The 576,716-nt window shown below is 41.0% G+C and overlaps 4 long non-coding RNA genes across 6 annotated transcripts; 2 read left to right on the top strand and 2 right to left on the bottom strand.

Annotated features, from left to right (window-relative positions):
- The first annotated feature begins 188,763 nt into the window (after nucleotides 1-188,763).
- Nucleotides 188,764-189,997, top strand: LOC310686499. The gene is made up of 3 exons (XR_014515961.1): nucleotides 188,764-188,860; nucleotides 189,579-189,672; nucleotides 189,760-189,997. It is a non-coding gene; the product is annotated as an uncharacterized lncRNA (long non-coding RNA).
- A 31,801-nt stretch (nucleotides 189,998-221,798) lies between these two features.
- Nucleotides 221,799-476,703, top strand: LOC310714700. The gene is made up of 3 exons (XR_014529988.1): nucleotides 221,799-221,890; nucleotides 301,245-301,359; nucleotides 476,570-476,703. It is a non-coding gene; the product is annotated as an uncharacterized lncRNA (long non-coding RNA).
- On the bottom strand, nucleotides 308,243-309,520 carry LOC310714548. Of its 2 annotated transcripts, none has more exons than XR_014529891.1 (2): nucleotides 309,434-309,520; nucleotides 308,243-308,493 (listed from the first exon to the last, which is right to left on the bottom strand). It is a non-coding gene; the product is annotated as an uncharacterized lncRNA (long non-coding RNA). The 2 variants fall into 2 exon arrangements; XR_014529892.1 differs by having other exon boundaries at nucleotides 308,243-308,496; nucleotides 309,434-309,516.
- A 4,250-nt stretch (nucleotides 476,704-480,953) lies between the features above and the next one.
- On the bottom strand, nucleotides 480,954-572,473 carry LOC310714687. 2 transcript variants are annotated; one of them, XR_014529973.1, is made up of 5 exons: nucleotides 572,387-572,473; nucleotides 524,482-524,523; nucleotides 521,117-521,189; nucleotides 490,508-490,793; nucleotides 480,954-481,069 (listed from the first exon to the last, which is right to left on the bottom strand). It is a non-coding gene; the product is annotated as an uncharacterized lncRNA (long non-coding RNA). The 2 variants fall into 2 exon arrangements; XR_014529974.1 differs by lacking the exon at nucleotides 572,387-572,473 and having other exon boundaries at nucleotides 524,482-524,530.
- Between the last annotated feature and the right edge of the window lie 4,243 nt (nucleotides 572,474-576,716).

The following is a 576,716-nucleotide window of genomic DNA, read 5'->3' as shown; positions in this document are numbered from 1 at the left end:
GACTACAACAGCACAGTTATTGAGAAAATGCAAACCAACAAAGATTGGTAAAGGATGCAGAGGGAACAGAAGTTGAATCCTGCATGCGCCAAGTTCTAATGGCTGTTCTACTACTGTGTATTACCCACTGCATAGTGAAAAATCTTACAGAATAGCATCCAGAAAACAGCTTTGTCTATGTGCCACTTAATGAGATGAGATGCCAGAATCATGGAAAAGATCCCGTGAACTTTGTAAGAGATGATGCAAGTACTTCAATACTTGTGCTTAACCATTCAGGGCCAGCCCTACCATTAGGCAAGGCAGTACTATGTCCATCAGTAGATGTTAGGGAGCAGCAATCTCCTCATGAGCCCTCTAGCTCCACCCTTCTGTTGGAGGACAGAGCAGTGTACTGCATCCACATGACCCATCCTGCAACCTCATAACAAGCCTGTTCCTCTCAGGTGTGGTGGGGGACACTATCCTGCTGCCAGTATTAAGATAAGCTTCAACAGCCAGTCCTGTTGGCTTCTGCACATGGTGGGGAGATTCTTTTCGTTCACCTCAGGCAGAAGGATACCTTGGGGCTGGCCTGTGACCATTCATTCCAACATTATGAATTAGTGTGTGTGCCTCCCTATGCATGTTTCAGAATGAGCAGGGAGAAATGCAGTGTTTGAAGCAGCTGTGGGCTGGTAAAGCAGCATGGATGGGGCTTTGATGCCTCCTTGGCTTCCCAGTGCAACAGGTCACTGCTGCTTACTGAGAGACGTGAGACATAGGGAGTGTGGTGCAGTCCCATGCCACATGCCACACTCTGCCATGCTCCCTGTCCTCACTCTGAATTGCCTTTGTCATAATCACCTAGCCAAATCTGATTGGCTATGTGGTGTCACCCTGAAGCCAATTCAAACTGAGGAAAGGAGCGCTATCTTTACTTTGCTTTAGATCATTTGATGTCATCATGTAGCCAACTTGTTGTGTTCACAAATTGACCCCAGGCAAACTGGAATCCCAGTCACAGGAATAATAATAATAAAAAAGTTAGCTAATAATGTTGGAGCAGCAGCTAAGAAGGGCTGTGAATACCATTAATTGAGCATGAAGAAGATGAATGTTAGGGATTTCTGGGGAACATCAACACTAAAAGTCTCCCCCCTTTTGCAGCAAAATGTTTATTGGGGAACATTCAGAGCAGCACTAGTAAATTTATTGCTCTCATCGTGATTGAACTGAGATCACTATCTGGCTGATAAGAGAATACTATTTAGTAATTGAAAACTGTTGTTCATAAAGGTCAAAAAAGCCACAAAGAACTAAAAAGTAAGGGAAAGGGGGCGTTTTTCACATAAAATTTGGCACAGCCATGTTGTGAGGGGAAAAACGTGCCTCAAGGAGGGATTCTTTCAAACTGATTTTTTTGTCTGACCCTCAAAGGTACTACAGTCTTTAAAATTTAAAACCAATTGGAAATGTCACAATCACAGTAAGTACTAAGTCTGTCTGAGAGGAACACTAGGTAGTAAAAGACAAGCGCTCTGGCACATCTTGTTTTGTTATAGACTCTCTTGGCAGTTCACGCTTATTCTGACTACAGCGTGACCTTCAAAAACAGTTCAAAAGGCAGAGTGCATAAGACCTAATGCCATGGTTAAATAATCCCCAAACTTGTGTGTCACATGAATGCTAAAGATCACGAAGGACAAAAGATGTTGGGCCCTAAAGCTGCCCTCCACGGCTGCGTAGCTGATAAAATGTCCACACCCTGTAGAGTGGACATAGGCCATGTAAACAGATGTTCACAAAGAGAAAGGGAATTGCTGAATAGCTGGATTGTTCTGGTGCAGCTCAGCTCAAACTGACAGTTGAACGTTTTTAAGAGTGGTTGCCATGACCAAGAAACACATCCAGCCTTTTGGAGCACAGGCTCCATCAGAATGATTCAGCTCCTTGCTTTTGCCCTTGAGACTCTTTGAAATCAACAGCAGCTCCTCGCCCCCCAAATTATTTGGAGTTAGACATAAGCAAATGTCCAGATGTTGAAAAAAAGAGCTCTGTAACATATTATAAAGCAGGAGTAGACAGAGGCCATTCCTTTCTTATAAAAGTCAGCTTCTGATGTTTCTTTTCTTTTCTTTTTTTTAAAAAAAGATTCTAGATTGCTATAAATCTGCTTCCTTTAAACAACAACAACATAAACTGCAGATAGGTTTGCTGCCTAACTTTTTGGTTACAGTGCTAATTTGAAACACATTTTTTTAAAAATTGTAATATTTGCAACATTGTGTTTCTGAAACTTTCAGATGATTAAAGCACCAGTGTGCCTATTGATGAAGCATTTCGCGTCAGTTCCACAATGAAGTAATTGTTTATGTGGCTACTACGTCTCCCCACCCTCAAAAATACTACTTTGGCAAGCAGGAGATTTTGTAAGCTTGCGAAAATGGAAGAAGAATGTTCAGAAACAAAGCAACTTTTCTCTCAAGCAGACGCCAGCCTCTGAAGACACTAGGTAGCTTCTCACTGAACAGAACCAGATATTTGAATATGACTAGTATAAAACTGTATGATTTGGTCTGGCAAAATGGATCCTATTTCTTTAAATAGGATGGAAGTTTGGAGGAGGAAAAAAAATCCAACTGTCTGAATGGTGCTTTGTACATTCTCTTTACTAAATTGTGGTTTCCTTGGTACTATTTAATATATCTAAAATCTGTCAAGAACGAAGGGGGTGGGGGGCAAAGTCCAAAGCTGCAGTTCATACTGAAGTATGAGAAGGCTTGCCAGTTTTCATAATTATTGTTCTCCATCTTGCTTTATGTATTAAGAAAGTGGAGGAGAGTGGAGACAGGCGAAAAGACATTTCCAGCATTTTGGGTTGCTTTCTCCACCCCTCGGAGAGTTTGTGTAGCTGCCTGAGCTCCCAAGGCCGGGCTGTGTGACACAGATCTTCCTGAAATACTTCTATCTCGTGATACATATATCAGAAACGAATAGATTAGATGGTTGATCTTGTGCCTTTCTTGTTCTGCCACACGCTTTTTACTTCGGACCACATGTCATTAATAGAGCTAATGGGATTTTGGCATGGAACCAAAGGGGAAGGCGGGAAGGAGGGAGCTGGGGGAAGACGGATGGGAGCGAGATGAGCCAGCGAGAGAACGGCTGCCTTTCTGTACTCTGAAGCGATGTCAGGTCTATCAGGTTTCTTTTTAGTACTCCTTGACAGGGCTAGAGGCACTTCTCTATACATGACTGTGTCTCATGCATTCATGAGGTTCTTTGACACTACTGCATCCTTTGTTAAGAGATGAAAATGCAGATCATTGCCCTAGCTTTCTCTCAGCTGCCATATGGCATTGTGGAAAGAGGCCCACATTAAAGGAGGGAGGGAAAGGGGGGGTAAGGAAAAAGAAGGAGAAGAAAAAAGAAACCCAAACTACTAGCAGATGAAATTGATTTATTTTCACCATTGGGAAGGAGGGTGGGGGGCCAGGCGAGAGGCTTTCTGGAATATAAACCTGTTCGAGTGCAGGCCAAGAGGCTGCTCAGATGACAGCTCTGGTAGACATTAAACAAAATAACATGGCAGAAAATAGAAGCTCCATTGTTTAGCCTCGCAACAGAGGCAAATTTATATGAAATGGAATGCTCCATATATGGAACCAAGTGATGAAAGTTTTCTTTTAAAAACATAAATAAAGGCTGCTTTAAGGTTACCAGGAGGTGATAGGGGGTTCTTTTTCAAAACGTAAAGTCTTTAAAAAGATGCTCCCCAGATCTGCCGATAATCATCCTTGTTTGCTACATTTGATATTTTGCTACATTCTCTTCATGTGACATTTTGTTTCCTCCTTTTTAACTTGAGATAAATGTTGGCTTAAGTCAGGCAGCAGTGAAGCCACTTCACTAAATTGCTTGGAATAAAACCACAGAGAAGCATGTTTGAGGGTATGACTAACAGTTTTGTTTTATTTTTGCGTGCCAGAAAGAAGTGGGGGGAAGGCAAAACAGAAATAAACATTTTGAAAGTGAAGGAACAACATCATTTGTGTGCACGATATTAGAGGCAGCCCTTTTAAAACAAATAAATGAATGAATCATTCGCTGAGGTAGTAAGGAAAGTGCCCCTTCTTGAATAGAAACATAATTGCCTAATATTATAGTGGAAACTGCCATGAGCTCTCTTAATGTCTGGCAAGTAAAATGCCAGACATTTCTTTGCCTGCTCAGCTGCTGCTGCTAAACGCAATGAGACTTACTCCCAGGTACATGTGCAAAGAATTTCAGCTTTCGTGTGTGAAAATTTCCTTTGATTATTGTGTGCACACTGAACACAGGGAGGGAAAGCAGGATTGTGTCTGCTGCCTCTACAGCCCACCATTCCTGTGTACAACCTTCACTTGGTCTGGAATCTTGAGCAACGAAGACTTTCAGCTTCATGGGAAGCCTAAATATACAGAGGTCTGCATACAAGGGCTTCCTTACCTCAGGAATCCATCCTAAAGTGTAGATGGAAGGGATGAGAGGAGGAACTACATGTTGTCAGGGTGGGAGGGTCAAAGGTACGCCCCTTTAAGTCCATTTCACATGCTTCCTGATGCAAGTAACACAGGAGGGGGCTAGACAGTAGAAATGTTTCAGAAAGATGCTTACTGGGCGCTTAATTTGAGACAAGTTGTGTTAAACACTCATCTAGTCACTGTACATGCTGCTTGATTTATGACAATTTTACAAATGAGCTGGCAAATGTACCCACAACACAACATTGTGGGTATACAATGAGTGTACCCACAACAGTACACTCACTAGATGGCTTTAGTCAAGCCATTATATTGTCACTTTTGTTGCTGCCATCTGCAATATTGGGATAATAATAGCAGCTTACTTTACAGAGTTATTTTGAAATGCTTTGAGCTATAAATCGATTCTCATCTGGATGCATGTTAAAATCTGGTTGTGCTTTATGTTGGATTGGAATGACTTTTGGCTCCTTTAGCTGCAATTGACACGCAATGCAAATCTCCTCATCCATATATTAAGTTAAAATGGAAATAAATACACATTTGCATAGTTTTCAGTGTGGGTTCATATCAAGTTTTTACTTCCAGCAAGACACCTACGTATTCACATTTTGGGTTCTCACACATAAAAGTCTCCAGCTGTATTCTTAGAGTGAGAAAAATAGCAGCTATATTTTCAAACAATTTGAGTACATGCCACAGAATATTCTGCTTTCAGAAATGGAATTTCAATATATCATACGTGGGGACCCTCAGTGCCAGCAGTCAAATGCAGCCCTTCAGGTCTCTCAGTCTGGACCTCAATACTCTCCCAGGGCTGAGTTTGCAAACCAGCTCACACTCTTTTCTCTGGGTTCACACCTCTCAATGGTTGTGTTCCTCACTTTCTTAACGTGCTTTTGCTTGATTGGAATATGTTCTTCAGGCCCGTTTGTCAGGATGGAGGATGAAAAGGGGTGTATGTAATGACTTTTGCATGGTTGGAATGAAGCCTACTGTACAAATGTAAGAGTCACATGCATTGCTCCACCCACTTTCACCTCTGTCCACACCCTCTACTCACATAGGGACCTTGAAGGTTATCTATGAGGGAATGCATCAATATTTATCTCTTCAAGTTTCTTCACTCCTGTTGTATACACTAGAGGCTTCTTCCAGTGCTCTTGAGTAATTTCTGGTTACACTGTGCATATTATTGCTGTTGTTGTTGATATTTGGAATTCTTAGTCACTTGTTACCTGAAGTTCTCCAAGTGACTGACATTTAAAAGATAAATATCAACACATTATGCCATAAAAACAGAACAAAACAACCCGCATAATAGTCACAGGAAGCTGTGACAGCATACTCGTGACAAAACGTATACTTCATCTATCAAAAGCCTGTGGAAAAGATAAGCCTAGCTGGGGCTGAAAAGACATCAGCAAAGATGCCAGGAGGATCTTGCTGGGGAAAGCATTCCACAGTAAGGGAGTCACGACTGAAAAGGTCCCCTACGTTGTCACCACCTTCAGAAGAATATCTAAGTGTTTGGGTATATTCATTTCAGGAGAGGTTTTCCAGAAGATATTGGGGTTGTGAGCTGTAAAGAGTGTTATAGGTTAAAGCTAGTACTTTGAGTTGCACTTAGAAGCATATAGGCAGCCAGCGTAGTTGTAAAATAATTGGTGTTATATGATGTTTCACCTCAAACTTACAAGCAGTTGGGCAGCTGCATTTTGTAGTATTTGAAGCTTGCAAACCATTTTCAAGGGCAGCCCTGTGTAACATGCATTGCTATAGTTCAACCTTGAGGTTACCAAACAGACAAGTTTTCCTTGTCATAGTTGGGTCAGCAGCCTAAGCTGATAGAAGGCACATAATTACTTCTTAACAATGGATTTTCCTTAGGTTGTAGGTTTCTAAAAGGGGAAGGACACCTGGCATCTGTGGAAGGCTGCACTAGGTGGACCTTTAGTCTAATCTAGCAAAGCTCTTCTTATGTTCTTACTAAAGGTAGCCCAAAGTAAACCAGCCAATCTTCAAAAAGCATTATGTGAAGTACATACATTTAAAATTGCTAATGAAGCTGAAAGAACCTTCCAGCTGGTGAAAATGAGACTTAATATTATTTTCCCCCAGAAGCACTGACAAAGCTCTCAAGGCAAGTTCAAGCAGTTCATTTTTTGTTGGAAAAATCTTGCACAAAAAGTCAAAAAATTAGAGGAGGACATGTGAAAACCTATCGGGTCTTATTGCCCAAAAAGTTGTACAGTCTATTGTCTGGAGAGGTTGTAGGCAAGGTCTTCATGGGGTGTATCACTCATGTTCAGTGGAAGCTAAGTGGCAGCACATAACTCAGTGTTGGTCAATAATGAGTTGAATTTGAAGGAAGAGCACCAGTTGTGTGTTGGCACTGACAGACACTTGTGCTGGTGCCCTTTCAACTGTGTTGAGGTAGCTGCTCCTAGAAAGAGGACCTCCTCAGAGGTTTCACCCCATTTGTAGAATGCTCTGCCCAGAGAAAGGTTTGCCTGGTAGCTACTGTCTTGCCTTTCTAGCATCACAGACCTTTCATTTCTCCTCAGCTTCTTATATTTAGGTTTAAACCTGATGACTCTTTTATGCTGCTTTTGTGGCTTTTATTGTGTTGTATTTACTCCCTCTTCATTGTTTTATTCTTTTTGCAAAGTGCCCTAGAAATATGACTGAAGGACAAAATGCTTGTATTAAACAAATAAAGAATTCAGCTGCCAGCATTTAAGGCACAAGAAAGCACTACCTGTACTTGGAAATTATCAAATTGATCAGACTTGAGTTTAAAAGTTTAGACTGGGGTACAAAATATTTGTTATACAACATGACAAATGAATTTCAAAGCTATGTGAAGAAGAAGAAGAAGAAGAAGAAGAAGAAGAAGAAGAAGAAGAAGAAGTTCCTAAACATTTTCATTCACTTCTTACAGTGGGCAGGAGACACAGTCTGGTCAGTTAATGCACTCAGACAGCTGAAGACTGTCCATTAGAATGAAGGGAAAAGGTATGATTCATCTTTCTTGTCTAATGCAACTGTCAAATGGAAAGATTAACCATAAATGGCCCAGTCACTCTTGGCATTTTGGACTGTGAATTTATCTTTCTTCTTTTAACTTTCATGACAGTACCCTGTGTGCTGACAACTGAACCCTACTTTAAGACTCCCTGCTTTTAATCTTTTGAAGTCTGACAGTTTAAATGGATTGGCAAAGATTGACAGAATGGAAGAGGATAGCAGGTCCAATACTAGGCTAAACTTCTGAGAGGCATTAGAGAATTCTTAACACTTCTGCTGTTTCTTTCTGATCCTGCTTCCTGAGCTTCTTCTATCACCACCTTTAAATATATATCAGAAAGCAACAGAAAAGCCTCAGGAACAGCCATTGCACCATTACACATTTTTACTCTAAGAAGTCCCACTGTTTTCAATAGGGCTTACTAATACATAGGAATGTAAGAAGGCATCATTTTTCATTCCCCCATGTTTTGTTGCATGCATCACTGATTCTGTTATGCTGCAGTTCATCTTCCGCTCCATTTTTTTAATCTATTGTGACAAAGTGACTTTCAACATTAATTATGTCAGTTACAGAAACAGCATTGTCAATATGTTACTCCATCCCATTCATTTTAATATGAAGGAAACACACTGCAAATGGAGGGAAAGAGAATCAATTATATATCATTTGTGGCAGCCACCATATCTGCTGGGTTGATTTCCATTCCTGATAGGGGATGAATAAGTAAACATTGCCAACTTTTATTTCCATTTCCATTGGAATTCTCTGACATCCCTATTCATAAGTAAGGGTCCATAAGCACCAACATGAAACAAAGCACTGAATACAGGAGGGGGAATTCAGTAATGGCTACTAGTTGCAGATGAGAATGAGAAAAGATGAAGACATTTCTTTAATGTTGTGAGTCAAGTTCTTTCAGGTTGTTATCCTTCGAGAATATATCTGCTCATAATAGGATGTGCCGGTCACTGAGTGCCCTCCTTGTGCTTCTAATCCCAAAGAATTGTGCTGCCATGAGCCTTGTAAATGAAACATTTCTTATAATAGAGTAGAATGTAGCTGCGAGGTTATCATGTTTTATAAATTCAGCATTTATGTAAATTGTTTTAAACTGTGGTGGTCACATGTCCTTCTTTATAGAGTCCTCCTTTTAGTCCTCCTTTGGAAAGGCTGTCCTTTGGTCCAAGTCTACACTTCACTTTCTGTTATTGGGATATACAGCAAGAAAAGTATGGCCTTAATAAAGACTGACTTATCGCAGAAAACTCAGCTGAGGCAAACACACCCTGAAATGTGCCTGTTAAAGCTGTATCTGCCGATGTTGTTTCAAAACAACTTGGTCATGCTTTATTTTTAAAGCACTGATGGCTTGATTCATATCTCATATTGATGCATTTGTTATTGGTCTGGGGCCTTTAGACCCACCTCACAAACAGATGTGCTGTAGTGAATGTCTTCCTTCGTCTTGGCCTAGGGAGTCCCATCACAGGGGTGGCATTCCATTTCTGCTCTGCCTTAGCAGAATGCTACCTCTATGGACTTTATACCCAGGAGGGGAATAATGAGCACAGACTAATGGGATCAGTTCCAGTGCTTGATTCACAGACCTAGAAAAAGAAAACCACCTAGTATGAGAAATGGACTGAGCAATGAGGAGGATGCAGAGCCAGGCAGGACTAACCTGCTTCTCCCTATGTGTCTGTAATCACATGAGGGAATACACCCAAATAGGGCTCAGGGTAAGCCACACTGAACTTCTGAGTATATGTTCAAAGTATATGTGCACTGGGTATGATCCTCACAGCTCTTCCTTTCTCCTTATCCTTTTGTGACTTCTGCCCCATCTCTAAAACTAAACTAAAAACTTTTGGATGCTTTTGTCCTTCCTGTTGGCAGATGCTGCTACAGCAGGCTAGTTGTTAAGCAAAGCAGAGGATGGAAAGAGTTGAAAACACTAGCTTGATCTTGAAACCACAAAGGCTTCAACAACAAGGCAGCCTCTGCCTCCACTCTGCTTAATATGCAGTCTGATAGGAACATAGGTAGCTGCCATAGACTGAATCAGACCATCTAGTTCAGTGTTATCCACACTGGTTGACAGTGGCTCTGTGGGCATCAAGCAAAGGGTCTTTTCCAAGTCTTTGGACCTTCTGCATACAAAACATGAGCTCCACCACTGAGCTTCAGTCCTTCCCCAGGTGAAAAGCTCTGGCCAGCTTGAAAGCTTGGTCAGTTTCTTACATCATTTGAGTCACTCCATGGCTGAGTTTGACCAAACTGCAGGAGGCAGTGGAAGACAGGAGTGCCTGGTGTGCTCTGTCCCATGAGGTCACGGAGAGTCGAATTAACAACAACAAACAACAATGGCTGAGGTGTTTGCTGTGGTGAAACCCAAACTTTGACCTGAGACAGATCTGCCACATTGCTATGAATTCAAACTTCATGTAATAAGAAAAGAAACACACTCAAATGACCCACAGGAGCTGCTCAGTTTTAGGCAGAATGTGTGTGCTTATTGTTTTGCATACAGGAGTGACCAGTATTAATGGTACACTCCTGTGAGCGTAATCAATGGCCGGTGGTGAGAACTCTATGCAATAATACAACAGCCATGAAATTAAAAAGGACTAGTACTGTAGAAAGGGCATTCTTAGGGTTCCCCCATTCCTCAGAGGGTCTATTATCTCTTCATCATCACCCTTTGCTGTGAAATAGCGCCCTAGACAAAGCATGGAATTGGGGGGGGGGATTTGAGATGGCAATGCATAGCTACAGAGCAGAGTTTCACATTATTGCTTTAGTGGCCAGGTTTTTTTCCCTCCTTCTTTTTAAAGAATTTAGCGACAATTCCTTTATCACTTCATCCATAACTGCCAGACACTAGAGAAAATGAGGATGAGAAAATAATCTGTTTAATTTAAAAACATGCCTGAGGCACATTTTAGTATGCTTTTCAGCTCGGTTCACATCAGCTTTCCAATGTTAATGATTCATTTAAAGACACTTGCCACTAAAAATAGAAAAGTGCTGTTTTCTGTCAAAATGAAACAGCGTGGTACCTCATCTCTACCTGAAGAGCTGGGATACTGGTTTGATTTTGCTGTCTCATCTGCATAGGGATATTGGGTACAAAGTCGTGATTGAAATTGCTATTTTTTCTTTTAAAAAATTGTCATTTCTTCTATAATGCTTTCTTCTGTTGCAAAATCTATCCAAAGATGTTGCTGTGCTTGGTGGCAATTAAGCGCAATGAGTTGAAAATAGAGTTTCCATGTGTAGACCCTGCTACCAGAGAAAGGAGGGGGAAAGGAATTATTGTCAACTGCTTAACCCCACCCTGGCCCAATTGACCCTTGAAAAAATGACCCAGAGGGTTGGGAGTTCTGCTAGCACAGTGTGAAAGGGATGAAATGGGGAACTGGTAGATAACATTTTCTTCCACCAACAGTTGTCTCCACTGGATCTCAGCCCCTTCTGCAAACAGAGGTTGGATCCAACCCATCAAGTACAGCAAACTTTTGTTAACATGATAGTTTAAAAACACAATTCTGCATTGCGAACTCATACACCCAACTAGAATTTGGTTCATGAGGCCCAGTATTTCCTCTTGACATGCATCCATTTCAGCTTGAATGATATAATAATATAATAATAATACTTGAACACAGATGTGGCCCAAATCTGATCATGGTATGGTTAATAGCTGATGCACTGTGAATCCCGAGACGTTGTAAGCAGATGATTACAGGTTGGGGGAAAAAAGGATTTCTTTTTTTGGCTTGTATGATTTTAGGCTCCCTCTTTTCAAATAGTCAGTCAGTTATTTTGAAAATTTGAATGCATTTTACCATAGATCCTCCCCACTGTTCCTTCAACAGCTTTGCATATGGTTGTCAGTCATAGCGCAGGGCCAAGCTAAATGATACGTGAAGTGCATATTTTATTTTGCATCTGCTGTTTTTGAACAAAAATAGCAGCCCTAGAAAGGGGGGCACTTGAATCTGTGGGGGCAGCCACCACTTGTATTGGGAGGCAGGATTTAAACCTTTCTTCCATGCTGTGATCTCAAGGAAGCCACTGTTCCCTCATGGGAGGAAAGCTCCAAGAAACAACTTAGGGAAACTTCTGCCCCACTCCCAGGGCAAATAGCAGCTTGGTAGGGGAGGACTATGGCGTATGTGTGTGCTTGTGTGGTGGGGCGAGAGGGACATGATCTGGTTGTTATTTTCATTTTGAATAACAACAAATATATGAAATGTAATCACACTTTTCATGTGATTGTCTAGTTCTGGTCTCAGAGGCAGAGTTCATGTTGTACATGGAGGCTTAGTTACCAACTTCTCTAGTTAAAAGCTGGTGGAGCTGAGAAAAATCTTGGAGAGCAATCGCGGAGAGCAACTACCAACCAGAATTGACAATCCTAGACTAGACAGACCAGTGGGCCAGATAAGTAAATATTAATCAACTTCATACATTCAGGTAATATCTATCTGGGCAGTTTACAGGTCCGGACCCACTAAGTAAAATCCAGTGAAACATTAGTGCAAGGAGTCAGAGTTGCGCAAGTATTTGAGCAAGTGGTAGTGCACAGACTTAACTGCCACTGAGAGTAGTAGTAGTAGTGCTAGGGGTTGCACAACATTGCTTGCAAGCTCAAGATTAGGGTTCAGCTGTTGCCCTAAACTATGAACAAGACTAGAAATATTGCACATATTGTGCAAATGGGTTGCCACAGTGGAATGTCACCCCCTGAGGCTGTAAAGATGTGTTATGTACCTTGACAACATTCACTGCTAGCAGGCCAGATTCAGCTACCCTGTTCCACTAGCTCAAGGACTCCTGCTAGGGCAATATGCTTCTCCCCCTGTCACCTCTGTGTATTCTCCAAATTTTCTCAGAAGGGTTGGGAGATCTCCCAGAACAGTGTGTATGTATGTGTATGGAGAAGGAGGAAAGGCCATTCAGCTGGGCAAGCAGAATGCTTCTGCTGCCAGAATTCCAACCAACATATATGTCCCATACTACTGTTTGCCTAGTGTTGGGATTAATTTAAAAGTCATTGTGGCTTGCTTTCACCAAAAATTATGTAAGTGTGTGCATGGCGTACTTCCTCTTTCTTTCTCCAGTGCATTAGTAGTGTAGTTTGTAATGGACATCACATGCATGAGTGACTAAAGGCCATGTGGAAAGGGTTTATTGTAACCAGAGTACCAGTAAGAGTGCAATTTAGTAATTTCACAGGGACGAATTCCTGAATTTGGATTTTTTTCAGTGAAGGTGATTAGAAGTGGGTTATGAAAGACAAAAGTACTTTCTGTCATAATGGTCAGCCAGTAGCACAGGGGGCTTATCAAAGTGTAATGAAGTGCCCTGGTCAGAGTGACAGGCTTAGACTGGACAAACCCAGGTTCGAATCCCAACTCAGCCATGAAGAACAAGCTCATTGGGTGACCTTGGAATAGTCACTACCTTCTTATCCTGACATACCTCACAGCATTGTTTTAAGGGTAAAATGAACGTAGGGGAGGATTAGCATGCACATTTTCTTGAACTGTTTGGGGGAAGGAGAGTATATAGAAGTAATAAATATAAATAAATTCATTAAAGATATATATCATTATGGCTACTAGCCATGGCAGCTAGAAAGGGCTCCAATAAGAAAAAGCATATTTGTGTTTACCTTTAAAAGCCTTGGATGAACCATAGGGAACAATGGTCAACATTATGCTCTGTTTGTAAGCTGTCCAAATGCATCAAGTTGGCCACTGTCAGTGATAGAAACTTTGGCTTGATTTCATTTTCCCATACATCCTAGCTTGACCTTCTTGGTCCTGCCTATGAGAGTTTCTCAGTGACCAAGCCCACCCCCAGGTCCAGTGACCCCCAACTGCCACTGGTTTCCTTTTTTCATTAGCTTAAAATGCATCTTGTTTATGTTCTTGAAAACTCTTTTTTTCAAAATCAAACGTATGATCCAAAGGTTGTGTGGAGAAATATGCATGTGAAATGGCCTGGCTCACCAATGAGCAACGTGAAGTGGCCACCTTAGGTGGCAGGATCCACAGGGGGAGCAGATCCAAGGAATGCTTCATCTGCTGTTGTTGCCACTGCACTTCCCTCTTGTTTCCAGTTTAGATCGTTATTCCCCTCTTGTTCCCAATGTAGGTCTTCACTCACCCCTTCTTTCTGGTGGGTAGGGAGTGCCATTTTGTGGTTTGCCTCAGGTGCCCAAATGTCTTGAGCTGTCCCTGGCCCTTCTAACTCTGTGGACCCTCTTCCAAGAGCAGTTCCATCTGACAGCTGACAAATTGCTCTCGAAACTTAGGATAATCTTAGGAGTGGTCTCTGATTCAGCATGAGGAATTGCAGTCAGTAGAACACCAGGATATCATATTGGGGTCCCTGAAGCACTGACATATACCTAAAGAGACAAGCTGGGTAGTAACCTAAAGTTTGACCATTGATGACTTTAAAAGGGTATTTCTGCAAGGGAACAGGAAAAACAGCTTAGTGACTGCAATTAGATCATTTATTTTGGGCAATGTATTCAAGTGATATTTATTCCAGTTACTTAGGTGGAATAAATAAGGCAATATGCCTGTACAGATGTGAAGCTGCCCTGTGCATATGATGATGAGAAGAATAGCAACAAAAACAATTATGTCTGCCGTGCAGAAAGTTGATGCTTGTTGGCTGTGTTTTCAGAGCAACAAAGTGCCAAAGATGTCACAAAATGGTCTGCATTATTTATACTTCCAACAGAATAGATCCAAAGTGCAGATGAATGAATTTGGTAGGAAAAATTATAAAGCAAAATTCACCTAACTCAAATGTGGCTGCAAAATTTCAACTTTGTATGCCTCTATCGTGATCCTGCACCTCACCCCCAGCATCTCCAATGATGAATGTAGAAGAGGTGTTATCTGTTTGCTTTCTTTAATGCTTTCAAAACCCCTTAATGCCACATTCCTTCACATAAGCTGCATTCACATGGCAGTTTATTTCATTTCCCCAACTGTAAATTTCTGCATTATATTTGAACTTTCATGCAATGTAAAAGCCACTTGTGGAATGCTAATAGAATATAGTGCATGTTTAGCACTGATGTCCTTGTTGTTTTGTTCCAGAAAAAAAAATCATTTGCAGCCCCCTTAACCCAGAAGATTATGGGAGTAAAATGACAATATTTGGGGTGGTATACCGGCATAAGGTTCCTTCCTGCTGTTTTTATGGGGCAACCATGGGGGAGCAGAAACATGCATGTGTGAAAATGGAGGAGGAGTATCAATGTGGTCTGATGTCCTTCATTGTTGTGTCATACCACACCTACTGGTGTGAATGAAATTTAGCATGAAATATGAGTTAAAAAGCTGCAGTTCTACAACACAAAAAGGTACTGCAGTGTGAAAGGAATATCAGAAAATGGGACAGAGGAGCTAACTTTATAATTAGGAAAGTGAACACAATATTCCCAACATCCGAATGCACCCAGAATTAGGTATGCTTAAGAACAGCACATTATGCTTTGCTGCTGGGTTGTGCTCAAGCTATAGTATTGACTGCAAGCAAAGTAGCCCCCTTCAGATCAAGATAGGAAAGTAAGGAAAAGAAAGCATAGGGCAGGAACATGGGATGAAGCGTACATTACATCAAGTGTGGGGAACATTTGGTCCTCCAGATGCTGCTGACCTACAACTCTCACTATCCCTGGTCATTAGCCATGCTTTCTGGGATCCTGGGACAGCAATCTGCCTGCTAATGGTGTAGAAGTGACCAGACCCATTGTTTTTGTTCCTGAAGAACAACAAACTGATAGTGTGTGTGCCCCCCCCACAAAAAAATGTAAGAAGCTTCTTAGTGTGCATCTGTTTTACTACATACAGAATACATTCCAAACTGTCATAATATCATAATATTATGACAGTGGCAAGCAGAAGCAGATTGGCAGCTCATGTTTTTGGCAAAATGGACTTCCTGATAAATACATTCTAAGTGCATATTATTAGAAGACCAGAGCCCACAGTCCTGTGAATTGAGCAGCCTCAAATCATCTGAGTAGCCCACAACATCCTGTGTCATGTTTTCTTTCTATTTCCATATCTATGGGAATGGAATCTGCTGCTGAGTATTCAGCCAGCTTCCCTCCCACTGCTGCTGCTGCCTTTCACACAGACATGACTTCTTTTTAATGATGCTTAACCACAGAGAGGACGTTAGCAGTCTGGAGATTCATCCCAGCGCAGTTCATTTGAAAGTGGAACCTCGTACTGTTTCTGATCCCATCTCCTCCTTTCCACCAAATAATGCTGCCTATTCACGTTCAAAGGAGCTGTCAATAAAACTGGCAAAATTAAGGACTTTAACCCTTGGAGTCACAGACATTGCAAAAGCAGGTTTTTAGAATCATGCCCTAGTGTTGTTAGGCAGACATTGACACCTACATTTCCCCAGCAGTTTCCCACAATTAAATGAAGAGAAGAAAAGGGGGAAAAGTGATTCCTTGTCACTCTGTAACCAATTACTCCTTTGAAAATGCAGTTTATTTAAATTTTGTCCCAAACAACAACAAAGAGAGATGATGTACACATTTTTGCTTATGTTGTAAATTATCTGTACAGTATCCGTGATAATCATGTTTTTCATTACATTCCAAGTATGTTTTTTATTATTAAGTAGAATGTTTTATCTTTTTCCTTATCCCTACAAGTCTCGCCAGAGAGTTCCATGGGTGGCACCAATTACTCTTGTTATCAGGAAAAAATAAAAGCTTTCAGTCTCACAGGATTTCAAGGGCAAGGCTTTTTATTTGTGTGTGGCAAAACAGATTGTAAGTGCCTAGTATTCTAGATTTGAAATGACATTCACATTTTAATGAGTCCGGGCAATGAAATATATGCAGGGGCAGTGTGGGGAAGCAAAAAACTTAGTAGCTAGACTCAGTGTTAGGGTGCTGACCTCATTGTGGTTGTTCTGAAAATATGGAATGCAAAGGCCTGCCTGATTCACTGTTCACACAAGCATGGCCATCGCTTGATGGCTGCAACATCAAGCAATGACTTGCACATGTGAGTGGCCCATCACAGGTGAAAAACCAACCACTCACAGATAAAACTTTCATGTCTCCTTCCATGTCTTCAATGTACCTTCCCATGAGATATTGCGTGAGTATCCTTAGCCTTCCAGAGCTGGCATGTTGAGCTTGCCTTGTGCCCAAACAAGGCTGATTGCTCAAAATCTGCTGACTGCTCTTTCATGCCAGCTAACCCAAGTGGCTTCAATGCAAAAAGAGCCTTAAAGCTCTTCGCCTTGCTTGCTGCTCCATCTCTGGGATTGCCAGGTATGCTCTTTTCCTCACCTTCACCCACTAACTGCCTCCAAGGGTTTGACCACAAATGATTTTTGCATGTATATGTGTTCCCTGATTTACACAGGGGTTACATTCTGGGTCTCTGTGCATGTAAGTAGAAATCACATAAGTGGGGAGCACCCCCTAAACACCCATTAATTGCCCTCTCTGCTGCTCTCTCTCCAATCCAGACCAAAAACCCTGCATGCAAAATTATCCACAGCTCTGGAGCCTGGAGTATGCGCGGCAAAGTGGTTATTGCTGTGGCACCACCATGTGCATCACCTGTTAGGCAGGGAGGCTGAGCAGCCTAAACAAAGCCCTGATGCACCTCCAGTCTCTTTGTGGCTTCCTCAGCCTCACTGATGTCCTCTTTAGGCCTTGGGGAGGGTCTCCTTGTGAGTCATGGGGACTTTCCAGCTTTCCCACGCCATTTCCAGGTTTGAATTGAATCACTGATTTATTTCCTGGCACCACATGTATACACGGTCGTATGAGAGTTAATCATGCATAAGTGGTAGGGGGGACACCTGTATATGTTACCCTTGACATCAGACCCTTGTGTAAGATCAGGGATTACTGTATTCTATTAGAGAAGTCAGTTGGGATAGCCTCATCCCCTCCTCTTTTTACAAAACCAACAGTAATTCACATTCAGAGACTGGGGGAAAGGGGTAACAACAAAGAGGTCAATATTCTTTCTATGATAAGCACTCCCCATTCCCTTTTATTTCTGTTGTTTTTTTAGGGCAGAGGACCCCCCCCCATTCCATTAGGGACCACTTGCCATTGGTCGATGGGGCGAGAGGCAAAGGCTACAAAATCCAGCAGTTTCAATACCTTACCCTGCACCTTTCTCTCCAGGGATTATAATTTTCAAGCCATCCCAGCCAGGCAGAAGCTCTCAAGGAGGGCATGGAGCAGGGCCAGTGAAGGGTGTATCTTGCAGAAGGATGGGGCTTGAAGAAGAGTCCTGAGGCTCTGAGGGTGAAGCCCTGAGTACCACAGTTTTAAATCTGCTTCCAGCTCAGAACCATCAAACATGCTAGCAACCCAAAATAGGAGAAGGTCAGATGAGTTCAAAGAACATAATACAGCAAGAAAGAGAAAAGAGGTAAAAGGAGGTGTTGATTCTTTCTGGAAGGACTTTCTCCATGGGAATGTTTGTGAACGAAGGAAAAATATGTTGACTGATGAGCTGTATGTATTCTAGAAGTAATCAAATTCTATACTTCAAGACGAAGTAGCTGCTTGGGCCTGACTATGAACTATTTCAATGAGAATGTCATGGGCATGACTATGAGATTCTGGCTGAAGGCTAACCAGAATCCAGTAGAAGCATGAAAGTTTTAACATCTGAGGGCAGAACAAACCTTGCTCAAGGTGGTTACCTGCTGAAATATTCTGAGCATGAATTCAAAGAACTTGGGTTTAAGATTTAGAAGGCAGCTCAGAACTAAGTGCAGGACCATATCCTTGACTGAATTTGATGAAATCTGAGAACTGGTAGATGGTTATTTTTTCATGAACAAGGTTGAATTCAAGCAGCCATGCTGAAAAACTGCATCGGTTGTGCTCTTCAAAAGTGGATATGTTTATAATTTAGTATTTTTTATCTCTGAGCTATTATGAGAAGTGCCAAGTCACTATCTGATTGATATTCTGTGCACACTGCTTTCTTGTGTTGTCACTATGAAGCAAAATCTGCTGAATGAAGTTCAGAACAAAGCCTAGACTTTTAGTGAATCACTGTTACACTTTGTTAATGTCAAAGCCAAAAAACGAGTACACTGTTTTAGATATACTTGGGGAAGATTATAGCTTTGGAACTGCTGTCCCCAGCTGTCTTGTCTTTACAGAATAGTATGCTTGCTACTATTTCTGTGTTCTGAATGTTTTGTTCCCTTGCTTTAAATTTTAAACATGTACAGACAGCTTACAGCATGAAGCTTGCAAAATGACATGTTTGTTCTTTTGCTATCTTTTCCAAGTCTTCCATCTGATTACATGTTTCACCTTTCTTCAAATCTTTGTGATCCCTACCAACAGACCAGCACAAAGAATACTTTCCATTGGAAAATCAGACCATTTTTTTGTTGTGGTTGATGACACGTGAATCCTCCTTTTTTTAAGGACAAAGTATATCACATGCAAGAGAATAAGGTCTTGTTGCCTTTTGCCTAAAACTTCCTTTAAAAACAAAGAAGCCCAAGTTGGATGGATTAATAATGCAAAAGTATGTGTTTTTCCCCAAGTTAACTAATAAATCAGATTCCAGATGCCAATTGGAAAGAGAAGAAAGATCTGGCAGTGATGAAGAACCCCAAATTGAAACCATCAGCTTTGTACCTGGCAATAATTAGGAAAGCAAACAGAAAGTTAAAAGGGAAGAAGGGAAGAAATTAGAAGAGTTCAATAAAATTGAGCATAGCCCTAGTCATTCAGCCTTTCCACGGGCTGCAGATCCTAGCTGATCAGAATTCTGTTCTTCAGATCAATAGCTATTGAGGCTTTGTTTTTGCATTATGTTTGCAAGATATGAGATGTCTTCTGCAGGTCCCCTCATACCGTCTGCAAAATTGTGTAAATATAATGACTGAAGACATGAAGCTGACTCCCAACTAGACTCTAGATAGTCATTTACATATTCAAAGAAGATGGCTGCACACCCATGCATAAAAAGCAGTCCTGTGCAAGACATGGTGCTGGTAAAAATATGGGAGGGGAAACAACAGTGACCTTACTGTGGGTGTCTGCTGTAGACTGCCAAGCATGACTGAAGACTTGGATGATTCCTTCTTAGAGAAATGACCAAACATTCAAAAATGAGATGTATAGAAGTCATGGGAGACTTCATCTACCCCAATATCTGTTTAAACTCAAACTCATTGACAATTTCATTCCCCAGAAGGTGGAAAAAGGAGATCATATACAGCATCTTGGACCTGATCATCACCAACAAGAAGGAACTTTGAAGGAACTGATTGACAAAGTGGAAGTACTGGCAACCTTGGAAGGAAGTGATCTTGTCCTCTTGGGATTCCATTATACACAAAGCAAGGAAGGTTGATTTTCAAAAGCTCAAGGAATTACTGGGTGAAATCCCTTGGTTGAAAAAGACCCAGGTAACTACTGGCTAGTCAGCTTGACATCATTACAGAAAAGGTCCTAGAACAGATCACGAAACAGTTGGTATTTGAGGACTTAGAAAAGGATGATGTGATTACTACATCCCAGCACGGGTTTCTCAAAAACAAGTCATCCAGACAAATCACACTTCTCTTTTTGATAGAGTTACAAACTTGGTGGATCAGGGGAATGCTGCGAATGCAGTTTATCTTGGTTTCTGTAAGGCTTTTGTCAGTCTCACTTGATATTCTTGCAGAGAAGCTGGTAAAATGTGGGCAGATGAGCTAACTGTTAGGTGGATTTATGACTGACCGAACCTAAAGAGTGCTCACTGATGGTTCCTCATCATCCTGAAAAAAGTGACAAGTAGGGTGGCACAGGGTTCTGTCCTGGTGTCAAGGATGCTTCTCAGCCAAGGAATGCACATGGCAGAAAGTTAACTCTTTATTGTGAAAGATAACAGTAGATTCTATAGCTCTGGAGACCTACGCACACTAATATAGCATCTATGCAGCTATTCCCAGGTTTGTGCTCTATGGAGCAGTTGCAGCAACTGGGGACCACTCCCCTTGCATCAGTTTATGCACCTTCCCCTGAAGGTACATAAATAATGCAGATCATTAAGCATGCAGGGAAAGTTAACACTGTATTTAAAAAGTGAGCAAGTAGCATTCCATTTAAGAAGCTCTGGACATCGAAGGAGTTCAAGGAAATGTGCTTTCAATTATAAGTAATGAATGTGTGGAACAGAGGGATTCTTTGCTACTCAAATGTAGCATAAAACAGCTGTCTAAAAATCTCACAGGGCTCAGATATACATTTCAATTTGCGATGCTCAAATGAAAAGGTCATTTCAATGGGAAAACGGGGAAAGGTGAAGAGACCATGCTCCGTTGCTGTCTCCTTGACAAAATGCAAAAGAGCATCTCAGCAGAGGGCTGTTTTAGTTTGGGGTTTTAGATTCTTGCAGAAGGGTTGGAAATTAATAAACTGGTCATCATCTGTAATATCCCTCAGGACAATCATGTAGATAGACAAATACACACATGTAGCAGAATGCATTTATCAGTTGTATATTTAAGTGAAGAAAATTAAGGGCCAAAATACCAAGTTCCAATACTTAAGGGTGTTTTTTTGGGGGGTGGGGGGTTAAGCACCCCATATGTTTTAAAAACTGGAATGTATAGAACAGTGAACTGCTGTATTCACTTCCTTCTTGGAAATAGTTTTTGAGTTATCATCCTTGAAGTTATTCAGCACTGTAACGCGCACGTGTGTGTGCACACACACAAACAAAAACTCAACACAAACAAAAAGGGGCTATACAAAGGAGGGAAGGAGAAGGGGGGGATTTTGACTGCTGCTTTTAATGTGCACCATGTTTTTTATATGTTTCACAGTCTTGATCTGCTCCCCTTGTGATTTCCTTTCTCTGTCTGAAATGTGCATAACAATTAGCAGCATCTGTGGTGTCAGGAAACATACATAATAGGAAAAGGATTTCTTATTTTTAAACCTCTTTGAGTTGTAAACAGGTATTGATTTATTCTTCCCCAGCAGACTAGTCACTTTGGAGAAAAGATGCAGAAGTTTTAAACTTGGGTTTTACTCACTGAAGTGTTTGTGTGCATGTAAGTGTGAGTGATAAAGCTAAAGTATATTATATAAATATACCAAAGCAGACTAAGGTATTGAACATAAAACCTGGTGTGTGTGTGTGTCTAGTGTTTTCTAACTATTTGAATGTAATGGAAAGGGAAAATGGAAATCTTTCGGCATTGATGAAGATTTCAGCAACTCAGACGCATGGCAGGGAGAATGAATATCTGTTTAAAGGGAAACAAGACCAGCTGGTGCTAATGCCTGGTACTTTTTTTGCTTTTTCTTTGGCATGTGTGCTGGGTGGAGGAGAGGATGACAAGAAACACAAGTTGTGAGCAGCAAAAGGCTCAGAATTGGCTCCAGCAACAGCCCACCAGCTGCCATTTCAATGTGCATTGTGTCCCTTTCCACGGTGTAGCTTCTAATTCAGTTTTACAGTCAGGAAAGAATAGGAAGCAATCACGACAACATCCATCACCGAACATCATGATAAATAACCTGTTGTTGAGATCACATATGTATCTAACTCGGTGAAGCTTGAATGGGAAAGGAACTGACAGAGAAGTTGCTACAAGTACATCCACACACACAATTGTAGCTGAGATCAGATGAAAAAGAGAAAATGTGCCCATCCCCATTGAATACACTCAAAATGAGCGAGATAAATATATTGTTACCTGGGTTTTTTATTTCTAATATATAAAGAGGGTATCTCTCAATGCCCTTGATTTCCATTGTAGTGGAACTGATGAAATCCAAAACAGCATGATCAATGTTGAGGAATGTTGTGAAATTTCATAGCTATAGAGTATTTTTTTGTTGACAAGAGTTCTGAGGAAAACCAAGCCACTCTCCATGAAAGTCCAGAGACTCTGTAATCTTCCTTCTGAAGGCCAAGCAACAAAAAGTCTGAAGAAAGCCTAGCAATGCAAAAGGGAACATAATTTTGCAAAGGACCAACATCTTATTAGGTTGTTGTTTCACACATTCTACCACAACTGGGTGAGTCCAAGACATTCTGTCACCTGAGGCAGAGGAGCAAATGTTTCCTGTCCTAAGCCAAAGTATGTATCACCCAAGGCTAGACAAGTTATTGAAGCCTTTAAGGCAGAAAATCCAGAAAGGAACTTTCTCCGGAAGTAAAAATGCAAGAATAATAAATTAAATAGCTAAGGTTTTGCAGCTATTTCATGATGACCCAAATCAGCTGCCTGAGGTGGACACCCCACTCTGTTAAATCATAGGACTAGGGCTGTACAGCAGCAAATCTGAATTTGCTCTCAAGTGTATGCACAGCAAAACTACAGCCTATCCTAATTCTTTGCAGACTATGCTCATATAAAACACCTGTTTCCCACCCGCTCCTTCATAGATGATTTTTTTAAGTGATGATGATAATTGGTGAAGAGTCTCTATGGCTGCAAGGCCATCCCCACTTACTTGGGGGGGGGGGAACCCCGCTGAATTCAGCTTAGATATGGCTAGGAAGGCACTTCAAAACAATAGGGGGGGGTGCAATGTCCATTGGAGTTATCCATAAGGGCTGCACTTTATTCATTCATTTAGAATATTTATAGATAGCTAAGCAGTAACAGAATACCTTCATGATATTTTCTGTTCCTCTCATGGTTAGCAGAGTGAGGCAGCCACTTCAGGAAGTGGACTTAAGGTGTCATGAAAGGTCAGCAAAAGGTTACTTTTTAGTTTACTATTGTAGTAGTTGTAGTATTTTTACTCACATTTGTATGACTTTCTGGCCCACATACCAAAATAACTTGGGTGGTGGCGGCAGAGGGGACAATTTGCATTTCCTTCAGGCAGCAGAATGTTCTAGGGCAGTCCATAAATAAAGGCATCTCACAGAAACAGTATTTTCTTTGGACTTTTATTCCATTCAATTTCAGAACAGTATTTTAAGGTACAAATAGTGAAATAGCCTGAAAAGTAGAACGTTCCTGTTATCACCCAGTGACACCATGACCAAAATAATCAGTAGTAATCTGGCCACATTAATTATCTGGCCCTCCAAATGCCCCATAAAGACCATTTTGCCCACTTCTAGGTTTTGAGCTCAGCTGAGCAAAAGTACATTTAAACTCACCAAGGAGGGACATTTGCAGAGAAAGTCTGGCATCTGGCAAAGTGTTAAGAATCCTCTCCCACCTATTATTTCTCAACTGAAAATTCACCCTCCCTCTACCAGCATTATAAAGGAAAGACAGTGTTGGGACCTCACATTTTTTCCTTAATGTCCAATTTGGTCTCGGTTTGAAAGTTGAACACATGACTTTGAACCTCAGCTTTTTGTGTGCACTTGTACTATGACTCTCTGAAGCTGGAACGCATCCATCTTCCGGGTGTCGAAAGGCACAGGCACCAGATGTGGGTCCAGCTCAGACATCTGTCAACTCAAAGGAAACACATGCATTTCCTCTTTAGACAATGCCATGGAAGGTGCATGTGAATCACGGCACTTTCTCATCAATTGAACCCTTATGCAGGTGCCCAGAGCCGAATGTGTGAAAGGGAGTGTGAGACTGTGCTTGCCTCTTGCCCAGCCCCATTGTCCTTCTGGTGTCAGAGGGTGAAATTAGCAGCATGGAGCTTGCTCAGCGCACCTAGGCTCCCTTTGTGATTTAGAAACCTGATGGTGCAGGGCTCTTAGTCATTTGCAGAGCCTACATTAGTACAACAGACTTCCTGCTGCAGAGCTCCAACAGATGAAAAGTGATGAGACTGGGTGATGGCTATGAGGCGAAGAGGCCAGGGTCAGAATGTGCACCCCTGCTCTTCCTCTCATGTGATGTTAACCATGTGAGGACAAAACTGGCATGGTCCAACCCCATGCAAGTCTGAAGCCATCCACGACTAGATGACCCACATGGTTCCTTTCAACTCTACAGTCCTATGATTCTATGATTAGACATCTCAAGGCAACTAGGCTGGGGACATAAAACTCAATAGCTGACCTGTTTGGGATGTGCAACTGAGTATCAGATGTCATAATAATAAATGGGGAAGTGGTGTAACTCAGTATAAGAGCATTCGGCTTTGCAGGAACAAGATCCTGGGTTCAGTCCCTGGCAGCTTCAGGTAGGGGAAGATTCCTTCCTGAAATACTGGAAATCAATATAGGCAAAACTGAGCTAGAGGAGTCATTGCTCTAGCTCTGCATAAGGCAGCTCTCTAGGTTGCTAAGGCCATAGATGCCATCTTCTAATCCTTGAGAAATTTTAAGAATAACAACTCATCTTCCCCAAAACATTCCATCACTCCTTCTACTAGCAGACTCAAGTGGTGAGCGCCAGAAGAAATGCAGCCAAAATGGAATTAACAGGAGGCTCAAGGGAACCCTGGGACATGCAGACAAGAAACATAAAAAACACTTAAAAAAAAAACTAAAGCGGCAACCCACAAAAAACCCTGCTGAAGAAGGTCTGAGCATGCTCAGCAGACATGGAATGTTGAGTGTTGGAAAGTAAATCTGAAAAGAAAGAAGAAATATACCAAGAAGATACAAAGGAGAGTGAACACTTCTTGGAGAAATGCTGATTGTAACTCTGAAGAGAACTCCTGTTGGAGGTCAGGATGCACTGGAAAATTTAGTTATGGGACCTGCATGTTCTGTTCTGCGGTATCAGATTTTGGCCTTGGATATCTGCAACCACAGTGCTGTTTTTAATATAAATATATGTTCCTTTAAAAGCGAAGCCCAAACTTTATGCATCTCTGTTAAAGTATTTATTGGCCGTTTAGAATTTATGCATTTTGGTTTTTATGACAGTCACTGGATGAGTACAAGGGAGACATCTACTGGCCAAAATGTGCTACGGCTTGAGACAATTTATAGCTTACAGGCATCAGTTGTAAGCTTACACGGAGAAGGGAAACGATGACACACCATGGTGGACTTCCATTTGACCTACTTTCATGACAGCATAAACAAGAAAGTTACAATGAAACATTTTCTTCTTCTTACTTGACTATCTAAGTGAACCTCTTATCGCCATTCCACACAAAAAATCTTTACAATGACAGATGGAACTATAAACATAGTTTTATGTAACTCATAGGATGGTTTTTGTTTCAGCTGCTCTGGAAGGCTGTGTATGACTTTAAAAAAAATGCTTTGGTGATAAGCTCTCTAGACATCAGTTGGTTACTAAAATTTAATGAGAAAATGTTAAGCAAAAAGGAAATAAGACCAGAGGATGGTATACAACACAAGGAAATGAAATTATGTCGCAGAAGGCAAAGAAGGCAAAGCAACAGAAGAATCTCCTATGTTCTCAACAAAAATGTACATGTATTTAAAGAGCCTTTCTGAACTTACCATTTATAGTGGTGCAGTTACTGTTTTATTTTTTATAGATTTTTGTTTATACTGCCACACAGCATTGGACTTACTCAGCTGGTATTCTAATGTGCTCAAAATATTGCTTTTTTCCTCTGCCACCACCACACATAAACAATAATAGGGAAAAAACCCATACTTTAGTGAAATATCCAAGATGACTCCTCAGTGTTGTCATTTGTGTGGCCTGTGTACAAGCAGCAGTCTGGTTTCTGTGTGGAGAGTGTTAGTGGGTATGCTTTGGCAATCATCTGCTTTGTACCACTTCCCTCTAACTGGTGAAAGCTGTCAGCCTGTGAGCTCAGTCCAGAGGAGAGATATGACAGATAGAGATGGCAGTGCTGAGTCAATGTACTGCCCATGACAGCAATCATCAGCTGCTGACCCAAAGGTTCATCACAATAACCAGGTTTGCTGTCCCTTATTTTGCCCAAGCAAAGGTGGCAACCTTTCTGTACACCCCAGAGATCATGCGAAATCTGGAGGGCCACAAGTTCCCCATTGACAAAGGACTGTTTCCTAGCATGGTAAGAAAGAGGAGAATTGAGGAAATTTAGCATCTGCATTAGTATATTCTGCCATGGTACTGGTAGGAAAAATATTGGCCACTCAGATTTGTTAGTTGATCTGTGCTGCTTCTGTCCTCAGGGGTGGCTACAGCTGTGAAGGCCAAAGCACCCTGGATGAGGCCCTCGGATACCCTGGGGACTTACCTTCAGCAAGCAGTTGTACAGGTGGCAGAGAGAGAAGTCCTTTTGTAGATGCTCTTTGAATCACTCCAGAAACTTGCATCTCCAGCCTACATGCATGTTGACTTGGACATAAGCCCCACTAGGTCCAGTAGCACTTAGTGTGTATAGCAGAGGTGCCCAAGTCCTTTGTATGTGGTAATCACAACCCTTCCAAGGCCTTCTTTTCCCAGACCACACTCCTCTCTGGCCCTGCTTTCACCTTCCTTGAATGTTTTGACCTGGCTGGAATATGTACATGAACTTTGACAATGCCACTTTGCTTGCTATTTGGAGAATAGAGGAAGCTGTGTGAGTGTATGTAGACCTAGCCTGCTATGCAATGATAAAATCAACATTAATTGTGCTGCCTTTTACCTCTGTTCCCTTCCTCCAGGTTGCATTGAGGGGACTGTGGACCCTGCACTACAAAATATTTCCCCACCCATAATATATATACAAGCAGTTGAGCTTGATGTTCAACAATTGTAGGGTATGTGCACAGTAGCTGAGCTATACAAATCAACCAGGGAACACAGGGTACGAGTGTAAAGACAGCTTGTACCTGAATGCGTGGAGGGTGTGTTTGCAGGATTGTGGATGTCCATCTTCCATGTGTTCACTATAAGGTCTGAAAGAGCCCCTGAGTGTGATAAACTATGCACCTGGACAGCTCTCTTCATGCAACTGAAAACCCTGGAAAAGCAAGACGCCTGACTGCATGTGCAACTGTAGATGCCGGGGCTCTTACAGACTTATATGTGTGGACATCATCCACATATGATCCAGCCTTCACCTACAAGTTCCAATAATGCCTGAAAAGGGGTCTTGAGAAGAGTTTGTGTTGATACAACATGCCTCTCAACATGACCAGAAGCCTGGGAAAAGTCCTCAGCCATGCACACACAGCCTGTATACATACAACTTGTGCATATATAGGCCCTATTCAGATCTTCAGGTGAATATTTGGAGGTCAGAAATGGGACAGCAATGTATAATCCCATTTGCTTCTCTTCACACAGTCACTGGATGTGTGAAAAGACTTTTGTAACCACAAGACAATAAGGTAAGTTTATGTGCAGGAATCCAAACCATTTAGGGACAAGAAATCTAGGAATAGGTTTATTAATCTATTCAAAATTCCTATCTATGTGTTTGTCAAAATCCTCTGTAACAGACCAGGCCTATATAAAATTGTGGTGGGTGGGGAGATACACGTGAGTGTATCTGGAAGGAAATGTATATACCACCCTCAGTGCAACGCTGTATACCAGGGATGTCCAAATCCCAAGAGACTGCGATTTACTCACAGAATAAAAAACTGGCAGTGATCTACCCCCCTTTTTAGGGGTTCAGGTCACAGTTGTTGTTTTTAGGGAGGAAAGTCAAAGTTCTTCACCTTTTGGGGGTTCAGATCTAAGTAGTTGAGGTTTTTTAGGGAGGAGAGACAGAAATGTTCAGCTATCTATAAGGGGGAAAGGGGAAAGTCGCTCACCCAAAAAAATGCTCAGGAAACAATCAGTCTCACAGAAAAAGCTCTGTCTTCTGTTCTAGCGGTCATGTGCGAATGAAGGGCGGGGAGAGGGGGCGGGGCCAGGCGCTGTTTTGCCTCCGCAAAGGAAAAAGACCACGCGATCGACAGTGATCGACAGAAACCTCCCGGGGATTGAGCAGTCAATTCCGATCGACTGGTTGGACATCCCTGCTGTATACAACGGTATAATAGTTCCATGGTGAGAACAATTTATCCTAGGCACTGTTTTGTGCCTTACATATTGCTGTCTTTTCTGATGAAATTTGAGTACAGGATGGGAAATCTACTTTCAAATTGAAGTACTTCACATATAGTTGCATTAAAAAAATAAGCCGCCCCCCAAAAAAACTATTGATTGTATTATTTATAGCATTATTTGTTCAGTTTCTGTTAATTGGTTCTCGTGGGAAACTTGCAGATTCTAGCTTCACCAATTAACTCAAGCTGGTGTCAATTTACTCTTGGCAGAAAGCCCAGGTCTGCTTGACCTAGAAACTACTCACTCTGATTGGTTAACGACCAGCACTCAACTCTGTTATCAAGGGATTGTTAGCTCAGTTTGGTGTGAGGTGTGTTAGGAGTTAGAAGTGCTGTGTATGGTTTTGAGAGAGAGAAAGAGAGGATTTATTTTGCTTTTATTTGTATGCAGAAACTCTGCTGGTTTTATTTTTCCCTTTTTTAATAAATCCTGTAAATAGTTCTTCTGAGTCTAGCTGACTAGTCATTACCGCTGCAACTAGCTTCCTCGCTGTGCAGGAAAACTCTGCTACGTTTGGGCTAAAGCCAGTAGGGCTATGCCTGACACTTCAAAGTTCCATGAGGTTATGGGCATTGTGCTGCCAGCCTGAGTTGCGGTGGTGTCAGCATCAACGGCGTTGGTTCCAGTAGTTCCAGAGGTTGTTGTTCCTGGCTGGTTCCTGACCGTGGTGAGCTGGTGACGCAGCGGACACAAGGACAACAGCTGCAGCGTGTGAGTGCTGGGTGCTGTGGTTCCTGTTCTCTCTCTCGGTGGTCGTGAGTAGCTGGTTCCGGGTTCCAGGGACATCGCTCTCAAGATGGCCTCACAACCAGTTCAGATGGCTTTTGAGCGTCTGAATGACTCCAATTACTTGCTGTGGTCGGAACGCATGCAGGCAGTGCTGCAGAGGGATCGTCTCTGGCAAGTGGTGAGTAAGTTTCCTGCGAAGCCTGATGATGAAGACCTCGATAAAGACCAAAGAGCAAGGGCCACAATTGTCTTGGGGCTGGAAGATTCCCAGTTGCCGTATGTGAGGGGAATCAAGACAGCTAGAGGTGTGTGGCAAGCACTTAAAGAACTCCATGTGCGTGAGACAGCGGTTTCCAAGCTGTTCATTCGCAAGGCATTGTACAAGGCAATGTTACAGCCTGGGGTTACAATGCAAGAACACCTACACAGTTTACAGTTAAAGTTTTCTGCGCTACAGGAAAGAGACTGTGCACTAGACCAGCAGGAGAAGGTGGCTATTATTTTGAGTTCTCTCCCGGAAAGCTGGGATAATTTAGTTTTGTCTCTAGAAGGCATACAGGAGCGTGATTTATCAGTCAGTTACGTTACTGGGCGTTTGATTGAAGAATGGCAGAAGAGGCAAGAAAGATCGTTGGCTGCAGAGGCTTCTACAGGTGGGCGGTTTGGAAGGAGTTCTCATGCCGTGCCAGAGGTGAAGCAAAAGCAGCGTACTGGTGTAGAGTCAGCGTTTGCTGTTAGGCGTTGTTTCCGATGTGGGTCTTCAGCGCATCTAAAACGACAATGTCCGGAGTTGGTCAAGTCTCAGTTGCCGGTGCAGGAGCAGAGACGAGATCAGCAGCAGCAGCAGCGTAAAAAGAAATTCTTCAAACGAAAACAGTCGGCTCAGCTGGTGACCGGCGAGGTCAAGATTGCTGATGAGAAACAAGCGGTCTGGGTGGTCGATTCGGGAGCATCTCGCCACATCGTGAATTCAGATGAATTATTTGTTTCCAAGAACTCAGCACAGCGCAGCCAGGTGGCTCTAGCAGACGGAAGTACTTCCGAAGTGATTTCGGGGGGTGCAGTTTTTGTTCCTTGTCTTCGTGAATGCCTGCAAAATGTACTTTGTGTGCCGTCATTAAGGAGCAATCTGATGTCTGTAGATTGTTTGCTAAAAGCTGGGTTTAAAGTGTATTTTGAAGGAGACAGTTGCATTATTAAGAAGGCTGGTGAGATTTTAGGCACTGCTAAGTCAGAGGGAGGCTTGTTTTGGCTTAAAGCAGGATCTCAAGTTGCAGCAGTAGTCAGTAAATCTCAGCCTGCAGTGAATAACAAAGCTATACATGACAACTGTGTGCACTTATTGCATAGGAAAATGGGGCATGCCTGCTGGAAAAGTGTACTAAAAATGTCTGAATTGGCTGATGGGGGTAATTTAAAGAGTTGTAACAAGTACCTTGATTGTAATGTCTGTAAAAAGGTTAAAACCCACAGAGTCTCTTACCCCAGAAGTGACAGAGTTAGTGAGTCACCGCTACAGCTGGTTCACATGGACGTAATTGGTCCATTTGCTGTAAGCAGGGGTGGATCGCGTTTTTCACTAACAATTGTGGATGACGCCACGCGTTATTCTTGGGTTTTTCCCATGAAGAATAAGGGTGACGTGTTCACTAAGTTTAAAGGCTGGGTGGCATCTGTGGAAAGATTTCTGTCCATTAAACTCAAAAGGATACAGACGGACAGAGGTGGTGAATTTATGTCAAATGCCTTTAAAGATTGGTTACAAAAGCGTGGCATTGGGCATAGAAAAACGAACGTTTTTTCCCCAGAGGAGAATGGCGTTGCAGAGCGAAAAAACAGATCTTTACAAGATATGATGTTTGCCATGCTTGCTGATGCTGATTTGCCCATGTCTTATTGGGGGGAGAGCATGCTCACCGCGTGTTATCTCCAAAATAGGCTCTTTCATCAAACAATAGGTACAACTCCGTACTTTAAATTGTTTCAGAAAAAACCTAAAATTGACCATTTGCATGTGTTTGGATCAAAAGCCTGGGTATTAATTCCGAAACAAATGAGGAAAAAGGGAGATCCTAAGACCAAACAGTTAGTGTTTGTGGGTTACCAGGAGCTGGGAAAAGGTTTCCGCTTTGCTGAAGGGACAAATGGCATTGTGATCTCCAGGAATGCCAGTTTTTGTGAACATAGTGGCTGGGAGAGACTACATGCCAATACTGAGGTTTGGTTTGAACCTTCCCAGGAGCTCCATGACTCTGAAGGTAGACACAGAGAATCAGAGTCTGAGGGGGAGGAAAGTTCAGATAAGAGCTCTCAAGAAAGTGGAATTAGCCAGAGACCAGTTGCTAAGCAACAAAAGAGAGGTCGTAGTTCTGAGGAGGAAAGTGGGTCAGAAGAAAAATTTTCTCCCAGAAGATCTAAAAGACAAAACAAAGGAGTGCCTCCGGTGCGTTTTTCTCCAGATACTGCAAACGTGTTTAGTGTAATTGCAGAACCCAAGAGTTTTCAGGAGGTGTTAAAGTTACCAAAAGAGGAGGCAGAGTGCTGGAAACAGGCAATGGAGGAAGAGATGTCCTCTCTGAATGAGCACAAGGTTTTTACACCAGTAGCAGCGCCTGAGGGGGCAAAGATTGTAGGCTGCAGGTGGGTGTACAAACTTAAACCTCTGGTGACAGGAGAGTACAAATACAAAGCTCGTTTAGTGGCTCAAGGATATTCTCAGAGGCCTGGAAAAGATTATGACGAAACTTTTTCCCCTACTGCTAAGGGGGACAGTGTAAGGCTGATTTTAACGCTTGGAGCAAAGAGAAAACTCCTGTTAAACCATTTTGACATTCAGACTGCATATTTACATGCATCAATATCAGAAGACCTGTATCTAGCCGAACCGCCTGGTTATGAGACAGGTTCCAATAGAGTGTTGAAATTAAACAAAGCTCTATATGGTCTCAAACAGGCTGCAAGATCTTGGAACAAATGTTTCCATGAGGCCTTAGTGTCATTTGGTTTCAAGCAGAGTACAGCTGACAATTGTGTTTATGTACGTGGTACAGGCAGTGATCAAGAATTTTGTCTGATTTATGTAGATGATGTTTTGTATGCCTGCAAAACAGATAAACAAACTAAAAGGTTTGCCAAGCAATTGTCCAGTAAGTTCAAAATGAAAGACTTAGGCCCGGTTAGGACATATCTAGGGTTGGAAGTGTGCTGGGCCCAAGATGGCAGCTGCCTAATTAGTCAGCAGAACAAAGTTAAACAACTACTGACTACGTACAGGATGCAGGATTGCAAAGGGGCAGTGGTGCCTATGGATCCAGGTTTCATAAAAACACTTCACATAGATGAGAGTCCTGAATTTGAACATCCTGATGTATATCACTCTGTAATTGGAAGTTTATTGTATTTAGCACAGTGGTCCAGACCTGATATTAGCTACGCAGTAGGCATATTAAGTAGATTGGTCTCAAAACCCACACTAAATGCCTGGAAAGGGGTAAAACAAGTTCTGAGGTATCTCAAACAGACAATTGGCTATATGTTACAATTAAATTCTTCCGAGGACGAAATGTTGAGTTGCTACTGTGATAGTGACTGGGGAAATTTGCCAGATAGAAAATCTGTCACAGGACTAGTCATAACGGTCGGTGGAGCTTTAATCAGCTGGCGGTCACGCAAGCAAGACGTTGTAAGTGTGTCATCAACGGAATCAGAGTACGCCGCATTGAGTGAATTGTGCAACGAGGTGATTTATTTCAAGCATTTGTTAGCAGATTTAAATGTAAATTATGGAGAACCAGTACAAGTTTACATTGATAATCAAGCTTGTATAACCTTAAGTAAAACAGAGGGCTTCAAATCGCGTTCCAAACATATCTCTGTAAAATACCAAAATGTATGTTGCTGTGTACAAGACAATGTAATCACCTGTACTTATGTATCAAGTGAAGAAAATGTAGCAGATGTGTTAACTAAACCATTGGCAAAGATAAAGAACAAGCGAATGTGCAAGGGTTTAGGTTTGCTGGAAAAATAATCTCCTACATAGGTGTATTTGGAGTTAATTGTTCAGCAGAATCTGTGAGGGGGTGTTCAGTTTCTGTTAATTGGTTCTCGTGGGAAACTTGCAGATTCTAGCTTCACCAATTAACTCAAGCTGGTGTCAATTTACTCTTGGCAGAAAGCCCAGGTCTGCTTGACCTAGAAACTACTCACTCTGATTGGTTAACGACCAGCACTCAACTCTGTTATCAAGGGATTGTTAGCTCAGTTTGGTGTGAGGTGTGTTAGGAGTTAGAAGTGCTGTGTATGGTTTTGAGAGAGAGAAAGAGAGGATTTATTTTGCTTTTATTTGTATGCAGAAACTCTGCTGGTTTTATTTTTCCCTTTTTTAATAAATCCTGTAAATAGTTCTTCTGAGTCTAGCTGACTAGTCATTACCGCTGCAACTAGCTTCCTCGCTGTGCAGGAAAACTCTGCTACGTTTGGGCTAAAGCCAGTAGGGCTATGCCTGACACTTCAAAGTTCCATGATTATTTTATAAAGTTGGCAAAAACTTATGAGATACTATGAGCATGGCAAGATTCTTATCACTCAGACATTTGGCTTACTTGAACCCATTCACAGCATTTGCCTCACACTTCTTTCAACCTTTCCTCAAAGGACTAGCTGCTACATTAAGGACCTTTCTTTTTATAGGGCTGTTGGAAACCAGCCCATTTCCAATATACACAAGTTTGGCATGGAGCACCACACAAAAGCAGGGCTGGCCTGCAGTACAGTATGTGGCTTTCAAACACACAGCCAAAATTCTAAAGCAACATGTCTATATTTAAACTCTTGGAGTTATGAGTAGATTCCAGAGGAAACATGTGTTTTAGCTTAACTATTTCCAGTAAAGATGGCAGGTGCTTAGTACTTCTGAAAATACAGCCACACATATTAAAGAGACCAGGTTTAGGAACCTAGGGAACAATTTGGAAAGTCTTGGACTTTAGTTATTAAAGTCTATATTCACAGCAAAATGAATTGGTGTCTGCAGCAACATTTCTAGTGCAGATATTAATATGCTGTTGAAGAAGTTTCCACTTGCATATGACTAGAGATATAAGAAGGTGACATTTTCCATTCCTGTATTCTGTATTCATCACATGCATCGATGTTTCCATTCTACTGCAGTTCATCTTCCACCAAAAACTGTTATCCATCTTGCTGTATGCTGTGATGAAATCAAAGAGTTTACAAAAAATGTTCCACCTCATTCATTTGAATGCAAAGGAAACACAATGGAAATTTGGGGTGGGGTGGGGTGACTTAATCAATTACATAACCTTAACAAATGGAAAGCAACAACAACAGTAAATACCAATCATATTCTCTGGATTGATTTCTGACATGGGACACATAAGCGAACATTGGCAATCTTTGTTCCCGATTCTGTTTCCATCGGAATTCCCTAGCATCCCTAATCACGGCACATTTGTAACGCCAACTGATTTACAAACGCTTGGCTATGTAAAATGTAGGCACCTAGTTGCATCATCCAATTATTCCATTCCACCTTAAAAATATTTTTGTGATAGGTTTTGTGATAGATAGAATTTTGTATTGTTACAAACAAGGGAAGCATGGACTTACACGACAAGATCCACAGGACAATTTGGCTATGGATTAGCAGGGAATTGGCTGCATGGTTGACATTTGTCATTATAAGAGAACTGACCAAACAAGGTTGGATATTGTGTTGGAGGATTATACTTAACCTTCCTTATGTCCATTTTCCTGGCTATCTCTGTGCTCTTCGAGAAAATTTCACAAAGTGTCTGATACTTTCCAAGCCATGGGGTACTCAATGCCTTCTGCTTAACCTTTCCTGGGTGACCTTGGTTTGCACTTGAAAAGTGTTGCAGAAGGAGCGTGCTCCCTACTGTGCAGCATATACAAAGTTGGAAGATCAAGGCTTTGCAGAAGATAATAGGAAGCATGCTGAAGCTACTTAGGTTGACATCATAACAAAACACCCGCACACTGCTCCGTGGATTATGCAGAGAGGCTATCGCTGAGTAAACCTTAGATTACCTTTGACCCTACAGTGTCAACTCCAGAAGGTACCCTCGGTGACAACATGTCATGGTGGACCAAGAAAGGCCCCCAAGATCTGGAAATGGTTGACTACAATGTTGAAGCTCTCCTGAAAGAAAGTGCCTTTTCTTGTTTGTTTTACAAACAATGTCCATTGCAGCATGGTCTTCAAAGCTCATTTGCTGTGAGGCAGTCCCTATCAACTTTAACAAGACTAGTCTGGAGTAGGTGCCTTGTATGAAACAGTATACAAGTGGAAATGGAAGGTCAATTTAACCGTGTTATTTATTTATTTAAAAACCTTTCTAAACCACTTAATATTTTTAAAGAACCCTGTAAGCAGTATACAAAACAAACAAACATAAAACAACCTAACTGTTTTATTTTAAAATGGGAGAGAACATATAAAACAGTAAGCAGTTTTACAAAAGCACAAAATCTATCATCTGACGAATCTAGATCAGGTAAAGCCTGGGCAAAAAGATATGCCTTTAAAATACAACTGAAGCAACTGTTGGATGTCGTTTCACTTGAAGTCCTTGAACACAAGAAATCAAGCTAAGAATTTAGGACCAGCAATATATTTCAGATCAGTTTTCACACTGTTTAGTTGTTGTTTTAGTCAGTGTACAGTGAGAATACAATGGGCCAAGTTTGTTTTGATTGACTGAAAAATATTGTGCCTCTGTGTGTTGTTGTTAAAAAAATGAGGTGCCAGTACTCATATCTTCATAAAAATACCTTGGTTTCCAGCATAAAATGGCTGGCACAGCCCAAGTCTGTTGAAAGGAACAATTGGGAGCACGCTTTAAGGCTTGTGTTAGCTCCTTTGCTACTGATTACCTGCCCCACATCTGAGATCACTTGTGATGTCTGGTGTGGGACAAGTAGGCCTGCTTTGGGGGCCCCATCAGACCTAATTTGGCCTATAGGCCAGAGCTTTCCAACTGCTGATATATATTATTGTGCTGCAGTATTTATTGAAGTTCACCTTAATCTGCCCTTTTAAAAAAAAGAGAATCTGTCACTATACTCCAAAGAAACCAATAAACAGAACACAGATATGAATGTTGAGACTCTTTCAGAAAGAAAATGGGGCCTGGATGGATTAGAAAGTAGGGATTTGACCGCAAAAATCAATCTACTTAAAAAATGCATAACAGTGAAACAAAGGGGTGGGGAAGCCACTTAATGCTGTTTTCTTTCTTTCTTCTTATTTCTCGCTAACAATGGAGAGGACGGGGGAGGTTTCTCTTGGTTAAAACTCACAATAGTGACTAATTCTTTCCATAATGCAATGTTTGTGGCCTTTAATTGAGAGTGTGCACTCGGCCTTTGTTGAAAGTACCACCCTGCTGTGTACATTTGGCTTTAATGAAGTATAGTAAAACTGCACACATTCCTGAAATATTTCCTCCACGATTTTATTGGCTGCAAAATTGGTCCAGATTGAGGATAACAATCGATGTGAAAGGGAGCAGCTAGTAGTTGTAATAATAATAAATTAACTCTTGTTGCCATAGAGACAGCTTTATTTTAGTCTTTACCTATATTAAATGGCGTATGAACAACATATATTTGCTTTGGCCCCAGAAGAAAACCTCCACACAGCCCTCCGCCCTCGCCTACCATATTCCGAATGGATTTAACCAGAGATTACCATAGACACTTACATCTGAAAGAATGTTCGTATTATACTGCAAATGGAGCCATAAAGTAGGCTTAAACTTTCCATCAGTCAGTTTTATAACACGTGAAGAAGTTATACTTGCAGTCAAAGAGGCATAAAGTTTTATCCTGGAAGAAGGAATGTATATTTGGTTTCATAAATTAAAGCGGAGTTGACTTATAAATTAGAGCACAAGCATTGCTGATCTCAGTGAAGAGCAGATGCATCAGAATTTAGCACATGCTCTAGCACTGTAAAGTTCTGCCTGGAATTAAAAGTGCCTTCAAACATGACATGTTGCATGTGTTTTTGGCTAGCGACCAATACAGTTGTGTTTGACCTTGTAAATATATGATATATAACAAAGGAGATCACTGTTCTAATTTCAAATGCCAGCTCCTACCTGCTTATTTAATTTGAAAGCTCCAGCAGATGCACTTCTCATTTTGCAAGAGCAGACACTGTCTTCCATAAGCATTAAACTTCCACAACATATATTGAAACATCTGGTCTCCCCTTATGCCTGTATCAGTTCTCCTGAATGGGAGGGACAGTTGCTTAGTGGCAGAGTACATGAGTTGCACGCCGAAGGTTCCAGATTCAATCTCTGGCATCTCCAGGAATGAGGATGAGGAAGCAGTTGATACAAAAGGCCTCTGCCTGAAAAACTAGAGAGTCATTGCCAGGTAGTGCAAATTACAAAGGGCAAGAAGGGCAAATAGTCAGATCTGCTACAAACACAGCTTCTGATGTCCCTATGAATGCAAAGATGATGGTGAGAAGTGTTACCATAAGGGTCCCATGAGCTTAGCCTTGTGCACTGCCAGTGCAGTGGACACATGCGTACAGGCTTCACACCCAACAGCATTTGCCCACAGTCAGGTGCCACACCAGGCAAGCATAGGGTGGTCACATGGATTGAGGGAATTATATAGGATGTGAGAAATGGCCAGAGCCTTTCTATACTTCCTGACAGTTGGGCATGTTTTTACTCATTAGAATATGGCTTGCTGAGTGCTTGTGGAAACATAACAAGGATGCGACTCTGTCATGTTCTGGAATTGGAGCCCCCAGTGTAGTGCCTGTACCATCACAACACCCTCAGATACCTCGTTTCGTGCCAGTGAAGCTCTATTGTTCAACCCAAATTTTGATTTTTGTTTATTAAATGAGGTTGTTGTTTAAAAACGACAACAATGAACACCTTTTTGATGTTTGGTGGGGATTTTCCTTTTGGAAGGGAGAGGTCTGATTCCTTTCTACTATTTTTGATTTTGCAGGGGAGGGTTGCCTGTTTTTTGGGAGGGGTGAATGTTTCGAGCACCACAACTTTCTGTTGATGGAGGTGTCCAGTAATAACTGTAAAAGTCTACCTTTCCAGGGATTTAGTAGAACCCTGAGTAGATCATTAATGTATGGACATACATACCACTTGCTATGTACAGTGGTACCTTGGGTTACAGACGCTTCAGGTTACAGATGCTTCAGGTTACAGACTCCACTAACCCAGAAATAGTACCTCAGGTTAAGAACTTTGCTTCAGGATGAGAACAGAAATCGTGCAGCAGCGGTGCGGCAGCAGTGGGAGGCCTCATTAGCTAAAGTGGTACCTCAGGTTAAGAGCAGTTTCAGGTTAAGAACAGACCTCCAGAATGAATTACCGTAAGTTCTTAACCCGAGGCACCACTGTATATATTTTTGTGTATTATGATCATGCTGCACCTGCTGTTATGGAATAAGACCAGATGCCCCTATGATTGCTACCTATTTTATTGGTAAACTGTATGATGACACCATGCCTTATTTTGTTATGCTCAGCCAAGATAAACCTCTGACATTTCTCACCTTTTTTATTATGGAAAGGGTTTTATCAAACTGGGAAGTACAAGTTGTTTTGGCGTGGAAAGTCTCCATCCATTAGTATAAGTAATAAGGAAAGCATGATAAAGCTAGACAAATGCTCAAATAAATAACCTCAAGTATTCAAAAGCTGCCTGCGTGAACAAAGACAATATATTTTATACTGTGAGGAAAGCAGAATATGCCAGATTTGGATTTTCCACATCTCTGATTTCAGGGACAGCCTTGGTAGGTGGCAGAAAAGAAAATCTTTGTGCCACCCTCAATGAATGCCTAGTTTGAGGTCAACCTCCTAAAGACTTCACACATGGCAAACTCTCAACCATGTGGAATTAATGACTACTAATTTAGCTGATTTTATATGTTTTTAAAATATGTCTGCCAACACTTTGTTTAGGGTGGCTTTGGATTCTGGGTTAGCTTTCGATTCTAATTTAAATACTAGAAGCAGGACAAAAGCACTGTGTCAGTTAAGCACTTAAATGACTCGATTAATATTGCCCACCATGCATGTTTGTTTGGCTACTTTGCTAATACACTATTAAAATACTGGTGTTTCACTTGACAATGAAACCAGCTTTGTGTAAATTGGAGCTGGATTCTCTTATCATGGAGAGAGGGAAGCAAAGGGGGCCCTGGCTGGTGGGCTGAAACCGACAGGACTTAATTGTGCAAATGGTAATGAGGCTGAACAGGCGGCAGATGCTCACGTGCCTTTACAATCCAAATCCTACCAACAAATTCCTTCCACAGAAACTTTAAGGAATGCCTTGGCACCCTGGAGATGGCGATAGACCCAGTGTCTGAGCCACATGACACCTGTTAAATCTATTGTTCTCAGCCAAGCAAAACAACTTTGCGGCACAATGCTGAAGTTGTTTACTGTCGCTCGCTGTGACAAAGGACCTTCCTTCACCATCTTATCATTGTTCTTTGCAATGTCTCTCTATGGCATCAGCCGTGCAGTGCAATAAAAATGCTCAATTCATTATAAGGGAACATCTGATTCTTTAAAAGCAACATTTGTACTTACTGCTATTGATAGCACACTCCACGCTGAAAACCGAGCTTTCACTATGATGCATGTGTCACCGGTGCCTCTGAGCCTTCTAATTAATCTTTTGTATCTCTCTTTAAGATCTCCTCTCTCTCCCTCTTTCCCCTGTCTCCTCCTCGTAACTGTTTCAACTTTTAGCATCTGTTTCCCCAAAGGCCTTACAATTTCCTGATTGCATTTTTATTCACTATCATCTTTGGGGTGACTTCATCCCACTTTTGAGCATATCCTAAATTATGTCTGCATAAGGGATTGCGGATAAAACTGTAATTTAGATTTTCTTCTGAACTGTAGCCTTCTGCCCTCCAAGCAATGTTGCACTCTCAAGTTCCCTTTCTTTTCTTTCTTTCAGCTTTTAGCTTTCAGCTTTCAGAAGTACCCTTTGACGCATCCCAGGTTGGTGCTGTTCTGGAAAGAAAAGAAAAGAAAAGAAATTGTAGTACATGCACAGACTGGCCCTTCAACTTTCTCTGCCACTACACATACAGTGCTGCCTTTCATATTTCTCTGGTTCATGAGAGAGAGGCCTATTCTCCTCACCAAAATACAAGCAGCAGTAATGTGAAGGAGAATCAGACTTCCAGGCAATGCAGCATGCTTCACATTATGAGACAGGCTTTTATTTTGAAAAATTAACATCACATCCAGGTTCTCCATCAGCTAGTAGGGGAGAAGGAAGACATATGACAACTTTATGAAATCTTTTAAAAAAAAAAATTATTACTTTTCCAACAATTTAAACACTACAAAAAGGAAAAACACACACAATACAATACCAAAACACTACATAACACTTAACACATTAAACTAACAAAACAAAATAAAAAACACATCAAACAACATCAAACAACATCAAATCAACATCAAACAACATCAAATCAACATCAAACAATTTCAATATCTTATCTTCACTTATTTCAAGGACCTCCTCGTACCTCCCTTTTTGTATTCCACTTCTATTAATTGTTTGACAACTTTATGAAATCTTACCATGATGGCACTCTCTAATAATAGCACCAAACAGAGTCAGACCATTTGGGCCCCTTGTACTGACAGGACATAGGATACACAAGTGCAAAACCTAATGTGGCACTGGAACACCCTTGCTTCACTAGTGAACAATCCCTGAAGGACTGTTTTGTCCAGATGAAGCCAGATCATCACTAAAACCAGAGGGGCCCCTGTCCCTATGCATACGGTGGTCTTTGAGGCATAGGGAGCAGTGGGAGTTGTACTCTAGGAGGCTGAGGCGGGCAAGGGCCCACAGCCCAGCTGGCCAGGTGGGGCTCATTATCTTGAGGAGGAGCGATGTGATTCCTCAGCTGGAGTAGACTCATGACAGGTGAGGGTCACATGCCTCATCAAGCCCAGATGCTGCAATCAGCATGCAAAGGGCAAAGGGGAAACAGAGCTGACGTGCTGTGTCTGCTTAACTGTCAATGTTAATGGGCCTTGGCTTGGATGCTCCTCGACCTGTATGGGATTGTGCTTCAGGTTTGACTCGGGGCTGTATTCTGACTGCTGGACTGCCGACTTGGCTACTTGGGTTGACCCTAGATTGCGTTTCCTGATCTTTGGACTTGGGACTTTGCTTGTGTGGCTTGAATCCCCGGATTTGGGACTTGACATAATGTCTTGCTGCCAGGTAGGCCAGGGGTTCAGGACAGTGGGGAGGTTGGCTTACTGGAGTTTAATTAGCTGATGCAGGATGATTACCTTAGGCTGAAGTTATATATTATAAAGTCCACAACATTCTTAAGTCAAATGCATTCCGAATGCCACAAGTTAGCTGCTGAAAAATGCATTTTCCCTCATTAAGTTCTGAACTAATATTTTAGCTATACAAAATATATTTTGGTAGAGCTTTTTCAGTGTTAAGGAAAGCAATGTGTGGGTGAAGTAAAGAACATCATTGAACCAACCCCTTAAATGTATTTTGTTTCTTTCCTTCCTTTTCTTTGGAAACTTGCATAAAGCTTCCCTTAGACGTTTGGGCTGATGTTATATCGCCTAGGATTGTTGAGAAACAGCCAAAAGATGCCTATAGCTTCTTGAAGCTCCAGTTGCTCACGCTAAACTTTATGCTTTGCTTTCCGGACAATATTAACAGGAACTCAAATGCAATTCAGACATTACTTATTCCTAAAACTAAACTCTCTAGCTGTGTGAGGCCAGGGTCTTGAAGAGCTGAGGGAGTCATACTTTCCGTAGGCTTCATGCCGAGCTGTATACAATTGACATGTTAAGATGTTTCCATTTTGGTGATATTTTGTGTAGGTTTGACAAAATTTAAATGGCAATGCCTAGCCTTGTGGAAGTTAACTTGCCTCAGTTTTGCAATCCATCCCACACTTTCATATTGCCACCAACATAACACATCTAGTGAGTGACAGGCATTGAATTACATCCCTCTTTGAAACACTCTGATACAAAACCATACTTCTAGTTGTCGTCATATTTTATTTTCAAATCACCTAGAGTTACTAGGAACTGTACAATAATAATTAAAAAACATAAGGCTTTGCCATCAATTTATAACCTGATAATTTACAGATACGCCTAAGGGAGAAAGGAGGTGATAAATTAGAAAGGACTGGGTTTTTTAATGCTACAAAGAGACTATGTTACATAGGAAGGAGCCACAATTTAATTGACCTTATGAGGAATCACATATTTCACTCATGTTTGGAGAATTGGCTCCAGCAGTTGAACTTTTTCTAGATCAGGGGCTGGCCTCCATTTTGAAAAGAAAAAAAAGAATTGGAAGTGGTAAGACCTGACTGTAAAGTTGCACAGGCCCTGGCATTCTTGGACAGCAACCAGGGCTGGACCTCCTGGGCCCACTGTCAGAGGAGGAACTGCACCAGAAAAGACACATTGCCTAGGGCATCATCAGAACATGCTTTTGAGATGCACAAGCACATAATGAAACCAACAGCTATCCCTGTTGTTTGCCCCTGAATTCAGATATTTGGAGGCCACTCTGAATATCACAGATGGTGCTGCTGCAATGACAGCAAAAGTCAAATGGAGGCATTTCCAAGGTGGCCAGGGAAACTTTGGATCTGCCAGGTACAAAAGCCCTTCTTCCATAAGAACATAAGATGTGTCTGCTGGATCAGGCCAATGCCCCATTTATTTCAGGATCCTGTTCTCACAGTGACTGATCAGATCCATGTGGGAAGCATATGTATTACCTGATCAGCCCTGGAACAAGAAAGTATGCCAGTCCTAGAGTATACCCATCAGTATACCTCCCGTGACCCACCCATCCATAAAATAGGATTGCATTGTCCATGACGTAACCTTGAGTGAAGCAAGTCTTCACACAGGGTGGCACTTGGCGTGAACAAAGGAGTTCTTTCCTGGGTTCTATTGCAATGCCTAAGTTCAACCCAAAGATGCTGTATTAACATATCAGGTATGCTTAAAATTGAAGGGATAAATAGAGGTGCTTTTAACGTTTCCATTCTGATATTTTCCCAAGCCTACATCTAATGCAGAAGCTATACAATATAAGACTTTCCTGTCAGATACAGGAGGAAAAACCAGGGGGAGATCAGATATAACTCTGGGCTTATAATATTACAATAAAATCTATATTTATAATCAAATGTCACTGTTTTTATTATGCATGGTGATGTTTATGTGATTGTTAATTACCCTCAGTAACAAGGGTGGGTCATAAATCAAGTAAAATAGACAGCAATATACATGGGGAAATCAAATATTTTCTTCCCTACAGCAGCTAAACTTCAGATGACATCTTAACAGGGAAGAAAACACAAACACACACCCCTATTGTGGTTTAAGAATATCTGAAAGTTTCTTCTTGCAAGTATAATGGACTGCAGTGTTCCCCTCCAGCTGTTTTGGACTAGAATTTCCATTTCCCCAGCTAGCATTCCCACAGTTGTTACTTGCCAAGATGCTTGTGTCGTCATCAACACTACTTTGTGTATGGTCACTGTAATTACTGTACACTGGCCACATTCACACCATACATTTAGAGCACTATGATACCACTCTAAACAGTCATGGTTTCCTCCAAAGAATTCTGGGAACTGTAGTTTGTTAAAGGGACAGAGTCACTTTCCTGAGCTACATTCTGAGAGTTCCCTGTGAAGAGTGTTTGATTGTTAAATCACTGTGGCAACCGTCTCCCTGAGTGGAATAGGGGCAGTGGGACGACGACTGTTTAAAGTGGTGTCATAGAGTATGATGTGAATGTAGCCACAGTCATCGCAGGCCATATTCTTGCATTCCATGTCCTTCTGGCATCCCTGCTAGCATTACCTTTTTCCAAACCCATGTACGTATAACATCCCATGACTCCAGGAAGTAGATGCTACTCCAGGAAACATTGTGCCATAATAAATTGGTTCATTTTAAGGTACCGAAATACATTCTTTTTACACAGAAAAGTTAAGTCCATTGGCAAGTAGTTTATAATAGCCCATCGTCCAATCACTGTTCAGGGGCTGCATACCTTTCACTACCATATGCCAAGATTAGATGTTGCTAAATGGATTATTGCTTGAACCCGACAGGGCAATTCTTCACCAGCAAATTAAGGAATTAAGCAGACCATGCAACATATTAACAGTATGATCTTAAAGATGATAAATATGCCTATTAGTTGGCTTTAGGAAGTTGGCTTCATGTTCCTTCAAAAGTTGTCCACTATGCAAAGCCACCTGGGATTATCATACCAAACCTCTTGGGGGAAATAACCTTATTATAATTATTTATGCCTTAATGCATTCAAGTGATGATGCATAATCCAGTTTTCAAAGAGTTGTGTGCTCCCCGCCCCCCACTAAACCATTAGGTCGTCTATATTTTTCCTACGGCTTGCAATTTTGTATGCAATTATTCACAAGACGTTGTTTTAAAGAAAAATTATTCCAGGCACAGGCATTAGCGGGAGGATGCTTCCCCCCCACCTTTTTTGGTCATAAAATTTTCCCCTTCACTAATTAATTGCTGAATTAGTTACATGACTTGCCAAACGAGCTGTGTATCTCTTCCACTTAGCATACTTTCCCAGATAGAGTTGCATGCCAATGTATTTGCCTCATTTAATAATCAAGGTAAAATGAGTTTCTTATTTTTGCATATTTTACTCATTTCTTTTAATATTTTACTGAGCCAATTGCATATTTCAAGCCTGACACGCATGTTCCAGTTCTTAACACTCTCCTTCATAACTCAAGTAATTTTGTGTGTGCGCGCTCCTGGTAAAATGGGATATACTGTCATTCACTGATAAAATCTTGTCGTTAACAGATTATGGGGGTAATGCGCTGTGTGCTAAGCTGATGCTGATATACATAATTTGCAAATTGAGCTATATATTTAATATGAACTTGATTTTCCAATCGTGGTATATTGTAAGATGCTTTATGAGTTATGACTGTACCATTTACTAATTGAAACTTACAATTGATGCATTATGCATTAAGCTGTTACTTTTTCGGCGTCAACAAATTTCACGGGGGATTTCGCCCTCCTTGTAAACTGCATATAACTAATACAGAGGGGGGAAGCATATGCAACCAAGGAAATCACTTTGTTTCACAGTGTAAACCAGGTGTGGGAACACTTCTTCAGCCAAAAGACCACATTCCCTTGAAGATAACCTTTAATAGCCCACATTCCAGTGGTGGGCAGGACTAGCGAGAAAAGTGAATGGCACAATGGACATGACTCTTACCTAAGAAGTTGCTTTATACTAAGTCAAACAATTGGTCAATATAGTTCACTATAGTCTATGCTGACTGGTAGTGTCTCTTAAGAGTGGGATCTGTCCCAGCCCTATACCTGGGGATGCCAGACACAGAACCTGGGTCCTTTTCCATGCAGAGAAGATCCTCTCGTACCACTAAGCTATGTCCTTTCCCACATGGGCTGCATTTCAGCTAAACAAAAGGGTTCAGCATATGCACATGTGTCTTCATCAATGTATGTATGAGGTATTATCCCATTTCCCGGACACATTCTAGTCAGGCATATCATTCCAGCAGAGTGTGGTTCAGGATTTCCAAGGGATATATTCTTCCCCTGGCTTGGAACTGTTATAAGTCAATTGTTTGACTCATTTGAAATCCTAGGAAGTTTTTTTTTTGGGGGGGCAGATGCTTATTGTGTTTTGGAATGAAATGTACAGGGCAATGACAACTTTCTGAAGATGATGCATAAAACCCATATTGCATATCAGGTATTGAAAGTACAAGAAGTATTCATGGGAGGCATGTTGCAAAAAGAAATTGCAGCAGGCAGAAAGACTACAGTAACAAAAGAATTATAAAGGGAATGATAACACTGTCAGATTTGTGGCTGGTTAAGATGAAGTCATGTACATGGAGATTTACTGCTGTTCCGTCAGATCAGATACAATGGTTTTTTAAATGCCTAATGCATGAAATTTTCTCACCAGGAGACAAGAACATCAAGGGGGGAAATCGATGTGAAATATTATGCTCATGATGTCTTTTTAAAAAGTGTAACTTTTCTACATTTCACTTCATCTGAAATGGAGCAATTACACAACTCGGTTACAAATTGATAGAGCTAGTTATCTCTCCAGGTGTCAATAGACCCATCCAATAAATAGCTTCAAAATCAAAACCTGTCTTTGACAGACTGACCTTCTTTTTCAGATACAATTCTAGGAGTACTTTAGATTTCTCAAAACTTTTAAGATGAACACTTAAAATCTCCTTATGTGACCTTAGGCATAACATTTAAAGGGGTTATCATAGGGGGTAACATGGTGCAGTGCATGGAGGATTGAGATGAGATGTGGATGATCAGGTTTCATATTCCTTGATGACCATGAAACTTACTGGATGACCTTAAGAACATAAGAAGCCCTTGTGCGTCAGACAAATGGCCTGTCCATAGTTTCCAACTATGTAACATGTCAGGATGCTCCAGCATTTGGTAGTTAGGATGGTGCTTGCCATATGACGCTGCTTAGTCAATATATATTTTGAGGCCCAGTAACTCTTAGATGCAGGAGAAGGACAATCATGTGCTGATTGGCATGTCAGTATCCAGTTATAAAGCACGTGGTAAGCTGCAAACTTCCCAAACAGGCTTTTGAAACCATATGAAAAGGGAATCTAAGGGAGGAGACAAGCTATAGTGTAGAAATGTTAGATGGGAAATATATTAAGCACACCCTCCTATAAGACTTATTTCCTCCCATTTGCATCCTAAAATTCAATTTATGTCAATATAGTTTCTGCAAACTGCCTTTTTATACTCTCTTACTTATGAGCTTTCCCATGAAAATTTTAAAGTGCATGGATTGACTTATTCTGTTCATGTTTACTAGTGTCATATTACAGGCACTGAATAGCTTTCTAGTTTTACATTTTCAGGTTTTTCTTCTTGGCAGTGTTTGTTTGGATATTTAACATATTTTAATATTTCATTTAATGTTTGTTTAATATCTGCAGCTTGCTTACTCTGTACTTCTGACTCAGGTGTGAAACAATGAAAAGGAAGAGGACTGCTTCCTCCCAAAGTAGAACTTCCCTGCTTTTTGATGCTCACATAGCAGATTCTGCAAGTATTAGGTAGCTTAGCATTTTGCCCTATTCATCGTGCCTATCTTATTGACTTCCAGCAGGGCTCTGCTAGTCATTACTTGAGCTCTTTAAACTTACCTTTTTACCTTCATGAGGTTGCAGTCGTATTCACACTTACCTGGCAATAAGCCCCATTGAACTCAACAGTTTAATACCAGCTGTTAAACCCCTTGCTCTCCTGCTACTACTAAGCTTTAATTAAATATGTTTTCAAAATATTCTTCCTCTGAATTTATCCTTTGGGTTTGGAATTCAGAAATATACCCAGCCTTGTGTCTGTAATGGAAATGATGAATTAAGACTTTTCCATTGTTGCATTGTGGCTCCAGGACCAACCCTGGCCATTTAAAGGCTTTGGTTGATGAAAGAAGCTAATTACAGGGACTTCTCCTCTGCCTCCACCAATGGCTAATATCAATGGCTACTACTGACCCACTGAGGGTTTTTAGGTGGACCTTTGACCTGATCCAGCAGGGCTTTCCTTATACCTTTAGCATCCAAGTTGCCCAGACAGTTCAAAAAAGAGTGCTTCATGACTAGATACTGGCAGGCCAATCAGCATGTGTGGGCAGTGGCAGGCTTTGGACTTTCAAATGTCAACAGTGCTCCATGTGACATTAAAAGGTGGGACCCCCCTGACCTCTCACCTTCCATTCTACACCATTGATGTGGCAGCCCAGGCAGCGCATTCCTGCTTTAGCGTCCAGTGCGGGCAAACGGCTCACACTTCCCTAAATCCAATTCTGGTGTAGGTCTTTCCTCTACATTAAAGAGTTACTGGGCTTCAACAAATCAGCTAAGCAGCCTGGATTGGCAAGAAAAATCCTAACAAATGAATAGCACTGAGTGCTATTGTGCTCATGCCCTGCTTATGGAATAGAAAAATATAAGGTGAGCCTGCTGAATCAATTGTCCATTTAGTAAAGCAACAAGATGTGAAAATCCCTCAAGCAGGACATGAGTGCAAGAGCGCCCTGCCCACCTGTGATTCCTATTCTGAAATCCAGTTCTCCATCTTTCTGCAGCAATTTGATGAAAAATTGTCGTCATTTTAGTGCAAACATCTCCTAATAAACACATTTTTGTATTACATTTTGCCCAACGTAGACAGTTTTGCAAATTGGTTTCCTCTAAAAGAGTGCACTTTATCTTAGTATATCCAATTTTAAATACATTTATTGGTTGGACAACTGCATTGCAATATTCGGAGATTTGCAAATTTCAAAGCATGGCCATTTCACTTCGTCTGTGACAATAAAGAACAAATTTGGTAGGCTGGCCTTCAAAGGCAAACTTAATCAAATTTCTCCCCCATCCCTAAGAAGAATTTCCATTTTCTGTCCCCAAAAGCCATCCCTACCACCCCAATCATAGGATATCTTCCCTTTAACTCCATGGTGAGAGGGAGATCAGCAGCAGAAGTATGTGGTGAGAAGGGAGAGATTCCATTCACCTGTTCATTTCCTGATCATTCTGACTAACAGAAACAGGAGGAGTATGGACTCAATTAGCATAATTGTATTTATATTAACAACAGGCATGCATAGTGCATGTGTATGCATGTGTGTGTGTATAATATAGGCATCTATTATACTATAACATGTAAATACAGAAAATGTAGCTTCCTCTTACTGGATTATAATATCATTAATGTTAATAACATGGGACATGGGTGGCGCTGTGGGTTAAACCACAGAGCCTAAGACTTGCCGAGCAGTAAGTCGGCAGTTCGAATCCCCGTGACGGGGTGAACTCCCGTTGCTTGGTCCCTGCTCCTGCCAACCTAGCAGTTCAAAAGCACGTCAAAGTGCAAGTAGATAAATAGGTACCACTCCGGCGGGAAGGTAAACGGTGTTGCTGTGCGCTGCTCTGGTTCACCAGAAATGGCTTAGTCATGCTGGCCACATGACCCGGAGGCTGTATGTCAGCTCCCTTGGCCAATAAAGCGAGATGAGCGCCGCAACCCCAGAGTCGGCCACGACTGGACCTAATGGTCAGGGGTCCCTTTACCTAATGTTAATAACCCCTTTAAGACATTAAATATGTTTGGATAGTAACTGCAAAGGTGAGCAGGTAGGCTTTAAAAATAGTGTATAAACATCTCTGTGTTTTGCTGTATATATGGGAGATATTCAAGACATTCTAAGTAACATATGAAGATCAGGAACAGAGCCCCCTAACACCATCTCTGCAGTCATTATTTACAGCTAGTGTATGCCTGAAAAGGTAATGAAGTCTGAAACAATAGGGGTTTAATTTTTTGTTGTTGTTGTAGCTATACTTAATTATTTTACAGTTCAAATGAGCTACAGCACTCGTAACAGGAGTGGTTTTATTACCTCTAACTTAAATTGGCAATATGATCCAGAAAGCTGTCTGAAAGTGGCCTGGCTGCATTAGCTGCCTAGATTGGGCACAAGGAATTAAGCTGTGGGCTTTTCGTTTTTCGTTTTTAATGAAGTGGGTAAAAATGTAATAAAGAAAATATCACAGTGCTCTATGATTCCCAAAATAAAAATGTGTTTCAACCCAAAGAAAGAGATGTGAAGGAAAAACCAAGTATGTCCGACTACTCTATGCCCAATTATACTTGCCAGACCTTTTGCTCTGCACTAACTATGGGTGTGTGGGTGGGTGTGTTTTACAACATGACACTATACAAGAGCGTGGGGAATAAGTATGTTTATTAATGGAAAAATATTTGTTGTAGGTTTTTGTAGAAAAGCAGATTATTTGAACCAAGCAATGATGGATCTGAGGTCATTAAATCCAAGCCTTTATCTGTAGCAGATGTCAAGAGATAATTGCTGCAATTTTTCACTAAAATCATTAATTATGAAAGCATGAGATGTCAGATTTGTTATGAGGATGAGCACAAAGGTTGTAAACCATGCTGTGTGTTCAAAGTGATATATAAAGCTGCAATCTGTTCAGAGTTGTGCATGAACAAGATTGACGTCTATGGATCTCAAGTTGTACCTAATTATGTATAGGAATACAGTCCAAATGATTAATAATAGATTCTCATTATTTCTACAATTATAACCCTTTTATTTTCCCTTGGTTAAAACAAGCTGTGGAAAAAGAAGTTATGCTTCTTATTAACTAGCTCAGCTTAAAGTAGTGAGTCCCATCAGAACATTTGTGTGAAACATTTCTTGAATTCCTTCCTATGTAATTAGGAGTCTATGGAATACATACCAATTTAAACCACACAGTTTACTGCCATATAGAAAGTACTTTTGGTACCAAATGTTTCACATGGTGCACACCCCATGCCTCAGTTGTATAATTGGATGCAGTTTGTAATTTCTGTTGTTCATATGCAGTAAAAGACATGGCAAATATTTCCAAAATCTGTCTGATGATGACGATTAATGGCTATATTCTTTATGGACTGTCTTCATTCATGGGCTGTTCTTAATTATTTGTGGCCTGTTAGTCTGCACAGAAGAAGTGGTTGGATAGGTATTGATTGTTGTTTTCCAGCTGAATCTCAGAAATGTATTTCAAAATAATTTTAGAGTGAACCCAGCAAACATGGAGAAATCTAGACTAGCAACTGTAAGGACCAAAGCACACTTCAAATTCACAGCACTCTGGACTAAGACAGTTAACACTCCAAGGGAAAGTTAAGACATCACACTGGACTGTATCATAGGGCATGAGGAACATTCCACTCAAGCAATGGGACTTGTACCTCCATCTTCTCTTCCTCCCACCCCAATCTGCTCCCTCAACACTCTGGATCAGATTTTGAGGCTTTGTGGGGTGGTGGACAGGTGTCCACAGGGGAAAAGAAGGGAAAGATCCATTGCTCAAGTTGAAGTCTGTTGCATGAGTGGAATGGCAGCATTAGATACAACCCTATGAAATGGGAGGTCTGAGCCAAATTGGATCTGAAGAGCCAAGTTAATGTGACATTTGACGTTTAATAAGACTCGCCCAGGTGGTGTTACCTGTGGACAACATAAACCAGGTTGATATGCATAGTTATTTGTTAGCTCTCCAGAAATTTGTTACATACAAAAGCCCATGGCACACCTCCCAGGTATAGACACCTTAACTGCCCTTGTGAGTTTGAATAAAATTGGCAGGAGATGCATGGCTCTGAGCCTTCTTCCCCTGGGGGTTCCCTTGAGGGTTTTTCCACAATGACATGATGATGTACTGGGGAAGCACCCATTCATAACTTTCTTTTCCTGTGGGATTGGGTGATGGTGTGATATGGTTTGCACTGATGCCTCCTTCACCATCGCCCTATATTAAAAGGAGCTACATAAAAGCACCTTTTGTGGTTTTGTGATGCTAATGATGTAATCCTTGAAGTAAACCTATAACTAGAGCAAAAGAGATTAGCTGCTTGTGATCTCTCACCACTAGAACCCAATGACTCTGCCAGACAGCTGCACAAACGTTTCTTAAATCTGCAAATATTCTAGGAATTAAATGCTATAGGTTTTCTTTTCATATGAAGCTTCCACCCTCCAGGGTGAAAAATCTGACAGGGATTAAAACAGCACATTATGGAAAGTACCGAAATTAATACAAGAGCAGTTTCCCGAGCAATCATCATCAGGGCACTCATGCATTCACTAATAACCAAGGGTTTGTTTTTCAGTTGGGAACAAAAATCCAACATACCACAGCCATCCGGAGAATTCTTGTACGTGTGCTAACATTTAGCTTGAAGATGACAAATACTTCTCCTGACAACACAACTTTGCTTAACTATGCAAATAAGTGTGTTTCCCCCTCCCCTCATCTACATTCACAACATGTATAGTATCTGTATATCTTCCAATGCAGAATTTATGTATGGTGTATGGATCACATTGTGATATTGGCACAGGCCTTCAACTAATTAGATATCTCAATACCAGAGATTCAGTCTTTATTTACATGAGATAGCTAATCATTAGATAAATTGGAATGATTTCTTATACATATTTCTCAGTGTGGTGAATTGAACCTACTTTACTCCTACCCTTCAATAATATATGGATGTCAGTACTGATGAAGCTGTTACTAATGGGACTTAAAGAATAATGGATGTCCTCTCTCTCTTCCATTCTATGTATCTTTCTCAGGATTCCTAATATAATTATAAGTTAATGCAAGAAAATGCCATTTAATTGAAAATATTTCAATTATAAAGCAACAAAGTGATACAAAAAAAGAAAGAAAACAAGGCACAAAACTATGTAAAGAAAAACATATGAATATGCAAGAAAACACATAATTAGAATATATATTTGCATGCCAAAGCCCTTCAAATAGGGGACTGTCTTCTGTAAGTGGGACACACTGCAATCCCAGCATGGGAGAATAATCCTATAATAAACTGGGCCTTTATAACTGGGAAACCTTTTTCCAACGGAAAATGGCTACTCAAGTTAAAAGATATACAGTATGACATTATTATTTTTTTACCTGTACTCTTAGCAATAGTGATGTCGAACAGGTAAATTAACATTCTTCCAACATTTAATGTGACAATTTATTTGGAAGAAATTTCTTTATTCTTCTCTTAGCATATATCATCTGGTGTTCTCTATGCTTAGTTTAACTCCAACAGTGCAAGATGGTGAAATTACAGGCTGTTCAGAAAGATGGAATGGATTTGTCAAAGAAGAGTGTGAGTAAACAAAACCCAGTTCTGCAATGATGCAGGAAAGGGGCTGCTTTTATTTTTATGTTAAGTAATCTCTGTTCTCTTCTGGATTCCGTGATCACTCCCCCTAATTTCAGGCAGAATGTCCAAAATGTCCTGAAACAGATGCACTGTGTCCAGGGAAACAGTAAGAAGGGTTTGCTGCTGAATCCTTGCACAACACTGTTGGAAACACACACTCTACAAATGAATAATAATAATAATAATAATAATAATAATAATAATAATACTGCCCCAAAGACCTGGAGACAAGAGATTGTGTAATGTCTTGTCCTCAGCCTGTCATGGGACCCTAACAGCAAAAAAACAGAACACAGACAGAGGTCCTCAGCACCATCACATTCAGGCACCGCTTGTGGGCTTCCCATAGTTGGTTGGTCACTGTGGGAACAGAATGATGGACTAGATGGGCTTTTGTTCTGTTCCAGCAGGGCTCTTACAGCTTGCTGCTGGACTGAAGGGAAATTAGCCTTAGGGAATGCAAGATTTCAAGCATTCATGCTGCCAAACCCGATTACCTTTTAAGTTTCAAGATGGGCTGCGTCGGGCAGTTTAAAGAACTGTGGGAAGGCAGCTGGATTCAGGGTATCAACACCTTAAGTGTACACATCTCTCAGTGGGGATTTCCATCCTTAAAGGGAGAAAGATTCCTGGTTTCTATCAATGGCTGGACATACTGGAGAAGGAGGATGTGATGATAGGTGGGGAGAGAATGTGCAGGGTGAGTTTGAGGGAAGAAATAGGGAGAGAGAATATGTACAGGCAGGGAGAGGTTTGGCTGGGGGCGGTGAAAGGGAGGCCAGAGGTTTGTAGGGAAGTGACTGGACAAGTGATGAAAAGGGAGGGAAGTGTAGTAGGAGTGAGGTTGCAAACATGAGGGTTGGGAAGAGAAGCTTGAGAGAAGCATGGGAAGGAAATGGATGGGGAGGGATCGGAGCAAGGGACATAAATTGAAACCCGGGAAACAGAGAGAGTTTATTGAGGGAGTTGGGTGGTGAGAAAAAGGAGAGCACTTCTAATTCTCATCCAGGATCTATGGGGCTGACTGTAGCTGCGGAAGTACTGCCACATCTGAGGCCATGCTGCTCACACTGCCCAGGGAAGGAAGTGGGTTGCAGGGGGTGGTTTCATCCTTTCTTTTCTGCACCAGCTCCAAGCCAGTAGCTGCACCAGATCCCTAGCCAACCCAACTTCAATATTTTTTCCTGTCTCTTCCATGTCACAGCAAAAGTTCCATCTCTAATCTGACTTCTTGTGTAGAAATTAATTCTCAGCACAAAAAGAATAAGCTTTAAAGCTTTGCTTACAGAAGCTTGGCTTAAACATTAAAAAAAAATTGATACAGTATCCTGTTTATATATTTCTATTCTTACATACATTGATCCTGGTATAAGGCTCAAGAACATCTCTTAGGTACGAAAGGGGCATTCATACACTGCACCTTTTTTGGAAGCAGTGCAGTGAATTGGCTATAATTTTTACAATATGTTATATGACATGCACCTTGTAAATGCACTATATCTGTTTCACACAGTTGTCATTCACATGCAGTCTAGTAAGGGGAACTGCACTCAATGTAATCCAATGTAGAATCCATCCAAATGTATTATTAATCTGTCATGCAAAATCCCATCCAGTTTGATAAGAATGCTTGGTCATTAAAAAATACATAAGCCTGTCATTGATAAACAATGCTAGCAATTCTTCAGTAATGAAACACAATAGTCTATACAACAAAACATAAACCAACGTCCTGCACTTTAAAAAGTTACAAACCCTTCTTTAGAAGGCATTTAGAAACCACTTACATTCCATTCTGTTTGCTTGACAAACAGAAAAGCAGAGCTGGGCTTGAAAATGTCAAGAAAGCTCTTCTAAACAGTAAAATAATTTGGTTTATTTCTCTCCCCCTCCCTTTCCCAGTTACCTTTTTTTTAGAGACTTTCCAGTTATAAGTGAAGATGGCTCCCTCAAGTGGTAGGAGGCTTGTATGACTACTGTAAGAGCAGAGGTGAATGAAACCCATAAAGACACAAATGTCAATAGTTCTGAATTAATAACAATGTATTTGTTTTAGCAGCTACTTGGTCATTTTATACTTGACAGTTCAAAATGGCCTTGCTGTTAAGGTGGCATTTGCCCAAGAGAAAGCGAATCTTAGGGAATGTGTGGCTTATTAAACATGATTTGTTGGGGCATAGGATTTAGGGCTACCATGGTTGGATCCAGACTTTCAGCACAACTGCATACATGCCTATTCAGGTCTAAACTTCACTGGCTTCATTTGGACTTTCTCCCAGATAAATGTGTATAGCATTGCAGCCTTAGCAAGCCCTGTTTTATTCCCATAGAAATCAGCAGGATAAGTTAGACAAGACTTATCTAAGTCCCACAGATTTCTGTGTGACGAACATGACTGGATCTGCCAGTAGACATGTTACAGTTTTGTCACTCAGCTTCCTTAATCAGCTAAGCTGCCATCAACCTTCTCTTTATCTCTCACTTTCATCAATAAATTGTCTCAACTTGATTCCCTCCAACCAACACTTCCTGTTTAGCCCATTGGAACAAACGTGCTCACGCTATGGTTTCCCAACTTTTACTTACAATATCCTTCTGTCTATTTCCAATGCACATTCTTGAGTTTTCTCTGTCCTACATTGGATCATGCCATTTCATTGCAGCACATCTACATTTGAGATATGGCCCAAATGGAGGTGATGCTAATCCTGCCGCAACTGGCAGCCTCCATAACTTCCACTCATATCCTTTTCCTCCAAACCACCTCCTCCTATTTTGTGTGAGCTCTGGTGGGGTGGATCTCTTTCATCACTCCTCCTCTCTAATGATTGGCTGGTTGGGTATTGTAAAAAGTGGAAGATCTTTGAAATAAACCACCTTTAATATTTTCCAGTAAGTTTTGAAACAATAAGTTTCAAAATTTTACTTGCCGAACTTAGTTTTGAATGATGCGAAATAACAAAGATACATTGTTATCAGTTTTACAAACCTCCTCACACCGGTCCCAATGGAAGCCTTTAATAATATTTTAATAATAATAATAATAATAATAATAATAATAATAATAATAATAAATTTTATTTACATCCCGCTCTCCCCAGCCGAAGCCGGGCTCAGGGCGGCTAACAACAATCAAATAATCCAACATTCTAAAAACATTTCATTATAAAAATTACCGTATTTTTTGCTCCATAACACTCACTTTTTTCCACCTAGAAAGTAAGGGGAAATGTCTGTGCGTGTTATGGAGGGAATGCTTACTGGTGGCGGGGGATCTGCTGCAGGAATGGTTCCCCTTCCTTCCCTCCTCCGTGGCTCGCTTTGAAACAGCAAAGCGGGAGAAGAGCCGCTGAGTGGGGAGGAGAGAGGGACAGAGAGCCTGCTTCTTTAAAGGAGCAAAGCGGGAGAGGAGAGGAGCCGCTTACACGAGTGTAAGCGGCTCCTGTCCAGTTGGTTCCTTTAAAGCAAGCAGGCTCTGTCCCTCTCTCCTCCCCACTCAGCTCGCTAAATAGCATTATTAGCAGCATCCTTCTCCACACACCCCATGCGTGCTCCTTGTCCCTTGAGTGCTTTTCCTTCCCTCCCCAGTTAAAACGTGGTTACAAAGCATGGATCCACATGGATCCTCAGGATTTTTGCAGTGGGCTACTCCAAACTCACTGTCAGATCACATGTCTGTGGCCATAGCATGAACCACAAAAAACATACATCCACTGTTTCATTTAGAATTTTTTTTTCTTGTTTTCCTCCTCTAAAAACTAGGTGCGTGTTATGGTCTGGTGCGTGTTATAGAGCGAAAAATACGGTAATTAAAATCAAATGGATGGCACTAAAGAGTACCTTTCCAAATAAAAACCAAAACACTACATCTCCTTCTCACTACATCTCCATGCATGCATACTAGCCAACACTCAAAATCCCCACTGCCAGAGACACCAGCTTCTCAGGGTGATTTTGGGGACCCAACTGATATATTGTGTGCAATGTTGCAAGCAGCCCGGGGGACAAAGCCAAATGCCCTCTGAACTGTGGGTGCCTGACACCCCCCCCAACAAAAAACATGGGGGGGGGAATGTTTTGGTCCCTAGAAGCCAGTACCTATGCCAACGGCTATGTGCATTTCTTTGCTTGTGTGATGCAAGCAACTTCATTTGCATATATAAACACCAGCAAAGACACTGAGGTTACATCTTCTCCCACCACTGCCTTGTGATTCAATTTGTGATCCAAATATAAAACTCAGTCACAAAGTAGCCTACCCCACCCTTGAGTAGAAAAAACCTTAGTCCTATAGAAAAATACTGATTACAGGCCCAAAGCATTTGCAGCAACTTGAACACAATGCAATTAAAAGTACAGCATTTTACGTAACATTAAACATAATTTCAGCAAGGCTATCATTGCATGTCTGGTGCTAGGAATAGTAAATTTTCCCCTAGCACCGCACTCCATGCTGGTTTACCCAGCATTCCTTGCATCTGGACAAAACATCAGAGGGGAGGAGAAAAAGAGAAATTTCTTTTTAATTTATGTCATTGCAGGATCAATCCCATTTCTGGGCTCTGGGGGGGTTGTAGGCTTCCTGGAGCAGGGGTATGTGTGTGCAGGGACTGCTAGGACAGGAGATTAAAGTACAGGTGTAGCAGCAGAAGTCCACTTGCATGATTTTGGGATTAATCAACATTCTCATCAGTAGTAGGGGCAGGAGTTTTTAAAGAAGAACAGTGCAGTTTAGGAGTGAAATACTGAATTTCGAATTTCTGTTTGCAGCTGAGATTATATCAGTAATCCAAACTGTGATATGTAGAGACCTCTAGGGACTGAAAACTTAAACTACAGCCCACAATATGCAGATAGGTTCAGTGAAGTATAATAATGAAATCACTCGGGGAGTGCTAAAGCAAGCAATAAAGGTAACATTCCAACTGCTCAATCTATGAGATTAAAATAATGTCTAATCCTCTCAGGCTTTCCCTTCAAATGTGTCTAATGAAGGCAAAAATGTAGTTTATATTTACACTGCAGAAACAAAATAATTATACAACACATGCCCCAGCTCAGATAAAAATGCCTTGCACAATCTAGCAGCAGTTTAGCAGAAGAAGTGTTATAATGACAGAGGTGTTTTGATCACAAGTCCTAATGTATGCAGTTAATTTTTGAATTCATTGAAGTGTTATTGTTTTTATAGCGTGCCTGAAATTTCTTTTCAGTGAAGGTCGAATGCTTCACAGTTGGCGGAGCCTCTTTAACACCATGAGTGATAACACAAATGAACTGTCTCGTTTGGAGCAAAGTACAACATTCAAAAGAGACCTTTGCAGGATTGTTCACTGAATATGTTTACATTAATAACTTTGCCCAGAGTGTCACTTCACTTTCTTTCCTAGTTAGCAGCTTCGATTCATCCGATTAGGGAGGGAAAGTTTTTCACCTTGAAATACAATGAAGCATGTAGCAATTTTAACTGCATCATTCCTGACTAAAGGTTGTGTTATAGAGAACACTGCAAATTGCAAATGAAGGCAGAAAATAATGAAAGAGTCAACCGTAGTTGGGATAAACTAGGGCCATTTTATTAATAAACAGATGGATTTGCATGGAGTGTACATGTGCAGGTACCTATTTTTTGTAGGGGGAACCTACTAAATTAGTATCATAGGAAAGCCATCTAGGTTGTTGAAGATGAGGTGGACATGTTCTTGATTCCGAAAGACAGATCTCATTCAGTGAGGAGGGAGGTTTCATACCCCCTTGGTGTCCCACAACTCCAAATGGGTGATACAGGCTAGCAAGCCCTCTTAGAGACCCAGAACAGTTCCAGCTTTGGAAGTTTCTAGCCATAACACATTTTTTTTAAAAAATGGCAACACACACACACAGCACCTCAAAAGGTTTGAGCGGCTTGTCTGAGAGAACACGTTCCTCATGATCTTGTGTTGTGCCATCATGAACCAATACATTTCTTACTAACTTTTATGAACATTTTAAACTATCTCATATGACAAAATCTGTATCATTTAACAAAAAAGGTATGCCTTTTACCAAACCACAGCTCGTATTTGCTTAAATTTGCAGCTCTAAGCTGAGAGAGAAATAGAATCAGATTTGCGTTCAATGCACACCAAAAAAGTTGCCAAAAATTAACAAGTTTCTAAATTGGGTTGAGAAGGGGAGCTATGAGCTGGAGGTCCAGGCCTAGTGACCTTCTTGCCCTCTCCCCACTGATTGGCCCTGTAGATTATCCTCTGCCCACAGATCCCAAAGCCCTGGGTGTGAGTGCCAGGAATCACTACCCACCTGTAAAGGTACCCCAGGATGCTCCCCTATTCCTCTTCCTTTCCCCACACATCCCTGCCAGGTGACCAAATAGCAAATCAATATATTTGTACACTATTCTGTATTGGCTAATCAGCTGCCCACTCTTCTGTACACCTTGCACTATCTGGGCAATTATTATTATTATTGCCCTACCCATCTGGCTGGGTTTCCCCAGGAGAATAGTATAAACACAATATGGCACCAAACATTAAAAACTTCCCTAACCTGGGTTGCCTTCACATGTCTTCTTAAAGTCAGATAGTTGTTTATTTCCTTGACACCTGAAGGGAGGGTGTTCCACCACTGAATAGGCCCTCTGCCTGGTTCCCTGTAACTTCGCTTCTCGCAGTGAGATTATTACATTTATATACCACCTGTATTTTCCAAGGATCTCAAGATGGTGTACATGGTTCTCCTCCCGCTCATTTCATTCTCACAACAACCCTGTGAGGTAGGTTAGGGAAAGAGATAGTGACTGGCCCAAGGTCAATCAGTGAGCTTCACGGCTGAGTGGGGATTCGAACCCTGCTCTGCCAGGTCCTAGTCCAACACCCTATTATACCACCCTGGCTCCCTATTGTTTTAAAACCATTGACACAATTCCTGGTTGATATGAGCAACAGAATTTACCAATTGCAACCTTATTCACATACCACGAGATCCAATTGTCTCTGTTTTAGCAGTGTTAGTAAAATGTGCAGCAAACCAAAGCAATTTGAATGCAAGGCAAAATTTCTGTTTGCACCCTTAAAGGCAAACAGCTCATGCTGTATTGGTTGGGCCAACAACAGAAAAGAATAATGGGCAATATATATATATATATAAGTTGAATCTGCTCCCCAATCCATAAGAATTTGGGACATGGCTGATGGAGGTGATTTTGGGGTAGGGGTTGAGGGGAAATGTAAGTCTACATGACTCCTGGATCTGGGTCTCTTAGCTGCTCCCATCCACCTAATAGAAAAATTAAGTGCCTAGGGGCCAAATAGGATTTCTTTGCCTGCCACTGTTTTGGGTCACTGTTTTGAACACTGGGTCAAAACAGTATTGATACTGGGGTGGAGAGATTATGAGCTAATAAATAGTTTGGTCACAACTGAGTAGTGCTGACTGTACTAGGTTAGGTTTTGTTGAAGATTTTGTGTAGAATTTAATTAAAATTTTAGATCTAGTTCACCCAATGACCGGTGTCTTTTCTCATTATTTTTGGTGTGGGTGCAAAAGTAAAATGGAACAAAAGTAGACAGTGCAGCCTTCTCTAAGTAAACAGGCCATCACCTTACTGATGGTGAAACCCATAAATTTACCTGCGTGAATAGGGCTCCCTGGTCTTTAAAACTTCAGTTTTTAAATCCCATTTAAACTGAAAAACTTCAACACTGATCTCATTCTTACTAATATATTCAAGAATGAAACTAACCAGAACATGGGCATCAAATCAGAATCATATACCGGGTATGTATATGTAAAGCCTAAAGAGACCTTAAGCTGATTTACCAGAATATACTTCAGGAGAGAATCACAGTGTTTGAGTTAATATTTTTGATTTTAACAATGTGATAAACTCAGTTTCACATCGCCAAGAGCACTGAGACACTGAACAATGTACTCATTATTTCACACAGTCTCAGATTTGCACAAAATGGGTCCTTCATGCTTCCAGATATGCCATTCCAATTCTTTTAAAATTATAGCTATATGAACATTTAATTAGATGTAATGGGACTCAGGGATATATATATATATATTAAAAATTGCCCATGACATTGTGAACTTTGTACTGATCATTTATCTGAAATGTGCACATTTCCATATTTAAAAATCTATTTTTTCACCCCTGAAGTATCCAACTTTATTGAATTCTGAACATATCAATTGATTATACTTCTGATATTTTAAACCAGCAAATCTGCATTTTAAGTGATTGTCATTCGAAATAGGCCAAGAGCTCCAACTAGTTCACTTACATTTGAGTTGCACATCAGATGGTTTACCTATTCTAAAACTACCATAAAAGGGTATGGCAGACTATGACTCTTTTCCCATTCCCTTATTAGATCAAACCCCCAATCCTCATAAGTAGATACTGTTTTTAGTTCCAAAGCATGATGCAAAACATCCTCTCAAAATTCTAAGCATCAGCTAGTCAGGATAGTGTTATCCATATTAATATAAGAATGCTGTAATATCTTGCTAAGCTCTTGGTCTCAAAAATATCCTGTCCCCATATTTCTCCTGTCTCAGAAAACTATGAATTGTCCATGCTTGAAATCTATTTTAAAGTTCATTATTTTGTATTAAGGGACTTAGGCAAAGTCGTTCAGTATATTAAAAGTAATGTCATGCAGTCCAATCCTAGGATGTTTAATCAAATGTAGGTCCAATTCAGTTCCATGGGGCTTATTCCCAACTACTGTAAAAGTGTACATAAGATTGTAGTCGTGCTACTGCTGCAATCTGCAACATATTCTGGGGTGCTTTCTATGATGTTGTATGTCTTATAAAGCATATGTAATCTATTTTAAAATAATTTAATCATTTTATTGTCTCAATGGCTATCTCAAGGCCGTGGGTTTGAGTCCAACATTGTGCAACAGATTCTTGCATTGCAGAGAGTTGGACTATATGACCCATATGGTCTCATCCAATTCTATGATTCTATTATGAATTGTTTAATTCAGGTATGGGGAACCTGTGGCCCTCCAGATATTGTTGAACTTTTAACTTCCATCAGTTCCAGAAAGCATGGCCAATGGTCAGTAATGATGGAGTGTTTTTAATCCACCAACACTCAGAAGGCCAGTTTTGACATCTTTTGCTTACATTGAACAGATATAAGCCACCTTGAGTGTCTCTTTTGAGACAGATAACTCCAAAACAGAACAAAGTAACTTAGAGCTATATGTGGAAAAGGAAATGCTATGGAGATGTACAAAATAAAATTATGATGTTCCACTTTATGTAGTTAACGGCATGCATAATTACCACAATTTATATTTGGGCTGCCATCTTGATTCTACCCCCACCACCATTCCCTCTCTCCCTGCCCCACTATTCTTTCATTTCAGATAAAGATAGAAAGCATATAGAAACAAGATAAAATTATTCCATTGTTCTGGGAACAGATTAGAGTTTACAATAGGATCAAGACTCTATTCTACTTTGCCTGCTTTTCTCCACATCTTAAAGATTGTTCACACTGCATAAATCCCTCCCCCCCCCAACCCTCAGTAGCGTTCACCAGAGTAAGTCAAGGTAATGCATTGGTCTTTGAAGTGATCAAACAGTATGATCTAGATGTGTAGGCTTTTTGAAGTGCATCAACTGGTATTGTTCATTTGGCCCACTTGTTTCTCACATAGGGAATAGCACAATTTTTGAAGAAAGGGTGTGAGTTTTTCATGATCTAGCTATGGAATATAAGAAATTGCCTCAGGGACTAAACTGCAAGGAACTTGGCTACATAAAAGTGAAATGGGAAGAGGAAGGGGTTGGGGGAAAAAACCTCATGCTGGTAATATGGAGCCGTACAGAAGCAAAAATGTTTCATACCAGCACCGTGCATGCTTCCAACTGGCTAGGTAGCAATTATGATATATAACAGGCTTTGTTGAAATAAAATGGTTTCAACTAGACATAGCATTTCTACAATGAATGTCCCTCCCATTGTGTTTACAGGGCATAAGAATCTGTAATGCTCATTTCCATGTGTGCTAGAAAAAAATGGGGTGCTTTGTTCTGCCAAAGATGTTCAGGAAGCCAAATCTACAGAATATATAAAACCATAGATTTGATACCAGATACAGCTATGTTTCAAGTTAAGCTAACCTGATACTTAAGAGAAAAGAGATAGAAGAGACAAATGGAAAAACAAATGCTCTCAGGTGCATTTCTTCAAAGACACTTTGAATGAGCTCAGAGGAGAATAATGTCTTATAGGTACCTTGGGAGTCTATGGAATGTTAAGTATCATGCACTTCAATCACTCATGCCAAGGCTTCTCCCAAAAGGATTGCACCCCACCTTTCCTACAAGAAGCCATGAGCCCTGTCTGTGATTTCAAGACATCAGTTTTGCACATCATTCAACCAGTTGTACTTTTATTGGGTCGCAGTTTAGTGTATGGGTGCTCTGATAGTGGCTCCCTGACTATTTCCCCCCATGGACCACTTAAAAATTTCTGAGGGATTTGGTGGACCACAGTGAATTTTCTTCCTGTTGTAGGAGTTGCAGTGCTGTAGAGATATCTACCATTGATGGGACTTGCTTGTGTTGTTCACGTGGCTTCACGATGAGGTTTGGAGAGAAAAAGATACAAAGCTGTTTGGAAGGAAAAGGGCAGAAGAGGAAGGACAGTGCTGACATATTTTAAGACATTTTCCTACGGAACTGAGATCACACTTGTGGAGGGCTTTGGGTACAAGCCTTTTCAGCCCTTTCCCACCCCTTCACAGAGGCTTGCCTTTTGCAGCCAATCCCTGCTCCACACACAAATCCCTCAGCAAAGTCCTGCCATTTCTGTTCCACATGCAACCATCATGTTAAACATTCATGTTGAACTTACAGTAATTGTATTTTACGGCTTCCTTTATTTCTCATATATTCCATTACAACTTGTATTCTATAGAATTCAAATTATAATATAAAGAAAAGCAATAAAAGCACAATTATACAATATCTAGCCTGGTGCATTACAATTGCTACCACAGGCCAAAAAATGTTGTGGTTCACTAATACCTACAGATCTACAGTAGGTACATGGAGGAGCGGAGAGTTTGGGAACCACTGGTTTCAGGTTGTCTTCATTGTCACATTCCCCCACCCCAACAAATGCCACTCAATTATTAAATGCTCAGATTACTCTTTAAAGTCACCCTACATCTGGAGTTTGCAAGAGGCATTGCAACCAGACAGAGTAGTAAAGACACAAGTCAGAAAAAATGGCTGAACTGGACAGCATGTACTTATTTAACCCAAAATAGATCTGCATAAGGAAACCAGGGTGCAGAGTCTAACAAATCACCAAACTGGAGGTGAACCAACAGGTGAGTAGAAAGGCCTTCCTGCTCCGCCCCCTCATAGGGTACCACAATTCCAGGCATGTGTTCCAGGTTGATCCTGAAGGTGCTGCCTAAATTCCCTGTATAGCCACTGAAGCCGCTCACCACCACAGCTGCTTCAGCCGCAGGAACGTTATCACAAATGTATATCTAAGGACGTCTTGTCAGGGTTCGTTGTTGTACCAGGATGCTGATAGGATAATTACTTTGTAGCAAGTGGCACCAACTTCAATATGCTGTAAGTTATCTTCTTTATTACCACTAGAAGCCATGGTGGTAGGGAACAACAGAATTAAAAACTTCAATTTTCCTAATAGCCCACCCACATGTGGCACATCTAAAGGTTTCCCTGTGCTGTACAATATTCATCTGCATGGTGCGATTTCTACTTTAGCAGACTGTAAATGGGAAAGAACACTACCAAATGGGACGTTTGCAGCCACATAAAACTGATTATATTTTTCCCCCTGAATACACTGAGCGCATCCAGAGTTAAGGGAGAAAGGGAATTAGAGGCAAGAGTTTTATAGGAAATTATTCCTATCTGAACACCTCACACTAATTCTATGCTCATCCTGTGATTTGGCCCTGTGCAGTGACAATAAATATTCACAGTGCATCCAAAGTTTGCTGTCTACACAAAATGTTGGTAATGACAGCTACTGCAGTGATGCACAGCAGTGTGTCTTCAGTATAACATTCGGAAAGCAGATAATCACTTGGTTGGGAATATCTTTTGCTGATGAATATGGTGCTCAGTTCATTTACCTGCTGAGATATTATTAGGTGGTATATTGTTATCACATAAAAACTGCTATTTTCAGTCAGAACTTTCACTGTTCTTGTCATATATACAACATATTAATAAAAAAAAATCATTCCCTAAAGGTATATGTTCCCTCACACCGACCCTCGTAGTAGCCAGCTCTTTGAATTATTGTGCAAGAGTTTCCTCCGTCACAGTGCAATGCTATGTCACCTCAGAAGTAAAGCTGCCTGGACTTCAATGGGATTTACTCTCAGTTAAGTCTATAGAGGGCTATAGTTTCAGAGATCCAGTGTCATGAGCCTGATAACCTGAGGGAGTCTCAGAACAAAGAAGTTAACTAACCTCTGGGAGTCTGCCCACCTACTTTTATGCTATGTCTTGCAAGTTTAAAGCAAAGCCTTTCTTTAACTTTAGGCTGCCCCATCTCAGTGTTCTTTATTACCAAAGGAGAATGGCACAGGAAGGCAATACCTAGGTGGTTTAACAGCTACTTGCCTAATCATACTGGTAGGAACTGTTTGGGATTTGAAAAGAAAATGGGCGAGACACTTAGAAGAAAATGTCATTGTCTCCCGATAATCTAGAAACCATGTTTATCTTCCAGCTATGTGGGATCTCAAATGTATAGCTCAAAGGGAGGTTTGCCATCATAAACAGGACGGTCTAGCAGAATAGATGTGAGCCCAGACATAGACCATCGGAGACCAAGGCTCCAGCCCTATATTGGCACCTTATTATTTGTTTGTTTGTTTTGCAGTTGGTTCAGGCATTCTTTGTTTCAATTTCATCACATTTTTAACAGTTTAGGAGCCAGGAACCAGCAAGTTTTCTAGGATCATCCATTGAGTGCATGTGGACTATCTTGTTCTTCTATTTTATGTCAAACAACATGTGTTCTGCCATGTATTCAGTTCTGATATTAGTAATATTTACCAACCAAACAGAATGGTTGGTACACTCTAGATCTCATGGAGAAACACAATTTTGCCCAGTAGCTACAATTACTGTATTTGCCTTTGGAAAATTGTAGATGATAGTCCAAACTTAAGGCACACTGTCACAGAAGTCTCACTTAACAAAGCAGCACTTGTTTCCAAATAAGGATGCTTAAGATTAAAATTCCTTGCTTGTGTGCACACCTTGTCTATAAACAGACATAGTGCTGTGGTTAAAACAGCATGTGGCCTGCATGGACAAAGGCTTTGATTAATGTAAGCATTTTTTGGCAGTGGAACAGACTCTCACGAGAGGTAGTGGATCTCCTTCCTTGGAGGTTGGATGGCCATCTGCCATGGATGCTTTAGCTGAGATTCCTGCGTTGCAGGGGGTTGTACTAAATGACCCTTAGATCCCTTCCAACTCTAAGATTCTATGATTCTATGGTTCTATGTTCCTTGATTACATAAAAGTACACTTATGTCAAAAGACACAATCTTTCACTGTGTCATTGCTTATGTAGCCAAAATGGCTTCCTGATATCCCACAAGTGTCCTGGAAAAAAGGGGACATCCCATTTTCTCATGCAAGGGCATGGTGGCCATTTTGGGTGCTGCAATCTCATGTGACTTTGCACTAAGATCTTGCCCCGAAGAAAACATTTTTTCTGGGACCATAATCTTCTGCTGTGCTCCCAAACACACTTTTTGGGGGTCTGTGTGAGCACAGTCCTGAAAAATGTGTCCCATAATCTTTTGGGCTCCGCGATCTTGCACTGGTTAGGTGACTCATGTGGAAGCCTGGGCAGGAAGCTACACATCCCGGTTTGGGAATTCAATATGTTGGAGGGTATGTTTCTTATAAAAAGAGGTATCAGCAGGTAAGCAATGAAGCAGCCTATGCTAGGTCTCCCTTGGCTGCTAGAGTTAACAGACTGTAAACCAGTGATATTCTCTAACTATTTGTGAACTTCATGGAGTGAATATACACTATTTGGTTTTAATTAAACATGCCCGACATCTGTTAAAATAGATCTATTGATGATGCTGACACAGAAATAGTTTCCCAGAAGACGGTGCACTGCTGCCATTAATATTCAATATATACACAAATGAGCCAATCTGTCCTATCATCATACAAAAGTTCAATCTATGTAGACAAGCTATGTGTGACAGCACAAGACAAACTTTCATTAGTTTCAGACGGCCCTGATAGATTCATTAGTGATGCTATCATGCTACTGTAAGCAAAATCAATTAAAAGCCAACTGGTCAAGAAAATATGTGCTTCACATTCAAATAAGAGAGGGGTGAAAAATGAAATTACGGTGACATCAAGTTAGCCTGCTCTAGGGATTATCCTCAGTTTATTATTGACACAAATCAGGGAGTAGATAATTATGAGTCCTGAATGTTTATTTCAAGAGGGACATAAATGGGTAAGGAAAACTCTCCAGGTTGTAGCCAATGCTCTGCAACGTTGTTCTGCTGGTGGAACAGGACTTTCCATGTGGTTTCATAATATCATGCTGTCCACCATTTCCCTGATGAAAATAGGGATATCCCATCCCAAAATGATAATTTTACTATCTATACCCCACATATCTTACTGGGTTGCCCCAGCCACTCTGGGCAGCTTCCAACATATATAAAAACATAATAAAACATTAAACACTTTTTAAAAACTTCCCTATGCAGGCTTGCCTTCAAACAGCTTGGGAGTCAGATAACTCCATACCTTCCAACATTTCTCTGATGAAAATAGGGACATCCTAAGGAAAAGCGGGCCATTCTGGGATCAAATCAGAACCGGGACGATTTCTCTAGATCACGGATGTCCCTGGAAAATAGGGACACTTGGAGAGTCTGTAATATGATCTGGAGGGTCTCCCAAACCTTCTAAGATCTTGAAGGTGTGCTGAAGGCAGGAGAGGAAGAAGTTCCATTACAGAGAAATGCTGTTGTGCCAGCAAAGTGTTAGCAGTGGATACAGTCTTAAGGTGTATCCCCCTCCCCTCAAAAAAAGTAATTATTTGCGGGTAGCACCGTGGGTTAAACCACAAAGCCTAGGACTTGCTGATCAGAAGGTCGGTGGTTTGAATCCCCGCAACGGGGTGAGCTCCCGTTCCTCGGTCCCTGCTGCTGCCAACCTAGCAGTTCAAAAGCATGTCAAAGTGCAAGCAGATAAATAGGTACCGCTCCAGTGGAAAGGTAAACGGTGTTTCCGTGCGCTGCTCTGGTTCTCCAGAAGTGGCTTAGTCATGCTGGCCACATGCCCTGGAAGCTATATGCCGACTCCCTTGGCCAATAAAGCGAGATGAGCGCCGCAACCCCAGAGTCGGTCACGCCTGGACCTAATGGTCAGGGGTCCCTTTACCTTTATGCTTACATTAAGAATCATGTGGTAAACAGCATAAAATAAATAACAGCAACAACAAAAGTAACATAACAAGTGCAAAATACTTCAAGATCAGTAAATTCCCCGTAATATGTGTTATCTGATGGTCGGAAATGGGAAACTTATCCTTCAATCCTAAACACTTCTAGTAAAGAGCAAGCTCCGTTCAACAAAATGGGGCTTACTTTGCAGTAAACAATCACAGAGCTGCCTACTAGGGGTGAATAAATGGCCTCTGTTATTCTGAGGTTCTGTGCCTTGGGTTGTGTTTTGGCAAAGCAGCACACTAGCACTGTATAGATCTAAAAACAAAACAGCAGTCTAACACAAATATAACATGAGAATCACTTTTCTATATATTAAAAAGTCTTACTTTTTATCTTATAAACTTTTTTCTTTTTCTTAAACGAGGGCATTAATGCCCTGTGCCACATAAAAACATTAACCAATCATTCTTCAAAGAATAACCTCTGGAGCTTATTTTTTAAAGAATTTTCTGAAATCCCTTTTGAAGAATTAAAGAGAGGTCTCTCCCCTCCCCTCCACAATATCACATCAGTCAATTTTGTTATTTTTAAGGGTGTTTGCTTTCTGTTTTTATGCTTCTGCTACTGCACAAAAAGAGTTTTAAGGTTTGTTTATTTGTTTTTTTACAAACAATAAAATACCCCCCCCCCTACTTTCTGGAAAAGTGCACCATTACTCCTGTACACAACACACACATTAACCACTTCCAAATAACCTATTGGACAAAAAAAAAAAGCTTTAAAAATGCTGTTTTGTCACAGATACACATAACTTTAACAGAAGCAACAACCACCTGCTCCCACCGCATTTACAATATATACTTTCTTGGGCATATTTCAGACATGCAATTCTGGAAGAACCCTGGATTCCAAATTATAACTGCTTTGATAACCCTTTTCACAATGCAGGAAGAAATTCAGAATTGAGGGCTGTTATCTATACTGGTAATCCCACAGTTTAGTTGCCTGGTTCCTCACAAACAGGCCAAGTTTGTCATTGCAGGAAAAGTGGCTTCCATTGCTAGGCAAGTGGGGAAAGTAGCACATTGCTGTTTTTGCTAGTTAAACTCTTCTTTTTGGTTAGCGCCAGAACATTCTCAGTTCTGTAGTGAAGTTAGGTTGCCAGCTTCCAGTTGTAACTAGTCCTGTGGGCTCTATATCTTTTGGAAATACAGTCGTACCTTGCATCCCGAACGCCTTGCAAGTTGAACGTTTTGGCTCCCAAACACCGCAAACCCAGAAGTGAGTGTTCCAGTTTGCGAACGTTCTTTGGAAGCCAAACGTCGGATGGGGCTTCCATGGCTTCCAACTGGACTGGCTGCAGGAGCTTCCTTCAGCCAATCAGGAGCCACGCTTTAGTTTCTGAACATTTTGGAAGTCGAACGGACTTCCGGAACGGATTCTGTTTGCCTTCCAAGGTACAACTGTAAATCCCACTGAAATCAAGGGGATCCAATTCCTACTGGAAGACTTGGTTACAAATCTGCAACAAACTAGATCAACTCAATCTCAAAGAGCACTACATAAACCAATCTGGCCATTTTAAAGTGCAGCACTGAGAATGTAATGACCAGTATACAACATGAGGAGTACTAAAGATTCTTAAGAAACAATTGCTGTCAGCTATAATAAGGCTATTAGAAATCACTTTGGTAAAAGTGCCAGAATACCATAGGAATGGATTGTGTGTGTAGTGTTGAGGGGTATATGCCTGTTATTTTGTGTTTTCAAATCCCACAATCTAGTATCTTGACTAATTGAGGTCTCATTTATTGGTGTTATCTGAAATGCTATTTCAGATCATTTGTCTTATCTTATAGTCATTAGCTATTAATCCAGGAAATACTGTATAGATAGATGACCCAATAGCTGATTTATTCCTTAAGGCTCTGTTCTCCTTTGCAGCCAGTTAATGATTTATTCTCCACCAGCCCTGAATCTGTGCTAACTGCACCAATATGCAGAGCCGATCTTTTTAGATGCATTACATCACTCTGTGCAAAACCGGAACTTTATGCTAACGTCAGGCATTGTCTCGCATAATCTGTTTGGCTGCTGTATTTTATTCTCCAACTTTTTGATAAATCTGAAATCATGACTTAAATATTTACCCTTTTCTGTAAAGATGGGGTAAGAAAAAGAGATTATGCATGCAGAATGTGTGTTGGGAGTCTGAAGATAACAAATGATACATCAAGAGTAGCCTAATGTGGTTTTACTGGAGTAGAAACAGTGGTAATAAATCACCTGACAATGTTGATAATAAAATACTGCATTGGCCTCCATCAGCCACAAGAGAAAGGTTAAATGTTATTCCTCACAATAACCATGTGGTCTTCATAACTGACATATTCAATATTAAATTCTATCATTTTCCCCACAGAAAGTATTTGATCTTTATGCTTAATGGAATGCTCTTTATAAAACCCTGCATTTGCAACCCTCTAATATCCTTGAAATACTTTTTGGTGCATTTTATGGCTATCGTACCACATAAAAATAGCTGTCCATTTTTCTATAAGAACAACCTTATATGCTGAGGGCAGAAAGGAAACCCTCAGAGGGATCTCTCATGATCAGTATTAACCCCTAGTGATTTGTTTCATACTGGCAGAAAGCTGGCCTCTATGATTTAGTGCTCACGGTGACTGTTAAAACTATCTGTTATGAACCATGTCTGCCTAATTTCTTGGTTATTTATTTTATCATTGGGAAATAGTGGGACTAGTGTATAGGAAAGTAGAAATTAAACCATTACCATAGTGAGGCTCACAGCTGAAAAGCAGATAAAGTTAATGCGGGAGAAGATAGGGAGTTTAGGTTCATTTTCAAAACTATATACAATAAACAGTATGCAATGAAGAATTGGAGGAAAGCACAGAGGTGAGAGATAGGGAAACTTAAGCTGCCATCGTTTTATTTTTATAAGCAACATCCCTAGGCAGTTGCAACTGTTCTTTGATTTTATACATGACCACCTTCCATGTCAAAGGCAACATTTATGCAAATGAATAAATAAAGGTAGGAAGAGTAGGTTACCGATAAATAACAGTGAAACCATCAAACACCAACCCTACACCTTGTTCAGCAGGATTTAGCCATCTACAATATCAAAAGATCTGGAGAGGTGCTGAAGACTCACAATGATTACATTTCACCTGTCTGTCTCTTGGTTAAAGTTGCTTTTGTCTAAAATAGGTGTAACCAACCTGGTCCCCTCCAAATCTTTTGGACCATAACTCCCATCAGTCCCAGTCATCATGGCCCACAGTCAAGGATGACGGGAGTTGTGGGCACCTGGTTTAAATGGGACTAGATTAGAAAAGGTGAAAGCCACTGGGTGGGAGAGTGCTCTTGTGCTTGGATCCTGCTTGCCTGTTTTCCACAGGCATCTGCTTGGCCACTGTGAGGACAGGATGCTGGACTAGATGGTCAGGAGGCTCTTCTTATGTTCTTAGGTCAACCTGTGGCCCTCCAGGTTGGACAATTATCCCTGATCATCAACCATGATGACTGGGCAGATGGAAACTGTAATCAAATAACACCTGGAGAGTTACAGATTCCCTATCCCTGGCCTAGAAAATCTGTGTGATCTAGGATCAAGTATAATTGCTCCACCACTGCACATTGGCATTTTTCTTAAGAACATGTTCCTAAGAAAAGAACACTTCATTAATATTTTTATTGTTTTATAATTATGTTGTCTATTATTATGCTTTTGATTATGCTTTTATTATTGTGCTCCATAAAACGTGTTCTTAATGTTGTACACTGCTTTGGGATCTTTTGATAAAGAGCAGTATATAAATTGAAATGATAATAATAATATCCATTTCAGTTGGAGTTTAGGCCTCGTTCTGGCACAGAAACTGCTTGGGTTGCCCTGTATTATGACCTATGTCAAAAGAGAGACAGGAGAAATGTGTCCCTGTTAATTCTCTCCAACCTCTCAGTGGCTTTTGCTACCATCAGTCATGGCATCTGCAGGTGCAGCGATGGATGTACTGGACTAATGTTTTCTCTCAGTAATGGACTGGATGAAAGCCAGTAAACTGAAGCTCAATGCAGATAAGATTGAGGTACTGTTAATGGGCAGTTTGCTATACCAAATGGTTGCCTGCTTTCAATGGGATTATATACCCTCTAATGGAGTGGGTATGGAGCTTGGGGGTACTTCTGAATGGAGGCTGTCACTTGAGGTTCTGGTGGCTTTGGTGGTGTGGAGTGCCTTCCATCAGGCTTGGCTGGTGGCTCAGCTCCACCCCTAGCTGGACAAGGATAGCCTAATTCCTCTCATCAATGCTCTGGTACCCTCTAGGTTAGATTACTGCAATGTGTTATCCTTGGGGCTGCCTTTGAAGAAGGTTTGCAAACTTCAGCTGGTGCAGAATTCAGCCAGGTTGCTCACTGGGGTAAGGCGGTTTGAGCATATACAGTAACACCAATCCTGACCTGACTACACTTGGCTGCCAATTGATTTCTATACCCAATTCAAAGTCACATTTAGACCTATAAAGCCTTAAATGGCTCAGAACCACTATACTTCAAGGACGGCCTCTCCCCATATGAACCAACCTGAACATTCCTCTTCTCCCAGGCCTTTGGTTAATTAAACAGTCTATGGCCTTTTTAACAATGGGGGAGGGGTTTTATCGTTCGTGTTGTGTGTTTTGGTGTTTTTATATTGTAAATTGCCCTACCTTCCTCGGATGAAGGGTAGTATAGAAAATTAATATTAAAAAATGAACTGTTTGAATGATTACTATTATTTACATTTAATCTTTTAAATCTAATAAATGTCTAAATAATCACCAGCTTTAATACTGAGAATACAATACTCTCAGAAAATAAGGCATAAATAGCTTATGTTAATCAGAGACTTGGCCTCTTCTGGTTGGCTTTGACTAGCCGTGATAGGAACATAAAATACAGTGGTACCTCGGGTTACATACGCTTCAGGTTACATATGCTTCAGGTTACAGACTCCGCTAACCCAGAAATAGTGCTTCAGGTTAAGAACTTTGCTTCAGGATAAGAACAGAAATTGGGCTCCAGCGGTGTGGCAGCAGCAGGAGGCCCCATTAGCTAAAGTGGTGCTTCAGGTTAAGAACAGTTTCAGGTTAAGAACAGACCTCCAAAACGAATTAAGTACTTAACCAGAGGTACCGCTGTAGACAAAAGGTAGAATGCAAACAATCTTGTTGGCAAACCTTGGGAAATCAGATGAAACTGATCCATTTGGACAGAAACAGCTTTAGATCTCAGCACAGTAAAATTTTAAAGACATTTATGAGAATTCTATGTTATTCATAATTTTTAAGGCCCACCTTCAACACATACATAAAACTATAGGGAGCAAGAAACCTTTGCTTCCACAAATCTCAAGTTATTAAAAATTCTTTTGGAGCTGCAATGCCCTGATTTGACTTCCAGGTCACTGAACTAACATCAGAGTTTAATATTTTAACCTTTTGGTCCTAAGACATCAGTTTTCCTCTGTAAAAACTGCAAAGAGAACCATTTGAGTTCATTAAAAAACAACAACTATGCATTGCTACACACAGATTTGTGCAGGGAATTCCAGACTGTCTTTGCACCCTCTAAGCAAAATGAGCTTTGGGAGGGTCACATTGAAGCAGAGAAACAGCAGGCAGAATCTAACCCTTTCCTCCCAGTCATTAATTCTCTGTTCCATATTGCTTTCAAAGCTGTTTGGTTTCTAAATGTGGAGAGGGAGTAAGCAGCTTTTAAGATTATTCTGAACAGAGAAGCAACAAACAAGGCTCACTTCTCCTGCTGTGATTTCTCAAAAATATCTCGAAACTTGTTTTTGTTTAGTCATTTAGTCGTGTCCAACTCTTCATGACCCCATGGACCAGAGCACGCCAGGCATTCCTGTCTTCCACTGCCTCCCAAAGCTTGGTCAAACTCATGCTGGTAGCTTTGAGAACACTGTCCAGCCATCTTGTCCTCTGTCGTCCCCTTCTCCTTGTGCCCTCAATCTTTCCCAACATCAGGGTCTTTTCCAGGGAGTCTTCTCTTCTCATGAGGTGGCCAAAGTACTGGAGCCTCAGCTTCAGAATCTGTCCTTCCGCTACTTATGCTTTAAAAAGTGCCTGTTTTTCTTGGGGTGAGGGCATCCTTACAAACATTTATTATCTTATGCAAATGTTTTCTGGAGCAGCAGTCAACATCCCATCTGGTCCACCATCGTGTTCTCATAGTGCTGAACCAGATTCCTGTGGGAAATGTGCAAAGAACACGACCTAGCATGCATTGTAATTAAATCTCAAAACAGGAAAATCTTCGATAACTACGGCTACTTGTTTTGTCAACCAAAATTACAGCTCAAAAGCAGCAGTTTTAGGACCTTGAAAGCAGGGGTGCCAACTTGAATAAAATATGGGCAGTGGCAGCTAAGCCCCACACCGCCTAATCAATCACATGACATAGTGTGCACACACCATTTGACTGTCAATGCCCTTCATCTTTGGGGGGCCCAGCTCCCTCAAATATTTTATTGGGGGGCACTAAGGGACCTCAGGCCCCTAGGAGTTGGCTCCTATGCTTGAAAGGGTGGTTTCATCTAGATCAGGTGTTCGTTAACTGGGGTCAGCTTTTGTTCAGGAAATACCTTTAAGAGAGATCAGTGAATTGTATTTGTTTGTTTCATTTATGAATTGTTTCCTGTGAAACACGACACAGTGAGTTAACAATAAAATAAATAACATAACATAAATAAGATAAAACCAATTTCAAATAGCAGATGGTGCTATTTTGTAATGCTCCTAATTTTTTAAAAAAAATGTTAATGAGTTGATGAGCATGCTTAAAATCAGGAGGACTTGGTTTTTACTAAACAATTGATTATGAGTTGCAATCATGTTTCAGAGAGAATGCTAGCCTCATGTCTGAATCCTTTTGCCTCAAGATACTCATCACAAAAAACACTCCCATCAGGTTTGACACAAATTAGCAACATCATTTGTATTCTAGAGATCAACATCATTTGTCAGATGTGAGCAGAGAGTGAATTATCTTCCTGTCTTTGGCTCTGGTTCCTCTAAGGTAAAACTAAAGCATATGAAAGTGTCAAGAGTCTTAAAATGCTACTGATTGTACTATGAAGGCTCTGTGGCAAAAGTCTCCAAAGTGTCAATCACATTTGCTAGCACATATACAGTGTATATATACACACACAGTCATTTCCCCCAGCTTTTGCATGTTTGACATTTCGTCAAATTTTACAAAGTGCTTTTTGTGGTCTCCATGCATGTTTGTTTGAAGGAAGGAAGGAACATTCCCTGCAGGTCATAGGAATCCTGTCTCTCAGGAATTGGTTTTTCCCCCTTATGCCTGAAGATACCCTGCTGCATCTCATTAGAGAACTGAAAATTATATCTTTATATGGAACATGCCACTCCAAAGTCTAAAAATATAGTACATGTTTGAGAAACTGGACTCATTGGCCTAAGAACAATATTGTGTCTCTTCCCCCTATCCTAATTGTATTGTTATCCTAAAGTTGCTCTGTCATAATTGCCATTTATTGTTGACAAGGTGTTTGGCAGCTATCCTCGGCTGCTGCTTCTAAATTCTTGTTCTCCTATACTCCTGTTGAACTGATAAAACATTTGACCCAGGTGTCAGACCTGCAGAGATGGCTATGCAGCCAGTATTATTAATTATATCCCTGATTTCCCAGAGCTAGCACTTGCGAACAGCAAAATATGTTCCCAGCACTTTCACGTCAGCCAGCTGTCATTGGAAACAAGGTCTTACCACTGCCTAGTAACACAATATTGTTATCCATCTTTCATTGACCTAGCAAAATGACTGGCTTGGCTACAAAGGAGGCAGATATCACAGCAAACTCTGAGAACTGTAGTTCTGTGAGGGAATAGGAGTATTCTTTAAAAAAAAAACCAACTCTCAGCAACTTAACTGCAGCTCCCAGAATTCTTTGGGGAAAGCTATGACTGTTTGCAGTGATATCATAGTGCTTTAAATGTTTGATGTGAATAAATGTGACCTCAGAGTCAGAAGCTACAGACTTCAGCTAAAGCAGGTATCTGCCAAACTCAGCCTTCCAGGTGTGTTGGGACTACAATTCCCATCATCCCTGACCACTGGTCCTGTTAGCTAGGGATGATGGGAGTTGTAGTCCCAAAACATCTGGATGGCTGAGTTTGAGGATGCCTGAGCTAAGGAGCCAGACCAGGAGCAGGGTGCTGGGCCTGTTGCTGGAGACTAAGAGCCTAACACTAACAAATATGATACCCCTGTAGGGCCAGAGCCTAGATACTTACAGGTACCACCTCACAGAGAACCAAATGCCTCCTCCAGGACCTCACTGGTCCAGCCACATATGAAACACACTTGGAAAAGAAGGGTCTCTTCCTTCAGGCTAGAGGGTTAGCCCTTTAACAATCTAAAGTTAGCTACAAGTGGGGTAGAGCCTGGGAGAGGTAGTCTAGGAGCAGAAGCTTTAAAAGGCTAAGTCTGCCCTTATCCATTGCTGGAGCAAGTTGCTCACTCAGAGTTATCCATGGTCCTGGAACTCCTCCTCCATGGAATCTAGCAAATATCAACCCAAAGCAACAGACATGTGTAAAAGCCAAGTTGCTGTCAAATTCATATACTGTGTGGCAGTACGCTGGACCCCCAGGGATTGCCAAGGTGTTGCCTGTGAGTCTTAGTACCATCTTTGGTGCCTGCAAAATGTACTGTTATATACCCAATCACAAATACGTAACACATGAAATAGTTTTGGCACTTTTTGCTCAGTTCCCACTTGCACTGGATTGGTTTCTGCTACATTGTACATGCTCCATCAGACATGCCCACATTTGATTGGTTATCTAACTCACCTTCTTTTCCATTCTTAGCACAAAAGGTGAGCAAGGAGCTCCTATCTGTGGGGGGAAAGTATGACAGTGTCTGAAGTTGGTGCCTTTTCCCTCAGTGAGGGCAGGGACCCTGGGGGGTATTCCCACACCATTTTGCGGTTCTGTTTCCTAGCAGCCATTTTGTGTTATGACACATGCCCCACAGCAGCTATCTTGTGACTGGCACCCATGGCCGTCTTGAAATTCAAGGTGTGCCCTGCAGACACAAAAAGTGCCCTGTTCCATACAGTTGTGCTTTTCTGCAAATCTGCTTCAGTCCATCTATTTTTGTGGAGATTTAGCTCCTTCCGGGAGAAGCAACAAGGCAGAGGTGTTCCTCCTTTCTTTCTTTCTATCTATGCATGCACTATGACCAGATTGCTCCAAAATTCTTCTCTTCCTGGTTATTTCAGGTGGATTTTAGAGCCTGGTTTGCCTGATTCCATCACATTTCTCCCATCTGAGACAAACTTCCTAATTTATATGTAAAGGAGCTACTATTTTGAGAGCTTGGCTAGCACCATACCAAATCCCCCAGCAGATCAGGTGTTTGGCAGCATTTCCTCTCCTGAACTGCTGCGCAGTAATAGTGTTAATAAGGTGCTAGCAAAACAATTTTCTGGGAGTTCTGCCATTTGTACATTCTGGCATCCTGCAACCTGTTTCAAGAGGGGAGCAGCAATGTTATGAGAATGACCAAATACAATTGCCCACCATTACAGATAGGGTCCAAAAGTGAAAATCACTACAACCTGAGACTTTGGCTGCATTCACACAACACTTTATTTTGTTTCACTGACATTTCTCTAACAATTAATTTCTGCATTATACTTCAGCTGTTGTTGCACAATGTTAAAGCCACTTCCATAACTCTAGCAGAAGACAGTGGAAGTTTAGCATTCATTTCCATGCTAATTGCTTCCAGAAAAGAATCTGTTTGTGGGTAAAGTGATGAAATTTAGGGTGGTCTAACAGCATATAGAGGGACGCGGGTGGCGCTGTGGTCTAAACCACAGAGCCTAGGGCTTGCCGATCAGAAGGTTGGCGGTTCAAATCCCGGCAACGGGGTGAGCTCCCATTGCTCAGTCCCTGCTCCTGCCCACCTAGAAGTTCGAAAGCACATCAAAGTACAAGTAGATAAATAGGAACCGCTCCAGCGGGAAGGTAAACAGCATTTCCATGCACTGCTCTGGTTCGCCAGAAGTGGCTTAGTCATGCTGGCCACATGACCTGGAAAGCTGTCTGTGGACAAACGCTAGCTCCCTTGACCTAGAGTGAGATGAGCGTGCAACCCCAGAGTCGTCCGCAACTGAACCTAACAGTCAGGGGTCCCTTTACCATTTTAACATCATACAGTTCTTCCCTGCCATTTTCATGGATGAGCCATTGGGGGGTGCAGAGTTAGAGTGTAGAGGCAGTGTCCAGTGATGTTTGTTTTTGTTAAAACATGCACACTGGTGTGAATGAAATTTAGCATAACACATTGGCATATTGGCCCCAAAGCTCCATAATGCAACAGGTACTGAAGTGTGAAAGAAACATTGGAAAGTAGAACAGAAACACTAGAATTATAATCATGAAAATTGATGAAATGTTTCTCACATCTGAATACACCCTACCTGGAAATTGCATAAGTAACCTTCATTTGCGATAATAATTTTGGGCTGGATTGTTGCTGTCAGATGTCAACACAAAGCTGCTGTATTGCATTTGGATTTACTGCAGTATTCTGCTTTGAGGCACTATTTACTACTTGCTAAAGTATGGCGGTAGGTAATTTTACATTTTATTTTGTGATATGTGTAACCAGCTTGGGACCATTTGGTGGAGGGTGGGCTTTCAATAGCAACACTAACAATTCAATAACAATGCTAACAGTTTCTTCATAGTTATTTTCTATAATACACTCATAGTCACTTCTGATTTAACGTTATATGATTTTTGACCTTTTTTATGCAAATAACATGGATACAAGCACTAAACTTCTGTGAAATTTACAAAAATGGCTTTTATGCCATGTGAAAGCTCAGATATAATGTAGAAATCAACAGTTAGGGAAACATTGTGAAAACAGAATGAGCCAATGTGTGAAAGCAGCCTTGGTTAGAATTGAGAGAGAGGGATGAGGTCGGGGTAACCACTATAATCTACTTCAGTGGGGTTCTTCCATTATAGGTCACCACACCTTTACAACATCTGTACTACTGACTCTCAAATTTTGGGATTGTTGAAATATACATATACACAAAAAGTAATCAATTTGAGTTGTGTGACTTAATTGGGTCTACCAGACCCCAACATGTTAAGCAATGTGGACTAAAGTCATTTCTGGGGGCCTTCCAGGATTAGGGGTCCTGAACCTTAAACATCATTAGTTTCAGAGTAGATCTGCCCCTAAAAACATGATTAAACCATCTATGGACTTTAAACTGTGTGTGTGAGGGGGAAGTTTTGTTTTTGTTTGTTATTATGTTATGTATTTTTTGTGTTTTTATATTGTAAACTGCCCTGAGATCTTCAGATGAAGGATGGTATAGAAATTTAAACAAACAAACAAACAAACAAACAAACAAACAAACAAACCATTAAGACATCTTTAGTATGAATAAGCAGATAATGATGAAGTCAGCTATGTGTTTTGCAGTGCTTCGTTAATGAACTCTTGGACAGAGAAAAACTATTGACATTTATACCTTTGAGAGAGAATTCACTTGATTTTTACATTGATGTTGTCTTATTGACTTTTCTGTCCTTAAAGTGCAGAGAGAACATATTTCCCTTGAAAGGAAAGGAAAAGAAGAAATATTACAAAAAAGAAATTAGGGCATTCTGGCCTAAAGTTAACAGAACAAGGGCCACATGAGACTCACTTTCACATCATGCAGAAAAATGTAAGATTGCTGCATGTTTGCCAAATCTCCCCATAGGGAAGAAACCATAATGTTTAAAGGACAGGTGAATCTGCAGTGCAAACACAGGTAAATGCCCTGAATCATCATGTTGTTCTACTTCAAAAGTGAGGATGCTTGGCAGATGTACTGCAAACACCTTACAATTCTGCATTATACGAACTGGTAGCCCCAAGACTAGGCATAATCTACAGTCCTCTGTAGAAGACGCTACTGAAAAGCAGTTGCTTTCATTGCCACAATCAGCCCTGAATGGTTGGATTTGCATTAATGTGTTTTTTGAGCAATTGTGGTGTCGACAGTGCAGTTGCATTTCAGGAACATTGATCTGCTGTGAAGAAAATGCTAGATCTTTCTACTGTCTAAAGGCCGTTTACTGCACTTTCACTATCATTTGAGCCAATGTTTTATGGAGCAATATTGAAGTGACTGTCACATGTTGCGCATCAAGGTCCCCAAGACAGCCCCCCCCCCCAAAGAAAAACACAATTGACACTTAATTTTGTTTAAGGTTTTTGGCATAATTTTGGCCACAAATTTATTCAAATTACAGCAATGTGAGTGGTTGCTTAGGCATTGGTAGCACTAACCCCGCATGGGGACAGCTCTGACATTCGCACCCCCCGCGAAGTCAGCAAGGGTAAGTCACCTGGGGAGAGAGACGGGACTGGGAACCATGCCTCACCTCTCCCCAGAATGCTCCCAGGGGCTTGCGTGGCCCTAGCCCCTTGCCAAGGGGTTTCGGACAAAAGCATGGGGAGCCCCTGGGTTCCTTTAACGGAAAACCCTTGAAGCAGCAGCAGCAGCATTTTGGAGGGGCAGGCACAGCCGAATCCATACCCCCCCCCACCAACCAATTCCAAGACCAATGCCTAACCGCAAACCTTACAAGTTGTGACAATTTGCTACGCAGTATGTTGGGTTGGAATAACAACAGACGAGTAGCAGGTGTCATGAGAGAGGCGTCTGCCGGGGCGAGCCCTGGGAACTCTCTTTTATTGAATATTACAAACATTGCCACAGGTGTGGTTGTGGCTGATTGGTTGATACAAACACAAAGCAACTTGTTGCTGATTGGGTAACATAAGTACAAGGCAGGAATTACATGTGAACATTAATCACCGATAGATTAAAGGCTGGGAAACGAAGCTGGAACTAAACAGACATGAAACCTCCTAATTAAATTATAACTAAAGATTGATATAGCATGACTAAAACAATTACTAATGATTGATCATAACATGAAAGAATATAATAATCGAGTTCCGTAGATGTGGTCAACTGTGCATTAAGAACAGGTCATAGTGTTTTTCATGAACTTAGCAATGAGGGAATGTCTTGGTATTTGGAACAGGTTGTACAGTGTGTGCAGAAGCAGAGAAAAGCTTATAAGCGAGACTTCCCAGAATGCCAGAGAAAAGAAGCAAGACTTCCCACAATGCCACAGTTATGTGCAGAAGCAGAATTTCCCTTCACAGTAGGCAAAAACCAAGTGGCACACACTAATCAGCCAAATGGACAAAATTCCTACCGGGCCCCTGCCCCAAAGCAGACGACCCCGTGACAGGCATAGCAAGGTCAAGCAAACAGCCTAAAATTAGGGAAGGGAGGGCAGGTGATCCGAAGTAAGCAGCGAAAAGAGGAAGTTCTTCGCTGCGAGCATTGTATTTAACAAATAGGGCTGTCAATCAACAAATGGGAACATCTAGATTAACCCAGTAACAGCCCGCCCCTGCTTAAAGGATGGCCAAACCATTTGCCTAGTAACAGTGAAGTGTCTTGTCAGCCCCGCCCGCAACCCGTGCTCTCCATGAGGGAGAACACACTTTGCTGTTTTTTTTTGCAGGCTGCTTGCACATTTTCCCATCCACAGCAATGACAGGATGTGTTGTCATAATCTCACTCTTTCCATTCCTCTTCCACAGGGTGTGTGAACATGTGTATGCAGTATATATAAATGTAACCCAGTATCCCAGAATTTTGACCCCATGGGACATCAGGAGTTGGCAGGAACTGAGCCATTTTCCATTTTAGATACTGGCCTCCTGACTAAATAATTTGGGGAAAATACATGAAATGGATGCCACTCCCTTGCCCTTGGTCATATATAAAAGCAGAAAATTACAAAAACACACACACAAAAACACACCCCACCTTCCACACAATTAAAATACTTGAGTACCTTTCCAAATCTCTCACATGTGTTAGAATTTTTGCAACAGAAGAAAAAGTCATTTGATGACCACAATATTCCAGAATAGTGATGGAATGATAATGACATCATGGGAAGCATGCAGAAGAATGAGGGGTGGAGGTGGGAGATTCTATTGCAGTACAAAAGTAACACCCGTGCTGCCTAAATACTACTAATACTGCTTATCTTCTTCATCCTTGCATATGACTTTGCTGCACTTAAATTTAGAAAATAACAAATTTAGCTAGGAAATGTACAGTGGTGCCTCACAAGACGAAATTAATTTGTTCCGCGAGTTTTTTCGTCTAGCGAATTTTTCGTCTTGCGAAGCACGGTGTCGGGAAAGTTTTGGAAAAGCTTCAAAAATCACCAAAAACCTCAAAAAAGGCTACCACACCGCGTTCTATGAGTTGCTCCTCGAAGTCAAGTCGCAACTGTATTAACTGTATTAACAGTGTTAAGAAAAAGGAAACAAACTTGCAAGACGTTTTCGTCTTGCGAAGCAAGCCCATAGGGAAATTTGTATTGCGAAGCAGCTCAAAAACCACAAAACCCTTTCATCTAGCGAGTTTTTCGTCTTGCGAGGCATTCGTCTTGCGGGGCACCACTGTATTGGATTGTGAAAACGCTTTAGGTACTGTCACCTATTATTAGAAGGGGTAATGCACTACTTCCATCATTAATTTCATGCGTAACATGCACAGTGTAGTAGCTTACTTTTCTAATAGTGTAGGGTGTATTTACTAGTTACAAAGGACATGAGCAGATTGAATTCACTATTTGGGGGATTTGAGTTTGTGAAACATGATCACTTTTATTATACTAGAGATGCTGTAGCAGCAGAAGAATGATTAACAAAATAGGGATGCTTCTTCACATCAGTGACTATAGCGTAGCAATGGGCCAGTCAGGTTTTTAAGCAATAGTTTCAAGCTCTCAGCACAGGATTTTTTTAAAAAAAATAGTCTGGTTCTCATTGGCTGACGTCTACATATAAACTGATCAGATTACGAATTTACTTCCTGCTATGGTGCCAGGTCTTCAAAACTGTTCTTGGTTTACCTCTTGGGGTTGAATTTAAGGCAGCTTTCCTTTCATTCCTGTTTTCCTAAACAATCATCATACCACTGCTGTACTCCAGAATCTGAATGGTTAATTCAAAATAAGATTACCTTTTGGTACTTACATATGTCATGTTGTATTTACGGTCATGTCTTGTATCCAGGATTTGAATTTAAGTGTGAGATTGCTGAGTAACTCTTGTTGTACTAATACCTGGATTCCAGCTAAGCCTGTTTTCCTGTTCTACTCGAAAAGAGCTTCATTGAGTATGTTTTGTCTAATTAAATCTAAGCCTGTATTTTCATATTAGCTAGTCATAAAAGTATTAAAGCAAGGCAGAGCAAAGAAGAATAATGCAGTTCTGAATGACAGAGAAAATCTTTTAAGCAACTAATTTTGGATTACTTTTATACACTAGATTTATTACTGTAACAGTCCCAAAATACCACTGACTTACAAGATTGCTATAAGGAACAGATTAGTGATATTGACTTGGAGATCCTGTGTTACTCCTCTTGGTCTTTAATATGTGCAGGTTTAATATTGGATGCCATTCAATTTGAGGTTGAAATCATTACATTATTTGCAACTGGGGAAAGGAGTATTCCCCAAATGAGTGTTGGAAATACATTCTGTGCTGTGTTGACCTGACCTACCAAGTTGCAAAAATCTTATATTCTCCATTTCCTCTGGAGATAATACTTCATTTTATTTAATCTTTCTTGTTGCTACTTGGCACAGAGGGGAGGGGAGAATGAGATTACTAATGACATTCAAAGTGGTTTCTGTTTTTTTTTTAAAAAATAAGATCATTGGTTATTTAAATGCCTCAGTTGTTATTAGTTATCATGCCGTCTATCTTCTGTCAGTTTAAATATATTTTGCAATCTCCCATGCACAGAAAATTATTTACTAAATCCTCAGCACGCTTCATGCAAAAGAGAGCGTCAAGTGCACATTGATAGCATAATAAAAAGGAACAATAACTGTTTTGGATTTGTCATTGGTTTCACCTAATGAACATTGTAAATGCTCCTGTGCTGGATCAGACCATGGGACCCCTCTAGACAATCATTTCTAATGTGGCTACATGGATCCAGGAAATCCACAAGAATTCTACAAAGACTAAAGTTACCACTCTTCTTTTTAAAAAAATGCCCCTGCCATTGGTGTTCAGAGGTACAGTGGTACCTCGGGTTACAGGCGCTTCAGGTTACAGACTCCGCTAACCCAGAAATAGTACCTCGGGTTAAGAACTTTGCTTCAGGATGAGAACAGAAATCACGCGGCAGCAGCGGGAGGCCCCATTAGCTAAAGTGGTACTTCAGGTTAAGAACAGTTTCGGGACCTCCAGAACGAATTAACTTCTTAACCCGAGGTACCACTGTACACTGACTCAGAATCCGAAGGGCCATTTAACTATTGCAGCTGACATCAGAGGTGGAGCTAGCTGCTCCAGCACCTGGAGTGGCACATATGCTGTGCACCTGGGGGCGGGGCTAGCAACCCGCGGGGGCGGAACGAGCATCCCAGGGGGGCTCCGCCCACGGCGAGCATCCCAGGAGGGCAGGACAGCAATGTCACTTCCCCTCAGGGATGACACGGAGGGTGGGCCGCACCTACCGCACACCCCTTTCTCTGCCAGTGGCTGACAGAACATTCCTCTGTCATGGGCCAGGAGTCAGCTTTGCTTCTCAAACAGCAGCCTGAAGGGGGAGAAGGAGGAGTGACTCCACCTGCAGCTGATCAGCCTTCAAGGTCACAGAGCAGAATGCACTGAGGAGAACCAGGTGGTGTTTGCCTTCTTAAGCAGCAGGGGCACCAACTCGCCCTCAGGATTGTGGGTGCCCACCGCCGCCATACAGACATGTGATATGTGTGATATCACATCACATCACACCACACACACACACACCCCTGTACATAGTACATAGTCCACCCCCATCATTCTACCTGGACACTGAGGTCCAGCGCTGAGGGCCTTCTGGCAGTTCCCTCACTGCGAGTAGCCAAGTTACAGGGAACCAGGCAGAGGGCCTTCTCGGTGGTGGCACCCGCCCTGTGGAACACCTTCCCACCAGATGTCAAAGAGAACAACTATTACCAGACTTTTAGAAGACATCTGAAGGCAGCCCTGTTTAGGGAAGCTTTCAATGTTTGATGCATTATTGTATTTTAACATTTTGTTGGAAGCCGCCCAGAGTGGCTTGGGAAGCCCAGCCAGATGGGCGGGGCATAAATAATAAATTATTATTATTAGTAGTAGTAGTAGTACTGACTTCACAAGCACTACATGCAGGCGTATGTGTGTGTGACGTTTTGTGACGTTTCACGTCTATGTTGTGGCAGCTGGCCGCAGCCGCTCCTCTTCTTCCTCCTCTCTGCAGCCAGCGACGCACCCTTTTCCTCAGAGAGGGGCTTAGACATGGAGGCAGAGAGACTTTGCCTCCATATCTGAGCCCCCACCCTGGAAAAGGGTACCTCGCTGGCTGACTGCAGACGGCGAAGCTGAACTACTTCTCTCTCTACTGGCTTTTCTCATTGACTTTGTGGGCCCCCACATTTATATTGCCCACAGCCTTCTGGAGTTGGTTCCTATGTTAAGCAGAGCTTCCAGCAGCAGTCAGATTCTGGTAACAACGCTTGTAGCTCCTGGCCCTCCCCTGATGCTTCCTGCTTGTCTTGACCCTTGACCCCATGATCATCAGATTCCCTGGAACAACAGACCCCACAGATTGCTGTTTGCCTAACCCTAGAGCTGGACCTGACTTTGGATGCTGACTCTGCCTCTAGGCAAGCACACCTCAGAAACTCTTCTGGTTGGCTGGTCTCCCACTCCACTGAGCTCTGCACATTGTTGCTCAGCAATGAGACTATTACATCTTCTATGAATAAGCTCTTTAGGCCATTTAAGCCAGTGACCACAACCACTGCTAGTAGAAACAAAGCACATACATTAACTATGTGTGACATGAAGAACTTCCCATAATTTGGGGTGACGCTCCCCCTCCATAGGTGCCTTCTACATCCTACCTCATATAGTTCAGGAGGGTTCCTGATACTCCAGATTGATTGATTGATTGATTGATTGATTGATTGATTGATTTTTGGTGGGTACAGGCAGCATCAGGGAGAGGAAAAGACCCTTTTCTTCCATGAACTTTCTGAAGCTGATTTCCTTAAGTTACGTTAACTTATGCAATGCCATGGAAGGAAAGTTCCATATCCCCTCCTCCTCCTTGTTGCTGCCTAGGTGGCTTAAACATTGGATTAGACCAATTCACAGGTGAAAGTTTTATTGGTGGCAAATGGACTTGATAGCTAAATGAATTTCCAGGTTCACAGTCCATGTACCTCTGAATAGAAGGAAGATGAATAAAAGCAATGAGTCGTGACTATAGCCTTCATAGCATAGCTTGGAAGCATGTGGCCAGCCGTGGCTGAAAACAGGGTGCTTCCCTAGATATGCTTATAGTCTGAGATCCCTCAGTAAAGTTGTTCATAATATGCTCTTCAAATGCTCTCACTCCACCTTACCCCTTCACTCATTGTTAAGTTGCTTTTTTATTTTAGAGTTGATTGACCTTTTTATTTTCCTCATTTTGGCCAGACTTTTTATAGAATACCTTTTTACCTTTTTGTAAATATAGTATAAAGTTGTAGCATGGGTGGTGGGTGGTGGTGGAGGAACATAAACCACCCAGTGGTGGAGAGTGGTGGTGCAGTATTGTTGCCTAGCCAGAGATAATAATAATAATAATAATAATAATAATAATAATAATAATAATAATAATAATAATTAATAATTTATTATTTGTACCCCACCCATCTGGCTGGGTTTCCCCAGCCACTCTGGGCGGCTTCCATAGAAACAAAAAATACAGTAAAATATCACAGATTAAAAACTTCCCTGAACAGGGATTAAAAACTTCCCTGAACAGATACCGTATTTTTCCGTGTATAAGACTAGGTTTCCCCCCTAAAAAATAATGTCCAAAATTTGGGGGCATCTTTTACATGGACAGATTTCCTCCCTCATTTTCTTACATTGTAGTCCCCCAAAATAGGGGGTGTCTTATACATGGGGGTGTCTTATAGACGGGAAAATATGGTATATTGTGGTGAAGGAGCTAATATGCATGAGGATGGGGTGCAGTGTGATTGCAGCTGTTCTAACATGTTAAGGGACATATTGGTGGTTTGGCCTCTTGCAGGTCCTTCACAGTTACCCCCCGGTAAAGTAGGCATATGAGTGTAGGTGGTACTGGGAACAAGGGGGCTTCCCATACCCAACTGGTTGGCCACTGAGAACAGGTTACTGGACCTAGTGGGACTTTGGTCTGATCCAGCAGAACTCCTATGTTCTTCATAGGAATGTGGATCTGGTCAGAAAAGCAGAACTACTTTCTTCCCTTGTGCAGTTCAAAATGGAGATTTCATTGTTTGAGGTTTGATTTTGTTTCTTACAGCATTGAACTATCATATGCCAAATTCTTCCTAAACTTTGCAGTAGAGACGCTATGTAGTAATTCCTATTGGATAAAAATCATAAATAGGTTTGCTTCTTCTTCCTTGCCAAAATCCCTACTAGAAAGGGAAGCTCAAGATATATTGGCAGCTTCAATCTTGTTGCTTTGACAATTTTACTGACTGGAATCACATGGGTGGTTTCTGCCAGCTGAGATCTAGTCTACTGTTCCTTTGGACTGGAACTACAGAGAACAAAAGGAACTACAGTGGTACCTCAGATTAAAAACTTAATTTGTTCTGGAGGTCCATTCTTAACCTGAAACCGTTCTTAACCTGAGGTACCACTTTAGGTAATGGGGCCTCCCGCTGCCGTCGCACCTCCGGAGCATGATTTCTGTTCTCATCCTGAAGCAAAGTTTTTCACCTGAGGTACTATTTCTGGGTTAGTGGAGTCTGTAACCTGAAGTGTCTGTAACCTGAAGCGTCTGTAACCCAAGGTACCACTGTACAGGATTCTTTTTTCTGCCTCTTGCTGGTTGGAGTACTGCGATGCACTGAAACTGTAAAAAAGTATTTATCAGCGGTGCTGCTTTCACTTGATAGAGCAGTATATTTTGTAACAATTTCATCATGTACCTTGGCAAAGCATACAAGAGATTCATTGACTGTGTTTGTGGAGTAACAGCAAAGCCAAAGGGCACAGAGCTTCGTTCATTCTTCTAGACCTTGGGATGAAGTGGGGAAGTTTTGAATTCCAGCTTATCTGGTTTTGTCTATGTTGTAGTGGAGGACAACTAATAGCAGTTGTTCTTCTTACCTTCAGAAATCAGGTAACAATACTTGGAACTTATTCAGATGTTCTGAACTTCACATGGTTCACATCTTCTAGGACTGCATAATTACAGAACAAAGGTGGGACATCTTCTGAATGGTGGCATATGCCATCAACTCTCTACAATGACAAGCAAATGAGTGTGTAGAATTCTAACCTGTCCAGTGGCTAGCTGTTCATGTGTCTTCAAATTTTTTCATTTTACACACATGCACATGAATGTATGTGGCTGGAAGGCTTGTGCAACCTGCTTATTCTAAATATTTGTCTCTGTATTGAGATAGGGTAGGAGGGTGCAAGTGTGATTGTGGTCCTCTGCTTCAGCATCCCCAGGAGAAATGACTGCACTCAGAAGATAAAACGTACTGTAGAAAAATGTTCCAAGAGTGCTCAAGCATAACAATGATGAATATGGGATTGGTAGCTTGATATCTATCTATAGCATACCTGTAGCACAGCTATATCAGCAGCATATCAAACAGCTTCCGTGCCATGGTAGCTTAATGTAAATAAAGGTCATATACCATCTGAAAGTCAAGATAAATTTAGATTACATTTGTAGAATGTAGATTCATATTTTCTCTCCCTCCACTTGGATAAAATAACAATTTAATATAAAAGTGTAAGGCTTCAGAATTTACAAGTCACATTATCACTGAATACTCCATTACCTCACCCTTCAGAATTTTGCATTATAACGCTGTACTCAGAGTGCTTTTCTTCTGCTATTTGATCACAGTCAGACATTCTCTATAGTTAGAACTGTATGAACTATTCATCGTGACTTGTTTAAATGATGAGATGTGCTGTTTTTTAAAAGCAATTTTTAAAGTTGCCTTTGAAAGCATATTTTGTGCATATATTCACTTCCTAAATCAAGCTTAGATTAAAGACCTTTCGAGTGTTCTTTTCGAATATAATAATTTCTGTTGTAGAAAAGAAATAGTAATGTTTGCAGTGGGGTACAAATGCTAACTAATCATATGGAGCTAATCATAATAAATCTGCATATGTAATTTTGCAGACGTATTTTAACATTTAACCATATTTTGTCAGTCATTTTCCCCACTTCCAAAATAAGATAATCTCCACCTAAATGAAAAATGTATTTATTTAGAGTGCTTATATGCCACTTTATAACCCCAAAAGCTCAAAGATTGCCAGAATAATAATAATAATAATAATAAACCATTCAGGTTTGGTATCAGGAAGAGGTATTTCTTTCTGAAATTTCTGATTATTTATGTTTATTTAAATATTTATAAATTGCACTTCAATAGAAAAAAACAAAAACAAAAATGATTCTACTGCTCTCACCGCCAGCAATCTCATTGTTGAAGTAGTGTAGAAAAAGGGGTGGTACTTAAGTTATCAAAGTAAACTACTTTGTTTAACATATATCTAATTAATTGAAACCTAAGTTCTTGGGTGCCATTGTGAATATGTTCAGCCCTAGTTACTTGGCAACTATTTTATAAAAGACTAGCAATCTCCTGATTTCCCTTTCGCTCCTGTTTCCAGGTCAGGAGATCAAAAGACCATGAGATTAAACAGTATCTTGGCAGGCTTCCAGTGTCTTTCCGGAAACAATTAAATATGCTTAGAGGATTACCGTAATCCAGAAAGACCTATGTAGTTTAGGACTGGTGCATCTGAAGATCCCCTTTCCTCTTATGAACATGTCTATTATATCACATTTGCTCAGGATACCATTACTGTTAGATATGAGGTATGGGAAACAGGGGCTTTTTAGTGGGAGTACCCCAGATATGGAATGCTGTCCATAGGGGAGCTTGACTTTGGGGCAAGGCTTTAAACCAGTTTATAACATGGTGTGTTTATTGCAGCCTTTACCTTGGTTGCTGCTGTTGTTTAATTGTGTCTTATTTGTTCCATAAACCAACATGAAATGCTTTGGCTTAAAGGCAGCCTTAAAAGCTCTTTGCATAAGCTGGCATAGCAGCAAACCATCAACCGGGCCATTTGAGACATGTGCTGACCGTTGCGATTCAGGAAGATATTTCTCACCCAGCAACTGACTGCTTTGAAATGTGAGGAGGATTTCTAAATTTCTAGTGGACAGAACAGCTGGATGCTTTGAGGGAAGGTATAGAGAGTTAAATGGGGCTGGGGAAGGTTAAGGAGGCCCACAACACCCATACAAAAGTAAGTCAGCAAAAAGCTGCTGCTTTAGAACTAAAGTAAATTAAAATTAATTTCTTCATGAATGTAATTAAATTCATTGTTCACAGTAAGGTACTTGATTATACATCTGGGAAATCTTACCTAAACCATAATAAAACAAGTCCAGCTTGGGGCACCTGTAAAGAATACAGCTGGGACTCACTAGTAAAGGGCGGGAAAGAAATCTAATAGATAAATAAAGCCTAGTCAAAATATTCAGTTTCTTAAAAGCCCATTTGGAGCCATTCCCCCCTCCACCTTTACCCCACAGGTAAAAGAACATGAGACTTTTGTTTCAGACATCATGAAGATAGACTTATTCAGGGAAACAAAGGAGGATTGGTCCAAAGAACCGAAACACACAAGTTTCACAGCTGAGATGTTCTCACAGAATAAGATGCAAAGAGATAATATGCCTGATGTTTATTCAATGAGCTTGTTTTTAAAGTTTATATTTCACACCATTTTACAGCTCTTCTTCAATTTAAGTTACAGCCCTTAAACGCTGAGGTGGGAAAACCCCATCAAACTCAATTGAACTTTTTAAAAAAAAAAATCAAAAAAATAAAAAGCGCCATTGATTCATTGCAATGTTATTTCCCCTTTGCTTTAAGAAACTCGAAACAGTTCTTGCCTTCCTTCTTTTCTTTTTCACACTTTTGTCCTCACAACAGCCCTGTAAGCTAGGATAGGTTGTGAGATATTGACTAGCTGAAGGTCCCCTAATAAGTCTCATAGAAGAATGTGGAGTGCTTAAGACTGCTCTGCACAATACTGAGAGTAAAAGGACTCAAGCAAACTGCCTAATTGCCTGATGAGGCAGAATGCACCAGTGGCATGCCTCTGTCCCTTTTGGTCACAGCATACAGAGTTTGGTCTTGCTGTGAAGATTCAAAATACCACCCAGACCCTCCTCTTGAAACAATATTTGTTGAATTTGCCACAAGCATCCAAGAGTGAATGAGTTTTCTGAAAACGTCCAGCACATAGTCATATGTACAAGAAAAGGAATATGGGAGTTTTAAACAGGTTTGTCACAACAAGGAAAAGCCTACACTGGCCGGCCTGGGCACTCAGATTGCAAGTGACTCTTTCAATTTCTATTCTGCATTATATTTTTCACATTAAAAAAAAGCACTGAAGAGGTTCGAAAGCAGTAAGTTTCATATGGAAAACACAACTAGCCTTCTAGCTCTACTGCTGATTACTATAGTAACATTTTTGTAACTGTGACATCTGGTGGCTTCTTGTGAGATTGCAACAATAGGGTTACAGATTTATTCCCCTTCTTCATAATATTGTTTGTGTGCTTCAAAGGCTGGGTCTGAGTCAAGAATCATGGCAAGGCTCTGAAAAGATCCCCTGGGACTCCATGATCACTTATTGATCATGCATTCAAACAATAGAGCTCTTTAAGATACTGAGAATCACTTTACACATTAAAAAATATTTGATACCCCTCTTGAAACTTTAAAATAAAATAAAATTCATAGAATCATAGAATTGCAGAGTTGGAAGGGACCCTGGAATCATCTAGTCCAACCCCTTCAATGCAGCTCAATCACACTAACAAATATTTAATGAGAATCTATACTTATACTTGCAAAATTCAGCAAAGTGAAATAGAATGCGGATTGGAGTGAAGAGAGAGAAATTACATGGGGGCATGTTATGAAAAGGAGGAAGGCGCACAACCATACAGAAGAGAATAAAGGCTCAAGACAATTCCCAAAGGTAGCTCAATCTCCTCCTAGCAGTCACTTGAGAAACTAAAGCTTGGAGCAGATATTGAATCATGAATGTCCCCTTTTGCTCATGAAACAGCTGGGTGAGTGTATCATCCATCATTCAGGCAACAGCCTGGCCTCTCTGGTTCTGCTGGAGAGCTGTGGAAGATTCTGCCAGAATTCAGTGCAGCAAAGAGGATCAAAATATTGGAGTGGTGTTAAGATTGAACATGAATTGAGAGGAATGTCCCACTTGGAGCTGGCATTCTCAGTCCCCCAGGAAGCTGCCAGGGTGCCTTACTGAATCACACCACTTGCACAGTCCATATAGGCCAGTGCTGTCTGCATTGGCTTATAAGGGCTCTCTAGATTTTTAGAGAGGGTTTTCTTTTAGTCCTACCTGCAGATGCCAGAATCTGAACCTGGGAACCTTTGAATAAAAGGCAGATGTCTGCCAATGAGCTATGGCCCATCCTCAAGCCATCAAGTCCCATGGGTCTTTATAAAGATGTTCTATTTCATAAGAATAGAGTGCTTATTTGCTGATCATGATTGCTCTCAAAATAAATTTTTAAAAATTAAGTGTCCATCTTGTGTGTGTGCATTCAATTTGAGCATTTGAAAATTCCAATTTAGCCCAGGAATTCTAAGAAACCAAAACATATTATTATTATTATTATTATTATTATTATTATTATTATTATTAAATGGATAGTTTGTGGGGCTGTGCACACCCACATCTATTTGTTTGTTCATTTATTGCATTTATACCCCACATTTCCTCCTAAGGAGCTCAAGTTGGCTTATATGGCTCTCCCTACAAACAACCCTGTGAGGTGGGTTAGGCTGAGAGGCAGGGACTGGACATCCAGTTAGCTTCATGGCTGAGTGGGGATTTGAACCCTGGACTCCCTGGTCCTAGGCCAACTCTCTAGCCACCACACCACACTGGTTTGGATGTAGTCATGTTTATTTAGGTAAATGGATGGAGCCTTGAAAAAGGGCTGTATATGGAGCTCCGTGGACCACAAGTCATCACTGTTACAATAGGACTTAAAGCAACAGTGTTTGATGATTGCAGTGGAATATATTGTCCAATAAAGCCTTATTCATATGTTCAAAGTGTGCTGGAGGCAAGAGGCAAATATTAGCCCTGTCAATGATGTTCCTGTTCCCACTGGATCTTGAACAGGAAGGTCTGAGGGGGGATTCTTTTGCATGTTCTGGTGAACATATTACAGTCTTCCCTGTAATCAAGAACTCTACATGATTAGGGGTACTGGTTGCATATTCCAAGTGTGTTCAGCCAAATGCGCTTAGTACCCCCTTTAGACCCTCTGATATGTGATCGGGAATGGAGCTGGGACCATTAGGGGCAGTCCAACAACCCCTTCCAAACATGTAAACATAAGCTCTGTGATGGATAAGCTGGGCATGTAAACACTTGCTTGGCATGTAAAAAGACCATGGCATTTCCAGATAGGACTGAGACTGTTGTCTGTCTAAAAATCTGGAGAGTCACTATGGACTAGTATAGGGAATATTTTTCTAGACAAACCAATGCTCTGATTTGGCCTAAGGCAGCTTCCATTCTACAGCGGGATTATATTGTATGATATAAAAACAAAGATCCAATTTAGGAAGCCATACCAAAAAGGGGGGGTAGATGCTAGTTGGAATATAGATCAGGAGAAGAAGAAGAAAGAAAGCCAAAGCAGTTTGCATTTATAGAAAACTTGCACCACTTAGCTCAAGGAGAAGTTAGTGATCCTCCTCGCTTAGTCACCACAAAACTAAAAACAAAATTAATTGGAAGGCACTTGTTGTGATTGACATTGCTATCCTGCATTGCTCTTGGCTCAAATCTCCTTAAATACTCATTACTTGCTGTGTCTCCAAGGACTTTTCTTTTGCAGTAGCCCTCAATTTATATGGGCAGCCATCGTCTGAATATATTGCCTTTTTTTTTTTGCATGGGTGGGGTGGGGGGAAGAGAAAAATAATGAAATGGCAATGGGATGGTGCTGCAACCAAAAAGACTTGCTGAGTCTTGTTTGTTGATCCTAGAGACAAATTTTACAGCATATTCCATCGTATAGATGGAAACAACATACCGGCTTGCACTTAAAGGCAATAGTTACTCTAAGTATTTTACATGCCATGAATGCGGAATGCAATTTGCAACTTTGGTCACACCCATACTGCACATTTAAAGCACATTTGTACTACTTTAACAGGCATGGCTTCCCCAAAGAATTCTGGAAATTGTGGTTTATCCCTCACCAAGCAAAGGTGCCAGCTTCGAAAGGAGATGGGTAGGGCAAATGTTGTGCATGTGACATCACATGTGCAATGTCCTGACATCATATCAGGATGTCGGAGGACTCAGGGGGCAGGAGCCAAACATGGTGGCAGCATGGCTTCAATGTTTGGTGGTAGCTCCTCCTCCCTTGCTGTCGCCAATGGCTGGGGGCTGCTTCCCACCGCCTTCCCCTCTGCAGCAGGAGGAGCCAGCCACTGAAGCCACACTGCACTCATCTCCACGCTTGACCATGATTGTTCTTAACATTGGGGAGCCCAGCCCACCACCAACATTGGGGCCCCCTAAGAGGGTTGGGGCCCCTGGAGTTGGAACCCCTGTCACCGAGCAGATTTCCAATGCACAACACAACAATTCTCTGATTTCTTTGGGACAAGCCATGTGTGGTATGAATGTGATCTGTGCTGCAAAGTGTGAACCTGTAGATTGGTAAATTTTCTTAGGCTCTTATTTAGCATGCAAAATAAATTCCACAGAAATCCTGCTTTTTGGACCTCCCTAAAATAGTGTATTTTAAAATGGGATTTTAGAGTTTTTAGGGGGTTTTGAATGTTTTATGTAGTTTTTATGTAGTTTTATGTAGTTTTTATGTAGTTTTATGTAGTTTTGTGGTAGTTTTATGTAGTTTTTATGTAGTTTTATGTAGTTTTTCAATTTCATTGTTCTGCAAGGGACAATGACAATAAAGATATCGTATATCCCTAAGATTTGTAACATGTTCAGATAAAGAGTATTGTGAATTTCTGGGAAATGTGAGGAAGGGGTGAACCGCCATGAAAGGCAGCCATTCCTTGGAGTGCCTTTCAATAGAACCCATGACATTTCTGGGTATTGTGAAGACTGGCTCCAAAAATCAATATTCTCCTATTTGCATGTGGATGACTAAATTTAGCATATTTTCTGCTCATTATTCTCTGAAAACACAAGTCAAAGATAAAACCCATAAAAATAATGATTAGTAACACCATTTAAAAAACCACAAACCTAATAAATAAATACTTAAAGCATTTCATATATACCGTATATATTACGATTTCAATTGCCTTTTCAAAAAGAAAGGTCTTCACTGCCATTTGGAAGGCAACTACGGAACTGTGAAAGGTGAGAGATGGGACCATGCTTAGGCTGGGATGAAACCGACCTTTGCAACCCTGCTAGGATACTGTTTAGAGCTGACAGGCTGTTCCCTGGAGTCCAATTAGTGTAGGTTTGCCTCTCTTCCCACAAGGTTTAGGGAGAGTAGGAGGCTGTCATGAAATCCACTTCTCAGAATGGTTTTGTGAAGATTCTTTCTGAAGTCGCTGTCAAATCTACCAGTCAGTGGCTAATGGTCAACTGTGCTGATATTGAAGTCAATCCAGGGTGGGGGTAAGGGTGAGGGTGGGACTTGATTCTCTTTTTTATTTTTGTTAGATGTGGCTGTTGTGTGCTAAAAGTAGGGTCAGTTTGTTTCTGGTCTATGACAATTTCCCCTGTGTTAATTCTTGATCTGTTCCATCCTGTTTCTGCATTCATCTTCCATTTAAAAACAGAACAGCATTATATTGAAATATGCAATTATTTAAATATATGTTTTCTCTCAGGGTATGCATTATCAACAGAGATGGGGGGGGGGGCAGAACTCTGGTTCAGCTTGCATTTAATTCTCACTTTCCGATACAGTATGCAAATCAAAACATCCTCCTTTGAAATCCATGCTTCTCCAAATTTGTGCGGTGCAGTTTTCCAACTGTGTAATGTGCACAAGAATGTTTATTCTAGGCCGAAGCATGTATATGAATGTATATTTGTAAAAACAATATAAAAAATGCATCATATTAGAGGGAATTGATGTGCAAAAAAAATGCATATATTCATTGAGAGGCATTACAGACATTAAAATCTGAATGTTTGTGAAATCTGTATGTCGACTGAAGCAGTTCATCAGAGGCACTACATACACATTGGACTTTCATATGGCATACTGTCGGAGGGTGGACCAGTTGAGCTGTCTTGGCTGAAAAGAGACCAGTGACACTCTCTGTTTCTGTATGTGAAGCAGCAGCTCTGGTGAAATAGCTAAAGCTCTTGGGAATATCAACAGGCTAGCCTATAGCCAGTTAATTATAGATGGTTGACATTTAATATGCGTTCCAGTGTATATCTACTTATCACAGTAATTTGTTATGTGGCAATTAAGTGCCTAGACATTCCCTTACTGTTCTAATGGCCAAATTAAAACTCACTTACATATTTATTCTGCATGTGGTCTTTATTTAAAGTCAGTAGATGGAGCCCGCGGCAGCAAGTGGTAACGGATGTGTACAGCCAAGGGGAAGGGCTATAAAGGGGCATGAATTGGCAGGAGAGGATCACTGCCACAGAGGAAAGGCCTTTTTTGTCAATCTGGCTGTTAATGATTATTATGATTTGCAATTGCATTTATTGGTTGCTTTTTCACAAGAAGTGACCCAAAGTGCTGCAAATATGGAAGCAGTATTAAATGAATAAAAACCAGAGTAAAATGAATGAACACACACACATACATGAATGAGAAAAGGAAATTCTAACTCAACCTTCCCCACTTGAAGAAAAATAAGAAAGAGGCCACCAATTTACCTAATATTTGTACACTTGTGTTCAGTTTTGTAGAAAGGTTTCATTGGAAAATGTGCAAATGATCTCTTATCGCAAACAATCTCTATCAGGTGGTATTAAGGTGAAACAGTGAATGAAAAAGGCCTGTATTGTTATTTGTATTGGCTTGGTGGAATATTCCTTTTCCTCATCAAATATGGATATATGTTGCGAGCGTGAAGTAAATGCTGTCCACTTTTAGCCTCCAAAAGAATATTTTATTGACCCTTTTAAGAACAGAAGACATCAAATAACTCCCTTCTATGTTCAAAAAGCGTACAGCTGAACCTGCTTGCATATCTGATCTGCATTTATTTATTTTTTTTAAATGTTAATCAGGAGTTTAGCAGGCAGATCTTCAAAAAGCAGTCTCTCTATAAGCATGAAATAATTTCTGTAAATTGCTAATGCTTCAGTGCACCTGACAATGGTAATATGTTGTCCATGACGGGGAAAGGACACCGGGGATTCTTCTACTTATCTATTTTGGTCACAACCTTTTTGGCACTAATGCTGCTACTTTAGCTTTTCACCATGAATGCTCAGTGTATCAGGCAATAATAAAATCTATTTAAATTGTTCCTTGTGATACCGGCTTGCCCTTTAAAAGACCTACATTACTAACTCGCCATGTCGCTGATGCCAGGAATGTTAAATTAACTGATATTGTGTTTACTTCTTTATTTAGGGCTGCACCAATTGTTCACCCATGAACATTTCGGGCATGAAATTAAAGCCTTTTGAGGGGGAGGGGGAAGTGATCCCTGAAACTTGTTATTGCTCATGCTTTGTGCTCGCTGTTCAAGGACTCTCACGGCCTGATCGGCAACTATTTCTGAACATATTGCTATGCACCACCCAAGTCTTGGAGGGGTAAGAAAATCCAGGGATTCTAGGTGCTTACTCAGGTTCAGTTTCCGTGTAAGGGAATTTGGTGTCTTTAGGATATGTTGCTTTATTTACACATATAGCATTAGTTGGAGGGATCCAGAAGTCACAGTTTGGGATCCAGAATGGAGCAAGCATGTCTCTGTGCTTCTAGCTTCCACTCTGCTTCCAGTTCAGCTCTCACACACTATATTGGCTATTGTAGTAGCTAGGTGAGGGTGGAGAAAGGCCCACCCATTTGTTCTGTAGCACAGAGCTACTTCTTTGGTTATGCTAATCATAGTGCTTAACTAGTCAGCCGAAATCAATACCTGGACCAGGCATAGGCAAACTCGGCCCTCCAGATGTTTTGGGACTACAACTTCCATCATCCCTAACTAACAGGACCAGTGGTCAGGGATGATGGGAGTTGTAGTCCCAAAACATCTGGAGGGCCGAGTTTGCCTATGCCTGACCTAGACAGAGGGACTGGTTTGGCAGGCGTGCCCTCTTACATTCTACCCCCATAGATACAGGATCCCAAGAATTGGAAGGGACTCAGGGCATCATCCAGATCCCCCCCCAAATAACAACAACAACAACACCACACACACACACACACACAAACACAAACACAGTGCTATCTTCTTTAAGTTATGGAATCACACAGTGAACATGTTGGCATCATGACACAATGTAGCGAGATTTGACATTGAGATGGCATCATAAAGTCAATTCAGATTGAGGGTAATTGCTTAACCTTTGTTATATAAAAAAAATGGAAAAGTTTTCCCTATCCCAGTCATCTCCATTAACTAGAAGTCATCTCCATTACCCCCCCCCCCGAAGAAAATGGAGAGAGAGAGAGAGAGAGAGAGAGAGAGAGAGAGAGAGAGAGAGATTTTATTTGTTGGTATGGAAGAATGATTGGGAAAGAATCAGGCTACCCCAATTGCCACTTGTGCCCTTCTCTCATAGCCAGAATGGAGAAGGAAGATGACCCACATGAAGAACAATTCTATTTATGGCTGTACTGGGGAAATAATGTGCTGCAATTAAATGTTAGAGTTGTCCATCGAAGCAAAATATCTCCCCAACATCCAGTCAGCTTAGTTTCATTTCTCAGAAACAGAGAAGGTAGGGTGTGCATTTAACATTATTGAAAACTGTCACAAAAGGGCTTCTCATGTGGTTTGGTACTTCCTGATCCATCTCAACAGTGTGTTTCGACTTCGGTATATGAGTCTGCCCTGAATTACCCCTAATTCATCATGTTATTTGGGGTATACACAGATCCAGTGCACAACATTAGTGCCTAAATTAGTTGGGGCTTTTTCACCCCACAACTGCATGGTTCTCAACAATATTTTTGCATTTATAATGATGAACCCACTGAAAGCAGCTGCACCACCCAGAGAAAATGCAATAATGTGATGGCCTACTGGATCATTTCAATTAAATACGTACATTGAATGCAATGTCCACCCTTAACCCCCTTAGTTCTAGAGAAGATCATCCTAGGGAGAAAGAGAGGGACAGGGAGGGAGAAGTTGTCTAGACAATTCCTTAAAATGTGGTAGTTTCATTGGGAGTATATTGGGGACTCCATTTTTCATGTTACTTGAAATAGCAGCCTTACAACAAAGGTTGAAGTGTATTAGGAACAGCAGAAACAGCTGAGAATTAGACTCTTTGTCAGAAGACTGTCCTTTCTCCTCTTGACATCATGACATCATTTAAAATATGGTTTCCTTTAATCGATTCTGGAAACTGGCAAAAAGCCTGCAGCGTAGAAAAGATACCCCTATGGAGTGGGAAGAAAGCCAAAATCAGGGAGGTGAACCAGAGAAAAGGCTGCTCTTTATCTGACTGGAGCCTTGTATAAAGATTCCCACCCCCTATTTTTTGCTTTGATATGTGTTTTATGTTTGTTTTTGTTTTAAGGTAAGGATTTCCCCAAAGCAAGCCATTTGAATGTGTCAGTTCTGTGCTTAATTTTAATGAGTGGATCCAATGCTCATTTAATGTGTGGCATTAAGGACAGGCTTCCAGAAAGCTCTGCCAAATCATTTCAGTCCTGCCCTGAGACGCCCCTGCTATTCCAATCCTGGCCCTTGGGTGAGTAGCATCTGCCAATCATGGTGAATGGTGCCAAAGTGTATGGTGGCTGAATTATACACACAATCTGCGGAAAAGAACTGCCATCCAGAACAAGATGTAGCATTTCCTGCCTCAGGTTCCAAATACCTGCATGTTGCTTGCAAGTTTTTTTGGGGTGTGACGTGTCTTACCTCGCCCCTGCTGCTACCTGAATTAATTACTGTTCTTGTGGCTCCTCATTCACTTTATGGTTATTCCTCATATGTCTAGTGTCTCATTTAGCTTTTGACATAATTATGATGGCAGAGGGCCAATCTTCAATTAAGACACATCTCCTGTTAACTAATGGTTTAATTCTGCATCTTGTATCTGGGCTTTAATAGCATTGAGATTGTGTGTCAGCTTGGCTTATCTCCAGTTACTACAGCTGCTCCTATTGAGTCCCCTCTGTCTTGAAAATACCTTTTAGTTGTTGTCACTTTCCTTAATTTCCAATGCATCTCGGTTCTGCTGAGTGGAAGAAAAGCAACACACACACCCCACTCCCTTCTAGACTGCAGTCATCAAAGGTGTCTTGGAGCAGGCTGGAACCAGAAGTCTAAGCATTCAGCATTACTTGTCTGTAATATCATCAGCACATGAATCATAAGGTTATATGAGACTACTGAAGTCACACAGAGGCTTAGCAATTGGGTAAAAAGCAAGCGGTTAAAGGCATAGCTGTCAACTTACAGATTTGAAAATAAGGGACCAGCAGCCTTGAAAATAAGGGACCAGCAGCCAAAATAAGGGACCTGCAGCCTCACCTGTTCCAGGCACTCCAGTCTTCCTGTCCTCCTGCAGTCTGGTCAAACTCATGCTGGTAGCTTCGAGAACACTGTCCAACCAACTTTGTAACCAGAGGTTCAACTGAATAGAATCTGAATCACATGCACCACAAGGCCTATGCAGCCTCAACTTAAGATGGCTTCCCGGCCTGGCTTTGCACTGCAAAGTTTGCAGCAGCATGTGCAACAAAATGGCGTCCAGCATTCAAAAAACCCCTCAGCTTGCATTAACTAGCCACACACACACAGCCTTCCCCCCTCCCACGAGATCTCCTTTCCTTTTCCCCCACCATGTGCAGACAGACCTTTTCGCTGACAAGAGTGAGTGGGCCATCGATGACGTATCCATCCGATTCCGATCCGAGCACTCAGCACAGGTATGTTCAACTTCTGAGCCCCTCTGAGCCAAAGGCAGAATGCCCAGCGAGCAGCCAAACGAAGCCTCAAGGAAAACCACCGTCACCTCTCCGCTGGGAAGCGCTGAGCAAAGGCGAGTCCCCAGGGAACGCAGCCGATTTAATCAGCACAAGGCACAAGACATGCAAGCTCCAGCCCCCAATCGTTCTTAGACTTCTTATTGGGTGAGCAACACAACCAAGCAACACAGTTGGAGCCTCCCTCCTCCCTGGCCAGCAGGGAGGGAGGGAGAGGAGCTGCTTCCTTTGAAATTTAAGGGACATCATTTAAGGGACATCCATCAATAAGGGACAGCAGTGGGACATGGCACTGGAATAAGGGACTGTCCCTTCAAATAAGGGACACTTGACAGCTATGGTTAAAGGGTGACTAAGGAGTAAGGACATATCTATATGTGTGTGTGTGTGTTGAGTTTATTTCACCTCTCCGATCTACATCAAGTATGAATTGAACTTGCTTGAAGTTAACAAGCTGTTAAAAGTCAAGTTCTTTAATTCCCGTGCAACAACATTCTGGTGAAATCATTAGGAATTAAATTCTTAGTGTAATCAGGTTTGAAATGGCTTGTGTCTTTCAATATCTATGAACATAACAATATCATCAGTTCAGTGGCAAACCTTGAGGTCTCAAATTTCAGCAGTGCCCAGTGTGACCAAACTGTTTGTGCCCCACCTAAATCCTTCTCTGAACAATTCAGGAGAAAGCTATATACCGTATTTTTTGCACCATAACACTCACTTTTTTCCTCCTAGAAAGTAAGGGGAAATGTCTGTGCATGTTATGGAGGAAATGCCTACGGGTGGCATGCCTATGGATTTTCCTCCTCTAAAAACTATGTGCGTGTTATGGTCGGGTGCGTGTTATAGAGCGAAAAATACAGTAAGTTCATGATGTGACTGTGTATTTTGGATTAATAGATGTGCTCTATTGGTCTGCTTTTGCCTGTCCTTATCTTGGAGACTCTAAAAACGCATTTCTGTATTGTGATACATTCACTTTGCCAGAATTTTGCATTCACATATCGATAAGTGTTAGAGTTTAGTCATTTCCATACCTTCAACCTGAAGACAGGACCCTGCAGAAGATCTCCACACCTGCCAATATCCTTGAAGACCTGTTGTACCTAGTTAGTCCTATCCTATGATTGGAGGCACCAACGTCACCTGCCTGGGTCTCTGGCCCCTTCTCAGACCCCCACCCTCTTCATCTCCTCCAGGGCCATGGGAGCAGAGATGAGAAAGCTAGGCAGGAACTCCAGAGAGGCTGCTGAAGCTCCCAGCTTCACAAGAGGCTATTCCAGAAGTGCATGGAAGCATCTGCTTCACTTCCTATATAAGTTCCCAGTCTTATTTGCTTCCTTGTGGAAACACCAGCTCACTTCCAAGCATCAAGGTCCAGCCTTCCAGGCCTGGGGGAAGAGACAATACAACTGCATCAACCACATTAGGGTTCCTTTTGTGTTGTGAGTTTTCAATGCACACATGCTTTTAATATTGCTAGCATGCAGTGATAACCAGTAAAAAAAAACCTGTTGAAAACTATCAAACTGTACATGTGCAGTGGTCAGAAAAAAGTCCAGAAATCTAAAATGGAAGAATAACAGATCACCAATAGGATCTTTGATTCATTCTGTACATATATCAACCAATACATAAAATAGTTCCAAAAAATAAAGGATTAGTTCTGTTGATATGTTTCTTGAACAGTCCATATTATGTTATTGAAAGGAATAGTATTATTTAGAAAGATCATGGTAGCCAATTGCAGTAGTGAATATGGATACACTTCTTGCCAGATTTTCCTTTACACAGATATGAATATGCATATGGTCCAGGCCAGTTGAAAACTCATCCAAGTAATAAGCTTTGTGTTGCAGATGCCAGTGGTTTTAGCACTGGTGAAATATTTTTGCAGCTTGCGGGAACATAAATGTCCTGTGATTCTGGGCCATGAATGAACTAATTTATCCATGCAATGACCAGAGAGGTTGTCGTGCCAGCCGGAGAATGGAAGAAAGATGTTGCTCTGATTTTATTCAGTAGCATAGGTGTCTGCATTTGTAAAGTGTGATGGTTTGATGAATTTCTTTTTCTGTGGCACTCTGTAATCTAAGGACCAGCTCGGAAGGCCTGGCTTTCAGCTGGTCCTAGATTCCCTCTCAAAAATGTGGAATTAATAATGGAAGAAGCCAGAGGTTTTTAGCGATATGCTGATCTGAGGGGGTAGATCAAAAACATGAGCCAATGACTCTTCTTTGTCCTGGATGGGGAAACATTTTCAGCCTGAAGACCACATTCCCTTGTAGGCATCTTTCTCTGGGAAGCACATACCAGCGGGGAGGAAATGAAAGAGTGGGCATAGAAATGCATAAGTTGCACAAACCTTTTTACAGTAGTTGATGTTGCATCTATGCTAAAACCAGAGGATTCCATATCCATCTTCCATCCATCCAGGCATGCACGATGCATTATCACAGCGAGGCAAAAGCACTCAAGGAGAGAGTAGCTTGGGGGAAGAGAGTAACAGTAGGAGGAGAATAGCTTGGGGAGAGTCCTGAGGACCTCATAGAGAAGACTGGAAAGCAATATTTGAGATTTCCCAAGACTGCCTTATGTGGGTGCAATGTGCAAAAAAATATAAAAAAATGTTGCACTTGCTTTTCATGTATTTTTAAAATATATAGCTAATATATACCACAGACTGGGAAAGAAAAAGTATATACTGGACTCTGTAGCAGCTTGCCTCATTTGTTTGCCTTAAAGAAGATTATAACGTTATTTAACAGCCATTTCCTGAGAAACAAAGCTATGATATCCCGTATCTGTATGAAGAAGGTGAGTCAGCACTAGATAGAGTACTGGTGTCCACTTAATTCTGTTGCCGCCAGTCACACCAAGTTTTGCATTGGAGTTAAATTGAGTTTTTTGGGGGAAATGCTTAAATTACTGGGCCTACTAGTACCATTGTTAGAGGTAAATGATCGCTTTCAATATTCTGGCCCACCTTAAACTCCATAACAAACTTAGATGCAAATTGCGAGAAAAATCAGAATAGCTTGGTACAACTCTGCTGGAATGACAAGAACGATGTCTGATCATCAGATACGATGCTGTTGGAATCTAAGGAATGTTGAGACTAGAAAGCTGGGGAAGTAGAGCCAAGCATTGTATATTTAATGGGATGGGTTTTCCTTCCTAGAAAATCATTAAACCAATAAGTGTGATTACATTTCCATCTAGCTGACTGAATGTGGTAGGGCAGGGGTCAGCAAACTTTTTCAGCAGGGGGCCTGTCCCTCAGAACTTGTGGGGGGCCGAACTATTTTTTTTTTGGGGGGGGTGAACAAATTCCTAGACCCCACAAATAACCCAGAGATGCATTTTAAATAAAAGGACACAGCATAAAAATATGCTGATTCACGGACCGTCTGCAGGCCAGATTTAGAAGGTGATTGGGTCGGATCCGGCCCCTGGGGCCTTAGTTTGCCTACCCATGTGGTAGAGTACCATTGTCTCTACCTGCCGAATCTGTCCTCTGAATTAAGCTTGCCAACTGACAGTTCATGCTGGTCAGAGGGAAGGGGCACAAAACAGATGTTTCCCAAGCCATGCCCACCAACCTCTGCTGGAAGATGCTTGTATACATGCCATGCAAATGGAAATCTATTCTGGCTCTTTCATGAATGTCTGGTGTGTGTGTGTATGTGGGTGGGTGGGTGGGTGTGTTATACGGAAAATGTTGTATTGAGTACATTTTCTTTATTACTAATGGAATAATGACAGTACGTCAAAAAACTGGGGTGGGGGGTGGGGACACCCCAGCAGCAATAGCACTATAAATTTCAAATGTGGAAAGGCCCCTTATGAAACCAAATTAATTCTGAAATGCATTTTTCCTTCCCGGTGAAATTTCTACAAGGTTAATATGCACGAAATGGGTGGATTTGTGATTCTTAATGCCCAGATATTCACCTTTCATGAAAGCAGAATACATTAAAGTTCAGTGGTTGTTTTCTGGGCATAACAGAATATGATGATTGGGAGGGGAAATCTTGCATAATTTCCCTGTCACAATTTTTAGTTTGTCCTGAGGGGACGTTAGCACCTAAAGTAATGCTTTTATTTTTAAAAAGCACAAGTCAGAATACTGTATGTATGAATTGTGAGCACAACTGACTTGTAAATGCATGTAAATGAAGCAATAAGTTATGCTCACAAAATGTTTTCATTCTAATAGTTACCCTTTTCATTAGAACTTAATTTTGCTGGTTTTGGGGGTTGTCAGCTATGCTCTCTCTCTGTATATATTTGCTTGAATATTTTGTTCAGCTTCCATTTTTAAGTGAACTCTTTTTTTTTTGCATTTATCAAAGTAATACACAGATTAAAATGCTGCTATTTTTTGGCTTTTGCGTTTCGCCAAAACTCATGATATGGCTATTGACTGAAAAAAAAATTGTATATATATAAAGTATTGTTTAGGTCAAAATGGATACTTCATATCAGTAGGTATCAGCCTAAGGTCCATGATTTATCATAATAGTATTAAGAATCCTGTTAACAATTTGGGCAGTTGGGTTTTCCTTCTAAAACACTTCAACTTACTGAATTCGGATCTTCATCACATTGCTTTGGGATGTTATGTTCATTTGTTTTTGGGTTTTTTTGGTAGAATTGCTGTTTAAATGAGCTTGAATTAGAGAGCCAAACATATTTATTCCAAAACTCCCCCACCCCAATCCACAAAACAAAGCAGCAGCGGCAAGAATGAGCGTCATTATATGGAGAAGAAAGCCCTATAATTACAACATGACTAAACAAAAATTCAGTGAATAGGAGTTATATGAAGATCAGAGTCTTAATTAGAGCATTTTGAGATCAGTTGAAGTGTTACTTTAATAGACACATAAGCATATACACATGAGCAGCAGAGGGGTATAATTAAACACCCAAATCTAGTTGAAGAAGAACTCATCCTTTACAAGAATGACTGGCAGAAGCTTTAAGTATACCATGGGTCAGTCCACTCTATTGCTTTTCATATATTTGTAAACTGCATTCTACTTCCCTTACAGAAATTTTAATGCAATTTAAAAAACAAAAGACAAAAACCAGTAACAAAATCAAGTTGAATGAAGGCAGGCCAGTTTCTTCCAGGAGTTGGATCCATTAGGTGGTGGCACAAATCCTATTGATCTCCTAGCAATATCTAGCAGACCAAGACCCTGTAGATTTTCAGGTGCCTAGTTAAGACCTAGGGTTTTGTTTTGGGTTTTTTTTTGGGGGGGGGCACATCTATCTTTTTCTGTCCAAACTCCTTAGTCCAGAGGGCTAGTTGCAAAAATAAAATAAAATAAAAATAGCTATAAGCACTCCTTCATGCAGCTAGCAGTTTGGTGAATTAACATGCCAAGATTGTCTTAATTATCAGAACAATTAGCATTCAGTGTAGACTGAAATGAAAAACAATCATAATTACAAATGTCATTATGTGGTGATTTCTTCTTTCTGTGCTGGTTTTAGAATGCAGGGCTGTATTTCATCTTATTGGATTTTTGTGTGTTTTAATCTATTATTATTGCTGCATGCAATATTGTATTTTGAACACATTCCCTGCTGTGGAATTAGATGTGCAGCCATTGTAGCATAATGAATATGCTGCCTAACAATGGGAATCCTTTAGAAACACAATAACATTTTGAATTTCATCATTATGAAAGATTAGGAATGTACATTTTAATTCCCCGAAGTTAGCGTGAGCGTGTTGTGAGCTGAAATATTTTAGTTTTTGGTGCCGGTTTAATTAAACATATTCATTGTCTTGAATCAAAAAAATATGATTTGCACAGAGTTCACATATTTCAGAATTAGATTTGCACTGAATCACACAGGAGAACATCACTGAAGATGCCTGGCAATGATGTCAAGCTCTTAACTCCTAAAACCTCTGGGATCAAAACAGAGATTCTGGCTGTGTTGGTGTGGAACTGAGTACATCTTGGTAGCCACTAAGTACCAATGAGGTGCACCTCTTCAGATTCCTCATTCTATAGCAATATACACTTTCAGACTATATACATATATATTTTAAAGTGTAACTTTTTACAAAAATGGTGTTGCAGCGCACCATGTTGCCAGTTGAGATTCATGCCTCTGATTCGTTAAAAAAAAAACCTTTGCCAGCATGTGTGCCTGTAATACTAGAGTAATGTTCCTGCCGCATCATGTTTTTCCTGCTGTTTTACACAGCATGCTGAGCACGCGTTTGCTAGCATAGATATTATTTGAATTTGGCTCATCCGCATGTTGGCTTTGAAAAATATCAGAATGTAAGACATCAAGGCTGAGGTGAGGGTAGGTGGAACTCTTCCTAGGCTGTAAAATGAAAGACCTGCTAATTCTAAAGTATAGGCAATCCAAACCAAAAAAGAAAGAAAAAAGAAAGAAAGGAAAACCTATTTGGCAATTCATGCCTTGTATGGAGTTCAAGTTAGTGGGTATATTTCTTTTTCTTTCTGTTCTGTTCTGCTGCTGCACTTTCATCACAGTTGGAAGGAAATAAAATATGGACCATCTATGTTTTGAGTGCAGTGGTGGCAACCATCCTCGAAGCAGTAGGTGCCTGGGGTAGGTGCTGAATAGATGCTGTGTTGTACAGCATTCACCGAAAACAGAGGCAGGCTGGTGGTGGTCCATAAACACCTTTCTTTTTTTGACCATAAAAAGTAGTGGACACCCCCAACCACACAATGTCTACAATAGTGTCTCACACCAAATGTAAACAGACTGTGAAAAAGACTCTATGAATTGAAAGTGGAGGTGCTACAGTTCCTTATTCATTTGTTTTCTAACACAGGAAATTTTTAAAATAAAAGCTAATAATAAAAAGTAGCGGACATAGAATTAGCATTTAAGATAATGGAAGCCCCCAAAGCAGTGGTTCTCAAATTATTTTTTTATTGGCCACACTTTCAGAATAAAAAATTGCTTGCACCACACCATTTTTAAAATTGATACATTGGAAATCAAAAAGATACAACTCCTAGCAGTGTTTGAATTATAACACAGAACACAACTACTTTATATTATGATCATGGGACACCCAGAAAGTATAAAACAATGCAGCTACATGAGAACATTAATCATTCCCAAAATATAATTATAAATGAGCCTCTTGTATACATACCTTAAGTATATATACAAACTCAATGAGAGGTGTGAATTTGCCTTTGCCAGGTAATCTCATTTATATTAGGTCTAATTTGAGACAAACATATTTCTATCTCTTAATCAACAGAAACAAGCCTTTCTCTTTTCTGATTTCATATTTGTCAGAGTTGAAAAGTCCTGTTCACAATAGCATGTCACAGAGAACTGTAGAAGAATAGCCAATGCTCTTGAATAGAGGTGTGGATACTGTTTCTGGTTGTATATCCAAAAAGTGTCCAGTTTCATTTTCAAGATGCACACCATTTCCTCCTCTTCATTCAGTGTCAGCCCTGAACAGATGCAATTCACAAAGGGTTCTCTCACCCAGTCAAAATTTTCTGTAGACAATGATGGGAAGTAATGATCAATCTTTTCTACCAGTGTTGCAAGATGTTCCAGTATGAAGCTGTACAATTCATTGCTTGTCTTAAAACTTTGTACCAGTGGGAACATTTTGAGGCTATGTTGCATCTCTCTTCTGCACCAGAGCTGAAGCTCTTTTTTAAAAAAAATGCAGTTAGTTTGTCTGTAGCTGTGAGGATCTTGCCATTGTGGCCTTGTATACTGGCACTGAGCTCATTCAACCAGGTAAAGAGACTGGCAAAATATGCCAGCATTGCACACCATTCATAGTCACCCAGCTGGTGGTACATCAGGTACTCCTCTTGTTTCAAAAACTCAGTTAAATCCTTCTTCAGTTCCAACACCAAATTTACCATTTTCTCGTGGAACAGCCAGAGTACCTCTGAGTGCAGGATTAGGCATTGATGTTTTGATTTGATGTCTTTGCAAAGTTGAGCAAATAACCATGTTTTCAGTGGTTTTGCTTTTATGAAATTCACAAAGTCTGATACAGGAACAACTTCAAATAAACTACAAGGGTCTTTGTGATTAATGCCTCTCTGTGTAAAAAACAGTGAGCTGATATTACATCTGGAATTTTCAGTTTGATTAGTGCCACCAAGTCTCTCACATTGGCTCATTGTAAGGTAAAAACTGTGTGATAATTTCATCATTGTGAATGAATCTGCTATAAGCAAGCAACAGTGCTTTTCTACTAATGTTGGTAGATTAACATCAACTTCAATGGAAAATTGAGAATTCTTCATACTTTTGGAAACACGCTTCTCGATATTAGCTGGCATACAAATATTATTCTGAGAATTGTATCATCAGAGAAAGGAATTTCCATAACTTGTCACTCAGTATCATCACCAAACAAATTTTTCACATTCAAGCCGGAGGCATGCTTAATCAATTTTTCAGCTATTGCATATGGTTTTGTCTTTTGAGCAATCAATTCAGCTACTTGGTAAGATATAATTTGCATCTTATCTGAGACTTTTACTCCTTTTTGAAATATGATTTTTGGCATTTCTGCTATTCCAAAAGCCTTTCAAAATATTGAGACCCCCAGTTATAGGGTGGTATATTATTATTATTATTATTATTATTATTATTATTATTATTATTATTAGAATATTCCTGTGCTCCAGATTTCCATGAATTGGCAACAAATGTCTTTTCACTCTCTTTGGGCTATATTGAAATTGGGGCATTTCTCCCCACAGATCAAACATGTAGGCTGAGGGATGTTTTCATCTCCAGTCCATGTGAAACTGAAGCTCAGGTAGCTATTTACATAGTGTTGAAACTCTTTTTGGGTGGTTTGCTTGGGCCTGCTGCTGGTGTTGAATTAAACAAGTCTTCTCCAGCTCTCTGTTCAAGTGGTGATTCTGGATCACAACTAGGATTGCCCTCAGTATCACCTGATGTTCTTCTTCTCATTCTGGGAAAAAAAATCTATCCATATTCTGCAAAAATAAAAAAATAAAAAATATACTACATTACACTGAAATGTTTAAATATTTCTTTGATTGTCCTTGAATCTTCTCACCACACTTGCCATTGTCTCCTGCCACAAAAGTATGGTGCATCATACCCTTTGAGAACCACAGCCCTATAGGAACATATCTGCATCTTTCTAAGTCCATCATTTGTATTTCAAACAGTTTGGTGTGGCACCGTTATAGACACCACTGGATTTTGTTAATAAATACATCTGGCTACTGCTTCATACTAGTGACCTGATGCAAGCAAAGGGGTGATGGCATGGTGGGAACTGACAATTTGTGACATATCCACCACTGTCTTTTACAGCCACACTTTGGTACTGGCGAATGATTTCTTTTCCCCCTACTCTGACACTCCCTCTGCATCTTCCAAGTGCTGTCTGTCAGAGCTGCTGTGTCCATCAATACTTCTTAAATTACCATTTTTGAAAACCAAGTCTCTAGAGGTGGAGACTTAATGCATTCACCCACTGTGCCATCAAGTGACTCAGTCGCTGGCAAGTAGCTATATTCATCTCAACAAAAAATTCCAGGAATTCAAGATAAATTGTTATTGAAAAACAGCTATACCATGAATTATACACATTGTCCCAGATCCTTCTGATAGAGATACTGTGTCTGCAATCCACTGACATCATAGTCTTGTGAGATGAGTAAGAGAAGGCAAAATCACAACATATTTACAATCCCTTTGGTCTTTTTTTAAAAAAACACACACCCCAAAACAGCTAATCAATTTTTGAGTAGCCATAAAATGATTCTACAGTTTCCTTCAATAGATCATGTTGTATCTGATCTTATCATCCCAGCATTGAAAAACACACTAATTATGGGGTCCTGTGGTTTAGCTAGTATAAACTGGCTGTTTTCTAGATAGATCAGGTAGTATGCATTTCTCAGTTAGTGGGACAAGGCACCCTATTATATTTCCAGCTGACATAAATTCTCAAATCTGGAAACAACTTGAGTAGTTGGGACTAGTGCTGAGATGCAGCAGACTGTAATTCCAATCAGCTCCATTCAACATGGTCAGTAATGATGACGGCAGTCGGGAAACATCCATAGGATGCCAATATAAGGGGGTTGACCTTGTGTCTCAGGATCTGTGCAGTAGCTCATAGTGCAGAGGACCTTTTCAGTTATGTTTCCCCATCTATGGAATGCTATCCCTAGCGAAGTCAGCTTGGCACCTTCACTGACATGTCTTCAGTGCCAGGTAAAGACTTATATTTTCTCAGGCATTTGATAGATTGATATGTTATTTTTTGTTGTAAGTGTGCTGCCATGCTTCCTGTGGCTATTACGGGGGTTGTTCTGTTTTAAAGGTATAATGTATTATATTTTTAATGTGTTGGTAATATTTGGGTAACAAGTGACTAATAAGTCTAATAAACAACAGTAAGAATAAGAATAAGGTCAGGCTCTTTGCCTTCTGAGCTACATTGACATTCCTTTTAGGTTAAGGCTGGATGCTTCCACAGCTCTGCTTTTAGCAATAGAAAAAATAGGGGGGGGGTGTTTAAGCAGCTATTAGATTACCTTGCTATTTAAAGTGCCACTCACATCTGAAAATCACATGATCTCTGCAGATTTGGCCAGTCATCACTTTCATAGTTTAAAGTATTTGACCCTCAGACAAAGGCTAAACCTGAGACTTTAGTAGACCCTGAGGTCTGCCAGCTACAGCCAGGTGAAAAATGGTGGCTCAGGCAGGTAAGCATGTGGAAAGACTCAAGGGTCAGGATGCATCTGATCACCCGCTCGACTCTGGAGTTGTGATGTGTTCCAACACCAAGCTCACAAATTCACCAAGCAAAAAATTCACTTGCCTAAAAGTTCCTCGGCAGCAGCTTAACTTCTGCTGTTGTTAGACGAGTAACAGTCAGGTGTCCTTCCCAATCTACTTCAAGTCATCCAGGGATCTACCAGCAGGTGCTGATACACCTTGTGCCTACCCCAGAATCTGTGAAAAGACAGAAGGTTCAGTTTAGTTCTCAAATTCTAATTTTATTTCATGCAATTTCTTTTTGCCTTGGATTTTTCCTTTTTTTCAAAAAAAACCCCCTCCATTTATTAATTATACTTTCTTTAACCAAGTAATAATGCTATTAGTTTTGGCTAAGTATAAGTAAACTTAAGACACTGTGAAATGAGTCACTGTTGCAAAGGAACGAGCTATGAACTAATAGCATGCCCATTTCTGGCTGATGTAAAATAGCAGATTGTATATAAGCAATTTTGCCTTCTCTTCAAGAAAAGCGAGATTCAATTGCAACAATTAGAGCAGGGGAATTATTGGCACATTTGCAAGACAGTCAGGGTGCAAGTGATTTCAAATTCTCATTCTCATGGCTATGTTTATAGACTGCAAAGCTCCCTTTGGAGAGAGAAAAATCCAATTTACTAGCTATGTTAATCTATGGGGGAACTATGCTTCCTGTCAAATGATTCTCAGCCCTCTCACACTGCTGTAGTTCCACTGCTTTTTGATATATTATGAACAATGAGATCAGAAGCATTCATGTCTGGAATTCTTATTGAGCTCTTCATTAAATGAAATATTTTTATGAATTATTTTCTTTTTCCTCTAGTGCATCACACCTTTTATTACGATTGATCTAGTGCATAATAATCCCATTTAATGAAACAAAAGGTATTTATTTTGAAAGGTAAAACTGTAGACTAGAATACGTTTGTGTGTGTTTTCCAAGAAAAGATTTGTATGTGTAAACCAAATGGATCTTTTGCCGCACAAGGAATAGAAGAAATGAATACCTACTTGAAGCTGAAAGCGGTGGGTATGCCTTTGTATGACCACTAGGTGGCAGCATAGTTCTTTGTCTGAGTTTGGGAAATCTCGTTTCAGCAGAGAACCATGAAAAGTGCTTTGCATCACTGACAAATGTCTAATCTACTCTCTGTGCATTATTTTATCATCCCTCTCACACATGAAAACACTACACACACACACACATTATTTGTGTCCTACTTCAGCTTGCGGTGGGGATAATTCTGAGGCAAATGGTCGTTGTCCGAAATACAAGAATTTGCAGTTTCCCTATAGGTGGCTTGGATGAAATCTACCGTATTTTGCTGTGGTTAGCTGAGGACACCAGTACTGCACTGGTAAGATCTGCTGCAAGTGTTACTGAGGTGGCTGACATTTTGCTTCTTATTCTCCAGCTTATTCTGAAGCTAAGGGATCCATATTTTGTTGTCGCTAGTGTGCCAGCCCATCTTCGGTACTAGCAGAGTTCCAACTGATTGCCAGTTTCCCACCTGGTGATGCCAGAAGTCTCTGAAATAATACTTATAAACCGTGAGATTTGGGCAGCCTCTGTTTTTCTTAGTGTTGGCTATCTCTCCTTAAAACCTATTGCTTGCTGTGTGCATGTGTGAACCCATCTGCTCTCTGCATATATGCAACCTTTCCTGTTTAAGAAGAACCAGGATCCTTAGCTACACAAAGATGTTCACTCTGATGGTCTTATATTGCCAATAACAGCACATAGTGAAGCTGATGATTTTCCTTTTTGGATGACGAGAGCCCTATGTGGCTTGGCACCAAAGCTATCCTAAGGGCTGCATATCTCTACATGAACATGCCTGGAATACGGGTTTTTCTAGGGAGCCCTTTCTCTTGGTAACACCCCCCCCCCTTCACAGGCATGTTTGGTGTTCTCGGTCACTGCACCCAGACTGTGAAACTCCTTTCCATGGGAAACTAGACTGACTCCCTCTCAGCTTTCATTTCATTAGCAGGCAAATACTTTGGCCCTTGGCCACAAAGTGGCTGTGGTGACAGGGTTTTATGAAGTTGAGTGCAGTACATTTTCTTTTCTTTTGTTGTGCTTTTAAATAGCTGTAAGTGCTTGGATTCAGTGCTGTTTTGAATAGGGCAATTTATTGAATTCATTTTAAAATATATATATATTTATATTGATTGGTGTGTTTTTAGGTGTGTTTCTGTTTTGATTCATGATGTGAATGCCTTGGGTCCTGAGCTAGGAGAAAGGCAGAATATAAATAAAAACAAATAATTCCCCCCCCCCCCCCGGCATTCATTGCAGTCATTGTATTTGTGAAGGAGCTCAGAGCCAATGATAGAAATGTCATGAATTGACGAATAAAGAATGAGGACTTACAGCTTCAGTTTTCACCATGGCTGCCTCTGAACAGAACTGGCAATCTTATGCCAGTCTCTGGCCAGACCCCATCCTTCCCACATAGAGAAGGAAGATCAGAAGGGGGGCTTGTAAATGTGCAGGGTTCCCTTTAGGGCTGTAAACTTGCTCAGGTGAATGCGCCCATTCAGACCTTCCTGCTTAATGCGGAAAGCCTGAGGTGGAGTGGGCAGGGTTACACCTGAAGCCTTGTGGTCCCTCCTCGGATATTCAGTTAATGAATACCTGAATAGAGTCAAGAGAAATCCTTATCTCGCTATGAAGCAACAGGTTACTAATGCCACCAAGGTGGTGTAGTGGTTAGAATCGTTGGACTAGGATCTGCTCAGCCATGAAGCTCACTTGGGTGACCTTTGGCAGAGGTGGCGCTAGCTCCTCCAGCCCCCATGCTGTGCACCCACGGGGGCGGGGCTATCCAATATCGTAGATAAAATGTAGCAGAGCTGCTTAAGTACTTCAGGCGCTGCCTTGTCCAGTGTGTTATCAGGAGCTACTGTGTGCCATCTTGCCCACTTGTCTTAATAAGACCACAACAAATTGCCCTCCGGTGTGTGAGTCTGCACATCTCCGAAACACCACTGTCATATTTGGAAAAACAGAGTAATTGTTAAAAGCTCTGCATTTTAAAAATAGTAATTTTAGATTGATATTCAGAGATGCAACGTTCAATGTTCAGTGAATGCAAAACACATACAAATGGACTTCATTGGCTCTGACGGTAAAAGTTCAGATGCAGAAATGGCCTTATAGAAGATTACATTTAAGTTTATATTAAAAAGTGAACGTGAGTGAGTTGCAGAAAGGAATTCATAGGGTTTCATTCAACACTGTTTGCATCTAGCATTCTGGCCTCCTTCAAGTCTTTAACTTTTTGGCATCTGAATTCCGACCTCCCTTACTCCCCTGTGGACAATTCTTTTATCTCTCGTGGGCCACACTTCCTCCCTTCACTTGTAGGATAATACATCAACGGCCACATGCTGATGGTGGGCAGAGAGCAAGAGGTGGATGGATCCAGAGGCAAACATGTTCTGCATTAGCTGATCTAGAATAAAGTCCACTCTGCATCAATTCTCATTATGGCTAAGCTTAGATTACAATTCACAATCCTATGCAAGTCTGTACAGAAATAAGCCCCAGTGGGTTTCATCAGAGTTACTATGATTTTTTTGTAGGTGCCTGGGCTCCTGGGCCCCCTGGAGTTGGCCCCAGCACCATTGATACCAGTGAAAACTAAGTCACGACTAACTTGCTGCATGGATTTCATGGGATCCAAGTTTAAGCATGGAAAACAACTTCATGCTAAGAGGAACCTTCTATCTATGCAAGCATGTCAACTTGCCAGATGGGAAAATCCCCCTGCATGCAGTTCTGGGGTTCTCCCAACCCCTGAAGCCAATTTTTGTAAGAGTGGGGGGGGTATGCATGGATAGAAGATTGGAGAAAGTCCCATTATGCAAGAGGCTTACACTGATGGGGTTTGTTAGGTGAATCCTGCCTTTAGTCTGGATCCAACCCAATGTGTTTTTTCAGTACAACAGATAACAAAAAATGAGTCTTGTTGACAAATTTATTATGGCACAAGTTTTCATGGGCTATAGTCCATATCTTCAGATAGTTCTTGTGGTGCCCCAAGACTCTGTTGTTGCTACTACTGCTGCTGGTTGTTTTGGTTTTGGTTTTTGCTGCAAGACATTTACATAGTTGCCCTTTGGAAATCTCTTCATTGTCTTAATAATCTTTGATAATTGTTTCAGATTTAGTTGACGATGCCTGCTTTTCTTCAGTGCTTCCCAATTCTATTGCAAATAAGTTGCAATAAGTTGCAAGATATTTGAACTATTGGTCTTTTTTGTTATTCAGTCTTAGCCTAACTTCGTTAAAGCTGCAATCCTTACCTGGAATTAAATCCCACTGAAAGCAGCAGGTCTTACCTATGAATGAATGTGGATAGGATTGTGCTGTGAGACTGTCATCATCCACCTTTTATCACTTCTTTGGCTGTTGTTACATTATGAGCAATCTGGTGTGACCTATTTCTAGAGGGAAGAAAATCTTTTATTATATACAAGGTCTGCAGTGAGACCGCAGGACTTAAAATTCTTCTAAAATTATTCCAGACAGATGTTTACTGTTTTATTATGGGACTCTTTGAGGACTATAAATAACACAGGAAAGTGCCTTATGCTGTCTCAGAGTGTAGGTCCTTCTAGTTTAGTTTTTTATATGCTAACAGGGATGCAGGTGGTGCTTTGGTCTAAACCACAGAGCCTAGGGCTTGCCGATCAGAAGGTCGGAGGTTCAAATCCCCACGATGGGGTGAGCTCCCATTGTTCGATCCCAGCTCCTGCCAACCTAGCAGTTTGAAAGCATTTCAAAGTGCAAGTAGATCAATGGGTACTGCTCTGGCACGAAGGTAAACGACATTTCCGTGCGCTGCTCTAGTTCGCCAGAAGCAGCTTAGTCAACCTGGCCACATGACCCGGAAAGCTGTCTGCGGACAAACACCTTGGCCAGTAAAGCGAGATGAGTGCCGCAACCCCAGAGTCGTCTGCGACTGGACCTAATGGTCAGGGGGGACCTTTACCTTTATGCTAACAGGAGCTCATCAGGGTTTCAGACACATGTCTTTCTCCAGCCCTACCTGGAGACATCAGTGATTGAACCTCAGAGCAACAGAAGTCTGCTCTACTGCTGAGCTACATCTTTACCCCATTGCTGAACATGTGACATACAGTATACAGATAGACAAATCTGTTAATTTGATTCCTCTCAGGTTCCAATCCGAATTTAAGTTTGCCATGTTTCTTTATCATATAGTTTTACAATGTCCTCAAGAAAATTTGTCAGTATCTTAAGTGTGCATTTCTTACAACATGCACATTTTTTTACAGGCAAAATAATGCATATTTGTATGGTATTTTCACTGATACGTTTTAGTGTGTACTGTCCCCTAACATACATATTTTTGTGCAATTCTTTCTTTTTCTCTTAGAGAACCACTAAAATTTGGAGATGTTAGAAATTCAAAGCTGCATTTCTGTTCATGGAGTACACATTAAGATTGTTGTTGTTTAGTCGTGTCCAACTCTTCGTGACCCCATGGACCAGAGCACGCCAGGCACTTCTGTCTTCCACTGCCTCCCGCAGTTTGGTCAAACTCATGCTGGTAGCTTCGAGAACACTATCCAACCATCTCATCCTCTGTCGTCCCCTTCTCCCTGTGCCCTCCATCTTTCCCAACATCAGGGACTTTTCCAGAGAGTCTTCTCTTCTCATGAGGTGGCCAAAGTATTGGAGTCTCAGCTTCAGGATCTGTCCTTCCAGTGAGCACTCAGGGCTGATTTCCTTAAGAATGGACATGTTTGGTATTCTTGCAGTCCATGGGACTCTCAAAAGTCTCCTCCAGCACCATAATTCAAAAGCATCAATTCTTCAGCGATCAGCCTTCTTTATGGTCCAGCTTTATGGTCCAGCTTTAAGATAGGCTTGCCATTAAAATGCAAGCCAAACCAAATTTCTCCCCCATCCCTACATATAAATGCAGCACGTGCATAAACTGAAAAAGTGTAGTTCTTTTTACAGTGGTGCCCCGCAAGTCGAATGCCTTGCAAGACGGAAAACCCGCTAGACGAAAGGGTTTTCCGTTTTTGAGCTGCTTCGCAAGACGATTTTCCCTATGGGCTTGCTTTGCAAGATGAAAACGTCTTGCAAGTGTTCCGATTTTTTTCGCTCCCCCCCTTTTTTCTAAGCCGCTAAGCCGCTAATAGCCTTTTAGCCACTAATCCGCTAAGCCTTTAATTGCCGCTAAGCCTTTAATAGCCGCTAAACCACTAATAGCGCTAAGCCGCTAATAGCCGTGCTTCGCAAGACGAAAAAACCGCTAGACGAAGAGAGTCGCGGAACGGATTAATTTCGTCTTGCGAGGCACCACTGTATTAGTGTTAGTAGCTGAGTTTTGGTGGTGTGTAAAAGTTCCTGAGATGTTGTGACTTGCTGACCTAACGATCTGTCCTCTTTTTGCATGGCCTTACCTTGTTTAGACTGTAATAAGTTTAGCGGAAACGATCCTCAGACTGGCTGCATATGAAATGTGGCTGTTCAGCATCTTTTGAAATTAGGAGAGTGTTTTGAGTGTGCTGTGTAATTGTACTACACTATAAAAATGCTTTTTAATAATAATGACCATCTTAGGATTGTATGGAGTGCTTTCAATTAAGGTTTCTGGATAGTAAACTAAACTGTGGAATGGCAAAGTTATCTTAAGGCTTCATTAGTTCCTGAATGTTGCTGAAACTTTAAATTATCAAAACCACTTGGGATGAAATCCTTTATAGCTACAGTCTTCAGCTGATTTTTTCACCATGAAAAAAAAAAGTTCTTCTGACCTTTTCTACAATTTTGTCAAGGATTCCTGAAGAACAAAAGGCCCTAAACAACATACAGCCCATTCTAAACAGGGTCAGTGTAAAATCTTTTGCTCAGTAGACAAGCCATCTTTACATTCCTTGGTGGAATACTGATGCCGGCAGGAAGGAAATATAAACAGATCAACTCCCATGATAGCAATTTTTGTTATAATGACACTGTTGACAATGTAATCACAGGAATTGCTAGCATTGGTGTATTTTCCTACCATTAACTTACTAATATTTTTCCCCATTAAGTATCACAATGAATAAATTTTAAATGAAGGTGAAATGATTATAATGAAAATTAGAGTAAAATTTTAAACTTTTATCTTTGGGGGGAGGTGGGGGGAGTACAAAACTATCTGGGGAGTTTTTAAAAAGATGATCAATAACCTACCATTTGCAGACTGAAATCAACAACACCAGTAAATAGTGAGGATGCTCACTGGATTATACAATATACGATATCTTTATTGTCATTGTCCCATGCATTGAAAATTGACTTTCCTTTCGGGCCCGGGATGAATAAGCGAACATTGGCATTTTCATTTTGTCAGAATTCTCTGACATCCTAGTGTGTGTGTATTAAATATAATGTTCTCTTCTACCATACGTTCTTTATGAATCACTGGTTAGACCATTGTTCTTTCTTTTAACTTCTCTATTGAACCACCATCCTAAGTGACATACTTTAAGTCTAGAGTCAGATAAGCTCTACAAAAAAACAAAAAAACAACAACCCCACATTATCAAAAGTCTTAAAAACCATGTAAGTACCTAGATTCTTTTCTCTATTTTGAGCTAAAAGGGGAATCTCGGGAAAAGGATGGGGTGCTTTGCAAGGAGTGGAGCCTAGCTAGGAGCTTGAAGCAAGACTTCCTTTCCCATATACAGGGAAGTTCAGGGGTCTGTAAAACTCACCTCTCCTTTGGAGACTAGATTTAACTCCAGCACTTACCCTGAAGTTCAGTTCTGAGACTGGATTGGGTGGACATCTGTTCCATCCCTATTTAGGTCTTGGAGACCTGCTACAGCTACCATCTTCTTCACCTTTAGTCTTAGAAGAAGAAAAAAACCTCCTTTGTTTAGATCTTAGAAGAAGAAAAAACCCACCCACAAATAGTAGATCCATAACTTTATATAGACACTTGTTTCTGTACAGACCTGTAAGATCACATAGATCATCTGTGGAAATTCTACATGGCACGGCATCCTAGAGAACACTGTAGAGTAGTTAAAGCACCAGGACCAGTTGGCTTTTAAAAGTTGCCAGTGGACCAGAGTGGAAGCGTGCACATCCCGGTCTGCTAGCAAAGCTCCACCCACTTAGGTGCACGATTGGGCAGTTGAAATTAAAGTATTTGGTGGACATTGTTGCCGACCCTGGAATGCGGCTGGCTGGATGATCTTCAATGGTTGGCCATGGAAGTGAGTTCTACCACACGGGAGTGGTGGTCAGGTGCTATGGAATGCCCTTCCCTTTGCAATACATGAAGTAGCAGTTGTCAGTGGCTATTCTTCTACAAAGGAGGGTAAGGATATTTTACTAAATACTTCAAGGAAAGCCGCAAAGCATTGCCCTTATCTTGCATCCCTCTGGTTGCTGAGAACTCTGTCAGCAATAGGCATGACCCCTGAACGTGGAAATAGAGCTTCACATATACCATAGAGCTTTCTAGATCTGGCGTATGCTGAAGTTCCCAAGATCTGAAGTTTTACATTTAGGTGTTAAATGGGCAATGCCAGGTGTCTGGGTGACACACCACTTTGCCATAAAATTTGGTAGGCAGCTAAAATGCATAACTCTAAAGACTAGATTGTATGGTCTACTTCAGGTGCCAGATGAAGCCTTATCTCAAAGATAAAAATTCCTACCCAGTGCCATCTCAACATATAACTCACTGTAGGAAACTAATACTCTGTAAAATGAGCACAATTAGCCCTTTAAAATGCTGAGGCCCACAGGATTTTTAGGCATGAAAGGAGCATTGCTGTATACCACTTAAATCTCCCTGAAATCACAATGGTTTTCTGTGGCTTGGCAGTACAATGGTTTCAGGTGTCTTGCAAAGAGACCAATAAGATTAGACTGTGGTTTTTGTGTTTGAATCCCTGCTTGTTTTATATGCTTTTATGCTGCTGTTTTATTTGTTTTATGTTGTACTTTTGTTTTAATGAAAACAAATTAAAATGTAAAGTGATCAAATATCTTCTGCATACCATGTAGTTCAGCCCTTAGTTGGATCCAGACAGCAAAATTGGGACTCTATATTTTATGTTCTTACCTTCAGGCATGTCTGACTCCACACTGACAGAGTTTATGTGCATTCCATCAACTACTTTTGAATTTTCTTAGTTCTTTGCTTTAACTCTCTTTCGCCAAGCATAATGTATTTTCCTGAGCTCAGAAACTTGAACTGCTTATTTATATTTAAATGATGGTTTCAAGTGCTCCAATAATCACTGGGATTATCTTCAGTTTAGTTTTGCATAATTGCTCCACTTCATGGCAAGGCAGAACAAAGTCCCTTTATACTTTGTTACCTTTTACTCCCTCTTTCTTTCCTGATATTTCTCTCTCTTAAGTATAACAGATCATTTTCCCCCCCTGATCTATTCTTCTAATGCATTAACTATTATATGACATGTGACCATCGCTGAATATTGTCTCCCCTCCATCTGCTACACACTGTCTTTTGTTTCTGTTTATTCCCCAGTAGCTCTCTTTAGCTGTCTGTTTTCAGCAGAATGCACAAGTTGTTGTTGTTGCATTTATACCCCACCTTTCTTCCAAGGAGAACAAAGTGGTATACACAGCTTTCCCCTTTCCCCATTTCATCCTCACAACAAGACTGTGTAGTAGCTGAGGCTGAGGTAGTGTGACTAGCCCAAGGTCACCCAGTGAACTTCCTGTCTTAGTAAGGATTTGAATCAGGGCCTCCTCAGTTCTAGTCCAGTACTCTAACCACTATACTACACTGTCTCACTGTATCTGCAGTAAAGGTAAAGGGTAAAGGGACACCTGACCATTAGGTCCAGTCTTGACTGACTCTGGGGTTGTGGCGCTCATCTCACTTTACTGGCCAAGGGAGCCAGTGTACAGCTTCTGGGTCATGTGGCCAGCATAACTAAGCCACTTCTGGCGAACCAGAGCAGTGCACAGGAACGCCGTTTACCTTCCCGCCAGAGCGGTACCTATTTATCTACTTGCACTTTGACGTGCTTTTGAACTGCTAGGTTGGCAGGAGCAGGGACCGAGCAACGGGAGCTCACCCCGTCGTGGGGATTCAAACCGCCGACCTTCTGATCAGCAAATCCTAGGCTCTGTGGTTTAACCCACAGCGCCACCCACGTCCCTGTATCTGCAGTAAGGTAAAGGTAAAGGTACCTCTGCCCCTACGGGCCAGTCGTCTCCGACTCTAGGGTTGTGCGCCCATCTCACTTAAGAGGCTGGGGGCCAGCGCTGTCCGCAGACACTTCCGGGTCATGTGGCCAGCGTGACAAGCTGAATCTGGCGAGCCAGCGCAGCACACGGAAACGCCGTTTACCTTCCCGCTAGTAAGCGGTCCCTATTTATCTACTTGCACCCGGGGGTGCTTTCGAACTGCTAGGTTGGCAGGCGCTGGGATCGAGCAACGGGAGCACACCCCGCCGCGGGGATTCGAACCGCCGACCTGATGATCGGCAAGTCCTAGGCGCTGAGGTTTTACCCACAGCGCCACCCGCGTCCTTGTATCTGCAGTACAATTATGCAAAAAATAAAATGGACGCTTCAACCTTACCCTAAAGCTGCTTAGCCAGAAAACCCTGTTTGTGACATAACTATGATGTATCTGTGATGTGTGCATGATGTTTCACTAAAGGTGTTGTGGGTAAAAGGGAAAACTTATAAAAGAAGGAGCCATCCTTTGTTCTGGCCTTCTTCCTGCTTATTCCATGTGGTGGGTAGAAGTCCTGTTGCAACAGTCTTTTGAATAAAGATCAGGCCTACAGGCTGCTCTTTTGCTCTTATATTCTTGGCTGGTGTCTTTGTTCAACAATCCAAGTGAGCCCAAGGATTTTCCTATAACAGCTTATCTAATTCAAATTTGCCCAGGGGCTACTGCTGTGGTCATGAGTATTATTTCAGTTTTCATTCATGCCAACTTTTGCACTCAAAACATAGGCTGTGCACTGCATTTGTGAAAGGTTCTTCTTTCTAATAGCCATCTTAATATTCTGCATAGGAAATCTGACTAGGAAAATAGACTGGAAGGATTGTGTGATTTTATGTTAGGGGGAGAGTAGCTGTGCAGTCTCACACATCTCTCCTCAGGAAAAAAAATAAATCCCCATTGAGTTCAATGGGATTTACTCCCTGGTAAATGGATATAGGATTGAAACCTTACGACCCAAATTTTTCCATTTCCATGATTTAGTTAACCATAAACCAATTTGTCTTGTGTTTTTGTTGCAAGTGCAGGACTGGCTTGCATTATGTATCCTAGTTACCACTCATGCTGACAATTGCTTTTTCTCCAGGTCATTTTCTGTGAATTATCATTTCATTGTGTGAATATAATTCCTTTCACATGAGTAACATGGCAATGGATGTTTACCTATTAGAATCTGTCACATTAGCTTTTTTTAAAAAGTGCAGTTCATTTCCCATTATTTCACCAGTAGAATGACATTCCAGCTATCATCATTTTAGTCATGATGACATTGTAAGTCTGAGGACAGGGACTTTTTTTAGTGGTTTGTAAACTTCTCTGTGAGTACGGTAATTTGGCTGATGAGCAAGACCAGAGATTCTTTGAAAGAATGAATTTGCGTATTGACAATTGTAGCATGTATGGCTTTGACATATACTTAGAAGGCAGTGTTAGCTTTACCTTTTAAGTCTGTGATTATAACTCCACTTACTTGGCAGTAAATGTCATTGATTTCAACAGTACTTACTTCTGAGTAGACGTGATTAGGCTCACACTGTAAGTCACTGCCAAGGTAGTAAAGAATTTGGAGATACTAACTATATGAATTGTGGCTATTAGTGTCAGTTGGTAGTAAACTTGCTATGCCAATGCATATCATTGTAGCAAGAGAAACGATGTACCAAGAAAGTTAGTTTTCCAGTATTATCAAGCATAGAGTTTCTTGCTTATTATATATATATATATTTGTTCTACTGTGGTTGAAATTTCTGGGTTCTCTGGCTACGTTTCTTTGTGTTTTTTGTTTGTTTGTGTGTGTGTGTGTGTGTGTGTGTGTGTGTGTGTGTGTGTGTGTTTAGAATCTTTCTCCAGAAAATAATATGCCCTTACTATTAGTTCTTTAGGGCATGCTCAAGAATAGCAGTACCATCTGGATCTTGATGTCGGAAGAAGCTGAATAAGCAGCTTTTTAGAGGTTTCTAGATCAGGATGGGCTCTTAGAATCACAGAATCATAGAACTGTAGAGTTGGAAGGGAACCCAAGGTTCATCTAGTCCAACCCCCTGCAATGCAGGAATCTCAGCTAAAGCATCCATGACAGAGGGCCATCCAACCTCTGCTTAAATACCTCCAAGGAAGGAGAGTCCACAACCTCTTGAGGGAGACAGAAGAGAACATGAATCATGTGATATATTTATGCCAGTCAGTTTTAGGTAGTTTGAGTGAAAACTGATCTGTAAATAATTGAAAGTTGTCACATGTAGTTGTTGCATATAGTTGCATATACAGTGGTACCTCTGGTTACGTACTTAATTCATTCTAGAGGTCCATTCTTAACCTGAAACTGTTCTTAACCTGAAGCACCACTTTAGCTAATGGGGCCTCCTGCTGCTGCCACGCTGCTGGCATGCGATTTCTGTTCTCATCCTGAGGTAAAGTTCTTAACCCAAGGCACTACTTCTGGGTTAGCGGAGTCTGTAACCCGAGGTGTTTGTAACCCGAGGTACCACCGTAGAATTGCTATTCAGCAAGCGACGAAATCAAACAGAGCCCGGGTCTCTTCAAGACAACAGCACAGCTTCCTGCTCAGGTATGAAGGTGCATGTTATTGCCAGCTGATCTACTATGTTTCTGACCAAAGTGAAGCATTTAGCAAAGACCCTACATTTTAAAGGTTATCAAAATGATAATGCAAATATAGTAATATGAGACCGCTCGGGGGGGGGGGCGGACGGGACAACTTCTCCCTGCTATTAATAATAGAATGAATGCTTAGTTTTTCTACCTGTTTACTATGGTTGTTTGTTAGTAACTTGGGCAGGAGCATCACATCAAACCACATCCCTTCCACACCAGCATTCACAGACAACAGCTAGCTTACTCCGAAGAGTTCATTATTTATAATTGCACACATACAGGTCAGTCACACAGCCCTGTGGCTGTATTCTAAGTGAGTCCTGGTATCATTCCTGACAGAAGTGAGGGGAAAGGGGACATATGAGGGGAAAGGGGACATATCCTGAGGGTCACCCTTAGCTCCAAGTCTCAGACCCTCTTGGTTTTGCGTGCAATAAAGCATGCAATATAGAAGCTTCAGAGGCAGCCTGTGGATAAACCATTTTCTTGAAAAAATAAAAATAAAATCCGAACTTCGTTTTAAAATGAACATATAAGGGAATTCACACTGTTGGATGTAAAGGGCTAATTATGTAAACTATATTGACTTTCTGCTGAGAGCTGCGGAGATGTGAGGTATCGGCAGGAGGGCTGCAGGTGGTTTTTACTGTCAGTTTAACTGCCAGTTACATTCTGTCAAAACAAAAATAGCTCTGAGGTTGAGGTTCTTTATATATACAGATGCAGTAGTGGCTTGAAATTTGGTGAGTTATAATTGGTTAAGGGAGTGAGCATTCCAGCTCATCCCATTGGATCAGAGTTGTGGCCCGGCAGGAGGGAGAATCCTGCCCCAATGTAAAACAATTGGCAAGAGAAAAACCCTGTTTGAGCATAAAATGCAGGTTTCACATCACAGGAAGAATCAGTGGTTGTGAAGTATCTTTGTGTGCCAGTGTAGTAGAGGGCAGAAGAAGAAGCTGCTCTAATTCCTGCACTGCAGGAGGTTGGACTAGATGGCCCTTTCAACTCTTCGGTTCTAGATCAGGTAGTAACGATGGGATGGGAAAGGCACAGCTGTATGCATTGGTTGGTTGCCCAATGCAGTGCAGTCATACCTCGGGTTACAGACTCTTCAGGTTGCGTTTTTCAGGTTATGGACTGCTGAAATCCAGAAGTACCAGAATGGGTTATTTATGGGTTTCGGCAATCGCGCATGCGCAGAAGCACTAAATCGTGCTTTGCACATGCACAGAAGTGTCGAATTGCAACCCGTGCATGCAGAGATGAGCAGCTGCGGGTTGCGAACACTGCGGGTTGCGAACGTGCATCCCGCACGGATCACGTTCACAACCCAAGCATGTATTAGGTGCTTCATAAATAAGCTTAACTTGTAGCTTCACTTCATCTACGTTATATCTTTGTTTCAAGTTTGTATCTTTTACAGCTCTACCATTTTGGGTTTGTATCCAGTGTTGCCTCTCCCATTGCGTGAGGGATATCAGCTTGCACAATTGAATTTCCCCTCCACTTCTCTCATCTTCAACCCCTTGAGCACCCTCAAAATCTGCTCCAGAGGGTTGCAGGACCCTCTGGAGAAGATTTTGGAGCAGGGGCAAGGAGAGGTGTGGCAATCACACACAGGGCCCCCGGATGTTTGACGGTTATTGACCCTGTGCCGCCACTGTGATTGCTTTTTCCGCTGCCACCACCCCGTATCTCACGGGGACACACAGAGTCCAGTCAGTTGTTAACATAAACAAATAATCAAGTTTATTTTTAAATGCAGGAACAAGCATATGGTTACAGTTAATTTTTATCTTGTCAGTTTCTTATTCTTAGCTCCTAACGACTCCAAACTGATTATTCCAACTATCTATCTGACTCCACCTAACAATTCCTCTCACTCTCTCACAATACAACTCTACCAACCCACTGCCTATTCCTCCCTCTTCCTTCTTCAACTCCCAAACCTCAACTCAACTCAACTTCATCTCAACTTGACTCCGTGTGTCCCTGTGAAATACGGGGTGGCGGCAGCGGAAAAAGCAATCGCAGTAGCGGCACAGGGTCAATAGACCGTCAAACGTCCAGGGGCCCTGTGTGTGATCGCCACAGAGGAAAGAGTAAAATGCTGTTCACACAGCGCTGCATAGGTGCCAACACCCTGCGTGCCAAAGCACCCACAAAATTCCCCACGAAGGGGATGGGCACCCACAAATTTTGGTGTCAGGGCCATGCATGCTGCATGGCACCCATGGCCCTGGGCACCCACAGTTGTGGGGCCAAGTTTGCACTCCTGCAACATTGTATACAACCCTAGTCTGTATTCTGTATGTGTTTAATTCTCCCATGAGTTTTGTACTTACTTTAGAAAGAGAAATTCAATCCAGTATCCAAAGTAGTGTTTCATGGGTTTCCTTAATCTAATTCTCACTGTAACAGGTAGTTCACCCAATCTATATCAATTAGGTCATGTTAACTCCTGTATTTGTAATGAAACTATTTAGCAAGCACATTAAGTTGCAGAGTACCTTTTACTCTCAGCAAATACTCTCGGAAGTTAATCTGGTTATCTGTCAAGACGAGTAGTTATAAGAATTCAATAGCCTTGGTTCTCCCACAATAACTTCAAGAGCAAATGTCATTGAAGATGCTCAGTTGAATCTGTACTGTTGGCAGCTGAGTACTAAAAATACAATATAATCCTTAAAGTTGTCTTCATTACTGAAATAATAGATTATTTGTACTACTTTAATGCACACAGAAAAACAAACAAAAGGAACTTTTTCAAATTATGTTATAAGGAAGGAAGTTGTTGCTTTCCATTTCCCAAAGATGAGCAAGGAGATCCCATCACAAGTGGTCCACGTGGATCAGAAAACTTGCACATGTAGATTTGCCATTAGATCTTGGGAAGAAAATTGACGCAGTTTGCATTTTCATATGAACCTATCTAATGCAAAATTCCTGAAGCAAGGTGTGAATTAAAATGCAATTAGTCTTCAAAATTCACTCTTCCACCACTCTCAGAAGTTCAAGGGATGACTGCCTGGGATATGGCATTTCCCCTATGGTGGCCCCTAAATTGTGGAATTCCCTCCCCATAGAGATGCAACCAGCACCTTCATTATATAGATTCTGTCTCATGCAGAAGATGCACCTGTTTGCCCTGGCCTTTGACACCTGAAATATATACCTTTGGGGCCCACCCTAATCTTTTGATTGTATTTGAGGTCATTGTAGTATTGCATTTTTAACTGCTGCTACTCACTCTGTGACATGATCATCATCATTACTGGAAGAATGAGAAACCAAGGGAAACCTGAAAGTGACATATTGGTCCACCCTACTGACAACGTCTTTTCCGGTTTATGCAGGGCGGAGCATGTTATATACCACGAGTAACCTGCCGGATCTTGCAGGATAAATTCATTCAAATGAGTCATGCACATTTTTTGAAGCTGCCAGCATAAATGGCAACAGTGTAGCTTTAGTATGAATACTGAATCTCTTCCCTTCTGAAAACAACTTCTGAAAGCATATTGTATGTAGATTGTAATCAGATTTATTAATTGGTTGCAGTGTGTATTTTTTTTAAAATCAATGGAATCATCTGAAACAAACATAAATCATGTTATAGTTGAGATTAATTCTACTGTTTAGACCTCTTTACTGACATTAATGTATATTGATCTTCCATTGGAGAAAGCTCATTTTTTTCCAAGTGTAAGCACTAGACCATGCATACTTGACTGTTACGAATAATAACAAACAACTCCCCACCTTGGCAAAGATAAACCATAGCTCCTAATATGTATGTATATGAAAAGTGGTTTGTCAATACAGTATGTGCAATGTTTAGCCAGTATATTTTGAAAACGATAATATTTGCATAATATGTTCTTGCCATTATGTACTCATATAATACTTTACTTCTTTCATCTCCCCAGAGATGATCATCATGTCATATTATCATTCCCTTACTTCCACTTGAAGTATTTCCATGCTTGCAGAGACATGGTATTATAACACTAACTGAATAATGGCAATGTCATGTGACAGCATGGCCCAAAGTCTGAAAGCAACCCAGCAACTATTTGAAACCTGATGGCTAAATAAAGAGGGAGACACAGAGGCTGGGTTAGGGCCACTTTATTTGAGAATTAAACCCATAAAATCCCTGCAGAGAGAAATCGCTATTGGTGTGGGAGAAAATCTGAACCTGTTTACTCACCCCTGATGACGTTCCATTGAATTTAATGGGACTGATTTCTGAGTAGACAGGAATATGATGGTGATGTTTAATTGCTTGCAGTTTCTTGATTTATTTTTAAAGATTTCAGTGGGACTCACTTTTGCATGTTTAGCTATGCTCTCCCATCCATCCACGTCTATATCTCCATCAGCTTACCTAAGCATTTCTGGCATATGGTCTTTACTGTCAAAGTCAAGTATATTCTTCACTGCTTCATTGAAAGGGGTGCAAGCAAGTGGTTGTGTGGAAGGCTCATTCACTTTCCCAGATCTGTCAAGAATATATAAGTGCACCCAACAATAGCACAACTAAACATATGCAAGGAATGGCCAAGGTTGCCTTGGCCAAGGGTTTCCTAACTGTATGAATGTTTTTTCTGCTTTGTTTGGCTCAATGCCCTACTGGATGTTTGTGACTTGTCTGCTGAGTGAAAATGCTCCCTCTGTAAAATGTCAACCTCAGGCAATTCCATGTGCTGAGAATTGATTAAGTTGCTGTGCAAAATGCAGATTAGAGTCTTCTCTTCCAAGTAGCACTTTCTGGGTCAAGCAACAGCGTATTGCATTGAAAATGCCACCAAATGCATTCAAACAAACAAAAGACAAATAATGGGATGCGGATGGCGCTGTGGTCTAAACCACAGAGCCTAGGGCTTGCCGATCAGAAGGTCGGTGGTTCAAATCCCCGCGATGGGGTGAGCTCCCATTGCTCGGTCCCTGCCAACCTCGCAGTTTGAAAGCACATCAAAGTGCAAGTAGATAAATAGGTACCGCTCTGGCGGAAAGGTAAATGGTGTTTCCGTGCACTGCTCTGGTTTGCCAGAAGCAGCTTAGTCATGCTGGCCAAATGACCCGGAAGCTCCCTTGGCCAGTAAAGCGAAATGAGCGCTGCAACCCAGAGTCGTTTGTGACTGGACCTAATGGTCAAGGGTCCCTTTACATTTACCTTTTTAGAGCTGAATCCTTCATTGCTGCTGCCCACACAAAATGATTGAGGGAGATATCTCTGACATCCTTTGTAACTACAGTGTGTCAAAGCAGGGTGGGAAGCAGAATTGGACACAATATTCCAGGTGTAGTCTGACCAAGGCAGAATAGAGTGGAACCATCACTTCTCTTTATCTGGACACTATACTTCTGTTGATGCAGCCTAGAAGAACATTAGTTTTGCTGCTGCACCACACTGTTGACTTGTGTTAAGCCTGTGGTCTAAGACCCTAGATCCTTCTCACATGTACTACTGATAAGCCATATGTCCCCCATCTTATATTTGTGCAGTTGGTTATTGTTCTTAAGAGTAGAACCTTACACTTGTTTTTATTGAAATTTACTGTGTTAGTTTGGGCCCAGCTTTTCCCTTTGTTAAGGTCATATTGAATCCCAATTCTGCGACATTAACTACCCTTCCCTGTTTTGTGTTATCTGCAAATTTGAAGAGCAGCCTCTCAATTCCTTCACCTAAGTCATTTATAAAGATGTTGAACAACAACAGGACCAGGAGAGAATCCTGCAGCACCCTACTTGTCACCTTTTCCCAGGGTGACAAAGATGCTTGACCACTGCTGAAAATACTGGGCAGGGCTCTTCTAGTATATGCTGGATGAAACTAGCAGAGCAACTCCTTAAGCTGTTTTCTTTAACTGAACCTTAGTTCAGGGGCTATGTTTGTATAATAGTCATGCTTCTTTATTAAAATGTAAAACCATTAGTGCCTTCAAATGTTCACCTTTGTGTATGTCAGGAATATATCATGCTGCAACAGAGCAACACACCAGTTTCCCCCCTCAACTTGTGTTCATCTCAAGTATACTTCCATTCATCAGGGAAGCAAACTTGACAGTTTAATTCTATGTTTGCAGACATAATCCTATTCAGTGCCGGATAAGGATGGCCTGCTAGTCACTTGGCCTATAAAACTATTAGCTTTAATTTTTATGCTAGCATCATGATCTTCTTAACTTGTAAACCAGCTTTTTCTTAGCAGTTTATTGGCAAAAGTATGTAACTTCTTCATAAATCTTCCTAGCTCATAACCCTTTTGCATTTAAAATGTCCTCCATGGCTCAGAATGTCTGTTACCATCTTATGCTGGTACATCAACTCAGATCCTTCTTGGAGGGAAATAGGCTGGTTACAATTATTCATCTCCTTGCAACCTTTTACTGTGATGTTGTATGTGTGACTGCCTTTGAAAAAGGTCCAGAAACTGAAGTTAGTACAGAACACAGTAGCAAGAGTAAATGCCAGTACTTTGCAATATTCACTAGCTCCTAGTCTGTTTCCAGTGCTAGTTCAGATCTTTAAAGATATCTGAAAGAATATTTCATATCATATGTATTTGCCTATGCTCTGAGCTCAACAGTGGAGACCCTTCTCTGAGTGCTCCAGAAGCCGAGATATGGCAGGTGGCTACAAGAGAAGAGCCTTTTTAGAAGTAGCTCAACATCTCTGGGATGTCTTCCCCATAGAGTTTTATATTCTACAAGGGCACATTTTCTTGATTTTGAATGCTTTTAGTGGCTGTCAAGTAGGTCCTGCACTCTGTGTCATTTTCACAATTTACTAGAACCTATTCCTATTCCTGCAACTTTTGTGGTGAGAATGAGTCAGACTCCATTTCAGTGAATGCAGCTGTGCAAATTTCACAGCTATTTTTAAAGTCACAACAAAATTCAATGCCAGATCATTTCCTACCCACTTCGAAGTAACTTTTTACATTCTTTATTTATGGTAGCCACCAGCATTCAAATACTGTCTGCTGCTAGCTAGCCATGTATGTGTTTTCTGGTGTTGTGGGGGGAGATGGCAGTACAGTTTAATGGAACTTGTCTAGCAGAGCTGTGTGAAGAAATCAAGAGTTCATCATTCAAGACTCTTCAAAGCTGTTTGAAGTGTGAGCTGTCCATCAACTCGTCCCCATCAGTGGTGGTGGGGAATGGAGGGGTGCAATTCAGGAAATCCTATGCATGTGAAGAATCACTCATATAAATGGTGCAAAATAGTCTGTAGTCCCAGAGGAGAAGTTTGGGGTCACCAGGCATGGACTGGTGGAGGGGGCTGGGGGGTGGGATAAGTAAAGTGGACTAGCAAGCACAACATGACAATTGAAGATGATAGACATGACAAATGTATAAACAAAGCATTTAGGAAATAGACCCCCCAAAATTTGTAAAAAAATAATTTAAAAAGGAACAAAGAACACACATGCCCCAAAGGACAGATGAATCTAAACTATCAAAAGACCACAACAATGAGTGGGCCTTTCAAGTTGCACTAGAATATTCTGTAAGCAAGTGAACACAAAAATTCCTCCAAGTTCAGTTCTCACCTGACACCTACTTTGATGTCTTTTTGGTGCTAGACAAACCCTTTTTGTTCTCCCAGGCTTTAAAACCTACTGCTTTCTCTTTTAGAATACTTATTTTTCTGTAGTTTTTACTCTGTTATTTTTAAGATTGTTTTTGCTGTTTGATATGGCCCTTTTTTGTAATTGTACAATGCAGCTTTTATATTTGCCGTTGTTGGTTTCTTGTATTTTGCTTTAATTTTATTTTTCTTTGAACAATGCCCAGAGAGTGATAGCTCTTGGACATGTAAGAAACCTAGAAAATAAACAAATAAGTAGTGGTTTGCAAATAAATCAAAAGTTATATACTTCTGCCAGAGTAGATGGTTTGCTTTTCAAAAAGGACTGGTATTTTGAATTCCCCCAAGTGCTTTGACATTATTATTTTTTTAAAAAAATAATCAGCTTGATACTTCAAGAGAATGTTACTTCTAACATCACAAGACAAGACATGAAAAAGAAGAAACCAAATGAGGAATTTGCACCACATCATAACATTTTTTAAAAAAAATAAAAAAGCAAACTCTTTAACTATCCTGCATTGGTTAGGGACTTACAAAGCATTTGTGAAACCTGAAAGAGTCAAAAGGGTAAGGGAAGCATGTTTTTCTTGTAAGAATGAAAAAATCTTCAATTTTAGTTTCTCCCTGTTTCTTATTTTTCCAATCTTAGGTTTAGTTTTCCATATCTCTGTTGCAGTTTGTGATATGTACTTTTTTTAAAAGGACATGAAAATCCATCATCATTTTAGTGCAAATTTCTCCTGATATACACATTTTTACATGCAGTTATATTAAATGCATGTTGGTATGCTGTTGATAATATACACATTATGGATACTTTCCCTTAAAACACACATTTCCGTACACATTTGGGTAAAAAATTAGCATCACAAAATTTGGTGAAATATACTTATTTTCAGTTTACGTGTTGCTTTAGGAAGTATATTACGGAGCCTCACCTTTAAATGTAAACTGAAATGAATTTGTCTCACACCCATATTTTCTTGAATTTTTAAAATTTCTTCCTTCATACTTGCACAGTGTATTATCATAGACATTATTATCTTAGACATACTGTAAAACACAGATAAAACTATGCATAGGCTCTAGCTTAATGGAAGGAGACATGTTCTTCATGCTGAAGTTCCTAAATTCAATCTTTGACATCATGAGAACCCAGCCCTGCTGGCAGTGGCATAACATAAGTTGCCATCACCCAGGGCAAGACAAGTATTGTGTTGCCCAACCTGTGACAGCACTGGTGTGGCAATTGCAGCCCCCCCCACCTCTTTGATTGGTCCCCACCACCCATTTCTCCCTTTCCAACTTCAGTTCAATGTGGATTGCCTGCCTACTGGCAGTGGCGTAGTGTGGGTTGTCAGCACCCGGGGCAAGGCAAGTAATTTGTGCCCCCTAACCCGTGGATTTGCGCCCCTAACCCTAACCCCCAGATGTTGCGCCCGCACCCCCCTGCACCCCCCACGCTACGCCACTGTCTACTGGATCTGGTCAAGAGTCCATCTAGCCCAGCATCCTGTTCCCACAGTCACTAACCAGATGCCTGTGAGAAGCCCACAAGCCCAATCTGAGCACAACAGTACTCCCCTTCCTTCAGTTTCCAGAAACTGGTATTCAAAGTATACCACCTCTGAAAGTGGGACATCAAGCAGGACTGAGAAAGACCCCTGTCCTGTAACCCTAGAGAGCCACAGTAAGTGTGTAAACAATAATGAACTGAATAGCCTATTGATCTAACTCAGAATAAGGCAGATTCATAGATTCCTAATGATGTAATACATGGATGGGTCATCCTGGAAGAGATACTGTTGAATATGTTCTCCCTTGTTACACCAGTCTGGTGGCCTCCAGATACTTTGGGCTACAATCCCCATGAGCTTCAGCCAGAATACTTGTTTGGCTGGGGTTGATCTTATATGTAGTCCAAAGCATCTGGTTGGTGAAAGCTGCCTATGTAATCGAATTCCAAAATTAATCTTCTGTATGGGTGCAAAATGGGACATGGGTGGTGCTGTGGATGGGACATAGGTGGCGCTGTGGGTTAAACCACAGAGCCTAGGGCTTGCTGATCAGAAGGTTGGCGGTTCGAATCCCTGTGACGGGGTGAGCTCCCGTTGTTCGGTCCCTGCTCCTGCCAACCTAGCAGTTTGAAAGCACGTCAAAGTGCAAGTAGATAAATAGGTATCGCTCCGGCAGTAAGGTAAATGGCATTTCCATGCGCTGCTCTGTTCACCAGAAGCGGCTTAGTCATGCTGGCCACATGACCCGGAAGCTGTACGCAGTGGCGTAGCGTGGGTTGTCAGCACCCGGGGCAAGGCAAGTAATTTGTGCTCCCTAACCCGTGGATTTTGCGACCCCTAACCCGTGGAGCGCCCCCCCAGATGTTGCGCCTGGTGCAGCCGGCCCCCCCTGCACCCCCCACGCTACGCCACTGACTGTACGCCAACTCCCTCAGGCAGTAAAGCGAAATGAGTGCCGCAATCCCAGAGTCGTCCACGACAGGACCTAATGGTCAGGGGTCCCTTTATGGGTGCAAAGGGTGACAAAAACTTGGCTTTGTACTGCACTCAAAATTTCTGACATTGCTTGACAAATGCTAGACTTCAGTTTACTTTAGAACCCAGTGTCATTCCAGTTCTGAGAGAGGGAAAATCCACCTGTGATTGGTGGCCTTTGGTCTCTCTCTCTCTCTCTCTCTCTCTCTCTCTCTCTCTCTCTCTCCCTCTCTCTCCCCCATCATGCTGCTTACACACTGATCAGAATATGTAGTGGAAATACAACTGTGAAAATGCAGAATATCTTAAAACAAGTTGAAATGACATTTTGCTTTCATATTCTGCAGCTAGATTATTGCTTTATACAGTAAGAGAAATCACCATATATCAAAGTGAATGTTTCAGATATTCTCGCAGGGAGGGTTTGTAAGCACGATGGCTCCTGGGTTGTCAGTCATCCAAGCACAGGATAATTAGCATCATCTGAGAATGTGTTAGGCTGAGTAATAAAGCCTCAACTGGGAAAACTGAAGGAAAGCAGATGGTTCTTTCAGTTGGTTAGCCATGGAAGTCAAACCAGAGACTCTGGGAGTCAAGTAACTCTCGCTTGTGATAGCAAACTGCTCTAGGGGCTAGAATAGCTGGACTAGACCACTGTTTGCAAGCATTTCTTTACATTTAATGTTAGAATGTTTTTAACAAAATTGTTTTTATTTATTTATTGCACTTTAATTTTCTGTTTGTGTGAATGTTTTAATTTATCATAAACCTCTTATGATCCTTCAGAATGAGAGGGTCTAAAAATCTAAATTTAGAATAACCTTCTAATGAAGTATTTAATCATAGTGTTGGTTCTTCCCCATTTATTTTTCTTATTTTTTTCTTATTTTTTATTCAATTTCAATACCACCCTTCATCCCAGGACCACAGGGCAGTTTATAATTTAAAGACACAAAAATTCATAACATAGTAAGAAACTAGCAAAAAATACCCTCCCCAAAGTTGAAAAGACCATAGATTGTTTAATTAGCCAAAGGCATGGGAGAAGAGGAATGTTTTAGACTGGCATCTAAAGATATGCAACAAAGGCTCCAGGGGAGAGCATTCCACAACTGGGGAGCCACCACAGAAAAGGCCCGTTCTCATGTTGCCACCCTCCAGACCTCTCACAGAGGAGGCACATGAAGAAGGGCCTCAGATGATGAATGCAGGGTCTGGGTTGATTCATATGGGAAGAGGCAGTCATTGAGATATTGTGGACTCAAGCCATTTAAGGCTTTATACGTGTCAGGGAACTGCCATCGGAGCTAGAGGCGGAGGGAAGGCTCCAGAGGGATGGCGGAGAGGATCCCAGTAGGAAGAGAGGCAGCCCGTCCGCTGGGGAAGGAAATCAGCGTAACACCAGTGGAGAAGGGGGGCAGAGGGGGGAATCGGAGAGGAGGCTCCAAGACTCCTCACCGGAGACCAGCGGAGAGAGTACGGGTACTCCGCTGCCCACACCCTCCCTGCGCAGAAGACTTCTGCGCAGGGAGAGTAGGAGGAGACTTGGCGTCAAAGAACTTTTGTGCTGGAAGAAGTTCAAGAAACGCCCACTGACAGATTGTGCCAGCGACTGAGACAGTCACGATGCTGGAGGCTGTTCAGTCAGAAAGGGTTTAATCAGGTAACCTCGCCAGCAGTGGCGGCAACTTACGCACGAGCAACCCCTAAATCCATTACAATACGTAAAAATCAGCACTTTCAACAGGGCCTGGAAAATAATTGGCAGCCAGAGATTTTCTATAGACCACAACAACATCCCCTTCCTAACCCTCAAATCTGCCCTGATGCTGCATCAAATACAGATGGGTACATCTGGTTGACACCAGCTCCACCCTGCTCACCCACCCAGGTCTCAGACTGGCCTTCTCACCCATCATCACATCATGGATGAGGGCGATATTAATCCAAGTTGACCTGATATTCAACAATGGCAGCTGAGGACCCAAGGGCTGCCTGATAGGACAGCAACAATTCCCCAGGTTGAAGGAGGGGCTGGCACATGGCACAGTCACTAATTGTCAGTGTTATGGGCCCCTTACCCAGTTTGCTCCACTTCTCACACCATATCCCCCCCTACTTTGAACCAAAATTGCCCCCCTGCTTTCTTCAGGTCCTCTCATCCCAAACACATCTCCCCTCGCTCAATAAAAAGAAACAACAAACCCACACAAATGAAAAGCAGCTAAAACTGCCAGATGCACTGATGCAACTTGTGCAGCATGCCGGTCAGAAACAAGCTCTTCTTTCTTTTTTATCAGGTTGGCAGGAGATTGGCACAGCTCAACCTCTCTCTCTCTCTCTCTCTCTCTCTCTCTCTCTCTCTCTCGTTTGCCTCCTTGTCACAAAAATCAGTCCTTGGTTTCCAAATCCTCACACATTGTTGGCCCCGTTTCTGCTTAGTAGCTGGTACGTAAAGGTAAAGGACCCCTGGATGGTTAAGTCCAGTCAAATGCAACTATGGGGTTGCGGCGCTCATCTCGCTTTCAGGCTGAGGGAGCCAGTGTTTGTCCACAGACAACTTTCCGGGTCATGTGGCCAGCATGACTAAACCACTACTGGCACAGTGGAACACCGTTACGGAAACCAGAGCACACAGAAACGCTGTTTGCCTTTCCGCCACAGCGGTACCTATTTATCCACTAGAACTGGTGTGCTTTGGAACTGCTAGGTTGGTAGGAGCTGGGACAGAGCAACGGGAGCTCACTCTGTCATGGGGATTCAAACTGCCGACCTTCTGAATAGAAAGCCCAAGAGGCTCAGTGGTTTAGACCACAGTGCCACCTGCACTGGTACTGCAGTCAGGAGTTGCATGGCGATTCCCGCCCCCCACCAGTTGGAATAAATAAAGGCACAAGACACCAAGATTTTAGGTTAATGGGCTAAAAATGGCCACAACTTTATTGGTTACAGGTAAGAGCGGTATTGGCTTTAGGCATTGGTCCTATCAGACTATCTGATATGAGAACCGGAAAGGATTAACTCCAGCAGGGGGAGCCCCTGAGATGCACATCCCTAGGCACTCCCCGAGGGGTCAAACCTAGCCTCCATAGGTTTCGGACAAGGCAACGCCCCCCAGAATCCTTTATCGGACTACCCTTGAATATTTTGGGGGAGGTGATGGCGCTCCTCCCCCCCGACTCATCTGCATAACAATGCCCCTACCAAGGCCTAACTGCCAAACCAAAGGCCTTGTGACAGTTTGCTACGAGGTAGGCGAAAAAACCAAATGGCTTTTAAATCAATGCCAATTAGCCAAGTGGAAAAATTCCTACCAGGCCCCTTGCGGTGACCAACCGAGGTCCATAGCAAAATCCGAGGGAAAGCCTAGAGGGAGGGTGAGTGTGAAACCGCAGCTGGGGCAAGGAAGGAAAGGGACGATCCCGGGCCGCGCCGATCTTAAATGGCCCAAGCCCCGCCCCTGCAGCCAGCTGATTGACTGGCTCTGGGACTGACGCAGCCAGAGGATTCCCTAGGTCGTGCGGGGCCGCAGCCAGCCCCACGCGGATGTTGGTGGGCGTGAGCCTGCAACCCCCCCTCCTTATGTCAGGAGTGGCTATGTAGATTGTTAATCTGTTAAGAATGTTGATTTTAAAACAGCTGTTTTCTAACAATAATTTTTAAAAAATAGTAGAAAAATATATGACAGAGCTCTTGAATGGTTGTATTAGTATTGGCGATCCTAATGACAAGCCATTAGAAACATATAGTAATGCTAGTGACATACCCATAAGTGCTAGCTAAACTGTTGCAAGAGGATGGTGGTCCCCCCTGAAGTTAATTCAAACTGCACAAAACAATACCCAATTTTTCTGCACGTAATCTAGAAAAGTACTGAATGTTATTACTTTTTTCCATTAAGATTTTGGCTTAATCCCTTAATCCTTATTCTCAATTATAACTGAGCATAAGTGTCCACATTCATCCTTTTTACTCTTGCTGCCCCTTCCGCCCTTCCCCACCAATTTCCTATTTGCAATTTTTATTTAGAAGTTCTTTGAGGGCAGGGTCTTTGCTCAAGAAATGGTAAAGACATGTGTACACTGATGGTACTCTATAGATAACTGGCAGTGGTCTTTCTCTCATTTGAAATGTTTCAAATGGCCCTGTTGGCAAACAGTTGATCCAGAGAAGGCAAGATAATATTTCCCTTCTAACTGTAAACTCAGGCTGCATACACGGCTTACATTTAAAGCACATGACTCCCCCCAAAGTATCCTGGGAACTGTAGTTTGGTTAAAGGTGTTGGATATTATAGTTCTGTGAGAGGGAAACTACAGTTGCCAGAATTCTTTCAGGGAAGTCATATGCTATCCCTTCTGCGTAAAGCATTGAATATGCGGATGGAAGGCTAGCTGCTTGAGTATCCATTTATGGCAGATTCTTCTGACAACCCTAATTCCCATTTAACCACTGTATTTAGGTTAGTCATCAAGAAGATTTATGGGGACTCTAGAGAAATTTTAATGTTGAAAATCATTTTAGAAGAATGAAGGTTGGGAAGCAGAGTAATATTTTTACAACTCCAAGTTAGAAATTTAGATCCCACCCTCTGCAGAAATGAGAGTTCCTGCAGAACTGGGATTAAATTAGGTATAAGTATGTAAATATGCTTTTTTTAAATTAAAAAAGCATATTATTTTGTACATGTGGTCATGAATATAAGAATATGTAAAATCATAGTACGCACACACACAAATATGGCATGTTTAGCCAATATGCCAAAAGATTAGTTTGTTTTCCTTCAACTGAATTTACTTTTTGACATCATAAAGTAAAATCTTTTTTTGCAAGCTGTCCTAAATAATGCTGGTAGGTTTACATTACTCTGGATTGTTTTATATACGGTTTAGGGCTATGAGACTGTAACCTCTGAAATAATAAGAGATTCAGTCAAATTGAATGTGATTTAATCTCATAACGAGATTAGGCCATCATGATTTTATATGTTTTCCTGTCAAGTGTGTTGTAATGTACTTGCTGAAAGGCTCTAGTGAAAAAAGAAAAGCATTACAGTCTAAGAAGTAGTCAAGATAATGCTGGAAGTAAGGTACAAATTGCTTTGAATATGGAAAAGAAATAATGAGAATATATCTTTGAAGTTGAAAACTCTGGGGGAAAAATATGTTGCATTTTTTGTTTTGTTTTGGAGAGCAATTTGAAAATACAAGAAACACACAGTCTACAGCCAGGAGCAAGATTATTTATAGGCTCTGTGTGTTTTCTGTAAAAAATATAATGAAGAGCCTTGTAGCCCTTGAGTTGTCCCTCCTTTTTCAGAAGTTGAATATGTACTAAGTGATCACTCCTCATATACCTCCAGGCAATTAGTAATAAAGTGATATGGCCATTTCCCATATATAACTCATGAAGCTTCAGGGGTGGGGTGAGGGTAGGGAATGAAAATGCTATCCTTTGTGCTTATTTATTATGACAAGTTTTGAGAACCACGTAGGAAGCCTCTAGCAGAAGATTGTAGCTGATTTGGATAGTGTAGATGGAGAATAACTAACATGTTGCCTTCTGGATGTTCTTAGACCCCAACCCCCATCAGTCCCAGCCAGAAGGGCTAATGCTCAGGGATATCACAGGTACTGTAGTCCAGTAACATCTAAAGGGCATCCTACTGGCTCCCCCAATTTAGACATATGCCGTTTCTGCAGTTAGCATTGCATGAAAATGACCAACAGTAGAAAATACACCCCAAAACAGTTTTTCTTCTCCTTGCCGGGTCGTCCCCATCTGCCCTAAAACCGCCCCTGGTTTCCTAGTCTACCACTTTGCTGTTACTTGTGTGATATCTCTTTTGCATGTGTGATCTGTCCTCTCCACAATTATTTAACAGAACTGGTTAGGTTTCTTTCTCTGCCGTATTTGGAAGAAGACACCTATTTCCCCCCTTTACTTTCTGAACAGCTAAATACTTGAATTCAAATTCCTGAAGGAGGTTAAAAGTGAATCTGGAACTCCTCAACATACACAGAGAGGATTCTTTATATAATGCAAAAGTAGAATAATTTTTAAAGGCAAGACTGGCATTTAAATGATGTGAGGTATTTTAAACAAAAAGCAAAAACAAAACAAACCACTGCAAACCACATTTAGATATAATTTCAACAAACTAATGCTTTTGTGCAGTACTGTCAATTGAAAGTTTGAGAACTGATTGTGGCAAGACATAGAATAGATTATAGGGTTTTAAAGCACTGGGAAAAAGTGAGTTACACAATGATATGCTGGCATCATGATTTTCCTGTCAGAAGTAATTAAAAGAATATAGGAAGATGCCAGCAGTCAGGTTTGCTTGTCAGTCCCTAGTCCTCTGGAAAGAGCCTAAGGGATACAGACATCACTTACTCTGTTTCAGATTGAAAGGTGAGTGTAGGCAGACCGATTGTTACTGCAGTTTCAAACATATTTTCACTAAGGTAATGCTAGCCATAGTTTAATTCTTACAGTTTGGTTGTCTCGTGGAGCTTGTTTGAAATGGTCTTAGGCTACTGGCTGCTGTACTTTGCAAGCCATTTTGTTTCTATTTGCAGTCATCCCTCCACCTACCCCTCTTTGTTTTTTGCTATTACATGCTCTCATCTGGGTTTTAACAATATGGGGACAACTCACATACCTTGGGGGAGTTATCTGCATGGACACACAATATGGATAAACTGGATGTTGAAACTGTTTGAATGTGATGGATGTGCCATGATAGGATCACGAGAAGCTGCCTTATGCTAAGTCAGACCATTGGTCCATCTAGCTATTATTGTTGACACTGACTGGCAGTGGCTCTCCAGAATTTCAGAGAGGGGTCTCTGTATTGTTTGCCATTGTCCCTCAGTTTGAGAGATTTTCATATTGAGGTAAAACTGTACGTAGGGATATATTTGGAAGTTTAAAATAAAGGCAAGTGTAAAGGCAAGTGGGGATTTCTCTAAAGAATGGAGCCCTAAGCACATATTATGAAATACAAAGAATCCAAACACTTATTGAGAAGAAATATATAAGTTATACAGGTGTGTTTGGTAGGGACACAGAAGAGGGCCTTCTTGGTGGCGGTTCCTGGTCTTTGGAGCACTCTTCCTAGTGAAGCCAGACTCCTTGTTGTTCTTCCACTGACAGGTGAATACCTTTTCATTTCTACAGGCTTTTGGTCACTGACTGCTTTTAATGAAAGGTCCGGTGCCATGCTGTTTTTATTGTAATTATTTCTATGGTTTTAAGGGATGTTTTATATATATATATATATATAGAGAGAGAGAGAGAGAGAGAGTGTTTCACTTGTAACAATTTTTAATTGTATATAATTCCCTCCTATGTTTTTAGCAGTTCTCATTTCTATATGAAGCTGCCTTCATATGGGTGGGGTGTAAATAAATATGTAATAATGCTAATATTCAGCTGTTGCTATAATAATATAGATTTGCTCATTTGAACTATGTCTCTTATTTGGCCAAGTTACCAAGGCTGTGACAAAGTCAGTGTTAGTGTCTATAGAGTGGCAGCAGAATCACAGTAGTCAGAAGATTGATTGGTGTCCTCCTTGTAGAATGCCCTCCCTTCACATGTCAAGGAAATAAACAACTATCTGACTTTTAGAAGACATCTGAAGGCAGCTCTATTAGGGTAGTTTTTAAGGATTTATGTTTTTATTATGTTTTTAGATATGTTGTAAGCCATCCAGATTGGCTGGGGAAACCCAGCCAGATGGGCAGGGTATAAATAATAAAATTATTGTTATTATTACTATAAATACAGGACAAAAAAAATACATTCTTACATTGTTACTTGTCAAAGGATTTGCCTAACACAACAGGATGCAACCTACATCCAGCTCCACTAGAGGTACCTCTGAATTATTTCAAGGAGAGTAATATCATCATTGTAATAACAAAGCTAGTTATATCAACTTATCCTAGCTTCCCACCTCCAACCCCCACAGCCCAATGGTTACAATAACCATTGTAACCACTTTTGACTGATCAAAAGTGGACAGAATTACTAACCATTATTCCAAATATGAATTAGGGAAGAAAGTAGTGGTTATGTCAAGGTGGGAAATTGGGTCATTAAAAAAAGTTTTAGTGGACTTATGAATTACAGTTCTGAGCTAAGCTTCTTAACAGTTTCTTGAGGAGAGCATGTTCAAACTGTCAAGAAAGATTAAACATTTCCTTGCTGTAGACTGAAATCTGCAGATTTATTTATTCATTCTTCTAATCAGGCTGATTTTTTTTTTTAAAAAAACACCACCCTGAAAGGGGCAGAATGAATATTGCTTAATTATATGCATGTAGCAGAAAGAGACGACTGGGCTAGTAGACTACAAATTATGGACACAATCCAGAAAACAGTAACCGAGTCCCATTGAAATCACAGCACTGAACTGTGTGTCCAAGACTGTAATCCTAACCACATTTATATTTCAGTTCTATTCTCAGATATTGCATCCAATGAGTTCACTGGAAAATACTCCCAAATACATTCATAGGTAATAAATCCTAATGAAATCAAGATATTTCTCTGGATTTGACCTATTTCTGCACTTACCTTTCTATTATTGTTCTATAATAGATATTGTGGGTGTATTAATATGTCATTAAGCATTATTATGTACGTGTACATTACTACTGAATGCTGAGAAGCTCCAGGGGTACAGCTCCCACCTAGATTTCAGTTTGCTTTAGAAAGAGATCACTGGAGGCTTAATTACATTTATTATATTTATACACATAAATAGGTTGAGCATATGGGAAGTTATAGCTAAACCGCAACAGATGTCCCAAATTCACTATTCCTTATCAGATTTTGGGGGAGCGGGGGCAGAAACCACCTGCCTGCATAGTGGTGTTAGCTTTCCACATTTAAAGTCTCCTTCTCCCTCTGACTTTGTGTCTACCAAAAACTAAAATTGGAGCTTCCTTTCAAAAGACTTGATGACATTATCAACCACAGGAAAAGTAGAAGTTATATATACATTAATTGAAGCTGAATTCTGATTCCCAGATGGCTTCCTCCTTCCATTGAGTTACATCTCCTTAATAAAACCCAGATAACTGACCACTCTGTCAGAGCCATCAAAAGAATATCCAATGATCCTACTAGTTTCATTAACTCTCTCCTGGCTAAACCCCATTCTTATGACCTAAAATCACACGGTGTAAGGGGTCTCTCTCTCTCCCTCCCTCCCCCCCATCATACATCTTTTTTCTTTCTTTTCATTTTTTATTTTAGTATGCAGACATGTTCTTTGTTCCCTGGAAGTTTAAACAATACTGATTCTCACCCACCCACCCTGCAGGGTACCTGTTTCCCTAATTTTGCACCACATGGCCCACGTCGGAAAATGAATCTCACCTCTTTGCTACTGTGCCTCACATTTTGCAATGTTGAAAATATTAGTATGTAGAAAATGGAATGGAGCAACCAAAATATACAAACTGCTGACATCAGAATGTTTAAGATAGAGAAATGTATATTATGCAGCAAGGATTTCAAATGTTTTTGGAGGGGTGTGCCACTAGATCCTACCACACAACGAATCTCCTTTTCACTGAATCTAATGTGAATGTATCCATTCCCTTTTGCCAGATATTGAAAGGTGGGTCTCCATATGAATCAAAGAATCATAGAATTGTAGAGTTGGAAGGGACCATGAGGGTAACCCAAGTCCCAACACCCTACAATACATGAATCTTTTGCCCAACATGGGTCTCGAACCCACAACCCTGAGATTAAGAGTCTCAGGCTCAACTACATTCCAGATAGAAAATCTAATCAGTGAACAAGGTCAGGTTTCAAAGCCAGTTGTGTTTTTAAAGCTACCTTGAGCTGAAATATCAAGGGTGATGGTGGCAAGGAGAGAATTGTACATCTCTCTCTCTCTCTCTCGCTCTCTCTCTCTCTCTCTCTCTCCATACCTACAATAGCTGAAGTTTTTAATGATTAACACTGTTCATCAGATCTCTTCCTGCCTGCTAATGTATCATAAAGATCTCCTGCTGTTCCCAGTAGTGCCATACTAATTCAGTGCACTAGCAAAATTAGCAGCAGGAAACAAGTCTTTGAAATTTTCTCCATTTATGAATAGCATTGTTCATTCAGCAAAGAATAGTGACTCCTGCTGTAATTGTTCCTGTGTTAAGAAGGCTGTGAGTTTATTTTCATTCCATCGGGCTTTTTTTTCTTTTTAAAAAATCAATAGAAATAAATACACATACAATTAAATATTGGATTAAACAGCCAACAGAGAGACCACGTTTCTTTCACTTTTGAACTCTTCGGATTTTGTCTCCAAGGGAGGACTATTGTGCTCACATTCCTTAGCAAGCACTTGATAATGCAAAAGCACTTTGATGTTGCCATTGAAGGAAATTGAACAGATGGAGCATTGAATAAGCCCGTACTGCTGTCTTTTGAATATTAAGAAAAGCCACTTTTATTGGCAAAAATATTTAATATTTAATATCATTTACATAGAGAAGGTGTGTGGTTTATGTTCTGAGCTGAGAAGACTAACCCCCCCCCTCCAAATCATCTGCTGCAGCCAGGTGTATAAAACTCTTCATTTTGATAGTTAGCATGCAGTAGAGCAAACGTGATGGGACTTATTTGGCATTGATCTGGAAACTGATGGACACCAGTGGTTCCTTGAGTTGAAATTTTCACAAAACATGTCAGAAACCCAGTGTAAACTCTGGAGCTCCTCCACGAGGCCATATAATAGCTTAAGCAATTCTGTGTGACAGCTGGAATGGTCCCACCAGATGTCTAGAGCAGTCGGGGTCACATTTCTTTTCCTCATATGGTCATTACATGGTGCCTGAGGTCTTTGCTGTTTTGTATGTATTGTGAATTTTTATGATTTCCTCTTTCTGCACTGAAGCCCAGCAAGATGAAGATGCCAATTTTCTGACTGCCAGGCTTTCATTCCCACTGCCAGCAGTCCCTGAAAAGTGATCCAGCTTCATCAGATTCAAATGCTAGCACCCAATCATAGCAGCAACCCCATTGATGGTAGGGGAAATAACATCCTAACTGTACTGGTGGCACATCGTCTGATGTGCTGATTGTCTGAGAATCAGTATAAAAGCTGAGCCCAGGTTTGGCAAGGATATAGGTTGCTGGTTTAGTTTCTGTGGAGGATAGAAATGTAAACTATGCAAAGAGCTTGTGTGTGACGAATGGATCTCAAACCAATATGAAAAGACAAGCAGTGCAGAAGACTAACTATAGCTCATGGGTAGGTATTTTAATGCAGGTTGCAGGAAGTGTGGATAGAGAAAAATGTTTCTCCCTTTCTCATAACAGAATGTGTGGGTAGCCAATGAAGCTAAAATGTCGGGTGAAATAAATTGCGTACTTCTTCACATAAAAAGGTAAAGGGACCCCTGACCATTAGGTCCAGTTGTGACCGACCCTGGGGTTGCAGCACTCATCTCACTTTATTGGCCGAGGGAGCTGGCGTACAGCTTCCAGGTCATGTGGCCAGCATGACTAAGCCGCTTCTGGCGAACCAGAGAAGCGCACGGAAACGCCGTTTACCTTTCCGCCAGAGTGGTACCTATTTATCTACTTGCACTTTGTGCTTTCGAACTGCTAGGTTGGCAGGAGCAGGGACCGAGCAATGGGAGCTCACCCCGTCGTGGGGATTTGAACCGCCTACCTTCTGATGAGCAAGTCCTAGGCTCTGTGGTTTAACCCACAGCGCCACCCGCATCCCACTTCTTCACATTGTGCATTCTTAAATTATGGAACTTGCTCTCACAAAAGGTAGTGGTGGCCTCCAGCTTGGAGGACTTTGAAAGAGGACTAGGCAAATTCATGGAGTATGAGGCTACCACAATAGCTTTCAGTCATGATATCTGTGATTGTTTGCCTCTCAATACCAACTGCTGAGGAACACAAGGGGAGAGGGTGATGCTTCATTCAGATTCTGCTTTGGGGCTTCCCAATGGCACCTGCTTAACCACTGAGAGCAGGATGCAAGCTCTTCTCATGTTTTCAAGAGAATAGGCAGAGGAGGGGGGGGATTAAACATGAATTTTATCAGCTTAGATAACAATTGTTTGGACAGTAATGGCTTTTCTAGATACATATGAGGCATATTTTATAATGCTTCGGGGCACTATCCAAAAAGTTAAGCACTTTTTAGAGCCATTGATTTCAAAAGCTGAGCTAATCATGTGTTTTTAAAGCTCTTCTATTAAAATCAATGGAGCTCAAAAGTGCTTCACTTTGGCTGCCCCTTTATTTACATACTTCAGCTTCTTTGACAAGGGAGAGTGTGCACAAGTTTTTCAATTGCCCATAAAGTATGTGCAGGGGGAAAACACACCAGAGTATGTATTTAAAATCATTTTGAGCATGTATTTGAAAAAGGACTATGAATCATGGCTCTAATAGATAGTTGGAGAGACAACCCTGATTGTCGGTCTTAACTAAGTTCAGTTCGGAATAGACCACTTGAAATTAATAGAACAAAAGCAAGTCATTCATATTAATTTAAATGAGTCTATTCTGAGTTGAATTTTGTTTAATGCAGCCCTGAGACTCAGATTCTGATGAAGGGAGAGTTGATGTATGAAAAAAGAAACTGATGCAATAGACCATTTTTAAAGATACATAGGGCTGTAATCCTGTGTATACCTTCCTAGGGGCACATCGTATTGAATGAAATAGGACTTATTTCTGAGTAAGAATGCGCAAGGTTGTACTGAAATCCTACACATACCTACCAGGAAGTAATTCCTAGTTAACTCAAATGAACATGTACCAAAGTAGAAAAAAAATGAATGTGGATGGAAAAAGCAGCAGAAACAGAACAAGCTGTGCGTCCAGGCACAGCAAAGCTGCAGGTGACTGAGGCTGAGCTCAGTTGGGCAAGGATTGGTGTTATATGTTCAAGATACCCACTAACAGTGGCTGGATTGAGCTTCAATTTACTGGCTGTCATCCAGTCCATTACCAAAGCAAGACAATGGTCTAGAATACCCACTGCCACAACTGCAGTAGAGTTGTGTCATCAGCATATCACTTACAACATACTCCAAAACTCCATATGACCTTCGGTGTTGTAGGGATTTGTGTTAACTTTTAGTTCAACACAGCTTTCATGTCTGACTCATTATTTGGCCATTAGGTTACAATAACCTCATTTTCACCTGCTCATGCTTCCTCAGTGATTAATCAGACTCCCAATCTAAATCACAACTCATCTTCCATGCAAAAGACTCTAATTTCTAACATTCATTTAAACCAGGAATGGGCAACCTGTGAGGCTCCAGATGCTGTTGAACTCCCATCAGCCCCAGTCAGCGTGGCTTTAAATTCTTTCAAACCACATTCCTGTTCACTGAGCTAGAACTTGTAACACCATTGCTATCTCCCTTTCTCAGACTCTCAGATACAGATTTAGCACTTGTACAAATCACTGTGTATTTCTTTCCTGTTTTTGACATGGCTATTCATGTTCAAGACATGATCCTCAAAGTGATGATTTCTTGAATCTGTTATATTGCATGTTATTTCTTGGACATTGTAGAAATGAATATGAAATCAATTGCAAGAACTTACCGACTGGTTATCTTAATGTCTGTTCCAGATGAATTGGCAGAAAAAATTATTAAGCAGAAAGTTATCAAGCAGATAGAAGAACAAATCTTGTTGAAGAAAAATCAACATGGCTTCTGCAAAGGTAAATTCTGTCTCGTTAACCTTTCAATACTATATCAACAAGCATGTCAATACCACATAAACACTGCATACTTTAAAAAGCTTTAAAGTCTCCCATCAAAACTTGGCAGTGATGGGATAAGAGGACAGATGCTCTTATGGATTGGTACCTGGTTAAAGAACACGGAACTAAGATAATGGGCAGTTATTACAACTTCTTCATAAAGTGTATAAGGGTTCCAAATACAGAATCTGCTTCTACAAGATACGGTGATGACCAACAATGGAGATGGCTTCAAAGAGGCGTTAGACAAATTTAGGAAGGATACCACTATCAATAGCTCCGGTCCTGTGATTGTACTTTACCTTCACAATCAGAGACACCATAGCTCTCAATACCAGTTGATGGGGAAAATAGAGAAAGATCACAGTTGCATGATTTTTCTCATGTACTGTAAGCTTGCTTCTACATAGCAAATATCAGGGGGGTTTGGTGGTGGTGGTATGGAATTCAGATCAGATTCAGATCAGGTGATGACATGTGTTAAGTCCTGCTTCTATCTGCACCATGCCCCTAATCTAACTCATCCCATGCGACTCCTATTAATGTTATAAAAAAAGTGGTAGCTGCTAATCATTGATCTTCCACGTCATGTCTGAGTTTGCTCTTAGACATACATATAACAAATCCTGGTTTATCTTGATCATGATGCTCATAAAATATGAATGCTGTTAGAAACTGATGAAATGCCTTTAGGACACAATAAGTGGATACTGCAAATTCTATATTGGTCATGGAATTCTCTTAATCCCCTATATGGATAGATGAAAGATTTTAGCACCTTTAGAAATGTAGCTGGGGTTCTAGAACATATGTAAGGAAACATCATGACATTATGTTCTGCCCTTGTGTCCCATACAGTCTAAGGCACATGTAGAATATGCCTAGACATCTGAAATGAACATTAAAGGGTTCCTAAGCACACTGATTTAAACTGCAATCACTTGCCCATGTCCATTCACTGGTAACCTCAAGATTGACATACTGTAATGCCCTCTATGTGAGGCCATCCTTGGGCCTGATATGGAAACTCCAGCTGGTGCAGAATGCAATGGCTAGACTGCAGATGGGGGTGGATGGCCAACAGCATGTGACACATCTGCTAAAACATCTCCACAGTTGACCATATGCTACTGGGCCAGGCTCAATGTTCTCATGTTGATATGCAAATCCCTGAGCAACTTGGGTCCAGAATACTTTAAGGATCACCCCGAGCCCTTGTATCCCAGCACAATCACTGAGATAAACCAAATAAGCGCTGCAAATTGCTCCCCCCCCCCGGCTCCTCATGTTACAAAGGCCCATCTGGACTCAACTAAAAGTCAGGCAGTTAATGTCCCTGATTCCATGCAGGGGGAGACTTTTATAGCAGAGATTCAGCAGACACCCTCACTTTTGACTTTCAGGCATCTCTTGAAGACTTTTTTATGCTAGCAGGCCTTTGTAGGTCCTTAATTTTGATTAGTCAGGCACTTCATTGTTTTAATACTCTTTTGAGTGCATCACCCTGACATTTGTGGCAGCATAGAAATACAATCAATCAAATAAATAAATAAATAAATAAATAAATGCGTGCCTGCCTGCAAACACATACCACAACTGTACATCAAAATGCACATAGGGCAGGGGATGGAGCCTGATGGTATAGCACCCACTCCCCATTCTGTTAGCAGTCATAAAATGCATGGAAACCCAATAACACTTTTGAAAAGATCAAATTACTGGTGGGCATGTGCAGACCTTACAAACGCCTCTCAAGGCAGTTTACAATAAAATCCATTAAAAATGCAATAAGAACAATACAATAAACTGAGCATTATTAATAGTCAGTACAAACTTCAACAAAACGACCACATTATGAAAAATGGCTGGCATCCTTCAACACTGTACAAATTCAGCCTAAGATGTTTTAATGGTACCATATTGTAAGAATATCATTCATTGTAGGATAACACTCAATAGTTTTTGTGTGTGGAACAGAAGAAAATGCTGTGTGTGTATCAGGAATGTTCTTCTTGGTTTTGATTATCACTTTTATTGGGGGTGGATGGGAAAGAAACCTACACAGTTTGAAAGAAAATTGATTTTGCCTTGAACAGAAAAATATTCTGACACAGAAAAAAGTGAGTATTCATATCATGTTTATTCACGTAATATAATCATGTCCTATTCATAATGGTGATAACATTATCATTATTTCTAATGGATTAGGTTTCTATTCAAGGTTGTCATTATTCGACTCTCCCTTGAATAAATATGTGTGTGTGTGCATTTGTATATATTCTGTTTGTTGCTAAGCAAAGCATAGCTGAAGTAAATACTATTGATACAAAATGTTCCTTTATATTTCCTCTCCTCATCCTTTTGGTCTAATGAGAATTAATTCTACTGTTACTGATTATATATGCATAAATCTTGCAATAGCATTCTTGTAACCTACTTTATATTTCAACTAATAATTTTATTGCATTCCTTATAATTAACCAGTCTAGCAAGATCTACCATCTGAATGTATACACTTTGTAAATCAAAGACACTTTTTCTCTTTAGCTCTATTTTTTATGGATGTTGCTCCAAACATGTATGGTATATTAATGGGGAAATATATAAGAAGGGCAATTTTGCATAAATAAATTGTATTCTGCATCAGAATCTGTAGAGACAAATATTCAAGATAGGATCTGTTTCCTAACTGGCTCTCCAGCAGAGGAATAACACAGAATGGATTTCAAACTGGAATTAATTCAGCAAAATGAATGAAAAATCAGACATGGAGATACACCATTCAGAATTTTCAGATCACCCTATAGACAATTTTGTTTCTATTGGAAAGTACCCTTTCCTTTACAGTGGAACCATAGGACCTTTGAACTAACAAAGTAGATGCAGTTCTTCAGTCAACCATGCTTGAAAAACCACTAGGTTTGGCATCAATATTTTGGTTTTGCTGCTTGCTGCAATCAGCAAAAAAGAGGGGACAGTTCTAAACTGCAACATATGGTTTACTGGGCAGCACCAGTCATCTGGTCAGTCATGTTGCTACTGCTTACTGAAAGAAAAGAGAGCAAGTGAGGTCAAATTTGTGCACATGCACCAGTGGAGCAAAGCACTTCACAACACAGCACAGATATTTTATTTTTCTATTTATGAAATTTGCCAGCCGTAATATAAAGGTCTTCAGGTGCTTACAGTAAATAAGTTTTTAAAAGCACCTGAAGTACAAACTAAATTAATGCAACAAAAAGCTACTACTGCAACTCAGGGGGGGGGGGGGGGAATCACAATTATTTCTAGAACTTCAGTGAAGGTGAAACTAACTACAACAAAAAGTATTCTTCCAATATTGGCTGCTTAATACTCAGATGGAATTGCTGATAGGACTGCATCTGTCCTACTTTGATGCAGACTATGAATTAAACTGTATGCAATTAGGGAACTGTGGATTCTGGTAGCTGAAGTGTTTTACATCACAGGATGAAATGAACAGCGATGGGAACCTGTCACACTCCAAAAGTTGTTGGACAGCAACTCTCATCATATACTGAATGGGGTTGGTGGGAATGGAATCTGAAGAGGCACAAGTATCACATCCCAGCTATACAGGTTATTGCAGCAGGTGGATTTATATATACGCTTTGGGTACACCACTGTCATGGACTGGCTGGACACAGAGGACTGATGGGAGGCACCAGCTGGGGAACCTCCAAGTGGGGAAAGATCAGAGCCCAGGGACTGGTGGTGGAATGACAATGAGTTGTTAGAGGGAGAAGACTGGGAGAAGGAAATGTCAGGAGCTGAAGAGGTAACAGCATTTAGTGAGAAGGGAGAATCTGTGGCAGAGAGAAGTCCAGAAGCAGAAGCAGGAGATGAGGGAGGCCAAGAGGCAGATATGAGTTGGGCTAATGAAGAAGCCAGGGTGTCTGCATAGTCTCAGATTGCTTGAGAAAGACCAGGGAGAGAAGGAGATTTAGGCAGCTGTGGGAAGGCATGGACTTTCAGTCCCCACAACTGTTTCATAGGGTGTGACCTACTGAAGAAGTGTTGCTGTTCTCATTAGGCCTGACACCCCTGAGCAGATCCTCTTTCTTCTAATAAAGATTTAATTTCACTTACTCCATATGATTTATTGCTGGATCAGTGAAGGGTATTTGTGTGTGTGTGTGTGTGTGTGTGTGTGTGTAGTAATTCCTTTCTCACACACTTTAACAATCCTCAGGGAAGTGAGAGAGCTCTGTTGACATCCGTCATATCTAATTTGCAGAAAGATGTTATTTTATAACAAAGAGTGAGTGAGGTACAGTTTGGTTTATTACAAAATATGGGAACTAAGTTCTACAGCTTCTTCTCTAGACAGGAAGGCTGCGATGAGTCAATATTTAAGACTGCTCCTCAAAGCAGTGACACAACTATTTACTTGTGGGGGGTGGGGAGATAGGCCAGAAGTGTGTGGGGAGGTAGGGGGAGAGGCATAAAACTACAATGGCTTTCAAAAGTCCAATTTGCTTTGTGCCTTGTAGACTGCAATAGGCCCAAGGCTACAAAACAAAACAAACAAAAAAGGTGTGGGTGGGTGTTTTTTGTTACAGAAAAAGATGACAAAAGCTTATATTATCTCACCCAAGATAGAGGAGAAGGGGAAGGGAATCAATTTATTGTGATGTGAGCCACGAACCGACTGCTTGAATTTTTAACCTTAATAAAGAGTAACAGAGGAATGAAAGTGTGCATTTCATAATAAATGATTTGACTGAAAGAAAAATGTTCAATAGAAGTATTCATCAATCATATTTTGTCACAGAGCAGCCTCATAATATATTTTTTTTCAATAATATGAAATGTTGATTTTGTCAGCACTTTTTGCAATACATTTTCTATGGAGAGTCAGCATTTTGGTGAAGTACACATTCTGTAATAAATTCTTTAAATGCCTGCAAATATAATCAACAGTGGTTGAACTAGTGTTGGGTTTTCCTGATTTCCCTTGTTGTAGTTTTCAAATATTTCTAAAATGTGTCAGCATTAAATATAGCTACATTCTGTCCTTTGTTTTGGTTTGTACTCATGGAGAGAAATCTTGCTTTGTAATTTATATTTATTGATCCTTGTGTGTACAGCATAAAAAGCAGCAATCTTCTCTTGACCAGTTTACCTCTCATTTAGCTAAATACCTGCTTTGTTTTCATGTAGGTAGCTGAAAATAGTTCTATATCATATTTTCTTAAATAATGAAAATGGAAGAATTTTTAAAAACCCAGCTGAAAACCTAATGGGCAGAAGAAAATGTAATCTCTAAAGTATTGCAGGAAAATCTTCTGGAAATTATATGATAATTTGTCATACAATTTTTCACAAACCTAGGAGGGTTTAAGAGAAGGCATTTAATTCTATTGCCCTCATTCTGCTAAGCCTTGGCAGTGCTTTTGAATATATATACACCACCTTATCCTGCATTCTGTGGAGAAATAAAGAGTTGCCCTTTTACTCAGTTTTTACATAATGCCGTGCACTACTGAGGCCTCTGAGAAAATTATAACATGAATAATGCATAATACTACTGCCAATTTGTCTTCAGTTTGTTTACTGAATTATATGCAAGTTTTAAACAACTCAATTTGAATGACTCCTCCGCTCTTCCATCATACAGCTACGAAGCTAATACAGGGTGTTATTAACTGCGTATGCATGTGCTTTCTCTTGTGTTATGCTGGCATGAAATTACTGGTTTCTTTGGTGCATAGCCCTCCTCCAGAAATATCTCCCTGACAGAGCAGGTATGGAAATGTTTCCATGCCTGTTCAGTAAAAGAGGTATTTCTGGAGATGACCTTACAAGAACCGAGTTCATTTGTAAACCGCCTACCCACCCCAGATTTATTATTTCATATATTTAGGTTTGATAAAACATAGGCAGCTGCAAGACTATCTTTTCACTGGAATGACACATAGCTCCCTTTTCAAAGACTAAGGACAGCCCACTCTTGCAGGAGACAGCTACAATGGAATTGGAATAGATATTGCCATGCTAATTTAGAAAGCCCTTGTTCAGTGGCCAGTTATGCTATGTCTCTTGATGCTCACTATCAAAATATATATATGAAAGTTTCATCTCTGGCAGTTATCTTCAGTTGCATGTGAATTTTTGAATAGCAGTGAAATGCAGTTGCTAAACGATGTACCAAAACAGGGTTAAGGACATCTAGGTGCTATACTGAAGCATATTCAGGAACCAATATATCTCTGAACTCCACACATCTGTCTCTGAGGAGATTCCTAGTTGCTGGACTCAGACTTTGTGTCTGGGCCCCTATCCAGCACCTCTCTCATTTTTGCTATTGCCTCTCTTGATGCAGCTGGTCCTTTGCCCTCTCTGAGCAGGCTGCAATTGATATTAGAGGTTATGAAGAAGGAATGGCCAGAGCAGCAGCCAATGAAATTTTATGACACCTTCCAGATTTTCATGTGAATGTATGTAGAGTTATATTTCACCATAATTTCATTCATACCGTAAAGATCAATGTTTTAGGTAATGAAGAAAAAACACACATTGCATATAAAAAATAAAGGAACAATATAACATTAATATGGCAATGTCAATTTGTAATGCTGTGCCTAAGAACATGTGATGCACATGTTTGTTCCTTAAAAATGAAGCATTTACTGATACATGGTGCCTATGATATAAAGGATTCTTAACTAGCCATAAAAGGCTCAGATAGTGAATTTGATTAACTGAACGAAATAACACAACACAATGGCCAATAACAATGGCACTAAACACTATTTATAGACTAATACAAATGATCAGAAATAGCAACCACAGTCTCGAAATCTTCTTCAACAGTTGCGGTAGAATAGTTCAAAAGTTCAATATATACATTGTCACCAAATATCTCCAGAACAGAGTTTCCAGATAACCAATCTGTTTTGTTCAATGCTTCATCAGCCAATCTTGATCAATTCTTCATTAGCCAGACTTGTAAGAATTGATATGAGAAGAATGCCATTCAATTTCTTAACAAGCCAATCTTACATGTAAGTAAATATAAACACTGTAGAAATTATGCTCTGGATCAGTGCTCATATGATATTGTAGTCAGAAATACTGTATGATATTGTAGTCAATATGACTACAATATGACTACAATATGATATTATAGTCAGAGATATTGTAGTCAGAGACTGATCAGAGATTGACTTCTTAAGAAATTGAACTGCATCCTTCTCATATCAATTCTTGCAAGTATGGCTGATAAAGAATTGATCAATATTGGCTGATGAAGCATTGAATGAAACAGATTTAGTTATCCAGAAACTCTGTTCTGGCGATATTTGGTGACAGACTATGTATATATCAAACTTTTAAATTATTCTACTGGTGAAGAAGATTTAGAGACTTTGGTTACTATTCTGATCATTTGTATTAGTCTATAAGTAGTGTTTAGTGCCATTCTTATTGGTCATCGTGTTGTGTTATTTTGTTCAGCTTGTCTGTATTGCAACACAGGGGTCTGTTTACGGATTAGTGCTGTACCATGGTCAAATAGTGAATTGGCAGATTTCCAGCAGGAATGCTGGCAAAGTTCAGTGTTTTGTGACTGGATGATAGGATCATACCATGCCAGTCTTCGGTACTTCAGGTTTGTATAAATCTAGATCCCAGCCCCAAACCACAGAGATTTGTGCTTTGTGCTTTCAAAAGCACAATTAGATATGGTTTATGATTTGGAGTGCAATTTTTCAAATAGGTTGGCTATTTCCATACAATACTATTTGCAAAAAAGTATTTATTGGCCCTCAAAGATTGTGCTGTCTCAATAAAGCGTCTGTCAACAGTTTGATGGGGGTAATTAACGTTGACCATGTGTCAGGTTTTATTAAACTGTATTTGAAAGTATGCAAATTAATTTGGAGCTCCCCCTTTTTTTACTTTCTCACACTTTCATAGAACTAACAAGAAGTTTCCAGATCATGAAGTTTTGCTTTATTGAATGTAATTGCTTAATCAGATGAACTTCCTTCTACCCTAAATATAGAAGTGTTCAAGTCACAAGACCTTCCCTTTACTAATTAATCTTTACATGATGCTGCACATTAACACATTTCTTACATTTTGATAAATGAAATATCAGAAGTAACATTCAGTACAACACACATACATATTTCTCAGCGTTGCAAAGACTGCTTTTCAGATTAGTTACTAATAGTGTAATAAAGGAACATACCTAAAGTATATTAGGGAGATATCATTTTAAAGTAGGTATTATACATAATTTTACAGTAAATATGTATGATTGAATAAACATCCCATCAACCCCAGTCTATTTAAAAAGCAGAATGTCATTGGAAACATCATAGTGTTTTATGTGGGAAAAGATCACTGCTCCCATGGGCTTATCTGTGTATAAGGGTAAAAGAAAAAAGATCACCAATCCACCTCATAAAATGTTAGTACCCCACCCAGTATAAATATTGCTCACTCCTTCCTGACCTCCAAGGATGATTTCACCACCCCAATTCATCCCCTGCAGAAGTTCCTCCTGTTAATTGTGGTGTTTCATTGATGCAAACAAACACATTGGTAACATAAAGAAAGGAAGGTGTCATGAATGGAAGGAGCTGAAAGCTGCAACAAATGGTGCATGCGTCAATTTTAGAATTCAAGTTTAGAAATTATTTTAGTTTACTGGGAACTCAGGAGAATCAATCAGAGGAACAATGGAGGAATGGAATACAAGAACTGTTTCAGTTGCTATCCTCAATACTTCAGTATGGCAAGGAAAGACACTGCAACTATCTTGATTTATAAAATAAAATAAAATAACAGAGATAGGGGAGAAAGGTGTAGCATTGCTGTAGAGACTCTGAGGGCTATCCATCTGGTAAGTGCATGTCAGATCAAGGGTGGGACAAAAGCAGCCATACTCAGACTCAGAGTTGGGATGATTCTACCCCACCCCCCAATCTATTACTTCTTTCTCATTTGCATGTTCCCCTAAAAGAGTCTGCAAACTGGTTTTCTTTATATAATGGTTCTGTAACTCTGGTGAGCTTCTATTAGAAGCTTGCATCAGAATGCTTTCCTTGCAATTTTTGGGTGCTTCCAGGAAGTCAGTATTTTCGGGGTATGGTTCAATTGCATACCAGCAAATTATGGTTGATCGATTAAAGTTGTTTTTCCAAAGTATAGGAGGAAAGGGGGGGGGCTATTCAGACAACAGAATGGTATTAATTGTGAGTGAAGGCAAACAGTGGGCGTAACCAATAAATTAGCATAGAAAAGGCAGAAGTTTTAAGTTGTCTTCAGCAGCTTTTACAAAGTTTATGTATATTTTGTAGAAGCGTACTGAAATGTTATCATATTCTTCCCACACATTTGCAAGCCATAATTAAATTGCAAACAAAAAATGTTGCCTTATTTGTGGTCCTCCTACGGAATGTTATAGTATTGACATTAATTAATAGCATTTATCTTGCCTTTATTTGACATAGAGGGGAAAAGTTTTGTGAACAATGGTCAGGGTGATTCTCAATGAATCAATTATTTCTTGATATGTTTCAACATCCTTTCAGGTTATATGGAGATGAATATCTGAGGGTTTGAGAGACACAGGTCATATTTTCATTCATTGAACTTTGACTATTCACATTCCTTCTCTGCATGCAAATTCTATTAAACTCTATAGCTTTCTTTTCTTTTGGACAAATGATTGATTCAGCATTGGTGTATGACTCAAGCTAAGAACAGTAAAGTTCATTTTACCATTGTTGATTTTATGACTAAGACTCCTAACATGTGTTCGCGGTGATGCTTGGTGTGAAAACTGAGAAAAGTTTTCCTTTAAAAAGAAGAAGAAGCTCTTATTTCTTTCTCTCCCTCAACTGTGTCTGTGAGCCAGCTACTATTAGATTGTTTAATATGAACTTACTGTAGCATTAAACTAATTTCCCTCTGAAATTGGTTTGAGGTAAAAGTAAAATTAACGCTGCTTGGCATATGATAGAATAGTAATAAACAAAATATCTCAAAATTAAATGTAAATTAATAATGTTGCATCATAGAATTGCAGACTTGGAAAGGACCACGAGGGTCATCTAGTCTGACATCTGCAACGCAATAATCTTTTGCCCAACATGGGCCTTGAACGCATAACCCTGAGACTGAGTCTCTTGCTCTACTGACTGAGCTATCTAAAGTCTCTCAAAGTTTATTTAATAAAGGAATGTTCATTAGTAGACTCACATTTGCTGTTCAGTAGAGCAGAGGAAGTCACTTGCTCCATAGCAAGACACCCCACATTCTGTCTGCAACATTTCCAGTGAAAGATTCTCAAGTAAGGTACCAGCCTGTGGAACTGAACATTTGCTAGGAGTGCACAAAGGCCCAAATACTGACTTTTTATCTAAATCCATGTGCTTCTATTTATGCTAATTTGTTTCTGAATCACAAACTACATTCTTGGTTTTACACTGCAATCTAGGTCCTGAGCTGCCCCAAGTTTTCCCATTTACTACAATGAGAAATATAAAAATGGCTACAACTTTCCTCCCTTTTGGCCAAAGTAGGCAAAATTTAGAGGCAGATGAACACCTCCACCCCCCCCCCCAATGAATTACGCCTGCCAGTCCACAGACCAGTAGGTTGGGTGGAGACTGTGGGAAAGTTAAATGCACTCATTTCCCTCCATAATGCCTTATGGTGGTTGTCAGTGTCCTCCAGTAGAGTTTATAGGCCTCTCAAAAGGCCTTTGCAGGTCTCCAGTAGTTCATTACAATGTGAAGCTGCCCAGACTGTTTCATTCAGACTCCTGCTGTGTTGTTGTTGTTGTTGTTATTATTATTATTATTATTATTATTATTATTATTATTATTATTATTAAAACAGAAGCAAGATAGATTTTGTTTAAAGACTAAAATATTTTAGCTTTAAAAAAGCCTATGCTGTGGTACAATCCAGAGTTATTCAGTGTTCTACAGGCAATGCTTTTGATATCCTTACTTCTTGCAAAACATCTAAAATTAGAGAAAGATTCAGTCACTAAATAAGAAAGCATAGATCTGTGTTAGACAAAGAGTAACATGAGGCTTACTGGGGGCCTTCATCTGACTTGGAGGCTTAAAGATACTATGCTTTGACTTGGGGAAGGGGAGATGATGCGCCTCATTATTCAGCTGCCTCACACAGCTCATGAACAACCCCTAAAATCAGCTACAAGTCATGGTTGACAGTATTAGGATTCTGCATATGTGTCTATGTGTTGGGATTCATGATTTAACTTATAAGACATTGAAAGTTTAATTAATTTTACTGCAGGTTTAAGACAAGTGATGATACCAATGCTTGTAATTATCAGGCTTGTAATACAATTTTTGCACTCGGTAATTCATGAGCTATTTATGAACACAGTGTCAGATCTGGGAATTTTCTATTACTTTGGAATGGTTACTGAGCTGCCATACATGCCTCATGGCCATCACGCACTATATGAAATGTTTCTTATGGTTCTCATAGGGATTCATGGTCCCAGGCATAGGAGGCCCTCACTGAGCTGAAGCTAAGCAGGACTGGCCAGTGCCCAGATGGGTGACTGCTTGGAAACCACTTATACACAGCCGTGGCAGACAAAATGCAGGATGTAAGTGTAAGAAATAAATAATAATCCAGTACTATCATCTTCCACCAGTCCTCTGGCTAGTAGGTCCCCTTTCCTCCAAACTTACTGTGATAAGAAGCAGGACTGGTAGTCCCTGTGCCTTCCAGTAACTCTTCTGGATACTCTTCAGTTGTTACTGGGACATGTTCATAGCGAATGTTCAATTCCTTCTTTGTTCAGTACATTCACATGACAAATTACAAAATGGAGGCCTTCAATATCAGGAGGCTTCTCCTGAAACCCGAATACATTTGGAAAAGGGACTGCTGGGATAAATCAAGGGTGGTCAAGGCTGAGGAGGAGCAGCAGTAGTGAGGACTTCCAAACCCTTGGTGCCTTGGGTGATATAATTGGGAGTGCAATTGTGGTGAACTTGTAGTTAGGTGGGCAGGGTGGTGACAAGGTTGGGGTTGTGCTGTGGCATTGGCAGGGGCACAGCCCCAACGCCATCCAAGTTTGGTCTTAGTGTCAGAATGACAGTTTCATGGCCCACCACCATATGAGTCATTACTGGCGTTCTTCCATCGTTATTTACAACTCACTCCACTGTATCTTCAGCTTATCTTTCTTCTGATACATGCAAATATTCCCTTCTGAGGGATAAAAGTGAAGGATAGATCAGTTTTGGCCAGATACTGATTTGACCATCTCTGGCTGCCTTGATTTCTCAACTTTCCAGTGGGAGAGGTTGGTAGTGGATAATGCCAGCCTCTGCACATCAGAATGCATGTAAGCATGGACAGGTTGGAAGTGATCTTGCAGCCCTGTTCAGGGAAGTTTTTAATATGTGATATTTTAGTGTATTTTTTGGTTTCTATGGAAGCCGCCCAGAGTGGCTGGGGAAACCGGGGTACAAATAATAAATATGATGATGATGGTGGTGGTGGTGGTGGTGGTGGTGACTACCTGCCAGGGATTCCCTGCTGGCCTGCAAGAGGAGGGACACATGGAGTAAGGATAGAAAGGGGAGACATGGGCTGGCCTCTTCACAGGGCTTCCTCAACCCTCTGCTAGCAAAGGAAAAGATAATTTGGGGTATACATGATTTCTGCTTAAATGCATGACTCTTGGAACCAAAGCCCCATATCTGATATGATGAAACTGTATTTAAAAGCATGTCTGACAATGAGCTGAGCTCCCAACCCTTAAGAATAAATGACTCATCTACTGGGGCTCTGGATACATTTGTTGACTCCCTCTTTTTCCAGGAGGAGCATCACACATATTTATTATTTGTTTCTTTCAACCATTCATATAGTGCACAACAGCTTTGTCTCTAAGTGGCATTATCTTCCAAATTTTCCCCAACACATGTTGCTATGGTTGTTATATAACCCAGATGGAAATGACAAAAAGAAGAAAAAAAGGAAATGAAAGGTCTTCCCACAACAAAACAAAACAAAATGTGATTAATTGATTTATGTCAAGTTAATACTTTAAATTATGATTATTATTTTTCAAAAAATACTTAATATATGACCCATTCTGTGATAGTGCACATATTAAGCAGACTAATGGAAGAAATATTTAGAGTTTAAGAATGCTAATACATTTAAGAGGTGAATGCTGCTGCTGAATTGCAAAACAAGTTGAAAATAAAAATGTGATCAAATATTTTGGTAAGGTTAATTACTTCTTGGTCCTGCTTCTCAGTGCCTTCATAGTTATCAGATCATGAACATTACCACTACATGTCTGTTCCCTCCTCCTGAAAAAGGAGTATCATTTTAGTGGAGGTCTTTATCCCAGCCTGTAGCTGAACCAGAACCACTTTTTAACAGTTTTGACATAATTGCATATTTTATAATTGTAAATTTTATTGTTGTAACCTACCCTGGGACCTTATGGTAAAGCAAGGGTAAGAAATCCAATAGATAAAACAAATAAAGGTTGAATCCTGGAAGACTCTAAATCAAAGAAGCTATTTTGCCACCATTACTCATCAAATAAGCCCCCTATCCCAGGCCAAGAAAACTTTAGAACTTTCTCCACATCCTGGTGTCCTCAGGAATAGGAACAAAGGAAGATGCCTTCTGCAGAGTCATACCATTGGTCCATCTCATTCAGTACTAACTGGCAGTGGCTTTTCAGGGTTTCAGGCAAGAGGCAGTCTCAGCTCTACTTGGAGAAGCCAGGATTGAACCTGGAACCTTCTGGATTTAAGGCAGATGCTCTCACATTGAGCTGCATTTGGACTACAGTGCCCATCAGTCTCAGTCAGCATGCCCAAATGTCAAGGTTGATGGGAGTTGCAGCCCAGCAACATCTAGAGAGCACCAGGTTGGTGGGGGGACAGCTACTTTAGAAGTTATGCAAACCCCTAAAAATATTTTTTTGGTTTTGCAGTCCCTTTCTATCCACATTCCAGAAAGAAAAACACAAAAGCCAAGCCAAAAACCTCAGGCCAGCTCTTCATCAAACTGGCAACAGCAAAATGGACTGCAGCCACCTCCCTGCCAATTTCTCCCCCTCTACCAAATTATTCCAGCTGACTTTACCTCTGCAGTTCATACCAATTTAAAAGCTACTGATACTACTCTGGGATTCAGGTAGGGAGGCAATTCTGGTTATAACACACACTATTGATTGGATCCAAAGGTTTATTCTCCACTTTCAACATATGAAGACTATTTCCATTGGAGGAAGGGATCTGATTTCTTGGTTGTGATGTTGCAATATTGAAGAGGGAGGAGGATTAAGAGAGGGTTAGTGTCAATGGTGATTTGCTTTATAGTCCTTGCATAGTTGAAAAATACCTAAAAAGGGGATACTGCTCCCCTGACCCTAACTAAAGATAATGTGATCTAGGTGTTTGCTTGTAAAAAGTAAATGATGTTAAAGGTCAAAGACTCTTGGGGACAACTCAGTCAATCACAGTGCTCTAAATTTCTCATTTCCCCCCAAAATTGAGTTCTCCATATTTGCATAGCATTTTGCATTTTTTAAACTCCTCATGAAAATTCATCAACATTTAAGTGAAAATTTCTCCTAATAAACACATTTTATGTAAATAGCTTTCACTAATTTACACATTTTCCCAAGCAGTTTTAGCTAATGTTATTTTCATTAACCTATGCATTTTTATACACACTTCATTGGAGTATATGCATTTTTTACTTGGCTGGAAAACTGCATAGCAAAATTTGAAGAACTGCTGTGTTGAAGAAGAATTGGCCATGTTACAGTTCTTGTACTGTATTGTTTCATAGAGTGTGAATTTGGTTGGTTCCTCTTTAAATATGAAATTTATTGGAAATTTTCCTCTCATCCTCACTTCCAGATGACCCATTTCTTAAGCATTCATCTGGATTTGTTTGCACAAAGTTTGCAAGCAAATTAGACAATGACAGCTATTTCTTAAGCATTGGTTCCAATTGGTTTGCTGGGAGATTATGTGATGATAGTGTGTCTAGCAGTGCTTATCCCACACTTTCATCATTTTCCTCATTGCAAAAGATCTGTTTTTGTTGTTGTTTTTTTAGTTCATTGTTGAAGAGCTACAAAATGTGCAACCTGAATTTTCTATTACGTGATTGAGTCCTACCCAACAATATTGAAAGTCTGTTAACACCCTGGAAGAGGATGATAGACAGAAAGCAAAGTTTGAGCTGTGTAAGCTAACACCACTCTGGTTTTCTGTCTAGAAAGGAACAGTGGATTCCAATGGCCAGATGGCATGTTTAAGCTATGCTTCCTTCACCTATGCTCAACTTTTAAATTTCTACAAAATGCCCAATGGCCTCCAGTGATCTCTTTCCAAAGGAATCCAAACTTAATTAAGCACAGAGGTCTTGGAACATCACACTGCATTGAAATGTGGGCTGAGCAAATCCATAACAGTATATTTTATTACATCTTTTGATGCAACATTTGTTTGGATCAAATAATCTTGTCTTGATGCTGAACTGCTACCGAGTGCCGTTCCCCTCGTTTAGGAGGTCCTAGTGGTGTTAATATCAAATAATTGCACTCCCCTGCAAACAAGTGATTTTTGTTTAAAGTGAGGCTGGAACAACAGAAAACACATTAAAACACACACGCACTGAATGAGAACAGGAGCTGGCTTCTCTCAACCACTCACCACACATACACAGCTTCCTGAATGAAAGGGAAATGATACAGTACGGTTGTTATTAAATAAAATGTTGGTTTTTAAGCTTTTCCGTGGAGGTAAAATGATTCTGTGGGATTGAATCACAAGAGTCACAATGACTCTTACATTTCATTATAACCTTATGCAGGGCTTTGTAAATTAACTCCTAAATGCTCATCTCATTCTCCTGATTGCTCCCACCTGGAGTCATAAACCTCTGCATGATCGGATAATAACCATTTCTACAGCACTGTGGAGACCTGCTGATATTGTTATGAGGGAGCTGCAGCAGGGCAAATGTACAAAGGAAGTCTCTTATGTATTCTATAGACTGCAATAATGCTGCTAATGATGCCGTTAATTTTATTTAGTGTGCTTTATGAGCCTCAGCAATAAATAATTAAAAAATAAATAGAAAATTAATCAAGCCATAATACATTTTAAATATAGATGAAACAAGCGAAGCTCAACTTTTCTTGAATTTCTGAGTACACACAACTTTATGCTATTGACTAAACCCTACTCTTAAGACTTTTCACAGAATCATGCAGGCAGTCCAACTATACTTGATGAAGCCAAGTCCTGTTCCCATTCGAGCACAGAGGATATGGGTGGTTGTTCCATGTGTGGTTCAGCTCTGATTCAGATGCTGGGCAAGGAGGCCTGTTAGAAAAGTCAGTGACAGGACAGATCACCTCTTTGGGAAGTAGATTAGGGCACTGGATTCAGTGTGATCACAGCCACTGGGAAACTCTGTGGTTCTTCCAGAAATGATGTGATCAAAATTCCTACATTGCTCTTATCTGACCCTTTAAATTTGCACTGAGTTTTGCTGAAAACGAAATTCAGAAAGTGGAGGGGTGAGGGCAAGGTGTAGCTAGGTGACCAGTTGCCCCCATGATGGCCTGAGCTTCAATGCCCCTGCTCAACCTATATAGTACCTTGAACAGGGTTTTAGGGGAAATGTAGGGGGTACTCTTGTTTATTCCTGAGTAATATTCTAGGGGATTTGTGTGTGTGCAAAAAAAAATATTCTGTAATAGAAATAAATAAAGGAAAAGAGAAGTTTTTGGGCTCCTAGGGTTGGTAGGGTTTCCTCACTCAGCAGTCTCCTGGCTCTGGTTTTCCTGCACTCTTTTAGGGACTGTCTCTGAAAGATGTGGGGAGAGACTGCCTGTCTGAACTAGCAACAGTTTAAACTTTTCCAACCTGTGATGGAAATGCTTTAGGCACCCCCAAAGCAAGCCTTTGCAGCAGGGGTGGTCAGCTTATAAACCAATGGCTCTTGCTGCCCTTGGCTTAACCACATGTAGGGATCAGGAAAGGGAAATAGAGCGAGTAAGAAATAGAGAGTGTGGCAGAGAGACAAACAATAATAATGGTGTGCCTTGCCCACTTCTGTTTCTGGTCCTATCCACTATCCACTATTTGCTCCAGCCCCGCCCACTCCCACCACTGCTGCCATGTGTGCTAAACACTCTGAGAGTGCAGCCCTCAACATAAAAAAGCTCCTATTTCATTACATGGCTAGAAAATATATTGATTGGCAGATTGCATTTATCAAGCTTTGTAAAACTTTGAAACTACATTTTCATATTTATATTTTTAACGTTTAGGAAACAAAACATAAGCAAAGACTGATTTCAAAGCAGCAACCCTCCATTCATTTGCATCTCAAACACCTATCATTTTGATGACTCATACAACTGTGTACACTGCAGAAAGAGATTAAAAACTCCGACTGACCTATTTTTGTAAGACAAATGCATACCTTTGTTGTGTGTTCTAAACTATTACCAACTGGTGATACATAGCAACCGGGAGGACGTGAAAGGGTGGTGAATAGAAAATGCCACTGTGGTCACTTCTTTATGCTTCTTTTATCTTTTTAACCTAAAAGGGATGCCAGAGTGGCTGACAAAGCTCAATAATAAGACTCACCCTACTCTCAAGTCTATAATCCGGTAGTGGCTACAGAAGAGTAGTGTTTTGCTAGCAGTAGGATGGCAGCACTGTGGTCATTGGGATGAGGATGAGGCAGGGTGAGGTCATGGCAACAATGAGGGAGCTTTGGATTGGCAGTGGTCATGCACCTATGACATACCTGAAGGCACGTCTCCACCTCCATCACTCAGGGCACTGAGGTCCACCTCCGAGGGACAAATTGGGGGAGGGGTATAAACAATAACATTATTATTATTATTATTATTATTATTATTATTATTATTACAACTGCCCCAGGACATCCCATTTTTTCATGTGAGAGCATGACAACCACTTTGGGCACCGTGATCTTGTGCTGCACTATTCCCCTGAAAACAGCACTTTTGGGGGGGCTGTAATCTCTCACAGGTCATGTGACTCACTTGGGAGCGTAGCCTGGAGGATGTGCAGCCTGTTTTTTTTTGGCCTGGACATGTCGGAGGGCATGCTATGAGGGCCACACTGCTGACCCCAGCCCAATGAACATAGCCCCAGCATTGAAAGGACATCACTGAGGGCAGGCCTTTGAAGCTGTTTAATTAGCCAGTCACTTTAATGCTTATTTGGCTTGCTTTTAGTTGTTTTTTTCAACTGAAGTACACCACTCTGATACTTTATGATAAAATATTTTTGTTAATGAATAAATATCCCCTAATGAGTCACAGGCTAGGGAAGAGAGGCTGACCCTGTTATTATTATTTAGATAGATGAGCCTTTTGCAATAAAACAATTTAATTTTCCGTGGGATGCTGCTATTATAAGGATTAAATCTCTGCCATCTTCAGTTCAGTGTTCATCAGAAAAAACTGGATTCTGTGCTTGTTTTAAGCCCCTTCACTTGACGATGACCATGGCCATACTACTGCCTCTGTCCTCTGGTTATTTACCTGCAAATGCCAGCCCTTCAAGCTGCTCTTAAAAGCATACCCATAACTTCAAGTTGAAAACTTAGCAACTCTAATTTCCTGTATTTAAATTTTAGTTTGTGTGCAATAGTTAGCACTTTCTGGCCAACTTTTACTATCTCTTTGTATTCAGTTTCAGCCTTGAGTCTCTCTCTCTCTCTCTCTCTCTCTCTCTATATATATATATATATATATATGAGAGAAGCAATCAAACACTCATTTAGAGTTTTTTCCCAAACAAGAGCCAAATTGCAAAAATCTTGAAAACAATTTCAGAAAGAGAACAAGGGTGAAAGTCTTTGAGGCAATATGAAGGAGCTTGAGTAATGAGTACCATAGAATGAAAGCAGTCCTGGGGAGTTCTCAAGAAGGTAAAGAGTTGAAGTAGGAGTCATTTGCACCTCAATGACAACAGCTGGAGGCAATTGTAAATAATTTGTTACTGGTGGCTCCAAAGCCACCAGCTGAGAGTCGTGGGAGTCACCCACCCTCTTTTAATGGTTTATTTGAAGACAGCATGATCAGTTTAAGGGCTGCCAAAAAGCACATTGGGCAGTATTAACCAAAAGCACATTGGGCAGTCTTTGTTCAGAGTAAAAAAAAACTGATTTGGGGGGTAAAGAAATAGTTTGCAAATTGATTGGTGCAGAGCACATAAACCTATACTTTAGAGGGCTAAAATTAATGTATATGAAAGAGATAGAACAGTCTTAAGAAACGTTTTGGAATAAGAAATGGAAAAGTAACATTTGTCTTGCAATATCAAAGTTTCTTCCAATGCCTGAAAGCTTCCTTTCTCTTTTATATATACAAAGGGGAGGGGGAATTCAAGGCCGGTAGGTACAGAACATCTTTGCAAGGTATATTTATGGAGCCATATGAAAAGAATAATACCAATAGAGTGAAAGGGGTGGGAAAAGAGAGACTGAGAAGTTGGCAAACTTAGAGAGAGAAAAGGAGGTGTCCTGTCCATCTTTTAATTCGGCCCCTATCCACTGCAGGCATTTATTTATTTATTTTATTTGTTTGTTTTTGTTTGTTTGTATTTTTCAATAAATATTTCTGTCCCACCCTATATCAGCTTATCTGAGGTTGGGAAGCATATTTAATAAAAACAACAGTTCATACAATAAATATAATGGCATAAAATCACAATTAACAATAGTATCCACTGCTATGCAGATCCCACTTCAAACTATAATTAGCAAGCCAAATGCTGGTGCAAACAGTAGGGTTTTAATGGCACCAAAAAATGTATCCACCATTGATGCTGAGGTTGTTCCATCACCCAGGAACTACAACAGAAAAGGGCTTCTCTTGATACTCACATATTGTGAGTGGGTGCAGAGGAGATATCTCCCACAATAATTTAATGTTCAGACAGGATAGTATCGGAAAATGTGCTCCCTCAATTTTCTAGAGTGGCTGGGGAAATCCAGCCAGATGGGTGAGGTATAAATAATACAAGTAGTAGTAGTAGGAGTGATTTAAAAATACTTTGAAATTGTACAAGAAGTGGATTGGCAGCCACTGCAGTCCCTTAGGATGGGTGTTACATGATTGCTGTAGTGTAAGATATACAGTGGTACCTCTGGTTACGAACTTAAAGCATTCCGGGGGTCCATTCTTAACCTGAAACCGTTCTTAACCTGAGGTACCACTTTAGGTAATGGGGCCTCCCGCTGCCGCCACATGAATTCTGTTCTCATCCTGAGGTAAAGTTCTTAACCCGAGGTACTACTTCTGGGTTAGTGGAGTCTGTAACCCGAAGTGTTTGTAACCCAAGGTGTTTGTAACCCAAGGTACCACTGTATTACGTAGCCTCATAACTTGAACTAGTCTGGTTAGTCTATGGCGTAGTCCAGCTGCACTTTTCCTCCCACCTGCCTCCTACTCTTTTTGGTAGCCTTTCATAGCTAGCTGTTTAATTGCATTTTGTTAGTTTTCTCTCAGATAAAGCTCTTATTTCTGGGAAAGCTTTATCTTGTCTCATTTGCTCCCTTGAGCCCCTAATGTAGGCTTCTTTTGGTGCAGGCTGGTTTGGACTATCCTCTATCAAACTGGCATCAATCTGACTGCATGAAACCAGGCCTGCATTGGGGAAAGGTTTGCCTAGCAAAACATTTCAACTAATTTCCCCATGCATTGGTGTTCCTGAAGTGTTCCAGAAGTACTTATTCTTTGAGCACAGATAAGAGGTCTGCAGATGGAGACATGTGCCCCAAGCCAGTGTGGTCATACAAGTAGGTGTGTCTCCCTCCCATTTTCTGCATAGTAGCAATATTTTTTATTATTATTTTAACTCTGGGAAAAACCCCCACAAAGCAAAAAGGCTTTAGTCTATGAAGGGGAAGACACTGATTTCTCATTCTGAATTTAATCTGCATATTAACAGCTTTCATTGTTGTTTTCATCCAGGCTTTTCTACTTTGCATTTTTAGCAGCCTACAGCTTCTCACAATCTCCATTTTTCCCCTTTAATATTGTATGTGTCTGATTGCCTGGAAAACTACAAGAGATGTTTTAGAATTTCAGGCATGAGTCGTTAAAAGTTTTATTTTTATATTCTGGACACTCTCATGCTGTTAAACATATGCTGAATTATTGCAAAACAGTGTGTAGTCTCATGGGCTATGTACTAAACTCACTTCTGTAGGCTGCAGTTCTTGCAAACCTGCTAGAAAAAGCTAATCCTTTTTTGGGGGGTGAAAGGTACTTGTGACGGATTCTGTGATGTGTCACTCTGGAGGTCAAGCCAGAGAGTAGTAATATCTAACTCTGGATGTATTTTCCCCTTCCTCTGTACTGAATGTGTTTATAAATATGTTAAGGTGATTAAAACAAACTTTGTGTCTTCTTTCACTTTCTTTGAGATACAAGGAGGCAGAACGTGGTCCCCAAATGTCACCCCAGAGTTAAACAACTGCTTCTCAAGATTCCCATCAAATTTATAGTTTAGATGAAAGTACAAACATCTAAAACAGCAGGGACCTCCAGCCCACAGAATTAAGAATCTAGCTTTCCTTCTGGAAACAATACCCCACCCCTGGTTTAAGACATTAGGAGTATTTTTCTGATAGAAGTAAATAAAAAAGTGCTTATGCAAAAATTACAACATTTCATAATTCCCTTCCTGCCACTTAGTATATTATGAACCACCATGTGATTTTCGGAAGAAGGGCGGTATACAAATTTTATAAATAAATAATAAATAAATTATAGGAGTTCTGAAAATTCAGCAAGAAACAACTTTATTGTATTATGAATGCTGCATATTATTCATCCCCTTTGTTTGGCTGTGCTAGGCTTCACGTCTAGTCAACACAAGCTTTGGTCATAAAACATATTTAGTAAGCTTGCCAGCAAAGTAATGCAGCCCAAGTAACAAAACATAGCTGTTTCTCCCCCCCCCCCCTTGAGAAGTAGGGAAGGGAATTATATTTAATGAAAGTTGTGTTTGAATATATCCTATGTTGTTAATTATTGTCTTTTAAGCCTTAACAAAGTTTGAATAGGCACCGTTTTTCATGTAGAATACTGAGCTATATAACTGTAAAACATTTACTACAAATCAAGGACTATATTAACACACAAATTTCACTGTATCCAACACTCAGAATTGGACTGTGAATGATTTTCATACACACAGAGAGAGACTCCCACATTCTGGAACGTTCTGGAACGTTTGCTGTTAATGTATACATGTCTCACTCGCCTCATTTGCACACAACACAAAATGTTAGTATAGCATGAATGTACCTGGGAGTAGGATTAAGCCGGGGGGGGGGGGGAGTACAGTTATACTGCACTGAAATGTTAAGCTTAATTAATTTCAATGGGACTGAAGTACACCCAGCTTCTCTAGTTTACACAAGATGTTTTCTGGTATTGCCTGTTTGGTATCTGCACTAAGTATTCTCCCGACTACACTAAAGGTATATCTGAACCTGAATAATGTCCCACAAGTGATGGTAAATCAACTGAATTAAGGAATGTGATGGTTGGTTCATCTGTGAAGATATCTTAGTAGTAAATGTTGTTTGACAGTATGTCCACCATCATAACCTCCTTTCCAGAAAGCTAGTTTCACTGCATATCAAACTTTTGGAGTACCTTCAGGAACATTGTGCAGACATGCACATAAGTCTGAATTTAGATAGTTTTGCACTTTTTACTTCATTGATTCATAACCTACCCAAGACTCTTTATTGCCATTACGTGCCCAGATGCAGTTTCAGAGTATTCCTTTTACAGGGCCGTCATATTTTGATACGATCAGAATGTGACATTTCTATAAACTAGTGCTGTAATATTCCTTAAAAGACCTGTCTTCATACTATCTGAGCAAACACACATTTAGTTAGTTCCTGGTGCTCTTGTTTTTAGAGCAAGTGTTTTCTGCTTGAAGAGACTTAGAATTTCCATGATATGCCCACATTGTTACAGAGATAGTCCAGTACAGAAGCCAATACATCTAATTAGAAATAGTTAAGCTCAATTACTTCTGAGTAGACATGTAAGCCCCTTGGTTTTTGGTGGAGCTCACTTCCAGGAAAAGGCACAGGATCGCAATTTAAGTTAAGTAATTATCATGCTGCAACATAGATTACACTTCCTTTTGTTGGGGGGGGGAGTTTGTTTTCAGTTCTTTATAATAGGACTTCTGGATGGAGTTGGCTCAATAACATCTTCAGTGATTTCATAGTCTAAGCCAATGCAGACTGCAACATGCAAATGGAGGCAATTAGATTTAATATGCTTTTCTTGGCTTTTCTGTATGATAATTTTCTGACAACCATTTTGATTGATGCTTTTCTTTTATAGACAGTAATGCTTAGCACTTTTGCTTTATCCAAAATTTTAGCATGGCATGCACATAAATTTAAGCATTATTAAATATGTTCTTCCAGTGGATGCTATCATCTTTACCGGTCTTTTTGTTTCTATCACTATCTTTTTTGTTTAATCCAGTATTTGTTCCTGCTACTATCAAAAGGGCTACTATCAAAAGAGGTGTGTGTGTGTGTGTGTGTGTGTGTGTGTGTGAGAGAGAGAGAGAGAGAGAGAGAGAGAGAGAGAGACTGCTTAAACTTGAAACATGACACACATTCACCTTACAGAAAAGTCCTGGACCTGTCAGTCCTATCTCTGTTGAAACAGGTTTTTGGCATAAATAAATATAACATGAATATGCAAGTTTACTGACATGGAGCTGTATCCAGCTAAGTTCAACCAGAGTAGACTCACTGAAATAAATAGACCTAAATTACACCTATGTCCTAGCTATGTCCACTCAGAAATAAAACATTGAATTCAATAGGGCTTACTCCTAGTTAACCAGAGTTCAATTTGCAGCCTTGGTGATGTCCATTAATTACACAGGGTGGTATTTAACAAAGTTGTATTCAGAGTAGACCCAACAAAATTCATATACCTGACCTATGGTAAGCAGCAAACAGAAAGTGATTTCAAAACATATTGCAGTATTGGACGAGTCAAGTTTCTATAATGTTATTTTTTTATAGGTAAAATATTTACTAACTCCTCATTTCCTTCTTGTATTTAGTCAAATATTGATGATCCTATTATATCACAAACAAATCGGATGGTCTTATCCTTTTCCCAGAGAGATTACAGGCAAATTCCTATAAGGGGGAAAACAAGTATGAGAACACTACTGATGGATTCTTCTTCTTATATATTCCTTTTCTGTCTCTCTGGTTTCAAAATATTTTTTTAAATTATTCATTTATGAATGCAGAAAATTATTCTCTAGTAATTAATTTGTGAATTCTTCCTTCTGGCATTCTGGCAAGATTTATCAAATGTTTAATTTACAGTTGGAACCACACCAATTTTATTTTAAAATTCAACAGTATTCCCAACAGCAGATTATTTCTTTCCACCAAATAGCACTTCTTCAAAGGCAGCGTTTGTTGTGTTAATTAAAGTGAGAGCAGAAATCGAGTCTCAACCCTCCAAATAGGTACAGAGATGCAGAAAGTTCAATCAAAGCACCCAACTTCTGATCCTTTTAAAGGTTAATAGCATGATGATGAGGATATGTTTTGTGCACGCTTTACCATAAGATCCTAGGGCTAGTTACAGCAATGTAAAAATGAATATTTAAATCAGTTAAAACAGTAGAACAATAGCCAAACAATTTCTATGACTGGAATAATTCAAGGATGAATTGCTAAGGGTACATAAATATGGCACCTCTCAACATCTTAGAGAGTTTTATACCCATGACTAAACAAATAACACTTTGGTCTCCCTTCCCTGGGGGGTTGTCTGTATGAATCTGTATTTTCTTCTGAATCCATGTTATGGGTTGTTGGACCGCAATAAAGATTGTTATTATTATTATCATTATTATTATAGAGTTTTATATATGTATAGCATAAACACTTGTTTTTAAGTGTAACAAGTTTCTACAGCACATAGAATTAGTAGCAGTTGGTGAAATGGGGCACAGCCACAGAGCCACTCTCCTGACAGTCGGAACTACAGCTGACCTCGAAAGGGCTGGGCTGAGGGAAGTAAGAAGGTATCATTTTCCATTCCACCATGTAGTTGTTGTGTGCAACAGTGTTTCTGTTCCACTGCAATTTCTCTTCTGCCAAAAAAATCTATGATGTTTGCCTCGCTGTCTGCTGTGGTGAAATAAATTATGTACTTTACATAACTTATTACGTTACTTACATTGTCACAACATTATTCCACTCCTTTCATTTCAGTACAAAGGAAATGCCATGCAAAGGGTGAAAAACAGGATCAGTTGCATATTGTTAGCCAACTGAAAGCAGCAGCAAATACCAGTTGCTGGATGGATTTCCATTGAAGACATGCAACAAATATGTGAACATTAGCAATTTCTGTTCCCATTTCCATTATTGTCCCATCCAATTTGCCTGCCAATGTATCCATCCACCCAGTGCTATTTTTCTAGAAAAAGAGGTGTCGGAGCTCACCATGAACTTCTCCCTTGTTCTCTTAGAATGAAATGGTGCTGTCTCTATGAACCATACATCTATACAAGGTATACTTGAGCAACCCTGCCCCCATTCAGAACCACCCCCATGAGTGAATGAACTGCCTGCCATTTCCACATTTCTAAAATAATAAATAAATAAATAAATTCCCCACCCCTTCAAAAATAAAAATAAAAATGAAGAAATATGTGAGGACCACCAACTTGTGCCTGTAGGCCAGGTTTGGAATGTCCCTCTGTCTGTTTGTGATACAGACAGACAGACAGACAGACAGACAGACAGATCTGGCTGCTATTTATTGAAAAAGGCTGGTGAGGGAAGGATTGAGAATGCTGCCACTTAGGTGCTGTTCTGACCAATTTAAGCAACATTTATCTACCTCATGGAAATTACATTAGAGTTCTATCTTCAGATACACTTAGGACTGTTATAAAAGGTCATGAGTTTTTGGCCTACAGGCCCAGTAGTTGGAATGGAGTGGCTGTTACCATCCACAAAGATTCAGTGCTGAATGGTGGGACCTTATCCATATTTAAAGATCATAGCCAACAGACTGTGGTTCAGGTAGCAAAAATTCTTGCACCCCTCCATTTAACCCATTACCTGCCAATATGGCAAAATAATTGTGAGAACTGCCATTGTTTGGAACTCTGAGGAGCAGTGCCACAAAGTGTGCAACCTTGACTGTGTGCTTTAGCTATAGGACATGGATAGGCAAACTAAGGCCTGGGGGCCAGATCCGGCCTAATTGCCTTCTAAATCTGGCCCGCCTACGGTCCATGAATCAGTGTGTTTTTACATGAGTAGAATGTGTCCTTTTATTTAAAATTCATCTCTGGGCTATTGTGGGGCATAGGAATTTGTTCATCCCCACCCCCCAAAAAAATATAGTCTGGCCCCCCACAAGGTCTGAGGGACAGTGGACCAGCCCCCTGCTGAAAAGGTTTGCTGGCCCCTGCTTTAGGAGAATAGTTATCAACATCCCAGTTCCAAAATTTTATCTATAAATAAATACCTGGTTAAACAATGCAGACATTCTGGAAATCAATAATTCAGCTGAATGGGGAGGAAAGATCAAAGTATTTAGATGTGCCTACAGGGTTGCTACTTGTTACAGAACATTGCTACAAGTTTAATGTAAGTATGCCTAGTAACAAATCTGTAAATACAGTACTTGAGCTTACAGAGAGGCAGTTTCAGACCACTATGCTTTCGTGAGCAAAGAACTATTCCCTCTGCTAGAGAAAACAGGGAAGTTCTTGGATATGGAGAGCACCACATGCTTATCACAACATCTGTGCCTTCAAAGATTTGTTGGTCCGGGTGCTTCTCTTGATACTTACTTATTTCTCCTTTTTAAATTATAATTATTGGGGGAAAGTGAGTTTGATATTTAATAAAGACCCCAAAGTATGTTACAGTGGGTTGACATATTACTATCTGGATTTATTTCAAATTTCTTTCAGATTCTGTTAGCTATTGTACAAACTCCAACATGTTGTGATGATTATATTTTATGTTAATTTGACATTCATTTTAGCAGCCTATCGCACTAGCAATAATCCATCTGAACCAGCAGGCACGAATACCAATTACTGAAAAGATTGGAGCTCATCCTTGAATTTTCTTCTTCTTCTTGCTAGCAGACATATGTCAGCAAGCAGGGAATAGAAGAGACGTATCAAAGTCTTTCAAGTAACCAAGTATCTAGATGTATTCTGTGTAATGGAACAGGCTGGGGCTGACATGCTCAATCTAAGGAGGACGAAAAGATTTCTGAATCTCTCTGCATATGGGAGAAAAAAGGTGAATAAGAAGTAGTAGTATAACTCAAAGTTATGAAGATCTTTTAACATGATTTCTGAAACTTACTGGAATAACTTGCAGGAGATGAACTACTTTTATCTTTTCTGTGTAATATGAAAACTGAGGTATTGAGTGGTGATTTGATACTTAGACTTTGCAAACTTTAAAGAATGATCATGAATCCTGAACTGAACTTCCGCAGGCGGAGGATAGGAGTTGAGGCCATTAAAAGCCACATCCAATGGTGTGAGCCTGCACCCCACCCAATGACATTTAGAGGCTGTTATCATGAACAGTCTGAGCACCTAAACCCATTTAGCTGCCCCAGGAAATGTGGAATAGAACCATTGCTGATCTGCATGCTATGTTTTCTTTTTGTAAGCAGAGAAAATGAAAGGGACCCATACCAATTTATTACCAAGGAAGTGACAGATACGAGGGAATAAAGTAGTATAATGTATGCTACAGCAAGAGGCCTAACTGCTGTTACCATAGTGACCTTGTTAACATCAATTGAGCAAAAGCTTTGTGGGCAGTGGGCCCTAATTATGTAAGGAAAGAAAGGGGGGAGTGCTTTTGAAATGGCAATATCAAAAGCTGCCATCTAAAAATTTCGTTTAGGGTTCACACATGGCTAGGAAGGGGCAGATCAGCTTATTTGCATGTGTTTTGCCTTGAGTCCAGTCTGTCCTGTTTTTTGTTCACACATGCACACAGCACATCTAAATTGGACACATTTTTTTGTATGCACTTTCCTCTAATATCCATATTTTGCACGGATTTTATATACCTATCCTAACTGCAATGTACATTTTATAAACCTTTATATGCAACTTAAAAATAAGTATTTTTTACTCATTTCCCCCATAAAATATGCAGTTTTTTTAATGCGGCTTTTAAAACAAAAGTGCACCACAAAATTCAGAGAAGCACCCAATCCCACTGTTAGCTGCTTTCCAATTTGTGTGTAAGTCTAGGAACTGAGAATTGGATCAGTTTGCTTTAAACATGGTCTGAATGAAATTGTTCACCATCCCTAGTTGGCTCTACTTTTAGAGTGAAGCCTACGAGTGTGCAATATTTCACCAATGTGCCTGAGTGCAACTAAACATTGGTAAAACACCACACAAATACAACCATCGGTACAATCACAACGTTTCCTCCCCCCCTTCATTCTTATTACATCAAGTTTGGGGATCAAGTGGGGAGACACAAATGAACTTAAGGACTTGAAATCTGCAAGAAGATATGCAGTCACCATATTCTGTACCATACTGGAGTGTGTGTGTGTGTGTGTGTGTGTGTGTGTGTAAGCTCCTTGTGTATTTGTTCCACTTCAGAAACAAATCTGGTCATTTAGAACTTCAAATCCAAGGACAAATTCAGACATGCAGAATTTTGGAGGCATTCCTAGAATATATTGGGGTTTCCTTGTGTACATAACATACTTTGCCATCTGCTGAACAGTTCTGTTTATGCCTTATGATTCAATAATTTAACTGTCTTGCCCCTTAAAATGTTTGTTTTTAATTTCATTGTTTGTAGAATGTGGAATCTTGTTGTTAGGGCTAAAAATGACAAGTTGTTGCTTTAAAAAAAATCATCGAATTTAAACTTTTCTAAAAACAACACATTTGCAAAACTACTTTTGTGAAGTAAAACAAAAAAGTTTGGAAGTGGGTGGGGTATCTGAAGAATAGTGAACTAAGGCATGGAAAGAGAACATATCATCCTCTCTCCCATTCTGTTTTAAAAGTCAGATTTTTTATGGAGATGCTGGTTTGCACAGAAAGTGAAGAAGAAAGGCAAACTTTATACAAGACAAGAGGGGAGACTCTTTATGCTTTCTGAGAAGAGACATTTTCTGGCTAGTGTCCAGCTAGAATTAAACTCAGCACTTGTAGCACGCCATCTCAGCTTTGTTTCAAAGAACTTTTGTGTTTGGGTTTGTGTAGGCAGATACTAAAATGCTACAACTGAAGAGGGGATAATTATTCTGTTTTGTTTAAGGAAAAGATGACTGAAGAGGGCCATGAAGGCAGTAAGAGAACTACTTTCAGAAACTGTATGCATCCTCTCAAAGTATCTTAATTAATGCAATTCAGGGTTGTTGTTTTACTTTACCCTATTCAGTGTTGCAGAAATTCCACCTCAGTCCTCACAGTTAAGACAGCATTCACCGTGACTGCTGTAGCCTTGTTATCATTGGTCTTCCATAGTCACACCTCAGTCCAAAGCAATATAACCAAAACTCCTTCAGTTTTGTGTCACTGGTTTATGTTATTGTATTTTCTTTAAAACCCACAATGACCTTGCTCCACCCCATCTCTAGACCCTTTTATCCTGGAATATCTCAGAAACTGTAGTTCGTTCAGAGGGCTGCAGAATAGTTGCCGACAAGATTTAGACCTTGTCAACATTTAGACCTTGTTAGCTCAGATGTTACTATTGATATATGAAGTCCTTAACAGCTTGGGAACAGTTTACTTGTGGGATTACTTTATTCCATACATGCCCACTCTACAACTTTGATCTGTGGAACTATCACTGTTACAAATGCCACATAACACTTGTTCTGTACTTGTAAGAATACAATATTTTAGTGTTGCAGTATGGAATTCTCCCTTATGTCTGAAATTATCTTTCAGAATACCTCTTTCTTTTCCTTGAAAAACCTACCTACAAGATTTTGGCCTAAGTCTGCACTTCTCATTCCAAACTACAAAAGGAAGACCATGGAGAGACCTGTTCTGAACAGAGACATTGGATTCTTATCTCATTATACATGACTAAGCCATTTTTCACCTTCTCACCCCTTGCCTTTTCCTGTAAGACCTATTGCAGTCGTTAAGAGTCATCAACAGGCTCATCTCAGCTATCTGCCAATCACCCATTCCCACCACCCTTCTGAGTAATACCCCTCCCCACCTTCTCACTATATAGAAGGATCTGGCAACTTCTGTTTCAGTGTATCTGAAGAAGTGTGCATGCACACGAAAGCTCATACCAAGAACTAACTTAGTTGGTCTTTAAGGTGCTACTGGAAGGAATTTTTTTATTTTGACTATGGCAGACCAACACGGCTACCTATCTGTAACTACAAAAGGAAGTTCAAAAATGTGTCACATTCATCCCTTGTTAACCTTGCTTTCTCCTTCCCTGTCTCCCCTCTGTTGTTTTCCCTACTTTTGAAAATGTAGGGTGAAGGCAGGTGTTAAATATTTTAAGTGCAGCGGATGTGGTTTGGACACATCTTCTGCCCCCAAAACAGATTCCTCAGGACATGGAGAATTTGTGCTTAAAACAGCCACTTCCACCTCACTTTTGTACATTCATCAGTACTATATTTGTCGTCTTTGCTTTTGGTTTCTGGAAAGTGTCATTTTTTTTTAATATTGCTTGTATTAGTGGTCTTGTGAGCATCCAAATGTGAGTCTTGTGCAAAATGTTTACTCACTATCTCTGTACTAAAGGGTACTGAAATGTTAAATGAACAATTGGCATTTTACAATAGCCAAGATTAAAAAATACTTTAGAGCCAGGTAGGAAAGCATATTGGGGAAGACCCAAATAGTCAAACAAATAGATTCCAATTGATATTGTATGCAATCAGTGTTCCTTGTTCTTTCTTTCACAGTATATGATGACTGTTTGAAATTATGGAAATCATAGTATTTAGGAATGAGAGGTGTTTTCCATAACCTTTCTGCAGTGTATGTGGCCACAATTGGTGTCGGAGGAGAAAGCCTCAACTTCACCTAATTTCTTTTTCAGTCTAGGCCAAGAGCTTGTAAAGTTCATTTTTAAAAGGAACAAGTTCTAGTTCAATTTCAATATCCAAAAGGAAATGATTCACCGTTTATGTTTGTCCTTTTACAACAAACTAGTTTGGTTTGTAATTAGTACAAAGTTCTAATCAAGTTCATCCAAATGACCCTCAGCATTACCTCTCCCCCCTGCCCAGCATTCAGAATATTAGAAATGGTTCTGCTGCTGTGCTTATGTGGGGAATGATCTGGAAGCTGTAGCAGCAGGTACAGAATACAATCAAGTTATTGAGTGGAGCACCTGAATGCACCCATATAACACCAGTGCTGAGGGAACTGCACAACTGCTAGTCAGGTACTGGTCCATGATCAGAGTCAACAAATAAAGTCCTGAACAATCCAGAAGCAGGTTGTCTGAAAGACCCCCTGCCCCTGTACAAACCTGTATTATCATTTAGGTGATTCTGCTTATGGCACTGCATCCTAGGGCTGTGACTGCAAACTGAACATTTTCAGCCATTTGTATTGCACTGTGGAATGCTCTTGCCTGCCAAATATGAAGCAAACCTTTCAAGTGTCCCGATTTTCCAGGGATGGTCCCAAAGTTACAAGAGCTATCCTGGTTTCTGATTTGATCCCTGAATGGCCCTATTACCCCTGCCTGTGCTGCCACCGCCGAGCTCAAGAAGGAAGATGAGCTGGTGTTGGTCCCGAGCAACAGTGGTGGCGAGGGGGCATCTTGTTGCCTCTCCCTGGCCGCTGCTTCAGGCCTCCTTTCTTGTGCAGCTCACAGTGGCTGCTGGAGAGTGGGTGATAAGGAGGGACTGCCACCCCTGAAGGCTCAGCCCCATGTGATGTGCTGACTGAGGGGGGCAGGAGAAGGGCAGGGCTGCCCTGGGTGGGAAGAAAGGGGGAGCAGAGTAGAGCACATGAAGTCTTGGTGTTTTTTTGTTTTTTGTTTTTTAAAAAAGCCCCATTGAATTCCGAAGTCCATACACCTAGAGAAGTGTGCAAAGACTTGCAGTCAAAGTCTTCTGGCCTCCATCTTGAAGGACAGGATCCACACTGAGAAATGATTATTATTCCTCACGGCAGATCATTGTCTTGATAACACTGTGGCTCTGGTTCATTCCATATATTGTCTTACACCATCATTTGAGTGAAGAGACAAAATGCTTATTTCAACAGTTGTTAAATTATCATGAAATAGCCTAGAAACAGTGTTGCTCCCTTGCTCCCAATAGTATTTCTTTAAAAAAATAATTATCCTCTATTCTTAACTAAATACTTTCAAAGTACACCTGAAACACGAGCGAGTGTACAGAGAAAGCTGTAGGCCTTGGTTGCATATTGTGTCTACATTTTCTAAAGGCTGCAATAATGTGTAGACAAAAAAAATGCTTGCCATTTTAAAAAACAAAATAAATTAGGTGTTTAAATTATTGACACCCCCATTAAGTGAAACAGTATCTCACTACATTTTCAATGACTTTTAAATTATACTTTATACCAGTGAAGCAAAACTTGATATTGCTCTTTACTTATAATGAAAGAAAATACCCAAGGATGATGTTGCTAAGGGCAACAGAATGTCATAAATGATCCTTCTTCTGCTAACAATATAGATGGATAGTCTGAGGTAGGTAGGTAGAAAATATGATTTGTAGCTCTCTGAGGGTTATCAGTCTTTCAAATTTTCCTGTCTTTTGTGATTTAGGAAAAGTCTGTCAATGTTTTATGACTTCGCCTTGGTCTTTCTTGCTTTGCTATTAATTCTTCTTCTTCCCAAATTCTGACTCCTATAGTTCTTAGGTGAAAGACTCCTGCAAGTAAACTTGAAGTGGTACCTATGAATTTTGCTTCTCCATACATGCTGTATCAAACATAAAGGTTCACACTTTCAAGATATTTTCAGGAGTTGCACTTTCAGAAGTAAGCATTGCCTCGATGAAAGAAGAAATTTCATAGGGCTGGCAATGCACAGGTTGGGTCAAGATACTGTTATATGCTCCCCACTTCCTGAGTGTGAAAGGTTCCAGGGACTGTGCTGACCAGAACGGGTTCCTTTTGGAGGTGTTATCACTGCAAACCTGTCAAGATGTGATTTTTTTGGAGTGGTAGTGGTGGTCATATTTGGTTTATTTGCCAAAAAAGAAAAGAATAAAGATGTTGGTAGCAAAATGGTACAATGTGGAGTATTCTCGGGTCAGGATTCCAGCCACCCAACTCCATTCCTCCCAATCCAGCTCCCAATCTCCTCTACCAATAGTCACTCACCATTCCATGGTCATTAAGCACACTCACAACCCACTGGGCTGTTTTGAGGTCTTCCTTTTTAGGGGTTTTCTTTTCTAAATAGCTTTTGTACTGCTGCAAACCCAATGTTTCCCCAAGCTGGCTGACAGCTCCTTCTTGTGCATGGATAGTCCCTTTTTAATTACATCAGGAATGATCCTCACAGCCTGAACATCAGACATGGTGACACCACCAGAGTGAATCTGACACTTTCATGGTTTAGCTTGTACCATGCCCTTCCTGCCAGGTTGCACCTCTCTCTCCCAGTAAGCAACAGTGACCCACCTTGTTGGGACACTAGCACAGTAGCCCACCTGGTGAGACACTTCTGTCCACAGTTCTTCTTTTTCTAAATGCCTTATTTTGAGTAGTAGTCCGCAAGGTTTCTTCAGGTGATTCTTGAGAAAATGAATGAAAACACTGAGGGCCTTTTCCACAGCAAATTCTGCTTAAAAGTTTAAACCCAAGTTGCTATGTGCTTAGTTGTACTCAACACAGAGAGTGGCTAGAAAGGTGAAACACACCAAGGAGATGACAGCTATTATGCAAGCTTTGGATAGCAGTGTTTAGACTGCCAAACATCCCAATGAGACAGAATATGGGCAAATATACCACCCAGTAATATTTCCCATTCCCTTCACACTAGCATTCTATCTAGCTGCATCAGAGGTTGAATGAGTTGAATTATATAATATAAGTAATCATGTCATTGTGTCCATATTGAAGCTAAGAGCTGGAACAGGGTGGGGGTGTGGAATCTTGGCTTCCATTATCTTCCGAATGCTTTCTTCCTCTCTGTGTCTTCCAGTTTTTAAGACTGCTTTAATGGATACAGCAGTCCTTCTAATCCCCCTGTTCTGAAAATAACAATAATTCTGTCGTGAGTTGCTTTCTTTCATATTTTAGAACAGCAAGACAGTAAAGAAACTGTGGTGGAGCTATGCATATTTGATACATAAAAGAAGACTTTAACACTTGCTGTTCATGTTCACTAGAGCAGAAAGAGAACTCTGAAAGGCCCCATGTATTGTTGCTCATGACAGTCACAGGAGCCCTGCATCTGTTTTCAAAGTAAATGCCATTTTTATTGATCACAAATGATAGATCTGCATTTGAAAGGTGAGCTTGATATAAGCTGCTTCTAATTTCTCAGTGACAAATATTTAGATGCTGTGCTGAAACTCTCTCCTCCACTCTTTATTTCTGGGAGGGAAATGGTGAGAAATACTCAGACTGCAAATGTATCATACTTAGCCCAATACAGATGCTAGATTTCAAATGAGACATTTTATCCTTGCAGCAAATATGTTTACTATTTAAAGAACTTGGTAGGTTCATAGGGATGACAACAGCAACCCCAAATCTGTCTAGCTGCTGTTTATTGCTACTAGAACATTCTCATACTGCTGATAATTGTTTGGGACTTTTGACTAGATTTTGATGAGTTTGTCTTTCTGTGAAGAGTCTAATGTGCTAGGTTAAAGAGAAAATGAGCATGGCAGGGCTTTCTATGACAGGCAGTTTATGCAAACACACCATGTTTTTTTGGCACCCTCACTTTAACCTTATTTGTTACAAATAATCCAGACATGATTTTCACACAAAAATATTTATAGATTTCTCCTGAGCAGTAAGCTAATTATAACAATACAACCTTAACAAAATCAGTCATGCTCCCAATTAAATAATATTTTAAAACTCTGTAGTCAAGGTTCTCATCTGTAAAAATATATAGGCAAGATATATACGAATGAATTTTAATGCTTTTAACATGTGTGTATATGTGACACCAACCCACACCCACAGACTGTTATTTCTAATACAGTAACTTTATTTGAATTCATTTGTAGTTTGAAGGATCTCAATGTGAGCAAAAGCAGCAAAGTCTGACAAGATGAAAGCTCCTGTCAAAGTCAATGTAAACTTGACTTTTCTGCAGAGCTCAAAGTGCGTTGAAGATTAAGGTAGATTCAGGTCTCAGAGCCAGGATGACTTTGAAAGTGCATATATAAAAAGCTTGGGGGTGGGGAGGACATTCCTGTACTTAGAATTCTTTCAGGAAGAGTGTCATTTTATCTGTGTATTAAAACAGTTTTCTAAAATACTCTTCACAATGATGTAGCCTTACTGCCTGAAAAAAGGACTTAACTGCTTGTGTTTATCTTTGTTCCACTCTGCAAAGTAAGATTAACAATAGGCGCATGTGCAAATAGCACATTTCTTTGTCAATTTTCAGGAAGGTTCTGTTATACTGAGTAAGATTGTGACTGACCCTGCAAGATTTAAGTGGAGGAAACCAAACCTTACAAATCCTGCTTCATCCCCTTGCTGCTGCAGTAATTCAAAGGGACATGCGAAGTGGACAGAAAGAAGACAGCCACCTTAGCAGTATCACACAGTATTTCAAGTATTTCAATTCACATGAGCCTTCCTGAGGCTCGATGGAGGAGCTGAAGTGTCAAGAACTTCATGTTTAAAAAAAGGCTGAATGGAATATAGTTGGGATGATTAGGGAGGTTGATGAAATTCTTGCCATTCTAATCACTCCTAGATTTTGGGATCATAAATTATCTGGCATTGTTTCTGGAACTAATTATATATTTGTGATCCACTGTCCACATAATTTAGCACCATTTATTAAGGCCTAGAAGTCAAACCCTTAAGATTCCCAATTTGCTGCACTTTAGTGAAAGAAAGCATTGTCTTCAAAGTCAGTCATGGAGAGAAGAGCCTACTCTTTCCCCCCAAAAGGTCAACTTCTAACACCAGCTGGTAGCACCTGCACTGAATTAATTGGTCAAAAGCTGGATACTGCAGTAGTCAAAAAAGTACTGCAAAGTTTCATTTGACATATGCCAATTCCCATATTAATTTTAGAAATTCTCCAGGCTACATTGGAAGACAGGAACTCACAGAACAATTACAAAATGGAAAGGAGGATATCTAGTCATTCATGGGATCCTCCTAAATCGAGGGTCCTGGTTGCGCTCAGGACCCTTCAGCCACCCCCACGGGGTGTGTTGTTGCTAGGCATGGCCCAAGCCTTGTCTGTTGGGCCCCAGGATCGCACTTGACTGTTTGGGCCAATTGGGGCGAGTGGCCTGATCCTATAAATGTGGCAGCGGGACAGGGGTGGGGCACTTGCTTTGCGCTGCCGAATACCCTCCCTCCCTCCCTATTTTAGGTGCTGCTGCTTTGGCCTTGCTTTGGATTGGGTCGCCTGCTTTGGGGCAGGGGCTGGGTAGGAATTTTTCCATTTGGCAGATTGACTTTAGCCACTTGGTTTTCGCCTACCCCCTTAGCAATCGTCACAAACTTTGTAAGGTTTGGTGGTTAGGCATTGGCTTATTGAAGTGTGTGGGAGGGAAGGTGCAGCCATCAACTGCCCCTCCATGAAGAAGGGTATTCCGGTAAAGGAATATAGGGTTCCTGGATCTCGTCCGAAGTCCGCTCGAGGGGCTAGGGCCATGCCAGGACCACAGGAACCCCGGGATGAGCTTCAATCGATCTTCACTGATGTTGCTCCCTCGTTTGGTGTTTAACCTTTCAGACTGCCGCCCAGAGAGGCAGAAGTCAGTTATAGCCCTTGACCAATGCCTAGGCCAATACCGCTCAATTTGTTTTGTAATCAATAAAGTTGTGGCCTAAATTTTGCCTAAAAACTTAAACTAAAATTATGTGTCCGTTTGAAGTTATTTACTGGGAAAGGGCTTGGGGGCCTTGGGGCACAACTATTGAGTACAGTATTGAAAGGAAATGAGGCCAATTGGGACGAATGACATGACAGGGGAAATGTAAAAATAGCCAAACATTTCCAGTGACTGCAAGAGGACAGTTCTTCCTGGAGTTCCCAAAAATCATAGAATCGTAGAGTTGGAAGGGACCACTAGGATCATCTAGTCCAACGCTCTGCAATGCAGGAATCTTTTGCTCAACTTGGGGCTTGAAGCCACAACCCTGAGATTAAGAGTCTCAAGAAAAAAACAGTGAATACTTTCAGCCAGCTCCTGATACAAATGTGTTGATTACTACAGTCAGACTTCTTGGCTGACAGAATTTTCTACACACATTACCACATTTGTTTGGCACCTCTGCCTTTTTAATTGAATTATCAGAATCCATTCCCCTTCCTGATAATGAATTGCTGTATCCACATTGTGCAGAAAGCATACCCTTCCTAGTGCTTGAACTGAGCTTCTTTAAAGCTCCCCGAAGATTCAAAGAGAACAGTTCCTTTCTCATCAGAATGCAGTGGTACCTTGGATTACAAACGTAATCCATTCCGGAAGTCCGTTCTTAAACCAAAGCGTTCTTAAACCAAGGCGTGCTTTCCCATAGCAGCGGGGGACTCAATTTACAAATGGAACACACTCAACAGGACGCGAAATATGTTCTTATTCCTAGGCAAAGTTCACAAACCTACTTCTGGGTTTGCAGCGTTCTTAATCCAAGTTGTTCATAAATTAAGCTGTTCTTAAACCAGGTGCCACTGTACATGGAAACATTCATGTTCTCCCCTTTTTACATACTAATATTAGGTACAGGAGTAACTACAATATTAATTGTTTGGCTGACATGAAGAGCAGAGAACTATAAACCCTACAGAACTATATACCCTACAGGGCCAAACAAGACTGAGGGGAGTGATGGATGCTCTCTGTGATGTGCACATGTTAAGTGGTCGTATTCATCTGTCTTGGTGTGGTCACTCTAATACTATCCATATCCTTCAGCCTAGTGCTAGTTTAATCGCCCCCATTTATATATGAATTGCCTTTCACATAAATCTCAATGAAATTCAAATCATACAATCAAAACAATATGAATAAACACCCAGGATCGAGGGGTGTGTGTGTGTGTGTGTGTTTCATCCACCTGGAAAAGCTTCTTGTTTGATACTTTTGACATATAAGATTTTACAGATCAAGTAGTTCATTTTCTCGCTGCAGCCAACTCTACTTTCTAGTCACTTATCAGACACGAAGTTATAATTACTTCCATTTTTCATATTATGAACTGCACAGGACTTGGAGACTTTAAATTTTTAAAAAAGTATCAAAAGAAGTAACTATAAGGAGAGTGACAGTGCCTAGAGTAACATAACTGACACATTTCTTTTCTACACATTTTCAATGATTTTCCTTATTATAAAAAGAAATGAAGCTCTCTGGATGATAATGTCTTTCAAACCCAAATTTTAACAGGTTTTAAGTATGCAAAAGCTGTTACTTTTAAAAATGCCCCTCTATAATTCATTTTCATTATTCCATTCTTTAATGGCAAACGTTTCCTTAAACTGAAGAGAAGAAGACTTAAGAGCATGTTTAGAAATAATGACGCAGTCTAATACATTTAAATATTAGATATGCCCAAAATGGAGGTGCTTCTTAAAATGAAAGCAGCAGCAGTAGCTCCTGACAATCTGAAACATGTGAGATGACCAAAAACTAGATATACCCACATCATGGATGAATTGGTAGGATGAAATGCATGCAAAGATGAAGCTAGCAGTCAGCATCCTTAGACAATGGCTGGGACCATAGCATTCTAGAATGTTCCACTTAAAATTCTTCTTGATTTAGTTTCCCATTCCCCCACCTACTTAAGCAGGAAAACAGCGAAAGGCTGGCACAATCACCAGTCAGCTGTCCTGATTTGGCTCACTGGTCCTGACTGGGTCCAGAGAGGGCAAAGAAAGGTACAATTGGATGTCCTCTGCCTATTGATGACACCTCACTCCAAATCCCCTGGTGATGGCTCCCTATGGCTCAATATGGCATTTAAATAGCCTGGAAGACAAGATCAAACCAGTGAGATTCCCATGGAGCTGAGCAGCAGCCTCCTATTGCTACTCTCTGAAGGTGGTAGAAGCAGAACCTGCAAAGCTTCATCTCCAACTCTCAATCCATGGAGGCACTTGTTGTTAATGGAGGCAATGGCTCAGGCACATCGTACATTAGCTGCAGGGCTCTCCTCTTAGTTGAATGGGTTTAATTCATAGTAAGAAGGAGGAAAGTTCCCATATTAGATCTCTAATCACTCAGAGCTCCTTGCAATCTTCCTTGGGCCTTACTATATATATTACTCCATATTCCTTGTCAATTTAATAATACATGGAGGAAATGGTTAAAAATAATGACAGAGCCTTCAGAATTTGGGTGAACATTCACAGCTGACTAGTAGGTAAGAAAGATTTTTCTCTGGATCCCCCCCCACAGTTTTTCATATCTGAACATTAATAGGTGTAGTAGGCCATCCCAAGTAGAATCCTAGGCATATTTACTCAGAAGAAACCATAGTCCATGGGGCTTGCTTTCAGGATTAGAGCCCCAGCACATATTTTGGAATGTTAAAGTCTTAAAATATTCTGCAGGTATAATCCTAGAGGCCACATTATCTGTTTGCTGTTTCCATAGAGAGTTGCAGAAAACTACATCATGGTAAAAATGGTGGGTGAAACTTAGGCTGTAAACGTAGGTTCCAATTTGCCAGAGAGTTACTTGCCACTAGGTCTGTATCGGATTGTTCTTTTAGTAATTGTCCTATTATAGAAGCAGAAGCAGGATAATTACACAGCCACTTAACTTTGTTTTATAGATACAAATGAGCCTTCTGCTGAACTGCATGACGCAGGAGAGAAACACCCACAATAAGTTTGTTACTGTGAACAGATTCCACGGTTACTATCCAAAGAAGAATGGTGATCTGTAACTCAATAGTGGCAACACTTCATTAACAGATGATATAACAAGTCAAAGGAAAGTTAAAACTACAGCCTTTAACTATGTGAAATAATTTTGTCTTTGACCCATGTTTTTGTCCTTTTGTTTCTGTAACAATGACTTTTATATTAAAACCCAGTTCCCTGTAGAAAAGCAGCCCATATTTCCTCTGTTGGCATAAAACATCCTTTTTTTACATTTCTGCCAGGGGACTATAGTTCAAGAATATTGACCTAGTTTCAGGCTACAGTAGAAATGTGTGCATTCAGCAGAATAAAATGGGTGTGTCATCAGGCGAATAAATGAATGAAACTTCAGGTCCTCTATCTCTCCCAGTATTCACATATCTTCAATTTTAGTGAAAATGTGTCCTTTCCAGATGAAGAAAGCATGACATTAGAGCAGATAGAGACAGAGATACATATTTTAAAAATGTTCTGCTGGTGGAAATCCAGGTTAGGATACCTTACGGTCTGCCAGCCAACCAGGAGTCTGTGAATGACTGTTTCATATCCATAAGCTGATGGCAGAACAGTCCAGAAGTTCTTTTATGAATTTGAATAAACCACCACACAATACATGAATTGGCATATGGAAATAGCTTCATTTTTAAAGAGAAACATTAACTAATCTTTACAACCTTTGACAGAAAGATGAAGGGATCAGTTTTTTCTTTCTTTTTTCAAATGTCTCATAGGGACATGAGGAGCAAATGAAAAACTGCCAGTGCAAATGCCACTGACAATTCCAGTACGGTTGAGGAGAGACATGGTTATCTCTGTGAAATATACTCGGAGTCCTGTAGTGATTTCATGCTCTTTATTGCAGCTTGTAAAACAGTGATAGAATTGCCCCCCAAACCTCAGGCTTTTATATACATTATTTACACAATGAGTCCCGTCTGATTCTGCTTCCCTTCTGGAGCCTGATTGGCCTTTTCCTGCAGGCCAATCAGTTGTTGCATTCTATGATCCTACCAGCCTAATAGGCTGATTAACTTCTTCCTGGAGCCTGATTGGCCTTCTCCTGCAAGCCAATCAGTTGTTGCATTCTAGGATCCTACCAGCCTATTGTTCTAGGATCCAAGGTTAGTACATAACACTCTGTCATGTTGGACTTCATTCATTTTGCATTGTGCATGTGAATATGAATATGTGTGACCTGAAGAAGATTTACTGTGTGTTCACACCATATATTAAAAAACATTACAAACTGTAATTTGTTATGAGTGCTGGGAAATGTAGTTCTGTGAGGAATAAGATCTCAGGATTGTTTTGGGGGAGCCAAAATAAGGAACAAGTGTGGCTTCCTTCTGCTTTTTTCTTTTTCTTTTTTGGCACCTACTCCAACTGAGGGACGCGGGTAGCTCTGTGGGTTAAACCACAAAGCCTAGGACTTGCCGATCAGAAGATTGGCGGTTCGAATCCCCGCGACGGGGTGAGCTCCCGTTGCTCAGTCCCTGCTCCTGCCAACATAGCAGTTTGAAAGCATGTCAAAGTGCAAGTAGATAAATAGGTACTGCTCAGGTGGGAAGGTAAACAGTGTTTCCCTGCGCTGCTCTGGTTCACCAGAAGCGGCTTAGTCATGCTGGTCACATGACCTGGAAGCTGTACGCCGGTTCCCTCGGCCAATAAAGAGAGATGAGTGCCGCAACCCCAGAGTCAGCCATGACTGGACCTAATGGTCAGGGGTCCCTTTACCTTTACCTTTACTCCAACTGAAGCATTAAGTACACTCCAGCATGCTTTTTTCTGTTCCCCTCGTGATTTTTTTCCCTAAAGGCAGCCGTGATATTCATCCATTAATCATGTTTCTAAGATTTATTAAACAATCTGGGAGTTGTTTGTTGTTGTTGTTGTTAAAGATAGTGTGGAACCTCAAGCCCTTCACCCAGGTCCCAAAGATACTCAGAAAGCCAGGAGGCTGCTGATCTTCAGAAACTCCTGGTGTACTCCACCCTTGGACCCAGTACCTTTGATAACAAACAGTGTCTCTCTTCCCTTTAGTAAATGTATAAATGATTGGTGCTTTTTTCTGCTCTAAAATTATTTGATGTATATGTAAAAACTCTGGACAAAATAGGGAAGTGACTGATTATATTACCACAGGGTCAGGTATTCAGAACACTGCTTCTTCTCTTGAAAAGAGGAGAAACTGGTTGTGTCCATGGTTAATTAATTTTGAAAGTTTGTCTGGCCCATAAGGGGTGACTGCAGATACACAGAAAACTGACCCCTTGATATTCATACATATATCAGGATGGACAATATGGATGGTTTGTAAATGTCCAAAACCAGCCTTGTGCAACAAACCGCTCAGATATTTTACTAGGCCAAGAGCCCCTGATAATTAACTGACCAATGTTTAACAAGGCCCAAGGAAAAATGATGAAATCGAGCTTTATTCACTGGTTCATCTCAAGAGACACTGTGACCTAATTTGATTATTGGTGTTGATAAATCTTTTCTTGGTAATAACAGAATTTGCTGGGATAGACTGGAAAATATCTAGAATAGTGAAGAAATTTTTATTTTTTGCACATTTTATTTTATTTAGTTTTTCTCTCCTTTCTGCCTCTTGCAAACTGATCTGTGTAAGTTCTTTGCCAATTGTTTTTATTCTATAAAAAAATAGTCATCTTGGGTGTTATTGTTTTTTAAACAGTAGAGTGGGGCATGAATATTCTTAATTGCTTAATAAACAAGGCAACTTCCCACCCAGTCACCACAGATCATTCTACACAATTCAGATAGCTGGCAGTACTACAGAAGGGTCAACTTGAGCATGACTCATTCTGATATGCCACAGTATTGGAAAAGGCAACCAAACCAAACCAAAAACCCTCGTCTGTGTTGTTGGCTCCAAGTCTGAAGTATGAGATTTATTATCTCTCCTAATATTTAGTTTGTAAAATGTTAACTTGGGATGTCCTGATTTATCTTTAGAATGCCATTCTTCTTGAGTGTGCTTGCAGTAAAGGATAATTCAAAATGAGAAATGGCAACAACATTTGTCAATGTCTGGACAGTTCCCTCTTTTATTTAAATGGCATGATCCAACAGGAGAAAAAGCAAAGCAGAAAAGCGCAGTGCAGAAGCTGAGATTTCAGGGCCTCCACCTAGTCAGTTTGTATTGCAGCGACCTCTTTGGTACACAGGGGTGTGAATTTGCACACAGGGACTGCTCTGGTCTATGGAGAGGTGCAAGGTGTAATGGTTAGGCAGAGTTGGTAAACAGAGCAAACAGGGGCAGCAGCCCCTAGTCATAATAATATAGTTGGATTTTTACTCAAGGGCCACATTATTGGTCACTCCATCACTGCCTGAACCTTACTGAGGATAGAGGTCTATTCCACATAAAGTGTGTGCAAGATTCTCTCTTGTATTCTGCTCTTCCTCCAATTTCCTATACCATTCTTGGCTCACAAATGTGCATACTGAGATACTATGTATCTATGTCTATGTAGTGGGGACGCGGGTGGCGCTGTGGTCTAAACCACTGAACCTAAGGCTTGTCGATTGGAAGGTAAGCAGTTCGAATCCCCTCGATGGGGTGAGCTCCCGTTGCTCGGTTCCAGTTCCTAAACTACCTAGCAGTTTGAAAGCCCCCCCCCCAAAGTGCAAGTAGATAAATAGATACCACTCGGACGGGAAGGTAAACAGTATTTACATGTGCTGCTCTGGTTTTACCAGAAGCAGCTCAACATGCTGGCCACATGACCTGTTAAAACTGTCTGTAGACAAACAGCAGCTCCATCGGCCCATAAAGCGAGATGAGAGCCGCAACTCCAGAGTCGTCTGCAACTGGACTTAACTGTCAGGGGTCCTTTACCTTAAACAACAACAACAAAATAGAATACAGAAACAAGACAAAACAGTACTGCGCATGAAATTGGAATGAATTAGAAACAGGCTGATCTATTCATTTCTAAATGTAAGTGATATATTTCCTGCACTGTCCAAGTCCAAGTTCTGCTGCACACTATTCATTTTAATTTTCTGGTGTGTACACCACTGTGGTGTATCTAACAATGATGACTGTCTTGGAAAAATCAATATTTTTTTTCTGAAAAAACAACAACAATGGTGACTGTCAACACCTGCTGCTGTGCCAGTACAAGACCCTGTGCTTAAAAGCTACAAACTAAAACATTTCACCAGTGAGGAAGTTACACTATGATTTGGCAGAGCTGCAGCTCATAGCACTAGGTCATTTGCATGTTTGATTTATTTATTTAGTTAGTTTTTACAACATTGCACCCCTCAAAAAAAATGTTATAAAAGTAATACATTCTAAACATCGGGGATTTGCAGATAAAATGTACAGTATAAAATAAACTGGGGTCTTTCTGCAGTTTAACTTGCACAGGGATTATATATATTTACTGTATGTTTTTACTGCTCATGGAAATGTCTTCAGAGAGGATATCTTGGATCATGAGAATTCAAATCCAAAGCTATTGTATTATCAAAGCCTTATACTCTATGCAAATTTAAATTGAATTATGCAGTTAAGCTATGGAACTTGAACATCCTTTCTTATGTGAAATGAAAAGAAACAGCTTTCAGTAAAATCACTGTAACAATCTGGCTTTAACCCACAAACGGGAGAATAAGTGGCCATTAGTTTGCTTTTGGGGGGCATTGCATATAGTTTTGCAAGGGTTAGGAATCTCAGAATTATGTATCGACATAAATAGCTGTTATAGTTCCCCCGAAAACTGATTTTAAACATTTCCAAAATCATGTTCACAATTATTTTGGTCCACTTATTTGGAAACGGACCAAAATAATTCCTGTTGAAATCATTGGCAGGTATTACCAAATCAGTGAGTTTAGACCCAGATGCAAGGCTGAAATGCTCGGTTCATTTCCTGCAGAATAGCACTGCCAAATTCATAACTCTGTTTATACCTGTTTAATACCTGTTTACTCAGAGTAGGGATGGGAAAATCTGTTCTCATTTTTTCCCCAATCTGCAATTCAGCTGCGCACATCTCCACATCAGTCTGCAATTTTTCCTTATGTATATTTGTCAGCATTTTAGTGCAGATTTCTCATAGCACATAATTGTGCATGCAGTTTTGACTACTGTACTATACATATTTTTATGCTGCCATGTTCTGCCTTCTCTTGCCATGGCACAGTTACACCACAAATGAATGCTTTGGAGTGCCTGAAATTAACTAAAGTTCTGTTGTAAGTAGAACAGTTGCATATCAAGACCCCAGCGCACCAAGAATAAATAAATACAAACTGACTCAGAATTTTAGTTTAAGGTTAATGGGCAAAAATTTAGGCCACAACTTTAGTGATTACAGCAATGTGAGTGGTATTGGCTTAGGCATTGACAATAACTATATCTGACTCCTGCCCACCTTGCAGGAAGTCTGGAAGGGTAAACAATCAAATGAGGGAGCCCCGTCAATGGCAACCAACTGAATTTCCCCCCAGGGTTCCCGCTGGGTCCTGGCATGGCCCTAGCCCCTCAAGCGGACTTCGGACGAGATCCAGACCTGTGGATTCCTTTACTAGAATACCCTTGTACCTGGAGGGGCAGGTGATGGCCACCCCTCCCCTCCCCCACATCATAATAAGCCAATGCGTAACCGCCAAACCCTACAAAAGTTGTGACAGTTGCTAAAAGGTAGGCGAAAACCAAATGGCCAGTGCCAATATGCCAAATGGAAAAAATCCTACCCAGCCTGTTCTAAAACAGGCGACCAACCGAAGTCCAGAGCAAGGCCAAAGCAGACACCTAAAATACAGGTCAGGTAGATGAGTGGGTCTTCGGCATCACGAAGCCAGGTGAATCCCCAGAAATGTGCCGCTACCTTTTATATGCCCCCACAATCACACCACTGATCACTGATTGGCCAATAGAAGGTGTGATCGTGGGGCCATCGTGTGGGCCGGGCTCATTCTCCCCCCCCCCAGGATAGTGAGGGGGGGCCCTTGGGTCTGCATGCAACCTGGACCCTCAATTAGAAGGATTTGTCAGGCTGCACATTCAGAAAAAAGACCTTTATAGGAGTCTGTCTCATGGATGTGCACGTGTAAATGCATGCATTGAGCTCCATACAACCACAGTCAGCACTATTGAATGATGTTGGTAGAGTCCAGAAAAAGTCAAGAAAAAAAAACAGCATTCCCCATTTTAGTCCCAGATGATGTGCAGATCTAGCAGCCTGTCCAGAAATGAAGAGATGCTTGTGTCTGAACAAACTGTTCAGTACATGCTTGTGCATAGGGCCAAGCTGGGTGAACTGCTGCTACCATATCCTTAACCTTATATCACAATCCTGCATGTCTTGTCAGAAGTAAATCCCTCTGTTTTTAATAGGGTTTACTCTCCAGTATGTGTGTTTGGGACTGCAGCCATAGTAATTGTTCAGCCATACAGAACAAGAGTGGGGAGTGCTGGGCTTTCAGAAAATTCAGATCTCTTCTCCAAGGTACAACCTTTCAACATGACACCTAAATCAGACCTTTTCAATGCTGTTAGCCAACACTGTAAATTTTCTTGCCAAGGATACAGAAAGAGCCTGCTGGATCAGGCCAGTGGCCCCTCAGGTCCAGCTTCCTGTTCTCACAGTGGCTGAACAATTACCCATGGAAAACCAGCAAACAGGATTTGAGCACAAGAACAGTCTCTCCTCCTGTGGAGAGCTCTACTGGGTACTTAGACTGACAGCTCAGTAGATATGTACAGGATTGTGCAGTAAATAAAATGTCATATTAATAACTCTGCATCTATCATAGGGTGCTGCAATGATAAAAAAGTGAACACAAATATAAACCCTGAAAGTCGCTTGGCATTCAGACTTTGAAATCAATTAAAATAGTGCTAATTTCCTCCTTTATTGCTTTTTCGGAGTTTAATCAAAACTAATTATTTTAACACTGACCAGTGTTTGATCTTTTCAAATATCTTTTAGTTTTGTTGGAATGACAGTCAGATATGCGTGGTATTAATTAAAATTCTGGAATAGTTGGGGCAGATGTAAAATGCTGGTATCTCATGGCCTTGGCCCAGAAATGCAAATATGGTATTTACACAGCTGGTCCTTCACTTTCAGTCTGTTTCTTTTTATCAAGTGAACATTCTGTGATTGGGATATTTAAAACACCTAGGATGACACTTTGTCAATATTTGCAGAGCATCTCAAATTCTAGTAAAGATCTCTGTACACGATATTTAATGATCTTGAATACCTATTGATTTTTGACACATTTATGGTTGCAATCAACTTAAAGTTTATCTCGCTCTCAGAGATGAAGTCATTTAGCCACAGGAGCCGTAGAGTGAATGATTGGGAAAGAAATAGTTCATGGGTATTGGTGACATTTCAAATCTTCTTTAAAATACCCCTATTGTAAGAAGAACAGAAATGGATAAAGCTCTGGAATAGATTGTTATCACATACTGCTGTGACTTTAATTCCACCACCACCACACTGCCAGCTATTTTCCCTACATGGTCATAATTATTTTTCAGAGGTGCTTAATTCTAATCGAAATAGATTGAATGGGGGAAGAATATATTCGATTTGCAATCAGTCTCCATTTCTCTCTTCTACTCCCAATGCAGCAACCCTGATTTTCTTTTCATATTATTATAGAGCACTGCTGGCTGAGTTTTATACAATCTATGAAGTGATGTGAAAATGGCGCAGGAGTATTAAACAAGCATAGCTAGATGGCTGTTCTCAAGATAACCCTACATTTTTTTGGTAAAAGTTGGTGAGATGTGCTGGGATAAAATAATTTGCACTTAAATACTTCTGTTGCCTTCGCCAATGAAAATCAGCCTTGTCCTTTGCATCAGTGGAAGACAGAGGAAGGTCAAAGGATGAATTCTACTAGCTGTGAGAAGTTTCTGCAGGCTGAATTCCAACTGCATGATTAGCAGGACTCCCAACTCACGGCAAGATGTACTAGGAACAAAAAGTAGGCAAAATGTCTCAGACATCTGAAGAAGAAAAGTTCAGGAAAGGTTTGCCTAGCAGCCAAAATTGTTTTTTTCTTATGTTTTTTTCTTATCAACTTCCTCCACTTTGCTTTCTTCTACTTGTCTTTTTGACAGTACCAACATAAAATAAGAATCTTAAAATGCAGATTTCATTTTGAAGAAATAATCAGCTGAAGAAAAAAGTCAGGAGCAGGGACTTTATGGGCAAGCAAAAGAGATCCATTATGGGAGTACTGTTGGGACTCCAAACAACTGAGGGTTAGGATTATTTTATGTCGTATGTTATATTCACCCCACAGGATAATAAAGAGGACTCTACTGATTTAAGACTTGAGTTTGTGAACTTTCTTTATCACATCTTGGAGCAGCAGGCTTCTTGTTTTTGAGGTTCCAGTGCTTTTCAGAGGATTCTTGGAAAAAGCGGGGGCCTTTAAAACAAACAAAGAAGCAAACAACTGTCCAGCTCATTCTTAATGACCTCCTGCAAATAACCTCCAGTAACCTTTTTCTCAAAACTTACCTTTCTGCAATATTGACATGGAAGGCTACTCCAAAGCCTTATCAACAGGAAGTTTCCCATGCAAAGATCTTTGGGAATTGTAGTTTGTTGGTGCTTTGGGTTCCTGGTAAATTAAACCCACGTGAAGCTGCTGCCACTAGTTTAGATCATCTATGATCTGATCTGATATTAGGTGGGTGGTTACTATGGATAGGATTCCTCCCTGTTTTCTTCAGTGGTTCCCAAATTGTGGAAGTGCTTCTCCAGAGAGGGTTTGACAGCTCCATCTCATTCTGTATTAGAAATGGTATCAAAAGCTGCCACGAGATTGAGCAGAAGTAACAGGGCCACACTCCCCCATCTCTTTTGTGATAAAGGCCATCTGTCAGGCTTACTAAGCCTGATTAATTTCTGAAACACAGCCTGTAGCAGATCTAGATGATCAGTCTCTTCCAGGAATACTGGTGGTCATTCCACAACCACCCTCTTCAGAGGCAGCCCTATGTACATTGGCATACCTCTCTCAATCCAACTGAGCTGGGAATCTGGTTAATCTGCTGATGGAATTTAAAGGTAAAGGTAAAGGACCCCTGACAGTTAAGTCCAGTCACAGACGACTCTGGGGTTTCGGCGCTCATCTCACTTTACAGGCCGAGGGAGCTGGCGTTTGTCCGCAGTCAGTTTTTCTGGGTCATGTGGCCAGCATGACTAAGCCACTTTTGTTGCAACGGAACACCGAAACCAGAGCAGCACACGGAAACACTGTTTACCTTCCTGCCAGAGTGATACCTATTTATGTACTTGCACTTTTTTGCATGCTTTCAAACTGCTAGGTTGGCAGGAGCTGGGACTGAGCAACAGGAGCTCACCCCGTCATGGGGATTCGAACAGCCAATCTTCTGATTGGCAAGCCCAAGAGGCTCAGTGGTTTAGACCACAGCGCTACCTGTGTCCTTCTGATGGAACTTAAGCTAGCAGTAAAAAAAAGAAACCCCCCAAATGGGTAGGATGTGGAAAGGAGAGACTTTAACCTACTCCAAACCTCTTTCAGCTCAGTTATGTGAACCGGGAACCTGGAGGAACTTACACCTGCGAAAAAGGTAGTGGAAGTCAAACTTCCTGCCTATTGAGATCAAGCAGGTGACTTCACTGTACTCCTTTCGACTCCTGTTAAAAGCACTCCTGTTTAGACAAGGCTACCCAGATGCTTAGAAAGTTGAGGGAATTTTAATCTCTCTTTTTTTTTGTATTTTAACTTTTGTGTGTTTTAAAGTAGAGTTGTATTTTTCCCCTTGATTTTAATGTTTTATCTTTTGTAAACTGCTTCGAGTGTTGTTGTTGTTTTTACAAACAAGCAGTGTATAAATGTTATTAAATAAAGAAATAAGTAAAAAAGAACAATTTTAAAGGCTTGCTTCCCTTTGCCAGGCTCAGACCAACTCAGCCAACAGTAGCCCCCCACCTGAACAGTTATTAGAATAGGGGTAACGTATCTTGGCTTAACCTAAATTGGCATAATTTCTACTGACTTCCTACTCTTACTCTGTAAGTCTTCTGCTTTCCATTTTTAAAAATTTGGGTTGTAGTCTTTTTGGTGGGGTTTTTTTTTTGTGTGTTTTTTTTGGGAAGGAGATTTTTAAATTATTAATTTTGCAGTGCTTTGCCCATTATTTGTAGGAGATATAAATACTGTGGTATATGACATATGTATGTTTGTATTCTTGGGAGAAAAGCAATGACAAACCTAGACAGCATCTTAAAAAGTAGAGACATCACCTTGCCATCAAAGGTCCGTTTAGTAAAAGCTATGGGTTTCCCAGTAGTGATGTATGGAAGTAAAAGCTGGACCATAAAGAAGGCTGATCGCCAAAGAATTGATGCTTTTGAATTATGGTGCTGGAGGAGACTCTTGAGAGTCCCATGGACTGCAAGAAGATCAAACGTATCCATTCTTAAGGAAATCAGCCCTGAGTGCTCACTGGAAGGACAGATCGTGAAGCTGAGGCTCCAATACTTTGGCCACCTCATGAGAAGAGAAGACTCCCTGGAAAAGAATCTTATGTTGGGAAAGATGGAGGGCACAAGGAGAAGGGGACGACAGAGGACGAGATGGTTGGACTGTGTTCTCGAAGCTACCAGCATGAGTTTGACCAAACTGTGGGAGGCAGTGGAAGACAGAAGTGCCTGGCGTGCTCTGGTCCATGGGGTCACGAAGAGTCGGATACAACTAAATGACTAAACAACAACAACAACATTAACAGTAATAATAAATAAAAGACAACCATGCTTAGCAGCTCATAATGCCTGCGCTAATATGCTTAATCAACCCTTTTATTGACAAGGGCTGAAAGTAAAAATAGCAAATACCGTATTTTTTGCTCCATAACACTCACTTTTTTTCTCCTAGAAAGTAAGGGGAAATGTCTGTGCGTGTTATGGAGGGAATGCCTACGGGTGGGGGGGGATCTGCTGCATTCGTGAGCAGAGGATCCATGGTTCCCCTTCCTTCCCTCCTCCGTGGCTCGCTTTGAAACAGCAAAGCGGGAAAAGAGCCACTGAGTGGGGAGAAGAGAGGGACAGAGAGCCTGGTTACAAAGCATGGATCCTCAGGATTTTTGCACTGGGTCACCCCAAATTCACCATCAGATCACATAGCATGTCTAGGGCTACAGCTTGCACCAAAAAAATCATGCACCCACTGTTGCCTGGGGCCGCAGTAGTGCAAAAATGTGGTTACAAAGCATGGATCCACATGGCTCCTCAGGATTTTTGCATTGGGCTACCCCAAACTCACTGTCAGATCACATGCCTATGACCACAGCATGAACCACAAAAATCATACATCCACTGTTTCGTTTAGAATATTTTTTTCTTGTTTTCCTCCTCTAAAAACTATGTGCGTGTTATGGTCAGGTGCGTGTTATAGAGCGAAAAATACGGTAGTTTCCATTAGTGCTCTGTATTGTTCTAAAAGTGCTCTGGAGCATTTGGGGCAGCATGGTGGTGGGCATATTGAGTGAGGGTGCTCTGACTTTACATTGTGGCATTATCCAGAGAAAATGAGAGCTTTGATTGGGATAGAAGCAAAGCTCTTCTTCTTTGTGCCCAGATCCTGTTTTTCCTAAATTCAATATGCCATGCATATTTAAATGCTGCTTTGCACTTCTGTAGCTCCTTTCATGTGGGAATAAATCAAAGTGCTTTTCAAATATTAATTCCAGCCTCACAAAGCACCTGTTTGCTTCAGTTCATACCTCTATCACTGAGGTTAAGGCATGTGCCCGATGTCACATATCAAGTCCCCGGCAAAACATTATATAAGGTCCCCTTTGAATCCAGTGTTGTCCTGCTTTGAATTTATGCCAGTACTTCTTTAAATTCAGTTAATTAAATATATTCATTGTTCTGAAACAGTCAGCCTTAAGCCCAGAGTCCTACACTATCTGTGGCTCCTTTTAAACACTATGGTTTGCTGGCTCCTATTCTGGGTACAAAAAATAGGCAATTCCTCCTGGGATGCTACATACTGTAGAAATGACATTTAAAAGTTCCTTACCCTAATAGCTTGCAGCATCTGTAAAGCAGTGCTGCCGCTACCAGAGATATTCAAAGCTGGTGTGCAGGCATTGCACAGCAAAGCTTTTAAACGTTATGCTCATCACATGGGCTACTGCCACTAGAGACATCTCAACCGTTTCTATGTGGGGGCCGTAATGTTTAAATTAGCCTCCGACAGAGTCAAGGAGGAGAGCTGCAAGAGAAGGGCTTGAATCTGAACATAGCAACCCAAAAATTTAAAGTGGAAATAGTAAGTACTACTCTAGAGCTTCAGCAGATTAGGTTTCAGACAGTGGAAAACACTGATAAGAAGGGGAGCATGCAAATCAAAAGAAATAGGAGAGTCAATGATAATAGCAAGCTACTAACTGTAATCATACAGTTGGGAGAAACATCCAGTCTGTTTGTATCTCCCATGCATTCAGTGAACATGTGAATACAGAGTGTGATCAAGCCCACTAACTCCACAACCAAATACTGAAGTGCTCACTGGTCAATCAGAATTCCCACTCACATGGAGCATACATTTATATGCACAGAGGCTCTCTTTTGCAGTACTGCAATGCAGACCCTCCAAGTGTCCCTAATTTCCACAGACAGTCCCAGATTTACAGAGGCCGTCCTGGTTTTTTATTTGATCCCGGAATGTCCCACTTTTTCTTAGGAAGTCCCTAATTTCATTGGAGAAATGTTGGCGGGTATGGAGTTATGTGACCTCCAAACCAAGGAGATAAGTAACTATATAACCTTTAGAGGACATCTGAAGGGAAGTTTTTTTTTAATGTTTAATACTTTGTTATGTTTTTATATATGTTGAAAACTGCCGAATGTAGCTGGGGCAGCCCAGTCAGATGGGTGGGATATAAATAGTAAAGTGATGATGATTATGATGGAATAAGACATCCCTATTTTCATCGGAGAAATGTTGGAGGGAATGGTAATGCAAAAAGTCCAGCTGTTGGGGATGTGGAACCAGGCACACTGGCATTAGGGCATGGCAAGCAGGTATGATTCTGTTCCCTCCTCACTCAATGCATTTGGCAGTGCCTGATGAAACCTAATGACAAATTCTCATGTGAGGTTCTGCCTTATGTGTCTGACCAAAAATATAATAGTAACTCCTGAAACTAGTTTAGAAACAGGGGTGGTGGTTGCGTGGGCTACCAAACCAACAACAAATGGCCTAGCTTTGATCCTCTAATAATGTTTAGCTATGTCCATGAATTAAATCTTCCACAACTTCTCCACTTTTTATATTTGACCCTTTTTATTAAAAAAGTTGCAATTATGATATATTAGAATCTTAAGCAAGCCCCGCTGCTTTTGACAGGGATCAGCTTCACTTGGGATCTCATTATCAGGAATTCCCAAGTCAAAGGAAGCCCTGTGGGGCATACATTTGGCACCAAATATAGACAGCAACAAATGCAAGACAAATGCCAAGGAACAATCAGGCTCGGATTGTGCACCCAATTGCTCCTTGGCAGCGGGTTTCATTCAGCTGCTTTCAACGGGGATTGGTTCTGCTCGCAAGCTCTGATCAGGAGCTCCCAAGTGGAACCAATCCCAGCATGGCTTGCATTCAGTGCCAAATTTAAACAGCACCAAATGCAATCCCTGCTGCAAAGGAAGACTTTGCAGTTCCCAATTGTTCCCTGACAGCTGTGCCTTTACTTGTTCCACACCTGAAGTCACATAGCATCAGGTGAGTGACATTTGAGCATAGATATAGTCGTCCCCCCCTTTTCAGTATGCAAATCCTTCCAAGCCAATCTGCAGGTAACATAAAAATACCTTAATGAAATCAGAAGAAAACCATATCAAAACATGTCAAGTCATCAGGAGCTTTTCCATAATGCATTTGGTGGTAGATGGTCCTGTGGAAGGTTAGTCTAATGCCTGTCTCTCTTGCACACCTGTTTTTCACCACAATGTAGTTGGTGCTAGATGCCTCAGTGGGGAGCAGGCCCTGAGTTTTCCCTCCCCAAGTCATGTGTTGCATGGCAAGACCCCCAAGCCGATCCCCCATTAGAATAATGAAATTCACACAGACACGGATATTTTGTTTAAGGTTTTTGGGCAAAATTTTGGCCACAATTTTATTGATTATAGGAATGAGAGCTGTATTGGCTTAGGCATTGGCAAGACTATATCTGACTCCTGCCCGCTTTGCAGGAAGTCTGTAAGGGTAAACCACCCAAAGGGAAACTGCTTCGGGGAAACCTGCCTGCATCTACCCTGGTAGCACCTCAAGCAGACTTTGGACAGGATCCAGGCCCCAGATTCCTTTAACGGAATACCCTTGAAACTGGAGGGGCAGGCGATGGCTGACCTCCCCTCCCCCATTCAACAACAAGCCAATGCCTAACCACCAAACCTTACAAAGTTGTGATGATTGCTACGAGGTAGGCAAAAACCAAGTGGCCCGTGCCAATTTGCCAAATGGAAAAAAATCCTACCTGGTCCCCGACTCAAGATGGGCAACCAACCGAAGTCCAAAGCAAGGCCAAAGGACACTTAAATTAAAGGGAGGGTGGGTGGGTGTTCGGCAGCGCAAAGCAGGAGCCTGGCACACACCGCGCTGCCACTTTTATACTTTCCCGCACAATCACCCTTCAAAATGATTGGGCAATAGCCCTAGGTGATTGTGGTGCCACCCTGGCGTAAGGATGGGCTGAACCATTGAGGGTCTGCCTGCAACCAGGACCATCTATTAAGATGATCCCATTTCTTGAATTCAGAGACTGTTTCAGGGTGGGTGCAAAACTGGAAGTCTAGTGAAACATACCACAGGTTGTGGCAGTAGTGTGCCTCTCAGCAGCCACCCAGTGGAGTTGTTTTCTTTACCCAAAGGCTTGTTTGCCCAATTCTACATCATAACACCATCACAGAGAGGGTTGGCATCTGCCTATCAACAGTCACAAAGACGACAGAATGCTGCTGCCACCTTTGCAAAATATAGGAGGTAGTGAAGAATAGTAGGAAGAGGTTAGTGGCTTCTTGGTGAAAGGGGAGGCCAAACCATCCTATGGTTTTGCTGGAAGTTTTCTTTGCAGCGTGTTTGCGTCAGGATTAGCTTAAAGGGAGAAAGAGTGGGGGGTTGTGCTAAGGTCACTTTTGGCCACAAGGGATGAGGATTTTTCTGTGGTGGCCCCATGATTGTGGGATTCTGTCCTGAGAGAAACAGTGAACCCCCTCATTCCAGACAACAGATGAAATTTATTTATTTATTTATTATTTAACAAGATGTATATATTGCTTGATTATAGTAAAACATCTAGGCACTTTAATAAGATACTGTTGCTATTATTACTAGTGTATTTTTTGTTATTTTGTATGCTTTTAAAAATGTATGTGTTGTAAGTGTCCGTAAAAAGAGGGCATTTTGAAGAGCATTCAAATAAGTTGAATGAATGACTAAATAAACTTGTGTGACACTGAAAATTCATCATACTGGAACAGGGATATAGGGATTGAAGGATTTTGCAAAAAGCCCCTCCTAGCAATAATCACTGTTGAGGTGCAACATCAGTGTAATCTTAGCAGAAGCATGGAAGCAATTTCTTCACCAAATCAATAAAGATTTTAATCCCAGAAAGCTGTGGAAAGGTATAAAAATATTATTTAGTGCAAATAAGTTTCCTTGCAGAACATTCCAGATCCTTGCTATGCAAGCAAGTAAATGATTAGAAAAGATGTTGGCTGCTGTGTCATATACCAGTTTTGTTTGTATATTGAATTTACATTAAAATGTAGTTTCTCTTCATTCAAAATAGTACTTAGTGTACATGTCACAATACTGAAATATGGAATTTGCTTGGCAGAAAACATATGCGATCTCACACATACAAATGTGTTGAAAAGAACTTCATTGATCTTGAACATTTTGGCACATTCAGATGCATGTCACACAACTGTGTACTGAATCATTTCATCCATATTTTATTTCTCATTTATGTATATCACTAAGTCTGCAAAATTAAATTACTGATTCCCTTGTGATCTGCCCCATTTTTCCCCAATTTTCTACAGCACCACAGTCATTGAAAACTATAATAAAATTAAAGCAATATATACAAGATAATACTATATGCTAATATATAAAACAATTCTGTATACTAATATCAAATTCATTCTCCAAGTATGTATCCTTATGGAGCCAAACAGCACCAACAATGCACAAAAGGGAAGTGTTAACAGACTTGAAGAGTGTCAAGGATTTTAGTGGAACAAAATAACTTTAGAAAAGGACCCTCAAAGGGGCATAGCCAAAAATAGTACAATGGGAACTGAGCATGCACATTTTGCATGGAAAGCTGAATGGTGGCCGCAGGAGGTGGGGTGGAGATAGAAAATCAGAAGGTGAATGGGGTATCCTGTGAAAAGGTATGGCTGGCTGGAATCCTGAACAGGAATGCTTCACTGCAGCATTTTGTTGCACAGTTATTACTCCAAAGCTAGGAGTTAAGTTGAAAATGGTATGCATCTGAAATGTTAAACGGAACAGTTTCTAACTGGTTTTGACAATTTAATATTTTCATCATTTGGTGTTGTGACCATGATATGTGGTTCTCCAGGTGGGACAGGGCCGCTATGCTAGCTTCCTGGCAGGTTAGTCATGGTTGCTTATTGGGAGGGATAGGAAGAAGTGGCAGGGAAGTCTCTGTGGTGCAAACACACTAACAGAAGCATTGGATTGGCTCTGCTGGTGTGTTTGCACTGCACCAACCTCCCTGCTGCCTTGCACATCCCCGTCTGGGTAAGCCATAGTGATCCACCTGCCAGGAAGCGAGTGTAGTGGCTCCAGCCAACCCAGCTAGTGGCACCTGGTGAACAATGCAAAATGATGAACTGATTTGCACAACAGGGCATGGAAATTCAGTCCAAAGCAGTGTACTAAGGGTAATTGCACTAGAGCTACAGGAAGATGCTGTTGAATGTGTTGGGCCCCAGAAGCAGTAGACCTGCCTATATTTTTCTTTAGAGCTCAGTTCTTCATTGGTTTGTTCTCTGATATCCTGGGGAGAGACCCAAAGGCCAGACAGAGAGGCCTGGGCACATTCATCACCTGGTCTGATATCAGTGCCAAGTGGGAAGGAACTTATGTAATTATTATGTAGAATACTACCTGTATCATTAAAGCTCTCTCTCCCTCTTTATGTTCCTAGTTTCCATGTAACATTGTGAACCATTTTTATATTTTTCAAGTAAACTTGGTTTGTTGGCCTGTGAATGTACCATATATTTGCTGCAGATGTGACCCAACACTATAGATACAGCCGTGAATCAGTCAGTAAGGCCTGGTATGTTTATGAGCGTGATTTATTTAGTAAGTTTATATTCCACCTTTTTGTGACATTCAAGGCAACTATCTGTCATCCCCCCCCCCCCATTTCATATAGCACACAAGGTAATATAACTGCTAATTTAAACACACACAGAGGTTTCATTGCTTGCCATTTATAACATTGAACTTTGAAGCCGAGTCCTGTTTTAAAGCAATTGGAGGTGTAGGACAGTACTTGAACAATGGCAAGTTTTCTCAGGAGAGGGCGAAAGAATTACATTTTCTATATAGACACTCACTTTTATGAGATGTGCTCATCAATAGTCATCTAATTTCTTTTAGACTACTGATTAATCCTCCTAGAGATCAAAACGATTGGCAACTTGGAATAGTTTCTCTCCCAGTGGAACAGAAGAGCCTGATAAAGGCAGTGGGGGGAGAGAGAAGAGATGACTTAAATGTCCTGGGGGATCAGAATACTAAGATTAGCAAAGATACGTAGGAGGAATGAAAATTCACATATGCCTGTTCAAGAAGAAATGAATGACATTTAGGTAGTATATTCACGATGTATAATTATTTTCTGGACATGCTGAAACAACGGAGGGAGTAAAGGAAGGCTGCATAACCTAATTTGATAGCCTTGGATGTTCCACAGGTAACCATAAGACTATTTTTTTCTAATTGCAGAACAAAGGGTGAAATTCATTTTGGTGCTTTTCTTTTCATATGTGCATTTTCTGAGTTCTGGGCCTCTTTAAGTTCTGTCTCTGACAGTGTGACCCTATAAAGATATCTGCTCAGAAGTTATCCCCAGGGAGTTCTATGTGTCTTACTCTTGAGTATGTTTGTATAGGATAGCAGAGTAAATTGCCTCCAACTTAGACACAAAACACAAAATTTAGAAAGGCCAGTAGTGAAATACTAAAGTGTGTGGTTTGCTTTGACAGTAGGGATGTCATATTGGTTAAAAATTGTTTTAGTTTAAAGGGGTGGAGCCGAGAGGGTTTGAGGCAGAAAGGGAGGGGCCATGGACTCCACCTGTGCTCAAGGGCCTGTAGAAATCTGGGCTTGGGTAGCCTGGAGTATTTACTTGTCCTCTGGAAGGATGAACACAGGGAAGTAGTTCCTTGGGATTTCACTGTGATGTACTGGTGTTCTATAAGTATGTCTATTGATCTAGAATGTCTTCCTTTCTAGCACAGGCCAGGACAGAATAACTTTTGCATTTATTTTTCATTTAACAGGATTTATATTGAAACCTCTAAGCATGATACATTGAAACCTCTAAGCATGATACATTAAATACACACAAAAGTTACTATAAAATCAGATGTTAAAAACAAGTTAGTCTAAACCTTTTCAAAATAAAATCAGCAGTTTTAAAAATGTAATATATAAAATAAAATTATCAATTAAAATACAACTTAGGTTTACATGACTTGCTTAAGCAAAGTAAATTTTTAGCTGGTGCCAAAACTTGCTTGGCTCCTGCCTAACAATGAACATTTTTGGTGTAAGTTGGAGTCCAGTACAAAACAAACAAACAAACAAACAAACAAACAAGCAAACCCCTTCAGTTGTGATTCACTTCTGCAGCAGGAAATTCTGCTCTGGAGGTATAAATAACATTGTACCACCTTGGAGTAAGATGAACAAGTTTACCTAAGGAATTCCCTATAGTTGTGTCCTGCTGACCTGCCCTAGAATCCCAGATCTATCACTGAACATGATGAAATGATCCAAGTGGACAAGAATTATAAATATCTGAGATGCTCTAAAATTGGTATCATGCAGGCCAGGCATTTATGACTGCTTTTCTCACTGGAGTAGACAGTATTTTTTGTTGTTATTCCGGAGGCTGCTAAAACAGGTCCATCAATCATAATAAAAGTGGAGCTGGGGGGTGGAGCTTAAATTGCAAGTTTTTATGAGTAAGGCACTGCCAATTAATTTTGCCTGACTTTGAATAATTATGAGTTTCTGTTCTTCCTGCATTATGATCTTTTATCATAAGCATGACTTCTAGGAACAGCTCCCTGGGAAAAAAATCAAAGAGTCAAGAATAACTGCATGTCTTTTATCCAAAGGGGTCTGAATGATAATTGTGTCTAAACTTCTGGAAAGTAAATATGAATACATACCAATAGTTTTTCATTTGGTATTTATTTAAACAGAGATGCTATCAATTTGTGCACTATATTTTTAGTCACTTCTGCTGCAGAGCAGAGGATAACAGTATTGGAAACTGCATCTCAGTGAATTTAGGGCAGCACAACTGGTTGCACCACACTGGGTACCAAGCCTACGGGGTGCAGCAGGACATTACAAGCATGACGTAGTGAACTGAGGAGAATGGAAGGCAAGAGGTGTGGTGGCACCATATTTGGGGGCCACTGAAATTTGAAAGACCAGTCTGCCCCTGCCAAACCCAGACCAATGTTAATGAAGTTTAACTGTGTGACATCTGAATTGACTAAGCATAATTGTGTATGTTTATCTACCTTCAGAGACCTAGAGGATTCTGTAGAGAAAGAGGAGTACAGGACAGACAGAAAGCGAAAGAAGACAAGAGTCTGATGCCTTTACATTTATGAGCTAAATCCCCAAAGTTTGGCTCTTAACTTATATTGGTTAACACAAACCATGATTTGTGATGATGACTGATTTGAGCCCTTGTGCGTGTGTGCAGATGTGCACACACACACACGTCTCAAACACTCTTAGCTTGGAATGAAGCACTAGGAATATTAACAGATTAGCAAACACTCCTCTTAGCTTTCTTGGAGAATATTCTCAGAGTTTTCTTCCATCTTGTAATATTGCTGCATGCATACAAGCCTGTGTCTTTTTGTGAGGTGGCTTGGCGGCTGTATGCATGAATGAGAGTCACTTTGAAATTCAGTCACCATAATTCCACCAAAACAAACACATCTGGGGACAAAAAAAGGGGGGGGGGTTGAATCTCAATAGGGAACAGGAACTGCATCTCTCTCTCTCTCTCTCTCTCTCTCTCTCTCTCTCTCTCTCTCTCTCATTCTCTCTCTCTCTCTCTGTCTATGTGTGTGTCTGTCTATCTGTCTCTCTCTGTCTCCCTGTTGAGAGAATGAATCTAGTGGTGAGAAAATACCAAACAAAAATGAATTTTGTCTCTTGTCCAATCACATAATGCACAGCAATCATTGAGAGAGGGATTGACATGGATGTTCCTCTGTGCATGTACCTACAATGCTACTGTCTTTATAGCTCACACAAAGCCTCTTCAGGTGTTAATGCTCCTGTGGAGCACGGATCAGGGACACATTATTTAACCCACTCCACGCCTTTGCACAGTGTGACTGTACTGAGAGAGCCGCCAAAAGCTTCCTTGTAATCTGGAACCATGTGTGTTATAGAAGTCCCTCAACACAGTCAGGAGTAGTTGGTGAAGAGGCGGCAGCACTCTGCACCTGGCCTCCCAGCAACAGCGCCACTGTCACTTACTAGGAAGGAGAGAAGTAGTTACAGTGTGTATGCAAATCCTAGATGTGGGGCTCCTTGGTTCCTGGTGGCATTGAGACGTCTATTGAGCTGAAAGCTACAAGCCCACTGCCCACTTCAGATTTTTGCATTAATCACACAAAAGTTGGGGGGGATGTTGGAGGGAAGGCTGATGCATATGCTCCTGGCTCACTACACACTTTTAACCATGAATGATCAAGCTGAATGCCAGAACAGGATTCTTGAATTCAACTGGACCGCTTGATAAGAAAATGGGTCATTTCAGATATGGTACCTGAATTTGGGAATGCTCTCCTGAGAGATCCACTGGTCGTTGTGGTGGTGAGCTTACACTGATTGGCAATGTCTTGCCTATTTTTGCAAGAATTTGGGCTAAGTGAGAACTGATTTTTCTTTATTGATATGTTGGAGCTTATTTTTTATGACTGTTGGGTGTTTCTTAAAGAAAACAAAAAGTTATTTCTTTCAGACCACTCCTACAGGTCCCCTGTCATGATTCTGTGATGCTATAAAGTTTTTGCTATCCTCCAAGATACACATCCCCACTTTGTCCTTCTTAAATACTACTCTGAGGCTAACTTTAATCTTAAAAAAGGTAAAGGTATCCCTGATCATTAGGTCCAGTCATGGACAACTCTGGGGTTGTGGCGCTCATCTCGCTCTGTAGGCCGAGGGAGCCAGTGTTTGTCCGCAGCCAGCTTCCAGGTCATGTGGCCTGCATGACTAAGCCGCCTCTGGCGAACCAGAGCAGCACACAGAGACGCCGTTTACCTTCCCGCCGGAGCAGTACCTATTTATCTACTTGCAGTTGATGTGCTTTCGAACTGCTAGGTGGGCAGGAGCTGGGACCCAACAACGGGAGCTCACCCTGTCGTGGGGATTTGAACCGGCAACCTTCTGATCGGCAAGCCCTAGGCTCTGTGGCTTAGACCACAGCGCCACCCACGTCCTCAACTTTAATCTTAGTTATACTTAAAAACACCAGTGGGTATGTACTGCTCTATCCACAAATTTAGCAACTTGCATGATAAATTGAAAAAAATTACATTAAAAAAAAACTTTGTACAAAGGGAATTCTGCATATCTGTATACAGATATAATATTGCTCTGCCGGATTTCTGTTTTGCCATCATTGTTTCCAGAAGTATAGATGTGTGATAATAGTGTGGGGTTTGAAAAAAGGTGCTATTCCCTTTTGAGTGGGCTATCCTTTTCCATTTTATTCCGCTTTTATGAACTGCATTCCACCTTTAAGAAATTGCCTACTCAAAAACAACCAAGACAATCCAGAGTACTCAAGCTTGCCAAGAACAATCTGATAATTTTAAGCCTGCATTGGTTTTACTGCCTCCATTCTCATCTTAAAAGCACACCAAATATATGCCCACTTTTCTGTAGAGACTTTGTGATTAACATTGTGTACATTTCAAGCTGTCTCCTGAAATCTGTACCAGAAAGAAACTGCTCTGAGAGTTTTAAAGAACAGGACCTGATGGGTAGTTACGGTTCCAGGACAGAGTGAAACTGACAGGTGTCACATTGAACTAAGCATACAGCCGAATACTTATATATATAATTGCCAATGCTAATTAATATCTTGTAAATTTGGATTTTTACCCGCAGGTCCAGGATGAGTTACAACATTAGAAACAAGTAATCAGAATACTTAACAAAAGCCTAACCACTAAAGGAATGCCTAGCTTACACCTAGCAACCAAGTACTTGCATAAATGAAAAAGGCCTTACACGTCTTCTTGAAGATTATTGGGCCATTGTTTTGGTAGACTTTGATTTGCTGATTTTGAGGAGGGGCTAATAAGAGTGCCTATGCCCTTGTTATTCAGGTATTGTGTATGCAGGTAGAAACTAAATGATATTTCTTGGCTGACCATGGTTATTTATTTAATTGGATTATAGGCCCTATGGATAATCAAATATACATTGATTATTCTACTCTACCCACTATTCCTCACTACCAAAAAATGTCAGCCTGAGTAAAAATGCCTTACACAATTGACTTTGTGTTTGATCTTCAGCACATGTACACAGGGATTTTCTGATCCAGCTTTCCTTATTTGTGAAATCATTTATTGCTAATAGGACACAATTTGCTTGACGGCTATTATCATGGCCAAATCAAGCTATTTGAACACTAGCATACATGCTGCTGTTGTTTTTTTGCAGGAAAAAAACCTTAACACGTTAATAGTCACCTTTTTGCTGTACCACACGAACAGTGTCTATTCCAAGCTAATGATTCTGTGAAAACAGATTGCTTGTGGAAAAACTGGAACCCAGCTGAGACCCCTCTTGGAATAAATAGATGGTCTTCAGTACTTGCAAAAGTAATTAGGAAAAAGAACTCCAACAATGCTATTGACCTCCAGCAACTGATAGATAAAGACAAAAATACCTCAGAGTTATTGTAGAAGACAAGCTATAAACAAGTTCATTAGCTTATAATGAGCAAACACTGTTTTTGAAGGTGTCATAAGAAATTGGCTGATAGGCCATATCTCTGATGCATATGTATAAAGGCTTTGCACTGATCATAAGAGTTGGTTTGGATCCCTATTTGCTGATTTAGAATACAGCCTACTTTGATCTGAAGCACCTTCGAGACTGCCTGATTCAGCTCAGAATCCAAGTCTGAAAGTCTAAGTGTGAAAAACAAAACTACATTCTCTCTCACTCTCTCTTTCTCCCTTACCCCCTTCTCTATTATGGAGAAATCAAAATGCATTTAGTGGATAGAATTTGCATTCATAATGCAAATTATGCTCTTGCATGGTGCATACATCCTGCTAAATTACAAGCAAATATCCCTCCTCCCCCCTCCCTTCCTCTTTAAAAAACGGATTCTCCCCAGTGAACTATATATAACTTTTTAATTTTAGCAGAATTGAATGAAATTTGCAGGCAGGTAGCCCCATCTGATTGGATTAATCCTGCTAAACTTCCGAATAATAGCTGCAGCAGTTTTTGCAAAAGAACACTCTTTAAAGTTTAGAGCCTGGCTGAAAAAGGAATCTCTTATCCCACTACTCCCAATGTTTTGTGGGTAGTTCTTTTGAATATAGCGGACATGGCAGAAGTGCCTATAGGTTTTTTTTGTTTTGTTTTTAAGAAGCTTGTCAAAATGCCTTTTTTGCCCAGGAGTTTATAAGCTGGTTTGCAGGGAGGTGAATAAAAGGGATTCCCTTCCCTTCCTGCTAAAACCTTTGTCTGCGGGCACTGATTCAGTCGTGTAGATGGTGGTGAGACACAAGTGGCACTGTGATCTAAACCACCAAGCCTCTTGGTCTTGCTGATCACAAGGTCAGCAGTTTGAATCTGCACAACGGGATGAGCTCCTGTTGCTCTGTCCCAGCTCCTGCCAACCTAGCAGTTCGAAAGCATACCAGTGCAAAAAGATATATAGGTACCGCTGAAACGGGAAGGCAAATGGCATTTCCAGGCACTCTAGCTTCCATCACGGTGTTCTGTTGCATCAAAAGTGATTGAGTCATGCTGGCCACATGACCCGGAAAGCTGTCTGCAGACAAACATTGGCTCCCTCTGCCTGAAAGCAGAGATGAGGCCACACCCCAAAGTCAAATTCAACTACACTTAACTGTCCAGGGGCCCTTTAGCTTTTTACCCTGGTGTAGGTGGCCTAGGAGATCATACTGGATACACTGTGTATCCAGGACACATTTTTAAGAGACTTGTAAATTAATACAAAAAATCTTGATTCTAGAATGGTAACATCATGTGGACAAGGTATGCAAGATTTTAAGCACTGGAATTATGTGCTCTCAGTAGTCTGTACTCATCAGCAGTATAGCTGTAGCACATTGCATCATCTGGAACTCCCAGTGCAGGCCCAAAGGTAGAGCACATTGCAACCATCAAATCTTCAGATGAACAATGCATGAATCACTGCAGCCCAATATCCTTGTAGAGGAACACTTTGGTTAGTGTACCAGTTGGAAATGGTAAAAGGCATTCCAACCATTGAGGCTCCAGCAACAAAGATGGATCCAAAAGCATTTTGCAAACTATGAACTTGTTCTTTAAGAAGGAGTGCAACCCTATCCAGAACAGGCAACTTGCCCAACTCCTGAATATGAGATCCACCCACCCACACTATCTCCATCTCCTCAGAGTTCATACTTAGTTTATTGGCCCTCATCTGGTCCATACTGCAAGCAGACATTCCATTTCATATCCAGCCCCTTGGACTCAGCTGTTATGGATAAATAGAAATGTATGCCATCTGAATATGATGATACTTGGTCCCCAAGCTCCTATTGACCACTTCCAATGGCTTCATGTAGCTGTAGAAAAGTTTATAGGTTTGAGCCAATAAGAAGGCAGTGGGGTTGTAGCTCATTTAAGTGAGGATTTAGTTATGTCCTTGTAGCCCATCCCATTAAAACATCCCCATCTAGAATATATCAGTCAAGTCTCAAGGTTAAAAAAGAGAGAAAGAGTTGAACTGCACTTGCTAGGTCCAGACAGGGTCACAGCCTTTTCTTTTTGCCGGATTTTGTGCTTCATATGATATGCCAGAGATTAACCCACATTTTGTTAGAAACATTTGGGTTCTCTTACATTTAAAAAGCTTCTTATTGTAGCTTTCTCCCCGCACCCCGCAAAACTGTGTCAATTTAGATCTATGTTGTTTTATAATGTATCAGCGTGGTTGTTTTTTCATGATGATAACGCTGCAATAAAAATAAGTCACTGCAAAACAAAACCATTTTCAAGCTAATTGAAACAGTCAAAGTGAACACAATGATAAATAAACGCTAAATGACAGCTCCATTATAGGATTCTGATATATACAGAAGGACAAATAAGGGCTAGATTTGAAAAGCTGATAGCAGAGTTTCCTATGAGTATTAAAAAAAGAACTGATTCCAACAAGTGATGCTTGATGATAAAGTGTGTACTGTGAGTACTGTAGCAGTTTATTTAGGTCAATCATAGGGCAACATAATAAGGGCCATAGTATTTCCACAGAACCAAGCTTTCCCCTACATATCTTCAAGTAAGAAAATGAAAGCTAATGCATTCTGGAATATTCTTTTAAGCTTCAAGTAAATATGCAAAATAAATGAACCATTAAAAGGGCATGTGTACCAAAATGAGGGTTCTGTACCGCAGTAATTTATAAACTGGTGTAAAGTTGTTTTCTTTTATTCAGATTCCTTTTGATTGGGCTAATCTATAAATACAGAAATAACTGCATAGCAAACATGGAAATTCATTGCTAAGCACTTATAGTATCATTAAAGAGGTCAGCTTAATCAGATTGCCCTGCTGCATATACCAAAGTTCCTATTGTTGCAGAAGGGCAAATGTATTATAACGGTGCTTGTAAAACTGTTTTATGTCACACTTTGCCTCTTGGTTGCATGTATTCACAAAGGAGACAATCCATCAAGCATTGCAACCATGCAGCTTTAGTTCACAGGGGCAGTTTTTTGTGAATTGTACCCAACGCATTTCAACAAATATGAAATATCAATATGTGGCTTTTGATCAAAGGCTTGTCAGACTGTTTTGGAGGTTTGGAAGTTGCTCATTCCCCAAGAGCAACTGCAAACACTGAAAGTCAAATTACATTAAAGGGTAAAGGTAAAGGGACCCCTGACCATTAGGTCCAGTCATGACCGACTCTGGGGTTGCGGTACTCATCTCGCTTTACTGGCCGAGGGAGCCGGTGTACAGCTTCCGGGTCATGTGGTCAGCATGACTAAGCCGCTTCTGGTGAACCAGAGCAGCACACAGAAACACCATTTACCTTCCCACCGGAGTGGTACCTATTTATCTACTTGCACTTTGACGTGCTTTCGAACTGCTAGGTTGGCAGGAGCAGGGGCCGAGCATTGGGAGCTCACCCCATCACATGGTTCGAACTGCCGACCAGCTGATCAGCAAGTCCTAGGCTCTGTGGTTTAACCCACATCGCCACCCGCGTCCCTCAAATTACATTACATGCAAGCAAATGTGGAATTGTAGTGCTATGGTCCTTTTATAATGGAAGAACCATTTTATGACAGGAGCATGAGGACTGGAGAAGCAGTGCGTGGGGTGCTAAACCTTCACCTGTGCACTGTTATTCCAATCCACCTGCCACGTGCCCTTTCTTCAGCAGGGCTTCAGATATTCATTTGCCCTTGGAAACATGTCATGAGAGAAAAGCCACTAGAGAGAGACGATTTACCGTACAGTGAATTAAAAAAATCAGGGAATGGGTTAAGCCACCCACTGCTAACCTAGTGCCCTCCAAATGTTGGATTATAATTCCCATTACTGCCAAAGAGCATTGTTTACTGACTGGGGCTCTTGGGAGTTGTAGTCCAACAACATCTCTAGAGGGCAAGAGGTTGGCAATGACAGATCCTATTTGTCCCTGCCCTCCCCCTTACTGTCCTCTCCACACTAGCACAACCCTGCTGCTCAAGCTGGCTACAGTGGAAGGTGGAGGGCAGGGTGATCAGGTCTGGATTGGGCCTAATGCTGTCACATGATGGTTATGAAACCAGTTTAATGTCCAGTGGATACTGGGCTGGCTCAGCCCCTTCCTGCCTCCAGAACACTCCATTTGGGGGGGCTTTCCACCGATTACTGTGAGCAGATATTCATCTACAGTACGACCTACACACTCGTGTCAGCCAGTTGGCAGGAAATGTTTTTACCTAGGAAACCTGGATGGAAGGACACCTCCACATAATCATACACCCTCAGCTTGGTCTAACGGAGATTTGGATTGAATTGTTTTGCCCATATAGTATGGCTATAAAGTGTTATTAGCCAAGCATTTTCCTCCTGGACTGAATGTTTTGCCATCTCTTTCTTAAAATTTGTTGTTGTTGTTTAGTCGTTTAGTCGTGTCCGACTCTTCGTGACCCCATGGACCAGAGCATGCCAGGCACTCCTGTCTTCCACTGCCTCCTGCAGTTTGGTCAGACTCATGTTTGTAGCTTTGAGAACACTGTCCAACCATCTCGTCCTCTGTCGTCCCCTTCTCCTTGTGCCCTCCATCTTTCCCAACATCAGGGTTTTTTTCCAGGGAGTCTTCTCTTCTCATGAGGTGGCCAAAGTATTGGAGCCTCAGCTTCAGGATCTGTCCTTCCAGTGAGCACTCAGGGCTGATTTCCTTAAGAATGGATAGGTTTGATCTTCTTGCAGTCCATGGGACTCTCAAGAGTCTCCTCCAGCACCATAATTCAAAAGCATCAATTCTTTGGCGATCAGCCTTCTTTATGGTCCAGCTCTCACTTCCATACATCACTACTGGGAAAACCATGGCTTTAACTATACGGACCTTTGTTGGCAAGGTGATGTCTCTGCTTTTTAAGATGCTGTTCTTAAAATTAGGGATAGAAAAGCTGTCCCCCCCCCCGCCCAACTCAAGTAAAAGCAACCGAAAGCAAATCTGACCTAAAGACAAACATACTTTGAACTCAAAGTGTTCTGTTTAGGTAAAAGATCTCTAGAAATGTTGAAGTAAATTGTTATTTATTTGCCAGGATTAAGGAACTTTCTTAAGTGACAGTTGAGGTGAACTTGCAGAATTCTACCATGGTGAAGCTTCTGTGAGTAAATTTAGGGTAAATTGCTTCATAAGAGTTTCAGAGAGTTACGTATCTATCCTTACCCCACCTCCCTCAAGCTATCACAATGTGTTTGAATACACTTCTTTAAAATTATGGTACTTTCCCTTGTAGAAGTTTTGGGTATAGTGAAAGAAGTCTGTAATACCCATATAACTCCTAGCATAACATTTCAGGAGCACAGTGGGGATTCCATTATAAATGTATAGATAATTTTCCCACATATCTCCCATCTGTACTTTGTTCTACTGATACCCATGTACTTTTCTGGCATATATTTAATTGTTTTAATCTGTTTGTCACCCAGAGTGTTCTGGTTATCATTGGTGTCTGCTAAATGTAATAATACTGTAAATACATCATAATCACTGAAAAATACTGCTCATTTGCCCAACACCAGAGCACATACCCTCAGCTCACATGCTGCAGATATTAAAGGAAAACATTAAAAGGTTGGGGGGGGACATATTGCATTATGCAGAGCATCAAATCTTCTCATCCCTTTCCCTTAATAATACACTGTTTGTTTCATTACTAAACTGGTCCCTTAGTTCCTTTTTTATTGCTTTTGCTAGCAATTTGGATGGAACATTACTCGCCTTCTAGGCCTTCCCTATTCCCAGATATCTCCCAATTCCTGTAAATATTTGTGGTTTTCCTAACACAGATGTTGCTGTATTTAACTTTCACATGCCCCAGTGATCAATGAAGTCTGTGGCAAAGCAAGTATGCACATAAACCGAAAATGAATTCTGACAATGTGCGGGATTTTAGAACATAGGGAGCTATCTTATACCATCAAAGCCCTGATCCATCTAGCAGCTAGTACTGCCTACACCTACTGGCTGCAGCACTCCTTCGCTTCAAAAAAGACCATTTCCTCATCCATTAAGCTGTAATGCTTCCCCCCCCCCCCCCGTGATCTACCTTTGAGCACCAGTGCAATTAGGTAATTTGGGGCTTTGAACTTACCGTCTTATGGGAGATGCACTTAGATGATGGTGTGTATTACTTTATTTATTATGTTTTTATATATGTTGGAAACTGCCCTGAGTGGCTAGGGCAACCCAGTAAGATATGTGGGTTATAAATAGTAAAATTATCATTATGGAATGGGACATCCCTATTTTCATCAGAAAAATGTTGGTGGGTATGTAGTTAGAGTTCTACAGTTAGAACATGGCTTAGCTTTCAGGTGCAGAAAGCAAGGAGGAAAAAAAGAACATGAACAGGGCAGATAAAACTAAAGCTCTAATTCAAGTCCAGCTCCACTTTAGAGTCAAGTAACTAGTGTTACTGAACCTCTTGGGCTTGCCAATTGGAAGAGCTCCATTGCTCTGTCCCAGCATCTGCCAACCTAGCAGTTCAAAAGCATACCAGTGCAAATAGATAAATAGGTACCACTGTGGCGGGAAGGTAAACAGTGCGTTTCCATGCGTTCTGGCACTCATCACGGTCCTCCATGTGCCAGTAGTGGTTTAGTCATGCTGGCCACATGATCCGGAAAGCTGTCTGTGGACAAATGCCGGTTCCCTTGGCCTGAAATTGAAATGAGCATCACACCTCATAGTCACCTTTGACTGGACTTAACCATACAGGGGTCCTTTATCATTTACACAATAGATTATTGCTCTAGAGCTTATAAACAGTGTCAAGTCACTGACATATATTTTGGGAAGTGCTGATCTTTCAAAAGAGTTGCATAAGCTTTCTGTTTGATGGTCTTTGATGGTTGAGGTTAACTAGTGTTGTGTGTGTGTTTGTATGTGTATGCAACAGCCTGAAGTGAGAGTGAGCTGCTCAGGTCCTGAGACAGTACAATGATCTGTGAGGGTAATAAGGTCTCATCTTTTGATAATGTCTTGCATAAAATATCCATGTAGAACAGGCCTCTTACCATTTTGGCAGTGGCACCTGTTGCTGTCCAGCATGGCCACAGGTGAGCTGCCCTCCCCCCAAAAAAAACCATTTCCCATGTGGCTGGTGGGTAGCAATATTAGCCTCAACTAGCTGCTGCAATTACTGGGACTTTTACTTGATTTGAAGTGAAATAGGCCAATCACAGCAAATCTAGAGAGCAGGACTTATGAGGTGGACCTGGGAGTAGCCTACCCTTGGCTGGCTTCACTCAGGTCCACCTACACTTCATCTAAACTACCCGCACTTTCTTCAAATAGCACAGGCGGCAACAGACATGCCACCTAGTAGGTTCTGGCCCTGCCTGAAGGTAAGTGAACAACACATGTGCATGAGCTTGCTGTGGATTTACTCAGTCACCATATTCAGGGCCAGGGAGGAATTCACCTGCAGACAAATTGGGCCAGTTTTGTGATTTGTCTACCTTATAACTTTGCCAACTGTCACAATTTACTGGCAGAAAAGGGCATTGTGCTGGATCCTTTGTCTAAACAGAAGGAGTGGGAAGAAACCCTATCCCCTTCCTCAATCAATGTATCAGGCTACCCCAGTAAAGGGGTCCAGGGGAAAGTTTTCCATCTGAATGCCCAGATGGGGGCTAACAGGCCATAGAATTCTCCAAGTGGTATCCTGGAGGGGTTGTCCATCTTGATGTGCATCATACAGTGATCCTTGATCCACAATTGACCCCGAAGAGGTAATCAGTCAGCATTTGGACTGGTTGATTTATGAAACATACCCAGTGCCTATTCTAAAGCCTACCAACATCAGTAATCAATGAAGTTGGGGCCAATTTGAACCTAAGATGTTGTCATGTCATTATTGCTGCTTCCAGCACCCCAGCCCCAGAGACCTCAAGCTCATTATGCCTGGAATGGGAACTTGCATAATAGGACATGCACTGAGCCTTTCTGTCTGAAGTGCATTTTTAGTTTTGTTTTATTTTCAGGATTTTTATTCCATTTTATTAACATGAAAGGATGTTTAAAAATGACACATGTTTACCATCTCAGGATTCTATTGTCTCCTGACCCCTGGCATACCCAGGCATAAGTCCCACTGGTACACACAGTCCTAAGAGTAACACTAGAGAGTCAGACAATCCGAAAGGTAAAATACCAGACCAAGTCCAATACAATGAGCCAAGTTTGAAGTCAAGCCGTAAAGCCAGGTTCTCACCACCACAGAAGACCCAGAATCAGAAAGCCTGGGGTAAGTCCTGAAGTAGCAGTACAATAGCATTCATGAAGCAGACAATATGCGGTCTGTCAACAGAGAAAGTTGATCACACCCTGAGTCTCTGCCTTGCTTCCCTTGTATCTTTCCCAGTGTTGATTGCTGCAGCTGACTTTGCTCCAGCTGAGCAGCTGTGCCTCTCCATTTGACGAAGCCTGTGATCCTCATCTGCCCTGAGATTAATCCAGCTGAGTTACCACAAACCTCCTTCCAGACCTAACAAGCCACATGATCTCCACCTGGTCCACTAGTTAGCTGGGCTGTGTTTCCTTGCCTGCCTCAGTCTCTTGGAATGCACTTCATGCTGTTCCCGATTCCTCAGAGCCTGCCATGTCTGTGGAGATGGGGACACCTCTGGTCCTGGTGATTTGTCCCCCTTCCCTGGCTCCCTTGAACTGTTGGCTGCCCCTATAACATCTTCTGATGCCCTGTAAGTACCTCCTAAGTCCCCAGCCTCCCCTTCTCCTGCTTCAGCTTGTCCCAGTTTGTACCAATCATGGCTACACACCTCAACAGGATCCTCTTCCCCTTCCTCAAGTGTTCTGCCAGTTCATGACACATTGCCTCATTCTGCTTATATGTACAGGCCCAGACTTCCTTGCGTGAAATGATTAATGCATATTAGAGGAAGAGAACTTTATATATTATTGCTAATTAAGGAATATTGCTGTTCTAACTACATGTGACTGAAATGTTCATCAGTAGTGAAAACCAGAGTTTGACCTATCATCAATTTCATTTATTTATTTATTTATTAAATGTGTTTACCACCCTTCAACTGTAGGTCTCAGGGAAGCATAAAAACTATCTTTCCTAGATTTCAAAAAAATAAATTTTAAAAAATCATTATGATTTGGGTCAAAGGTTGACAACATGATGTGATTGAACTCCTTCTCCTATCATCCTTGACCACTGTCCATGCAGGCAGAGGCTGATGGGAGTTGGAGTCCAACAGCACATGGTGGGCACTATGTCGGCCAACCCTGCTTTAGTTAATAGCTTTTGCAAACCTGTGTAAAAAATCTAACTCCATTGATGTGTCATTACTGATGATGCATCACATTGCTGGGAAGAATGAAGCTTTCTCATAAGATTTCCAAGGTTTTCCCAAGCTAGCTCTCATCAGAGGAAGCTTCATCCCACCTATTCTCAATCACTTATGAACAACTGGGGGGTTCTCAGACAAATCCTTAGGCTGCAAAATGAAATCTACTAAGAATCATATGCTGAGAGACTGGGAAGCTTGGAAGAAATATTGATTCAGGATGGATTAGTTCTTTGATGAAGTTGCCAGGGGAAATGACGAACTGTTGGGGATAGCACTTCTCATTTATTCTCAGTGGAAGACAGAGCTACTGAGAAATGCTAGCAAACACTTTTCTGGGTCTTGCAGCTGTTCAGTTAAATCTAGTTCACCCTTGAGACTTTGCTGATCATCTAGGTGTGATTCATCTAACTACCACTACTTTAGAAATGTACTCTATTGAACCATGGATGGCTAGTGCAGTCATATGCACTATGGAAATAAGTCTAATAATTTTCCCCAAAAGAAATATGCAATGGAGATCTGATATGGAGAGCAGCTTAAGGCTCATATTACAAACCTATCAAACATTTGGAATAATTGTATACTAGTGCCTAATCACAATCTTATTGGAGGTGCTGTGTTTGAGCTAGTTTGATGATGATTAGAGGTGGTAACAAATTGGGGAGAAATTCAGGAAGCACTGATGAATTCCTGAAAAAAGAATTATTGCTCACCTTTTTGCTCTATTAATTGAAATTTTCTTTTAGTTGATTAGAAGTTTTAATGTTGATTAATCAAATAATCATATCTCCCTTTTTCTTATACTTCCCTTTTTATTAGTCCTGTCACTCTGTAAACAATGCTTGAAGCTTGGACAGTATAAAAATTGTGAGTTTTTGCAAAGAATATGGTGTCTGTAGGTTTTAGGCATCATTCGGTTTTATCTATGCAATTGTAAATTGTATCTAATGTCAGGGCATTGATTTAATTTTTAAAAAAATAAACTTTAAAACATAGCTTTTCATTAAGTTAAATAATATCACATAATTACTTTTATGAAATGATTGACCAGAAGTGCTAAAAACAAGATAAGGAAGACCTAGGGCTTTAACAGGAAAAAAACATTGTGTTTAAATTTTGATGCTGAGTTATCTGCATTTAACAAATAAGAGGAGACTTATTCTGACATTAAAACTTCAGTCTTCAAAAATTCTAAAATATTTTCTACTCCTCAGAGGAGAAAAATCTTACAAATTAATTATTTAATTTGTACTAATTACACAATTACTGTATCTAAATATACCTGCATGCAAAACTTCTCTAGATTACACTTCCGAGTACTAAAAACTACTTCTAATTACATCCATAAACTACATCCTGTGTGTCTTACTGTTGCATTTGAGATGCTAATTAACTGTACACCTGGCCTGGCACAGCTTTTCACCATTCCCAAAGAGAAATACAGATGTTAAAAACTATAGAGTGCTCCTACTGAAAACAGTAACTTGTGACTCATCTCCCCACATCTTTGATGAGGTCTAGAGTTGCTCTGTAAGTAAGTAAGCGTTGCTCTGTAAGTGCTGCCTATAAATTCCATCCTATGGAATAGACTTGGGTTGGGAAAATCCTACTGTGATTATGTGCTGAGCATCCCCGAATAGTACAGGGAAGAAAGGAGAAAAAGACATGGTACTGATGTTTTCAGTGGCAGCTTCATGTTATTTGTAGCTCCACCATTTGCCTGAGGAATGGTTATGTGGCTGTGTTAATTTCCTATAAAATGCCTCTATGTCAATTCAGTGTTTGTTTGCAGCTCTGGGAGTTTTGCTGAAAAAGCAGGTGGAGCTCTTCTTTCTACAAGGGAATGTTTGATTTAGAGATGCTGTCCAAAACAATAGCTTGGTGTTGAATTCTTCGCCTTACTGGGCAAATGGGATTCAAATACAATGATAGCAAACAGACTTCAAAGAGGCTCTCTCTCCAAACTCATCAACAGGCACTGAGAGGAGATGCTTAAGAAGAAGTATAGAGCACAAGAGGGTGGGGTATCTCCACATATGATGTTTGGTGTTGGGCGGGCAGGTGTGATTTGAGGAAAATGGTATTGAGGTCACAATTAGGACCCCTGGTGTCCTAATTAGGCCCAAGGACTGGAGATTCCTAACCACCACTGACAGAAATAACTATGTTGTTTTTCATGACAGTTGCATGCCAAGCATCACATCTGCTCTGCCGTCAGTAGAAAAAATATCTCCTCTGCATTGAAGAGCATGAAGAGGAGTACTTAAGTGTGTGTGGAGTCCCACCCTTGAATTATTAGGCACTATCCAAACTTACTTGTGTCCCATAGCCATAACAAGGAAGCACACTGTCTGACAGCTGCTATATTCCTTCCCTCTCCTAATAGATGACTTGACAATTGATTGTATCTCTGTGTTTCATGTCAGATATAATAGACAATAGGAGTTATTTTCCAAACTGCTGTAAAATACTCTAACAAACAAGTGGACAGTGGGTATTCTATTGACTGAGGCCCCTTTGTCCTCTAGATTTCAGATAATAAGCATGTGACCAGCACTTGGGTGAGATAATAGTGATATTTTCCCATGCCTGAATTTCAGAAATCTTTACTTGCTTCAACCCTCCTATTATGTCAGCATGTATCCATGCAGAAAAACTATATTTTTTTTTTTAAAAAAGGACAATTCCATGCTAAGTCATGTATAAAAAGGGGAAGGAATGGAACAATTACAATTTTTTCACCCACAGGTTTAGCTATTAGAGATAATCTACAGTCCAATATTTCAACACTTGAAGAAGAGTAATTTCTACTCATATTTCAGGCAGGCTAATGCACATATTTTGCTTCATCCAAGTGACATTTTGCTGTCTTCGCTCCCACTGATACTCACTTCATATTCCAATTACACTTAGTATGGAGGAGTGTGCTGAGGCTGTTATACATTCATGGGGTCATTTTTTTGTTGCCATTCCCAAACCTAGGGTTATGGGCAAATTGATTTGAACTGGTCTTTCCTTCTGCCAAGTCACTGTTGAACCATTTCAAGCTATTTGTCAAATTGCTATGCAAGTAAAAAAAGAGTATAAAACCAGTTTCTATTCCCTGCCTTCTTATTTTCCTTCTGTCCTTTTCAGGTTATCAGTCACTGTAGTAAAATAAAATCATTTGAATTTAGCAGCCTATCGCAACTGGATGAATTTTTGGGAAATGTTATCACGGGAGTACTGTTGGAAGGGATGGGAGGTCAAAGCTACTAGACCAGCTGGTTACTTACGAGTAGCTTGATTGGCAATTAGAGTCAGTGAGCTATGGCTGGGGAAAGGTGAGGCTGGTGAAAGACTGCAAGCTTCCAGATTTCTTCCAATGGCTTAAAGTCTTGGAGTGTGACCCAAAATAATGAGGCAAGGTGGAGTAGCTTGAAGTAATGTAGGGTTGCATATCTCAAAAAGTGAAATTCCTGACAAATTGTGATTTATTTTTCAGAAACCCAACAAAACTGTTGAGGTTTTTTTTAGGGATAACTCCCTTCAAAATAAGGATTTTAAGCTTTTGGAGCTGTTTCCACTGCTTTTTACATCGCATTGCCATACGTCCCTGACATTGAGATCCAGCGCCGAGGGCCTTCTGGCGGTTCCCTCATTGCTAGAAGTGAGGCTACAGGGAACCACACAGAGGGCCTTCTCGGTAGTGGCGCCCGCCCTGTGGAACGCCCTCCCATCAGATGTCAAAGAGATAAACAACTACCTGACATTCAGAAGACATCTTAAGGCAGCCCTGTTCAGGGAAGCTTTTAATATTTAACGCTGTACTGTTTTTAACACTTGATTGGGAGCTGCCCAGAGTGGCTGGGGAAACTCAGCCAGATGGGCGGGGTATAAATAATAATAATAATAATAATAATAATAATAATAATAATAATAATAATTTTGCCGATTTGGCAAAATTCTTCCCAGCGCCATTTTTACACCCCAAAACCAAGACATGTCAGGAGTTTTCCTGATGTATGGCAAGCCTGTAACAGGGCAGATGGAAAGATAAGCTTGAGACTGCTGTGAAGGGATAAGGGAATCTACATTCTGTTCCCTGACATCATGTGGAATCTGCCTATTTCTGTCAAACAATACTGTGTTCTTTGTCAGGAGCCATTGGATCCTGCACTGAGGAAGAAAGTGTAGCAAGTGTCATTTTAGTGAAGGGAGGGGGAAGGGGGGTCATCACAGAGAAAACAGGCTATGACTTTGCCCATTAATTTAAATTTGACTTGTGAGTAATGTGGAAACATGAGGAGAGTATGAAAGGTCAACCAAACTTACTTGCTTTTATCTGCCCTTTCTCCAAAGAGCTCTGGTTAACTTATGCAGATTGCCACTCGCTGTTTTATTTTTTGCAAAAATTTATTCACCATCATCTACTTTTTACTGCTTGTTTGTCATCTTCTGTCTTGTTACTTATCTGTCTGAAAACCTAGATTTAAAAATAATAATTTTGTAGAGATCCAAGAGAGTAACAAAAGGATACAGTACAATATAATTGATAGAAGCCTGATTTATTCCTCATAGCTATGCCCCCAACATAATACATACTGCCCTAATGGATGATAATTACTTTCCTTTATTTCTTTGTGTATTTATAGGTGCATACTGCTCTCCATTCTGAAGAATCCCAGAGTGGCATGCAAAATAATCTATATTACAACCTCACTTTGTACCAAAAACGCGCGCGCTCTCTCTCTCTCTCTCTCTCTCTCTGTGTGTGTGTATCTAAAACTTTGAAGAAGGCAGCCCTCAGATTTATTTATTTTATCTTTATATGTCTATACTGTCCTTCATTCAAGAATCACAGGGTAGTTTACAATATAAAACATAGAAATACAAAGTAACAAACAAAACAATACTGCCACACACAATCTAAAAGACCATAGATTGTTCAATTAGCCACAGGCTTGGGAGAAGAGGAATGTATTTTTGTGGTGCTTTACATACATTACACATGTTGCATGCATGTTGATATGCATTTCTTTAAAACATGCACAAAGTACAATGTAGTGAAATGAGATTTAACATGCTGAGCAATTAACAACTGTGAAAGTGACAGACAAGAAATGTACATACTACATTCTAGTATTTTGAGACGCTAATTTTCACACAAACACACACATGCATATGCACTAGGTGGAACATGACTAGACTAGGTAGCATTTTCTTAGCTTTTTGTTCATGAGTAGAAAAAAAAATCTTACTATACTACAGACAAAAGTACAACTCCCTCTTATTCATTTGCTTTTTCAGTTATGTTTTGAAATTACATATTTTACTTGATCACAATATATCTCCTTCATTTCTTTTGTGTTGCTGCTCTTTTTATTTCCTGTATGCTTGTATGTACTGACAGTTGTCACTTGCCTCATTGACACTTCCATCTCTTCTCTCTCTCTCCCCCCCCCCCCCCCGATCTCCCTCAAGCTCTCCTGCAAATGGTAAACTTTGGCTCATGTATAATGTGCTACAATATTTGTTATGATTTATGCACTTTTAATGTTCTGACAATTTAATAAGTATATGCCACTTCTCTCCTGCAATGCCACCAAACAATAACTACACTTGAAGGTTTGAATTTTCAGCATGTTATTAAAGGGAAAGGTATACCTCTAGGCAGTTTGCAATAATTTTGCTGTCAAAAGACTGAAATCATAAGGGACAAAATTGATCTGACACCGTTTCTGCTCATGTGAAACACTAAAGGTATTAACTTTATTTGTAAGGTAGACATAATTTAAGATTAAACATTACAACCTATTATGATTCTCCCCCACCAATAAAAATTGTGTTGTGAAAATAGAAATATGAGTGGTACTGAATAAAAGACTCAGATATAAACCTGGGAATGGGATGGGATGTGGCACGATCCTTTTGCTTTTCAGGGACAGTGAAGCAAGGCTACTTCTAGCAAACCATGCTTTTTCTTTTTGTCTGAAGTTTTGGTCTTTCTGTTAAATGTTGAAGGGCATCTGTACCCCTGAGTCATTTCCATAGTGCACTACATTCAGCATTTTGCCTATAGGGTCTGTAATATGTCTATTTATATATATATAAATCTTGCTTCATCAATGCAGATCATGCTTGGTAACATATTTGCTAATCTTTCTGCCGATATGCAACACATTTCCCCCCTCATCTTGTCCTATTAAAGAGATAAGCCTATTTGATTCTGGATTTTCTGGGTCTGTGCCTGGTTCCATTATCACACCAAATCATTTACATGATTTAGGCCCTGTCCTGCCAATCAATACACTATTAAACACTATTTGCATGTGGGACAATAAGGTTTCTGATGAATTTTTATAAAATATATCATGGTAGACAATCTATGCCTAGTGCTTTGTGTGGTTTGAGTTTCTTAATTACTTTAGTTAAATCCTCCAGTGCTACTGGTGTCACTAAATATTGTTTTTGTTCAGCTGTGATTTTCTTAGGGATATTTATTTCTATATATTGTTGAACTGAGTCTAGATTCAAGTTCTCCTTTGTATGTAACATATTACAAAATAATTTAAATCCATTTCTCATTAGAGTCAAATAATTTTTACCTTGATTTTGTCTAATATATCCCTCCTTTGAAGAAAGGAGAGAGTATAAACTCCAAGTGGGTCTTTCTCTAACTCCTGGTAGGAATTGCAGTGTGGTTTCTAGCATGCTTGTTTGATATCCTTTAGCTTTTAGAGGCTTATAATAGCAGATAGGGAAGATGTAGGGTCAAAACTAGCAGATCATTCCACCATCTTTGGCAGTGATGTTACCTTCCCTCCAATAAAATGTTCTTAAGGGACAGAGGCAGTATTTCTCTGAATTCCAGTTGTTGGGAATTGCAACAGCACTATTGTTCTCATGCCCTGCTTATAGGCTTGCTGTACACATCTAAAAGGCTACTGCAATAACTCTCCTTATGTTCTTACATCCTTGAAATAATTTCAATACAACCATTTACTACCACACTCTGTTCAGTGGGACACCCCCCCCCCTTTTAAAAAGGAAACATTTAGAGCAGCTCCTCACTTCCATCTGAAATATACCTTAGTGCCTACAAATACAAGGAAAATATTACTGCCACATCTGCAGGGCTTCTTTGTAGATGCTTGAAAGTAAGCGAGTAAACAAAGAAATACATAAATGCGTGAAAATATTTGCTCTCTTTCTTATGGACTTCTCATTAGGACAAATTATAACTGCAAATTAAGCCACCTGACAGCCTCTTACTTCAGACCTACTGAACACTTTTATCCCACAGAACTGCATTCATTTAACATTCTGAAAATCCCAAGGGAAAAAAGACACAAGGATTCATTCCATCAGGCATTACTCATCTAGGTATACACCACATATTGATGTTTCCTACATTTGAGCAACCCCGAAAATGCAAATTATATACATAATAAAAAAATGCTTGATGTTCTATAGGCACAAACCAACACATGCTTCATTTCCCCTGAAATTGATGAGATTTTAAAGTACCTGTCCTTAAAACTCTGTATTGGAAAGCTTTGTATATATTTGGCATCATTTGAGTATTATGGATATTTCTGAGTAAATGTTTAAAAGTAGTGTTAATTGTTGAAGCAATAAGTATAATTTCAACATTATGGCGTCTTCTAAAAATATTCTCATTCTGAAAACAAAGACAGAATGCTTCTAGGCCCTTGGCTGTTTTTCAGTTTATTGTCAACTAGTCAGATTTGCAAGCAGTGAGTAGGCTAATTTTATTATGCATTAATTTTGGTTTTCATTAGTGTAGTGTGCATTCATTTAACATGCTGGGGGGGGGGAGGTTTCCATCAGTGGCATATCGTTCCCCATATTTAAAGGATTAATGTCACGATCTCTGACTCCGCCAGCAAACCAGAGACATAGTTCGAGGCTGTGGAGGCACCAAGTTGAGGTCAGTGGTCTGATATTCCATTGCCACAAGTGTTTTCTGCTTCTCAGTGGGAGACACTGATCCTGAAGCTCTGGCAGCACCCATTGTCTGAGAGAAGCCATTGATGCTGCTGCTTCTCCTGCCACTGCTTCTTCTCTGACCCTGCTGCTTGGGAGCTGTCACTGCTGAGCAATGCCACCTGGAATGGGATGGAGGAGACTCAAAAGCTGGCGGTGGCTTAGGGGCTGCCTGCAGACCCTGGCCTGAAAATGTCAGATTGTGATTTCAACATATTGAAATCATCACATTGATGCCTAAATTGCCATTCTTCAAAAAGCTGTGCAATGCTAGTGTCAAAGACTAGATAGTCACTCTTCGTGGTGACAGGTGCAGGCCCTTTATGAATTGATCAAGGAGTTGCTTTCCAAGTCAATTTGTGCCATGCCTCCATCCTGCACCCCAACCTCCATCAACAGGAGGGGAGCTGTAAGCAGACCAACTGCAGATCAAGTAAAACTTTTGTTACCATCTTCCTGCTTTGCACTGTTGCTGCTCCCCCCGAAGTGAGCAAAGAGATGCCAGGGCATCCCTTGATAGTCCCTTGATGCAAGACCCACCCACAGCTGGCCTAACTTTGGGGTAGTGTGAGGAGGGTAAAGGGATAATTGTTGTTTATCTGCTAATTAGTGAGTGAGAATATTCTTTATTTCTTATTTGAGTATAGTTAATGCTATCTCTCTCTCTCTCTCTCTCTCTCTCTCTCTATATATATATATAGCCAATTGTTGAAACCCCTTGAGAACTTTTATTGAAGGACAGTCTACAATAATGATAACTTTATCACACTTCCAAATTTCTCAGTGTCAGTATTTCTCCCCCCCCTTTTTTTTTTACATTTTAGCCATTGGTGAGAGAAACAGCCACACCCACTTCTTTCCTAGCATGCGAAATACTCCCCCACTCCAGCTAAGCCGTGATGCACACAATATAACCATGGGTTATACAACTGTGACTGAACAGGAGTTTAGGAGAAGTCATTGATAATAGCCTGATAGTATTTCAAGGAACAAATCTGTTCAGGAGTTATAAAGTTGCTTAAATTCATTTTTTAATTTTTTTTGGAGGGGGGTAGAATTGTATAAGCTATTTTTGCTTCAAGCTAATATGCTATTTTTGGCAAAATACAAAGAGTGCAGCTCTTTTAAGACATACTGAGCCCAACAAGTGGAAAGAACAGTACCATCAGAACTGCAAACCTGCTAACCGGCATTGCTGATGAGAGAAAAAAACACGCTCAGATCTGCAAGGAATAAAGAAAGGGGAAAATGAGGAAAGCAGTTGTGAAGAAGGACTCAAATGAAATCCATACTTGGGCACTGGGAAACTTGGGGTAGGTGCCTTAATATTTACCTGCCACCTAGTAATGTGCCCATGAACATATGCATGGGTGGGTGATTTCCACTAGGAAACTGTGTGAGGTAACTGCGACCTATGTAGAGCCTCTCCCACAGTGTCTATTCATTTAAAAATACAGGATAATATTGGATAATCATGGATCTCCTACTATCATCTCTGGTTTTGCCACCAATGTGACTGATTTTCAGGTGTTCTTCAGGACATGGAGGTGTATCTAGTAAACTTAATAATGAAACCTTTATAGCTTTGCTTCCATCAGAGAAAGGGAGTGTATATTGTGGTGCCACCTCTTGCCACCATTTTGAATATTGAAGAGAGAAGATATGAAATTGTGGTTTGAGGCAAGGAGAAGTTTTGCTAGATAATTTAGTAACTGGCATCTAAGAGTTTCTATGATGGGAACATCATGTTGCTGTTTTTCAGAACCTTTGTGTTACAGACACTGAATGACCAGATTTTATTAAATGGGTATCATTAAAAAAACAGGTATCATTGAATTTTCTAATACTCTAAATCCATCCAAGTTTTGAAATGTGACCCTCTCCTGGCAGAGAAAATGAGAGAGGAGTAATTTGGAGATAGTTTGGCAGTTTGGGATTTAGGGACTGAGAGAGATGAAGAACAGCGTTTTGGCTGAAGCTGAGGTGCCTTTGGGTATAGTGGGCTTTCTTTGGGAATCTGATACAGGAATAGTCAATCTGCTGCCTGCTGCTAAGAGTCTTATTTGATACCAATATGTTCAGCTTTATGTTTGCAACCTTTAAAGCACATTCAAAGCGCATTTCCCCCCTCAGTGAATTTTGAGCACTGTTGTTTCTCCACTCACAGAATCATGGTTCCCAGCAATCCTTATCAAACTCCAGTACCCACCCAAATTATTTGAGGGGGAAATGTACTTTAAACATGCTTTGAGTGTAAAGTGTGTATAATGCAATAGAACAAATGCACATGTCCTCTTGCAAAGAGTTAGAAGTAAATAATAAAATAAATATTACAATTACATGTGTTTCCAGTGCATTTCCTTTTTTTAAATATAATTTTTATTAACCGACCAATCAAATCAAATCACATCACATAAATTCTGAATTACAAAGCCGAATTTTAAATTTTTGTTGAGGGGACCCATATTTCAAGTTTCAAAGGGGGATTCCAATCATCTTCTTGCTACTGCGTTCAGATCCAAATCAGTCCAGATAAAGTTCATAATTCTATCCAGTCTTATCTTGCTGTTTCCACATCTCATCTTGTTCGTACATTTTTTCTTTTTCCTTTATGCTCTCTTCTGATAATCTCCTTAAGCAGATAAACACCAATTATATCCTGTGTGGATTTTTCCGTTCGACCAATCCTCATATCGTGATGGTTTCCATATATCATCGCTCTTTCCATCATTAATCTCAGGGTCTGTCGTTCTTAAGTCCCACTGAGGAGTCTCACTCACAGTATAAAAACAGCTCTTTCCTCCCCCCAGACTCAAGTCCTCAAACAGAGCGTACCAATATGGCGACGGTATTTTTAACTGCGTCATTCCATAGCTCTTAAACTTTCCACGCTTTTCTTAAAACATGCTTTGGTTAGAAACTTTATCTCCACACAGTCGTAAATCCACAGCTTAAGTCATTAAAGCGGCATTTCTGACTTGTGGGGGGGGGGGTTCTTGTTTAATCACATAGAGGAAAGAAAGAAAAGTTTCCCCTCCCCCATCCAGTCCCTTTGCCATACCAAGTCTTGGCTGTCTTCTCAAGATTGATTCTTGTTCTTCCAACTCATCTTGTTTATCAGACAACTCTTCAGTTAGCAGTCTTTACTCCCTCTCCTTCCTTGAAATATGTGCATTCGCTTCTTCCTAATTATTCCTTTTGAAGTTCTTGCAGCTAGCGGCATGGATCAGAGACAGCGTCCAGGAGCACCGAAATCCACAGGAGGGCATGCTGCCTAGTGCCCCCATCCCCTCAAATTCGGGGGTAGTATAGGGCACAGCAGGCAAGGGCAGCCCCCCCCAATCCTGGGGGGGGGTAGGGAGGCTATTTACTCCCATCACAGCCTCCTAATTACTCCCTGTGGGTCGGGGAGATGTTATTGTCAGCCATCTTCCGATGCGCCCCTAGTGGCCCCTCTTTCCAGTGCATTTTCATCCAGAAGAAAATGAACTCTTCTGTCTTGCTCCTGCCACACAAGGAACTTAATGGTGTCCCTCATCAAGGCTGTAATCATATGCATGCTTATCTTACTGAATGTCCTATTGAACCTAATGACTTTTGATTAAGCATACATCTGATTACATAGCACATGTTATCCAATCATCAACCTAAAAGTAAAGGCAACAGTGCAAGTCTTCTTTAAAGATTGTTCACAATGCAGAGAAGATTATGACAGAGAGCAGAGCTGCTAATCTTCTCCCCACTAGATTATGCCAACCAAATTATGATATTTCAGCTGTATTTAGTTACAGTCTGACTGATGGATGCAGCTGGGATGAAATCATAAACTGTGGAGCAGCATTGACATAGTATTATATATTTCAACTGCACACCTCAAAAGGTATGTGGTATATGGATTGGAACCAAAATCCCTAAAACACTGGTCCTGTAGCACATACTTTAGCTATTGCACTTCAGTGGTTAGATTGTACAAGCATGCGAAATATGAATCATATGGTACTGTTCTTATTTATTTTAATTTCCCACTGGTTCCCAATTTACCAAATTTCCAAGTGAAACTATTGTTCTTATGATTGTCAGTCCTTTTAAACTCTGATAGGATCAAGGTGTTGGTGTTTAAAAAAATGCTTGAAGATTAAACAATGTTGTTCAATTTGCCTGTCATTCTCTGACTACATTGACTGTGACCTGCCGGAAATGTTTGAGACTAGTAGTTGTTGACAGTTACCACATGCTTCATTGTAAGGGAGAAAGCCTTCATTGTTGCTCTGTTTCCTTTTAATCTTTTGTTGTTTCTTCGCTTCTGCTTCAAGAGCTGCCATAAATACCACACAAGGAAATAAACATGAATGTCAAAATCACTGTAGCAATATTAGATGAGGGGAATCACCCATAAGAGGTAGGACAAGCTAGGGAAATTAAGGCCCACAAGGAGTGGCATTACAGTGACAGGCATCACTCACAACATAGGTAAGCTCATAAGAACATCTGGATTGCTGTATGCACATGTGGAGATCTTTCTGTCTGCAGTCAGGAGCCCTACAAAGACTCGCCACAGATTCCTAATAGCTTGGGGTAGAGCCTGTCACTGCAATATTGCCTTTTCTCTATGTGAATTCACTTTGATGAATAGCTGAAAAGGCTAAAATGGTGGACCTATGGATGGTAAGCCCAATGAACAGAAATATAATTTTTAGCTGTTTGGAGTAGTTTGAAGAGAAGATTGTATGCCATAATTATGTTGCAAGGTGAAAAAAAAGTGTGGCTTTGTAGGGTGTGGTATTGGGTTGGTAACCCATTTCACTTAGAATCTCAGCATCCACTTTATTAGAAACACATTCTTAGCTACAATGGCCTATCCCTATGAGTTGAATATGTGCGTGGGGTTGTGCGATCCAGTACCCCGCTCCACCACGAAGGCATGCAGTAGCTATGCCCCTGCCATTCAGCTGCTTGGCTGGCATGGGAAGATAGTCTATGTGCGCTCATCAGCACATGTATAGAGCCCGTTTATATGCCAGCCACATCTGTGGACTGCACTGGCATGGATAGATGCACACAGCATTGTGAGCCCCACCATGCTTACTTTTCATGTGTGAGGGTGTTATCTGAACCCCTTACCCATAATTGATAGTATGTTCTTAAAAACCTGTGGGTTCCTTGAAGGAGGTTCAAAATAACATGTGATGTGGCATGCATGGAAACATTTAACAGGGAAGCTTTGCATCCTTTCTAGTATTTGTGTGGAATGGGGCAAGCAGGATCAGGACTGAAGTACATGGGGAGAATGTCTTTAACTCTGGATGTAGAACTTCAAGCCCAGGGACCCCTTAAGCTTCTCTGTCTGGAACTCTCCCAGGCCACAGACCCTCTTTGAGTGTTTTTGCCTTGCTGGAATGTGTCCCTGAAATTTATAATGCATTTTGCATGCCTGGAGGATAGAGAGGGCTATCCTGAGGGTATGCAGAGGCTAACCAACTGTATAAAGATAAAAGTTGCATTCTTTGCTCTGCCCATATTTGCCTTTGTCCCTGCCCACCAGTAGCAGGTGACTTCTGAAAGGTTAGTCTGGAAGGAATGCAGCCGCTGGCATCAAAAAGGTTTCCAAGCCCTGATTTTAACCCATTCATATGCTATGGTCTGATTTAAAGCTGCTATTGTCCCAGAAGATAGTTTCCATTGGCATTCTTACTGCTATACTTTAATGCCACATGTAGTTTGGTCTAAGATTGCTAGTGATTGCAGGCAGGAATTCAGAGCACTTCATATTTCCTTGTGAAATAGGTAGAAACTAAATACTATTATCAGAAAGAAGGAGGGGCATGGAAATTGTAAGCACTCCAGAATGGATTGCGCACAATATGAGAAGTCAAGCAAAATTCCACAATATGCTTAATTGATATAAATGGTAACTTTTCCTGTTCATAATTTGGATTGCCTTTCTTTAGAATTGTAATTATCATAGAGTATACACAGCTCTAGGAAGGATGCATAAAAGTGCTCCCAGCTACTGGATGGCAATGCACCAATCAACTATAAACCGGGATCGTATTTGCCATTTAAAAACTGTGACAGCAAATGCAAACCACAGCTATAATGCATTTGAGCAGATATGACACTAGATTCTAAAGGGAACTCTTTGATTTTATTGTTTGTTTCACAATTTGGATAGACTGTAAGATTCATAATTTTTCCTTATGTAATTCCATCTAATTGTCTTCACGGCCCTATTGTTTTGCCCTTCAGTAATCTTCAGCAGGACTACTTGGCACACACTTCTTAGCTGACTGGTTTAGAATATCTTGTTAGAGCTCTCTGTGTCTTCGATGGCAGCCTTTCTGATGGACATGAGCCTACGGGTGAAAAGTAATGAACTCAGAAACTTGAGTGCTAGAGAACAGCCTGTGGAAAATATATGGCAAAAAATGACCTTCAAACGTTGCTAATATCACCCAAGACAAAAGTTTGAAAAAGGGAAAGAATTTCCAAAGTTAAGACTTAAATACAGTGGGCTAAATGAGTTCCCAGTATACCTGTAAGTCCACAGCAACTGTGGAGATCCACAAATGTAACCTCTAGCAAGAAAAAATGGAGACCTGTGTGCAGTCATGAGCTCTGAAGGCCCTTAGAGAAGGTGAGGAATCCGTGTAGAACAGGCCAAACATATACACTGGTAGTCCAATATTTAATTACTTTTGTTCAAAATACTGGGAATAATACTGTATCTATACACACCATCACAACAGATAAGAGAGCCAGAGCACAAACTTACCCCCCCCATGCAGAAAATGAAGCAGATAGGGCATCCCTGAAGTGGCCAGAACCCCTCTTCCTGTGGTTGTAGCCCTGGGACTTGAAATCTCGATCTCAGCATTAATTTATTTGCTTTCTAGCCAATTCTTAATTGATTTCAATATAGGTTACAATATAAAAATGTTTACCATTTTTAATAATGAAGAGTTTAGCAATGGAAATTTCCATTGAGGTATACCAAAGCTAGAAAGAGCTGTTCAAGCTTCTAGCTGGGTTAACTGTTCATGTTACCTGCTCTTTCATGTGGGTGTTTAACCTTGGATCATGTGATTAAGGTATACACCTGCAAATCACCATTTTGAATGGAGTTGCCTTTCTCTTTTTATTTCACATGTAGTGGCAGAGAAACCTGGTAATTGTTCAACTAGTACCCTGTTAAATCGCATAATTTGTGCAGAAAATTCTCCTGAAGTTTGGGGAAAGGTTGTAGCTCAGCAGTAGGGTATCTGCTTTGCATGCAAAAGATTCCAGGTTCATTTCCCAACATCTCCAGATAGGAATAACAATTTTCCCTGTCTGTATTGTCAGTATAATACAGAGCTCAATGGACCAATCGCCTGGTAAAGCAACTTCCTATATTCCTAAGTGTGTGTGTGTGTGTGTGTGTGTGTGTGTGTGTACGCACGCGTGTGTGCATGCAGATGCATGAGTGTTTGTGTGTGTGTTTTCATGCACATACCCCACAACCAGGGCATCCTGTTTTTTCATGTGAGAGCACGGTGGCCATTTGGGGTGCCATGATCTTGCATGTTTTCTTGCTGTGATCTCGCCCCGAAAAAGTGTGTGGTGCCCCAAAATGTGCATGAATCGTGCGGGAGTGAATCCTGGTTTTTTGCTTCAATGAATTGGAGGGTATGCATGTGTGTGTACAGTGGTACCTCGGGTTAAGTACTTAATTCGTTCTAGAGGTCCGTACTTAACCTGAAACTGTTCTTAACCTGAAGCACCACTTTAGCTAATGGGGCCTCCTGCTGCTGCTGCACCGCCGGAGCACGATTTCTGTTCTCATCCTGAAGCAAAGTTCTTAACCTGAAGCACTATTTCTGGGTTAGCGGAGTCTGTAACCTGAAGTGTATGTAACCTGAAGCGTATGTAACCTGAGGTACCACTGTATACACACACACACACACACACACACACACACACAGTAGTGTATATTGACAGTGCAGTAAATCAGCTTCCAACAATGAACACAAACATAAAAACACAACCAGATAAAAGCCAAGAGCAGCAGACATGCATATTCCATTGGGAACAAAAAAACATCCAGCAGTAAAAAGCCTTTCTGAATAAAAATGTTTCTAACCTGGCAGTTAAATAAAAACCATGTTATTGCCCGGTATGTCTCCTGAGGCAGCAAGATCCATAAGGTTGGATTACTGTGCTTCAACATGACCTTAGGGTGGGAAATAGGAATGCCACAACGGGGGGGGGGGGGAATCAGCAGATATTTATTTATTTAAAGCCTTTGATACCATGCTGTTCTGACACACAAGTATAATACAACAGTGTTAACGATTCACGACTATGATAACAAATAGCAGCAGCCCAACCAACTAATTTTTTTTAAAAAAAATTCTGGGAAGTTGAGACAGATGTGGAATGTGATGGCAGTGGACAGGGCTAAAGGGAAAGAAATGAAGTAAAGTAGCAGACAAAATAGACATGGGTAACCCATGACTCATATTGTTGATGTTCCCCTGCCAATGCACATTTGGTTTTGCTACATTCTGCTACATAAATCCACCCAGGAAAACTGTGTGCTGTTGCATTTTACAACAATGGGAGATTAAAGAATTCTGCTGTTTCCCTGATTTCTCCTAGTTTTGTAGTCACAGAGTTTAAATGTTTTATGTATGCACTGACCGTGTACCATTGAATGGTGCATGAAGATGTTCTGTTTGTTTACGACCACTCTCATAGAATTTTACTAAAGTAATTTTGTCACAGTAATTTCCTGCAGTAAGAGCAGGTCTCTGAGGCTTGTTCTGACATTGTTTCATTTGATCATGACATTGTAGAATATGGTCTCAACAGACTTTCATTGACAATATGATGAGATTGTTGTGACATCTGCAAGCCTCTTACAGGGCACTGTGCATTAGAATATCTAATGCAATGCAAGTTATCTGACGTATTTGCTCTGCTGTTCTTAGAATGGGAGTACAAAAATTCACTATTTTCAACTCTGCAATTTTATTTAAATTACTGAGGAATGACTTCAATAGACATAAAGAACTAGGTCAAAATACAGGTTTGGATGCTGCCTTATAAAGAATTATGAAAGAACTAAGGATCTAAAACCTTTGCAAAACATTTTAGAAATTTTGGGAAGTCAGCTTATTGCTTAGAAAAACAATTTTGTTATAAATTTGTGGGTGCCAGACTCCTATAATCTCAGGATTCAAAAAGTGTTTGAATTCAATCAAGACTTGAGTGTGAAAATGGATGCCAGACTACTCTAATTTCTGGATCTAGCAAGTGTTAAAAACTAACCCAGGCTAGCTTTCTTTTGAGGTGATGGGCCATTAAGAGAACAAAGGGGCTTGCTGTGGGATGGGAGAGGGAGAGGGAGAGGTTCTCTCATCATTATCATTGCCTTCCATGAAAGGTTTCATTGGGCACCACTTTCCTAAAGCTAGATATGTGAGGCAACAGGCTTTGGGAAGGAAGCCTGAGGGCTCAGGTAGGGTTCTAGAGCCCTCCCATCTCCTTCACAAAGCTAGGCAAGCACTAGGCTTTGGGAAGGAGACAGGAAGATACCCCCTCGACTTGGTGTTTTGTGAGGGGAAACTGGTCACCCTGCCCTAAATCTGCCTCTACTGCCAATGGCTTGTGGTACTTGGAAGAAATGTCGGCTTCAGGCTCAAAAGGGTTCCTCAACCCTATACTTACAGCTTCATGGCTGAGGGCAGTGGAACAGGAATGCTCAAAGGAAGTCACTGTCAGAATCCTTAAGAAGACAACCTTGGAGAAACAGTAGCAAAAGGAAGTTAAATTTACAAAAGTGTAATATAAATTGATATGTAATAATGTTGTTTTGTTATGAAAACTGGTTTGTGAATAAAATGAGGGTAAAGAGTTAACACTGTGATTTCTAAAAGAGGCCGTGAAGACAGACTGTACAGGTGGTTTTCGGTTGGCAATCATCCAAGAAACAGTTAGGCTGATACAGTTGAGGTGATTATGTGCCTTGCAAGGTTTTCCATTATGTCAGTTGACATTAGAGCCCATTATTTTTTATAGGGGACAGTGGAATTTAGAAAAGGTCAGGCTGTGGTAGGTCCTTAAGCAGACACTCCATTTGAACTCACTGCTTCTTAGTTGAAAGGAGGGGGGATGAGATGTTGGATTGGCAATATCTCATTTTGTGTAACTTTTGATTGATTAAAGGGTTCTATCTGAAGTTAACAAAACAGCAGCACTGGAATGGGAGAAAAGGTATGGTCAAGAATCTGAAGCTGGGAGCTGAAGAAGCAGCCAGATGAAGAAGCTGAGGCAGGGCTGAGAAGCATTCAAAGTGAAGCATCAGCTCATATTACTGTGATGAAAGGTGATTGACAAGTGGGAGGGCCTGCCTACCTGTCAACTTCGGCTCGCCAGAAGTTCAGGGGATAAAGATCTTGCCCTATGGCCAGGTCAGGTTCTCCATCCCTGTCCTACAGCTTCAAGTGTGACAAACAAAACAAACAACAATGGTCTGTAATGTGATGTTAAGTTTCTTTTTTTAAAAAATCAACAACATCATCTTCATCATCAACATAATCTCACACAAAAAGCCTAGCACGTACTTTATTAACGTTGCATATTGTATTTAAGTATCTATTATTGTTACTGCCACTATTTTTCAAAGACTACAATGCTATTAGTAGAAGGAGCAAGGCAGGCACTCTTATTTCATTTATACTACTTTTTTATGTACATTAATTCAAAGTGGCTAACATCAAAAACACTAAAACATCACAATACTGCAGAGCCAAAGCATGTGTGTGTGTGTGTGTGTGTGTGTGTGTGTGTGTGTGCCACAGTAAACTCACTCACACACAGAAAAACTCAGAGAATCTTAAAAAGTGACCATCAACTAAATAAAAAATGAATAATAAAAAAGAAGATGCAATAAAAATAAACTAACCCCAAGGCTTGCTTAAAGATTCAGGATTTACACATACTGTTGGGGTTAAATGAGCCTCTCTATGGACAGATAATTCCATAATGTTGGTGGTGCCCCTTTGGAAAATGCCCTGCACCTAGTAGACAGCCACCCAAGTAGGAACACATGGAGCAAGGCCTCCAATGCACACAAGCAGCTACATGTGGAAGAAGGAAGCCCTTACATTGCACAGGTGCAACTCATTTACCTTTTTTGAAGTAAGAACAAGAACCTTAAATTCACCCCAGAAATTCACAAGCAGCCAAACACTTAGAAGCCATTTTGGCATATAAGTGGTATATAAATAAATGAAATAAACAACAGCAGCAATAGTACATAATACTGACAAAATAATACACTCATTTTTTAGTCAGCAATTTGGCAAGCTATGGACTGAAATGCTGAAGAATTTTCATAAGGATTAAAAAAGAAATGCTGCAGAAATGTGGAAAACTGTGTTTGAGATTTGGAAAACCAGCAACTGGGAGAACCAAGATTGTCAGATCCTTTCATTTAAGCTTTTGAGACTGACAGGCCCTGAGGTCCAGGGAAAAAAACTTGTTGCCTGACTCTCCTCCTTAGTTGTACCCACCAGCAAGGTGAAGAGGGAATGTTAAGTCATTTAGAACAGTGATTAGAGAAAGCGCAGAAAAGCCACGAAATGACCATGCTTACTATTTGAGCTAGAAGGGCGATAAATTATCTATGCAAGGTTTTTAGAAAGCAAATCCTTAATTTTCATTAAAATAGCATGGGGGGGGGGGGAGGAGATAAACTTTCTATAATTCACATATATATCTACTTTGTTTTTATTATATGAAATATAAGAGTTTCTCCATAGAAATCTAGTCATTTCAATAAAAAAACCCATTGTTATTGGGTGGCTTTTTAACAAAATAGCATTAGGATGGAGAATAATATATAATGGCATCATAATGTTTATCAGAGGTTCTGTCTTATCTGGTATGTAATGCATAATATTAGTCACCTTCTCAAGAGGGGCTGGAGAATTGAAAGTGATTTGAGCATGATTAAAGGCATGGCAAAATTCACATCTTCACAAGGACTGGAAAGTTTGCAAATGTTGACCTTAACAATCAGACAAATTAGAAGCGGCATAGTTATTTATGCAACAATATGTGGAACGGATAGGAAGGACACCAGCTCCAAGCCTGCCTCATCTGATAACACAAGGACAAAAGGAAATGAATTTGCAAGATGGTCAAATCAAAACACAAATGGGAAAATTATCCACAAAACACATACAATTAGATTGAAAAGCTCATTGCCATGAGATGAGGAAGGGGCAGAGAATGCATAATTAGAATGAGGCTCCCATTGTTATATAAAAAAAATCAGAAAGAATGAGAGTCAAACACTATTTTGCTTGTTTCAAACTATTTTGTTTGATACTTAATCTATATAATATAGGAATAGTCATAATCATGGGTTTATATTTATGTTGATGGAACACAAAAGCGTCTAAACTGACCCACTGTTGTTCCAGTCCTGCAGCTGAGAATCTGCCCTCCCTCCCATGAGAATTTGCCCTCTCTCCCTCCCTCCACCAAATCTTCTTTCTCAGTATAGCCTGGGGTGAGAAAGAAACAAATCATATACCTACTTCCTAGGTATTTCATATGACTATTTTTCATATATTCTGCAAAGGAAACCCAAATTTGCTATTATAGAATCACAGAACTACAGAGTTCTCAAGGATCCCTTCCAAGCTCCTGCAATGTAAGAATCTCAGCTAAAGCATCCATGACAGATGGTCATCCAATCTCTGCTTAAAAACCACCATGGAAGAGTCCACCACCTCCTGAGGTGTGAATCACACTAGAATAATTGGTCTAAAATCTTCTTGGTAGACCATCAAGTAGGGCCTCTGACACCAATTTCCATGCACTAGCAAAGTCATGTGGGTGAATGCACTGCTTCAATTTACTAATCCCAAATTATTTAGGGATCTAAGAATAACACTGTGAACTGTGCCCAGAAACACACAAGTTTCTCATAAATTGGTAAAGGACTGGTGCAGTGTGTTCATATTTCATAGTTGGTGAGCACCCAGCTGAAGTTTCCAGGAAATGTATCTAGTGCATGCATAACTTTGGTGCCCACTTTCTCTGCATAGTGTCATGTTTAAGATACCAAAGGAGCTCCATGCTGCTGTTGCCACCTGTGCTTCCACAGAAAGTATTGAGTCCAGAAGAACTCCCAAACCGTGAACCTAGAGTGCCAGCTGTGACAAATTTCTGCAGGCATGAACTTCAAGGGCACAGAGCAGTGCAGGGAACATTTTTCAGCCCAAACACTGCTTTACTTTATAGGGTTATGTGTCGGTGGTGAGTGGACCAAAAGCAAAAGTGAATGGAGCAATGTAAATGAAACGAGGAGGGTCATTTCTATAAACACACACACCTCCAGCTTCCATCTAGGCAAGCAAGGGCATTAACAGAGTTGAGCACATCTCAGGCAGGCAAAATCTGCCAGAGTGTGTGAAGCAAGTATGTGGAGTCACTGGGAAGGGTGTGTTGCCTAGAGAGGGCCCAGAGAGCCAGATAGAGACTTGGCAGGCCACTGAGGTTCTCTGCCCCTGGTCTTTAGTATAGGTAGCAGTCCCTCAATCCTCCAAGTAACATACCCTCAGATTGCACTCTGTAATAACAGAGCCAGATGGAGTCCTAGCTGCATTCATCACTAACTTAAAACCTAAGCCATCTTCAGTTTTAATGTGAAAATGGTCATTAGTAACTGCACAAAGGATGGTGCAAAAATACTTTATGGTAATACCTCTGGTCCTCCTTGCGAACGCTTCGGGTAACGAGCTCCACTAACCCGGAAGTAGTTGCTCCTGGAAGCGAACTTTGTCCCAGGATGCGAGTGTAAATCATGCGCCGGATGCACGTGTGCAGCAGGAAACCCCATTAGTGAAAGCGCGCCTCAGTATAAGAACGGTTTCAGCTTAAGAACGGACCTCCGGAACGAATTAAGTTCATATCTGTAGGTACCACTGTATAACAAACTAAACCAACCATTAGGCATGATAAAAGGCCCACCAGAAATCTATGTCCTCAGCTGTCTTAGGGCCCAGCCTCTAAGAGTATTTCTGGGAGACCTGAACTAGAACTACCTAGAACCTGGTGGAGGAAGCCGCTCGGGCCCCTGGGGCGGCGTGCCCAGGGGCAGGGCGAGCCACCCATAGGGGTGGGGCGCACCGCGGAGCCTCCAGAGTCTGCCTGCCTCCTCCCACTCAGCCACCCTACAGCTGGGGGGGGGCAGCGGGGCGAGCCTGCTGTTTGGACAGCGCACAGCCTGCATGCGCCTAAGCCACCACGTCTCTCCTGGGAGAGACACATGGCCCGGGTGCGCTGCAGGCCCCTCAGTGAGTGCCACCCGGCATTTTGTTACCCCCCTCAGTGGTGACATCTGCACCCACCGCACTCCATTCCTCCTCCCCTGAGTGAACGCCAGCACACATTGAAAAATATAGTCTGAACTCAACATTACAATAACAGTATCACAATATCCTTATCTGATGTATAATAGCAAAAATACACCTGTGCTTCCATAATAATTAAAAATGTAATATTGCCCTTTTCTATAGAAGTCAAACTCAGATGCATTGGGGTTATTTTTTTTTTTTTTGTAACAAGCGCTGAAGACAAAAACCTTTTTTCCCTTTGGTAAGCATAATGTTAGGAAATAAAATCATATTAATTTTAAAACTACTTAAATTAATCAGTGAAGAAAAAGAGCTCTACAAGTCATTATATTATCAAGGTTGCTAAAATAGCTGATAAGAAATGTACTGTATTTATTTATAGTATTAAATCTTAGTAATCACAGTGATTGAACTGCCTTACCTAGAGACTAATGAATATCTGATGGATGAGATTTAATTAATGACCCTATCATTAATCACCAAGATATGCTATGCGCTAAGGTTATTTTTTGCTATTATCATAAAGAGCATATTAGAATAGGGCAGATACATTTCCCCCCTTCAACACTAGAATGCCTTTGCTCTTTCCCTTCTCTGAGCTCCCCGCCCCCCCCCCCCCCCGCCTCTGCCACTGTGAAAAGTACCTTGTTGAGAGCTGGTCATCAAAGCATCTTTAACTTCCCAAGCTGCAGGAGAATGGCAAACCGTTTATGCATTCTTAAACCTATGAAACCCACAATGCAATATAAAGATCTTTCCCGCAAATTCCACATTCTTTTTGCCGATGGATCATAAAGAGCATATTTGAATAGGGCAGATAGGTTGCTTTGCATTTTTTATTTCATGTTTACTGTTTAGCTTCATGCTTTATTATTGCATTTCTATCCCACCTTTCATCCAGGTTGCTCAAAGTAGAATACATAGTTTCTGCAACTCTCCAGGTTATCTTTGCAACAACTCAATGACGTAGGTAAGACTAGAAGAGAGTGACTCACCCAAGGTCACCCAGTGAGCTTCATGACTTAGTAAGAATTTGAATGCTGGTCTCTGAAGTCCTGGTATGGACTATACTGTACTTCACTGGCTTCTGAACTCCTTTAAATTTAAGGCTACGTGTCTTAACACTTATTATCAATGAACATGCACTGAGCACAGAAATCATGCAAGTACAGTGGTACCTCGGGTTAAGAACTTAATTCGTGCCGGAGGTCCGTTCTTAACCTGAAACTGTTCTTAACCTGAGGAACCACTTTAGCTAATGGGGCCTCCCGCTGCTGCCGCGGCCACACAATTTCTGTTCTCATCCTGAAGCAAAGTTCTTAACCCGAGGTACTATTTCTGGGTTAGCAGAGTCTGTAACCTGAAGCATATGTAACCTGAAGCATATGTAACCCGAGGTACCACTGTACATCTGGATGTGCTTCTGCGATAAGTTCTTAGGACCAAAGTTTTGGTGCTAAATTATTAAGCTCAGGAACAGGTTCCTCAAGAGACTGCCTTATCCCTTACCTATTGAATAGATAGCTGCATTCTGCTATTCTACTTCAAGAGTAGAGTATAGGAAGTCTGCACTACAGTAACTCAGAGCAGGGGTCTCAGTGTGGCTGCTCTTGTTTTGTGGAGCAGCAGAGCATCCCTGTTGAGATACAAAAGGTACCCACTACCTGCACTTTCTAGAAATAATTAAAGATTTTTTTTTCCCCCAATCTGAAGAAAAGGATACAAATCCTATCAGCCTCAGCAAGCATGGCCAAAGGTTCCCACACTTGTTCTGCAGAAAGCAACTTTACAAGGAATCCTTATGACACTGGGATCTTTGAGGTTCACATTACTGGCTGGTGAAGCCAAAGGACCCGATTTCCTAATATTCCGCACACACAGATACCATTTTCAGAGTGGTGGAACAAGCAATCCCCCTTCAAGGGAACTCTGAAAATTAGAGCTCACTGAGGGGAATAGAATCTCCTAAGAACTCTCAGAAGCAGCCTTAACAAGCTACAGTTCCCAGGATGCTTTGAGGGAAGCCATGACTGTTGAAATGGTACTACAGCACTTTAAATGTGGATGTGGCCTCTGAGCTCTTCTTCTGATCTCCAGAAATTAAATCTGTTCAAATTTTAGGCATAGTAAAAATGGTAAAACAATCTAAAACAATCAACAAAACTTTGGAAAAAGTGGCCTTAATTTAGCAGAACAATAATTTTCCTATTAATTAGATGTGTATTGATTGGAGAAAGAGCAATTATTGAAGTTTAACAAGAATCAAATAGATTAATCTATTTCTAAAGTCTATGAGGAAGACGAATGTAAAAATAGGCTTTCCAGAAAGCACAGTATTTGTAAGGGAGATGGAAGATTTATTAATAAAAGGGAGGAAATTCTATATGGAAAATAATTAATTGAAATTTAGGTGAGAAAGTCTGAGAGATTATTGTTCTAGTATATCATTCTTTATTATTCTTTACCTTCTTCTACCACAGTTCTACCACACCTTAATAATGTTGGTTGCGCTATATTAATTGTGAGCCATATTAATTTTAATGGAACTTAATTCAATTTCATGTAATGTTAGTCTCACATAATGAGAATCAGGGGATGCCACAACTGCTATTTGGAATGGAGCTTGAGATGTGGACGGGCACCAAATTTTGGCATCACACAGGGCACCACTGAAATTTGAGCTCCCAAGGTCTGGCACTGCACCATACCCAGTGGTGGAGCTTCATGCTCTGGCACCGGAGGCGGAGAGCAGGTGGGGGTGGGGCTGGTGCACATCCTGGGGGTGGGGTGCACCACCTGCAAGGGCATAGCGCATGTCCTGGGGGCGGGACATGCCACCTGCAGGGGCATGACGCCCAGCGTGGGGGGGGGGCAGCCGTGATGGCACCCCACCAAGATTGTGCTGCTGGGGGTGGTGCACTCCCCCCCACTCCTCTTCCTCCACCAGTGACCATACCACCCTCCATGTTGGTCAAAAGGAGAGCTGAGTCCCTGGAGATGATTTGCTGGGAGCAAGGGTCTGCAGTGGATGGTGTAGGGAAGCATTCCTTAGGAAAATAATAATTTTATTATTTATACCCAGCCCATCTTGCTGGGTTTCCTTCTGCAGTCTTCTCCATCTTAAGTAATCTTAGAGGCTAAGGCTCTCAGCCATAACATGAAACCTATACTATTTAAGAACTGTTCACAAATTTAAAATAAGCACATCTTGTATTATGAATTTTATGCTATTGACAACAAAACAGGATCTTTAAAGTTGGTTTGGGCAAAGGCATAGGAAAGAAAGAACAGATTTGTGATTGAAATCGGTCTTTGAAAAGTGTATCTTTAAATACAATTTACCAAAGAGCTGTGTGAAAGGAAATTGCAGTGAAGATGGTGTGGAAATGCAAAACAAGCAAGGCTGTTTGAATATTTGCTTACTTGGAAGTTGACTAAAATTTACACCATGGAAATCTGTGAAATTAGCTAAATTTTAAGATTATTCAGAATGTGCTTCTCCCTGCTCCTGCATTGAGTTAAAATACAAACTCCCACAGATTTCAATATTGCCAAGATCTCCAGAAAAAGAGTTAGTGTTTGCTTCAAGGAGGCAAAAACAATGCAAGGAAATAAGCCTCTCTAATGCAATAACTTATTCAACAACTGAATGTTTAAGTGGAACTTTCCACAGCTGATGATTTCAGGGGCAACCACTGCTCTGCTCTACATTCACCCTACAGACACGCAGCAGAGAGGGGTATATGGTTTTTTTTCAGAAGACCATAGCTTTAAAGGGGTCACCAGCTTGGTACCTATGGCAACCAGTGCTCCCACCAATATGTGGCTCCTGTGGCACCTATCAAGGTTCTCAGTAAATAACCTCTTTAAAAAATCCATGTTGCACATGCCCCACCATTTTGCGTTTCTTTGTTTGACACAGAAGATATGTCAGTGTTGGCTCCTCCTCTCCTAGGGAATAATCCTGGGACCTTCTTCATGCAAAACCTGTGTACTACCATTGAACTACTTACTACTTTTACTTTACTGGAGGAATTTTGTAAAAATATTTGTGTGGCAAAGTAGTCATTTATGTGAGCACCCACCTGCAGTTTGAAGTAGAGGTGTGTACGAATTGTCGGTTTACTTATTCTAATTTTTGTGATTATAATTTCATTAGCTTTGTTATCCATTCATTTGCTTTTCATTCATATGCAGACCTAATTTGGAATTAGGTCCAATTCGTTTTCATTTTTTCCCACCGACAATTTCAGTGGGAGAGCTTGCCAGTATTCTGTTACAAGAGCTGTTTCCCATCCAAATGGCATGAAATATTCAGGTACTCTACTGCCCTCCAGGGCATCACACCTGCCAAATTTTAGACAAATTGAACAAAAGGTCCATGTTTTAGAGGCAATTAAAAAGGCACATATCCCATTACTTTCAGCAGGTGATTCAGCTGTTTGTAGCTTCTGCCTAGGTCTCCCCCCTTCTTCAAAATAGGGGTGGGGAACCTGTGGCTCCCTCATCATCCCCAACCACTAATGTTGGTGGCTGAGGCTGTTGAGAACTAGAGTCCCATATCTAGAGGACCACAGGCTTTGCACCTGTCATAATAATAATGAATGTAAATGGAAGATACCATTAAGATTAAATTAAGCATTGGCTGTTGGCATGACTTAGTTGGAGCAAAATATAAGTTCTCTTCAGGCATTTTCCTCTGCAGAAGCATTAAGATTCAAAGGGTTGGTTGTGAAGAAAGGCCCTGGTCTGCCCCACCACTTCTGTAAGACAGCCTGTCACAGATTTCTTGCCAGTTCTCTTCAAGTATGAAAAGGGTCCTAAGATGCCTACCTGATAGATGTGAGGGACCACCTCAGCAACTGACTCCAGATCTCATTGTTTAGAAAGAGCCAGCGGGTCACTCCTCCCAGGAACAGGGGGAGAGATTTTAAAAGCTGAGCAGTCCTCACAGTTGCATTTCCTCCCATCAGGAATCCGGACAGGATTTTCTATGAAGCTGAACAAGAATTATTATGCTGTAGTATCTAGGATAGGATTAATTCCTGTTTTAGAGCTGTGGTTTGTTTTGCATTGTGTTTTGACCTGCTCTTTGCTTTTCCTCTACCCTTTCCTTTTGAAAGAAATTTTCATAATTTGGCCACTGAAGTGTGTGTGATTGCCAACTCCAAGGGTCCAAAATCCCTGTGTACATAGACTCCTGGAATTAATGCTACTGAAAGTTAAGGATCTTAGTTATAAGAGACCAGAACAGTCTTCTGAGATCTGGGAGAGACCCAGGGAGTGTGGGCTGCCTTTACACTCTAAGTAACTTTTAAGGAAACTGCCTAGGAAATTCAGGGTGTGTTTGTCTCAGGGTTCCTGGGTTTTAGGAAATTTAAGGGGGGGGTCTGCAGAAGACTTTGATATTGGAGTAAGATAAGGCAGCTGGAAGCTAGGCCTGTTCTCCCCAGCATTTGTTTGTAGGTTGAAATGAGGAGTGCTGTGTGCACTGATTCAGACCCTTTTTAAAAGTAATTCCTTTGGTGCTTTCTAGGTCCTCTCTCATCTGGGGTGCAAGAAGAAGTGGGAGGGTGACGGCAGCTAATACCAGAGGGTAAGACCCACTGGCAGGGCTGTTGTGTGGCAGATGGACAAAGAAGAGAGTTTTTGCATATAGGTAGGTAGATATAGTTTTGTATATGCAATCTTTTTTTATATACAGTGGTACCTCAGGTTACATACGCTTCAGGTTACAGACTCCGCTAACCCAGAAATATTACCAGTTACAGATAGGTAGCCGTGTTGGTCTGCCATAGTCTGCCATAGTCAAAACAAAAAAATTCCTTCCAGTAGCACCTTAAAGACCAACTAAGTTAGTTCTTGGTATGAGCTTTCGTGTGCAAGCACACTTCTTCAGATACACTTCTTCAGATACTCCAGAAATATTACCTCGGGTTAAGAACTTTGCTTCAGGATAAGAACGGAAATCGTGCTCTGGTGGCGCGGCAGCAGCAGGAGGCTCCATTAGCTGAAGTGGTGCTTCAGGTTAAGAACAGTTTCAGGTTAAGTACGGACCTCCGGAACGAATTAAGTACTTAACTTGAGGTACCACTGTATACAGTAATTGTTTTAAATACGCTTTTATTATATTGTAAGTCATTTTGAGATGCTGCATAGGAAGTGATTCATAAATGAAATATAATAATAATGACTACTGTTCTCAAGTGCAACTCTTTATAAAAGGAAGTAAAATAAAAGTGGCATCCTTTTGAAATTACTTCCAATATGGCCATTCAACTAAAGTGCTAATGTTTCTCTAAACTATATATAGAAGACAAGAGGTTGCACAAAACTGCATCGACAGTGACTTGGAAATCTGCTTTATATAGAGATAATCAGACTTCCACTTTTGAAGAATTTCTTTGGTTCCCCCCCCCCTTTTATGGGGTTGAGATAGGCATTCATGATTGTTATGAATTCCTTTTTTTTTTTTTGCTTCAGGAAATGACACCTGCCATTCCTTTCACAATGCTGTGAAGCTCACCCCCACACCAAATGGGAGTGCAATTACAACATTAGGCTCTGTAACAGCTGTCTGCTATATATAGCACTTTTTGAAGGTGTTGCCATTTTGTGATCAATAAATCTACGCCGTTATCACTAAGGACATGAGTTGGATGCTTTCTCCTGTATTAGCCCTCATCAGCTTATGTATTGCTCTAAAGAGATAAGTTAGTTGCACAGATGGAATGATTCACTGCATGTCCCTAATAGCCTCCCAAGCTCAGTCTACCAATCAATAAAGGCATGCTTAGTACTTTCTGCCACTCTTCTTGATGTTCACATTCTTCTCTCAAGGAGGAATGTCCGGCTAGTTACTGTGCCGATGCTGTTATTACAATTTATTATTCATTTAAAGTGTTTAAAGCCATAAAATAGGCAATTAAACCCTCTATTTTAGAGTTCAAAGGCCAAGCGAGAGAAAAAGCCGTTAATGGATTCGTCTGTCTATTTTTCAGTGAAGCTCACCCGCCTGGCCTTTGTGTTACTGTTTCTCTGGAAACACATTTACTTACACACAAATGGAATTAGGCTACAAAATATAGAGGATGATCAATAGGATACGATTATCAAACTGTTAACCTTAATGGTAGTTTTTAGTTCTATTTTTAAACAAAGTTTGACTTGGATAGAAATTGTGGACAAGGTAGCAATGAACTTGACATTCTTCCTAGTGAGGGGCAACATTCTTGTCCAAAAAAACTGGAGGCTGGACCCAAACTGGAATGCTTTTTAGCCATATCCCTGTTGACAATGAGGAGGAGGTGTTCTGGATAGAATGAGGAAAGAACTTTTAAAAACAACAACACCACCACCACCACCCTCATAGGCTCCTAAATCCTACTCCAGCAAAATGATAGATATAAAGGACTTAAGCAGGCCAAACCTCTCTCCCCAGTTTCCTTTTCCTCTCAAGTGATGCTCATCTGCACTCAATGTCTAAAATTTCCTCATGCTCAGTACCCATTGGATTGTGATGGTCCAGCAGCCCTGAAAGGCCAGTTTGTCAGCTGTCATGCAACTTGAAGTATTATGAGCTTCTTGCATTTTATTATATGTATAGATATATCATGCAAATGCTAATAGTATGAATAGTGTCATGCCTGTGGCATTTTTATTTATTTTTTGGTTACTAAATCTTACCTATCCCGAAAACAGAAAAATAATTTTCTTCTAATTTCTTCAGCTACCAGAAGAAGTCACAGAATACAATGCATAAATACTTCGAACAGCTATTTACAGCTAATACTGGGCATGAAAAGTGAAAAATGTCAGGCAAACTTTATGGGAACAGAAAAGGCTGCAAGTTGAAGCACTGTGGATAGTTGAAGGAAACTTGTATAGGGTGCACTATGTATCTGAAGTTTTCCCATCCACTGTGCCAAGATTAATTCCACTTGTAAGTGTTTCATCTGAACCTTTAGAAAGGTTAGAAACCAGTTTCTCAAAAACAAGTCACAGTAATTGGAATTTGCCCTTTGACTTTTAGCTTTTCTCTTTCTTCTAAGGCCTGCTGTTTTGTTTTTGTTTTTTTCAAAAAAGTAATATATGTGTGTGGCTGGGTAGTTTGTTTTCTTGTTGTGTTTGTTTTCTCACACACAGAGAGAAAATTCCTTTCATTTATAGCAGAATTGAATAAAACAATGTTCTATAGTCCTTCCCAGAAAATAAAATGTCCTCCAAAGTTGGGAGGCATATGGATAATAAATCTGTTCTCATTGCCACACATTACTCAATGGTTCACTAGCGCAATGCAGTATGCAAGCCATAGATTTAAGAAAATAGGCCTTCCATGTGCATGTGGTGAAGATGAACACCCAAGCACCTTCATCATACTTGCAACATAGGAGGCACTGTATTATAGTGGTTCTGATCCAGCATACAAACACTTGGAGAACTGTACTTCAGCCTTACTATTTATGCTATGGGCTTCTGCAAGGTTCCATCCTGTCCTCAATGCAATTTAACACCTCTAATGAAGTCATTGGGATTGACCATTAGGTGACTGGAAGCAAGGTGCCATCAATATGCAGATGACACTCAGCTCTATTTCTTTCTGAGGTGTGAAAACATAACCAGATACTTGAAGATGGCCACCGTGTAAGGTTCCTCCTTCCAGTTCTCTCCGACCTCTTCTCCTGACTTGGATTTTACAACCGTTGGAGTAAGCTATTTACTTTAGTTTTGCATTTTGCTAGACAAGTAATTGCTGGACTCTCCACTGGTGTGATGCCAGATTTTAATTAAGTTTGACGAAGGAGGATTGCTTCGGATTGATCTGGGTGGTGCCAAACTTGTTTGCTTCATAGAACAACGATCCTTCGGACCTGCACCTCCGGCACGAAGAGAAACTCCCCTGTTTAAGGTGAGGCCTTTGGGAGTTCCCTTTCATCCGAGACCGACCCGCGGTGGGCCCTGCGATAAGCTTCAAAGGAGAAACTTATATTAGTCTTAGTCCTGGTGGGTGTAGGACTTCAAAGGAACGGTCTGTGTTGCTTACCGGTAGTCTCCTCATAGACCTAGATTGCCGGCTTGTGAGGGTGAAGGTGAAGACGCCGAATTTGAAATACTACCCCCCCCTTGACATCTGAATTATGGGATATGGGAAACGCCTTAGAGATTCCGAGGAGATAGTCCATGCTCCCTTTCCGAAATCAAAGCAAACAAGGGTTGAACCAGGTCACTTTAAAGAAGGGAGTAATTTACTGGATTGCTCCTACACGGTAGAAACTCAGAACCGCTTCAACCCACTGATTGATTGCGCGTCAGCACTTAAAGACGAAGAGCAAATAATTCCACAAATAACAAGCGATGTGGCCAACAGTAAGAGTGTAGTCTCGCCTCAGAAGGAGGAATTGGCCCTTGGCACGGCCAATCATATGACATTTGAACAATCCCATTTGATAATCAAAACCTTGCACTGTATATTCAAAAGATTAGATGATCTTTCGTCCCAGCTGCACAGCCTCCAACAAAAGCTAGTTACTACTTCCCCAGTGTCAGTCGGTGTTAAGTCCCTTGAAGAGAGGAAGGGGACGAGGAGTTTGTCCTTAAATAACAAACGTACTGACAAATTTAAATACAACCTTAACCTTCAATTAGGTCATCAATCCTTGATCTTAACTCCAAGGAAAGTGAGCCTAACTATACAAAATGGGGACCCAAGATGGAGAACTCTGGGTGGTGCTAAGGAACTCCTAAAGGTGCTTTTAAATATGGAAGCAACACAAATTGACCTCTGTGCAGTCCTCCCCCTTGTCCATCATCATAAATTCCAGAGAGTCCTGCTTGCGTTCCAATCCACAAAAATTCCCACTATCATATTACGAAAGAAAGCATTTTTGTTTCGCTGTGGGATAGCACCAACGAGAACATTTATAGACCCTTCGCCTAAACCCCTATTGTTGGAGGCAATAACCAAAGAGGGCTCAAAATCTGCTAAACCCGATCCACCAGTGGACACCGGAGTGGGTCTTCTACCCCAGGAGAAGAGTTATGTGGTCTCCACTCCCTTAGCAAAGAACAATGACCAACCGAAAAGTGGCATGACACCACCAGAAGAGATCGAACTCATTGCCTCCTTTGCTGATTTACCAGTGGTGGAACAAAAAGAAATTATTAATAGACTGGAATCGCTTAAAACCCAACTTACGAGGAAACTCAGCACCAGAATACTCACGTACAGCGAACATGAAGAACCAGAAGAACCAGATCATATGGATCTCTCAATATCTAATGCTAAATGTATGTCGGCAATGGAGGATAAGATTCAACCCCAAGAAGCAACTACCAGTCCTTTCCTCCAAGCAGAACAATCCTCTGTGCTCTTAATAGATTTACATGACCGTCCATTGAAAAACACACCTGAAGAATGCAGCACACAACAGGAAAAATCCCCTTCTACACATTCATCAATGCCAGACCTGGAGCCTTCTTATAGCACTGACCAATCAAGAGAAGAGGTGCCTTTGCAAATCCTCCCAAAAAGCCCTCTCGCCCAGCCTTATCCCTTTTTGCGGAATATTACGGATTCAACAACAAGACCAGTGACGGAACTGATTGAAGACCCAACAGGCCACATAAATCAAGTAGCCCAAAAGACCAGTAGCAGGCTACAGAGAGACCAAACTGACGAGATAGCTGGTCCATCCCGGGTGGCCCACCAAACTCTTTTGGAAAAGGGGTCCGCCCCTGTTCAAAGTCCTACTCCTAGTAGATCGAGGGGCCAAGCTCAACAGTCAGATGACCTTGTAAATCCCACTCAGCCTTTACGAGAGTTTTCTCATCAGAGGAAGATAACTGACTTCTTTATTGGCTCCCCTCTTCCCGCATCAAAGTTGAGCCAATTTTCCGAATGACAGTCAATTGGAGGAACGGGGAAACCCCAGCCTTCAATATTAAGTTGGAACATTGCTGGTTGGAAAAGCAAAAAATTAGATCCAGAATTCCAAAAATATATTAATTCCTTTCTTATCATACTATTACAAGAAACTTGGGTGGAGGGGGAAATTGAGTTAAATGGCTTTGAGTTTATATGTCTGCCTGCTAGCCCGTCAATGAATGGTGGCCGCCCTAAAGGTGGCCTTACAATTGGTATCTCCCTCAAACTTCGGGCTAAACTTTCACTAGTGCATGCATTTCCGCCTTATGCTATTACCGGACTGATCTCTGGTGGAAACTTCACTTTATTGGTTACAAATGTCTATTTCCCTCCGGGAGGGTTAGCAGCTGATCTTACTTCTAGATGGGAATCCCTAGAGGATTTTTTACTTTCTTGTTATCTTAAGTATCCCAATGTCCCCTCCATTACTGGAGGCGATTTTAACGCTCGGATAGCATCAAATCGGGAGGCACTTAAAAAGTCCAAGTGGTGGGTTGACCCCGGCGTTCAAACCTACGATCTAGTATACACCCCCACTAGAATATCAAAGGATGTAAAAGTCAATAAGGCGGGAGTGATGCTTTATCAGATGACTCTACGCCTTAATTTAATTATATTAAATGGCAGGTGTCCTCCAGACATACCAGGAGAATTCACCCACCTGGGGTTAAAATCAAACAGTGTTCTCGACTATGTATTGGTTTCCCGGGATCTATTTTTGAATGTCACCTCTTTTAAAATTGATAATGCCCAATTTAGTGACCATCTTCCCCTGACAACCAAGTTATGTGTTGACTGGCAGTTGCTCGACCGCTCCCACCCAATCCCGGTGATTGTGGAGTCGTCCACTAAAATAAAGGGGACTAAATGGTCCCCTGCCCTCGCTCACAGATATACGGATTTTATCCGAGAAAAGTTTCCTGGCGATCAGATGGACATAGGAATAGTCTCGCGCGATCCTATTACCTGTATGAATTGTTTTTCTTGCTTGATAGAAGTTTTAACTCGCTTTTTTACTTCTACAACCTATGGAGCTAAAAACGATTATTTTAAATTTGGCGCCCCTTGGTTCAACTCTGCTTGCAAACAAGCCAGACTCCATCTACATACAATATATAATGACTATAAACTTTCCGGCGCTCCGGCCTTACCTCCGTCTTATTCCCTGGCTAAAAAAGCATACAAACAGGCCCAGAAATCGGCCAAACGGGAGTGGTACTTAAATCGTTGGCAGACTATAATTTCTGCCTCAAAATCTCATAACTCCCGGAAATTTTGGTCCTTAATAAAGGGAAGAAACACGAAATATCCCTTAACGAGGATCCCAGCCCCTACATGGGAGCAGTTCCTGAGAAAATATTTCTCAGTGGCAGAAGCTCCGGCCACTCATTGGAGACCTTCTAATCCCCTTCCCATCTGGCCTAATACTGACCCTGCTGAAATCCTAGAATTGATAGCTGAGCTGAAAACTGGCAAGGCCCCTGGGCCAGATTTGGTCCCTGTTGAGGCTATAAAGCTTCATTCTGCATGGTGGGCAGGGATTTTAGCCAAAACGTTCGACGCAATAAATGCCACGGGCTTAATACCAGGAATGTGGAAGGAGGCCATTATAATTCCTATCTACAAAAAAGGCCCTCCCGGTGACCCAGGGAATTATCGGAATATCAGTCTGCTATCGTCCATTGGGAAAATATATGCCCGTTTTTTGCTGGCAAGGCTGTTGAAGTGGTCAGGTGAGGCTGACCTGATTGGACATGAGCAAGCAGGATTTAGATTAAACCGATCCACAACAGACCAGGCAATTATTCTTTATCACTTAGCCCGGAAATACTCGACACCTCGACGGGGCCAACTCTGCGCAGCTTTCATAGATCTGAAAGCTGCGTTTGATAGTATTCCGAGGAAATTACTATGGGATAAACTTGCCTGTTGGGGAATAGATAGAAGGCTATTGTGGCTTATCTCCCAACTTCATGCCGGGTCCGTGGCCAGGGTGAGATTATCCCCTGCTGGAGATCTGACTAACCCAGTGCCAGTAAATAAGGGTGTACGCCAGGGTTGTATTTTAGCGCCTCTTCTTTTTAATTTATTTATCAGTGATATGAGGAACCCATTAGCCGACTCACAAAAATTTATCCACTCCCCTCGTATAGCAGATTACCGCTGTCCTTTACTTCTCTACGCAGATGATGCGGTACTACTCTCTTACTCCAGAGTGGGTTTAAGGAGGGCACTAAAGATTTTTGCGACATATTGCCATTCTAATCATCTGACTATCAACCATTCCAAGTCCAAAGTACTGATATTTTCAAGGAGTCGAAAACTTTATTCATGGAAACTAGAGGGCACGAAAATCGAACAAGTACATAAATTTAAATATTTAGGAATTTATTTTCAATATAATTTAGGGTGGAAAGCGCACATTGAATATCTTCAAAACAAGACAAAAGCCCTATCACACTCCCTCCTCCGTTTTTTCTACTCTGAGGGGGCCTTATTCATCCCTGCGGCCTTGAAAGTGTATAGCATCAAAGTGATGGCCACAATGGCCTATGCTGCACCTTTATGGGCTGCCTTTGCAAATCTCTCACCTTTAGAGTCACTTCAAAGCCAATTCTTACGCCGACTTCTAAAATTACCAACATGCGTAAGTAATGCGGCTATCCGCTTGGAAATGAAGATCCCCTCAGTGGAGTTAGTTATATGGAGGAGAGTTTTGATTTATTGGATATCCCTATGGCATAAACTCCCGAACCACTATCTCATTCAATGCATGTGGCGAGATGACTTCACCAATTTGTGGTCAGGAAAAATCCATGCCAAATTGCTGTCCTATGAGATCTCGCCCACTGAATTGCTCAAACTGGATCTAAATGTGGCAAAAAGGTGTATAAATCAAAGGCTGGACGATGTGGAGCTATACCAAAATTTCGTAGCTGGTGGTGGAGTCTGCTCACCGTTAAATTTCGGCATAACCCCTATCTACCGCGCTCCGTCCTACTTAACATCGCTTACGGCCGCGTCTCACCGATATGCCTTCATTAGAGCTAGGTTTAATGTCTTTCCAACAAACGTGCTGAGACATAGATTCACTAAGGGCCAAGTCCCTTCAATGTGTGCGTGTGAAATGAAAACATCTGAATCTCTACATCATGTTATGTTTATCTGCCCTTTGTACAGTTCAGCCCGTGCTAGTATACTAAACTCCATAATCCAGCCTATGGCTGACAAATCAGTAGACCCACAGCTGGCCTGGGTTCTTCAAGATGTGGATCCTTATATTACCCTACAGGTTGCTAAATTCCTAACAGCTGTCCTATCGTACAAGAGACGGAATGGAATGTTAGCTGATTATTGATAGTTATAAGAATTTTCTATAATTACATCAGATATTGATTTTAGTGTAGTGCCTAATTTTTTTTTTAATCTTAATTTTTAAACTTTTCTTGTGAATGACTAATATCTGTCCTGAGTTGAGAACTGTGTTGTACTGCTTGTGGCTTGTACGAGTCCGCTGTTTTATTTGATTTGATTTGTTTTGATTTGTTTTGCTGTTGTGTTATATGATGGGCGTAAAGCCGAATAAACATTTTGATTTGATAACCAGATACAACCAGATGTCTGTGGGATACAAGGGAGCAGAATATGAGCACACGAACACTCTCTTATCCTTTGGTTTTCAGCAACTGGTATTTGGGAGCCTTGTTACCTCCAACTGTGTAGAGATATAGCACAACCATCATAGCTAGTAGCTGTTGATAGCCCTTACTTCCATGAATTTGTCTAATCCTCTTCCAAAGCCATCCATGTATGTTTCTGGACTGGCACTGTGGTGACCTAGAAGAAGGGTAGTAAACTTAATCCTAGCAAAACAAATGCCACATGGGAAGATATTTCACAGGACCAGGAATTAGAAATGTTGCCTGTTCTGGGCAGAGTCACACTCACCCTGAAGGAACAGGTCATAGTCTTGGGATGCTCCTGGGTCCACATTTCTCTTTGAAGGTACAGGAGGCCTCCATAGCTAGGAGTGTCCATTGCCATCTTTGGCTACATAGACAAATTCAATATGATAATTTATAAAGTCCTCTGTTGCTTGCATTCTGGATATTTGAAGGAGCATCTTCCATACTTGCTTGTGTGTTAAGATCTATGGAGGAAGCCTGTCTAGTGGTGCCACAGTGATCTGAAGTGTGTTATGTAGTATATGATTACCCAGATATTTGATGGCTGAAAGACACTTCCTAAGAAACCTGAGATCATTGGCTGAGAATAATTTTAACTGTTTTTAGAATGTTTTAATTGTTTTTAATGTTTTATCATTCTGTGTCTGCTGCCCTGGAGTCCTTTGGGAGTAAGAGTAGGATATAAATTGAATAAATAAACCAACAGTTGATAGCCATCTGACATTGCCTAACTGATCTTACTCATAATCCTTTCTCCTCCTCTTCTTCTTCTTTTGCACTTTAGCCTCTCCCCTCTTGTGCATATACTCAGGTGGTTTTCTTTCTTTTTAGGATGAAGCTGATAGCTTACTGGTTTAATCTGTGCCCCCCCTTCCTTGTTGTTTTGAAGCAAATGTTTTCAAATCTAATGTCTATTAGTGATGTGATAAGTCATTGTGTGGCTTGCTCAGGGGATCTGTAACACATGAATTTTCTAAGCCAGAGCCAGGAAATAGAATCCAGACAGCAGAGAAATGTGATTGTTTGTGTGAACATGCCTATGTTTTTACTACTGGAGGCAAAGAGTTATAGCTTCAGGGTCCTTCCCTACTACACCAGTTGTGTTGCCCAGTTCTAAGTTTAATTTACAAATTTTTCTGTGTTAAATTGTTTACAGTGAACAGTGCAGATTCACTGTACAGTAAACTGTCCATTAATGTCATCATTATTATTGTTTTCTATTGATTTGTTGGTTGGTTTGTTGCCTGCATAGGATGTTCATTTTTTAAAAAATGTTTGACATTTTGTTGTATTTTTATTTGTGCTGCAAGCCACCCAGAATGGCTGGGGAAACCCAGCCAGATGGGCGGGATATAAATTTAACAATTATTCTTATGCCTATAATACTCAAGCATGCTCTATACCATGCTGTGCCTGGTACGATGTCAAGTCACGTGTACTCCCATCTCTTGCGGGGGCGCAATTAGTACCAGCACTGTTAAGTCGTGGGTTGACATAGCAGCCGGCACAGCGATTTCTTCAAGTAGCTCTTTATTATGGTAAGCTGGAATAGAACTGCCTGCAAACAGCTCAGCCGGCCTGTATTTATAGGCAGCCGGCTGTCAACATTGTAACCACAACCGCCCAGAGTTCCCGCCTAAAATAACTGGCGCGGACCTGAGTGAAAACTATCTACAGACCTGAGTGAAAACTATATACAGTATCCCCCTGTTGGCCCAGGGGGAAACTACACTACATAACACCCCTCCCCACCGAGATAAGGCGTTAGTTACAATCGTAATGGTTTCCTTATATACAGCACTACGCGTAATGGTTCAATTAGGCACAAAAGCATATCGGTTACATTTCCCATACTTAGACCAACAGTGATACCTGTCCAACAACATAGTCCTTTAAATGAGTTGGGCGCTTGGAAACTCTGCCAGACCGCCGGGGACTGGTAGCCAAGTCCGGAGGGCCACACAGTTCTCGCTGAGGCTGTGGTGCGACCCTAGGTGGCGTTGGAACCAACTCCCCTGGATCCGCTGCTGTGAGTGGAGCCTCCGCAAGTGGAGTGGTCTGAGTCTGTTCTGAAACGGCTTGGTTCGGCTCCACGCTGGCAGTTTGCGAGGGAGGTGTAGGTGGGGCCTCGCCATCTGTACGTGTCTCTTCTGGAGCCGCAAGCGCAGTTGGGGGCACCTCGGTAGTGTCCAAGTCCCCAACCCTGCGCCTAAGCTGGTCTATGTGCCGTCGCCACAAGCGTCCGTCTTCGAGTGCCACCTGGTACGAGCGAGGTCCAGTGACTCCCACTACTGTGGCTGGCACCCAAGGGATGTCCCCCACATAGTTCCGGGCAAAGACCTGGTTTCCTGGGACAAATGACCGTGGTGCGTTGGCACAGCCTGGGGGTTCAGCCACGGCAAAGTCTGGGTGTAGCCGGTCGAGCGGTGACCTGAGGCGGCGGCCCATAAGCAGTTCAGCAGGACTCCTCCCTGTGGCCGCATGAGGGGTGATGTGTTGCACGAACAAGTATTCGGCGACCCGCTCATGCCAGTCTCCCCGGTCCAGGCGCGCCAGTGCCTCTTTTGTCGAGCGCACCATTCTTTCCGTCCGTTAAGAGTTTGGGTGTAATCTTCGACACTGCCCTTTCCATGGAGGCGCAGATTGCAGCTATAACAAAGGCGGCATTTTTCCATCTCCGCCAGGCTAAGCAGTTAGCTCCTTACCTCTCTCGCCCTGACCTAGCCACTGTGATCCACGCGACGGTCACCTCCAGACTGGATTATTGTTACTCGCTCTACATGGGGCTGTCCTTGAGACTGATCCAGAAACTCCAGCGGGTGCAGAATGCTGCAGCGAGACTCCTTACGAGGTCTTCGCTGCGAGATCACATTCACCCAGTGCTATACCATTTTCTTTAGATATTGTGTCAACGTTACTGTGTTTCTGACTATTATACTATATATTAGATTGCACTGTGTATTTTATTGAAATAAAATAATGTTTTGAATTGTTTGATACTGCTGTTGTACATTGCCTATGTGTATGGAGGTGTTTGAACAACTACAATGTGTTTAAAATATATTTACAGAAATGTAGTCTCTGAATTTTGTACCACCTTCTTTGCTAACTGAGCAGAAGAAGTGAAGCTTTGATGCATAACGAATGAAAATAATCAACAATATTTGGGGAACCGAGTTCATTTCCCCAGCTCTTCATAACTAGAATCAATAAAGGAAAGCCACCATTAGGGACTCTTTCTGGAAGCATTGACTAAAAGGTAATATGTAGGACTCTTGGGAAATTAGTACTGCATATTATATAGCCAAGCAAAACAAAACAAGAGGGGAAAGGGGAAAGGTCATTCCGTAGTATCATGGGACAAAATTGGTGACCATCACTGTCACTTTTCTTTTTGTGTTTGGCATGCTGCGTTGTGAATAGTGCCCCCATCACTTCTCCCTTTCCCAAATTGATTTTGCTGGGCTGCCTGCATAAGACAACAGAGAAGAAAATTAGGCTTTAAAGATTTCTTCAGAGTCTATCTCTGTTCTCTACAAACGTCAGTTGAGCTTTAATTGCTTTTGTCCTTTAAGGTGTGCATTCCAGGCTGGGTTAACTGGGTGAGGTGGGCTTTTTCTGCATTAATTATGACCCAGGTTAAGTAGTGCCTATTTCAGGACTAGCACAATCTTTAGCTTCTTGGCAAGAGGAGAAGCGTTAATTCTGCCTGTAAATGAAAAGAACAAGTGTTTGCCAATTAAATCAAGCAGCTGTTTCACAGTCAGCATTACTAATAGCCACCAACAAATCACCAAGCCATTACTCTTGATGGTTTAATGAACTGCTTTCAATGCACAAACTCTCACCCCTATATTTTATAATGGTATGCAGGGATTCAACAGTATATTTCCAACAAACCATAGTAAAGTTGTAACGTATAGTCAAGTGCTACAGTAAGCTTTGCCAATATGCTTCCAGTGTGGAGACATGGTGCCCAATTAAGGAGATTAAGGCTGCAATCCTATGCACACGTGCCTGGGAATAAGTTGCACCGAGCACTGCATAATTTACTTCTCAGTAAGCATACACAGGATTGTGCTTTAACTAAGAAGTGTGATTTGTGGAATTAAAAGAAAGCCTTCCTAAAATGGGGACTGTGTAGGAAAGGGGTCACAAAAATATGCAGTGGATCCTTTTGATTTGCATGATGTGAATATTACATTTAATGAATGTTGGAAAAGTTAGGAGGATGCTTTGTAGACTTCTATCAGTTTCTGCTGTATGAAAACGTATTGCTATGAGTTTGGGGAAGGGGGAGATTCTCCATAATCTCTAGATTATGTAAAGAGCTAGAATTTGAGCAAACTCATAAATTCTTGAAGTAAGCATAGTTTGGTTATTGAAAACAAAGCCATGCACTTTTGCATTCAGCTTAGGATCACAAACCTAGGCAACTTCACATACCTAGCTGGGGGATAACCCAAGCCGTTAAGATGACAAAAGGTTTGATGGCCCATCTATAGGAATCTTTGGCAAAGGTTGCCAATGTGATGGCCCCTGTGTGAAGTGACAGGAAGAGGCTGTCCTTAGCAAGGAGTAGTGGGAAGAAGGGGTAAAACAAAGAGAGATGCCATTTTATTCTAGTAGGGTTTCATCTCTCATGTGATGCATAATTTTTTTTATGTTTGGTTTCAACTGCTAATCGTTTCTCCTTTGTCGATTGCCATATTTTAAAAATGCAGTTTCAATTTTGAATGTCAGCTGCCGTAAGTGCCATAAGCTTGGGATATACACATTTTAAAAATGAATAAATAAACCTTTATTTATTCTTCTGCTAATTTTGTGCTGGAAGGTTGGGGTACATATGTTTAAATGAATAAATAAGGGTTCATAGGATTGTACTATCCCGAAAGTGTTCTGTTACATCAGGGGTTGGGTACCTTTTTGAGTGTGAGGGCCCCATTCCCTTCTGGGCAAAAAAGTGGGCAAAGCAACATTTAACATTTGCTCAGTAGGCTAGTTTTGAGATGACTTGCAAAGCCCTCTTTATCATCCATCCAGGCAAGCAAGGAAGACACATTGCAGTCAGGTAAAAAACCACAAGAGGATGTAAAACTGGTCTGCTAGGGGGGTGGCTTTGGGAAAGTCCCAACGGCCACTTGGAGAAGCTTAGAGGGCCACATTTGGTGCCCATGCCTGAAGTTCTCCATCCCTGTCCTACATACTGCTTATGTTTGTTGTAGCCAGAAATTATATAGGAATACAGCTGTGTCACATTCTCACAGGACAAAAAAATCACTGTGTTTCATTGGATAATTGGAATGTTGTCTGAATATGGAAGTCATTTACAAAGCAGTTCAACTCTTTGTAAGTCCCGCATTGCTGATATATACCTACATAAATGGATGCTAAGTGTTAGAAGAACTGGCTTCCCCTTATGTATAGCTGGAAAGAGTTTGGAAAATAGGATGTTGCACTAGAATGACCTTGGTCCTTATTGTTAGATTCTCACAGACCCAATAAAAACCTCCATACAGATTTCCATTCTAGATCTTGACTACAATGAGAATTTTAGCATTTGTCTTCTCTCCTCACCTTACAGAGGTGCTTTGAATTGCCTCGGTAATTATACATTGCAGAAAAAAATCAGCAGCTTTTTCAGTTTCAGACATTACCGTATTTTTCGCTCTATAACACGCAGATTTTTTCTCCTAAAAAGGAAGGGGAAATGTCTGTGCGTGTTATGGAGCGAATGTGTGGTCCCTGGAGCCGAAAAATGAGGCAAAAATCAAACCGCGCTTCAGGGAGAAGGGAGCTCCGTGAGACAGGAAGCTCCTGCTTTCCTGCATTCTGCCTCAGGGTCTTACTGCCCACCCTGCTCTGTTTCGTTACTGTGTTTGCTCAAACGGAACAAAGAGCAGGGAAAGCCCCTCCCCTCTAGGCAAGTAGAGAGGGAAAGCAGAGCGTCCGAACAAAGAGCAGGGAAAGCCCCTCCCCTCCAGGCAAGTAGAGAGGGAAAGCAGAGCGTCCGAACAAAGAGCAGGGAAAGCCCCTCCCCTCCAGGCAAGTAGAGAGGGAAAGCAGAGCGTCCGTCCTTCTATCCTGTCCCTGCTCCGGAGGAACAATGTTTGTGAAGGGAGAGAGATTACAGGTTCGGCTTAAAATTCTGATTTGACTTCCTGCTTTTTGTTTTTGGAGACACACAGCATTCAAATATGCTTTCTTCCATTTAAAGAGGGAGAGAGAGAGAGAGAGAGCACACGCTGGCTGGCTTGTGTGGGTGGGTGGGGGGAAACTTTTGCCTTCCTTTCCTCACGTTATAGCCCTCTCCTGCATTCTTAGCCTTCTGTGTTTTTCCTTCCCTCCCCACTTAAAATGTGGTTACAAAGCATGGATCCACATGGATCCTCAGGATCTTTGCATTGGGTCAGCCAAAATTCACCATCAGAGCACACAGCATGCCCATGGCTACAGCCTGTTCCCCCCCCCCCAAAAAAAATCACGCACCCACTGTTGCCTGGGGCTGCAATGGTGCAAAAACGTGGTTAAAAAGTATGGGTCCACATGGATCCTCAGGATCTTTGCATTGGGTCAGCCAAAATTCACCATCAGAGCACATAGCATGTCCATGGCTACAGCCTGCCCCCCCCCAAAATCACGCACCCACTGTTGCCTGGGGCTGCAATGGTGCAAAAACGTGGTTACAAAGCATGGATCCACAGGGATCCTCAGGATTTTTGCATTGGGTCACCCCAAATTCACCATCAGATCATATGTCTGTGGCCACAGCATGAAGCACAAAAATGATACGTCCACTGTTTCATTCAGAATATTTTTTCCCTTGTTTTCCTCCTCTAAAAACGATGTGCGTGTTATGGTCAGGTGCGTGTTATAGAGCGAAAAATACGGTAAATTACCGTGATAGGAAAAGGCTGATGAACCAGTAAAATTGACATAAGAGGTCTAAGCCTTTTTCAGACATGTAGTATCTGTGGAAAATGAGCACATATGCCCCTCCCACCCACCCCCTCACCAAGAACACTTTCTGTAAAGAAAGGTAAGATACAGAATATTTTAATACTATACTGTTCTGTTACATTTGGAATAGTTTCACTTAGTTTATCATTGTAATAGTTTTATCTATTTTTATAATTGTATACAGTGGTACCTCAGGTTAAGAACTTAATTCATTCTGGAGGTCCGTTCTTAACCTGAAACTTCTTAACCTGAGGTACCACTTTAACTAATGGGGCCTCCCGCTGCTGCCGCGCCACCAGAGCACAATTTCTATTCTCATCCTGAAGCAAAGTTCTTAACCTGAGGTACTATTTCTGGGTTAGCGGAGTCTGTAACCTGAAGTGTCTGTACTTGTAAGGTTGCGGATAGGTACTGGTTCATGTGATAGGGATGGGAAAACGGTCTCGCCATCCCTATGTGAAGGGTATTCCATTAAAGGAATCCAAGGACTCAACTTGGTTTGGTCAACCCCAGAGAGGGGGTTGTGCCCGTGCCTGAGTCCAGGGGAGCATCTGGGGAGTGAATAGAATCTGTTCCCAGGCTTTTCACCTGCCTCAGGTGTTCACCCTTGGCTGACCTATGATAGAGCTCTGGGTCAGCGCTACCTGCAAGAGTGTAGGGAGCTAGTCGAACCAGAGCCTATGCAACCACTCACTTTTCTGTTATCAATAAAGTTGTGGCCTAAATTCTGCCAAAACCCAAAACTAAAATTGGAGTCAAATGTGTCTTTATTTAGGGGGGAGGTCTCTGGGTTTGAACATGCAAATAGATGTACAGTATTGTGGTGCTGCTAATGTGACTCTGGCTCTAGCTCTAGCAAGAGTGGGAAGGAGAAAGGAAATAAGACTTGACCCTTTCTTAAATGGCTTCAGTGTTTCTGCAATAGCAAGACAGGCACCATGGGAGCTGGGCAATTATGTTTCCACAACACTGCTAATATCCATCAGTAGCAGTACTCCTGGTGCTTATTCCATGGTATAGCAGGAGATGGGTGTGAAAGATCCAACTACTAAGAACATGAGCACATTGGTGGGAGAATGTGGGCTGAAATACAGAAAAACTTATGATAGGAAAAGTTGTTAAGAGAAGCCTAGAAGGACAGAAAACTCATTAAAGAACCAAAGTTCAAGGAACCTGAATGCTGGAAGATTCAGCACCAATAAAAGAAAGCACTTCTTCACTCCTCACATATGAAACCCTGACAGACTTCTAAGAACAAAGACATTTCCAGAAATGTCTGTTTACTGCCACTGAAATATTTTCAGGGCCCCAAAGATGCACACAACAGTCATTTCACACTGGTCCAATTCAAATGTCAGCTGCACAGTGCTGGAAACAATTAACAGAACTTGCATGCCTTATTTGAGAAAAACAAGAGGGGCAGGGAAGCCAGAATATTTTGTTTTTACTTTTTAGCACAACAGAAAGTCATGTTGGAACAGAGGGAGCAAAGTAACATTTCACAGCACCTTACCCAGCCTGACCATTTTAAGCACCATTTGGAATGGGCAGAGTTATCAATATGGCTTGAATGTCAGGCAACAATATATGTGACACATCAGGAAACGATGGCGGCAAGACGTTTTTAAATGGCTTGAAGTTGCAGTTCAATATCCTGGTCAGCAGGACTTGGCTCTTAAAAGCTCTATTGATAAACTTTATGAGCAGGACCATGGAGAATTTCTAAAGTGTACTGAAAAGCTCACCAAATTTGATCAGGTTGTGAGAAAGTATGTGCTAAGAATAAACAATGTTAAATTTCACTGGTCTTATTTTGGTAAAGTTAGTAAACTAACTTACAAATCTGATTTCACATAAATTCATTAAACACATTTGGAACAGCAGAGAGAGAACAAACACTAATCCCTGCTTGATTATACCAGGGGATACCAGTCATATGGGACTGCTGACAGTTGCCATTCAATTTGGGTCAATAGAACAAAGTGAAATAAGCACTAAGAAAATAAGTAATGAAGAAAGTTTTTTTTCGGTTTTAACCGACTTCATAATTCATGCTGCTGGCCTAAGAAAAATAGTCTGTGAGAACTGAAGAGAACTGTGAGAACTGTGAGAACTGAAAATCCTTCATGATCATATGAGGGTCAAGCTGCACATTACACCAAAATCTTTACCTTTTTTTACCTTATTACATCAATATACACCAGCTACAGCAGGTGTGTGTGTGAGGGTGAGCATAAGCATGAGGTATGTGGCACACAGGATTGCTGCTTTGGTCACAAAGAGTGAAAGAGAGGAGTGATACCCTATCCCTGTTTTGCTGCCATGATCAGGACAAATCACGCCTCTCTCATGGTTGTGAGTCAAACTGAGGGAGGGGGGAGGAAGGATTTTCACTGTTTTGGTTTCTGCCTCCCTCCATACAACCCAACCATCCTGTGACCCAAGATTATAATTATCATTTGAATGATACTGAGGATGGATGGGTTGCATGGAGTGTGGCATATTGCAAAAGTACTTGGGTCCATTAAAAACTAAAGAAGTCTTATAGGAATTAAGTTCTCTTCCATACATACTAAGTCCACAGGGTTTTATGGTGTTATCCATAGATCCAGAAGGTCTCTCCTCCTTCAAATATTCTCAGTTTGATTTTTTTACTATAATAATCATTTCTAAAAAAGGAAAAGTTGTGGCCATCAGAAATTTAAGTATTTTGAAATATGTTCTTTGTCCATATTACTTACTTGGGGTTTATAAACCATGTATGGCGATTAGTCATTTTCCCGTTGTGCTTGATCTGGCATGTTCAGCACATTAATGGGATGTTTGAAGAAACACATCAGCAATTTGCAAATGTTTGATCTGACATGAGATTATCGGAACTGATGCTCTTCACCCATTTAGATTTGGGAAACATATGGCACTCTCTCAGACATTGCCAGAAATTATGTGTTGGGTTATAGAATTCAGCATAGCATGGTTCTGAAGTCTTGGCAAGATGGCTGCAGAACTTTAGATACCTGTGGTCCATTGTTAAAGCCCTTCAAATTTATTAATGGTGGCAACTTAGTTTACTGTCATCATACCAGATCCTCTTACTGTTTTAGAGAATTGGAAAGGAGGAATAATATTGCTCTTAATTTGGTATGCAGAAAGCTGTGCCAGAAGCAAGAGACTTGGCACTGGAAATTGAAATTAAACTAGTGTCTCCCTGAACAACTTCTGGGGGTGGAGGAAGGAGACTGCTACATTGTGATGGAGAAAATGAACCCGTTAGAACAGAGATTTGGAACAGTAATTCCATATAAATCTGTTTAACACTGTGTAGGATGAAGCAATTCAGCCCATCACTTATAGAGTTGAGCAGACTGAACAACATAGTAAACATTAAGGTTGAGCCAAAAGTTTGTATCTTTGAATTTTTGATTCAAATTCAGTGACAGACCAAACAAAGAACAATTTTTGGCATGGTGGGTGATGAAGAACAGCATTTTTTGTATTAACCCCTGTCTCTGCTGCAGCCTCCCCCCATCACTTTATCAGCAGTTCGAGCAGAAATTTTGTCTACAGAGGATTTGCACAAATCAAATGATCTGTTATGAGTATGATGTCTGAATGAGGTCCTAGTCCGTTTCAGTAAGGAAAAGTGATTTCCCCATCCACTGAATGAATGTGAAAACCCATGCTTCGAGAACCTGTGCATTCATATTTGTACGCATACGGTAATCTGAATGAACAGTGCATAGAATTAATGTTTACCACCCTCAAAACAAATGAAGAAGTGTGGGTTTGAAGGATGTCTAAGTATTTGGGGATATGGTTGGTTTTCTGCTTTTTGTTTTAATCACAGTGTAAAAGTTGGATGTAAGAATCCTTTGGGGACAATCTCAAAATGTGTCAGAAGACACCACTTCTTTCTGATAGCCTCTTTTAACAGAGGCCAGATCCATTAGAGGCGCTAACTGTGAATATCTGTGGTCTCTTTTTATTTTGCTCTCATAGATCAGTGGTGTTTAGAAGTCTACAAACTGATAAATAAGTTAAGATTTATTTCCCCCACAGGAGCCAACTCCTGGGGGTGGAGGGGTTTTCACTCCCACCATAAAATATTTGAAGGGGCAGAGCCCCCCAGTTGATGGGCATTGCCATTCAAATGGTGTGCATGCACCACATCATGTGATCAATTATGCAGGGTGGGGCTTACCTGGGTCCCCCCAAATATTTTATTCAAGTTGTCACCCCTGATTTCCCCCCTCCACTCCCCACATTATTAACCAATGTCTACTGCAAGAATATTATGAGCGGAAAGTAAAGAGTCAAAAAAATAAAACAAAACAGACTACTTTCAATCAACAGCAATTCTTTTCTGCCTGTTTACTGTCTTGTGAGCAAATCATATTAGGAAAAATTACATTTATGAGTGGACCAGGAGGAAGGGATAGAGAAAGAGACACAAACTTCTGACTTTTACAGATGGCTGTTTTTCTTAATTATATAGATAACAGTTTAGAAATACCTAATTGGTCATGCTTCAGAAGTAATAGTTTTTCCAAGATAAACAAATGTTCACATTTTTCATACTTAATCAGAGAGTTTATGTGCAAAAAATGACCAAATGTATCATCTATTCTAAGCCTCCTATGCTATTTTGCAATAAACCACCATCTGTACTTTGATTTTACTGAAACTCAGTGATGACCACAAAATCTGATTACATGGCAGATGGTTTTTGGTGGAGAAATTTGATTTTTGGAAGAAGGTGGGGGAAGCAAATACAAAAGGTCTTTTCATTACTTTCGCTATGCCCTAAAGCAAGTTCTTTTGAGCAGGTAGGTATCAGTATGCGTTGTGAATACTCACACCTTTCTTGACTTTAGCAATGCGTGCATTTCAAATGAAAGGGTACTGTTTGTGTGCCTCACTCAAAATGCGTAGCCCTTACTTGATCTGTTGGCGGCTTCTCCTGAGAAATACACATTCAGTTTTTCAGTTCATAATCTCTGCCAATTATCTGTTAACATATTAATTTAGGAATAAGAGAGCTGTGCATTGTGTCTTTTCCCTTAAATTAGCTGTCAGTTTTATGAAACTTCAAATCTCCATGAGGGATTTCAGTTTAAATGATTATCTGTTCTAGATTCCAGTGTTACTCCTTTGATGCGGAAAATGAGTTTGAGCTGAAGCTTTTTAGGCTTTTGCACTCAACAGAGGTAGTTATTCCATCACATCATCTGATCCTTAAAATTGATGACCAACCTGGCTGTTACCTTTTTTTCATAGGTGCACAGGATGCAACAGCTAGCTGCCTAATATACACATATTTGAAGGGTGTTTACCAAAATGATTCATTTTTGTATGTATGCCATTTTCAATAATCTGCACATTTCTAAGTACACTTTCTTATAAGATAGGCATCTTTGTAAACTTTTTGTTTTATTTGGAAAAGTGTGCATTTCAAACGATTGATGCACTTCAGTTCACATTTCTTTTCCGGAAGTGCAAATTAGGTAGAATCCCATTAAAATGAAAATTGAACTTACCAATTTCCCCCCCTTCCCTAGTTTCTAAATTGTGTTTGTCACTGTTTTAAACATTGCTCTTTTTGCGCTGTCAGGGAGCTCTGAAGTTGAGTCCATTGTGATGATACATTTCATCCTATGATTAAGCTGTGCGTTATTTTATGTATACACTGGCGAGTTTTTCATATGATGGCACACAGGAGACAAACTATCAACTTGACATTTGTCTTAACTTGTGTTTATTGTTCCCTTGCTAAGCGTATTTCACTTACGTCAAATAAACTTCACGAATTCCTTTCAATATTTGAAAGGAGGTAAACATAAATCAGAAGATTCTTCCTTCTTTGGGCTCATGATAACACCTGCTTAGAGACTTGCGCCTGGACTAAGAATTAATAAGAAAAGTTAGGAGTTGTATTTTAATAAAATGCTTTGTCATATAAATGTTTAGGTAGCCTGTAATCACTATTTGTGCACATAGGGGAATACTTTTTCAATTAAGGGCAGATTTAAAGTGCCCACTCGTTACTTGTTCAACGGAATGAACTTATTTACTCTTTACACATTTCTCAGCCTGAAACTCATTGGGTGACCTTGGACCAGTCACTCTCTTCATCCAAACCCACCCACCCAAAATCAGTGAGGAGGACGAGTGGTTGAGCAATCATCCTGCCAACATATATTGACAGCACAGAGCAGTGCACAACTACAAGCCTAAAGTGAGGAGAGAATATATTAGTTAATGATTGTTTAGGGCAGTGATGGCCAAACCTGGCCCTCCAGCTGTTTTGGGACTACAACTCCCATCATCCCTAGTTAACAGGACCAGTGGTCAGGGATGATGGGAACTGTAGTCCGAAAACAGCTGGAGGGCCAAGTTTGGCCATCACTGGTTTAGGGGAATTGGTCTTGGTATATACAACATCCTTTGGGAGTATGTTTGAAGCCCTAATTCCTCCCTCTCTTTTTTTTTTTTTTAATAATTTTTATTGGGTTTTCACATTTTATATAGACAAAAACAAAACACATAACACCAAAACAAACATAAAAAACAACAAACATGAATAATTCCCGAAAATCTTATTTTCTAACCCTAGTCCTTGACTTCCCCCCACCCCCTCCCTTGCATCCCTGTTCCCAGGTTTATGTCAGCAAGTTAGCATTTCTTCCGTCTTAATATTAGTCCTTTTATAAAAACAAAAAATAAATTTTCCCTAAGTTGGACCCCAATTCTCTTCCCTCGATTTCTCATTTTTTCTTAAGTAATTTCCTTATTACTAAACCCCCTGGTCTTGAGTGTTGTTTAAATTTATACTTCCCTCCCTCCCATCCCCGCTTTGCGTCCTTTCCCAAGACATGTCCAAAGTATCAGTTTTTAGCCTGGATTCCGCACATCCGAGGCTCTCAAATCTATTTCAGTCCCTCTCCGCCGGTTTTGTTGGTAGTCCTCTTTGTCAGTCATCGAGTCTCGAAAGATTTCATTAACATTCAGTCCAATCAGTCCATAGTCTCTTCCCATATTTAGAAGCAACTGCTGAAGAATTTCCACAAGGCCTGAGTCTTGGTGATGGTCAAGATCAAAGTCTATGTGGAGGCCCCAATTGTATTTCTTTATTTCGAGTTCCTGAATTCCATAAACTCCCAGGGCCTCCACTTTCGTCTTCTGTATCTTTCGTAGGCTTAAAATAGATTCCATCCAATGGTCTCCTTGCTTGTGTTCTCCAGATATCGGCTTCTGGTTAGTATTTTCCCACATAACTTGTTCTCTTTCTTGTTTTGTCTTCTCCTCTTCTTTGTTTGTTATTTCAAATTCAGCTGTGGGTTCTTTCTCATTCAGGTCCTCATTACATTCAGCAGAGCTACTTGTTTCCAAATCCAAGGCCGTCAATTGTTTACTCATAGCTGTAGTCTGCTCCTGTAAGGTTCCCACCAGTGAAAACATCCTTTCGATTTCTCTCAGTATCTTTCCACCCACAGCCATTGTAATTCCACAGAATTCCCCCTAGAGGGAATCTGGTTACTGGATGGTCTTTTCTCCAACAATCCTCTGTCCTATTATTGTTTCTTTGTTTCCCAAAATTTTAGTTCAATTGTAGCTCCTTTTTATCCGGAGAGGTCTTAAGTAGCAATTTTTTCACTATTAACAGTCCATTTGACAGCTTTGACAGCTGTCAAATTCTGCTCCTCTATACAGGCTCCAAAGCAGATCGCTCCCGGGCTCGGGAGGGAGGGTTGTTTACCACAAAGCAAAAACTCTTCCAACACTCCACTCTCCTGCTTAAATTTGCTTTTCCAAATCTTGGAAGTTACTGTCTTTTTTTTAAAACTCACCCTTTACAGGGTGGGCACTCCAGCTTAGCTCTTATATCGTTGCTCTGGATCGTCTGCAAGGGGGGGGGATGGGGACTTCCTTTTGGCACACCCCCCCGGTCGTCTCAAATTCAGAAGGTAAAAGTTTTTAAAGTTCAGTTCCAAATTACTCACGGGTTCTTTTTTCAATCCAAATTTCAAGGAAGGAAGTCAGCGCTCTCCGGTTATGGCTCGCGGCTTCGCTCAGCGGCGGTAGCGATCGACTCTCAGTGCCGCGCCGTCCCCCGTATCCCCTCCGTAGCCTTTAAAAAGGCTCATTGCGAATCAGGGGGGGCGCTTAAGGCACCCGCCGAGTCTTCAGTCCGCAGGCTTCCGCGCCTGCGGTTTTTAAGGGTCCCCGTGTCGCCGGCACGGCAAAGACCCATCCACCGCTGAGCCGATTCCCTCCGGAGCTCGGAGGGAATCCGCCATTTCCAGATCGCACCAACCCGGAAGTCCTCTAATTCCTCCCTCTCCCACACACAACATAGGTTAAATTGGATGTGCACCCAAATGAAGTTAGTCCTCACTTCATTGCTTTCATTGGCACATGCACTCTTGATGCACATCCAAATATTACCTCCTACACTGACTTGCCCATCCAGTACACATCCAATTGAAAGCAATGCAGTGCGGATAACAGCAACCATACTTAAATATGCATTCAAACACCATTCTAATTTAAGCACACTGTTCTTATCCAGTGATATGCACAGGGATGATGCTCCGCCATAGATTGCATCCCCCATAGATATAGATCTGGCAGTGTGGGTCAGAGTTGGAGACGTAGGGGGAAAGGGAGGGGAAAAATAAAGTTATTCTTTTTATTCTGCTCCTGCTCTACTTCTTCTACTTCTTCTGGAATATGGCAGAGCAAGAACAAGAAAATGGAACAAATACCAAAACCACAAACCTTTTTTGCGGGTCGACACTTCTTAGGAATATTATCTGTCACAATAACTATTGAATGGTTTCCACTCCTCTTGAGCTGATGACAAATTATACTCCCTCGACTTGCAAAATCACACAAACTGAGCTAGAACCAAAATGTTAAATATTCATTATGCACCAATACATGCTACAGCATAATGTAGTGACAAAGAAAAATACCTTAATGGGCAGGTAGCCATCTGGAGTTTATTGGGGGAAATTAAGAGAATAATGATCCAAGCAGCCTCTCAAAATGAATCAACAGTTTAACACAGGAAGCAAAGCCTTGTTAGCAAGGGAGATGAGAAATCAATCTATATTTAGAATAGATTTGGTGCTTTCCATCTGAGGATGTTTAGTTTATTAATATGCTATGTGGAAGCACCACAGAGATAATATTTAGTGCAAACTCTGTAGGAGGGGAAAGGATGAGTATTTGTCCTGTAAATGTCCTCTGGTAAAAAGAAACTTGTTGCCAGAGTCTTAGTATAATGCTCAGATAATACTCAGTAGCTGCCTTTATTTTTAAAATATGTTTTGTATTATTCCTTCTTCTGCCTGCACATTTCTGAGGTCTTCTCATCCAACTCTATTGAGCCCCAGTGGATCATCCACACTTCCATTGGCATTAGTCCTGCAATGTGGGAATCCCATGTCTGGCCTAATAGACAATTAAGCAACATCACCTTGACGCTGAATCATATAACATGCAAATATAATGATATTTGTTTCCGTTTTTTCACTGAACTACAAATGTGTTTCAAATTAAAGGCAAAATTGTAGATTTAGGTACACAATTAGTATGCACATTTTTCTGGAATGAACTTGGCTATAGTTGAATGCTTAATTTTCTTTCACTTAATTTTACTGCCTATGAAATGAAACGGCAAAGGATCCCTCCTCGCAATGCAATTAGGAATAATGGGTAGAATACAAAGATGACCTCTCTGTGGGGAAGTCATCTTCTGCTTACAGAAGGGCCACTTTACAACTTATGCTAGAACTTGCTCGAGAAAAATGAAATTTGCATGAGAATTTCAATATATGAGCACAGTGGTGACTTTCTTATATGGACAAAGCTAGAAAGACCTATTATTGTTTAATATGGAGGAATTTTGAGATAAAGTTGATATGTTTGATTAGAGAAAAACTATTGCTGCCATTTATTGATAACAGTAATTAGATAACCCCTTTTGGACTTTTTGTGTGAAAAGGAAAATGAATGAATTTGAGACATTTGGGAAAATATTGTTCACCAGAAAGCAGAACAATTGCATGTCATCCTAGAGTGAATGTTTTGAACAATTTCTTGTATATAACTGACTTACAGAAAATCAGAAGTCCTTTTTATTTTTCTTTCTTCCTTCCTTTTCCCTTTGGTGTCCTCTGCTCTGGGCTGTTAATGGGGTGAAGAAGAAGAAGAAGAAGAAGAAGAAGAAGAAGAAGAAGAAGAAGAAGAAGAAGAAGAAGAAGAAGAAGAAATAATAATAAAGAACTGGCTGTAAAGCCATATTGAAACCGAGTTAGATAACTTTGTTCATTTAGCAAGTGGAAGCATAGAAGAACAAATATATTCTATTTACACAACAGGTCGCACAATAAATTGTTCTAGCAAGAGCATGAGAATGGCTAGAAAACATGGCTAGAAAATGCACTGCATGGATTATTATGAATAAGTATTTGCAGAACATCACTAGTACCTTCCCCTCTTCTACCCCTTTTTATTCACAATTCTAAAAAGCCACATCTTTGCCTAACCCAAAATATGGTTCTTAAACAGCCTTGCTCCCAGAGCATCAGTGGGTTCAAGGTTGGAGATCAACATAAATTTGCATTAGGTTCAGAATTCTGTATTTATTTTTTGAAGAGGAGAACATAATCTTATTGAGGTCCTTCAGTATTTCACTGCATGTAACTAAGTGGATTATTTGTCAACCTGTCACTGTTTTAGTTGGGGTTCTCATTGATATTTTTACAGCTTCTTGTCCTGTTTTGCTTTTTTAAAAAAGTTGCTAAAGGAGTTCGTAATAGATAGTGATTCACCAAGCTAAAACTGTTGCAAAGGCACTGAAGCTCTCATTTGGATTTCTCAGTAGTGAAACCCTACTACCATCGTTGGTTATTCTGTTCTTTTCTGATTTACAGTTTTGTAGAGGAGATCAGCTTGAATCCTTTGGGACAAACTGGTGAGAGAAACATTATAATTTCCCCCTACTTTTCAATCAGTATTTTTCCAAGCATGTTCTTCAGAGTCTATTTAAGAAGTTTCTGTCTTCTGGAGCTTGAAAGAAAATGTATTATTCAGAAGCCTTAGCCCTATGATAAAAAGCTTGTTACTATTTTATCAACAGAGACATTTCACAGAATAAGCTAATTTATCTTGGTGACTGCAATATATGTGTGTCTGACAACCCAAGCAATTCCTGTCCCAAATTTGGATTCTACTCAGAAGCCCCCAAGTCTTTCCTTACCATTAATGCTGCTAATGCCAGTAGTTTAAGAGACCAAACCTATTGGGATAGGTCAAAACTTGCTTGAAAGATGACAAAGGAGTGTTCACAACTTTTACTATCAGACATCTTCTATAGACTCATAGATAAGCATGGCTTTTCAGGAGAGACATAATCCACTGACAACTGAACACTAGAGCAGATTACCAAATATTCAAAAAGGAGAGATATAGTAGTCATGGGAGACATCATACATTGCCAAGAATGTAAGGTCCAACAAATTCCTCAATTGCCTCAATGACAATTTTGTTTCCCAGAAGGTGGAAGAAGAGGAGGAGGAGGAGGAGGAGTTTGGACTTGATATCCCACCTTTCAGTTCCCTTAAGGAGTCTCAAAGTGGCTAACAATCTCCTTTCCCTTCCTCCCCCACAACAAACACTCTGTGAGGTGAGTGAGGCTGAGAGACTTCATGTGACTAGCCCAAGGTCACCCAGCAGCTGTATGTGGAGAGTGGGCAAGCGAACCTGGTTCACCACTGCTCTTAACCACTACACCACGCAACTAGGGGGCCATCTCTCTTGGACCTAGGCTTCACCAACACGGAGGAATTGATTAATGAAATGAAAGTACTGTGGATCTTGGGCAGAAGTGACAACTTCCTCTTAGGTTTCATTATATATAGACAAGGGAAAGCTGAGTGTAGTCAGACATGCACTCTAGACTTTAAGAAGGCCGATTTCAAAAAGCTTAAGAAACTTCTGGGTGAAGTCCTATGGTCAGAAATACAGTACACAAAGAGAAGAGAGTCCAAGATGGATGGGAGTAAGTTGAAATAATGAAGGGTATGGAAACCAAGCCTTCTGGGTTATTCTTGAGGGAATTGGGTATGTTTAGCCTGGTAAAGAGGAGACTGAGAGGAACTATAATAGCCATCTTCAGGGCTGTCACATGGAAGATGGAGTGAGTTTGTTTTCTCCTCGAGGGCAGGACCCAAACCAATGGCTTCACGTTACAAGAAAGGAGATTCTGACTAAACATCAGGAATAACTTTCTGACAATAAGAACAGTTATACAGTGGAACAAACTCCTATGATAGGTGATGGACTCTATTGGAGGTTTCTAAGCAGAGGTTGGATGGTGGGATCATACATCTTTCATGTATGAACTAGTTGAGATTCCTACATTGCTGGAGGTAGGACAATAAAACACTCAGGGTCATTCCAGCTCTACAGTTCTGTGATTCTATGAGAGTTCTACCCAATGACAACTTCACTTTTGGTATAGCAATATTAAATAATTTCTTAGATTATAATAAAAAGATTCCAAATATTACAATATTTTACATGCTATGAGTGATATGCTTCTTTCTGACATTAGATTCCTGTTGTTTTTATTTAGAACTTAATTATGAAAAGCATTGCCCGCTAATAGGGTATAAATGGTTGGAAAGTGTGGGAGGTGGGCTAATTAATACCTAGAAGCATTCTGCCTAGGAAGACATGTACTATTGTGTATATACATTTTCATCTAACTTTGCTGATGATCCATCTGGAGTGTATATCATTTAGTAATTGCTCTGCATGCAGTGAATTTAGAGTAAACCTCATAAAGAATAAAACCGTGTGCATAAATGAAGACATATGTTTTTGAAACCCCCCTGCTGCTTAGACTGTCTGGCTTTAGAAGCTTATGTACTTGCTGTTGTTAGAGAATAAGGTAATTGCATTTTTGAAAATATGATATATATTTTTTAAAGAAAAGAACAAAAAACCCATTCATACCCCATATTCTCTTTTATACTTATTGGAACTGTTAGAAGCAACTGTCTGTCTTTGCTGTTTCACAAACATGAATGGCATGTTTCACTTTCCCATTAATTTCAATAGGGGCTGTTATGCCTACCGGTGTGGTTGCTCGAGAGTGAACAGGCAAGATCCCCACTGGTCTTTTCAAAGGCTTTATTATTGGTGCAAAAACATTTACAGTGCAGAACATCTCAATTCCATGCCTTGCTCAGTCACTAGCAGAATCTGAGAGTGGGCGGTCCTTAAACTTACCCCAGCAGAGTAGACTCTTGACCCTCATCCGAAGCCTCCCCTCTCTGCACGTAAACCTACTGCGCAGAGAGGGCGTGGCTAAAGGGGGACCTGCCTCCCCCCCCGCCCCTTTGCTCATGCACGGCGTCTTGGCTCTCTCTTGCATCCTCCGAGCCCTGCATCCCTTCCCCACTAGAGGCGGGGCTTCCCTCCTCTGCGGAGGAAGTGCTGCTTCTCACGATCTTTGGAGGCTCCCTGTAACCCAGCTACCCTTCCACCTCTCGCCTCTGAGCTGATGGCAGTTCCCTGACAGGGGCCAATCAGACTTCAGATACCAGAGCGTTACACTAACCATGTCTTCTCAGAACTAAGTCAAGTCTGGCTGAGTTCAATGAGGCTTACTCCCAGGTGAGTGGGATTAGGATTGCAGCCTTGGAAAATTCAATAGGATGAGGGGGCACAGCAGCACAACTGACCCCATAATTGTTGAAGAATAAATGGATTATAACATGCTTCAGGTTAATAATAATAATAATAATAATAATAATAATAATAATAATAGATATTTCAAACAGCTACTGAGACCCACAAAGCATTAAAATTGGCAGCAGTCATTATCTATACTGAAAATGGTCCAATGACACAGGAAAAGGGATAATACACAGCAGCTTCTCCCAGAAGCGTCTGCATAATATGCCAAACAGTATGAACTAAAGATTGTTTGGCTAAGTCTTATGCAAATTAATTGACAATCACCCTTGATCATAAGGGATAAATGACAATGAAGCATCCAAATGTAGCACACACAACACTAAAGTCTGATAATTACATAATAACACTTCTGAGATAAAGGAACATAGTTTGGGAATAAAAATTAAACCTGAAAGAAAGGATGTCACAAACACCATTAAGAATCTATGCAGCCCTTATGGCAACAGAATGGCTGACAAATGGCAACATGCATGTTAAAGAGCTTGAATCAATTAACGTCCATTAATCTAATTCAGTGTGAAGGACATCGCAGCAAGAACATCTTATATGACAATCAGCGGACAGTATTCCTTTCCCCCACAAGGAATTCATATCTGCAGTAACAGAGGCGTTTAAAACAATGAAATTTCCAACTGGATAAAAATTCAATGAAGAACAAAGATTAAAATAAACCCCTATGAACTTTACTTTAGGTGCAGAAAGGATAAAAATTACTCACGTTGAGCAAGTACAGTAAGAACACACTGAAATATGCAGAAGAATCTGGGGAACAGCATTGCCTGATAAACAAAAGCAGCTGTTGAGATCAGAACTTTAAACGTTCTCTAACTAAAAATAGTTCTTTACTGGCATTTAGAGCTGACCTCTATGTTTTTTGCTTAGCAGATTTATTGGTCATCATATCTGTAAAGAGTTGCTTTCTGACATTAGCATAACATCCTATTATGTTTGACATTTGTTGTGACCCAATTCCTTTAACAACCTGGCTGCAGGTATGAGGTGAACACGATTTGTACATTGTGATAGGTTGTGTGGAAATGATAGGGACAGTTGTTTTGAAGGCAGGGCTGGATGGAATACTTGTATATTCTTCTATGGGGTAGCTTTGTCTTGTGCTGAGGTCTTTTTGTTGTTGTTTTTTAAAATAATGTTTATTAAAGTTTCACAGACAATAAAAAGTTTCAAAATTTAAACATAAGAAGAACTTCAAGAATAAAAACATACAAGAACAAAACATATAAAAAATACACAGTAAAAAACAATTAGCAAAAGAAAAGAAGAAAAGAAAGAAGAAAAGAAGGGGGGAAGAACAACCAAAATAGCAAAACAGAAAATAGGTTAATATTTTCATCTCTTATACTTCATTCGCTAGTTTCTTGACCTCCTCACACCTCCCATTTTGTATTCCAGTTCAACTATTAAATTCAGCAAATCCTTACCCTCTAGCATTTATCCTTTATCAATCTCCATTTACATTTTCTTAAAATTTTTTTACCAATACCACTTCTTTTCAATCAGACATCATTTTAACATTCCTTAATTTTACAGTGCTTCTGCAAGTAGTCTTTAAATTTCTTCCAGTCTTCCTCCACCGACTCTTCTCCCTGGTCACAAATTCTGCCAGTCATTTCTGTCAATTCCATATAGTCCATCACTTTCATCTGCCATTCTTCCAGTGTGGGTAGCTCCTGGGTCTTCCAATACTTCGCGATAAGTAGTCTTGCTGCTGTTGTTGCATACATAAAGAAAGTTCTATCCTTTTTTGGCACCAATTGGCCGACCATGCCCAGGAGAAAGGCCTCTGGTTTCTTCAGGAAGGTATATTTAAATACCTTTTTCATTTCATTATATTTCATCTCCCAGAACGCCTTAATCTTTGGGCACGTCCACCAAAGGTGAAATAATGTACCTTCTGTTTCTTTACATTTCCAGCATTTATTGTCAGGCAAGTGATAAATTTTTGCAAGCTAAGGTCTTTTTGAATTCACTTGGAGATTATCTAATGGCAGAAACAGTGCATGCACGGTCTATTTTCACTGCAGTCTTCAACAGGGCTGGGCCCAGATATTTTGCCACTTGAGGCAAAACAAAAGATAAGTTGCAGCCTCTTCTTCTCTGGCTATGTACCTTGACAGTTAAAAAATGGTGCAATTCATATAAAAATGAATCTATCTTACAAATTTGATAGAAAAAAATGAAGGTGGGCATTGTAATTTATTTTGTTCATATATTGTAGTGGCACTTTTGTTCTTTTTGTGTTTTTCTCTCATTCTGTTTTTGTGAGAATATTAAAGTCTTCAGAGAAGAGGAGGCCATTTAAAAAAAATCAAAGAGAAGCAGTCTGTGTACTGAAAGAGACAATCTGTGTTTATTCCTTCTAAAGTAAATCACAACGCAGTGGGCGAAACAAAACAGGTGCTCAATGCCTAATTGCCCAAGTGAAAACCATATATCATCTGTGCATAACTCCCACTAGAAAGCTGAAGATTCCTCCCTTTTATTATATTCAATGAGTTGTTAACTTTTTATCCTTTTTATTCTTTATACAAAAATGCTGGGGGTGGGTGGGGTTTGAACAAAGCTTCACATGACTACAAATGATATACCGATTGGCAAATCTCTTTTAGTTTGTGGGAAATAAATTTGCAGCCTGTTCATGTTTACTTGGTAATAAATCCAATTTAGTTTAATATGACTTCCCCCTAAGTAAACGTGCAAAGTGCTGAAGCCTTTCTTTGCAAACTTCAGGCCACAGAAACTTCTCCATGCTTCCCCAAAGCAAAATGAATGAATAGTCAACTAACCTTCAAACAATTTTAAGCCCAAATGAATGAGAACAGTGTAACCACACTGCAGAGAGAAGTGTGTAATTTACAAACTAGAATGATAGTTTCTCCCCAGTCCGGCAGCGAAAGGAAAATGCATCCATTATGCATGCTCTGATGTGCACAGACCTTGATGCAAACAACTTATCCATGAATATCAGGACCTATTTTACACATGCAATGGTGTCATATATGGAACACTGTTACCAGGTGTTAATGGGGAACCTCTTTCCTTGCTCAGATATCCCTGTGGGCATTACACCCACATGAAACTTGGATTGAAAGTACTGTAACACCAGGAGGTGAAAATCCAAGGATACTTATATGGAACTACTGGGAGGTATTCAACTAACTTTTTTGTGATGCTGTAAGTGTGGCTGTTTATGGCATGAAGGATGTCATAAAACAGAGTTGCCTGGCACACTGCCAGTAGAGTGAACAAGTGCAATCACCCTTAGTCTGATTGACCAGCAACACAAGAGTGTTCTAGGCAGATTACTATATTGCCCGTCATTAAGCATATTGGTTGCTATTTACAGAGATAGTCCTTAACGGCTGTGGATCCCCATGTGTGTAGATTTGCTTGCATCCTCTCCGCAGACAAAATGAAAGTTCTCTCAGTTGCTCACATAGTGCAATGTGCATGTACATGATTTTACTGAGTTATCTTGCAGCTGTGTGAACAATCCCACTCCACAGCCAGAGTTTCATCTTACATGCAAAAACTCACAGAGACAGTTTTCTGACAACGAATGACCAATACTCCCAACAATAAGGGGATTTCCCTCATCTCTTTCCCCTCCCTCCTCACATGCCGCATGCCATTCCCAAATCTGCTCCAGATGGTTGAGGAAAACCCCAGATCATGCTTGGTGGAGGGTGGAAGGAAGAGATGAAGAGAATGTTCTGTCACTCAAACATTCACTTTAGCACTATGCTGACTACAACCCATGGGCTTGAAATAATTGGAATATAGAGTACAATCTTTCTGTATGGAGAAGAATCTCAATATTGGGCCGATATTGCCTTGTTTCTTTCCTCTCTGCACCACAGCATTGAAGTCTACATATGAAGTAACTCAACGGTTCAGAAGGAAAGGCTGGGTAAAGTTAATAACTCTGGTACCCTACATTCATGAATGCAGCAGTAGGCAGAATGGCAGGAATGGGAAACCTGTGACCCTTCTGATATTACTGGAGTACATCCTCTATCATCCTTGACCATTGGTCATGCAAATTGGGGCTGACCCATCCATATGCAGGCATTCTATCCTCAAAAGAGGAATGTTCATGCTCATAGTTCACTTTATTGACAGGATGTGTCTGCTTTGCAGTACCAGTAGTTTCTAGAGAGTAAAGGCTTACAGTGAAAAAGCTTTTGTAAAGTTAGCTATGTTTCAAATGCACTTGCAGTTATTTTTTAAAATTTCTAATTATACACTGTGTTTTGATCACCACCCTCCAGCAAGTGCTATATCTTAAAAATAGAAATGTAACATTAAACAGTGAGTTTTGTTTTGCTGTAAAATATTGAGGTTAGTTCTTATTTTCATGTATCATTTTTATCAAATGTGCAACCAGCAAGGGTGAAAATTAGCCCTTCGTTTGCTATTTAGGTATCTGGAAGCTGTTAAATCTTTCTGTAGAGGAATAATTATTAACAACAGACAAAATCTTTTGACTATGTAGAATTGTTTTAAAATGCTTATAATGAGAACAAAAGCAATCACATTTATTTTAATTTTAACATAATACAGTTAATTGGGAGACTTGTTATAATCATATTTGAAACATAATATTTCGATGGAATTCTTACGTGTTTCAGAGTACCCTCTTAACTGGACTGAGCACCACTGAATTAAACTGAACCCACTTCTGAATAGGATTGTGCCATAAGTTGCTATCTACCAAAAATCTTCATGCTTCAACAAAGAATAAAAATAGTTCATGTATAGGGGGGAGAAAAGCACACATTATAATTATTTCAATTTTTTACCAGCACTTCACTATAATGACCCTGGTTAATACTGTAATTCAAAATACAATATTAAAAACATTTTTTAAAGTACAATCAGGAGGATAGGATGGGTTCTAAAATGCTGCTTATATCAGATGTTCTCATAATGTCAAATCAGGCTTGAAATTTCAAGTATTTGGTATTGTGAAAATCCTGATGATTCATTCAAGTTTTTCAGTATGACTACCTTACAAACACCTAGAATTAACAGACCAAGATCAAGCAAAAGGGCTCACCATCAGTCAACAAAGCATATCTATTATATTCTATATGCAACAATTTTACAATCCACTTGTGTTTTTGTGCCCCCTCCCCCAAAAAACCCCTCTTAAGCTCTAATGTGAATTGGGGAGGCTCTGATGGTACTTGGTCATACAACAATAACATTTATTGCATTAGTCATTATACCATAGCGCAGAGCAAGCTAACATTTAAACCAGATGGCATATGGCCTCAACCCATGAGTGCTATTCTGATGCCACCTTTCACATCTTTTGCACCCATCTTTTACCCCTCTTCAGTTTCCAAATTGTACCTTAAGGTTCAGTTTTGCTTCTTGGACAAAACAATGAAGGCAGCGAAAAGGAAATGCACTGTTGCCATCTATTCACTTACGTGTCTTTCCAGTATAGTGTCTTATTGACACTAGGGAGCAGGTATTACAGTGGTTATGAATTATCTGTATTCACAGCTCTGAACAGTGTGGGATAACACTTCCTCGTTTGCTTTGAATACTGCTATGGCATCATTGACAGAATGCCCCATGTTCAATCACTGACCTTTCCGGTTAGGTCTGGGAATATCCCCTATTTGAAACCTTAGAGAGTTGATGCATATCAGTGAGTGTAGGCAACACTGAGCTAGACGGATCAGTTGTCTCTGGACAGGTTCTTATGTTCTTTTCCCTGTTGCCGCTGGAACTGGGCAGTGAGTTGTGAGGACAGGAAGTTATTATCTGGCTCTGATTACAATCCAGGATGGGAAAGAGGTATCAGAAGACTGATAGTTTACATCAGAATACTAGGATATTTTATGAGCACACCAAGTTCATTATACAAACCAAGACATTATGAAGTTTGGTGACAGACTGATAAAAGTGCATTCATGTTTGCTTCTACTCTCTGCCTGCCTACATCTGCCACCTTCACATAAAAGTGCTAATCCTGCAATATACAAAAGAATAAACCCCACCCAACTCAAAGATCAATACCAAATAGCAAGAGAGAGAATCAAATTCAGGTGGAACTCGCTACTCCAGTGTTGAATTTACTCTTTTAAAAAGGCACTTTTTAAAAAGAAAAAAATAGATTTAGTTACATTATAACAATAAACCCCCCAGTAAGAATGATCAAGCACAAGCAAATGTAACAACAGCAGCAAAGGAGCAAAACAGTAGAAATTCATTTAATGCCGCCCTTTATGCACCATAGTGCATAATACTATGGGCCTATCTTAACTCAGAAGCTTCTCCAAGGTTTTTGTCATCCCTACCTTGAGATTTCAAATATAAATCCTGCAACCTTTTACATTAACAGCTTGTACTCTCTATCACTAAGCTACAGAACTCGCCCCCCCAAAAAAAATGTAAAAAATGGTCCATTATCAAATTAAAAAGTGGTTTCTCATTCTGAGGAACCTGTGTTCTGTTCTGCGTCCTTTAGCAACTTGCATGCCTTCTGTATATCTAGAGATTTGATTGAATTGCACAGAGTTCTGGCTTTTGAGGCAGTGCAGCACTATTTGGGACCAGCCCTGTTGACTATAAGTGTCTTTTATTTGATTCAACGTTCCTTAACTGAAAAATAAATATTTCTAAAGTTTGCCATGCAATCCTAGTTCTTGGCTATGTCACCTACACAAAAGAATTTTCTTCACATTGTTTGAGAGCTATTGAATTATTTGCTCACTCTTTTAGACATGCTGCCAGAGCTGCCAATACTTTCCCACTATTCTTTGTGAATGTGAATTGCTGTAGTATATTTTCCTTTCCTTTCCTTTCTTCCCCTTATTCTGAAAAGGACAGTCGGTGGTCAAATATAGACATGGCTTCAGCAGCCTGCTGGTAACATTAGTCTGAAGTCTTTCTCAGAAATGTGTGATGCCTCCAGATCAAAATTAAGGGGATGAACTCCTGATTTTGTGAAAGTTAATAGACTTTTCTGTGACTTTCCCAACAGACAAGACAGCTTTACACATTTGAAGGGCAATTAGAAAAAAAGCTCAAAATTTCAATACTTTCAGCTCACCTCTTCAAGCCTAGCATTAGAAATGCAAATCCCAGCTGTCTTAAGTGTTCAAAGGGCTTGAGCGGGGGGGGGGGGGAGGGTGTTTTTGTATTATCAAATAAATAAAAAAGGGTTTATATTCTAGAGCAATATTAAATCTTTGTGAGATGAATGCAAATCTGTACAAAGGCAGCTGAGATCTTAAACCACGGCTACATTCAGGGTTAAGTCCTTGGCAGGAACTGGGATTTGTGTTTGGCGGAAATGAGATAGAAAAATGGCCCTGAATCCTTCATTTAAAGATCTCTGAGTGTTCCTTCAGATGAAATTTTGGGATATTATGCAGCATTGACTTATCCTTACAGAACTTTCACATGTAAAATTTCACATTTACATACACAGTTGATATTGGATTCCATTCCTTATCTGACACTCAATAACACAGGCCAGGGCAATAACTGCATGCAGAAGGTCCTAGATTCAATCCCTGGTGTCTACAGGCAAGACTGGAATGGATGAGACTCCTGCCTGAAATCCTGGAGAGTCCATGCCAGCCAGTGAACTAGACGGACTAATGGTCTGGTCTGGTATAAGTCTGCTTCCTTTGTTCCTAATGCCTGTGTGTGTGTCAAAACATGCAATTTCTCTATGTATGCCAAACCCTGGAATGAAATAATACTTTCTTCTGAATATATTACATCTTCTGTTTAGGTATATTTCCTGTCTTATTGTGATTTTTTTACTCAACAATTCTTATATTTGCAATCAGACACCTTTGTCCCGTTTTTACATGCTGAGGATTAGAAAAAAGTTCAAGGAATGTAAAGCTAATTGCCCAAACTTCAACATTCCTTTTATCTTTTAGTCTACCTTGCCTTCCCCCTTTTACGCAGATAAAAATGCTGGCCTGGATTGACTCAATGTATCACTTACGTTCTTTTTTTTATGGTTAGCTTGTCACTGTAGATTTGCGCTGTATCACTCACTGACACAATGTAAAATAAAGTTAGGAATGAAGTAATAAGATTTGGGAACTGTCAGCCCTACTCAGACTTTCAACATTTTCATTGGCAGATGAATCAGAACATTGTTCATTTTATCCCCTTAGAACAGAACAGACAAAAAAGTTAGGAAAATGTATGACATTTCAAGCATATAGTCTCAACTAAGGGAGAGTTCTGTAAAACCAGAAGTGCAGAAAATATCATGGAGAAAACATGTAGTTCCTCCCTCTACCTCAGGGCAAGTCTGTCTTAGAGAAATGCAGAACCCACACTGAAGTCTTAGAGAAATGCAGAATTTACTACCTGCCACCTGTGTTCAGTCTGGGTGTCACATGGGGGTCACATGATACAGTGGTGCCTCGCAAGATGAAAAGAATCCGTTCTTTGTCTAGCAGTTTTTTCGTCTTGCAAAGCAAGCCCATTGACGGATTAGCGGATTAGCGCTATTAGCGGCTTTTAGCAGCTTATCTGCTGATCGGATCAGCTGATAAGCGGCTTAGCGGCTTAGAAAAAGGGGGGGAGGAAAAAAACCCCGCAGGAACTCGCAAGGCATTGTCGTCTTGCGAAGCAAGCCCATAGGAAATTCGTTTTGCGAAGCACCTGCAAAACGGAAAACTCTTTTGTCTAGCGAGTTTTCCGTCTTGCGAGGCATTCGTCTTGCGGGGCTCCACTGTATGCTAATCTTTATTTTGATTTTGCCCTGTGGCAGCTAGAGGGCAGTAGCAATTCAAATTAAACTGTACACAAATGTTCTTCAAACTATAGACATCCAGCCAGGCTAACAATAATGTCTCTTCTGATGTCAGCTTTAATTAACTTAAGATTCTTGGCTAAAGCACCTCCCCACAAGCTCCAATTAAGAGCCCATTCTGAAAGCACGTCATGTTCCTGCCCAGCTTCCAGTCTAGGATTTATAAACCTTGCTTAGAGTATAAGCGGTTCTCAGAGTGGTCACATTAGCTCATTGGAGACAGAAAAAGAGCCAACCATTTCCCAAGATGTCTGTCCAGATATTGAAGCGTAGCTTCCAACCAGCCTGTATGCCCAGAAGGTAAAGTAACAGGAATTGCAATGTTATTGTGACTTACATTCAATATGCCTTCCAGAATTTGTGAGCTTTTCTCAATATATTTGTTAATTCAGAGAGAAAGAATAAGAGCTTTATAAAAAGATGCTATACATCCAAGATAGGGGATCTCAAGATCCATTGAGTATTAATTTGAATTTCCAGTAACTGCAGCTGAATAATTCTACATCTACATTCCAAACCAGCTAATTCATGTTCTTGGAGCAAACCTGTCCAAAGAAACTGTACTTCAACAAAACAAAATACAGTGGAGCTCTTTTGCCCCCCATTTAGCTCACACAGAAAAGAAATAATGCGCACGAGAGAGAGAGAGAGAGAGAGAGAGAGAGAAGAAAAACTGTTGGCATGTAAGTAGGTTAGCCATTAGATTCATTTGACAGATACACATATTTGCTGAGGCCACATTTTGGTATTGTCAGCATCATTCATACTGTTGAAGGTCCTAATATAGATGTTCCTAGTGCTGGTTTGCCAGACTATTAAAAACATGGTACAAGCTGCAGATGAATTCCATTAAAAAAAATGCAGCTAGGCATTTATATTTTGCGTATCCAGTATCTCTGTGTGTGAATTTGATAAGGAAAAGAATTAAAGCACGTTGTAGCTCCACTGGTTTTAAATGTTTTTGTGAGCATTCATGTGAATAACATACAAGTCATGCCTCTCAAGCACATTGCCCCAGCATGTATCTCACACCTATTTTCCCCTCCTTTCCCCTTCCCATAACTGTCCCTTATGTCAACTACATTGTGTCACTCCTTGAGGCCTGAATAACATGAGAAACTGCCTTACATCGGTCAATCTAGGTCCATATTGCCTGTAATGGCTAAGAGTGGTTTTCAGGGTTTCAGATGTTCCTAGTGCCACTTAGAGATGCCAGGGATTGAATTGGGGACATTACTGTTGTTTACTGGAACTCCGTCACTTTGATGACAAATAAATAGGCATTTGGGTGTGTACATGTGCACATGTGTGATATAGATGTCTTGAAGAGCAGGGTATAGATAACAATGGTAAGACTGTGCACAAGTGCCCCAGAGCCAATCTGGGACCCAACCCAGCACTTTGGATAGGCTCCAATCTGACACAGGATGATCCACATTCAACATGACCTGGATCTGAGCCCTGGAGCAAATTAGGAGCTGCCCCAGCTGGGAAATATGAGGTATAAATCAATATATAATAATTATAATTATAATAACCAGAGATTTAAACATTAGTCTGTGTCCCCTTCTCCTTATTCTCCCCCTTCCCCAACACATGTTTAATGATGACTGATATGAACCTGACTAGGGCCAATTTGGTTCAGAATCTAGGCTTTGGACAGATGGTTGTACAGCCCTAAGCAGTAGCCACTGGGAAAGCGAATCTCCTCCCTTTATGTACCCCACTGTATAACACTTACCCTCACCTGGCTGATCCACCGGCAAAGCTGTTCCAGATAATGGGAACAGATTGTGTATATTTGACAGGCTCCCCTTTCAGACCTTCCTCCAAATGTGGGTTGCGTGAGGAAGAGACTGGCATAGATCCATATGAGAATAGGTGGCCCTCTTGCTTCTTTCCACATTATGTCAATAAAATGGAGAGAAATGCCTGAAAGGGTTAAGACAGGGGTTTTCAACCAGTGCACCATGGTCAGGTGTGCCACAGGCAACACTGGCTTCTGTCCCTCTTTCCTTCCCTCCCTCCTCATGTCTTTGCCTCCCAAAGGCTTGCACAGCTGTTTTTGTTTTGTTTTGTTTTTTTGAAGCAGCCTTGGCGACAAGCTCCCTAGGTGAATGGTGCCTCTGGGGCTGGCCAGGAGCTAAGGCAGCCTCAGAATAAGCAAGCAGATGGGTGAGGGAACCCACCCAGCCAGTCCACCAGCCCTTGCTGGTGGGAACAGGTGGACAAGTGTGAGGCTGGGCAGGCAGGCAGGCAGGTGTAGTGCTGGCCTTTCTTGTGCTTGCTGTGTGCGGTGCCCGCCTGGGAGCTGAGTGCCCAGTGCCAAAGGGAGCCTTTCTGCCATGCAGGCCCAGCAGCGCCTGCTGCCGCCTCCTGCCTCCCTTTGGCCAGTCTCCAACAGGCTGCTAAGGCTGGGGGCATCCTCTTTCTAGGTCCCTGGGGGGCAGCTCAAGGAGGCATCTCTCTTTGAGGTGGGGGGAATCTCAGAGACCAGCGGTGGCGGAGGCCGCTGCTCAGAGGACTCCCAAGGAGAAGAGAGAGGAAAGGAGGCTGAGAGAACACTCCACAACGGAGGGTGTTCGAAAAGAGGTACGGGGCTGCTGGCTCTGCAGGCAAAGGGTGACAGAACTGGACTTCTGAGGCTCAGAGCACATTTCCCCACAGGAGAGCCGCAGAAAGAATGCAGCTGGTCAAGGGAGCCATTGACTGAAAGAGGTTGAAAACCTTTGGGTTAAGGTGTCTCTATATTTTGAAGGCCATGGGACCAGAAATGATCAAAGAGTCCATGGTTGCTTGTTTATTTGCTGGCTTGCTTCTTTAGAGTGAAACTGCCAGATGGGCCTTGATGGATGAAGCCAGTTGGGAGTGGTTTGCTTATTAACTGGCACTTTATACATTACACCTGTGTTCCATAGTCTGCACTGGTTGCCAATTGATTTTGGAGTGAGCATAAAGGACTTCATTTTGACCTGACATCACTCATGCAGCTTAGTTCCTGGCAAGTTTGCAGAACACCTCTCATCTTGTTATCCAATGCTAGCTACCTTGTCCAAAAAGGTTTACATGCATTCCTGTCCTTCCAGTTTAAAATAGAGACTCAAGCAGGATATTTTTATTGATGGAATCTTACTCACGAAAAAGCATTTTGTCCTTCAGAAAAAGCACACCCTCTAACAAATGATTTTGCCACATCCAGCAGAGCACTTAAAATATATTTTAAGCATGAAAATGCATCTCTAAATCTAATTACATTGCTGAGAATAATGAGGTAATATTAAAACATGGAAGTCCTTGTGTTAATATTATGTAAGTTATATATTTGCCGATAAACTGTAACAATAATCCATTGTTCCATGTCTTGAACCAGAGAGCTTTGGAATGTAAGAGAAACACAGAAGCAAGTGAAATTCCTGAACTCCGTTTATCCATATTTTGGCAAACAATTTTTTGCTCCCACACTCACAAATATGCTTCATGAGGCAAAACATGGAGTGGGGAAATATAACAACTTGGAGGAACTGCAACCCAATTAGATGAATTCATGAACTGTGAGCAGTTGATGATTTGGGGTACATTCAGATGTGGGGATTATTGTGTTAGTTTTCCATGTTATAATGCTCTCCCAGTTTCTAACATTCCTTTGAAGCTATATTCTTTGTTGCATTATGGAACAGTGGCTTTTTGATCGATATCCTGTTGTGCCACACTAAATTTCATTCACACCAGTGGGCATGGTGTGACATAACAGTGGATGTCATTAGTCATGTTGCCACCCTTCATACAGATGTGCTTCTGTTCTCCCATGATTCATCTTTGAAAACACTGGGAAAGAAGCATCATTCCAGAAACCTGAGGATGTGATGCAGCCAAAGGCTGTGGCTTCCAAGGTAAAGATGGGGAGGAAATGATTCCCTCTTTGCTAGGTGTCACAGAGCAAGCCTACAGTAAATCACACTGTTGAAAGTTGGAGTTAACTCTTTATTAGCAAAACACAATCTTCACAAACTTGGCTGAGTATCAGGCCTAATGAGAACAGCAGCTCATCCCTGGTACTCATAGGTATTACCCCAAGAATCAATTGCTGAGAATAAAAGTCATTGTCTCCCTACAGTTACCTAAGTCCCCTCCTCCCCTAGCAATTGGAGACTGCACATGCATGCAGCCTGTCTCTGTTCTGCCCATTTCAGCCCTCTCCTGGTTCTGGAAGACAGGGGGAAGGGGAGCTTATCACAGCAGAAGGGGAAGACTCCCATGACTCTTCACCAGCCTGACTCATCTCTGTCTCTTAGCCTCACAATCCTCTCACTCACCTGCTTCTGCCTCTGATTCTTGACTTCTCTCTACCACAGACTCTCTACCCAGCTCATCAGCCCCTGTTAACTCTTCAGCTTCTAAAAACTCCTCTTTGCCATCTTTTTCCTCTGCTCCCTCAGACCACTCATTGTTGCTCCCTGGGCTCTGAGACATCTTCCTTGGTGGCTCCCCAGCTGATTCCATTCCTCTGCATCCAGCCAGTCCATGACACTAGGTGAACCTTGGGTTTGAACCCAACACATGCACCCAGGCCGTATTGTCTAGCACTCACCCAAATTTGGCATGATAGCCCTTAAAGAGCAGCCCCAGATTATCCCCCAGATTCACAACCCCAATGGGCAACCAAACCACAACATTTCCAGATGGTACAATAATTCAAGGAGCAGATGAAAAATGAGGCAACATAAAATCAATCAGTCACAGCCCCCCCCAACCCCATCCCTTAGGGTGCAACTCTTATGTTATCTTTGCAGAAGGGGAGGTGGTGAGGGTAACTGCACCTCCACTATATAAGAGGGAATAATGCCTACAGTTTATTTCCATTGTTAGCATAAATTGTTATCTGAACTCTGGCTTTCTGAACTTGCTTTTAAATCTCTGGGCTGCTGGGCAAATGAATCAATATTGTGCTGTAAAAATTATTATCATCAACCAGAAGTATTTATAAATGTAAATATGTAAGAAAAGTAATAGATTTCAGAAAAATTATAAAGTGTTTGGGAATAAAAGAGAGTGATCACAGTCCAGTGCTGTATCGTTAAACCTCTACATTTCTTTTCTTCCCATTTTATGGTTGATCATTTTCTTGTATTCATTTCTGGCATATTTATCTTCACATTTTCTCTTCTTCTTATGCACCAAACACCAGTCATGAATTCAGACATATGATTTCACATTACAGTAATTATATTGCAATCTACATTTTTCTTCCATATTTCTCATCTGTATTTCTTTAAAACAGCATGACATAATCTCCATCTATTAAAAAACCCTCAAGCCCTCCCTTTGCACAGTACCCTAATCTAGAAATTATTGTGTAAAGATAATTGGGAAAATTATTAAAAGGTCAGACATTTATTGGTCCAATCTGTTCACTTGCTAAATACAAGTACAGCAGCTTGAGAAACTCACTTTCCGTTTACTACATACAAATTATCTTCTTATTGTATAACACTTAGACATATTTCCTCACATTCTGATTTCTAGCGTTTGGTTAAATGACCATATTATATAATGACGCATAGATAAGACACTGGTATAGGAGACAACCAAGATAGGCTTTATATCCTAATTTGCTCATTTATGTGTTGTTATATGCCTACCTCTCTGCCTCTGAGTCACTTCTATTACACAGAAGATGGATATTTGTATGAAACAAAATGGAGGACTTTGGGATATGTTTTCAAGATTTCACAGAACATTTTTTTGGATAGTCGTGTGTGTGTGTGTGTGTGTGTGTGTGTGTGTGATGAACAGGACTGTTTTTTTAACTTATCACTTAGAAATGTGTAGAGTAGGCCTGCAATTTACTCTGGGGTTACATTCCAGGGGTCAAAAGGCAAAAATTATGCAACCAGCCCTGCCATCCAAGGTCTTGTGAGATCTTGGATGGCTCCACAAGATACCACTGGAGCCCATAGGCGCCGACTCCATGGGGCTTGAGGGGGCCCGAGCCCCCTCAAAAATTCGTTTGGGGGGGCTCAGCCCCCCCAATAATCTCGGGCGGCGGTGGGCGCGTCCGCGGCTTTTATAGGGCGCCCGGCGCGCACCAGCTCGATAACGGGCACCGGCGCGGCGGGGGGCGCCGGGCCGGGGGAGGGGGGCGGCCGGCCTGTCTCCTTGGCAACCCCATTGAGCAGCGCCGGCTCCCCCGGGAGGGCCATTCCCCCGCGCCGCCGATCGCCAACACCGCCGACGCTGTGGCTGCCCGAGCCCGAGCCTGAGCCCGAGCCCGACCCGGAGCCCGAGCCCGAGCCTGAGCCTGAGCCCGACCCGGAGCCCGAGCCCGAGCCTGAGCCCAAGCCCGTCAGTCAGTCAGTCAGGAAGGAAGGAGAAATGGGGAGGGAGACGAGGGAGGAAAATTGCGCGCAGGGTGAAGAAAGGAGAAGGGCGAACGAGACGAGCTTCCAACCCAAAAAAGGGCTGGAAGACTGGGAGGATGCAGGATCAGGAAAGAAAGCGACGCCTTCCCCGCCCGCGACGTCTTCCGCTTGGCGCAGGGCCGCTCCGCAGCCGCGGAGGACAGCTGCGCGGCAAGCAAGGCGCGCCGCGTAGAGCACGGCCCTTGTGTGGCCCGGTGGCCAGGCAAGCTCGGGCGGGGACCCCCATGCAAATCTAAGACGGGAGAAGAGGGCAGAGCAAAGGGGGTCCCTTCCCCAACCTCCGGCTCTGAGACTTCCCTGAGCCCCAGAAAAGCGAAAGGATTTTCTCTTCTTCTTTTTTTATAAATATTTTATTAAGTTTTCAAATACAAAGTTAGAAACATACACTGAAGAAAAAAGTAAAAGAACAAGAAAAAGAAAAAAAGAAAAAGAAGAAAAGAAAACCAACCATTCAACACATTTTTTATATAACTAACTGGACTTCCTCGCATCTCCCTTACCCTGCATTCTTTATAATAAAGATATCAGCAAATTATTACCTTGTTTCGTACCTTATTTTGTACTTTTCAAATACTATACCTCTAAATTTAACATACTTTTCATCAGTTACTTATATCTTAAATTAAACATAGTATTACCTTAGATTTTGACCTTTTCTTACTTAAAATATAATTTCCTGTTTCCCAAATCTAATTGCTGAAGCTATAGTTTCCGAATCGTGTAAATTTTTAACATTCATACAACTTATATTGTTTTTGTAAATAGTCCTTAAATTTTTTCCAGTCCTCTTCCGTTGTTTCTTCTCCCAAATCTCGGATTCTGCCAGTCATTTCAGCCAGTTCCATGTAGTCCATCAATTGCGTCTGCCACTCTTCCAGTGTGGGCAAATCTTGTGTCTTCCAATATTTTGCGATAAGTTTTCTTGCTGCTGTAGTTGCATACATAAAGAAAGTTCTATCCTTCTTTAACACTTTCTGGCCAACAATGCCCAAGAGGAAGGCCTCTGGTTTCTTGGGAAAGGTATACTTAAATACCTTTTTTAACTCATTATAGATCATTTCCCAGAAGGCCTTCACTTTTGGACAAGTCCACCAGAGGTGAAAGAATGTCCCTTCAGCCTCCTTACATTTCCAACATTTATTATCAGACAGGTGATATATTTTTGCAAGCTTGACTGGGGTCATGTACCACCTATAAATCATTTTCATAATATTTTCCTTCAAGGCATTACATGCCGTGAATTTCATTCCGGTGGTCCATAACCTTTCCCAGTCCTCAAACATGATGTTATACCCAATATCCTGAGCCCATTTTATCATGGGTGATTTGACTGTCTCATCCTGAGTGATTTTCTCTTCAACCTGCCCTCCATCCTCTTGCAGAAAACTCTTTGCCTGCCCTGCCCGTATCTCGTTTTTGCTTTTTAATTCCACACACGCACCCTTCGGACTTCGTGGCAATCGGGCGCGCGGGTGCGTTTCCTAAGAGAGTGAGGACCCCCGCCTCCTCCCCACCTGCTCCCTCGCCAGCCAGCCAGCCGCGCGCCCTAGCCGGAGAGCCCCGGCCGTCCCCGTCGCGCAATCGGCTGGATCTCCCTTCAGCAGGCCGTGCTCACAACTCGGCCCAGGGACCCCCAGCAGCGGATCTCCGGCTCAGCTGAAGAATCCGGCAACAAGCCCCCTCCTCCCCAATCGCTCCGCCGAAATACGCTCCAAAAACCCCCAGATAGGCCGCTGGCCGCCAAGTCTAGTGGCGCCCTGAGCGAGGGTCTCTCCCCAACACCGCCACCTCGAACTGCGTTCTCCCGGCTACCCGAGCGAACCAGCGGCAGGACCCCGGTATGGGCCCCCCCAATATTTTTTATAAGTCGGCGCCCCTGCTGGAGCCTACAAGTGACCTTGTGCAATTGTCCCAGAGCCCTCTAAGCAAGGTACAGGGGTTTAAAAGTTGTTTCTGTACAGAAATATCCTTCGGACACCCCATGATATCTCATGGTATCTCATGGTAAGCAAGTATCTACTGTCTCCTATCTATATCTATCTATCTATCTATCTATCTATCTATCTATCTATCTATCTATCTATCATCTATCTATCATCTATATCTATCTATCTATCTATCTATCTATCTATCTATCTATCTATCTCTATCTTCTATCTATCTATCATCTATCTATCTATCATCTATCTATCTATCTATCTATCTATCTATCTATCTATCCTCTATCTATCTATCTATCTATCTATCTATCTATCCTCTATCTATCTATCTATCTATCTATCCTCTATCTATCTATCCATCTATCTATCTATCTATTTGTGATCTGCCTAAAGCTGTGAATGCAAAAGAAAAATAAGTGTGAGTTGCAGACCTACTGTACTGTTGCACAGTATCCCAATCTCATAGTGGTGTGAAATTCCAGGGGTTCCAGACATTTACCTGGGTTAGGAATGAGGCACAGTGGAGACTGTGGTATCTTTATGATATATGCTTTATATACACAACCTTGAACTCAAACAGAAATCAAGCATGACTCAGGCTCTTTCTCCAGCCTGCTGCTTTTCCTCACATCATTGCCCAAGTCTCTAAACTCTGGCTTTATCTGTTGAGGGAGGGGACCCCACCATTTGCCATCTTGCACCTAGCCCCTTAATCACTCATCACCTCACTAGGAAGCTAGCTTGGTTTGATTAGCTTTAAATGCTTGCTGGATCTAGAGATCAAAGGGGTCTGGTTTAGAGTTTAACACCTCAAACTCATAACAGTTTGTGTAAGCTGTGTGGTTAATACAAGATCATAATTAGTTGTACTGTGCCCACTCTGAATTCCACCGCTGCAGCTCTTTGTCAAAATTGTTTCTAAAACCCTGGAAGTCTTTTGCTGCTGCTTCTCCCTGCCCAAGTCTGCACTCAAGAGCTTTAAAGTCTTGACACTTCTTAAAAGTAAATTTCTGATTAAGCTGTATGGGTTGCATAGACACATGTTTTGCTTAAAACAGGATGGCAAATCCTAAATCAGAGTCTAGAGGAGAACACTCACAACATCTAAATCTGTATTTTGGTTTTCCCAAATGGAAACCAGGGCATTTTGAGGAGACTGATGTCACTGTGTGTGTGTGTGTGTGTGTGTGTGTGTGTTCACTGGGGCTGAGAAGGGATTTCCACACACTTCACATGTTTAAAAAATTCCCTGTGGTGCCTACAGCAGATGGCTGCCATATTCCAGAGCAGCTCAAGTGGCCAATTGCTTTAGAGAGGCTTTTTACCTTTGATGAAGTTAAAAAGAATAATAATAAAAAATTAAACCCCTACTTCACATTGATGTAAATGTATTTACATCTAAAAATGTGTCCAAGCTGGGACCCTGGTCTTTGAAGGGGAGTTCAACTCCATCCAATACATGTTTAATGTATCCCTTTGTCACCTGATGAATCACCCCTACCAGCAACATTTCCACCATTTCTAGATGGATTTTTCTACATGATTCTTGTACTTTACCAGTTCTGAATGGCGGAAATTGTGTAAAGTTTATTGTCCGTCAAGTGACCATTTTCACTTCTTGGCCCTTGTAAATTTCTAAAGAAGACATTCCCTCATTGTTCCTTAGCTTCACAGAATATTGTTTTTGCCCGTAAATTTTATGGAACCCTCTGAGTCACACTGAGAGAATCTACGCAGGACTCGTTCAACTTGAATAAGTTTCACAGAAGCCTATTCATTGGCTGTGATTTCTTTTTTCCAACTTTGTCCCAATATGCTCTCTGTAGTTGTGTGTGTTTGTGTTTCATCTAGAGATGTAAATATGAATATGTATATTCCAATTTGGGGGAAATGCATTTTGACATTTTTTGTTGTGAAAGCTTTCCTTTACTTAGCTTAAAAGAAGTGCACCTATTTGCCTCTTAGGGTACACTGTAGGATATATGTTATTCCTAAATGCTACCCATGGGTGGCCAGTTTTTAAGCATGCATATGCAGGTAATGCTCCTACGGTGTTGAACAATGTTGCAAAGCATTTGCAACCACAGACACTGCTAAAAAAAGACTCACCAGCCTCATCAAAAGCTGTAGAATATACAACAATAATAATTGTGTGAACAGAGAAATCAAAGATCCCCTGCTTTAAATCAGCACATAAAATGGGGGTGGGGGGACTCAAGAGCTAGCCAAATCGGTTGAAGTATTTATCACCAGAAGAGCAGAGGGAGCCTGCAGGATTACTGATGATCACCTCAGGCTTGGCAGAGCAGCAGGAAATTTCTCCCAGTTTTCTACCCAGCAGGAAAACTAAATTTCATACGTTGGCAACCACTGCGTTCAACTCAAAGCTAATTGTTCCATGACAAAATAGCTGCAAGTATGAGACAGGAGGCAACAAAAACCATTCAGCACTAGTGAAATATTATCAGAATGTCACATGCTGGCAAGAATAATAATTTCTGTCACTTTCCCTGAATTTTAAGAAATAGCCTCACAATTTGAAAACACTCACAGAAGTTACAGCAAAAATAATAATTTTCCCCTTCCCTGAAATTGCCTGTTTAGTCATATTCAGATTTATACTTTGGCTAGGTGCTTAGGCATCTTCTGCCATAATAAAAGTGGCACTTGGTGTCTCTGCACTAAGGTTTTATGAAATGTACAAATTTGGTTGTGATTTGGTGAAAAAGCTCCCAGGCAAAGAAGATATTGGCTGTTTCCAAATTACTGCCTTAGAGCAGGGGTCGGCAAGGTTTACCTCGCCTGGGCAAGCTCACTCCAGCAGAGATCCCTTCGAGGGCTGGATCACTTGTGGCATGAGCACACGCGACCGCAATTTCCAGCGTCTGCGCAGACACAATTTCCAGCACCGCGGAAGCGAGTCCCCGCGCTGTGCTGCACCAGTTTAGCACAGCGGGCGGGGACTCGTTGAGCAGGCGGCTCGTGGACCGATTAAACGACCCCCGTGGGCTGCTTGTGGCCCATGGGCCTTAGGTTGCCTACCCCTGCCTTAGAGCATAGTCATGTCCCAGGTCCCCAAAGCCTTGGATAGCAACTCATTTCCACTCAATGTATATTGTGTGCATGCATTCAAATGTGCTGCCCCATACCACAGAACCATAGAAATGCAGAATAACATCAATATGGCTGGTCAAAGACTCAATGTCAAAGACCACCTTTCGTAAGGCAGTGCTTTGGATGTGTCCCCTTTCAGTTTGTTGAACAGAAATCTATTAGCCACAGTACATTCTGGGCAACTTTCTGGGACCTGCATGCCAGTGGTGTAATGTTATTTACCTGTGTACAGTAGCATAGTTTCTATACACACTTCTCTATACTCCATGCAGGAAAGCAAGAGGTGTTGTTTCAAGGATACATTCCAGCCAGGCAAAAACATTACAGGAGGGTGCAAAGCAAGGCTGGTGAATGATGTGGAGGGGTGTAGCATATGAGACTCAAAGACATTATGCAGGCCTAATCAGGGATAGTGTTTTGTTCTACCATTAACTCAACCTTAAAGTGAGTTTCTGTGTAAACATCAGGAGACAAGGCAGTTAGTAGTCTGTCCCTTTTCCCCAAATGCTCTGGATTACACTATATAAATGACAGTCACCAGAGGGAAATTCCAGCCTTTGAGAGGACTCCCAGTTAAAGTACCCCCACCCCAAAATGAATGGTGAATGGTGTGATGACAATGAGGCCTATTCATTATGTTGACTGTTTTCTTAAAATAAAAACTGAACTAAATTTGCTCCTGTCTTTCATTCATTACAGATTAAATGGCCATTTCTGATAGCTGGCTTTCATGTGAGTCAGCAATTAGAGGTTCCTTTCTGCCCCCAGTTTACCTGCCGTGCTGCTGACAAAGTATGAAAATGAGCAAAAGTAGGTAAGAGGTTGCCTTTTACTGTTATAAGTGCGTGTATGCATTTGACTTACTAAGAAACCCTTACCATGCACACTAATGAGAGTTTGCATACATCTGTGTCCATAGAAATTGGTGCCATGGCATACCCTTTACAATGTTACATCTCTTAATTATTTTCTGTTGAAATAAATTCAATATGGCTTGGTCTCTCACCTCTAATTGGGCCATGGTTCTGATATATTTTCCACAGAAAACATTCTAAAACATTGCACTGCAATCAGCTACTAACATCCAAATGCTCTGTTTCGGTGACCTTTGATGCTGGGATAGGAATTTATGACATAATTAGTCAGATAGGTATTTGCTTATTTGACAGTAATGTCAAGATTTGAGCTCTGTGGTTATTGTGTGCTTTAAAAGGTTTAAAAATATATTTCTCCAGTAACTGTGCTACAGTTCCATGGATTTCATTATAATGGAATTGGTACCCCCCCCCCATTTCAATTAAATATGGGATTCAGTTAAAAAGTTCACTTTTCTGGCAATTACTTTGTTGACGGTTCAGATTGCTAATCATGTTTACCTTCCAATTGGTTTCAGTCACTTAAAGGTAATAAAAGGTTGCCTAGGATCTATAGCCTTTTAGTGGAAATTCACACCTGAATCTGAGTCTGAAGAATCTGAGTCATAAAAAGCATGCTTGCTATTTTCAAATGTAGGAGCTTGGCACTATGCATTATGCAGTACATATCTAGGCATGTATACCAAAAGAAAATTCCACCCAGCTCAGTGCTTTTCCCAAATTAGTGTGCCTAGGATTCTAGCCTTAGGCTGTAAGCTTTACCACACCTGGATGTAAACCCCATTAAACATGGTAGGACTTACTTCTGAGTAAACATGCGCAGGATCATACTGCATAGATCATTTGCATATGGCAATAAAAGCCAGACGCAAGCAGCTAGCTCCACGTTGCCAGCTGTAGCTGCTCAAATTTAATCTGCATGTCCAATAGTGGCAATTGTGGAATATGGTTTAGGAAACAAAGTACAACTAAGTATTGGGATCTGATAAATTTGCTGCGATATTCTCATTAAACAACCTTGGGTTTAATTCAAGACAGCTGGCATGCATGGAGAGGCATGCTGCCTCAGTGTCTCTTCCTGCTTGAAATTCTGTGTTCCCCATTCACTATAAAAGGGTATCTAAAAATGACCATCATAATTTGTACTTTTGGCCAAATTGGATTAAATTTATGGGCACAGGAGTCCTTCCAGAGTGGGTTACAACAAAGGTTCGGAGTCTTTATGTGGGAGAAAAAAAGGATTCACTTTCCTCCATAACCCCCAAGGAAGATGGGGAGCAGCAGTTTGCCTCTAGCTCTTTCTTACCTTAAAATAATTAAGAGGTGGCCAAATGGTGTATTCTTGCAGAAACATTTTTAGAACTTTGCATCTTCATCCTGGCCTTTTCTTTCCGGCCCCTTTGTCTTCCAATAGGCTTTTCATGCCTAAGATATTGCCTACAGAGTTCTAAAGAGCTCCTTTTGCTTTGCTTTGTTTAAGCATAGCAACATAGAATTTTTTAAACATGTAAATGAAGCTTTTAACTTTTAAAAATATCCTCTGCTACTCTGATTTAAAAACTTTTCAGACAATATTTTAGATGGCCTTATTTCTTGCAAAGCCCATGGACTTAAAGAAACAGAGAACTATAGAGCTATACATCACAGAAAAGGACAAAAATGGCAGGGGTGCTGAACCCTCATGGGAAGACAGCTGAAACACACTGATTCCCTCATTATTTGGCCAAAGCACAATACCCCCTACCAGTAGAAGCCATGGGCACTATGTTCCACAATCTAAGAGCCACCACAGTTTGTATGAAGTTTGAATTGTAGTCTGAGATGTAGAAAATATATGATAGAATTCTACAGAATAATCTGCCTCTGAATCAAACTAGTGTAGTTTCCAGTAGAACTTTTGAGTCTCCTGTAAGTTTTTGCAAATTATTTGGTTTCATGGGCTTGAAACTTGGGTCAGTGGAAATGGTATTTCTTGCCACTAATGCTTTCAGATATAAGTTTGGTTGAGGTTTTTTTATATATAGGTTTTATGGTGCCTATTATTTCATAATAAAGAAATTCCCATGGGGTATTTGGCTGGCATTCTGCTCATGATTTCCCAGCTTTGCTACAATGCTTGAGTGCACAAGCAGCAAGCAGAGAACCACTGTTACATTATATGGAATATTTCTTGTTGCTGGATTGAGCAAGCACAAGCAAATGCAAAACACTTCTAGCTGTGTTTAGGCATATCATGCATTGGCTAAGGGTGCCCATGACAAGCTAATTTATCTGGGGAAAGAACAAGACACAGTGAAGAATATGTTTCATCTTCTAAGCTGACAAGATGGATGCTTAAATGAAAGCAAAGAAATGGGTCACCCTGGAACAAATCTACCTTCACCTTTCTTTTCTAGGCATAGTTATCCTAGACTCCATTTCTGTAGCATCTGCAATATGTGTTTTCATGCAGCGTTTCCAATACAGAGTTGTTGTAGATGTTATTGGCTTCTTACACTGACACACTTCTGTCTTACATAGAGGGGTGGAGGGAGAGAACAATAGTTTTGTATGTTTGAATGAAGCGGGTATTGATGGTGTTTTCTCTCTCCTGAAAAGTACGTTCATGGCTATGCCACAATCCTTTTGTCAGATGACCCCCCCCCCCACTCTTTCTGTCCACAAGCAGAACAGGGCTGCAATCAGAAACAACTCGCCTAGTGGTGGAGCACTGCAGTAAAAGCCTCCTGGTGGCAGCATTTCTGCTACATCTTAGGACAGAGAGGGACAAGGTTGTGGTTGCAGCTGTGCAGATGTATCTGCAGAGCCCTTCCACACCCACCTATGTGCTACCAGCTTTGACCTCACCCCCATCTTGAGCCTCTCTCTTGCAGTTGGTGACAGTGGTGCTGTTACCATGAAGCTACTGCTGTGACTCTACCCCATCAGAGAAGCTGCTCCTAGCTGCAAGCCTATACTCACTCATCTGGGGCTAAGCTCCACTGAACTCAGTGGGATCTACTTTTGACAAGTATAGGATTGCACTGTAAATCATAGTAACATAGGACCATTGGTCCATCTAGTTCAATATTGTTCACATTGATGAGGATTGAGGGACACTTTCTACATCCCTTCATTAGGAGAACTGCCCATTTTATTTTTATTCTCTGCTTCCTGTTCCTGAACCAGTTGCTGATCCTAACGAATCAGTGCTTGGTTAAGGAAGAAGAAGCAAAGAGTAGAAATAAATGGACAGTTCACCCAATTAAGGGATATAGAAAGTGGAGTCCCCAAGAATCAGTATGGAGGTCTGTACTTTTCAACTTGTTCATCAATAATCAAGAGTTGAGGTCAGCAGTGATTTAATTGCTGGTGATATCAAATTGTTGAGGATGGTTAAATAAAAAAAAAATATTAAATGATTGTTAGGAGCTCCAGCAACTAGATGATTTACACACTCTTGAATATTCACATGACTGAACTTGCTTGATCCATGCAGAGATTCAAGAGGTAATAGAGTCGGGGCCCAAAGGCATTGCTGTTTTTTGAGCATATGAAAAGCTAGAAGCTGATCTTGAGACTTTCTATAGGCAAATAAACCATTGGAGCTCATTTTCTCATGGCTGCTGGCCTTGCTTTTAAGGAACTGGGACCATGACAGTTTTTATTGGATAAGTTACAATTCAAAAACACAGCAGGAATAGATGTTGTAATTCACCCATGATTTGTAAGCACCTGATGTATTATATTAATCAGTCACATCTATGTAAATGTGTGTACACAAAGATTTAGTGCCACCTCTTACAATGTAGTATAGAATTTAATTTTTAATTTTTTTGCTTGTTTAATATAAATGGAAATAAGAAAGTCTTGACATTAACAGTAGCTTAGCAAATCTATTTTCAGAGAAAGCTTTGATTTGCAATACTGTGTAAATCACTCATTGTTCTTTGAAAGCTATTTCTTCAGCATGAGAGGGTAATATTAAATGGTGATGGAAACTAGAATATAATCATCTCGGCCATTGAGTTATCTCAGATTTTCCAGATGATGCTAATTTCCTAGCAAAGAGGCTACAGGAATGCAAACAAGGCTAGAAGCTACGCAGAGCAATATCTGCCGTTTTACCCTTTAGAAGAGAGATTAGAGAAAAGTGCAAATAAAAGGAAAATCAACTTTAGTATATTAGCAAAATGCCTGTCATTATGATGGGTGAAAGGGCCAGAAGATCACAGGGAGCTCACGGACTGGTATCAGCTTTGACACTAATCCTATTTGAGCATTCAATAACAAACTGCAAGCAAGTAGAGTGGAGAATGAAGTTGCATCCACTTGCCCTTGTCCTGTGCCTCTGTCCGATCCTGGCTATGGGATGAGGACCTGTCTGGAGCAGGACAGTCATGAAATATACATAATGTGTCCTTATCAGCTGTAAATCTGGACACTCATGGTTCTAATACATAGGGACAGCCTCCATGCACTCAGCAGGCTATCCCTGTTAACTCATGGACAGCCTTATGGAGAGGCTAGCATAGGTTCCATTAGTGGGGGGTAAGTCTTGCAAGGGTGGCCCCTTCCCCTTCCTCATGTGAGTATCATTGTGGAACAGGGCAATTGTCACCACTGTGGAAAAATTGATGAGGGAATGCCTTGTCAGAGGCAGTAGACCAGGCTTCCTCAAACTCAGCCCTCCAGATGTTTTCTGCCTACAACTCCCATGATCCCTAGCTGGCAGGACCAGTGGTCAGGGATGATAGGAATTGTAGTCTCAAAACATCTGGAGAGCTGAGTTTGAGGAAGCCTGCAGTAGACCTCTGAATACTAGCTGCTGTGAAACACTGGTGGGGAGAGTGCTGTTGCTATCACATCCTGCTTGAGGGCTCGATAGGCATCTGGTGTGCCACTGAGAGAACAGGATACTGAACTAGATGGGCCTTTGGCCTGATCCAGTAGAGTGGTAACATTGATGTGGGCACTGATGGAAGATGGCACTCTTTAGAGATTGACTGTTTCCATTCCAACCTGTTTTCAAACATGCCTATCCCTTCTGGTTTATGCATCAATCTGTTGTTGTTCTTTTTTTAAAAAAAGAATCCACATAAATATTGCATTTAGATAATATTAAATAGATATATTTTAAGGTATTTTCCCTCAAAACATAAATTACTAATTTATTTAGCCAGTGGATGGGCCATATTAGTCTCTTCTTTGCCACAATGTTCTTCTTAGGAGCAACCATCCTGTAGCTCTTGGTCCCCTGGCTAATGGCAGAGGCTAAAGTGTTTGGTCCTGCAGCTCCACAGTCACATGACAACTGTCAGTTGAAACCAAGTGATCTACCTGTGACAGGGCAGAAGGCTCACTGCAACCATTCCTTTTCTGACTGATGGACAATGACAGGCTGATCTCCCCCTTGCCATGATTTTATCCTTGGAAGGTAGGGGAAGCAGCATGCTTGCGATAAATTTCTCCTAATATAATGCATTTTTATATCTTTATCTCCACTAATATATTCATTTTAACACACATTTTTACTTAATATCTGCATTTTGGGAAACATTGATTGGAGAACTACACTGCAAAGCCAGATTAGTGCAAATGTTCATGGATGTCTGTTTCAGTTTTTGTATTGTTTTGGAAAGTGTGAATTTTATACATTTGGTTTCGAATGTGAAATGAACTGAATTTCTCACCATCCCTAGAAGGCGTTCCAAGAAGTGCAGAGAGCCTTGCATTGACTGAGTAGCATGGAGGTTATTCGCATGTTTAAATGCCAAGGAAAGGAAGGGGGAGAACTCTCAACCACCCCCTAAATATCTTTTTCCCACCCAGAAATGATTTTTGGAAGATTTTATTTTGTCCCCTCCTTCCCAAAGAATGGTTGATAAATTATCATCATCATTATAATTTTTTTCAAATTTTTTTTTTTTTGCATTGCTTTAATTATGAGAGTATATGCAATAAATATGGTGGAAGCCAACTTTCCAATCCATCTATTTTCTGCAAATGGTACAATTTGTTCCCTGCATGACAGACATGATGTTGCACACAGCTCTTCCTACACAGAAATTATCTTGATGTAGGGTGGGGGGGGGGAATGACATGAATGATCCTCTCTCATAATGTATGCCCTGGAGATCAGTGGAATATGATTATACTGTGCCTCTAACTCAATGTCCACAAGATATATTGCATCTATTCAATTCATTGTATTGCTTAAGAACCACATTTTGAAGAGTTCAAGGGCCACACGATGGTTCCTGAGCTGTGAGCTGGTCATTACTTTTGCTATATCGTTTGTTCTCTGCATAATATATATTTCACTTACTTTAATTCTTTTACTACACAAATCTTTTTCTCGTGACATAAAACATGAACTTGTTTCTTGACATACTTTCTGAAACCAGTAGTTAAGATTTACAATTTCCATTATGAATGATATCTTGCAAGAGAAGAAAAACATGACTGTAAGGCAAGCATACATTTTCCATCACTGCACAGCAGTTCGTCTTCAGTGACTGATGTTGTTTGTAGTTTGGGAAAGTAATATTAGAGAAACAACAAATAAGAATTATATTTTAGCAGATACACTCATTGTTCATCCCATATTTTGTTCCATTCTCCAGTAAAGTGAGAGCTTATTACTGCCAATAATGAAGATAAAAAGCCAGTAAACCTTTTCTCATAGCTTAATATAACTATAAACATTGATGAATTACACATAATGAAATAGTCATTATGACAGAATTGTCTTTTAAAATGATGTATTTAGGGGTGAAGTCTATAGCACACAACATGCAGATAAATACAGACACGATAAATAATGGAGAGACTGAAACTGTAAAATGTGCATATGTTTCTTTCAAATAAAAATAGCAGCATGTACAACTGAGAAAGAACCGAGAAAGGCTTGTTGATTAAAGTTGGGCATGGAGGATTTGTAGAGCATGAATTGAGGGTCAGGTTCTGTACCTTTGAATCATCATATGAGAACGTGTCTCTGTTAGCTATTGCAATTCTGCTGTTAAAATATCGCCTTTGAACTTAGGTCATATCCAGAATGTTGGTTTTGAACCTGACCCATGTCCACATTCCTGCTGAGAGAGAAAAGGGGCGGGGGAAACATCAAGGGAGCTCAAAAAATATTGATCAGATTTTGAAATGCACTTCTCTTCAAAAACATTTTTTTAAAAGGCATTGTGTTTTGTACTCTGTAACACTACACAATACCACACTAGGGAACCAGGTGGTTTTGAGTTTTTCTCCAGTTATTGGTGCCTTGTGTCCTATGAGATCTCAAATCCCTGTAAAGCTATGTCCCAGCGATGACAAGGGACAACCACTTCATTTCAACAGAGTCTACCTAAAGGACTTCTTTGAGTTATTGGTGACAGTTTCCAGCTCCTCTGCATCTAATATTGCTAATTTGATGGCTCCTCCTAGTCAGAGCCTAGGTTGGTGTCTTGACACCGAAAAACTAACTGCTTGCAACCTCCACAGCAGTGCCAATCCTCCCTAGGCAGTTTCTGCCTGATTCAGCCTCACATTTTCTCTTGCCACCCCATCTAGTGACTGTGTTGTAGAACATCTTCAGTGAACCTTCAGAACCAAGAATGTGTGGGATGGGTGAGCTAAAACAGGACAACATTTCTCACAATGATAGTTTTCTATACAAATTAAGGAAGAAAAGTGTTGGAATAAAAGTATGGTTCACAATAGAAGATGCACTTATAATAAAACGATGCTTTTAAGTAAGTGACATTTTCACATTGCTCTTTATGTGAAATTTAGAGATGTAAGGATAACAGAAATCCAAGACAAAGGAAGTATTACAAAGTGTAACTCATATGTAGCATTGAACCACCAATTATATGTGATAATTTCTTTGAACTACACTTTAAACTTTACTTTCTCATTCTTTGAGATTTTTGCTTAGAGAATCACTATACAGACTCAGGAAAATTTATTTTTTTTGTGAAGTAGATAGAATCTAAAATATTAGATTCTGAAATATGTGGTTTGCTATTTTCTTACCTTTGTATTTTTCCACTGGGGAAAAAAGTTGAATGGCCAGGTACCTTTCATTTGTCCCAGGATAAAATAAACTAGATTGTTTGTTCTGTTCTGTTCTATTCTATTCTATTCATCTTCTGCACTTGGTCTCAGGTATTGCCCCTAATTAGGGCTTCACATCCTTGTATGGTTACAGTGAAGTATCTGAATCAAGGGATTATTAGTTTTCTAGTGTTCTTTATGGTACCTAGAGATACACAGTCTCCTTTGCTTCAAACAGTAGAACAGAACTTCTCCACCTGACCCTCTGGGCTTTACCCAAACCATGCACCCTCCTGAATCACATCTTTCACCAGCCCTATTTTGCACCCTCATTTTGCCTGGCTGGAATGTGTCCTTGAACTCTGAAACTGCTTCTTAATTGCCTACATGGAGGACAGAGAGGAAAGTGAAAGAATGTGGGCCATATATAGAAGCTAACCTACTGTGCAAAAGTTAACGTTCACATTTATTGCTCTGCTCACCTGTGCTTGTGGCCCTGTCCGCCACTGGCATGTGGCTTCTGTAAGGTTGTCTAAAAGGGAATGTAGCTTTCAGGCCATAGTTGCAATAATGCCATTCACCGTTTCGTTACCTCCTCATAAAATTTATTTTGAGCAATAGAATTTTGGATTTTGGGGTGGTTGACGGGTGCCCCTTAATACTACTGAACTGAAGCTCTTCCGAACTCTGCCTGAACGTGCTAACTCTTTCAAGTTAGCAGTTCTAGGATATCCTGCCAGCGTTAAGTATTCCCATCAAATGCAAAGTGCAAAAACTGACTTAAATGTACCTTGGAATGAGAGTGATTGAGAGGCAGTATACATAACGAAGGCAAATAGGGGAATGGAATCTCAAATATAACTTCTGCTGCTTATTTTGAGTCACAGGCTATTTCATTAGTCATTGTTGTGAAGATCTTTTGGAAGACAAATGAGTAGTTTTACAAATTTACTGTGCAAAGTCTAAGGTGTTTTTGACAACTGAGATGTGTGTTTTCAGGGCCCAACCTATATTTGTAATCTGTTTTACCCTTTTTAGTTTTGTAACCCATCCTGATTCCAGCTGGTGCACAGCTGGTAGTAAACAAAAAATAAACATAATAAGTGCAAAGTGCTTCGTACTTGTTCTAACCTGGAGTATTTACTTAGCAGAGATAGCTAACCATTTATCCTCCAGGTGTTTTGGGTTCTGAATGCCATCAACTGCAAGCAGCATGGCCAGTGGTCGGGGATGATGGAAGATTTAGTCCAACAGCATTTGGAAGATCACAGGTTAGCACAGGACTCTGGATTTAGGGGATAGCCAGGTTAAAGCAGTGCATATTTCCACTTAGGCATAACCAGGACTTTGGGGATCTTTTCCAGAAGCTCACAGTTAAAAGTCAAGTGAAGTGTTGGTATATTCTGTAGGGATTGAAAGTGCTTGAAAGACTATTCTGATACTTTAAATTAGGGCTGTATGGAGGAAAACCTGGCTTGCCACTCCCCAACTGGCTACATGCTGCTACCGTAGAAGGAGCTGATTAAATGTTTCCTGCCCAGCTGGAAGGCTGCAGTGATCAAAGAGCCTGTCTGTCTCTTCTGTCTTATCAAGTGGCTAAAAAATAAACAATGCACAGAACAAGAACTCTGAATATTGCTGCCTGTCAAGAAGTAAGTGTCAGAAATGCCTGTGCCATGAGATGATTTTTATTATTTTTGGAGACTTGCAGATTTGCCATGGTAAATGTTGTTCTCCGTTGTAAATAATAAATTGAATAATAAAAGTTGTTCATAGGGCAAAGCTTCTAGAGTGGACTCCATACATATAAAATTTTGTTACATTTCACCCTGGATTCTTCAAGCTTTAAAAATAACCAGTGAATCATGGAACTGTAGAGTTGGAAGGGACCACGAGAGTCATCTACTTCCTGCAATGCAGGAATATTTTGCCCAACATGGGGCTCAAACCCACAACCCTAAGATTAAGAGTCTCATTCTCTGCCAACTGAGCTACAAGATGAACATCACAGAACTTCTGATCTGCCCTGTATTAGACATACCAAGACAGCAAAGAAAGACATTGCTTAGATATTGAATATCTTTGACGTGTCATAGGATCACATACTCAACATGTGCTTGAAGCTAGCTAGGAGAATTTGTTGAAGTCTCCCCTCCCTGCAACGAATTTATTTGTAAATGCGTGATTATAAGCTTTTCTTGTGTTACAAACCAGTGCACTTACATAGGCCTTCAGGTGTTTACTTGAAATGGGAATTGGTGGAAGGGCAAATGGTAAGTTGAGTAACTTTAGGAAAATAACAAGCTTCATAGTCCTAATACATGAAGTATAATCCTGTCTATACGGTATCATAAAATATTTAGTCCTCTAGCACATCAGTGGAGAGATACACCTGAGGACAACACATGCCCTCTCACTACTGGATGAAAACTGACAATGCTGGAAATTTCTTTGACAACAACTCAGGTATAGCAAGCAACAAGAAGTGAGCATCTCTGCACATATCTGGCCAATGATCTCCCATCTGCCCCAAAGCATTGGATGCCTCTATGTTTAGCAGGTCATTTGCTTTCACCATTGTACTTGTTTGGCTTCTCGCTACATTGAATTTTATGCCATTTTAAAGTTACCTGTTGTGAAGGGTCAAGTGAGCATTTGTGTTCGATGCAGTGCAGTGAAAGAAATTACAGCTGCTTGCTGAGTTTATTTTTACACAGATAAGCAGCATTTCTGGGTGGCATCTAACAAAAGAGGTATTTATAGCTCTTCTCTTGCAGCAGTGATGGATGACAGGACACAGTTTAACATGTACAAGTATTTTCACAACAATTTCATTTATATACCGAAGTAGCCATAAATCAGAGAATAGATGGAAGCTAATAGGATGAAATTGAGGAGAGACATACATTTGTGTAATACACTTTTCAGTGATGTCCAACCGTAGAAACTGTTTCCCCAGTGAAGAAATAAATAGAATTAAGCACATTGATTTGGGGCATTTCAGTGTCTAGAGGGACTATGCACAGCAGCAGATGAGTGTTTTGGGGGCATCATGCAGCTATAAAAAAATTTCACTTTTTTGGGAGGGAGGACTTTAGGGATGATAAACATTAACAAACTGAGCTTATGGTGTATGGCTAGGAATGGAAGGTAATTCAGTTAAATATATATTTTCTAAGAATAAAGTAAATTTGCAGTTGGATTTGTTCTGAAGCTGACTCACATCTTAGTAATCAGTTGGAATGCTTCCCCATGGATACATCTAGGCTTTGGGTTTTTGTCTCGTAATAAAATATTTGTTGAATTTATGTATTTATTCTTGGTATTTCTAAGCTACCTTTCCTGACTCTGGATTCCACTTAGAGTCTTACGACAATAACAACAATATGAAATTCTTTTTTTCTGCAACAGCAATTCATTAAAACTCATAATAAAACAACCAAGTAATAAAGTTCAATAACACATCAACATACAGCGCAGGAACATTTTCTACAATAAAACCTTTCCATTAAAATCTAAGAGATGTAAACGAAAGGTCTGTTTCTCATACGGTATGCTCTGCACTCTCAAACAAAGATGTGCTCTTCCAAGCCCATGTTCCCAGCATGTTTGCACTCCTGTCTCAATGACATCTACACTGACTTGGTCATGTCCACAGAATGGAAGATGGTAGGATCCCCAAGGACTTGCTCTATGGGGAGCTGGCTTCAGGCACAAGGCCCATTGAGCAGGTAAAAAAAACAAGATGAGCAAAGGGTTCATGGAACACTCAGGTCTTCTGAACCAGCCCAACAATTTGTACCAAAAATCTATGGGCATTCAGCACAATCCTAGCATTTATCATATTTTGCAGGTTTGAGTCATTAAGTTAATAACTTCTTTAAATGGCTACTGTGCTGCCCTTCCAAAATTCATGAAACCCTTTGGGACCTTTGAAATCCTAGGGATATGGCCAATTCCACACACTGTCTTGCAGGTTAATCCTAGTATTTCCTCCAGTCTAAATTGTTTTACTACACAGTCAATGGATACAAATTGCACAGCCATTTGAACATATGCTCCCTTCCCTAAAACTGAAAGCATTTTGCACCACATTCTCTAACATCTTGTTTAGCTATGCCATGAGACTTTGGTGTGCCACATGCTGCAATATAACATAATGTAAGCTCCAGCAATCTGGAAATGTAACAAAATGTCGAAAAGTTATTTTTCAAGTGCACAAAAACAGGTTGCAGTTTTTACAGCGTTGTGGTTGTTCTCTTTGGTTTGAGAATCTAAACATTTACTAGGTGGTGAACAAATGAGATGTGTCTAGAAAAGAAATGTGATGACTGGGATTACATTGAAGTGTTCTCCAATAAAAATGTGCCAACTTCTGTCGCTGGTGTCTGAGCCTCTATGGATTATCAGACGGCTGCAGTGTTCATCTGATGAAATTTCACCACATGGACAAAGTTAAAAGTAACTCTTATGCTCCTTTTCTTAGGTTAAAATGCTATTTTTTTCCAAGTATTTCCTTAAAAATTACTTTTTGTACATCCTTTAATGGACCAGCTCTATCATCTGGTAAAATGAAGTCATTGGCTCAGGCAGCAGGCAAATTTGTGCTCCCTGTGCCTGCTTCTTGCTTGTTCCAATAGACTATCCAGCAATTCCTACCCACCAAGACACCAAGTTTGTATATGGTTTCCGGGAACAATCCTTCTTCTGTGCTGTTGCCATGGCCTATTTGCTCATCTTCCTGCCCCAATTGCTTTTCACTCCTCTACTTTCTAGCTATGGTAGCAATTTTTTGACAGCACGGGAAATTGCTTGGGCCATGTTGCCCACCCTTCCTCAGAGTGAGAAAGATGACAGGATCAGCCACAGTCCAATGCATGGCCAGCATTTGCAGCAGCAAAGCAATGGGGCCTAGAAAGCTGTGGGCTGGGGAGAGGAGTAAACTGGACAGAGGGGTGGTGGCATCTACATCAGGTGGCACAATGTCTTTTTCTGGCCCTGGGGTTAATAAACTTTGGTGAGATGTTTTACTTCCTGCATTGCAAGGGATTGGACTAAATTGCCCTTGGGGCCCCTTCTAACTCTACAATTCTACCTCTAGTCAAAGATTCCATACTATTAATAAAAAATTATACTGCACAGAATTCACTTGGGCAAATACAAATTATTTTAAATATAATTGCCTGTTATCTGAGAGCCCTGGATTCTTTAAAGTTGATGTAAATATCATCTCCATATTATCCCCTTCCTCTGCCCTTTAATCATATACAGGTGTATCTTATTAGTTGCAGGGTCAGAATAACTTTTAGAATGTTTTAAAAATCAGCACTAAGGCCTTCTGAAGAAACAATACCCGATCAAAACCATATCATTTCTCTGAACTGCTTTTGGAACTGATCTCCGTAAGCTCTCCCATACTTAGATTGTATACCAGGCTCTAGTGGCAGTCTTTGCTTGACAGCTAGTACTGCAATAACTTCCTGTTTTCCAAGTTCTAGTTAGATGAGCATTACAGTATTAGGCCACCATTACTACAGTTGCTTACTGGTGCCTGTGAGCATGCCCATGCTTAGCAAGGACCTACATTGGTACCCACAATTTCCCTTCCTTCATGCTGAAATTAGGTGTGAAAGCAGGGTGATGTTGTAGCCAAAAACATAGGTTGTGGTGTGTGCTTGGTTGTGGTGTTTGTGTGCTCAATATAGTTTATCCATTTTGCAGATATGCCCACAGGATCAAAAAGGTTGCGGACCTTTTAGATCCACATTTGTACACATATTGAAAGGTATTACCAAAGTCTTCACACTCACTTGTTTGACAACTGTTAAATGCCTTAATTTTTGTGTGAATAATTTAAGTTTCTTCCCCACATTTAATATTAAAATATGCTATATATTTTTTCCCAGGCTACTTGTTGGTTTGGACATTCTACACTGTTAAATCTATTATAACACATATCAAAATATTTTAACCACTTTTGCAAATTAGGATCCAGTAAAGTTTAGTGGAAGACTTCAAACCTCCATTGGATTAGTTTTTAATTTAATTCTTGTTAATCTGGCCCTGAATAGAGAGGCATGAAATATACAGCATATAGAAATTACCTGTTTTGCAGTACATCATTACTATAAAAAGACTCTTGGCCTTGGCAGTCAGATTTTCAGAATTACGAAGGAATTCATGACTTGTGTTTAAAACCATCAGGCTTGCAGTCTAAAGACATCACACAAAAGGAAACGGCTTGGGAATGAGGAGGAAAGAAGAAAACTCCAAGTGTACATTACAGAAATAATCTAGCAATAATGTTAGTCTTAACAGCGTTAATAAACCTAGCAACCATTCCTAATGACATTATATTTTCAAAGTATTTTCTAAAGCAGAAGAAACAGTTCATAGAATAAGAATACTGATGGCACTCAGAAATGGAGTTTTGGACCTTGATAATTCTTGTGTGGAAGAAACTAGAAGCAGTTCAAACACAGACCATAAATACATAATGAGAAAACATTTGCATCAGATAAATATATTTCTCTACCTCTTTCAGTGTTCAGTGGCTGAATTGCCATCTGGCATGAGTTTCAGATGACTAAAGCTGGAGCACAAACAGTTGCTGCCAACATCTAAAACATGTAAGATGTTCAAACGTCACGCATGCCCATCAGATAACTGATGACTATTGTGAATAAGGCAGAGGTTGGTAAAATTCGAAGGTGTTTCACCCACTTGCCACTTCTTGCCACTTACGAGCACTTGAGCATTACGGTGCACGTTGCAACTTGATGACCATTCTCTGACACTCTTTTGTTATCTGGAGTACAGAAATGTCAAATTTTGGAGACCTTCCCACAGATTTTCACAAAATTAATTAATGCTGATACGTTTCCCCTATCAGAATGAAAGGGGCAACTATTCAGCACATTGGATCTCCTGTATCCAAAACAAATGCAAGAGAGGGAGAAAGAGAAAGAGTTCATGCACACAATTTTGAAGTTGTAGGGTGCATGGGGTACATGTCTCCTTGCAGACATGCCTAGAACCCAGTGGTTGCCTCCCTGAGTGGAGCAGGAACATGGGGACAGTCCAGTTTTGGTGTTTTATTTACAGCAGGGAGTGATGGCATCATCTGCTGGCATAGTATCTGCCAGTGGTGCAAGCTGGTTGCAGGTGGGTTAGAGGACAGATGTGCCATAGCTCACAATCCCTGTGTTAAATTGGCTAAACTTAGACACCGACCAGCCCAAAGGTTACCCAGTTGATTTCATGACTGAAGTAAACCCAAGTCTCCCCAGTCACCATCCAACCATTGCAGCAGCCTTTCCCAGATTACTATTCTATCACTGTCAGAATAACCGGTATGGGAAGCAGTCTTTAGAGAGATAGTTGACAATTTAACTCTTTGCGGGTATAAATCTGATTATTTGATCTGCAATCCATATGAAAAGCTCTCATGCAGTTAAAAGCTGAGAGAGGTGCAATATAATCCTGTCATGAAGAGTGGTGAGTTTTTATAGCACCTTGTAAATTTATTTTCTTTCTAGGACATCCAATTCATTTTGTGCACACTGTAAATGCAAGCAGATGATGGTTCTATAGCAAAAGGGGGGAAATAATCAGATCAGACAATCCTTTGCAGGGGATAATTAAACAGAAGAGAAAAACACTATAGGTTTCACAAATGGACTTATTGGAGGAAATATAAGTAAAAAATGTGATGAAGAAAATAAATATTCTATTCTTTGGGGGGAGTTTAATTATTGTGAAATTTTAGAATATTCCACAATAATTCAGACACACAATATCCTCTATAATAAGCTATACATTTCACATTGCAATTTAATTACACAGCAGATATTAGGTGTTTACTCTTCCTTCCAATGGCTGAGTTTGTTAAGACATTTCATAACCTTTCCTTCCTTCATGGCATTTTTGGCTTAAAGAGCCTTCCCCAATTTGGAATCCTTAAAATGTTTCATTTTATTGGCAACATCCCTGATCATGTGGCCATGCTGGCTGGCCATGATTACAATTGTAGTTCAAAGTTTCTCAAGGGCTGCAGGATGGGGAAAGCTGCAAGTGGGAGTCACACATGATTTAATGTTATTCCCCTTCCTTCCATATAGCCACCAATATGTCTATAGGTGCCAACTCCCTGGGGCCCTGGGTGCCCAAGCACCCACAAAATTCCCCATGAAGGCGCTGGGCATAGGGTTGCCATACATCTGGAATTTCCCAGACAGGATACTGTAGTTGGCAGCAGTGTCTGTGCGGAAATTAGTGAAAATGTCTGGGAAGATCCAGACACATGTTGGCAGTGCCATTGTTGCCTACAAATTTCAGTGCCAGGGCCATGCACGGTGCATGGCACCCAGGGCACTGGGCACCCACGATCACGGGGCTAAGTTGGCACTCCTGCTCCCAAAACCCACACTGTTCCCACAATTTATTAAACTAATATGCCGAATTTAATATTCTTTTTCCTGACAGCTGTATTTGAAAGGTGTTTTACAGGTACAAGGGCTGTGGATTAGCATTTAATCAAGTGAGATCCTTGTGGCTGTCTAAACTGGTACATCCCAAACACAGGTTGAGGTGAGAACTAGGCCAGTATATGCTCCTTCTGTTTTTGATTTTAATAATAATAATAATTCAACAACTCATCTGAGTTTGCACTGCATGAAAGGGCCATAACTTAGTCCCTACAGATTCTGGCATCTCTACCTAAGGCTGGGGAAGTCTCTCTTGAAACCCTGAAGGACTGCTGTTGGTCACTGTAGACCAGCTTTTCCCAACCTGGTGCCCTCCAGATGTTGTTGGATCCCACTCCCCCATCATCCTCAATCAGCATGACCAGTGGTCAGGGGGAAATAGGAGTTGTATTCCAAAAAATCTGGAGAGTACCACATTGCAGGAGGCTGACGTATTAAGTTAGGTGGATCAAGGGTTGTAGCTCCACATACTATTCAGAGCAAGCCTCTGACCACCACATGGAAGGGGAAAACATCAGGAAAGACACAGATAGTTTGGAAATAAAATGATGGACTAGACAGAATTTTGGTATGATCTAGCAATGCTATTCTTTTGTTCTTAGGCTGACCTTGCTATTGACTTACAAAAGAGCGGGACACTGATATTAACATGGAGAAAGATATTGAAATAATGAATTTGAAAATATCTTTATGTTTGAAGTAGAACATTATGCAGTGTATTGGATGGCAAAGATGATTCAGTTGGGCTTTTTGCTCCATGATTGTGTTATTGAAACTCCTTATTTATTTATTTATCTTCTTTAGGAAAAAAATGAAGAAAGAGAAAAATATTTTGTCGCAGACAAGGTCTTAGCAAGGTTCAGGAATGTTAATATCTCATATTACCATTCTTTCCCTGCTAATTGCAAAAACACTCAGATATATGTATATAAGCAAGTTTAAAATAAAGAAGAAGCAAGAAGTGCCAATTGCAGTGTTCAATCATAGTCTCCTTTAGTTTTGTAGTCAGCAGAATATTGCCATCATTTATAATAAAGAAGACTTTGTGTTCTGAAGCTGAAAACATTAACAGTATGCAAATTGGCAAAAATGTATCAACACAGCAGTTCACACAGGTGTATAATATATCTCCAAGTTAACTTCATAATCCTTTGCGCAGAAAAAACATTCTGGAATGTTCAGGAATTCTGCATGGTTTGGATATTTATCTTTAATATCTAAATGTTACAGATTTTTAAAGCATTTTTATTTTGGTAGTTGTTATTAAAAATCAGTGGATAATATATAGAAAAATAAACATATTTTATATAACCTGCCTAGAGAGCCTGCTTAGAATTGTACAGCACATAGAAAGATGCTTTCTTGGTCCATCTAGCTCAGTATTGTCTACACAGATATTCAGTGTCTCTTTAAGATTTTGGGCAGGGGTCTGTCCCAACCCTACTTGGATATGCCATAGATTGAACCTGGAACTTCCTGCAGATGAGCTATGGACCTATCTTGAGGCTGTACTCCCTCAGCCTTACTTTATCCTCACTTTATCCACCCTCCAGACACTGTTGGACTGCAGGATCCATCATCCCCAACTATTGACCATGATGGTTGGAGCTGATGGGAGTTGGGAGTCCTTTAATACAATCCATTAGTATGTATCTTCATCCATTTGAATGCTATGTTCAGTTCTATTCAAATTATGTTCATATATATATATATATATACTGTATTCAAAAGACAGTCAGCACATAAGATGATTGGTAGAATATCATGCTGAATTTGACACCTGGATGACTTTGGAAACTATTTAGAGATGCTGGACTTTGTGATACCTTGAATGAGTCTGAAATGAATTCCCTAGAATAGTGGGTGGTGGTTGCCATTATATTTGAAGTATGAGTGAGCACAGAGAACAGCATGAAGCCTCAGAAATCCCAAGGTTTCCTTGAATTTTTTAGCATGGGCAAATCGAATTAGTATAATTACAGTGGAAGACATTAGAATGAAATAAAATGTTTCATGAGGTCATCAAAAATTAAATCAAGTTAGTATTTTATAGCAAGAGATTGATAAATGGAAATAAATAAATAAATAAACATTATTGCTAGTCCTTTCCTTATATGTGATCATGGAATAAAAGGATCTTTCACAGACACATGGGACAGCTATTTTATTATATACAATGTCCCTGGAGGAGGACAGCAGGTCATCATGTCCCGTTATCACTCCTCTAGTCATTTGCAACCCCACGTTCAATGCATCATTTGTTTCATTTTTAAAATGTAGGCCTTGGGCCACCTTGCAACCTTCACTGCAGTGCAGGGTGTGAAGATGAATGACCTCTAGTGTAGCACCCTGCTTGTGGTTAACGCTTAGCTGGAATGAAATATTCAACGCAGCAATAGAGAATTTAAAATAATTATTTATTTGTCAGACAAATAAATGAGAGGCACAGTGGTATATGGTTACCAAGCTCTGGCCTGGCCTCCTGCCATTATGGCCAGCACTTATATTCCCTTAATCCAGCCCCCTTTGCTCCTCCTTGGGCTGCCTCTGTCCAATCAGCCTGGTTGGATTTCCTATTGGCTGATTGCTATAACCAATCACAAAAAGATACACCCATATCCTTCTGTCCTTATAAGGAACACAAACAGCTATATATTGTTACATCTATAAATGACAAATAAGTAGTAATATATCTTACATGTGTCTCAACAAGGAATCTTAATTACCAGCTCACCTCTTGCCCTCCCTGCCCTATTGCCTTCTAAAACAAATGGTTAATCTTAAATTTTTATCTTAAACATATGTCAAGGATCTTGAGTTTCACATCAACATTGAAAGATATCCTTCATTTGAAGGTTTCTAAACAAATGTCTGACAGCTAATATATCAGGACAGCATTTGATGGCGTCTTCTTGTCTGGCAGGGGGCTGGACTGGTGGCTGACTTAATTCCAGGATAAATACAACTCTTCTAGCATTTGTTAAATCCTTTGCATAATTACATTTAAGCCAATATATTTAAGCTAATATATTTCATACATTATCATAGGTAACCTTTTAAAAGGAATAAGGCCTTTTTAAAGTAGAGAGAGAAAGAAAAAAAAGAACTCAGTTTAAAACAGTTTCAGAAGAAGGCTCTTCAGTTTACATCCCCCCCCTTCAGCAAGCTGCTTTTCCCATTATCTGTTTAAGGAAGAAACAGCTTTAAAAAGACTTCCCAGCTAGATGCTTTTTCTCCCATTTGCCTCTGGCCTTAGAAAATACAGCTCAAGGTTTAAAAGAGGCCCATGGTATCATTTTACTATTTGCCCATTCCTAATTATTTATCTCTGCCTTTGTTATCTTCTATAACATGTAGGGTCAATGTCCTACTCTTAGTCTGTATTTTCAGCTTTTACGACTTTGAGAATTGCTTTCTGCTATCAATCAAAAGGGGCCCCTTGTCTAGGAAAACAGTGCCAGTGTTTTCTTAAGCAGCTAGCCTTCTTGCCTGGCATGAATACTTTTGAAAATCTACTTTTGAAAATCTAAGCCCTCTTTAATATACAAGTCCTGATCAAACATTAATAAAATGCAGGCTTATGCCTGATGCCTCACTAGTACACACATTCCACTTTGGAATGTGGTCCTGGTGAATTCCTGAAGCACCCCCCTTGAAATCCAAGATGAAAACCAAAGAAAGAAGGCAAACATTTCCCAAAAGGTTTTTGGGGGGGGGATGGGGAGGGAGCAAATATGCTTTAGGAATGTGGATTTATGAAAGGGATAAAAATATTTACAAATTAATTGAAATACTGAAATCAGAAAAGGTATCAACATTTAATCCTGCCAACTAGCTCAGATTTCCCCCTCCCTTTGGTTATTCATTTATTTATTTTCTACCACCTATTTAAGATTATGTTTTGCTCTCCTATTATCCAGCCATGATGACCAGATTAACACTTCTTTTTTCTTCTTTTTTTGTGTGTGGCTTCCTTCTTACCATGTGAAATAATGCTTTGTTAAGTGCCTGGCTTTCTCCACTATCTCTGCAGAAAAGCTACTGAAACAAATATTACTCTTTCTCACTTTGTCACATTCAAAGCTTTGCAACCGGTGCTGGGCTAGAAATGTAAAATGAGTTTCTAGCACAGCACTGACACTTGCATTGTTAATGCGCCTTCAGGCATGTAATTAGCCAAGGAATTTTATCTTTTTTGCTCTGTAGTTTGATCAGAATGCATAAGCTCAGAGGAACTCTAAAGTATTGACCAGCGTCTTCGATAAAGGGAAGTTATAAGAGCCACTTGAAGGTACTTTCATAAACTTGAGTGCACATCATTAGCTTTCCACAACTATATTAGAGAGGAAGTGTAGCAATAATGATGATTATTTTGGTAGTTCAGCCAGCTCCAATAATGTCATTCGTTTCTCAATTTCCCTTCATTTGCTTTAGAAATATTGTTGGCCTCCTCTTCTTGGCAAATATGTCTACTCCAGCATTTTAACAAGCTTAGGGAAAAATCCAATATCCACTGGAAGGGCAGCCTAGGAGAACAGGATGCTGGTGCTTGCCTCTCTGTCAGTGATGGGCCAGAAATGTGGAATTTGGGTATGTGTGTCAGGCATGAGTTGAGGAGATCATGATCCTAAGCCCATTTGTTCCCTTGTCACACACACCCAAAAAACCAGGCTCAGGTCACCTCCAGGCTGTTACAATTTTGTCAGAGGGATTCAATCACCTACCTGAAATGTCAGTTTGCACATGTAGGACTTTTTTCCAGCTGGAACTCGCCAGAACTCAGTTCCGGCACCTCTCAGGTGGGTGCCACTGCCATTATAAGAGAACAAGGGAGGCATTCATGGTGAGTTGTGGCACCTCTTTTTCTAGAAAAATAGCACTGCACAGAAATATATAAAAATCTCTGTTACCTTATATTGAGGCCATTTCAGTAATCTGAATAACAATAGAGTATTCCCCTTATTCCAATATGCTGAAAAGGCATAAACAATTCGGATTGGCTACATCTTGTGTCAGAGAACTGGGGTAGCATGAATGAAATGTTAGGAGGCATAATGTTGGTGCCCCTGCACATTATATTAGCAAGTTCTGTGTGTCTTAAGCATCCCAGGATAAACAGTAGCAAATTACTTCTTGATATTCCAACCATAATACAATTCCACACTAATTTATGTTGGTCAAGTCTAACATCAAGGGTTCACATTGAGGCAGGTACAGCAAATATGCCAAAGGCCAATGAGTGCCTACTCCAACAACACCGACCCCAACAATAGCAGCAACCCTTGCATATAAGTTTGCCTAAACTTCAAAAAGTAGAGACTATGCTTCCATTTCCTGTTGAAGTAACAGTAGACTTCAGCACTCAAGATGGAACATATCTTGCCATATGTGATTGATGTAGGTGGAGTGTAATCACCAAACATGAATACTGCTTTCTTATAACGTAAGGAGTTGTGGCTCTAAAGAGTGCTTATATGAACTGAGATCAGTCTGTAAATCAAGGGGAAAATATGAAGAAAATTGTTATTTTGACACATTTTTGAGTAAGTAATAAAACAACCCCAGATGTTTTATTGTTTCTTTGCCTTATATGAAGTCAGAGTCAGAGGTGACATGCAATAAACCCGTTTCCAGAATCCTGTTTACTGTGCATTCCCTGTGCATTGGAGATGAAGTGACAATGATAAAAGACCAACGCCTGTTGATTACATTAGACAAGACAGGACAAAATAGCTCAAGATGTATTAAAGTTGAAGTGAATTTTTAAATCTGGCTCTAAATGAATGCAGGCAGCATGATTATAATGGAGAAGGGCTGAAGAAGAGCTGTGATGCCTGTAAAAGGTACTAGTAGCTGAGGGGCATTGCTCATGCTATATAATACATAGGCCAAGGCTATGCAACCTGAGGACTCACACAGCTGACCAGAACCCACAGTGTGCAGGTTGTTTTCCAGTAGGAAATCTGATGGAGTTTCAGTGGGACTAGAAACAGGGAACCACTTACATAGAAATAACATTTAATGACAATTAATTGCTGCCTGCCAGAACCCCTGGGGCTCTTTCTACATAGAGGAATATAGGAAGCTGCCTTCTACTTTGTACATATCTGGTGATGGGGATGACATCTGCTTAAGACCCTGAACTGCCACTGCCAGTGAATGTCTCAAGGAGCCTTGAATAGTTGATCTTGAATTGGGGGGTACCAAATAGAATAACAAGCATTGTTAATGGATGCTCTGTCTGGATTGGCATCCTGGTCAAAGATCCAATTTCTGGTTTTGCACAAACTAAGTGATAAAAATTTCTTCATTTGGAGAGTATAAGCCCTTAGCTTATCTTGACACCAGCAGTGACAGCAGACCAGTGGTTCTTCAGTGGGCCTTTTGAAAACAACAACATCAGGGCCATAAATGCCTTGGATGCTGAGTTAAGGAGGACAGGAGGCAGAGAAGTTTTATTTTGGAGGAGTGGCGAAGAAGAAGGGAAAGGGGCCAGGGGAACTATTGGAGGATATTTAAAATAAAATAAAAAGGCAAATATTTTATATGTATCATCATCATCATTACTATTTTTCTAGAAAAGAGGTGTTGGAACTCACCATGAACATCTCTCTTGTTCTCTTATAATGGCAGTGGTGCACACCTGGGAGGTGCCAGAACTGAGTTCTGGTGAGTTCTGGCTGAAAAAAGCCCAGATTATTATCAATCAATAAACTGGGAATACACAGGAAGGGGATAAGAGAGGAAAGCTGTTATAAGAGGAAGAGGTGAATGCATAAGGAGCTGGAAAGAAAGATGACATGAAGTGTCTGGGTTTTTTCAGGGGGAGCGGCCTGCACCACCATTTTGTGACTGGCAGGCCTATGTAGTTTTCAGCCAGTGTGTTACCAGAGTAGAAAGTGTAAGAACCCCAGAAGTAGGCAATATTGTCCAGGTGGACAAATGATCTGAGCTAGCATAAGGTTGCACCCTGTGCTCCTATGCTGCCTTAGTAACATTTCAAGCCTGTAATCACTGCCTTAAGAGCCACCTTAACAAGCAGAAGTGTCAAATTGTGGAGGAGGAAAGAAAAGCTACACAACACTTTTCAGAGCAAATAATTCCCATCAGAATTATGTATTTTAAAAAGTTTGTAGGCGGCATAAAGCAATGTGCTTATTAAAGCATTTTACTATCAGGAGAAATGACGGAGAAAGTCACAGCACACCTGCACCAACTTGAGGCAGGTGTGATATTTATCTCTCCCCCTCTGCTTTGCTGATGTGCCCAGAACAGTGCCATGGTTGCACAAAGTTCAAAAGCAAACATGATTAAAAACTTTTTTGTTGAACAATTGGAAACATTCGTGATTGACTCAGGGATAGAACGGGTGATAAAACGCATCCTGAAACGAAGCAGAACTTTTTGAAGAACCAAGGATATCACACCAGCCATTAAAACAATAAAGTATTCAATTGTCATTTCTGAGTGTCTTCATAAGATTAAATCAGGAGAGCCCAAAATTATTGGCAAGGACTGTTATGTTGTTTAAATGTCACATATGCACATCACATCACAGTAGTTACAACACAATTGTATTGAAATAATATGTAGCCTGAAGCTATGCATGTTTCTTCAGGAGATAGCAAAGGACTGCAGACATAGGCCAAGTTCCAAAGATCTTCCGTACTTTGGAAGTTTTACACATAGCCAGTGTTATTTTGGCAACAGGCTTCCATGCCATATCACACACAGGTTATGTGGGGCTTCCTCTCTTTAGCATATGGAGATTGATGCGCAGTTGATTGGATTGAAGCCATAGAAAACTAAAATTTATTAATACTGGGTAAAACCTCAGCGCCTAGGACTTGCCGATCGCATGGTCGGCAGTTTGAATCCCCGCGGCGGGGTGCGCTCCCGTCGTTCGGTCCCAGCGCCTACCAACCTAGCAGTTCGAAAGCACCCCCGGGTGCAAGTAGATAAATAGGGACCGCTTACCAGCGGGAAGGTAAACGACGTTCCGTGTGCTGCGCTGGCTCGCCAGATGCAGCTTGTCACGCTGGCCACGTGACCTGGAAGTGTCTGTGGACAGCGCTGGCTCCTGGCCTATAGAGTGAGATGAGCGCACAACCCTAGAGTCTGTCAAGACTGGCCCGTACAGGCAGGTGTACCTTTACCTTTACTACGGACTCATTCTGACTACTATATAGCTTCTCGCAAGCCTCAAAGTACAACATTTAGTGAAGTATTGCTTACACGTCAGATGGTTTTATCATAAATCTGTGTTGCATGATATTTGACACTCTGTACTTTTTAGAACCTATTGTGTGATGATGCTTTTGCGCCAGATACTTTCTTCCTCTATGCCTTGTAATGTGAATTTAAGAAACTTTCAGTCTTTCTCACAGGTATCAGAAAAATGTGGTGTTTTTTAATGTTTCAAGTAAGGGAGACACAAGGAAAAAGAATCTGCCTTGTATTATCTTGGAGATGTTGATAAGGTACAGGAAAATGTGTGGTCACACTCTAAGCTATGATCTCTTACAAAATACTCGTATTGGGAAAATAATCAAATCATATTCCTCTCCCAGCAATATTTTAATGTATCAATGAGCATAGCAGAATTGGTCCACGGATATTCCCTATGCAAAACAGTTGTCAAAATGCCTCTCACCGAAAGAAACTATCTTCTAAACTTTTCATCAAAATCTATATGGCATTCTACACATATTCAACCCCTGCTGTTCTTTGGTATATATTACTGTGGATTCTGGAAATGTCAACCCACGAACACAGCTGAATGGATTCTATTGCTTGCAGTGGCTGGAAAATGCAGTACTTTGATATTTGCTCCCTCATTCTACTCCTCAAACCTTTTTCTCCTGCAATATGTGAGATATGACTTGCACATTTTCAGATGAAGTGTTAGCATGTTCAGTGAGTGTGTGAGATGGAGCAGGGTGTCCTGGTCTATGGGGATTACTATCACCACAGATAGGTGGTGGCTCAAGCATGGGGGAGGTGCCAAGGTTCAAGGCAGACAGGAAGGTTAGACAAGTAAGGCAGGATCAGCTCAGTGTTCTGCCTCCAAGGATTCCTGGCTTGGGGTCATGACATAAGGATGTGCTAACATGGACACACCCTTCTGGCTATTCCCCCAATGTCTGTGTGTCCAGAACATATTCCATGTGGTCAAATGGAAATACCTATGCCTATACAGTGGTGTGCATGTGGGGCCTTACATGTGATCAGGAAACCTGTTTGGCTGGACTTCCTAATCACATGCTTGTATGTTCACAGATGTATGCGTGCGGACCTTTTCATGCATTCAGCTGAATGTATGGAGGCTGAGGCATGGCCAGACATGCATGCTGATATTGGGGTTGTACACCACCAATATGGCATCGAACTACTATGTATCAGAAAACAATATATAGGACTGAAGTAATGATGATCCCAATGAACTGCATGTTATGCTATGTATTGCCTTTGTGTTGTGAGCAGGTCATCAACTTAGCTGCAAACTAAGTTGTGTTTGAGAATCTTTTACCCAATGGGCGGCTCAAACCCACAACCCTGGGATTAAACATTTCACGCTCTGCTGACTGAGCCATCCCAGGCTGAGCTCCTAAACTTAATATTTACTATCACATCACTTTGGGGATAATAGGGATTGAACCAGGGATCAGTTTCATTCAAATCATGTGCTCTGTTACTGATCTTTGCTCTTTCCCTAGTCAGTTAATTAAATGCCAACCAGTTGCATTTATTTCTTGTACTTAGAAGTAAAAATTGTTTCTGTTTTTCACTTTCCCCCACTTTTAATAATACTTTTAAAATACCAGGATGAATGATAGGGGAGAAAGTGTGCCGGGAATGATGAGGTGGTTTGGAATAAGGTCACAATCACTGCCTACTGATCTGTGCTAAATTTGATAGAAATTGCATCAGCTAACTTAGAGGAGTTGCAAGAGCCTAGCCACGAGCTGAATGCAGATAAGCATAGACTGAGGTGGCGTCTCCTTCCCCAGTAAGCGACAAGATATAGCAAACAAATCTCTCCTATATTAAAGACTGTGTCTTATGTGCGTTTCCTCGCTAATAGTTTGGAAGTGCGTTTAGAAAAGCAAGCAGAAAATGTTTGCATGTTAGCTGTAATCCACAAGTCTGAAACATACATCATAGTGCAAAGCGTGAAGGAAATTTGCTTCCATTCACATATCTTAAATGTTCATACAACCATCCCTACAAGTGATTACTCGCTAGAAATTTTTGCTCAAATCTATTTTCAATGTCAGAGGTGGAAATGAGAAGCAAAATCAAAGGAGCAAGTAGCTTTCCACATATGCAAAATGTGCTTCCACTGTCACGGAGTGGTCCAAAGAAGGGATTCAGGCAGAATCCAGTTTAAATGGTTCTATACACAAATTTTGGTGGTTCCAGCCCATTCTAGTTTTGCCTGCATTAGACCATGACTTGCATCAAACACCCACTTATATCCTAGGCAGATTGATATTCTAAAGGTTTTTTCTTTTTACACACACACACACACACACACACACACACACACACACACTAACCTAGATCCCCCAATCATCCTCTGAAGCTCTTCTTCATGTACTTTCCCTGTGAGAGGTCCAGAGGACTGCAAGACATGAATGGGCTTTTTTTATGTGGTGGCTCCTTGCTTGTGGAAATTATTAATGATCATAGTTAACCATATGAGCCAGGTCTTCCGGAACAACAGCATATTTGGCTCAACAAAGAACAGAAAAGAGTACAAAATGAGATTCTGTGATGCCAAGAAATGGTTAGGTAAATTAATGACACAGCTGGATACTATGGCTGCAGTTCTTTTGACACTGGCATAACTAAAAGAGGCAAGGTGGTGGAAGGGAAGAGTACAACACATATTTTTCATGCAAATGGTTCCATGTTCCATCCACAGCATCTCCAGGTATGGTGTAAAGAACATTGAGTTAGATGGACAAATGGTCTGACATGCTCCTTAGTCCTGAATCCGTCCCCAGAATTCTTGATGGGCTGACTGGCGACTATTACACTGACTCTCAATCCCAATGAGACAGAGATGCTGCTGGTGGAGGGTTCATCTGCTTTGGGAAATGGCATTCAGACGCTTCTTAATGGAATTGCAGCCCCTCTAAAGATTGCACCTTTTTGTCGACTTCACAGTGTTATGCCATGTCATTGGTGCATACAATGGCTGACTAGCTGCTGCAATGCATACTCTAGTCACAACTATAGTAGCAGGTTGTGCAGGGAAAGAGGGGTGTATCCTGATGAGCACTCATAGGCACTTACTTGGTGGTTGAAGAATCACTGTTCCGATTTTCCTTTCATTGCTGCATGGTGCAAGGGGATATGAGGAAGAAGCTTCCTTGGGGCTCTAGAGTCTTTAGCCCAGCAAATGCTTCCCAGTGAGAGTGAGGTGGAGCAGAGAGCCCCCGCTGCCACCACCACTGTCTTCACTGCAAGGAGAGCTGACTATGAAACTCATGGATCAGCAAACTGCTACATCCAGCATGTTGTGCATGAATGGTGTCACTGGAATTAATATGTGGGCTCTTCCGGCTGTCTCCTCCAGTTATTGGAAGCCTGCATGGGAGTTAAAAGGGACAGGATTTCATGCAAATCCTTGTTAGTAATAGCATTAGTTTAGAGTATGGCTGTGAGGCCACTAACTGTGACCCTTACACACAATGCCTATTCCATGCCTTTGGGGTTGGAGAGGATTAAAATTGCTGAAGACAGGAATTCTAAAATCAAAGAGCATAGCTGACTATTACTCTGTAGATATGAAAATAGCAACCCACGAGAACCCCTAGTGAATAAATGAAATAATCAAACTTTTGCCTGACTAGAGTTCTGTATAATTGCACGTAAATGACTTTCATATAATAATTGCACTATAAAAAACACACCATGAAGAGAAAGGAAACTAGAAAAATTAAGATAATAACCTGTTATTGTGCATGATTTCTCTTGGGCGACAAATATTCATTTAGGTTAGTATTTCACTAGGCATGATCGATAACATACATTAACACTTTCTGATTACTATTCCAACAGGATAGTAAGTTCAAAGCACATCTGCACTGGACTTCCACCGAAAATGTACAGCTTCACATTGTATTGCAAGGGAAGAAATTAGGGTTGTAATGTTAAATTTTGCAAGGAAGTATGACAGGGGGATTTGAAACAGAAGGCAAGTCTAACTTATTCTCCCTAGGTCTCACATGCGTAAATGTTTTTCATGTCTATCTGTGAGCTTTTGCCAGCTGGTGAGTACTTTGCTCCTACAGAGCAAAGGGACAGGAAATCATCTTATACCAGCGCTAACTGCTAACAACTAGCAACATAACTATCATTGTGATCTTTTAAAAAAACAAGACACTTATGTGACAAAAATTGCATTTTAAACAATAGTTAAGAGTATTATCTGTATTAAATATTCTAGATAGTTATCCTCCACTAACTTCTAATCAGTGGCAACATCCATTTTCATTAGTGAGGTGTGAAAAAGATTTTCACATGGAGTGATTCCCCATTCTATAAATGTTCATATTATCCCTTCCACCCACACAGTGGAGTTGTGCTCTAGATCTGTAAATTGAAGCCGTGACTCTGTTCTATAGGTTTCTGCAGTGTAGAAAATAGAATGACTAAAACCTACTCAGGGCACTCCTAGAAATTCCTCCTGTAACAGAAATATTGTATATCACTATTGTATGTGGTACTGGATGTTGTGGCGGCAGCTGAGCTCCAATACAATACTTGTTTTCTTTGCCCTTCTTTACACAGAAATGGACTGATGCAGCAATCAGGTCAATAAATATCTATTTCCTCTGTAGAATTAATAAATCATTATGGTAAAGGATTCCAGTTTTTTGGGTGGGTGGGTGGGATGTTGTAAACTCTGATCTGGTGATATGGCTTCTCTGTTTTGAGGGGGGGGGTTAATTTTCATAGACCAGGATCCAAAGCACAGCATAAAGTGTTTCATCATACATTGAAACTATGACTACCCATTCCCATTGGGACTCCTGAAAATTTTTCCTGCAAGTAATATATTTCAGCTATTAGTTGCTGAAAATCGGGGGGGGGGGGGTGTGACATTTCTCTGCTATCGTCCCATAAAAAGTACCACAAATGTTTCCATGGCACACTTGGGATCTGAGCCATTATTTCTCCAAAAATGTTTCTTTTTAAAAATAAATAAATAAATCTGATGCCATAGGTATGTATAAGGAATTTGATTTCTGTGAATGCCCAATGTGAACTTGACCCATATCCCCCCAGATGAAGGTGTACATAGTTTGCAACATCCTTCTGATGTTTGCTATGCAATGCTCAATGCTATGCAATGCTCAACTTCATACTCCATACTCCATACTCCCACACCAGTATGTTAAAAATGTGTATTTCATATACAGTATATATCAATCACAAATTAACACAGATTGAGGCAGAATGAACACATGTGGAACTGAGGTTAAATGGAAATAGATTGATCTTTACAATTGTAGCTGTCCGACAGAGTTGCAATAAGAGTGAGAGTGCTATGACCTTTTGTTCATTTTACTTTTTATTTATGGGATCACTGTGAGGGTGTATGGGCACTCCTTGGTGAGGGAATATAGGACCATAGGGTCAAAAACATATGAAGTCAAAAATATATGAAGACCATTTAGTTGGGGAAGACTGTTCTGAAAAATTCCTAGTAGAGTGGTACCTCGGGTTACATACGCTTCAGGTTACATACACTTCGGGTTACATCCGCTAACCCAGAAATAGTGCTTCAGGTGAAGAACTTTGCTTCAGGATAAGAACAGAAATCGTGCTCTGGCGGCGCAGCAGCAGCAGGAGGCCCCATTAGCTAAAGTGGTGCTTCAGGTTAAGCACAGTTTCAGGTTAAGTACGGACCTCCAGAATGAATTAAGTACTTAACCCGAGGTACCACTGTACATCAATTGGTTTCAGGGAAAGTGGTTTGACCTTTTATACCCATTAATTAAGTTACATTGCCCTAACAACTTGTACTGCTACACATCCACTTGTTTTTGTTTGTTTGTTTGAGCACCATCATGTGTTAGTGTACAGGTTCATATTATTTTTAATAATCCCATATATTGCCATGCTACTGAAGGGATAGAAGGAATTGCACGAATATTGTTAGGGAGACAGCAGAGAGTGTCAAATGCAGGCTGTCCATGGGGAAAAGGCAGGGAAAAGGTGGCTCTCAGCGACCTCTCCACATGGTGTTATATAAGAAAAAGCTGCTCATGTTTTTGAATAGGTTACCCATTCTACTGTTTTTTTAATCCTTTCACGTTTTAACATTCTGAAGAGAACCTGCATGCCTTCAAGTGTTATCATGTATCAGACACTGTAGTTTGTCCTAATCAATTCAGCTGATGGTGAAGGGAAAGTCATAATGATGTGAGCCAAAGGTCTCCTCCACATGCTGCGGTGCTAGGCAAAGGTACACAAGGTTTTCCATCAGCACTGCAAATATTTTCATATATATATATAACTTAATTAGAATGTCCTAATGTACTCTGATCTGTCTCTCCGATTTACTCAGTTGGACTTGTTTGAACCTTATTTCTCAATTATCTCTTTTGCCACCTGCTCCTGCATAGCTTGAGTTCCTTTAATGTTCCTTTCCATGATCCCTTTCTTTATTTAATAGTGTGTGCCAACATACCATGTTATTACCCTAGCGGATATTGTTTAAATTAATTCCATCTCACCATCACTCCTGCTTCCCCAATTATTTTTATGTCTAGGAATGAAGATTTGTATATTTAAAATGTGTCTAAATATAACATGCATCTTTGAACGCCATGAGTGCACCCCAGCTCTATTAGCACCAATGGGAGTTTTTCTATTATTTTCAGTAGGAGGGAAATTGCACACCATGTTTCCTTGTCTTGCAATGTAATTTTCAATTATTTACTTTTAGTCATCCAGAGAGAATGTCACTGTGACAATAACGGGTGGGGTGTGTGTGAAATCATAGTTACTTCTTTGCATTTTATTATGGTCTGTTGTGCAATAACTAAACACATTGGAAGCAAAGCGGTGCATCTTCAGAGATCCACTGAATGCGATGTTCAGTATGGAGCTCAACATTTGGTGCAGGATTTGGACTCTCCAACATATCAGGCTTATTATTTTTTAAAGCAATATTGTAACCCTGTGGCTTGTAAACCTGCTTTTGAAAACTACATGCAGATCCGCACAATCAAGTGATACTTAGTGCCATGACACCTGCCCGCCTTCCCCAAACAGAGGATTGCCACTGTGAATTTGGACCAGGATTGGTGTATTCTAACAACATCACCCAGTTGGTGATGTTTCATGAATATGAAGTTGGGAAGAAGAAGCTTTTGTTTGTTCCTTATCTGCCATGCATTTGGGGAGGAGGAACTGATGTGATGCCTGTTGCCTTTGTCCATGGAGTTTTCTTGGCAGGGATATCGGAGTGACTTGCCGGTTCCTGCTCCAGGTGGATCACGTTTGGTCAAAACTCTCCACTATGACCTGTCCGTCTTGGGTGGCCCTGCACAGCATAGCTCATAGCTTCTCTGAGTTATTCAAGCCCCTTCACCACGGCAAGGCAGTGATCCATGAAGGCTGATCACCAAAGAATTTATGCTTTTGAATTATGGTGCTGGAGGAGACTCTTGAGAGTCCCTTGGACTGCAAGAAGATCAAACGTATCCGTTCTGAAGGAAATCAGCCCTGAGTGCTCACTGGAAGGACAGATTGTGAAGCTGAGGCTCCAATACTTTGGCCACCTCATGAGAAGAGAAGACTCCCTGGAAAAGACCCTGATGTTGGGAAAGATGGAGGGCACAAAGAGAAGGGGACGACAGAGGACGAGATGGTTGGACAGTGTTCTCGAAGCTACAAACATGAGCCTGACCAAACTGCGGGAGGCAGTGGAAGACAGGAGTGCCTGGTGTGCTCTGGTCCATGGGGTCACGAAGAGTCGGACACGACTAAATGACTAAACAACAACAACAAACTGACGTGATGATCCAGCGTAATCTGAATAAGTGACTGCTGCTATTGAATTCATCTCAAGGAGGGATGTGAGAGAATTCCAATGAAAACAAAAACAGAAGCAGAAATTGTCAGTGTTTGCTGATTCATCCTGTATCAAGAATGAAAAGCTCTCATTATGCAAATGACACATAATTGGTTATGCTACCCCACCCCTAAAGGTATTTCCTTTGCTTTGAAATGAATGGGCTGGAATGCCACCAGGCTCATACTGGTCCCACAGAGAGAAGAATGAGGAAAAGCAGAACTTTCTGGGTGAATAAGTTAGAGGTTTCCAGTCATAAGGAGGTAGCAACAGAATAATCTTGGTCAGAATGAACCCCAGAATGAAAAGAGGTTTCAAAGAGGGCAAGGTGAGGAGTGGAATGGAGTGGTCTGGAGATGTTGGATGCAGCGTCTCAAGCTGCAGCTCAACCCCCTACATACTTGTTACCCTTACCCTGAATGGCCGAAGAAATCCCCTAACATCCACTGGGCAGGGAGAGGGGTTTAAATACAAAGATATTTCATGTTTGTAATGTCTTTTATAATATAACATAACACGCTGACTGCCAGCCTGTGCTTCTGGAAGGATGAAGATGCTTGGCATCTTACAATTGTTTGTTTCATTTTAAAAGAAGGAAGGAAAACGGAATTACACTGTCCATATTACTTCCTGATTCAAAACTACATGTGGAATCTTTCTTGACTGCATTCACGATATGTTTAACTTGGTAGAACATGCACTATATCCAGTTTTAAGCATCAGAAAGAATATTACCCTCACACCAATATGAAATCTGACATGTAAAAAATTCATTGAGCAACAGAAAGAAACAAGAATGGGTGGTCTTTATTTGTACTGCAGAAGGTAAGAAAAGCTTCCCAGATATTATTATTATTATTATTAAACAGGATAACCTAGAAAAATAACTTTTAAAATGCAGAGGTAAAGTTTAACATATTGACCCCCCTCCCGCAGTTCCATTTCTATTTTGTTTCATGGATTGTCTCTACCTTTTATTTTTATTCCTTTGCTGTTTTCATGCACTGGAAACCTCAACATTGTATTGCTGTAGAGTAGACTATACAGGTATGTGAGGCTGCCCTTGTACCTGGTTTGGATTGGGTCAGCTGGTGCAAAATGCTGGTAGTTATAGGTTGCTGCCAGAACATAACTCCAGTGTTTACGTATTGCACTATCTGCTCACACTTTACCTGCCAAGGTTCAAAGTTGTTTTTAGTTTGGGCTCACTTATCCAATAAGTTAAGGTCATATTGAATCCTGATTCTGTCTTCTGTGGCATTAGCTACCCCTCTCAGTTTGGGGTTACCTGCAATTTTTTATGACCACTTCCTCAATTCCTTCATCCAAGGCTCCTTCAGAGGCAGTAGAACCCCTCTTAGGAACAGGTTGTATATCTAGTACTGGCCTGCATTGTTTCAACTTATCAGCCCATATCAATACCCCCACTACTTCAAGGCAATAGCTTAGAAGTTCCACAGCTTCATTGGCACTATTTGAAAAGGAAAGAGAAAGCTGGGTGTCATCATATGCCATGATAATGTAAGCTGAGAGGTCCAGCAGAACCTATAGGAATATGTTCCCCATATCTAGCTTCAGGCAATGGTTGATCTGCCCTCATTCTCTCTAAGTTGTTGCTCAACAAAGCAATAATAGGGACTGGCCAGATAACTATTGAGAGTGGTGGGATCAAGTGAAGCCTTCTTTATCAGTGGACTTGCATCTGCTTTCTTTAATAATATAGGAACACAGCCCTCCTCCAAAGAGGTGTATATAATCACCATCACTCACCTGACCAGTCATACTCTGGCAGCTTTTATCAGCTGGGATGTTCAAGCGTTCAGGAAGCAAGTGATTGGGCTCACTTCCCCAAGCAGCTTTTCTACATCCTCTGACTGAACAAGATGAAATTCATCCATCAAAATTAGCCAAACAGATACCTGAGTCACAATCATGAATCCTCCTCTTAATGTGGAGGCCAAGTCAGAGCAGATGTGAGCAATTTGTAAAGAGCATCAAATGCCCCATGAATTCTGTTTTAACTAGGAAATTTTCCAGTTCCTGCATTAGAACCATGGCTGTAGCCAAGGGGGGGACAGGGAGGGGCAGCTGCTCCCAAATAAATAAAAAATCAATAAAAATACATAGCAAACTGAGATTCTTCCCCCCCCCCAACAAAAGGCCTGTCCCCCAACAAAAGGCCTAGCCCCCAACAAAAATCCTGACTACGCTCATGATTAGAACGTGCAAAGTTTGCCACAACTTACAATTATTTCAATTGTTTTGCATCTGCCACCCTATGTATAACTGATGCACATACATAAAACACTGCAAAAAGCAATATTTTCATCAGGGATATGATTGTGTCAAGATGGTTTCTGAGTGGTTTTTCACTGACCTGTGTGTTGGTAAAATACAACGCGAGAAGAAGCTTGATACAACACCATATCAAGATTGCTTTTATGCTGTGAGAATGGTAATGTGGAACAAATTGTTAATTAAAATCCAGAGAACTGAGGGCTTGTACTGCTTGCCTCATTCTTATGGAACGTATTATGAGTTACCAAGGTTTGTAGTATGAGTCTTCTCTACCACCAACTGTTTAATTGTAGGTAGCATGGATTGAACTACAAAATATGTTTTCTATTACTATGGCCTTTCGGCTATGCTGTGTTTTGTTTCAATGTGAGATGCTTTGCTTTTGCCTCTCTTTAAAGCACACACACAAAGAAAGCCCAGTTGCATTGTTAACTTTAAATGTGAAAGCAAAATACCATGCTTTGCATTTCCTTTTTATTTTATGGTGAAGTACAAAACAAAGCCATTTATGTTTCTGCCTTGGCATGAATGAGTTATTTCTCCTGTGAAATGCCTATTACAGTATACAAAAATAACAGCAAAGGGGAAGAATGGAAAATGTTCAGATAAAAAAAAATTAAATTGAATCTCTTTTTATCATTTCTACACTGCAAGATGGCACAAATGTGAGTCAGAACTAGATTTATAAAACCTTCCTGCTCTTCAGAGTTCCATAAAGCAGAATAAGAAAACACCATGTCATTTCTATCACAGGACCAAGGACTACAGAGCTGTTTTACGAAAACTCAGCAATGGCTTGTGCATGTGTGGTCAGTTTTTTTCCCCTTTTTTTAAGTCCCCTTTGAACATCAGGTCCCTATACCATATTGCAGACAGATGATAGTTTCATAAAAGATAGTAATTTCTGCAGGGAAAGAGGCATTCTGAAATGCTTATCAATTTCCACAAGCACAATACAAAAAGTATTTGGAAATGTTACAAAATTAATTTAAGATTGGAGAAATTGAGAAAACAGAAATTGATAGATTCATCTAATTGTGTACCATGGTGAGAGAGGAGGGCTGTTTATTTCGCACTATAAATCTAAACCCTCCTTGGGTTTCGATTCATACCTTGGGTACATAGAACTAATCTTGGGATCCAACTATGTGCTCTTGAATGACTTGAAATTATCTGGCTAATTTAAAAGCATTACTAATGAATCATACAATAGTTGATTCAATAGTTAATTATTTGTTATTGGTCTTTATTATTTTATTTCACCAGGGCTGCATTCAGATGTCACCTTATTTCATTTTCATGATGTTACCTCTCCTCTCCCCTGCACCCACAAATCTGCTCCGGGGGAGTGGTGCGTTTATGAACACATCAGGTAGATAATCCACAAAACAATATAAGCATTTCAGGCTAAAACAACTCTTAATTAATACAGTTACAGGTGCAATGGATTTGAGACTCTTTTGACTTTAAGTACTTTTGAACTAATTCTGTAAATAATGTTGCACTGATGACTCCTGGCATGTGTAAGACTTTATTATCATCTATACCAAAGCATGACATAAACTGATTGTATGGTGGGCCTCAAAGAGGCAAATAAATGTACATAAATTAAAGTTAGTTTGCCACATGCCAGACAAATTGCACAGCAGGGTTGAAGGTTCTGAAATAGTCTGGTTTATCTGTCACTATGTCTCCAAAGTCACCATTAGGTTGACTCAAACCATCAATCTATATGTTGGCTAGGGGAAATATTTCCATATAAAAGCTTTTCATGAAGAATATCCAGTCAATAGACATTTTTTCAAACGATGCTTCCTTGCTTGTCATGTACATATTTTTGATATAACATTTATATAAGATTTAACCCTTCTACTAGTCTAACAATGAGATCAAAGAGGCTGCAGCCTCTTCTCTGATAAGATGCTCACCTGCTTTGATTGTTGCTGGAGGTAAGGAGAACTTGGGTGGGAGAGAAGCTATTCCTTCTTTTGGTGCACTCCATTCCTGGTTGCCGTGCAAGACAGGAGGTTGTTACTGAGCTGGAGGTGATATTGGGGAAGCAAGTGAGTGGAAACTGGCCACATACTAGCTACAAAGATGCGCAGCACCATCCAGGGATGTTGGAAGCCAAGATTTCTCATGCTTCCTGCCTTGTTGCTACTGTGTGTGCTCGCAGTAGGGTCCATGACAAGGATGGGGAACCAGTGGCTCTACAGATGGTATACAAATCTCATCTTCCATGACCAGTAGTCATTGGTACTCCATCCTTGGCTTGGGACCTGAAGCCCAACCATAGTGGCTCCTCTGCATGTTCTCTGTTGCTCCCTCAAGTCGGCAAGTTTGAAAAGAGAGCTGGGAAATTTTATATTCCCAGAACCTCTGTAGTCTGAAGTGCATTCAGCACGAAACTCCAGAAATATTCTGCCTTTTCTGATTCTCTACTTTCATTACATTAATGTTGTCCGTATATACCAGGATTTTCAAATGATACATTATTGCAACTAATCAGTAGCTGTGGGAGTATTTTGGGAACACAGGGATAGGTAACATGCTTCTGTATGTTCTCTCAACATACCAGATTTTATACATGCATGGAACAAAATCCATTTTCAGTCAATGAATATTGCAATATATTTTAAATGAACAAAAACGAGTATACTTTGCTTGTTATTACTGTACATGACTAACTCCTAGGAAACACTGAAGTGAGTTACGATTTAGTTATAGTTATGCTGAAAGGAATAAAAAATGAAAAATGATGATGCGTTGGGAAATGCATTATATATGATTTAAGGAAATATTATGCAAAAAAGAATACTATGCATCAGACTGAAACTGTGTGTACATTACCCCATGATGATAATTCCTGTAGTTATGTTTTATTGATATGAAAGTGAATAACGCAAGCTTATGTATGATTGACTTGAAATGATATTAAATTGTCAAGTATGATAAAATATATTGATGTCTTATTTGTAAGAAAAAATAAAACATTAAGTCATGGTGAAAGAACACAACCAAATGGCTGCTCTTACCCAAATTTATATATTATAATTGGAATATAAACAAGTCTCATCAGCCATAATATGTGAGGTGGGGCAGGGGGGCAGATTAGTATTCGCTCACTGCTGAGGACATGGTGCTTGCTAGAGCAGGAGTGGGGTGGTCCAAGGTGGTAGTGGGGCAAGTTTGGCAGTGGCAGCAGCCTTGAGCTCCCACAACCTAACCACCTTGCTCTGCCCTATCCCCATTCTAGCAAGTGGCATGATCTCTGGAACCACTGATGCTCTGCCTCCTCCATGCAGGGGCGGAGCTACCTGCCCCGGCACCTGGAGTGGCACAGGGGCAGGACTAGCTGGTCCATAGGGTGGGGCTAGCTGCCCACACAGCGAGCGTTCCTAGCCTCCCGCTATCCACATGGAGAGCATGGGGGGCGCTGCCCACCGCCCACTTGGAGAGCACTAGGAGGGGCACTGCTAGCTGCCTGTGGCAGCATCGTCCCTAGCGCACCACCGCCTTCACAGCGAGCGTTTGGGGGCGCCACCCACACAGCAAGCGTGGTGGTGGTGCAGCGATGTCACCCGCCCTCACGGCTGACACCCAGTGTGGAGCACACACCCCACACCCACCATCCTCCGCCAGTGCCCCCATGTGCTGAGCCTAAAGTGTAATAGATTCTGTTCTGTTCATGTATTACTATTAACATTTATAACCATTTTATTTATTAGCTACAATGCAATCCTATGCATGGTAAACTCAGAAATAAGGCCCACTAAGTTCAATAGGCCTTACTCCCTGGCAAGTGAGCAACCCCCCCCCCAACCTAACCCACTGAAAAATCTAACTTGAGAATCAGAGGGCTCAGCAGAAAAATGTGGGATGGAGCAGGCAGAAAGCGGGAGGGAGGGGAATCATGTTAAACTAGACAGATGTTCTGTGCAATTTTGAGTCTTTCCTAACTGAACAGTCCAGCCCAAGTTATTTGCAAGTGTGTGTGTCGGGGGGGGGCAGTTGACTTTAGGGGACAAGGAAATGGCAAGCTCTCTAAAATGACATGATCTTAGGACCCAGGCATAACATATTGGGAGGGCAAATCAGGACACCCACACACACCCTGCTACCACCACCAACACCTTACTTTCATTGGCTCTCTCTCTGTCTCCTCCCCCACCAAGACTGCTAATGCACTTCCAGGAGCTGGTATTGTGCTTCCAGAAGTGTGGCCCAACTTCCTGAAGTATGGTGGCATTGACAACAGAGGCCATGGTAGCAGTGGGACATCCAGGATTTCAAACAGAAGCTGGGGCAGTTTCTGCAAATCCAGGATGCCCTGTCCAAAGTGGGAAAGTTGGCTGGTATGCCATAATTCATAGCCATACCACATGAATTAAAACAACAACAACAACACAACAATTGTCATAGATGAATTTTACAATTGAAGAGCTTTGTCTTATTAATACTTTGTTGAGGAAAAGGTGTAGACACTCATGCGAGGACAACTGCAACAGAGCAACCTCACAGCTCCTGAAAGCAAATAAACTCCAATTTGAAGGAGGTGAGAGTTGTGTGCCTATGTGTGGGGAGAGAAGGAGGCAAACAGTTTAACTGCATTTCAAGAAAACTATGTTTTACCCTGGATGTCTGCTTAATTAATGGGATTTACTGTCACAACATGTGGTAGTGGCCAGTAGCCTGTATGACTTTAAAAGGGAATTAGTGAGAAGAAGAAAATGTGGATGATAGGTCTATTGGTGTGCCATCCCATGGCCCCTGAGATAATGTTCTACAAAGAATAGCACAAAGCAGTTTTTCCCTTTTGCCCACAGAGAGGGAGGTCTGTGGGTGGAGGGGGATATCCGGCCTTGCAAGTTACCCCACAGTGGGCATAGATACCTTCACTATCCTGGCAGCAGTACCAGCAAAAGGGAGCATGTCAGCAGGATGCCAGGAGGTACCAGATTAGTTTTTGCATCCACTGGCTCCAAGGCATTCCCCACATTCCCACAAATAGGAAAAATAAAATCCATAAAATGCCTCCTCAGATACGCACTTGCCCATGTAAGACCTGCAGGGATTTGGATTTTGTGGTTCCTGCAAGCATCTTCACTTCTTCCATCCCCTTTTGATTGCTCTGCTTGCTGTGATGGATACATGGAATCTCCATCTATCCCACTAAATACTGGTTGACGGGGAGCAATGCCAGGAGGTGGCTACTGCCTTCATCCTTTGTGCCAACTTTATTAGGAAAAAATGAAGCAGGACAGCACAGAGAAAGGCAATGATGAATGCGGATTCTGTGCTGTATTTATGTCAGCACAGCAAAAAGAAATGATGTTTTTATTACCATTGCTGGGCTCAGATGTAGGTAATCTCTTTGCACAAAACTACACACTTGGTTGGTATGCTGGGGTCTGCCAGCCCATAGGAATTGCAAATCATTAAAACTTGACTAAAGTAACTTTACCAGCTAATGAGCGTTAGGTGTTTTTTGTTATTAAAATGATTAAAAAACTATTAGGATCATGTGTACTTAAAAGGATGCATTTAAACATTGTGCAGGCTTGCCTTTCATTATGAAACCTAGCAGCATTTGATGTGATTTACAACAAATATTATTTAAAAGCTAATATACTGTGTAAGGCTCTGTATTAATGCTATTTGCCTGTCAGTATTTTGTACCACATTGTCATTAAGTATCTAATGATTTCATACATGTTTATTACAATCAGCATGTTTTCTCCTCCTCAGATGCCCCAAAGGAAGAAATATAATAATATGCAGTGAAACCAACATTTAGAAACCAGCCAGCCATACTGCAGCAAGAGTTTTGCTCTGCTTTTCCCTGATCAGCATAACAAAACAAGCCAGTTCTTTAATAACACAATCTTATGCATGCTTATTCCAAAGAAAGTCCCATTGCGTTCTGTAGTGCCTACTTCCTAGTAGGTCTGCTTTAGATTGTGGCCTGAAATGCTTTCATTCTTTTCATTCTTCATCCCTTTGCCCCTTTACAGCCAGTACATCTTGTAGAATGCAAGAAGGTTGTATAGGTTAATTATTAAGGACCATGTTCCATAAAATGAACCGTAAAATATCTTAGCAGTTAACATAAAAATAATAAACTTGTTCCTAAGACACAGAATGCACATAGCTGAATCACACATCAGGGAAAGCCTGAATAAATAAAGTATTAGTTTCCCACCCTCCTGTCAGTTTACCCCTTACACCCATGAGGAACCCAAGTCAGTAGACTGGATTTAATCTTGGAGGAATTCTACCAACTGCTGTACTGCTTAAAACAGGCTGCTGATGAAGAAAGAACTATTTCTTTCCTTTGTTCTTCAGAGTACTACTGACAGGTTTAATTAAGACTGAATACATTCACATTTTTCATGTAGTGTTATGGCAAGTCCAAGATAGAACCGGACTTCAGCACTGCCACCACCCTTGATCCTAACCCTCAATGTCCCCAGATTCAGCTGTGCATGACATGATCAGGTCCCTTCTGAACATGTGGGATAGCTACATGTGAGCATCCATATATGACTCTTTTGCTGTCTAGGTATTGGGAGCAGGTGAACAATGTTGAGAGCAGGGCTGGTTGATGCAGCCCCACTCAGCCTCTACACACAAGACTAAAGCATGGAGGTAAATTTCTGAATGGGGTTTATGTAGGAGGAAAGCCACAATGCTCTGGGTGAGCGTAGAGCTAGGAATACTCTACATCGCCGGTGTGCTCCCAGATGTTTTTCTTCCTAGTTAATTATAAAGTCAGGTTGGTGACCTAGGGCCAGATACTTTGAGGTGGCATATTATGGGTTAGCAAACAGAAGAGCCTCAGCATCAGGGTTCTGCAATTCATGGGAAGCCTTGACAAGGAAAGGAAGCTCCCTGCTTAAGAAGTTATTCTCCAATTCATGAAGGGTGGTAGGAATTGGGAAGGGTAGGGCTAGTTCTCTCATTCATCCACCCCTCCTGCCTTGTACTTTTGTTTAACTTAGCACCTAATCAGAACTCCTGAAGACGGCATCTGTGTTGCTACCCGACTCTTTTTACCAGTACTTTTAATTCTGCTTATTAATTGCTCATAAATGTTCATGAATTTCTGTGTCACTCAAATGAGTGTGTTAGCTCATGTGCAAGTCATTAATTATTCATTTGTAAATAATTATGCTCCTGATTTTTTTGTTTCCTATAGTGCTGCTCATTAGGTAAACCAGCAATGTTAAGGGTCACTCCACTGATTCAGGAACAGGACTTAAGCTTATCAGAACCTCAGGCAAATTACTATAAATGCCTTCTCATAAAAATCTAGAATAGGAACCTTTCAGGACTAATAAAAATGCATGTATCACGAGATATATATACAGAATGTATCATGAGATATATACACAATATTCATATTCCTAGCTACATCAGTGATGATTAACTAGATATCCAGAAAAAAAATAATTTAAAAAAAACAAGCTTGGGACGGGAAGGTGGAAAGGCACAAACCACTAGTGCAGGTCCAATTGAAAGGCACATCAAGAATGTGGATGGAAATTGAGGGAATACATCCCTTCTCCTCAATTCAACTGCCCATTCTGTATAGCAAAAAATGATATTCATTTGATGTTTCTTCAGGGGATCTTGTCAATAAGCGTTGGTCCATCATGAAGCTAAATCAGGGCAAAGGAAATATTTAATATGCTTATCCTGGTAGAAATATTGAGGGAGAAATTGAATGTTGTAGTTAAGAGATGGTAGTTGCCGTTGCCATGACTGCAAACAGGTGGAAAAGAGGGTGAGAAAGGAGGGACATTTCTGAAAATTTCCATTTCCCCCATCCCATATGCTCCCCTCCCAAATTGAAAATATTTGTTTTAGAGCAATTGGCTCAACCACACTACAAACCGAATACTACTAACTGGGTGTTGACATAACTTGGAGTTTTACTAATCCAATGTCCATTTCAAATGTATGAAAAACCCCACTATAGAGACACCACATGACTGCAGCCAGTTGGAGTATGCAACATATGGACTAGCCGAACTATGATGCCACCTGGCAGTGATTTACCAGGGTGTTTAAAAAGAAAAGAAAAGTGCCATCTATTCACCCAAATCCTCATCGAATAACAATATGATCTAATGTGCCAATACAGTCTTCCCCAACCTAGCATTTTCCAGATGTTCTGAGCTACAATTGGAACTGATGGGAGTTACAGTCCAAAACATCTGGAATGTGCCAGCTTGGGGAAGACTGTGTATTACTTTTGCTGTAATATCGTTACATGCGGATTTTAGCACATATGAACCAGATGTACACGTGAGTGTTCTTGCACTCAAATCTAGTTTTGCATCATTGATTATATTTGAAAGATATCCTGCAGAACATGGTTATTTGGATTTTCCTTTGACATGTTAGCTAGTCCTGAAAAATGTAACCCGCCCCCTGAAGGTTTTATTCCTGTGAAAAAAATTCAAGCACAAACTTTGAGCACCTCAATTCCTGATTTAATACAGAAAGTTGGCACCCACTGACAATCCCAATATTGCTTTAAAAAAATAGTAATTGCTGAGGAATAATCCATAAAGTAAAGGACTATCTAGCGACACTTAACATGAATCATGAAGAATGGCTTTAGGAAACTGTTCTGCTAGTCTAAGTGTAGGAAATGATATTTTCCTCACATTTTGCCCTTTGCTGTCCTAATCTTTCCTCTAATGCAAAATTTATCAGATTTGGGATTTTGTTGATCTCAGCAGTATATCATGTATATCTTTCTATATTTCTCTAGTAAGCTCATGCACTCATTCTTTGTATTTATTTTTCATATCTCCAGCAAACCTTATGAAGGAAATTTTTGTTTTGTTTTTGTCATCGTCATTATGGTTGCTGACCTCTATGATTTTTCTATTTTCCTGCAATGGTGGATTTATAAATAACTGATATAGTATAATAAGATAATCTTGCAGAACATTTGGAACTGTGACATTTTTACAGCACTTTCAAAATAACCCTTCTTTGTGATACCCAGTTATTATTAAACAAAGGGGGCATGGACATTTTAAAGGTGTAATCCTATTTAGTTACTTCAGAGTAGGTCTCACTGAATTCATAGGGATTTTTTTCTTAATAAAAATGCACAGCATTGGACTGTGGATAATATGTACTTTTTAAAAATAATTTTCATAATATGCACTTTAAAAATAAATAAAAATCCAGCCCCTGGTAGAGAGGCATATAAAATACTTATTCCATACATTGTGCAGACATTTATGCCACATATAAAGAAATACTAGTCTTTGAATGTTCATGGACAGTTCAGTGGGGCTTATGCCCAAGTACAGTGGTGCCTCGCAAGACGAAAATAATCCGTTCCGCGAGTCTCTTCGTCTAGCGGTTTTTTCGTCTTGCGAAGCAACCCTATTAGCGGCTTAGCGGATTAGCGCTATTAGCGGTTTAGCAGATTAGCAGCTATTAAAGGCTTAGCAGCTTAGCGGCTGAAAGGCTATTAGCGGCTTAGCGGCTAAAAGGCTATTAGCGGCTTAACGGCTTAGAAAAAGGGGGGGGAAAGCGGGGAAAAATTGGAACACTCGCAAGACGTTTTCGTCTTGCGAAGCAAGCCCATAGGGAAATTCGTCTTGCGAAGCAGCTCAAAAACGGAAAACCCTTTCGTCTAGCGGGTTTTCCATCTTGCAAGGCATTCGTCTTGCGGGGCACCACTGTTGTGATGGCCTGGGATTCCGATTCGGAGGATGAAACAGAGGAATCCCAGCCTGCACAGGAGTCCCCGCCCCCAGGGCCGGCTGAACTGGGGCAAGGCCTAGAGGCTGAAGAGCTTGCACCTGTGGCAGTGCAGCAGGAGCTGGCCCCAGGTGAAGTCCTCCTGGCCCCAGAGGAGCCTGATGACTCAGTGGCCACAGGTGAGCCTCCTCCAGGGCCCAGTAACCCTTCGGCCTCTCCTGATCTGCAGAGGCTTAGGGCAGAGAGGCGAAGGGAACTAGTTGCCCCCAGGAGGAGTGCTCGCCTTAAGGCCAAGGTAGGCGGGGCTCCTGGGGGTCGGGACCGCCCCTGACCTTAGAAGAGGATAAAAGCCCAGTCAGCCCGGCCCCAGGTTGCGGGAGCAACGTCGTTGTTGGCTTCGGACCTTCCTGTGATCCTGATCCTTGCTCGGCCTCCTGTTCCTGACTAACCGGTACTCCTGATCCCTGCTCGGCTTCATGTTCCTGACTATCCAGTACTCCTGTTTCCTGCTCGGCCTCCTGTTCCCGACCATCCGGTGTTCCTGTTACCTGCTCAGCCTTCTGTTCCAGCGTTCCTGTTCCCCGCCCGTCTCTCTGCATCGGACCTCGCCCCGCTTCGTGTGGACTCTGCTACATTCACGGTACCTTACCCCCGGGGCCAGCACAGTTTGCTCCCGCCACACCCGCACTCCCCCTTCGTAGGGGTGCGTTCGGGAAGAGCCAGAGGCCATGGAGGACCAGGCGGCTGCACTGGTGACTTTGGCCCAGGAGAACCAGGCCTTAACCCACACCGTGCAGCAGCTCAGTGACGCGGTCGTGGCACTTCAGCAACGCTTAGAAGCCCTACCGGCTCCTGGGGCCGACGCCCCGACTCCTGGCAAGTACCCAGTGGCTTTGCCTGAGAAATTTGATGGAGCCCCGGCCAGCTTTCCTATGTTCCTGGCCCAGGCCAAGCTATATATTCAGGGGCGAGCCCGGAACTTTCCTGACGACCGCACCAAGGTGCACTTTTTGATTAGTTTGTTAAAGGACCAGGCGGCCAAGTGGGCGTTGCCGCTACTCAGGCAAGACTCCCCCTTGCTGGCAGACTATACGGGGTTTTGCAATCGTTTGGAGGCCGCGTTCGGCAACCCCCAGAAAGGGAGTCAAGCCAACCGGGCGATTCGGCGGTTGAGACAGGGCAAGTCCACGGTGGCCGCATACACCACAGAATTCCGGCTGCTGGCACAGGACTTGACCTGGAACGACTCGGCTCTCCGGGACCAGTATCTCGAGGGGCTTTCAGATGAGATACTGGACCAGCTGGCCACGATGGAACGCCCCACCACGCTAGACACCCTTATCCAATGGAGTCTACAGATTGACGATCGGCTAGAGGACCGGCGTCAGGCTCGGGACCGCCGGCACCTCCAGTTCTTGGCCCCAGTGTCGACCAGCAGCCCCACGGGCCCAGCTAAGTCATTGGAGGAACCTATGCAGCTTGGGGCAGTGCGGCCACGCCTCTCCCCCGCAGAGAAGTCGCGGCGTCGGGAGGGGAATCTTTGTCTCTATTGTGGCGGAAGCGGACACTATGCAAGGTCCTGTCCTGAGAAACACCAGCCGCAGGGAAACCACCAAACCCCAGTAGCTGATGGCCCTGGCTACCGGGGGTCCCAAACAGCACAGAATGGGGCCGCACCAATTGAATTACAACACCTTATGGTTCCGGTACATCTATACCCTCCAGGAGGGCCATGGATTCTTACCCATGCGCTGGTGGATTCGGGCGCAACCCGCTCTTATATGGACGCTGCTTTTGCTGCCCAGCATCGGGTGCCACTGCGGAACAAGCCAGAACCGGTGCAGGCGGAGGCAATCGACGGACGGCCCCTGCGTTCGGGTGCCGTCACTCAGGAGACCCAGCCCCTGGTCCTGTGCCTCCAGCAGCACCGTGAGATGCGAACTCTGGATATTGCCTCCATGCCCCGGTTCCCCCTGGTGCTTGGGATGGACTGGCTGGAGGCTCACAATGTGCGGATTGACTGGGTCAAACGGACTGTACACTTCCCAGACCCCAGTTCTCCGGCTGAGACTGAGATGCTAGCAGCTGCGCCCACTGAGGAGGTTGCTGCAACGCTCCCCGCTGAATACCGGGACTATCACGACGTGTTTGAGGAACGGGGGGCAGACCAGCTACCGCCGCATCGGTCCTTTGACTGTGGCATAGACCTCCAGCCCGGAGCGCCTCTACCGGTGAGTCGCTTATACTCGTTAACCGAGCCAGAGCGCGAGGCTTTACAGGACTTCTTGCGCAAGAACCTGGAGCGTGGGTTCATTAGGCCTTCTACCTCGCCCACTGCTGCGCCAGTGCTCTTTGTTAAAAAGAAATGTGGGGAGCTCCGCCTTTGCCATGATTACCGGGCCCTGAACAAAATCACCATCCCAGACCGGTACCCTTTGCCCCTTATTTCGGAGTTACTGGAGCGGGTGCAAGGGGCGCAGGTGTTCACCAAGCTAGACCTCCGGGGTGCCTACAATTTGATTCGGATCCGCGCCGGGGATGAGTGGAAGACCGCATTTGGGACCCAGTACGGACAGTTCGAATACCTGGTTATGCCCTTTGGTTTGTGCAACGCGCCTGCTGTGTTCCAACGGTACATCAACCACGTGTTCCAGGACTTGCTAGACAAGTATGTGGTGGTGTACTTGGATGACATTCTGGTTTACTCCCGTGACCCGGCGTGCCACGAAGGCCATGTCCGGACCGTGCTGCAGCGCTTGCGCGAGCATCGTCTGTATGCAAAGCTCAGCAAGTGCGAGTTTCATCAGCGGTCAGTGGACTTCCTGGGTCACCGACTCTCACCAGGTGGGGTGCAGATGGATCCTGGGAAGGTGGCAGCGGTTCGAGAATGGGCGGCACCTCGGAACCGCAAGGACCTACAGCGTTTCCTGGGGTTCGCCAACTATTACCGAACCTTCATTGCGGACTATGCTCACCGCACCACCCCGTTGACCCGACTACTGCGCCCCAAGACGCCGTTTTCCTGGGACAAGGAGGCGGAGGAGGCGTTTCAAGGGTTGAAGGCCTGTTTCCAGAGAGCGCCAATCTTGCAGCATCCGGATCCTTCTCGACCCTTTGTGGTAGAGACTGACGCCTCCAGTACGGCTCTCGGTGCCGTCTTGTCTCAGCAGCACGGACCGGAAGCGCCACTTTTACCCTGCGCCTTCTATTCCCGCCAGCTCCTCCCAGCGGAGCGTAACTATACTGTGTGGGAGCGGGAACTACTGGCTATCAAGGTAGCCTTCGAGGTCTGGCGCCACCATCTTGAGGGGGCACGACATCCGGTGGAGGTGAGAACCGACCACCGGAACCTGGAGTACCTCCAGACCACCCGCAAGCTGAACCAAAGACAGATCCGGTGGGCGTTGTTCTTTTCCCGGTTCCAGTTTCGGATCCGCTACATCCCTAGCTCTCAGAATCAGAAGGCGGATGCTCTGTCCCGGAAACCTGAAGACAACGCAGACACGGTACAGCAAGCAGAACCCACCACGATTCTACCTCCGGCTGCATTCCTGGCCACCCAGGAGGCGCAGCCACTGCAGGTTCGGGTGCGGGAACAGCAGCGGGTCGACGCTTGGGCCCAGGATCGTCTCCGGGAGCTGGCTGAAGGGTCCAGTCCACAATATCCGGGGCTGGTCCTGCATCAGGGCCTGCTGCTGCACCACGGTCGTCTGTACGTCCCGCCAGGGCCACTACGGCTGGAGGTTCTCCGGATGGCACATGATGCCCCAGCAGCAGGGCACTTTGGACGGTATCGGACCACCCATTTGGTCAGTCGGGAGTTTTGGTGGCCCCGCCTGAAGGCTGACGTGGCTCGCTACGTTGCTGGTTGTGATGTCTGCCGTCGCGCCAAGGGTCCTACCGGGCGACCCCCCGGCCTACTTCAGCCATTGCCAGTTCCACCGCGCCCTTGGCACACGGTTTCGTTGGACTTTATAGTGGAATTACCCTCGTCTCGTGGCTGTACCTGCCTTCTGGTTTTCTCCGACCATTTCACCAAGATGGTACACTGCGCTCCCTGTCCATCTGTACCCACAGCCAAGGAAACTGCGCAGCTGTACCTTCAGCATGTCTTCCGCCTGCATGGACTACCTGAGCACGTGGTGTCCGACCGGGGCGTTCAGTTCACATCCCGGTTCTGGCGAACATTACACCAGACCCTCGGGACAGAGGTCTGCCTCTCGTCAGCCTACCACCCACAGACCGATGGCCAGACGGAACGGGCGAACACTGTGCTAGAGCAGTACCTCCGGTGTTACTGCAGCTACCAGCAGGATGACTGGGTCAACCACCTGGCATTGGCGGAGTTCGCCTATAACAACGCGGTGAATGCGTCCACCCAGCAGACCCCGTTCCAGGCCAGCTATGGTTATCATCCACGGCTGTTTCCAGAGGTGCTGCCGGCATCCGCGGTCCCGGCAGTGACGGAGTGGCTTCAAGAGCTCCAGTCCCAGCAACAGCTTTTGGTGGAGCAACTGCACCAGGCCAAGGAAGCGTACAAAGCCCAGGCCGACCGCCACCGCCAGGTGGGGCCGGAACTTCGCGTCGGTGACCTGGTTTGGCTCTCTACTCGCCATCTCCACCCCTCTCGACCTTCGCGGAAGTTGGACGCCCGCTTCACCGGCCCGTTCCCTATCGTGGACCAAGTCTCTCCTGTGGCATTCCGTCTCCGGTTACCCGCAACCCTGAAGGTTCACCCGGTCTTCCACAGGTCCCTTTTGAGTCCTGTGGCCCCACCCGACGAGTTCCACCCGAACCGTCCCCAACCGCAGCCAGTGTTGGTTCGGGGAGAGCCTGAGTACGAGGTGGAACGCATCCTGGACTCCCGATACCGCAGGGGAAAGCTACAGTATCTCATTGACTGGAAGGGGTACGGACCGGAGGACCGTTCCTGGGAACCAGCGGCCAACGTCCACGCACCTGCCTGCCTCCGAGAGTTCCATGCGACGTACCCCGGCAAGCCGGGTCCGGACCCTCGGTTGAGGGGGGGGCCTGGGAGGGGGGATGGTGTGATGGCCTGGGATTCCGATTCGGAGGATGAAACAGAGGAATCCCAGCCTGCACAGGAGTCCCCGCCCCCAGGGCCGGCTGAACTGGGGCAAGGCCTAGAGGCTGAAGAGCTTGCACCTGTGGCAGTGCAGCAGGAGCTGGCCCCAGGTGAAGTCCTCCTGGCCCCAGAGGAGCCTGATGACTCAGTGGCCACAGGTGAGCCTCCTCCAGGGCCCAGTAACCCTTCGGCCTCTCCTGATCTGCAGAGGCTTAGGGCAGAGAGGCGAAGGGAACTAGTTGCCCCCAGGAGGAGTGCTCGCCTTAAGGCCAAGGTAGGCGGGGCTCCTGGGGGTCGGGACCGCCCCTGACCTTAGAAGAGGATAAAAGCCCAGTCAGCCCGGCCCCAGGTTGCGGGAGCAACGTCGTTGTTGGCTTCGGACCTTCCTGTGATCCTGATCCTTGCTCGGCCTCCTGTTCCTGACTAACCGGTACTCCTGATCCCTGCTCGGCTTCATGTTCCTGACTATCCAGTACTCCTGTTTCCTGCTCGGCCTCCTGTTCCCGACCATCCGGTGTTCCTGTTACCTGCTCAGCCTTCTGTTCCAGCGTTCCTGTTCCCCGCCCGTCTCTCTGCATCGGACCTCGCCCCGCTTCGTGTGGACTCTGCTACATTCACGGTACCTTACCCCCGGGGCCAGCACAACTGTAAGTGCAACTTTAGAGTAGTTTAGTATAACAGTAAAAAAAAAGGGGGGAGGATGCATTGCAAGGATAAAGTTCTGCAAAATGAACCAGCTCTTGCTGCTCCCACCAGTCAGTATTGGAGGGAAATGAGTGAAGTCAGAGCTGTGATTGATAAGTGATATGTTTGGTCACTGGGCAATAGGAATCCCTGGGCCCTAATGAGCTGCTGTTTCCCCCTTCCATTTAGTGCACTTTTCTTGCTTGTGTCTTATTTTCTAGTCCTTGGATCCACTTGTTTGCTGCTCTATTTACCCATCACATGGAGCAGGCAGCAGGCAGCTACTTGAGGCTTTTAAAAAATGTGTGTGTTGTGTAGGGCCGGATTTAGGTTTGTTGAGGCCCTAAGCTACTGAAGGTAATGGGGCCATTTATATGTCAGCTGTCCTTTGTCAACAACAAATTGTCGTCGTTTTTGTGTGTTGAATATATGCTATATGGTAATTTATGGACCTAATAGGTATCTAAAGCCATTAGCACTTAACAAAATATGTATTTTATCAAAGTAATTGTTGAACTGAAATACAATTAAGAAGAATTATATTAATAGTGAACTACAATTAAGAAGAAGTATATTAATAGTGGAATAATTATTAAGCTCTAACTTTTTGGGGGGCCCCAAGAGAATGGGGCCCTAAACTATAGTTTGTTTAGCTTATACGTAAATCTGGCACTGGTGTCATGGTAGGAGAAGAAGTGCAGCCAATATCAAATATGTCTTTATATTTGAGATTATGTATGTTCATGGCTGGCTGTAGTAATAAAAAATATTTTCTGTATTCAGTTGCCTTTTATTTTCTAGCTGTAATCTAGAGCAGCACACCAGTCACAGACAATGTAATAACCAAGACTTAATAGGGCATGGGAAACACTGTTAACAGCAGCAAAAAATGAATCTCCTTTCCATATTTGAACCATTTTATGTTCTCATCTCTTTCCTTTTTATGCTGTTTTGGAAGTGGCATTCATTTGGTCTTAGGCCACACCCCTAGTGGTGGCCATCTTCTAACTTGCGCCCTTGATTTAAAGCATAATCCTACATGTCTACTCCAAAGTAAGCCCATTTGGTTCAAGATAAGTAGGTACAAGATGACAGCCTTGATCATTGGCTGTCTGAAAGTTTTTGTTGGTTCAACTCAGACTCCTGTCCACTAGATGGCAATGCAGCAAGCCATTCCTATCTGAAAGCAACGGTATAGAATTCAAAGGCTGCAAAACTGGAATAAATTGCATATTGCCATAAAGCAAAACTGCAGAAAAAGATGTAAAATGCAGTGATATGTGACAGTGACAGAAACACCCCACATTTTGTTATGCTTTTATGTATTAAGGTTAGAGAGATAGAGATAGAGATAGAGATAGAGATAGAGATAGAGATAGAGATAGATAGAGCTAGAGATAGAGCTAGAGATAGAGATAGAGATAGAGATAGAGATAGAGATAGCTAGTTATGTATAGTTATATAAGGTTTTCTTGTAGCAACAGTATTCAAAAAGTATTATTTGGTATAAAAACTACTTTTATATAAAACAACATAGAGATGAGCTTGTGCTCTTTCTACTATTATCATGATTAATTTTGAATGGTAAAATCAAATCTATGATAAAAATCATGCATAAATATAACTATTATTGTTTAGTTAACCAATGTAGACATAGTTTTATGCGGGCTGGATTATTACACACATTATCTATTAAAGACTTTGTGAGAAAAGCCCAATCATAAATACATAAAGCTTGGGAAATTTTAAAATTTTGTTTAATATGCTATAATTTGGTATGCCAGAGCAATATTGAGCAACATTGGAGATGGCCTGGAAATAGGCATGTCTGAGAATTTCAATCAAAACACAACGGCGCAGATTAACATTATGCAAATGTGAGCAGGCAGTTGTTGACACCAGATTTCAAAGCTGTGAAGGACTTGCATCCAAGTTAAGGTACTCCATCGAATCAACTGCAACTTACTCCTCACCAATAAGTTCCATTAAGTTATGTGGTGCTTACTCTCAGTTAAGCCTTTGCATTTATAGTCCCATTGTTCAGCACAGTGAATATCTGTTGTCTAATTAAACACCATGTACAGCCTTACAGTGCAATCCTAAACATGTCTACTCAGAGTAAGTTCCCCATTGAATTAATGGGGCTTACTCCCTAGTAAGTTTAGGATTTCAGCCTTAGTGTATGCATGTTCACTCAAAAGTAAATTCAGGTGTGATTTAGGCAGCACAAAATCCCTATAACAACTTAAATCTCCAAGTGAGATTCCAACAGTTCCAGGCACATACCCAGGATCCATGTTACCTTTTGCAAATGAGGCACAGCAGAGACTGTGGTATCTTTATGATATATTGTTTATTTGCACATATATACAGCCTGAGCCTACAATGGAGGGGCTCACAGCTTTGCCACTCCAAGAGGGTCTGGTTCCTTCCATAGCTGCAGACTTGGATCCAAACAGATACCAACCATGGCTCTGATTTTCTGCAGCTTGCTGACCTTTAAAGGCTGCATCCTTTTCACCCTAGGTCAGGGGTCTGCAACCTTTAAGACAAAAAGAGCCACTTGGACCCGTTTCCGAAGAAAAAAAAACTGGGAGCCACAAAACTCGTCATTATAAAAATAACTTTTTTGTCACTTTTTTATTATTTCTTTGTTTGACCCCTCAGAATTACTCCTCCTCATAGAAATAAATGTTAAATTAACAAGTTACCTTTTTTTGTGTGTGTGTGTTCTTCACTCCCCTTCAAAACAGTGACCAGCGTACATGCCCCCTTTCAATGCAGTGACCAGCGTACATGCCCCTTACAATGTGGCGGGTGGGCGGGCGGGAAGGTGACGTCGGGATGGTGCGTGACTAACGCATGCACCGTCCCCATGCGACATCACAGCCAGTACAGCGCCCGCCACAGTGGGGAGTGTCGGGGCACACAATGCGCCTCCTCCCCTCGCTAGTATCCGCCCCGGAGCCACGGCAAAGGTGTAAAAGAGCCACATGCGGCTCCGGAGCCGCGGGTTGCAGACCCCTGCCCTACTACTGCAGTCCTAAACTCGGCACTAAAACTCTGCTTCAGAATTGCCCTGCGTCTTCCAAACTAAATCTGGGTTGAGGGAGGGGCCCTTCCATATTTGATTTCTTAATGGCCCATTACCTCCCCTTTGTCTTTCTTAATGGCTCATCTCCCAGGCAATTACCAAACTGGCCTAGCTATTCCAGCAGTTGAATCTGTGCTGGATCCAGGAATTAGAAGGGAGATCCAGGAATTAGGTCCAGGCATAGCTCTCCAGTGTCAGAAGACTCTTTCTTGGTTTCCATAGGCTGGCATTCAGGGCATAGTACTCTCTAACCATCCTCCCTGCCATACTGTGTCCCTACTGCTGCATTTTATGTGTTTGATTTGTAGCTGTCATGATAACCTATGCTATCCATTAGCAATTATTGTGGAAAATAAATGCAATAAGTGATCCCAGCGATTTCTGCTCTCCATCAAAATAGAATATGCAAATGATTTGATCCTAAGTGTAGAATGAAAGCCTTTTAAAACAAAACCAAAAGGGCCTACCTACCCCCAAGCCTGTCTTCTTAGCTGATTTACTCAAAAGTAATAAGCTGTCGTCGCAACCCCCACTGTAAATCTATGCACATCGCATTTCTCTTCAAGTCTGTGTTCTTTGCTTTTCTGAGTCAGCAGGGTATTGAAATATACAAGAGCCTTTCTCCCCAGAGAGCACACAGAGCAGGCTTTTGCATACTTAAGCGCACTACTTGTTCACAAGGCTGCTGCAGATAGGCAGATGAAGGTTAAAGTGCAACACACACATATTCATACAAAACAAAGCACAGCTGGTATGTTTAATTTAGACTCGGTGCCCTTAAGTGGATCAAAAACAGTGCATTAATTAAGCTGCTTTTATGAGAACTCTGGTGTTGTTTTTACATCTGTCCCTTTCCAGTAGGCAATGCCTTTGTTTCCTTGCAGCATGCTTAGGGGAAGTTTAAATTCAGGGCTATAAATTTATGCCATCATGCACAGACAATTTTACTGCCAAACCAGGTGTCAAGTGTGGGTCTCTGAGATGTTAATTTTTAATTCATCCATATGGTTGAATGAATCCCACTGTTGCTGCACCCCAAACAGCTATGGTGGCAAATAGCCTGTGTGGCTGCTTTGGGAAAAGGAGTCCTGGCATCTGGCTTCAGTGTGCATCTGCATTACCATGCCAAAAGTGGGCAATAGCTGTTTAAGCCCTTCCCAATCAAGCTTCGGTCTCTAGTTTTCAGGTACCCACCTTCCTGCCCTTCATTCAGCACAGGCATTGCTGGTGCCAGTTGGGGGCCCAGTAGAATTTTTTTGCCTGTCACCCAGCTAGTCTTGCTGGTGGTTTTTTGTTTTTAGCCTATTCTGTCCTGATTTGGTGGCAAGTGTAATTAGTGGGAAGGCAGCTGCCAAATATATTCATTGGGAACATTGACAGGTTGTTGTGGGAAGTTATCAGACAGTTAAGGTTTGGTGAATACCCTTACTCGCCTTTAAGGGTGGATGATGCAGTTCCAAGCCTTGTTTTCAAGGCCATGGGACTCATTGGCAGAGTAGGGAAGAGCCATAGCTTAGTGGCATACCATCTGTCTTGCATGTTGAAGGTTCCAACTTCACTCTCCAGCATATCCAGCTAGGGGTGGAAAGGACTAGAGAGAGAGCAGCTACCAGTTAGTATAGACAATACTGAACTAGTTGGACCAGTGGTCTGACTCAGTATAAAGTAGCATTCTATGTTCTGGTGAGCACATTTGAGGTCAGCCTGTAGCCTCCACCTGGAGCTATGGGGCCCTGGGAGGGGGTGTAGAATGGAGACTTCCCTCTTCACCTGAAAAGGATGGGGCTTAAGAGGAGGAGTCAGTGACAAGCACACCCTTGGCTGGATTGCCTTGGGCAAGTTTGTTATGTGCATCTAGTATGCCACATCATGCTTCCCCATTGCAGATCTGTTGTGTTAAAATAAAGAAATGTGGCCCAGTTCACATAATCTTGTATCTTGGTTTTTTATTTCCCAATGTGGTTGCAACAATTAGGAGTTTTTGTAGTAAGTGCCAGCATCTGAGATGCCAGAGGGTGGAGGAGACTTTATAACCCAGAACTGCTTGGAGAATTCAGGGCATCAAAGGAAAGGATGATGCTATCATGGCATGTTGAAAGAAGCGCCAAAGAAGAGAGTAGGGGCACAATGACAATTAACTTGGGACTGCAGCTGGTGCTGAGATTAGGGCAGAGGACTGAGGCATGGTCAGCTAGAGCCCAGTCCCCAAATACCTGATCCTCCAAACTCAAATATTCCTAAAGAGATGATGTTGCATTATGCTGTACCATCCTAAACAGGGCTTTTCCCCATTATTATTCTTGTGGGTAATGAAGTATACTTGCGTAAAGAATATTGGAAGTATTTTTCACCTCTCTTTTACAGAGCTCTAACCCATTCCCATTAAGCTGCTTTTTGGCTCGGCGTCTACAATAAATTCTACCGCACCACCAAGATAGTGGGTTTCTTAGAAGTTTGTTGAGTATGGTAAAATTAAAAGGGATTAGAACTTAACAAGACACTTTCCATTAACATCTTCATTATATTCTGTAGAAAGAAGTAATTTGGATTTGAAATGCATTACTGTTTATTTGATGAATGAACAGTGTAATTTGCAAGTAGGAACAAGCATTTTTTTAAAAAAAAATGCACTGTAGTTATTAAAAATACTTGACTCTCACATTTCAAGATGCAGACAATTTTTTAGGTTTTATTCTAAAATGTGGGTTTTGCCACTCCTAAGTTCTCAGTCTTTCCCTATAACTCTACATATGTCTGTCTGTCTCTGTCTTCTTCTCCAGATAACCTGTTTATTCAGCATTCCTCCTGATTTGCTTGCTCAAAGTTTAAGTGGAAGTTACATTATGCCTAGTCCTTACTGAACATTTATTATGATTTGTTTGCAGGGAGGTTATACAACAATGTGCTCGAATCCATCCCACAAAATAGTGACAGTCAGGACTCTAGAAGTGCTCTCCTTCTCCATCCCCTATTAATAATCATTTCTTTAGTTCCGGTTTACAAATAAATAAGATTACTTTTAGTTAGCCCCAGTGCTTTTTTTTTAATGTTTAGGGGTACTCTCATTTTCCTTCACATATTGAAATACTGCCCCTCAATGAAGCCAAACTTAGACTCACAAAATGTTTAGGGGTATGCGTACCCCTGTGTCCCCTCAGGGGAAAAAAGCACTGGTTAGCCCATTCCTGCATTCAGTGGGTTGGAAGCTTGTTAGCTTTTCCTATCTTTTAAGGAAGGTTTGTGCTTCCCGGCATTTTCATTGGAATGCTCAGTTCTGCTCACATGTCCATGGGAACTTTAACCACACAAGCTCCAAAGAGCAAGTCAATTTAACCTGATGTCTCTTCATCCCAGTCTCGGTTTCCTAGACTAGAAGCAAACACACCAGTCCATCTAAAATATCATATCACCCTTTATAAACCCAATTCATAACTGTGCTCTGTAAGTGAGGACCACCTGCAGATTGTATCTCATCAGGAGGTCTGTATATATGAATTGGGCTTTTGGTGTGGTGGCATCTACTCTTCCCAGGGATCTATTCTTTCCATTACATACCTGGCAGGTGCTGCCCCTGTTGTCTTTTTAGTGCCAAGTGAAAACATTCCTTTTTCAACAAGCCTTTCAAGTGGAGATCATCACCCCAGTCTTTACCTGTATTGGATTTGTAATTGTTTTTACATATTTTAATTGTTTGTATATATGGAATTGTTTTTACATATAAGATTGTTGTTGTTGATGATGATGATGATGTTTTTACTGTAAAAGCACTTCTGTGGGAAGTAAATGAAATCTCAGACATATTTTGGAATCTCTAACACTCCACATATAGTTAGAATTAAAAAGTTTTTGTCAGTTCAGCACCCCTTAAACTAGATGGTGTTATTAGACTAATTTATTGTCAAACCAGCAAGACATTTATTAAGGAATTAATGGGGTGAGCTGGGAATGGGTGGTTAGAGAGTAAAGCAGAAAGGGTTGCACAGAAATATAATTACAGACTTTCTTAACAACCATGATGGCTAAGCCTGTATTATTAGATTCATCACTTCTCCTCTATCAAGATTGTTATGATTAGAGCGCCAACTATGTGGCAAGAATGTGAGCAAATGCAACTTGAAGTCATCATTCTTCCAAAGCTAACCCAGTGCATGTGTATGCAGTGTCTGAAAAAGATTGTACTTTGGCTTGGTTATGTGTGAAGTGTGTGTATGCATCCAACATTGTGATTTCTACTAGTGAATCAAGAAGGGACAAGAATTTCCCCAAAGTGCCTACTTAATTAGGGATTTGAAGCTAGACAGAGCACAGCTCCTCTGAGAGAATATAGCTTCATTGAGACAGAAATTACAAGCTGTAGTGTAAGATCCTAAGGACTCCCTAAAGGAAAGGAAATTGGACAATTCCCCCCAAAACTAGGCTTGTAGTTAGCCCACTGTACAACTGGTGTGATAGCCTGGAAACCAGGTTAGATGGGGGAAGCATTAAATCTAAACAGGTGTAGGCATTAAAGTTAATCTTGATCAGAGGTCATTTCTCAAGAGAACTACATTGATCTTACCTTACTAATTAGGCATTTCCCATAATTTTATCATGATTTAGAAAGGAGTCAAATTATTTATCCTATTTTTAAATAGAAGATTGTGTTTTCCAACATGTCTGATACATACGCAGAGAAAGACAGGGGGAAGAGAATATTTCAGTTGATGGCATATGCAGCAAAGGTGTGTTTTCAAGGAGGGGGAAAGGTTGTGGTAGAGGGGGAGGCATGCTGGAAGTAGACAGGTTGATGGGAGATGGCAGGAAAGAATTAAAGATGAGGAAGTAAATGGAAGTTGAATAAAGGGAAGTAGAGAAGAAGATATGAATAGAGGCTGGGTGAAGTGACAGATGAAGGACATTGAGAAAATAAAGGTTATTAGAAGAAAGAAAGGTTAGCAGAAGTGTTGAGCAGCAGAAAGAGAAAGGTCTTAGGTGGCTCTTAGGTGGCTTCATGAAGGATAAGTCTACCAGTGGCTACTTGTTATGATGGAGTCTGCCAACTGAACACCAGTTGCTGGAAACCTCATGAGGAGAGACTGCTCTTTGCCCGGGTCCTGCTTGTAGGTTAGGTTTGCCACAGGCATCTGCTTGGTGCTTGTGAGAATAGAATGCTGGATTATGTGGGACATTGGCCTGAGCCATCAGGCTATTTCCCCCTCCATGTATCTTCTCAGCAGCAAGGGACTGAGCACTTGACTTTAAATTATGGCTGGAGTGAGAGACACATTGCCCTTAGAGTTCACTTCCAACATTTTCCCCACTGTAGGAAAGTCCTTTGAGCTGCCTCCTTGCAGCCAGCCAGGAAGCATGTGTAGGAGTGGATTTTCCCCACAGGTCCCAACTGTTGCGTTATTCCTTTGTAAGTATAAATTTCATTAAATTCCTTCAAGTCAATAAGTTGCTGACAACACTTTCTGCTGATGTGCTTATCATCATTTATAATTCATGCAACTTACATTGCTAACACACTTACAACTTCTATTAGTGATTTCTAAAGCCTTTTCTAATGAGATAATGTACTATAAATAAAGTGTGGCAATAGTTCCTATTAAAAGCAGGGCTTGCTGTGTGGTGGAAGGGTGACATTCATATTCTCCATGTTTCAAATCCTGAGGATTATGAGCTACTACTGTGAGTGTGAAATACAGATTCAGCCAGATCTTTTCTTCTCTTTCATTTCCTCCAATTTCATTTTGTTGTTGTCGTTTAGTCGTTTAGTCATGTCCAACTCTTCGTGACCCCACGGACAAGAGCACACCCTTTGTCCATGGAGTTTTCTTGGCAGGGATACTGGAGTGGCTTGCCGGTTCCTGCTCCAGGTGGATCACGTTTGGTCGAAACTCTCCACTATGACCTGTCCATCTTGGGTGGCCCTGCATGGCATAGCTCATAGCTTCTCTGAGTTATTCAAGCCCCTTCGCCACGGCAAGGCAGTGATCCATGAAGGGGGCAGTGATCCATGAAGGGGGGTTACATTTTATGTAGAACTATAGTGGTGCCTCGCAAGATGAAATTAATTCGTTCCGCAAGTTTTTTCTTCTTGCGAGTTTTTCATCTTGCGAAGCACAGTTTCCCATAGGAATGCATTGAAAATCAATCAATGCGTTCCTATGGAGACTGTCCGGGGACAGAGGGGAAGCGCCGCGCACCTTCCCCTCTGTCCCTGGACCTGTTTAAAGCAAGGGGTGGCGGGGAGAAGATTGCTTCTCCCTGTTGCCTGCCCCGCAATCTTCGGGGACAGAGGGGAAGGCGCACGCCCGGACCTGTTTTAAAGCAAGGGAAGGGGCAGCGGGGAGAATCGCTTCTCCCCGTTGCCGCCCCTTGGTTCAAAAGGGGTCCGGGGAGAGAGGGGAAGGCGCGCGCCTTCCCCTCTGTCGCCGGAGGTTGCGGGGCTGGCAACGGGGAGAAGCAATCTTCTCCCTGCCGCCCCTTGCTTCAAAAGAGGTCCGGGGGCAGCGGGGAAGACACGCTGCGCTTCCCTGCTATCCCTGGAGCTTGCAGGGCAAGCTTCATTTTGCGAAGCAAGCCCATAGGGAAATGCATCTTGCAAAGCGGCTAAGAAAACGAAAAACTCCTTTGTCTAGCGAGTTTTTCATCTTCCGAGGCGTTCGTCTTGCGGGGCACCACTGTAATTGGCAACTTTTGGATGTGACAAACAGAAGTCCATGAAATTTACTTCTGAGTAAATACACATATGATCATGCTGCTGCAGTATGCCTCACAATTCACTTAACCTAATATGCTCAAGATTCATGATTGGAGCATCCTCATTATCACTCACAGAATAATAAAATTCAAGCACACAGCCCTTAAGCTGGTGTGGGAAAGTTGGCTCATCACCACAACTAGCTTCACCAGGGGTCATTGCAAACTGATTCTCAGAGGTTCCATTCACTGAACCAGTGATTTTCACTACTTAACAAAAAATATTCCATGGGATGGGGTGAGAGTCACATAGGAGGGGTATGAGAGCCCCCCCTCAAAAAAAGAGGTTATATTCCCATAATGATGTTGTCATGGTAACATAATATCCATCTGTCACACAAGCAGCGTGAACAGGTTGTGTGAACAGAGTCTATTTGACATGACAGGGAATGATATTTCTATTCTCTGGTGTTTACTCTCTGTGATTCCTAACCCTTTTCAGGCATTCTGAGAGCAGCTCACTGAACTGAGGTGGGCTGCAGGAATAGCATCACAGCAGTAAGCTCCTTCTGGACAATTCACATTCATTCGAATGTTCAGTTGTATGTGTAGATGGCTCTCCCCACAATCTTAGGAAGTCCATTAGAAGAGAAATTGTTCTCTTCATATCTAGTATCATACGGATGTTTCTGGCCTTCTGCAATATTGTTTATACCCCAGTTCCATATTGGATTTTAGATGAAGATGATGTATTCCAAGATAGATGTTGACAAAAATAAGTAAATATGTTGGTTTAGACCTCTCTTTGTCAACCTGGTGCCCTCAGGATGTTTTGGACTACATCTTCATAAAAGTCTGCTGCCAATTAGTTGGGTACCATCTGGAGGTACCAAGTTAGCAAAGGTTGTTTTAGGTGATCAATGCTCATCATATTTTAAAACATTTCTGAGCACATACTAACATATACAACAATCCAGTGGGCTTTTCTTTTAGTAATTCTAAGGGAAAAAGCATATCCTAAGATGAACTATAGTTTGAAGGGCTGCAAAGATAAATGTAAGAGTAAAGTAACATAAGCACTGTCACTCAAGACCAGTTAAATCAGACAGGATGTTGTTTTTGTGGTACCCGAGAGCACAGAAGTTCATACTGATTTCTATAGTGCAATATATCTACAAACCCCAAATGAGCTGTTTTCTGACAGCAATATCAAAATGAGAAGTATATGCGGAAAACTCAGTGCAAAAGAGAACCACCACTGAGATATATTACACTTTTTAAAAGAAATCCACTTCAATGGGAAAATAAAACAAAACCCATGCATAACATTACCTCCAAATTCAGTCACGCTCATTTTACGGCTTCAGATGGGAATGGAGAGAAGTGGAATGAAAGATGGATCATTTTTATATCAAGTCATTGGTTGAGGTCCAAAGATTTACTTTAGGCTGCACATGAACATGCTTTCTAGGGAGTAATGTTAATTGAACTCAGTGGAATTTACTTCTGAGTAAACACACTTAAGGCTACACTGTGTTTCCAGCAGTGGTTTTGACTCCCTTCTCCCCATGTGAATTGTAAGGCCCTATTCCAGGTCATAAATTGCTTAGGAAACTCTCTGCAGTTTCAAAATATATTTTGCATGGAACATTAAGAGGCTGCTGTTTTGAGAAACACAAATCCTGATCAGCCTTGGGCCCTTGAAACAAGTGGCACGATCCTTTGGCTCCAGGGCATAAGAAGAGATGTGGTAGAACCAGCCTACAAACACATGCAGAATGGTTATCTGGTGACTGATTGCTGTAATTAGATTTAGGCAAACGATTCGCAGTGAATAATTCATTTGCTGAATTTTAGCCCCCTTTCAGTGAGGAATAATTTATGAACATTTCTTAATTATGATGAGCTGTCTCTTCACTTGCAAGTAAGAATTTATTCAGACATATCCCACTGCATGTGCTTCTCATGGTATGCTTCCCTGTTGTTCTTGAGACACAGTTCTAACCTTAGGCATGATCCAGACCAACCTAAACAGCCCTTTGGCCTTTGGGGAAAGTAAAACATTTAACTTTGAATAGATTTCACCCATTCACAGGGCTATGGAGTGCATTACACGTATTACACATTAAGGGGCTTTACCTATTATTTGCATCCCCCCCCCCCCGCACATATAATTATGTCTAGTTTTGTACCCCCTTCGCCCAACTTAGAATTCTGTGCCTACTGAGCATGTTCAGTTCTTGCTCCGCTGTTTTAGCATCCCCCCACAGTCCCCCCCCTCTAAAAACATACTTCTGCAAAACTTGGGATTCCCCTAAGCCCAATACCATCCATTTGTGCATATATTGTATTATTCTGAATATACTTAGGGATGGGGAAGACAATTCTTTGGGAATTTATTGACTTAGAGAAATTTATTGACTAAGAGAAATCTAAAAATGAATGTCTCAGAGACCCACACTTGACACCTGGTTTGAAATATTCTTGTTTGGCAGTAAAATTGTACGTGCATGATGGCTTACCTGGGAGTAAGCACTACATAACTTAATAGGACTTATAACTGAGGGCTAAGTTGTTGAGGGGGCATTGCTGCCATTCTATCCCACTCATGTCCTGTTGGACCTATATATTATTAGGGAAGGGACTCTCCATATTGACCTCACCTCGAATACTTATAATTTGCACACCACTTCAGGGTAGACAAAACTACAACCAGGGTTAGAGGGAGAAGGGTGCCAGGGGAACACAGCAATGGGATTTAAACCGGTTTACAGCTGCTTTAAGTTTGTAGAGCATTTCCCTAGATCTTGAGAATTTTAAAATCAGATTATTGTAACTCTGCGTCAGCTGGGTGCACTATTTCAGCATTGCAGCAGAACCCCCTTTGAAATAAAAGCTGAGATAATTCAAAGTTTAAAAGCATAGATTTTTAAAAGAGGTAGGAAAACTAGCAATTTAGTTGCAATGGGGGTGGGGCAGAACCCACATCTCTGAATAAAGAATCTTCAGTGCAGTGCCTATTTAAAAGTGACCTTCACTAGGCATCCTAATCAGGTATCAAGTACAAACATCTTGTAGAAAACCATATTCTCCAGTGCTGTACATTTTCCTTTCTGTGTTCAGGGTAATTAATTTTAGTCATTTCACATTTTCACTCAGAATCCCTATGCACTTTTGAAGTCTGTACGTCTCAACTTTGTTTGTATATTACAATTCATTTTTTTAAACAAAAAAAAAGTAGAAAGCCTTGGGTTGTGTGTTTCTGTTTTCTTTTTGGCCTTTGTTTTTGCCCACAAGAAGTAGATCATTATTTCCACAGACAGCGCTTTAATTCTTAGAGGCTTGTTTGTTTCCCATAATTGAAGGGCTGGAAATCATGGAGGTCAAGTCTTCAGTAATGACAAGCATCTAGAAAGGAAACTTAAGCAACTTAAAACTACTCATGTTTATTTTCTGATAATGAACAGCACTATTCTTAGCATGCTTATGCAGAACTAAGTTACCCACCCTCAAGGTGGGCAACCATTTCTCTATTGAGGACTAGTTTCAATTGGGGGTAATCTGTCAGGGGCCGTATGCTTTTAGTGGATGAAGCCTGATGATACAGGGAGCCATAGACAAATACTGGATTAACTAATCCATCGGTATCATTTTAAATTTATCTCATGCCTTTGAATACCAATTGCCAGGGATCTGAAGTGGGAATGTGCTATTAAGCTCAGTGCCTGCTTGCAGGCTTCCCACAAGCATTTGCTGGCCCCTGTTAAAAAGCTTTTTTCTATGATCAACACCACTATGATGTCAGCACAGAGGAGCCTGAGCATTCTAGACATTTGTTAAAATACAGTAACGTGCATTACCAAAGCCCGGGAATATTAAGTAGATATAATGCCATTTACCACAAAAAGTAAATTCAATTTTAAGATTGTAGTGCTAGTGCTATGAGAATAGAGTATCAGCTTGATTCTTAAATGTTTTAGATCAACCCAAGTTAAAGAAATTGTACCGGAGTCCTTAACATGGCACCCATCAGGAAGCAGCTGGTCCTTACTGTTCTGATGTATGAGTTTACTTAATATATGTGTTTTATTAGCCTCTTTCTGCGAGATACCTGCTCCCTACTGGTAGCATGCTGAGACTTGAATAGTGATGGTAGAACTGTGTGGTGATTGATGAACAGATGGTTCTCCCTTGCTATAGGGGTAGGATAGCCTCTTTGTCTCTTCCAGCTCTAATTCAGTGACTTAATACAGTATTTACTATCCTTTCCAGCCTACAACAACATATTAGGTGCATATGTGTAGGGGAAGCCGTTAGTTTAATTACAGCTGAAATTAGTATTTCTTTGGGGTTTTTTACTGGTCACAAAAATTCAGTTTGTTACTTCAGGTTGCAGCTCAATTTCCCTGTGATCTGTTCCACATGAGTCATGTTTCAGGTTCAAAGCATCAAATGAAGATGTGTTTCTGAGCATACACTGGTATGGGGAATCAAAAAGTGGCTGTACCTCTTGGCTTTTATAAAAGTGGATGAAAGTAGTTTCCATGCAGAAATTTGTAGAAATAGAAGCCTATTCAGGAGGGATTAGATCTACCAAATTATAGGCAAATACATCCAAAGGTTGTTTTCTTTTTGGGACTGGACAATTTTATATTTTAGAAAAACAAAATACCGTATTTTTTGCACCATAACACTCACTTTTTTCCTCCTAAAAAGTAAGGGGAAATGTCTGTGCATGTTATGGAGGGAATGCCTATGGGTGGCATGCCTACGGATTTTCCTCCTCTAAAAACTACATGCGTGTTATGGTCGGGTGCGTGTTATAGAGCGAAAAATACGGTATCTTATTTTTATTATTATATTCTGGGGGAAAGTATATTTCTGAAAGCACGAGCCCTACCAAATTTCAGGAGAATTTCTGCAATGGTTTTCATACAAAGATAGCCATTATAGTTGGGTGATCATAAAAAAGCAACCATTTAGATTCAGTGTTTTGTGCCTCTGGTTGTCAAATCCCACATTTGATTACTAATTTGGGGCTTCAGACAACCAGCTTTAAGTACTTATGGCTCCATCACTTTCAGTCGAAAGGATTTCGTATGTTTAACTGTGGCTGCATTGTAGCAACCTATGTAACAATGCTAGTCTTCTACAGATTGTTTATCTTGTTCAATGAAGTTAGGGAGACATCCACAAATTTGCTAGAGGCATTTATACTTTAATGTGTACCTTAAAATTAATTAGATACCCTCATGCTTAAATCAATAACAGGTAGGATTCCTTTAATCACTCCCATGATAAAAATAGTTAATGCTTCACGATCTTTGGACAAGTCATAGTAAAACAAGATGATCTGCAAGTATTATAAAGATTTATTGTCTTCATTTACAAAGGATATATACAGTATGGTTTTTTTATCTGATTCAACTAAACCAACAGAAAGTTCCTGAACACAGGTTAATTAAATTAGAGCTGATTTTCTACTGACATATGGTTTTCTGTGCAGTTTCTGAAATTATGTGTAGTCAGCCTTTTTGTGTGTGTGTGATTAAAACACTTTTCTTTAAATGAAGATAAAGTAGTTCTCTCATATAATATATGTGTGTGTGTGTGTGTGTGTGTGTGTGTGTGTGTGTGTGTGTATATATATATATATATATATATATATATATATATATATGCTTTCGTAGATTTTCACGGGTACAGGAATGCAGGTTTTGGTGTCTTCGGGTGTCTTCCCGTGTAAGACACCAGACACCAGAACCAGAGGCACACAGAACGCCATCACCAATCAACCACACCAGACCCAAACCCAGACCCTCTCCACAGATAAATTACAGACACCATCCAGTAGCCAAACCATAGTGGCACCTCCGGATGCTGCACCCCCCTGCAATCCCTACACAGATCTGGCTGGCACAGGGCACAAAACCACAGCTCGCCCCTATACACGAAGCCAAGCCAGAGCACAACTAAGTGCAGTACAGCCATCTTCTCAGAAAAACTCTTCACAAGCTCAAGAGGTCAAGACACGAAAGCTTTAGCAACTAATCCACACTTAATGACCCACCTAAGTGGTACTCAGAATATCACTCAAGAAATCACTCAAGATATCCCTCAAGTAATTAAGGAACAAAAGAAGAAAAGACACACTACCTGGGAACTTCCTCTCTGCCCAGAACGTTGGAGGCTATACACCACACCCCCTCAACAGTATTTATAGGAACTCAAACACTGAGATCCTGCTCTGTTCCAGTAACAAGAAGCCGAAAGCACCAGCCTGAAGATGACGAGTGAGACCTCGTCGAAACGTCGCCTAGACACCCCAACTCTTACACGGGAAGACACCCGAAGACACCAAAACCTGCATATATATATATATATATATATATATATATATATATATATATATATATATATATATATGTTGTCCTATATGGCCTCTTCCAGCACAGAAATTATATATAGACAAATAGAAATAGCAGACAAAATACACCTGCCAATTCAATCAGAGATGAATTTCCTGCCCTCCCATGCTAAGCAACAAACTCTGGTCCTGCTCAAAGTTGAGTGGGCAGGCCGTGAGGCTTTGCTATGCAAATACTTCGCCATCATACTCAGGGCCAGGGAGGAAATTTGCTGCAGACAAATTGGGCTTGTCTGAAGGTTTTGCTTACCTCATAGCAATTATAATAATTGTTGGTGGATAAGACACCAGGATTGGATCCTAAATCTATTCAGCGTCAGGGGTTGAGGGCACACCCACCCCTACAGGGAAATGGGGGTACTCAGATAATGGGCTCCAGGAAGGCGTGCTTCTGTCTGGATGACCAGATGGGGGCTTGTGGACCATAGCACCCCGCCCCCCATGGAGGTCTTGTTGGGATCAGCCAGATTTGATGTATGCCAAAGGGTGACAAATAACCCAGGTCTAAGCCAGTCTCAATAATCAACCAACAGCTGGCTTTGTTGATTCAGCATATGTACTCAATGTTTGTGCCAAAGCCTTATCTGTAACCAATAAAGTTGTGGTGTATTTGGTCCCAAGATCTTTGCCAGGTGCAGTGCTTTTTGGGGGGATGGTACTCAATGGTACACATTACTGGTACTTTTCTTCCAGATCACATGCACATGGTTTCTCTCTGTGTTGACCTCAGCTGCACTAGTTTCTCTTCAGACCTTTAGCCTTAGAGCCAGACAACTAGCCTGGAAACTGACAAAGCAAGCAGCAGCCCAATTTAGCCAATCTAGGAGCCTCTAGTAACAGCCAAAGACCTTGCTCTGAAGAGTGACCATGAAGGGGTAGGAAGAGCAGGTTCGGATGTGTGAATTAAAAAGAAAGTGAGAGGCACAGAGAGATCAAGCCACTTTGGTTTTCTTATGTTTGGGGACAGAGCTGAAAAAGGAAATGATGGGGCTTAGGAATGGGCAGAGGGCAAGAATTGGGTGAGAGAAAGAGGCTGTTGCTTTTAAAAGCTAACTGAGGGAAAGGGTGGGCAAGGAGAAGGAGGAAGAATAAATGTTGGCATTTAAATTAGTGTTGAGAAAAGCAGAAGGAGTACAATGGTGAGTATCAATACTTTCCCCCCTAAAACAGCAACAACACTGGTCATGTGTCTTTAATTTCTTCCTTGCTGTGGGCCCTGCCAGTCATACACTCCTTGTGATTGGGGCCACAAATGGCCATACAAACTCTGTTAGAAAACCTGTAGTGAAAGAGAGTTCATCCCCTTCCAAGGGAGCCCATTCTACTGTTGAACAGCTTTTACCGTCAGAAAGATCTCCCTGATGGTTAGTTGGAATCTCCTTTATTGTAACTTGAAGCCATTGGTTCAGGTCCTACCTTCCAGAGCAGGAGAAAACAATATTGCTCCATCTTCCATGTGACAGCCCTTGAGATATTTGAAGGTGACTACCATATCTCCTCTCAGGGGAGAGGTGTGTGATTGTCAGCTGGAGCAGGCTTAGAACAGGTGGCGGCCACATGCCTCATCAAGCACAGATGCTGTAATCAGCATGCAAAGTGTAAAAGGGCAGCAGAGCTGAGATGCAGTGTCTGCTCAACTGCCCATGTTGAGGGACCTTGACTTGGATGCTCCTGGACCTCCATGGGTCTGTGCTTCTGGTTTGACCCTGGACTGTACCCTGACTGCTGGACTTTGGACCTGGCAACTTGGATTGACCCTGACCCTCATTTTTTGACCTTTGGACTTTGGCTTTTGGACTTCACTTGTGTGGATTGACCCTTCAACTTTGAACTGGGCATACTGACTTGCTGCCAGGTAGGCCAGGGGTTCAGGACACTGTTTATTTTATCCATTCTATGATCTTTCCTGGCACTGATGTCAAGCAGTGGTTCAGAGGTGGTTCAAAAATTAAGGTTTTCCTGCCTCATAGGAAATTTCTTTTAGCAATACAGTAGTAAGGCTTACATGACTAATAATACAACACAGAAGCAGGGCAATATTAGGCATCTTTGCCAATCCCAAACACACACACACCCCACCTCTGGATTTGGGCCTGAAATGCAAAGGAAAATGTAGCTGCATGAACAGTAAGCAGTATAATTTGTGGCATTGCACAACAACATTGCTGATCACAGGGCAACACATCTGCCTTGACTTCTAAGTTCCTGGTTTTGCAGAGGTTGAGCCAACATGAGAGGGCCTTGATTCTGAGTTTAAGCCAGTTTTTAAAATCATTGAATAATTTAATAAATAAAAGCAAATGTTATAAAAGAGGGTTTTCAAAGGAACACTGTGAAACCAGCCTCCTAGTTCATTATCATATGTATGTATCAAGAACATGTATTTTGCTTGGAGCAATATTAACCCAACCTCAGTTATTTGGTGTAAGCAAGAATGAAACACTGGCCAGTTGCCTGCACAAAGCTGACTGTATGAACATTCCACTGCTTTACCTGATGCTAGGTCAATGATTGGTTTGACAGTGATATAAGTTGGCACATTTTAAAAAAGAAAGAAAATTGTTCAGGGGAGATGTGTATAATGAATTTGGTCTCTCAGCCCAGACTCTCTGATGATATTTAATTAGCTCATTAATTAAATTTTAATAAATGCACCGATCAAAGGCGTCTCAGAGCATATAGGAATAGTGGAGCAAAACAAAATAGTTTTAATTAACCTTTCCCAAAATAACCTGTTGAAGATGGACTGCTCATCATCTGCAATTTGATAAAATCCCACTCCATCACTCACTTGAATGTTAGTATATAAACATGTAAGATAAACTATAAGAGATTTGATCGTAACTTTCTTGGCCCTGTAAACTATACTTTCCCACTACAATCCACAGACTAGGCAAGGCTGTTTACTAGGGAGCAACTGAGTGCAATTCAGAAGTTACTTATTGTAGCAGAAATCCTATATTCAATTACCTGGAAGTAAATTCCATTGAACTCAGTGGGACTTGCGTTTGTACAGATCTGTATAGAATTAAAATGTAATCGTTTGTGGTGTCTTGAATACTAGATATATGGATATCATTACTGTAATGTCTTGTATGTTTCAACATACTCCATTCTAGGGTTGCTATACATCCAAATTTTTTTGTACATAGCCAGCATTCAGCAGCATCTGGGTGGAAATCACTGAAATGTCCAGGAAAATCTGGATGTATGGCAATTCATGTTGGTAGTGTAGATTTTGGTGATTTTCTTTAAAAATATCTCAATAGCTTATGTCCAGATTTTAACTTTTTGAAATATGGCAACCCTACAGGGTGTCGATCAAGTGTGATTTGTAATAGGCTGAATTCCAACTTTTGAACAGCTGAAAAAAATAATGTTCACAAGCCAGGGTTCTAGGTTACAGCTAGAACATTCATTAAAAGAAACTGCATTGATTATTAGGCCAGAAAATGTGCAACATTGGTGTAAGCTGCTTTATAGACCATAATCATTTGCAAACACTTTGGCTGTGGCATGGAATGACCTAAGGATTGTCTTTCTATGCTTTTATTTTCACCTTATTGTTGATTTGACTGCTATGTTAATATATTGTTATTTATACTACAACATGCCGACTTACCCAGGAATGCTTCTGGGTAGGCTTGTATAGGATTGCTCTCTGAATGTTTACTGTTTTCCATTTATTTTCTTTGCTGCTGATGCTGTCACTGCCTTGGAAGTCCATGGTGAAAGACAGCCTGGAAATATCTTAAAATAACCAAATCAATTAAGAAATAGGTTGTTGATAAATAACAGAGTCTTCCTTGAGCTGTGTGAACTTAGCTCTGTTAAAAGGGTGCAGCTTTACAAACAGGCTTGCAAGATTTACTCTAAAACATTCTGTTTGCCGTTCTTAATTAAGTGACATGTGAAATGCTCAGGCTTGTGTGTATGGGATTTATGGAGGCAGAGAAAGACTGTTTCTGAATTCTTCTAAGGGTTTGCGTTCTTCACTCCACAGGTTGTTCTCAGTGTATACCTGGCATTCTCTTTGACCTTTCCCATCATTTGAGTTGTTCTTTATGCCTGCAGGAAAGTCAGACTACATTTTAGTGGGACATGGTGAAATAGGCTTTGCTTTTATTTCATGTCATGCTCTTATGCAAAGCATCTGTAGCATCAATTTCTTCTCCAACAGCCAGCTGGTTTGCTATCTTTTGTGTTTGCTTTATAGCCATGAATTTAAAAACAACAGCAAAAAGGCAACCCTAAAGGGAACTATCTGTACTTTGTATTAGGTTGTCTCTTGCTTTGAAATAGTTTACCGATGCTTCCCTCAAATAATATCAAAAGGCCAATTTATACAATATTTTGGGAAGTGTTTTCTAACAGGCAATAATAAAATGTTACTAAAGCTTATAAGCTGGTAGAATTTGACCTCCCTCGAGCTGTTTTAACTATTTATTGGAAATGATTCTTGAACTTAGAATATCACTTGGAGGAAAAGGAAATCTGCTGTTGGCTGTAAAGTAGCAGAACATGGGGAGAAAAAGAATATAAACGACAGAGTAATTTTCAACATAATTGGGGGTGATCCCACTTGTGTCCATGAGAGTTTGGAGCTGTGTTTGCAAGAACAAAAAGAAATGGCAGTCATAGAAGATACATTGATCAGTGGTTCTAAGGCAAGATGAGCAAATGAAAACTCCATGTTCAGAAACTATCCAATGTTGTGGACAAACAGTGGGCACTGTCATCCAGTTTGTGTAGGGATCTGACTAGCATATTCATACGCCAGAGTGGAACCTGAACTACATGATTTCTGGTATAATTCAGCAAAAGTGTTCTTTTATGCTTCTTTGAGATGTCTGTGAAATAGTCATTATCTGAAGTTCTCCCAAGAATTTATTTGTGGATGAGAACTGATGCATATTTGTGTGTGTGTGTGTGTGTGTGTGTGTGTGTGTGTGTCTTGAGAGACAATGAAATGCATCCCCTGAGGGGGTAAAGTCAAACCTCTGTGTTAACAACAGCAAAGTGACCTCCCAGGGCGCAAGCCTAGACAGTGTTTACGGAGGTCCTGGGCTGCCCAGATTACCACACACCCCTTTGGGCATTGCTGATGCAGTGCAAAAGAAAGCAGAGCAATATGTTTGACACCAGCTTGACTGCAGGAGTTGCCAGAAGGTCCCATCCAACCATTTTAGGGGCTCCACTCTGGATTTGTGCAGGGCTTACCCCTTAGCATTGTATTCTTCCAAAGATATCCTACAAGGCAGCAGAGGTTTAGGACCAGAGGTTTTCTTCTCCTAGATGAGATACCTTTCCAGGTTGACAAGCTCCATCTGCACCTCACTTCCCTCTACAGTATGGGCAGAAACAGCCTTCTTGACCATTGGACCCACTATTGGTCTTGTTCACTCAATCAGCTGGAGCCCATCTTTGCATGCAGGGGATGTCCCTAACTCATTGGGGGTTTGAGACCCATTAGCTACCCTCACCTGGTTTAGCCAGCCAGTCAAAGCCATTCCTGGGGTGTGGCCACTGTTGCATGCTGACAGTTTTTAGGAGCCATAGGTTAGAGCTGGGTGCAAGATGGAGACCAAAGGTCCCACACCTGAGCTACACTCCATATCAGCTTCATTGGAATCACTACTTGTCCCAGTTTACCATTCACACTTTTTCTTGCATGGCACCAATTGTGCACCAGCATATCTGTGCACTGATTTAATCAGTGGAATCTTGATTTAATCAAGGAATCTTGATGCAATTGAATACCACCACATCATAATTCCTTTCTAGTCACAAATGCACTTATTGCTTAAACAGCAGTGCAAAGAGAAACCCTGATACCATTATGCAACTGCCTCGAGTTTCCTTGTTTGCATGCTGCTTTAATCAATGCATAGATACTTGGTCACATTGGTAACCTATAAGGGAAAAGAAGTGTTGATTAGGAATGATAGGAAAAATGTGTCTGTACAAGTTCTGAAATTAGTTTTAGAAATCAGGCAGAATGAAGCAGGTTGCAGCCACCTTTTGTTTCTGGGGAGGCTGTGTAACTCTTGAACAGGAGTCTGGAGGCAGTTTGACATTGATAAGGGCAAACAAATTAAAATATAATCCAGGCAAAATGTGGGAGTGAAGGCCATCTGTTCCAGATTGAAGAATTCAACTGGTTCTGAATAGTGTTGTACTCCCTCTGAAAATCAAAGATCAGAGCTTAGGGGTCATCATGAACATGATGCTATCTGTGGAATCTCAGGTGGTGGAAATGACTAGGAGACAATTTTAAAGAGAGACTCTTTAAATAAAATCAGCAAAATAAGAAAAAGTTAAAATTATCATACAGTTTCCCCAAATGCCAATAAATTGCTATTTTTGGGTGTGTGCAGCAGCCTTGTAGGGTGAGAGGCACAAAGGAGTTAAGATTTTTTGGGCTTCTGAACTAGCTGTGAATAGGTTAGTTGCACTAGATGTAAGAAAGAGTACTGAGGAAAAATTATTCTTCTTTTGGGGAAAAAAAACCAGCAGTAGAGGGAATAAAGACAGGGCGGAAAGGAGGTGAAAAATAAATGTTGCATTGCATAGGTTTCAGATGCCTACCAATAACATTAGCATTCTCTATAGATTTACAGGGACTATCATGTCTTAATGACTTTATTTGTAGATGAATTCTACAGTATATGTTGACATAATGACTGACAGTTGATTATAATGTCTGGAAATTATTTATACACAGTGCTTTTAAAGAAAAAGTTGTGACCTCTGAACTGGTATCATTTCCCTTGCAAATTGATGTGCTGCTTCTTTTCTCCTTTTCGTAATACTCAAAGCACTAGGAAATGTGGGTCTGATTACTTCTTCCTTCAGATTTCTGGGACAATGGCAATCTGGTTTGCAGACTTCCTTATAGCAGCATCACAAGCATGTGTGTTTGTGCTTATGTGTGACTCCTCTGATTAGATTTGCAATTTCAGGAATGGCATCACTCAGGTCAGGAGGAATGCAATATTTTTCACTATTAGTTGTCATGCAATTTTTATAAAAAAACTGCATGATAAAAGAAGTTACCATTCTTTTATTTTTTTAAAAAACACACACATTAATTTGGTTCTGTGAACATTTCACCTTTGTGTAGTGACACCTGGAAGAAAATGTACCTTTTAATCTTCAGATTGTTCTATCTTTGAATAAATTGGGGTGGAGGTGAGCTGGACATGACTGTAAGCAATCAACAACTACTGTTTGAAGTGCATCATTAGCCTGAAGTGCATCAGCCTGAAGAGGTGTTTTGGAGAACTCCACAGAATGTTCACCACTTTGGGCAGGTTTGGCCCACCCATGAGGCTGCCTCAGGTGGCAGGATCCACAGGGGCAGTAGCTCTTGATGTAGACCTATATTTGCCACTTGTCCCTGATGTCCCTACTTTCCTGGTGGGGAGGCTGGGTACTTTCTGTGGTTCACCTCGGGTGTCAAAATGTCTTGGTATGGCTCTGACTTTGGGTGCCTCCAGACTGTTGTCATTGTGCAGGAGTGATTCAAACACATACCAGAACTTTAATTCAGTTTCTGTGTGAAAACCTAAAGTGTTGTGTTCTAGTGCAACAAATTTACCTAAAAACACACAGATGCTTTTTTGCAGGAAAGTGATTGGGAAAAAGTGATTGGGAAATGCACTGAGAACTGTAGGAGGGATGAATGATTAATGGGAGGACATGTCAACATCACACAAGCAAATCGGTATGAATGCAGGAGGAACATTCATTGCCGTACAACCACCTGTAAACATAAGAATGAATACTCAAAAAATAATGCACACAATCTAACCACCATTTAAGCTTTGTACAAGCATATCAAGATAGATACTCAATAAACCGGTTGTCTGGAAGATCCCCTTGGCATGTTCTGAGGTTTTATTCAAGATATTACCCTTCTGTATCATAAGATTTTTGTCCCTAATAAACCAACATGGTCGCTTACAATTTTGAAATAAATGAGAATATGGTGTGGCGATTACTGAACCACAGGAAGATCGAATCAAGATTGAAAAGTTGTGTCGCAGATGTTGTAGTACACCAGTGCAAATGTTTAGGATCGGCTTCCATAAGAGTTTTGCTTAATGCAACTTTTGGAAGCTATCTGGTTTCTTTAAGAAACAGAAGTAATTTTGAACCTCTTCCCTTTGTTGTGGAAATTACAGGTTTTGTGTCAGTTTGATTGCAAGCTCGGCAGGTGGTATCTTATAGATTGGCTGCACTCAGCAGCAGGAGGCCACTTGTCCCATTCAGAGTTTCTCAAGATGGTAGTTAAGAAAGACAGGATCGCCTATTCCAAAACAATTTAAAGTTTTCTCCCTCAGAACTTTCAGTCTTTTTGTCTTAAAGGTGTCCATTATGCATCTCTGTGGATGCAACTTTCAAAGACACAAAGGGAAAACCTTAAGATATGATCCATGAATCACATTTGCTTCATTTCCCCCTGCTTCACCATCCGTATAGTAAATAAACATTTATAAAAATAAAATGAAAAGAAGTGAAAGTCAGATCTCCATTGATGCCAAAAAAGACAATATCCCCACTCTATGGAGCTTCCTTCGTTGCAAAATCCTTAGTTCTCAGTGACAGAATGTCAATAAGATTTGGAAGAAGCATATATATATATATATATATGCAGGTTTTGGTGTCCTCGGGTGTCTTCCCGTGTAAAAGTTGGGGTGTCTAGGCGACGTTTCGACGAGGTCTCACTCGTCATCTTCAGGCTGGTGCTTTCGGCTTCTTGTTACTGGAACAGAGCGGGATCTCAGTGTTTGAGTTCCTATAAATACTGTAGAGGGGTGTGGTGTATTGCCTCAAAAGTTCTGGGCAGAGGGGAAGTTCCCAGGCTAGTGTTCTTTTCTTCTTTTGTTCCTTAATTACTTGAGGGATATCTTGAGTGATTTCTTGAGTGATATTCTGAGTACCACTTAGGTGGGTCATTAGGTGTGGATTAGTTGCTAAAGCCTTCGTGTCTTGACCTCTTGAATTTGTGAAGAGTTTTTCTGGGAAGATGGCTGTACTGCACTTAGTTGTGCTTTGGCTTGGCTTCGTGTATAGGGGCGAATACATCCTGGACCTGACCAACCACTGCCTAACCAACACGAATACATCCTGGACCTGACCAACCACTGCCTAACCAACACGTACTTCATCCACAATGGACAAAGATACAAACAGATAGAAGGAGCACCTATGGGATCACCCCTCTCACCGGTCATCGCAAATCTGTACATGGAACACTTTGAAACCAATGCTTTAGACAAGTCAGAACACAAACCCAAACTTTGGCTCAGATATGTTGACGACACCTTTGTAATTTGGCCACACGGGAAAGAAAAACTAGATAGCTTCCTCACACATCTCAACAGCCTACACCCCAAAATACAATTCACTATGGAAATAGAAGCCAACAACCAGCTTCCCTTCCTTGACGTCCTAATCTACAAAAAACCTGATGGCTCCCTAGGACACACTATCTACCGGAAAAAAACACACACCAACCGCTACTTACATGCTCAATCACACCACCACCCTGCACAAATAAACTCCGTAGCCAAGACCCTCATCTCCAGAACCAAACGCCTGGCTGACAAAGACCACTTGACAACTGAGTTACAGAATCTCTCAAATGTGTTAATCGCCAATGGATACCAGCAAAACAGGGTTAAGAAGCTAATCCAAAAAGAAACACCCCCCAAAAACCAAGACACGGAAGAAAACAATGGCATGGCCCTCCTTCCTTATATCAAGGGCACTACAGATAAAATTAGCAAAATCCTCCATAAACACAATATCAAAACAGCCTTTTGCACCAACCAAAAAATAGCCAATATCCTCAGAAACCCCAAAGATAAAATCCAGTTGGAAAACCAAGGGGTCTATGAAATACCCTGCAAAGTCTGCCCAGCCACGTACATTGGACAAACAAACAGACGAATAAATGCACGTATCGCAGAACACAAGAATGCCGTCAAAAAAGAAGAAAAATCTTCCTCTCTTTTCCAACACATGAAAGAAACAGGACACGAAATTAATTTTGCAGATTCCAAATTGCTCTTTAACATGGAACATCACCACAAGAGAATAATCATGGAAGCCATCGAGATAGAGAAACACCCTCACAACATGAACAAGCGTGACGACACGTCCCGCCTGCCAGACATCTGGAAATTAGCCCTCCCCACAAAAACCGACACCAGATCCAGAGGCACACAGAACGCCACCACCAATCAACCACACCAGACCCAAACCCAGACCCTCTCCACAGATAAATTACAGACACCATCCAGTAACCAAACCATAGTGGCACCTCCGGATGCTGCACCCCCCTGCAATCCCTACACAGATCTGGCTGGCACAAGGCACAAAACCACAGCTCGCCCCTATACACGAAGCCAAGCCAAAGCACAACTAAGTGCAGTACAGCCATCTTCCCAGAAAAACTCTTCACAAATTCAAGAGGTCAAGACACGAAGGCTTTAGCAACTAATCCACACCTAATGACCCACCTAAGTGGTACTCAGAATATCACTCAAGAAATCACTCAAGATATCCCTCAAGTAATTAAGGAACAAAAGAAGAAAAGAACACTAGCCTGGGAACTTCCCCTCTGCCCAGAACTTTTGAGGCAATACACCACACCCCTCTACAGTATTTATAGGAACTCAAACACTGAGATCCCGCTCTGTTCCAGTAACAAGAAGCCGAAAGCACCAGCCTGAAGATGACGAGTGAGACCTCGTCGAAACGTCGCCTAGACACCCCAACTTTTACACGGGAAGACACCCGAGGACACCAAAACCTGCATTCCTGTACCCGTGAAAATCTACGAAAACATATATATATATATATATATATATATATATATGCAGGTTTTGGTGTCTTCGGGTGTCTTCCCGTGTAAGAGTTGGGGTGTCTAGGCGACGTTTCGACGAGGTCTCACTCGTCATCTTCAGGCTGGTGCTTACGGCTTCTTGTTACTGGAACAGAGCAGGATCTCTGTTCCAGTAACAAGAAGCCGTAAGCACCAGCCTGAAGATGACGAGTGAGACCTCGTCGAAACGTCGCCTAGACACCCCAACTCTTACACGGGAAGACACCCGAAGACACCAAAACCTGCATTCCTGTACCCGTGAAAATCTACGAAAGCAAATATATATATATATATATATATATGAGACTAGATTTTCATTTCATCCCTTCCTTTCTTCAAAACAGAAAACAGTTCTCTTCTACAGAAAGAGACACTCCTTCCATTCTGTGGCTGAGCTCATATATGGAAGGGGGATGGAAATGTCCATAGATGGCATAGCGATTACTCAACTAGAGTAATTAGAGATGTGCAGAGACTCCTACCCAAAACCTTTGATCTCACTATGACAGCACACAGTAAACCTTCACTGTGAGGGAACGGAGACAAGCAAACCATCCAAGAAAGCCCCACCCCACCCATTCCTCCTAGTCCCATTGCTGCCACCAAGTAGATAACTATTTTTTATTTATCTGCCTCCATTAAGCAATCCTTTAACTAGCCTAATAGTTAAGCATGAATAACAAGGCATCAGATGAATTCAAGCCCTCCCAAAAATTAGGTTTATACTTAAGGAATTAAAGGGCTTTTATCCAAGAAAATTATTGCAGAAAAGAGTTAAATTTGGAGTTTCAGGGGTTACACATTAGAGACAGTTATACCTATTCAAGATTATTTTCCTAATGAAGCCAGTACTTTTCAACTTGCATCTCTCAGTTCAGCTTCTGGGTTCCTTTCTCTTGAAGCATCCAAGTAGGCTTTCTTAAATGGTCTCAGCCCTTTCTCCCTCTTCTGTCAAGTTTCTGAACTACATAACTTTCTGGCTTTTGATTACCCCCATTTTCTAGCTTGACTTACATACCATGTCTTCCAATCAGGAGAACAGGAAAGTCTTGGTTTAGTTTATTTGTCCTTAATTGCCCTCAGGTGACTCTTTGACCCTACTGTGCCCATATCCCCTTGTACAACTCCCATGTATGTCCAACTGTACTTCTAGCTGTTCTGTGACCTTCTGACTCTCCTAAGAAAGAGTACCTTCTAAAGCAAAAGCAACCATTTTAGAATCCAAATGTTTTAGAACTGAGATTCCATATTACATGGGGAGTCTCCATAAGTAGACCTGGTTTTCTGCTGAAGTTGTTCAGCCCTGTTGGATTTCCGCAAATGTAATCTAGTCAAGGATATTTTCCCAAGATGCTTCTATGAAACCCACAACCAGGGCATGAACATTTGCCATTGCTCCCCAGCTAGAAATATAGAGATTTCATATAACCATCTATGGAGGAAGAGGGGGGAAAAGCACTCTTCTGCTTCCTAAAGGCACCTGAACTGCTGAGGAAAGTGAGCAAAAGGAGTGTTCAAGTTGGATGTTTAGGCACAATTCTAGTTTCAGAAATTAAATACTGCAACAACTCCAGTATCATTAGGGATAAATTTAAAATATGTAAATAGGAAACATTTTCAATTGACAGGCAAATACATGGCAACAAAGCAAATCAAATACAAAAGATGCATCAATCTGAGTAAAAAATTACAAAAGCGACTTGAAAGCCTCAGACAGTATTCAGCAAACTATGAAATTCCATTTTCCACATCTCTAAATATTGTAAATATCTGTCATTCCTCATCAGCACCATTCATTTTCATTCTTTTGTCTACATACTCTGTGATCATAATATCACAAAGTAAAGTGTGGGCAGGGGAAAATATTTTTCTTGAAGGCCATATTTATATTCCAGTTATGGATCAATGGCACAACTCAGTCAGTACATTGTATGCAAGAGCACTATTATCATTTATTTGCAAACAATTCTATATCACCAATACTAAAATAAAAAGCATGGTGGTGCACAGCATAAATCTTTATTCCTATGTGAAGGTATGTGAGTGTAACTTTCAGGATATGTGGGATGAAAGTTAAATTACTTCTCTCTGTGTGTCTATGTTTGTAATCTTTATTCCTTATGATTTAGGGGGTGGTTGAGGATTATGGCCCCTCCCTATCTTAAGGGCAAAACATGCCAGTCTACTGGCAGCAAAGTGTCCATTTCCACAGAGATGTGCATTAAAAATGGAGTCCACAAATCACCCGAGAAGGAACAATGCTACATGACCCTGCTATGTGATCACATGGTGTTATTCCTTCTCAGGTGTATTGCTGTGCACCATTACCCAAGCAAGCATCACCAATCTTCACTGCACTGGCTTGCCTTTTAAAATGGAGGGTGAAATACAACCCTTGGCCACCCTGTAAACTGTAACCATTAGACCTGTCATTTTGCCTTACCCAACCATTGGCTCACTTCCAATCTTCCAAAGGCATTTTGCCCACCCTGTGGCACTGCCCCCACACCTGTGTAGAGAAATTCTGCACGTGTGTGCCAGATGTTCGGACCAGCCCTGGATATAGGATTGGGGGAAACCCTGTACCAAGGAAGCTTTCCATGCATACATGATCATGTTGCTATATGTTATCAAAATTAAATCAATCTTTCTTTTCTTGTTACAGTCAATTACCAGTCTAGAAAGCACATAGAACATATTATCCAGATGTTTATAGTGGAGTAAAGTAAAACAAATAAAAGTAGTATGTTGCTATATGTTACTATAGCTACTGGCCCATTTGTATGCTAACATTAAGGTGTTTGTCTGAACACTGTATAGATGGGACAGGAGACAATGCATGCAATATTAGAGTTGTTTCATAGAATCCCTGATCCTGGACCTTGTAAAATGAGCTTTCCACTCCAAGAATGAGTTTCAAAGTTTTACTGGAGAACAGTCTTAAAACAAGTTACATATAAACATTACTGAGAACAAAATAGCAAAATAACACATTGCAAACAAGCAATAGTGTTCAGTTCTTTAAGTCTTTTATGCAGTTCAGTAAGCTTTCTGCACTCTGCTTCCAGAGTGAGATCCTAAGCTTGTTCATCATTGCAGAGCTTCTGTGCTGCTGCTAATAGCCATCTCTGACTTCTTAAGTTTCCTTTCCTGCTGTGAGAGCTGCAGCTCTGTTTCGGAGCAATGAGTCATTGGGTAGTTTAGTCCACTGAAATAGGAAAATATCAGTCTTCCGCTTTCACCCAGAGTGGAACCTCTCGCTTAAAGTAATTTTTTCTTTTCAGCGTTCTAAATAAAATGCATTCAAACTTATAACTTTAACATGCTAATCTGGCCTCAAATTCCTTGTGCACATCGCCCCACACTTAGTCCCTGACCTTCCCTATATTGAATAGAGGTGGTTTCCAGGGGCCATTTGCTCACATGATAGAGCAGTGGTCCAGTTGTGTGGAGGATTCTCTGTATCTTTAAGCAAATGTGAGCAACGGCCTCCTGGAGACCTTCCCTGCTTAACACCAGGAAGGTTGGAGACATAGCAGGTGGCAGATGGGGATTGGGAGGGGGCAGTGCTTGCATGTGTGACCCGGAGGTTATGTTAATCGCTTGGTGCATTGAAAACGTTTATTAAGCAAAATGCACATGTTGCTTGATTGTAGTAAAAGCACCAAGGTTTACATTGCACTTTACTTGACCAGCACATGGGGCATTTAAACCTGTCCAGGTACATATGGAAAATCTTATAAGGTATGGGATTCCCACATGGGTCACATGCTTTATAGCACAGACCTAAGACTTCTCCATCCATCCAAAAGCAGCTCCTTGAAAGTCCTATCATCCCCAGCCAGCGTGGCCATTGGTAAGGATTAATAGAAACTGTAGCTCAGCAACATGTGGAGGCCTACCAATTCTAACAATACTCTTTTTTTAAAAAAAGGGATCACCCACATTTGGAAAACAGAATGTTTGCAATACAATCGCAGGAGTAAAAATACTGTGTGTGCGTAAACACACACACACACATTTTAAGTGGCATTTCCTTCTACATCTCTAAAGTTTTTAAGGGCTACTCTGCTGCTGTCAAGGGGTTCTGTAACTTAAGGCTACAGTTAGGAAAATATACAACCAGCCTAGTTATGAATTCAATTTACTACTGCCTGCCTCTGAGTTTCAGACATGTGTGAATTCAAATGACCGGTGGAGGGAAGGTTATAATGAAACGGTTACCTAGGAGTGTTCTTCTAGTTTTCACAGAGGACAAAGCAAAGGACCCTGTTTATGTAGTCAAAAGTGGTTTCATTTGCCAGGAGGGGTTCCCAGTGTGACTGGCAAGTCACAGATCCAGGTTTCCTCTGGGCTTTCTTCTCTAGTCATTATCATCTGCTTGTGAATTCCTCATCCCCTTCTTCCCAGTAATAGGTACAAAGCTATGCTGAAGGTCAAAAGACGGTGCCAAGATAACTTTGGGTTTGATTTTGATGAATTCTACTGGTATAATGTAGCCCTTGCGATTTCCCCCTTTCGTTTTGAAACATTGCTACAGGACAAGTGATAAAATCAACCTGGAGCATGGTTTTTAAGGATTATTGTGAAATCTAGCTTTTTAAAGAAAAGGAAGGAGGGAAAGAAAGTCAGTTCAAAACAGAATATTTGCAAGTGCTTCAAAATAACTTTAAGAGAAAGAAAAGGCACTGTTCCATCACACCAGTAGTGCCTTAAAAATGCTATTTGTCTAAGATAGGGAGCCTTATGTTTCTCACTCCGGGATCCCTAGCCATTGCCCCTTATCCCAAGTCTACTGATTTTCCTGCTTAGTTGGTTCCTGAGGGCCTGACTTCTTCTCTTTAGCTGTGTACACATTACCTGATTAAAAAGTAGCTCAGTTCTTCTTCTTTACTTGAATTGAAGCTGGTTTCCAGGGAAAATACATTTCAACACAGTATTATGTAAGAAACAACAGGAGAGATGGGTATTGTGGTTAACGTCATGTGTACACCAGTGTTCAAACCAGTGGTGGGAGTGCACTGGATGCAAAGTAAATAGGAGTGTGGACATGGCCATGTTTTATGTGCTATCCATATCATGGATACTTGATGAAGTGCCATTGATCAGCCAAGTCATTTATTGTCATTTTTTGTTTGCCTACTCACTCTTTCTTTTTCACTGCTGACTTCCTTCCAAATCTGAAATGCGCTGAGAGAGAGAGAGAGAGAGAGAGAGAGAGAGAGAATATCTTTTTGTCAATAGGTTTGTGGCACCTTTGTCTTACACAATGGACCAAAAAAAACCCCCCAGTTTTCCAGGTGCATCATCTTCACATATTTGGAAATCAAGGTGCTCCAGCTCTACAGGGGAAATGTATAACACCAGAGGGAAGGGAGAGGAGAAAAATGAGGATCAGCAACTATATGTGCTAGTTAAGATACCTTGAGTCAACTGCACAGTTCTCTCCATTTTCATATTTATAGAATTCTAGGCTATGATCCTAAGAAGCTGCTCAACCACAGCCAAGGGAAAATGGGACTATCACTGCAGCTTTCCCTCTTTGTCTCCCACAGGTGGGTGGTAAACAGTCTAAAATGGAAGAATGCCTTCTGTAGTACAGGAGCTATTGAACTTCCAATAGTGAGAGCAACAGTGAGCTTTCATTTTCAGAACTTTCATTTTTGTAGTGCTCTAATTTGCCTTCATTTTTGATTATTATTTTTTAAAAAATACTTCATTTGCTTTAATCCTTCTGCTTTAAAATGGTTGGAGTGTACAGTGGTACCTCAGGTTACATACACTTCAGGTTACAGACTCCGCTAATCCAGAAATAGTGCTTCATGTTAAGAACTTTGCTTCAGGATGAGAACAGAAATTGTGCTGTGGCAGCAGGAGGCCCCATTAGCTAAAGTGGTGCTTCAGGTTAAGAACAGTTTCAGGTTAAGAACGGACCTCCAGAACAAATTAAGTACTTAACCCAAGGTACCACTGTACAATATTATGTTGCTATTGTTTTAAAGGATCACAGGGCATATAGTAAATTCAAAACAGATTCCTTAGTAGGGTTATGGAGAACTTGTGGCCTTCCAGATGTTTCTGAACAACAAATCCCATTATCTCTCACCATTGACCGTGCTGGGTAAGGTTGGAATCAAACGATGCATGGGAGACTGATCCATCATCCTACAAGTACAGCATGTAACTTATGTCAGGGTCCTGAAGGAGGCAGTCAGACTGGCTAGAGATTGATATATATTGTGTCTATATGCATGAAGCATTTGTTGAGATGAATTGCTGGTGTCTATGGAGAAATGGACTATAATCTCTAGGTAAAACTATCCAATTTCAGATGGGTGATCTTTTAATGGTAATCTTTTGATGTGTTATATTATTGGAATGTTGCATACCATCCTTGGAACCTTTGGACTGAAAAGCAAGTTTAAAACTTTTAATACTACTAGTAAGGTAAAGGTAAAGGACCCCTGGATGGTTATGTCCTGTCAAAGGCAACTATGGGGTGCAGCGCTCACCTCGCTTCAGGCAGAGGGAGCTGGTGTTTGTCCACATACAGCTCTCCAGATCATGTGGGCAGCATGACTAAACTGCTTCTGGTGCAATGGAACACCATGACAGAAGCCAGAGCACATGGAAATGCCATTTACCTTCCCCCCACCTATTTATCTGCTTGCACTGATGTGCTTTCGAACTGCTAGGTTGGCAGAAGCTGGGATTCGAACTGCCAACCTTCTGATCAGCAAGCCCAAAAGGTTCAGAGGTTTAGATCACAGCACCTATAGTCAATAAACTCTTTACTAGTGTCAGTGTGCTAGGCATGAAGTGGGAACTAAGAGGGCCAAATGATCTCTATGCACTCTATCATCAAGGGATGGATCATGACCTTGACATGTTTATTTTCTAGCCTTTACATTTAGTTGTAGAAACTCTTCACTTTTCTTCTTCTGCCAATGACCTTAAAAGAGTTTATGCAGATTGGAGAGTAACTAAAACAATGGATGTGATTGAAAGCTTTGTGGGTAGAGATTGCTGTTGAGCTGTTCCCAAATAGCAAAATAACTTGCAGAATGATAATCATTTGTTAATCATATGTAGAATGTTAATCATCAGGAACGTTGATGGTAATGCGTGCTCTCTAGTTGCTTACAGAGTACTGATTTTAGATACATAGCATGCTATAGACAAAAATATGAATGAAAATTTATATTCACTTCCTAGGTTTAAATGACATGAAACAATGCACATTTATTTTAGCTATTTCATCTTTTAAAAGAAAACTAAGTGCATTTCTCTGTTTTTTCATACCTCTTTAAATCGCCTCCTCTCTGATAGAGGTTTTTTCCACAATGCATACTCTGTATTTAATCTTGCCACAGATCAAAAGGCATGCATGGTTTCCAGTGTACAATAAGCTTAGAAGCAAATCAATTTGCAGGATGTTGAAAAATGATTTAGAAGTACAGGAGACGTCCAGTGCAGCTAAAACCTAGGGAAATTTACACACACACACGAACACACACACACACACACACACACACACACACACACAATCATTCTGGCCAATAACCAACAGCATTGGCCATAATCTTTTTTTATAAATGCACCTAGCTTTGAATACCCAGTAAGATTTGTAAGTTAATTAGAAAACAGATCAGCATCCTATTCTTAACTGGGCATACTGTTTCTTCATTTTAATTGAGTTTTATGAATTATTGTCAGTGTCCAAAACAGCTGTGAGCTCCATAAGAGAAATTATGATGGATCTTTCAGATGACTTCCCTATAGATCCCTATGTGTTGTAATTCTGGGGGTGGGGGGGGGGAGACCCATGTTGGAATAATAGTCTGAATCCATCTGTGTATCATCCAACAAAAGATGCACATAATGTATGCTGCCATTCCTGCTTGATCCTAATGAATCAGTATTTCATGTGTACCTATTCATTGTAAAAAAAAAATGCATCAGAAAAAAATGAGTCATGTTATGAAAGTATAGTACACATCACTATTACAAGTTTGCCTGAATATTCTGCATTTCACTAAACACAACTAAATCAGTGTGACCCAAAGTCATATAATGATATCTTGAAGCAAAGAACTATTTTCATACCACATTACATAATAGACTAGGTGTGAAATTAGTTTTACGGTGAATGGACACCCTGAAGGTTGTTAACTTTAAGTGTAGTGTGCCTTGTACATAGCAAGGTTAGGTTTTCTTTGTGTGTGTTTGTGTGTAAGAAATATAACTGCATACATATGCAACACTGTTTGTGCTTGTGTACATGCACACAGACACACTTGTAAATATAAGAGAATGAATAGTGTATAAAGTTTATAAGTCAGATGGTTGGAATCGCACTGTTCGTTATTTCTGACCATGTAAGTCATGTAAGTCATCTGTTTGTTATTTATGACTCCTTACATTCTGCTGCATCTGTTAGCATTCAAACCTGGCAAAGGCACCAAGGGTGCTGGTCCAAACCAACTCTATACGAGCTCTGTAAGTTTAAAGGCCATTTTGGGTACAAAAGACTAGTACCTCACTGGAAGACTAGGAAAAGCTGAGCTGTAAACATGGTAGAAGTTTATAAAATTGTGTATGGAATGGAGAAAGTGGATACATAAAAGTCTCTCTCTCTCTCTCATATAACACTAGAACTCAGGAATACTCAAGGAAACTGAACTCTGAAAGATTTAAGACAGATAAAAAGAAAATACTTCTTCACACAAGAGCCAGTGTGGTGTGGTGGTTAAGAGCAGTGGACTCGTAATCTAGTGAACCGGGTTCGCTTCCCCGCTCCTCCACATGCAGCTGCTAGGTGACCTTGGGCTGGTCACACTTCTCTGAAGTCTCTCAGCCCCACTCACCTCACAGAGTGTTTGTTGTGGGGGAGGAAGGGAAAGGAGAATGTTAGCTGCTTTGAGACTCCTTCAGGTAGTGATAAAGCGGGATATCAAATCCAAACCGGAACTCACTCCCCAGCAGGCAGTGATAGCCACCAACTTGCATGGCTTTAAGAGAGGGTTAGACAAATTCATGGAAGAAAGGACTATCAATGGCTATTAGCCATTAGTTCAGCTCTACTTCCACAGTTGGAGGCATTAATGCTGATAAATTCCAGTTGCTGGAAGCCATGGGAGGGGAGTGTGCTCTTGTGCTCATCTACTCCCTTGTTTCCCACAAGCATCAGTTGGCCACTGCGGTAACAGGATGCTGTGCTAGATGGGCAATTGACCTGATCTAGCATACTGTTCTTATGCAGATATATCATTGAGCTGCCTAGACAGTCATATTCTTGGGCTTACGTAACCAGCCAGTAGTCCTAACAATACCTGACGGATTTTGCAAATGCACAAAATGTGGAAATATATACTAACCAAATGTGTCTGGAAGTGACAATGCTTTGCAGATCCACTGTTTCATAAATCAGTCCAGTGTGAGACTCAGCCCTATCCAGTCATTCCTTCACCCTCTATGCAATTACTGTAAGTGGCCCTGGATGTTGGGGTTTCCTCATGTCTACTAACAAAGAGGGCACAAGGGCTGCAAGTCCTGAACCCACAGAAAAGAAGCAATACAAGGGGTAGCTGATCTGCCCTTGGTCAGCTGCACATTAGATCGTTTCTGCTATTTATAACTCTGCAAAGGGTTTCCATTCAGCTATTCAAGCAGTCCGTGGTATGGCAGAAGTTGGAGTGAAGGCAATTGCCTCCTCAACAATGAGTGTTGCACCGCCTCTTCTGCATAAGTTTGAATCGCAGATCATTTCAGCAAACATCTGTGCTAGCCAGAGCCTTGACAAGCTCCAAGAGACCCCACCTGTTGTGCAGCAGACTGTTGAAAAGTTAGTCTCAGATGCCAAAGGACTTGCCATAGCTGCCAAGGAACCTGTTTGCAGCAGTGTCAACAGCAAAGGAGGCAGTGTCAAGACTGGTAGGTATGGCCCCAAAGGCTGCCTAGGAAAGCATGAAGATAGTCATATCTGTAGGGATGATTGGCATGAACACTGTAATGGAGTTCAGTGTAAGGCAGGTGATTCCTAGTGATGAAATGATAGACATACTTGGGTTTATAATAGAGTACTACCTGCCAGTAATGGATGAAGAGCTATGTAATAACATTGCAGCTGCTTCTGTAGGTGAGAATGTACTTGGCCTCTAAGAATGTAGCAAAAGCATTTATTATCCCTCTTCCTGTATTGTGCCTCATCTACTGGAGCTATAAAGGCTTGGTATGATGTGTTGTGAAGCTACCTACATGCATAATAGTTGGTACTGTTTGATTTTTCAATTTTTACATTTTTTTATTATATAGAGATGATTTTGTAAACTCTTTTTTTTAAAAAAATTGCAGTACAGTGGTACCTCAGTTTATGAACTTAATCCGTTCTGGAAGTCCGTTCTTAAACCAAAACTGTTATTAAAACGAGGCACGCTTTCCCTAATGAGGCCTCCCACCGCCAGTGCCCTTCCACCATTCGGATTCTGTTCTTAGACCAAGGTAAAGTTCACAAACCCAGGACACTACTTCTGGTTTTGCAGAGTTCGTAACCCAAATAGTTCTTAAACAGGGCTGTTCTTAAACTGAGGTACCACTGTATATAAATATATTTTTTAATGAATATATTAAATTTACCATTGTGTAAAAGCAAGGCATGGAGGTTCCCTCCCTGGCCCCCTCTCCTCCTCCATTGCTCAATAGTTACTATTCCCACAACCCTCCATATAATTGAAGCCAATGTTCTGTATCTAAGAGTTTTTTCTGTGCATGTGGCCCCCGTGAAATTTAGAATCCTGAGAGATGAGAGTTCCATGACACATGGTGAGCCTAGACAAGTAGGAAATGGAAAGGCTCCCTGCCAGAGTTTCAGCCCCAGCCACATGGAGAGCTGCAGCAGTGGCAATGGTGATGTAAGGGGTGGAGCCATATGTAAGGGGAGAGGCCCCTGAAGAAGGTTCCAGTCTCCTTTTGATCCAGCATTCTGTTTTCATTGTTTTACACTGTGGCAAAGTGAACAAAAGTAGGGACAAAAGGTGAAGAAGAAAAAAATCTCTCAAAGATAATGCACAATAAACTTACTGCATTAAATTAACCTTTTAAAAGTATAACCGTACAGAGTTTTTGAAATAATAGACAAGCAACTGAACTGTGAAACAACTGGGGAATTTAAAATGTCAGGTCACTAAACTCAGTAAAGGAAACATCAAAATAAATCAGGAAGAGGGGTGGCAATAATAGCAAAGGGCAGAATTAAAAATAAAAGGAGAGATTAGATACACATTCTGTCACGTTAGTTTCTAATGCCCACTTTATTCAAGATATCCACCGTGTATCAGAAAGCTTACCATGCACACACCAACCTTTCCCCAAAGAAAAACAGTATAAGAATTCCCATCTGCAGGCATGCACATTGACAATCTAAGTCTGCTCTCAACAATGGCAAACTTGAAGAAACAACAAAGGGCCAATGTGGTGTAGCTATTATGGCCAGGATCTGGGAGACCAGGGCTCAAAACCCCACTAAGTCATGAACCTTCCTAAGTAACCTTGAGCCAATCACTTTATCTCAGTCTATTCTGCTTCACAGGGTTGTTGTGAAGATGAAAGGGAGACAGGAGGGAAGAACAGATTTCTCATACATCCCTAGTATTTGTAGAGGAATGGAGCAGGTGAATCCTGTCTTACTCCTAAAGCCATGTGCAGGGAAGCCATATTTGAGAAGAATGGTGTCTAGGAAGAACTCCCTGTTTGTTCAAATGAAAAGCAAGACTTATCTCCTAGGACCATTTCTTTCAAAACAGGCTGGGGTGGATCATTCAGATGTATCACTCTTGCAAATAGAGATGTTGGAGTATTCTGACAAAAACAGAAACAGGAGCAGGAATTGCTGATGTTTGCTTATTTGTCCCATGTCTGGAACAGAAATCAACCCAGTGAACATGATCAGTATTCACTGTAACTGTTGCTTTCAATTCATAAATGATACCTGATTGATTACACACAAACACCCACCCACCATTGTGTTGCCTTTGTTCAACCTCATCCATTTCGATACAATGTCATGACAATGCAAAGTATGTAATTAATTACATCCATTACATTAAGTTACATAATTTTGCAGCAGTAGACAATGAGACAAAGAATGCAGTTTTTAGTGGAAGACAAACTGCAGTGAAAGGGAAAGAGTTCTGCATGTAACAAGTACAGAAAATAACGCCTTCTTACATACCTGCTTAAAAACTCAGTGTGGCTCAGTGAGTGTCCTGTGCCAGGAGCATTAACCCCACCCAAATCTTGCCTGGGGGTGTCGGTAAGGATCTACTTTAGGATGCTATCTTCCCTGGAATTGCATCTCAAGCCCAGTAAGGGAGAGACAGTTTAGAACCACTGTCTTAAATAAGAAGAGCTACCCTGCTAGATAATTATAGACATTAGAAATTCTGCATGACTTTGTAGAAACAAATTATAATATGGAAACAAAACTACCATGCATTAGTGACAAGTTTTATGTAGTTGGAAGTCTACAGCAACCCACTAATAACAAACACTCTATATTTTTGCTCATGGGTATGCATGCAAATGCTGTAATAAATGTAACTATGTCGCCGTTTTCTTTAGATGAAACAGAAAATGCTTCCCAAAAGTATGGAAGGGATGGGTAATATTAAAGTCTGACTGGATCTAAAAGGATAGGTATTCAGGAAAAAGGAGAGTGGTGAAAATAAATATATTAGGAATGTGAAGAGCACAACTACCTCTCCAGTAATGTTAATCAGTTATTGTTGCTGACTTCTTATTGAAGTCCTGTTGAATTCTATAACTTGTCTTAACTGAGCAATCAGCAAGCGTAGGATCAAGCTCCTGAAAGGTCCTTCTCTTCCTCAGCAACATCATATTATTAGAAACAGTACAATGTAGAGCATAGTACTTGCTACCAAGTCTTGATGAGATAAGAAGATTGCTGCAATCACTCTAGAATTTGGTGTTGTATCCCACATTCCTTGCTCAAAGTACTAGCAGAGAATAATACTGGTGAAGATTGAACTAATAAATACTCCTGCAGAAATACAGAGCTGCATTATGATTAAAAATCTGATTTTACTTTTTGAGATAACCCCTCTATAAAAGACATTGAAATGCAGCCATTTTAATACATTTTACCTCCAGGAAATGAAGGAATGTGTTAATTTAATGCATTCACACTGAGAACATTGACTGCATTCAGACATGAGGTTTATTGCGTTAATTTTACTGCTTATAATGCTGGTGATTTTGTCCCAGTTTCTTACTTTCCCTTTTATACTTCAGTACCTATTGGGTTGTGAGACTGTGGGGTTTTGATCACTATACTACCATGCCATTTTAAATTCATAGCTGTCAAGTGTCCCTTATTTGAAGGGACAGTCCCTTATTCCAGCGCCATGTCCCGCTGCTGTCCCTTATTGATAGATGTCCCTTAAATGTCCCTTAAATGATGTCCCTTAAATTTCAAAGGAAACAGCTCCTCTCCCTCCCTCCCTGCCGGCCAGGGAGGAGGGAGGCTCCAACTGTGTTGCTTGGCTGTGTTGCTCACCCAATAAGAAGTCTAAGAACGACTAGGGGGTGGAGCTTGCATGCCTTGTGTGTGGCTAGTTAATGCAAGCTGAGGGTTTTTTTGAATGCTGGACGCCATTTTGTTGCACCTGCTGCTGCAAACTTTGCAGTGCAAAGCCAGGCCGGGGAGCCATCTTAAGCTGAGGCTGCATAGGCCTTGTGGTGCATGTGATTCAGATTCTATTCAGTTGAACCTCTGGTTACAAAGTTGGTTGGACAGTGTTCTCGAAGCTACCAGCATGAGTTTGACCAGACTGCAGGAGGACAGGAAGACTGGAGTGCCTGGAACAGGTGATGCTGCAGGTCCCTTATTTTGGCTGCTGGTCCCTTATTTTCAAATCTGTAAGTTGACAGCTATGGTTAAATTTTGGATAGCAGGAAAGAACTGCATACCACCCAAAATTTTGACATGTGAGTGGAAGTGGTGTAATCATGAAAACCACTGCAAAATTCCATGTCCATGTACCTTTTGAATGGGAAGCGGAAGTTGTGGCCTAGCATAGGCCATGGCAGTGCCAGGGGTTGTCTCCTGCCTCCCACAGAACCAGCAGGAGGGACGACATTTTCTTCTCCAATGGCCGTGCAGGCTAATGGGGCCTGCCTGCAGTTCTTGCCAATCACAGGCCGGGGAATCTGATTTGGAGTGGACTGGAGGGAAAACTGCTTCCCTCCTTGACTGGTCCGCTCCTTGACTGTAAACCCAAGCCAAGCCAAGCCATGCCCCAGACCTACCTCAGTCTGCAACTGGATTCCCCACAGTCCCACACCCACTCAGGAAGAGTTCTCTCCCACACCCCCCCCAGCAAGTTGACATTTTCTCTTCAATTTACTATGTCCTGACCTCAAGATGCCACATGCTTTTTCATGAGCTGTAACCAATGTCATGGAATGAGATCATGGAAATGTTGCAACATAGGATATGGGTATTTTTCTCCACACATTATGAAGGAAGAATGAGGCAATGCAACACAAGTGTACTGTATTTCAGTGGTAGTCACAGGTGTATAATGTATAGTTTCATACTGAGTACTGGATGTTCTGCATCATTTCACACTGATTACTAGATATTCTGTAGATTTCTCTTCAGGTTTCAGTTAGTGAAGGCTTCACAGCTCCTGTCCTAAGTTTTATTAAGTTTAGAATATATGATTCCTAACCAAACTAGCTGGCCATATCACTTCTCCCATAAAGTGGTTGTGTGATTTATTCACATGCAATGAAACTCATTTTTCCTTAACAGACAGTTTTGTTGCTATGCATAAGTAGGGCTTAAATGTTTTAAACCTTCTTAAAATACAGGAATTTATAAACTTGCATCACTAGGACCAAAGCTTGCTTTTAATGTCTTGCAAAGATATTATTCTCTGTAGTATTTCTGAATTATATATCCACAACTATGTTCATTCCTTTGAACTCATCCATTGCAGGGACTTTAAAACTAGATTATAACTCATTTACTTTCTCTTTAACCTGCCAGTGTTCAAGATTTCCAAGCATTATAGAGCACTCTTATTTTGTAAGAATGTCATTTAAAGCAGCTAGAATCCTCTGGTGGAGGAAAAAAGCACAGTTAAAAGATCACCCACTTAACTCTAATCACAGCTGCATGACTGACAAATTTTAATATTTTGGGGGAGTTTCATTTAAAGAGGAGTCAAGGTGTTAATCCAAAGTCTAATAATTGGTATTAAGTTCTGCATTTTTAAAAAGAATCTTGCTTTAATAGAATAAACTTTTAAAATTCATGAGTTTAAAAGATATGCCTGGACAAAATAATCCACAATTAATTCTCTCAGAAGGCTATTGTTGTGGTAGCATGGAACTGATCAGACAACGCATGAAGTGCCATATGTACTGCCTGCTCTGGGATGGCAATATACACTGAAGGAACAGTCTGGGAGTACTACTGGATTCCAGCTTGTCACTAGAGTCTCAAATAGCTTTTGTGGCTAAGCATGCTTCTACCCAGCTTAGACTGATTTGTCAGCTACAGGTATTCCTGGCCGGAATAGCCTTGCCTTTGTTGCCCATGCTCTGTTGACACCCCTCCCGTCTGGAGTACTGCAATGTCCTGTATGTGGGTCTGTCCTTGAAGATACATGCTATATCTATTTTTCCTCCTAATTATTTAGTATGTCTCCCTGCTTTTCCAAATTATCTTGCTTAGCAGAAATGTATAAATAAAAATGTTACTGTGGTGCTTGTTTCATAATGATTAGGAATTATGGCCACCATTTGGGTAGCTTTAGAACAGCAACAGCTCAACATTGCCATGAACTTGCATAAACACAAACACTAAAAATAAGCCTCATGCAATTGCACACCACCCACTCTTGTAATCAAACCAGATGGCATGGAAATCAGGTCTTTCTATCTGGTCGCCTGCAGTCCTCATACTTTATAAACTTAGCACCCATCTGTTTTTCAGGGAATTTGAGCAAAGGTCACATATATGTTTGCTCAATTCCAGCATGAGATTTCTGTTCAGAAACTAATCAGACCATTTATTTCAAAACTGTTCCTGAACAAACATCTCATACTGAAATTTGAAAAATAAGCAGCACAAGCCTAACTGTGCCTACTTAAAAGATATAATAATAATAATAATAATAATAATAATAATAATAAATTAATATGCCACCCACCTCATTGGGTTACCGCAGCCACTCTGGGCAGCTTCCAACAAATTAAAACACAGTTTTGATTGAATTCAGTGGGGCTTACCCCCAGGAAAGTGGGGCTAGAATTACAGTCTATGCTTGGCTGGTACATCAGAGGACAGTAGGCTAATCTATAGTGGGACTGTTTTAAGAACTCTTGACTATGTCCTGAACAGTAATTGAATCATAGGATGGAAGGGACCAGAAAGTTTCCAAGTCCTGCAGGCCTAGCAGGATGGATGAAAACAGGTAGACTAACACACACTCATTTATATGGCTATGTAGCTGAGGATTGCAGAAGGTACAAAAACACAGGAAGGCTCTTTATAGTGAGTGATATATTTGTTCATCATCTGTTGTATCTTTTGATATTTTTTACAAAGCTGGATGGACACTATTCAGAGTGGCTGAAGTAGTGGATTTCCTGCACTATCAGAAGGTTCAGCTAATGATCTTTGATGTCCCAACGCTCTGATTCCATACTGTGTAATCTGATGACAAGTAGCAGTTTCCCACAGTACCAGGCAAAAAAAGGGTAAAGGACCCCTGAACGGTTAAGTCCAGTCAAAGGTGACTATGGGGTTGCAGCACTCATCTCCCTTTCAGGCTGAGGGAGCTGATATTTGTCTACAGACAGCTTTCCAGGTCATGTCTTAGCCGCTTCTGTCACAACGAGACACCATGACAGAAACCAGAGCGCAATTAAACACTGTTTACCTTCCTGCCACAGCAGTACCTATTTATCTACTTGCACTGGCATGCTTTTGAACTGCTAGGTTGGCAGGAGCTGGGACAAAGCAACGGGAGCTCACTCTGTTGTGGGGATTCGAACTGCTGACCTTCCGATTGGCAAGCCCAAGAGGCTCAGTGGTTTAGACCACAGCACCACCCGCAAAAGTCTATACCAGCACTACTAGGGGTGACGCATGGAGTGGGCTTCCAATCCCCGCCCCCATGCCAGATCACTATCAGGTTCCGGGTGCATCGCCACAATGCCGCCCACTAGAAAAGATGAGCGGCCTTGGAAATGAACTTCCTCTCACATATCCCATTAGTTACATTTGTGTATTAAAAAAGACATAACATGTAAATTATGACTTTATTAAATATATTCAATATATTTCACAGAGACCTGTACCAGTTTAGTTTTCTCCTCCACAACCCAGATTTAATGAGGTTTCTCGACAGTCCCTTCCCCTCCAACACTACTCTACCAACATTGTGATTCTAGAGATAACTAAGCATGCTCACAACTCATCATACTTTTTGGGCGGGGCAGGGTTTTCCCCTTGGGTGTTTTTGTTAAAGGATTTTTGGGGGGTGGGTACTTCTTGTTTCTCAGTAGTTTCATTTTGGATGCACTCTTCTTGGCTTGGGAAAACCTAGTTGCCATTAGTGGAAGTAATGTGTGTGAAACTGCAGGCTACTTACATTCTGTTCAAATATTATGGCATACAGTCTGCAGCACGTTCAATCATGGTGCTAAAGTTAAGAACAAGCAGAGAAATACTTTCCTATATAACGATTTTACACAATCTGGACAATTTAACTCACGTCTGAATAGTGTGCTTCAGTTGATCAAAGAGAATTTTATGATCAAAGGTGCTTCTCAGAGAGAGAAAGTGAGAAAATAACCTTCATGGAGTAAGCATAAATTTACTCTGCCTCTCATTACCCTTACTAACAATGGACCAAAATCTGTGCTGGAAATTAGCCTGTAGAAAGAAAGCATTAAGAAATATCTTTCATCTATTATACATAGGATCATTGAAAAAATCTTGAGGGCTAGAAAATAAAGTACTGTAAATGGATCACACTTGTAACAGTAAAAATACAAGAGGTCTCCCACAACTGACTTACACAAGCTCCCACAGATGTGAAGAAAGAATGTTTTAGTTCTGGTTTTAGTAGCTGTGTGGATTTACCATTTAGACAACATTGAATATTGAAAAAAAAAAACAATACTGTAATGATTCTACCTATTGTGAGGATTATTTTGGAAACGAGTGATTGCCTGAAAGAACCTTTCATCCTCATTTCTTAATCTATTTGTTTTAGAATCCATAATTCAGGGGTTACAGAGTCACCATTAAAAGCATAAAACAGAAGATTTAGGAGCTAAAATTAATGTATGTTATAACTTGGAATGGACAAATCTGTCAATTTAGGTTTGTTTTGGTTCTCCATATTCCTGCAAAAGTTTGCATTTATTTATTTATTTTAAAAAAGACTTCATGAGAATTTGTCAACATTATTGTGTACCTTCCTGATACGCACAATTTAAAGTGGCTTTTCCTATTATGACATTTTAATATGCTTCTCTTCAACATATGCATTTTTATGCACACTTATTTGGTTGGGGATCTCTGCCACAAAATTCAGAGCTGCATTCCAGTTTACATATTGTTTCCAGAACTGTAAATTAGGTAGTTTCATATTGAAATGGAAACCGAATCAAATTTCTCACCATCCTTAGTTTCAACTGTTGGGAGTCCTTGAATAAAATGCAAGTCCCAGAATGCACTGCATCTGAAATTACTCTTGAGGGTAACAAAATGGGGATGTGGAGAAAGAGAGAAATCCTTCCGCCTCCCCCATTTTTCTTCTCAATGCTGCTTCTGCTGTTCCTTATCTACTTACCGGTAAATGGTATGGGACAAAGGAAATGAATGTGTTTGGCTTCTGGGAGGTGGCAGTGGGGACAGCATGACACCTTCCCAGCAATCATTTTGATGCAGAAACTTTTCCAAGGTTTTTCTTCCACTCTGGCAGGGAACTTGTGGGGGATGGAGTGGGTGTACGTGTTGAGGAATGAGCCAAACAAAAAAGAGTGGCTTCTCCCCCCTCTGTTATTATGCCCCACCTTTTGTTTCTTCTTGCTCTTGCTCTTGCTCTTGCTCTCCTCTTAAGGTTTAAAACATGGTAATTGCCTCATTGGGACACGGGTGGTGCTGTGGGTTAAACCACAGAGCCTAGGACTTGCTGATCAGAAGGTTGGCGGTTCAAATCCCCATGACGGGGTGAGCTCCCGTTGCTCAGTCCCTGCTCCAGCCAACCTAGCAGTTTGAAAGCATGTCAAAGTGCAAGTGGATAAATAGGTACCGCTTCAGCGGGAAGGTAAATGGCGTTTCTGTATGTTGCTCTGGTTCACCAGAAGCGGCTTAGTCATGCTGGCCACATGACCTGGAAGCTGTACGCCGGCTCCCTTGGCCAATAAAGCGAGATGAGCGCCACAACCCCAGAGTCAGTCACGACTGGACCTAATGGTCAGGGGTCCCTTTACCTTTACTTTAATTGCCTCATTAGTCAGAGCATTGCTTTTCCTAGTCAGTATTATCTACCCTGACAGGAAGTAGAAGCTTTTTCCAGACTTACCTGATGATACAGTGATTTGGTTCTGGGATTGTTTGCATGCAAAGGAACAGCCTTCCCCAAAGACAGAAATTTTATTTTTCTGTCTTCTATCTCTATTTAAAAAGGCCTAATTTTACTGCTGTTACCCCACCCATCTTGCTGATGAGATGCTGCTGCTAAATTTCATGGATGAAATATGGCAGGTGGCGAATACGACAGTATGCAGTATGCAGCTCACAATTATTACCCCTGCTTTGTGTAAGATTTTGTGGAAAATGCTCAAAAATAGTCTGATCTTCAAGGGTTGGGAAGAACTGATGCCATTATTACCTTTTAATCTACAAAACTCTAGCTTTTATGTCCAAACACTGTGCAGCGGCTTACTGATTAATTCTCAACCTCTCTTTGAAAGAGATCAGTCTTCTGATTTAATTCTAAGAAGCCTCTAAGCATCTCTGTATTGCCGAGGATGCACTATGTTTTCATGAAGGGACGTGGTTTATTAGTGCCTGTCATCGGGGTGAATATGCTTTGGATATAAGGCAGAATACGGCAGAATGTGTAATGTCAGGCTTTGATGGGGTGGCATCTGAAAATGAAGGGGGGGAGGAATCTCACACACTATAAAGCTTATTTCTCTTTCTACCATTACTATTAACATCTTGGATTTTAAGATAATATTAAAGGCCTGACTTCTCAACATAGTTCGAAGCCACTTTAAGGAATCAATTTGGACCATAATAGACTCTTCAGAAACCTGTGGTAAATGCCCATGAAAATGCACTAGTTTGAAGTTTAAAGGGGGAGAAAAAGGCTTTACAAATTGATCAGGGATAATTGCCTTAATGGATGCTTAAGGAGAAAGGGGTCAAGTGAGAAATCTAACGATACAGCAAATAACTGGGGCAGGGGAAAGAGGAATGAATTTGCACACCTTTCAGAGGCTTATAGCATCATAACCTAGTAATATAGATTATATCCTATTGGTATGATAGCCTTCATTAGCAAAAATTCACTGTGGTATGTTAGAAATAAGAACTACAGATTTAATAGCCGTCCTCTTAGCCAACATGCTGAAAAATGTCAGGGTGGACAGGCATCTCTCATCCCAAACATCAAGTATCCTGTGAACCCTGAAATCCCTTGTCCACCACATCTTGCACCTCAGCCAGAAGCCCCAAGGCAGCCAACTTACCTTGTATGCAACAAATGGCTACTCTCTTCTGCCTAAGAACCATGCAGAACCAAGGATTTTAATTACCGTATTTTTTGCTCTATAAGACTCACTTTTTCCCTCCTAAAAAGTAAGGGGAAATGTGTGTGCGTCTTATGGAGCGAATGTGCAGCGATCCCTCTTGTTGTTCTGGCTTCTGAGATTCAGAATATTTTTTTTCTTGTTTTCCTCCTCCAAAAACTAGGTGCGTATTATGGTCTGGTGCCTCTTATAGAGCGAAAAATATGGTACACACACACACCAGTAATATAGTGCTACATTTTGAAAGTATCTGAAAGATGTCAGTTTTGCTTAATTATGATTTAAGGCTTGACCTGTCTCCGTGTGGATAGCTTCATATCCACAGAGGGTTAAGGGCAGATATATATTCCACACACACACACACACACACACACACAGAGAGAGAGAGAGAGAGAGAGAGAGAGAGAGAGAGAGAGAGAGTCTTCTGGAGTTTAAACATCAAGAAGAGATGGTAAAGGAGCTATTAATCCAAGGGCTGACCCCTCTATTTGTGAGCATCAAAACAAGTAGAAATGTATCTTAACCTAGAATCAGATTTGAGAACATGAACTATAGACTATTTCCTAGAAAATGTAGCAACAAAATTATTTCTGACAAGGTTGCTTAAATAAGATTAAAGCTTTTTAACAGAAGAGCCTACCATTGGAATGGATTCATACTTAATCTCGCCTAAAGTAGACTCACTGAAATCAATGGCACTTAAGTTATCCTGTTCATTTCAGGAAGTCTATTTTAAGCAGGGCTTACTGAACAACCCTTAGAAGAGCCAGGGAGTGGATGGTATTATTATTAATAGCTCTACCAGCCCCACGCTGGTGCTGCTGAGGAGCCAAAGGATTGGGTCCCTTGGGGGTTTTACAAGGCTTTGTGAATTCCAAAGTTCCAAATCTCTCTGAACTCCAGCTCCAACCCCACATCACTTAATGGATCCAATTGGCTTCCAGAGAGTGGTAGGGGATGTTTTATCCCAAGTTGATGGCCTTTCAGCTGATTCCCTGGTGGCCCGCTGGAATGCGGAGTTAACCAGGGCTATTGACTGTCTGGCTCCGAAGCGCCCTCTCCGATTGCATGGAGCCCGGACAGCCCTGTGGTTTTCCCCGGAGCTGAGGGTGATGAAACAATCGTTGAGACGGCTAGAGCGCCGGTGGCAGAAAACTCGTTCTGAATCAAACCGGACACAGGTCAGAGCTCAACGTCGAGCCTACCAAGTGGCAATGGCGACGGCAAAGAGGGCCTTCTTCACCGCCTCCATTGCATCTGCAGAAAACAGCAGCAGGAGACTTTTTCAGGTGGTTCGCAATCTATCGGAACCACCTGCACCACCGGGGCCTGGTAGGGACCCCAAGATCTCCTGCAATGCTTTTGCAAAGTTTTTTGCAGATAAAGTCGCGCAGATTCAGAAGGAGCTAGACTCCACCGTGGGAGCAGGGCCGGGGTGGGAGAGTGCTAGAGTTTTGTCTAGTCCTGTTGCATGGGATCAATTCCAATCGGTTACTTCCGAGGATGTGGACAGGCTGCTTGGACAAGTGAAACCGACCACCTGTCTCCTTGATCCTTGCCCATCCTGGCTGATAAAAGCGAGCCGGGAAGGGCTGGGCGATGGGCTCTGTGGGGTGGTGAATGCTTCCCTCTGTGAGGGAGCCTTCCCAGACCCGCTGAAAGAGGCGGTCATTAAACCGCTTCTTAAAAAAACATCTTTAGACCCAGCCAATTTGGCCAACTATCGCCCAGTTTCAAATTTACCATTCTTGAGCAAGGTGATTGAGTGGGTGGTTGCCAGACAACTCCAAGCACGCCTGGAGGATGCGGACCATTTGGATCCCTTCCAATCGGGATTCAGGCCTCACCATGGGACTGAAACTGCCTTGGTCACGCTGGTTGATGATCTCCGGCGAGCTAGGGACAAAGGTGAGAGCTGTTTCCTAGTTCTGCTGGATCTCTCTGCGGCCTTTGATACCATCGACCATAACATCCTTCTGGACCGTCTAGAGGAGCTGGGAGCTGGGGGCACTGTTATACGGTGGTTCTGCTCCTTTCTCCTGGGCTGTGTCCAGAAAGTGGTGGTGGGGGATGAGTGTTCAGACCCCTGGGCTCTCAGTTGTGGGGTGCCTCAGGGTTCTGTCCTCTCCCCCATACTTTTTAATATCTATATGAAGCCGCTGGGAGAGATCATCAGGGGGGTTGGGCTGGGTGTTCATCAGTATGCAGATGACACCCAGCTCTACCTCTCCTTTAAATCAGAACCAGTGAAGGTGGTGAAGGTCCTGTGTGAGTGCCTGGAGGCCGTTGGAGGATGGATGGCGGCTAACAGATTGAGGTTGAATCCTGACAAGACAGAAGTACTGTTTTTGGGGGACAGGGGGCAGGCTGGTGTGGGGGATTCCCTGGTCCTGAATGGGGTAACTGTGCCCCTGAAGGACCAGGTGTGCAGCCTGGGAGTCATTTTGGACTCACAGCTGTCCATGGAGGCACAGGTTAATTCTGTGTCCAGGGCAGCTGTCTACCAGCTCCATCTGGTACGCAGGCTAAGACCCTACCTGCCCACGGACTGTCTTGCCAGAGTGGTGCATACTCTAGTTATCTCCCGCTTGGACTACTGCAACGCGCTCTACGTGGGGTATAAATAGTAAATTATTATTATTATTATTATTATTATTATTATTATTATTATTATTATCATCATTATCAAAATTCCCAATTTTGGGGCTTTCTACCAGCTGCTTCACACAGGAGGTCCAGCAGCAGCTCTGTACAGCCTTCTTGGATGTTTTCATCATTTCTTTTCTGCAGTGGCATGCCCGCCATCATTTCTCCGATGAAAATAGGGATGTCCCATTCCATAATGATAGTTTTACAATGTCTACCCCACACATCTTAGTGGGTTGCCCCAGCCACTCTGGGCAGCTTCCAACATGTATAAAAACAAAATAAAACATTAAACATTAAAAAAATTACATATGTTGTATTGCCTTCAGATAGCTCGGGGGTTGTATAACTCCATTCCCTGTAACATTTCTCCAATGAAAGTAGGGATGTCCTAAGGAAAAAGCGGGACATTCAGGGATCAAATCAGAAACTGGGACAGCTTCTCTAAATCAGGGACATCCCTGGAAATTAGGGACACTTGGAGGGTCTGCTGTGGGGTTATCAGTTTGAATGTGGTACTTTTCTGGTGGGGGAGTCACTGGAAATTAATCATGTAATCTGATGTGAAGGCAAAAGCTAACTTTTTTGGGGGGGAGTGTTCAAAGAATTTCATCAGTGGTTTACTATGTTCATAATTTTGCATGTGGTGGGGGAAATGCTGAAACTCTGTGCACTTTTCTTGACACCATATGACCATGATATGTACTAATCAATGAATGAAGGAAATGCAGCAGCATCTTCAATGGGTATGTAATGCTGTACTTTCCAGAAACAACCAAAATAGCACTTCTCAATAATTGTTCATTTGTTTCCCTCATAGAGAAAGCAAACTGGCTGTAGCTTGAACAAAGTGACCTATAATTTGGGAAGAATTCCAGAGCCCTCTAAAAGTCCTTTGCCTTTTAAGAAAGTCAAGGTGATGCAAATGGCAAGTCTTTAACAGATCAATAATATATACTAATAAGGTATATTTTATTACAAACATAACACTAGTCTAGGCTTGGTTGTCTTAGCTTTGTCAAAGGGGATTTCAATAACATTCACAACGCTTCTGGGTGAAGGGTGCATATTTCAATTTTCCAGCCTGCCAGATATTAATATTGGGGTTTAAAGGGAAGAGGACTTATGCTCATGTTGAGAGCAGTGATTAATGACTACTGTAGGTATAATAGCCTGGTTTTCTTACCGGAGCAATTAAGTAGCTGTAAGCACAAACATGCTTGTTTTGTTTATTTAACCAAGCAATTACAAGCTATCCCATGTGCTGATGCCATGTTCTGTTACTCAGTGCTAGCAACAGTAGAAAGTTCCCTTTGAGGCTGATATTTCAGCAATTTATGTCCTATCGGCTGGTCAATTAATCACCAGCCCTGGGCTCACCGTCACTACTAGGTTGATGGCGCTCATTTTAATTGTGCAAATATGTTTGACATTCACTTGGTAGTGCTTTCATTACAGAACTGTATTTTCCGCCTTTCCATTTTAAATCCTAGGTGGCAGAATAACATTTTGCTTAATTCCAAGGATAGCAGAAATACTAATTGCTTGATATTAGTTGGAACTGAGGAATTGTTGCTGGGCTTTCTTGTTCCTGAGCTGCAATAACTGAAAACATTTGTTCTTCAAAATTGGGATTTTGATAAAGGAGGGCAACCATGATTTTACATCATGACCAGCTTATGGGTTGGTAGACCCTCATTAAAAAAAAGAAGAAGAAGAAGAATATGGTGAAAGGATGAAAGAAACTGGCTATTTGGGATAAGATAGATGTTGAGTGTAAAAGGAGAATGGGTTAAGAAATTAGAGGAAGTGGGTAATATTTTAAGAGGCACGTGGGGGTGGGAAGTGAACTATTACACACAAACACATACCTTCCCCACGTAGAGGCTCTTGAGCAAAAATTCTGCCAAAAGTGTGAAAGTAAAGTATTCTATTCATGAAATTGGCTGCACACACATACACCATAGAAATTAATCATTTCCCCCCTCTATCAACTATCTGCAGCCTTTCAGTTTAGAATAATAAAACTCTACAGTGTTATTTTTATGTCTGATGTACTTCTGCCTACCAACTTACCCAGTTTTTCAAGTGAGAGGGAGATGTCATTTTCTATAAATAATAAAAAAAAAACAAATCACAATTTGATGGGGGGGAAAAGAAAGAAAAAGAAAGTGACCTTTAAATGATCCAAAGAGCTTTGGTTATATTCCAGTACAATTTATTTAACCTTTAAGAAAGTGCTCATTTTAGTCACTCCAGTTCATTTCTTTAAAACATGGAAAAATGAACTGTGCTACCGAAACAGTGAATTGAGCATACAAAATAAGGAATTCTGGATGCATTATTATGTGTGGTCACTTATTATAGATTTTACTCAACAGGCATAAGTCATTCGTAGTGGTAAACATCAAACAAATTGCTCACTGCTGAGCTGAAGGGGAAAGGAGCGATTTATTGTTTTTTGTGTGTTTGTGGGGAGGTTTCTTTTGCCACACTTTTGTATTGGAAATCATTCCAGGTGAGAGGGCTAACTTTTATGCTGCTATGAATATAAATCTCTGATTTGCACACCATCTTTGATAAATGCATTTGAGATAAATGCATGAGATGCGAATAAATCTACAATAAGTACAGCGAAAGGGTTACCTTTCTGTCAGTTCACAAAGTGTCTAATCATAAATATCACATTAGCAAGAGCTCTACAGTTAGCCCTAGGTAGATCCAAAGGCTTGAATCTTAAGAAATATGTGACTGGTTTTGCATTTCCAAGATAGCTTTGTATTTGTGTCTCTCAAATTCCATCCTGTGATGCCTTATGACAGTTACGGGAACTTGAAGTGAGTTTCAGTGCAGTTAGTGCTTTGGCAAGAGTACTCTCCGTTCAAAGGAAAAAGTCAAAATTCTACTGGCTGCAGCAAAAGCAACTGAGTCCTTGTTAAATAGGTGTACAGGAGAATAATTCTAGGGATACATTTTTATAGCTCAGGACAACAGAGAAAATCTTTGTTAAAACCTTTTTAATTAAAGAAAGGGCAGAAGAAGGATAACCTTTGAGAGGTTCTGACCTAAGGGTTGGGCCTAATGTTTGTTTCTCAGGCTGATTGGAAGACATGTATTTTGGAAATTAATAAAATCCATGACAAGATAAATGAGGGTTTTTTTGTAATTTACTATCAATCGGCACCTAATGAAATGCTAATGAGTTCCAAAAAGTTATTTAATATATTAATTTTAAAATTAATTTCTTTCAGGAGATGATATAATTTTATTGCAATACCTTTTGTCGTACCTTTATGACTTTTCTACAATCCTGCATTGCCTTCCACATTTGTTTAAGTCACAAGGAAAGCATAGAATCATAAAATCATAGAGTTGGAAGAGACCACAAGGGCCATCGAGTCCAACCCCCTGCCAAGCAAGAAACACCATCAGAGCACTCCTGACATATGGTTGTCAAGCCTCTGCTTAAAGACCTCCAAGGTAGGAGACTCCACCACACTCCTTGGCAGCAAATTCCACTGTTGAACAGCTCTTACTGTCAGGAAATTCTTCCTAATGTTTAGGTGGAATCTTCTTTCTTGTAGTTTGGATCCATTGCTCCATGTCCGCTTCTCTGGAGCAACCTTTCTCCCTCCTCTATATGACATCCTTTTATATATTTGAACATGGCTATCATATCACCCCTTAACCTCCTCTTCTCCAGGCTAAACATGCCCAGCTCCCTTAACCGTTCCTCATAAGGCATCATTTCCAGGCCTTTGACCATTTTGGTTGCCCTCCTCTGGACACGTTCCAGTTTGTCAGTGTCCTTCTTGAACTGTGGTGCCCAGAACTGGACACAGTACTCCAGGTGACGTCTGACCAGAGCAGAATACAGTGGCACTATTACTTCCCTTGATCTAAATGCTATACTCCTATTGATGCAGCCCAGAATTGCATTGGCTTTTTTAGCTGCCGCATCACACTGTTGGCTCATGTCAAGTTTGTGGTCAACCAAGACTCCTAGATCCTTTTCACATGTACTGCTTTCAAGCCAGGTGTCCCCCATCTTGTATTTGTGCCTCTCATTTTTTTTGCCCAAGTGCAATACTTTACATTTCTCCCTTTTAAAATTCATCTTGTTTGTTTCGGCCCAGTTCTCTAATCTGTCAAGGTCGTTTTGAAGTGTGATCCTGTCCTCTGGGGTGTTAGCCACCCCTCCCAGTTTGGTGTCATCTGCTTGTCATTTGATCAGGATGCCCTTGAGTCCATCATCCAAGTCGTTGATAATGATGTTGAATAAGACCGGGCCCAAGACAGAACCCTGTGGCACCCCACTAGTCACTCTTCTCCAGGATGAAGAGGAACCATTGATGAGCACCCTTTGGGTTCGGTCAGTCAGCCAGTTACAAATCCACTGAGTTGTAGCATCTTAAGAAGATCATAGAGGAAGGAAAGTAATGTAATAGCCTCACTCACCCCACACACCTGGTGGACATTCAAACCCATTGTGTGAACATTTCATTCAAAAAATAATGTTGGGTTAGCAGTACTGGGGGAATCAGAATTTGGGAATGCAATCAGTTATATATGAATCCTTTTGCCAAGAAACAACTAACTGAAGTGGAATGCATATACTCAGATTCAAAATACTGTAACCAGACTTCCAAATCGTTTACATATCAGTCTTCAGAAATGAAGAGTGGAGTTAATGTTTACACATCTCTGAATGGGGCCACTAATTTTCTAGACTTCAATTTTCACCCTTGTAATGTTCTGTTCTGTGGTGCTTCAAGGTAATGGAAATCCCAAAATGAGTGTAAGGAAGAAGCCAGAAACAAAGTAAGGCAGTGGTTCAGGTAGTGTTCTAGGAACACATAAGTCTGACATTATTCTAGCCAGGAACTATCAAAACTGACCTCTTATGCTGCAGCAGCAGCAACAGAAGAAGAAGCCTAATTGCTAGCAATACCTGTGCTACAAGATGCTAATTTAATTAAAGGGGTTCAGCTTTGTCCAGTAATTGTTTACTGCGGCAGTGTGAGGTAGGTCTAGTCTGACTGGGTCTTCTGCTCCAGCCTCCTTTATTCAAAATTATTGTTTCAGTCAATGTCATTGCCTGTCTGCAAAATCTCTACAACTACAAATGTAAAAGTGAAAACAATCACTGAACCTAGGGAAATGCATTAATTGGCACCCAAATATAGTCCCCAGCTACCTTGCTTGACTCCTCTTCCCTTTATATGATGTGTAATGTTGACTGGGAAAGAACTTGCTTGAAAAAAGTTCAAAAAATGAATGTAGAGATAAGTTCACCACTTAGGTAGCTCTTAAATTTGGCTCACTGTGACAGCTGTAAAAGGAAGAAGCTCAAATAAGTACTCCGTAATGACTTCTTTTCCCCTTTGAGACTAATGCACTTTCAAAAACAGTTCACTAAAATAATGCAAGTTTCATCCTCTGTTAATCTTGAGAACATTGAGCAGTCACGGTTCAAAATTGGCCATCAACCAGCTTCAGAAAACAGTAGCACTGCTTTACTTAAATATTCCACTAAAGCTTTTTTTTTCCTTTCTAAAAGGAATTCTAATGTTCAGTCCTTTGTTGTTTCAGTGTGAAAATTCTAGTATAACATACCAATTGTCTCATTTTTGGACATTTGGGATGAAATGTGAAGATGAAAGTTTGTAAGATTGCAAGATCAAGATTGCAAGATGAAAGCCACAATGGCCACAGAAGAACAAAATTTTAGTAAAACTCAAAAGTCTGACATTGTGTGTGTGTGTGTGTGTGTGTGTGTGTGTGTGCGTGTGCGTGTGCTACATTTGTGACTCATGCTTTTGAAATAGTATTTTTTTGGAATAAATCTAATTTTGATATATAATACACCAAAGAGATACCATATTCATTGAAACATATTTTAATATGAGTGTAATGTTTCCTTTTCGTTATACTTGAATGAATCCTTGCAAAGACTAAGAAAGCTTAGAAAGCTGGTCTAAACGTGTTTTTTGAATCAATATTTGTTGGATTTGTTGAATCCAGGACACTGGATTTTGGTCTGACCAAGTAACAAACTGAAAACTGAATAGACTGCTCTTGATATTTATGCTGGCTTTGATTGAAAGAAACTTCCAGACATTCAAGGCTAAATAATTTAGCTGCAGTGAAATTTGGAGGCATCTTTTCCACTGGGACCTTGGAGAGCCATGGTCATAGTGACTTGTTTTAAATAATGAGGGGTGACTTATGGGTATGCTTTATGTCAAGATTTTCTTGGCTTTTGTGGGTCATGGAAGAGAGGTGGAACTGGAGAAGCAAGTAGGTCAACATGTTGCAATATCACACACACACACACACACGAAAACTGTATGAGACAGACTTGGGAAGTTCCTTAAGCTTAGGTGGCAGTATCAGCTGAGTTGCACAGGCTCTGGTTTCCCTTTCCTCTTGAGATGTATGGCACACAGGAACTCCAAGGCAGGTCTTGTGCTACTCATGGAACTCTTGCTTGGGGTAAGGCTGTCCATGGGAAATAACAGCAAGGGTGTGACTTTGTTGCTGCTCTCTAGAAGTGGCACATGTTAGCCTGATCAGAGATTGGAAGGTGTAGAGCAGTATTGTTTAGTATTACTGATCCATAAAAGAAGTGATGCAACTTTATTTCCCACCGTTCACTGTTGTCCTTGTCTTTCTCCCTAGGTCTCTGAGAAATTACATTTATTTATTTGTTTGTTTGTTTGTTTGTTTGTTTATTTATTTATATCTATCTGTCCTATCCTTCCTTTGCTCAAGGAAATGGCATCTGTTGCTACTCTGTCATGCTTTGCCAATCTGTCCCCACATACAAAACTTTCCTATGCACCTGTTTCTCCAACTATTATGCATTAGAAACTGTCAATTACTTCATTTTTTTTGGATACTTATACACTGTTCAAAAGTTACATCTACAAAGTCATAGTAATAAAAGGAACACTGAACAAACTGTGCTACAACTGCAAACGTTTTAATATGAATATTTCATCCAGCAATCAAATATACTGTGCTTATTGCATTTTGTTGCGGGACAGATTGCAAAACTTGTATTCTTCTCCAGCAAAACATCAAGAAGCTATTTTCTCCAGCAGCTGCTCATAAGTTTGACTTGTAATGATTGTTAGCACAAAGAAAGCTACTTTGGCATTGGATCAGGCTGATGAAAAGACTCCACGAATCTTGATTCACCCGGTTAGTGTTTGGCTCTCTCAGGCTAAAGATGCTTAAATTGCCACCAAATGGTCTGCCAGCCTAACAGACACAAGCCAAATACAGAATAAAGTGTTTTCTGTTGCTTTAATGAGTGGACACTTTAATTTGTTTCATATCATCCCCCCAATCTATCATTATAACCTTGTTTCCACTTGCCCATCCATCAACAACTTCACTTTAAAATGTCTTATTTATTATGCTTGATTTGAATGTAGAGCCTGGTATAAGCTCCTCACATGCTTATTGTTGCTTTTTGCAACTCACACACTCTTAGGAAGTACTGCTATTTCATTAGGAAACAATTTTTCTAGTTTAAATGCAATAATGTGAACTTGTTAACCCATCACAGGTCAGGCAAGCAGTAAGTTAGCAAAGACAAGATTTTACTAGTCATTTAACATTCTGGACCCTTGTCCAGAATTTATGATGATCTCAGTTGTCAGAGTGATTACTCAGTTCCATTACTCATCTTAAAATTCCCCACCCATGACTTCCACCCCTGTTATTGGCAGCAACTAACTGCATTAGGAACTGGATTTCAGCTTATATATTTGGTTTACTGATTTGCAAGGAACCATCCATTATTAGAGTAGTTTAAGTACTTGATTAGAAATGATGCTTAAAACTGTCAATTTAGTTATTTGTAAGAAAAATTGTGTATGTATATTAATTGTTAGTTATATAAGTAATTTATCATACAAACATATTGTTATGAGATTTTTTATTTTTATTTTTGCAGGGGCATTAGGGTGTACACAAAGACTCTCCTAACCCCTGGATCCAACAAGTTTTAAAATATAAGCGAGACTAACTTTCTGTTGGGCCATTAAGGAAACAAAAGAAGTAGATCTGTTTGAGAAAGCAAATGGGTGGGACCCCCTCCCTGAACTTGCCTCTCTAATACTCAGGAGCGGTGGCGGTTTCACCAGTGATGTATCGCTGAGTGAAGCCGACATCTCAATATACTGGTGCTGGGCAATATATCAATATATCGCTCGGGCCTAGACACCACATGTTAATGTGCCATAAAGAACAATATATGTCAACCATTTAACAATAGCTTGGTTCCTCCAATAGTTATATCAGAGGGATTATGGGGAAAGTACATGCGTCAATGGGGACGTGGGTGGCGCTGTGGGTAAAACCTCAGCGCCAAGGACTTGCCGATCGTCAGGTTGGCGGTTCGAATCCCCGCGGCGGGGTGCGCTCCCGTTGCTTGGTCCCAGCGCCTGCCAACCTAGCAGTTCAAAAGCACCCCCGGGTGCAAGTAGATAAATAGGGACAGCTTACTAGTGGGAAGGTAAACGGCATTTACATGTGCTGCGCTGGCTCGCCAGATGCAGCTTATCACGCTGGCCACGTGACCCGGAAGTGTCTGCGGACATCGCTGCCCTGGCCTCTTAAGTGAGATGGGCACACAACCCTAGAGTTGGACACGACTGGCCCGTACGGGCAGGGGTACCTTTACCTTTACATGCGTCAATACTCAGATTCCTTGTTGACCAATAGTGTTGAGACAGTACTATCTAGGATAGTAGTGTATTACTTTTCTGATGTACAGTGGTACCTCGGGTTACAGGTGCTTCAGGTTACAGACGCTTCAGGTTACAGATTCCACTAACCCAGAAATAGTACCTTGAATTAAGAACTTTGCTTCAGGATGAGAACAGAAATGGCGTGGTGGCAGCGGAAGGCCCCAGTAGCTAAAGTGGTACCTCAGGTTAAGAACAGTTTCAGCTCAAGAACGGACCTCGAGAACAAATTAAGTTCTTAACCTGAGGTACCACTGCATGAGAATATAGTGATACAGGAGCACCCCTTTATTTGTCCTGAACAAGACTGATCCTTTTGGAGCATCCCTACATGTGCCTCTTGGGATGCAATTGCGACATATTGCTTTGGGAAAGGTCTTTCTGTAGCTCTTCTTGTGCATATTAGGCAGTGCTTTCTTTTCTTTAAAATGTTTAGGGGTACTCTCATTTTGACTCAAGAAAATCACAATTTTATAGTTCAAATCAGGAAAAATAAATATAGTAAATGGACAAAAGTACAAAGATTCACAAAATGTTTAGGGGTATGCATTCCCCCAGAAAAAAAGCACTGATATTAGGGTTTTTGAAAAGTGGGAATGGACAATACAAAATGGCCCTTGCTAAACAAGGAGAAAACGCCTAATCAAGGCCAACAAGACTTGAAAATAATTGCTTTTCTTCTTTCTAGTAACTAGTCAGGCAATAGTGTAGAATGAACATGTTTGCTGCCTGTTAGAATCGATGGAATTTTTCTGAGCTGCTATCTTGCCTTCTGCATTTCTGAAAACCAGTAGTGTTATGCCGAAACTCAATTTGCTGATTATTCTAAAAAGCCCATATACTACAAATTCGTTTTTATAGATCAGACCAGATGGTGTTTTGAAGGAAAGATATGCTAAACTACTATGAAGGTATAGTTACTGGAATACTGTTTGGTGGCAGATGTTGTAGTGGTTTATGGGATCTAAAATTTACTTTATTGTAGCTTTATAGTGCTTTTAAAACAGTTTGAAACAAAATCACGCCTGTTTTGCCCAAAAAGTTTCTGTTGAGAAATTGAGGTTTTTGGGGGATTTTTTGCTGCTGCTTACAGAAAGGGTTTAGTAGAGATGGATAGAAGGAATCAGAGGAGTGAACAAATGGCAAAAAGTTATCATCCTATTTGAGGGTAGAAAAATTGTGCGGCAGTATTATGAATGGGAAGGAGAAATTTTCTTACAATTTCTCATTTCAGCATTGTTAGGGACAGTAACACAATGACTTCCTTTTTCCAAATGTTTCCTTTCCCCTCCTTTTTACTGTGGTTGCAAAGGAAAATAGAAGAAACTATGTTAGGAATCTGGTCACCATCTTGCATCCTCCACAAATGCTGCCCTAGGCAGCATTTCACAACACTGCATGTGGAATGCGAGAGAATATTCACAATTTTTTATTTTATTTTTAATTTTTTGCAAAGTTGCCTTATTTTTCTCATTAGTTGGGAAAAAGAAAAGCGTTCTTTGAAAAAAAGTCTTCTGGGAAAATTGAAACAGCTTTAGAAGGAACTGTCATTTTTCTCTCCCCATAACTTTAGTAGAGGGTGGAGTTAAATCACTGGAGCCCACCCAAACTCTGGAGTGTATACAAGAAGCTAGAATTGCTTCTGCAGTTCACTTTGGGCATGAACAAAGAGCTCAGTGTTCATTTCAGGGTTTTATATGCCTAGTGACTTCCTGATTCCCTGGGACACACTAGAGTTCCACCTCATAACGTGATGTCCCTTGAATGCAGTGAGGAAGTGCTATTGTTACGGACCTCTCATTGCACTGGATGGTTCTGCATTCAGATGCAGAATTCAATAAACCTCAAGGATTTCTCAGTGACAAGCTTGAACTTCATTTGTCTATGAGATAACATACCCAACACCTCCAAAGTAGCAATGGAGAAGCAAAAATACTTCTGCATTGGGTCCAGAAAACCTAGGGTGCTGGACCCACTGGAAATGTTTCTCTCTTATTGGTAGTCATGAATTCAGTCGAGCCTCCAGCATGGAGTAGAACACAGTTCCATTATTAGGTAGGGTTGCTATATTTCAAAAAGTAAAAACCAGGACACCCCAAAGTGTCCTTGTAGACACAGTTTTTCGATTGATTTCCCTAAGATCCAGGACAAAGCATTGCCTTTCGGAATTTCCCCCTGGACATCTATTCCTCCTTTGAAATTCCAGTAATGTCTGGGAAAGTCTGGACATAAGGCCGCCCTATGGTTAGGGCCAGCAAAATTTTATTGTTGCTTAATTATTGTAGAAAGTGGGTTGTAGATGGCTTCAACAAGCCACTCTGGGGATGGATAACATACATAGTTGACTCCTGGGCATGCTTAGTTTGGAGTTTATAAATAGGGCTGCTTTAGGAATTCAGCCAAGCATGACAAAATGGGCACTGGAAATGCCTCAGCCCACCAGCATTCAAGATGCAACATTTTTTTCAGAGTTGGACATCATCATCAAATATAACTTCCCATAAAGGTAAAGGTAAAGGGACCCTGACCATTAGGTCCAGTCATGCCTAACTTTGGGGTTGTGGTGCTCATCTTGCTTTATTGGCCAAGGGAGCTGGTATACAGCTTCTGGGTCATGTGGCCAGCATGACTAAGCTGCTTCTGGCGAACCAGAGCAGTGCACTAGGCACTGAGGTTTTGCCAACAGCGCCACCCGGGTCCCTTTGACTCATATTACTCAGGTGTAAAAGAGCTTTCAAATTTTAGAAATAATTTGCAATTATTTTGTTCCAAGGTGCCCTATGCACTGTGGGCCTCAGTCTTCTGGCCTAACTATTCCATCAGCCTCTGTGTCTTTAGTCCACTGTTCTTCAGTCGCACCAAACATGGGCCCATCAAGTGAGTAGTGACAGATCGTCCCTGCAAACCATTGTAGATAATTAGTTGGAAAATATTATCATTGCCACAGACTATTTTTATCCTTATAGGAGGCAGCATTTTTCCTGACGTCAGAACAACAGAGAAGGCCAAGAAGAAATTTAGAACCTCTCAAGAGGACTAGCAATCACTGTCTGATTTGTTATTTTAAGATTTTAGTATTTTGAATGAAATCCATCAACAGTCAAGATTCAGAACTGTATTTTTCACTGCAGGTGCTCAAATATCTCTGTTTTATGATACCTTGTGAATGGAGAGATTGTGATTCTAATGGTGTTGCCACCACATAAAGCTCATTAAGTGACAGTAAACAAGAGGGCAGAGAAAGAAGTGAGGAAAACAAAGCTGAAGAAGAAAATGTTGATTGGATGGGGAATGGGGGATGAAGAGAGGCATTTTACATTCCAACCTTGCAGCAAAAGAAAAATCCAGTTGCCAATTCTATACATCCATATCAATAGCAAAGTGCTATACTGCCAGGAAAACATATTTTATCGGTATACTGTATCTTTGCAACTATATGGGAGCTGGGAAACATGCAGCCAAGCATTAAACGGATAAATATGCATACAGATTGTATTTGGCTGGGCAAGATACAGAAGGCTGGCAGAGGAGATCTTGGTGACACAACACAGTGAGCACTTTGCGTCTTGTTGGATTAAGGACTAGATTTGTGTCTCAGCCAATATAATGTCATGTTGAGTTATGTAAATCCCATCACAGAAATGCAAACACAATGCAGCAGCAGCATTCTTTGGCTTGGGCTCCTCAGCTATTTCACTGAAACCAATTTGATGTCTTGCTACAGATTGTTTTTCCCTTGCGGCTCAACGACACTGTTTGCTGAATTTAGCTCTCCCCACTCCCCTTTTTTAACCATTAGGTTTTATGAAAGAAAACACATATTTTAATAACTGGCATTCTTCTAAAGTGCATGTGGTAAAGAGAGACTTTTGCTGCTGTTACCCTAGCACCACATAATGCTAATAATCCACATTTAGCTACCTAATAAGTCATATTGTTAAGTGCAGGGAGCACATTTTCAGGTCTTGATTTTGAAGCCATCTTCAGGTGATGCACCAGAGCAGTATGGACATCAGCCCTCCAAGCCTCTCTGTCCAACCCTTAGGATTTCGCCCCATGTCATGCCCTCTCACCCAGATAGTGGCCCCCTCAAAGAGCCCCATGCCTAAATGGTCCTACTCTCTATCCTCCTTGAATGCTGGCTGAAACATACAGTATGATTCTGTATCCGTATGCCTCCTCTTCTTGAAATATAAAAACATCTTTATAATATTTATCAGAAAGACTGTGCTTCTTAAATTTATATTATGAGGTATGCCTAGAAAATAAAGATATGGTGCAAAAGCATTATTACATGATAAGTTCCAAAAAGGTTTAGTATGCCAAATGCCATCCAACACAAATTTATGATAAACCTATCTAATGAATAATCAGTGCTTGGGGGTGGGGGTGCTACTTTGAGGATCACGAGAACCTGGGTTTTCTCTGTCTTGGAGCCAACCAACTGTGCAACTTACTCACCTCTCTTGATTAATACACTGTTTTCAAACCTGTCAAACTGGTTGTCATAAAGCCTTCTTGTTTGTTAATGTACTGGTAGAAAATAAGTTGTGATAGTATGGTTATTTAAGGCTTCCATCATGTTTTATTTTCCCCATAGGGATTCTGCAATACAAAGTTGTTTACTTGAATTGGCATCAATAGATCAATTGAAGTGATCAAAAGCTAGTTAATGTTGTATTACTTATTTCATTTATGAATTCCTTCCTATGCGGCTTCTCATCATGATTTATAATACAGTAGCAAATTAAACACGCACACACACATAATCAAATAATTGCATATATAATTTTTTTTAAAAAAACCATCAACCTCAAACAATTACATGTAAAACAATTTTAAAACATGCTGCAGGTTCGTGCTACAATCGAGTTTAGTTAAATCTCTTCCTCCCTGATCCCAACTTTTTCCTTCTTATTAGTGATGTTCTGTCATTGACAGGAATAACCTAGATGGCATGAATCTGTATCCCCCTTCACTGATTTTTCCACCAGGAAAGAAACACAGGCCAGGGGGAATCTGATCTTCTACTAAAATCCTGAACTGCAATTGAAAAAGTGGCAGCACCACTTTCTTGTTGTGACCTGAAGCTTCTGGGGACAGAAGGAGGAAAAAGTACATTCCTTCCCCGTGGGAAAGACCTATTTTCCTATTTCCTTAACTCAGTAACCTCTAGGGATTTAGAACAGTGCAAATTAGGGGAGACGAAGAAACCATGTATCCCCCAGCTGCCTGAGTTGACACTTGGAAAGGCAACATTTTCTAATCGACAGTTGGAAGTGAGAAAGAAGCACCAACTTTCATGCCCTTGTGAACATCCATTTAGACAGAATGACAGCATATTTTAATCAAACCAAGAAATGAATCTGAGATTTGTTTGAAAACACACAGATACACACACACAAATAGCACATGTCCCTTCTTTGCTAGTTGCATTCAAGACAAGTCTCACAAACTCATTCATCCCTAAAACAATGGTATATGTGAGCAACACGAGTCATGTTTGACAAGCACTTGAAAACATGATGTCCCTCATCTCTGAACAAACACACCTGGGGACAAGATAAATTTTTAGATTTAAATGAGAGACAACTACCTGATAAAACTCTTGCGATAAACTTTCAAGTTGAATGACACCAAGACAGCCAGCAAAATGAAGGGCTACTTACTTGAGCTGTCTGGTCAATCATTTAGTGAAGGATCCTTGGAGGAAGAACCCTACCAATTCCTGGCTTTCTGCACACGAGTCCTCCCAGTTCTAAATCTGATCTAATTTGATTTAGACCAGTTTCCATAGTTTATAGAACAAGGTAGGGCAAGTGAAACCAGAGTCATAAAATGGTATCTTAAAATGACAAGGCTCAGTGGTTTAACACATGTATATGAAATTGAGAGGAGAAGTAATCTGGAGCTTCAAAGTTAGGTGGAATCAATGCACAGATATCACTCAGCTCTATAGTTCTCTTCAGGACTGCTTACCCATGAACTGTAATAAGAAGTAGGGGTGAGCTGCAAAGCCCAATTCTTCCAGTGCGTGAGTGGGAAGACAACATTCTGAAACTAGAGTCTACTCCATTCACGTGGGCTCCATGTGTGACTGAGAACCCTGATCTTCCAGAGTTCTAAGTAATTTGGCATTTTAGGCTGTCCTTGTAAAGCAACTGGTTCCAAAATGTGGCAGCCAGACTGCAAACATGACCCACTTGCTACAAGTGCATTGACCATCTTGTCTTGCCATGCTAGAAAATGGATTGGCTCAGATCAGGGGTCAGCAAACCGCGGCTCTGGAGCCGCATGTGGCTCTTTTACACCTTTGCCGCGGCTCCAGGGCGGATACTAGCGAGGGGAGGAGGCGCATTGTGTGCCCCGACACTCCCCACTCTTTTAAATGTCGCAATGGTTTTGCGGCTCCCAGATTTTTTCTCTTCGGTCCAAGTGGCTCTTTTTGTCTTAAAGGTTGCAGACCCCTGGCTCAGATACTCCCTGGTAAGGAAAGCATCCAGGTCCCATGCACTATGTGGACACATCATTCCACAACGGAAGTAGCTTCTTTGGCTCTTCAAAGTGCCGTCATACTAGACCTGTAACCATCTTTTCGCAATAGATTCATCATCATACGAATCCAGAAGGTTTGCATTTGTTGTAACCTTAGGGGAAGCAGCCCAGACTCTTAGCAGAGCTCACTGTATGCATAATATATTTCCTTCACAGCTTGTAAACAGAATTCATGAAAGCTCCATCTCCAGGCTCTGCAATGCTCCTGAGCAGGCTTACACTAATGACAGCACATCAAGATTATAGCATAATCTTCTTAAACTATACACATACTGGAGTTTATTTTCTTTCACATAATAGCAATTATGATTAAATAGCCTATCATTGTGGAAACATGAGCTTAGCTGCATCTCATTTTGTTGTACAGTATTCTGTAGTTCCCTTTCTGTGTGTGCTCCCCCCCCCCCAGTATTTGAAGATGGTGCATCTCCACATGTCCATTTTTACTTGTCCCCTCCTTTATTTTATTTTTCAAAGAACCTTAAATAAATGCCATTTCAGCTTTCCATAGGGTTGGACAATGCACACTTTGTAGTTTTGGATAATTGAAGCTATAATCACAAACAAGCAACCCACAATCTAAAACTGTAATTTATAAGCATTTGATATTTGACATCTATTTATTTATTTTAATAAATTTGTATATTGCCCTTCCTCCGAAGATCTCATGGTGGTTCACAGCATAAAAATACAAAATAAAAACACAAAATATATAATAAAAACAAGAACAAAACAAATGAATACCCCCTGACACAAACACATTTGTACCTCGCAATAGATATACAGTGAAATCCACATCAATTATATTCAGAGCGGACCCATTGAAATCAAAGAAATCAATTAACTCAAGCTGATGAATTTAATTGGATTTTATCTGAGTACAGCTAGCATTGGAAGTCACCCATAGATACAGATGCTCAATGGAATATGAGCCAAAACATTTGAGCAGGTGTGTGTCCCCTCTAACTCTCCCTGGATGGGAACCACAATGATTATTTTGCCTTTTACAGTAAACATTAAATCTGTTGTCTTTTCATAGGTCACTTCTGATAACATTTATTTCTGTTCAGAAGACATTGCTGTCATAGGTAGATTTGACACTAATTCTATGTAACAGTTGTTTGCAAACTTGCAATGTACTAGCCACTGAGGTCTGCAGAAGTATAATGACTGGGGAGCTGTCTAAAGTTGGCAATGGAGATTGACTGCAGATACCAAAGTGACAGTGATTAAAATGGGAAATCAAACTGAGAAAATCCAAGTTACCTTGTGAAAAGGTTGTCATTTGAGCATTGAGGTCCCATCAGCACGATGCATTTAAAGCATAGCACTATGTATTTAAGCATACCACTTTAGACAGTCACAGCTTTCTGTAGAGAATCCTGGGAACTGCAGTTTGTTAAGGGTACTGAGAATGTTAGAAGACTCTATTACCCTCTCAGAGCTACAGTTCCCAAACTGAGTCACCCTGAAGCAGAAATTTATTTCTTTTTCATTGTAATTGGCAGAATGTCCACTGAATAACAATCAAGATGGCTGGAGGAAGGCAATATTCCACATTTTTTGTGCCAGTTTGATGGAGGTTGGGTAAGGGTGGACTTAAAATGCCTCCATGCCTTCCAGCTTCTTGTGGCACCCTAATGCTTTTGAGCACTGAGAGGCTCTAGAACAACATATTTTTTTCCTCTGCTTCTTTTTATCTTGCATCCAGATCACACATTCAGAAAAAGAACGTTGTTCCGGAAGTTATGGTAGTTCACTAAGGGGGATTTAATGACCTGTCTCGATGTCATTGCAGGAGTGTTCACATATTAAATTCAACGAGTCTTCAATCTGTGTAGTTGTGTACAGAGAGAGTTGTATGCTTGTATTGTTCTTAACATATAATAGTCGCTGATTGTATACAGTAGTTGAGCTGTACAAATCAACAAGAGTACACAGAAACATTTGTCAATATGTAGATACACCTTAACTGTTTTCAGTGAAATGCATGAAAACTCTACTCGGATAACTGAATCTCTGAGCTCTGCTAGCACATGGAGGGAGTGTGTGTATGGGGGGGGGGGCTTCTATCATGATTTTATAACCCCTAAATTATAGATTCAAGAAATTTGTTTGGCAACATGAAGCTCTGCTATCATAATTTTCTTTGTGATTATTTTGTTTTGTAAAAAACTGTGCCTCTGAAACAAATGTATAATTTCACATTCAGCTGAATTGCTCATTAGTGTCTTTCTTTATGCAGCCTTAAGATAAAACAAATACTGTGCCCACTTTAGATTATCCATCTTCCTGCCAAGTGCTCTACTAATACTTGGGGAATAGTTTTAGGAATTAGTTAGTGCAACATGAAGCATTTAATTAGTTCACTTCACAGCTCAGTGTTTAAGATTACCAGATATTTTTCATAAGAAATCATGTGTCTGTTTAGCTGTGAAACATAGCACAGAGCACACAGCTATGGCTTTCGCCTCTACAACTGTGCCTTCTATAATGCATACAGGGTTTCTTTTAAACGCCAATGTAAAGCTGATGTTGAACTCTAGCAAGTTGTGCTAATCTTTGCTTTTCAAATTAGTCTTGCCAAACAGCTTTTGCTCTTAATTAAAATCTCCATGTGTGATTCTAGTTGTTAACATCATATGTCACCTAGTCCTGCCTGTTCAATAAATAAAGGGCATTGTTTTCTAATAAAGTTCAGGATTCATTTTATGTGCTTCGATAAAGAAATAAATGATACTTTCCCTTAATATTTGTTATTCATACTTGCCTATCTTATCTCAACGGATCAGAGCAGTATTATACATATGAAAAGGTTCTAGTTGCCTTATCCGAAGGCTTCATGAGTTGCTTTTACAAGCTGGGATGAAAAAGGAATGCTAACAAAACAAACACAAAACCATTATCTTTCACCCACAGAACCAGGGGCTGGCAATGTTGGGCACAGAAAGGAGCCATGTCAATCACTCAACCCACACAATTTGTTCCTACACACTCTGCTGAGGTTGTCGGATCTTACCGTCTTTCCCAGCTGTAATGCTTTATGACACAATACTTCATTCCAACATTGCTGGATTGGAGCAGATTTTCTGCACTTTTGCAGAATTTGCTGTACACCATCACGCACACGCACACAGCCCTTTGAGGCAGGAGCTAAAAGTGGATTTTCCTTGTGTGAATACAATGATTGCACTGAATGCATTTCAGCTGTTTGTAAAATGTTGTTTCTGAAGCTACATTTGTGTGGTCTAGTGTAGTAGCATTTCTTATTTGACATGAACAGGGTGGCACATCAACCCTCACTGGTATCCAAACAATTTATTTCTTCACAGTTTTCATGTCTCAAGCCCCTTACAGCTGAAATAACTGAATAAACAGTGACCTGTAGATGTGTTTGATGCATGAGGTACATTGCTATTCTGTGCACTTAAAACCAGCCCAAGGCAATTTTCAGCAAGTGTGTTAGACGTTGCCTAAGGTTTTAATAGTAAAAGAACATCCATATGTCACTTTGGTTCCAAAAGCAGATAAGGCACTCAACTACATTCTTTAATGCAAATCCCTCTAAAACCTTATATGCTATTAGTAGTCCGCTAGTTATTTGATGAAAGAGAAAATTAACTTTTCAAAGAGCAAGGAAAAAATAGCAACTGTGTCTATTACACCAACCAATCCAATATTCTTCACAATGAGATAGTGTTTCTTTTTACTCATTATGCTTAGCAAAAGCAATCAACACAAGCCTGAAATGATAATTGTACAGAAATGAGATCTGATTAAAAGTAGAGATCGGCAGGTACTGGGGGAAAATGACCCATCTCTGAAATGAAGAGAAAATGCAGTGTAGTGTCAGCATTAGGCTTTTAGTCCTTAAGGTGTCACTAGGTTCTATGCCTTTTTAGCATTAGAGGGGAAAATAAAATAAAAATCCAGTTCCACATCTTACTCAAAAAAGAGTGTCATAGAAAACAATTTATATCCCAGTAAACATGGGTAGGATTCATGGAACCGTAGCCTCAATGGAATAAATTCCACAAGTCCAATGACTAGAATATTTTAGTCAGCATAGTATTTATGTAAAAGAGAGGTGAATGAATCTCAGCAATAGTCATGCTCTAGAAATAAATTCCAAGTCAGGATACTCATTACTTTCTCTCCCGAAGCACAGGGGGGGAAACAACAGCACCAAAGCTACAACTTTCAGAACAGTACTGATGTTATCCATATTTTCCTTAACATAAAGTCTACTCTCCTAAAAAAATAGGTGGCAGTAGTGATGGGGGTGTGACATGCCACCATTGCCCGGTCCCCTTTTCTGGCTTCCCCATTGCCCGGTCCCCCATCCTATATTTGTACATCTGGTTCTTCCTGTCTAAGTGAAGAACCTTACATTTGTCCCTATTGAAATTCATTTTGTTGCAACCAGTGCTACAATTTGTTAAGGTCATTTTGAATTCTGATTCCGTCTTCTGTGGCATTAACTACCCCTCCCAGTTTGGTGTCATCTGCAAATTTGATGAGCATCCCCTCAATTCCTTCATCCAAGTAATTTATAAAGACGTTGAACAACAAGGGGCCCAGGACAGAACCCTGTGGCACCTCACTTGTCACTTTTTTCCAGGATGATGAGGAACCATTAATGAGTACTCTTTGGGTTTGGTCAGTCAACAAGCTACAAATTCATCTAACAGTTACCTTGTTCAACTTATATTTTAACAGTTTCTTTGTGAGAATATCATGGGGTACTTTGTCAAAAGTCTTACTGAAATCAAGATACACTATGTACACAACATTTCCCTGATCCACTAAGTTTGTAATTCCATCAGATTGGTCTGGCATGACTTGTTTCTCAGAAACCCATGCTGGGTCTTAGTAATGACAGCATCCTTTTCTAAATGCTCACAGACTGTTGAATTATCTGTTCTGAGCTGTGGTCAGCCTGACTTTCCCCCGGCACCTGTTATGATTTCCAATTTCCTTATACAGGCTCTTCCTAACTCTCTGCTCATTTGTAAGCTCCTTATGCAGCCACGCCAGTTTCCTTAGATGCCTTCCACTTTTCTTTCTTGTTGGTATTGTCTGCATTTGGGCCTTCAATATTTCTCCCTTTAGGAGAATTTAAACCTTAAAGTAGGAATCAAGATGTTGTTGAACTCCCATCAGCTGCAGCCAGCACAGTCAATGATGCGGGATGATGAGAGCTAGAGCTCAGCAGTGTCTGGAAGCCAACCATTTAGGTGTTAGCATTATCAGATCATAGCAAGGACTACTTTACAGGTTTAGCATTTGACTATTGAACATTCACTGCATTCTGTGGAAACACAAAGAGTGGGAAGAAGCTGCAGCCAGGCATTATATGGCTAGAAATTACCATGCACTCAAATACATAATAGCCATTAGAATTTTATTATGTGACCTGCCCTGAAACCTCCGAGTATAGGGCAGTATATAATTTCAATAAGTAAGAATAAGAATAATATAAATACAGGGTAGCATTAAAAGAAAGACTGCTACCATTGTTGTTTGCTATTAGATTTATTACTCACCCTCTACTATGAGGTAGCAGGGTGCAGTCAAGAGAATGTATCAACCATATTATTATCACAAAAGGTAAAGTCTTATAATTATATAGTCAATTAAGAATCGTCTAGGTTAGTCAATATGGCAAGAGGAAGAAACTTGAGGATTACTTTGTTACTGCAATTTATTCAGGTGAATGCTGGGGTGGTCGCTTCTGCATCACCAAACAAAGACAAAAGTGCCTTCCATCAGCTTTGGCTGGTGGCCCAGTTATGCCCCTGTCTGGACAAAGATAGCCTAACTACTGTTAGAGTTGTTGTTGTTGTTTTTATTAAGTATTTTGTGGTTTTATATCTTGATTTTATTCTGTGACGTGCTCTGAGACCCTAGGGTATAGGGCGGTATATAAATTCAATAAATAATAAAATAATAGACTTAAATATTACCATCTTATTCTCCTGGATTTTTGTCTTGTTGAGTGCTGACAGAGCCCAATTTACCCATCTAGTTCCACAACTATCTGGGAAATATCTCCTACTGTGTTCTGTCAGTTATTCTCTATCCCACAGACCTTTAATTGAGGCCTGGTTCCTAGGTTACAAATTAAGGATGTCCTTTTTTTTAACTCTGTGGAAAAAAGGAACATGTAGGAAAAGGAAAATGTAAATATTGTTCCACCTCGTCTCTGAACTGACTTACGTTCCCCTGGATTCAATCACAACCAGGAAATAAGTATGTCCCCTGCAGTAAAACGGATAAAGACTCTGGCAGATTGACTAGTACAGAAACTAAAAGACTATGTCTAAATTCAAGGAGGCATGTGGATTTTTGAAACAATATGGTAACTGCAAGAGTTTTCTTTTGTTAAACTTATATAAGGAAAGTATGCGGAACTAAGTAAAAGAGTTATGGTTGTAGTCGAGGAGATAGGGACATGGGTGGTGCTGTGGTCTAAACCACTGAGCCTCTTGGGCTTGCCGATCCGGAGGTCAGCAGAATCCCCACAACAGGGTGAGCTCTCATTGCTCTGTCCCAGCTCCTACCAACCTAGCAGTTCGAAAGCATGCCAGTGCAAGTAGATAAATAGGTACCGCTCCAGCTGGAAGGTAAATGGCATTTCTGTGCACTCTGGTTTCTGTCACAGTGTCCCATTGCACCAGAAGCAGTTTAGTCATGCTGGCCACATGACCCGGAAAGCTGTCTGTGGACAAACGCCAGCTCCCTCAGCCTGAAAGCGAGATGAGCGCCGCAACCCCATAGTCACCTTTGACTGGACTTCACCATCCAGGGGTCCTTTACCTTTACTTTTACCTACTCAGGGAGATGAACTTAGGCCTCATCCATACTTATTGCTCTGTCCCTTTCCACCAGCAAAATGGAAAGGAAACATAGGAAAACCCTATGTTTAACACTGAATTGGAGCACACACTCAACCCACTGCGCTGCTGGAATTCCTTTCCTATTTCCTAGCCTTTTCCTGCTGGCCTTATTGTTTCCCTGCCATTCTCAGCACTAGAAGTGTATGAACAAAGGCAACACCTGAAAGATAATTAGCTTTTGACAGAGAGCTATAGCCAGCATTATTCTGCTAGGAAGTGAGTTCAGGTGCCAACTGGTAAGACTGTCTATTATTCACTGTAGGAAATAGAAGACTTTCTAAGAATTACCAAGTGTTTCAGAAGAAAAAAAATGCTTAACCTTTCCTAAAAGAAGTTTCTATGAGCCCTTAATTGTTTTGTTACCATGTCCATACAGCTTATTTTATGCAAGCATCTGCCCTTCTTTCTATCTATAGCTAACACAAAATCACATAGATATATTAGCTAATTTTATTTTATATTTTATATCTCTTAGAGGACAATGAAAAACATGGGAATGGGGCGGAGAGAGTTTGTACTTTGAATATTTAAATCAAAATTTATTACTGCCGATAACTTCGGCAGATGCCAATCACATCTGCTTTTCTCATTTATTATTTGGCAATTTTTGCTTCTCTTTAAAGGTCCCCAATAGTCCCCAATAGCTTGTATTTTCAGTTTTAAAATTTTTGCTTTATGTAATTTGTGCCATGCTTTTACAAAAAAAATGCACAATCCTATGTTAGATTCCAGCCCCATAGTTAGGTGCTCTAAAATTATTCTTCAGGCAAAAGCACTAGTCACTGGCTTCTCACATGTAGGATGCTACCAGGTCTTCCTGGAGAGGGACCACACTTTTAGCCCCTGCACATTGTGAATGATTGTTTGAACAGAAAGCCTACTGTGTAAGTTCCAGTTGGTGTGCAGTGGCTCTGCATGATTGGCAAAGCTGCATGACGGTGTCTGATCACTCTTCTAAAAAAAAGAGAGTCAGGTTTGGGTCTTTTTACAGAATTTTCTCCTAATATTCCGTGTCATATTTTTGCCATGGCTGCCAACCCCGTCTCCACAAAATGCTCCAAAACAATGCTAGGTCACAGGTATTGTAGATGAAATAAAGTTCCTTTGATTGCCACCTGCAGCAGCAGGTAAAAGAATCAAGAAAGGAAAGAATAGAGCTATGCTGCTTCCATGCATAATGGTCAGCCCTTTCAGTAAAAAATTGTTGGATAATTTCACTTCCTGGAGAAATTTGGTGAAATGGTTTCCCAAATACCAGCTAGCTCTAGCTCTTGAAAAGTGAATTTATCTGTTGCTCCCTCTGTGGCCTGAACAAAATGCTGGGTTTACTTTTGGATTTATTAGAGCACCAAAATTCAGCTCAACCACAGATTGATGCTTTGCCAAGCCTTTCAAGGCTTACTCCTATAAATCTTTGTGCTGAACTTCGGCAGCTAATTTTATTTGGTGTGAACATAGGATTGTTAGATTTCTAGTTATTTCTAGACTTCTTTCTCTTCTCTTTGAAACAAGCAATTCAGACCCAATAAATACTTAAGCTTCAGTTAAACATCTGAGTGTATGTGGCGCATTCGGTTTCACACTGTGGACATAAATTACCTCCATGGGTGCTTCTAACACATTCTGCATCACTTTAAAAGTGAATGAATTGCCTCAAGACATTGAAAACACAAATAATCCATTCTCATAAGCTTCCTCACTCCCCCTGCCCCTGCCACAATGTTAACCATAGAACCCAAGCCAGTCTTTTCTCCTGCTGTTTGTGGACAATTACTCTGAACTAGAATGTGTCGTGCTACATGTGCTTCTTTGAATTTTCCATAACAAAGCAACCCATCCATTTAAAACAGTTATAGCTTCATCCCAATAATGCAAATTCATCAGGCTGTATAGTGGAAGAATCTCTATGGTGAGTGGTTGGATAGCAGAGTGATCCTAACTTCCCAGTGTTGCTACCATGGTATCCTCAGCCTGGCTGCTCATGTCAATGGACGATGGGAAGGCCCAATCCCTGTGCCTGATCTAGGCTCTGAGTTACACAGGATCCAGCAGACCATGGTGTAGCTCATCTCAGTCCTGTCCCCACTCTACCCTTGGAAAACCAAATTTCAGAACCATCTTCAAGGCTTACTGGTACTAATACCACCAATGGCCCCCTGCCTATCTGCATGTGACAGGTTCAGGGTGGGATCTGTGGTCATAAAAGAATGCTTGTGGCCAGGGGAGCCTGGTACATCTAACAAGAGTAAGCAGAGAGTCACCTCTGACTCATCCAGATCCCCATAGCCCCATGCAATTAATTCATTGCCTAATTAATTGGAATTTTGGTGAACTACCTACTATTCTAACTATAAGTAATCTATCTTTAAAGATAAGTTCATGAAATACCGTAGTATGTTCCTGCAGCATGAGGAAATTGTGCTGCGCCAATCTTGTGAAAGTCTTTTCATCTGAAACCTCAATGATTTTGTTCCTTCCCCATATGGAGGGGATTGCATTTGCCACATCCTCCTCCCCTGAAAAGAATGATTGGATTTAGCAGACAGACTTGGAGCTGCTTTCAGAGATTCTTAAGGATCTTTGTTGCCTTTGTTTCCATATCCCAGAAGTAATGCTTGTGTAGTCAGAGCTTTAGGAACCTATTATAAATACAGTGGTACCTCGGGTTAAGTACTTAATTCATTCCGGAGGTCAGTTCTTAATCTGAAACTGTTCTTAACCTGAAGCACCACTTTAGCTAATGGGGACTCCTGCTGCCACCGCGCCATCAGAGCACGATTTCTGTCTTATCCTGAAGCAAAGTTCTTAACCTGAAGCACTATTTCTGGGTTAGCGGAGTCTGTAACCTGAAGCGTATTGTAATGGTTCTAGGGGTTGGCTGGCTGGTTGCCTGAATGAACCCTTTCTGTCTGAACAGCCACGCGCCCGTGGCTGTCTCAATTGCTGGCAGAATCCGTCAGTGGGCGTTTCTTGAACTTCTTCCAGCAAAGAAGCTCTTTGACGCTTAGTCTCCTCCTAGCCTCCCTGCGCGGAAGCCTTCTGCGCAGGGAGGGTGTGGGCATCGGAGGACCCGTGCTCTCCCCACTGGTTCCCGGCGAAGAGTCTTGGAGCCACCTCGCCGATTCCCCCATCTGCCCCCCTTCTCCACTGGTGTTACGCTGATTTCCTTCCCCAGAAGATGTGCTACTCCTCTCCCTCCCGGGACGCTCTCCGGAATCCCTCTGGAGCCCTCCCTCTTCCTCTGGCTCCGATGGCAGTTCCCTGACACGTATGTATAATAATAATAATAATTTATTATTTGTACCCCGCCCATCTGGCTGGGTTTCCCCAGCCACTCTGGGCAGCTTCCATAGAAACCAAAAATACACTAAAATATCACAGATTAAAAACTTTCCTGAACAGGGCTGCCTTAAGATGTCTTCTGAATGTCAGGTAGTTATTTATCGCTTTGACATCTGATGGGAGGGCGTTCCACAGGGCGGGTGCCACTACCGAGAAGGCCCTCTGCCTGGTTCCCTGTAGCTTTGCTTCTCGCAATGAGGGAACCGCCAGAAGGCCCTCGACGCTGGACCTCAGCGTACAGGCAGAACGATGGGGGTGGAGACGCTCCTTCAGGTATACTGGGCCAAGGCCGTTTAGGGCTTTAAAGGTCAACACCAGCACTTTGAATTGTGCTCGGAAACGTACTGGGAGCCAATGTAGGTCTTTCAAGACTGGTGTTATGTTGTCTCGGCGGCCGCCCCCAGTCACCAGTCTAGCTGCCGCATTCTGGATTAGCTGTATTTTCCGAGTCACCTTCAAAGGTAGCCCCACGTAGAGCGCATTGCAGTAGTCCAAGCGGGAGATAACTAGAGCATGCACCACTCTGGTGAGACAGTCCGCGGGCAGGTAGGGTCTCAGCCTGCGTACCAGGTGGAGTTGGTAGACAGCTGCCCTGGATACAGAATTGACCTGCGCCTCCACGGACAGCTGTGAGTCCAAAATGACTCCCAGGCTGCGCACCTGGTCCTTCAGGGGCACAGTTACCCTATTCAGGACCAGGGAGTCCTCCACACCAGCCCGCCCATTGCCCCCCAAAAACAGTACTTCTGTCTTGTCAGGATTCAACTTCAATCCATTAGCCGCCATCCATCCCCCAACCGCCTCCAGGCACTCACACAGGACCTTCACCGCCTTCACTGGGTCTGATCTGAAAGAGAGGTAGAGCTGGGTATCATCTGCATATTGATGGACACCCAGTCCAAACCCCCTGATGATCTCTCCCAGCGGCTTCATATAGATGTTAAAAAGCATGGGGGAGAGGACGGAACCCTGAGGCACCCCACAAGTGAGGGCCCAGGGGTCTGAACACTCATCCTCCACCACCACTTTCTGAACACGGCCCAGGAAGAAGGAGCGAAAACACTGTATAACAGTGCCCCCAGCTCCCAGCCCCTCTAGACGGCCCAGAAGGATGTTACGGTCGATTGTATCAAAGGCCACTGAGAGATCCAGCAGAACTAGGAAACAACTCTCACCTTTGTCCCTAGCTCGCCGGAGATAATCAACCAGTGCGATCAAGGCAGTTTCAGTCCCATGATGAGGCCTGAATCCCGATTGGAAGGGATCCAAATGGTCCGCATCCTCCAGGCGTGCCTGGAGTTGTTCAGCAACCACACGCTCAATCACCTTGCCCAAGAATAGAAGATTTGAGACTGGGCGATAGTTGGCCATACTGGCCGGGTCTAAAAATGGTTTTTTAAGAAGCGGTTTAATGACCGCCTCTTTCAGCAGATCTGGGAATGTTCCCTCACAGAGGGAAGCATTCACCACCCCGCAGAGCCCATCGCCCAGCCCTTCCCAGCTTGCTTTTATTAGCCAGGATGGGCAAGGATCAAGGAGACAGGTGGTTGGTTTCACACGTCCAAGCAGCCTGTCTACATCCTCGGGGGTAACGGATTGAAATTGATTCCATACAACTTGACCAGGCAGAGCTCTAGCACTCTCCCGCCCCAGCCCTGCTCCCACGGTGGTGTCTAGCTCCTTCCGAATATGAGTGATTTTATCTGCAAAAAACTTTGCAAAATCGTTGCAGGAGATCTTGGGGTCTTTACAAGGCCCCGGTGGTAAAGGTGGTTCCGTTAAATTGTGAACCACCTGAAAGAGTCTCCTGCTACTATTTTCTGCAGATGCAATAGAGGCGGTGAAGAGTATTCTTCGCCGTCGCTATTGCCACTTGGTAGGCTCGACGTTGAGCTCTAACCTGTGTCCGGTCAGATTTGGAGTGAGTTTTCTGCCACCGACTGTAACCCGAGGTACCACTGTATATATAAAACAACATCTATATCGATTAAATAAATATGGATAATAAATGCCACTCATGAAATATTTCATACACCATACGCATGATGTATGAAAATAAAGCCCAAGGATGTTTTTATGTTCAGATAAAATGTGTTGTCTGTCTGTCTGTCTGCCTATCTATCTATCATCTATCTATCTATCTATCATCTATATCTATCTATCATAGTGCTGCCCTTTCAAAAATAACAAATAAAACCTGACACTAGCCTAGTCAAACTGGGAATCCTCAGGCTAACATTCCAAGAATCAATGGATGCCTGCACTATTTGACGACAATTATTAATGCTGTCAATATTTTTTTATATGATTTTGAAAGACACTGCTCCTACAATGGCTGAACTATTTGGAAATCAGTCAGTGCAATGGGAGCATTGGATCCTACAGCTTGCTGAGAATGTGCCAGTGGGTGATTTCATTACTCACATGAGCAGATTCCATGTACAATATAGACAAAGATCCCTTGGCAAGAACTAAATTCCTCCCACAAAAACAAGCTTCCAAGATGCTGATTCAACAAAATAAAATGCATTGAATCTCATGAGTAACAAGGTTTTAATAGCCTAAAGAGAAAGTACTGGGGCAAATTCTACTTCTCAGACCTATGACAAGTTAGCTAAAAAGAGAATTAGACAAGACAGAATTATGGTGTGAAGCAGAGGTCACCTAAAGGCTTTGATAGATGATAATTTGTGTTGTGTTCACTGGGAGCAATCCCAATAACAAACAGTGTAATTACAATTCAATAACAATCCCCAAAATTATTCTGCACCCCTAGCATCTTGCAATGATGCAATTGTTGTGTTTCAGATACCAAGGAACATGGGAAGTGTAATTAGTGTAGATGCAAATGGTCTGGAAAGTAGGCATCTCAGGGCTACTTGCAGCTAGAATACGTTCACAACAACGTATAGCTTACAGGGGGGTAGTTGTCCATAGCATGCCTTGGAAAACTACATGTCCAAATGAACAGCTACGTGGCATGCTGCCATGGTAGTAAACAATGCATGAAGGTGGATAGCCTTATCCAGCATCTCTTCTGTTACCAGTTTAGATGAAGGTTAAGGTGATGGTTCAAGAAACTGCAGAAAGAGGAGGCACCCAGAACCTGTCATGCTCATGATGACATTAATATTCACTGTGTGGTAGGGTACCAAAATATGAATTGGGATAGGGCACTTTAGTTATTTATTTTGGGGAAAACAGCTCAGTGTGCAGTACCAATTATCCATAAAAGATAGAAGCATTGGATTATGATGACATCATGATGTGCATTTCTTGTGACATCCTGATGCCATGGGTTTCTTTATCTTCACCAGGATAAACCATGATGTGGCATGCAGGTGAGAAAATGAACTATGTCCTGACATGTTAGATGAACAAGACTTTGACACAGCCAGCCCTTCCTGGCAGCACTCTTGTGTTTCCCATGATGCTTTGTTCCACTGTGTGCATTTGAAAGTATGGAATGGTACTGTGGGAAAAGGATAAGTGTATGCTTGATGTGATCACAAAAAAGTGAATGCCCAATTTAGAAAAATTACTTCAGAATTTTAAAATGTTTGAAATCTTTATTTTACTAACTGTCAAGATGAAAGTGCACTCCATTTAAGCTCAAACATCAAAGCCTTGAAATAAGATAGAGAAGAAATAGATCACTAATTCTTACTGAAAGCACTAATTCTTAATGAAAGTAATGATATTCGTAAAAGAATATGCTTCCCCCCTTTTTTTACACTTTATGGACTTGATAATATTATGCACAACGAGGGAGAAGACTACTGCTAGGGAGGGAGCTGAGAAATGCCATTTATAACCATTCTGCTTCTACAAACAAAAATAGGAAATAAGTTGACCTCTTTGCTGACAGGCAGGTCTCTTGAAAGAATTATACAGGCTACTGTATGGTTGTACAGAATGGAATACACAAAAACAGTCTTATGGGTTTTTTATTTGAATGGCTTAGAATCAAAGGAAATGATTTTTTTTTTAGGCATATTCTTTTGTTGATGTTGGCATGTCATGTCAAAGAACAATTCCAGGGCCAAACTAATTGCTCAGCAGAAAACACTGTCTGGGAACCAAGGTTTCTGCTTCTTTGCCACAAACTGGCAGGGTAGCAAGGCTCTGCAGGTTTTTGGAGATGGGCTGATAGGTACATCTTATTCAAGCTATTGGCATTTCTGTTTATTCATCCTTGTATTCTTAAAAAGGATGTAGGACAGTAGCCCAAACATTAGTGCTGCCTGGATGGTACTGTAGAAATAAAAAGCATCCTCTGACTCATGGTGTCCAATTCTGCCTTGGTGGGATACAGTGGCCTGTCTGTCTGTGCCAGGAACTTTGTTCCATATAGGCGACAGTTGGATTTACCTATATTGGAGGTAGTGTTTTAAATGTGCAGACTAAGTAATGCTTCTCAGTGGATATCAAAATGTCTGCTTGCATAATTGAATCTCTATCCTGCTGGATCTAATACTCGTCTAAGGCTAGTGTGTCTTAATTGATCACCAACTATGTAGATTGGCTTTGAGATGGCTATACATAAAAGAGATTTCACATTAACTTGGAGGCCAATGAAATCTAACAGCTCAATGCAGTTAGATCTAGGAGACATTTAAAACCTCTAATGATCTGCTAACTTTCCTTCATTTATGTTGCATTTGCACATTTGACTTCCCATACCTTCCATTTTCTGTCTACTGTTTTAATTTTGGCTTTTCATTATTAGTGGCATTAAACTGCTGTCTAACTGCATCGATATAGACCTACATTTTCCTAAATGAGAGCAAATGAGGTAAATCAGTGTATTTTATTTGATGTTTATGGTGCAATCAAAATGTTCGTAAGATGCTCACACAGTGTCCTAGAGACATTCTTTAGCAAAGGATAACGTAAATCAGCCCATATAGTACTAGCATCAGGAAGGCCCAATTGATTCTTCACTGAAACTCTCTAGAGTCAGCAAACTTTACACAGAAGAACATGTTGGCTCAATATCCTGTTAAATGCTATTAGATTGTTCAACCCATTCAAGTCTGCTAAGGTTATTGACTCTCATGTTCATTATTTTATATATGATATACCCCATGTGCTGAAGTATGTAATATGCCATGCACAGTTGTTAGATTTTTTTAAAAAAATAAAGTGAAACCATTGCAATCTTGCTGTACAATGTATGAACATTTTATGTATTGAAAAACTATATATAAATACACACAAACAGGTAGCGTTGTAGGCATTTCTCCTCTGGCATTTCTCTGTGTCTCTGGTTTGGTTTTTTTAAAATAGATTTATTCAACTGTTTAAGGTTAGCATAATAATTCATACAGCTCAGGTGCTTATCTCCTTTTATATGTAGACACCAGCATACTATCCTTAAAATCAATAGTAAAAGCTATGTTTATTTTCCTGTGCTAGATACTCTAACCTCATAATACATGTGGCTGAAATTAATCACACGGGAAGTAAACTGTGATCTTGTATCATGGAGAGAATAACTTTGCATTATTCAGTATCATAACTGAAGGAAAATGTATTTCTAATCCTAACAATAGGAAAATTAATTTGTTAACAGATCAATGTTAAGGGCCTCATAATATGAAAAATTAGTCATGGTTGCTGTATTGCAACCAGTTGCAAATATTGAACATATCTATTCAGGAAACATTTCCTTATCTAGAAGCAGTTGGGTACCACTAGTTGAATTTTTCCTGTGAATAGGGGCAAATAATACATGTAACATAGGGTTGCATCCAACTAAATGATTGCATGAGTGAAACGACTTCCATGAGTACAGCAGAACACTCCCCTTCCTTTCTCCCCATGATCCCTCCAAATCTGCTTTGGGAGCAGATTTGGGGTTGTAACCTACATATCTGGGTTGTTGTGACACCGAACATGATAAAGTTCTAAAATACTTGGCACACTGAAGGTTTCATACTTATGCATTAAAACCCAAGCAGCATTAATAACATTGTGATTAGCTGTAGGTAAGGGATTATGCATTGAACATTTAAACCATGTGGTATCTCAGTACAGCTTTCCCCAAATTGGTGGCTGCTTGGAACTTGGGACTACAGCTCTCATCAGCCCCAGCCAGCATGGTTGAGAGCACCAAGTTGGTAAAGCCTGTTATATACACACATGAGCAATTTGTTGTTTGATGTACTTTGAAATGTAGTGCAAATACTTGCCTGTTTCTCCACAATAGTGGTGAATCAGTCTTAGCAGTTGCAAAGTAAAAACAAGAATGATCTAATATGGATGCTTGCATTCCTTCTCTTTAGGACACATTTTTATCAAGGGAGCTCTTTGATAAAAGTTTAAAAAACCACCACAAAAAGCCTATCCACTTTGGAAATAGAAAAGCAAGGATGTAGCCTACTAGATTTCTGAAATTAAGTTCAAGGTCACAGAAGTGAGAGTTAGCAGAAGAATTCCTAGATCCACTTGCATTGCACTGGTCAAAGCACTTAACTGTTATTTGTCCACATTAGCCTGTTCTTCACAGTAGTCTTGAGTGTTACTTCCCTTCTCACAACATCACTGATTGTGAAGAATGCCTCACTAATTTTCAGCTGGCATTCAAACACTGCTGTGTCAAGTGCCATAAATAAATAAACATCAGAGAATATGCCCTGAACAAAATCCAAGAGCTTTTGAATAACTAATTGTGGGTAAATAGATCTCTGAATGGGTTCCTCACACTGACATTGCAGGGTTATTGGATTTTGCTTCCTCACTAAATCATGGCATCATGTAATTTGATTACAATACATAAACACATGGCACAGAATTATTCTACTGTAATTAGGCGACATGGTTTTCAGACCTAGAAAATGTGTACCTGCAGCCTGATCCACTCAGCAACTGTCTGAATAAGGTCCAAGTGATTTGGATCGTTGCACTGTTCTCTCAAACACAATTTGTTTTATGGCAGCAGGCATGGATACATTTCAATTCAAAATGAATAACTTGTCACGGTGCCAGTGGGCAAAGCAAGTTACTGTACACACCAGCTTATTAAACATGGCCAAATGGCCCACAACTTGAAGATACAGGAAACATTCCAGTAGCCCTCAGGGTGAATACTATTGAAACAGCCATTAAAATCAAGGAGGTTTGGGAGGATTTTTTATTTTCTCTTATTAGAGTGCAATCTACCAAAACTATATGAAAATCGTTAATAACATGTACCACACAATCATCGCCTCTTTAGATGAAAAAAAGACGTGGCAACTAAATTTTTTGTTGGCTGCACCTCCATCTTGAAATGTATGCTCACTAACATGGGACCAATTTGAATTTAATAAGGTAATATGGCTGCAATGTATGATCCATTTATTTCAAAAATAACTCAGTTGAGTTAATGAAATTGCTCAGGAGTAAATGAGTTCTGGATTTCACCTTTAAAAGAATAGCTTCAGGGTTAGATATCTGGCCAACATTGGGAAGATGGGTTCAGAAAAGTCTGCCATTTGTAAGTCCTTTGAAAGTATTGTGTCAAATCTAGTACACAGGAGAGTTAATATACAGAAGCTTTACTTAAATTGTTGGACTCATTGTTCATAATCAAAGAGCTATGTTTCTGTCCTCAGATAAAATAAATAAATATAACAGATATAATTGGAATGTTTTCTCTTGAAAACAAATGTCTCATTTGCAGTGGCGGAGCATGGGGGGCACAGGGGTGGTTGCCCTGGACACAAAAATGTTAGGGGGTGCAAAATTTCAACACCCGGCACTGCCTCAATACAGCTGCCTGCTTCCATTGCTGGGCTCTGTTGAAAATTGCTTCTCCATGCAAACCAGGTAGTGACCTCTCCAGCCATCTCTCTGCTGTGGCTGCGATGCCCTGGGTGACATGGACGCCCTTAGGCAGTTGAATGTGCATGTGTACTCCATCTGTTTCCCTCACTCTCATGCAGCCCCAGGCACTGGCAACCCATGGTACGCCACTGCCAACCCTTGCTATGCCACTGCCCCTTTGTTCTAGGTTCCAAATGAATAGTTTTCTATAACATCTTTGCTGTTTCCTTATTATGGAAAGACCGAGAATATTTTGATAAACCTTTGTAAGTAAATAAGATTGAAGTGGCAGTTCTAAAAAAAGATGTTGTGATCAATATATACCTTCAGTTGAAGGGGGACCCTTTTTTTGCTTTCTGTAGTGTGTGTGTGTGTGTGTGTGTGTGTGTGTGTGTTTACAATTACAGTGGTACCTCAGGTTAAGAACTTAATTTGTTCTGGAGGTCCATTCTTAACCTGAAACTTTTCTTATCCTGAGGTACTGTACCACTTTAGCTAATGGGGCCTCCCGCTGCCACACCGCCGCTGCCACATGATTTCTGTTCTCATCCTGAAGCAAAGTTCTTAACCTGAGGTACTATTTCTGGGTTAGTGGAGTCTGTAACCTGAAGCATCTGTAACCCGAGGTACCACTGTACATATTCCCAATCAAATGGCTCTTTAGCACTAAAATACTTTTAAATTATAGTCTGACTTACCTCTGCTGGGACAGCTATCTCTGAATAAACTCAGGTGAATTCCTCAGCTTTTCTTAAATGTTCAAGAGGGAAATCAGTAGCTGAAGTGAGCTGAGGAGTGTCAACAATCCCTTGAAAGATTAGGTACTTTTTGCTTACCTCTACAGCTAAGGCATCAGAGAAACTGTAGTAAGTTTGTTATCTCTATTGGGTGAAGTTAATAGATCCATAGAGAAACACAGCTACTTGGGAAGGACCCAAGGCACTTAGCAAACGACTAGGATAAAAACTGCCAGGAACTGTTGACCACTCCCCAACATTGCTACACAATCTTCTAGACTGACTCTACTCACTCTGCGCTCCTCATGGGCAGGAAGTTCGAAAATTTACTCTGAACCATCTTAAAGTTGTTGTGTGAATCACCGTGCCTTATTTTTTATTTTATTTTTTGATGAACTATTGAATCTCCTTGCTGCTGCAGCTGATACATTTTTTCGTAAAATATATCTTAGCAATAATGTAACTTTTATTTGTTTAGAGGAAGCAATGTCCTCATATTAAACAAAATATAGGCTTCCTATGCTTCAGGAACAAGTTTTTCCTCAATTTTGATGTAATTAAGTGAATTTTGTTGCTCTGAAATTATAAAAAAAAGAGTGATGCTGTGGGGGAAAACATTATTGCCTTTCTCCAAAATTGAATGGAAATCTAAATTCTTATTGCTGCTTAGGTAGGAATCTTTCTGTACAATTATACAGCTGCTCCCAAAAGTTTACAAACAAATGCTATATTTCTTTAGTCACATTCCCAGCTCTTTTATGATGACCAGGGAAACCATCTCCTTCATCAAAAGTAAAACATTTTATTTATACTTTGCGAACTCATTTCTTGTTTTTTATGCTGATTTTACACAAAACAAAACCATGCACAGCTGCTCTTTGGCAGATAAAAAGAATTTAAATTGCTGTAGCAAACTTGTGAGCGGAAATGTTTTCAGATGTTTAGCGAATAAAATCACACAGGGAAAGGGCAAGTTTTATTTACTGTGGATTGTTTGCTTCTTAAAATGTTTTATCCTTTACTTGCTACTAATTGATTATCTCTTCTTCATAGGTAGCAATTTTTCCAATTGGAAAAGGCTCCTGGTATCCAAATTGGTTTTTTTTTTATCCTATACAGGAGTGCAATGCTGTTGTAACTAATGCAGTTAGTATCTGAGCAAGTTGCTAGCTAGCTAGCAGTCAAATATCCCAGTCTAGTGGGCTAAATGGAGAATGGAAATGAGGGGCTCGGATGCATGTATGAAATGACAACAGGACCTGCTCCATTTGAGTTAATGCTAGTGAATGACCTATGTGCCTAATACCATTGAATAAGTATCACCTCCCATTAACAGGAGGTGGGAAGTTCTGTGAGTGCACACTGGAGAAACTGGGTGACAGCCATTGCTTAGCAAACCAAAGAACATCTGTACATTTATTGCAAGTGCTTGATAAATAAATATTGTCCTGAGAAGAAGTCAAAGAGGTCATGGTCAGAAAGTGTCTTGTACTGTGGTCTACAGCCTAAAAAGATATACAGTGGTACCTCAGGTTAAGTACTAAATTCGTTCTGGAGGTCCATACTTAACCTGAAACTGTTCTTAACCTGAAGCACCACTTTAGTTAATGGGGCCTCCTGCTGCTGCCACGCCGCTGGAGCACAATTTCTGTTCTCATGCTGAAGCAAAGTTCTTAACCTGAAGCACTATTTCTGGGTTAGCAGAGTCTGTAACCTGAAGCGTATGTAACCTGAAGCATATGTAACCTGAGGTACCATTGTATATTTAACTGAGAAAAATGTGGTGATTTTCTCTCATATGTACGTGACAGAGCAATGTGACAAATATTTCATAAAAGAAGCTTGGACATCTCACCTAGATAGATGTGCAGGCCAACAGGGATGAAGCTGAAATCCTGTCCCATAAATGTGGAATTCCCAGATTAGGAGAATGCCTGAACTGGGCTATAATCCATATGGCTGCTACCAAAGATATATACCGACATCTCTTTTACTTTAAGTTATGTGTTGCTATCAGCTAGTAGCCCCATTTTGATTAGCAGGCCATAATGGAGAAGGTTTGTGAGGGGCTATGGATGTAAGCATGATGCTAATAACATGTTTGGTTCACTCCACAAGATTTTATTGTACATCAATTTTTCTCAGCTTGCTGTACGAATGAATTCCAGAGATAATCAGTTACAAAACATAACTGGCATTTTGATTCACAAGTATTTTAAGAAAATCACCTAACTGCTTATTTGGATGAAAATAAATTTAGACTGCCAGTAAATGTCATTCCTTTAAAAAAATAAACTTGACATAATAAATGATTTGGTAATTAACACATTCCCTTGATGCAAAGAGTATTCACATATTGCTAATTGAATATGATGGCTGGAAGCTGCCATCAAAATCTGGTGAGTACAGAAAATATATTAACTTTAGAAAGTTAATGAGACACATAGCTTTCACTCACATGTCAGTAGTTAGAATTTTATGGAAATGTGTAATCCAGAATATGCTCCAACTAAGGGGGAACAGTGCAGATCCCGTATCTTTCTCTACAGCCACAGCAGGTGCTGTAACCTTTCAGCAGTTTGACTTCACCCCCAAAAGGCACACTCCTCCATTGTCTCCCAAGACAGATGGAGGCCAACAACAATTCATTGGTAGAAACTTGTTCCAAAGCTCTTGTGCCAATCTCATCAGCAATTTGAAAGATTCCATCAAGAAATTTGCTGAAAGGAAAACTTGGAGAAAAATACTGATGCATGTAGGAATGATAAATGTGTATTCAGAGGGAGTGCAATCCAACTGCATGATTATTCAATTCTTGAAAACTTTTTCAAAACAAATGAGAATCTGGCATTCCAGTGGGCTAATCAAGAAGCGAAAGAGAGCTGAATTTTGCAAGGTCTCTAGCATATATATTGTATTTTTTAGTGTTCTGAATTGTTACAGAAAACAATGTCAGTTTTCTTGTATATTTTGACATTGCTTTGGTCATAAACCAAAGTTGTGCAAACTAAACCAATTGCAGAAGAACAGAAATATTTAAATGACTATATTTAAAGGGGTAAAATGCTTGTTTCATACATTTCCTAACCTGTAAAAGATTGAGCACATATACCAAAGGTGTGAGGACGTTCTGATGGCATACAGAATTAAATACAAAGAACACCAGATAGGCTTGCTCCCCAATCTGCCTATTTTATAGCTGCACAAACGATCTCCTCTTCCAAGGCTCCTGTATTATGTGTATATCCCAGTACAGGAGGCAGTGTTGATTACAGCATGTAAACAAGTGGATGAGTTGTCCATTTGCACCAGTGATGGACATAATGATTTATCTTGTACACTTGTTTTCAGAAGACATACAACTGAGCTCCAAGTCACTAACACTGAGGAAATCAATATGACAGCCATTTGTATAATTAAAATATAATGGCGCAAGTCCAAGTCCTATGAATCTTTACTTTTATAATTAATAAACATTTGATCTGGTTCCTTAAGGAACTTAATCCAAAGAGAGTATTCATATTCAAGCTTTAGTGAAATTGATGAGATATATATGGGGAAATACTAATACTGTACATGGATGGTTGATTGAATAGCTCACATTTATTTGAAGGGGTATTGTGGATCCTGGGACATTCCAGTGGGTTGTGCTTGCTTAGGTTTGTACATTATTGTTTAGATTTTCTTAGCACATCTGAGCTGGATTGCATGCTAAGTTAGTTCAACTGTTTATCAATATTAATACCTTTCCTTGGTGAGTACCAACAGGATTGTAGCCAAAATGGGACCCCCCAGGGAACCTCTAGGATTTGTAGAATTACTAATCTCTCTCTCTCTCTCTCTCTCTCTCTCTCTCTCTCTCTCTCTCTCTCTCTCCTACCCACTCATGAAGAGCCCCCAAAAGACTGAGCATTTTCAGTAGCCATGAAATGTTGAATAGCAATGCGAAAGGGAAGATGGGAAAGGTAGCAATGGAATGGCGTATCAGAGGAGGGCATGGCTGGCTGGATCCTTGAGCAAGAGTCTTCTTGTTAGGAGGTGATAATATTGCAACATTGCAGCTGCAATCATATACACACACTTAGCTTGAAGGAAGCTCATGTGAACTCAATGGGACTAGGCCAGGGGTCTGCAACCTGTGGCTCCGGAGCCGCATGTGGCTCTTTTACACCTTTGCCGCAGCTCCGGGGCGGATACTAGTGAGGGGAGGAGGCGCATTGTGCGCCCCGACACTCCCCACTGTGGCGGGTGCTGTACTGGCTGTGACGTTGCATGGGGGCGGTGCGTGCGTTAGTCACGCACCGTCCCGACGTCACCTTCCCGCACGCTGTCAGATCGCGGCTCTGGAGATATATTTGTTTTAAATGTCGCAATGGTTTTGCGGCTCCCAGTTTTTTCTTTCTTCGAGAACGGGTCCAAGTGGCTCTTTTTGACTTAAAGGTTGCAGACCCCTGGACTAGGCGGTTGCAGGTCCCACTTGTATTACTTAGAGGGAATACAAAGTGTTACAAACTTACATCTTGTAATAGCCAAGACCAAAAGTAGTAGGGAAATGTAACAACTGTTATCAAAGGTAACCAACAAATACAACCCACCCAAAATCAGGGTTCTAAAGCACAGATGGAGTCTCTGGAAAAAAACCTTTCCTGGGTATTTTCTCCAGGCTTCCACATCTCTATATCCTCCACAAGAGAGGGTGACCCGAATTGTGACAGGAAGCAGATCTAGCACATTCACTCATCCCCATTGCCCTCCTGGTGTGTTTACTCATACTTCAAATGCCTGAAGTCAGCTTCAGTGAAGCGGATGTCTAGGATGCATTTTAGACCATCACCCATTTTATTCCTGTAAATATTTGTCATTGCCCTAATGCTGAATTTCTCATATACATTACATGATGGAACCTAAAAGTTTTGAAAGCCCTGTAAAAGATTACAGTTATAATGCTAATTTGATGGTAAAAAGTAGAAATGAGAAATATTTGCATCCTTCACAATATGTGTAGGTTGTGATCCCTGGTGTGCATAGGAGAAGAATTCTGAGAAATAAATGTGCATTACACTTGCAATACCCCAATTATGTTAGGCTTTGTAGGGAAATTCTATAAGAAAGGGGCTTTAAAACATCAAGCCCAGCTGACAAGAGGATGAAGGAGTCTGTCTGTATGACCATAGAAATGGCTTCAAACACTCCGTGTCTCAAGACTAACAGCTGAATGGCCCACAGGGCATCTGTGTTGTACAAAGGGGTCCAATGCATTTGAGAAACTAGCCCAAAGCCCTTTTCATATCTCCACGGGTGACAAGCTAAAACAGCTGGTGGCATAGGTAGGAAGTAATAAACAAGCAATGAGACTTAGATAAAACATTCCCGACCATAACTATATGTGACACTGGGAATAAAGAAAAAATGTCCACATAAGGCATGCAGCTTTTTATCTATCCTGAATTGCCTCATTCATCATCTGAGGTTTTGCTTTCATAATTTCTAGCCTAGAAATTTTTTGTACTGTTTTGCTCTAAAGGAAGAAACCAGAACACATATTGTGCAGCTCCAGCATGACTTTCCTTGAAATCAAGGTCACAATTTCACTTCACTCAGCACTAGGGGCAGGTGAAAGGGGAAGCATCTTCATCTCAGTCTGAAAATTCAGCACTTCCTCCAGACAAGTTTCAAGACTGAAGCTAATTATCGTCTGCCAGGGATGAAGACACTTAAAAAAGAAAAAGAAAAAATGAACAGAATTAACAATGGTAAAATTACCTGTCTTACAAGTGATGCTGAACAGGGTTAATTCTTTAAGTGGATAAAATCACAGAAGCGTTTTACAGACTGAGTGGCATTGGCAGAATATAAAAAGCAGGTAGAGATGACCCTTTCTTTAAACCTTTTGCCCTGAGAATGCAAGTAGTTCACCAATTAACTTCCGGCTTTAGCATTAGAAGTATGCCAGAGATTTAATACATGACAAGGACTCAGCATTCTATTCTTCCTCTCCCTTCACTGAATCATTCCCCAATTTAAAATTAATGTGAAATGCATGCAGCAGGCATATTTTTAAGGCTCTGACTGCAAATCGCAAAACAAAAAAGCATAAAGAACATTTGCTTTTGACATATTTAACAGATAAACAAATGATCTAGTTTCTGACAATATGGAGCTGGTTCTGAAGATTTTTTAAATAGGCTTTCTTACAATTGGATCTTGCAATTTGTATAACATACTAAGCAGATGTTCATATGGTGGATGCTTTTGCTGGTCCCTAATGTATTATAGTTACTGTGGCTCTTTTTCTCCAGTGCCTCATGAGGAATTGAAAGAAAAGCAGCAATAAAATTACCACAAATATATACGATAGAAACTCTGTTTGAGTGTGGGGGCTGGGGTCTCCCCAAACCAATGATGTGATACTCACCCAGTAAATTTGCTCCTAAGTATGCAGAAATGTAAGTACCTGCCTTATACTCAGTCAAACATTGGTTCCCCTAGCTCAGTATTGTCTACATGGACTGGAAGCATCTCTCCAGAGATTGGACCTTCTACATGCAAAGCATGTACTTTACCACTAATCCATGATCCTTATCCAATCACGGGTTGGGGCAAGGAACTAGCACCCCGAAATTTGGGCATCCTATTGAGACACACTTCTGGATTCTGAGATTGCACAATGCATTTCCCATGCAACCTAAATCTTATCTTCAAAGTTGTATAGATTGGAAGTAAATCTTATCTGACTATTCACTCCATATACTCTCCATATACACCCCCTGTGAAAGTGAGGGGACATTCATTACTTCAGCCTAGCATAATTTTCATGGGTGCTGCTCCACTTGACGAGCTGCACCCACATAGCCAACTCCTATTAAGGTAAGAAGATCACATGCACTCCCATGAATGGTCTAATTGAATTTTACCTTTCTGAAGACAGATTTGATCTTTGGGTGTATTTTTGCCCTCACCTCCATGAAAAACAAAGGGGGGGGGGGAGAAAAGAAACCTGGGCTAGATAATTTGACCCAAAAGACATGTGAAATCTAAAGATTTAGTGCCACTACCATATTCTGTACTTTTTATGTACAGTGGTGCCTCGGGTTACAGACACTTTGGGTTATAAACTCCACTAACCAGGAAGTGGTTGCTCCAGGTTAAGAACTTTGCCCCGGGATAAGAACTCACCAGTGGCGTAGTGGCAGCAGGAGGCCCCATTAGCAAAAGCACGTTTCAGATTAAGAACGGACCTCTGGAACGAATTAAGTTCTTAACCCAAGGTACCACTGTACTAAACTAGACTAAAGTTTGGATCTCACATGCTTTGATGTTGCACCATACAATATCCCTCCACATATAAAACTAGAAGGTCAAGCAAACAAGTTCTAGGCTTTATTTCACCTTGAAATCTAACTTTCTGTGGGTAAGGATCCCCACCCGGATGCTCAGTCAGTCATGCAATCTGAATTAGCACAGGCCAGGTGGAAGCTTATCTTGGTAAAAACTTAACTCTTTTCTCTGTTAAGGAACTGCAAATACAGGTACCAAATTCAAGCCCAACTCTGCAGAGGTTGATGGGCAGCAATGGAAACAAATCTTAGAAGTGCTGCTGCAAATCCATGTTTGTTGACAGCAAAGATGCATTTCCAAAAATGGCATTGCTCACTGTTGTTTTGACTTAGACATAAGGAATTAATTTCACAGAACATTGTACAAGCTAATGAATATGCTCATAATAGTAACCGAAAGTCTCTCAAGCAGAGTTGGGATGGAAGTTTCCGCACCTGCTCATGTCTCTTAACTGAAGTAAATAATAAGCAACTGCAGATACAGTAGTTAAGGATGCCTTTGTGAGAGCGCTTAGCTGATTACAGAGACTTTTGAACATAGCTGTCAACATTTCCCTTTTTTAAAGTGAAATTCCCTTATTCCAAACAGGATTGCTCGCAAGAAAAGGGAAAAGTTGAAAGCTATGCTTCTGAACAATATCAGCAAATAGCAATTGCCCTTCCTACACCATTTAATGTTATTAATGTATCAGCAAGGTACAGTAATACCCCTTTCCCATTTTTGTTTGCATCTTCAGTCAGAAAAGTTGTTAGTATTCTATCTAGAGACTGATGTTACTTCTTTGTGAGCGCAAGCGTAAGATTTCTTTAATCCATAAAAAGCTTGATAAGTAAAAATGTTGGGGTGTTGTAACTTCCTGATGCAATGTAGGTGAATTATCTATCATCTATCTATCACAGCCTTTCTCTACCTGTGGGTCCCCAGATGTTGTTGAACTACAACTCCCATCACCCCTAGCTAGCAAGGCCAGAGCTCAGGGATGATGGGAATTGTAGTCCAACAACATCTGGTGACCCACAGGTTGAGTACTGCTGATCACAACCTATTCCTGAGAAACCAAAACTGAATAATTTGTCTATCCCTAATCTTCACTGGTTGAAGATTACAAGTTTTGTATTGATTTCACAAAAGTTTCACATTTTGGCTGTGATGTATTTTGCCTGTTGTTCATTAGTTGAATGAATCTGGTGCTTCTTGCAATGGAGAAAACAGTTCCAGTATTTCATAGGCCATTGGCAGCGTGGTGGTATACAGAGAATGTCTCATTTCTGTGACATATGATATCCTCTGTTACACTTCACAAGGGAGGAACATGTGCTTGATATCTAAAATTCAAGGAATCTTTTCATATTACAGAGACGGAATGGCGTTTCTTTGCTTTAATCTCCAGCTGCTCAGATAATCTAATATATTACATTAATTAAATTCCTACTTTTGAACTGTTTCTTAGCCTTGGCTGTTTATATATAAAATAAACCTTCCAAATTAAATTGAAATGTTTATTGCGAGTCCCCACCCCATTTTAAGGAACCATTGTGAGGTAATATTGACTAGAAGTAAATGGCATTGGCATGTGTTTTCAAGAAAAAAAATATTCCATTCCATTTTAGAACAGAAGGTTAATGTAATATTATATCAGCTGTTCATCATCTGGGCAGAAAAATATTTTATCTAAATTGATCACAATATGGCTTTGAGCTGCCAATACTTAGAGGCTTCAATGAAGACTAATATAGTTTGGATATAATTGCCCAGATCCAACAATCCAACCAGGAGTAAGTCAATGTACAGAAAAGCTGTGAATGGGAATTTTTGGCATCCAGTCCTCTAGAGCTCCTGGTGGCAACATCACAAAGGGGACGGAATTCATTTGCACCATCATGCATCCAATACACTGTTGCATGAGAGATCATCTGTACAGTAGAGCCATTAACAGTCCACTGCATGTCTACTCAGACGCAAACCCATTTAGTTAAATTGGGCTTACTTCCGAGTAACTGTGTGTAGCATTGTAGTTGCAGTCTGCAATTCAGTATCCACTGGGACCAAGCTCCAATGAACTCAGTGGGAGGTCAGACGTTTCTTGTCCATATTTCAATTCTAGCAGTGGCAGGAGTCAAATTGGCATTTTGATGCTGGAGAGGAAGAAATGATCTTCATTTCTCCTTTGGGGGACTCCCCGGAATAGTATTTTGGAATGTGGCAGGGAAGAAGAGGAAATGGAAGTCCCATTGCATGGGCAAAAATTCTCTCACAAAACACTGGATAAAACTCTATAATATCTGCCTAGAGTACTGTACGTATGGTGGGGAACTGATGGCAACCATACCTCCTTCAAACATCCACATGTGGACAAGAAAAGAGACTCAAATCTGCTACTTTATAAGTTTCTTCACATTACACATTCTGCAAAAGGTAATTTTGCAGTATGCAAAAGACGACACATCACATTCCATTATACAAACATCAGCTATTCAAAATCCCTGATAATTCAGCCCTGAACTCCCTAAACAATATCATGCTAGTGTAATACTATGTAAAGCAATTTTGTCCCTGTGCGTGTGTACATTTCTGATTTTTTGGGGGGTGGGGTGGGGACTCCTGCAGGCTATTTAGATAAGTGAGATAATACCAGTGTAACAAATACAATGTATGTCATTTCCCTCTCTATGTTGGAGAAAGATTACATACTTGGTGTATACTGTATCTACTGGCTTCCTTGCAGTTACAGTTTCATCTATAAACAATATCTTTTATAGGCTGTCTTTGGCAATGTGAGATTTCTCAGTCTTCTGGAAACATGCTTTCTGTTGACACTTTACCCTGTTTGGTCTTTGCTACTCTATTATTTATTGCAAAATGAAATGGGTTTGCCCTACTAACTTTATATTTATTCAGCTGTCAGTTCTTCTATCATGTTATACACAGTTAATTACTTCAAGGGTTCAGACTTGTATGGCTGAAGTCAGCTGAAGATCTGTCACTGGTGTCAGCTGAAACCACAGTTGTATCAAGGGGTGAAACCTGATTTTCACCAGGGTCAACCATCCTCTTGAATTAAGGAAAAATCACTGCTTTGTGGTAGGGAAACATTTTTTTAAAAAAAAATCAAAGTGATCTTAAGAGAAGCATTACCAAGTTTATATAAATGCAGTGGCGTAGCGTGGGTTGTCAGCACCCGGGGCAAGGCAAGTAATTTGCGCCCCCTAACCCGTGGATTTGCGCCCCCTAACCCCCAGATGTTGCGCCCGGTGCAGCCGGCCCCCCCTGCACCCCTCACACTACGCCACTGTATAAATGTGTCTAGAATCAGCACAACTGAAATCTTTGGAAGTCAGTCTGTCAAAACACTTTGGATACCTAAAGTGCCTTTAAAAGCAAAACTTTGCCTCCTGTCTTGACAAAGATTTATGCAGCCGTACCTTGGTTTTGGAACAGCTTAGTTCCCGAACATTTTGACTCCCGAACACCACAAACACGGAAGTAAGTGTTCAGGTCTGTGAACTATTTTTGGAAGCCGAACATCCAGTGGGGCTTCTGAGGCTTCCGATTGGCTGTAGGAGCTTCCTACAGCCAATCAGAAGCCAAACTTTGGTTTCCGAATGTTTTGGAAGTTGAACGGACTTCCGGAACAGATTCTGTCCGACTTCCAAGGTACGACTGTACTTTTAAAGATCTACAACCAGGAATGAATTTTACTGAGCAATGAAGGCTCAGATAAAAAAACACCAGAATGTGGAGTGGTAACCAAGCCCACACCCCAAGGGGCTGTTGAAAGTCCCATGGTCACAAGCAGTACCCCCCACCTCTCTTTACAGATCTTTTGCTCTTGGGTACTAGTGATCAATTCATACTTCTTAGAAATAGCTAATATCTGCTAGAAATAGCTAATATCTGGGGATGGATCAGTCTATTTCTAGTCATTCTCAGTTCTTCTACTCCATGTCTGCTTTGATCTGTGATATCTTTTTTTAAAAAAAAAAGCAACAAAAATTCACATTTAAATATGTAAATTCTCTCTCTCTCTCTTTCTCTCTCTCTCTCACACACTTACAAAATATATACCTTTCTAGACATATGTTATCTCAAAATATGCATTTTAAAATACATATTGATGCATATATTAAGTGCTGAATTCATTAAAAAATTGGAAGAAGAAAATCCATCAAGGAGTCCACATTGCCGTAAGTACAGTTACAACTTGAGGCTAATATACTTGCCCCACATCAGTCTATATGACCGCTTTGATTTACAGAGATTGCACTATTATAAGTGCTATATAATGTTCACTCCACATCTCTTAGAAGACCATTTTTTCAGTAACACAGGACCTATGCTTTGGAACTCTTTATCTAGTAACAGTAGGCAGGCTCCATCATCAAACTGTTTTGGATGTGTGTTAAAACCTTTATATTATTATTTAAATAAACATATCCAGAAGTATAATTTATTATTTGCTTTTAAATTCTGCTGATTTTATCTGTGTATTATTGGTAATTATAATTACCAATTATTTTATTATTATAGTTCAGAATTCCCCCCAACTAAAATAAAGAAAGTAAATCTCTTTCTGCAAGTAGGCCTAGTCCATCCCACCATGCTTTTATATTTCTTAAAATAGCTTCACAATCAGACAACAGGCTTGTGCAATCTTTGTAGTGGCCAAATGTGAGCCTATACTGCTGCCACAAACACAATGATACCCTGAAAAATAAATTTAGCTGGAGAAATAGGATGCAAATATGTATTGTCTAGCCTGGAAAGGAGACTAAGAGGACGTATGATAGCCACCTTCAAATCTCTTAATGGCTGTCACTTGGAAGATGCTGCAAGCTTGTTTTCTCCTGCTCTGGAGGGTAGGACTTGAACCAATGGCTTCAAGTTACAAGAAAAAAAGATTCCGACTAAACATCAGGAAGAACTTTCTGACAATAAGAGCTGTTTGATGGTGGAACAGTCTCCCTTGGGAGGTTGTGGACTCTCCTTCATTGGAGGTTTTTAAGAAGAGGTTGGATGTGTCATGAATTCTACTCATATTGACCCAGAGCAGAACTGCAACGTATAGTTAGCAGAGTAAAAACTTAAACATGTTGCAGGATTCCCCAAAAATAGACCAGATGCAATTAATATTTCATTCAGCAGAGCTTTACTGCTACTGAAGGCAAATGAGCATATTGGTCACAAATCCAATACATTCAGGATTGGCACTGTCCATAAGAAATCCAGTTGCAGCAGACTTAACTTACAAGAACTTATAATAAGTCTAAACCATAACACTATATGCAGAACACCAGAAAGAAAAAGAGATAGAAAAGAGTGAAACCCAGGTTCCTTCTGGCCTTATTATAATAGACAGAAAAAGACAACAGAACCACTTTAAGCCAGCTGTACTCAGCTTCTCTGAAGGAATAACCCAAACATCATGAACCTTCTGCTTGTTTCTTTCACACAGAGAATCTTCCAGAACCCTATTGAATTAATTAGAATAGGAAAGATCTCTACACATTAGATCAGGCATAGGCAAACTCCGGCCCTCCAGATGTTTGAGACTACAATTCCCATCATCCCTAGCTAACAGGACCAGTGGTCAGGGATGATGGGAATTGCAGTCTATGCCTGCCTATGCCAGAGTTTGTCTATGCCTGCATTAGATCAATACTTTCTGTACCAAGAAATACAAACTGACAGGATGGCCATCTGTCATGAATGCTTTAGCTGAGATTCCTGCATTGCAGGGGGTTGGACTAGATTACCTTTGGAAGAACATTCCAACTATATGATTCTATGACTCATTTTCCTGGGAGTAAGTCCCATTCAATTCAATTGTGCTTCTGAGTCAACATATGTAGAATTACACTCTTGATTATTATATATATTTTCAGTACTCGGGAATCTCATACTTTGGTTAAATCCCCAACTCCAACATTTCCTACCTGTTAGGGAACCATGATACATTTTGAATTACATTTACCCAAGAGGACTCAAACTGAGGACACACATGCCAGACCCATGCCCTATATCTCTAGAGGCAACAGATGCCCCACTCCATTTCTGGCCTTCACACTTTGAAGGGAAAGGTCTGAAAGGGACCTCCACATTTGTTCTGATGAGCACATCCGAAACTCACCCACACCCTATGATGGGTACCCCTGTGTTATGAGGAACCTTCTAAGCACACACAGTTTGAGTCTTTTTGAATTCTTCAAAGAGGTCTGTGCAGACTAAGGCCTACAAAGCCTTTGCTGGTGTCTGTTCTCTTTCCTGTTCTGTGTTAAAGTTTCTTTCCCATTAAAAGACAAAGCAAGGTGATTTCCAACTCTCTTTGTGTAAATGTGACTTGTAAATGCAAGGCATAGCAGTAGAACGTATGATGTGGGAATTCTTTGTTACTGTTGCTGAGTAAATATGCTCTTTATCTAAATACAGTATCTACTCTATTCAAGTTAGGTCTGCTGATTAGAGCACCACCTGGGAAATCAAAATTCATAACACATTAAGCCACTGTGTCTGTTGATGCCCTGGCTTACTTTTTAATACCGAAGGTGCCAATTCCATCACTGCTGATGGACAGAAGAATTTATTTCATCTAGAGTGGTGCTGTTGTGGTCATTGTGAGTGTTTTGATTCCTAATCTTTCCATACATGCTTTGTGTTTGTGTGCTCCCATTATTTATTTTATTTAAATTAATTGCATAGTGCCTTTTATTTCAAACAAATACCAAGGTAGGCTACAGGATAACAAGACAACAACAACAACATTAAAGCCACTAGGAGCTAGTGTTTCTCCCTAACTACTAGACCATTGAAGTTGCACTTTAGACTTCCTGGCTCAGCTCACGCTCACTGATAGCCTTACTGAGTGAAAAACCATGATCTCAGCTTGTGATAAACTATATACTATGGATAAACTAAGAATAATTCATTACATCTTTGCAGTGAAGAGAAATGAAATAAGGAACTGCGATTACTTGCATGAATATTGGCAAAGGGAGGTATTAAATAAACAAAATAATGGGATTTTTTTTAGAGGAATTGCTTTAAGTTCTTATAGGATCATACAGCATAAAGGGTTGTCTGTTCTGGTCCTAAGGAAGATCCTCGCAGAAACAAATGAGTAAGGCAGCAAGGTGAGCAACTTGATCCAACAACATCTGGAATCAGGTGAAAGCTTTAGAGGTCTTGACATCTAGCTTTCATTCTCCTTGAAAAGTGGAACTCCTCAGAGGAGCAGGCTTCTGATATACAGCGTAGCACCCTTTCCAAGAGCTCTTGCTGGGCACACTGTCTGCACTGGTTCACTGGCTCTGTGCAGTGTGAAGCCATTGCAAACAAGTATTATGGGCCTCCATTGGACACTGGTTTGTTGTCTGCAGACTCTGGTCCAGGTCTAGTGATACCTCAGGTTATAGACGCTTCAGGTTTCAGACGCTTCAGGTTTCGGTTTACAGACGCTACAGGTTACAGACTCCGCTAACCCAGAAATAGTACCTTGGGTTAAGAACTCTGCGTCAGGATTAGAACAGAAATCGCATGGTGGTGGCGTGGCGGCAGCATGAGGCCCATTAGCTAAGGTGGTGCTTCAGGTTAAGAACAGTTTCAGGTTAATAACGGATCTCCAGAATGAATTAAGTTCTTAACCTGAGGTACCACTGTACTAAATGAGGGATCTTTTACATTGCGCTTATAGAGGTCTATGGCATCCTAGGCTCAGGGATCTGACAGCAGTATTTCCCCAACATTCCCACCACAATAGGGGAAAACACACACACACACACACACACACACACACACACACACACATACGTAAGGGATCCAGTGTTTTGATGTTGTCTTCCATTGGGACGAATGGGAGGAAAGAGTGGGGTGGGGTGAGAAAGATTAGAAAGGCTTTGGAACTGGTGGTTCCCCTTGTCGGCATCCTTTGGGGGTTGAGATGCCAGCTGGCTAGCCCCCAGCTGGATCATGCCCTTCCAGTCGTAACAATCCCCCGATCTCTTGTTGTTGTTGTTGTTTAGTCGTTTAGTCGTGTCCAACTCTTCGTGACCCCATGGACCAAAGCACGCTAGGCACTCCTGTCTTCCACTGCCTCCCACAGTTTGGTCAAACTCATGCTGGTAGCTTCGAGAACACTGTCCAACCAGATCTCTGTCCAACCCCAATCTCTGGTGCGACATAAATCAGTGACTCAGACTTCAAAGCCTGAGCACACTATATCAGCAGAGCATACTGCACAAACAGAAGTGGTGTGAGGCTTGTGTAAACATACTAACAGCTAAAGATTTATTAAGTATAAATCAGGACAAAAGAAACATGTCGTCTCCCTTTCTTCTCCTCAGAGAGACAGTCAAAAAGCAAAAGCCATACACACAATGGAAGTTCCCATCAGACTGTGCTGGAACATAAAAGACATGTGACACGCAACAGTTCCATGTCTGTAACTAAAGGTGGAATGGAATTTTCCAACACCCCTGCCATAGAGTCTCCCTCCCATGTCTCCAGGGACTGCTCTGTAAAATAGTAATTGTTGTAACAAAATAAAAAAAATCCTTCCAGTAGCACCTTAGAGACCAACTAAGTTTGTTATTGGTATGAGCTTTCATGTGCATGCACACTTCTGCTACTGGAAGGAATTTTTTAAAATTTTGTTATGACTACAGCAGACCAATACGGCAACCTACTTGTAACTAGTAATTGTTGTGTCACCCTCAGAGAGGAGAGTGCTGACCATCTGTTTAGAATGGGAAGAGCAGGGTCAGTGCTGCTTGGGCACAGCCATAGATATCCTGCTTTCCGCCGTGGTTGATGATCTCTGGATTGAAGCCCTGCTTACATGTAGTAGGTTTTATAAATATATGTATAAGCTGTGAGGCTTTCATCTGCAGCCACTCAAATGCCTTTTTGGAACATCCTTGAATGTAAACATATTGAACTTGACTTAACAAGTGCCACCATGTCACAGCATTCAAACTCAACAGATCTGAATGTAAAAACAAATATTACCTGGGGGCATGCATGTCCTACAAATCCTGCACGACTGTGGCATATATGTCAGAATTTAACTTCTCTGGCAGTGTCACCTTCCCTGACATATTCATTGGTACTTGTGATTTTCTACTTGCCTTTTCTACTTGCTACAACCCCAGCTTATTCTATTCAAAGCACATGTCAGTGCAGAGCATTGCATCGCATTTGCATGCTCATTTCAGCCTCAAAATATCTTACTGTTACAGGCAGTGACATTTGGTTATATTTTGCAATGTGCTGTCTTTAACAAAAAGAAAGAAGCCCTCTGACTTTTGACATGGTTCTGAAATATTTAAACAAAACCATCTGAGCTAGTTATATGATGTATGTGTGAGTTTTGATGTGGGTCACTTGTACCGCACAATTTTGTGCTTGTTGTTGTGGGATTTATTTATGTCAATTTTTCTGTTAGAATAGTCATTTTAGACACACCTCACATTTAAGCTAAAGAAACTTACCATCCTTTTGGACTTTTAATTAAATGGCACCCTCTGATTGCCACGTTCTCATATTCTAGGTTGGAGATCAATGATTGTGTAAGAAATACATGCAGCCCAGGGAAGATACAAGGAGGGAAGGCAGCAATCCAGGACCAGTTGAGCTTTTGAGACAGGACTAGGGAACCACTCATCCTCTAGATGTTGCCGGACTACAGTTCCCTTCATTTCTAACCATTGGCCCTTATAGTTGGGATTCATAGCAGGCGAGTCATGCAACATTGGGAGGGCCACAGATACTCAAACCGTGTTCTAAGATGCCCTAAATGTAAAAGTGTATTCAGCCCAATACATTTTAATTAAAATATTTGTCAGGGTGGGGGCACTGTAAAATGAAACATCATTCTGTGTCTCATCAATGAAGTTATTAATACACAAGTGGACACACTGTGTGCCATTTAGCAGAACTTCCCCATATTAACTTCCCCAGATTACCTGTGGAGCTTGCTGTCTTTCATTGACATTTACAGTGACTTTGAAGTCCACATATTCTTCAGGGGGAAAGGAGCCTATGCTTGACCTGGACAAATCCCTGTGGGAGGAGATAAATAGGCAGTGCCGTTGTTCTTTTTTCAGATGCGTTACAGTTCAATGGTAGAGCCATGCTTTGCATGCAGAAGGTCTCCAGTTCCATTCCCATCATCTCCAAGTAAATGGATAAGGTAGCAGAGGTGTGAACTATCTCTTTCTGAGATCCTGGAGAGTTACATCAGTCAATGCAGACAATACTGGGCCTGAAAGATAAATTACCTGACTGTACAAAGCAAATCCCTACATTCTCCTAAGCTATGGTGGGGGAAGAAATGCAAGGAGGGAAATAAGCAAAAATGGTATCCTTTCCTGTTCTGCTGATGGAAACATCTGCTGGATCAAATAATATTATTTCTATGAGGGGCTGATGTTGGATACAATATATTAGGTCTAAACTTTCCCCTGCAGTTTCTCCTGAATTTTTCCTTGAGTCTTGTAGGCCTTGTTGTATCCTAGGTTTTGATGGAGGAAGAGATCAGACCTACCAGAGGAACCGGACTTGGTAATGCAAGAAGTCAGTGTATAAGAGGCTAATGACTTCTTCCTACTTGAGCATATGGGATCATTGTTTTAGGTGAAGCACATCACTTTTAAAGCAGAGGTGGACAACCTCAGGCCAGTGGGCCAAATGGCTTCTCTGTCTGTCCTTTGCAACTCTTCTCTTATGCCCCCTCTTCATTCACACAATGCCTCCCCAGGCCACACTCACCCCCAACTCTTACTTCACATCCCCTTTGAGTTATTCTGCTTGGTTGGAATGGGTCCAAGCTGTGTGGGCAATTAGAGGGGATTGTGAGTCTGTGTAGAAACTAGCCTGCTGCACATTGATAAAATTTGCATTTCTTGCTTTTCCCACTTTTGAACCTGGCCCCATTTAGCACTGTTATGTGGCTCCCAAAAAGATGCCAGAAGGAAATGTGTCCCTCAGTCTGAAAAAGTTTCTCCACCCCTATTTTAATGTGCAGGATGATTATGTAGGAACTTATAACTGAAAACAAAATATGCAATACACAAAGTAGGGTTAAAAAAGTACTTTTAGGGAGTATTCTTGTCCTTAGTTGGCTTTGTGACTCGCTTGTTTCCCTGTGATCCTGCAGGTGTTAAATATAAACTTTCGTCCTTTGCCATGCAAAACACAGCCCATCCTTGCAATACGTTTTTGTGTATGAAGTGAAAGCTGCCACTGATTTCCCTAACTAATTAGGGGAGAGAAAAATAATCTCACCCTCTCATTCCTATTTTCTTTATTTTTTTGATGTTCTTATTTTGAAAACTGAAGAGAGAAATGAAAGCCAAGAAATGTTTCTATTTGATAAGTAAGACAAATTCTTCTCTTTGATTCTAGGAGTGCACAGCTTCCCAAACAAGCATAGCTGAGGTAGTTTTGCTACACAGAATGAGACTGGATCAGAGATACAAATTTGTGTGTTTATTAAAAAAAAGTTAGATATAAAACTTTAAATATGTTATTTTCCTTGTTTTACTTCCAAGTGAAGGCAAACTCCCTGAAATAGTTCTGAAAAACAACAGCAAGTAATCAAGTCTGTTGCTTTGGGTCTGGTAGAAGGACCTATCCAATTATTATTATTTTTTAAAAAAATAAACATTACAATTCTTTTTTTTTTTTTGAATTTGAGTATTTCATCAGTAAGCTACTAATAGGTTTTATGAAATTGATATCTAGAAAACCTAGAAGCCATTTGACTGCTTAGAAGGCCATCTTGGCAACAACAACAACTGCTTAACTCAGTGCTTTCAAGGGAGGGCTTTGTTTCTACACCAGGAGTGGGGAACCTATTTTTCCAGACCAAGGACTGCATTCCCTTCTGGACCACCTTCCCAGAGTCACATCCCTGTGGCTGAAATTGGATGGAGCAATGGATGCCAATGTTGCCTTTGTATAGGAACCTTGTTTCTATCCACACTCACATATTCCTCCCTATCCTCAATGCAGGCAAGCATGAAGCACTATTAGCTCAAAATCATTTTCAAGTTAGGGAAAAACACTTCAGGTACAAAGCATAGCCAATAAGGAGTAAGCACCAGAAGGGTTTGGAAGGTCAGATGGAGAATCCTGGAGTGCTCAGTTAATCCCCAGGTCCGAGGATCCCTATCCCAGCTCTGGATTTGGTGATGGGCTATGTTATCCTTACTGGGAAATGTTTTCCACCCTATCTATCCTGTGTCATTGGAAGATCAGGTTGATATTATTTGCTTCAGCCTGTTTTGGTCAGATATGTGTCTAATTACATCACAATGACCAGGTTCACTTTGGGATCTATTTTGTCATACCACATGTAGACCAATTTTTGTCCCCTTTGTCCTGTGCCCCATGTAAAAGTAGGATTTCCAACCCAGCAAATTACACATCGAGTTTGTGCTGTAACTGATGCTTACATTGAGACATCTTATTTACGTTTTAATCATGTGAGGAATCACATTCAAGCTGCCTCTATTTTAAAATTTACCACATGAAAAGAGGTAGATCACAAAGCATGGTCAAACCACATTGCCTGGCACATTCCCTTGAATGGGAGTGTGGGACTTTGCCTGACTGAAGAGCTGACCAAGTACAGGTAATTTGTTACCATAGCAGCTAGTAGTCTGCAATGTTGTTTGGAAGCAATAACATCAATATAACATATACCAGGCATGGGCAAACTTGGCCATCCAGATGTTTTGGCACTACAGTTCCCATCATTCCTGACCACTGGTCCTGTTAGCTAGGGTTGATGGGAGTTGTAGTCCCAAAACATCTGTAGGGCGATGTTTGCCCATGCTTGATGTATAATATGTTGTCAAATTAAAAGTAACATTTCTTTTTTTTCCAGATTAAAACAAACATGAAATAATTAACAACTGATGAACTATGTAAAAAGAGGGCAGGTTGGAAGGGGGTTAGTTCCAGGGAAAATTCATTGATGCCAGAAAACCCAAACTTATGCATGAATGCAAATTTGGATAATTTCCCCAAGATCTCCAGGTTCAGCACAAGTTTGAGATGAAAGTCAGTGGGTGCACTCATGGGTACCATGACAGTTCATATTGGTGTGCCACCACTTATTAATGTCCTGGTGGGACCTGGAAAGTAACTGCCCTTGAGTGATAGCAGTATTATTGGCCACAAAGTTCCCCAGTTGAGGAGAGAATGCCACTGTCACAAGCCTTCTTGGTCACATCTCTGACCAGCAGTAGGAAGAAGTGGCGATAGGTAGATCTGTCCATTTCAGTTTCTCTCAGTTTCTCATTTTTCCAGTGTAGATGTTCAGTGCTCCACATTCCCACATCTGTTTGCATTCTTTTTAAAATATATATATATATGAAAAGGCATTGTGTCAATTCATCAGTATTTTAGTCTGAATATCTTCTGGTACACATTTTTTTGTATGCAATTTTGCCAAATATGCAATTTTGCAAAGCAGTTCCCCCTAATATGCATTCTTATATATTATTTTCACCAATGTATGCATTTTGATGAGCCCTTTACCCTGGTATATGCATTTCTACACACATTACTTGGCTGGAGGATTGTATTACAAAATCTGGAAAAGCAGAAATTTCAAAGGATGGCTGTGTTTTACTTCTTGCATTGTTCTGCAAAGTGTGCATTCAATAGTTTTGCCTTTCAGTGCAAACTGAATTGATTCCCCCCCTCCCCTAAGAGGAATGACCTATATTGGGGACTAATTTGATGCTTTGAGCAGGGCAGAATCACCCCATAAAGGCAGGCAGTAGAAAACATTGCTTCCTAGACCTCACTTTGGAAGCAGATCATAGATGCAGGGAATGAGAAAGGAGTGAACTTGGGCTTTCAAGAAGCTGCTGATAAAGTTCCCCACTGGAGTAAGCTTAGCAGTTATGAAATAAGAGGACAGGTTCAGCAACTGCTTAAAGAACAAGAAGCAGACAGATGAAATAAATGGGCATAGATTGGATGCATAAAGCCAGCCAAGACTGCTAGTGTTGAAATCCTTTGGATTTCCACTTTTTGATGTGAAGAGATTTTTGTGGGGGGTTGGGGTTGGGGGGGCACTAGTTATTTAAGGATGTGTGCATACCAAGCAGATTTTTAAAAACCTGTTAGAAGCAACAAATATCCTATATTGTACTTCTCTAAAGTAGCCAAATGTTTACTGCTGACTACAAGAAAACTAACTTTTTGTTTAGTGAACTTTAGCTAAGATAATTGCATATTGGGAAAGTTGTACACAACTGCAAATGCAGCCCTGTAATGGGAAATGTTAGGCAACCTGTTTAAAGCTGTGAACGAGCGTATTTGTTGAACCCGTTATACGCTGATTATTCAAAGTGGTGTAATTATTTGAATTTTCTGTTCTGCAGCATCGTTGAATGAGGTAAATTGCATCTTAATTACGGACAACCCTGTCCTCAAAGTACTGCGTAAGGTGGAGAACCAGTGGCTAGAAAGGGTCTGGTACTGGCACAGTTGTTTGAGGGGAAGGGTTTTATTTCACTAAGCATCTTTGACTAACATCAGTAACGGTTCACATTTTGAAGATGAGTAAACATTTTGTACAAATAGATTAACTGGTTAGCTTGGAAGCAAGAGTCAGTCACAGGCTTTTGAGTTTGCCAGATAGTGCTTTAAGTCTTCATTCTTCACCTATAATACCAACTCTCTGTTGCCCCTGCTAGATCAAGGATAAGAACACAGAAAGTTGCCTTATACTGAGCCAGAACACTGGTCCATCAAGCCCAGTATTTATATTGACCACCAGCAGCTTTCCGGAGTCTTTCCCAGATCTACCTAGAGTTGCCAGGTTTTGAAACTATGACCTTCTACATGCAAAGCAAATGTTCTTCCACATTGACAATGGTATGCCTCATGCTACCCTGGGACCACTTTTAGAGAAAGCTTACAACTAATGTTAGAGAAACAAATGTTTTGTTTTGTTTTGTTCATATAGCATAAGAGAGCCATCAAAGTGGCTTTCAACAGGGATGGAGAACTTCAGACCCAGTGGCTAACTGTGGCCCTCCAGCTCTCCCCATTGGGCCCTTGGGACTGTCCTCAGACCACATCACCTTCCAATAACACCCCTTCTCAGCAGGCCTGGCCATTAACCTGCCCTGCTTTGTAGTTATCTTGAGAGATTTTGCCTGGCTGGAAGGTGTCCTTGAACTTTGACAATGCTGCTTGCTTGTCTGGATGGAGGATAGAGGGAGGTGCATGAGTGTGTGTAGAAACTAGCTTAGTGTACAAAGGTAAAGTTAGCATTCATTGCTCCTCCCACTTTTGCCTCCAGCCCTGCTCCCCACTGGCATGTCCTGCCCCAGCAGAAAATTGGTCAGTAGAGAATGTGGGCCTCTGGATGAAAAGGGTTCAGCCCTGTCCTGAAAACAATTGCAAGCTAATTTGTCCATGAGAAAGGTTTTTGCTTTCACCCCCTAGGAAGCCCATTCGAAATGTGTTCAGCAGAAATATAATGGGTCATATCCAACTAAATCATTGTGGTATCAGAAGCTACTAGTGCAACAATTCCTGACAGCTCAATGGGGCTTACTCTTTTCTTCTTTCCTGTGCCCTCCTCAGATCTGCTCCAAAGTGTTGGGAGCAGCCCCAGAACAGTGGGGGGTGGGGGAGAGGTGATATCATTGTGTTGGGCAAGCACAGAAGCTTGCACTGACAGAACTATTCCCTTAGCCCTACTGATGATTTTAACCCAGTCTTTCCAGTGGGTCTTTCTACACTTACCTTCCTCTGAATCAGGACCTTCTTTAACGCTCTCCACATGCAAAATAGGAAAATCCCCTGTCTGTGTGGACCATTTTCCTTGGTTAAAGACATAAGAAAAGTAAAACCCCCATACAACTAAGGCACTGGATGTTCTCTGTATGCATAAACTAGTCTGTCACTTTTTGGAATACATTTCCTAACTTCTCCTTTTCAAAAAGACCAGTAGAAATAGCCACTCTGTATTTCTTTGGTGTATTTTATGTTCAAATTAGTATCCTTCACAAACAAGAAAAAATACTTTAGATTCATTATTTTTCTGCCTTGTGCAGCTTTGTGTAAAGCTTGATCAAAAAAGTTTCTCATTAAAGTGTGACAGTCCTTTATATTAGTGGTACATAAAACCTCTCTGGTTATTATAGAGGAGGGAGGGGGAGCAAATGACAGTTGGTGTCAACATTAAGCAGCTCAGGGCAAACTGTTTTTTTCCCCCAGTACCTATGTAATTTAATTGAAATGCAATATTTCATGAATATTAGGAAGCTAGATTTTATTAAAAATGGCAAGGAAAAGTGAATGCCTGAGTGTTTAGAGTAACAAGCGGTACAAATTTATTCATTCAATACATCACTGAATTATTTAAAACTCGGCTTAAGCACAAGGTCACAGAATAATTTTGGAAAGTGCGCACTTGTGCATGATGCATTTCCATAATTCCACTGCACCTATAAAGTTAATCACAGCTTTGGCATGCTGGCTTTTTCATATATTAAACAGAAGCAGATAAAGGTTTTAAATTAAAATCTAGGAGTGGACTAAACTGCAGAAGACAGAATTATTTGTAAATTTCTGTACATAGGTTCCTTTTCATTTTAATAAAAATTACTAGCTTGTGAAAGGATTAAATTAACAACTCCTGGATTGTTAAAATGCAGCCTCTTGCTTTGATCCAGCAGCCTTGTGTATGTCTGTGGGGCAGGGGATGGGGAGAGAGATTGGGCACAACCCAGAAAATAAAGTGATGACAATTCCTATTGAAAGCAACAAAATGGAGATCAATTACCGTAACTTAAGTCCTATTGATTCCCGTGAGATTTCCTGCACATAGTGCCCTTTACACATTCAGGGAGACCACAGCTGGGCTACAACTGCTGGGCCTGTCCCCATCATCCCACTGCCACATATTTTGTGTTCAGAGAAGATCTAAAGGAGCAGTGGATTGTATTTTGATTCAGGCATAGAGGTCAGGGTGTGGAGCCGGATTGGTGGGTGGGGTGTGGCGTAGGGAATTGTAGGGCTCATGACATTTGGAATGAGGCCTACAGACATAGTAATGATCCATGCATGAGCACTCACCTCGAGGCTTGATTAATAAGTAACTTTTGGTGGATTATGCCCATCGACCTACATATCTGAAAAGGCTCAGTTTGTTTGCACCCATGGTGCATTCATCAATTTCTGCAACACTGAAGAATGCAAAGCAGTCCACTCCTTGCATGGACAATGCTCTTTCTTTGAATTAAGAATTTCACAAAAGAATGAACCACACCTAATGACTGGCCACCACCAATGTGGCTAAAATGCTATAGGTAGGGGCTCATATAGCAGAGCACCCCTTCACTATTTAAAAACTACATAGGAGATACAGATATCAGGGAGAAGGATCTTTATTTTATTTTTTTGCTACGGAGGGGCATTCAATAATGGGAAGTCCCAACTTCAAACAGAAGGATAAAGCCAAGACATTGGATGACCACCACAGCTGCTGAACGGGGCCTCCTATGCATATTTTCTCAAAAGTAAGTCAATATGAATTCAGTGGGACTTACTCCAGGTTAAGTCCAATGTGTACAAAGGGGAAGAGAAAAGAGTTTTTGGAATATGCAGTACAAAACTAAGAACTGTGCAGTACACATGTCTGAAGAGAGCTCAGGTTTCCTTTTTATGTAGCTTCAGGCAGATAGTATAATCAGGACCCAGATTTTATGGACCCAAGGCTTGATTAGCTCTCCGTTTTATGATATACATCTCTGGCTGTTTTCTGATTACATAGGACTCCATTTGTAGCTTTTTATTTTATTTTGTATCATTTTTTTGACCTCCTTGTACCCTGGATTGTTGAAAGATGATTTATAATCCTTAGAAAACAAACAATGTTTCAGTAGACACAACCACGATTCTTGTCATAGTATCACTTTCTTCAGTGAAGTGTACATCATTTGTCATATTGCAACAGGTCAGGGCAGCTTTTTCAGTTAGCAGAATTTGAGATAACTATTGCTTGATGCTTTAGACCTGGGACTTTTAGCAGATGTGGCCCTATGTAATAATTACTCATCAGGACTAGAAGATTTGGAATGGTTTATGGCTTCCTTTGAATCATCGCCCCCAGAAAAAGCCCACAAAGGGGCCATTTCTGTGTCTGCCATTTTATATCTGTGAGTCGGTTAAAAGTATGGTTTAAACACCTTGTTTCCCTATTGAGACATGGTTCCAGAGCCCCTTAGCAATGAACAGATGTTTAAATATCACCTACCTCTTGTAAGACTATTGCACAGGAGAGCAGAAAGCAGGAATATATAGCTCTTCTGCATTTCAACGTAGGTAGAGTTACATTCTCCGTTCCCATTAATGCTAATGGAGTAGTGTTAAATCCCTGTAAATCAAGATAAAAATGCAGAAGCACTTAAGAGGCTGTCAGCAAGTATTTAAATACACTTGATCTTTAATATTCAGTAGTGTCAGCCACCTCTTTGCTTGCTGTCATGCTCAGAACCAAACTGAGACAAATTTTCAAGAGGTTAATAAGCTCTATCATGCCTAGCAAGACAACAGTAACCACTAAATGGGGTGGAAGAGAGAAATGGTCAGCCCAATTCAGTGAAGTCAGACAAAGCTGAAGTTTGTTCTGTGGTCCTTAACTGCACTTCCTAATTCTGTACTCGGTGCAGAGGTAAGGTACTGGGATTTGAACAGTACACAATTACCAATATGCAATGATGGTGTGGTGGCATTTAAAGAGATCCTGAATTAAGAATATTTTTTGCTTGCTAAATAGCCAAAGAAAAATCAAAAGCAGGCTGGGAGGAAGCAGCATGCTTTAGAAGTGATTTTTTTATGCCATGAGAAAGCTCAAACATAATGTGGAAATGAAAAGTTAGGGAAACATTGGGAAAACTGAATAAATTGCTGTGTGGGTGCTTCCTCTTTTCACTAGCAGCATCACACCAAATTTATGATTATGCCTGTATATACCAGGTGCTGTGCCACCATGTGTTCCGGATATCTTTAGGCTCCATCTAATGCAAGGGCACCTGGGGCTAAGCTACAAATTGTGCTATGCATCTGCCTGAAAGTGCTTCTTTAAACCTGTCCACCAGGGCCGGTCCACCCATGAGGCCAGGCCAGGTGACCACCTTAGGCTGCAGGGTCTCCATGGGCAGCAGAGCCTGCTGTTGATCTTTCTCCCCACATACCTTGTTCCTGATGTCAGTCTTCACTCACCTCTTCTTCCCTGGTGGGGAGGGAGGATGCCCTATTTTGGGGTTTGCCTCAGGTGCCAAAATGTATTGGGCCAACCTTGCTGTCCACACTTTCTTTAATTAAAAGTACCCATGCTTCCTTTTCAGTCTGGACTGGGCCTGAGGTATCAGCCAGAGCAGAGACTTAACTATTTCTTTCCCATGGTGTTTTCTTACTGAAAGTCACCTCATATTTTTCGCGCCCTATAAATGTGTTACACAGAAATGCGACCTCTGGGGATGCAAAAGTAGTATGTGGGTGATTTGTAGAGGGAAGACCACAGTCCTGGTCAAGACTCCCCTTCCTGCTGTTGAAAGTGGAAATTTGTCAGGGAGCAGCTGAAAGTGCAAGCTCAATGTGTAGTTTGATCCATAGTCAGTATCTGATCCTCATCCAGCCAACATCAGTCATTGCAGGCACTGTAGATGTGATTAAATCCATTTCAGCGTTACTTGATAGTAACTGAGTTTGCATATATCTCATTGGTTTTTAATAAGATGAAATACATTTTTCTTGCCTTTCTGTCTTTATGAAATGTTAAAAGAAGAGGAAAATGGGGGGGATAGGTAAAGGTGGTGACCCCCTCCTTTTCTTCACAAACCCCTTAGTGTTTAATCAGATTGTGCTCTTATATTTTATCAACCCCATTAAAGGCTAGGGGCTTGTAATGGGTTCTTTGTTTCTCTCTGTGGAAACGATACTCTGATTCAGTAATAAACTCAATGGAGCTTCAAATCCAAACTGATCATTAGCTCAGTTAAACTAGAAATGCCCAACAGTACGTGAATGTCATGTAAAGCTAATTATTCTGTACAATTGTTTTACTCTGGTGTCCCTTTTTGTAGAAAAGGAGGATAACCACAAGAGAATGCCTGCCTCAGAGTCAGCTGTAAGTTGAAATAAGCTTTTAAAAAAGAAATCTAACTTACTCTGGCTAAGGTACTCTGTGTACCTGCTTGAACTATGCAAAGTATTTATGCACTTTGCACAAATAAAGAATGCTGTCCTATCTGATGAAGGCTGCCCTGGCCAGCATCTCCTGAAGTGTAACTATCTATGACAGCCAGGCAACGTATTTTGCTATGCTTGGACTGGAGTGAAAGATAGACATTCCTCCCTTGTCACAATTTCAGAAAACCAACCATGGCACCCACGCACTCAAGCCACTTACACACTTCCTGGAATACATCTTTTTATTTTTATTTTATTGCACTGACATACCCACAAGCAATGGTTGGAAACTGTGTGTTGGTATTTTGCCAGAAGGTTGGAAAAGGAAACCTGAGACCATATTGAAGTCCATCCTGGTGCTGATTGGATTGGGGTGGCAGAGGAGCTCTGGTTTCTACTTTTTCAGCACTGAGTTTCTTAAAGCAGTCCATTCTATATTTCATAGGTATAGGGAGGAAGGAATAAAAACCTTCATAATAGCGCAGAGAGTTCAGTCCCATCCCCAAGCCCTTGCTCAGAGCTATGGAACCACCTATACATCAGAAGCACTGCTGACACCTGTTAGTTCCTTATTTTACCCTTTTTGTTGTTGTGCCAGCTCCAGGCTGAATTGGGCCCCTCTCCAGCAAATGGGCTGGCCTAGGATCCAGTCGATTCTTGGCTAGCTCTGTTCCAGTGCCATCCCAACATCAAAACCCTCTGCTTCAGGATCTTACACCAGGAACAACAATGATAGTGGGCTTCCACAGCAGTAGATCTCCTCGCTTCTTATCCCCCAGCAATACCAACCTTACCAGCCCTCCCAGAAGAGCACATAAAGGAGCACAACCTCCCTGAGTCTATATGATTTTATGAACAAATATTCTGGGAAAGTTTATAAGATGGAAGATCCTGATTCAAAGCAAAAGTTTGGATTGGATCTTTTGTGAGGTTTGCAGTGGATTGGTTTGGTTCAGTCATTGCATTCGAGAAGCACTGTTGTATTCTACATCCACCCTTTTGCATATTTATTGTAGAGAACATAAGTTTTTCTTTCTCCTAGTGCCAATGTGAATAAGAAACACATATATGAAATACAAAAAGGAGCATCTGGATTGCTGTCTGTGTTCTATATATATATTGCAAAGAATCCTGTGTTTGTACAACTGTCTGTAGATCTTTTGGCACCATAATCTTAGATCAGGCACAAAAACAAACCATTTAAATCTTTAACCTTAGTTACTGCATTTCTGTACTGGAATTTTATTTTTTTTTAAAAAATATGTTTTTATTGTTTTGTCACTTCTTGTTTGCCAGCCTGGGCTCCATTGGGAGGGAGGTTGGGATACATATTTAATAAATTTGGGGCACATTCTACCGTGATTGTAAATGTGGAACATTACACACACAAACATCCTAGCTCCTTACCATGTTGGTAACCCCAAATGACCATTTGCTGACCTGAACACTGTAAAATTTGTTGGAGTGTTTGTTTGAGTGTAATTCATTGGCTGATCTGTGAACATAACAATAAATACTGATTGACTGATTGATTGATGATAAATTTGGTTGTGGCAGTGGTCCCATTTTTGCAGTCATGGCTCCACGGCACCCTGTCCCAGTTGGCCCCACCCAATGTGGCTGGAACAGGGCAAGGTTGGCACAACATCACTGAAGGAATGAGACCATTGCCACCACCAATTCATCAGTACCATGAGTGCACCTACAAGGCACAGCCAGGAAAGCAGCAGTGATGGTGGTTTCAGGAGGTGGCCCCATGCACTGGCTCCATCACGTGGGCCACTATCGGAGAAAGATGCAACCTCTACAGCTCAAGGGAGGGAAATGAATTCTAGGAACTCCAAAAATGTGAACTTTGGAAAGCATCCCTTTAAAAATATGTTTTTGATTTTGTTGTTGCTTAAGGAACTGAATGTGAAGGCTTCTCTATTCTTTTTTGCACCTAGTTTTTATTTCATAATTTGTGTTTCAGTGGTTGAATTCTTGTTGCTTTGATGTTTGCCTTTCTATTTGGAAGCCACTTTAAGCAACTCCTTTGGTGGAGGGGGGAAATCAGGGTATAATGTTATAAATAAATACAGTGGTACCTTGGGTTAAGTACTTAATTCGCTCCGGAGGTCCGTTCTTAAACTGAAACTGTACTTAACCTGAAGCACCACTTTAGCTAATGGGGCCTCCTGCCGGAGCACGATTTCTGTTCTCATCCTGAAGCAAAGTTCTTAACCTGAGGTACTATTTCTAGGTTAGCAGAGTCTGTAACCTGAAGCATATGTAACCTGAAGCGGATGTAACCTGAGGTACCATTGTATAGAAATAACCAGGTTTTAGCATCCTCCTGAAGGTACATATGTGACAGAATAGATGAAAATGATTTAAGAAGGGCTGGCAATGCATACAGAAAACAAAAATTATCTCTGGTAAAAAGAAATAGGGACAGCTGAAGCATATGAGTGAAGTGGTCATCAGGATTTCAGGTTCCTTTATCCTTTGCAGGCACCTGCAAAGAATAATAGCTACGTTTTGGATGAAAGATCTGAAGGAACTGTTTGAACTGCAGAGATTTGTGCTAAGATGATGCAAGAAAGATGACATACTGTTGCAGAGAATGGAGCAGTTTTGCAGACTCCCGTTTTTATTTTATTTTATGCCACAAGGATGTAGCCAAGACCTTGACAAGCCCATCACAGAGTGAGGAACAAACATGGGGCTAGAATTCATATCATATAGCTCATTTCTACCTGAACTCTGGAGCCAAGTAGGCAGAAGCTCCCTGCTAAGCAGCGCTTTGTTATTTGAAATGAGCATATATTTTGTCTCCCAAATGCAGTTCCTTTTCCCATCCTCAATCAAACAGCACCCACTCAAGCTGCCTCGGGATATGCCACATCTGTCAGTACAGAGTAAGAATTTCCCTTGTTAGCTATCATTATTTTAAATGGCTTTTTAAAAGCCTGGCCTTGTGGTTCTGCATCTGCAAATGGTGGCAAAGCTGCTGCTTTTCTTCTCCTTTTCCCCTCAGGAAAAGGCAAAACTTGTGTGGCCTTGCTTTTGGACTATCAGATTATTCCATTCATAGTTATTTTTACAGAGCTGGCATTAAAATGCACACTTGGCAAAAGCCAACGTTAAAAGGCACCACCCAAAGACATGATAAAATATCATAGGCTTTTATAAGGTTAAAGTTTACATCTGGGGTTCATGATCTCTGAAGATAAGGAACGCAGGGGTGTAATAGCACATTTTGCTGAAAATAATGCATTTACAGTATTGATAATTGCACCAGACCAAAACCTATTATCAGAGGACAGTTGATGAATCCAAAACATAAAATAAAATAGCAATAGGATCCAATTTTTAATGCTTTTATATAGCAGCTTTAAGCTGGTCTAGTAAGATTGATCCTGAGGATGTGCACAAAGCATCCATCAGTTTCAGTTTTCCAGTCAGCTGGAGAAGTCAACTCTATTTTTCCCCCTTGAATAAGTCTGGTGGCTCAACTGGATTCATGGATCATTAACTACTGAAGATTATATATATATATATATATATATATATATATATATATATATATATATATTATAACCCCTGTATATCAGACTGGGAACAACAAGAGAAGTTATTCTTGTAGTGAAAACATAATGCTGCAAGGATGCTCTTTGGGTGTGCAAAATAGCCTCTCAAAACATTTGTCTAGTTTGCTAGATGAAGGTCCTTGCTTGACAGCTATGTGATATTTGGAGTCTACAAGCAACTGAAATCTGTGTTTGCAGGGTTACATGTGCAACGTACCGAACCCCACTGAAGCAAGTGATGAGAAGGAAATATTGTTCCAGTCTAAATGTGGGCAGTGAAAGAAAGGCAGAACAACAGTGTGCATGCTGTCGCTTTTGGGAACTGATGGCGTTTTAAAGAAACATAGTGTCCCTGCTAAGCTTTTCACATTTGCAAATAGACAATGAGGGAAAGCTTGACTGAGTTTGCATTTCAAGGTGAACGCACCTAATTCACAGTTTCTGAAACATGACAACAATGAAAACACAGCTCAAATTCAAAATTCACAATTCTCTAAATTTTGCAGTGCAGTTCTCCAGACAGGTAATGTGTACAAAAATCCACATATCAGGGCATTATTGTTGTTGTTTTTATTGTTGTTGTTAAAATTTATATAGTACATTCATCCAAGGATCACAGGAAAGTCTACAATATAAAAACACAAAATACATAAAAAAGTAAAAAACAACACAAAAAAATGCTCTCCACACAAACACATTTTAAAAGGCCATTGATTGTTTAATTAGCCTAAGGCCTAGGAGAAGAGGAAGGTTTTTGCCTGGCACCTAAAGATATGTAATAAAAGCTTCAGGCAAGGCACATGAAGAAGAGCCTCAGATAATGATCACAGGGGCTTTATCAGTTAATATGGGGAGAAGCAGTCCTTGAGATATTGCATAAAGTGTGCATATAAATGCATATATTGTTGAAAAATTACATACAAAATGAATTGTAATAGGGAAAATTGTTCTGGAAAAAATGTGCATATTAGGCAAAATTTCTTAAAAACTAATAATAATAATAATAATAATAATAATAATAATAATAATAATTCATAACTTGCCCATCTGGCTGGATTTCCCCGGGCACTCTGGGCGGCTTCCAACAAAAAATTTAAATACAATAGTCTGTTAAACATTAAAAGCTTCCCTAAACAGGGCTGCCTTCAGATGTCTTCTAAAAGTAGCTGGTAGCTGTTCTTCTCTTTGACACCTGTTCCACAGGGCAGGTGCCACTACTGAGAAGGCCCTCTGCCTAGTTCCCTGTAACTTGGCTTCTCACAGTGAGGGAACCACCAGAAGGCCCTCGGCGCTAGACCTCAGTGTCCGGGCAGAACGTTTGGGGTGGAGATGCTATAGAATCATAGAACTGTAGAGTTGAAAGGGACCTGGAGGGTCACCTAGTGCCACCCCCCCCCCCCCCGTAATGCAGAAATCCTGCCCACAGCTGTCTCTGTGTAGGCTTGGACCACCAACCTTCTGACACACCGAGCTATTGCGCCACCTGTAGGAGTTCACACAAAACTGCTGATGAATTTTCATGAGGACTTTTTAAAAACAAAACATGCAGACTGATGCAGAAATATGGAGAACTGAGTTTAAGACTGGAAAAATAAGGAACGGAGAGTACTGGCAATTAACAGATTCTGCCATCCATACAAATATATATTATTATTATTTTTAACTCAGAAATCTATAGCAGTATGTAACTCATACACAAAATAGCCTGGGGAAATAATGTTTCTGTCTTTCTACACACCCTCCAAAATGCCTGGGAAGACATCTTTTCACTGTTACTGTGCTATATAAAAAATTCTTAGCTAACAGAGCTGTTTCTGGGACATAGATGCCAGACAGTAGGCAACCTGGGCTGCACCTGGCCAGAGGCTAAATCCTCTGTTGACATAAGTCAGCCATATCGCAGACAAAAATTGCCCATCATTTGCTTGACCTGAAGGCAAAAACTTGACTTTGGACTCAGTGGAGAGATGCCTAATATCCTCCCCAGAGAGACTTACCTGGCACCTACTTTATTAATGCTTTTGGATACTTTTCTATTTACTCAGGCTTTTATAGTGCTTATCATGCTATGGTTTAACAAACATTTTAACACTGTGGTTTTATGTTTTAGCTCTCTATTTTAATTGTTGTAACACTCCTGCTCTTGTTTTAAATTTATTTGTTTGGTATTACAATTCTGTTTTCCCTTCATTTACATGGTATTTTATCTAGTTGTGGTTTTCCCATTGTTATCAGACAGCTTATGAACTGAATTAATTCATTATTCTAGGGTAGCTTATAAACTGAATAATTTTTCAAATCATTGTAGTGTCCCAATAAAAGTTTTCTTGGCATCATCCTCTGCAGGGAGCTCAGCTTCCCCCTTCCCTTGGAGCATGACGGTAGAAGGGTTGTGCCATATAAACTTAAAAGGTGAACTATAATCCGTCAATATGTTGGAAGAGAGCTTCCATTAAGGATAATATGCCAACCAGGCATACCTTAGGGAACATACAAAAGGACTCTGTGATAAAGCACAGATGGTTCAAAATCTAGCCCAATAGTAGCTGCAGGAGCTGACAAGCCTTGAAAAACCTCAATAAAAGGAGGAAAAGAGAATTGGCAAAGCTTCACAATAGACTAAAGCATAAAGCATACCGAAAATAACCTCAGGCATCAGTTACCTCATTTATTTACCAAATGCAGAGAGGGGTAAATTGTAATATAAAAGGCTAAAATCAGAATCATTTTGCAGCAAACCTCTGAAGATGCTGATAGTTTCAGATTTGTTTTATCCTTTATATTCTTTTAAACAAATGTATCTAGGAAACTTCCAACAAATGAGTTTGAAGAGACTTAATGCAAAGTAAATAGTCTTTAAGATATTGCTGAAATGCTAGTGAAGTGAAATAAGAGACAAAGTACCCGAAAGATTGGGAAGTACTAGAGCATGATAGATCAGATAGGTAAGATAGGTAAGATAGGCAAAGAAGTCAGAGGAAGAGTGTTTGTTCTTAGGGATGGAAATGGGGATCCCAAAGAGGACACGCTCAATCAGCACCTGCCAGACAGGTGTGGATAGGACAGGGATCCACTTCTGAATCAGCACTCTGCCTGGGTTCCATCATAATGTGGCCAAGTATGCTAGAGTCTATTTCACATAGTACAGTATTTATAAGGTGACAGAGAGCACTCTTGCTTTTACCATCAGCTAGTGTGTGATCTTCTGCTTGCTATAAGGTTCAGTTCCCCTGGAGTAAGAGGGACTGATGGCATCCAATAGCTCTCAAGAAAATTGCAGGTGGGACAAATATGGCATCATGCAACAGCACATCATCTGGTTTTCTTAGCACTTCAGTGCATATTATTTTTAATGGATTCTAATGTACTTATTTAGCACCTTAAGATGTGTTGAGAGGATATACACATATCTACAAAGTGTCTTTTGAAACTGATCAGGCCAGAGCTGCTTTGCAACTTGGTTTTGTCCGTTTCATCATTCCACTGTCTTATAACATTTTCTCAGGAGAGTGGCAGCACATAAGAATTAGAAACATGGCATTAACAGTCTTGCCAAACACCAAAAAGTCTCTTCATCTCCTCTATTACATCTATATAGGTTTCAAACTACTAATACCGCATCAAGGCTATACCATGACAGTTTTCAGTAGGAAACTGTTCCAGGAAAAAAGTACTCAGTTGCACCACACAGCTGTTGTTGTTGTTTAGTCGTTTAGTCGTGTCCGACTCTTCGTGACCCCATGGACCAGAGCACGCCAGGCACTCCTGTCTTCCACTGCCTCCCGCAGTTTGGTCAGACTCATGTTTGTGGCTTCGAGAACACTGTCCAACCATCTCGTCCTCTGTCGTCCCCTTCTCCTTGTGCCCTCCATCTTTCCCAGCATCAGGGTCTTTTCCAGGGAGTCTTCTCTTCTCATGAGATGGCCAAAGTATTGGAGCCTCAGCTTCATGATCTGTCCTTCCAGTGACCACTCAGGGCTGATTTCTTTAAGAATGGATGCATTTGATCACACAGCTAAGTATCAGTTTAAGGTCATTTGTCTTTTGCAAAAGGCAACAATGTTCATTCTACAATTTTAGGACTGTATAAAAATATCTGATGTATAAGAAAAAATGTAGGGGCTAGAAACTTGATTTTTTAGGTTTCTAAACTCTGCTTCACAAAACAAATTCCATACTTGCAAAGCACCATCACTGATGGCTCCTCGTTATATTGCGTTTTACATGTATGGGGTGGTTGTTTTAGTTGCCATGGCAATAAGTATTCAGAAATGTTATGTAAATAAAACTTTCTGAAATGGAACAGCTTGGTTTACAGCCATCGTTTATTAAAACATATGTATGCTATTTTTTTCACTTGGAATAACGAGTCTTGAAATCTACACTCCATGACAGAAACCTTGGGTTATATCCAACAAAGATCTACCCAGAGTAAGCCCATTTAAATCAATGAAGCTAAAATAGTCATAGGCATTAATTTCGATGGATCTACTTTGAGTATGACTAACATCAGATACAACCCCTTGTTGTACAACCCCATCCTCTTTAATGAGCTAATGCAATGCAGAACTTCATACTGATCTGAAAGGCTCATATTTAGAGAGCTCTTTGGGCATTAGCCAATTGATTCCAGCATATAAACCACTAGGAGACCAAATCTAAATGCTGGATTTCCATTTAATTTGATGTATAATGTATTTCTGTGCTGATTTTCATTCAAATTAATCTCAAAGGGGCTTACAAACAGTGAATAACAATAACATAACATCAAAAATACAGCATAAATCATATAAAATAATTAACAAATAATCTAATTTATAAAACACTATTAACAAAGCAGCAAATAGGATCCTCTTCAAGGAGGGTCCTGCTTACGCTTGGGACCTTGAGGCCCCCATGGCACCTGGAGGCAGGGCTTCGCCTGGCATCGTGAGAGGTCTCTCGATCGCCCCAGTTCCAGCACCCAATCAGGTTGTTTCACAAGTTGGGGGAGGGGGGTGGTTGATAAACAGCAGCACGACGCGTCAGAGCCACTTGCTTCACGCTGCCAAACACCTGCCCACCCGCCCTCTTTGGTTTCTGTGCTTTGGCCTTGCTTGGGACTTTGGTTGGTTGCCTGTTTTGTGGCAGGGGCCTGGTAGGAATTTTGTCCACTTGGCAGATTGGCACTGGCCATTTGGTTTTCGCCTCTCTCCCAGCAATCATCACAACTTTGTAAGGTTTGGCAGTTAGGCATTGACTTAGTTGTGGTTGGGGGAGGGGAGGTGTGGCCATCACCTGCCCCTCCTTAAAAAAGGGTATTCCGTTAAAGGAATCTGAGGGTTCTGAATCTCATCCGAAGTCGGCTTGAGGGGCCAGGGCCATGCCAGGACCCCGGGAACCCCAGGGTGAGCTACAGCCGATTTGCATAAATATAGCTCCCTCATTTGGTTTACCCTTCCAGACTTCCTGCGGGGTGGGCAGGGGTCAGTTTTAGTTTGTCAATGCCCAATCCAATACCGCTCACATTATGTAATCAATAAAGTTGTGTCCTAAAATTTGCCCATGAATTTTAAACTGAAATTTGAGTCTGTGTGAATTTATTTCTGGGGAGGTCCTTGAAGCACAAATAAAAATACAGTGGTACCTTGGGTTACATATGCTTCAGGTTACAGACTCCACTAACCCAGAAATAGTACCTCAGGTTAAGAACTTTGCTTCAGGATGAGAACAGAAATCGTGCTCCAGCAGCATGGCAGCAGCAGGAAGCCCTATCAGCTAAAGTGGTGCTTCAGGTTAAGAACAGTTTCAGGTTAAGAACGGACCTCCAGAACGAATTAAGTACTTAACCCGAGGTACCACTGTAAGCTAAACATCACAATTACATCATATATATGATTAACAAATCAATATGGTATTTGTAAACTATAAAACAATATCAACAACATTAACAAAATAGCAAGTGATAAACAATAAGATAAGCACTGTTGAGTTCATACACACACACTCTACACCCCCAAGACTCATAATCTTTCACTCTGTTCAGTTCATTAGAATACACATAAAATATACATTGTGCCTTTCGTTAACCCAGCTCAGCCAAATGGCTCATTGGCTGGAGTCCTCAGGTAGTGGGCCATGGTGGAGATGGTAGGGCTCTTGGGCCCCCTGCCAATAGTAAGGTGGATGTTGACTCTGGGTAGCCTGCCCAGGCACTGTTGGAAGTACTAAGGCGTTCGGGATCCAAGGTATAACTGTATAAACAGTGATGCAGGACACCAAACCATCATGTCCAATTGCATCTATTGTCATTTACTCTGGCATTATCACTGTTGTTTACACCAGCAGATTTCTGGTTCTTTTTTTGAGGGATAAATGTCAAAATGCACTTCTTAATGACTTCTCAGCTGCCATCTTTTTCATGGTTACTTTTTCAAGAAGCTATACTTTTATAAGAAAGCTATGTACAAAGATCTTATTGTTGGAAAAGTCTAGATGAATGATAGGTCAATGTAAATTTGAGAGACGTGCCTAGCTCCTGTGCAATTCCAGTACAGCTCCTGAACAAAGAAATAAAAGATTCCTTTTGTAGGATATTGAAAGTAATAGAGAAGCTCTCATGTGCTTGGACTTCAAAAAGGCTCATCTCTGAATGACTTCTCTCTGCCCTTCTATCAGCCATGATGGATCGGGGAGACTTAAATATAGACACCATCCTTTCAGAGGAGATAGGCTGGTGTGCCTTCTTATGAGGGGGTAGAAAAACCTTTTCATTACATTATTTATTGCATTATCACTTTTTATTATATTGACAGTAATTAAGCAGATAGTGTAGTTATATACATTTTAAATTAATACATTTTCAGTGCAATTTGATTTACTCAAAAGTTATACCCATTGAGTTCAAATGGGATATACTTCCTAATAAATGGGTATGGGGTTCAGCCTACATCTAAGGATAAGTTCATCTTGTTTCTGTTTGTAAATGTTGTAATAAAGTTTTAATTGGTTACACTTGATTGCTGCCATACTATTATCAGTAAGAATCTCTCCACAGGAAACATATCTCTAATAAATTCTAGCTTAGGAAAAACAAGAAGATGCAAAAGAAAAATGTACGAGTACAGATGATTCTTGGGATCCTGCAGTTATTCTGAAATAAAATTTCATGGGAAATTGTGGGAAAATATAGTAGTGAGAAATTTTCTGGAAAGCACCACTGTTTTAGATTCAGTTCTTTCAGTCAATATACTACACAATATTATTTTGAAGATGAAAACATTAAACAAAAATCAATATGCATTTATTGGTTAGCTTTGTATAGTAGTTATTTTTAGGGAAGTTTTTAATGCTTGATGTTTTATTGTGTTTTTAATATTCTGTTGGAAGCCGCCCAGGGTGGCTGGGGAAGCCTGGCGGGGTATAAATAATAAATTGTTGTTGTTGTTATCAAACAAAAAGACACAGAACTACTATGCAGTTTTTCACAGCTTAATGCTTTAAGTGAAAACTATATGGATACATTTCTTTCAATAGATCCTCTATCTATGTAGCTACTTATACGTAATTAAAACTTTATGAATATATTTATTCCAATTATCTAATTATTTATGCAGCTAATTATTTATCTGGAAGTGTTATTCAAATATTGAAAACAGAAAATGTTTCTCCTGTTTAAATTGTCTCAGAGATGACCTTTCTTACAGAAGCTGAAAACTGAAACAGAGGTAAAAAAAACAACAGCACTGCTAAGGTTGATAACAGCATGGCAGAACTTTCCACAGTTCAGGTGTGGCTTACCTGTGGCTGTTCAAATGTTGTTGAACTCTAAACTCCCATCAGCCTCAGGCAGCATGGGAAATGGTCAGAGATGAGAGGAGCTGTAATCCAACACTAGTTAGTCAATCTTGGTATAGTTATTGAACACTCCTGGTACAAATCAGTGTAGTCCTAAACCCCATCTCCCTACTCATTGTGGGCTCCATCCAACCACTCAGATAAATTGAATTTTACTGTGGTTTTGTGGACTTCAGAATATGGTGAGATGCCGGTTTTGCTCTGCAAGGCAAAGAAATAAAAGTAGATATCCTCCTTTTACTGGGTCTCTTCCCATTAAAAGCCTTGGGAGATAAGTCCTTCATAACTTGTTTCATTGATTTCAGTGGTTCATCCTATTTAAGATGTCATCTTAGGCACGTTTACCCAGAAGTGAGTTCAATGGCACTTACCACCTTGTAAGGTTGTATAGGATTGTGTGCAGTCTTGTTCTGGATTCAATCCATAGTATATTGTTCCTGGGTCGTAGAGAAACAGCAAATGGGGCAAATAAAGCATGGCACAGCAGTTTTACTCGAAGCTCCTATTCAAATTGACTTAGAGGGACGCTTTGTCACACAAGTTGAAAACCAGCTTAGAAACCTAAAGTAAAGGTTAATGAAAAACAACAGTGCATTCAGTTTGGTGAGGAGCTATCAATTAGAGTGCCGGCAATCAATATTTCAGCATCATCCTTCCTGAATTTAGTGATCTAAGAAGTGGGATAAACAGTCTGTTAATTAAATTTTCAGAGGTGATAGATGGGATGGTTGGGTGGGACTAGAAGATGCCGGGAATACCAGCCATGACGGAAACTCATTCATAACCACGGGGGCTTCTTCCTTAATTATCATCAGACTGCTTCCAAATTCTGGCTCATCTTGAAACTTTTTAAAGATCAGCCAGTCCCACCCTCCGCAACACAGAGTCAATATATTTGTTTAAAAACTCTTTTTAAGCCCAATGCAGTTGTTCATCAGAATAACACTGGGGCATTTTTGCTGTTGTTGATGATATCCCTCAGTCTTGCTGAAACTTTATCTGTTTAATTCTAAGTCATGAATGTAACAATATATTTGTTTCTTTTTGTGGTGATCTCAGATTTGGAACCAAAAGCAAACCACAGTGTTTCCTAACAAGAAATCTGGCAGCCGTCATGAGTGCAGTGATACGCTTGAGACGAGACACTGTCATCAGTGACACCAAAATGAATAAGAACCTAAGAAACAAGCAGTCAGATGTCTTGGGAAAGAATCACGATATCGGAGGCGAGTAGCAAATGGTGAGACAATGTCACTTACTTTTTTCTAATCACTTCCAAATGTATGCCTGTGACACACACACCGCCTCACTTAAAACAAGCTCAAGCAGGATTGAAACAATATCTGGGCTAGTTCAAGTGAAATTTATAGTAGAAATACTACACACACACACACCCCAATATATGAGTACTATATAGAATTTTAAAATAAAAATATCTCTTAAAATATTTTATACAAGTGTGACAAAATGATTCCATGTATCCATTAGGGATGAACAAAAAAAAAAAAAAGGAAAACAGTCTTTCAGTGGAAATTTGTCATAGGAGATTCCTTAAGTACGGTGGCGTGGGGTAGGGTAGTTCAGCTGTATAGCCCTATAGGATAGGTTTGCTTTAGTCCCCTATTGCATAGGCTCACCTAGAGCCTCTGAGAAAGTAATCTAAGGCTGCTGTGATATTTTATTAACATGGGATTGAATCATACTTTGTAGCCACAATACTGTAGCAGGGAAACGTAAAAGTATCTTTAAGAACTTCATTTTGAACAAAAATGGATGGATTCAAATTGGCCAAGAAAACTAATTTCTTTTTATAGACAGCTTAACTCTGGTTTCTGTTCCATCTCTCTCTCTCTCTCTCTCTCTCTCTCTCTCTCTCTCTCTCTCTCTGTGTGTGTGTGTGTGTGTGTCTCCTCCTCTCCTTCTTTTGCCTTCTGTTATGATACAGATTATTAGTAGATGGTCTGAGTAGAAGGATTCTGCTTGAAATAAGCTCTGTGGAAAAGTGAATGATTTCAAGTGATAGCTTATGTTCATTCCAGCAACTTGTTGTGGTTCTGTAAAAGATGAGAGCCAGAATCACAGATAAAAGACTCAGAAGTAAAAAAAAACACCAAAAACATCCAGGATGATATCTAGGCTGGGGTGGTGGTGGAGAGATGGATCAAAACTGCTGAAAGAAAGGTAATTTTGTGTGCAGGTTGGTTGGTTTAAAAAAAACAAAACCAGTTTATTGAACACCCCAGTAAAAAGGAATGTATTGCACAGAATGTCTGGAAATAATGCTGATGTCAAAACTGAAGTTTCTACTTAGCTTATGCTTTCAATTGCTAGTGTGCTCAGTGAAGGCAAATGGAGAGAGATTAGCTTCCTATGATTGAAAATAAAACTTGTGATACAAAAGATAAAGAAATTGCAAAATTACTGGACCCTCTTGAATTATTTGGCAGTAAAATTATCACTGTAAAATTATCACTCTGACTGGTAGCAGTTAATGGAAACGACAGGTAAGTGAATTCTGAACCCAACTTTACTGAATGTAATAACTTGTCTTATAAAAACTGAAGAGTATGAGATCTAAATAATATTCAGTAACTGAGATTCTTTAGACATGGCTAGCACAGTCTGGCTTTATTTCTGAGTGCGTCACAAAAATATGGAAAGTCTGCCTTATTGAAAAAGAGCTGTCAAAGAATCAGACTTTATCTTTACAAAACTGAAGTGTTCATCAATGGAGATTATTCTGATTTCAGAAGTTCTGATTTCAGAAATACCAATTCTAAGGTCAAAGGCTGCTAATGAGCAGTCATACTATATTGTGGGTGCCTTTTGCAGGATCGTGTGCGGTGCTACAGTTCCCAGGGAACTTGCTAATAGAAGGGGGCTGGCCTGCTTCTCAGTGTATTATTCAGAGGTTCACGCCCAGCCTCAGCTTTCAGTTTTATTTCCTGGGATATGGGGCCAGACCCATTATAAATAGTGGAAGGAGCCGATATTAGCCAGGCAGACGGCTCTGGAGATTCACCCTCCCTACCCTCCCTTTGTTAATGTTTCTTTTTTACAGGTTACCTTTTTCTTCCTGTTTAGCGGGCGCTGCTACGGTCTTTGACTGGTTGCTGTTGAAGGACCAGGAAGAAATTTTCCTGCATTGGCAGGTTGTATCTTCCCCGTAGCAATTCATCACAACTTTGGCGGTTATGGCCTTGGGTGGAATCCTTTAGTCTTTTCTTCCCTATAATGGGGGGGGGGGAGAGTGGTGACTCACACCCCTGCGGCGGCAATTCCAGGGTCCCTTCTTAAAGGGGTTACATAAATGGGTGTCACTGGCCATACACTGAAAGGTTGTCAGTGAACTACCCTGTGTGCGGGGATATGGGCTCGGCTGGCTGCCTACACTTATGTCATGCAGAGCACCCCCATATTCCATTTATCCTGATGTGCCCCAATTCGCTGGCTGTGGGGCTGGGAGGGATACACGCCCAAGGCCTAAGCCAAGGTCTTCCTACATTCGGAAGTTTAATAAAGTTGTGGCCTAATTTTAATTCCATAACATTGTCAGAGTCTTTATTTCCTTTCCCACATTCCCTGGGGGCTGGGGCTGTCACGCCTGGTCATGCAATTCACCCTGTTTCCCATCAGAGACTAATCCATGAGGTTGAATGAGGACTGCCCCATTCAGACTGCCCTCAATGAGCAGACTTCCCTACCTTCTTCCTTTCAGCAAATTTAGGAGGTGGTGCTGCCTCCCAGCTCCCCCCCCCCCCGCCTTCTTAGTCTCAGTGTGGCATTTATATTTATAGAACTTAACAGTAACATAGATGGGGGGGGGGTAGATTAAGCTAGAGTTCCCTGGGAAGAGAAGTTTCTTGTTAAACTACTCTAACATCCATTCTTAAGGAAATTAGCCCTGAGTGCTCACTGGAAGGACAGATCCTGAAGCTGAGGCTCCAATACTTTGGCCACCTCATGAGAAGAGAAGACTCCCTGGAAAAGACCCTGATGTTGGGAAAGATGGAGGGCACAAGTAGAAGGGGATGACAGAGGGCGAGATGGTTGGACTGTGTCCTCGAAGCTACAAACATGAGTCTGACCAAACTGCGGGAGGCAGTGGAAGACAGAAGTGCCTGGCGTGCTCTGGTCCGTGGGGTCACGAAGAGTCGGACACAACTAAACGACTAAACAACAACAACACTCTAGAAACTGCAGCACTTTGAGGTGAACAGCTCGCTAATAACTCTCAGCACTCTTAACAAATTTCTGCTTCCAAGGTTCTTGAGGGAGACACCATGAATGTTTGAAGTGATATAATAGTACTTTAAATGTACAGTATGCATGGGGGCTGGTCTTACGTGCCTGATCCCAGTCATTCTGTGCCTCCTGTCATGAAAGCAAGGATGTAGACATTTAGACTCTTACATCACGTACAGATTAGTATCAGTGATGAAGTGGTACTGGAGCTCATCATGAAACCACCTCAATGGAGAGTCCAAAAATGTATGCAGCTGTGCTGATATATTGTACACACACTCACAGAAAGAGACAGACACACGGAGAGAGGGGGGGCAGTACCTAGCAAATTACAAATTCATTAGTATGAGCTGACAGTCATAGAATCGTATTATAAACCTCAGTGTCATCTTGGGATGAAGGGCACTATAGAAATAGGAATAAGGAGCTGGAAGTAATTTCCTGGCTTTCTCTATACTAATATGTTACAAACAATAATAAGCATTCAAAGATGTATCATTCAGTTGCCAAAACCAGGAGAGACTGTCAGTGACCTTGGCAGTCTGGTCAGTCAGAAAAACGTTCTAGTGCTGTGTTCTGCTGTGTTTTCCCATGTCCTTGTTCCACTATACAGTGGTACCTCTGGTTACATACTTAACTCATTCCCGAGGTCCGTTCTTAACCTGAAACTGTTCTTAACCTGAAGCACCACTTTAGCTAATGGGGCCTCCCACTGCTGCCATGCCGCCGCCACACAATTTCTGTTCTCATCCTGAAGCAAAGTTCTTAACCCGAGGTATTATTTCTGGGTTAGCAGGGTCTGTAACCTGAAGCGTGCGTAACCCGAGGTAATAATAATAATAATAATAATAATAATAATAATAATAATAATAAATTTTATTTATACCCCTCCCTCCCCAGACGAAGCTGGGCTCAGGGCAGCTAACAACAATCAAAATAATCCAACATTCTAAAAAACAAACCACTGTACCACTAATTAACAAATATGGGAAGAAGTGCTCACCCCCACACCCTGGTATACATGTCGTGTGCAGATGGAGTATGTGTGGATTGACCACTTCCTAGTCTGATTTACTCCTGTTCTCATCCTTCAGGTGAATCATATTAGTATCTTGCCTTTATCTCCAACTCCCATCAAACATACTTGAAAAACAATGGCATCAAAATGTATCAAGAGTCTTATTTACCTTACTTTTCAAATGTAGAGAGAACGGTAGATGGGTTGGTGCACAGATTTTCAAATTCATTTGCAAAGTTGTTTGAAAAAATATGAACAGGGTCCAGGGGGAATAGGGCTGTCTTCATTTGTCTTGACTGAATGGGAAAAAAAGAGTTGTTGACTTAAACATGTTTCTTAATTGGACCTTAGCAAATTGAGTCAAAGTAAAACAGATGGTGTAGACATTTTCCCTGAAAGGAGGACTTGTGCTGTAATTATCTTGAGCTATGATCTTTCACAGTTACACATACATAAATACCATTTCAATAAATTGGACTTGCAACTCCCGAACTGTGTGAAAAAGGTTGTCCCAGGGGAAGAATGCTTATTTCTCCTGCTCATAATCATTGTTGGACAAATACTTATCAGTAATGGCTACCTAGTAGAATTAACTCTGTTGTGCAGTAGTACAAAACAGAGGTTTAGCTGCATCTCCCTTTAACTTCTATATTGTAACTGTAATATACGACAAGATTTGTACTGCAGCCTGATCAACACCTTTGTGGTTCCTCAACTGCGCACAAGGAGGTCCTGGATATTTTGGCCTTCTCATTAACAACAACTTCAGTAGAAACACTGTATTTATGTTGGAGATATGTGCTCTAGCAAATGAAGTACCCAAGGTATGTCAGTTTTGCAGCAGCATCAGGTACCTGCAATGTCACCATATCTTCTCTAACCAGTGCAGGGCAAGACATTTATTTAATAAAACAATTCTATTCTACCCTTCATCAAGAAGTGACAAGAATAGTTAAAACATCTGAGTGAATAAAAAAGTTTCAGTCTTGTGCCTAATATAAAATAATGTTGATGTTATTCATGACTCCTTGGGGATGACCCTCTATAACTAGGATGTCACAACTGAAACTCTTTGGGAAGGCAGAAAGAGAGAAAGAGAGAGGGGGAGAAAAGAGAAGTGTGTGTGTGAGAGAGAGCACACTTTTATTCATCTTAAAACTGTTTCTGCTCTCATTTGAAGGTGAACCTACCTAATTTGCACTTCCTGAAATAATATGTGAACTGAAACAGAGTCATTCTTTGAAATTTGCACTTCTCTGAATTTTTCAATGCAGTTCTCCAACCAAGTGACATGTACAGAAATGTATATATCTGGGTAAAGTGTGCACCAAAATGCATATTTTCAAGAGCATAAAATGCATTATGTTAGAAAAATATGCTTTGTGAAAAATTTTCTATTAGGGAGAATTGGATACACACTAAAATGCTGGTGAATTGAGGAGGACTTTAAACAAAACTGATGTAGAAATGCAGAAATCTGAACTGGAAAAATATGGGAACTGAGAGAAAGTTCCTTTGATAGTTTTACCCATCCCTACTTACAGTAAAAGAGACACCTTGAGAACGATTCTAGATGGTGATCTTAAAGGCTAATACAGGTGTCTACATTCCTTTAGGTACTTGAACCCTTAATATGCCATTTAAAGCTGTTTATGTAAGCACCAGATTTTGAATTGGTTTTACAAGCCACTTGACAGCTGGTGAAGCTCTGTTAGAACTGGTGAAATATGGTCTGTACAATTTGCCCCAGTCGGAATTTTTGCAACCCTGTTTCACACTAACTGATACTTCTGGACCTTCCTCAAAAGCCGCCACATGTATAACATATTTCAATCATCTGAACAGGAGATTACCAGAGCTTGGATAACTGTTGGCAAAATATCAAGCCCATTTTCCACCTCTGGCACATTGTGTCCTGTGTGACTATGTGTGGAAGACTGTTGATAACAGGCAGTTTGGGTCATCTTTTCTGCACTGTCGCTTGTGGCCTCTAGTGTTTGATCACTGGTAAAACTGGCAGATGGGGGACGCCTTGACAATGTCAGCATCATTTCATTTCCTTCATCCTCCACCCATCCCTAACCCACAAATCTGTTGTGTGGTTTTAAAAAAATCCAGGTTGGGGAAAACTCTTTGCCACCACTATCTTCTCATAGACACCCCCCATTAATTCATTCATGGGTAAGGGCAATCCCCTCCCATGAATACATATGAACTTGCATGTTTATGTGTAAGGGTTTTTAAATCAGTTTATCAGTTGCTTATAAGTCTTCTTGAGAATAACTTGATTGAAAGTGGGGCATAAATTTTTAAAATAAATCAATAAAGTCATATGTTGGCCAAGATCCCAGTGTGCATTGCTCCCCATTCATTTAAACCTGCACATACTTTTTTTTAAAAAAAGTAATGGGAGTACATATGCACACGTTCTTCCTTTTAATATTAAAAGACTGCACTAGGAATGCTGGGAATGGGTGTAATTGTGCATGGTACCCCATTTAAAGCCTGACCTGCTTGCTTGCTAGTGCTGATCTATATCTCCATTCTAAGTCTCCTGCAGCTTGCTAGTGCTCATCAAGTAAAAGCTCTTTCTTTCTTTCTTTCTTTCTTTCTTTCTTTTTTTCTTTCAACAAACCATACAGGAATAAAAGGAAAAGTCCCACTAATGTAAAAGCTAAAACATAGGTGTCTAATGTAAGACTGCCTTTTAAACCTAAATTTCGAGCATGCCACTTGCTTCCCTGCCCCCAAAATCTCTCCTTCTACAGTTAACATTGTTAATGCTGTCTTCAACTCAATTTACTTGGATCCTTTACATTAATTGAAGGAATGTGGAACAATGCACAGTTCGATCTGCATGAACATACGAACTAGTGTCAGGACCTTTCTATTAGCTAAAAGGATAATTGGTGTAATTGTGAGTATACCATCTTATGTTGATTTTTCCATCTTTAAAGAAGTATTTTAATATTCATATTAAATGCTCAGTATTTTAATATTCACAGTACAACTAGCAAATGTAAAAGGAAATCTAGCTGAACAAAAGATATGAAAAGCTCTGGCAAACAATTTGTTCAGTGAAGAAGTCCAGAAATCAAAGCATGAAGAAAGTAAATGTGTCCATGCCATGCAACTCTAATATGAGGGTAGTTCATCCTGTTTCCCATCAGAAGCTGATCTATTGGAACCTCAACATGTGAAGGGAAAATACAGAGGAGGCAATACTCTCAATACTGTGAGAGTATCCCTAATATCTGGTCGTAATCTTGCAGCTCCCACCAGTTTCAATAGTCTTACAACCAGAATGGATGCATACTTACTTGAAAGCATGTTTACTTGCTAAATTCCTTCTTACTCTTTTTACTCTGGACTCATCGCACACACCTATACATACTTACTATGAGAATAAATGTATATAGGACTGAGGCCTTAGTGAATCCTCTGAACATAGCTCAGTTGGTTAGAGCATGGGGCTGACCATTCCAAGATTGCAGGTTCAATCCCTGTATGAAGTTCCTGCATATTCCTGCATTGCAGGAAAAGATGGTCATCAGTGTCCCTTCCAACTGTATGATTCTATGTTATGGCAGGTCTCCTCTTTAAATGGCAATGTGTGTCATTCTGGGTTAAATCAAAATGTGTTAAGCCAATCTTGAGGTGTTTCAGGATCTCCCAGCCCATTGTGCTCAACGAGGTCCTGGACTTCTGCTCTGAACTCCTGCCTTGAATGCAGTGGACTTTACTTCCAAGTAAGTGTCTATAGCACTGTAGCCTCAAAAATGCTTGTTTTGTTCAGTTTCTGTTAATTGGTTCTCGTGGGAAACTTGCAGATTCTAGCTTCACCAATTAACTCAAGCTGGTGTCAATTTACTCTTGGCAGAAAGCCCAGGTCTGCTTGACCTAGAAACTACTCACTCTGATTGGTTAACGACCAGCACTCAACTCTGTTATCAAGGGATTGCCAGCTCAGTTTGGTGTGAGGTGTGTTAGGAGTTAGAAGTGCTGTGTATGGTTTTGAGAGAGAGAAAGAGAGGATTTATTTTGCTTTTATTTGTATGCAGAAACTCTGCTGGTTTTATTTTTCCTTTTTAATAAATCCTGTAAATAGTTATTCTGAGTCTAGCTGACTAGTCATTACCACCTCAACTAGCTTCTTCGCTGTGCAGGAAAACTCTGCTACGTTTGGGCTAAAGCCAGTAGGGCTATGCCTGACACTTCAAAGTTCCATGAGGTTATGGGCATTGTGCTGCCAGCCTGAGTTGTGGTGGTGTCAGCATCAACGGTGTTGGTTCCAGTAGTTCCAGAAGTTGTTGTTCTCTGGCTGGTTCCTGACTGTGGTGAGCTGGTGACGCAGCGGACACAAGGACAACAGCTGCAGCGTGTGAGTGCTGGGTGCTGTGGTTCCTGTTTTCTCTCTCGGTGGTTGTGAGTAGCTGGTTCCGGGTTCCAGGGACATCGCTCTCAAGATGGCCTCACAACCAGTTCAGATGGCTTTTGAGCGTCTGAATGACTCCAATTACTTGCTGTGGTCGGAACGCATGCAGGCAGTGCTGCAGAGGGATCGTCTCTGGCAAGTGGTGAGTAAGTTTCCTACGAAGCCTGATGATGAAGACCTCGATAAAGACCAAAGAGCAAGGGCCACAATTGTCTTGGGGCTGGAAGATTCCCAGTTGCCGTATGTGAGGGGAATCAAGACAGCTAGAGGTGTGTGGCAAGCACTTAAAGAACTCCATGTGCGTGAGACAGCGGTTTCCAAGCTGTTCATTCGCAAGGCATTGTACAAGGCAATGTTACAGCCTGGGGTTACAATGCAGGAACACCTACACAGTTTACAGTTAAAGTTTTCTGCGCTACAGGAAAGAGACTGTGCGTTAGACCAGCAGGAGAAGGTGGCTATTATTTTGAGTTCTCTCCCGGAAAGCTGGGATAATTTAGTTTTGTCTCTAGAAGGCATACAGGAGCGTGATTTATCAGTCAGTTACGTTACTGGGCGTTTGATTGAAGAATGGCAGAAGAGGCAAGAAAGGGCGTTGGCTGCAGAGACTTCTACTGGCGGGCGGTTTGGAAGGAGTTCTCATGCCGTGCCAGAGGTGAAGCAAAAGCAGCGTACTGGTGAGGAGTCAGCGTTTGCTGTTAGGCGTTGTTTCCGATGTGGGTCTTCAGCGCATCTAAAACGACAATGTCCAGAGTTGGTCAAGTCTCAGTTGCCGGTGCAGGAGCAGAGACGAGATCAGCAGCAGCAGCAGCAGCAGCAGCAGCGTAAAAAGAAATTCTTCAAACAAAAACAGTCGCTCAGCTGGTGACCGCCAAGGTCAAGATTGCTGATGAGAAACAAGCGGTCTGGGTGGTCGATTCGGGAGCGTCTCGCCACATCGTAAATTCAGATGAATTGTTTGTTTCCAAGAACTCAGCACAGCGCAGCCAGGTGGCTCTAGCAGACGGAAGTACTTCCGAAGTGATTTCGGGGGGTGCAGTTTTTGTTCCTTGTCTTCGTGAATGCCTGCAAAATGTACTTTGTGTGCCTTCATTAAGGAGCAATCTGATGTCTGTAGATTGTTTGCTAAAAGCTGGGTTTAAAGTGTATTTTGAAGGAGACAGTTGCATTATTAAGAAGGCTGGTGAGATTTTAGGCACTGCTAAGTCAGAGGGAGGCTTGTTTTGGCTTAAAGCAGGATCTCAAGTTGCATCAGTAGTCAGTAAACCTCAGCCTGCAGTGAATAACAAGGCTATACATGACAACTGTGTGCACTTATTGCATAGGAAAATGGGGCATGCTTGCTGGAAAAGTGTACTAAAAATGTCTGAATTGGCTGATGGGGGTAATTTAAAGAGTTGTAACAAGTACCTTGATTGTAATGTCTGTAAAAAGGTTAAAACCCACAGAGTCTCTTACCCCAGAAGTGACAGAGTTAGTGAGTCACCACTACAGCTGGTTCACATGGACGTAATTGGTCCATTTGCTGTAAGCAGGGGTGGAGCGCGTTTTTCACTAACAATTGTGGATGACGCCACGCGCTACTCTTGGGTTTTTCCCATGAAGAATAAGGGTGACGTGTTCACTAAGTTTAAAGGCTGGGTGGCATCTGTGGAAAGATTTCTGTCCATTAAACTCAGAAGGATTCAGACGGACAGAGGTGGCGAATTTATGTCAAATGCCTTTAGAGATTGGTTACAAAAGCGTGGCATTGGGCATAGGAAAACGAATGTTTTTTCCCCAGAGGAGAATGGCGTTGCAGAACGAAAAAACAGATCTTTACAAGATATGATGTTTGCCATGCTTGATGATGCTGATTTGCCCATGTCTTATTGGGGGGAGAGCATGCTCACCGCGTGTTATCTCCAAAATAGGCTCTTTCATCAAACAATAGGTACAACCCCGTACTTTAAATTGTTTCAGAAAAAACCTAAAATTGACCATTTGCATGTGTTTGGATCAAAAGCCTGGGTATTAATTCCGAAACAAATGAGAAAGAAGGGAGATCCTAAGACCAAACAGTTAGTGTTTGTGGGTTACCAGGAGCTGGGAAAAGGTTTCCGCTTTGCTGAAGGGACAAATGGCATTGTGATCTCCAGGAATGCCAGTTTTTGTGAACATAGTGGCTGGGAGAGACTACATGCCAATACTGAGGTTTGGTTTGAACCTTCCCAGGAGCTCCTTGACTCTGAAGGTAGACACAGAGAATCAGAGTCTGAGGGGGAGGAAAGTTCAGATAAGAGCTCTCAAGAAAGTGGAGTTAGCCAGAGACCAGTTGCTAAGCAACAAAAGAGAGGTCGTAGTTCTGAGGAGGAAAGTGGGTCAGAAGAAAAATTTTCTCCCAGAAGATCTAAAAGACAAAACAAAGGAGTGCCTCCGGTGCGTTTTTCTCCAGATACTGCAAATGTGTTTAGTGTAATTGCAGAACCCAAGAGTTTTCAGGAGGTGTTAAAGTTACCAAAAGAGGAGGCAGAGCTCTGGAAACAGGCAATGGAGGAAGAGATGTCCTCTCTGAATGAGCACAAGGTCTTTACACCAGTAGCAGCGCCTGAGGGGGCAAAGATTGTAGGCTGCAGGTGGGTGTACAAACTTAAACCTCTGGTGACAGGAGAGTACAAATACAAAGCTCGTTTAGTGGCTCAAGGATATTCTCAGAGGCCTGGAAAAGATTATGACGAAACTTTTTCCCCTACTGCTAAGGGGGACAGTGTAAGGCTGATTTTAACGCTTGGAGCAAAGAGAAAACTCCTGTTAAACCATTTTGATATCCAGACTGCATATTTACATGCATCAATATCAGAAGACCTGTATCTAGCTGAACCGCCTGGTTATGAGACAGGTTCCAATAGAGTGTTAAAATTAAACAAAGCTCTATATGGTCTCAAACAGGCTGCAAGATCTTGGAACAAATGTTTCCATGAGGCTTTAGTGTCATTTGGTTTCAAGCAGAGTACAGCTGACAATTGTGTTTATGTACGTGGTACAGGCAGTGATCAAGAGTTTTGTCTGATTTATGTAGATGATGTATTGTATGCCTGCAAAACAGATAAACTAAAAGGTTTGCCAAGCAATTGTCCAGTAAGTTCAAAGTGAAGGACTTAGGCCCAGTTAGGACATATCTAGGGTTGGAAGTGTGCTGGGCCCAAGATGGCAGCTGCCTAATTAGTCAGCAGAACAAAGTTAAACAACTACTGACTACATACAGGATGCAGGATTGCAAAGGGGCAGCGGTGCCTATGGATCCAGGTTTCATAAAAACACTTCACATAGATGAGAGTCCTGAATTTGAACATCCTGATGTATATCACTCTGTAATTGGAAGTTTATTGTATCTAGCACAGTGGTCCAGACCTGATATTAGCTACGCAGTAGGCATATTAAGTAGATTGGTCTCAAAACCCACACTAAATGCCTGGAAAGGGGTAAAACAAGTTCTGAGATACCTCAAACAGACAATTGGCTATATGTTACAATTAAATTCTTCCGAGGACGAAATGTTGAGTTGCTACTGTGATAGTGACTGGGGAAATTTGCCAGATAGAAAATCTGTCACAGGACTAGTTATAATGGTCGGTGGAGCTTTAATCAGCTGGCGGTCACGCAAGCAAGATGTTGTAAGTGTGTCATCAACGGAATCAGAGTACGCCGCATTGAGTGAATTGTGCAACGAGGTGATTTATTTCAAGCATTTGTTGGCAGATTTAAATGTAAATTGTGGAGAACCAGTACAAGTTTACATTGATAATCAAGCTTGTATAACCTTAAGTAAAACAGAGGGTTTCAAATCGCGTTCCAAACATATCTCTGTAAAATACCAAAATGTACGTTGCTGTGTACAAGACAATGTAATCACCTGTACTTATGTGTCAAGTGAAGAAAATGTAGCAGATGTGTTAACTAAACCATTGGCAAAGATAAAGAACAAGCGAATGTGCAAGGGTTTAGGTTTGCTGGAAAAATAATCTCCTACATAGGTGTATTTGGTGTTAATTGTTCAGCAGAATCTGTGAGGGGGTGTTCAGTTTCTGTTAATTGGTTCTTGTGGGAAACTTGCAGATTCTAGCTTCACCAATTAACTCAAGCTGGTGTCAATTTACTCTTGGCAGAAAGCCCAGGTCTGCTTGACCTAGAAACTACTCACTCTGATTGGTTAACGACCAGCACTCAACTCTGTTATCAAGGGATTGCCAGCTCAGTTTGGTGTGAGGTGTGTTAGGAGTTAGAAGTGCTGTGTATGGTTTTGAGAGAGAGAAAGAGAGGATTTATTTTGCTTTTATTTGTATGCAGAAACTCTGCTGGTTTTATTTTTCCTTTTTAATAAATCCTGTAAATAGTTATTCTGAGTCTAGCTGACTAGTCATTACCACCTCAACTAGCTTCTTCGCTGTGCAGGAAAACTCTGCTACGTTTGGGCTAAAGCCAGTAGGGCTATGCCTGACACTTCAAAGTTCCATGATGTTTGTATCTCTACAAGGTAGGAAGTGTGTGGTGATGACGGAAATATGTTCCCCCTCCACTGACTGAGGCATTATGCCTCTAAATGTCAGTTGTTGGGAATCACAAGTGGGCAGAGTGCTCTTGTGCGTAGGTTCTGCTTATGGGCTGTTGGCCTCATCCAGCAGGCTCTTTCTTATGTTCTTAAGTAGCTGTGGAGATTTATACAAAATGTAATTTCTTAGCAATACAGTGGCACCTCTGGTTGTGAACAGGATCTGTTCCAGAGCCCCGTTCGCAACCTGAAAGGAACGCAACCTGAGGGGTCACGATTCTCCATGTCTGCGCATGTATGAGTGGCGAAACCCAGAAGTAACCCTTTCCAGTACTTCTGAGTCACTGCGGGACGCAACCTGAAAATGCGCAACCTGAAGCAAACGTAACAAGAGGTATGACTGTATATTTTAAAAAAAATCCCTACAATTTATGTTCCTGCCAATTAAAAACCACCTCAAGATGTTTGCTCTGTAACTGTTCTGCCATGTAGCCTGAGCTCTTGTTGTGGCACACTGTGGTCTAGACTGTATGGGCTAGTTTGTGAGGAGCTGCTGGGTTGATGCCTCACATTATGCCTGTGTTTAATTTATTTCCTGTTCTGTTGAAAGCTAAAAATGCCAAAATAATAGCATCTTAATTTCCTCTGCATGCGCACATACACATACGCGTGCGCGCGCGCGCGCACACACACACACACATTATTCCCAGGGTGGATATATTCAGCTCACATATTCTGTTCAGATAAACAGCAAAACCATTTAATATTTACCTTTCCACAGGTCATTGAGCTGCTGGTTTGAGGGGCTTTTTTTCCTTTCAAATTTCCCGTTGGCTGATCAAAATACCTCCAGCACTGATGCTGACAGCAGGCCAGACTTCAGAGGTGGAATATGAGGCAATGCACATTCCTTCGCTTTCACTCATCATGGACTGCTTCATGTGCAATGAGAAGCAAAGCAGAGCTAGCCAAGTGAGAACCTGTCTGCTTTTGCTCTCTGCTTCAGTGCTTCTTGTCTCAGTCTCTGAAAGTTATTCCCACTCTTGGCCTATCAAGGCTGAAGTGATCAAATAATAAAAGGTAAACCGTTAATCAAGTGACAGCGCAAAACCAAACAATAAGCCTGAAGGTTTTTTTTCCTCCACTCCTCTCTTTCTTCAAATATTTGTTTAATCAGATATTTGTTGAAAAGCTAATTTATTACTCACGCTGGAGACAAATAGCTTCTTCTATGTCTTATCAATTGTTTATTTTCCTGCAGGTCAGATGGCATATAACATAGCCATTTACAGGGAAGGGGGTGCTGCTTATATGGAACAGAAAAAATAGGCATAGACCTTAATGTCTGGAATTACAAAACAAACAAACAAGAAACATATTTTGAAGAGAATCAGAATACCCCCATACACATACACACATACAATTGTAGCAGGTTTTCAGAACTGCAGGTACCTTAGCAAACATGACTAAGTTTGCACTATTATTGTTAACCCCCCCCCCCCAGAAAAAAAAACCCCAGCAACATTTCTTTGCAGTACAACTTAATAAAGCTGACAATGTTTGATAGGTTTCCCTGACCCTCTGAAGAAGATTATTGGTCGTTACAGGGGCTACAGAAGTGGTAGAGACATGAAGGAAAGGATCAGTTCTGCTGGTTGCTATGTATTTGTGGGATTTCAAATCACTGAACCAGTCATTTTCCTTTTAAGAAAAGAAAAGACACTTTCCTACGCTGGCTTTCTGGTATCACTTTCCAAATCATTTAGGTTATCTGAAACACACCCATAGGAGATTAAGCACAGAAACATGAGAGTGGGAACTCACTATGCAGAGTGCTTCTGAATCATGTACTGCTCCTGGCTGCACAAGAAACAGCAGTTGACCAGTGACACCTCTTGGCAGTTTAGGCTCCTATGCCAATTGCACCCTTTGCTGGAGAAGGCCAACCTGACTGCAGTCAGATGTGCCCAGATTGGACTGCTGCAATGGGTTGTCCCTTGAAAAATGCTTAGAAACTCCAGTTGGTTCAAAATACAATACATTGCATGGACTCTCATCTCTATTGGCTGCCAGTCTATTCCCAAGGCCAACCTGAAGTCTTGGTGATGTCTTTGATCATTAAAATCTGTAACAATCCTGGATATCTGAAGAGATCACCCCTTCCTAAATGCACTCAGTCACACACTCTGGTCAACCGTGGAGTTCCATGTCCCCTTACTGAGCAGCAGTGAATGGATGCGGATGGGTGAGCAGTTCTATATAGTCCAAGTGCTACAGTTATGGAGTGTTCATGCAGTTTTCTCACTTTTAAAGATCAGTTTTCCAGCTGATAATATTTCGTGCTATTTCCCCACTAAACTGAGAGATAATTCTGACATTGAGTGTTGGCTCTTAATTAGTGTGTGTGTGTGTGTGTGTGTGTGTGTGTGTGTATATACGCACACACACACCGTCAGCCGAAAAGATAGAAAATATTTTTTTTATTAAAAAAATGTTGGCATTCACCATCAGGGATAAAGTCAAACATTAAGAGAGCTGTGCCTATAGAGACCAATATGAGAGACGCATGTTTTAGTGCAGGTGGGACAAAGGCTCCTTGTTTTGCTATTACACATGCACCATTTGTAATACATAAATGTATAAATAAGGAGATTTTATTATGTCAAAAATTATTCCACAAGTTCATCCTTGCATTGCAACCATGAATTTTACAACCAACATGCCAGGTAATCCCCAGATGTATCCGTTTTGTAATCTCCTATTGCTATGTGAATTACCCAGAGTAATATTGGTTTAGCGTTTGTTGTTTTGCAGCTAGCATTTCAAAATACACATTTATTCCTGCTTTGCATTTCCTTCTTTGAACCTATCATCTGGAATTTGTTAGTTCATTTAACTTAATTTTTCTTTATCTTCCCCATTTGTGCCCTCATCATGGCTCTCATTGCAAATATATCTGGATAATAGTATTGATATTGCTTATACTGCCCACATGGTGCATCTCCAATCTGTAACAGGGAAATCAACATCCACGGAAAGGCAGATGCTTTGCCACAGTTCTTTCATTCCTATGAAACAAAACTAACATTTTGTTGAGTATTAAAACAAAACAAAACAAAACCCTCCTTTGAAAAGTCTAACTGAACTTCATGGGCAAAGGTGGGGAGCTCTGTCATTCACAGAATAGAGGGAATACAAGAAGACTGATCACCGAAAAATTGATGCTTTTGAATTATGGTGCTGGAGGAGACTCTTGAGAGTCCCATGGACTGCAAGAAGATCAAACCTATCCATTCTGAAGGAAATCAGCCCTGAGTGCTCACTGGAAGGACAGATCGTGAAGCTGAGGCGCCAATACTTTCTCCACCTCATGAGAAGAGAAGACTCCCTGGAAAAGACCCTGATGTTGGGAAAGATGGAGGGCACAAGAAGAAGTGGACGACAGAGGACAAGATGGTTGGACAGTGTTCTCGAAGCTACCAGCATGAGTTTGACCAAACTGCGGGAGGCAGTGGAAGACAGGAGTGCCTGGCGTGCTCTGGTCCATGGGGTCACGAAGAGTCGGACATGACTAAACGACTAAACAATGCCAATAGTCACTGAATGCAACCTGGATCACATCTACCATGCATTTAACACACATTTAAATCTCATGGCTTCCCCCTAAGAATCCTGGGAACTAAAGCTTACTTTCACATAGCAATGTAAGAACACAAGAAGAATGTGCTGGATCAAGCCAATAGCCCATCCAGCCCAGCATCCTGTTCTCACAGTGTTCAACCAGATGCCTGTGGGGAACCCTGAATACAAGTACAAGAGATCTCTTCCCTCCTGAGGTGTCCAGCTATTGGTGTTCAGAAGCATTATTGCCTCTGACCATGGAGGCAGAGCATAGCCCTTATGGCTAATAGCTGCCAATAGCCTTATCCTCCCTGAGCTCCAATTCCAATCCCCTATGGCCCTTCATTTGTCAATAACAGCAAAGCTTAAACCTGGTAGAGGGCCTTTTTATGTGAACTTCCATATGCATCCCAGCAAAACAGCATAGGTTAGCATGCCTTTGAAACACAGATGTAAGGCTGAAAAGCTTGAAAGAAAATACCATTTATTTATTTATGGCATTTTAGCTGATTATGTTCTAAGAGCAGTTTAAAAAAACTAGAATTAAGGTCACTCTTGTTCTCAGGCTGACAATCTGAAAAGACACAACACGTAAGGAAAAAGAGAGGGTAAGGAGGAGGGGAAAACAAGCTCAATGATACTGCAGACTTCCCTGTGATCCTTAGATGAAGGGTGGTACCAAAATTTCATAAACAACAACAATACAGTGCCTTGCCTTTTCTTTTTGCATGCAAACAAGATTTCCTTTAAAAAACTCCAAACAAACTGATCATTTCAAATGCTGCTTATTTATTATTATTATTTAATGCAAAGTTGTTGCATTAAAGGTAGCAACTAATTGTTCAGAGTAAACACTACTTATGGTGAAATTATAAAAGGGAGGGTAAACAGGAATGCAAATTCTGTGAAGTCAGAATGTGTTTGAATAGTGTGCCACAACTCTTAATTTATCCATGACCTCTGATCACATTACACTTTCCAGATTACATTAGAGACAGCGTCCTGGGAAACAAAAGCCATCTTTCATCTTCAAAGGGCAGAATGAGAATACTAATTTGATTGCCTTGGCTACAACTCTCTCTCCCAGTTGGGAAAGTTAACAAATCAAATCAACAACACATAGTTCAGTCAAAGGAAGAGAAGAAGCTGTTTTTGAAACAACAAAAATTCAATACAGCATCCTTGATGGGTCTCTATCTTTATACTTTTGCACTTTGTTGAAATAAGTATATATGCATACCAAGTAATATGTGTTTCCATCTTAGCTGCCTGTAGCTGAAAGATTTTATGATAAGTAGAGTGTTATTTGTGCTGTTTTACGAGATAAATTATGTATGGTTTTGCACTTGCTACTGACACTTCCTATAAACTAGGGGGAGCAGCTTAATGGACTACAGCCCATAAATATTGTACCATTCAAATCCACAATGACAAAAGGTTTACTGCTAAATAGTGTGCTTCTCAAAACGCCGCACTTCAGCTAATAGAATAAATTCAGAGGACATGTCATTTGCACCTGTTTACAATGGGAAAAACTGCTTAATGCAAAGAGTAAGGTTATTTATACTTTCCATAACTTAACACTTGTCATTCAAGGACTGAGCCCGAGATCAGCAGTGGAGGAGCACAAATGGAACCAAGCACTTTGATATATAGTAATTGTTAGGAATTTTTATATGATAGCTTTATAACTATACTTTCCTGGAGTGAGGTAATGATTCTAATACTACAAAATGAATTACTTTTATTTAAACCTGGAATTTGGTTGAAAGCAGTTTCATTTGGGTTGTGTCGAAAAGTTGCAGTGTCTGTGTAGGAATACTCATAGAAGAAGATGAGGCAGTAATTACTGATCATAGAATCAGAAAATGGTAGAGTTGGAAGGGAGCCCAAGGAACAACCCCCTGCAAGGCAAGAATCACAGTTAAAGGATTACTGACAGAGGGCCACCCAACCTCTGCTTAAAAACCTTCAATGAAGGAGAGTCCACTGCCTTCTGAGCTAACAGTTTCAGGCAGGTCTTATTATCTTACTGCATGATCTTTCCTGCAGATATATCTGTATGTATATTGATCTATATCTCCATATATCTAAATATCAGAGAGAGGGAAATAAAAGAGAAACATTTATTTCTCCAAACACAGATGTGTCTCTTTTCTTGCTTTTCTTTGTCAGTTAACTGCTCCACTGTAATACTGTGCCCCTCCCCCAGTATCATGGACACATATTTATTTTATTTATTAATATAATTTTGATCCTTTACAGTCTTTAGGCACACCATCCACTCAAGACAGCTAACAATAAAACAAACCCTATTGTTAAAACAAATGCTGAATTCTCAGCGGAAAACAATACCAACTCATGAAGCGCCAGATGTCTGCTGAAATGGGTTGCTGAAAAGTAAAGAAAGCCAAAGGCTTCTTCTAGAAGAGCAATCCACGATCTAGGTTAGTGGTGGGGAAACCTCTGGCTCATATTCCTAATTAGGCCCACCAGGCCAAGCTGTATCCACTTGCTCTACACTTGATGTCATATATGAGGTCAGGTGTGGGACAGGTAAAGACACAGGTAGGGCAAAAGGGGGTTTAGAGTAGGGATGATGGAGAAAGTCAATTCAGCTTACTTTGAAAGTGGATTTATCTAATTAACCCTTTACAAAACAATATACAACAGAAAACATGTCCATCCTTTAAAATCAGCACTTTTCTGAATTTTGCAATGCAGTTCTCCAGATGAATAATGCATACAAAAATGCATATACCAGGGTAAAGTATGCATCTATTAGTGAAAATAACATTAAAATGCATTATATTAGGGGCCATTTCTTCTCAAAATGTGTATATTAGGTGAAATTGCATATAAAAATGTGTACATAAGGAGAAATCCACACTGAAATGATAAATGTTCATTAGGACTTTTTAGTTTTTATTTTAAAAAAATGCAGATTGGTGTGAACATGGGGACAACTGAACTTAAGACTTAAGAAATGAGCCTATGATAGACATACATTCTCTTGCACATCACAAACATCTGCTGAGAAGTATGTCTGCAGCCATATACACAGAGGCTTCTATAGGACATGCATGACTGCAACCAGGAACCCTGTGTCATTTGGGTTACACATTGTGTGGAAATTTCTGTACATACATCTGTATGCACAATGGCCAACTCTGTGCAAATATTACTACTGTATTTGCAGACACCAGATATAAGACTTATCAGAGCTTTCGGGGGACCCCAATCCATGCTCATATATTGATTCACTTCATGTTAAAGGTAAAGGTAAAGGTACCGCTGCCCATACGGGCCAGTCGTGTCCGACTCTAGGGTTGTGCGCCCATCTCACTTAAGAGGCCGGGGGCCAGCGCTGTCCGAAGACACTTCCGGGTCACGTGGCCAGCGTGACAAGCTGCATCTGGCGAGCCAGCACAGCACACGGAAACACCGTTTACCTTCCCGCTAGTAAGCGGTCCCTATTTATCTACTTGCACCCGGGGGTGCTTTCAAACTGCTAGGTTGGCAGGCACTGGGACCAAGCAACGGGAGTGCACCCCGCCGTGGGGATTCGAACCGCCGACCTGACGATCGGCAAGTCCTAGGCGCTGAGGTTTTACCCACCGCCACCTGCGTCCCTCACTTCATGTTAGGTCAGCTGAATAGAACTAATTATGTGAGGTCTTTTTCCCATTCTTTTAAAATAAATTTTGAGGGTAACTTTTAGAAGCTTGCCTGTCTCTAGTGTAAACTAGAGTGCAATTCACCTGTGGTTGATCATGGTCTGTGCTGCTTTGAAAAGTATTTCCCCCCTTTCCTACCCAGAAGATGCCCAACCTAGGGGCAAGAAGCTTGGTCCCTGTGCCTGCACTCCCTCTGATGGCTTCCTGGCATCAAAGCTATCAGAACCATATGAACAGGCATCAGCAGCAGTGTAAAATACAAGCAGCCACAGCCTGAAGCCCAATCTTGCACCCCTGCACATAAACTGAGCTAAGAAGAAAGAAAGGGAATAATGGACATGCATAGATTGAAGGGAAGATACAGAAATAGAGAAAGATATCACAAATTAATAAGATATTATATGAAAGGGGTAAAGAAATAAGAACAAAATACAAAAAGAGTATTTGAGCAATTGAGAGTGATGACCAAGAGAAGGGAACAAAGCACATAGAGAGAAAATGTTTGTTTGTGCATAGTGTCTCTCCTGTTAAACGTCTCCTTACACTTGAAGGTCATTGTTATTGCATACTTGATGTCCTATAGATTGACAGCTGTGAAGCCATGCAATGATACGAGGTCTCATTGATGGACACCACACCCATTATTTGCTGGGTCATGAGGGGAGTTTCCTAAGGCATCACAAGTGGGGGGGGAGGGTCTGGAAAAGAGGAGACTGAGAGGATATAAGACAGCCATTTTCAAATAGCTAAAGGGCTTTCAGATGCAAGAAGGAGCAAGCTTGTTTTCTTCTGCTCTGGAGTGTAGGACCTGAACCAATGGCTTCAAGTTACAATAAAGGAGATTCAGAACTTTCTGACAGTAATAGCTGTTGGACAGTGGAACGGTCTCCCTTAGGAGGCTGTGGACTCTCCTTCCTTAGAGGATTTTAAGCAGAGGTTAGATGGCCATCTGTCATGGATGATTTAGTTGAGATTCCTGAATTTCAGGGGTTGGGCTGGATGACCCTTGGGAAACCTACCAACTCGACCATTCTATGATTCTAGGAAATATATTTTGGCATGGTACATAAATTAAATGTGCATTGGAAGGCTCTTCTACTTAAAACAAAACACTCATTTCTAAGGTTGTGGTTTATAAGAATGCACGTTTCCTTGGAAAGAAAACAATTTCTTTCTTTCCCTTTTAATTTGTTTGTTTTGGATTACCAACTAAGCCTTAAATATGTGAACATTTGATGGAAATAAATTAGTGCCATTCTCTTTAACGCAGTGCTTATGTTTTCAATTTGAAGTGAAAAGTTGAAAAACAAGAGAAACAAATTATACTACTGCCTTATATTTGTGGGAAACTCCTGATGCTTAAAAAAAGAAAAAACAGTATTAAGTGACTTCAATAAATTGTGTTGTTTGAAGAAAGCTCATTAGCACCTTGTGTATTTTAGCACTGCCTGCATCGTAACTTCATTTCCCGAAGAATTTATGATAGTATGAACAAATCTGTTGTATAACTGGAAACTCAAAGAGTTCCCAGAGACTTTGAACTAGAAAAGTCTTACATGGCAATGAAGAGTATATAGAAAATATACCGACATCGGCAGGAAGTTTTGGGGATGGTTTGGATATGCCATGTAATTTCTGAAATGGCATTGCTCATGTATGGGCACTGGTTTTGGGCATCAGATGCCAACATTCTACCAGCCTTAGCTTTCATACCATTTATATCTAGGGATGAGGTAAACTCTGAATCAAGAGAAGTACATAAGGCAAACTACCCCCATGCCAACTTCAGCCTCCTCCATTAAGTTTCACCTTGAGATAGACCTCTTTGAGTTTGGGTCCTGCTCAAAATGTTTATCCTAGCCTTTGCCCTAACCCTCTCCAGCTAGTCTCTTCCTTAAAGGTAAAGGGACCCCCAACCATTAGGTCCAGTCATGGCTGACTCTGGGGTTGCGGCGCTCATCTCGCTTTATTGGCCAAGGGAGCTGGCATACAGCTTCCGGGTCATGTGGCCAGCATGACTAAGCCGCTTCTGGCGAACCAGAGCAGCGCATGGAAACGCTGTTTACCTCCCCGCCAGAGCGATACCTATTTATCTACTTGCACTTTGACGTGCTTTCAAACTGCTAGGTTGGCAGGAGCTGGGACCGACCAATGGGAGCTCACCCCGTCGCAGGGATTCAAACTGCCGACCTTCTGATCGGCAAGCTCTAGGCTCTGTGGTTTAACCCACAGCGCCACCCGCATCCCTTGTCTCTTCCTTACCAAGCAATAAAATCTATCATTTGCAAAGAAGCAAGCATTCTCCTGATTTGATTCAGGAAGCAATGTAAGGGGGCTAGTGTAAAACACATAACTTCTAATAGGCTGAGGCCGATGGGATTCAGTTTACGGAAAAGTACAAATTCCACGATGCCCAGAAGAAATTGTATGCTTGACCATGATCACAGGAATGGATACAGAACAAACATTACATATCTTTCAGTTCTGAAGTTTTCTGCAAAAAAATATGCTGATTTATACTACATGGCCTGAGATAGTTTTGTCACATGTGACAACTTCACTACTAAAGAGATTTATGTTGGGCAACTACAGGCACTGTTTAGAGAAACATGACTCAAATGGCTACTCTACAAAATGAACCTTGCCACCTTCAGAGAAAGCCCTTTCCAAAGGCTTCTGCTCTAAAGACAGCTTTGGATGAAATCCTACCTGTGAGTTATCAGATTATTGCTGCAAGATAGAAATCCCCAAATTTTGTTTTTATGTGCCATGTCTTCAGCTCTCCCTGATGAAAGTCAAAGGAATGGTTTTGATCACAGAAATCTTCCATCACTGCTAGTACTGGAATTATTCTTCTTTATTCAGATGGAGGTTGATGGTGTGAATCCTGTTTTAACCTGTTTGGGAAGTTCAAGGGGTGAAGGTGGGGAAAATAACACCCCTCAGTAAGAGAAAATAATATTTCATGTTAGCTTTCCCAAAGCAGTGATAATGTAGGTAGGGAAATTCTAGATGAAGGGGTATGCTGCAATTGACCAGACTGAAGAGGGATGCTGTCATTGACCACAGAGGATTTTTAGGTATTAATGAACTTCCAATGGTGGCTGTCTGCATGGCTCATGAACCACTCACAAATGCTGCTGGACCTTAGCATATGAAAGTAGTAAGAGATGTAATAATTTTGAATTTGAGCAACTTCAGTTTAAAAACCCTACTCACTCAATCAATGGTCAACACTTTATCTTTAACTAGGCCTTTGCCTGATTGACAGCTGATGCCCTTAAAAATAAATGTGTTGGGGTGGAGTTATTCAGTTGGTTTCGTTTTTATTCATGTTTTTATGTTGGAATTTTACCCTGTGAACCTCCCTGAGACCTGTGGGTATTGTTGGAAAAACGCCCACCTGGGAAAGGTGCCAAGCTTCCCGGGATGCCGGGGCTGGAATTCTCCATCAGTCCAGAGAGACCATTGATAAGCGACCCCTCCCTTCTGAGAGGAGCACACTCACTTCCTCCTGGCATCACATCACAGAAGAAGGAGGCAGTCCGTAGTCTACCGCTACTTTATTAAGACTGTACAAAACATGTTTGTTCTCCTGAGCAGTACAGCACAAGAGTCTCTGACTCGACTCAGCTTCTATCCAGAAGCGGAAGAAACAACACTCAGTAACTCCACCCGGTTACACTGAGAACTGGCTGAGATTTCCTGTCTCATGCTCATAGACATCACATGATGTCAACAACGTAGCTGCTTCCTCGCAGCTGGTGGGAACTGAAATCCCAACAGGTATAAGATGGTATACAAATTAAATAAATAAATAACTGACAAGAGAATTACAGCTAAGGACAGAAAAAATAAAAGGCGGTCCTATATCACCATTATTATTTGCTTTAGCAATAGGCTGTGCCCTTAGGTTGCACAATTTGAAGTGATCCACAGATACAGGGAGCAAAAAGAGAAATGGCAAAATTAAGATATTGCTGTATACAGATGATATAATGTGATCTTTGGAAAATCCAAGAATATCTGTGGCCCAGGTATTTCATCTACTAGAATCCCTGGGATGGGACCTAACTGTGTAGATAGACCAAGCAAGTTAAAGTTATAGTGGTTTGCAAGGATTAGCATAAAATGATGGTTTGCCAAGACTTTTGTTTTTGTTCATCATTTTATTCCTGTTTGTGGACTTGAGAGAGTTAGAAACATTGCAGAAGAGCTTGGAAAACTTTCTTTGGTAAGATAAGTGCCCCACTATTGACAGCAGTATTATGCAAACCTCAAAGCAGAAAGGAGACTTTGTGTTCCTAGCCTAGCTTTGTATTGTGAAACTGCACAGCTAACATGGTTATCTCAGAAGGAAGAGGAAGATATCAACTTGAACAGCTATTTACTGACCACCCCCTTGCAAATCTGATGTGGACATCAAAGAGGGAAAGGGGAGAGGTCTTGAAACAAAACTTAATCCCCCTTCAATTGTTAAAAACCTGGGGCAAATATAAAATAAAAACTGAGGCCACAATCACATATGGCATCCCTGATATGGCATCATAGGTTTTTTTTTAAAATGAGGATTCAGGTATCTCCTGGACTGGCTGTGGATTGGGATGCCGGGTGAGACAGAGAACGTAGATACAGATAGTAAGGAGGGATGAAGTCATCCCATGGTTCAGTGAAGGTCTGCTCCCAAGGGGCATTCTAAGCACTTATACATCTATCATTCCTTGGGGCGTGGGAAGTCCCTAAGAAATGACATGTTGCCATCCCGACTCCCTACACACACACACAGTTTGAGAGCTACTCTGTAAAAGAGATTATGTTGTCTGGGATAGGAGAAAAAAGAGACTGAAACTCTTACTTAAAAGCCATTCTCATATAACATATTGGGAGGTACTTCTAAGTAGGCATGCAAAGAATTACACTGCTTGAGAGGTCAAATTCTAACTGGATGACAAAGAATAATGAAGCAGTAAGGAAAAGATTTCAGGTTGTTGGTTCATTTTTCCATATTTCATTTATAAACAACCATCTTGATCTGTTTTGCATTTCATATATTCCTGTCCTGGGTACTCAAAACAAATATAAACAGTGAATATTATTGCATGATTATTTACCCTTGATTGTGTTTTCTAGGAAGCCTCATCTCACTGAATGACAACACGAAGCAGGAATGCTCAGTGCTGCATTCAATTCTTCCTTTTGTCTCTTACAACTGAAGCTGACAGATTCAATATACCGTCAAGTGGTTTTTAGCAATGCTTAAAATTTACAGTGGACCTATGGCAATTTGCACAGATGTCTGGGAGATCTACAGTTAAGGAGGCAACATCAATAAAAGACAGCATTATTTGGTTAGCTAGAACAAGTATTCATTTTTTTCCTAGATGCTGATTAATAGGTACGGGGATTCCAGAACATTCAGCACATGGAAGATTTAAGACTAAGGCATTGATTCAGTGTCATGATCAAAGCTCTAAAATATGCATAAATTTGGCTCAAAAATCCATTCCAGCATCCTTCTCTTGCATCACCATATTTTCTGATGGCATTCCCTCAACTCTCATCTTTCTTCCCCCCAATATTTCCCTCAAAGAAACTCTATGCTAAACTACTGAGAAATATTTTTACTAGGATCACAACATGCCAGGAAGTTAACACTCACCTCCACTCTAGCAATAACAATGTGATTGCAAGTGACACAGTTAGGGTCACATGCAGTTATGTCATGAGACACATCTGTGATTAAAGTAAAGGAACGGACCAGGAATCAAGAACAGAGTTTTGAAAATGAGGGCAAATAGCATATCAAAGTTTTACATTGAAGGAGCAAGAAATATTATGTGGGTAAGGAGGCTGGGGGATAGAGGTAATTTGGGATTCCCTTGGGGACTGTCCTGCACACCTTAGTGAACACAGTGGGGCCCAGGGGCCCAGGTTAGACTTCACTTACACATGGCACACTTAGCAAGGAGGGAGACCTTCTCCCAATCCATGGCTGGGAAATAAATAATGGGGTGAGGGATGTGTTCATCATATGCAATCATTAATATCCATATGCCCACACCTAGTTAATGGTTAATTGGCAGACCCTCTAATTTGTATTATATTTGGAAAAAAATATAATCTTTTTAAATCATTTAATAAGTTGTTTTGAGTCTTCTTTCTGGAGGTGGGAGCAATAGAGAACCATGACAGTTTAACTGACTCTGCTGCCTGCTAGTCTGCCTTTTAATACAATGGATTCCTCAAGTTCCCACCAAGAAACACAATTCAGTTTAATCCACACTTAACATTCCCATGCATCGTCTCATTCAAAATGATAGAACATTCTAATAATGGTGATAAGATCCTTAAGGAGGCCAGGGCAGCAAAGAAATGCACAATTTTTTAAAAAAAGCAAAAAGACTGTTAGAACAATCTAAGAACAGAAACATTAAGAATTGTTACTTCGTAGATATAAATTGTCTACAAGGACCCTCTATCCTAAAAGCTCATCATATGGTATACAATTATTTTAGAGCATTCTCAGGACCCCTGGGTTATCCTTCCAGGGACCATAGAATTTCATCCTTAATTTGATATAATGATACTTTTTAATTTGTTGGTTGTTCCCTGGATGTAATCATGAAAAATGTATATTTGTCACTAGTATCTTTCCCCTACAAATAAAATGTATACATGGCCATATTTTTAAAAGTAAAGTGTGCAGACACGCTTCACAACAGAATCATAATATTATTACAAGTACTAGTATGCTCCAAATTAAAATAGTTGGGGCTTCTAGATTTCCCCTTTTCATGTGTTCTGGGTTATTTATTTTTTAGCTTTTAAGGTTCAATATCTGTAAGTTTCAGAATCAATTTTCCTACCGTAGTCTTCTGTAACTGGCTGACATAAAATATGAAATGTATCAAGAGACTGACTCTCATACATATTTGCAAATTTGTTCATGGCAACACATGTTTTAGAATACCTTTAAAAAAAAAAAACAAGCAAACTTCTTGCTGTTCTATTTGTGATACTACTTAGCTTTAAGTGATCTATATTTAAATCTTACGCTGTCATAGAACTGGAAAACTGAGAATCAAAAATGCTAAGGCCATCATATACATTGATTCGCCTTCCAGTAATTAGTGCATATTCCCATGGGTACCTATGCCAATGAATTTTCTGGTACTATTTTTAGTCTTAATATCAAGTTTCACTTAGGAAATGTACTACACACCAGAACAAGAAATATGCAAACTAAGGTTTTTCATCTTCTTTCTATTAAAATGTGAAATTCTCAAGTACACCAAGGAATATGTCAATTATATAGCTTTGAAAATATTGATTGAAGGTTGTGGTACATTTCCAACACTGAATATAAGATTCATGCAAGATTTCAACAGTCTAGGGGGAAATACTCCCGAACTCTTTTTTGGGTATTTTCTGATGAAAGCAGTAGAAAGGGAAATGACAGGAAGACCGAGATCAATCACTGGGAAGATACATTTGAAAACTCTAGTGAGGAATGTAGTTAGCTGATTTGCTTTCCAGTCGGTGCTCCCAACAGTGTATTCAACGCATCTCATTACATCTCTGCACCTTACAGCCGCAGAAAAGGGTTCCTAGTGTTTCACAATCCCCAATCATATGATAAAATTAGATCAAACTGTTCACTAGAGTTTTGAACTGTGGAGAAGATTCCCCTTTCGTCCCAAAGGGCTTACGCCGTCTTACAAACATAAAAAACAGATGTTAGGCTTGCCTTGATTTGCTTCACAGAACCTAGCATATTTTTGTGAGAAACTTGAAGATGTAAACAAGACTAATGAGAAAGGTTGCTATTAGAAGTTGCCAAAATAACTTTACATATGCATATTTGGTCACAAACTACACACACACACACACACACACACACACACAAATGTTCATTAACATTTTAGGAAACATGTTGGGTTTTTTTTCCATTACACTATTGAAACCCTCCCAACAGAAACATAGCTGCATCACAGTCACTTGAAATGCTGCTCAAGACAAAAACTTTTGTCCCTATGCAAGAAGCACTCAGTTAAACATCTTTCTAAAGGAATTGCTTTTCAGAGATCCTTTGGGGTTACACAGACATATGTGGGGCAAGTAGTGAAATTCTGGAAGGCCAGCTCCCAATTCACAATTCACAGATATTCATGAAAATGTAGCGATACTATTGTGCTGGGTGTATGGGGCTATCTGCAAGTTCTGCATAGATCAGATGTGGAACCTGCCATCATGAGATCACTTCTCCCAACATGTGTTCATTGTACCCCTAGTGGGTGTCCAAAAAGAGCTCTACAGATACTCATAACACAAAATAGCACGTAGGACACCTGGGAGGCATGCTACATGTAGATGGCTGTGCTTCAAACTATGGGGTGGAGTTGGACACTCATGATTCATGCATGGTTCTTCACATGTCAGGCAGAACACAAAAGATCACAGCAAGTAACCAAAAATTAGTATCTGGGTAATAGGTCAGTTGGTCTCAGCAGCGCTATGAATATATTTCCATAGAGTATGTCTGAGTAGCATGTAATGGGTATTAATAAAAAGGGATGAAAATTGCCATTATGATCTACTTGTCATTCTTTAGTATAGTCACTGTTGTGCGTCCAACTGTTTGTAAACATATCAAAGGCCTGATCTCATGTTGCCGCCCTCTGGACCTCTCGTGAAGGCAGCACAAGAAGAGGGGTCTCAAATGATGATTGCAGGGTTCAGGTTGGTTCCTATGGAGTTCTACTGAGTACTGACTGGCAGCAGTTTTCCTGGGTTTCAGACTGGGGACATTCCCAGTCTTACCTAGAGACAGAGACTTTCTGAATGCAAGCCTGATGCTCTACAACTGAGCTGCAGCCCCCTATTCTGAACAATGCCAACTGAATTGAAGCAAGACTGAAAAAAGGGTGCTCTACTTCCTCAGTGTTTGTGCCAAGGCTTGCCATGTGGTGAAGTTCATTTTCTCTATATATCACAAAGCAAATCATATATGAGCTCCAAACACAATCCTGTCAAATTGGTCATTTTTATCCAGAATGTGTAGCACATTTTAGGAACAGTCAAACACAGAAGAACGTCTAGGATAAGACACATACTATGCAAGTTGATAACAGCAGGTGGTGCGGAAGTAAATGACCGTGCATTAGCACAAACATCTCATACTGACAGAAATCTTTCCAATTATTCTATTTCCAACTTAAGGGGAGAGGAGGGAATTGTTGCATGCTTTAGCTACATTAAATTATCCACAGGGTTTCTAAAACAAACTTTTAAATTCAAAGTGAAACTTTTTATTTAAAAGTTTTGATTTCCCGAACTCAGTTGGATGATGATGCAATGCAGTCTTTTCAAAACCATATATTGCTTGCCAAATGAGTGAATATCTCTTCAGTTGCTCTCATTCGGATTTGCACCTTTTGATTCAATGACACTTGAAGAATAGTGTGGTGATTGGTGTGTCAAGTTAGGTGGTCCACCTGTGCCTTTTTGGCCGTGCCAGTTCACACTCACATGACAGAATGGTCCCCAGTGATGTTGCTGGTGGAGCTCTATAGTAGGAAATTAGAGCATCGGGGAAATAGACAAAATGAAACCATATAGCTGTCAGATGTCAGGGAAATAGCTAGATTTTAGTTTTTAAAACTGACTTTCCTATGTTAGTTATGAATCACTGAGGGAAGGATTAGAAAAAAAAAATAAGGAGGAAAATTAAGTCAGACTGGAGTAGTAGAGACGAGTAAAGGCTTAAGACCAGAGAAATGCTTTTCAAGATGGATTTCTTTTCTTCACTCAGAATGGAAAACTGCTCCTGTTATTATATTCATAAGCTTTAAATCAGTATCTATGTGCAACAAATTGGGAATAGAATAGATATCCAAGGTTAGCCATATTCAGAGTACACCCAAAGAAATCAATGGATTTATCACAAAATGGATACAGTCATGTTCTAACTAATAGCAATAACTAATGACAATTAGTGACAATAACCAATTGCCATTAATTTTGACAGAGCAAGATTTCAGCCAACGGGCTGCATCTGTCCAAGTTATACTTAGAGTAGACCCTTTGATGCATTTAAGCACCTTAGTCATTTCAGTGTTTCAGCCTTCAAAACAACTGATCTTGCACTGTATCGAACTTGGAATTTTGAACAAGCCCATCTGTAGCTCCTTCCACAACAGATGATACAGCCCACCGGATAGCCCAGTCCTAAGGATCAGTATAAGCTGGAATGGCTCAAATAATGACTTGCACCACTGCAGCTCAACTGTAGCCTTAATCCCAAGGAAAAGGGAGAATCCTCCTGTTCAGTAATTCATGAACAGTGCTTCTAGAAGCCGAGGTAATAGTATTTCCAACATCCCTTCCCATTTTCTTCATTTTTTTGGTGCTAATAATCTCTATGTTTACATTCTTTTGTTGTTCCTAATATAGCCCACTTTCCATTATGACTCTAGGGATGTCTCTCTGGGGACTCACCTACATTGGCAAAGAAAAAGCTGTATAAGCATTATAACACTGTGACATCAGATGGCACTATGGAGTTCTATTTTGCCAACCCGATTTCTCCTACAAAGTTTACAATGTGTTCAACTGAAATGCTTCTTTGATGTGTCTAGATCCAGCCTAAGATGGATAAGCTTCTCTCAGTTTCTTATTTTTCCAGTCTTAATTTTCCAGTACAATAAAAAACCTATTAAAATTCAACAGTATTTTAGCATACATATCTCAAAATATATGCTGTATTGTATGCTATTTGTCCCAATATTCACATTTTTACAAAGGATATTCCCCTAATATAAAGCATTTTTCTATTTTTGCCCCCACTAATAAATGCATATTGATGCATACTTTACCCTACCTAGTCTAGGTGATTCCACGCACAGTCAGCTTAAATGCTCCAGTAGCGTACCAGAGCAAAGACTTGATCACTCTGGTCCATTACAAGTGCCCTGTGCCCAACAAAAGCAATGATTGGCTATTTATGGGCAATCCCACCAATTCTCACAACTGGCCGAGAATCCCACCAACTTCCAATGGCTGCGGGCAGAAAGATTTTCCTTGTCTCGGGGAGCTGCACCAGGATTAGGCCAGTTAAGCATCTAGACTAGCATCCTGTTCTTGCAATCAGATGTTGATGGGAAGCCTGCAAGCAAGGCAGTGCAAGAGCACGCTCCCTTCCTGTGGTTTCTAGTTACTCAGAAGCATGCTGTCTCTGACAATGATGGTAAAATAATAGCCATTGTGACTACTAGCCATCGATCATGAGCCTAGAAGCAAACAAACATTCACTTCTTTCATGCCCAAAGTGGTGCTGGACTTTTTTGTAAAGAGAAGCCTCCTATGCAACATTTATAGTGGGCCTGTCCAAAGCATTTTGTATTGTGGCACAGGAGTTTGTTATTCAAAGCGGAAAAGTCTACAGATTTCTACTGAGTCCAAAAATGTCCTTGAGCACACTCATAAAATAGCTCTTTGGATTCTGGCCATTTACACCAAACTCTGAGTTACCCAATAAAACAGATTTTCAGTAGTTTCAGGACAATTGCAAGAAAGTGCTTCATAAAAACTGATAACTTATGTAATTAATCATTTCAAGGTATTTTACGACTGCAAAAGAACATAATTGGCCACCACTTTATGATCTGTTCTTTGTTGTAAAATTGTTGCTTTTGAATTCAGAAGCTGCTCTGACCAGGAGGTTCAAAAAGTCACAGGTTGACCAAGAGTAAAGCTCAGGAATTTGATTGGTAAGGTGAAAATAAAACACAAAGAATAAAAGAAACCAAATAAATTAAGGAAAATAAAAACTCAAATAGAACCAAGGGAGTCTAATTTAACCTAAGAGGCCAAGAGGTTGAGAGCGGGAGTGGAAATAATGTATATAAGTAAAGCTGTCAAAAAAGGTTGGAGTGCTGTTAAAAATAGAAGAGTCGCAAAATAAGAAGGGGCTAGAGGGCTGCAGCTAATCCAGACACCAGCAATACTTGAAGCTGAACACCAAGAGGGCTATTTTACATTGAAACTGTTTCCCTGTGATGTATTGGCTTGAATGGGGACATCATCTAGACTAGGCCCATCTGGATACATTTTCCTATGTTATTTTCCTTTGCTTTTACATCAAACTGTTTAAAAATAAGTCCTCCCCCTTCCCCAAAAAGAGAGAGAAAACAACTTTACAACAAGTGTTTAAATTGTTGCCTTAAAAACATGTAGGAAAAGATAAAATTAGTTTGGCTTTTAACTTTGTCTGAGGGCTTGCTATTCGTACTGTGCCCCATTGCCTTACTGTACTAGTCAGTACAGAGATGAATGGGTAGTTTTGTGGAGGCAGCCAGGAAATCAAGTTATGCACTTAATAGTAGCAAAAAGAAGGCGGGGGTTATGATTAGCATGCCTCCACTCCTTCTCACAGTGCATGCTATAGCTATGATGGACTGGGATGGTCCAACTTTGTAGAGGATCATCCTCTATTTGGAGAAATCCTCAGTTTGAAAGTCTGTCTGGTATATGTCTGGTTTAAAGATCATAAACTGTTAAGAAGCAATAGGAATTACCTTGAAACCCCTTATAGTTCACACACACACACACACACACACACACACACACCTTTACAGGAGGCACACACATCACCTGGTCATAGTCTTGTCCACTATGGTAAGATGTATTGCATTTCTGTATCAATTATAGTGCACCCATGTAGACTGGTACCATGGGTTACAAATGATTCAGGTTACAGACTCCACTAACCCAGAAGTAGTACCTCGGGTTAAGAACTTTACCTCAGGATGAGAACAGTAATCGCGCAATGGTGCTGCGGCGACAGAGGGAGGCCCCATTTGCTAAGGTCGTACCTCAGGTTAAGAATGGTTTCAGGTTAAGAACAGACCTCCAGAACAAATTAAGTTCTTAATCAGAGGTACCACTGTATATAAATCAGCTGCATAAAATCTGCATTCTTTTTTGTTGCTGTGTTTCATGATGCACAAATCGCCACCATAGCTAAAGCGGCTGTTAGCTTAGATAGCTTTAAAAGAGAAGGAAAGTCTGTAAATTATTATTATTATTATTATTATTATTATTATTATTATTATTATTACCCACCATGATGGAGAAAATGGATTCTCAAAAGAAGTACCGTATTTTTTGCACCATAACACTCACTTTTTTCCTCCTAGAAGGTAAGGGGAAATGTCTGTGCGTGTTATGGAGCGAATGCCTGTGGGTGGCGGGGGGGAATCTGCTGCAGACGTGAACAGAGGATCCATGGTTCCCCTTCCTTCTCTCCTCCGTGGTTACAAAGCATGGATCCACATGGATCCTCAGGATTTTTGCATTGGGCTACTCCAAACTCACTGTCAGATCACATGTCTGTGGCCACAGCATGAACCACAAAAATCATACAGTGGTGCCCTGCAAGACGAATGCCTCACAAGACGAAAAACTCGCTAGACGAAAGGGTTTTGTGGTTTTTGAGCTGCTTCGCAAGACGAATTTCCCTATGGGCTTGCTTCGCAAGACGAAAACGTCTTGCAAGTTTGTTTCCTTTTTCTTAACACCGTTAATACAGTTGCGACTTGACTTCGAGGAGCAACTCATAGAACGTGGTGTGGTAGCCTTTTTTGAGGTTTTTGGTGATTTTTGAAGCTTTTCCAAAACTTTTCCAACAACGTGCTTCGCAAGACGAAAAAACCGCAAGATGAAAAAACTCACGGAACGAATTAATTTCGTCTTGCGAGGCACCACTGTATATCCACTATTTCGTTTAGAATATTTTTTTTTCTTGTTTTCCTCCTCTAAAAACTACGTGCGTGTTATGGTCTGGTGCGTGTTATAGAGCGAAAAAAACGGTACATTTCTGATTACTTGGCACTGGGGACAAACAACAAGGAAACACTGCCATCACCATTTCTTGCTTATATACTTCCTTGAAGACGTATGTGGCTGGCAACACACTAGACAGTTTGCTAAACTAACTCAATCTTTAGTATAGATCAGAAAAACAAGTCTTATCTGGAAATGTGTGCTGTACAGCATACAGTAATGTGAAATCTGTATATGTCACCCCCACTCCCACAACACTCTTCCATATGAATTGGCTGAAAAGGATAATCTGAATATGCAAACATATTATCACATAAAGATTGCTTTGCCATAGCAGGACACATGAATTTAAATGCTCTATTATCGGGCTGCATAAAATAGGTAACTTGTATATTGTGCAAAGCCTGCTTTTTAATACTAATTGTTTACCTTCAGTTTGGTGCTTTTGTTTAGTTTAGAACTTATTCAAATAACAGGAAATAACTTTTCCTCTTTTAACAGTTCACTACAACATATTAATATCTTGGGAATAAAGAATGATTGAAAGCTTCACCCTTCCATTCTCCATATGAACAGTTTTCTTTATGGGCCTGTTAAATAATTTAAATGATATCAGAGCATTAAATTGGATTTTGGATGTGCTAATTTCCTTTAGGCAAACTCAAAAGCAATGATTATTGCAGCATGCATTTTACATGGCCTGATGCCAAGTTCTATGTCAACAATACAAAATGCAAATCTAAAATATTTAAAATACAATTTACTTAATTTTGAAAGTCTAAAACAAGCTGATTCAAGTTGCAGAGGCAAACAGTTTCCTTTTTTTAATTTTCTTCTCAGAAATGGAAGTTTTTGAAACTCAGCCTGTCTCCATATGGATTCAGACAAAATGAAATTAAAGTCAGCCATGAAACATTTATGAAGAGAACAAATTAAAAATCCTCTAGTAATAACTCTGGAGCTATCACTAGTATTTTAAGTCATTTTCACTGTCAAAAAGGCATCTTTCTTTGTCAGCTTGAAGAAGCCTTTTAAAAATTCAGAGCACAACAAAACTTTTCTTTATCTGCTCAGATGAAAAGCAAATTAATTTATGCTGAGCAGCCAGCTGTAATAACGCTATAGTTTGCTCACATACATTATTTAAAGAAGATTTAAAATCTGTTTACCATTGTTGTCATTTTTTAAAAGGTGGGTTTTGCAGGTTTTATTATTAGCTTGGCAGTTCTGCTCTGCCACATATTATGGTGACTTCTACTTATTTTGCAGGGTCTACAGTAATTGTTTCCAGTTATGTTTCTGGGCTTCTAAATTGCTGCAAAGCACTCTGAAGTATTATCTTTCTTTGTCATACGTGGCTGCATTTTCTTTCTCTTTGCATAACTTGACTGCTTTTTCTCATCTACAAAGGAGTCAGAGCAAAGAGGAGGTGGTCATTTTACACCAAGTTCCTCAGCTGTTCAGAACTGTTCCAGGAAGCCTTAGGAACAGAATAAGGTGCCCTATTACAATTCAGATTATCAGCCCATCTTTGTTCAGCACTACCAACACTGATTGGAAGCAACTGTCTGAGTGGTTTACCTTTGCACTCTGGCCATGCAAAAAAACAGAGTTTTCTACACGCCCACACCACCTTGATCTTTCATCCAGGCAACCAAGAGGGACTAGCAAAGTTCCGTCAGGAAATAAGATGAGACCCCTTCTGCCTGTAATTATAGACAGTCCGAAGGCAGTTTGCCCTTGAGAAATAGATAATGCACCGAGCTCATCCCAGCTGCGTTTCTGCTCCCTTGAGAACTTTCCAGCCACACAGAACACACTAGAAAACTCCTGTTAAATTCTATAAGCTAGTCATGGCTTCTGTACCTTCTGTACCTTAGAAACACCATCATACCTGACAAGTTCAAGGGCACATTCCAGGTCAGCAAAAGCAATCAAAGCTTATGTAGAGCCGGGCTGGTATTGTTTAGGAAAAGGGGATGAGGCCTGGGGAAGAGGTCACAGAGAGTCCTGTGGGCCTCACAGACAGGCCTGGACAGATGTACTTGACATCTGGACCTGAAATTTACAAACCCTGCCCTAGTGGCTCTCATGGTCAACAAGGGCAGTCAACTCCAGCAAAGTAGCTATCTGTGTTCCAACCACTCACTGGCAACCTCCCACCAACATCTTCTCCCTCTCTCTTATAATCTCCACTTCCCACAGTTGTGACCTTTCACAGATACCTGGAAGCTGCACCTCAGCCTCTTTCTAGCTTCCTCCAGTCCTATAGTCTCTTTGTTTATGGGCTGGGAAGGAGTCAGGATGCTGCTAAGATGGGACAAGCAACATGTTATCAATGCAAGATAAAATGCTAGAGCTATGATAAAATTCATGAATGGTTTTTGAACATTCTCATAGTTAATCCAGAATTAGGTGGAGCAGAACTGAGGTAAGAATAACTCCATGGAATGATAAATGAAAGGAATGTGGGAAACTTGCTCATCCCTAAATACATATCATTGATATCAAATCTTTTGTGTGAATGGTAATGTACAAATATTTTAAATACATTTCAATGTGAAATAAGCCAGACATATTCAGCATCAATTTGCATAGCTTTGAAAATATTTTTATTCATGCTCCAGTAGTATGTAAAGTGGACTAAATCCTTTTGTTTAATGAAAGGTGTTGCTTTGTTATGGGCTAAAAACTTCTTGCCAAAATGCTTTTATTCATTTTCAACTCATTTGTGGATACTAACATTAATCCCTTCACATTTAAATCAATACAAAATACCTGTATATTTCAACATGAGTGAATAGTGAATAATATTGTGTTTCGATTATATTTTCACAAAGCCCGCCTTATTCCTTCCAGGCAGATATTGATGAAATATTATTATTTCACAGATTGCAGTCATGAAAGTTTATTTAAAATAAATCATGCACACTGTGTGAGGGAATCAGCATGATCTCAAGTGCAGTAAGGATTCATAGTTTATGCAGGAGCATAAACTGCTTGATTGTTCTTTGCACACAGAGAAATATGACCCCACCTTGCAGTATGTATAAAATACCATGATGACTAATTCACTATTTGCCATTTATTCTGCTCTTGCCTATATTCCTTCGTTTGCCAAGGGACCAAAGAATTTAATTTGACATCAGGCAAATGGTGGTAGATACTTCACACAGCAGTTCCATTTAAGCTAATGGGACACCTTCTATTGAGTCATGTTCTTAGCACACAGCATATTCTGAATGGCAACCATACTTCTCTTATTACAGTTAGCATATATCTAAGAATAGTTCCAAAGTAACTTCAAACTAGCAACAAAAAAAGCTCAAATGATAGCAAAGAATACTAGCAAATGTAGCTATCTTGTACCCCTTGTCTGGATGGTTTTGAACAAGGGAATTCTTATTAATCTATTAGGAGTTGGACGTGTTTTCAGAGCTTGTCCAAATGAGAAGAGTTTGACAGAGAACTAGATGATTAAAAAGGAAACTATGTAATGAAGACTTAAAGAAGAAGCAATAATGAAGCTATCCCCTCCAAGGAAACCAACCAAGCTTTTGAATAGGAGTGCAGTTCTATCAGAAGTATCACACTGTTCTGTTTTATCAGGTAGATGCTTCAGTTGTTACTTAACTGATGGCAGACAGATGTTCAGAGAATTTGTTGAATTTTATGTAGCTGTTAAACTTCAAATGGAAAAAAAACAGTGCTATTGCTTCCCACTTGCACCGCACTAGAAATCATTATTCCTATTATAATTCTTGTTAAGATTATTCAGCACAGCATAGACTGGAGAGTCCATTTATAAATTGCTTAAATAGTTTGGCTTGCAGAAACACACATGCCTTGTACTTTCAATTCCCCACAGTTAAAACAATGTTTCAAGTGGGGTTCTTTAAGAACTCACCCTTGGGGGGTTCTGTAAATTTCAGAGGTTGCCTGAAACTCACAAATCTCATTGTGGGGAAGATTAGGGAGTCCCACTTCAAAGATTACCTAAATTGCAGTGATCACAATTAAGGTAACAGGAGAACGGAGTCTGAGATTCATACTTTGTGTTGTAGAACAAAGAGGGAGAGGGAGAGAAAGGAATACCTCTGGTGAAGCTGGTAAGTTCTTAATAAGTGGCTTGAATTGCGTGCACCGTTTTGCATTTCATGCATTGCCTAGAATTCAGTGTACAGTTCATGGAAAGGTTATAGGGATGGAGAAAAATCAGTGAAATTAATATATGACTGTGTAAAGATTAGCCTATGTGGTTTTTTTAAAAAAGGGGGGGTGGTGGTGAAAAGAGTGAACTCAGTACATGAAATGACTTTATTTAGTTCAGATAGCAATTGGGCTGTGTCTGTATAAATTTAATTGCCTATAAAATGGGAATACTTTACCAGAGCTATCTGGTGTCCACTAGGAAGCAGGAAGCTGGTTCCTCTTAGATCTTCTAGTTGGGCTGGTGGAACAGCTGCTCTGTGTGTGAGAGAGAGGACCCCAGTCAGTGCATGGCAAGTGCAGCAGTAGAGCAACAGGACACCTGCACTGTTCCAATCTCCTTGCCAACTTTCTCCCACCCATCTTGGTCACTGGGAGCAACCTTGGTGTCAGGAAGCCAGGTAAGCAGTGTTGACACTGCCCCACCAACTACTGCTGGAGGACAGAGGCAGCAGGCAGCAAAAGTAATGCAGATGAACAGTAGGGCTGGTTACTACAGGTTCTTGGTAATGTGGGCGGTAGCAGTTAGCCACAATGGCAACTGCCAATGTTGGTTCTTCAAACAAGTACAGTTCTTTAATAAAGAAGGTTGAAGCAGCTGTTGGAAGTAGTTGTGTTGCCTGCCTGGCTGGGGATTTAGTTCCTCCAAACATTATCACACGTAGTGTGGAGAAGAGAAGGTATGCTTCTGCTAACCACATGGGACCTGAGCTTAGTCTAGAAGTCTGTAACAGTACTTAGTGGAGTATGTTTGTACCTGAAAAGTGTCTCCAGAGGGGCTAAAAGATTGGCTGGTACACTGGTGGCTGCTTGTCAAACTTGTTGCAGTTTGGGCAATGCTAAGTGATACCAATGTGATATAGCATCAGATCTGTCACAAACAGGAAGATAAAAAAGGTGTTGGAGAAACTCATTACAGTCTTGCCAGCTGCAGCCAGCAGCCAGCAACAGACTAAGTTGCCGAGTGGGGAAATGAAACCAAACATTTTTCATAAAAGTTTTATGGCCAAATGAATAAATATGGATGTTTTCCTTGAAAAGAAAATGATGGTTGAGCAGGAAGACCTTTTCTTTCCACTGAAAGCTTTCATGGCAGAAGTATGCTGGAGAGGGATTAGACACTTCTGCCAAGCATCTTTCTGACATTATTTCCTCAATTTTCATAATGTGTGCTTGTTTACCGACATTGTATTATTTGCGATTCCAACATGTTCTGGCAATCTAGAATGACATAAAATGAACCGCCAGCAGATCTCTATCAAGTTAAAAATCTGGAAGGAAGCTCGGCATAGTGTGACTTAATCTGTCATTATACTGTGGTGTTTACATTAGCATTCCTAATAGCCAACTATAATAAAAACAGATGCATAAGATTAGCTTTCTGATAAACTAGGTTATGACAGGACTATTCACATTCTTGACTGCATTGTTTTACACATATCAAATGGATAAATGAAGTGAGATGGGTTGTCCTCCTCACACAAAATGGATTCACACTGCGAAGAGAGGGAGACACCATGGCTGTGCACCAGCCAACTCCACTTTCAATAAAGGAGGTTTATTCACAGCTGGTGCATCTCCCTCTTTCATGATGGAGAGATGCAGCCTCAAGAGAGGCAGCATTGATTTGGGTGCCTTTTCAGTCAGCCATCTCTGTTGAGGCTGAGGCTTCCTCTTCCCAGGGCGTAATGGTGGCACATGGTGGGCAGAGCTGATCTGCCAACTGTCCAGAGCCCAGTGCCTTAGGCCTGGGAGGAAGGCCCTTTCTGGACACCTTACTCAAGGATCTCTCAAAACCTGGAGGTGCCACTGAAGTGAGTGCATTTCATCATGTATTCATTGCATGAAACCAACATGGTAAAATAAGCTCACATTTAACTTGCCAGGTCAAGGTATAACAACCATTCACTAAGCTGCATTTTATATATTCAGCCAGGGGCTGAATCAATGAAATAGCCTGGAGGGAGGGCAGTATTGTCCTTTCACAGGAGCATAGGAAACTGCTTTATGATGAGTCAGGCCACTGGTCCATCTATCTCAGTATTGCATTGATTGGCAGTGGCTCTTCAGATTTTCAGAGACAGATCTCACCCAGCCTTATCTAGAGCTATTGGAAATTGAACCTGGGACCTTCAGCATGCAAGGCACTCTACCGTTGAACTGTGGCCCCTCCCCTCTCCTTTCCACCACGCAGATAAATTCCAACCCACACAAGGACTTCCATATTAGTTGCTGCTTCATGAGACTTTGCCTCAAAATGGATGGAATGAAATATATGAACCAGACCACTGTGCAAACATGTGGCAGACTCCACAGGACAAAAGCTATGTGGAAGGGAGGATCTCATTACATTTCTCCACCAGACTATTTCAGTGTTATCTCCTGCTGAATTTATGAATCACGATCAGGCTGCAAACCTTGGCACACTTACAAGGAAGTAAGTCCCACTGAACTCAAGTTACTTTAGAGCAAATACGCATAAGAACATGCTACATGTCTTGCTGAGGCACAGCAATGACATGGTCACTGCTGTTTGCCCAAAGCCTTCCAACCTTTGCTTAATGCAAATCCTCCCTACTTTAATTATTGTGTAAATAAGTTCTCAGATGGCCCTTATTGAAGAATTATTATTATTATTATTATTATTATTATTATTATTATTATTATTATATTTTTGATGTTTTTTTACAAACTAATGATAAAACATCTGTGTTGTCATTGACTGTTAGGTCTGGAAGGTACAGAAAAAAATCAGAAAGGGTGTTCTGCATGCGGAGCTAAAAATTAGCTCCACGACTCTTAAAACAGGGGACAAATGAAAATTTGCCACTGACAAAATGTCTTCAAATATTTATGCCAAACACTACAAAGAAAACAGCTATAAGAAGCCAGCAGATTTTGAAGAACTAATATTATTTTGTTATATGAAAGAGAGTTTTAATTTAATAAAAGCCAATTTTTTCCTAACATCATTATGCACAAGCAGAAAATGCTAACAACATGGCCATTTAAAAATAATAAACTGAGCATCCTGCTGCGGAAATGATGTGTGAATTTTAAATGATATTTTAAAAATAAAAAGTGCTTTGTTTTCTTAGCTTGGTAAAGCTAATTAATTTACAACATGCAAAATGGGATCTTCTATATTTGACAAGCTAGTGTTCTTATACCGAATAGAGATTTTCCCTGCTTCTATCAACCATGGCATAAAGCAATTGGAGTCATGCTATGTCATGTTAAGGGAAAGAGAGACTATGGAAAATGTTTCCCCTTTTTGCCAGAGGGGAAAATTTGTCACACAGAATGCTTTAAGAAATGCTGAAAGAGCCAAGTAATACTGTTTGCTATATATCTGATATCTTGTTGAATACTCAGGTCGAGGACATCTTGAGCTAAATCCACAAGAGGCTGTCTGAGAAACACACACACACACACAGTATTATTTCCTTACTTTTTAAAGCTGACTCTGTGACTTTTTACTACAGTATCTAAAACTTCCTCTATAAGTTTTTACTGACTGCCTGACATTTATAGGAAGTACCAGCCTTTCTAATTCAGATAACAAGCTGTTCGTGAGTTTAGAAATGAAACCATAAGTCTGTTTCGAGGTTGCTGACGACGCTTTGTCCCCCCCTTAGAGATAATGCCCAAAAAGTCAGGACTCAAGAACAACACAGGTCAGAGCATTCTTTAGAAAAAACAGCCTCAAAAACTATTAATTTGTTGATCCCTCAAGCCAGCTGCACATCTGTACCACTTGCCAGTGGTAAAGGCGATAAAGAAACATTGGGTTTCTTCCAGCCCTCTAGAAAATATTGTATGGATGTTGTCAAAAAAAAGTATTGCGTATTTTATATTGTAAATCAATGTCTCATTCTAAAAAAAAAGTATGAATACAAATAATGGCCAAAGGTTGACAAACATTCCTGAAGAGGTTTTTTTTTTGGGGGGGGATACATATATATCATATTTTATAGTTAGCTAATGAGCTGTTTTGTCATGTTCCCATTTCATCCCTGTCAGCAACTGCTGATATACCCAGATCAGACAACAGAGAGCAATTAACAGATATTATCATTATAGCAGTTCTCAGAAATTTTATTGTTTCAAATGTGTCAACAAGGTTAACAGCCTTGTCATGTTCTCATTGGTCCTGAGCCAGGAAACACAGGGACATTGATTTTGTTCTATTTACTGAACACCAGATTTATGAATTTGATGTCAGAGGGCTGTTTGAACAATAGACAAACAACCTGAGATAATCCATCTGTAAATACTTGTGAATATGAGGTGCAATAATGCTGTGGAACTTCACTTTTAAAAAGGGTGGGGGAGGTGGCCTCTTATTGAACAGAACCACCCCTGCACAGAAGCAAGTGTCAATATTAATGTAATTACCAATAATAAAATACTACCATTTCTATATTTGCACCTGATAGCTTTAGCAGTTTACCAAGCATGGCTTGTGGATCTAAATATACATGACAAACTGAAGGTACTGAACACCACTTCACAAATGTCATTATTATTGATGTGATAGTATCAGTAATAACTGTGACATTAAATATGCTACTGAAAAACTTCAGGTGTAACTAAATCTAACTGTTTCTATATTTGTTTTCTCCTTCATCACCTCTTAAACACCCAAATACCTCTTTTCACAAGAACAATAAAGCATAATGAGTCTCTTGATTGAATACTACTACTTACGGTTACACAAAAAAATGTGCAGTCTTCACTATAAACAGCTTCAGGAAAACAAATAAAAATGAGCACTGCAGTGTGAGATCTTTCATTTAAAGTCAATTCTTGACATGTGGAATGTTTATGTGACCTGTGTGGTGTCACCTACCTCCGGCTATTAAACCTGATAAATGCAGCTTTTCTGAAATGGTTTTCCTTCATTTTTAAGTATATATTCTATTAAAATAATAACCATTCCACCCACTGGGCAGTGGTATTTCAGGATGAATATTATAATCAAATCCATACCTGAAACCCTACCCAAGGCGCAGTATAGGAATTCATTAATGCACTGCTTGTGGTAACTGATGGTGGAAAGCATTTAAGAGAGGAAATAACATCTTGATGAAAAGCATAAAAATAGTACCATAACGAAACCTTTCATATTTTTAAAATAAGGAGGGAAGCCAGAAAGATTCAGTAAGCATCAGTTTGCAAATGTCATTTTTCCTCCCCGCTTCTCAATGACACAAACATAGCAACAATGGATTTCCTTTTTTTAAAGAATACATCAAGTTTAACTCTATATTTCTTTCACACACAAAAATAGCTTGAAGCAGGAAAGAAGAATGAAAATTGCCATGCCATTTCCTGGTAATCGGATATATTTAGGTCTTCTAAGTTATCATTTATTATAACCACCACACAATAAGTAAGTCAGTAAGCAAGCAAGAAGCAAGCAAGTCTGAATTCACACCACTGTATCTGTTTGGGCTGTATTTAAATTTGTCTTTCTAAATAAAATCAATTCTGCTTCCCCTTTTGCATATTTTTTCTTAATTTTCAGATTTCTTAGCCTGTGCTGTCTTCCAAATGAGTCATAAAATGACAGATTCATGAAAGTCTCAAACTTTTTGTCTCTCTCCCCCCCCCCCCCGGGAGTTAATGGTAATAGAGGTATGGAATTCCATTGCCTCTCCCCACAAAAAAACTTGGAAAGACCAAAGTGTGCATCTTCTTACTCTCCAAGATCTCCCATTCCCAGTGAAGCATAGCCTTGCAAAAGGAAATAACTGGTGGTGAGTAAAGCTGGCTGATGAATAAGAACTGGATGTCCCTGAATATTCTTAGAAGAAACCATGTCAAGATGAAGGGCAACTGAGGTGGCCAAACCCTGGCCTCTGCTGGAAGCTCTATGGTCCATCTGCCCCACACGCCTTCTGGACAGAGACTTCAACTTAGACCCCTCTAAAAGGGTACCCTGAGATTGCACCTGCTTGAGGTTGGGATAATGCACCATTTCACGTCAAGCCCAGTATTGGATTAAGGATTGCACTCAGTGCCTTACCTGCCACCTGGAACAGCTCCTTTTGGCCTCTTGCCACAAACCAGCCTACAGCTGCAACCAGTCCTCCATGCTCCTATAACACATTGAGTGACCATTACTCATTTTCAGCTGGAGATAAATGTACACCATCAGGTACGTAAAAGTCAATTTTGTCAAATTTTATGCACAGGTGTGAAATAGCACACTTACCTAGGCGCTCTATTGCTTGTCACAATGCTTTATTAACCTTCTAGAGCAGTGTTCCCCAACCTTGGGCTTCCAGCTGTTTTTGGACTACAACTCCCACCATCCCTCGCTAGCAAGACCAGTGGTCAAGGATGATGGGAATTGTAGTCCAAAAACAGCTGGAGGCCCAAGGTTGGGGAACACTGTTCTAGAGGGCATGGTTGATGCAGGCAATGTATTAGGGAGTCCAGAAGGACCTGACAACTGTGTGTTGCTGCAGGGCCAATCAGTAAAGTATGGTCTAGGTCGTGTGTGACCTGATGCAGCCCTGCCCTGTTCCTCAACTACAGGTTTCCACCTCTAGCAAGCTTCCCATGCTTACAAGATCAACAGCATGCTTGCTCAGAAGACCCATTAACTTCTGTGAGGTTTACTCCCAAGGTGAGTTGGTAACATGTGTTTTGTGGGATAGGGAGATTGGCAGGGTAGGTTGCCAGACTCAAACCCATTATAAAGTGTGCTTTGAGGTGAATTTGGGCTTGGATTGTATGGGATGGGGTTGGCCAGCCCAAACTAGAAAAGTGTATTTCTCAATTTTCCCAACTGCAATATTTGCCAAGGTCAATGGTTCTAACTAATGCTATAGGATTTCAAAATTCCGAACAACGTACATGTTTTTTAAACATCTCAATGAATTTGCTCATGAATATTTTGTGTGTGTTAAAAAACAAATAAACACTGCTCTAAAAGCTTTCATTACTAATAATTGTCCTACTCATTATTTTTTTTTAAAAAAAAGACTCAATCTGATCATCTGCCTTATTTAACCTTTTTAATTGGCTTGACTTGTTTTTATTCATTTAAACATTCTTGTTTAGAGCCAGTCGAACAATAGCATGAAACTCATATTTGTCCTAATGGCAATTTCCTAATAATGAGCAACAAAAGATCTCTTTTTACAGTGAAGGATATTTGGTATGTATTCAGGCTATTCTGAGTGCCGTTGTTAAAAAATAAAATAGAATCATACCCTACTTAGCCCTCAGGTTTGTTTTCTTTTAAGAGTTCACTGACCTTGTATGTTGTTTAAAAAACTCACAAATTAATTGGCTAGACATTTGAAAAGTATTAATCAGCATGGCTCATGATTCACAGCTTGATGCAGTATATATGCAACTCTTGTTTGAGGGTGCCAGCCAAATAGTGACCAGATGTTTAGAATTCACTGACTCTCTTTGCTGCCATCTAGTTTCTGCTCCTCCAATACCATATGCTCTTGTATGAAATACTGGCAGTTGTGAGGAAGGAACTTGATTTTTATTGTGTTGAAAATGACACACATTTAGAAATGTATACACTGGAGATAATAAACATATGTAAGAACATCCTTAAATACAAATGTTCCATATGAACTTTTTATTTTTTAAAAAACACACAGATTATTATTAAATAGGATGGACCAGACATATGAACACGCTTTAATTAAATAGATTAATCTGTCCATCTGAAAACCCCCATCCACTGAAACTGTATTTGGACTTTGTTTAATAATAATAATAATAATAATAATAATAATAATAATATAATAATAATAATATAATAATAATAATATAATAATAATAATAATAATAATAATAATAATAATAATTATTATTATTATTATTATTATTATTATTATTATTATTATTTATACCCGGCCCATCTGGGTGGGTCCCCCCAGCCACTCTGGGCGGCTTCCAACAAAACACTAAAATACAATAACCTATTAAACATTAAAAGCTTCCCTAAACAGGGCTGCCTTTAGATGTCTTCTAAAAGTTTGGTAGTTATTTTTCTATTTGACATCTGGTGGGAGGGCATTGTAGTACTTGCAAAAGGGTTGCTGGATGGCAAGAGGTCTGGAACTGGGCAAAAACCTCTGACACCGTTTCTTACGGCCCTAGCAATTGGAGCTAGAAGGGGTATGTGTGGGGGGAAGGGACCAGAGGAAATCCCCGAACCTCAACATTTCAAACAAGAAGATGAAACTGAGATTTGCGTTCTATGGCTATTTATGCAAAGTGTGTTTGTGTGTGTGTTGCGCACTCTGCCTGCCACATGGACTTTGGACAGCAAGAGAAACTCCCATTGACAGTCCCAACTGCAGTCTCCTCTCAGTTTAATCCCTCCCAGACTCACAATTTCAACAACATAAGACATATATTTATTAATTGCAAAAAAGTAAGAATTTAAGGGTAAAGGTGCTCAGTTTATAAACAAATGAAAAGTGTTACATTCAGTGAGGCTTCACATGCTGAGCCCATGTGTTAGGGGTTTAGGAGCAGAGACAAGGGCAAGGGAGGAAACAGAGAGCGAAGGGGAGGAGGCAGAAGAAAAGATGAGTGATGACGACGACCCGAGATCTCCGAGTCTTTCCAGTGAATCAGAGGATTCACAGAAAGGAGCACCAGTGGCCAGGGCAAGGGGGGAGTCTAGGGGGGCACCCCAGGAAGATAGAGCCAGAGGGGACTCAGAGGAGAGCAGTTGGAAATCGGGACCAGCGTCACCGCCAGAGAGCAGGGAAGAGGAAGGGAGCCAGGGGGCAAGCGCTGGCAGCTCACCACAGGAGGGAGGGCACGAGTCAGGAGTGGCCACACCTCCATCGGGGAGCGAAGAAACGGTTAAGCGGAAAGTGGAAGGTTGGGCGCGCGCGCCAAGTTCAAATGCACAGGAAGGCGGCGCAGTAAGCAGCCCGGAAAGGGAGCCAGGTCCTAAAGCCCGGCGCAAGGAGACAGGAGGGTCCGGGGGGTCAGCGTCAGAAGAATCCTGGAAGGAAGAGACCCCGGGGGGTAGAGGGACCCAGAGGAGGACAGTCAGGCGGAAAAGGTGGAGCCGAGCTAGGATATTAAGTTGGTGCACACGGGGCGGAGACTCAGACGGAGCTTCGCCGATCTAGCTACTAGACGTAGAGTTGCACGCAGCAGCTTGAGAATGGAAACTGTAACTCAATAAAGACTTTTACTTAATGATCGCTGGCTAGCGTGATCCTCTGTGAGCTAGGATCTTCAAGCAGCTCTGACACCATGATTTGTAAATTTTATGAATATCCATCAAGAGCCAGTACCATGTCAAAGGGAACTGTGATAATTTGATAGAAATGAAGCAATAAAATTTGAGGTACTTGTGGCCACATTCAAAATCGGGACCTGCACTGTACTTACATTTGCTTCTGGGTTTGAAGTCAGAGAGTTGGCTTGCAGTGCCTAAAAGAGAAGAAAGGATAATAAACAGCACCTGTATCTTTTAGCTTCTTCCTATCTCAAGATCCATATTATAGGAAGAAGGAAATTGGTATCTGGTCCTTATGTAAAATGTCACCCAGAGGCTATGCTCTGCAACATGGCAGGCTTTTGTGATACGGATTCAGTTCAGCTGAAAATAAAAGCAGCATTCATGTATACACTTAAAAATATTTATTCATACATACTTCTCATGGAAGTTACACTCCCAGACACAGGCAATTCCCTGGTGCTGCCTGCTTTGCTGAGCCTGCCACTGGGTCATTCATGCATATCTATGTCAGTCAAAGCAGGTCAAGGACCCAAGTGTGTACTGGGGATTTGCCTTTCCACACAGTATTGCTTGACAACTGATTTGCAAGGCATATTCCGCCTTGCCTGCTTCTTGAGAATAGATAGAAAGTTAGAAGATGGGCCCCAGAATTATAATGCTATGCAACATATAAATACAAGGGAAGAGAGGGATTTTGGAGGAGACAAAATATTGGCAGATGTTCAGGGCAGTGACTGTCAGTTTGGACAGTGTCAGTCAGGACAGCGGTGTAGCGTGAGTTGTCAGCACCAGGGGCAAGGCAAGTAATTTGCGCCCCCCCTAACCCCTAACCTGCCACGTCAGGTGATCTGAGGCGCGTTGCCGCGGGCGCTGCCGCCCAAACGACGCCGCTTGCCCGGAGGAGGAGGGGGGCAGAGAGGCGAGGAAAATGCAACATGGCCCAGCAGCTGCAGCAGCAGCAGCGGCGGAGACAGGGCTGTGAGGAGGGGCTGCCTGGCGCGTCCTCCGAGGCCCTGACGCGCGGGGACCGCGACGAGCGCTGAGAGCCGCTGCCTGCCGGACGCCTTCAGCCCGGACGCGCGCATAGCTCGTCGGTTCCGCGAGGCATGCGGCTCTGCTACAGCCTGCGCCCGAGGCTCTTCGGCGACTCCGGAGGCAGCGAGCGTGCCCCCCCCCGATGTTGCGCCCGGTGCGGCCGGCCCCCCTTGCACCCCCCACGCTACGCCACTGAGTCAGGAGTTGGGGCAAGCGAAGATGTCTGGGTGGAATCCCACAAATCACCTATTTATGGGATTCCACCCAGACATCTTCGCTTGCCCCAGCTCCTGACTGGCACTGTCAAAGCAGATTGCATCTTTTAGGGAACTCAGATATGAATCCGATCCCATGTGGGACACCATGCATGCTCCGTTAGGGTGTTCCTATTGTTTGCTTGTTTTTAGGTTGACATAGCAAGTATAAAATAGAGCATACCACTGGTGGGTTAAAGCTAGGAATTGGGGACAGATTAGATTCGGTTTGCATTTAAGGGTGACTCTTCCTAATCTGCAATTTCTGAAACAGCATGAGAAGCAAACCCCAGCCAAAATTCACAGATTTCTGAATGTGTACAAAAATGCATATACAGTGTAAAGAGTGCACCAAAAGGCATATATTAGTGAAAATAACATATAAAATGTTAGGGAGAGTTGCATGAAAGCATGTGTTTATTAGGAGAAACTGAAACTAAAATGCTGGTGAAGTTTCACAATGACTTTTTTTTTAATGCAAATTGATGCAGAGATGTGAAGTACTGAATTTAAGATTACAAAAATGGCATTGAAAACTGAAATTAGCACCTTCTCCCATCCCTAATTAAAACCATTGTGTCTCACTCACCCCTTTGTTTAAATCTAAAGTTTAAACCCTTTCCCTGCAGTTTGTTTGCTTTTTAAAAAACCCACAAACCCTGGAAGGTAGACACACCAGTTCATTTATGGCTTAAAAGCATAGAAGCAGTTAATGATCACTTATATTTGGCTCTGAGTGACTTCCCTGATTTTGCCTGATCGTGTGATGAACTGCTGAATGTTTCAAATAAGCAGCATTGCTGCAACAAAAGTTTATATATCTTCATTTTCCCTTCCAGGCTTGCCATCTCAGAAGAAATGTCTTGAAAAAAGCTATATGCAGGAACAATAAAGACAGAAGCATTCTATTGTTTACATGCCTGATTATATTTTGCTTCTTTCAGGTTTAATTAACTATGATTTTCTTTCAAATTGAATTATAGGAAATCATTAGTATATAAGAGCATGGTGGAGACAGCTGATTTGGCACCATGCATTTTAAATATCCCTTACAGAAACTAAGCCATATTTTAGAGCTAAAATATTTTAAATTGTTTATTTAACTTTGCCTGACCTTAGTTTTTCCCACAATTTATTTTTTTAAAGGCATATTGGTTAACAAAAAGTATTTCACTTTACCAATGTCAATTCACAGTGCAGACTAAAATTATGATAATGGTTTACACTAAGGGGGGTTTATCTGGAGATGCTATCAGACTGATGAAGGATGCTCTGAATAAAGCTGGGGGCATCAACATTAAATTACCTGAGCAGCCTTTGCTCACCATTATTTTCAATTCAAGCCAGAAGTACTGTCACTGAAATCTCATCCAATCATAACTCATCTCACTTTCATTCATTGAACCTCTACTTCATTTATGGAAACCTCAAGGGAGGAATCACTTTTCAGTTAAAGTCCAGGGGAAAGCAAATTTATTCACTTCATCTTCCATGCTGCAAACCATGCAAAGTTTTTCCTTTACTGAAATCTCACGTCACTAGGCCTCCCCCCTCAACCACCATTACTAAGACAATTCAGTAAAAATAATAATTCAATCCGATTAAAATTGCATTTCTTTTGCACAGAAAATATGACCTCAAAGTTATATGAAAAATAGTGCCTTGATCTCTGATAAGGAGAATCTTTTGTGTCTGGTATGGGAAAGCTGAGAGTAGAGAAAGTTTTGGGCAGAGTAGTGGGTGATGCTTTGTTGTTTGAACATATTACCTGCTGGTTCCCAGGTATACCCTCCAGGAAAGGACAGCGAGTTTGGTCTGAGTAAGAAGGCAAGTAAGTATTAATTCTGGAGTTGAGTTTTATGCCAACGTGGAAGGGGCCTCCCTAGTTTGTAAAGTTTTTCTTCCTGCCTGCCTGTTTTTCAGACACAACTGTCAGGTTCAGGATAGATTACTTTTTTAAAGAAACCCCACAGGATGTATAGATGAACCTGTCCCAGCAGAAACCACCTCTGAATACCAGTTGCTGGAAATCCAAAGTGCACAGAGTTGCAATCAGGTCCTGATTTTAAAATTTTTCATTTATTTCAATATTTCTTTCATAGAAAATATAACCAGGTTGTGTCTAATGCATTGACAAATACTACAATAACAGCATCAGTAAAAACATCAAAGGCATAATAATAAAGTTTCAGAGGCTGAACAGTTTAGTTGTTGTTGTTTTTTTCAAACAAACTGAAAGAAAGCAGAGATGACTTCCATTGGCAAGGACTTCCATGAAGCAATATTTCTTCCCTGGTGAAACCAGCCAAACTGCATGAGCATGGGGGGAACACCCAAAGTGACCTGTTAGAAGAGCTCATTGACCAAGGTGGAGTATAAGGAATCAGGTGGTGCTTTGTGTATCTGGTTGGCCACTGTGAAAACAGAATGCTGGACTAGATGGATACAATAAAGATCTTTGTTTGTTATTTGCATGTGCAGAAATGGTAAAATGTGAAGTTGTTTGCACGGCACATTGCTTATGAAAAAACAGTCACATATATATTTTGAATGTCTAGAATACACACACACACACACACACACACACACACACACACACACACACATATAATCCAGACATTCAAAATAAAGCTAGATTGACTCATTTAACTAATTGTTTCCTTCTCCTGAAGCTGTAAGGCTGGAAAGTTATTTTGAGTCTTGAGTGCTAACCCTCCCCCGTGCCTCCCTTGTGGATTCTTGATCTAAAATAGCAAGTTTTATCACTTGTGTCTTTTCAGCATCTTCTAGAGATAAGAGACATTTGTCACATCTTGAAGAGGGTCTCACTGACAAAAGCTTCAATCATGCGGAAAGCTGTTTTCAAATTTCCATAAAACAAAGCAGACACCAAAGCAGACACCATTTACGTGATAAATTGTTCTTAAGACAAAATCTTAGCTGACTACTCAACTGCTTGATTTTGTTATCACAGATTTGTCCTTCAGTTTTTAGCAGCATGAGAATGAAGGGCTTACAACTAATTGTGCCAGGAAAACAGAGCTAATTTGTTCAGACTGCCAAAAAAAAAAAAAATGTTTTGTAAGTCATTAGACTAGAGTGTAAATCATATCATATATAATAACATAGCATTATTAATGGCTGCATTGACCTACAAGAAGCCTTAGAAAGAAATTCTGTATTAAAGGGAGATTCTAGATCAGAAGGATTTTAAAGGATAGAAATATATCAAATATGCAGCCTAATCATGGACCCAGCTCTCTCTCCTATCACACTCTAAATACTGTAGTCAAACTTTAACTTGGTTGGTATAGTAATTGCACCTAATACCACAATGCAACATACTATGCATTCTACATACTGTCTTCTATATTTTGGAGTAAACCAGTTTGGACTGCAAGGATTCTGCTGCCCTGGTGTGTGTGTGTGTGTGTGTGTGTGTGTGTGTGTGTGTGTTTGCTGTAATCCCTTCTTGTCAAAAGAATGGAGTGTCACCCACAATTCAGCCTATCAAAGATCAACTCATGCAAATCAGATTAAATGGTAGGCACCTATGCCACCTTTGCAAAGGTGGCCCATTCTGCTTCACTGCCTGAGGCAAAATGGAAAGGTGTTGCCGCCCCTGCCATCCACTTGCTTACTAGGTTCACAATGCTGTAGCTATGGCTTCCAGGTTGCAGTAAAATCTCGTGAGAGGTCCATGAGATCTAGGACCCCTTGTCGTCACTTCTTTGGCAAAAGCAGCAGTGAGCGGTGCACCTCCTGCCGAAGAAGGAGGGAGAAGGAGTGGCAGCAGCAAGATCTCACAAAATCTCACTGAAAGCCATCACTTTAATTCACTTCTCTGATGGCAGCAGCAGGGGCAGGTGAGGGTGCCAGCCCTTGGGATTCCACTGCCTGAAGTGAAAAAGTCCTGAGTTTGACAAGGGAAAGGTGGATATATGAGGAATCTTTCAGTTTGATGGATAGGTCTAGTTTTAATTGCTGTGAATCATTTCCCCAGGATACTCAACTTATAATGAATTGAGGGAGGGGTTGAAAATTGTTTTCTTTTCACATGGATCTATTAGACAATTTAACGAAAGGTGAAAAATATTTTCCTATACTACATGTGTTTAAGGGACGCGGGTGGCGCTGTGGTCTAAACCACTGAGCCTCTTGGGCTTGCCGATCAGAAGGTCAGCAGTTCGAATCCCCGCAACAGAGTGAGCTCCTGTTGCTCGGTCCCAGCTCCTGCCAACCTAGCAGTTTGAAAGCACGCCAAAAAGTGCAAGCAGATAAATAGGTACCGCTCCTGCGGGAAGGTAAACGGCGTTTTCATGCACTGCTCTGGTTTTGGTGTTCCACTGCACCAGAAGCGGCTTAGTCATGCTGGCCACATGACCTGGAAAAACTGTCTGCGAACAAACTCCAGCTCCCTCAGCCTGTAATGTGAGATGAGAGCTGCAACCCCAGAGTCACCTGTGACTGGACTTAACTGTCAGGGGTCCTTTGCCTTTTTTTACATGTGCTATATGCATTTTACATGTACTTATATTGATATTCCACAGTGAATAATATCCGGGAAGGTATATTCTGTGACAAGCCCCCATGCCACCTATCTCTGGAAATGTTTTGCTAAAAGACCAAGAACTGCTGTGTTATACAAACATAAAGAGCTATGCAGCTTGAAACCAATTGTGATGATTCACTAACCAAAAATCTATATAGACATTAAAGTTTCTTCCTTAAGACTTCTTTGTGAACATTGGCTCCCAAAGTTTGTTCCACTAAAGTTTACACATATTTCACAGCTGGCTAATAAAATGTAGCCCTAAAGACATTTTGGTGTTCTCCCCTCCCCCTTTTAAACTGACAACAACTTTTATTATTTATTTTAGAAAGGTGTTCCAGAAACCACACCTATAGCCCAGTCAGATGGGTGTTAATTGGGAAGGGAGCGCCACTTCCTTTAAAAAGGCTTACTCATCTCAAGTGATTGGGAATAGGCTTGCATTGCTATTTTCTCCTCTCTCTCTTTCAAGATTTCAATTTGCAATGCAAAATCAAATGAGCAGCCTGACCAGGCTTCAGCACAAAGGAATTATCACATCATTCTTCAGTAACTGACTGAACTAATGGCTTCCTGCTGAGCTTTCCAGCTGCTATTGAGTAGATAAGACACTGCTGTTGTCCATTGAAAGAGAAGCTGTCTGGTCAACAAAAATAAGTTTTCCCTCCTCTTGCAATTATTGCCTAACATTCACCAATCTGAAAATTCCTCCACCAGAGCAAACCACAGTCCACCAATTCAATTTTGTTGTCGCTTTTATTTTTGTAATTATGTACCCACAGGTCTCCAGCCAGGACCTCTGCAGCTTTTGCTTTCTCCCTCTCCTCCTTTCTCCCTGGATCCCCAAATACTGTCTACGGTAGGGATGAGAAACCTTTATTCAGCTTGAGGACCACATTCCTCCATTGGCAACCCTTCTGGGTCCAGAGGTAAAAGTGGTCCAGAGGTAAAAGAGCAACAGTTGTGACTCTTAGCTTTGCACAGAGGGTGACATTTCAGCCACACAAAAGTCAGACACATGGTTTTCATACACAAACCATATATCCAGGCAAGCAAGAAGCATTTTCACATTTCAAGGACATGTTTCAGCCAGGCAAAGAGCATCTGGAGAGGGAGGAGAGCAGGGCCAGTCAGAGATGAAGTCTGGGGAGATTCCTGAGGGTTGGATAAAGAAGTCTCAAAGACATATTCAAATCCCTAGACCAGCGGTTCCCTCCCGCTAGGCTTTGGAAATAAACAAATGAGTGAGCAAGCATCCTCAAGATCCTCAAATTTATTCAAGCATGATATCCCCTCTCTCTTTCCTTCCAGTGGCCCAGTGTTCTTATCCATTCTCCTCCTTGCACAATGTTAATCATATGAAATGGGGGGACAGAGGGACGACGACAATGACAAAACAACTGAATAGGGCTAATGCCTAGAACAGTGCAATGGTAGTGCTGCTGTCCATGGTCCTGAAGGCAGATTTTAAACACCAGGGTTTTACATGACAGTTTTACAGCCTCTCCATGCAAGATATGTAGTTTAGGACTGAATTTAGTAGTGACAGATGAGTCATTGCTGTTGACTATTTATGCTCCCCTCCACACTGTTCTTATGCAATGTATGTTTCCAATATTCTTTCAATTAGAATGTTTAATACCAGCTACGGGTGTCTGGCTCTCGCTTATCTTCTCCATCACATGGTAAGACAGATAAAGCCACGTGGAATGCATCCATCCAAAACTACCATTTAATTTCTCATGGTCAGATTTAATCATGTAGGAGAGACTTACTGAGAAATGTAAATGTCACCTCCCATAATATTGTAAGGGGGCATCATAGTGGGCCATAAAAGTAAGACTACTGTCTTAATCTCTGGTAAGCCCATTTTTCTTTTTATGTGGGTGAAGGTTGTCAAGACAGAATTAAACATTTCAGGCACATCAATTTTCCCACCCTGAAAACTAAAAATTATTAAAGTGACTGAGGTAAAGGAGGTGGGAGGGAAAGGGAGGTAACATAAAGCTCCTCAAACAATTGGAGAGATGGATATTTTAAAAATGCTTCAGGAACTGAAGGGTGACTAGTGAATGATTGATGAAATATTCACAGAATGAATGTAAGGACCAACATTATCAGTCTTTCCTCAAATGAATGCTGCCACTTCCATCCCCCATCTGCAGTGAAACATTTCACTCTTCAAGTCAAATTTTCACATTTTTCCACATAGGCTTCTCCCCCCACCCCTTTCAAAATTCAACTCATTTTCATCTCAAATAATTATGTTGCCATATTAATTCATAACATTTTAGGGACATGTTGTTTTCTCTTTCTCCACCTGTCTTTTCCAAAGCAGTCAATGAAAATGCTAAACTAATGATAAATAAAAATGTGCAAGCGCCATAAATAAAGTGACCACCTCTTTCAGAGCTTTCTTCTTTTTCATTAAAAAGGTAAGTTGTATAGCAGCCACCTAAAGAAAAATATTGTGCTGTCCATTTGTTTGCTTTGTACTTTAAAAACTGTTGCATAGACATGTATTTGTATTCACTCATATTTCCTCTTTTAATCATCTATGTACAAAGCCTGTTTCATTACGTATCCACCTTTAGGGGGGAAACTATTGTACAGAAAGTTAATAAATAAAAAATAAAATATACCAGCATTTATACAGATGCAGTGATGGCTTCTAACTTCAATTACTTTAATGGAATATTAGACAAATTTATGGGAAGTAAGCTATCAATGCATACTAGTCACGATTGGTATGTTCTACGTTAACTGTTGGAGGCAGATGGGACTTTCTTCTGATCAAGCCAAGTTCTTCTTATGCTCTTCAGCTTGCCCCAAATAATCAAGCAGTAAGATTGTTTCCAGTAGTGTTGATATTTTATTAATTTCAAACCCTTATCACCAGGGGCTCTTACTTTGATAGGAGTAGTGACACTTGTAGAAGATCTTGCAGTGTTTTTTTGAATCTAAAGCTACCAATGTGCTGCGTGTTTTTTCTAGCACAGTTAGGTTTGGTCTAATAAGAGCTGTGTGTGTGTGTGTGTGTGTGTGTGTGTGTGTGTGTGTTAGATCATGAAAGAAAGAAGCTCCTACAATGCTGCTCCAGTATCCAATGGAAATTGAGTCCCCTATGGCGGCTTAAAGATAGCATTGACAGGTCTCATTACAGGTTTCCTGTGTTGCATCTATTTTGTCCCTAAAGCTCTAGATAAAGGCAAGTGACGTATGAAAGCCACACTTTATCTGCAACACACACACTGCTCCCCTAGCTTCTAAAAATGCAATCAGTGTTTTAAATATAGCAACTTTCCCACTGATGCCAAATAAGGTTTCACTAACACCCACATTTCCCCTCTCAGAGGATATGAATCACCACTGTATAATAATCTACTACTCAGGTTTACACCCAAAGGTGCAAGGATAGCTGAGAAACATTTTCATGATTTACACAACCATGTAACAGTGACTGGGAAGAGAAAGCACTGTAGAAAGAATGTTTTACCGTCATTAAAGCTATGCTGCCTGACTTGTCAAAGCTTTCCTATAGTAGTAAATATTACTTTCCCCAAGGGTAATATTACTTTCCCTAATTGTTCAGTATAAAAATAAATGTTTTATTTTAATGACCCTTTACTCATTTTATGGCAAATCTGTGTTATAAAAGACCAAAGTTTAAAGAGCTGGATTTTGTAGGACTGTAGGAAACGTAAAGGGATATTCTTACATAACAAATGGGTGACTCTGTTTCAAAAGTGATTTATGTTAAGTGTTGGTATATTTCACAATTATAACTCAGGTGCCTGCTTTATAAGGTCTACCTCTGCTATTAGACAGCTAATATAATATTTTCTCCATGAAAATGATTCCACACAGAAAATGCATTTAACCATAATGGGTAATACTCAGCAAAATAGTTATGCTGTCACACGTTTCTCTGCTTGCTCAATTGAACTTCCCCTCTCTCCTTTCCTCATTCACTCTCCCCAAATCTTCACTTGAGGGTTTGGGTCAGGGGGACCAAGAAAAGACTTACAGGGTGCATACTTAAGGCATGCATGGGGATAGGAATTGGAAGGGAAAGTTCCGCTGTGGAGCCAGAAGGCCTTGTGCTAATGGGACTGCTTTGTTAGATATTGTCTAAGAAGAAGAACAGCTACTAAAACTACAACTACAACTATGTGCATGGAACATAGAAGAAAGTCTCCAATCCCAAGGAGTTTATACTGTTTCAACACAAGGGAGTCAAACATAAGAAAGATGGAGAATCTGGCAGGATTGAATAGAATAAATGTATATTTCACCCACACATACTTAGGCTGAATTAAAATAAAACATAGAGCCAAAGTTCTCATTAAAAATGTGGCTTTTTATCACACAGGTCTTCTAAGAAAGACACTTAGGCAAAAGAGACAGCAATGGTAAAAGAGCAGAGGCATTTGAGGCAGCTGGTATACTGTGGACTGTTATGGGCATTAGGAGAACCCTGCTTGATCACACCAAAGTCCTATTTACCGTATTTTTCGCCCTATAGGACGCACCGTCCCATAAGGCACACCTAGTTTTTTTGGGGGGGAATAAAGGGGGGGAATTACCCCCCCCCAGGCACGGAGCTGGGGTGGGGGAAGCCCGAGCTTCCTCCAACCTCAGCCCCCAGAACAGGCAACTCTCCGCAAGCCGTGGGAGCCAAGCGCCGGGCTCCCGTGCCTTGCGGAGAGCTGCGCGAAGTCTGGGCATGCTGAGCTCAGTGCGCCCAGCCTTCGGCATGCAGGCAACTCTCCGCAAGCCGCGGGAGCCCGGTGTGGCCTCCCATGGCTTGCAGAGATTTGTGCGAAGCCTGGAGAGCAAGAGGGGTCGGTGCGCACCGACCCCTCTCGCTCTCCAGGCTTCAGCGAATGCCTGCATTCGCCCCATAGGACGCACACACATTTCCCCTTCATTTTTGGAGGGGAAAAAGTGCATCCTATGGGGCGAAAAATACAGTAATCCAACATCCTGTTCTCAGTGGAGTCAACCAGATAGCCATGGGGAGCCCAGAAGAAAGACATCAGCAGCATAGGATAGTTGATGGAATGAAATGTGTGTCAGTCACAAACATGGATGTATTTGAATGGGAGAGGAGAGAGAGATAACTATGTCTTGGAAGGCTTTGAAAGGAAGGCTACAGTACTGGTACAAGTTGTGGGTGCAGATGCGGAGTCACTTTAGGGATTTCTGGGGCAAATACATTGCCAATGTTGGGATAAAAGAAAAATGTAGACAAAATCTATTTTTGATTCTTCGTCATTTTGAAATTCCAGATGGTAGTTAAAATTGTTTATAGTCAAGATGTTAAGGACCATTTTGTTAAGGTTAGACATTGATTGGGTAAAGCCCTAGTCATGGTTGGAGGGGTGATTGTAAGCCTTTGCCTGCCCCTCTGAGAAAGCACGGTATCCTGTTAAAGGAATCCAGGAGGAGGTGCTTCTGTCTACATGTCCAAGTAGCGCCATAGCACCTCAAAGTATAGGTGCCATCTCATCCCAAAGATTGTGGGTGCTTGTAATGAAGGACTGCAACTTTGGGGCCCAGCCCAACAAATATATTATTGTGGGTGCCATGCCCCCTGGAGTTGGCTCCAGTGCCTTAAGGTGGCAATCTAGGCAAGGAGGCACCTACTTGATTTATGTCATAGGGCCTCCCCACCCCTGAAAAAAACCCCATAAAACAACTAGCAAGCAGGTTGGTTGATAGAGGATATATCCAATACGTAGGCCAAATCCTCTTACATCAGCAATCAATTAAGTTGTTGCCTAATTTGATCCAAATGAATGTTGTCATGTGTGATTCTTTGATCTCGGGTGCAGCGGCGGGGTTTTTTGTGCTTTGGCATGCAATATGTAAAATGTTGAGACAAAGTTTGAATAAAGTTAGAGAGATCTCCATTGCAAACAGCTTGATCACAATTAGGAAAAGCTAGTAAAATTTTCCACACAGAAACACACCACAAACACAATATTCAAGTATTCACTATACGGGTTGAATGCAGATTTGCACTGCATGTCAGATGAACTGTGGTGAAAGCAGAAGGAAGGGGAGAAAGAAAACAGAACTCTTTGGTTGATTTTTTTAGTATGTTTACAGCAGTTTCTTAAGTGGATCAGTTGCCTGTCAAAGATAACGCTTAAGATTAATCATGAATGCAAACCTCAGCATATTTGTGCATTAACATGTTGGAAAATAATTATGCAGTTTTAGCAGGAAGCATGTTGAGAAAATCAGTGTGGGACCCTCATTCCATGAACAGGGCACCACAGGGTGATGCTCCTTTCTTCTTCCAGCATCTGTCATAATCTGACTACAGATGCATGTCCCCCTTGTGTAATTTCAAATAACAAAAGTTTACTTTCCAATTGGCAGAGCAACAGGTAGCAGAGCAACTTGGTTCACTAAAATGAATGCCCACCAAGGCACCATTGGAAAGCTTTCAGTACATTATCCACGATACAGTGTGGCAGATACAATACTGCGACATGGTTGAGAAGGGACTTACTAACTGCTGTAATGGACCCAAACAATTAGAAATGGATGAGCTCTCCAAAGTTCAGCTTGGTTTAACTTGGAATATCTGAGTTCCTCCACCACAAAAAAACCAATACATATCTGGATCCCCACCACCGTCCACAAGCAGGAGTTCAACAAATGCTCCTGCCAATCCCCATTATCTTCACTGTCTCCAAAAACCACCCTGGCAGCTCCCACTCCTCTCAGAACACACTCTCACTTCCATTCACTAGTTGCCTGGAAAGTTGTAGGTGGCAATAACAGAAGCATCGGGCATATGTGAAAAGAAGAAGACAGATGCTTATCCCTTTGCTTCATCTCTTCACATGCTGAAGAACAGCAAAGCCCAGGGGACCATGGGAGATGTAGTTCTCTTGAGAAATGCAGCTACTTGCAAAAGGAGGAGGACAGCACTGACAACATATCAGCTTGCCAATAGAACTGTTTATTCTCTCGCTCTTAATACTAGAACCTGGGAATATCAAATAAAGCTAAACTTTGGAAGATTCAGGACAGACAAATGAAAGTACTTCACACAGCCCGTAAATCTATGTCCCCACGGTAGAAGGACGTGTGGATCCAGAATTGGCCTCCAGAGTCACTTACAGACTTACTGCTAAGACCATGTTTATGCAAGACATCTTACTCGGCTACAAGTGATCGCCAAATAAGAAGTAGATACCACCTTGAGTATTAAGGAACACGTGTGGCGCTGGGGGTTAAACCACAGAGCCTAGGACTTGCCGATCAGAAGGTCAGCAGTTTGAATCCCTGTGACGGAGTGAGCTCCCGTTGCTCGGTCCCTGCTCCTGCCAACCTAGCAGTTCGAAAGCACATCAAAGTGCAAGTAGATAAATAGGTAACGCTCTGGTGGGAAGGTAAATGGCATTTTCGTGTGCTGCTCTGGTTCGCCAGAAGTGGCTTAATCATGCTGGACACATGACCCGGAAGCTGTACGCCGACTCCCTCGGCCAATAAAGCGAGATGAGGGCTGCAACCTCAGAGTTGGCCATGACTGAACCTAATGGTCAGGGGTCCCTTTACCTTTACCTTGAGTATTAGAGGTGGTGTACCTCTGAATGACAGTTGCTGGGAATCACAAGTGAGGAGAGGGTTATTGTGCTCATTAACATTTTCCAGCTTGTTCCTTCCTAGTATCATAGAATCATTGTGGAGTTGGAAGCAATCCCAATGGTCCTCTAGTGCAACCCCCTTTCTTATGTACACATGCATAGCACTCTGCAGCAAACACTGGATTTAAAATCTGTATAATAAAGCTGTGGATAATAAAGAGCCCGTTTTTTGTGTGGCAAGCTTTAAATGTTTGATCTATCTAAATCACTGAGTGAAAAAGAGAGAGAGAGCGCAAGGGGGCTTTTTTTTTTTTTTGGAAGCATTACAGTGCAACATGTGCCAAGGAACTCCACTCCAGCAATCCTCTCCAAAATGGTGACCTCCCAGCTGCTCATCCTTTGGCTCCTGTTGAAGAGCACATTGATAATCATGTCACTGAGCGGTGTAACTCTTAAAAGCATTTCCAGCAAACCATTCTGCTCTGTTCAATGTGGATTCATTCAGAAAGCAGGAAGCAGATTTAGGTGGAGCCCAACCAGTTCAGTCACACTGGGTGTGGAGCCTCAGGGGCACCATAGGTGGAGCCACAACTATGATGTAGAATAGAAAGTGAGAGGTGGGGTTGGGATTGCCAAATTTTGGCATCACACAGGGCATCACTGAAATTTGAGACCCCAAGGTCCACCAATAAGAAAGCATGGCTTGCTCTCCCCATTTCCCTCAAAATTATTATTATTATTACAGTGGTACCTCGCAAGACAAATGCCTCGCAAGACGAAAAATGCGCAAGACGAAAGAGTTTTCTGTTTTTTGAGTCGTTCCGCAAGACGAATTTCCCTATGGGCTTGCTTCGCAAGACGAAACGTCTTGTGAGTTCTTGTGAGTTTGTTTCCTTTTTCTTAAAGCTGCTAAGCCGTTAATAGCCGCTAAGCCGCTAAGCTGCTAAGCCGTTAATAGCTGCTAAGCCGCTAAGCCGCTAATAGCTGCTAAGCCGCTAAGCTGCTAATAGCCGTGCTTCGCAAGACAAAAAAACCGCAAGACGAAGAGACTCACGGAACGGATTAATTTCGTCTTGCGAGGCACCACTGTATTAGTAGCAGTAGTATAGTATAGTATACTACCCCATACCTGTAGAACTCAGGGTGATTCACAACATAAAAATTAGCATGTAATATCATGCATATCATCATGCACTGGCATGAAATGAAGGGGGAGTTTAATATTTGTTTTTACCTTCATCCATTACTCAGCTCTCTCAAAAACAAACAAACAACCAAACCAAATCAAACTGAAACAAATTGAGGATTCCTGCACTCATTGCTTCTGCCCATGCTTATTTCTTGCATTTATTAGTCAGCCTTTGTATCTCTTCCAGTGACTGCTGCCATTTTGTGAATTGTATTTCACATTTTTGAAAGCAATAACTCTCCCACGTTCATGGGTTCCAATGTGAAATTTGGAGCAAACATCATTGGTTTTTAAGTGCATAGTCTTACTGTAGAATATCTCACTGGGAGAGTAAAAGATACAGTGGTGCCTCACAAGACGAAATCGATTCGTTCCGCGAGTTTTTTCGTCTAGCGAATTTTTCGTCTTGCGAAGCATGGTGTCGGAAAAGTTTTGGAAAAGCTTCAAAAATCACCAAAAACCTCAAAAAAAGCTACCACACCGCGTTCTATGAGTTGCTCCTCGAAGTCAAGTCGCAACTGTATTAACGGTGTTAAGAAAAAGGAAACAAACTTGCAAAAAAGGCAAGACGTTTACGTCTTGCGAAGCAGCTCAAAAACCGCAAAACCCTTTCGTCTAGCGAGTTTTTCGTCTTGCGAGGCATTCGTCTTGCGGGGCACCATTGTAATGAGGAAAGCCCAGTGTAGCTTTCTATGGGGTTCTGAGCTTTACTGGACTTTCTTCAATGGCAAAATAGCTTTCTTGGTAGTAGCTTGTCTCAAAAGGCTGCTTGACAACTTGATAGCAATGAAGTATCACTGAGGTTTAAGCAGCAGATTCCATCATAATCTCGCTGTAGAGAGGTAAATTATTTCTTTCTACAACACAGAAGTCATACAAGTTGTCTGGGGAAATAAAGATGTGGCTAGGGTACATGCTTAAATGTCACAAAGTGTGTCAGTTACATAGAGAATCACAAGGTATCTTTTACCATGACAATGTGGTTTTTTTGCTTTAGTTAAGAAGAAAAACAAAGAGGATTACTTTATGATAATTGAAAGTGGCATTTGCTAGCATTTTAATCTAAAGATTATTAAACAAAAAGCTTCAAGGAACTGTAAACTCTTCAGGAAATGTGTGAAATGCTGACACATCTTAAGATATGTCAGAAGATTTTAACCTGCACAAACAAAGAAAAGGTATGCTGCCCCAAACCTACAAAACTAGATACAAAGATTAAGTTGGCAATAATAAAAATAAGGAAATGTGTTTCTAAAAATAAGGAAAATAAAGTACAACATTAATGAGATGTAAAAGTATGCAAATAATGGTCAAAATATATAAAATTACAAAATAATATAATAGCACCACATCCTGAGCTTGATATCATTTCACTGGGGGCCACACATTTAAAATTATTATTAATAGTAAAAAGGTCAAGGGACCTCTGACCATTAGGTCCAGTCGCGGACGACTCTTGCTCATCTTGCTTTACTGGCCAAGGCGCTCATCTTGCTTTAGTGGCCAAGGGAGCCGGCGTTTATCTGCAGGCAGCTTCTGGGTCATGTAGCCAGCATGACTAAGCCGCTTCTGGCGAACCAGATCAGCGCACAGAAACACCATTTACCTTCCCACCTATTTATCTACTTGCACTTTGATATGCTTTCTTTTCCCCCAAATTTTTTTTATTCATTTTATAACACTAATAAACAACACAAATGGAAAAACAAACAATACAAACAAATTCTTGTCTTATCCTTATTTTTTCTAAACATTGTTAGGTGAGCTTCCCCAAGTCCCCCCTATCTGATTTCCACTTTACCTCATCTTTAGCAGTTTACATTTTAACCATTTTTTTATCACACTTACTTTAACCATTAAAATCTTCACATATTATCCCTTACAAATAATACTATTTTAAAATCTATCTTTTACTTCTAACCCTACAGCCTATATCCACTTCCAAAGCTATTCTAAGATTTAAATATTAACATTTTTTTTCAAATATTCTTTAAACTTCTTCCAATCTTCTTCCACCATCTCTTCTCTCTGGTCCCAGAGTCTCCCAGTCAGTTTGGCAAGTTCCATATAGTCGATCACCTTCATCTGCCATTCTTCGATAGTTAGTAAATCTTGTTTCTTCCAATTCTTCGCTAATAATATTCTCGCAGCTGTTGTGGCATAATGCACTTTGATGTGCTTTCAAACTACTAGGTTGGCAGGAGCAGGGACTGAGCAACGGGACCTCACCCTGTTGCGGGGATTTGAACTGCTGACCTTCTGATCGGGAAGCCCTGGGCTCTGTGGTTTAGACCACATTATTCTTATTAATAGTAGTATACAAATAACTGATACAATATACATATAATAATATACAGTTATGCTATATAATTTCTTAAAATACTAGGTTTTTGGGGGGTGTATTCTGATAAATAACCACACCCTCAATCATTTCACTAAGGCCAAGTAATACTTCAAATCTGAGAGAAAATATCCTGACTGTAACCCTTGCCCAATTCATTTATTTTATCTCTGCTTATGCTGCACACTATTTAAATCAAGATTACAAGAGAAGACAATGGGTAAATGCCCCTCTGCCATGATATGCCATCTTAGTGGTACAGTGCTAAAAGTGCTAGCACATTTGCAAATCTAAGCAGGGTCTTGTGTCAAATTGAATGGGGGAACAACATGTTGAGGTTCCTGCATTGCAGGGGGTTGGATTGGATGGCCCTTGGGGGTCCTTTCCAATGCTATGATTCTAATCCATACCAAGAAAAAAAGAAACCCATGCTTCTCTGCAGGGAACAGCTGAGCAGTGAGAGAAAAGGCGCTATGTTCCCTGTTGATCAGCTGACCTTGCCCACCTTAGCAGAAGAAAAGGCAGGTTTCGTGGAGAATGTGCACATGGCCTGGAGACTGTACAAAATGCGGTTGGGATTTGCACATTGCCCAGGGCCTCTTAGAGAATATTTATACTGACCAGAAAATATGCACAAAGCCCTCTTCATAGACAGATTGTGTGCATGTTTTCTGTGATATGTGGTGGCCTACTGCTATGCACAACTCACATTACACCAGATATACACAGAAACACATACATACCCCAGGTAAAAGAAGATACTGTGGAACTGTTAAGAAGATATATGCTACAATGCAACAGATTAGTTATCTTCACAGCCTCTCTAGTCAATTCTGTGCACTACAACACAGGCTGCTATAAAGCAGGGCTCCAAGCTGTGCATAGTGGGTAAAATGATCCCCTGCGCAGAAGGTCAAGACAAAGCCTATTGTTGCTGGCATGATATTTGCAGTCATCCAACTATAACCCCATGCTGTTATTTTGTGTCTTGTTTTTTAATCTCCCTGGGTCTACTCATATGATTTATCTGTCCCCATAAATTACTATCATATGCAAATGCCATTAGCCTGCTGTTTATCCCTTCTAGCTCATTAATGAAAACAGCAAATAAGCACACTGATCTGTATATTAATGCAGGAAACCTCCCCACTATTCAATGTGTTCACATTTATCAACAGTGTTTTTCTACTGTCCATCAGCCACTTTTTGGTCCATCAAAAAGTAAAAGCCAATGAGTTTATGTCTGCATTTTAAAATACTTTTGCCCATCAGATCTAAAGATTTCGCTTGTTTTCAAGCATGCGTAAGCATGGGGAAAGTATGTAAACATGTAAAATCTGGGCATTGCTTATCAAGCAGTCTAGATGTGTACATTGGCAAGTCAGATTGCCTGAGTGAAAAACTGTGAGGAATAACTGCAGAACCGCTGTGTGAGAAAATTTCCACATTCATAGAACACATGTATGCCACTTCTTTCAATAGTACAGATGACAAATGGTGTCAGCTGAACTCTACATGATTCTAAGTTGCTTACAGATGGCTGGATCTGTCATGTAAAACATTGCAGACACTAAGCAAATAAACCAGTATGATGCAGGAGCAGAGTATGGTTTCACATAAGCAGACAGGGGCCATGGAGTGATAAGTTCATTGATCATCCTGTTGCTATTTTCGGGGGGCGGGGGGGGGGCGAGACATCTGTGCTGGGTAAGTTTCCCTATTGCTAGTCTATGATGAAATCCAATTTTTGGTGTTCTCATTTAGACCCCGGAGTTTTAGACGGTATAATCAATTTCCCACATTTTGAAGTGCTAACATTTGAGAAGGCTTGGTTGGCATGCTATCACTTGACAGCATTTTAAAAAAGATAACTGAGCGTCCATTGTAATTCATGTATTTTGTTAATTTTTCCTTATAAATGATATCTATTTCATGTAAAGTTTGTAATGAAAATTGATGTATTTTTCACCTAGTGTGATAATGCTACACCATTCTGTAATTGTGCAAGGTAAAGGTAAAGGTACCCCTGACCGTTAGGTCCAGTCACGAATGACTCTGGGGTTGCGGTGCTCATTTTGCTCTATAGGCCAAGGGAGTCGACATTTGTCCACAGACAGCTTCCGGGTCATGTGGCCAGCATGACTAAGCTGCTTCTGGTGAACCAGAGCAGCGCACAGAAACATTGTTTACCTTCCCGCTGAAGCGGTATCTATTTATCTACTTGCACTTTTGACGTGCTTTCAAACTGCTAGGTGAGCAGGAGCTGGGACTGAACAATGGGAGCTCACCCTGTCATGGGGATTTGAACCACCAACCTTCTGATCGGCAAGCCCTAGGCTCTGTGGTTTAGACCACAGCGCCACCCGCGTCCCATATTGTGCAAGGTAGTACATAATGTAGTGTTTATTTCATTGCTCTAATACCAAAAATAGGTGCAAGAGATTCCTCTGTAGGAATACATAAACTGTTCAAATAAGAAAAAAAAATATAGCACAGAGAAGTATTCTGGCTATATTTGCCTGTTGCAAAATGCTGACCAAAGTTTCTGGTATGGTTATGCAGTTGAATGTATTCCTGTAGTCAACTGGATATATGAGAAGTCTTATGCTCTGCTTTGGATTTTTGCTTTATGAGTTCTTTAATGTAATAACTTTTATTCCTATAGCCATTGGTGGAAACAAATACATTTCAAACAGAACTGTCAATTTTCTTCTCACTTGCTTCTAAGTTTAATTATACACATACAACCTTGATTCCCCTCCCCAGCACAGGGTTTCTTCACTTGCTGTGGGCTTTAAAATTGTAAGTATAAAATCTGATAAGAATATAACATTGCATGCTCAGAGTTTCAGTACCTATTAAATGAGTCTTTAGACTGTCTACCAAGCACTTGCTTTGAGCCAAAAACAATTAGCTGCAATGATATTCACAATTTATTTAGCCCAGTGTTTGATGGGGAACCTCCAGACCTCCAGGTGTTGATAGACTACAACTCTAATAATCCCTGACTGTTATGTACACTGGTACCTCAGGATGCGAACGGGATCCGTTCTGGAGCCCCATCCGCATCCTGAATGGAACATAAGACGCGACAGCACGTCTGTGTGTGTGCGGGTCATGTTTTGATGCTTCCGCATATGCGTGTGACGTCATTTTGAGTGTCTGCACATGTGCGAGCGGCGAAACCCGGAAGTTACGTGCTCCGTTACTTCCGGGTTGCCACGGAGCACAACCCAAATGTGCTCAACCTGAAGCACATTCAACTCGAAGTATAACTGTATACTGATTGAAGCTGATGGGAATTGGACCCCAACAACATTTGGAGCACCACAGATTCCCCACCACTGTTCTACATAGAGGGACAACTCTTGGAAAGGGGACGGATTTGCATCTCCTGTCCTGCCCCCCCCCCCATGTTATGACACTTGACAACCACTTTTCTGACTTACTCTGCACTTCTGCCCTTCCTGCAATGATTAAAAGTCTGAATAAGGAGTTGGCTGAGTTCACATAGACTATTCAACATGATCAAGAGCACCAGTGCACAAGGCTCATGGTCATATCAAAGAGTTTACATGAATGCAACTGATTTCACCAGTTGAGTGGAATTCAGAGAGGCAGACAGCATTGCCGGAGACTGCAACAGATTAACAACAACTCTTCACTTGTCTAAAGGTGCCCACACAACAGCCTTAACACTCTCACAAATGCAAACCTTCTTAATGCTTCAGTCCTAGTTTTATTCTCCATGTCATACCATATAAGACATTGCACATACCATAGAATACATTGCTGGCCTGGCTTGCATGACATAGTAAGTCAAACTATGGCTTACTGGGACTACTCAATTGGACTGGCTCCCAGACAGGGGATAACAACCACTTGGCATTTCCTAGTTCCTTCTAGCTTAGTATGTCATCCAGGCCTAAGCTCATGGAAGCCAAACCTTAGCTGAACATAATGGGTCAGGGAGGAACAAAGTATCTGTTGTCCCCAGAAGCCCACACATCAATGCTAAGCCATGGTTTGGCTTTGCATTATGTGTGAACATGGCTATCATTTGTTTGTTCAGGATCTCATTTCACTACACAGTGAAATTCAATGACTAGTGAATAGAGCTTCCCACTTCCTGCAAGTGTCCGTCCCCCCCGGCCAAACCAGCGTATTCTTCAAATAGTTATAGATTTCTAATGATCCATCTCCAACTCAGTGATGAATAATAGTAGAGTCACCATGAATGTAGCAAAATTTCTCAGTGAAGTGAGAGTACACTTCTGGCTGTTGAATGCTAGCACCTCTGATTTTTTGCTAAATCTCTCCTCCCCCCGCCTCCACTTTTCACTGAGGTTACTATTTGTTACTGACTGTGGAAGGCTTGCTGCATGTTCAGTTCTACTGCACAGACTCCATGAAAATGGGTTTATTATTGAAATGATTATGCAGCTGCCTGTGAGTTCAAGAGCATAATATTTTGTGATTCAGTTCCCCAAAAGGCTGCCATTACAGTCACAAAGGCACCTATGCCCTGTATTGCAAGGTGGGAAAGCAGAAATAAGAATTTCAGGCAGCAAAAGGAAGTTACCTTTTATGATGTGTTCTTAAAGATACACATGCTATAGGTCACAAATGCAGTGGAGAAAAACAGCACTACTGAAGAAGAAGAAGAAGAAGAGGAGGAGGAGGAGGAGTTTGGATTTGATATCCTGCTTTATCACTACCCGAAGGAGTCTCAAAGCAGCTAACATTCTCCTTTCCCTTCCTCCCCCACAACAAACACTCTGTGAGGTGAGTGGGGCTGAGAGACTTCAAAGAAGTGTGACTGGCCCAAGGTCACCCAGCAGCTGCATGTGGAAGAGCAGAGACACAAACCCGGTTCGCCAGATTACTAGTCCACTGTTCTTAATCACTACACCACACTGGCTCTCTTTTGCAAATATCTTGCAAAAGGCTTTTAAAACAAAACAAAACTCATGGATCCTTTGACTAAAGCAGTAAAAATAAATTTGAATAGCTTCTGATAAAGTCTATTTACTACTTCTCCAAGATGTGTAAAGATCACTGTCAAAGAAATTGTGAAAAATGGTTAACCACAGAATAAGAACAACAAAAAAAGTGTTGATGTTGTAAGACCTATAACACCTGGGAAAAAAATGTACAGCTGTGCTGCCAAGGCTTGAAAGGGAGCTGCAATCACAGCTGTCACTGGTCCATTCATATGAAACATGTACAGGTCAATTCATTTAATGCTTTTCTAGTATATGAGAAAAACATCACATCACACTTCCCAGAGATGAAATATTGCGAGTCAAATATTTAGCATGAGCACTCATGTAGCGATACTTACGACACACATGTCTTTACAAAGGGTAGAAACAGCAAATTATTGTTGTTTTCTGAAATGATGGTAGGGAAATAAAAGCTACTCGTTTAACAGTTAAGGAAAGTTAAAAGCCAAATGGAGGCTATTGTATGAGAATAGTGAAAGGTTTGTATTATTTTCAGGGTGGACGTTTTGAAAGCACTATCCAGCAGGCAAACCTAAACCTAGGGAAAGCCTATTGGATCCATCCAAAGGTCCATTTAGTCCAGAATTCCCTTCTCACAGGGGCCAAGCAGATGCCTGTAAGAAGCCCACAAGCAGGGAATACAAGAGCACTCTTCCCTCTTATGATTCCTTGCAAGTGCTCTTCAGAGGCATACCACCTCCAGCAGTGGAGGGAGAATATAACCCTTGTGGCCAACAGTCATTGATAACCTTATGTTCCATGAATTTGTCAAATCCTCTTTTAAAGTGTCCTATGTTTGTGGACTTTAGGATACATCTGGGACAGTATACTGAAGGCAATTTTGTAAACTCTTTGGCTGCCTGAAACACAACCCTTTTTGGAAATTAGGAGCTGTGGTAGGAGACTCAGAAAGAATCCACAACTCTCAGATTTGGAGTGTCATGCTCTACCATCTGAGTTATGTCAACAAGTTATAAACAGAGGAGATCGTGCTGGTGAGGGGCATCTCTGCATCAGGAAGCTCCAAACAGAGAATAACAAAATCATATCTAGGAACATAGTGGTTTACAAGACAGACTACAAAGACATAAAAGAGGCATTCATTTTTCATCTACATACATTTCTTTCCAAAACCACCTACCCACAATGATGCCTATGTTTGAAAATCTGGATATAATTCTCAAGATACTTCCAGATTCAGGCTCAAATTTGAAAACTGATCATGCAGCTATAATAAAGGCTGTGGGCAACAGTTTGCTTTTGTCTTAAAAATCAGATCTCCCATGGAAATGGTAAATCTAGATTAAATGGGTGTGATGGTGTAAGGGCTGGCATTTTAATGTCAACGATGTCATGTAGACCCTGCAAAGAAATTTAGTCTCCACAATAAACACGCAGCTGGAAACACCCCCACAAGAATATAATGCTATATGAAAACGGGATGAAGAGTGCGAAAGAAAAAGTCAGAACAAAAACACCATTTCAGAATTCCAGCCTTTGTGATTAGTCCAAATGAAAGAGTTCTGTGTGTGATTTATTCTTTACACTACACAGCGAAAAATCACTGGTGCCCTCGGGGTGCTACTGTTTGTATTACAGGACATTCCATTCACAGTTCAGGCAGGATAGAATTTTGCAGCTTCTCTTTGTAGTCTCATGGCTACCTGTAATAGTACAAATAGAAGTAGCCTTGGGGCACTATATACAATGCATTTATAAAGGCAAGCAATTCTTTTGGGCATAAAGAAATTGTAAAAGAGGAAATAATTTCTCTCTCTCTCTCTCTCTCTCCCTCTCTCCCATGGTAAATAAGAACAAGGTAGCTGGCAATTTATATTGGTGGAGCTGATATTGTCATTTTTCTAACAAGTTGAGACCTTGTATTATCTTTTCATTCCAACAGCAAAATGATTAGTCACAGCTTGAGAGATGTAGGCTATTCCTGGGGAGGTTTGTCTGCTCCTGTACACAAAGACTATATATTTTTTTTTTCTGCGTGAGCAATTTGCATTTTCTTTAATAAGAAAACAAGAACTTCAAAATAAGAGGCTGAGAAACACCATATAGATTCATTGGCTGTGCACTGCACCTCTGAGATAGGCATTAGAAAATTAGACTTAATAAATATTTAGCATTCCCTTCCATTAAAACTGGTTCAGACTTTGAAAGGAAGCTGCATTCTTTGCAGCCTTTAAAAAATGGAAACCTGTGAACACAAGCAGCTTTGTCTGGTGATAAGCATTCCACCCCCTGCAACTTTGAAAACCTAGAATAACCTTGATAGTTCTGATATGATGCAATAAAGGTTATTTGATACAGAAGCAGAGATCTGTTGCCAGCAGTTCTAAAACTGTGCCGTTATTTTTTACCACAGAAGTTGAAGAAGGTGCCTTTTCTACTACTGGATGTGAAACTATGAATGATGACATTTTCTTAATACAGGAGTGCCCTTCTAAAAACAAAGGGAGTGTTTTATGCTTCTAATAACTGCAAGAGAGTGCTTTATAATCTGAGTAAGTGTTGTTTTATGAGACTCTATGAAACTTGTTTCTGGCTTATTTTTTAATCCTTTAGTACTGCTTTATAGGCTTTTTTATCAAGGTTATCAGTGTTGAACTCATTTCCTATATTCCACAGTCCCATGCTGCATAATTGATCCTGCAACTGTTAGATGTCCTGGACAGCATAACCTGTTGCCAAGAAGACAATGTGCTATTACAGTTCTGCATTTCTGAAAATCTACAAAAAATGGTTTGCACATTTCCATACAGTCCATACCAAGGCCTAGGATAGACCCTTTCTAAAAGCTATGCTAATTATACATAGTTTTGTGGATTGCTCTTTTGAACCGTGAGAACCATTCAAGACTAACACTCCCAACCTGAAATCCCTCCACATTTTAAAGCAGTGCTGGCGCAATACATTCTATTGCCTTTCCTCCTCTATTTCCTGCATGTGTACATCACCAGACATGACCTACACATGGGCAGAAGATGCAGATATTACTTCAAGCATCAGGAGAGTAAAAAAGGTGAAGGCTTTTCCATTTATATTCTCACCATGGCTACAAGCTTAGAGGTCATGTGAAAAAGTCTGTGCTGAATCACTTTATCAACTCATAAAGTAAGGATCCAGTCTGAAAGAGTGTGTGTGTGTGTGTGTGTGTGTGTGTGTGTGTGTGTGTATGCAAACCCAGAGGCAAATGAATGCAAGTATGCACATCCACATTCCCACAATGCTTTGCAATTTTATTTTTAAGAGATCTTCATGAAAATTGCATCAGTTTTTAAGAAGACCAAATTGGCCTCTACAGCCATAGTTGGTGATGGTGCACTTTTCCACTGTTGTTCGTGACAGGCAGATGCCAACAACAACCATTTTAAAACAAATTTCTTCTAGTACAGTGGTGCCTCGGGTTACATACGCTTCAGGTTACATACGCTTCAGGTTACAGACTCCACTAACCCAGAAATAGTGCTTCAGGTTAAGAACTTTGCTTCAGGTTGAGAACAGAAATCGTGCTCCAGCGGCGCGGCAGCAGCAGGAGGCCCCATTAGCTAAAGTGGTGCTTCAGGTTAAGGACAGTTTCAGGTTAAGCACAGACCTCCAGAACGAATTAAGTACTTAACTCAAGGTACCACTGTATACAAATGTTTGCATGCAATTTCCTCAAATATACACAATTTTGCAAAGCAATTGTCCCTAATATAGTACATTTTTGTATCCCATATTCATGAACATATGGATTTTAAGGCACACTTTACCATAATATATGCATTTCTGGATTGTTGGCTGAAGAACTGCATTGCAAAATTCAGAGAAGTGCAAATTTGGAAGAGTGGCTATGTTTCCAGTTGACCACCAAGTCCAGTATGTACAAAACACAAGTCCTATATTGTCAGTGCCGTAGTACATTATTTTCTAATTTCTTCATCTTCTCTTGTATTTTTCTGTTTGTCATATTGCTTAGAAGAGTGGCATGAAATAATCTTCTAAGTGTCTAATGAAGATGATTGGGTTGGCAAACAAAAGCACCTGGCACTGATGGATGCTGGCACAGGCAGACAAGGGGGTAAGCCATAAATAAATTCTACCTGTTGAATAGTCATTGTGATCTCTACTTAGTTTGTTTCTTTTCAAATTAGAGAAGTTCTTAATGTCTTGTTCTATCTTTTGCATGAGTTTGTCATAATGAAGCTTGTTCAGCTTAGCTTTAGTACATTCTTTCACTTCCTCAATACAGTGGTACCTTGGGTTACAGACGCTTCAGGTTACAGACTCTGCTAACCCAGAAATAGTACCTTGGGTTAAGAACTTTGCTCCAGGATGAGAACAGAAATCACGTGGTGGCGGTGCGGTGGCAGCGGGAGGCCCTATTAGCTAAAGTGGTACCTCAGGTTAAGAACAGTTTCAGGTTAAGAACGAACCTCCAGAATGAATTAAGTTCTGAACTCGAGGTACCACTGTATCTTATTAATCTTAACTAAAGTGACTATAGATTGTTCTATTATTAACAACATTAAATCACTGGAACATTTGTTGAGAATAGACTCCCATTTTTCCATGAATCCTTTGTCCTCTTTGAATAGAGTAGGTGCCTTCGGGATGCATAACCCTCTAGAAATCAAATTATTCTTAACATACTCTGAAAGTGAGGTGGTCAGCTGGAAAGCTACATTTTAATATATTATGTCACGATGTTGATTTTGGCTCGTAACACACACACACACACACACACACACACAATTTTGAAAAGTAGTTTCGAGTAAATAGATTTGCAATTATTACTATATGGCCTATTACGTTTATGTGTTTTTTTCAATTGGATTTGCATAATATAGGCATTCTGGTGGTTTTTGGTTTCATATTTTTTCAGCAAGTGCAAACAAAGGAAACTTCCCTTTAAATGCAAACCTAATTGAATTCATCCCCTATCCCCAGACTGTGGTTTCCAAAACACATACAAGTGCAAAATAGAGAGCGAACCCTTTGATTCATCTAACTCTAACCTCAATAGGTGCATCACTATTTCATCACAAAAGAAGAAGTACAAAACCAAAGCAAACCAATGTCAGAGAGGAGAATCTGACGAGAAGTTCAGAATCTAAATAAGGAGAGGCGAGAAAGGGTTGTATGAAAGCAGAACATTTGATGAAAACAGCATCCTCCATATTTGGATGGGAGGCAAATAAATGTGTTTCCTCTACAGGAAAGGAAAGTGAGAGCATGACATGAAAGAGTGATCAGGACTCCCCCAGAGCTACTGTGATTCAGTTGAGAAAACGATAATAGTAGTGAAAAGTTTTATGAGAGGAAAAAACTATAAAGATCACAAAGCTTTTAAAGAGCATTGAATATGTTGCTTTATAGTTTTTTCTCTTTTTGATTTTGAAGAAAGCAAAAGGCAGATCCATTATAGGCTAAAGAAAGCAAAAGACTGATCCATTATAGGCTTTCTGATCATCCACTTACTAGAGAGTAGTTTTTTAAATGGATGTTAGTAAACAGAAGAGCTTCCAAGTGAGAATGTCTACTTTCTTTTACAGGCTGCAAGGACAAACAACACAGAGCCAGTCATCAAGATATTGCTTTTAATGTTTAAAATAGTCTTAAAGACTTTATCTGCAGCATATTGTTGCCTTGCTCTGTACAATCCAGCAGCAAGAGTTTGTTGTTGCACTGTATCAGAAGAGTTTGTAATTGCGCAAGTATACCTAAATCATAGCTTTTTTATGGAAAAAAACTCTGATCCTTTGATGAATATAAATGCTTAAAAAAAAAAAAAACTTTAAAGGTGACCCAAGGTAAAAAGATACTTGGTTCCAGAAAGTGGTAATATCTGCAGAATACCATCTTAAGGTCTTAGTTCATTCTTTGAAAGGTTTTCCTTTTTTGGATCCTAAAAGCTTTTTTATATATAGTTCCAAAAATTGATTCAATATGATAGACTGGTTTAACAAATGTCACTTGCAAATTATATGAAGTCATAATACTGTTAGTGGGAGGAAGGTGAGGTGCGTGGCTGGTGTTTGTTTCCTAAGTTCATTTTTATGTCTGCATATTACAGGTATATATGCAACCTTGGTGTATGTGTCTTTAAGTTACAAGTGGAAGAAGCAGTTGTTGACTGCAGCTGCTGGTTATATAATAATAATAATTTTATTATTTATACCCCACCCATCTGGCTAGATTGCCCTAGCCACTCTGGGCAGCTTCCAACACATATAAAAACATAATAAAACACCAAACATTAAAAACTTCCTAATACAGGGCTGCCTTCTAAAAGTTATTATTTATCTCCTTGACATCTGATGGGAAGGTGTTCCATAGGGGGGTGCCACTGCCAAGGATGTCCTCTGCCTGGTTCCCTGTAACTTCACTTCTCACAGTGAGGTAACCACCAGAAGGCCCTTGGAATTGGACCTCGGTATCTGGACTGGATGATGGGAGTGGAGACGCTCCTTCAGGATCTACCTCTGCTACAGTTATTATCATCCTTGACCATTGGCTTTACTGGCTGAAGCTGATGGGAGCTGGTATTGACATTTGGAGAACACCATGTTTGCTATCCAGAAGAGTAAAGAAGAATGGGATCATACCTGTTCATGGTCCTTGACTATCTTGAATCATGTGTACACATGTAGGCTCTTTTCACACCTCAATATTGTGTAAGAGACAAGGCCAGAATCCACAGGTGTTTGTAGCACTATTCACCTGCACACGTGCACATACATTCAATTTGTGAAAAGGCTTTTGCTGAGTTTATCACAATAGAAAGCTTCACACATTGGCAAGGACTGATGCAACAGTCATCATGAGAATAATAACAATTGGGAGACCTTGAGCAATCTTGGAATGTTAGAATAAGGCAATGTAGATTGAGAAACATGGCAAAGTTTTCATTATTTAAAAAATGCAGGGGAAAAGGATAATTTATTAAATTGGATGGAAGTAGAAAAGGGAACAAAAGGTGCAAAATATTAGTGTTGAGTGGTCTATTAAAGATTTGCATTAACAGAATTGAATTATTTGATATATCCCCCATTGTGTTTTGTAAGAGGGATTATTCACATGTTGTATAAAAATCATGAGCAGGAACTAAAAGGGGCTTATGACTGAGCAGAAGGCACTTTTGCATGTAAAAAAAAAGTATCTGGATTTGTACTTATTCCCTTCAAGCTGAAGTCACCCCCCTAAAACCCCCCACTTATATACCAATCCATGGAGTTCCCCATTTATCACTTGTTACTTTGGGATAAAACAGTGAAAGGGAAATAGAAAATCTCCACTGGTGAATTGAACTATGCTTTGGGTCTGCTTTGGGTCACCCAAATTCATGGATGAGAAGGCCATCAGTGGCTACTAACACTGGTCAATATATTCTACCTCCACCATCAAAGACAGTCTCTGACTACCACTTTCTGGGAGTCACAAGTTGGGAGAGTGCTGTTATATATCTGGGTGGCCACTGCGGGAATAGGATGCTGGACTAGATGGGCCAATGGCCTGATTCAGCAGACTTTTCTGTATGTTCTATATGTTGGGATACACTGATAAGAAAAAGTGATTATAGGGCAGGGGTGGATAATCTCCATTCCCCCAGATAATTATGGACTCAACTCCTATCCTGGCAAATGGTCAAGTATGACAAGAGCTGGAGTCCAGCAACATTTGGAACATCATGGGTTCCCCATGGATGTTATGAGAAAATTTGCTGAAGGGGAGTGCAAGCTTCCTTGAAAAGCCTTCCCTCTAGATAGGCATAGGTGGAAGTTCCATGGAGTATTCATTCCTCTTAAGCCACTTCAGCGTCGCAAGGTAGAAAAATAAATTCAAAAGTTACTTTAAACTCTTTAGAGCATTACAAAACTGTTATTTCTGACATCTGATCGCCTGAGTTCAGTGCTGAACCTGCTTTGGCTTATCGAAATTACAATCTTCTCTGGACTGTTCTCCGGTAGGCTGCAGCAGCTCGGAGGTGAAACATAGCAGTGACCACTGTCAGGCTTAGCAATTTGCCGTGCTATAGAAATGTCTATCATGGGAATGTTTTTCTATATCTCTTTTACTCTTTTCCTCCATTCGGTCCTGCTCCATCTCTGACAGCTCTGTTGTCATGGGCGCTGTGGGAACATCACCATTCTGTGGTTCTTTTTTTATCACTGTCAATGCTGTCACATTTGAAGATCAGAAGCTCTGTAACCATATCTTCTATGGCAGTTTTACTAGATGAGATATCTTTCAGAGAGGAGGGGGCTGCCTCAGAATTATTGGATTCTTCTTTTGTAGATTCTTTAAGAAAATGGTGAGCTCAGTGTTCTACTGGAACCTTTGTGTTTGTCTACTTCCTAAATTCTGATATACTTTTAATGCATTATATTAAGGTTCTTGTCAGTGGGAGTCTTAATGTTCCCTATTGGACATTTAGATTTTCCAGTTAGGGTTTTTCTTTAAGTTGGCATAATGCTTACCCCCTGTTTTCTATTCATTTTCTATACCTTTCAACAATAGGAGCTGAAATCACTAGGAGATAATCCCGCCAGGTTTCTATTACATATTCTATTTGGTACTTCTCACTTGCATTTACAAATGACAGCGTCTTGGGTAGTAGGATGGAGAAAATATACACATTTGAATTGCGTATGTCTCTTTCAAGATGTGTGTATTTGTGTGTTCATTGTATATTGAGAATTCAAGAGTGAGGTATTTCAGCTCCTGTTCTTTTTAAAGAGAAGTGTCCTTTATTTTAGTCTTTATAGTTCAGATCCTGTGGAGATGATCACTTTTGTTCAGGAGCCCATTGCTAAACTTTTATTTTTGTAATTTTATCTATTCTTCTCTGAAAGAATTTCTCTCTTCAACTTTGCTCATTTTGCGTTGTCTTTTCTTCCCCTAATGTCCCAGCCTCCCTCTAATCTGGGCTGGTACAGAATTTTCTTTTCTTTTCCAGCAGCAAACATCATTTTCTTAATATGTACTTATTTGTCAGAAATCATATTTGCTTTTTCAGTGAGAGAACAGTACAACCTGCATTTCCCTTGCAGCCCCTTCATTACTCACTTCTTATTCTGTGCCCATGGTTATGAATCTATGGATGATGATGATGATGATGATGATGATTTCTTCAATTTATATACTGCCCCCCCCATCCAAAGTTTCCAGGGTGGTATATAACACTGAGAACATAGTTTATGTAGCATAAAACACACAACAACAACAACAACAACAGAATCACAATAGCAGTTCCCTCACTCCATTTAATGTGTCATGCCCACTGCCATGTGCTGACCTCAATGCATTGCGTGTCAAGGCCCCCAAGCCAGCCCCTGTTAGAATAAAAATTCACACTGACACAGATTTTGGTTTAAGGTTGATGGGCAAAAATTTAGGCCACAACATTATTGATTACAGCAAATGTGAGCGGTATTAGCTTAGGCATTGGCAAAGGACTATATCAGACTCCTGCCCCCTTTGCAGGAAGTCAATAAGGATAAACCACCCAAAGAGGAAGCCACATCAGGGGAACCCACCTGTAGCTCTCCTCGGTGTTCCCAGAGGCCTCGCATGGCCCTAGTCCCTCAAGCGGACTTCGGACAGGATCCAGGCACCGGATTCCTTTAACGGAATACCCTTGGTCAATGGAGGGACAGGCAATGACTGACCTCGCCTCCCCCACAAATCAATGAGCCAATGCCTAACCGCCAAACCTTACAAAGTTGTGACGATTCCTAAGAGGTAGGTGAAAACCAAGTGGCCAGTGCCAATCGGAAAAATTCCTACCCAGCCCCTGGCCCAAGACAGGTGACCAACCAAAGTCCAAGCAAGGTAAGAGGACACCTAAATTAAAGGGCGTGTGGGTGGGTGTTCGGCAGCGTGAAGCAGGTACCCTCCCCCCCCATGATCTCCATACACAAAAGTGAGTGGCCAAGAGGCCTGGGTGAATGTGGTGCCACCCTGGCGTGAAGGCATTACTCCACCGATGCTAGGGGAGGAGGAACTGGGTTGAGGGCCTGCCTGCAACCAGGACCATCTTTTCAGATGATCCCATTTAACAGGAAGGTCAGAACAGAGGCTATACATATGCATACATATGTATGTGTGTAAAGTAAGGTTACCAGATTCTTTTCAATGAATCTGGGGACACTTTTCAACTTCAATAGATTTTGTATGGGGACTGATTTGTAAATCTGGGGACTTTCCCCGGGAAATAGGGACGTCTGGTAACCTTAGTGTAAAGACCTCTACAAGCAGTCAGGGACTACACATATTGCATGACTGCAAATTGTGCCTACTTTCCAATAAATTAATAATTGAATGATCAGGACTAGGGATGGAAGGATTGGTTAATTTCAGTTCTCTTGGTTTCTTCTTTCAGTTCTCTCAGTTTCTTATTTTTCCCAACTTTAAATTCAGTTCTCTGCGTAATAAAGCAATTTTCAATTTGTCGGAGGAGGAGTAAAAAGGGGAAAGTATTTCACCCATGCCACCACTACTTCCTTCTGTTGGATGGGGAGTGGGGAGTTCAGGGGGAACTGTGGGGGACAGCTTTGGTTGAACTTGAAAAACATGCCCCTTTTGTGCATGTAGTAAAGTAAGGGTAGCCAACATAGTGCCCTCCAGATATTGCTGAAGTATAACTCCCATTAGCCCAAACAAGCGTGACTAAAGATCACAAAAATTAAATGGCTTATATTTCATACCCTCCAACATTTCTAAGATGAAAATAGGAACACTCTATTCTACATCAGCATCACTGCTTGAGAATTTCCTCCTGGTCAAGTACAAAAGTTATTAGAGGAAATACACAGAACTGCAGTATTTTAAGCACAGAAGTCTTTGAATTTATGTATAGCATTTAGGGAAGCCTGAGGGGGAAAAGAAAACCCCAGATCAATAAGTACAGTGTGTGTGTGTGTGTGTGTGTGTGTGTGTGTGTGAGAGAGAGAGAGAGAGAGAGAGAGAGAGAGAGAGAGAGAGACTATATGATGTCATAATGTTTTTATGGGTATTTTGGAAACATGGTAACTTTGAACAACCATTATTGTTGTAATTGTGCAGGTACATGGCATGCAGTATCCCAATGTTTATATAGGAGACTGTGACATATAAACTTTTGAGTTCAGGGAAACACAAACTTCTCTTTTTTGGTGTTTCAAGCTTCTGAGCATGTTAGGAATGTGTAAACAACAGCAGCACCCCAGTGGTGAATGCTGGATGGTTCAGCTGCACAGGAACCCCTCCTCCCCCAGGTATCCCTGGGACTCTGCTTCACCCAAATGCACAAAATGGGGAGACTCATCAGATTTCAGAAGGTGCCACCAATTCTGCACATGGGAGAAATCAGTGTCTTTTTCCTGTCCACATGACAAGCCAAGAAGGAAGGAGAACCCTTCCCCATTTTTCAAATCCCCCTTCCTATCTAGGAATCTAGTCTGGTTCATTTGAAGCTAAAGGGGCAAGGGGCAGGATCAGATATCTCTGTATCTCTCTCAAAGCAGGAGCCAGAGAGGAAATGCCCACAATACACACACAGGTGACAGTGACCCAGCGACACTTCAGTTCCTAGACGAAACTAGCAATGAAAGGCAGTGCAGCAATGCAAAGAATCTGGGCAGGGACTTAAGAGGTTTGGATACAGAGCAGACCCTCCCTGTTGTGTGTGATGTTGCTGAGCAGTTCATAAGAGCATGCAAATGAGGATCCAAAGGCCAGAAAATGGAAGGAGCAAAGAATGGAAAGGCAGAAAGAGATTTGAATATTTTTGAGGTGGGGGAAGGAAAGGCTTGCATTTGGGAATTCAGGACTATGCATGACAAAGTGAGACGCCATGATGGCTTAAGAGTTTTTGTGAAGGTGCTGGCGTGTTCATTGATATTTATGATTATGCCTTAAGAAAACTCAAAGAAGCCTATTCTTCTGCGTCATAGTAATACCACAGACTGTACCTGGTCATTTTTAGCCACCAACATCTTCTTTTATTTACTCTGTCAACAGGATTTTATGCAAGGTGATGGAGCTGATGGGAGCTGTAATAACCTCTAGAGGGCACCACATTGGCTGCCCCTGCACTGAAGAAACCACAAGCATTAAGAACTGTTAACAAAACCTTTGGGTATAAAAAAAATCAAGAAATTAATGTGCCATATATTCAGGAAAACTATCTTTGAGAAATAAAATGAGGGTTATGTGGATTTCATTATTTTGGCAATTGACAAAAAGACAGCAATCCCCGGGAAAGACTAGCTTAGTGCAGATTTTAGCCATCTTGGCCTGTCTCAAAGATGCAATAATTCCCTTTTCTTCAAAAATTCCCTTCACTGATTTTATAATTGATTATATGAGTCCCTCTGAAAATGAAGAGATGCAATTTACTCTAAAGTGGCACATATCATCTTGAAATATTTTTTCTTGGAAGATTGGCTTCAGCCAGTTACTATCACTTCAGACTATTATATATTTTACCCCCAAAATTATTTTAAACTGGCACTTTCAATATTAAAAATCAGTGAAGCAGGAAGCTAACATGGTTCTTAGTCAACATGTTTCAGTTCTGATGTTCACCATCACAAATATAATAGGAGCGTTAATGAGGGAATGCTTCAGCTCTGCTGCTTTTGTGGCTTTGAGATAAATCACCTGAAGTTTACCTCTAGGAAGCTTTTGGACTGCATTTAATCTCTAGGTTCCCTTGGAGACCATTTTCCGGTCTATACTGCCTCTTTTATTTAAGAGAGTAAGAAGAATAAGAAAAGTATGATTTCAGTTTGGAAGCAGGGATCCTCTTCACTATACTTGTTCAAAAGCATTGCAGCACCTTAGGCAATACCATGACTTGCCAAACATTTAAGGCTGGTACCTAATTCTCCAAAATGTGTTTTTGTAACCTAGTGCTAAAGTACATGTAGTATTTAATGTCTCTTTGCATTTAAGTTCTTGTGATTTTTTCCTTCTTCTTTTTAAATGCAAATAGCATTAGTGAAGGTCGTGATAATTATTGGAATAGAAGCAGGGATGGAACATGAAATGTAACCCTTTCATTCTCAGCTATGATGCTGACTCTAAATGTAGTATGTGCTTTGGGTTACAAAGAGTGGTTTGAGGATTCTTGGAGTTGTGTGTACATCTGTGTGTGAGAGAGAGAAATAGGATAAATAGATATGTTATTTTATTTCTTTTTTATGTTTATTACATTTATATCCCATTAATCCTCCTTGTTGTTGTTTAGTCGTTTTGTCGTGTCCAGCTCTTCGTGACCCCATGGACCAGAGCATGCCAGGCACTCCTGTCTTCCACTGCCTCCCGCAGTTTGGTCAAACTCATGCTTCAAGAACACTGTCCAACCATCTCGTCCTCTGCTGTCTCCTCCTTGTGCCCTCAATTTTTCCCAGCATCAGGGTCTTTTCCAGGGAGTCTTCTCTTCTCATGAGGTGGCCAAAGTATTAGAGGCTCAGCTTCGGGATCTGTCCTTCCAGTGAGCACTCAGGGCTGATTTCCTTCAGAATGGATAGGTTTGATCTTCTTGCAGTCCATGGGACTCTCAAGAGTCTCCTCCAGCACCATAATTCAAAAGCATCAATTATTCGGTGATCAGCCTTCTTTATGGTCCAGCTCTCACTTCCATTAATCCTCCTAAAGGAGTCTAAGTGATAGAATCATGGAACTGTGAGTTGGAGTGGACCCAACGGATCATCTCATTTAACCCCCTGCAATACAGGAATCACAGCTAAAGAATGACTGACAAATTGCCATCTATCCACTGCTGAAAAACCTCTAGTGAAGGAGAGTCTACCACCTTCTGAGGTAAGAAAAGACACAAATAATGAAACAACGAAAACATCTAAAAACATTTCCATACAGATGCAGGCTGGGAAGCATCTCTACTTAAGGCTTGTTGGTCTTTAGTAGTACCAAAAAGACAACAGAGATGGCACCTAATATTTCACAGGAGGGAATTCCAAAGGATAGTTACCACAACAGTAAGGGGCCCAGTTTATATACTGTACATTGCACACATCCTGATAATATGGGTATGAGCAGGAGACCCTCACACACCTACTCTGTATCTCATCTACCTTAGTGGAGTTAGGAACTACAGTACAAAAGAACCTACAGGAAACAGCTACGTGATAGAGAACACAATTCACGAATAATTCTAAATGTTAGTTTAAAACAAGCAGAAACTTGACCAGCATTTTGATGAAGGCATGAATATACTTCCACTTCAAGATGAAAGGAGCCAGACGACAAATTTGTTGCAGAACCAAATTTTACATCATTAAGAATTCACTACCGTGGAACCTCGGGTTACATACTGTCCTCTTTACGAACGCTTCGGGTTACGAACTCCGCTAACTCGGAAGTAGGTGTTCCGGGTAGTGAACTTTGCCCCAGGATGCGAGCAGAAGTCATGCAGTGGTGGCAAGGAGGCAGTGGGAGGCCCCATTAGCAAAAGAGCACCTCAGATTAAGAACGGTTTCGGGTTAAGAACAGACCTCCAGAACGAATTAAGTTCATAAACGGAGGTACCACTGTAGTTGCTTACAAGGATCATTTATCTTTGAAGATTACGTTATCTGCATGTCATTGCATTTCTTTGGAGATCTTTATAGATATTACAGAATCAGCCACCGTTCTAATTTTTACATGATTACTTATTCTGGAATAAATGAAGAAATGCAAAGGGTATAATGTAACATTGATTTATCCTCCCCCTTCTCATTTCCAAAAGTTAAAAAAGCATGTCATGGTTTGTGTTTGGAAGATTGTAGTGGGAAGAGCCATTTTAAATTCTACATAACCAGGATTAAGAGGACTTTTATTAAATTTTCCTCTTTTATTTCTTTATAAAGCAAATACATACAAGACACATAATTAATATCAAGAGATCTACAGTATATGCTGTCACCAATAAGTCCAAATCATAATTGGAATCAAGTCTACATGCCTACACAACATTAAAAAGGAGATAAAATATTTTTTTCAAATGTGTTCCATGAGGGGTAATAGATGAGTCTATGAATGTGATGGGTCTTCAAACATCTCCAGACTTTAATAGATAAGTAACATTCTTGCTCAAATAGTACTTCTAATTATTCTTTAAACGGTTCACATCTATGACTAATTTGCCTGTAATACATCTCTGCCAATCAAATTGCAGGCTTTCTGATCACAGCTTGAGAACCTGTCAAATATTTGAGGATCCACCCACATAGATTTCCAGAGCCACATTAATTATTTTACTACCTTCCCACATACTGCCAATGACTTTGCAACTGATTGGCATTAAGGAAAGTGATTATAATTGTTTTGTTTTTATATATTTTGTATAAACAAATTGTACACTATTTAGCATTGATTATAGAGAGTGCCTTATATTATTTGGAAAAGAAGAACACGTGATATGAGAGAGAGAGAGAGAGAGAGAGAGAGAGAGAGAGAGAGAGAGAGTCTTTTCTTTCAACCTGGGGTCAGGCACAGGATTCCTCCACAAGGAATGTGTGGTCTGTGGGTGGCATGTGAAGCACATGCATTGAGGTTGGGGTGAGACAACAAGGCCCCTGGGAAATGATTCCCCACCACCACCACCTGATTCAAAAGCTAGAATCTGGCTGGGACATGCATTTGTGCTCCAACAATTCTGCTCTGATTCTAGGTTATACATTTCCAAGAACTTTCCTGACTCTTCACTCAAAATGAATAGGTGTTTAAAACACTAAAATACTTCTTACTTGGTTACTTTTTCAAATTCAGAATTTTATGTAGACATACAGGGCCGTCTTTAGCATATGTGCCGCTGGGGTACAAAGATCCACCCAGCGTCCTCCTGGGGGGGGGGGGCAGGTCAAAGTTGTTGAGGTTCCTCTAGGGGCGCAAGTCTAAGTTGTAGAGCTTTTAAGGAGGGGAACAGTGGAAACCGCTAACGTGAACAAATCTAAAGTGGCAGCAGTAACTCCGTCTTCCGTTTTTGAGATAATGCGAAAATGAAAGACACCACTAGGGGGTGGCGCCGGATATATTGATTCTGCAGCTCTTCCGCAAAAGAGAACATAAATGGCCCGGCGATAGACCATGACTGACACCATTCACCTGCGGTGAACCAGTTAGACATCCTTGAGGTAGATATCTAAGAGTTAGGCGGCTTCAGCGATGGGTGCCTGGCGCCCCCCAGAATTCAGCGCTCGGGTGCCCTGCACCCCCAGGTAAAGACGGCCTTGTGTCTACATATGATGTTTCTTTATAATCTGCTCTTTTGTTGCAAGTTTTTTCCAACTTGCATTCCATGATGCTTCCAGATTTTGACATTTGTCTTGTGTATTGTAAACTACAGGCTCAGTTCTGCCCCTCGTTTCAGAGGTTTTCTGCCCAATATTTTAAATAAGAGATATGACTAAGTAAGTGAGGACAAAAACTGCACCTTGGAGTCCAAAATTCCCTTTTAGGCTGTTTTGATCCTGGTTTCTATTGTGCTAAATGGAGCAGGAAGCATCATACTGCAGAGACACAACACTAATGATGCTCTCCCTTTAGCTTCTTTCCCCTAATTTATGCAGTATTTTGCTTTCTTTTCTAGCAGCAGATGTTTTTACAATTTTATGAGCCTTGACTTCAATGAAACAACAGATATTTACATTGAGCCTCTGCACTGATTTTATATTTTATATTATATTTATTTATCTGTCTTAACTAGGGCTGCAAACTTAATCTGCTTAATTAGTAGAATAACCAAATAAGGGTTCAGTTGATTAACTGATGGATGTGATCAGTGATAGCAGTTTTAATGGACAGAGTGATGGGTTAAGGCATACATGTTCATATTTTAGGATCCTCAGTTGCAATGCGATAGTCTAATTGGGAATGAAAAGCAATATATTAAAGATGGTGTTTCCTGCTAACAACGAGTGGATTTGTTCTGCTAGAGTTGAGCTGAAAGTTATTTGTTGAACCTTTTTGGCTCAGGTCTATAGAACTGGGACTAGGGGCTGGCCCAAAACATGTTTCTGCCTGAGGTGAAACAGAAAATGGTACCCTTCTCCCTGCCTTGCCACCTGACTAGGACACTGAACAGTCATCAGGTAGGTAAGTGGATTTCTGTGAAGGCATCCTACAGCTATTCTTTTGAACTTCTCTTATAGAAGAGACACCTTTCTCCATAGCACAAGCGGCCAGACTTCAGATGCAGCAGTGACACCACTGCTTCATTCAGCCCCTCTGATCCTGGCTGAGAGTTAGGATTGCTTCCTTGGTGACTTGCTCCCAGATGTTCATAGACTCCAGCTCCCATCAGCCCCAACCAGCAAAGCCAATGCTCAGGGATGATGATGTTTGTAGTCCAGCAACATCTGGAGGCATCACATTGGTTACCCCTGGCTAATCTAATGTGTGCCTCAGCTTGGCTTTCAAGCCAGCTTCCAGTCAAGTTGAAAACTTTAAAATGTATCAATAATTTAACCATTTTGATGGTAATTGCGACCTTTAAGGATTTATATGTGATGTGACAGTACTCATTGTAGTGGCAACTCTATGCCTCAGTCTCTCTCTCTCTGCTCTTCATGGCCAGGGGTGTACAAGGGGAGAGGCAGAGAGGCGGGCCACCCCGGCACCACTCTGGGGTGTGTGTGACAAGATGGCCCGCTACCCCCCCAGCTGTAGAGCGGCCAAAGGCGCGCATGCAGTTAGTATGGGCGCTGCTCGCATGGCGTCCGTACGGGCTGCTGCTCTCGCATGCCGTCCATACAGCATCCATGTGGGCTGCCTCTCACACAGCGGCCATATGGGCTGCCGCACGTGTGCAGTCTGTATGGGATGCTGCGCATGCACAGTCCATACGGACATCATGCATGCGCTTTTAGATGGTTCACCCCACCCCTCGGCATCCCACCCTGGGTGCTGGAGAAGATTCCTCCACCACTGTTCATGGCAGCCATTTTGTGCTGACACCAATGACACTTTTATCAATATATGAATAGCAGCACCTCAATATATTAGTTCCAGCCCCCCAAAAGCACAGATAATCACAACAAGAATACTAGAGGAGCAGTGTAAATTTCTCTTTAAAAAGGAGTCTGTATTCTTCCTTCTTCTCTTTAACTGTTCTCTCACTGAGAACAGAACTGTAAACAAAGCATGTTCACATTTTATTTGACAGAAGTAAGTGTGTAAACATGGCCTCAGGTTCTATTTTTTGCATGCCTATTATTTTCCTTCAAAAGAAAGGGAGAATAATTTGGGGGAAAGGGTAAAAAGATCTAAATGAAACAAAGCTTTGCCCATATGAAAGGATGTGTAAAAGATGAGCAAATGCAGGGCATGTGTGCATAAAAAGACGAACTAAACCTGACTGTAAACAGAATGAGAAGGTAATCTGAAGAATGCAGAAAATATCTGAGTCATGTGGAATGTGAATTTACAGAATTGTGATACTGTAAAAAAATAAAAATAAACCCAGTATCTCAGTACCTCAAAGTGATGACAAACCTAGAAAAGATCTTAAAAAGCAGAGACATCACCTTGCCAACAAAGGTCCGTATAGTTAAAGCTATGGTTTTCCCAGTAGTGATGTATGGAAGTGAGAGCTGGGCCATAAAGAAGAATGATCGCCAAAGAATTGATGCTTTTGAATTATGGTGATGGAGGAGATTCTTGAGAATCCAATGGACTGCAAGAAGATCAAACCCATTCATTCTGAAGGAAATCAGCCCTGAGTGCTCACAGATCCTGAAGCTGAGGCTCCAATACTTTGGCCACCTCATGAGAATAGAAGACTCCCTGGAACTCCCTGATGTTGGGAACTCCCTGATGTAGGGAAAGACTGAGGGAACAAGGAGAAGGGGACGACAGAGGACGAGATGGTTGGACAGTGTTTTCAAAGCTACCAACATGAGTATGACCAAGCTGCGGGAGGCAGTGGAAGACAGGAGTGCCTGGCGTGCTCTGGTCCATGGGGTCACGAAGAGTCAGACATGACAAAACAACTAAACAACAACAACAACACAGTGTTGGATTTAGGTTATGTCATGGACTGGCTGGATGTGGAGGAGTAATGGGAGGTACCACCTGGTGAACCCCCAAAACACTCCCCAGGGGAAGAGGTGTCAGAGCCAAGGAATTGGAGGTGGGATGACAATTTGTGGTCAGAGGGAGAAGAGGGGGCAGAGGGGGAGGCAGAGTTGTCAGAAGCTGAAGAAGCCACAGGGATTTATCTGTATGATTGTTACTAGTTGCCCTGGTCTCCTTCAGGAGGAAAGGCAGGATATCATTAACTACGACTATTTTTTGTTAGTCAAGAATGAACAGGAATGGAGGCAATTAGGAAGAGCAAGACAAAAGATAGGAGCAAGGGGGTATTTCTGCCAAGGCTAGCATGGGAAGGTTTCTAAGCAGATACATTCTTTGCTTATAGGGCTGCTGCACATTCAGTGTCATGAATATCATCTTTTGAACTGTTTACAGGGCACAAAGTCAATGCTAGTCTTCCTGTCAGTCTAGCGCTCACCCAAGTATACAAATCTTCTGATATGGCACTTCATAAACACATTTAAGACAAACAAAACTAATATGAATAGCATGTAGAACATAAAATAACAACTATAATTCATGAATTATTTTGAATCCTAGATTGATTTGATTTGAAATTATTCCATCTCATTTGAATGTATGCTACAAATCAGTAAAAGGCTTTCTAGGATCTATCATTTGCAAAATGTAGACACCCTGAGGGATCAGTTATCCTCAAGAATGGAACACCTCATGAAGGACCAGCAAAGAGCAGATTAAGAGGCTGCTTGCCTTTATTTTGGAGCAGAAAGCTGAGGGCCCTGACAACACTGATGAAGAAGGACAAGACAAAGTTCCAGAAGCAATGCTGGCTTCCAGTCCTTCAAATGATTATCTGACCAGGAGGAAGAAGAATACAACAAAAGTGGCAGAAAGATGAGGCTGTTGTAACTAACTATTGATCCCAGTTTACCACCCTTTTGTTCTTGATTTGAAAAAGAGAGGTGCTTTGAATCTTTAAAGCTGTAGTCTATTCAATTCTATCTAGTTCTTTTCAGATGGCTCTCACTAGTAGACCATGATAGAATGGAGAAACAGGAAAGCCAAGGAAAGAAAATGGAACAGAGATGGAGATATACATTGTATATGAATAAAGAAACAGTTGATTTCCATTACTTGCCTGTTGTGTCCTCCTTACCAGTCAGAAGAAAACCTGTAAATATTGAGCTAACTGCAAATATACCAGTGAGAATTTCCCAATTTCTAGTTTTAATGTTGTTCAAGGAACTAACTACAAGCTTGGAGCCTAGCGTTTATATTAATGTTACTGCATTTGCCTCTTAGAGATGCATGTAAGTTGAGGATGAGGAGGATACATGAAACTGAATGTATTAAAAATGTATTTTAATTTCTATGCGATGCTTATTACAAGTAATCTGATGTCACTGACAGTTCCCAGGAGACTGCTTTCCAAGATCCCCAATTGACAGGCCAATGAGCTTTGGTAAACAGCAATAATAAAAAACAAATAATTTGCACTAGGATAGCAATTATAAAGCATTTAAAAACTGCATTAACACAGTATTAACTTTTTATCACTTGAAAATGTGATGGTAGCATGGTATCAATAGGGGGCTTTGTTTGTTTTTAGTTTTGTTTGTTTTGCTCAGGGGATGAATTTCTTCCTAAATCAGACAGACAATATTAGCAAACTAATATCTTCCCAGTATGGTGGAAATTGAGTGAAAATTAATGAAGATAATAAGCTTTACTCATATTGTTTCATTACTGTCATAGTTGTATCTACCATAGACCTTCTTTAGCTTATCATCTGTCAGAGCCACGCTGGGGCAATAGTTTGCTATGCCTGTATTTTGACCCAGAGGGTACTATCTGTTTCAGGGATCCTGGGGTCACTGGTTTCAGCTTGGAAAGCAGCAGAGCAATGAGCAGAAATAATTGCTTTGTTGACCAGGCAAATGTGTAAGGCCTGGCTACTTCAATTTAACAGAGGTGGGCCATTTTGTGTGTGTTATTTTTCAGCAATTCAAAGCAGCAGGGGGAGTAGGGAGAAAAGAAACTGGACACAGAATGAATGTGGAGAAATATTGCAGATTGGAGGTACTGAATAAAGTTTCAATTACCTTGCTGCAGGAATCACCAACATGGTGCCCAGTGGCACCAATGTGCCCACCAGCACTTCTTATGGTGCCGACAAAGGTCCCATTACATATATCTTAAAAACCACAATATATGATAAAATGCTCTTCCTGTTCAGTTTCTGTTATCATTAGCTTAACTGCTCCTACATTGAAAAAATCCTCTTAAACACACACACACACACATTTCACTGGATGCCAGGACTGGACACCCACCCTCTAACCCATTCTGAACAGAGGAGAAATGCAAAGACCTTCTGCCTGTGAGTACAACTACTAGTGTTTAATGGAACAACTCATGGGAGGCATGCTTGCACCCTCCCCAGCCTCTTCTGTGGCAGCCATTTTGTGTTATTCCAGATGCTCCCTTGGGAGCCATTTTGTGACAGCAGTTTTGAACCACAGCAGTTTTGGAAAAGCTTTGCATTGCTGCCTGCAGTAGATGTGAGACACATAAGAATCTTCTAGCCTTGTTGGATTTCATGCTGGGGACAGAACATGCAAAAGTTCCCAGGATAAGGCTACAAGGCATCATGGTTACGCTTTGCCTATGTCAAAGGCAGTAATGCTTCTGAATACTAGTTGTGGTAAACCACAAGAGGGCAGAAGACTCTTGTGCTAAGGTATATTTGCAAGGATACTTGCCCTGGACACTGGCAACCCATGCTATGCCACTGCTTTCAGTAACCATGCTTAGCCAGTGGGTGAGAGCAGAAACCAAATGTACAAGCTCCTGCTTCTAATGGGGAGCTCCTTGTGAATGAAACAACTGATTATTTGGAGTGTGTGACCAAGACGCCCAATTATCATTTGACATTGCAAGGAAATGCACCTCCTTAAAATAATAATAATAAATCCTTCTGATTTCCTTGAATGTTCTTCTTTCCAAATGTGATATACTGTACGTATATTGAAATCTGTTTTGTGCTGTCCATTTATTAAAAAGAAAGATCAGGAGATGAAGAAACTCCTTTTAAGACATTGCATTACATGTTTAATGCATCAGTTTGAATATTGTGGCAGAACAGCAGCATTTTTTGACTTCATCGGCTTTTTCCCCAGGATGCTTTGAAATGCTGTTTACTATTGGCATTGGCAGAAGAACTATTCTGCTAAGTAATGCCCTGCTTTATCCAGAATTGCCAGACAGTCTGTTTCCTTCTACTAGCTACACTGTGCTGTCATTCATACCCTTCTCATAATATGCCAGTCTTTCCTCACTTTCAGTCTTGGTTTTTGTTTTGTTTTGGTTTGGTTTTTTTAACCCATGACAATATTGTGCTGAATTTTCTGTTCCTTGCACTATGGCCTCCCCAAATGTCTGTATTTCCTGTGTGAACAATTCAAGTGTAAGTGATATTACCAACTTCTTCAGCCTTCAATGAATGCTTTCAAGCCTAATGCTGATCGCTCTAGTCTTCCTCATAGCAATTTTCTTTAGAGCCAGGGGTTAGTCTGTCAGCACACACACACGCACACACACACACACACACACACACACACACCACTCTTTATTTTAAAGCCAAGTCCACAATTAATGAAAGGTAAATTTTCCCCCCCACACTCTCCCTCAAAACAGAGAGCAAATGTGGAGAATGCCCTCCAAATATTCTCTCCGATTTAACAAAAAGGGAGGAAAAGGGGTGACAGCTCACAATGTCCTGGAACAATGCTGGAAAATGAGTGAAAAGGAACGGAATATAGGAACTTGCATTATAGTGAGTCAGATCACTGGTCCATCTAGCTCAGTATTATCTACATTGCCTGGCAGTGGCTCTACAGGATTTCATGTAGGGTCCTTTCACAGCCACAGCTGGAGACTCAAGGGATTGATGCCAGGACATTTTGGAAGTAGTACAACAGCAGGGATCATTCCCATTGCAGCTTATGTGTTAATTCTGTTGCCATTGAGTCAGCTAGCAAAGAAGGTGGGGTGGAGGCATTGCTTAGCAATTGGTGAAGGTAGCATTATCTTTAGTGAGTTTGCACATGCTCTGATGAGCTGTATTTATTCTGCTCACTTACTAAAGTGTTATCAGGATTTATTCTTCTCTCTGGACAACGTCTGCATTATTTGGGTGACTTTGCTGACATTATGCTGACACCTTGCACTATGGCCTCCCCAAATGTCTGTATTTCCTGTGTGAACAAATGTCTCCCCAAATGTCTGTATTTCCTGTGTGAATTTTGGGTGACTTTGCTCATACCAAGAACTAACTTAGTTGGTCTTTAAGGTGCTACTGGAAGGAATTTTTTTATTTTGACTATGGCAGACCAACACGGCTACCTATCTGTTTGCTGACACTGTGTGCCAGCCAAATTCTCCACCTCTGAACTATGGCCCTTCCCATAGAGGATGGGAGGGGTATTGTGCATGAACTAGGGAAGCAGACAGATGTGATACTAGCTGTTTGATCACAATAACTATTGCTTTGGGGCAATACTTCTGTCATTGGCCCCATCTGCCAATAAATGTATATAAGGGGGGATTTCTTATTCAAAATATTGCAAGGTTCCTGGATGCCAGTTTTAGGCATTCCACTACCCAGTCATTCAGCAACTCTTAGAGAGTTAGATTCCCAAGCCTGTAAAATCAGTTGCTTAGCAACTCACACCACACATCATATCCAGAAAGCTAGTTCTGCTATTCAGTAGTTTTCAGAACTGCAAAAGATACTTCAGATGTGAAGGAGTAGAAGTGCAGGTTTAATGTTTGTGCGTCTTTTCCATGGTTCTCTGGGAATGGCAGATGCTGAACCTAAGTGTTTAAGGAATATGTTTCTGATATTGTATGTCAGGAAATGGCAACTCATGTGTATGGAGAGATAAAAGGGGGGCGCAGACTTCACTTATACAAAACTTTATTTGTACTTGAAGCATTCTGTACTTCATGTTTTGAACTTACTCCCCCCCCCCATCTATTGTCTGAAATAAAATTCACTTGTCATTTTTCTAACTTTGCTTCTCTAGGATGTCCAAAATTGGCTTATATTTTGTGGCAAGTGATATCCCAAAAAGTGGTTTTACATTTTTTGTCTGAATTATTGTTTTTGCGAAGGAAATAAAACAAAGGAATATGGACTTGAGGAAAGTCAATCTAGATTTCATGTTACTGAATATCACATTTTCTAATACTGGACCTTAGATGTTCTCGGATAAGGTTTGATGATACACGACTATGTATTCATTGGAAATGGAATATAATGTACTAAATATGTGAAATAGCTTGAACTTATTTCAGAATTTATTTGCAAATATGTTACCGTAATTTTCGCTCCAAAACACGCACTTTTTTGCTCCTAGAAAGTAAGGGAAAATGCCTGTGCGTGTTACGGAGCGAATGCACGGATCAGAGCCATGGCTGCCGTCAGTCAAGCAAAGCGGGAGCCGCTTACACACTCTACGAGGCTCTCACTTTGCTTGCTTTAAAGCGACCTGGAGCCGGGAAGGAGGGAGGGAAGGAGAGCCATGGCAGCAAAGCGGACACGGAGGAGGGACAGACGCTAGCAAAGGTCTGCGCGCTCTCTAAACAGAGCAATGAGGCTGCAGAGGGACGGCAGGAAAGATAAAATTTAAGCAACCAGCAGTAAAATAAAACCAACCTCAAGCTCTGAGCCATGAGCGCAGTGAAAACCAGGAAGTAAAAAAAGAAAAGGCTGGGGAGGGATGAGGGAGAGGGGAAAACTTCACAAATCCCCCGCGTCTCAGCTGATCCGCTGGGATGGAGCAGCTTGTTTTCAGGCGGGATAGATTTGAGCATTGTCTGGGTCCTAGTGCCCCTACCGCTTTTTTGTTCTCCATTCTTTTGCTGCTGGTGGCTGCTTATCACTCAGTCTGCAAGGAGGAGCGCTTTTACACAGCTAATGGCAAATCCCCTGCAATCCAAGTCCTCCTCACTTGCTCAAATCTATTCTGCCTCAAAACAAGGAGCAGAAGGAAAAGGCTGCAAACTGTTAAATGGAAAAAACCCCAGGCACAGGGCAAATACCTTAAGTATACCTTTAAAGCAATAGTGCTCTTTCCCTCCCTCCTCCCCACTCAGCTCACCATAAAGCTCCTTCGCCACACACCCCACGCTGCTCCTTGTCCCTTGAATGCTTTTCCTTCCTTCCCCACTTAAAACGTGGTTACAAAGCATGGATCCACATGGATCCTCAGGATTTTTGCATTGGGCTACCCCAAACTCACCGTCAGATCACATGTCTGTGGCCACAGCATGAACCATAAAAATCATACATCCACTGTTTCGTTTAGAATATTTTTTTCTTGTTTTCCTCCTCTAAAAACTAAGTGCGTGTTATGGTTGGGAGCGTGTTATAGAGCGAAAAATACGGTACTTGATAATTAAAACAAACACAAAGTTATTAAAAAGAACTTTTCAGTTTTATGTAAATAAACCCCTATAAGTTCTGTAAGCCCTCTGTTATCATAGATGGGCCAAAGTTAGGTCCAGCTCTACCACTAGGCAAAATGAGGCAGCCACCTCAGGTGGCAAATGTGAGATGGGCAGAAGACAATGGTGATGAGGTGATGGAGAACAGAGCTGCTGCTGTGGAGTTAGGCACTGTTCATTTACTTGTGTTGAAGTAAGATTCAACTACAAATCTGGTCAGCTTTCATCATCCATCTCAGGAATCAAAGTATGTTGGGGAAGCCTTAGCTGAAATTCAATTCAATGTGTGTATAGCATCTGGCTGCTCTAGGGAACCTGGGGTTTGAATTTCCCTCCATCACCACCCCATGCTCAAACAGTTATGCTGTGTTATTGCCAATAATTTCACTGGCAGTATTCATCCACAGCAGTGCACAGCTGGATGTAGGCAGAAACTGAGCACATAACACCAGTTTACTCACAGATTTCATCATCTAGCTTGGGATATGCATGCAGATGCCTATTTTAACACCTGTGTGCCCTTACCTGGAAGGTATCCTTCTCAGTAGATTCTTTAATATTTTCACTTTAATATATTTTCATTAAGCAGCACTTCCATAGTCAGTGGCAAGCTGAGAATAAAAAAGAAATACTTTTGTCTAAATTGTAAATGGAGCCATTTCCCTCTCTTGCTTTCTCTCTTTCTCCCCACCCCTTCTCATTTTCTGTAGGAAAAAAATAAGTCTTGAGAGTTTTAATACCAAAATGAATAAATTATTCACTTGACATCAAATTTTTGTGGGCCACTGAGTTCACTATTATTATCCGCTTTAAAACAAAACAAAAAACCCACCATAGTATTTAGAGCAAGGAGTTTGGCAGCACAGTTAACATGTGGTAGAAACAAAGCATCATGAATTTAGATATAACATGTCAAAAGAAATGCCAAAAAATAAAATGAACTTAGTTTCTAATTCTTCTAAAAACAAGTAATCATAGTTGTCAGCCAATGTACTTCCTTTGTATCAGAAATCTAGATTTGTTTAGATAGTTTACTGTGTGGGGTTTTTCCTATACAGATATGTACCACTAGAGGCCATCCTACTCCTCCTTAAATAGGTAAATATGCAAATACCAAATTTTACAGTTGATGTGACTCCTTAAATAGGTAAATATGCAAATATCAAATTTTACAGTTGATGTGATTATCTTATAAACGTGAAGCATAAAAACCTACACCTAGACTACTGTCAAGGTGCATAATATGTGCCTTTTGTCAAAATCTTTTTGTGGATACACCACCATAGCAACTATCCACTTTAAACATTGCTTTCAGGATTATTGTCTTAAGGTGTTTCCTTCTGAGGAAGTTCCTGCCTGCATTCCAACAGTTTTCCACTGAAGAATGTACACTGGGTGTGAGTTTTCCAATGAACTGAAATACAAACAGCAGGTCTTGTTCTCCAGGAAGAGATGCAAGGCAATCAAGACAGGAAATATATTCATTTGTCAATGGGATATATAATTCCTTTTCCTTATTTACATCTTGTAAATCTTTCATCTTAATAACAGCACTATCCCCATTTCACTTTTGTCTCGCTTTCTTCATACCTGAATTTAGTCCTGAAATTATAGTTGTGTTCTGAGGTGCCAACTTGAATGAAATCGGGGGGGGGGGGGGGGGAGAGAGAGAGACCAAGTAAGCAGACCCCTCAAATATTTTAGGGGGGTGGGGTGAAAGGACTTTGGCCCCAATGAGTTGGCTCCTATTGTTGTGTTTCTGTTGGGAAAACACCACATTGCATAGGTGATATTCAATCTAAGAGAAGACCCATTGTTTCAATAGGTCTGTTCTGAGCATGGGTAATAATGGCTCTTAGTTTTAAAATGCTGGGGTTTTTTTACATCAGTACTTATACAATAGGGACGTGGGTGGTGCTGTGGGTTAAACCACAGAGCCTAGGACTTGCTGATCAGAAGGTCGGCGGTTCGAATCCCCGTGACAGGGTGAGCTCCCATTGCTCGATCCCTGCTCCTGCCAACCAAGCAGTTCGAAAGCACATCAAAGTGCAAGTAGATAAATAGGTACTGCTCCGGCAGGAAGGTAAGCAGCTTTTCCGTGCGCTGCTCTGGTTCGCCAGAAGCGGCTTAGTCAAGCTGTACGCCGCTCCCTTGGCCAATAAAGTGAGATGAGTCGGTCGCGACTGGACCTAATGGTCAGGAGTCCCTTTACCTTTTTTACTTATACAATACTCCCATGAGGAAAATGCTCTTATTGCAAATGAAGCAGTACAAGGCAATGTCTTGAAAACCCATGATGCCAGATCGTATCTGGTGAAAAATGCTTGGACCTTTTTAAAAAAAGTTTTTTATTATATTCAGTGATCTCAAAAGTGAAGTACACAGAAATGATAGATTATGAGATATTGTACAAACAGTGCTCTCCTTTACTTGTGTAAAGGCCACCAGAAGTTCATATGAAATAAGCCTGAATCAAAAGATTCTAAGCTATTGCCTACTCATGCTGTGAAATATGAAATGAGACATGTTATAAATACACAAACACAGATAAAGTGCTTGAAATCACACAGAATATTTTGTGTGTGTGTGTGTGTGTGTGTGTGTGTGTGTGTGGAATTTCACAACCAATGTTGAAAGAAAACCCACTACAACCAAGTCATCCGTCGAAACATTGTATCTTTAATTTGTGAAACTCAAGAGTGCCAAACATCTCCATGAAGGTTGTGTTGTGTACACACATGGATAAATATGTCCATCTCAGTTTATTTCCTTTTTTCATTTTTTTTATTCAGTCTTAAATTTAGCTCTGCACATTTTCCACTGCAATTTGTGTGTTTTTTTAAATTAACATGAAAATTAATTAGCATTTCAGTGCAAATTTATCCTAATCTACAAAATTTGGCATGCAGTTTTGATTAATACGAACATTTTGCAAGCAATTTTCAGTAATGCAGTGCATATTTGTATGCTGTTTTCCCTAGTGCATTTTTGTGGCACAATGATTAGGCCTGGATCCCAATGGACTGACTCAGCCTTCCCTTTCCTCTGAAGACTTCATTTGGCACTTTCTTCTGGCTGCCACTGACAGGGCTCCCCCCAGTGAAACTGCTGGTGACTGCTGGTAGGCCTGCTTAGGCAGGAGAGTTTAGCAGATGGGGTGGTGGTGAATTGCTTTGTAAAGTATTATTCTCATAATGCCCTGGAAGTGAATTTTCCATCCCTACCCTTGAAGAACTCTGACTCTGCCTTATGAGTCTGAGTTATGTCACATTGGTGTATAATTCACAATGGTTTTGCATACATATAAATAGAGGAACTCTTTAAAAAGTATCCTTATAGTGAGCTAGGTACCGGTAATTACTGGAAGAACAATGGCCTTGAGTCCCAGGAAGTTTACAAGGTACAAAGGATGAGCTTATGTGAGAAAAGCAGAATCTGGGTCTCATAATGTCGGTGCTTCTCAACAATAGATGTAGCAATGTTCTGCTTCAGTTAATGGGTAGAGGTCTTTGGGAGGCTGTTTAGCAACAAAAGGAGAACAAGTCTAATGCATGTTATTTCTGTAATCAGAAACAATGACTGCTGAAATAGAATATAATGTGTTAATAACTGCTTTCCCTAGTTTTTTCAGTTTTTTCAGCTGAAGAAATTTGAAACCTGCCAAACACAATAATACAGAAAACAGAAGGCACGCTTTCCTGCAGTAAAGTAGGCAGCTTGATGGGAGGGCTCTATTCTGGGGCACTTTTGCCTTTTGTATCAGGGATGGAGAATCTCATGCCCAGGGACGGATCAAATGCAGACCTCCACCAAACTTCTCTAATTCCCTCCCCGAAACCACACTCCTGACTGACCATGCTTTGCAATGTAAGTGTTTTGCTGGGTCAAAATACGTCATTAAAGTCTAATGATGTCTCTTACTTGTCTGGAGGAAGGATACAGGGTGAGGGCTTGTGAATTTGTGTAGAAACTAGCCTTTCTGAAAGCAAACCAGCCTTTCTGAAACTACTTTCTGAAAGCAAAGTTTACATTTCCTGCTCCACCCACTTTTGCCCTTGCTCCACCCACCATGGGCATGTGGTCCTCAGGAGGATTGATCAGAAGAGGATATAGTCCTTAGGCTGAAAAAATTTCCTCAACCCTGTTACCACAACCTTTCCTACTGCAACAAGGGTAAAAATTGGATCCAGCAACTGTGTGCCAAATCCTTGGAGGCCACTTTGACAGATGGACAGGCCTCAAGCACCTGCCAATCACCTGAAATCACTATGATGCTAAATGACTTTGCAGCCATGCTACCAAGGAAAACCAAGCTAAGTGAAACCTGATGTGTTACCAACCATCAGGTAGTCACTACAAGCCCTACTTTCTTCATGGGTCAACTCCACTGTCCAGTTCCCCATGGGAAGCTCAGTAGTGCAGCGAATCCAATGAGCTTGAACTCACTGCCTGTCAGCTGACATGCAGTGATTACAAACTCCACTTTGGGCAAGGATTGGCTATAGTATCGAGTTCCCCATGATGATCCCAGTGGGCTTGTTCTATCAGCAGATTTACAGTGACAGCAAGCCAATGAACAATCAGGAACACACTTGAATGTTCCTGACTTTTCATTGGCAGTAGTGTGTCTCCTTCCTCCACACTTCACCTAAGGAGCAGGTGGACATGTGCAGCAGGTGAACATGATTTTGGGGAAACAGGTTCATGAGCCAGACTAGGACCAGTGATGGACCTAATTAGGCCTGTAGGCAAGAGGCTCCACTCCTATGGATGTGCATCCTCTCCCACCCAAGTCAACGTTACTGTCCTTCCTTCTTTGGTGTTCAGGAATAGGAAGGGTTTTTCTAGGATGACG

This window comes from Podarcis liolepis (assembly GCF_965112155.1).
Source record: "Podarcis liolepis genome assembly, chromosome: 9".
NCBI classification, from domain to species: Eukaryota; Metazoa; Chordata; class Lepidosauria; order Squamata; family Lacertidae; genus Podarcis; species Podarcis liolepis.
Note: the sequence above shows the minus strand (reverse complement) of the source record. Positions and strands in the feature narration are given on the sequence as shown.